We start from the raw sequence: 576,716 nt of genomic DNA, 5'->3' as shown, positions 1-576,716 counted from the left end.
AATTAATGTAATACACCTACGCAGAAATGCATTAGCTGTGCACAAGCATCTGGGTGGCTATAAAAAAAGATGTCTGATGCCAGTGTAAGTAGAGAATATCACAGGTCAAGCATAGCAGAAGCAGGTGCCTCAAAAATTAATAACATTAGCCCTCTTCACAAGTTACTCAAATCACGGAGTCTCAATGCACTGAAGAGTCTGAAGGGCCCCACCCCCAAATGCTGGAAATAACACCTCTCGGATATTTGAAATCTGCTTTTTCCTATGTCTTATCCATGCCCTGAGATCTGGAGAAGAGGCCCTTCTGAAATTCCCACTGGTAAGTGTGCTACATTAAGCAGTGAATCAATATAGAGGCTTTTCTTTGATAGCACCTTCCTGCAATCAGAAATATGGATGATGTATGAGTTATGATGTCAGCTTAAAATGTGCCTCCTTGCCAAGGCATCTGATGGCAATTGATGAGTGGCTCCCATTTGCATTTGGGACTGTGTTGTTGTTGTTGTTGGGTTAGTATGGATTTAAGTACTGTTCTAATTTTTTATATTGTGTTTTATAGTGTTTTACAGTTTTATCACTTTAGTACAGTATGTGTAAACTGCCCTGATTTTATTTCTAACTAAGGGCAGTATATAATTTGATTGAAAAAAAGAATTATATAAGCAAATGTTCCCCAAATACCTTGAAAACTTTCTTCTCGAAAACAAAGGCAGCATTGAAACTTTCTGCTATGTGGAAAAGTGAGGAAACAATACAATATTTTGTCTGTGCTTAATACACAGGGAACTGAAAAATCAGGGAATTGAAAAATCTTGTGTTTTCTATGTTTTAGAGATTAATTTTAGTCTTCATAGGTGGGTATTCTAGTGTACACTAAGTGAGTCATCATTATTCCACAGAGGTCTGTGACCTTTGATATTGTCCTGAGTCATAGCCTTTTCTCTTACTCCCTGGCCCAAAAACTGATTTTGCAAAACCTAGATGTAGAAGGAAAAAAGAGTGTAAAATTATATGAATAATATGGACCATTTGCCTGTGATTTCCCTAACAAAATGTGTTTGGCAATTTTGGCTGTTGGCTATTACGGGGCATTGACAGTCACTCATCACTATTAACCTCCTCCTCCCCATGAATCCTCTGAGTGTTCATAGGATTTGGGAGGGAAGGATGTGTGAATTTTATTCTTCAAGTTCTCATTTTTATAATCTTAAATCTGGTTATCCACATTTCTGGAGCAATCTGATATTTTTTTTAAAAAATCTTCATTTTAGTACAAATTTCTCCTACTAAAATATTTTTGCATGCCATTTTGACTGATGTATACAATAATGTAAGCATTTTTTCACAATATAATGCATTTTGTATGGTATTTTGACAAATTTCATTTTTATGCACATTTCCGCGTGTGTGTGTGTGAGAGAGAGAGAGAGAGAGAGACACGCATGTGTTTCATATATTGTTTCAGAAAATGCAAATTTAATAAATCGGTTTTAATGTTAACTGAATCAAATCTGTACTCTATCACTAATAGGATTACAGTAACCTAATGTAGGGTTGCCATATTTTGAAGAGCAAACAAGAGGACACATTTGCCAACTTCTACTTTTAACTATGAATCGCTATGATGACTCTACCCATCAAAAAGAGGATGTATCTTGGAAAAAGAGGACATATGGCAACCCTACAAGTTCAAAATTCAGTTTGAATATGGGATCCAAGAACTTATATTTTTAGCTCTAAATTACAGAACACTTTGGTAGATTATATTAGCTGCTAGGTTACAATTTGTACGAAAGTAGGCTAATGGCTGGCCTTAGTTCTTAATGAGCCTTTGAATTCATTCTTGGTACTGGTATGACCAAGAATCATCTGATTAATCATCCAAATCAGTAAACTTGTTCAGTTGCCTGCAGTTTCCTGCCAACCTCTAATGTACAGTGGTACCTCGGGTTACAAATACCTCGGGTTACAAACACTTTGGGTTACAGACTCCGCTAACCTAGGAATAGTACCTTGGGTTAAGAACTTTGCTTCAGGATGAGAACAGAAATCATGTGGCGGCGGCAGCAGGAGGCCCCATTAGCTAAAGTGGTACCTCAGGTTAAGAACAGTTTTAGGTTAAGAACGGACCTCCAGAATGAATTAAGTTCGTAACCAGAGGTACCACTGTAATCCTAATTGATATATTTTAATAAAATAGCAAAATAATATTCTTTGGGAAATGGGGAGCAGAATGTATGTACAATTATCGCATTTGTCTTGACATTTCTCATATCTTCCATCCTGCACTTTTTTTTATTTAGGTGTTGAAGGAAATGATAAAAAGAGGTCAGTTTTGATGGTATTTGCAGGAAACTGACTCAAGCTGTCTTGATCTCTTAAACAGAATATTTCTCCTTTATTATCCTTCCCAAGAATCCACAAGTAGCATCTTGTTATCAGAATCAGCTGATAATATGGCAGCACAACAAAAACGCAGAGCACAAATGTTTTCCCCCTTTTTGGGGGTTTCTAAAAAGCTTATTAATGTTACTGAACAATAACAGCAAGAATTCTGTCTGGTTTTATTTTACAGTGAATATCTGTGTCTAGTAAGATGGGTATGTTTGTATACAGTATACAGCTGACATCGACTAAAGGGAGGTGGACATGTCATTTAAGAAAGGTCATTCTCCAGAGGAAATTATTTTTCCTCTGTTATCTTGAATACTATTATTTAGTTTTGAAACTTTCTGAAGACATTCAGGTTTCAGTTTAATCATAACAGTGCATCCCATTAACTTTTTTTTTTAAAAAAAGATAACGAATGACCTTTCATCAGGCAGAAATACTGAAGGGGCTGGCAGCTTTATGTACTTATTTTTAGTTCTATCTAAACTACAGCTCTGAGTTATATCTAAACTAAGAGCTGTTCGACAGTGGAATTTGCTGCCAAGGAGTGTGGTGGAGTCTCCTTCTTTGGAGGTCTTTAAGCAGAGGCTTGACAACCATATGTCAGGAGTGCTCTGATGGTGTTTCCTGCTTGGCAGGGGGTTGGACTCGATGGCCCTTGTGGTCTCTTCCAACTCTATGATTCTATGATTCTATGAGATTTGCTTCTGCCCCCCATGATGGCAAAAAGGAAGAAAGGCAGGTCATTTGAGAGTTTGTAGCTACTTGGAAAACTGAATTATTGAATGATAACCATTTAAAACTAAAACCATTAAAATGCCAACAGCTTGCTCTCAAATCAAGGTTAAAAGAGAACCCAAGGAGAATTAGCATGCCTACTCGTGTGAGGTTGAATCATGACACATATCTGAAATGCATGAGAAGTGGGTTCACCTCCTACCATACATGCAAACATAAATAAGAAGCAGGTGTTCCATAAACTGGTTTATGATATGCACTTGACGAGTTTCGCTTGATCTACACCTTCTTTTGTAAGTGGAAGAGTTGCAAAGGGAAGTCTATATGAAAAGTATACATTTGCTCCGCATCTCAGAGAAAACTGAACTGATCTAAAGCTCCTGAACATAGAACATAAATATATGTCTCCATCTGCACTTCTAATAACCTTTTCTGCCATGCACTTCCTAAAAGTTTTATGAGGTGGTCCAATGGCTACAGTTTTCCCCTCCTAGGGAACAGCCGCTCCAAATGGCTATAAAGCCTGGGGGAACCACTATTGACACAGAGAGATTAAAAATGTGGCTGCAAATGTCCCCAAGACTGATGATGTGCTGTTGTTGTTGTTTAGTCATTTAGTCGTGTCCGACTTTTCATGACCCCATGGACCAGAGCATGCCAGGCACTCCTGTCTTCCACCGCCTCCTGCAGTTTGGTCAAACTCATGCTGGTAGCTTCGAGAACACTATCCAACCATCTCGTCCTCTGTCGTCCTCTTCTCCTTGTGCCCTCCATCTTTCCCAACATCAGGGTCTTTTCCAGGGAGTCTTCTCTTCTCATGAGGTAGCCAAAGTATTTGAGCCTCAGCTTCACGATCTGTCCTTCCAGTGAGCACTCAGGGCTGATTTCCTTAAGAATGGATACGTTTGATCTTTTTGCAGTCCATGGGACTCTCAAGAGTCTCCTCCAACACCACAATTCAAAAGCATCAATTCTTCGGCAATCAGCCTTCTTTGTGGTCCAACTCTCACTTCCATACATCACTACTGGGAAAAACATGGCTTTAACTATACGGACCTTTGTTGGCAAGGTGATGTCTCTGCTTTTTAAGATGCTGTCTAGGCTTGTCATTGCGATGATGGCTATGTTCTCTTATATCATTTTATTTGTATGCTGCCTTTGCATAGTTAAAACCAGGCTCAATGTAGCTTACAACATGAAAAAACAAACCACATAATTACAAACATAACAAATGTAGTCAAACAAATAAAGCATCAGAATGTACACAACCAAATAGAAAAAAATTCCACATAAATAAGATCTTGAGCAAGGATGCCAAAAACTAATATCAATAACAGCAACAGCAACCTCACCATCAATAACCCAGGCAAATACTGTAGTCTCTTCAGCAGCCTCAGCTTTTGTAGCGCCCCATCCTCCCTGGTCAGGTGTAAAAGGCCTGTAAGGACTCACAACCAAGATGGTCTCTGCATCACCCAATTGGCTTGGAGTGAAGATTGGGAGAACTCTTAGAACAGTGCGAAGAAGGGTCAGATTGTTCTGTCACAGGGGTGAGCAAGGTTTATCTTGCCAGGGACAGATTGGTCCCACAGAGATCCCTCCATGGGCCGGATTGCGCCCACACTCAGGATTTTCGGCACAGTGGAAATGAGTCCTTGTGCCACGCTGTGCTGGTTTAGCGCAGCGCAAGAGGGGGCAGCTTGGTTTGGGGGCAGCTCGTGGGCCAGCCAAACTACCTCCGCGGGCCGCTTCTGGCCCATGAGTTGTAGGTTGCTGACCCCTGTTCTATCAGGTCAATGAGAAATGCTTGCACTGATAGGACGTTTGTAACAGCATGACATAAAATTTCTCCATAGAAGATTTTGTATACTAATCTTGAAGCTAAAGTAAATCTTGAAGTCTGCTGATACCAGTTTCTGGTGTGTGGATATAGTGCCATTTTGGCAACAGAAGGACCACCATTCAGAACTTAAATTAGATTATGATGATTGACGTATGTTTCTGAATAAATGGGAACAATCCCATTGAGTATGGGACTTAAGGTGCATTCAGCGGTAGGGATGATTGTGTTCATTTTTCTCACTATAATTCTGGGACTTCTGTCTTGGTTTTCAATGTTTCTTTTATACTGCATTACCTGTTGCATATATGGAACTGTGGCTTTGCAGTCACTCCAGTGAGTGTGGTCTGGGACAACTGCAGACAGTACTAGACATGTCATTGACATGCTCAGGGCCAAGCCGCACATTACACTAGCCTGGCAAGCCTAACTATGCCTACTTGGAATTAAGTCCTATTGAATTCAATGGGGCTAACTCCCAAGAATGTGAAGAAAGATGCAGCCTAAGTATGTGGTCAAATCTTCAGTTTTTAGCCAGTGCTAAAAAGAACCTATCTCATCCTGCATGGCTATGGGGCTTTAAAAAGTCCTGTTGGTGTCATTGAGGACTTCTTTTCAAAATCCAGATTGCAGCTAGGGAAGGAATTGGACAAACCTCCCTTCCATGCACAATGCAATCCTGATTTAAAATAAGAATAGGGATCCTCTTCACCTGTAATTAGTTAAAGAAAATCTGAATACATAGCTTCACATTGCACATCTAACATTATGTGCAGCCTGGTCATCAGTGTGAGTCAATAGTCTGCTGTTTATTAAAATGGAGTATAAACACATCACTAACGTAAATTCCTTGGCTTTAGTGAAGAATGAAAATGTAAGCCACGGTCTATATGTCTCCAGCTTTACTACCAGATGCACAACCCAATTTAACTGAAGTATTTGGGTTCTGAGCTGATTGACTCCCGTTGAATTTAGGAGGAGGAAACCAGCTTAACTTTAAGTATTTGTCTTAATTTGGTTGTGGACCAGGCTGCTTCTGTATATGGCTTTCAAAGGATTCCAGTTGTGTTACGGCTTGCAGATTATGTTAAAATCAACAGGCTTTTCCAGATCAGAGTGCCATTTATTTGTTTTTTGTTGTCCTTTGTTTGGTTTTTTTCATAGAGCCGATCTTTGTTATCCTCTCCAGGCTAGAAAAAATATTCCTCTTGCCATACATTTTTCTTTTTCTTTCCCAAATGTCCTTTCCTCCGTAGCAATTACAATGGAAAAATGGGCATATGGAGGCGTCTTTTAACTGCTGCAACAAGCTGCCGTACCACCTGGCAAGAGAGTAATGTGGAGGTACAAGCCTTGCTCTTCACCCCTGGAGGCTCAGCAAGCTCTATAACAAAGCACCTTCTCTGTGCCTAAATCTTTCAGAGCTGAGAAAAGGGGCTGATATCGGACTCTAAGCACTGCTGCTAAATACAGGCAGATAGAGTAGATTGCCACTGCAAAAGATCTATGGATCTGACATATTGCTGAATTACTTTTACCTGTTACTTTAACCTGACATAGTTTGTAAGGGGGAGAAGCAATTGTACCTGCTCTCCGCCATATAGAACATATATACTGCAACATCCTAAACATTTGGATAATTGATGTGGCAAACACACAAGAATGCTATATCTATAATATTGCAAAAGCTACTGTAAGTGAAAATGACTATGGCTTGGATCCACTGTCTTCCTTTTCCAAATACAGGGACCTTTTTCATTTGCAGAAGATCAGATGCTCCAGGAGAGGCTACACCTTATGGAAGAGGAAGAGAATGATATTTTTGCCAATTTTCACCTCCCCATCGCAGCCTCCTGCACTAGTTCCCGCACTGTTCTTCAGGGCCATTTAGCCTTCCAGACTAGGGGGCAGAAGGAGGGGAGAGGAAATCACTGAAATCCAATGCCTTTCTTTCTATGAGTGGGAGTTTCCTTAATGGAACTCCACCAGCGTAATATTTTGATCTGATTAGAGATGAGCAAATAGGTCGATTTCAGTTTTTCCGTTCCTCAATTTTCCAGTTTTACAATCAGGTCTGCATATTTCTGCATCATGTTTCTGACTTTTTCTATAAAGTCCTCATTTTATTTAAAAAGGTATCTCCTAATAAATACATTTTTATTTGTCATTTTGCCCAATATACACAATTTTTCAAAGCAATTTCCTCCAATATAATGCATTTTTGGTATGTTATTTTCACTAATGTAACCACTTAAATGCACAATTTACATCAGCATTTTGCATATGTTACGTGGCTGGAGAACTGCACTGCAGAATTCTGAGAAGTGCAAACTTCAAAGGATGGGTGTTTTTCAGCTTGCCTATTGCTTTGGAAACTGCAAATTAGGTAGGTTTGTCTTTAAATGTGAACTAATTTGCATTTCTCCCCCATCCCTAAATGCAACCACATTAGATTTCAGTAACCATGCTTCTGGTAAAAGAATCTAGAGATATGCATGAGTGCCTTTCTTAAAAAAAGCTTTTATAAAATGAGACAGTGAATTTATGATTGTTCATCACTAATATTGGCTACAGTTTTGAAAAGATGTACATCTTTTCTTGCAATAACACAAATTCCTGAGCTCATCCTGCTATAACGTTTTTGTGTTTTTTTAAAAAAATGAAGCAACCTTGATATATTTTTAAAAATAATTTTGGTTCCCTTCTGCTTAATAATTAGCCACATTCAGCTACACTGCTATAACGGTGGCACATTTTGTCTGCTTTATGCCACAAATAGATTATAAAAGGTTTCTGCACTTCTGTTTCCATTATCATCTGGTTCACACATTTTAGAAGTGAGAAATTGTATTCTGAACTTTTTTTTATTAGTATTCACACTGATTTTTACCATTGTTATCTAAAAGCTGCATTCAAGAAAATATGGAATGAGTAGGCATTAAAAGGAGTACAGTTAAAGTGACTCTTCTTTTCATAAATGGAAAGAGCTTTTGAGGGAGGAGAAATCACAATATTCATTGCCATTTGGGGGGTAGATGGAATGTGAAGATGGAATTATGAAAAGTAGTGGGAAATTTCACTAAAAAAAGGGAAATGTGCAAGAATGACCAGTATGTGTTCCACTCCCTCATCTTAATATACAGTACTTCACACTGCTTTGCAAGGTCTTTAAGTCAACCTACAGATGCAGCTAATTCAGATGGTAAAGTCATCCATGGACTTTACCAATTCAGTTGTAAAGCGGGGGAACCACATTTATTGATGATCTTTTATGCCATCAGGGTTGGGATCCTTTTCATAGAAAACTAACACAGCATGGACTAAAGTTCTAGACCAGTGTGCTGCTTACTACATAAGCAAGATTTAAGGTTGTTTATTTCTTTCATGTGAGGTGCCATTCAACAATTCAATACCCAGCTACAATCTGAAGTATCTGCCTATTTTCGCCACTGAAGTTGTGATTACTCTATGCTTTTGTACTATGTACTGCTACCGTTATGGTCAAACAATTGAACACTATGCAGTAACCATGTAAGGACAAAATATTTAACACAAATTCATAAAGGCAAACAGATATATGGAGGCTGTGGAGGAGTTCAAAGCATTATTGCAGACATGCCAACTTCTCTCTGTTAATACCATGAAATATTCTGAGGTGTGGATAAGAACATAACACCCTTCTGGAACAAACTCTAGTTATAATATGGATACTTGTCCACTGCATATTTCTGAGGCCACAGTTCCATTAAAACCATGGATATTAAGGAGCTTTCACAGATGCTAGGAACACAGGAAGCTGCCTTAAACTGAATCAAACCAAAGACCCAACTAGCTTAATATTGTCTACATCAGAGAACCTTTTCCAGCTCAAGAGCTACATTATTGTCACAGTCAACTATATACATGCCACTATCAGCATGGTCAGGATCAGGCTTGAACTGGCAGACTCAGAGGAAGGAAGAGGAAGAAACATAGGAAAAGCCATATGTAGGGTTGCCATACATCTAGATTTCCCCAGACATATAGGAATACTGCAGCCGGCAGCAGTGTCCTGGCAGAAATCGGTAAAAAATTTCGGGAAAATCTGGACATATGACAGGCCATGTCAGCAGTGCCGTTTTTGCAGAAAAAAAGTTCAGAAACAGCATTTTTTGCTCAACAACTTTTCTGTCTGGATTTTCACTGCCTAAAATATGGCAATACTGTTGTTGTTTAATTGTTTAGTTGTGTCCGACTCTTCGTGACCCCATGGACCAGAGCATGCCAGGCACTCCTGTCTTCCACCGCCTCCCACAGTTTGGTCAGACTCATGTTTGTAGCTTCGAGGACACCATCCAACCATCTCGTCCTCTGTCGTCCCCTTCTTCTTGTGCCCTCAATCTTTCCCAACATCAGGGTCTTTTCCAGGGAGTGTTCTCTTCTCATGAGGTGGCCAAAGTATTGGAGCCTCAGCTTCACGATCTGTCCTTCCAGTGAGCACTCAGGGCTGATTTCCTTTTTAAAAAATAAAATAAAATAATATTTATTACTTTTATAGATTACAAAAAGAGAGAGAAAAGCAAAAAAGAGAAAAAACAGAAAAAAGAACAAAGGAAAAAACCAAAAAGAAAAACACAATACAATACAATATATAAACAATACAAAACACAACCTAAACTCAAAACTAAACACATTAAGCAGAACTAAACAAACCCCACTCCCAAAACAAAAACAATTTAAAAACATACATCATCTCTTTTCCATACTCTATCTTTCATTCCCTTGTTTCCTCGACCTCCTCACACCTCCCTTTTTGTGTTCCACTTCTATTAATTGTTTCAGCAAATCCTTTCCATCTTTCTCCATTTTCTGTGATATTGTAAATAACGTATTATTTTAACCTTGTTTTCCATTAAAACTAAATTAGTTATATGTGCTTAACTCCTTATAACATTTCTGTTAAGCCCATAAATAATAAAAAATAAAAAATCATTCCACCATTTTTCTATCACTCATTAGTTTTACCCTAAGTCTATATATAAACTTTAAATTTTCCAATCTTCTTCCACCATCTCCTCTCCCAGGTTTCGGATTCTGCCAGTCCTTTCCGTCAATTCCATAAAGTCCATCAACCTGGTGCTCTTATGTCCGAGGCTCTTAACTCTTTTCCAAGTCCCTTCTGCAGGTCTTCTTCATTTTCTTTAATGCTAAATAGCCAATCTCGGGGAAATTCCAACCCTGTCAATCCTTTTCTTCCTTCTGAACAGATCAGCTGAATTTCCATAGTTAAAACTACAGTCCATAAAGTATTTCCGGGTATATTTCAAGATTCCTCCAATTCCAAAGGCCCCCAAAACTTCAATCTCTTCCAGACCCGTGTCCATGTCCCAAAAGTCAGTTAGTCCCTGCATAGAGGGCTCTTTCCAACTTTCCTTCTTTAATCCAAACTGGGATCCATTCCTCGGAGTCTGGCTTTTCCTAGATTCAATCATAGAAGGCCTCAACTTATAATCTCCAATTTGCTTCTGTAAATCCCCAGATGTCACTTGTATTATTTTTATTTTATGTTCAACAACAGCTACATTCTCCTTCTCCTCCTTCTCCTCCACCATTTGTCCTGCCAAAGTGGGTTCCTGTACCAAGTCCTGAATTATTTCTGTGTTAGTGTTCGCTTTTTGGCTCAAGTTGGTCACTTTCTGTTCCAAATTATCAACTTTGAGAGTCATATCATCCATCTTCTTGTGAAGCTGTCCCAACGAACAGCTTATATTACATAAAACAGTCACAAGGGCTTTTCCTGTCAACATTTTGAAATAGTCCAAGGTCGCTCTCTGGTTCCCAAACTCCTTTTCTGCAGCTGGAAATCCCCCAGTTACAGTCCTGTTATAGTTTCAAAAGCTCCCTCTAGAGGGAAACAGTCTCCACTTGTATCAGTTCTTTCAAGCACAATTTCAAACATTAAAGATAAAATTTCAGTTACTTTTCCTCTTTTTTTTAAACGCAGAAAGGGACAATGGAAACAGTATCTTACTCTTGTTTAGCTAGCTGTCAAATCCTTTCTGTCAAAAGCACTCTCTCCAAACGTCATCTGGCAGCCCGTTCCCAGGTTCAGAGCAGTGGTAATTTGATTTTTTCACTCTCTCCTGCAGGCTCACTAGATCCAAAAATTTCCTCCTCTTCTCCTGCTCCCAAGGGGGGTTTTGTATTTTTAAACCGGTGGAAATTTAATCCTTTGCCAAAAGCTTTCAAAGGCTTTACTTGTAACGTCTTTGCTTCAGTCTATTTACAAAAACGGGAGGCGGACTTCCTGTTTATAACCGTACTGTTTCAGTGCCAAATTGAAGTATTTAAGAATCCAATTTTCCGTTTTACTCACGAGTAGTTGTTTAAAATCCAATTGTCCACAAGAAAAAGTCAGCGCTCTCCGGCAACAGCAATGCGGCTTCACTCCGTGAAAGAAGCAGTCAATTCAAAGCACCGCGCCACTCACCCCACGTCGCTCCGGATCCCCAAAACAGGGTTTCCCCGCGAGTAGGGGAGGCGCAAAGGTGCCAGCCGAATCCCATGTCCACAGGCTTCTCCTGCCTGTGGTTTTTAATGGGTCTCCGCCTCGCCGTGGCGGTTCAGACCCTGTTTTTCACGGAGCGGGTTCCTCCTGATCGGAGGAAATCTGCCATTGCCAGAGGCACCAACCCGGAAGTCACTCAGGGCTGATTTCCTTAAGAATGGAGAGGTTTGATCTTCTTGCAGTCCATGGGACTCTCAAGAGTCTCCTCCAGCACCATAATTCAAAAGCATCAATTCTTCAGCGATCAGCCTTCTTTATGGTCCAGCTCTCACTTCCATACATCACTACTGGGAAAACCATGGCTTTAACTATTCAGACCTTTGTTGGCAAGGTGATGTCTCTGCTTTTTAAGATGCTGTCTAGGTTTGCCATCGCCTTTCTACCAAGGAGAAGGCGTCTTTTAATTTCGTGACTGCTGTCACCATGGCAATACTAGGAAAGCTGAATTGTGGGGGGCCAGGTAGGAGCATGGGGGGCGCTTTCCACCCCAACTTTGGATGCTGCTTTGGAAGCAGTGGCAAGGTGTGGGAGATTTTGAAATCAAACCTAACCATGTTAGTTAGTATTTGAAGGGGTTAAGGACCACAGAGTCCTAAATTAATAGAGTAGACTCTGCGATGCCACATCCCCTCTTCTCCAAGGTAGGAGGAAGTAAGGCTTGCTTCCTGTTCCTTTCCCCTTCTCTTTACCCCATGTAACTGAGCAGACACATAGGGCTGTGGCTCCCAAGGCCAGACTCCATGTTTGAAGATACTTTTTGTATTTTGTAACCAAGAATTCCTTACTCCTATTGTTTTTGCTGTAGCATTGAACAATGCATGAGTGAGACCTATTTACTGTAAGTAAAAAGAAAAAAGAAAGGTAAAGTAGCCTTGGAGGGTTATGTCCAGTCAAAGGCGAATATGGGGTGTAGCACTTGTCTCGCTAATTCAGGCCGAGAGAGCCGGCATCCACAGACAGCTTTCCGGGTCATGTGGCCAGCATGACTAAACCACTTCTGGTGCAACGGAACACCATGATGGAAGCCAGAGTGCATGGAAACACTGTTTACCTTCCTGCCGTTGCAGTACCTATTTATCTGCTTGCACTGGCATGCTTTCAAACTGCTAGGTTGGCAGGAGCTGGGACAGAGCAACGGGAATTCACTTCGTTGCAGGGATTCAAACTGCCAGCCTTCCGATTGGCAGGCCCAAGAGGCTCGGTGGTTTAGACCACAATTCCACCCGTGTCACACTGTAAGTAATGCTCACTTAAGATTGTAGTCTATTTAGTCTATAATGGGGGGATACAATCTATTTCAGAGAAACAGACCAGACAAGAAAGGAGGAGGAGTGGCGTTATATGTCAGGGATGTGTATACCTGTGAAGAGATCCAAGATTTAGAACATCAAAGCCAAAGTGAGAGCATTTGGGTCAAAATTAAGGGAGAGAAGAATAACAGTGACTTCATTGTGGGAGTTTACTATAGATCCCCAAACCAAACGGAGGACATAGATGATGCCTTCCTGGGACAGATGGCCAAGCATGCAAAAGGAAGGGAGATAGTAGTAAAGGGGGACTTCTATTACCCGGATATTTGTTGGATGTCAAACTCAGCCAAGAGCATAAGGTCAAACAGATTCCTCACTGGCCTTGCAGACAACTTCATTCTCCAGAAAGTGGGAGAAGCAACAAGAGGAACAGCCATTTTAGATCTGGTCCTAACCAATGTTGATGACCTGGTTAGTGGGGTAGAAGTGGAAGGATCATTAGGCGCGAGTGATCATGCTCTTCTGAAGTTTACTATACAGCGGAAAGGAGCAGCCAAGCATACTAGGACTCAACTTCTTGACTTTAAGAAAGCTGACTTCATAAAACTTAGGGAAGTGCTGGGTGAGATCCCATGGACAGTAATACTAAAAGGAAAGGGAGTTCATGATGGCTGGGAGTTTGTTAAGAGGGAGATACTAAAAGCACAACGTCAGGCAATACCAATGAGACAGAAACATGGAAGGTGCCTAAAGAAGCCAGGGTGGCTATCTAAAGAACTTTTAACTGAGTTAAGATTAAAAAAGGATGTGTACAAAAAATGGAAAAGGGGGGAAACCACCAAAGAGGAATTCAAACAAATAGCCAGCACGTGTAGACACAAAGTCAGAAAAGCTAAAACACAGTATGAACTCAGGCTTGCTAGAGAGGTTAAAAGCAACAAAAAAGGCTTTTATGGGTATGTCCGTAGCAAAAGGAAGAACAAAGAAACAGTGGGGTCACTCAGAGGAGAAGATGGTGAAATGCAAACAGGGGACACAGAAAGGGCTGAACTCCTCAATGCCTTCTTTGCCTCAGTCTTCTCCAATAAAGAAAACAATGCCCGACCTGAAGAATTTGGAGCAAATGATTCAGTAAAGGAAACACAGCCCAGAATAACTAAGGAGATAGTACAAGAATACTTGGCTAGTTTAGATGTATTCAAGTCTCCAGGGCCAGATGAACTGCATCCAAGAGTATTAAAAGAACTGGCAGATGTGATCTCAGAACCACTGGCAGTCATCTTTGAGAATTCCTAGAGAACAGGCAAAGTCCCGGCAGACTGGAGGAGGGCAAATGTTGTCCCTATTTTCAAAAAGGGGAAAAGAGAGGACCCAAATAATTACCGCCCAGTCAGTCTGACATCAATACCAGGGAAGATTCTGGAGCAGATCATTAAGCAAACAGTCTGTGAGCACCTAGAAAGGAATGCTGTGATCACCAATAGTCAGCATGGATTTCTGAAAAATAAGTCATGTCAGACTAACCTGATCTCATTTTTTGACAGAATTGCAAGCCTGGTAGATGAAGGGAACGCAGTGGATGTAGCCTACCTTGATTTCAGCAAGGCATTTGACAAGGTGCCTCATGATATTCTTGTAAAGAAGCTGGTAAAATGTGGTCTTGACTATGCTACCACTCAGTGGATTTGTAACTGGCTGACTGACCAAACCCAAAGGGTGCTCATCAATGGTTCCTCTTCATCCTGGAGAAGAGTGACTAGTGGGGTGCCACAGGGTTCTGTCTTGGGCCCGGTCTTATTCAACATCTTTATCAACGACTTGGATGATGGACTCAAGGGCATCCTGATCAAATTTGCAGATGACACCAAATTGGGAGGGGTGGCTAACACCCCAGAGGACAGGATCACACTTCAAAACGACCTTGACACATTAGAGAACTGGGCCAAAACAAACAAGCTGAATTTTAACAGGGAGAAATGTAAAGTATTGCACTTGGGCAAAAAAAATGAGAGGCACAAATACAAGATGGGTGACACCTGGCTTGAGAGCAGTACATGTGAAAAGGATCTAGGAGTCTTGGTTGACCACAAACTTGACATGAGCCAACAGTGTGACGCGGCAGCTAAAAAAGCCAATACAATTCTGGACTGCATCAATAGGAGTATAGCATCTAGATCAAGGGAAGTAATAGTGCCACTGTATTCTGCTCTGGTCAGACCTCACCTGGAGTACTGTGTCCAGTTCTGGGCACCACAGTTCAAGAAGGACACTGACAAACTGGAACGTGTCCAGAGGAAGGCAACCAAAATGGTCAAAGGCCTGGAAACGATGCCTTATGAGGAACGGCTAAGAGAGCTGGGCATGTTTAGCCTGGAGAAGAGGAGGTTAAGGGGTGATATGATAGCCATGTTCAAATATATAAAAGGATGTCACATAGGGGAGGGAGAAAGGTTGTTTTCTGCTGCTCCAGAGAAGCGGACACAGAGCAATGGATCCAAACTACAAGAAAGAAGATTCCACCTAAACATTAGGAAGAACTTCCTGACAGTAAGAGCTGTTCGACAGTGGAATTTGCTGCCAAGGAGTGTGGTGGAGTCTCCTTCTTTGGAGGTCTTTAAGCAGAGGCTTGACAACCATATGTCAGGAGTGCTCTGATGGTGTTTCCTGCTTGGCAGGGGGTTGGACTCGATGGCCCTTGTGGTTTCTTCCAACTCTATGATTCTATGATTCTACTCGGGGAGGGATTGATACGGGGGAGCAAATTATAAGCACTTAATACTGGGACATTTTAAAGGTGCAACAACCTCTATTTTCTGTGCTTTCCAAATGCTGCATATATTTGTTTTAAACTCTGCTGGGGGAGGTTTTTTGCTAGTGAGTCAAACCCCACAGGCTTTCTGAATTCAGGCAGTCAGCCATTTTTTTCTTTTGTAGTTTCCCACAAACGTGGGACTTCAGGATTAACTGGTTATTTCCCAACTCATGGATCCTGGGTCTCCCAAGTTACCTGAGAAGTGGAGAATCTGACTGGGGCCTGGAGATGGCTTTGACCAACTGAGAGAAGAGGCTGAACAGGAAGTGTCAGTGACTGAACAGAAGTCTAAATAGCCTTGTTGCTTTGAACTAGGCACTTCCTTCACATATGGGAACGGACCCATCTGTTCCAACAGAACTTGCAAGCTCAACATTCCTGTTCTTTATGCTGGTTAACTAGCTGCCATTTTGGAAAACAGGCAAGAACCTTTACAAAAGTGGAAAGACTTTGTGTAGTTCAGGAGTTTAGTTAAAAAACATTTCACTTCTGGCTACCAGCTGCATATTACAGAGGGAAATTGTATGCACACGGAAGTTTGCAAATCATTCAGGAGAGACATACACAGAGAGGGCAGGCTAAGACTCACTAAAGTGGTTAAGGCTTACTTATGAGTAAATTTGCATATTCACATCATTATAGAAAACCTATCAAGGGTGGAATATCCATCTAACATATTCCAAACAATAATTCTGATTGTTGTGAAGCTACTCATGATATCATTCTATCTATGGCAAATATACAATAGTACCAATGTCTCCCTTGTGAATAAGAACCTGCCATTAAATTGGATTACTTGAAAATGTAGCATACGAGCTTCACACTGGTATAATCACTGAGCAAGATGCTGTGAAGCCAACTAAAAGCAGGCCTCTCCCATTATTCGGCGGGGGGGGGGTGTGTGGAGAATGCCGGCTATTGCTGACCCCAGTTTGCGGAACATCTAGGAGGTGACTTCTGAACCCTGTTACCATGTGCACGTAATGATACAATGTTTGTACTGTCCCCAGGAGAGTTTATGTGCAATGGCAGAAATAAAGAAAGAAAGCATGTTTACAGTAAGTAGCATTAACATTTTGAGTCAACAGGGCAAAAGCCAGGCATTAAAAATTCAGACAGGTATCATGTCTTCATGCTGCAATCATAAGAAAGAATTGATGAAGTACAATAGCACTGGCTGGGGACGTGAGGTCAGCTTCTGCAGTCACAATAGAAAGGACACAGTGAGATTATTTATTTAAGGGCATTGGTGAATGTGCAATCTTGTAGTGTTTTATGTTTCAGGTGTGAAATCCTAATGAACTACCTGTTTCACATTTTTTGCGACATGGGATAAACAAAAGTTGATGTTCTGAAAGTTTCTACAAGAAAAATAACTTCTTTTCTGATCATGGTTATATTTCAGCATTAAAAAATGTCTTTAATACAGTGACCTGGACTGACAAATTATAGGATTGGTTTGAGAATTTGTACTATCATAAAAAGGACACATTATTCTGATGAATGAAATCAAAGGAACGGTTTAAACTGTAGACTGCATTTCAAATGAGAAGTGTAATGAGAAATGGGTACACGTACAGAACTCTAATTGTAAATAGAAACTGATAGAGTGGATCAAACTGGTTGAACAAACTTAGTTTGGCAAATTCCTTTTCATTGGAAAGACTGGTCCTGGTGGGTCTCAGCTGCCCGAGATTCCTTTTGGAAGAAGCCCTGTGTTTCTTCCTCTTGCTCCACCTCCCTATGATAGATGAAGTCATCCTATGCTAATGAGGAAGCTTCAGCTTTTGGACTGAGTTCAGTCCTCTTTGAATATGGCTGTCACATCTCATCTCATGATCCTCTTTATCAGGCTAAATGAATGAATACCAAATTCATTCAACCTTTCCTTATAAAGCTTGATTTCCAGACCCTTTATCATCTTAGTCTCCCTCCTTTGCACACGGCCAAGCTTGTAAATAACCTTCTTAAATTGTAGTGCCCATAACTGAACACAATACTCTAGCTGTGTTCTGACCAAGGCAGAAGAGAGTGGTACTATTACTTCCCTTAATTGGAAATTCTGTTGATGCAGTCTAGAATAGCATTAGCTTTTTTGCTGCTGCTTCACAATGTTGACTCATGTAAAGCATTTGGTCCACTAAGACCCCAAATACATGTAAAGCTTTTGGTCCACTAAGACCCCTAGATACTTTTCACAGGTGTCCCCCATCTTATATTTGTGCAGCTGGTTCTTCCTGCCTAAGTGTAGAACCTTCATTAGTCCCAATTCAAATAGATTTTTTTAGTTGGGCCCAGTTCTCCAATCTGTTCAGGTCCTCTTGAATCCTGATTCCGTCTTCAGTAGCATTGGCTCCCCCTCTTAGTTTGATGTCATCTTCAAATTTTATGAGCACCCCCTGAATACCCATTTGATGAACTGGAGTGTGCTTAACAATAATATAGTTTATTTCCAGCTCTCTGGGGTCCTTATGCACAGTAATTTTCTTATTATAGCACAGTATATCATCTGTACTATTATTTACCTAGCTTGCCAGTGGTACCCCTGCAATTTTATGATTCTAGAATTTCATTTTTGTACACAAATACATTCCCTGCATCAGAGTAGTAATGAGAGTCTATGGTAATGCATGGAATGTATTCTTATATCATTATTGTGTTTGGTCACATATTCATCCAGAGCCTTTGTGATTTATGTCTACCATTTCCTACATGAAAGCTGTGCAAGTTATATAAATTTATTAAAGGTATAATATAGTTTAAGGGTCCTTGAACCCCAAAGCAATATGTGTCAAGGAACATTGGTTTCCAGTATCCGATTTTCCAATAGTTCTTTTGTGATAGACTTGCAAAATACTCATCATTTGCAACTAAAGGGTTGCATCACATATTATCACACCCTGTCAGATAACTTCACCCCACCCAATGAAGGTGGGAGTCGTGAGAAACTTCTCCCGCAAAGGGAGAGATGAGGGGGGGAACCACAAGGCCCATTTGAGCCAATCGGCAAGGGGTGGTGGTGTGTACTTTTAACAAGTGTCACAGCACTGCAGCACCTTCCACTTGTTTTCTGCATTGGGCAGTGTAAGCTTTTGCAGTTGAGTGTACCTCAACTGGCCTTTGGGCCATCCAAAAATATAGCTCCAAAGACAACTGTTTCACATCTTCACACAATCATGCTTTTCAGTGGGGTCAGTTCACACATTCATCTACCAGTCTTCAAGTGTACAGTAGGAGTGGCAATTGGGTTTTTTGAATTGTATTGAGGTCAGTTGGTGGGACATTGGTGCACCATCGAAGTAAAATAAATTACTAACCTGGAGCATAGGAAAGATATTCCTTAAAAGGTATGATTATGCACATATTCTGCTATCCCATCCTGGGTCAACTAGATACAGTGGTACCTCGAGTTACAAACGCTTCAGGTTGAAGACGCTTCAGGTTACAGACTCTGCTAACCCAAAACAGTACCTCGGGTTAAGAACTTTGCTTCAGGATGAGAACGGAAATCGCGCGGCGGCAGCGGGAGGCCCCATTAGCTAAAGTGGTACCTCAGGTTAAGAACGGTTTCAGGTTAAGAACAGACCTCCAGAACTAATTAAGTTCTTAACCCAAGGTACCACTGTAAACTTACAGACAGCAGCATGAGGAGCAACGAGGCACTTTTTTAGTAGAGTGATGGTAAAAAAGAAGGGAATAAATTCTATTCAAGAAACAGATTAAATAATGAACAAACAGCTATGGTAACATTTCTCCAAAATAATGTCAGTGCTATCAGTTTTCAGCTCGGGTAGGGGGTGCAGGGTGTTTCATTTTATTTGCCTTGTTTTTGCTGTGTGCACATTCTGTGCTTTGTTGACATTTCCTCTCTCTCAGCCACAGCTGAAATGTTTTTAGCACAGATATATTTTAGCAAATAGAACACAAGCAATTTCTTGCCTGTGCAATAAAATAATAAGCTGAGACAAATGGAATGTCCGTTCTGGTACAGGTATACACAAATATAATTTGCAAACCAGGGCTAAATTATTCACCAACATGTCATCAATTAAACTGCAGAGATGCATCTGAGGAAACTGATAGTATTGTTGCATACTATCAAGAGTCCTGCAGTTTTTCCTTTCCTTCTGATGAACAAACTGTGAAAAGACCAACAGCTGTTGAAGAAAGCCTTGCAGTAGGTGGTGCCACCTGTGCCTTTTCTTATTCCAGCCTTAACAATCTGCCATTTGAGCAAAGAGAGGGATGGGAGATTCAACAATGACTCAGAGTCAGGGGATGTGAGAGTAAGTGCCATGGCTGAAACAAAAGCCCATCTTAAAGATGCCTAATTATCTTTATCCAGAGAGGGAATCCATTAGAAAAGGAAACACATAACAATACAAATCCTCTAGCAGAAGATGACAAACATAGTATTTACAAATACCGTTTTTAACTTCACCCACACATATTTATTTCTTTTAAAGAACCACCTAATCTAATCAAAATCTCTAAGCACTTTGCATAAAAATGGAACAATGGACAATAAAATTTCTGAAAAGTGAGATGAACAAAATTGTAATTGGAAAAGTGAGCAGTGTGCAAAATCTAAGATTACAAAAGAGTCAGAGTCCAAGAAAGCTTGGCTATAAAACATGTGCCAAAAAAAACATGTTTGTGTATCTACTTTGTACATTCACATCCTGCCTATCTTCGATAATGGAACTCCAGGCAAAGATGTCATGGGATTTTTATGATGTATTAGAAAATTACCAAGGGGCTAGAAGCATTTGGTGAAATTTACATGGGTGGAGTGCAGGGTTTATATTGCACTGATTTTCTAGGAGCATTTGTGAGTACAGAAATCCTCTCCAGAGGCTTCTGAGGACAACCTCACTGCTGGGATGACTCCTCCCTCACATTGGTCAGACAGAGTGACATGTTCAAAATCCTTGATTGGGAGAGGAGTCATCCCCTGCTCTCTAGTTTGGCCTGCCTTCTGACTGGAAAGGAGGGTCTCTGGTGCGCTGCACCTTTTTCAGCGCGCAAAAACTTGTTTCTGTTTGAGTTATTCTTTTTTCTTCATCTTTTTCTCTTGGATATCGTCAGGGAGGCATTGGCTGTGGACAAGAGCAACATTGGATGCCTATGCCACCTATGCCTCCCTCAAGTCCTTTCCCCTTGGCTGGTCATGCCCATATCAAGAGGTCAGACCATTGGGCTTCTGGCGTCAAGGCACTAAGGTTCCCACATGTGGTTTTAACAGCAATTGGGAACCATGCCACACTGCAAACGCTACCACCATCTAAGTGGGACAGGACCAGCCAGCACCGCTCCCGCCCCATCCATAGGCCAGAGGCTTAGGCTGCTCCTCCATGTTGCTCTCAGACCCAAGCGGCAGCAGGAGCAGGGGGCAGGAAGGTGAGGCAAGTCACCTTGCCTGCCCCCCAGCAGTGTGCTCTACATCACTGGACAGGGTAAGTCCTTGGGGACCTGAGAGGTTGGATTTCACCCACACCAGAGGGGAGGACGTTCCTAGATTGATATCATGGATCAGAGGGATAGTTACACATGAGAGGCATGTGGTGGCAGGGCAGCTAGTCAACCAAGCTCAGCCACAAACCACAGCTCCAGCTGATCCAGCAGCAGCTCCCACCCCCCAAAGCAGTGCTGCCCCCACAAGGGATCCTGAGAGGGGGAGAAAGTGTACCAGAGAACCACCCAGATCACAAAGACAACAAAGAGTGCAGCACTCCAGCTCATGGTCCTTGCCAATATCCCCGACATCTTCAGCCTGGGAGACCCTCTCCTGGGCCGCGGAAATGGGATCACAGGCCCAGCTGTTCCAAATACACCTGTTGCAGTGGAAGCTGGGAAGGTAGCAGGGAGAAGAACAGATGTTGCAGGAAGTATGCAAGGTCAGTTCTGGAGATGGAATCCTCAGATGAACCACAATCCTCAGCAGAGGAAAGAGAAGAGGGGGAACTATTGGACGAGGTTACAGCAGAACCTGTTCCCAAGGGCAGGCTGTTCTCTCCTGAATACTTCCCACCCATGGTAGCCAAAGCTAGAAAAGACTAGGATCTCCCAGAGGGAAAGCAGAGGAACCAGATAGCCCTAGCACGTCAAACACCAGTTCCAAAATCGTTTTTCCCAAGGAGCAACTGCGGCCCACTACACCTGCAACAGAGTGTTGTGAGAGGAGGGGCTTTCTTTCCTGCTCATCTATCCGAACTGGAGAGCGAGGATGACTCCTCCCCCAAGCAAGGATCTCAAACATGTGACCTTGCCTGACCAATGTGAAGGAAGAGTCATCCTAGCAGTGAGGTTGTCCTCAAGGAGACTCTGGGAATAGAAATTCACAGAATTTTGTTTCGTTCTTTCAGTCTACAAATCATCTCCCAAGTGGCTGAATTTCAAGTGGCTGAACATCTTTTGTTAGAGCAAAATGTGTTTTACAAGGGAAAGCTATGCACGAGCTCCTGAACTCTGACCACTCCAGCACTGCTTTTGCTTATTCATCTGGGCCTTTGCTCTCGGACCTGCTCTATGCTTAGATCCTTGGACCCTAAAGGATAAATCTGTGAATAATCCAGTCTTTGCATTATCATTGGATTGCATGACTTCCATTACCTTCTGATACTATGCCTGTCCATTCCTAAAGCACCCAGGTGCGGAACTCTGAATAAGTATCAGGCTTCTTACTCTAGTCCAATGAAATTATAGACCACCATATTAGTCTTCTTAAAACAGAGCAACACAGCCTCTTTTTCCCTTGCCGTACACTGACTAAGAAAATGTCATAAATAAAGTGAGCGGGGTTGGCCAAAGACATTTAGCTGCCTAGGGCAAAGGGCAAGATGGTACATCTCATTTCGCATACAGAAGCTGATCAGATGCACTGTTGACTCTTACTTGAACATCTCCCACTAAACCAGAAGGCAAAAGACTAGCACACAGAAAAGGCTGCATGGCACATGACTGCACACCTCTGTCCATTCACTGCCTCACACTAACTGCTGCCTGAGGCAGGCACCTCACTACCTCTTGGTAGAGCTGGTCCTCAAAGTATTTTCATGAGGAAAATTGGTAAACTTTAGAACCATGATTTACACAGAAAAATCACATGATAAATTACACTTACCATGCATCTTTGAGCACCTCACTGTATTCACTAATCCACCTGTCAGGTCTACTTTCATCATACCAAAATTGTGGGTAGCTTTTAAACAGCTGTCATTTTGTTAAAGTTAACCAGCCACAAATATAATTTTTTCCACTTTCCCATAAATATAGCTCTGCTCCACAGGATTTCATTAGCACAGTGTGAAGGATAAGAAATATTCTGTTCTAGTTCAATGACAAGCATAAGGTTCAACGTGGTTGAAATCGAACAATTTATTCTATTGCCAACACAGGTCTGGAGCAGATGAAAGAGGAAGATCATCTGGATGTGAAAATTTGCTTCTGAAGAGGTAAAGATCCTAATTGAAAGAGTTGATCATTAAAACAAACTAATTAGCAGCAATAACACTAATAGCACATTCTGTAAACTACTCAATCAGCTGTCTAGCTGAGCTAATCAATAACAGATAGAACAGTCTTCTTAAGAAGTCTGTGAAGGTAATGCGATGTCCCAAACAAATTAAGAGAGGTCACAGATCTTACTGATGAGTAGAAATATGGATTCTGTCCCATGTTGCCTCTAGAAGTCACCCACTCCAAGTACAGAAGTGGTTTGTGAGAATACTTGTTAGTGATACTATGATCAGGTAGTGAGAAGGAGATTATATAATAGGACTGTCAATTGGTTCTCTGTATGCCCAAAATAAAGAAATGAACTGCTGCGTTTAGGGCAGACTTACATTTTCCCAAGTCAGATTGTGCTGTTAACAAGGCATGCCAAGGTGGATGAGTGAGACCCCAAACTTCCTAGCAACTCTGCTGTCTCAATTGCCCCCTCCCCAAAGTTAAACTTAAGGCACCCCCCTTTTCTGGAGAAACATAGTAAGCGAACACCTAGAGCACAAGAGGGGAGCAGACTAAGAGGTGAGGTGGTCATTTATTTTGATGGACAGGTCTAACTTTTAATTATTTTACCAGTGTGATCCAATCACAGTGATTGCAGGGGTGGGGGTGGAAGTTGAAGTTGAAGTTGAAGTAAATAAACATGGGCACCCACATGGGCACCCGCATGGCCCCACAGTATGCCAACATCTTCATGGTAGATTGAGAACGTTTCCTAAACTCCTACCCACTCAAACGTCTCTTGTACTTGTGATACATTGTTGATATCTTTATTATCTGGACACATGGTCAACAGACCCTGGACACCTTCCACCAGACATGCAATGACTTTCATCCCACCATCAACCTAACAATGAACCAATCTATGCAAGAAATACATTTTTTGGACACTACTATAAAACTACAGGATGGGCGTATAGATACCACCTTATACCGTAAACCAACTGACTGACAAACATATCTACATGCTTCTAGCTACCATTCCAAACATACCAAACAATCCATTGTATATAGCCAGGCCCTACGTTACAGCCTCATGTGTTCTAACTCTACAGACAGAGACTCTCACCTAAGAGATCTAACCTTTTTAGAACTAAAATATCCGCCTGATGAAGTTAAACAACAGATCAACAGAGCCAAACTGATACCCAGAGAGAACTTGCTGCAAGACAGACCCCAAAAAGAAAATAACAGAACACCACTAGTAACCACATGCAGCTCCCAAATTTAAACAGTTCAACACATCATCAGAGATCTACAACCTCTCCTAGACAATGACAGTTCTCTTTCTCAAGCTCTGGGAGGAAGACCTTTCATTGCCTACAGACAGCCACCCAATCTTAAAGAACTCCTCACCCACAATAATACAACAACCAGAATTAACATGGACACCAGTACCAGAGCCTGCAATAAACCCAGATGCCAACTTTGCTGCCACATACACCCGGACAACACCATTACTCGCTCCAACAACATCAAACATACCATCTCAGGACGATTTAATTGCTCATCTTCTAACATTCTGTGTGACATCAAATGCCAACAGTGCCCTTCAGCCCTCTATATTGGACAAACAGGTCAAACCCTACGCCAAAGGATAAATGGACATAAATCTGATATCAGGAATCACAAGACAGAAAAACCAGTAGGAGAACACTTCAGTCTCCCAGAACATTCTATACAAGATCTCAAATTATCTGTCTTATTACAAAAGAATTTCAGAAATAGACTGGAAAGAGAAGTTGCTGAATTGCAACTTATTACCAAACTTAAAACCATGGAGAGACCTGGTCTGAATAGAGACATTGGATTCTTATCTCATTATACATGATAAAGCTATTTTTAGCCATCTCAGCCCTTGCTTTTTCCTGTAAGACCAATTGCAGTTGTTAACAATTGTCAACAGGTTTACCACACCTAGCAGCCGATCACCCATTCCCGCCACCCTTCTGAGTAATACCCCTCCCCACCTCTCACTATATATAAGGGTCTGGGGACTTCTGTTACAGGGTATCTGAAGAAGTGTGTATTCACACGAAAGCTCATACCAATAACAAACTTAGTTGGTCTCTAAGGTGCTACTGGAAGGTTTTGTTTTGTTTTGTTTAAAAAAAAATGGGACATTTACCTATGAGTTTTGGCTGCGAGAGAATGGTATAAGCAGCAGAGTTAGACTATATGGTGGTCTGAATATTTCTGAATTACTCTTTTTCCAAACAAATAATTTAAAATCACAGCTCTTCTACTCTATCTTATTTGTACAGTGTGTACTCCCAGGGGGAAAAGGGAGGGAGAAAAAAAATCACTTGTCTACTTGTTAATAACAGGGGGGGGGGACTTGTACAATAGCCCCTGGACCTAGTTATGAAGGTGGAACATCTGTGCCTGCCTTTGTGAAATTTGGCAGATGGGCCAATCACACTTACAATTTGCATCCAATTCTTGCTAAAAAAACCACATAAAACTCGAAAGGTTCCCTGCACAAGTAAATTTTTTGTCAGGCTTAATCTACTCTTGGTAGACTCCAAATTTCATCCACTTAAGAAAAGAGTGATTCATTATAACTATTTTTAGATTCCCCATTATAGTCAATGGAGTTGAAACAAAGGCTTTGGATTTAATAGATCAGATTTGGATCCAAATAATGAATTCATCAGAGTGGATCTGAAGCAGTTCAAGCAGCTTCCAAACACTACAGATACAAAGATACAAATCTTGTGGTTTGTGCACACCCCAATTATATAATTATAGCATAGTCAGATTATGCAAGGAAATCTGAAAAAATATACTGGTACATCTTTTTTAAAGCTAGGCAAAGGGGATGAAGGCTTTGTCTACACTACACTTGAACCAGTTTACCAATTATTGCTTGGAGATAATGGCCAACTGGAAAATTCTAGAATTATTTGATAAACCCTGAGAATTGGTCTATTATTTATTTATTGCATGTATTAGTTCTCTATTAACCTAGTGTGCTAAGATATTCCAAAGCACCATGATAGAAAAGAAGCTCTCCCAATTAACAGTTCTTGAAGAAATGGGGGAGCTCAATTGGTAGAGCATGAGACTCTTAATCTCAGAGTTTTGGTTTCGAACTTCACATTGAGCAAAAGGTTCCTGCATTACAAGGGATTGGACTAGATGACACTTGTGGTCCCATACAATTCTATGATTGTATGCAAAACTTCATTCTGCAAGATCTTAAAGGACAAACAGATGTGGTATGGTCAGAAGTGTATGGTCAGAAGTGCTCCTTGTGGCATATGCATTCAAACAAACCATTTAGGGATTTAAAAATAAGCATCAAGACTTTTAATTAGTCTCATATATGAATTTGAAGCCAATGTTATACTTACAGAATTGCTATAATATGACCTCACATAGTTAAACCAGGCATAATTCCAGCAGATGAATTCTGAACTCCAGTTAACTGAGTCATCACCAAAGGCAGCCCCACATACAACACATTGCAGAAAGCCAACTGGGAGGCTAGCAGAGCATGGGTCACTGTAGCTCAATTGCTGCTTGTGTGAATTAAAACATAGAATCATAGAATCATAGTTGGAAGAGACCACAATGGCCATCGAGTCCAACCCCCTGCCAAGCAGGAAACACCATCAGAGCACTCCTGACATATGGTTGTCAAGCAGCAATTGGTTGACAACCAATATGGTTGTCAAGCAGCAAACATAGAGGCAGAGGCTGAGAGCTGTGTGTGATGCAAAAGTAAGCCATTATCACGGGGCTGAAGGAGTTAAAGGTCAAGTGAGTATATAATAATTCCAGTACCTCCAACCAGATGTCTGATGTTTTAGGAGGCATTTCCTAAATAATTTTCCTGCTCTGCCATGGCAGTCTAATGTGGTGTCACATTATATAATTGTATAAAGCTAGCTTAAGTATGCTACTTGTCTAATTAAGCAACTAAAGTTTTGGGGCTCAATGGCAGATAATGTTTAAAGCTATAATTTTTGCTTGAATCCTACCGTTTCTTCACTAAGGAGAATATAAAATGACAAAGGGGAAACTTGGGGTCTCAGAACATGCCAGAATTTGTCACAGTGCATTTTTCAAGAAGTAGACTAAATATCTGCTTTGGAGAGACTGGCTGTTATTGAGAATGCGTAAAACTGAAGATTTATGAACCTCAAATCCCAATGTCAACATTTTGTAGCTGCGCGTTTGAAATATGGATCAGCCAACCAATTTTAAGTTGCTATTTTTCAAATATTAAAGGAAGTGATTAAGCTTTTCAAAACGCTTTAGGCAGTAAACACTTGGAAGAAAAATTAACTGTAATAAATAGGAAGGAATGCTATCTTATATTCTATATAATTATAAACTGTATAATGAGAATCCGGTACTGTCAATGTATTGCTGCCCATTCTGAAGCCCTTCCCCAACTGTGATGTGCAACCAAGTCTCCATCTGTACTGTACTGTACATGCAAAGCAAGATCATACCACTGTAAACAATCATAGATTCTCCCCCCCCCCCAAAAAAAATACTGGGAACTGTAGTTTGTTAAAGGTGCTGAGAGGTGTTAGGAGACCCCTCTTCCCCTAAGAGAGCTAAAATTATCAGAGCAGTTTAAGCACCAATCTGTCTTTCCAGGGAACTCTAGCATATGTAGCTTTGTATAGGTAGGGAATAGGGTTTTTTTAACATTTTACAGTCCTTTTGTAAGTTAAATAAAATTGTAACCTTTACACCCCAGTTATTGTCTCATGTCTTCATTCTAGGAATGTGAGCTGGGGGGCTGGTGGCAAAGAAATAGCCCATACAAGATGGGAGTGATATGCAATGGGTCCCCTCTGCAATCTGAATTTCTATGGAGATTTTCTGTGAAATAAAAAACAGAGTTCCTTTAACTAGCTTTGCAAATGTCTAGTCTTCGATAGTAAGGTGAAGGTCAACATTTAAATTTTAAATAACAATGTTTTCTTTGCTCTTGATTATATTTCCTTGTTTGTGCTGCAGAAGGGTACCTATGCTCTTCAGGTTACCATTTCCATCATGTATCTACCGGATGCCATATTTATCATGGCACCTTTGATAATATAATTGCATTTTACAAAGTAAAATAATACTGCTGGATATGTTAACAATGCCTTCTTAAAATGAATGATTAATAATTGAAATAGTGTTTTTCCAATTATATCTCACACCTACTTGAATGTATGCATGTGGATTTATTGGCATGAAAGGAACCCGTAAACCTAGCTAGAAACATTAAGTTTCTAGAAGTAAAGTTGAAGGACAGTGGTTCTCAGACTTCCCCTACCCGACCACTTGACAATTGCTGATGGTCTTGCCTTGGTGGGTGGGACACTTAATGTTTTTTTTCTGCCAGTTGCAGCAATTATAATGTGCTGTGCCAGGTGTTGTATGATGTTTAATTGTTGTTGTTGTTTTGCTTTCTTTATAGCTTATATTGTATTTGTTTGCATTACAGTTTAAATTCTATAGAATTCAAATTGTAATGCAATCAATACAATATAAACATAGTAGAAGTAATGAACATACACTTAAATATCAGTGTGAATGTCTAATGTGGATGTTCCACCTGAATGAAGTTCGCAAACCACTGATGGTCCACAGACCACAGTTTGGGAACTCCAGTTGTAGAATACATTCTGCTTAATGGTTCAACTTTTATTATAAAGGCTTTTTGTTTGCTTGTTTTCTGTGTGTGTGTGTGTGTGTGTGTGTGTGTTTGTAGAAATGTTATATAGCATATTCTTTCAAACTTTCTAAGTTTTGAACAAGAGGTTCCCATCTGTTCCTGCTAATTAAAATATGCTTATATAATAGGGATGGAGATAAATTCATTTGGTTTATATTTTAGTTCAAACCAGTATGTGAACTGAAACCTAAGCACCCTTCACAATTTACACTTAGGAGTTTTGCTATTAATTCTACAGCCAAAGAAGTCTATAGAAATGTGTATCTTAGAGAAAAGTGCACACAAAAGCGCATGTATTTGTGAAATTCGTATAGAAAAATGCATTGTATCAGGGAAAACCTGCATGCAAAAAATGTACATTTGGAAAACTGTGTACCCAAACCTGTATATTACAGGAAATGTGTGGACATGAAAAGAAAAATTGTGTGGACATGGGGGGGGGGGAATCAAAGCGGGGCAGAAGTGAGGTAATTTGAATTTAAGACTTGAGAAATTACCAGCTTGTAGAAAATGAAACTAACAGATTTGCCCATCCCTAATATAGTGTGTGTGTGTGTGTGTGTGTGTGTGTGAGAGAGAGAGAGAGAGAGAGAGAGAGCGTGTGTGTATGTACATCTCTATATATATTCTTCCATTGTAATATTCCTTTTAGTCTATTGTCATCTGAAAAAAGAGAGAAAACTATTATGTTTATCTTGTTTTCTTCCAAGAAAGGAAATATTCTGGGAAACACATCTGCATCATTTCTTCCTGGAAAGCCTACTGAATCCCTTTCAATAATCTTGATTCAGAAATTGTAGTGATTGAAACCTAATCTCAATTATAGGCCTACTGTATATGGTTGCTGGGTATAATTATGGCATTTTTGCCTTAAGTGGACTCTGATCCAGAGAGCTAGCTTGAATAAGGCGGAGAGAAAAGAACCAACCATTTGTAGTATGTTCCCTGTCCGTCTCACAGTCTAATGCACAGCTTGCCACACAGAGAGCAGGAAGTATTTATCCTGTCTAAGGAGTTATACATCTTTTCTCAGCTGTAATTACAAATGTCTTCAAAACAGCAGAGAAAGAACAGGGCCAAGAGAAAGACGAGTTAGTGGAGTCTGATAGACTTCATGGAGCACAATGGTCTTGCTGTGCTGATGTGGCTCCCTTTCAAAGCAGCACACAAGTTAACAGTTGAATCGCATTATCTCTGGAAGTGCTTCAGTGCCATCATTTGAATGCATATCAAGAAAAGTCTGCTTGGGGCGGGCTCATTGTTCTAACCACTACCTATAGGGCCAAAATAAGCCTGTTTCTTCCTTGGCTTGTTTGCATTAAGCATCTTACAATATTCTGATTCACATCAGATCTTTAAGCAGATGCTTTAAACAACCTCTTGCCACAAGAGGAGGTGAAGGAAAGCTGCTGGCTGATATTGAAAACATTAAATTCTACCAGAAAATAAATGAACATGCACTGTTACAATGAGCCTTAATTCGTTCTACAAGGAAGTAGCTCTTCCATTCATAACATCTGCTAAAATCTAAAGAGGGCTGCAGACATCCTGATAGCTCAGTCAGTACAGCATGAGACTTAATCTCAGGGTTGTGGGTTCAAGCCCCATGTTGGGCAAAATATTCCTGCATTACAGGGCATTGGGCTAGATGACACTCATGGTCCCTTCAAACTCTACAGTTCTATGATCCATACTGAACCTAGAAACATGGAATGTGGATAAAATGGAAACAGCAGAATGATGGGCATCACAGACCCAAGTACTGCTCCATTGGCCAGGCAAGGCCAATGCCATATGTCAAGTTTTTATGCCAGGCCTCACCCACCCAAAAGCTGCTTTTACTTTTTTTTTTTTTTAATAAATTTTTATTAATTTTCCAAACACAAAATAAAAACAAACAAACAAACAATACACAATACACCAACATACAAACATATAAACATGTATAATTTCATAGCCATTTTTTCATAAACCTTACTTTCCGGACTTCCCCATACCTCCCCTTTTCTGCATCCTTGTTTTATATTTCTTCAGCAACTCCTCACAACTAAATATTCAATTCAATTTCTTTTAAGTTCTTCTAATATTGTTAATTACAGCTGCAATTCTCTGTTTCCCAACCCCTTGACATTTTAACATTCCTGAATTTTACAACAAGTTCTAAGATAAACTTTGAATTTCTTCCAATCTTCTTCCACTGTCTCTTTCCCCTGGTCACGGATTCTGCCAGTCAACTCCGCCAGTCCCATGTAGTCAATCACCTTCGTCTGCCGTTCTTCCAGTGTGGGTAGTTGTTGTGTCTTCCAATACTTTGCTAGAAGAATCCTTGCTGCTGTGGTCGCATACATAAAAAACGTCCTGTCCTTCCTTCTCACCAATTGGCCGACGATGCCCAGGAGAAAAGCCTCAGGTTTTTTAGGGAAGGTCCATTTAAGAACCTTCTTAATTTCATTATAGATCATTTCCCAAAAAGCTTTTATCCTCGGGCAGGTCCACCAAAGGTGATAAAAAGTACCTTCAGACTCATTACATTTCCAACATTTGTTATTGGGCAAATGATAAATTTTTGCAAGCTTGACTGGGGTCATGTACCACCTATACATCATTTTCATAATGTTTTCTCTTAAGGCATTACATGCCGTAAATTTAATACCGGTGGTCCACAACTGTTCCCAGTCAGCAAACATAATGTTATGACCAATATCTTGTGCCCATTTTATCATAGCTGATTTCACTGTTTCGTCCTGTGTGTTCCATTTCAACAGCAGATTATACATTCTCGACAGATTCTTAGTATTGGGTTCTAACAGTTCTGTTTCTAATTTTGACCTCTCCATCTGGAAACCTATTTTCCTGTCCTGTTTAAATGTCTCGTTTATCTGAAGATAGTGCAGCCAATCTCGCACTTTGGACTTTAATTTCTCATAACTCTGTAATTTAACTTTTTCCCCATCTTGTTCTAAAATTTCACAATATTTTGGCCATTTAGACTCCATATTAAGTTTTTTCACCTCTTTAGCTTCCATTGGTGACAACCACCTGGGAGTTTTACTTTCCAATAAATCTTTATACCGCATCCAAACATTATATAATGCTTTCCTAACAATATGGTTTTTGAAACCTTTATGCAGTTTTACCTTATCATACCATATGTATGCATGCCAACCAAATCTATTGTCAAACCCTTCTAGATCCAAAATGTCTGTATTCTCAAGAAGTAGCCAATGTTTCAACCAGCAGAAAGCCGCCGATTCATAATAGAGTCTTAAGTCCGGCAGGGCAAACCCCCCTCTATCTTTTGCATCAGTTAGAATCTTAAATTTTATTCTGGGCTTTTTGCCCTGCCAGACAAATTTAGATATATCTTTCTGCCACTTCTTGAAACAGTCCATCTTGTCCAAAATCTGCAATGTCTGAAATAAAAACAACATTCTAGGCAATACATTCATCTTGATAACAGCAATTCGACCTAACAAAGAGAGTTTCAATCTTGACCATATTTCTAGATCTTTCTTTACCTCTGTCCAACATTTGTCATAATTGTCCTTAAATAAATTCACATTCTTAGATGTTAAGTTTACCCCCAGGTACTTTACTTTTTTCGTTATCACTAAACCTGTTTCATTCTGAAACTTCTCTTTTTCAGCCAATGTTGAATTTTTGTCCAACACTTTCGTTTTCTGTTTGTTCAGTTTAAATCCTGCTACTTGACCAAATATCTCAATTAGTTCTAATACTCTTTTAGTACTAGTATCTGGCTGTTGCAAAGTCAGTACTAGGTCATCTGCAAATGCCCTTAACTTGTAATGTCTAGCTCCGACTTGTACTCCTTTAACCAACTGGTCTCCTCTAATCATGTTTAACAAAACCTCCAGGACTAATATAAAAAGTAAAGGGGATATTGGGCACCCCTGTCGTGTACCTTTTTCTATAGATATTTCTTCCGTAACCACATTGTTTACAATTAACTTTGCTTTTTGTTTAGAATATATTGCACCTATACCGTTTTCAAACCCTTGACCTACCCCCATCCCTTGGAGATTCTTCTTCATAAAGCTCCAACCAATATTGTCAAAGGCTTTCTCCGCGTCCACAAAAATTAAAACAGCCTTCCTATTGATGTCCACTTCTAACAGTTCCAAAATGTCTATAATGTTCCTCACATTGTCCGACATATGTCTCCCTGGAAGAAAGCCAGTTTGGTCCTTATGAATCTCCCCTACCAACACTCTCTTCAGTCTTTTTGCCATAATGTCTGCAAAAATTTTGTAATCCACATTGAGTAATGATATAGGGCGGTAGTTTTTAACTTGGTTCTTTTCAGTCTCAGTTTTCGGTATAAGTGAAATAAAGGCTTCTTTCCACGACTCCGGTGCCTTTTTCCCCTCCAAAATTTCATTACATACTTCCTTCAGTGGTTGTACTAACCATTCCTTCAACGCTTTATAATATCTGGCGGTCAAACCATCTGGTCCTGGAGATTTTCCCAATTGCATCTTCTGAATGGCACCCTCTATTTCTTGTCCTGTTATTTTCTCATTCAAAATCCTTCTGCTTTGCTCTGAAATTTTTGGTAATCCATGTTTCTTAACAAATTCCTCTATTTCCTGTTCGTTAACTGGCCCTTGTGCATATAATTTCCTGAAGTAACTTTGAAAACAATTACTTATCTCGTTTGGTTTGTGGATAATCTTTCCGTCCACTTCTAAACTTGTCACAGTGTTCAGTTTTTGCCTCTTTTTCAATTGCCATGACAGAAGTTTCCCACATTTATCTGCTGATTCAAATGTCTTTTGTCTCATTTGCTTTATTCTCCATTCTATCTCTTGATTCATCAATTCCATATATTGCACCTGATAGTGTTTTATTTCTCTCAGAATCTCATGGGACTTTGGTTTAGACCTCAATTTCTTTTCACCTTCTTTTATTTTTTCCAGAATTTTTTCTTTCCTTTCATTTTGCTTTTTCCTCTTTATGGAGTTCTGTTGTATTAGGAAACCTCGCATCACGGCTTTACTTGCGTCCCAGATTATTCTTTTTTCCACTTCTGTTCTCAAATTTATCTCAAAGTAATCTTTCAGTGTTTTTTGGGCCTTCTTATAAATCTCTTCATCTCTAAATAGGGTGTCATTCATTCTCCATCTAAAGGATCCAGTTGATGTTAGTTTCATCTCCATCTTTACAGCATTATGGTCGGAGCAAGTCTTTGAGCAGATTTCTACCTTTTTAATCCTTGGCGCCATACTGCTAGTTACCCAAATTTGGTCAATTCTTGTCCATGTCATTTTTGCTTCAGAGAAAAAAGTTCCCTCTCTCTCAAGAGGGTTCCTTGTTCTCCAAATGTCAATCAAGTCCATAGTTTCAGTCATTTCAAAAAAAGTCTTTGGTAGTCTCCCTTCCTTGGAAATTACTTGTCTCTGTGCTTTGTCCATATTTGTGGAAACTACACCATTCATGTCTCCCATCATTACTACTCTATAGTCTAGATAGTCCATTAAAGTCTCATGCAACTTCTTGAAGAATTCCGCCTTCCCGTCATTTGGTGCATAAATTCCGACTATCAAGATTTTTTCTCCTTGAACTTGTATTTCAATTGCCAGGTATCTTCCTTGTTCGTCTTTAAATATCATCTTTGGAGCCAATTTTTCTTTTGCATAAATCACCACGCCTCTTTTCTTAACTTTGTCTGATGAAATAAATTCTTGTCCAAGTCTCTTGTTTACCAATAATTTCCTATGTGTCCTGGTCACATGGGTCTCTTGTAGACATATTAGGTCTAATTGTTCTCTTTTCAAAATATGAAAAACTTGGCGTCTTCTTCGGGGAAGGTTCAAACCATTACAATTCCAGCTAAGAAGTTGCAGAGACATTTTGTTATTAAGTACCTGTTCCTCCGACTGCTCCTAACTTTTGTTCGTCTTCAGATGGTGGTATGAGTCCAAATGACAAGTTTGCAATGTCTGTCACTCCTTTTTCTTGTATTGTTGTTTCTACTGTTCCTTTCTGCAAGTCCTCCTGATATCTCTCCAAAAACTGTTCTTTATCTTGAACTGTTCTTATTTTAACCTTCCTTCCTTTGAAGTTAAAAGACAATCCTTGTGGAAACTCCCACCTGAAGGGTATGATGTTTTTCTTCAGCAGGTAGACCAAATCTTTATAGAAGGATCTCACCTCCAAGATGTATTTAGGGATATCTTTAAAAATTTGTACTTGACTATTTTCAATCTCCAATGCCTTTTGGTAATGCAAGTTCAATATTTTATCTCTTTCTCCTTTGGATCTCAATGTGATCAAACAATCCCTTGGCTTCTTACCTTGCCTCCTGCCCAGCCGAAAAGCTGTTGTTATTTCAAGTTCTTCTTCCTGCAGCTCCTCTTGCCAAAATTCCGTAAAGTTCTGTGTGAGGAAGTCCACAAGGCTGTCTCCCTCACTCTCGGGAACCAGTCTCAATTTCAAATTTCTCTCTTTTCTCTGTAATTCCAGCAAAGATAGGGCTGCATCATGTTCATTCACTTTTTTTGTAATCGGCACAAGCTCCTCCCTTGTCTCCTCTGCAGTATTTTTTGCACTTTCAGCAATCTTTCGTGTTTCAGAACTTTCTTGAATTAATTTATTAATAGATTCTGTATTAGATGTTACACTTGCAGTATTCAAGTCCAATCTTGCTGTCAGTTCTGTCAATTTTTTTGAATTTTCCATAGATAGCTTTGTCAGTGCTTCTAAAGATTGATTTATTTTGAGCAGTGCCTGTGTCATTGAATCCATAGATGCTGTTGCCACTTTTTCCTGTGCAGCTGGTGGTATGCCGGGTATTGAGCCCCTTTTCTTTTGTGTCTGTTTTGCTTTGGATCTAGTTGTTATCTCTTCTGCTGGACCACTCATATCCTCAAGGTCGTTCTCACAGGAAAGACTTGCAAGTGGAAAATCCCACTGTTTCTTTTTCACTGTAACAGTTTCTCTTTATACCCTCTAGAGGGAGCATTTAATTGTATCCAAGTGAAAAGAGAAAGAACAAGGAAACATAGAGCAATCAACAAAAAATCCAAGAGTCCACAGTAAAAGTTTCTATCGCACTTTTTCAGTATAGTCACAAGTTCAACAAAGTAATTCCATTAAAGTCCCGTAACTTTGTCTCAGACAAAACCCCAACTTTGTATCCAGTCTAAACTGACAGTTCACTTTCCCGGTGCCTTACTCAGGCAGTCCGTCCTGGGGATTTGGCAGTGGAAGATGTTTTTTTCCTCAGTTAATTTCAGGCAGATTAACAGTGTCCAATTTTCTTCCCCCCTTCTCCTGCTTACTGGGGGGAAGTTTAAGTCGAATGTCAGGTTTGACAGCTCAAAGATAATTTTCTTTCAAATGCAGCTTTACTCTCTCGTTGCTTTAATTGCCATGCAGATCGGGGAGGCAGACTTCCTTAATTTATGCCTTTCCCGTTTTCAGCCAAATTTCAGTATTTAAATTTAAATGTCCCGTTTAGTCCCTCCGTCTTACTCACGGGGTTTACAGTCGAATTTCTGGTTCAGGAAGGAATCGGCGCTCTCCGTTCATGGCGACGCGGCTTCACTCCACGGGCTGGGTTGCGACTCTCAGCACCGCGCTCACCCCCGATGCCGCTCCGTAGCCTTTAAAAAGGCTCTTTCACAGTACCGGGGGGCGCAAAAGGTGCCCACCGAGTCTCCTTGTTCACAGGCTTCAGCGCCTGTGATTTTAGGGGTCCCCCGCTCGCCGTAGCGGGTCAGACCCAAACTCGCGGAGCAGTCCTCCTCCGGAGCTCGAAGCGAGGACCGCCATTAAACGCTGGCGCCGACCGGAAGTCCAAAAGCTGCTTTTACAGCCTGATTACAAATACCAGTTTGCATCCCTTATCCTTTTGGTTCCCAAAGATGGTTCAGAACAAGGATGTTCAGTTGGGTAACCCTAGTTCAAACCCTAACTCAAAGGCTGCTCTGGGCTCCTTCAGAAGGAAGGGTAGGACATAAATAAATAGTAATAAATTGAGAGCACAATTACCAAGCTAGCTGCCGAGGAATCCCCAGCAACACTCTGTAACTCCTTGCCATAAAAGCTAAAATGCAACACTTCTAAAAATGGATTAGATCAATAAACAGCAGATAAGCATGACAGCCAAAAAGCAAAACCTTCAATGATAGTAGACCTCTAATCACAGGTGCTGGGAATTAAAACTAGGAGATGGCTACCACCATCATTTCCTGTTTGTGAAGTTTCACAATACAGTTGTCTGCATACTCTTTGTAGACAGGATGTTAAGCTAGATGGATCATTGGGTCGACCCAGCATGGCATATCTTACATATTTATTTGCAGTTCAGAATGCTGTTCTTAAGAGAGACCATTGCCAATCTGTCAAGAACAGTTTGGACTGCCCCTACACTGGGGATAATAATCCCTTTGCAGATTCCTACTCCCTAACTTTCAAAGATGCCTAGTTATCAACATTCCCTCCTGGTGCAGCTCTTTTCCTTTCTTCATTCAAAGCAAAGCACTTCTTTTGAAATGGCTTTCCCAGTCATTTACAAAAGGAGCACTCACTTCCTGCAAGCCAAAAATTATTTCCCATCTCCATCATTTTAAATGCAAAACAGTGGAGAGCGGTGTGTGAATTATCTTTCTCCCTAGCTACAAGAACCATACATATTTTTAAAAGAGGGAGAAAGACCCTACTTTTGTGATTGCAACACACAAGAAATACTTTCCTAACCCCAAAATGAAATTTCATCTAACCTGGAATTTCTCACTGGGAAATGCTATCATTTTATTTAGACAGATATGATTTACTGACAGCGTGCCTGCAGGAAAGTAGAAAACTGTGAACAAATATTTTGAGACTAGATTATGGAACACTCGGAGAAACTGTAATGAAATATAGAGTTTCCCATGTCAGTGTTTTCATGATGATGGCACAGTAGAAGCTAAATGAGATTGGAAGAGTGTTAGTATGGAAAAAAATATGGGAGATCCTAGGGTCATGTCTGCGTAAACCTTTTGCTGAGGTGCAAACAGACATGTAATCTGTGGAAGGTGGCCCCATGAAGAGGGGACAGATCCTTATATGAAAGGTTCCCCACTCCTGGTCTAAGCAGAGGGAGTGGCAAGTTTGGCAAGGTATAAGGGGAAGAGAGGAGGGTTTGTGAGCTATGGAGGAAGGGAGGGTGGCTTGGCTTTGGCAGGGGGTGAGGGCAGACGGGAGGTATATTTGGGGAAGAGAGAAGGAGGCGTGGCTTTGGCAAGGAGTAAGATGAAGTGGTGGCTTTGGGAGGAGGTAGGCAGGGTTGGTAATCAACCTGGAGTGAGCAGGGGCAAGAGCCCCAAGTCAAAAATAAAAATTAACAGCTATAAAGGTCTGCTATAATTTTATTTTTTTATTTTTTTAAAGGTCTTCAGGAGATGTCTGAAAGTCAAAAGTAATGACGCCTACTAAATCTTTGCTGGATGAATGGTCCATAGCATGGGACCGGTGACACTGATTTCTACTAGAGGCCAATCAGACAAATGATTCTTTGAAATTTTAAATGAAGTGTATATATAAAGCATAGCAACAACAGTGGTGAGGATTATATAATGCATTGTTGTGTCCCCTTCTCCCCCACCTCCTCTCCAAAAAATAGGGAGGTTCAATTCTGCAAGCTGCTCTTTCACAAGTCTGCAGGGAACGTTGCACTCTGCACCTCGCAGGATAGCTGCTTCCTTTCCATAGCAGAGCAGAGGCAGCAATCCTGTGTAGAGGAGTGTCTGGCAGGAAGGCGTGGCAGGTGGTGTCCAGCTCCTTCCTTCTCCTGGGAAGAGGCAACTGCCAGTCAGGTAGGTCTTCGCCTTTTCAGTGGTTTTCCAGAGTGATGCATGCCTCTCCTTCCTGCCTGATTCCCTGCCCAGTAGTTCCCAGTTAGCTAAGTATTGCGGACCCCCCGTTTTTCAAAACCCAAGCAATTGAGTGCCCTACTTCTGAAAATTTTGGCATCTTTATTGTAGTTTTTGTTATGTGAATGGTGCCACGGGCCCCCTGGGTGGGTTATGTGGACCCCCTGGAGTCCGCGGGCCACCACTGCTCTGACCATCCAACTTGACCTGTAATGATGTTTGACTGTCTCAACTCACCTTGACCAACACCCAGCTCTTTCTGAATAGGCCAACTTTGGCTTGGGCCTTGTCCAAATCTGGTGCACAGCCCTACTATTATTGTTTAACACGGTTGTTGCTTTTAGTCTGGAAAGGGAATAGAGCAAGAAACTCCACAACATTTAGTGATATAATTTCCCATGGCTAATCAGTTAGATATTGAAGACACCGAGATAATACAATGATAAGCTGCAATCTAAGACAAAAGGATAGGGGTTTGCTGGTTTGTGCAAAATATTTTGCTTGCATCTTTCAGCCAAATCCACCCAACTCAGAAAAGTGTTCACATTTAAGCTGATTCAGTTCCATTGAAGTTGCAGTACATGAATCGGCTAAATGCCAAGTACTTTGACTTAAATGGGATGCGGATCAGCTATTAGATATTTAGCTCCTTGTATAAATGTACTGTCTAAATGTACATGCTGATGTGAGTGAATAGTAAAGTTGGCACTTACATGGATAAAATTCCACTGGGGGGAAATTGATTTGGGAGGTTGTAAGCATGCTTTATAAATTGTAGTTTCATACCCATCTGAAATACCAGTTTCCTCAGTTTGTAGCGCCATTTATTTGAAATTGTTGGTTTTTTTAAATTTTCTTAATATACGAAGCTCTGCTGCTCCTGAGATATTTAATTTTAGATATTTTGTAACAAAGCCCTCAAACATTTACACTACATTCCTATACATATAGAAGTAAGAGTTCAATGGGCTCACTCCCATGTCTGTGTGTACAGAATTGCAGAGTTAAAAGTCAAGAGAAAGCCAAGAAATTTGCACTTTACATCAATGCCATTTAGAGGCAGGATCCAAACAATATATTAGGAGTTTATCATCCTGCACTGTCAATAACAGACATTGTGTTAAATTTACCAGTTTCTGCAGCATCAAATGAAAGATCCTTCTTTGTGGTGAAGTGAGTTAGGGATTATATACTGTAAGAATCACTGTGTGTGATGGACGCTGAAGTGATCACCTGCTGTTGGCCTTGGACCATGAAGCTGCCAAGAATACTGATATCAACAAAGCTATTGCAGTTTTTGCTAGTTTAAGATCACACCATTCTCTGCTGATGTAGGCTGCTATTTGATGGATACTATAATCTCTAGCTACCTTCAGCAAGCAGCACACAAAATTTACTTTAAATTGTTTATCCTTTTAAAATTCTGTCTCTGGTGGATGATGGACAGTGATTGGCCCATAAAAAATACTGGGAAGGGGGGCATAACAGGTGCTCGGTTAAAATGGAATAGAACTTCCATTCTAATTGTGGCTCTTTGTTTACTGTCTATTACAATCACTTCCAATTTACTATGACTGAAAGGGATTTGAAAGTAAACAGAAGTTATAGTTGACCTGCTCCAACAATTTGGAATTAAGGAAGAACATAAGTATAGATTCACATTCAGAAACTGACAAGCGCTGTTCCATTTTGCAATGAGTATATACATGCTAGAAGTAAACAGTGTCCATGAAAAGTGCAACTTACTGAAAGTGTCAAACTTTCAGTTTTGTCTGTCTTATTTCATCATTTTATCATCCACAACTGTTTTAGTATTTATTTCTTTACACTTTGCCCACACTACCAGTAATCATAGTGTAATCTTCCAACTGGAGTCTCAAAACTGTTTTGTGCTTTGAAAGATTGCATACTCCTACACCAACAATGAAACATCCTAGATATTTGACATTTAGCATGAGAAACAAATAAATGCAAATGCTATTTTACTGGTATATCGGTTTCCTTCGTTTTAAGATGTTCTCAAAAGTTCTAAAACACCAATTCTTCACATTTTTTTTGATTGAATAATTTATCATAGGTTCATAGTTTAAAGCCTGAAATGGCCACCTAAACTGTTTTATAAACAAGACAGCTGATAGGATTCTCATCCTCAGAACAAAACCGTGTCTTCCAATTTTCAGTCTACAGAAGACAAAGCTCAGGCCATCAAGCCTCATACTTTCAAAGTTCTTCCTCTAATTGAAATTAAACCCCTCTCAAAGCTCCTGTATTTTTTTTTTTTCCAGTGCATCTGCAGATACACAATTAACATCAAGATCCACATGCCACATTGCTGGAGCCTCCTAAATTATATGAATCAGATTGGATTCTTAATTAATCCGTTACTGTCATCTTTATTTCATTGGTTTGGTTGTGTATGTTTGAATGGACTCATATCTATACAGGACATCTGCACTTCCTGTAACATACATTGGGCTTTTCTTTCTCTTTAAGGCATGGTAGGACAGGCTTAGTGCTCTTTTACAAAAGCACCCTAGTTAACAGATCTTTCCTAACAACATGTTCATTTTCCAAACTAAATAAGCCAAAGCAGAAAGCAGGTAGAAAAAAGCACTAAAATGATGCCTAGCCAAAGAGTGCTCTTTTCAGAGGAAATATTCAAAACCAGCAGGGGGAAAAAGAGGAAGAGCTCAGTTGGTAGAACATGAGACTCTTAATCTTAGGGTCATGGTTTGTTCCCCAAATTAGGCAAAGTTTCCTGCATTGCAGGGAGTTGGACTAGCTGACCCTCATGGTCTCTTCCAACACTACAGTTCTATGATTCCATGAATCAAAGAACCATCTTTTACTGAAGATGACTAAAAATGCACATATGTAAACCATTAGCTATTAAAGGAATAACTTCTAATAAATACAAAGGGTGACAAGTGGCAGTTACAGGAGATAAATGTCATATGCAAGTCAAAAGCAGCATATAGTGAAGAAATGTCTAATGCTGGCTGATGAAGACATGCAAACAGAGTTAAGAATTGTGTGAAAAAGAATAGGTGCAGGCAGCAATCCATGGGGGCAGGAATTTATTGCCTTTCTCACTTTTCTTTTTTTTAACAGCTCTGCTTTCCTTATGCTCTATTCAAAATAAAGAGAGTTTCATGACAATCATATGGTGCTGCTCAGAATTTCCATGAGCCCAATCTGATTTGCTTCCTGTAGGATGCTGAATAACCGTAAAATAACAACAGCTCATTGAGATTTGTGATAAATTTATAATAGAAAGACTGGCATTAAAAGCTTCAGACCAAATTAACTAGTGCTTCTCAGCAAATAACTTTGCCTGGAGCATGAGCAAGCCTCTCTCAGGGCTGATCAAACTTTCTGAAAGCAGCAAGCTCAAAGTGAATTAAGAGCAGTGCTAGCTAATTCATATTGTTCCAACTTTCTCACTGAATACGGTTTTAAAGCTCAAAGTGCCCTGGGGAGTTCACCCTGGGGAGTTATTGTGTGACCAGATGCAAGAGAGAAAAGAGATCCTGTTCCTCTATTAGTTGTATAGAAGAGGAAATGTCAACAGATACAGCTTTTCATCCCTTTAACATCTTAACATTACCCGCTGGATGTGGCAGAATTGTCACTTGGACACTACCATTAAATGTACTAGCTCCCTATACGTTTTGCTGGCTACCTTAGTGTTTTACAAATGATACATGTTGCCACTGGACTCTGAAGATTCCTAACAATAATTAGGACTGTGCATCAGCTTCAAATGAATCCTGAGCCTCGGAATGCCTCAGGCAGATTTGAGGCTTGTCAGAGGTCGAGTGGGATTTGTACAAAGTGGAACAATTTGAAGAGGGACATCCTGGAGTGCTTCGTGGTGCTTCAGCGATCCCGATATCAAAAAATGCTGGAGATGCAAGGGTCTTCTAAAAGCAAAATAAATGTCTCTAAGCAAAATATATACATAAAAAAGCCAGATGGAAATGATGGAGGAAGGGGAAAGAAGCGCCTGAGTGGGGAGATGAGAAGAGGAGGACCTCGTCTGTATTTTGAAAGTAAATCCCTTTTCAGTCTCCTCACACACACATCCTGCCATCAACTTTAGAGGCAAAAAAGCCTCTGAACCTATTTCTTACTCAGATAAGTCGCATTGGAAGCAATTTTTTAAACAAATTGTCCATAAAATACTAGGGAAATTTAAGTGATTTCTTTTTTTTCACCTACCCCCAAACTGTCCTTGTGGGGAAAACACTGCAGCTACCTTTTAGAAAGTTAACAGAATTCATGCCTCAGAAGGGGTGGCCATGCCTACACATTTCATACACTTCTGCGCCAAAATATAAAGGTTCGTTTTATTTTTATTTTTTGAAGAAAAAAAAAACTTCAAAAGTGCTTAACACAAAAGTTCCTGAACCTAATTGCTTTGAAATTTGGCAGGCTTTATCCACTCTTGAGGAGCTAGTGTTCCTGTAAAGGTTCATCTAGTTCTGGGAAAGAGAGGAGGATGCATGCCATCACAAGGGGTGATTTCTAAATTTCAACCAATTCTGTGTGTTTTTAAAAATGCTATAGACATCTCACTTATAAACAAGGAAATAAACATTAAGGGTAGCTGGCCTAAAAACTATTGGATTGATTTTCTTGCAAATTGGCAGGCTTTATTCACTCTAGAGAGTCTAGTGGGCCTTAAAATATCATGTGTGTCTGTCAAAATGGGGGCAGGGAGTTATATTCATGTTTAAATTCTCAATAGTGAAGGGGAAATGAATTGGACTCAGATGGAATCCAAGCAGAATAAAGCAGCCTATAAAGTGCCTTGGACCAAGTTAGGCTATTTTTGGAAGCCTAAATTATGGTCTGAGCTGAACCTTGTGGTTGGAGCCCATCCCTAATAAAAACGCACCATTTCTATTGTCCAGAATCATCCCTCCATATTGTGGAAGAGATTCTTCTTTTTTCACATCTTATTATTTTGTTACGTTAGCTTAAGGGAACATGAAACAAAAGGTTAGCTTAAGGGACATACAACAAAGAATAAGTTAATTCATCAATTCTCCCTTGTCTCAAGAAATGCTATCTCCTTATGGTCATTTCGGTTAAAGGCAGTGGTTCTCAATTTTTTTTCTCTGGACCACACCTTAAGAATAAAAAATTGCTTGCTCCAGTCAGAATTTTTTATTGGTAAGAAATACAATGGAAAACAAAAGGGAACAATTCCTAGCAGTGCTTGATTTATAACAGAGCACAACTACTTTATAATATGATCATGGGGCACCCAGAAAGTATAAACAATGCAGCTGCATAAGAACATGCATTATTCCCACAGAGTATGTTCATGGTCTCATTTTGAAAAGATATATCTCCATATAATGCAAATTAAAAAATATATATGATACTATGCTACACTATGCTGAAATGTTTAAATGTTTGATTGTCCTTGAATCTTCCTGCCACACTTGCCATACACTCCTGCCACACATGGCAAGCCACAACCTTTGAAAACCACTGGTTTAAGGAATGGTATTACTCCATTATCTAATTCATACTGGAGGGATGGCAAACTTTAGGAAAACTACCTGGATGAGGTAGAGCAAGGTAAAGAAGACAGAGCAAGAATGGAAGACTACATTCTGCAGATTTTGTGTATATTTTTGTTCTTACACATATTCAGTCTATTTTATTCCAGCATTTGATCTGTCCTAAGCTATAGGCAGATTCAGACAACTATCTCATTTACAAGCTGGCTGCACCTACCATTTTACAGGCTAGTAATCTTCAGCTTCTATCACATGGTGATCATCTCCCATCTTCTTGAAACAGTATTCTTTGTGGTGAGTCCTGCGCAATAAGATCATCATCAGGTGGGTAAAATAACTGGTGTCCACCGATAACATTGCCACCACATAAAATCAGCCATGCAGCTGTATCTTTGAGGCAGAGTGGAATAGCATAGTAAATTTTAATAGGTGCACAGACAGAGAAGCTGCTTAAACATCTTCTCTTTCACATTAGCTGCGCAGTTTCTTTTCAGCGGGTTTGAAATGAGCACTGAATATCTCAGTTTCTGCCATTTGTGGTCACTCACTGACTGCATCTCATGACAGTTTTGCATATTATGACCGAATTACTGCTGTAGGGAAAAGATGCCTTTTGTCAAATGGGGCATCGGAAGCCATAATTCAGGAATAACATACAAATCAATCTCGTTTGTGCTAGTTTTTGATTCATTCCCACTGTAATTTCTCCTTCTCAATGCTCTCAAATGTTTTCCAGGAGAGGGATATGCAATGTATGGGTGCATCCAGGCTCAGGAGTAGCAAGTGACCCACATGGCTGGGAGTGAAGTCTTAATGAATCACATATTTATTATTGACTTCCATTGCTGTTTTAGGACATGCTGTTGCACAAGCCTGACTTTGAGTTTCTCCTGACCGTGTTTAACACTTGGAGTTCCATCACCTAAAACATGTTGAGTTCTACCGTTTCTTTTCTATTTTAATTCTTTGAGGAGAGGGAGGAGGCAGAAAAAGAGCTCTGTGTACAAATATAAATCTAGTATGAATGCCTCAGTCTACAATTATGTATAGGAAGGTTCATCTTTGGCCATATGTAGATATATGCATTTCCATGTGTGTTTTAACTAGCATCCCTCTATTTGTATGTCTGCACATATGCACCAGAGAAACGGCAAAAGGGCAACCTTAAACGCAAATTTGTTTTGGTTCTTCACACCATTTAATCATGCCCTAGTGAAGGAATTATTAGCATAAAGCAACTGATAGAAGTGAAGAGGCCCATCATAAAAAGCATTTAACCCTGTGAAGAGGAGCTAATGTGCTTGATAACTCGAGGGTTGAAGGTTTAAGAGAAACAAGCAAAGCAACAACAACATCTGCTCAGTCCTTGTTTGTGTGTTATAATTTGCTGTGACATTGAGTTCCGCAGCAATCTTGCCATCTTGGCAATAAAAGTGTGAAAGGATTCTTTGACTAAACACACAGCCATGATGTTCTGATGGAGTTACATGAAAGACTAACAGATGTTTCCAACTTGTTTTCCCATGCTTCCTCCAAAAACATTATCCTTGCTGAGCGATTCTAATGGAAAATGGCATGGACAACAATAGTAAAATACCAAGTATTTTCCTAATGAGAAATGTCGGGTTTTTTCTTCTGTGTTGCTTCATTGAAATCCATTTTTCTACAGGACATAATATATTCTCAATTCTAAATAACACCATATTAACCTGCACATTAACTTTATTATGCATTAAAATATGTAACAGTTCTAAAATATTTTAAATAAATTGATGATGATGATGATTATGCTTCATCATAAATCAAAATAGCTGGTATTGGAGGAGGCAATCCAGAAGATCACTGCAAGCCTTCTCCCACATGCCACAGCCTTCCATCAAATGCTCACCCATCCAAGTATTTCAAGTATTTAACACCAGATCAGCTTCATCATCTTCAATCAAGGCATTGGTGAAAGCTGTTTTATTATGCTCTGACTTGTCATTTACCAACAGCACCATAAAGTAGGAAAGCAAGTTGGCATAACAACACAAGACCTGTTCACTGAATGTAAACATCTGTCACTCCTCCTCCTATGAATGTGAGCATACCTCTCACATCATACTTCCCCCTGCCAATCCTACCATTGGAACACCCTGCCCACATTAATCCTCTGTCAACCAGACACATTTCCCTTCAACAGATGTGACTGATATACAAACATGTCAGATATGAGATTCATAAAAGGGGGGAAATCACCCACAAACAAGGATCTATATAAAAAAGAAAGCTCACTGATAAATATGTACCAAAGTAAGCATTCCATGAAATGTGTCTCTTAAACTCGAACATATATCAACATATTTGCACTTAGAATTATTAGTATTTCCGATAATGCCAACAACTCTAGAATAATTGCTGCAAGGATTATAGACTTAAAACATTCTGTTGATAAAATTTCTTGAGAAAGAACTTAGAGTTGATGATGTCAACAAGAGCTGGGAAATTACCAACATGTATTAAACCCATGGGTGCTGTTTAATTGTACATAATTTATGCTATATTGCTATGAAACATCATAATAACCCCATAAGAGAAGAAAGATCAGATAAAATTTAATAAACTCATTAAAGAGGATGTGGGATGCATGAAATAAAACTTAAAGGGGCCATGTTTGATTGGGTTAAACACTGAAAATAATTAAATGTCTACTCACTCACATTTTTCTTTTTAAAGAGCTAATATTTTTAAAAGAGAAGTGTCAGCTTGGTTTTTGTTGGGCTCTTGGTTTTTTTTTTACATAAGGAGAGTGTTTAGAGAGGATTTAGACAAACCACACAAATACATTTCAAATTTAATTCTGTCACATTCTGCTGCTATTCACAAATGAGACTGTGTGGCTGCAGAGAAGGAAAGGAATAGCCTATAGATTACAGGAGGATTAGAATTTCTGAGCACTAAGTGATTTGTGGATTACAGCCTCCCGTCTTGATTGATAAGAAACTGTAATACCTATTAGGCTGATTTACAATTATCAGCAATACTGTATTGGCACAAGTAGGCATAATGCAACAGTTAACATATTTCCAGGGCTGTGGTAGCACTGCTACCAAAGCTCCAGGACACCAGGAGATGAGAAGAAGCAGGCCACACCTTCAACAAACAACCCACAGGCTTGTTCATGATATATAGAAAGAGCCAAAAGCAGTGCCACTGCTCAACTCACTTCTAGCAGATTTATGTTATAGTTTAGTACTAAGACCTGTGCAGCTTTGGATCGGAATACCTTCTCAACCCTGACACTATATATACCTAGCCAATCACTGTGCTTTGCAGGGGAGGGAATCTCATCAGGAGGTCCATCCTGTAGGATGAAGGAATCGAGCCATGGCACTTACCTTTTGGAACTACTTCCCATCACATATTAGACAGGCACCATCTCTATTGTCTTTTTTGCACCTGTTGAAAAAAATCCATTTTCAATACTATAAGCCTTTTAAGTGAAGACTTACACCCTGTATCTCTACTGAAATTGAAATTGTCTTTATATGTAGTTCTACGGTTGAAGTGCTTAACTGTTAAATTCACTTAGGATATTTTATGGGAAGCAATTCATAAACAGAAATTAAAAATAATTAAATAATAGGGATGACGGAAATTGCAATCTGACAGCATCCAGTGAGCATCCCATTTGAAAAAGGTGATAACCCTAGATTGGAAGTCTACTTTCCATTTAGGAAAGCAACAAGAGTATGTCAATAGTCACTGACAATTAAGCAGCAATAGATGACAGCAGGAAAAGAAGGTTTCATTAACTCCATTATTATTTGGTTCATATTCAGGGCCAGTATGATTCAATTCACTTGTCTTTTTTGTTAGGAGGACAATGAAACAAGCAGGCTAGGATTTTGTTGTTTAAAATTAAAAGGACAAAATTGAGCCCCACCTCTTGTAATGAGAATCTCCACTCCACTCCACAATGCCATACTTTTTGATCAACCATCTCAGTTGTGGTACCTGCAATGGCCGTAAGTAGCAATAACCAGCTGCACAAGCCTGAGGAAACAGTAGAATGTTCTTATATATACCATTAGCCACATCCTATATATCTCGAGAAGGGGCAATAAATTGAATAATCAGAGCTATTTGATCTTACATAAATGAATAAGAATGATGCATTATCTCCTTTTTCTCCTCTGTAAATGCATTTGAGCTTGGCCAAGCATGCTAAATAATTTGTCTCTCCCCTCTTCCTCACTAACATATTTGTCTTCTTTCTGCTTAATCAAATGAATGATCGATATGATGTAGCTAGGGGAATATTGACATTTCTTTTTTCTTTCTTTTTTTGGCAAATGCTTCACTGATATTAAACCTGCATATAATATTTGGTTAGGGCAATATCATTACAGATGATGTCTACCATCTCACTCTAAATATAATGTAATGGTATTAATAACTGATTTTTAAATGAAGACTGTTATCCCTCTGAGGTGTTTTTATTCTTCCTGTAAGTCAAGTCTTTGTGACTTAGGCAGAGGAAATGCTTTATAGAAATGCTATCATTCCACATTGCGGTGGAAAGCAAAAGGCAGTTCCTCAAAAGGAAGTAAAGACACCACTTTTTCTCAGCAGCAGCAGGAAATCTCCTTTCCTAATCACTATGCACTTTTCCCTGCAATCACTTTCCCCAGGAATCAAGGGTGCTCTGTGACCAGTGAGGATGACAGACAGAAACAATATAATAAGCATAACAACATCATGACAATATGATAACACTTTTAGCATTTATTTAGATCTATAAACTATTGGAAGGATCTCATATTGGCTTCTCTAGACGAATTTTGAAGTTGGGACAGTATTATTCAACTTGCTACTGCAGTGCTTTTCAGAGATGGCCATACTGAGCCACATGTCTCCATCAGTGGATTAGGAACTGTGTGTCTCCTAATCCTCTGCCTGCAGGGCCACCCATAATAACTGGCTGGCCGACTGGCCACCCATTGCCTCTACCACTGGTCTCTCCCACACCCACGTGCTTGCTGCTGCCAAAAGAACAGAGGTTTGGGCACTCTATGCCTTGCTCTGAGGTTCAGTTCTTTGCTCCTGTTGTTGCAAACATGTCACAGGCACTCTCAGACTCTCTTGCCTACACAATGCCTTGTTTGGAGGAAAGACCCATTCCTCAGAGTGAGGCATGGAGGACCACCATTACTGTTTTGTCATTAGTAAACAAGCAGGTGGGGAAGAGTCCTGGAGCTGGTGGTGCTGGTGTAATTTATGTCACCGGCCCTGCACCCATGGCCATTTATTATTTAATTAGCTAAGTTGTAAATCACTTCCTATGAAGCATCTCTAAGTGATTTCACAATAAAAGAAAACAAGGACAATAATAATATTCACAGCAAAGCATCTACAAAACAATTTCATGTATATATATGTAGCAGGAGAGAGTTTCAGAGGATAGGTGCCACTATATTAAAGGCCTGATTCCTTCATCATGAGGAACAGACTTCTTGATGCAATATTTGGAAGATTCCTTCCCTTGTAGTGATTGATTTGGTTTATAAGGGGTGAGAAAATCTTTAAAGTATCCTGCTCCCAAACTGCATAGACCTTTGTACGCCAGTCCCTGGAACCTAGGCCCGTATCCTTCAGATATTACAGGGTGACATGGGATTAGCCATGCCATAGCAGCTCCCACGAAACCTTGGGTAACATAAAAATCAAGCTTATAATTCCATGACTCTGTGAACTGTTGAGTGCCTGAAAGCTGAACAGCATCAGTTTAAAGTCTTTACTAGGACAAGAAGAACAGCTGTTTGGAGCATGACAACGCAGCATGACTTACCAAGAAAGGCATGCAACATCTGCATAGGTCACACTGGGACAAAGATAGCGCTTGTCGTTAGGCACTTAGTCCCAAATATATTTTTTCGCCATCTGTCTCTGCCCACCAGTAGCCTCCCCCAGTATTTCATATCATCGATTGTTCATTAAATGTGTGTCTAGCACATCTTTTGTGATTATATGGCTGCTGCCTACTACCCCACTGACAACAATGCTGTGGTCTAGGAGAAATCCAAATGTGGTTCAGAGCCTCTTCTCTATCACCAGCAAAATAGAAAAACACACTAAAACCCCAAACATTAAAAACTTTGCTATACAGGGCTGCCTTCAGAAGTTTTCTAAAAGTCATATAGTTGTTTATCTGTTTGATAGCTGATGGGAAGGCATTCCACAGTTCAGGTGCCATTACCAAGAAGGTCCTCTGCTTGGTTCCCTGTATCTTCACTTCTCACAATGAGGGAACTGCTAGAAGGCCCTTGGAGCTGGACCTCAGTGTCCAGGAAGAATGATGAGAGTGGAGAAGCTCCTTTGGGTATACAGGACCGAGGTTGTTTAGGGTTTTAAAGGTCAGGACCAGCACTTTGAATTGTGCAAAACATGTTGTGCGAGTTAAATTACCTAATCACATGTATTCCAGAATGTCTTATTCCATGCATAAGTGTTTAAAGATATATTTCCTGAGGAAGAGTAGTAATACCTGAACACACAAAGAAAAATTCAAGCCCATTTTCTCAGTATTATTTGAAGATGTGGCCAGAAATGTTCACAAATTAATGAGAAAGATGGTTGATAATGGTTTTGACAGAGCTTATTGCCAGCAATTTCCTTGCTCAACAATTGCTATCTCCATCACTTTGTCTAGGTATACTTCTTTGAGGCATACTTTCCTGCAGATTGTGCAGTGCATTACTAATTCATAGGAAGACCAACACATATATACAGAGACAAATCCAATAAATACCCCTTTCTCCTCTTGTCTCCCACACACATGCAGAATTTTCCCCTTGTATGCATGGCATATTTCTCTCACAGCCCAGATCAGAAAGCTCCTGTGTTTCCAGGTCTCCAGATCATGCCAAGTGGCCACTTTGAACTTGATTTATCAAACTAAGTGTGAATATCTACATAAAGGAACAGTGCTACTTTATGCATATTTGCCAATTCAAATGAGTGTCTCGGCACTGGTTTTACAGCTGCTTGGATCTGTGCCTATCTGAGGCCACTTCACCTCTTCTGGCAGACTGCAAACTAGTGCCTCAGGTGGACATGGGGCCACCACCAGGGCAGAGAAGCATTTTAATTAACCATGTATACTGCCAGAGGAGAGTTGAAATATTTTAAAACGCTAAGGGGAAAAACCTATTTAAATAGAAGCCTAGCTTATGCATTTTATTTTATTATCCACTGAAAGAGAATGCTGCACGAGACAGATGCATACAGTGACACAATATTTTCCCCTGTCTTTGTGATTATTCAGGTTGCTGGTCCTTTTTTCCTCTCTCTGTGTGGGCTTGTTTTCTCTGTTCCTGGAATAGTTTTAATTTCATACATTTTTAGACTTGCTGCAATGACTAAAAATCAGCATATCCTCCTGACACATATTATTTTACTGCTTTTTAAGTGTGAATTTAAAAATAGTGACTGTAGGATCCCTCCACACAGAGACACAAGTGTGCTCTTGTGATTTAAGATGCAGACGGTGATATCGCCTGCGACTTGAATAGTGGTGTCAAAAAGAATTTTGATGGGCAAATCAGGTCATTTTCCTTTTGATTATCTCCATTAGCTGTACCATGGGCAACCAAGGCTTAAGTGAGGTGGTGATACCTGTGTTCACCAGTTAACCAGCACTTGCTCTAATTTGCAGAAGAACCACTGCCACTCCTCAAAAGCAGCCTTTGTGACTATCACCTAACCGTGGAAAATCTTGCCCCATTGGGTCCTTTTAGATAGGGCTAGAATTCTGTCATAGAGCCATAGAATTGAAGAGTTAGAAGGGGCACAGTCTAACCCCTTGCAATACAGGAATCTGAACTAAAGCATCCATGACAGGTGACCATCCAACCCCTGCTTTAAAACCACCAGTGAATCACTTTGTAATTTCTTATTGGTCTTTATACTAAGTTTGAAATTGTAGTACTTTTCCTTCTGAAAGGTACCTTTTGTTTTGGAATGCAAAGTTGTTTTCTCTCACGTAGGATCTGTTTGAGCACAAGTTTTTGTAGCCTGCCTGGATTGTCAAGTATATGCCGAGCTTAGCAGAAACCATTTTGTTTTCTTTCACACTTTCTGTCTTGGATCCTTTCACCTTTTCCTTTATGCACCATAATATATTGCTTAATTAGACTCTTGTTCTGACTGGTGGATCTGCAGCCCAAAACCACTTACCACAAATCTGGAAGGATGTTATCAGGTTGTCAGGGAGATAGCAATAATTTTTTCTAGAAAAGAGGTGCCAGAACTTACCATGAACGCCTGCCTTGTTCATTTATGATGGCATTGGCGTCCACCTGAGAGGTGCCAGAACTGAGCTCCAGTGAGTTCTGCCTGAAAAAAAGCCCTAGGAAAGACAGAGAAGAGGTTTGACTGGTGGTAAGGAGGTTCTAGACTCTTACTCTCAGATAACAATTCCCTTAAACCTGGGTTCCAAAACCAGGGATAGAAAAAGAAAAGGTGGTGGTAATGTACATAAAATCTAGTGAGCAGTGGGGATAGCTGGCAGACAGGAGCACTGCTGCACATCTGGCCTCCAAGAGTGGGTGAGGGGAAGGAAAGAGGGGAGTTTGTGTTGCACAGTCTGGGGTGACAGCACATAATCTGAAAAAATCCAGATGAGATGGAGATACTATGGATTAGAAAGCCAGCCGATTTAGATAGGGGTTGCAACCACATATATATGTGCTTGCACTCCGTTTGAGATACCAAGTTGACAGCTTGGAGTCCTCCTGGACTCAGCTCTACCTATGAAAAAAAAGGTTGCATTGGTGGATAGGAATGGATTCTTCCAGTTTAGGCTGATTTACCAACTGTAACACCTTCCGGAATAAGGGGATCTTGCCTCAGTTACAAGGCCCTGATTACGTTAGGACTAGATGACTGAAACATGTTCTACATGGGTCTTCCTCAGAAAATGGTTCGGAAATGTCAACTGCTACAGAACACAGAAGGATGCCCTAGGATCAGCAATTTACAACATGTAACACCTATATTGTAACAGTTTCATTAACTGACCATTCATTTTTGGACATAATTTACAGTGCCAATATTGACCTTTAAAGCCTAAAACTAGAGTAACTAACCTTTGGTCCTCCAGATGTTGCTGTATCACAACCACCATCACCGATGATCATTGACCATACTGGCCAGCACTTATGGGAGTTGGAGTCCAACAACATCTGGAGGACTACAGGTTAACCACACCTGCCCTTAATGATTTTGGACCAGTTTAAGTGCCACCTACACCAGGGGTCAGTAAACTTTTTCAGCAGTGGGCTGGTCCACTGTCCCTCAGACTTTGTGGGGAGCCGGACTATATTTCGGAAAAAAACAATGAACAAATTCCTATGCCCCACAAATAACCCAAACATGCATTTTAAATAAAAGCACACATTCTACTCATGTAAAAAACATGCTGATTCCTGGACTGTCCGTGGGCCAGATTTAGAAGGCGATTGGGCCGGATCTGGCCCCTGGGCCTTAGCTTGCCTACCCATGACCTACACTCATATAAATCTGCCCTAGCATTAAGAATGGCCTTGAGGTACTGTTCACATGTCTGCCATCAAGAACTATTGGATTATTGACCAGTATGAATCATAGAATCATAGAATCATAGAGTTGGAAGAGACCACAAGGGCCATCGAGTCCAACCCCCTGCCAAGCAGGAAACACCATCAGAGCACTCCTGACATATGGTTGTCAAGCCTCTGCTTAAAGACCTCCAAAGAAGGAGACTCCACCACACTCCTTGGCAGCAAATTCCACTGTCGAACAGCTCTTACTGTCAGGAAGTTCTTCCTAATGTTTAGGTGGAATCTTCTTTCTTGTAGTTTGGATCCATTGCTCCATGTCCGCTTCTCTGGAGCAGCAGAAAACAACCTTTTTCCCTCCTCTATGTGACATTCTTTTATATATTTGAACATGGCTCTCATATCACCCCTTAAACTCCTCTTCTCCAGGCTAAACATGCCCAGCTCCCTTAGCCGTTCCTCATAAGGCATCGTTTCCAAGCCTTTGACCATTTTGGTTGCCCTCCTCTGGACACGTTCCAGTTTGTCAGTGTCCTTCTTGAACTGTGGTGCCCAGAACTGGACACAGTACTCCAGGTGAGGTCTGACCAGAGCAGAATACAGTGGCACTATTACTTCCCTTGATCTAGATGCTATACTCCTATTGATGCAGCCCAGAATTGCATTGGCTTTTTTAGCTGCCGCGTCACACTGTTGGCTCATGTCAAGTTTGTGGTCAACCAAGACTCCTAGATCCTTTTCACATGTACTGCTCTCAAGCCAGGTGTCACCCATCTTGTATTTGTGCCTCTCTTTTTTTTTTTTGCCCAAGTGCAATACTTTACATTTCTCCCTGTTAAAATTCATCTTGTTTGTTTTTGCCCAGTTCTCTAATCTGTCAAGGTCGTTTTGAAGTGTGATCCTGTCCTCTGGGGTGTTAGCCACCCCTCCCAGTTTGGTGTCATCTGCAAATTTGATCAGGATGCCCTTGAGTCCATCATCCAAGTCGTTGATAAAGATGTTGAATAAGACCGGGCCCAAGACAGAACCCTGTGGCACCCCACTAGTCACTCTTCTCCAGGATGAAGAGGAACCATTGATGAGCACCCTTTGGGTTCGGTCAGTCAGCCAGTTACAAATCCACTGAGTGGTAGCATAGTCAAGACCGCATTTTACCAGCTTCTTTACAAGAATATCATGGGGCACCTTGTCAAATGCCTTGCTGAAATCAAGGTAGGCTACATCCACTGCGTTCCCTTCATCTACCAGGCTTGTAATTCTGTCAAAAAACGAGATCAGGTTAGTCTGACATGACTTATTTTTCAGAAATTCATGCTGACTATTGGTGATCACAGCATTCCTTTCTAGGTGCTCACAGACTGTTTGCTTAATGATCTGCTCCAGAATCTTCCCTGGTATTGATGTCAGACCGACTGGGCGGTAATTATTTGGGTCCTCTCTTTTCCCCTTTTTGAAAATAGGGACAACATTTGCCCTCCTCCAGTCTGCCGGGACTTCGCCTGTTCTCCAGGAATTCTCAAAGATGACTGCCAGTGGTTCTGAGATCACATCTGCCAGTTCTTTTAATACTCTTGGATGCAGTTCATCTGGCCCTGGAGACTTGAATACATCTAAACTAGCCAAGTATTCTTGTACTATCTCCTTAGTTATTCTGGGCTGTGTTTCCTCTGCTGAATCATTTGCTCCAAATTCTTCAGGTTGTGCATTGTTTTCTTTATCGGAGAAGACTGAGGCAAAGAAGGCATTGAGGAGTTCAGCCCTTTCTGTGTCCCCTGTTTGCATTTCACCATCTTCTCCTCTGAGTGACCTCACTGTTTCTTTGTCCTTCCTTTTGCTACGAACATACCCATAAAAGCCTTTTTTGTTGCTTTTAACCTCTCTAGCAAGCCTGAGTTCATTCTGTGCTTTAGCTTTTCTGACTTTGTGTCTACATGTGCTAGCTATTTGTTTGAATTCCTCTTTGGTGGTTTCCCCCCTTTTCCATTTTTTGTACACATCCTTTTTTAATCGTAACTCAGTTAAAAGTTCTTTAGATAGCCACCCTGGCTTCTTTAGGCACCTTCCATGTTTCCGTCTCATTGGTATTGCCTGACTTTGTGCTTTTACTATCTCCCTCTTAACAAACTCCCAGCCATCATGAACACCCTTTCCTTTTAGTATTACTGTCCATGGGATCTCACCCAGCACTTCCCTAAGTTTTATGAAGTCGGCTTTCTTAAAGTCAAGAAATTGAGTCCTAGTATGCTTGGCTGCTCCTTTCCGCTGTATAGTAAACTTCAGAAGAGCATGATCACTCGCGCCTAATGATCCTTCCACTTCTACCCCACTAACCAGGTCATCAACATTGGTTAGGACCAGATCTAAAATGGCTGTTCCTCTTGTTGCTTCTCCCACTTTCTGGACAATGAAGTTGTCTGCAAGGCCAGTGAGGAATCTGTTTGACCTTATGAAGAGGGCCTTGCACCTTTGGAACTCCTTCCAAAGGGATATCCATATTTGGAAAATGATTCCATTTTAATACACTTCTAATTTATGTTCTGTGGTGGACTTTTACTGTTTCACATTAAACAATTTTGCTGTATGTGGGGTTTTTTTAGTTTAATTCATTTTTTAAAAAAAATTCAACTGCTAAACTTGGCTTTTATCATTATAACTAAATTGCTTTTATGAAAATGTTGTTTTCATTCATTGTTGTTGCTTTAACTTATATTAGTACTTGATCCATTATTGCCAGGTGGCTTCTGGAGGCTTGCCTTAAAAAGTAGATTATAAATAGGTGCATAAATATTTTTTTCACACAATGCTGCTTCTATCCTGCTATTAAGTGTATAGTAGCCCCATCCTCATTTGCCTCTTACCATCCTGATTGACCATTGCTAAACATGTTGGTCTGAATGAACAATAGCACAAATCACTGTCTACTCTGAAACCTGATGATTTTTATTGTTCCCACTATGCCCCAAAATGTGTGTATGCCACCTAGGAATGGAGGAAAAATTCTATTCAGTTTGCATTTATAGGTGAACCTATCCCATTTGCACTCATATAAAACAATATGTCAAGTGAAATGCAGACATCATTTAACATTCATACTTCTCCAAATTTTGTGAAGCTGTCCTCCAGCCAAGCAATGCATACAAAAATGCATCCACTAAGGTGAATTGGGCACAAAAAATGTGCAATAGGAGGGCTATTTTCTAATGAGAATCTAGGCTCTAACTCTTGATACTACAGTTCAGGACCTACACACAGCATAATAATAATAATAATAATAATAATAATAATAATAATAAATTTTATTTATATCCCGCCCTCCCCAGCCAAAGCCAGGCTCAGGGCGGCTAACAACAAACAAATAATCAAACAATCAAATAATCCAACATTCTAAAACATTTCATTATAAAAATTAATTAAAATCAAATTAATGGCAACCGTTAAGCAAAGTTCTGTGCAGGTTGCCAGAGGTGGGAGTCAGGCTGGGCCCTGACCAAAGGCCTGGTGGAACAACTCTGTCTTGCAGGCCTTGCGGAAAGATGTCAGGTCCTGCAGGGCCCTAGTCTCTTGTGACAGAGCGTTCCACCAGATTGGAGCCGCAGCCGAGAAAGCCCTGGCTCTAGTTGAGGCCAGCCTAACCTCTCTGAGGCCTGGGACCTTCAGGATGTTTTTATTTGCAGACCGTAGGTTCCTCTGTGGGGCATACCAGGAGAGGCGGTCCCGTAGGTACGAGGGTCCTAGGCCGTATAGGGCTTTAAAGGTTAAAACCAGCACCTTAAACCTGATCCTGTACTCCACCGGGAGCCAGTGCAGCTGGTATAGTACCGGATGAATGTGATCTCGCAGCGAAGACCCCATAAGGAGTCTCGCCGCGGCATTCTGCACCCGCTGGAGTTTCTGGGTCAGTCTCAAGGGCAGCCCCACGTAGAGCGAGTTACAATAATCCAGTCTGGAGGTGACCGTCGCGTGGATCACAGTGGCTAGGTCAGGGCGAGAGAGATAAGGGGCCAACTGCTTAGCTTGGCGGAGATGAAAAAATGCCGCCTTTGTTATAGCTGTAATCTGCGCCTCCATAGAGAGGGAGGTATCGAAGATTACACCCAAACTCTTAACGGACGGTGCTGGCACTAATTGCACCCCCGCAAGAGATGGGAGTTGCCCCCCCAATCCCATATCGTCCCGTCCCAGCCAGAGGACCTCTGTCTTCGAAGGATTTAACTTCAACCGGCTTCCGCGTAACCATCCAGCCACAGCTTCCAAACATCTGGTCAGTGTGTCTGGGGCCGAGTCAGGATGGCCATCCATCAACAGATAGAGTTGGGTGTCATCGGCATACTGATGGCAGCCCAGCCCAAAACTCCGGACAAGCTGGGCGAGGGGGCGCATAAAGATGTTAAAAAGCATCGGGGAGAGTATCGCACCCTGAGGCACTCCACACACCAAGGAGTGGCACGATGACAATTCCCCCCCAAGCGCCACCCTCTGTCCCCGACCGGAGAGAAACGAGCGCAGCCATTGAAGGACTGTGCCCTGGATCCCCACGTCAGCAAGGCGGTGGACCAGGAGTTCGTGATCAACCATGTCGAAGGCTGCTGACAGGTCTAGAAGAATCAGCAGCCCCGACCCGCTTCGATCCAGCTGCCTGCGGAGATCATCTGTTAGGGCGACCAGAGCCGTCTCGGTCCCATGACCAGCGCGGAAGCCAGACTGGAATGGATCCAGAGCCGATGTTTCATCCAGAAACCTACCAAGCTGTTCAGCAACCGCTCTCTCAATCACCTTACCCAGAAATGGAAGATTCGAAACCGGGCGGTAATTGGATAGATCTAAGGGATCTAATGATGTTTTCTTTAAGAGCGGGCTCACCACTGCCTCCTTCAATTCCCCTGGAAATATCCCGGTGCCAAGGGACAAATTGATGATATCCCCCAGGGGGGCCCGCACCTCGTCTGGACACGCTCTAATCAGCCAAGACGGGCACGGGTCAAGAGGACAGGTGGTGGGCTTTCCAGCTCGGAGGAGTCTGTCCACATCGGCTGGGGATATCCGATCAAAGTGGTCCAATACTGGACCAGAGGACAGTCGAGGGGCCTCCAGTTCCTTTATTGTATCCAAATTGGCAGGGAGGTCATGGCGGAGCAACAGGACCTTCTCCGCAAAAAAGCTCACAAATGCCTCACAGCTGTGTGTCAGATTGTTATTTAAATTTGGCTGTCCTTCAAGGGACGTTAAAGACCTAATTATACTAAATAATTGCGCCGGGCGAGAGCTAGCGGATGCAATGGAGGCCGAGAAGTAAGACTTCTTAGCGGCCTTCACCGCCATCTCATAGGTTTTCATAAAAACCCTATAAGATGTTCTTGAGGCTCCGTCACGGGCACCCCGCCATACTCGCTCTAGCCGTCTGAGGTCCCACTTCATTTTCCGAAGCTCCTCGGTAAACCAGGGAGCCCGGTTTCTGCGGAGTCGCAGAGGGCGCTTAGGTGCGATCTCATCTATGGCTGCCAGGAGCTGGGTATTCCAGCCCTCAACAAGCTCAGTCAGTGAGTCGCCAGGGGGAGCAAGGTCCCGCAAGGCTTGATGGAATCTATCAGGGTCCATCAGCCTCTGCGGGCGAGCCCAAATCGGCTCGCCACCTAAGCAGGGTGGGGGTGGAAAGTCAATCCTGGCTTTCAGAGCGTAGTGATCAGACCATGGCACCTTAATTGAAGGAGACATGATCACATCTATACCTACGCCAAAGATCAAATCCAGCGTGTGGCCTGCTTGATGTGTGGGGCCTGAAACAAACTGGGAGAGCCCTAGTGTTGCCATGGAAGACACCAGGTCCAGAGCCTGTGAGGAGGGAGTGGCATCAGCATGGATGTTGAAGTCCCCCAATACCAATAGGTTAGGGAACTCCAAGGCCCAGCCGGCCACCGCCTCCAGTAGGCCTGACAGGGTGGCTGCTGGTGCGCTAGGTGGCCGGTACACCAGCCAGACAGCCAAGCTCACCTCAGAGCCCCACACTAGGCCAACACATTCAATGCTGGGGATCGATGGCGATGGTAGAGCCCTGAAAGGACAATCTTCCCGGATTAATAATGCCACCCCTCCCCCCCGGCCCACAGTCCGTGACTGGTGGAGGACGGAGAAACCCGGGGGCGCCATCTCTCGTAAGGTAACTGTTGCCCCTTCGCGTACCCAGGTCTCCGTCACACAAGCCAGGTCAACCCCCTGCGAGGTAAAGAAATCTCGCAGAGTGGCGGTTTTGTTGCCTATAGACCTGGCATTGCACAACACCAGTGACGGAGGTGAGTAATCCTTGCTCACCCTACCCTCGTCCCTCGGGATGGGGCGCAGATTGGAAGGGGTACGAGCATATCCGTATCTCGATCCCCTTCGCCTATAACATCTGCCCCCACCACCATACCTCCCTCGCCCCTCCACGGTAGCAATCCCAAGCCTCATACAAGCCTCCATTTACAAAATAGAAAACCAAACCAAACTGAAAACAATTCTACCTAAACAAAACCAATCCCCACCCCAAACCACAATAAAACAGAACATTGAAATGCAGCAGATTTCAACACTAAACAAAACAAAAACTGAACTGGGATGTTTGCATCTCTTGAGGGTCATTAGGAAGAGAATAATCACTGGCTAATTATTTAGGAAAGGAATAAGAAGACCAGGCAAAAAGGCAATTGAAGGGGACTGTTGAAAACAGCTTAGGAATTGTCCTGGCCAACATGTTGTTTTAAAAAATCCTTTACACTCTAATGTTACATTCTTAACTTTAGAGTCAGAAGTCAGATTGCAACTTCCCTAACCTCCCCCCTTCCACACCCAGAGCAGCTGGAGAGGATTTGATTTTTCAGGTTATAAAGTATGGGATTATTACTTCGGGTGGGACTGTGCCACCACAGAGAAAGAGATGCATCCCTTGAAAGCTCTGATCTGAAGACAAATTGATCCCTGCTACTTGGAATTATTTTTCTTGTCCCTTTAATGTAAACATCTGCTGGGGAAATGGGTAAAGCAACCCCTAATAATTTTTGTAACACACGGCTATCTCTCTCCCACCACCGCGATGTAAAAGGTCAGGCTGCTTTCTGTTGCAAACAGACTCCTGTCCAATCCTTTGTACAAACAATAAGCCAATAGAAGGTAATGATTTAAAAAAACCAAAACCACACAAGTGTCATTGGGGAAACTGAGCCAAATCCACACCACTGCCCCAGCATTTTACAGAACATCAGTGAAAAATGAATTTGAAACCATAGCTTCCACAGCTGTCACAAGGGAAGGAAAATCAGGAACAAAATAATTAGGAAAGCGGAAACCTTAAGCTATGGTTGCAAACCAGAGACCTACATCACAGGACAAAATCGCCTCTAAAAAGCTAATAAACTGCTGCCTGGTGGCAGATCATCAAACTGAGTATCCAGAAAATAGCGAAGTGACAAAAATAGCAGAGCCCTGGGCATTCCAGTAGATATTCTGAGTTACTAGCCAATACAAAAAACAGTATTCCTGTGGATCTTAAACTAGGTATAAAATAACACTGCTTGTGGGAAATTGCACTTTGAGAATTCAAGGTGAAGAAATCACAGATGGAAAGATGATCTTGGATAATAGCTGTGATAGCATCATTGATTCCAAATACAGTAGCCTGCAGCCAGAAGTTACAAGTAGAGAACTTCCTGAAACTGTAACAAACTATTGTGGGTTTGTTTCATAGGTTGTGTGTGTGTTCTTTTAGCCCACATCTCAGTCAATCCATTCATGCCTAGCACAAGCAGTTGCCACTGCTTAGCAAATGCTTGGCAGAATAGAAACAGGTGCAGTCTGTGGTCAAACTGAAAATGTGTTATTGTGGAAAGCAGGGCCAAACTGGGATTTCTGAGACTGTATAGCTTCAGGTAAATGTCTGGAAAAGATTAGAGAAATTCTCAGTAGATGCTTCTGGGAGTGAGCAACAACTGGACAGTTAATAGCGAGAATAATGAAAGCCCCTTCCCATATAAATGGTTATTAGTATTGTTAAATGCTATCAGAGTTATATACTCAGAACAGAGAACATTTATTAGACTGAGCCTTGCTACACTAAACTCAAGTTTGGCACATAAATCAATAACACTACTGTCTGTGTAGTGACACTGCTTACAAAACCTGTCTCACCTTTCTTGCCAGCAGAAGTGTATCCTGTGAAGTGCACGTTGTTTTATTATAGATTACATTACCTATCCAAATTTATTTTGAAGGCTTTTCCATAGGAAGGCATCTTGCTGAGAAGCTATGAGTCTCGAATAGGAATCTGGTTGGTCACTGTGAAAACAGGATGTTGGGCCAGATTGGCCTTTGTCCTCATCCAGCATGGCTCTGTCTATGTTATTGCATTTTTATTGCTGTTGCCAAAGAACTTCTAAATATATATTCAAAGTTTGCTTTGTGGAATCATAGAATTGTGAAGTTGGAAGGCATTCCAAGGGTCATCTAGTCCAACCCCCTGCAATGCGGGAATCTGAACTAAAGCATCCATGACAGATGACCATTCAACCTCTGCTTAAAAACGTCCAGTGAAGGAGAGTAAACCACTTCTTGTGGAAGTCTGTTCCACTATCAAACAGCTCTTACTGTAAAAAAAGTTTTTCCTGATGTCAGAATCGCCTTTCTTGTATCTTGAATCCATTGGTTTGAGTCCTACCCTCCAGAGTAGGAGAAAACAAGCTTGCTTCATCCTCCATGTGACAGCCCTTTAGCTATTTAAAGATGGCTAGCATATCTCCTCTTTTCCAGGCTAAACATACCCAATTCCCTCAACGTTTCCTCATAAGGCTTGGTTTCCAGACTCTTCGTGGTCCTCCTCTGCATGCATTGCAGCTTGTCAATATCCTTCTTAAATTGTGGTGCCTAGAACAGGAACAACTGTTTAATTATCTGTTCAAGGACCTTTTCTGGTATCAATGTCAAGCTCATCGGTCAGTAGTTAATTATTAACCTGGGAGGTTTGGGCCCAGGCACGTCATCTGACCAGCCTCCCCAAACCTGATGGCCTCACGATGTTAGGACTACAGCTCCCAATTACCGTAAGCTCCTGCCAGTGCAGTCAGTCTGAATGCTGGAGGAATTATCCTTCCTTCATCTTCTCTGGTTTATCATGTCATGAATATCAACACCAACAATTAACACCAACACTGAAATTTAGTTTCAGCCTGGCATGTGATTAAGCATTCAAACCAAACATTCATTGCATTAATTTTACCAAGGTAAATCCCTTCGTGGTGGTTTTACTGTGTAAAAAATACTGTGGAAACATGTCCCTGCACTGTGAGCCCTTTGATCATTAATGCTATAAGCTTCTTTCTATGTATTTTGTGGCTGTCAATAAACTTCTTAGAGCTGTTTTCCAAAATATTATGCAAGCATTAATTTGGGGAAAAGTGTGCCATGCCTTTTTCTGCTGAACATTATAGTCAGCCTTTATCTCCAGGTTCCTTCTTTGCTACATTATGTGTTTTTGCTGAATTATGTCTCCCTCTTTTCCAGATAATCTCGCTGTACAGCATAGTTGCTAATGAAACAAAAAGTGGATGGAACATTGCTGTGGAAAGTACCACTTCTAATTCATGAAATTGTATTACAGTAATACCTCTGGTTACGTACTGTCCTCCTTGCGAATGCTTCGGGTTATGAGCTCTGCTAACCCGGAAGTAGCTGCTCCCAGTAGCGAACTTTGCCCTGGGATGAGAGTGAAAGTCATATGCCAGAGGCACACACGCAGCAGAAGGCCCCATTAACGAAAGTGAACCTCAGGATAAAAACAGTTTCCAGTTACGAACAGATCTCCAGAACAAATTACGGTAAGTTCTTAACCGGGGGTACCACTGTAATCTAAATTACTAGTACTTGTCTAGAGACCCAGCATGGTGTAGTAGTTAGAGCAGGGGCACTCATAACCCTCCATATTATGTTAGACTACAACTCCCATCATCCCTGACCATTGGCCATGTTGGTTGGAGCTGACAGGTTAGTCACTTCAGCACTATGTGTCACTTTCCTGCCAAAACATTTAGTCAGGAATTCTATACTTTACTTTTATATTTCACAGCATAGGAGGGAAAAGTGAAAGAATAGTGTTCAAAACTAAAGAGCTACAAAACTCCCCACTCACCCATTTTTCCATAGGACTATCTGGAGGATCTCTCTTAGAATAAGTGGTCCTGTCAAACAAACTGGGATATTTTACAAGAAGCATGAGTACAGAGATGACAGCATTCACCTTTCATGGACAGCATGCGATTTTACCTGAGGTACATGGCACAAGGCATTAAAAAGCACACTGGTGGAAAAAGGGGGGTGGAAAGAATCCAAAGCTGTAGGAGGTCTTGCCTTACATGTCACATATGTGGGAACCTGTTGCTTAGAGAGCAGCTATCTACATACATTCCAAGGCACTTTTCTTATTTATTATTATTATACATGATATAATAGTCAAAGGCTGTGCTTGGGCACTAATAAAAAATTCTGGGGCTGAGCTGGGGTTAAATTTCTTGAAATAAAATAACACATACACTTCCGTGCATGAAAGGATTAACCTGAGCTCAGGTTGTGGAGTGGGTGTGGCTTAGAAGGCTCTCAGCAGCCTCTTCTCCCCCTGCCCTTCTCAGTCTTTTCTCACCATACTTGCTGGAACAAGCAAAGAAGGAGCCATGTGGCTGTGGCTCCTAACTCAGCAGATGCAGCAAGTGAATGGAATCTCTCCAAAAGGAGATTTTAAAGCCTGCAAAGTTTGCATGATCCTTTTTGTAAGGAAACCAAAGTAAGTCATTTGGAACCCTTTTTTCATCTTAATTTTACTGCCCAAAGATGGAAACTTGTTTGCTGTTATGTCTGGAAACTCTGAGTAAAAAAAACTTCACTTATTTGGAAAGCTAAGTGACTGTGATTTATTCTAGCAGTATTTTCATGGAGAACACTTGTTTAAAGGTGGACGAGGGCAGATCCAAATCTAACCAATTTTTAATGCGCTTGGGGCAATAGCCATTGTGCTATGAGAGAGTAAGAGATTTCCCTTCCAAACTTCTCTCTCCAACATTATGCTCTGTCATATGCCCAGAAATCCGGTAACTAAGGCTGCAATCCTAATCCCTGACCTGTGCACCTGGGGGAGGGGTTGCTAGTATGTAGCAGACATCCCCATTTGCCTCTGCTGTGGGACCACAGGAAAAAGGAAATCACAGAAAAAACCTGTCCCCCATCTTCTGCCCTGCAGCACAAGCATCAGGGCTTTGGATAAGGTGCTGGATCTGCCTTTCTGCTTTGCTCCACTGCTTCATGGTGAGACTTTGGATTGCTCTGTAGGGCTGACATCCTAAACACACACACTTGAGAATTCATTCTCAATTCATATGATTTCTTTGTAACCTGCTTTGTTGTTGTTGTCGTGTTGTTGTTCACCTTGCATAACTAACTGCCCGTTGTGAACAGTATGGTAACTGAGAGTATGGCCAACAGAAATTAACTCTGAAGAAACAGACCTGGTTGCTGCTGTTTTATTTATATTTGCCTTAACCATTGTCTAAAGAAACTAGACCATATGCTTAACATTTTTCAGTTTAGCAAATACATATAATACTCAGGCAGTGCAGCATAAAGTAGGGGTGATTACTGCCTGGCAGGCTGAAAATGCCAAGTGCTGCCTTCAGCTAGAATAGTAAACTGAAGAACAATCCAGGGCTCTATCAACAAATAAGCAGCAGGAGCTATGGATAAAATTAAGTTTGGTTCTGTAGAAAAAAGGAAAGTAAAGATCAGGAAGCAATTAAGACAGACTGTTTCCAAAACGGTGAAAGACAGCAAGTATGGATAACAGCCTCTACAAGGGAAAGAATCAGATAATTAGAGCCGTTTCTAAGTTTATCTTCTACAGTGGCTAAGAAATGTTGCTCAGGAACAGGTAGTGTGAAAGAAATACACAAAGTGCTCATCCATACAACAGATGAGTAGGTGGATTAGATAAACACAACAAAATGAAAGTTAAAATAGGGGTTTTAAATGACAAATGATCTTGGGGCATCTGAGGTCCCCAACAGACTGAATGTTGTTGGTTTTTTCAAGGTATACGTGTTACGGACACAATAATAGTGCATTAGTGGTGCATGCACACATCATCTCACTGTATTAATTGTTCTATGATGTTATTATGCTTCTCCAATGTTACTACATTCCAGCTGTCTGGAAGGACACACTTGTGCTATATTGCAAAAAAGCAGGACAAAAATAAATAAATCCTGAATGTTATTGATAGGGAAAGTTGCAGGATGTTAGTGGTAAACTACAGGGCATGTGCATATGACTGCCTCCAAAAATCTTTCCTGGTGCAAATGGCGTTGCATATAACCTTCCCAATAAAATCATGAGCACTAATCGTGATGAATGCACAGTAAAAAGGGATATATGAAAGGACCCTTAATATGTGCATGCAACAGTACAAAAACCCAACGCTGAGTTTTAGGTAGCTGCCAGAGGTGAGCCAGGAGTAAGAAACTAGGAATGAACCAAGACATCAGGGCCAAAGAATACACAACAGTCATGAAGTCTTTGTTTCTCCAGCAAGGAACAGGAGAAGCTGATGATATGGACTGAGTGTATGGGACAATAAACTAAATTTGAATACTGAGATATTCATCAGTGGTGAAGAGGTGGGACTCACCTGACCACAAGGCTGCTGCTTACTGAAAGGTAGAGGGAGGATGTAGTAGGAAGCTAGCTCAAATGTACTGGCAGAAGCAATTCAGTGCTCCCATCAATGCATTAGCAGTGCACCAACCTCACTGCCCCCCCAAACAGGAAACAACAGCAATGTTATGTACTGGAAGTCAGGTGAGCACTGCTCACAACTGCACCATCTGCTACTGATTCAAACTCATGAATCCTTTGCCCAGTCCACCACGGCACTCAGGCAACAGTCCAGATCAAGAAGAACCATTCCCTACAACTCCCATCATCCCTAGCTAACAGGACCAGTGGTCAGGGATGATGGAAGTTGTAGTCCCAAAACAGCTGGAGGGCCAAGTTTGGACATGCCTGATACAGATGTTAAGCAGCACAGGGGGCAAGATTGTGGCCTGCGGCACCCCCAAACATGCCTGAATCTTGATTGAAATAGTTCCAGCAACTGTTGTGCCACCACTCTCTCCACCATTCTCATCCAGAAAATGGCAGGCAGGCAGTAGTTGTTATAAACCCTAGTGTCCAGGGTGGGCTTCTTCAGATGTAGATGCACTACTGCCTGTTTAAGGGCAGCAGGCACAACTCCATCATGCAGGGATGCATTCATCACATCCTGGACTCACTCTCCCCCCTTGCTGGCTATCAACAGCAAGGATTGACAAAGGTATAGAGAGCAAGAAGCTGGTTGCATCATCAGGTTGCATACACTTAGACTAAATGCATAACAGTATGGGAAGATGCAGCACACCTTGGGTTCCAGCAACCACAGCACTATGGAGCAGCGCCCCTTTATCCTCAAAGTGCTGCAACTGCTCACAACATCCCACTGAATGCTCCAGAGGCCCAGTCACCATTTCTGGTATGACAACCCTCCAGGCTAGTGTAAAAGCTACATACACAGGAAGTTGGAGGGGGCAGACAATGTTTCTGAGCTAGAACAATGGTGGAGCATTCACAGCAGCAAACTTAAATATTCAGATTCATCAGCATTACTAAGTAGCCTGTTCCAAAGAAATCATGTAATGAGCTTTTAAGATCCCAGGTTGTTCAGTACTTCTGAATGGACTGGAACTGTGAAAGACGACAAACAAATGAAAAGTCATCCGTGGGTGGTTGATTTCTTGCTGAGGCAGGTGGCTGGGTGATGAGCCACTTAGTATAGCTTCCACATGCAGAAGCTCTAACGTATTTATTGTTAAAGAGATTCATTAAACATTTAGCAACAAGGAGAGAGAATATGATGAGTATCATAACAATATTAAAGATTATAAGAATGGAAGGATCAAACTGGAGCTGAAGGATAGAGACAGTAAAAGGACAAAAGACATCAAGAACCAGTCAATTGAATGCCTATAATAGGCATTTCTTTGATTTAATGTTTTATTTAAAGCAAAGATTTGAACACCTAGTAATAAGGTAAATGTCATCATCGCTACAGGGCTTCGGTTTTTCCTAGTTGGGTCTTTTTTTGGTCAGTTGCACTGCATTGTCTATTCCTCTCAGACAATATCTGCTTTTGGTCACAGTATTGCTGAACTCATGCTCCTCCTTTTAGCTTGTTCTTTTAGGTCAAAGACCCTTTGAGGTCTCACTCCTACTGTTCATGAAATTGTAATGTTTCATTCTTCTGAAGTCCAAAAGAATGGCCATAGGAAGTTCTAAAGCACAATGGGCTGTGTATCCACCACTCAGTCCAATGATGAGCATACTTAGCATTCTATGATCACTATGAAGCTTGCAGGGATGGAACTGAACATGAGAAGAGGCTGATACCTCTGGAAATACATATCCCTTCCATGCCCAAAACTGTTATGCCCCAGAACACCATCTCAGCCAATCGACACAGACACAGAAACAGAAACAAATGCCACATTATTTAATCTCAGGTCCCATCTCAACAGCAGAGATCATTTAATGAGGAAAATAAATACAGATATTTGCAAGGATGAATGCACATCTGGAACATCATGGATAGAAAATTTGGAGGGGCATTTTGAAACAGAAAAAAATGGTTCGCTCAACATACTGTATAGGGCTTGTCTGCACTGGGGCATTAATACAAATGTGGTTTGCTGTTTCTGTATGTGAGTTTGCATTCCATGGTGTACACATCAGCATTTCTATTGACAATGCCTCCCAAATCTATAGATGTGTTCCTACCCACAACAGGAGGTGGTGTCTGGTGGGACTCTGTTGCTCATCTGACCTGCTCAGCTCCTCCTGTTGAAATCAGTCTCATCTGTTCCCAGCCATGAAAGAACAAGGCACAGGTGAGGATTGAAACACCAGTTGCAAAAGCAGCTGTGTTCTTCCTCCCCACCACCACTAAATAAATGGAATACAGATGGGGAGAGACAGCAATATTAGGAAGAGGAGGAAAAAGCAATCCGCAAGCAAGGGGTGGAAGGGAGCAGGATCTGCTTGCCTAGGAAAGGTAGAAGAGCTGGATGGAGGGGTATGGTCGGGTTGCCATATATCAAACAGTGAAAATCCAGTCAGAAAAGTTGGGCAAAGTTGTTGGGGATTTTTTTAGTCTTGCCCAAAGTTGTTCAGCTTTTTTTTTTTTTTTTTTTTTGTCCAATGGGGGGGTGGGAGTTTTTGAACTATTTGTAAGGAAATTCGCCAAAAACAACACTGCTGACATGGGTTGCCATACGTCTGGATGTTTCCAGACATTTTAGCGATTTCTGTCCGGACACTGCTTCCAGCTGCAGCATTCCACATATGTCTGGGAAAATCTAGACGTACGGCAACTGTATCAGCACTCAGCCACTGACCTTACCTCTCACTCCTTCTCCATGTGGTGTGGGCTGACTCAAAGGTTGCAGACTGTGTAAAGGTTAAGTTAATAGAAAATATAGTAAGAACACTAGGAATTAAATGACATAAAAATGCCAAAGAAAAAAGATAATTTTAAGGATTCAGTGAACAAGGGTTTCAGTAATCTAATGTTCTTTTTCGTGCCACATAAACACTGCTGAAATATGGACCATAAATGTAACATGATTTTGAAACCCTCCTGACTTTTCAAGTGATTTATTCCAGTCCTTGAAATCCGCTATATGTAGCTGGAGAATTTGACATGCATAGGAGAAAGCTTTATCAGCTGATGGGCAATAATCCAATCATTCATATTCTTATTTCCAGTTATGAATCTGTATCTGTTGAATTATCTCACCCTTTCTTGGGAGACCTCCAAAAATACCAGACTCCAAAGCCTGTCTTTCCCTATAGCTACAGCCCTCTTTCACCTGTGGTCTGTCCCTGTAATTTGATTCTTCCTGATGGAACTACCTTAGTACTGACAGGGAGCTCCTGAGCTTGGTTTTGATGCTGGATTAGGTACATCAGTTTTAGATTCTACCCAAAAAACCAAACTTGTCTATACTACATGCCCAAGGAAGGGCAGAGAGAAAATAAATACTTTAGGTTTGTTTGTTAACCTCTCCTTCCTCCTTCTAGTATTGTTCCTAACCTTTAGATTTTCTTTCCTATTGAACAATCAAGGGGAAACTTTTAAACTGGTTGATATATAAAGGGCTTGTGATTGGAAACTAATTGTGCAAAGCAATTGGATTATTATTTTCTTTTTTCTTTTTTTGCTGGTTTCTGGGTTGAATTTTTTGCCCAGAAACTCTTAAAAGGCCTCATGCTGAGCTGCACACATTGGGAAAATCAGAAATTAGGCATGAGTTACAGCCTAGATGGCTAGCCCGCCAGATAAAAGTAGTGTGTACTGCGGTGTTCCTATTATTCTTGGGCTGTTTTCATCCTTTGCCATTGAATACTCAAGATAGAGAAGAAAAGCCACTATGGTTTTGAGTTATAGCATGTGCTTTAAAAGAGTGAAGGGTAATATAGGTTAGATTTTCCCCCCAGATCACTTTAAGTTTTCTCTCTACTTGACTCTTTTGCAATAAGCACCCAGTCCTGCTCTACTCATCATTATAACTGCAGAATAAACAAACGCTTACTTCAGACAAACAAACATGTTTCTTTACTACTGACTGGGTAGAGAAGCAGCTTGAAAGTGAAGCTGAAAAGCAGAGCAAACAATAATCCAAGAAGTGGAGTCAAACTTCAGCCCATAATACAAAAGTTCTAATATATAACTTATCAAGGGCCATGTTACCATGCAGGCTGTTCTTCACTTAAAGAATTATAGGGCGATTGTGACAATGAAAAATCCACCCTCGGTCTGGAGAGTCTTGAGCGGTCAGACTTTTGGAGGCCCTTACAGATGAAGCTTTTGTTGTGAATTCGCCTTGTTATTTTCATTGAATTTTTCAGAGGGTCCTTTCTAAAGTTTGCTCCTGTTCTCAAAACAAACTCATTTTTTAAAAAAATGGATACTGCCACTGTCTGCAAGGTCACAAATTAAAAAGACAATTTCCCTCAATAAATCGGCATGGGGGGAGTGAAGGGCATATTGGGTGAGAGGGCAATCAAACTGTTTGCACAAACCTGGCTACAGGACTGTCCTCTACCTCATTGCTTAGGCAGGCTCACTCTCAGATGACAATCACCAGATTTGGGGAGATGGGTAAAGGTGACCCCTCAGATATCAAGGTTGGAAGCCATGAAAATTGATTGGGAGTCATCCCTCAACATTGCCTTAATCAGGATCTAAATGTATGTTTCAAGCAAACCCCTCCCCCCCAAACCAATCAAGCATCAGCGGTTTAACTTTGTTGAGCATCTTCAGGATCCTCTGCCTGGTTGAAATTTCAGTTTCATTTATTTTGGCTAAGTAATATTTCGCTTCTTTGTGTAAAGTTTGCTCTTTGATGACCTTTTTCACTCTTCCCTAGGGAACCGGCACAACCTCACTCGAGGTTTTATTATTTTTATTTTTATTAAATAAGAATTTGACAAAAAGGGTATGTGAATACATTTGGAATCTTCATTCATTAAGATTGATGATTGTTCTTTCTCTTATTATAATAAAAGCCTCCTTTTGTCTCCAGTGTCAGATAATAAAGTGACTCTTGAACAGTTGATATCAGAAAAGTAGGCCCACAGGGAAGCACTGGGGCATGTTTTGACTGAATGTCAAGCTCTTTCTTTCTACACAGAATCATTTTAAACTAACTCCTTTGCTACAGTTTTTGGGCTGAATGCTGGAACCTCATATTATAATCCTTGCAAGGATTATTTTTTTTTAAAAAAAATGCTGATTATTCTAGTAGAATACTGGGTACCAGGGAAAACTGGATGATTGGTCATGGAAGATAAAAATGCTGATATTTCAAACACTAATGCTTGCTTCAGCCAGGGCTAAACTACTTTATAACCTTGGAAAAAAATACTTTAGTCTGATGAGTTGAGACTAAGGCAGCAATTGCTGCTACGGGCATAAAATTGGATCAAGTACTTTCAAGGATAAACAATTTAAAAAGCAGACGACAGGTTTAGAGAAGCATTTAACATGCTAGCAAAAGACTTTCAATGGCACATAACAGCAAGTGTGACCACTGGTTGGCTTTTCCAAAGCTTACTGAAAAGTAAACAAAGTTTTGTTTAAGGCACAGATGCTGCAAAACGGATCCCAGAGTAATCTAGAAGAGGAAAACAAGCAATTTTGATCATGGATCAAATCCTGTTCCCATTTGTTTAAGGATACCACTGTGCCACCCATGGCAAGCAATTTTTTTCCATCCATAGATAACTGAATCAAGATACATTTGTCTTGCACCTTGTAGCCAGGCAGCATCTTGCAACAGTTTGAAGAGAAGAAAGGGATAAGTAACAAAGAGCATGAATGCTGCAACATAGCCTGGAGACAAGGGGAGCATATGAGGATTACTGTATCTTACCATAAACAGTCTTAGATCTTAATGATTAAGTGATATACAACTTTCCTAAATAAATAAGTAAAATCATAGCCACGAAGTCTTCAGATCTTTTGAACAATGAAAGCTCTTTTGTTGTTTTACTGCACGAGGGCAAGGAAGAGGGAGGGAGGGAAGAGGGAGCAGACATCCTTCATCACTTGCTAAGAAATAAAAGGGAATTTTGTGGGTCTGACAGGAAGTGTAGCTTGGGGTTGTGAGGGCTGGCAATGATGAGGGAGGTCATTTGTCAGCTCTCAGATTCATTTCTAAAATTATCGGGGGGGGGGGTGTTTTGTTCTTTTGAAAATAACTAATTTCTGTAGTAATGTAATCCAAGCTGAATGGAAAAGAGCTCTAGTGACACATGTTAGCATGAAAATGGTGAGGGACATTACCATGTTGTGCTCTGCAGAGAACCCTCTGGGCATGGTGATTGCCCCCACTTGTGTGGGGAAGAATCATGCCCCGTTTTTAAAAACCTGCTGTGAGTGATAAAGCTTGCCAGTGATTTTTGCTTGAGCACACTAAGAAACTAAAATCTGCATCTTTTAAATACAAAGTTTTCACAACCACCACCAATATGATGCCTTCATGGGGGGGGGGGGATTTTTTTAAAAAAAACAGATCTGAATAATAGTACCACATAACAGACCTTCCCCCCCCCCCCCATCAAAATGTTAAGAATCCTTTAACTTGAAAATGTTACTTAAAAACTCAAGGTCTAAAAGTGTCAGGCATGAAAAATGGCATGAAGTTACAAAATAAAAAAAGAAAGGTTTATATACATAAGAGCTGCAGGCCAACTTGTTCCTAAAAAACAAATAATACATGTACATATGGGGTGATCTGATATGCAAATACCAGATTTGTATGCACAGATGCAAGTGTGTGTGTGTCTGCATTGTGTATAATCTCAATTCAGCCTTCTGTTTCTGAAAACTTGGCACTCCAAATGGAGAGCTTCACTGAGCCATACTTTACTGGTACAGCGTTATAGCTTTTAACCCCAAGCAACCTTTGCAGAGCAGGATGTTGGGTCTACTTGATCCATTTCTTTAATAAGAAACGAAATCTTTTGCACTAATTTCTGCTCTCATTGCACCATGAGTTTGTTAGAACTACATTTACCCTTTATTCATTGTTCTATAGCGAATACTGGAAGCAAGTCCAGTCACTTTTCAAAAAAGCTTGGGTAGCCTGCACTGTGGGTGGCTGTGAATCTTTGTCTGTTCAAACTGCATCATGGTGCATCTGGTCTAGCACTGGAACCTAGGCTTCTTGTGAGCATGCAGAGAGGGGCACTTGGTAAAGGCAAGAGCAAAGTCCTGCTCTAAGTTCAATCACAAAAGGTGCTGCCACCTGCTGCTTTACCTATTTCTTGGTCCAAAATTAGGAGGCAGTGCCAGGTCAATTTTTCTCTCTCACTTTTGGAGAGACCGATTCTGGATCTGAGGGTCCTTGGTGGAAAATTGAAACAGTGCATGTATTTTCCCAGAGGGATCTGGGCATCACAACTCTGCCTTTGCCTTTTCCTTGCCTATGCTCCCGCTTCCTAAGGTACATTTGCACATTGGCAGTAGAGGACAAATGCTTGGACAAATACACATCACCAGAAAACAAATACACCAGCAGAAAAGGCAACAAAGGTGACCCAAATTGGCATAAAGTCTACTTATACTATTTTATATGCATAAATACATTTTTTGTTATAAAATCTTATTATGATTTAAATAGACTCACAGCTGCACTTCACTTGCCAATAGTGTCTACCCGCCAACCCCTTGCCAACCCCTCTCCCTTTAAACCTGGCCAAACCCTCATCCCCACACAGCCTGCCTTACAGCTCACCCAAACTGCCCTCTCTATACACAGAGCTTTCAAACCTAGTTTATTTCCATCTTCCTGCAGCCCCTGACACCACTGAATGTCACTTGGATCACCTGAAACGCTCATAACAGAAATTAATTCTGGTATAGGGTCTCAGTCCAGCTTGACATTGCCCCGGAAGTAGAGGGATGTTTCTCTTAGCTCTCCTCAAATTAGAAATGCTCACAAATGTTTTTGTACTACAATTACATTTGGTGCAAATCCTTAATTAATTTGTTCACTAAAAGTTGTGACTGTTTTTACCGTGTTTCCTATCTTGCATCTTCAGTCATTGCATGGGGGTCAAGAATAAGATGGTCCATGAGAGAATATGATTGACAAGGATTCATTTCTTAAAACTGATTGAGAAGAACAACTAATAACAGATTTTAATAATAGTAAAAGACTAAACAATAGGCTTCACAGGGGCAGTAGCCAGTATATGTCAGCAGCAATACATAAAGCCAGAAAACAGATTTATCCAGGAATATAACAAAGATTGAATTAGCATTAGCCTCTCCAGAGCTCACAAACAACATAATAAAACTACAGATAAGGTATTTCAGTTTGCATATAAACCAACAGTTAAAACACCCCTTTCTTAATTTGGAAGAAAATATTTATTTATAAAAACTGCATGGATTAAATACAAATAGAATCCATTTCCATGGAAATGCAAAGTGTTCAATGCATATTGTGTGTTGAAAATTAGAAAGAAATTGGTTAGCAATACAGTAAGAATAAAAGTTACCTTTGAAAAGGCAGAATCAATAGGCTTTAATGATAAAGCTTTGCTTTCCCTTTATATCTTCTCTTCAGTGAGATTGTCTTAAGCCTGTTAAGTTGCATGTTTTTTAGCCATGCAATAGGTGCTACTGATGTGAGCCACGCTAATCATATATTTATGAATGAAAACTTAATGAATTCCTATGGGATGTAGATGATCTGGTGTACTTTCTAGGTGTTTGCTGAACAGTTAGGTTAAAGCAAACTGCACCAAAAATATGTGGTAAAACTGGTCTCAAAGCTAGTGTAGCAGAAGTTGTCAGCTCCTGCCATTATGAGTGTGCTTTGGAAGATCTGTTTGATGAGCTGATATGAGACTTCCATTCATTGGTGTGAATATACACGTGAGCATAGGGCCATGAGAGATTCAAGGTAAAGCACCTCTCTTAGGAGTAAACTACTGCAGGCTTCTGGAGCAGCACGAGCCTTTGCCTTGTAGTTTGAGTTCTGACTTCTAGTTCAGGAAGCTGGTAATATGCCCAATAATTTTGCTTGGTCCTTAAGTTACATTGTTGACTTGCTCATGTTTCAATCCTGAGGGATATCACCAAAATACTGTAGGGTCAATTTGGAGAACTGGATACATCTGATCAACACAATTCAAAAAATACTGTATATTATACTGAGTACACTGCCAATAAAGTGTTCAGAAGACAATGGGAGTGGGAAGGGAAACACTTTGGCAATGCAGTTCAGCTTCCTTCCGCAAAATTATGGATATGTATCCTCTAAAGATTGCCAGTGTCTATGGAAAAAGTGCTTCATTACCTTTTCTTTGGGGAAGGGGCAGTGTCTTTAATGCAGTCCATTTCTATATTGCTTATTTTCTATAAATTCTGAAGTATTTATGAGGACAATTCAGTTGCATAATGTAAATACATAACTATCCCTTCTTGCAAGGGATTGCTCAGAAGCAAACATCTCTACAACACTAATGGCCTCATATCCCACATCCACTGAACTATGAAATAGTTTACCTCTCATCTGGGATGGCTCAAATGAGTGTAGGCTCTCACCCTGTGGGATATAAATCTACTTCCCTTCAACAATTCCAAACAACAGAATCATACTACACATACCACACATAGTGGCCACATATGGAGTATGCCCATTGCATTTCCTTCCACCTAAGGTATTTCCTGTTTCTTTCAGTGAAAGCACCAGGTTTATACAGAAGACGGCAAGTTCAGATGGGGTACTTCCACTGAGAGTAACTGAATGTATTGGGCAGCCCAACAAGGCATCCTTGTATGCAAGTGTGTGTGCAGTAGTTCAGGTCATAAGCCACACTACGTTGTGAGCTTTTAAGAATGTGTGTCATGGTAGTTAGAAAGCTACCATGGTCAACAAGCAACGTCTAAGACCACAAAATACATAAGGTCCTGCTTTAAAGGCAAAACCTCTGGTAGGATAAGAAACAAGTAACAAGAAATAAGTAACAAAATATACTGAAGAGGTCAATTGAAGCAATGAGTGATTATTTACCCTAGGCTTTGTTTGTAAAAACCACGGCAGATTGTTCTCTAAAAGGGAAATCAGTTGGTCTCTCAGGAACAGCTGAGAATTTAGTAGTCGGCTCCAAAAGATCTTGGCCATGCAAGATGGACAATTTAGCATGGTCCAGAGATGAAGTTGTTGCCATGAGTAATTCCTTTCATTTTCAATGGGCTGTCCCTGTGCAAAATGTTTTTCTGCTCAGCTGGAATCCTGGGTCAAGTGCAAAAAATAATAATCTTTCCATTTGACGCACCCACTCAACACTGAACTCTTTGCTGGGCATCTGACAAATGCTTACAGCACAGGTGTCCTCGGAACATTTTGTGCCTATTAAAAATCAGCAAATCATCTACCGTACTTAGTTCATAAATGCATGTTTATACCGTACTTAGTTTATAAATGCATGTGCATATAGACATCTACTTTCATCCGCAAGAGCAAACTCCAGTTTTTCCTCCTAGAGGCAGACAGGACTATAATTTAAGAAGACGGGGAAAAATAACGTTTTCAGCTACAATATAACACTGTAGCACAATTATAATATTACAGGACTACTGAGAATAATGAAAGTTGTTTTCCATGTCAGTTGTTACACAAATGACATAGTTAGTAAAACCCATTTTAAATAATAAAGTCAAATTTGCACCATGTCCAGTCTTGTTTGCTTTTATACAAATATATAAAATGCATAACACCTTGTAAAAAGAAAAAAGAAGAAAGGGATGTGGAGGAGACTGGGGAGGGGGAATGGTGAGAGGGAAAAGGAAACACTAATTGGTTTAAAACCAAAGGGGTTTCCAGACCACCTGTTTTTTGAACATTCATCTCGATTTGTTTGAAGGGAGATTAGACAATGTTGGCTGTTCAATGAACATTTATTCTGATTAGTTTGTGACAACGTTAGATGATGTTGCATCAAAGCAAGTGTTATTCCACACTTCCCAGTACATTTTCCCTTCACTTTCTTTACTTTAAAGAAATCTGATTATTATTGTTTTTAAGGGTGGGAAGCAGGTTTATTGCTCATGAACCTCCCAATCACATCTAATTTCTCAGACTGATTTTGCAAGTATATGATTGGATCCAATTCAAAAAGAGAAACAGTCTGAAACTACTTTAAACAATACATCAGAGTGTAATGGGTGCAACTTGCAGAACTTTCTTGCAGCTGGAATGGCTGAAAATGTATTGCTTTGAAATGATGCAGAATACAGAAAAATAGATAGACACCTCCACAGCACCCATGACAGTGCTATCGACACACTCCCGTGATGGTGAAGCATGCCTGTTATGCCCTCAGGTATGGAAGAAACCAGTCTGTGCCAAGCAACAATGAAATTCCTTAGCAATGTCCCCCTACCCAACTATACTTATAAAATCTTCCAAAGGCTCCATGCCATGAAGCAATGTAAGGCAGACAGCAGAGGCCCAGCTACTGCAGATAAGGACTCAAATACTCTTAAAGGACAAACAGACACAACTGAAAATCCTTTAAACACAGAAAGTTATGCAAATCACTACCGAGCTAGCTCCACAGCTCGTATGGGGCGAAATGTGCATGGAAACACTGAGCTGTCACCTGTAGTTGTGACCTAGAGAACTGGTTGTGTGGCAAGGCCCCCAGACCAGCCCCCTGTTAAAATAAATTCACACGGACACAGAATTTTTAGTTTAAGGCTATTGGGCAAATTTTTGGCCACAACTTTACTGAAATACAGAAATGTGAGCGGTATTGGCTTAGGCATTGGCATAGACTATATCTGACTCCTGCCCCCTTTGCAGGAAGTCAATAAGGGTACACCACCCAAAGAGGAAGCCACATCGGGTGAACCCGCCTGCAGCTCTCCTCGGTGTCCCCAGAGGCCTGGCATAGCCCTAGCCCCTCAAGCGAACTTCAGACAGGATCCAGGACCTTGATTCCTTTAATGTAATAACCTTGGTCAATGGAGGGGCAGGCGATGTCTGACCTCCCGTTCCCCACAAATCAAAGAGCCAATAATAATAATAATAATAATAATAATAATAATAAATTTTATTTATATCCCGCCCTGCCCAGCCAAAGCCGGGCTCAGGGCGGCTAACAAAAATCAAATAATCCAACCTTCTAAAAACATTTCATTATAAAAAATTTATTAAAATCAAATTGATGGCAACTGTTGAGCAAAATTTTGTGCAGATTGCCAGAGGAGGGAGTCAGGCTGCACCCTGACCAAAGGCCTGGTGGAACAGCTCTGTCTTGCAGGCCCTGCGGAAAGATGTCAGGTCCCGCAGGGCCCTAGTCTCTTGTCACAGAGCGTTCCACCAGATTGGAGCCGCAGCCGAGAAAGCCCTGGCTCTTGTTGAGGCCAGCCTAACCTCTCTGTGGCCTGGGACCTTCAGGATGTTTTTATTTGCAGACCGTAGGTTCCTCTGTGGGACATACCAGGAGAGGCGGTCCCGTAGGTACGAGGATCCTAGGCCGTATAGGGCTTTAAAGCTTAAAACCAGCACCTTAAACCTGATCCTGTACTCCACCGGGAGCCAATGCAGCTGGTATAGTACTGGATGAATGTGATCTCGCAGCGAAGACCCATAAGGAATCTCGCCGCGGCATTCTACACCCACTGGAGATTCTGGGTCAGTCTCAAGGGCAGCCCCACGTAGAGCGAGTTACAATAATCCAGTCTGGAGGTGACCGTCGTGTGGATCACAGTGGCTAGGTCAGGGCAAGAGAGATAAGGAGCCAACTGCTTAGTTTGGCGGAAATGAAAAAATGCTGCCTTTGTTATAGCTGTAATCTGCGCCTCCATAGAGAGGGAGGTATCGAAGATTACACCCAAACACTTAGCGGACGGTGCTGGCACTAATTGCACCCCCGCAAGAGATGGGAGTTGCCCCCTCAATCCCATATCATCCCGTCCCAGCCAGAGGACCTCTGTCTTTGAAGGATTTAACTTCAACCGGCTCCCACGTAACCATCCAGCCACAGCTTCCAGACATCTGGTCAGTGTGTCTGGGGCCGAGTCAGGATGGCCATCCATCAACAGATAGAGTTGGGTGTCATCGGCATACTGATGGCAACCTGGCCCAAAACTCCGGACAAGCTGGGCAAGGGGGCGCATAAAGATGTTAAAAAGCATCGGGGAGAGTATCGCACCCTGAGGCACTCCACACACCAAGGAGTGGCACGATGACAATTCCCCCCCAAGCGGCACCCTCTGTCCCCGACCAGAGAGAAACGAGCGCAGCCATTGAAGGACTGTGCCCTGGATCCCCACGTCGGCAAGGCGGTGGTCCAGGAGTTCGTGATCGACCATGTCGAAGGCTGCTGACAGGTCTAGAAGAATCAGCAGCCCCAACCCGCTTCGATCCAGCTGCCTGCGGAGATCATCTGTTGGGCGACCAGAGCCGTCTTGGTCCCATGACCAACTGCGGAAGCCGGACTGGAATGGATCCAGAGCCGATGTTTCATCCAGAAACCTGCCAAGCTGTTCAGCAACCGCTCTCTCAATCACCTTACCCAGAAATGGAAGATTCGAAACCGGCCAGTAATTGGATAGATCTAAGGGATCTAATGATGTTTTCTTTAAGAGCGGACGCACCACTGCCTCCTTCAGTTCCCCTGGGAATATCCTGGTGCCAAGGGACAAATTGATGATATCCCCCAGGGGGGCCCGCACCTCGTCTGGACACGCTCTAATCAGCCAAGACGGGCATGGGTCGAGAGGACAGGTGGTGGGCTTTCCAGCTCGGAGGAGTCTGTCCACATCAGCTGGGGATATCCGGTCAAAGTGGTCCAATACTGGATCCGAGGACAGTCGAGGGGCCTCCAGTTCCTTTATTGTATCCAAATTGGCAGGGAGGTCATGGCAGAGCAACAGGACCTTCTCCGCAAAAAAGCTCGCAAATGCCTCACAGCTGTGTGTCAAATTGTTATTTAAATTTGGCTGTCCTTCAAGGGACGTTAAAGACCTAATTATACTAAATAATTGCGCTGGGCGAGAGCTAGTGGATGCAATGGAGGCCGAGAAGTAAGACTTCTTAGTGGCCTTCACTGCCATCTCATAGGTTTTCATGAAAACCCTATAAGATGTTCTTGAGGCTCTGTCACGGGCACCCCGCCATACTCGCTCTAGCCGTCTGAGGTCCCGCTTCATTTTCTGAAGCTCCTTGGTAAACCAGGGAGCCCGGTTTCTGCGGGGTCACAGAGGGCGCTTAAGTACGATCTCATCAATGGCTGCCAGGAGCTGGATATTCCAGCCCTCAACAAGCTCAGCCAATGAGTCGCCAGGGGGAGCAAGGTCCCACAAGCTTGACGGAATCTATCAGGGTCCATCAGCCTCTGCGGGCGAGCCCAAATCAGCTCGCCACCTAAGCAGGGTGGGGGTGGAAAGTCAGTCCTGGCTTTCAGAGCGTAGTGATGAGACCTTGGCACCTTTATCGAGGGAGACATGATCACATCTATACCGACGTCAAAGATCAAATCCAGCGTGTGGCCTGCTTGATGCCTTACTGCCAAACCTTACAAAGTTGTGATGATTTCTAAGAGGTAGGTGAAAACCAAGTGGCTGGTGCCAATTTGCAAATGGAAAAATACCTGAAGTGCCTGGAATCTAAAAAAGTAAGATTGAGTTAACAAACTTGGACTGGGTCCTTGTTGAACAATGTACCCAACAAAAAGGGCACACTTTAATTAATTAATTAATTAATTGAGTGGGGGGAAAGGAATTTCTGCTACTATGGAAGCTTTTGGTGGTGAGTTAAAATAAAAACAGTTCTTTGGAATATAGAATTCAAGCAGCCACTTTGCATCACAATATTCAACAGGGAAGGCAGGCAGAATAGAGCTTTTATTAGGAAGCAGCATTTAAACTGAAGATTAATTTTTTTTAAAAAAAACAGCTTAAAACAAAGGGTAAAAATTAAAAACAGAAACAGAAAAGAAATTTAGAAGTTCGTGACTCATAAGCTTCTTCCTCTAAAAAAACCCATTGTAATTGAACCATTCGGCTCCCTTTCTTCCACTGAGATTATAATGGCTCCCTGCTATCTAAGCATGTGAGACTAATAATAGCATCCATCCTCATAACCATACTATTAAGGGAGAAGATGACAGCAGGAGCATGAGAAGAAGAAACAACAATATACGTAAATCACCCAGCCCTGGCAGAATGAGGGAAATCTAGAGATCTGGATGAACATCCACTATTCCAAAAGCCTCCAGCACAGGAGAAGGCATCATTCTTCTCAGCCTCTGAAAAAAAAAAAACAAAAAAAAAACCCCAATGAAACTGAAAAGGGGATGGGCTGTTTGAGCTGCAATCCTCTGTACATTTATCTGAGAAAGTAAACTATAGAACACAGATTTGCATATGAATAAAATGCGTTGGACAGCACTGTTAATGAGATTACTGTAGTACCCAGCATTATTCCCAATGGAAATTTGAACAAAGCACAGAGTGAATCAGGTTTATCCTAGATTTTTTTTTAAAAAAAGTAATGGAAGATGACTTGGATATAAGTAGTATTTGAGTACAAAATAGATGGAGTGGTGTGTGGGTGTCGGGGTGTGCGGGGGTGTGATGATAAGTAGCTACACACACAAAGAGAGAGATCTGGGCTCAGTATGTACATTTGATTCTAGAATCAATGGAGAATGAATACTCCCCTCTCCCCTGCATAGTCCACACACAATCTAGATCTCGTTGCATATATATTTTGCCCTTGAAAAGTGCTTCTTGAGAAACAGGTTTCATTCCAAAAATAAAAGCTCATTGCAGATTGATTCTGTGTTACCCCTCAATGTGTCCATTTGAAATTGTAGTCCCAGACATGGAGGGAATATCCACACCTGCCCAATGACTTTGTGGGTGGGTGTATACCAAGATCACCATCATTAGTTCTTCATTCCCCTGGGGCATGTGTAGAGAGGAAAAATGTATGGGTTACCTAATCAAGCAGAGGATTTTCAAATGTGCATCAACTAACTACGCCCACTCTTGTGGACAGCAGGATCCAGAATCAAATCTAGATTGAAAGCAGCATGGTGAGGCTGAGTGCAAGTGATTCTGGACTGAGAAAAACTACACTGTTGTGGTAGAAATGGGTTAGTGTACATGAAACCATAGATATATCTATATGTAACAGAGGATGAATGTCGTTACTATATGTTAAAGTGGAACAGGGCTATACGTACATATTATATTCTCCATACAGTTCATCCATTCTCGTAGGAAGCAGCCCTCAGCTTCTAAAAATGCTTAAAGGTATTAGAAAATAAAATACACAAGGACAAGAAGAAGAGGGTGGAAAGGAAAAGAATATAGGCGGCAGAAATGGGATCTGATGGTGACGGGAGCAATGAGTGAGCCCATGCCAAGCAGCCTTAACCCTGATGTCATGTGCTTCTCTGCAGCCTTTCCCCAGGGTCCGAATATGCAGCAAGGATGCCTGTAGGAAGTGGACCCTTGCATGTATCATTGTAAAGGCAAAAGCTTCAGAATTTGAAATCCTGCTGATTCTGGGTTTGTGATTTAATGGAGGCTTTCATGTCTACAACTATGTGTGTGAAGGCCGCCTCCTTACAGATGCCCACACTGTGCAGAGGGAGCTCACAATTCCAGGTCGGGGCTACTCATCACTTCCCTGTGCTCTTCGCTTCCATGCAAAGCTATATGGGAGAGAATAATGCCTGAAGGGGGCTTTAATTTATCTCATTATTATGCTGGCTTTTTCTAGTTTTCCGTCTCAGTGTTCAGTTGCGCAATGCTTTTTTATGTGTTGTGAAGTGCTATGAGCTGCCCCTACTTAGCTGATCCCTTCTCATCTGTCAGTCAAATTTGATTGACTTACACCCACTTTATAACCTTGTGGAAAGTGCCAATGAATGTACGTGAGATAAGATCATTGCCATCTCCTAGCACTGGATAACACAGAAACTGGGGGATATAAGAGCATCCTGTCAATCAGTGCCGGATTTACGTATAAGCTAAACAAGCTATAGCTTAGGGGCCCACTCTCTTGGGGGGCCCCAAAAAAATAAAGGAAAAAAATGTACATTTCCAAAATATAAGATAAAAAACAAATAAAATAAAACCTACATACAGCAACAGTGTTTTGTGTGTAGGTTCCTATGATGTAAGTCGTCGGCCCCGCCTGCTAGCCTGCTCCCTAAAATATCACAAATCTTCAGTAGCTTAGGGTCTCATCAAACCTAAATCCGGCCCTGCTGTCAATATTTCTACAGAAGTATGACCCACCGAGTTCAGTGGGGTGTACAGATAAATAGGTATAGGATTGCAGACTCAGTGTATTTAATTGGATTTAATCAACCTAAACTAAATGGGGCACGTTTTGAAAACATCAACACTGTAGAGCAGTGGGTTTTTTTAAAAGGAGGTACTCAAGGGTACGCAGTACCAGCACTTCTTTTCTTTTGTTGTTAAAAAGTGTGACACTTACTGTAACAACTTCATGATGAATACCGGCACCTATTTTTCTAGGGGGGGAAACCAGTGCTGTAGAAATAGATACCTTTCTATTAGTGCTGAGCTGAGAAAGAACTTTTGACTCAGATTTGGGAGAGGAAAGCAATACTGGAGTCTGAAACACAGAGCATTACTATATTTTTGGAGGGGGGGTTATTAAAGTGTTTGTACAGATCGGCTTACTATTGCCTCTGGTGCAGCAGCAGGACAGTTGCAGGATTTATTTTTCTTTTAAGAATGTTGATGAAGAGTTCTTTCTGGATCCTCTGTCATTCAGGGCAATTCTGGGAGAAATAAGTAATGCCAGAAAAACTGTGCTGTACACACACACACACACACACACACAAGCACACACGCACACAGACCACCTTTGCCTCTGGGGCATTTATGGGGGAGGGATGGCAGCTTCAAGGAAAATCACTTTGCATGTGTTCTTAAACTTTAAAAAAGGAAGGATTTTAAGAAAACAAACAAGCAATTCGTAAGACCACCTCTATCACAAACACTTTCATAGACTTGTTGTTCCCTCCTTCAGAATTACTGAAAATGACTGATGGCTCAGCATTGACTTAAACTGCATGCTTCCTTTCAACAAAGGGGTGAAAAAGGGATGTGGGGGACCCTTCTCCCTAAACAAAAAAACACCTACCACGCTACATCTCACTCATTCTTCATATGATTTTTTAATATATGGACAGCTTGTGCACATTCCCTAATGAGAGCTACCCTACAACATTTTATAGTGAAGGGACTCATCATAACTTTATTTCCCATAAAGGGTGGAATTGCCATGGTTTTATAACAGAGAATGTTTCATGCCTTAATGGGAAAGCCACTCCCACGACTCTATAATTATAGACACCAGGACACTGCAGAATTCATTAGACAGTTAACTTCGGAAAGTGCCAGAAAAGCTCATATTTTTAACACAAAACAATTTACGCAGACAAAATGTTCAAGAAACAAAAGTGAATACTTGGCAGCAGCTGGCAATACACTCAGTTCAGCCCCAGTTCAGCCAAAGAGAAAATTGGGCCAGGATGAAAGGAAAAGAAGGATTAAGGCAGAGCACTGCTGAGAGGGGGACACATTTTGGGAAGGGAGTGCAACTGTGCACCAAAGGAAAACAACAATATTCCAAATAGTATTTCTAGAAGTAAATCCCCAATATGGACACATTAAACTATATAGTTTCTTTTGTAAGAGTCCCCACCTCTGCTTACCAAGATGGAGGAGGTGACGTTGGTGCAACACAGGCAAAGCCAATCTGCTGCTCCTGTTGTCTCAACCTTCCCTCTCTCCATCCCAGTATGCAGTGGTGACTTGGCAGGAAGGAGCTCAAATGAGTGGCATCCCACCATAATATCCACTACTGCTGCTTTCACAATAGCTGTTATCCTATATAGCATTAACTGGCGGGAGGGTGGGTGGGCAGAGACCTTCTACAGCTCAAAGGTTGCCTTCCCTCTTGGACAGCCATCCAGGGGCACAACCCAGTGATGAACCATGGGGGGTGGGGGATTCTTGATTGCCTGGATGAAAGACAGGTGTGTGAGAGCCTACAGGACAAAGGCAAGATTTACATTCATTGCTTAGATCATTTTTGCCCATTTGCCCTTTGCTTAGACCATTTGTGGGGAAGGGCAGAGGCAAAAATGGTCTAAGCAATGAATCCAGTTACAGATAGGTAGCCGTGTTGGTCTGCCATAGTCAAAATAAAAAAAATCCTTCCAGTAGCACCTTTAAGACCAACTAAGTTAGTTCTTGGTATGAGCTTTCGTGTGCAAGCACACTTCTTCAGATACACTGAAACAGAAGTTGCCAGATCCTTCTATATAGTGAGAAGGTGGGGAGGGGTATTACTCAGAAGGGTGGTGGGAATGGGAGATTGGCAGATAGCTGGGATGAGCCTGCTGACGACTCTTAACGACTGTAATGGGTCTTACAGGAAAAGGCAAGGGGTGAGAAGGTGAGAAATGGCTTAGTCATGTATAATGGGATAAGAATCCAATGTCTTTGTTCAAACCAGGTTTCTCCATGGTTTTAAGTTTGGTAATGAGTTGCAATTCAGCAGCTTCTCTTTCCAGTCTATTTCTGAAATTCCTTTGTAGTAAAACAGCTACTTTGAGATCTTGTATAGAATGTCCTGGGAGATTAAAGTGTTCTCCTACTGGTTTCTCTGTTTTGTGATTCTTGATGTCAGATTTATGTCCATTTATTCTTTGGCGTAAGGTTTGGCCTGTTTGTCCAATATAGAGAGCTGAAGGACACTGTTGGCATTTGATGCCATACACAATGTTAGATGATGAGCAATTGAATAGTCCCGAGATGGTATGTGTGATGTTGTTGGGGCCAGTAATGGTGTTGTCCGGGTGTATGTGGCAGCAAAGTTGGCATCTGGGTTTATTGCAGGCTCTGGTGCCAGTGTCCGTGTTAAGTCTGGTTGTAGTATTATTGTAGGTTAGGAGTTGTTTAAGATTGGGTGGCTGTCTGTAGGCAATGAAAGGTCTTCCTCCCAGAGCTTGAGAAAGAGAACTGTCATTGTCCAGGAGAGGTTGTAGATCTCTGATGATGCGTTGTACTGTTTTAACTTGGGAGCTGTATGTGATGACTAGAGGTGTTCTGTTATTTTCTTTTTTGGGTTTGTCTTGCAGCAAGTTCTCTCTGGGTATAAGTCTGGCTCAGTTGATCTGTTGTCTAACTTCATCTGCTGGGTATTTTAGTTCTGAAAAGGTTTGCTGTAGATCTCTTAGGTGAGAGTCTCTGTCTGTAGAATTGGAACAGATGCGGCTGTAACGTAGTGCCTGGCTATATACAATGGACTGTTTGGTATGTTTGGGATGGTAGCTAGAGGCATGTAGATATGTTTGTCGGTCAGGTGGTTTACGGTATAAGGTGGTGTCCATGCGCCCATCCTGTATTTTTATAGTAGTGTCCAAAAAATGTATTTCTTGCATAGATTGATTCATTGTAAGGTTGATTGTGGGGTGAAAATCATTAAATTTCTGGTGAAAGGTGTCCAGGGTCTGTTGACCATGTGTCCAGATGATAAAAATATCGTCAATGTATCGCAGATACAAGAGAGGTTTGAGTGGGTAGGAGTTTAGGAAACGTTGTTCTAAATCTGCCATGAAGATGTTGGCATACTGTGGGGCCATGCGGGTGCCATACTGTGGGGCCATGCCATGGGCCATACTGTGGGGCCATGCCAGTGTCCTTCAGCTCTCTATATTGGACAAACAGGCCAAACCTTACGCCAAAGAATAAATGGACATAAATCTGACATCAAGAATCACAAAACAGAGAAACCAGTAGGAGAACACTTTAATCTCCCAGGACATTCTATACAAGATCTCAAAGTAGCTGTTTTACTACAAAGGAATTTCAGAAATAGACTGGAAAGAGAAGCTGCTGAATTGCAACTCATTACCAAACTTAAAACCATGGAGAAACCTGGTTTGAACAAAGACATTGGATTCTTATCCCATTATACATGACTAAGCCATTTCTCACCTTCTCACCCCTTGCCTTTTCCTGTAAGACCCATTACAGTCGTTAAGAGTCGTCAGCAGGCTCATCCCAGCTATCTGCCAATCTCCCATTCCCACCACCCTTCTGAGTAATACCCCTCCCCACCTTCTCACTATATAGAAGGATCTGGCAACTTCTGTTTCAGTGTATCTGAAGAAGTGTGCTTGCACACGAAAGCTCATACCAAGAACTAACTTAGTTGGTCTTAAAGGTGCTACTGGAAGGATTTTTTTTATTTTAAGCAATGAATGTAAATCTTGCCTTTGTCCTGTAGGCTCACACACACCTGTCTTTCATCCAGGCAAGCAAGAATCATGATCAGACCTCAAAGACACAGCTGCCATAAGTTAGTCAAGCATGCATTTTTAAAAAATAAATGCATGTTGTCAAAACTTGAAATTGCAAGTTCACCAAATAATTTAAAATTTAAAAATCCCATTGAGAGTCAGCATGTATGAGGTCCACAAACGTAGCCTGTAACTTTCTTACTGCTAGCATATACAGTGGTATCTCGGGCTAAGTACTTAATTCGCTCCAGTGGTCCGTTCTTAACCTGAAACTGTTCTTAACCTGAAGCACCACTTTAGCTAATGGGGCCTCCTGCTGCCACTGCGCTGCCGGAGCACAATTTCTGTTCTCATCCTGAAGCAAAGTTCTTAACCTGAAGCACTATTTCGGGGTTAGCAGAGTCTGTAACCTGAAGCGCATGTAAACCGAGGTACCACTGTATAGGTGTCCTAAATCCCTGGCCTAGCTGGCAGCAAGTCAAGTCCCCAGTCTAGGGCCATTCCACGTGTCCAAAATCCAAACTGAAGGACAGTCCCATAGAGATCCTGGAGCATTCAAGCTGAATTTCATCAACATGGGCAGTTGAGCAGATACAACATCTTAGCTCTGCTGCCCTTTTATACTTTGCATGCTGTTTGCAGCATCTGGGCTTGATGGGGCATGTGACCCTTACTAGTTCCTAGCCTACTGCAGTTGAGGAATCACACGCTTCTTTCCAGAACTAGCAAGCCCACCTGGCCAGCTAGTGAGCTGGGCTGTCAGCCCTTGCCTGCCTCAGTCTCCTGGAGCACCCCACCAGCTGCTCCCTATGCCTTAGAGCCCACCATGTTCATGCAGACAGGAGTCCCTCTGGATCTGGCGATGGGCCCTGCTGCTCTGGTTCCTGTGCACTCACCCCCAACCCCTCATCATCCTCTGTCACCCAGTGAGTACTTCCTACACCAACCTCTCCTTCCCCATCCCCAACCTGTCCCAGTGTATCCCAATCCCAGATAGACCCCTCACTGAGATCCTCTTCCTCCTCCCCATTGTCCTGTCACTTCATGACAATAAAGCTACTCTTAGGTTAGATAATCAACTCACTTACGTATATCAGCCAGCAGCTATCTAATTTTGAAACAATCTAATTCATCCTTTAGAAAATCTGGAAGGTCAGCATATGCAAAGATGACCTGCTAAAGAATTTCCCAGAAAAATATTCATTGGACATACTTTGAAATTTTAGTTATGTAAATTCATGTTAACAGGGATGGGTGGGAGTAATTACCCTAGATAATCAGTCCTATCCAAAACCAAAGATTAAGTATTTTTCATATATTCAGAGCTTATATTTAAAATCACATCATGGATCTTACAGTATGAAATGCCTTGATATGACATTACAAGGGAAACTGAAAACTGGACATCAAGCAGTTACAAAACTGCACACAGCTTTCACTATTCTGCAGGTCTTAAAACACAGTGCTTTTAAAGAAGGAAGACCTTCTTCAGTTAAGTACTGCACAAGATATAATATGCAGGACTCCAAGTAGTGCAAATCAAAACTTATTTTATATTATATCCTGTTCATCTCTGCTAGAGCTACCCCCAGATTGTTGCACAGTATTAACAAGCAAAATAGGGTTATAGCAACAAAAACTTTTATTGTGATGACCATTTTAATGATTATTATATTGACTGTCTTTGTAGCCCACAAAGAATGGGTTTTAATTAAGTCAAAATGGATGTGCCATAGAGCATTTCTTAAAAATAATCATTGAATGATATTACCATCCAAGATCTATTTACAAAGTTTAAGCATCAGTGAGTAGCACGAGCTGAGCTGCGAGCAATAAAACTATGGTTGTTGGTGGTTGTTTTTTTAAAAAGGGACATGATCCAGTCAAAATTGATAAACATTTGTGTCCTATTGATTTAAGCATTGTTATTACTGCCATTATTACTATTATTATCAGTATTTATTAGTTGCTTTCCTAAGAACTGACTCAAAGTGACTTACAATCAGAATTACATATTTTGAAAAAAGATTGTATCCTTAATTTGTATAGCTCTAAGACTTAACAAGTTGGCAAGTAGAAAAAAAAGGCAGTCAGCACAGTGGATTATATACTGTACATAGGAGTATCTGCTTCTGTATTCATTCGTGCTGTGTGGATGCCCAGTTGAGGCACTGGCAAATGAAACTGGATGTGGAAGGGAACAACTTGCCAGCTTTCAGCATGTCATTTGGCAGATGGTGGTTCTTGCAAATGCCTTTTGGGATCTCATTTGCACAAGAGTTTTTCCAAGGAAAGCACATGAGGAGCTAGAAGGCTTGCACAGAGTGGGTGTCATAACTGAAGATATTCCAATTTATAGTGCTATAAGAAAACAGCATGACAAAAATATGATTAGGAAAGATGCTGTAAGTACCACGCGAAGATTAATTCAGAGGGGGGAAGGGAAATCAATTAGGGCTAGATCAAATTGGGCATTTTGAAATAAAGTAATTTGTATCAAGATAGAACAAAAGAAAACAAAGAAAACGGCTCAACAATTCAGCATTCTTTGCCTCAGAAAAGATCCAAAGATTATTGGAGGAAAAAATACAGCCAAGTAGTTCCCAGGCATGGCACATGCCCATTGCATCATTATCATCTTAATAAAAAATACTTTGGATGCAGTCTTGGCTCTAGGGAAGTAAATGACCAGCTTTCATTGATTTTAATGGGAATGGGATTTCACCCTTAGAATGCAGCTAATGAGTCATGTGTTCATAATGCTGCACAAACACTAACTATTAATTACTTTGCTTTCTTAAAAAAAACGAGCCACAAACAGAAACAGGCTTCTTGGAACGGTGCCATCAGTAGCACATATAAGCAATGTAAGACCCTTCAGTAAAGAGGGCCTAAATGATTTAGGAACACAAGTATCACTCAATATGCAGCGAAGCTATTTATTAGTTTATTATGGGATTTTTATTTGTTTTGAAACTAACAAGCTACCTTTCAGGGCAATTGCCCTCTCAAGTGGATATACAGAATGGCTATGCAGTGGACATAAAAAACCATACAAAATCAAATCAAATTTTGCACTGCAGGTCTTAAAAAGACACATTAATTAATTAAAAAGTTCTTTGAAATAAGAATACCTTAAGGGCTTTTTGAACTTCTGCCTTTCCACTAATGTATGGAAATTTATACACATATTTCACAGTTGTGTCTCACAAATATTCACTCATACTGCCTATCACACGCCCATTAACACAAGCACAGATAGATACAAAACAAAATTTATCTTACACACCCACACTCACTTATGCTGGGAAACCTATTCCCCCTCTCAAGAATATGTGCATATTTCTCTTCACCATTTCTTTCTCTTTGAACACGTGTGAGACTGCAGTTGCTTTCTTGTAGGGATGCAGTGGCACTGTGGTCTAAACCACTGAGCCTCTTGGGCTTGCTGATTGGAAGGTCGGCGGTTCGAATCCGTGCGACAGGGTGAGCTCCCCGTTGCTCTGTCCCAGCTCCAACCAACCTAGCAGTTCGAAGGCACACCAGTGCAAGTAGACAAATAGGTACCGCTGCAGTGGGAATGTAAATGACGTTTCCATGCGCTCTGGTTTCCGTAATAGTGTTCCATTGTGCCAGAAGCCGTTTAGTCATGCTTGCCACATGACCTGGAAAGCTGTCTGTGAACAAACGTTGGCTCCCTCAGCCTGAAAGTGAGATGAGCGCCGCACCCCATAGTAGCCTTTGACTGGACTTAACCGTCCAGGAGTCCTTTACCTTTACCTTTCAGTGGCGTAGTGTGGGGGGTGCAGGGGGGGCCGGCCGCACCGGGCGCAACATCTGGGGGGGGGCGCTCGCACTCGCAGCTCTCTGCCCCTACCTGGCTCACTCACTCTCTCTCACTGCAGTGCTGGCTGTGCGAATCCGATCCAAGCCGCTGGGTCGACGCCCACTGTGGAGGGGGTGGGTGCCAGGTGTGCGGTGCGGAGAGAGAGCGAGGGACTATCTGGGGGAGGGACAGTGCCACCCAGCGCAGCGCTGAGCGCGGGAGAGAACCACACCAGACCAGACCAGGCAGCAGCAAGAAGAAGCTGGCAGCGGCGGCAGGTTAGGGGTTAGGGGGCGCAAATTACTTGCCTTGCCCCGGGTGCTGACAATCCACGCTACGCCGCTGTTACCTTTACCTTACTTTCTTGTCCCATATCATTTGTTTCCCATTAGAAGCTGAGAGCATACTCAGTTTGTGCTAGATGCTAGTTCTGAATGTCAGGCTTTATGCAGGTTTTATTTTGTGAGGGTTTTGTCAATAAGGATACTTTTCCCCATTTATTTTGTCTGAAATCATCATCATATGACATTTCTTGGAAGCTCTGAATCACCTGCTCTTGAACCTCAGGAATACCTTTTTTTTTGTCATTTGCATGACACTTGGGAAATTATTGACACGCAACCCATTATTTCGGGGTAAAAAACAGAAACCACCAAAAGATAGGCTAGGTTATGTAGATTTTTGTCTTCATTTTTGTCCTACACAAGATGCAGGAAGACTATTAGCCCTATTGGCGTTTGGTTGACCATTGTTTCATTGCCATAGAGGAACCTTAAGCACATACTTTCACAGTTGTGTGAGTCATACTGACAACAACTAGCCATTGACTGGGACTAAGATGGTATTATTGTTGATATCTAAATGGTGGATCTAGTCTGTACATTTTATATGGCCCCTATACCAGTTTGATAGCCATGAGTACTGAAACTGAATGTTGCCCTTAAATTAGAGGATGATACTGTACACAATTAAAGAGATATAAATTATTGTATTATCCCTCATTGTGACATAAATCTTAGTTATTCAATGTAATGAATGAGAAAATAAATGATCTGTTGATGAATGTTAGTATTGGGCTTTTGTTATCTAGTAACAAATATGCTGTGATGACATATACATAGCAAAAAAGGAAACCATTTGTGTGTAACAGTAATTACAGTATTTCTAATAATAGGCTACAGGATGAGGTGGAAAAAACCCTGAATGACTTAGGTCTTAGGAAATTAATGTATATAATATTTATATGTATGCTTTAAACTTTGAAAAAGTTTTGCTAGCCTTATTATTAACTTAGTTGGAAGTTGTTCACGCTGAATGTAGTCTACTTATAAATGTCACCACAGGTATATTTATTCACCAGAATATGTGTTAGCTATTTAGAACCTTTATTGCTCTCTGCTCTGGTTCATGTTGTGACACTGCTGTATGGGTCAGCCTGTCAAGCAGCATGACTCTTTATTTCAGCTACACTAGCAGTGAAAATCTCAGGTGGAAGCTAAAATCTACTTACTAAATTTTAATGAAGGAAAAAATTGGAAGAGAAAAATCTCCCAGAAAAAAAGAAAGCCAACTTGCCTTTCTCCCTTTACATCTGCAGGTTATGCTTGAAAACATCCCCTATTTTGGAGCAGAATGTCCTGACTTTTCAATATTTTATAAAACTTCCATTGTTACTATTAGCATTTCCTAAAATTCCCATTGTATACAGGAATGGCCTTTCAATTAACAGCTGTGAGGAAATCTACACTTGTAAAATGGTGAGCATCTGATGCTTGCTTTCTCTGAGTTATCGTTACTCTTTTCTAAGATTTTAGCCTGATAAGTGATTCCTCTTCATTTGTAACTTTTCCCTGTAATTTGTTGGGTTTTTTGTTTGAATAATTCTTAATTGGCAAGAAGTTAACACTAGTCATTCAGAACAACTGAATAGCTACAAAATAAGAGAGAGAGAGAGAGAGAGAGAGAGAGAGAGAGAGAGAGAGAGTATTGGAACATTAAGGGGTTATAGACCTTTATGCAAACTTTTAAATTTCAGAGAACCTTTCATTCGGCAGAATGGATAGGAAATTATTGGCCCATACTAACCACCTGATCCATGCTTCTGCAGAGTGTTAGTATTCTGCATTAGTAGCCCTCCATAAGACTACAGTCACTGAGAATAGTTGTAAGGCCCAGAAACAAAATTTGGGTGGGGGGCAGTGCAGGGGCAAAGCAACACCAGCAACGGATCCCTTGGATCCAAAGTCAGCCCATTTCTATTGGATCTTGTCTAAAATGTTTAGCAGAGCTGCTGCTTCAAGTATAAGCTTTCATAGAGGTACACTATGTTACTACTAAGGTGGTGGCCTTTTCTGCAGTGAGACCCCGATTTTGGAATGTCCTTCCCAAGCAGATACGCCTGGTGCCAGCATGTGATTTTCAGTGCCAGGTGAAGCCTATGCTCTTCCACAAGCCTTTAAGCTTGTAGAAAGGTCTCTCCACAAGCCTTTTAGATTGTAAAAAAAAATTGTTTGCTCTATTCTGCTTTTTAAGTTTTTTTTGTTTTTTGTTTTTTGAAGGAGGTGGATTTTCTTTCATCCGTTTGTCCTTTCTTATATTGTTGGTTTCTAAATTGAATTTATAATTTCTATGCTTTGTGTGAATTAGTTTTTATTCACACTTTTGTCCACCACTCTAAAATCTTTTGATGAAGGGCAATTAAGCGGCCACACCGGTTTCTTTTGTTTTCTTAATAAGTTGGCAACTCTGAAAGGAGCTGGTTGCCATCAAGCCCCCTGAGTAGGGTCTGTTTTGTTTTGTTCTTTCGCTCATGAGCAATTATAGACTTGTTGCATCGTTGTGTTTAGTAGGAGATTCTTTAAATCCTTGAATTTTTTTAGATAAAAAAGCCACTAGAGTGTTAAGCAGTATTCAAGTTGCTGAAATAAATAAAATTAATTTCTTAAATCTTAATTTTAAATTAGCATTTTGATGCTAGTGTTGTCCACACATAATTTCAGAACTGCTTAAAAGGTAGCGTTCTTTGCATCTTAAATTATGTACCCTACAGTTGCAAGCATCTCTTGCCAGAAGTAAAGTTCATGGAGTTCTGTGGGACTTACTCTCAAGGGTGTGTGGAACTGTAGCCTGTAGGTAATACAGGAGCTCTTTGATCCAGTCTTTCCATTGCCAAATCCTATCCACAATTAATTCATTGGGGTGTAGTTTTGAGGAGGCATGTATGCACTATGTGTCTCATTCTTTACATAAGAGGAACAGTAGGAAAAGGAGATTAGATCAGGGCAGCAGTAATAGGGAGGGCTTTTGCTGTTGTTAGATTACACTGTGCTTTTAATTTGTAGTTGTGAGTCACCTTGGGCCCCATGTAGGGCTGAAAGTTGCACACAAATTGTTTCATAAATAAATAATAATATTCATAACTTTACCTGACACCATTCTTCTAATGGACCTGCACACCCCTCTAAAAGTTTTTATTAGCCCTGCAGTGAAGCAAATGCAAGCAACTGTCTTCTGCTTCTTTTTTCCCCAGCGAAAGAAACCGCAGTGTGGGGAAAGAATATCAGTTGATATCATACAGGGTGGAGAAAAAGGCTAACAGCCAATCTTGCTGCCACAATCTAACCTACCTCCCCTGCATCTATATTCATCTTGGTATAGTCTGGGTACAAGAGTCTGTTAGTCAATCTTATTAATTAATAAGTGGTAGGAATTAGATAATATTTGGGATATTGAAGGGAAGAGACAGGCTGCAGCAGTTCCCCTGAACTGTGCCAAACACGGAAATTCCTGGGTTTCTGGAACTAAACTGGGAAACTCCTAGCCTATACAAACAAGCCTGGCTGGGCTGGTTGAATGTAAGCCATCATGAAACATTGGCCAGGTATCTATCTAAACATCAAAGAAGGTGTTTGGGTCTGTGCGAAACAAGGGTTGCCAAGCTGACGGGGAGGGGGTGCCATACAGGAAAATTTGCCCTTTTTACTCAAGGCTTAGAAAAGTGGGGCTGAGCAGACCGAAGGAGAGGTGTTGTCTTTGGCTAGGTGTTCTGGGAAGGAGAAGGTGAAGAAAGAGAGAGAGAACACCATGCAGCAGTCATTAGAGCTGGCTGGGAAGCAGGAACAAATGGATTTTGTTTAGGATGACTCTGCAATGCTGGGCTACTATGAAGAACAAGCTGCTCTTGAGATGACAGTGGTATAATATCTGCACCCTCTTCATCTAAACTCAGGTGTAAATATGTGTAATTAAACCATATTTCTTAAAGACACTACAGCCCTTGCCATGTCTTGATTCTCAATGGAAACACAACCCTGGGTGAGTGCCTGGAACCACCGGGGTTCTCATGCACAGCTTAGCAGTGGTTGGAGTGGAGAGGGGGCGCAACTTCATAACAATATAATAAAGTTTAAAAAAAAAGATATCTGGATTTGAGTAATAGCATAGAGCTCCCATTTTACATTGAGCGCTGGCCTGAGAATTTTGTTCAGTCCACATTTGTAAGCAATTTGCAATTCAAGATTTGAAAACAGTTTCTCTTCAGATTGCACAGGTGGTTTTTTTAAAATTGCAATGCAATTCTCAGCTCAAAAATCCACATTTAAATGCGAACCTTTGCGCAGCTTTTGAAAAAATCAGAAAATGGGATGGAAATAATTTATGGCTAAACTTGGCTTGAATCTAAAATTAACTGATCCATCCTTCATAGTTTGAACTCTAGGAAGTTGATAATGCAGTGGTTTCCCGTATCAGTTTGTCTGGTTCATTTTGGAAAACACATGCTCAAGGCAGGTCTTGCAAACTGATTATTCAAGGAGATGGAAACTGATTTCCTTCACTTGCTCACATTCTATCAAGAAGCTGATCAAAATTCAGAAAGTCCTGTTGCACTGAAATTCTTATTCTTTTGCAGGATGAATGAACAGCACTGAGACAGCTAGCTCTGTTTCTAAAGTTTTGAGTTTTTAAATCTCATTGCTACTGTTTTCATCTCAGTCCCCTCTCAAAGATACTTCTTTCTATAGAATCAGGCATCTTCCCAACTTTACTATCTGTGTGAGATATCAGCAATGTCTTCCTAGAATGGTGGGAAACTTGTTGCCTTGGAGGACAATAGAGACCTCATCCTTGTCTGAAGTCTAGCAGAAACTGTGACAGGTCTGGGGGAAGGGATACATCTGGTATATCAGATCAATACATCTCCCACCACCAGTGTGCCAAGTGTGATCAATACATCTCCAACCACCAGTGTGACAAGTGAATCTTCCCTCACTCAGTTTTAATCCATTGGTCTTCCCAAACACTATTGTGAATCAATCTGTTTTGCTTTCCATTTTGTTTATTATATATTTTCTTCACCTACTGCTATCCAGTAACTTTCAGGAAAAGTTAAAGTCCTCACCTCCAGCACCCTTTTTCTTTTACCATTGATGCAGCTTGTTCCCTAAATGCTAGGTGTTTGCTGAGTGATGAGCAAGTAAAATATTTATGCAGGATTCTATGTACAAGCATCCTGTACATTGGCAGCAAATAGTGTATAGGCTAGCTGGAGCCTCCATTGAAACTAAAATGGGTCTGTGATATGTTCCCATTAATGCTGGGATATTTGCTGTAAAGAGCCTAACACATTAATATTTAAAGTACTCACCACTCATCACATACCTGTAGTACTGCCATACTTCCTGAGACTTCAAGAAGACCGCTGATAATGGTGGAAAGGATCAATCTAATGTGGATGTACACTAAATGCTACCACAGCAAATATTGCTTAATATTCTTATGGCATTTGTCTAGACGCTTCTTTCCACAAGAGACTGTTTCCCTATATATTTATTTCATTAACAGTACACCATCAAATAAAGTAATATCTTGAACCTAAAGGCAAATCATCCTTGGGAACATGTGGAAAAGAACTGCACGTACACTCTAGGTTTTCTGCAGCACTTTCATGCAACACACACACACGTGTCCTGGTAGCAGCTCTCAGCTGTCTCATATTCACAGGATGAAAAGCAGACAAAATATAAGTAAGCCAGCTGGGAGCTGCCGGTGAAGAAAACTACCAGAAGCCCCAGGTGTAATCAGACTGGATCACTTCAGTGTGTGTTTGTGGCATCATAATCGTTCATGCTAAACTGAGAAATCACACTGGAGTGGTGGGCTGTTGTTGTTTTTTTAACAGATGTACGCATATCCATGCAGTAGCATGTCTCTGCTACTCCAGGATGTTAGATCTTTCAATTTGCCTTCCGTCACTCCACAGCATTTCACATCACATATTACTAAACTTAAAATTAGCTGGCAACTTGGCCACAGCAGAGGGAAAGAGGAGACAGCATAGACCACTTTTAAACTCAGCTGGGACCTACTGCCATTTGCTTCTTCGTCTCCCAGAACTTTCTCCCTCAGTGGCCATTCCATCTGATCACTAAATATTCATGTAACCATGAAGCACAGGTGCTTGGGTGTGATTCTTTTGCTATTCTGTCCTCCAGTCCTTTTGCTATTAGACCATAAGCCTAGCAAATTGTGTTTATTTTTAACCTCTGTAATAGTGCCTAGAAAACTCTAGGTTCTTTACAAATGATGAATATGATGTTATAATTACGCAATTGACCTAATTTGCTTAATGGTGGTATCTTATTGTGCCCACTGATTTTCTGCCCATTTGTTCCACAGAGAGAATGGAATTAAGCAGATCATTTCTTTTAAAAAAGAAAAAGGGAAAAAAATCTTTACCTATTGCCATACTATCTGTTAAAAGGGAAATTGTACATAGGTATTAGGACAGCTTGCTGTTTCCTGGCAGTAATTTTGTTTTTATTTTGAAAATATGAGATGAAAAAGTTATTGCAGTAAAAAAAGTAATAGCAGTGTGCCACATTTGTGATCATACTTAATAATCTGTTTTGTGACTTTGACTACTATCATGGTTACTACCTAGAGGGGATTTTGCAAGTACAGTGGTACCTCTAGTTATGGATTTAGTTATGGATTTGCATGCGCGAGCAGCAAAACCCGGAAGTATACACTTCCAGGTTTGCCATGGCCGTAACCCGAAGATTCCGTAACCTGGAGGTTACACAGCACGGGATACCACTGTATGATGTTTTTTTTAAAGGGACTCGGGTCTAGTCCTGTTTCACGTTGGCTATGAAAATCATTAGCAAGGCACAGCGGGTCTTGCCACTGGCCCCACTCCTAACATCACACCTGCCTGACTCTGTCCCCTTGAGTTTCATACCGTCTCTACAATGGTCCAGAGAAGGAACCAGTTGCATCCATGCTAGGGTTTCCATATTTCAAAAAGTGAAATCTGGACATTTCAGATGATTTCCGAAAATTCTGCCTGGATGCCATTTTTGACAGAAAAATCCTGGCTATGTCTTGAAAATTCCAGACATATGGCAGCCCTAATTCATGCAGACTTCTTCATGTAGTTGGTAGCCTAATCTCACAGGGCTCTCAATCACGTGGAAGGCCTGCATGAGTACAGCTGGCTTACTTTTCATATCCTTGCCCAATCTTTATAAAATTTGTTTACATTTCTACAATATTTCCTTGGGTATTTTATGCCCTCAGTGTAAAATGAATAATTTGTGAATGGTATGAGGAGGAAATGTTTAGCTTAGAAAAGAACATTTCTCCTACGATGAAAGCAGCAACAGGCAGCATTAGCATCATCAAAATTTTGGAATTCCTTAATGGCAAAACAAAACTTGCTAAAAATGCATGTCCAAGCTTGAGATGCCTAAACTTTCGGAAGCTGCACTTAATCTGGCCTCTATAAGTATCAGAATCCATTGGCACCAGCCAGCATGACTAATCTTCAGGGGCAATAATAATAATTTATTTTATTTATATCCCGCCCATCTGGCTGGGTTTCCCCAGACACTTTGGGAGGTTATAACATCTGGAGGGTACACATTCTCCAAGTATCTCTTAGGAGGATCTCCCACCGGAACATAGTAACTGCCAGTGCTATTAGGACAACAGGGCCTGAGTAACTTTGAGAAACAATTATTTCATTACATATGAACTGAAAAATAAAAATTTAACTCAAAACTCCTCACTGGTTCTTCCTGCGCTAGCTTTGTGCAATGGAGGTAGCAGGACTGTGCTAGGTTAAATACAAACATATCAGCTTAAGTGATCTGTGGATCACAACTTCAGCCTACACTGCTTACTAATAGAAGCAGTTTGGAAGGAAATGACAGAGTGCTTTTTTTCTGATACAGTTCAAGCAATTCCTCCCCCACCCCCATCCCCCACTCCTGAATGCAGAATGTATCTCAGACTTTGTTTTGCTTCAGGAGATTGTATTGTTGGAGGTGTGCAGAATTTGAATGAATATATATTGAGGGAGCTGTTTGGATTGAAGAGAGGTGACTACAGGCATGCCACGAGGGTACTACAGCCAATTTTGTCCAATTGATATAGTATCGAGAGGGACACTGATGTAATTTGCTGATGGCGCAATATACAAAATGGGGTATGGGAAGGGTCAGTCAACATAAAAAGAGGATACAATACAATTTAGAAAGCCTTGGAAAGTGTATGAGCAAGGGCAGGTAACCAGTTTATGCAATTTGGTGCTGAGAATGTAAGGTAATAAGCTCAGTGACAATAACTAAATAAATAATGGAAATATGAAAGGGGAATATATTGTACCCTCAACAGTAATGTGTTCCAAAGCACTAATCAAAAGAAGGTTCCCGGGCAACAGTGTATACATTTTTAAAACCTTTCAGAATACAAGTCTTGAGAAATGGGAATGTACACCAAGTTCTGGAGTGCATCAACGAATGTATCACATATAAAGCAGTAGAAAACTCCACTGCCGTTCTGAACTGAAATGGAGAGGGTATGTTTGTAACATTGTGTGCAGGTTTAGTAAACTATACTGAGCAGCTTGTTACACTGAGAAAAATGTGAATTAGGATTCAAGAATTAATCACCATAATAGGGAGAGTCAATGATTTTCCACATATGAAAGGAATGGAACCTGGATGAAAACACCAGTTTTAATGCATTCATTTCCTTCAGGAACTGCATGGTTGAAGGGTAATAGATTGTGGTGAATAATTCTGGAGTTCTGGTAATCTATGAACTCTCCACATAGCTATTGGTCAATTTATATAGCAGAAACTGTTTCAGCATATTCTTGTGATGTATGCACATGTCCTATAAGTTGCCTCAGGAACTCTGTGAGCTGATTGAAACATTCAGTCATTTTGCTGATATGATTATCACTCACACAGCAATAACATCTCAATTTCCATGTGTGTTTGGGAGTCTTCTTGTTCAAAAGCCACTCTGCATGAAAATTACACCCCACACCAAAATTTACTAGGACTTTTACACAGGGCATAACTTTTATGTGGAAGGGGATACATTCAACTACTTAACCCCATATAATGCTCACGTATTACCTAATTGAAAGCAAGTAATGTGCAACAATGTCCACCCACTTGTGCTGTGGAGATCTACTTGCACAATGAGATTTCCAGTTTATCTTCATCCACTGCAGTCTTCCTATTTCTGGCCATACTAAGAATAGTCCATTCCTCACAGAAATGTTACATAACATGGGATTTCTGACATTATGAAAGTCCCATCATTGCAGTTCTCATAGTTCTTTCCCACACTACTCTGGAAAGTTGCCATATGTACTTTGGAACTTGCCTTCTGGAATACCTCTCTTACTTTTTCAGTTCCTTCTTCAAAACCTACCTCATCCAGGAAGCCTTTGGCTCAACACCCTTGTTCCTATGCCCTATTGTAAGCAAGACTGTAACCAAGGCTTGGATAGCTCAAGTTGGTAGAGCCTAAGACTCTTAATCTCAAGGTCATGAGCTTGAGCCCCATGTTGGGCAAAAGATTCCTGCATTGTAGGGGGTTGGACTACATGACCCTCATGGTTCCTTCCAACTCAATGATTCTATTAATCAAACAAAATATTGTTTATTCAATTTATATCTCACCCTTTCTCCTAAAGGAGGCCTAAGGCCTGTTCTCTTGTATACTGTATACTGATGGCATAATAATAATAATAATAATAATAATAATAATAATTTAGTATCCAATGGTCAATGGTGACTGGTGAGAGCCAGTGTGGTGTAGTGGTTAAGAGCAGTAGACTCGTAATCTGGGGAACCGGGTTCGCGTCTCCGCTCCTCCACATGCAGCTGCTGGGTGACCTTGGGCTAGTCACACTTCTTTGAAGTCTCTCAGCCCCACTCATCTCACAGAGTGTTTGTTGTGGGGGAGGAAGGGAAAGGAGAATGTTAGCCGCTTTGAGACACCTTCGGGTAGTGATAAAGCGGGATATCAAATCCAAACTCTTTTCTTCTTCTTCTTCTTCTTCTTCTTCTTCTTCTTCTTCTTGCACTAGGGAAAAGACAATGCACCCCAATTTCTGCTGATAACCTTGTCCAGTGTGCTCCCTTTGTGCCTCCCCAAAGCTGTTCTGAGGACTGGGAGACAATATTGAACAGCATGGTATGTGACATCAAGTATTGAAGGTGTAAAGTGAATAACATGCTTTGTGTGAACAGAAGGACTCCCTGCTAGCACAAAACCACAATTGGAAACACCATTGTTATCATGTAGGGAGTAACAGCACGACACTTGTTAGCCAAGAGGCAGTAAAATGATATTAACATTTCTCCCATAACATAATTGCATGGTTTTTTTATGGTTTCTAGAATTAAATGGAAGAGATGGATTGTGATTCAGATTGTCATTATTACAGGAGGTGGGGGTGGATTCCTGAATGATTTGGTGTGTATTTCACACACAAAACATTTTCTGAGACACTCACTGCAATCATCACTCTATATCTGATACATTTATACAGTTCCAAAACTTACTTGGATCATCAGGCAGTGTGGGATATCATAATTAGCTTTATCAAATAGCTAATTTATTCATACAAAGCTCCTTGATGCTCTGAAGCACTATTTCTCCTCTATAGGGCTGATCTGTCAAATTTGATTCGTACTTCATTCATATGTTAATTAGGCTATTTCTGGGTGTTTGTGTCTATCCGTACCAATGTAAAAAGCATAGAGAAGACTTACAGGTACGAAATAAACATATTCACTTTAAAGAAATCAATTCACTAATCCTAAAATGCTTTGGACTCAGCTCACCAGTGCCTTGCCCCTATTTTCCTCAATTACTCCATCGCTAAGTGTGTGCAAACTGGATGAAAAGTGTTATCTAATCAGAACAGTAGGATTTTGCAACCACATTAGAGAAGTATAAAGGATCTTAGTAGGAGTGAGGCAGTGAACAATCAACCTTCCTACTTGTAAAATTAACTCTAGAAGATTTACACAGCATATAAACTCCCACCAAATATCTAAAAATTGCAACTCATTAAAACAAACTTTCTTTAACCTTTTCTGTTCCTCCAGAGAGCTTCATTTATATTGGAAATGTGGATTTTATCACACAATGTCTTTCCTCCCACAGATCACAGGTTACTAGTGCCTGTATCCCAGTGAAACAACACTAATGCAATATTGTCAATATTGTAATTTTCTTTTGTGGAAATTCAGATTTAGTAAGTTGGGGCCTATAGAAGAGGAAAGTAGCATTAACTGGGGCCTAGGATTAGAAAGAAATATTACTTTAAAAATAACGTGCAGTTATTTTCACAGGTATATGAACTGGAAAAATTATTTTCCATATTCAGGGGAGGGATATCAGCTTTGTTTATCTTTGGATCTCTTCTAATCATAAAATTCCTTATTATCAAAGAAAAGGCATAGGGAACATAAATTTCATTCATTCTTCCTGTTTATGTGTGTCTTATATCCTGACATCTTTTGAAAGCATTGATGCTAAGCTCCAGTTTCTAACAATCCAACCATAGTTGTAAATCAGAAGCCTCTGAAATTAATGTGAATGAGCCTTCTTAGGAATAACAATAATTCGTTTGCAATAAGCAGTAGGGCTGCATTTGGTTTATATTGTGGGCAGTGTTAGAAACTGAGATATGAAAGCTAGGAGCTAAATGGCACCTTAAAACTAGGTTATGGACACAACGGAAAGTCTAGGCGTGTTTTTTTATAACAAGAATAAAGTAAAGGTAAAGGGACCCCTGACAGTTAAGTCCAGTCGCGAACGACTCTGGGGTTGCGGCGCTCATCTCGCTTTATTGGCTGAGGGAGCCACATCTGGTGAACCAGAGCAGCGCACGGAAACGCCGTTTACCTTCCCGCCGGAGCGGTACTTATTTATCTACTTGCACTTTTAGGTGTTTTGAACTGCTAGGATGGCAGGAGCAGGGACCGATCGATGGGAGCTCACCCCGTCACGGGGATTCGAACCGCCGACCTTCTGATCAGCAAGTCCTAGGCTCTGTGGTTTAACCCACAGCACCACCTGCGTCCCTTATAACAAGAATACAAAGGTGAAAATGAATCAACTGTGGCTAAAATATTATGTTCATTTTTCACATGGTCTAATCTTTCCCCTGCCCACCCACCTAATATTCTTAAGGTGGTCTCTTCTCCAGAGAGTAGCTAGAAGTGGGGAGGCAGAAAAAGGTCTCCCTTTCCTTCCACTCTGCAGTTTTAATCTGAAATCTTAGGCACAGTACTGCGCCAGAGCTCAGAAACTGCTCGCTGTAATGAAATTCCCTGTCACAAAATGTGCCTAGAACAATGGGAGTTTCAAACACTGATTATGGACATCACATTGTCCTCAAGCCCAGTTTACATTAATAGCTGGATATTTTAATGATAAAAACTTCAGCCTGACAAAACCTAGCTAAGGCAGTAGACAATTCAACTTTTGTGGTTAAAGAAGGCAGCATTACAATCAGCAGGCTGTGAATAGGAAGCATTAAGCAACATTAACTATCATCAGAGTTGATGCTGAGTTGTAGTTGACTTTGTATGCTAAGCTTATCACCACATTCCTAACCACATGAAGATGCAATAGATGCAACAAATACAACAAGACCATGGTCTTTACAGAGAACTCTCACTTCCAACATTGCTGATTCCATTGACAATTTTGAGTTAAGTACACCATATAAAAGCATGTGTTTTTGTTTCCTTATTAGCATTCAGCAGAGTAGGGTGGCAGGAGTTTAAAAACAAGGCATTTTTTGCACTCAAAATAGCTAACAGCAGTGGAGGGAAGCTGGGCTCATTGACAAAGTTGCGTACTGAATGCAGATGCTTTTGTTCTTAAAAAGTTTTTCATTAGAGTGAAAGTAATCCTTTGAAGCAAGAAGTCCAGCTTGCCCTGAAGAAACAACATTGCTGTGGTTCCAGCAAATTGCCATTAATACAGTATTTTGCTTGTTCCCTTTCCACCAAGTAGTAAACTACACTTTTATCCTTTCCATCATTTATTTAATTGTTACATTCTCTCCTTGAATTAGTGGGAAACTGTTCGCTCATAGCAAAAAGGTTTTTTAAAAAATTCATCAGAACTTTGACTATTACCAGAACCACATTAATGTGGTTCAAAGGTGGGGAATCTGTCTCCGTAGATGTTGCTGAATGCAAACTCCCATCAGTCCCAGTCAGCATGGCAAACTATCAAGAATTATGGGAGTTGGAGTCCAGCAACATCTGGAGGGTCACATTTCCCATCCTTGGCCAACAGTGTTGAAGTTGACTTTGGAATCCCCAGGACAAATTGTTGCTGGCTATAATGCAAGTCACTATCTTAGCATAACATACTTTACTGGGGTTTTAGGACACTAAAATGTATGCCTCTTCAAGTTGCTTGGTGGAAAGGTGGAATATAAATGAGCAGTATCCCAGGCTACTGAGTCATATACCTGACTCTGAAGTATGCTACTATGTTTTCTTCTTCTTCTTCTTCTTCTTCTTCTTCTTCTTCTTCTTCCTCTTCCTCTTCCTCTTCCTCTTCTTCTTCTTCGGTGATTCTATTGTTTCATTGGGTATTGTAGGCTTTTAATTTAATTTATGTCTGTCTATATAGCTATTTTCCTGCCAACTTAGCAGTTCAAAAGCATATCAAAGTACAAATAGATAAATAGGTACCACTCTGGCGGGAAGGTAAACAGCGTTTCCGTGCAGTGCTCTGGTTCACCAGAAGCAGCTTAGTCATGCTGGCCACATGACCTGGAAGCTGTACGCTGGCTCCCTTGGCCAATAAAGCGAGATGAGCACCGCAACCCCGGAGTCAGCCACAACTAGACCTAATGGTCAGGGGTCCCTTTACCTTTACCTTTACCTAGCTATCTAGCTACATCTAAATACTGTTACAGATCTGGGGTAACAGGGATTGGAGGTACAAGGGCACCCATAACTGCTAGTGAAGTATGAAAATCAATACGGGGTAGAATTTAGCTGATTTGGGGAGTATGAAGGGAAGATGCAAGGCTAGTGAAAGTATAATGAAACTACAGAATTTGATATTTGAAACTATAGCCTTGTGAGCTGTCATGGTACCAAAAATATCATAAACTTTCAGCAAAGTTATACAGAACAATAACTCCAATCTTTGTTTTAAATACTTTTATATAAGAATGAAGTGATACTTGCAGAAGAATATTGATTTCAAACAATGCCATCTAATTTATTCATCTAAGCATTTTACATCTAATTTACACTTCCTGCATTCTTACATCCCACTCTTCGAAATTATTTGACATTAGCTCTCACTGTGTTAGTTTCCCAGTAATTGCTATAAAGCTATATTATCAGTGAGATTATATATTGGGGCAAACTAAAATGTAGTTTAAGATGTACAAAACTTTTAAAACTACTCTTAAACTACTTTAATTATCTAATTATTTATTACTGTTGATCCAATAAAATACTTGAGAAGTTCCATTGTCCCTTTTTTCAAGGCTAACAGCGGGACTGACACTTGGAAATAATTGCAAGTACAGTGGTGCCCCGCAAGACGAATGCCTCGCAAGACAAAAAACTCGCTAGACGAAAGGGTTTTGCGTTTTTTGAGTCATTCCGCAAGACAAATTTCCCTATGGGCTTGCTTCGCAAGACGAAACGTCTTGCGAGTTCTTGCGAGTTTGTTTCCTTTTTCTTAAAGCCGCTAAGCCATTAATAGCAGCTAAGCCGCTAAGCCGTTAATAGCCGCTAAGCCGCTAATAGCCGCTAAGCCGCTAATAGCCGCTAAGCCGCTAAGCCGCTAATAGCCATGCTTCGCAAGACGGAAAAAACGCAAGACAAAGAGACTCGCGGAACGGATTAATTTCGTCTTGCGAGGCACCACTGTAACTTATCTATTTATTAATAGCATATTGACTACTAGATTCCTAGGGTTTAACCCCACCTCCCACCAGAAGTAATCTAATGACAATTATAAGCAGTTCACTGTCCAGCAAAGTTATCAACATGGACTAAAATGGTAATATCTTACAACAGGTGTGGGGAACATTTGGTCCTTCAAATGATGATGAACTACAGTATCCATCATCCCTGGCTATTGACAATGCTTCCTGTGGGTAATCTGGATTGCCAAAGGTTTCCCATACCTACCCTACAGCAAGAGGCCAGAGGGCCTCATTACTTTGTACACAACCCATCTGGGGGCTGCATTCCAGTGGTGGCTATGGCCAGAGGGAAACATGGGTAGAGCAACTGGTGTAACTCAGCTTTGTGCAGGTTACATTTCAGCCAAACAAAAGTCAGAGGGCTCTATAGACACATGTACAGGCGTCCCCCACTTATGCGCAATTGACCCATATGTGGTCACATATATGCATGGCACCAGGAAATAAATAAATAAACTGATTTGAATCAGGAAATGGTGGGAGAGAGCTGGAGAGTCCTCATGGCTTGCAAGGAGACCCTCCCTGGAGCCCAAAGAGGACATCAGTGAGGGCAGAGGAAGCCCTGAAGAGGCGCAACAGACTTTGTTTAGGCTGCTCAGCCTCCCCGTCTAACAGCTGATGAACACACTAGCACAGCAGTAGCAGTGCTTTCTTAAATGGATCGCAGTTTCTGCCCAAACTGGGAGACTCTATCCCTGGAGAATTTATTTACATACCCTCTCTGTTGATGCTTGGGTAGTATACAGAGGTTGTGCTTTTTCAAAGGATCTTTGAAGGAATGCTCCACTTTTATTGATTTATGTTACCTAATAATGAGCTCTTGCTTTTTTTGCTTTTCTTTTGGTGTGGTGCTTTCTCCTTCTTCTTTTACTATGTGCTGGGATTGTTAATTTATGAGAGTCCTTTTCTTGTTCAAATGGCACAACTAAAAAAAATAAATACAAGTGATGATAGAATAGCATGGCTGATTATAATGTAGAAGTCTTAAAGGAAAATAGGTCTGGCATTCTTTAGCATCACAATGCTACTGGACACCGTTTTGTGTATTTCAATGCCGTCTGAGACACATAGAAGTACAGAGCTCAGAATTCCATTGCAAAGCATGTATTATTGACAAGTTATCCACATTACGTACCAGCTGAACTTGTGTGAGGCTGAGTAAAAGAAGATATTCCAATGTCTTTGTTCTACTCAAATTACCTTTCTCTTAATAAACAGCTATTGTGAAGATTTATAATTATTTAATTAACCTACTTCACTCTCTTTGAAATGCGATAACTATTACTTCATGAGGCAGATCAGACTTGGCCAGGACAGGAAACAAGATTGAGAAAGCACTACTTATGGTGACAAGCAGCCATGTATACAATACACTGACTTATGTTTCTTACATATAACTACAAAAGGGCATGTAGGCTTGCTATCATTGTTTTTTTTTTCTTCCCTTATCACGGTTGGGGGGAGGGACAGGCCAGAAACACAGTCTCTGAACACAATCTGAATTGTACCATAAATAAAAGGATTTCAGAAAGAAAAGGCTGGCTAATGATCAAAAGAGTCACTGTCAGCTTTCTCATGGCTGGCTGGAAGCCTTCTGCATTAAAGCTTTGTGAGATCTGAATGCAAACCCTAACACTTGCTTTTCAAGATTAGAGGTTATGTATTACAAACCAGCAAGCACTGAACAAAATTACTGTAGATTAAGATTCCATACATTCTTGCATTTTACATGGCAAATAAGTAATTATTATTAGGATTGTGCCTTGCAACTAGTGTTTGGGTAGAGGAATGTTTGGGAAGGGGAGGAGAACACCATCTAGGCTGACCTATCCTGGTTTCCCGATTACTTAATTTACAGTTCATTCAAAATAGCACTATTAATTGGTGAAATGAATTTAATGAGAATTTAGTGTGTTTGTTTCTATCAGCATCAAGTATCTTAGGCATAGGATAAGCAAAAACTTGTTGCTTGTTTATTTCACAAGGATGGCAGTTGTTATTTTAATGCTGCTGCTTAAAAGCAGCTTTCTTTGTTACAGATATAGCAGGAAGGATTTCTGTCACCTTCTAAATAAATTTAAAGTATGGTTTTATTAAAAGCAAGAGAAAGTGTTTCTTCCACTTCTTGGCATAGGAGGAAGAAGAGAAATTATATCCACAAAAGGTATTGCCATGATGATTAATAATATGCTAATGTAATAAACAATATACATATGACAAATAAATGTGAAAAAGATATAAACCACCACTGTGGGAGAATTAATGTGCAGAGGGTTCAGGCCAGGATCATGCCCAAGGCCCTGCTCCTATTTATTATTTAAAGCTTTTCTATCCAGAGGCAATTGTGCAGCAACTCGGGGGGGGGGGGGGGATTAGACATGATGGTTGGAAACATCCCCTTTTGGCAGGTACGTAGGAAGGGGGGCGGTAGAGGTGGTCCGCCCCGGGTGTCATCCATGAGGGGGTGACAAAAACGCACACTGCGGTGGGCTTGCTCCACCAACCCCGTGTGCAGCAGATCACTTCATGGTCTCTCCCCCCCCCCCGGGTGCATGGCATGGCCGCTGCTCTGGGCGCCCACGCAACTAACTCCACCACTGCCTTTTGGGGCAAGGTACTAGACAGAGTTGTGGAGATACTCAGTTTCTTCCAGAAATCCTGCAGCTGTATCTAGATCCATTTTAATCTGATTTTGGACCCAGGTTTGGAACTGAAGCTGTCTTGGTCACCCTGATGGATGACCTCTATTGAGCCATCACTGGAAAGATAGCTTCCATGAGATGTGATTCTCCCCACACAAACAGGTAATTAGCTGGTCCTGTACACTGATTGTCAGAGAACCTTTCTTTAAACACTAAACACACCAAAATAAGAGCCAGAACTGTCATAGCTGGCAACCAACCTTGTGAGAACACTGCTGGATGGATGTAGACTGGTTGGCGTCCTACTGCTAGTCAGCATGTCACAGTGTTTGTATTTGTGTATTTGTGTTTGTTTGTTTGTATGTATACCCATATTAATGTTCTGTGTTTGCATGTAGCCTATTTATGTTCACATTTTGCAGGTGTAAAGCTGTGCCCAATGGAAGGGTTCACAGTCCTATTATTAATATGTGAAGGACTGCTCTACTCCTACAGACACTCAGTAGGTATGGACTGTATGATCTGCATTGCCCTGACTCTGTGACCCACATGCAAATTTATATTTGAGTCATAGAATTGTAGAATTGGAAGAGACCCTGAGCGTATAGCTAGTCTAATCCCCTGAAATGCAGGAATCTCAACTAAAGCACCCATGACAGATAGCCATTCGACCTCTGCTTTAAAACCTCCAAGGAAGGAAAGTCCACCACCTTCTGAGGGAGTCTGTTCCACTTTTGAACAGCTCTTACCATCAGAAAGTTATTCCTAATGTTTAGTCAGAATCTCCTTTTTTGATACTTGATGCCATTGGTTTTGGTCCTAGCCTCTGGAGCAGGAAAAAACAAGTTGCTTCATCTTCAATGTGACTTTTCTTTAGATATTTGAAGATGGCTATCATACCTCCTTTCAGTTTCCTCTTATCCAGCCAACACATACCCAACTCCCTCAACTGTTCCTCATGCGGTTTGGTTTCCAGGCCCTTCATCATCTTAGTCACCCTCCTCTGCACATGTTTCAGTGTGTCAATTTCTTGTCCTTCTTAAATTGTGGTGCCCAGAACTGGGCAAAGTATTTCTAGTGTGGTCTGACCAAGGCAGAATAGAATCAAATTAGCTTTTCTTTTGCTGCAGCATCACACCATTGACACATGTTAATATTCTGATCTATTAAGACCACTAGATCCTTTTCACATCTACTACTGCAAAGCCATGTGCCTCCCATCTTCTATTTGTGCAGGCGGTGATTTCTGTCTAAGTGCAGAATATTGCATTTACTGCTATTGAAACATATTAGCAATGTTCGGTGAGGCTAAACCAGTGTAGCTGCACTGATGCATTTGTGGTGCCCTGAGTTGTTTTCCCAACAATATAACCTGTGTGCTTTGCTGCATGTGTGAAATACCATTACTATTTACACCATTTTACCATGCAACAGCCCTGTACCCTAATCCTATGCATGTTTACCTACAGAGGTCCCACTGATTTTACTCCAGGCTCACTTATAGGTAAAGATGCCTAGGATTGCTGCCATAGTAACTGATTCTGTCTACCTACCAGAGAGTTGTTGGTCTCCATTAACCTTAAACTTGAGGAAGTGCACCTTACTCCTTCTCAGCTCTTATGCCAAACTTTTCATTCAAAGCTACTTTTCCTGATTCTATTTACATTCCAGAGCTGTGGCAGGTGAACGCATTGGTCACTGGGCCAAGGATAAATGACAGTTTTCTTCCTGTAGTCAAGTTAAAATTTATTTTTAATGGATCACTGGGATGAGTGCATGTTTACCAAGCAGCAAAGAAAAGTCAAGGGGACATGATATGGATGTCACTCACATGGGAAGCAAGGAATGACCAGAGAGAGAGAGAGAGAGAGAGAGAGAGAGAGAGAGAGAGAAATTTACTGTATTCTTGGTCCCAGATACATAAAAGAAAGAGATTCACCTACTCTCAATACCATGATGCCAAATGCATCACACCAAGTGATGTGCACCTTCACAACTTTAAATAGCCATGGCACCCTGCTCCATTTCCCTTGGACCATGGACCACGTGGCTAACACTGTTCTCCCTTACCCTGGATCTGACACATAAATGCTTCTGAGGGTGTTATTCTTATTCAGGGTGAATCTTCCATTGTTACCAATAGATGCTTCATTTCCAGGATGAACAGCAAGCTTGAGGATGCAATATTTATCAGAAACATGAGGGTTCAAGTGGGAGGAAGCAGCTGGTTTCTCTTCCCCCCATGCCGTGGTTTTGGAGAACCACCACCACCTTGGCACACACACAGTGACTATTAACAGTTAGAAAAACATTCACTTACTTAGCATCAAGTGTAGTTTGGCCCTTAGCGCAAGATGGCAAAGATTAAGAAGATCCTGAGAAGGTTTGGAAGACTGAAGTAAAAATGAAGTTTATAATAATAATAATAATAATAATAATAATAATAATAATGCATTCATCCCCTCCTTCCTATTTCTTGTTCTTATTCCCTATCCTTATCAATTTCTGATCTTTTATCCCATTCCTTATCTTCCTAGTTATCTGTTTTTAAAAGAAATCTAGATTTTTTGGGGGGCAAGGGGGATTCTGCAGAAGCCAAATAGTAACACAATTTAATCATTAGACATCTCTTTACCACACAATAGTGGTGTTACTTCATTTTGTGAAGCCCATGGATTTTACATGGATTTTACTGTATGACAGGTTCACAGCCTATTGATTAAGCACTTTATAAGATACACTTTAATGCATGACTTTAATTGTTTGTGCGCATGCATGTGAGAAAGCAGGGGGAGAGTAAGGTTTCATCAAAACAAAAGTCTTTGGTGCCCTTAATGCATGAACTAAAGAAAATCAAAAGTCATGGCCAATGTAGAATGGTTCAGACAAAGACAAGGCCAATAACAATGGTTTACCTGTATTGTACACACAGGAGGAGTCTTGTATTATCAGGTGATTATTTGAAGGCAAACACTTGTCAATGTCCAAGATACATACACTGGCATCAATAATTAACAGAAGATGTGACCTATCCAATGTACCTCACACCTACTACTTAGTGCTGATTGCTACACTATTTCAGTAAGGTAGAAAAGAAGTCTGCCACATATCAGGACTTAGACCATAAAAAATCAAGCTACAATATAGCTACAATATGCTGAGATTATTGAACAGAGAATATTAAAAATAAGCCTGCCAGGGAATGTATGGGCATTTTGAAAAGAATCATCTGTGAGGATCCACAACTACCTTTAGCAAGAAGATGACTTTCAAGAATTACTGGCCTGAGGCTTTCTAAAATGAAATTATGCTAGTGAGACAAAGAATGAAGTCTATTTAAAAAGCTACATTAATCCAACTCCAGAAATGGTTGTAGAACTTAAATCAACAAAGCATGCCATTCAGAAGGCAACTAGATCATGAGCAAGCCAAACTGCATCTTACACAGAATCCAATAGGATAAAACAAAAAAAATAAAGTGGTTCATGTTGTGAGCAGAATGATACAGTGAGTTGTATATTTTTGAGACTCTCAGAAAGCAGTCAGTGAACTGCTAGATTTGCATGCAATAAATGTGTTCAGTATGGAGCATCCTGACAGGAGAGTGATGCACCAAAGACTGCTTTGCAAACGGCAAAGCACCTGGAAAGGAAGCTATTCAAGCTGAACAGTAGGTGTGGAAAAGTCACCATGTTATTAAACATCTTTGACCTCTGTCCATATTGCTACATAGAAAAAGTAGAACAGGATATACTAGGTGCCATTACTAAAATAAGAACAAATAAATATATGGAGGATTCTAATGTTATAGAATGGAATTCTCTTGTCAGCAGCATAAGCAGAGTATTATTTACAGAGAAATCCCCCTTACTTTGGGCTTGCGGGGAGAGCATTGGAATAAGAGGTGTTAAGCTTGAAGCTTGAAAACCCCTGCTATAATTTATTGTGTTCATATGTCTTGAGATATGTTACTACTTTGGGCTGATTCTCATGTTAGTCTGTACTCAAATATCATTGGCATCCATTTATCTCAAGACAATGAAGGAGTGCACCTTTGGGTGAGATCAAGCTGTTGGAGGTTACAGTGCCTGCTGGGTCTGTAGAAACTGATACAGGAAGACATGTTTTGTGGCAGCTGGGGCAGACGAAGGCATCCAGTTGTGCTGCTGGTGCACTACGGCATTCCTTCACTCTGTGCTCCTCCCGGTGGTCATTGCTACTCTTGTCACAGCTTTGGATGCACCTGACTGTCTCCAGGCAATGTTTCTGGCAGAGCATGTCCTTGAGAATTTTGCCATCTTCCATTCTGTGGGCATGACGAAGCCAGCATAGACATCACTGAGGCAGGAGACAGGAGAGAGATGTTGGCTTGGGTGAGAACATCTCTGTTTGAGACTCTGTTCTGCCATGTGGTGTTCAAAATCTTCCTGACACTGTGCATCCAGACATGCACCCACAGTGACAATGAAAATGTCCTTATAGGTGGATATCTCTTGTGCAGATTGTGTTGCTTGTGTTTCTACTGTCAAACTATTCTGTATGCACTTCAGATACATCATGTTAATTTGCACTCTGCCATTCCATTATGGACAGCCATAGCTATCTGATATACTGGGATTCCAATATCATTGATGTTCATCTCTGAGCATTAAAATGGCAGGAAAGTGCAGTAGCAGACAATAGGATCCCCACACTACTGTATCAATAACGTTTTCAGTGTCCCAAGAAATCTCACAGCAACTATGACCATGAGGAAGAATAATGTTGAGAAGAAGGTATAAGCTTCAAAACAATTATTTTGTGTGTGGGAACATTCCCTAAATGTCAGTATAACATGTGCAATTGGCTTCATATATCCACTTGGAACAGACAACACATCCCATGGTTGTTGCTTTTTTGTGTTTGTTGGTGAATGTTTATTTTATTGGTGAAGTAGGCACCTATTTTTACATTTGGATTGCTATTTTTAGTTTACTGTCAGTTGTCTTGAACACCAAGATACAAATTTAATAAATTTATGCAGTATTTAGAGATTCTTCTGATTAAGCAGAATGAAGAAAGAAAATGGATACAAAAGGATTTCTATGAAATCAGCAGTGCCCAGAGCCCAGTGATACTGGAAGAAGATAGTGAAGTCCACTGTAGCTGGAGCCAGATTCAATAATAGGCAACAGCAAAGCATGACACGTGGAGCCTAGTTTTGTCCCTGGCCTGCTGAGTTATACAAGAGCAAACGTGAGACGAAGGAGGAGCTGAAATCCAGGGCCCCCTCCTGAGCTGCGTGTAAATCAGAAGGGAGGCAGGTGGGAGCAGACAGAGGCCAACCTGAAGTTGGGGGGGGGGGGCGCGTTCTCCATTTGTCCCAGTGGACCAGCCTCCACCTCTTTAAATCCTTCACGCCAGTGTAAATCCAAATTATGACTCTACGATGATGTTCTGGAGGAGTAGCAAGAGCATCGCAGAAATGTAACTTTAAATTGACAGCAAGTCCACGCCTTCATACCTACATGGGCGTGAGAAGCGGGATGGGGGATACAGGCGAAGTTAGCACGCGAGGAAAGGATCAGCAGCGCGACGTGAGAAGGAGAGGATCGGCGGAGCGCAGGTGCTGTGCTTTCTTCCCGGGTCCGTCCCTGCGCAGTTCATGTCCGCTCCTGGCATTTCTGCTGCTCTCCCTGGTTCTTCCACACGTGCCTCTTACTTGTTTGGCAATCTGTCATCCACTGCCCCGCCCCGCACCTCCCCAGAGCTGATTGGATCCCGTCTGCCGATCAGCAGTGCCTGTAGTCTTCTGCCCGTCCCTCTCTTTAGCTACGCACATAGCGAATTATCCTTGTAAGAATCGGCTGCTGCTGCCGCTGCTGGCTGCCTGAGTTGTGACCCATTTTCCCAAGCGCTCTCTCGCACGCACGCTCTCGCCGCCGCCGCCGCCGCCGCTGCTTTCAAGCGGGCGCCGTCTTCAGCCCGCCGGGTGCTCGCAAGCCGAGAGAAGCGGCCACTTTCAGAACTACCTTTGGACAGCGACTTCCCTCTTTCCACCTCCCCGCACCTTTTTATTCTTTTCCCCAAACCGCTCATTGGCTAGCAAGGAAACACCCCACTTGCATTCCTCATAGGCTCAGGCAAATGCCAGTCCAAAGTTGAGACAAAGAGGGCGGGCACTGCAAAGCAATAAGTCCCCTTCACACGCGGACAACCCCCTCCCCCCCGCCGTCCCCAGAACTCACTCATCAGTTTTCCTCTTGCATCGGTGCTGCCCGCTGACAGGTTAGGAGCGCAGGATAGACCCTCTCCCATTGGACAGCCGCAGCTGCCTGTCAGGCTCTGGCTGCGAAAGGGGGAGGACACTAAAGAGAGCGTGGCTGTGCAAAAAAATAAAAAAATGTGCCGGGGGGTAGGTCCAAAGTCCAGCGAGGGGGCGTGGCCCGGCAAGTTAGAGGCGTGGCTATTCAGAGAGAGGGAAACGTGCCGGGGAAGGGGGCGGAGTCCAGTAGGAGAAAGGAGGGGTCATTGTGGCGAGGGGAGGGAGGAGGAGGAGGTGCGCGCGCTGAGATTGCCCTTGTGTCTAGAGCTGGGAAAGCGGCTGGTGTAGCGGAGCAGTCTCCCTGCGAGCTGAGGTGAGAGGCAGCGTGCGAAGCAGCAGGAAGGCGAGCGCCGCAGCTGCCCGCCCGTCTCTCCTCAGCACCCGGACCGGCCGGAGAAGGGGCGGCCGAAGAAGGGAGCTTTTGCCGGTGTTTCCAGAAAGGGGCAGCCGGCTCCTGGCGAGGAAGGAGCGAGGGAGGAAGTGTGCAGCCGCGTGCCCCCCACCGAGGGAAGGACGGGCTTGGGGGGCGAACTGAGGAGGAGGGCGAAGCCAGCCGCCGCTTCTGCCGCCGCCGCCGCCGCCGCCGCTCGCCCCCATTGCACCCCCGCGCGACCCTGGTCCTCCTCTTCACCCCGCTGGATAGGCTGAGGGAGACACTGCGGCGGCGGAGGCGGCGGCGGAGGCGGCTCCTGCTGGGGGGAGGACGAGCCCGGCGAGAGGAGGAGGAGGAGGAGGAAGAGGAGAAGAAGAAGAAGAGGAAGAAGAGAGCGGGAACAGCGGTCGCAGCAGCAGCAGCTGCTGCGGGATTCTCTGCCTCGCGCCCAACCAGCCCGAGGGAAACCCCCAGGATGCGGCTGAAACCGAGCGTCGTCTTGCGCTTATACAGCCTCTGCGGGATCCTCATACAAGGTACCACCCCCGCCCGTGCCCACTTCGCCGCCGCCGCCGCCGCCTCTCGGCCCCCCGCTCGCGCCCAACTTCTGGCTGCGACGTGCGTGCCAAGGCTGAGGTGGGGTCGTCGTGGGGCCGGAGGGGCACCCTGTGCTCTTTCCTCGCCGCCTTGGAAAGACTCCTCGCTCGACCTCATTCCCTCCTCCTGTCGCCTCCTCTCTCTCTCCCCCCCTCCACTCCCTGGAGACTTGCCCCCAGCCTGCCCCTCATTTGTCTTCTCATCTCTCGGCTCCCTCCCCCCCCCTTGCCCGCCCGCAAGCTCCTTTCCCTCCCGTCTGGGTTCTCTAATCCTGGGCTTCCTTCCCCCTTTATCTCTTCCCTTCGCTTCCTCCTGGCTTCCCATCCCTCCTCTCCCGTGCGCCCCCCTCCCCCGCCGTCTTTCGTCTATCCATCACCCTTCGGCGCTCTCTCTCTCTCCTCCTCCTCCTCTTCCACCAGCACCTCCTAGCCTCCAGCCCCGCCACTTGTACAGAGCCTGCCATCCTTAAAGTGCTGCACAAACATTAATCCTTTCCTGCCCGCTCCTGAAAGTCCTTCCCTCCCGTCCCCTGAGAGTCTTGCAGCAGCAGCACCCCCCCACCTCGGTTTCAACTCCTCGTACCCTTTCCCTCCAGCCACTCTTTTTCACCCCATCGCCTGTGTCTATAAAAGTGAGAAGGGCGATGCAGCGAGAGGAACAACGTGGGCACTGCAACACCATCCCGTGGGGGGGGGGGGAAGGAAGAGAGAGTAAAATGCTTGAAAGCTGAGCGCTGGTAAAGAGGAGGCTCGAAGAAGGCTGTACATGCGTGGCTTACTGGAGACTTAAAGATGTGCAGAGCTAGGTCTCCTAAACCTTTATTCTCTATCTCTCTCCCCCCCCCCCCCGCACCCCACCTCAGCATAACCTCCAATATGGAATGCATCCTCACAGTCCCCTTTGAGGCTGGATTATATCTGTCCCCTTGTTCCTTATGTCTGCACCAATGGCTCTAATCCTATGCCTCACAAGTGAAATGTAACAATTGTAGTCGCGCGGAGGGGGGGAAATGTACAAGCTACTGTCGTTATGCAAATGGATGGTTGTGGAAATATGTGGATGTAAAGTAGGTGGTGGTTTATTTCCAGCTCCCATCACCATCTCCCTCACCACCCACCACCTTGAAAATCAAATTAAATCAGCAATGTGTGTTAGGGAGCCAGCCTAGAGATTCCGTTGTTCCTGATGCTGTTAAGAGAATGTGGTCATGGTGCTGGAATGTGCAATGAGGGTAATGGATGTGCGTGCCTGTGTGTGTGTGAGTGAGTGAGTGTGTATGTGTGCCTTTATGGCTGCAGTGTTTGAGTATTGGAGGGGGGGGAGAGATGATATTGCTACCCCCTTCCCTTTCCCACGGGCAGGGGAGGATGGGGTAGCTAAATACCCAAATGTGTCAGGACGAAGGACTCCAGAGTCTTAAGAATCATCTAGACAGCTTTTGGAGGCTGTAAATGAGGTCAGCAAGCACCAGCAACTTCCCCATGTTTTTCTCAGGATGGTTGGCTTCCCCACCCCATCAGGATGGCCGGGGGCAAAGAATTGTCTCAATCGTTCTGTGTATAGGGAATTCAGAAAGAGCCAAGTATGACCTTGTGGCATTACCCCCACCGTCTTCTTCAGTAGCAGTGTTATAAAGTTTATTGTATTTCATGCCTCTGTGCACTTGCAGTAGCATGAGATGAGGTCTCAGAGCAGGCAGGGGAAGCTTTTTCTTCCTACCCACCCCACCTCCGAAAGGAGAGGTAACCTTTTAAGTGAGTCTGTGACTGTTGTATTTTGAAGCCTGCAACCCCTGCTTCATCTTCTGAGCAAGCAGGATTTTTAAAAAGCAGTGCTGAAAGGAGGTGGAATGATTTCATTTGGTGGCTGCAATGATTTTATACGGTTGGCTATTTGCTTTCCTTACCGATCTGTGTGAGCTGCTGGGACTGGCATAGTACAAGGAGCTGCTGTGGTGCTACTGTGTGGGATTATTTATTGGGGAATCTGGCAGGTGGCACATGTAGAGGGTTGCCTCTCTTACTGTTAAATTTCCATGTGAATTGTTGATTCTCTTTGCTGCAAAACGGGGAAGCTCCCTTTATTGATTTTTCTTATCAGTATGATTATGGTTGCTACTGTTGAAGGAAAACTTGATATTTTTAGGACGCTGTCCACTGCATTCAGTGCATCATGTGTTTAATAATAAACAGCCAGTGTAAAATCTTATTTTTCTGCCTAGATTTGTCCATTTTTTAAAATAACAGAGCAGTTCAGTGGTTGTGCCAGGAAAAAGATTGCACCACTGCAGGCAGCATCAGGTAACAGAAAAATGCCATGCATTTTTGGTTGTGTGCATGAAGGTAACCAAGCTGGGCCTTTTCATATAGGATAGAGAATGGCATATTTCTTGTTACATCACCTACATGGTACTTTCCCTATATGTATTTTAAAAATGTGGGGTGTTCTCATTTTTGGGTAAACCTTCCCTTTTTTATTTTCAGCAACAGCTGGCAAGAAGAACAGCAGCTCAAACATTCAGTCTTACAAACTGTAGCTGAGAAGGCTGCTTTTAAAAACACTTTGCCTGGCCTTCCTCTTTATGCAACTGAATATTTCTGCATATGTAAGGGACTGAGTAGTGTGCCCTGTTTTGAGCCCTCCTTTGTAGGATTGAAGTCAAACAATGATGGCACAGGAAATAAATGCACATTGATAAGGACAGTATAGTACATCCAGTAGGTACATTTTTAGACACTTTCTATTATGCTGATAACTCCATAGTCTGCTTCCCCCACAACTAGTTTGACATTAACATCAGGTTTGGCAAATGTACTGTGGACGCTATTATTCTTGTATAGGAAATATAGCTAATTCTGCCAGATTAATTTGCTTTCTAAACTTTCCATTTTATCAGTTGAAAGTTCCATTGGCCTTTCCTTCGTGCGTTTTGCCACCCCACTATAGTAGCTGTTCTGGAGGATGTGTTTTCTATATAAAGAGTGAAACAACTCAAATCTACCCCAAATCTAATTTTGCTAGTATATGCCTACTAAAACTGTTCACCCCCCCCCCCACCTGAAATCCAAATCTTTGGAAATGTAAATCTGTATTATTATTATTATTATTATTATACTTTTAGAAATGTGTAGTGTACTGGTGTAATCTTGATTTTGATTTGGGGCTGCAAAATCAAGGTGGTCAGTGTGGAAATCTGGCTTTATTAGAACCACCTCTCTTAACCATGAGGCCAGCTATGACAATCAGTCAACACTACGAGGAGATAATGGGTGCTCAGCTTCTGGAAAGACTGACAAAGCCTTTTAAGTGACAGGTAGCATTTGTAGAAAGTATAAAATACGTACTTAAATAACTTCATCACATCAGTTAATGATAGTGGTATGGATAAAAAAAATATGACAGTATGGTTTTTGTTGTTGAAGCTGGGGGAAGCATTCTTTCTTTCCTAGATTTTAATATGAATGTGTAGATAGTTTCTTCCCCCATAATTACAGTGAATATTCATGATTATGTGAGTGTAGCCCCACCCACATATCTCAACCTAACCATTCTACAGCCTAAGTTTTATTTTCCCCATGGTGACACTTAAGCTTAACATATATTATTTTGGTTTTATAAATTTGCAAAGCAAAATCATTGGAATTGCTAGATATTTTACCAACTCTATAAAATCAACCCTAAGCTCACTTGCATAAACTAAAACCAGTCTTTAGGTAAGTAGCATATTTCCATAAGCTGTGTATTGCATAATATATACTATGAAATTGCAGCAGTAAATATATTTTACTGTACTTCATGTGTACAGAAGTGCTAGAATTGTAGCTGCTGTAGCCCCCTGCTGTGTGATAATGCAAATGGCATCTAATGCTTTAATGTGCTGTGCTTTTGTGAGAACTGGATAGCACTGTATTAGATGCAGAAGCTGTTACACTCAATACTTCACTGGCACTGAGTAAATATTTCAGAGCAATTCCTACAGTTCCTTGAGAAAATGTGTGATTGAAGTGAAATTTTCACTGAATGATTGTCAGTAGATGACTAGCTAATAATCGTGTTTGAGGTTGATCGTGATATGTCTTTTCAAAACATCTTGCTGATGAGTCTGTAAAATCAGAAACATATTTTTTCTTCTGCTTAAAAATAAGCAGGAACAATGAATTGGCTTTAATGCACTCTGTACACAATATTGTGCCTTAAAATAACTGTGTTGTGGTCTTCACAATATCCTGAAGTAGGCAATATTGAAACTTATTTGATCTGTTTCTAGTACTTTTCTATGAAGCAAAATTTGCCAAATATATGGTAGCATATTTTAATGTGATGTTAGAGCTAAACACCCCCCTCCCTGCATGAATTCCATTTTGTTTCTTTCTAAATAGAAGGTGTAAAATAACATCAGTTGTCATTTAGCATTAATTGTATATGTTACATTTGTTGGTTTTTATATTCCATAAACAAACAAACAAAATCCTTTTTTTGTATTCTATATATGGAAAAGGTACAGTTTTTCCTGTTAACCAATGCATTTAATATCAATGAAAAATAAAAGTATTTGAAATTTAAAGCAGCAACTCTGGATTTGTAAATTTTTTGAAAAAATGGGAGGAACATCTTATACAGTATTGCATGTTTACTTGAAAGTTAGCTCAGATGTCAAGGGGTACTTCCAAGTAAGAGGATATATTTAAGGTAGTGTACAGACATACAAGAGAACAATTATTAACTTGAAGAATATTTATTAGAATAAAATATATGTACAGAGAACAATCATTACAGCACTACCAGTGACGTAAATTAGCAAGAGTACACTCTCATGTCATAAGCGAAAACACTTATTTTCTTTTACAGATTTGTTAGAACTAATATAACTAGCCATTAAATATGTCTCTTTTGGGTATTTTACTTCAGTTGTTGTTTCTTTTCATAGTGTTTGCAGTTTATATTTTTGAACTCCTGCTTTGCTTACCCTTTTTTCAACCCTGACCTTTCAGGTGAAATTTTATTGGCCAAAGTAAGTTCCATTCAGTTTACTAAAGCTGCATCTATCCTTGTTGAAATGTGACTCTTATCATTGTTGCATCTACACATAACCATTACCAGCTCTGGGTTTGGGGTTACTTTTCATCTCTCAAATGCAAAACATCCCAGCAATAATCTCACTCCTTTTGAAAATTTTAGCAAGTAATTTAGAAAAAAGAAAAAGCATTTCTTATCACGTTGATTTGAATAGTATAATGATAACTTGGAATTTTGCTGCACAACTAATGTTGTTGAAGTTTTTGCAGAATAAAAAGTTCCAAAATATGTTGTCCTTTTGATGGTAAATGCAACAGAATAAGTTCTGAATCACTAACGTTGAACACTGTGAAAATTATACTCTAAATACATTTGTGTTATTAAATCCCGAAGTTGTTTGTCAGAAAAATGTGAGAAATGTGTTTTGCTTGTATGTTAACTTTTGTTCTTATGACCACCTCCTTTTATATTCCATTGCTATAATATGAGGGATGAATTCTTAGGATTAGTTGGCATGCTGGAAGAGATCGGTTATCCTGTTGAGATACCTAGCGTTTTCCTCATTTGCAATGATAACTTCCTTTTGAAAAGGGAGCATTAAGAACAACATAGTTCATGGCTTTGAAAATGTATCCCCCAAGGACTTCTGGGCTACTGGTTACAATGCTGAATTCTAAAGGTTATGGCTACACTATGGTCATACCTTGGGCACTATGCTTATTCTATATTTTCATTTGCAAGTTGAAAATTTGGTCTCAGCTAATGTCAGAATCTAGGCTGTCTGTTGCTTTCCTCCCTGAAGGAAGTAAAGTGTGAAAGGAAGTTGTATGTATTGTAGTGTTGTTTTTAATTTTTTCTTTTTTTTCTGTAATTCTGAAACCTTTAATAAATATTTTTTTATTTTTTTTAAAAAAAGGAAGTTGATTCAACTTCTGCCTCTTTGACTATTAGCTCCCTGAAATATCCATAAAGACTTTTAGTAAATGAGATTGTAGCCAGTGAAGGCAACAATTGTAGGTTTATTGTTAGGTTTTTATAATATTGCATACCTTTGAGGACATGCAGATGCTGTCTTTGCCATGATAAGAGCTGAGTTGCTGGTTATCATTTTGGCTGGGGCAGAAGTGTCAATTTTTGGTTGGTTTCCATGGGGTGAGCTGAAGGAGAGGACCATGTCTCTATTATATAGAGCACTGAGGTGTTCCTATATTAAACTATCAAGTGCATTACCCCCAAAATAACTCCTTCTTGTACATATATAGTCTCTGTACTGTATTATTCTTGTTCATGAATGACACACACTGAGTTCTGCTTATTCGTCCACATTCGAAGTGTCACCTCTTTGGTACCCTCTCTCTATGAGCAGCACTTGGACTTGAGACAGAACAGAGCAGTGCATTTAGATAGGGTAAAATGAAGGTACTATTTGTGTTTGGTGCCTTCATCTTCCTTGGAAAACATTGTTGAGCCAAATGATATTTCAGGGATTCTCTGGTCACTACAGAATGGAGATACTGGACAAAAGCATCATTGGCCTTAATCAGGGATCAGGAAACTTTGGCCCTCCAGATGTTGCTGAACTACAGCTCCCATCATCCTAGCCATGTTTGCTGGGGCTGATGAGAGTTGTAGTACAGCAACACCTGGAGACTAAAGATTCCCCACCCCTGGCCTAAATTAATAGGAGCTGTGAATCAACAGTAAGGGGATAAGTATATTTTACAGTACATGCTACTTTCTTTTTATATGTATGCATCTGAATGGAAAAGGTTTATGCAGATATATACAAAAAGCTTCCTGAACTGATTTCTTTTTCTGACTTCAGAGAACCTAGCCAACGTTCAGAGGCACTTTTGAGCTGTAAGACCAAGGCTGCTCTTCAACCCCTTAGATTATCTGGGAACTTCATGGAAGTTTCACAGGAGAGCTTGCACTTCACCTTGAATAACTGGAAACCACCCTATGGTAGTCCTGCCCTCAGCCATCTATGTAGTCATACAGAAAGTATATCAAATCACCTACAGTGGTACCTCAGGTTACATACGCTTCAGGTTACATACCCTTCAGGTTACAGACTCCGCTAACCCAGAAATATTACCTTGGGTTAAGAACTTTGCTTTAGGTTGAGAACAGAATTTGTGCAGTGGCGGTGCAGCGGAAGCAGGAGGCCCCATTAGCTAGAGTGGTGCTTCAGGTTAAGAACAGTTTCAGGTTACGAACAGACCTCCAGAATGAATTAAGTTCTTAACCCAAGGTACCACTGTACATGTTTCAGTTAGCAGAAACTGCTGAGTACACCTCGTATCATATCGGCCAGAAAATTCCTAGGGGACATTGGGAAGCCATCTGTGTCCATATGCCATTGGATTTTAAGCTGCTCTGAGGGTGAGGAAGGGGCTTTGGGCAGAAAAAAAAATACCCTATAAATCAAAATATCAAATAAATGAGTCTCCTTAAATTCACTTTAGCCTGATTTAATGCATTAAACTGTCCCCATGGTGCTTTAAAACCAATCTTCAGGGGTCTTTTGTAGACTTCTATTTTTAGGACATAGGTGAGAAATAGATTTTTTTGTGTGCACAGATGAAAGAAAACAAAATAAGTTTATTGAGATTTTTTTTGTTAAAAAAACATGACCTTAAACTAAGAAGGTTGTTTTGACTTGCTTCTGAAATAATAGCTGTGAATATTATAAGAGTCTAACACAGCAGTATTAGTTATGATAGCATTGCTACTGTTTTTGGATTACTAATCAACCATAAATGTTAGGATTTAATATTGTAAAAAAGTATTTTAAAATATTACATATGCCAGAAAATTTTGAGGTATTTGATCAAAACTGGGAATCTGACAAGTGTGTTCTGTATCATGGTAGGAAGACCTTTTTGCAACATAACATTTAAATCCCTTTGCTGCTTATTTGCCTCATATTTCTGTGTCTTCTGCATCAAGGGAAAGGAACTGACTTTGAAAATACATGCAGAGGAAATCAAGAAACAAGGAAGTAAAAGGGGTTGAAACTTATTTCAATTGATGTAAACCTTCAGTTTTTTGAAGTGCATGAAACCCAAAGTGAAAGTTCATGAGTATGAAGCTATAGTTCTTGCCAGCATGGATTTAGAAAATTACCTTGAATTATGGTATTATTTTCAATGCTATATTTACTGGAATAGAGCAAGGATATAAATAAAATTGAGACAGATGATACATTTGTCTATAGTTACTAAGGTTGCTATCTTATACATATTTATCTAGTAAATTGTATTGAATTCAGTCGGAATGATTTTTAGTAGACATGGATAGCATTGCACTGTAAAATATTTGTTGGGTAGTGTGATGGGACGATGAGCTGCTTGTGTGTAAAATCCTAGTCCCTCAGAGTTTGGTCAAGTTTGCAAACCTCTGTCTGTAACGGAGCCCCTTAAACATGGCTCCGTCAGTCGCTGGCAGATTCCGACAGTGGTTGCTTTCGGAATCGCTTCCAACATAAAAGCTCCTTAACGGAAACACGTCTTCTGGACTCTCTGCGTGACAGTTTCCGGCGAGGAGTGGGTGTCCCTACAGGAGGTCCTGAAACCTCCCCACTGTTTTCGCTGGAAGTGTCTCTGAGCCATCCCTCCAGCTCCCTTTCCCTCAGCCCAGCTCCTCTCCCCCTACTGGTTCCCTCTTCAGCTGCTGAGTCTCTCCCAACCTGTGTGAGCCCTTTCACTTCCCTTCCTTCCGATGGCAGTTCCCTGACATCCACCTCCCCTCCAGGGCCCCCTTCATCCCCTCTCGCCCCCTCCTCTACGGGCGGTGAGGAGGCAAAACCCCGGAATGAACTTCCTTCATCTTCCGATGTCCCGAACACTTCTCTCCACCTGTTGCGGTTCCTGGTCTCGAAGTACTCCTCCTCCTCAGAGTCCATCTCCCCTTCCCCTTCCGATTCCGAGAATCCTTCCAACTCCTCCTCCTCATCGGTGGTCCCAAAGTATTCCCTCCGGAACCTCTCCACAGGCTGAGGTTTCCTTGGGAACCTTTGATGGAACGTTTCTATCAATACCTCGTCATTGATATCTTCTGCCATTACCCAAGTGTTTTCTGACTCCGGTTCTCCTTCCCACGCTACCAAATACTCCACCTGATCCCCCTTCCATCTGGCGTCGAGGATTTCTGCCACATGGCTGCTGCATTCCCTTTCTTCTATGACCGGTCCCCGAGTGGCCATCCCTTCTCGTCCCCCCTCATACGGTGACAGTAACGACCTGTGAAATACTGGGTGCAGTTTCATGTGGTTGGGTAACCGGAGCCTGAAAGCCACTGGGTTGACCTGTTGAATGACCTCAAAGGGACCCAATCTCCTGGGTCTTAATTTCTTACAACCTCCTTTGAACGGCAACCCTTGGGTTGACAGCCACACCCTATCTCCCACCCTTATGGTTTCACCTTCCCTTCGGTTCTTGTCTGCCTGCCTCTTGTATTCTTCCTTCGCCCTTTCTAAGTTGAGTTGGAGCTGACGATGGATTGCTTCCATTTCTTCTACAAAATGCTCGGCTGCCGGGACACCCCATCTCTCCCCTTCTCCCCCTGGGAAAGCCCTGGGATGACACCCATAATTAGCCAAGAAGGGGCTCATCCCTGTGGACACATTCTCGGCATTGTTGTAGGCAAATTCCGCCAGCGCCAACTTTTCTACCCAGTCATTCTCTCTGTCATTGACATAACACCTCAGGTATTGCTGGAGGACCCCGTTTGCTCTTTCCGCCTGCCCGTTGGTTTCAGGGTGCCGGGCAGTCGAAAAGTTGACCTCCACCTGCAGTAAGCTCATGAGCTTCCTCCAGAACCTGGAAGTAAATTGTTTTCCTCGGTCTGAGACCACCCTCAATGGCACCCCGTGCAACCTAAAAATGTGTTCTACAAATAACTTCGCTGTCTCTTCCGCCGTGACTGCATGCGAGCAGGCTACAAAGTGGCACATCTTTGTTAGTAGGTCTACCACCACCATGATGGCTGTTTTCCCCTTGGACTTCGGCAGATCAGTCATAAAATCTATCGACACTGCCTCCCAAGGTCGTTCTGGGGTTGGTAAGGGTTCTAATAGCCCCGCCGGTGCCCGCCTCTCCCCTTTGGCTCGCTGGCATTGCTCACACCCTCTTACATACTCCCGTACATCTTCCCTCACCTTAGGCCACCAAAATTCCCTGGTGACCAACCACATGGTTTTGTGTTGTCCAAAATGCCCCGCCGTGGGGCTGTCGTGCAACTGCTTGAGTACCCTCCCCCTTAAGTCTCCTTCAGGGATATACAGTGCCCCTTTGTAATACAAAGCTCCATTTCTTTCCTCGAAACCCCCTGGTTCCTCTCCCTCACCCCTAAGACCTCTGAGCTTATTCTGGGCGTATTCATCATTCTCTGTTTCCTCTACCAGTTCTCTTTGTCCCACCAATGCCGCCCCACACACCCAGCGGTCCTCTGGAATGACATGTCTCTCTTCGGGTGCTCCCTCCTCCTCCAAATATTCAGGTTTGCGTGAGAGAGCGTCCGCCCTAATGTTCTCTGGGCCTGGCACGTAACAAATCTCAAAGTTAAATTTGGAGAACTCCTGGGCCCATCTCACTTGCCGTTGGTTGAGCACTCGTGCCGTCCTCCAATACTCTAGGTTCTTGTGGTCAGTGCACACTTGCACCTTATGTTGTGCGCCAATTAGCAGGTGCCTCCATCTCCGGAACGCCTCATGAATGGCTAGTAGTTCTCGGTCATACACCGTGTAGTTCCTCTCGGATTTGTTCAGCTTTCGCGAAAAAAAGGCACACGGTCTCCACTCTGACTCCTCCTTCCCTGGCTGCAGAAGCACCGCCCCAATCGCTCTGTCTGATGCGTCAGTTTCCACTCTCATCGGTTTTTGTAAATCCACATGCAGGAGTTGTTGTTCCGAGGCGAAGGCCCTTTTTAGTTCCTCAAATGCTCGCTCCGCCTCCTCAGTCCAAACGAACTTCTTCTTACTGCTGAGACAGTCCGTAATGGGCGCCGTCAGGTGGGCAAAGTTTCGGATGAACTTACGATAGAAGTTCCCAAATCCTAGGAACCTCTGCACATCCTTCCTTGTTTTGGGTGTTTTCCATTCCAGCACCGCCTGGACCTTGCCGGGATCCATGGCCAATCCCTTGTCTGACAGGCGATACCCCAGGAATTCCACCTCCTTGGTATGAAACTGACACTTCTCCAGTTTCACCCACAGCTGGTTGGCTTGCAGCCTGCTCAACACTTCTCTGACGTCTCTCACATGCTGCTCCTCATTCTCAGAATACACCAACACGTCGTCTAAGAAGGCCACACAATTCTTGTAAAGCAAAGGCCCCAGGACGTGGTTCATAAACGATTGAAAGCACGCGGAGCCTCCTTGTAGGCCGAAGGGCATAACTAAATATTCAAATGCCCCCAAAGGGGTGAACATGGTGGTTTTCCATTCATCCCCCTTCCTTATTCGTATCAGGTTGTACGCCCCCCTTAGGTCCAGTTTAGTAAAAATCTTTCCCTTCCTGACCCTTGTCAAAATGTCGTCAATCCTGGGCATAGGGAAAGCCACTGGTTCTGACACTGCATTTAAGGCCCTGAAGTCACACACAAGCCTCGGCTTGTTCGTGTTTTTTTTATCCACAAAAAACACTGGGCTGCCCCCCACCGCCCTGGACTCTCTGATGAACCCTCTCTTCAGGTTCTTGTCAATGAACTCTCTTAGCTCCTGCATCTCTCTGTCTGACATGGCGTACAGCTTGCCTACAGGGAGCTGTGCCCCAGGGAGTAAATTGATTTGACAGTCAAAGGGTCTATGCGGGGGTAATTGGTCAGCTTCCCTTTCGCTGAAGACGTCGCGGAGATCTGCGTATTGTCGTGGTACCTTCACGTTCTCCGTTACTTCAGTCCCTGCTAGGGTGGCTTGGGCCCCTGCCAAACCCTTTCCCTCTTTGCAGTGTTCTAAGCAATGTGCTGAACCAAAAGAAACCACTCTCTGATGCCAGCCCACCAGCGGATCATGTAACGCTAGCCAGCTCATCCCCAATATAATGGGAGCTCCTCCCAAGGTGGCCACATTAAACGCTATCAGTTCGGTGTGCCTTGCCACCTTCATTATCATTGGGACGGTCTGCAAGCTGACTTCTCCTCCCAACAGCTCCCTGCCATCGATCGTGGTCACCTGCAGGGGGTTGCTTAAAGGGATCGTCTGTATCTGGTGTTCAGCTGCAAACTCTTTGCTCATGAAATTGCAGGAGCTGCCTGAGTCCAACAGCGCCTTTATCTTTAGAGGGTGTCCGTTTGGCAGCTCTAGCGCCACTTCTATCACTAGGGCGGGTTTAGGAGGTTCTGGCGTGGGCACTTTCACTGCTCTTTGGCCTGACTGCTGTGCCCCGACGGTGGCAGCCAGGCGTTGGCTTTTACTTGCTTCGGTATTTCTTCCTCTCTTCCCTCCACAGCTCCTACCATCCCTTGCCATTCCTTCCTCTGGGGGCAGACTCTGGCAAAGTGACCTGGCTGTTGGCAGAGATAGCATTTCCGGGCGCCTTTTCCCTCCTTCTTTCCCCCCTCACTGGGCTTTGAAACTGCGCGCGCGCGCGCTGTTCCGATTTCCATCGGCTCTGCCGGCGGGAAAGTTGGCTCTGGAATGTCTGGAATGCGGAACTCCTTCCAACGTTCCCCCTTCCCTTCCCGCCTCTCCAATGCTCTCGCCTCCTGGCGCGCTCCTATGGTCAGCGCTGATTTGGTCAGCTGGTCCATAGACTCCGCCCTGGGCGCCCGGGAAAGTTCGTCTTTCACAGCCGAAGAAAGCCCTTCTTCAAAAAGCATTTGAATGGGTTCCGCCGATAGATCCCACCCCAATTTATGGATCAACATGGTGAATTCAGTCCAGTACTCACGGACAGATCGGCTCCCCTGTTTGCAAGCCATTAACTGTCTGCGGACCACTCCCTGTTCAATATCGCTGGAAAACATCAGATCCATGGCGCGAAAGAACTTCATCGTGTCCTTTAGGACGTCACTATTCGCTGCCATCAGGGGTCTAACCCAGTCTCTCGCCCCCTTTTCAAGATGCCCAATCACGAAAGCCACTCTTGATTCCTCGTCAGGGAATTCATCAAACTGCAGATTGAGGGCATATTGCATCTCTGTCCGAAAGCCATGATAGTCTTTGGGCTCCCCCCCAAACTTCTGCACCAATCCTGGTACCTTTCTGACGAGCTGGGTGTCTTTCCCCTTTTTGTCTGCATCCTGAGCCCTCCTCTCCTCAAGCCTCGCCGTCTGCAGCGCTAGCTGGACCTCCAACACCCGGTACCTTTCTTCCAGGCTTGGACCCGCTCCAGCTCCTGCTTCTCCGGTTCCGGCTGGGTTGCTCATGATGCCTTCTCCTGCACAAGCTGCTCACGAAGACTGTCGGAATGCTGTGATGGGACGATGAGCTGCTTGTGTGTAAAATCCTAGTCCCTCAGAGTTTGGTCAAGTTTGCAAACCTCTGTCTGTAACGGAGCCCCTTAAACATGGCTCCGTCAGTCGCTGGCAGATTCCGACAGTGGTTGCTTTCGGAATCGCTTCCAACATAAAAGCTCCTTAACGGAAACACGTCTTCTGGACTCTCTGCGTGACAGTTTCCGGCGAGGAGTGGGTGTCCCTACAGGAGGTCCTGAAACCTCCCCACTGTTTTCGCTGGAAGTGTCTCTGAGCCATCCCTCCAGCTCCCTTTCCCTCAGCCCAGCTCCTCTCCCCCTACTGGTTCCCTCTTCAGCTGCTGAGTCTCTCCCAACCTGTGTGAGCCCTTTCACTTCCCTTCCTTCCGATGGCAGTTCCCTGACAGGTAGAATGAATGAATGACATTGAATAATATTATATATATATATATATATATATATATATATAGGAATGAATAATTCTAAGTTAGTATGCCAAAAATAGTATATTCTGTTACTATATGATAGCACCAAGATCTACAAAAAATTCTAAGAGCAGATAATAAGTATTTCCTTAATGTGGCTAGTTTGTATTTAAAACCTTTATATTTAAAAACTTTATATTTTCCCCTATTTTCCCAAATGGAAAACCAAAATATCCTTGAGTACATTAGAGTGCCATAGTTTATATACTGTGCATATTGGGCAATGGAAAAGTTTCTGTAACTTCTAATTCAAACATAAAGGTGGTATATTTGATGTTCCCACTCATTAATAGTTTTAATAATTTTTTTTATTACCCCATCCCATTTTAATATAGTTCTTTCTATCGACAAAGTGCTTTCAGGCCATGATTTATCCCAAGAATATATTGTTTTATAAAACAATATTTTGTGAGCCTGAAGTCTACTTCTTCTTCAGACATTTTTAAGCTCTGGGACACAGAGCTTTGCTGACAGCTCTGAGAATTTTTAAGGACAAATTACCTCGCAGTGTCAGTTGCAGTAGATGCTTAGGGATAAATATCTGAACAAATGGAAAATACCAAACTGACCTACATCTGCTAGATTATCAGTGTGTTAGTGGACCTGTTTCTATTCCTGCCACACAATATGGCAAGAGACTGCTGTGATTATTTCCTAACTAGGAAAAGACCAGACTAATTAGTTGGGAACATAAGAAATGAGTTTCTGAATTAGATGTAATTCATCTGAATATTCGTCTGCTGCACCAAAAACCTTTTTGTTCATGGCATTAAGTTTTTGTTATTTTATGACAGCTGAAAGTCTAACCAAAAAGTTTTCTTCTATTGTAATAGCTGTTGTGATCCAGTTATTACAAGCTGTGGGAGTAAAGTCGGTCTAATGGGAGGAGGGGCACTTTGCAAATGGTAATCATTCCCTCTAATAACAAATTGAGGTGGTGACTGCTCATGGCATTGTAACCAAAACAAGGCTACTGAAAAACAAGAGGAAGGTATCAGCATGCTCAAGGGAATCCTACAGTTTACAGAAATAAATAAAATAAAAATAAAAATACTCCTCGCCACCCCACCCCTGACAAAGAAAGAACCCAGAGTAATAAGAACTGGAGCTGTTCACTAGCCAGGGAATGTTGTGTCGGTTGAAAAAGAAAAATGGAAAACGAAGCAGGGACAAGAGGAAATGTCTGGCTAGAACCCTGAACATGAGCTTGGATGCTAGGACAGAAGTATACACAGCAAAATTTTATTGCAGATCCCACTTATACTAAATGGAAGGATTAGTATCATCCAGAATGCAGAGGACTGCCAGGGAATCTTGATTGGTTGCAGCTGGGCATCCTACATTCCAGGACTCTCTGTGGCAACAACAGCGAAGAGCAGAAGAGATTAGAGCCTGTCAGCCTGGCCTTAATCCCTGTAAGTTTCAATGAATCATCACCACTCTCTTTTCCCTCAGTGCAGCTGGCCCTTTTATGGGGAAGTTGGGCAGTTGCTCTTCCCCACATTGCAGCATCCCAAGCCTCACTCATTTAATGTTAGCCTGGTCTTGCTTTGCTCAAAATAGCATGGTCTATGAGTGATTTATACCTGGGATTCTCTGATGGCCTTGGGGAGTGGTGAATGGTCCTTGTGCTTTCAGTCTACTACATTATATGTGAGCTTGAAAAGGGAGGCTGTGAGTGGGACTAAAGGCAGCAGTGTCCATAGTAAGAAGCAGGTGGGAGTGCTACTTCTCTCTCTTTCCCTCTTTCCCCCATTGAGAATGGGACAGCTCAGCTGCCCCTTATCAGAGGTCTAAACTGATCACAGGCAGAGAGCTTTTGAAATTTGTCAAAGGGTCACATGCAGTTAGGACTAGACGCAGCTCTTGGAACACAAGTTGTCCGCACCTGCTATATGCACTGTAAAGCTTAATTGAAACACCCGAGAGCTATTTGCGGTTGTTGTTTTTAATGTACTACTTAAGTGAAATCCTGTTGAACTTTGCATAGTTTCAGGTGAAAATGACCATAACATGCATTTATATTTGTGGTGTGTTGCATTGTACTACTGTATTGTAGCTATTGTAATACTGTAGCGCAATAATAGTTCAAATTTGTTTTCCTTTTTACGATGAAACAAATCTCAAAGCCATCATAAAAGCCATGTAGTTCTTCCCATTTTTAATACCACATACTTTGGTTATATTTACTAGACTCAAGAAAAACTTATACCTACTAGTAACAACATAAATGTGAGATTACTTTTAATGGTACTGCAGCTGGATTTTACTAAAAAAAATAAAAATAGAAGGCTAAAGGCATTGCATGGCATTCTTTATTTGCTGCTTAAGGAACAACAGTTTATATTCTTTTGTGCAAAGTTAACAGCAGCATGTAATGGCACTAATGACTATGAAAACATAACTATATATTAGTAGTATAACTGAGAAATTATCAAACTAATACCAAAAACAAAACGGTGACCAAAATATTGCTGGGAAATGGAACAGCTTCTGTGAATTATGAAGTTGTTAAGGCAACACTGAAGGGGAAATAAACTTTAGCCTTGTGAGTGAGAAAAATGTTATGTGTTCTAAGCAATTATTGTGAAATAAAAGCAGTAGTGGAATTAACAGGACAGTTGCTCAGTTTAATGGAAACTATACTTTTCTGGTTGGAATGTGAGAAAGTGCTAGAAATGGCTGCCTAAGATATAGTCTGATATGTTGTCTCCATTATTCCCTCCTGGGAGGGGGATTCTTAAATCTGCTGAGGGGCAAACATACACATGGACCATCAATTTGTATTGTCCAGACAATGGCAGTAAGATGTAGGTTTGCTTTAGTTGTGGAATACCATGTCATTGATATGCTCTCTGAAAACTAAAGTGGTTTCCTCCCCTGACCTGTATTTAAGTTAAAAATCCTGCTGTTTTAAAATAGCTTTCAGTGATCAGTGGAAGAGAGAGAGCTAATTATTCTGTTGTGGTGGTATTATTGCTGTTTGAATGACTTTGAGTCTACTGTTTTGGATTCTAATGATTTATATTTGATGGGGAATCTTATTGTGTGCTCTATTGAGAGTTCAATGAAGGGTGAAAACTGAATTATTCATATTTGAATGAATGAACAGACTGCAGGGTTTGCCAGTGCAGTAGCTCCAGGCACCATTGTGTCCACTACTACCTCCTATTTATTGCACATGAAACAGGTCTCAGTAATGTAAGAAAAACACTGGGGCCTAATTTGAATAGTAGAGTGCTTGGTATCTGGTGGGCAGGGCTTGTGTGTTTTGCTCCGGAATCTGCCTCTCCCTTCAGTGTGTGTGTTTAGTTAAGAATGTCAATTAAGAGGGACCAACTGCCTCTTCTTGCCTCAGACTTGCCTCATGTTACTGTATTTAGTTTCTCTCATTGTTATTTTGTTACAGTTTTCTTTATTATTAAAACTTAGTTACATCCTAAACTTGGGTGGGTGAGGGTATATTCCCAGTCTGCCAGGAACATATTTTTTATTGTTAACCCCCCCACCACATCCACAACAATAAATATCCCCTCAAAGATCCACAATCCATGAGAGCTGCTTGCACTGGCTAGGCCTCTCATGAACTGCCCCCCCAGAATGTCACACCCCCGTGACAGATATTTTGTGACTGCCAGTAGATGTTTCCATTGGCCTAAAAAGTTTGTCAACTTCAGTACTAGATCCTCTGTATGAGTACAAAATGCTACAAGATTCAGGAATTCATATGTCTTTGCCACAGTCCACCTCTCACAAGAAAATATATAGGTGCACACACATTGTTTTATTTGGGACCTATGTGAGCATAAGGGGACGACTCCACAAAAATCTGTACAAGCTGAAGACTTTCACTCTGGAATAAGTTTTAATTATGAGGGCACAACACTATGATAGTGCAAATTTGTGCTCTAAGTTAAAGGGCATACCTAAGTACATTTCAAAAATGCATAAAACAATCATGTTCTTCTTTATATACTTTGGATATTTTCAGTATTTTTAGAAGATTTGTGAGGCTCTGAAAAGCTATTTTGCATCTGCTTGTGTTCAAAATGTCTGCATTGGAGAAAGCATTGGTTTTATAAGGTACAGTATAGGTTTTTTAAGAAGCATTTCCCCCTTTTAAACATGCACATTGAAAGCCTAATTTAGAGAAAAAGGGAAATATAGTAACCAAGCCTTATGCGCACACAAAGATGAATTTGTAGCTAAAGGTTGTGCCTCATTTCATTTTAACAGTATTTTCTGGATCTGTTTTATATACACTATTTGCTAAAGAGTGGCAAGCTTGCTATTGGATGTTACAGTATATTATTTAGACATAAAACAAGCAATAATATCTAGGCTCTTGAAACGAGTTTGCAGAAGTAAAAGCCTGTCACTGTAATATATTTGGAAACTTTTAGGTAGGGAACTAGGTGGTGCTGTTCTTTCATCTTTGTATCTTAGCTGAATTCTTCTGGCTTATTTCTGAACATCACTTTCTTTTCCATCAAAGAATTTGGCTACATTGTCTTTTTTGTTGTTGTTTGGCATAAGTAATTGCTATCTTTTAACAATAGTTTTCTTTCAGCTTTCTGCCTTTTACATACACTACATGTAAATAACAGCTGGCATGGTGATGGGGAATGCAGTTGAAGTTGGAAAGAACACTGTGTATTTTACACCTTGAAATTAGTTATGCTTAGTTGTATAATTACTAGGGATGTCACTTCACTGAAATGTTCTACGGTCCTGTACACATTTACCTTGGAGTAAGCCACATTAAACTCAGCAGGGCTTCTGAGTAGACATGTATGAGATTGCACTGTTAATCAATTAAATTTCCATATTCATTAACCCAAGATTGATTAACATTAAAAAAATAAGTAAAAACAGTTTATTAACAACAAGACACAACAGAGTTACCCTGGCTTAAGATTTCAACTGGTATCATGGAAAATAGCAGAGACAAGGATTTGCAGGTGTAAATTGATTCTTTCTGTTCATGTTCTGTGGCACCATCTTGATCAGCTAAGGATCAATAGTTTACAGTCTACTTTCCTCATGTAGGAATGTGGCAAGAGGCATAGATTTACCTGACCGAAGCCCTTCTCATGGCCATAACAGCCTCATTCCTTACTGTCCTGTCAAAGCTCCTTTCCTATGCATCTGTCCCTATTGCTGTTGGAAGAAGTGAAGCATGATTCCTTTTTAATCCACCTGTGCTTCTGTTACTCTTTGCTGGTGGTACCAAGCCCCATAAATTGCTGGCCTGCTCTCCTGGGCCATATTCCTGGCCCCTGCCTCCACCACACATTCTTCAGAGCCCTGCCAGTCCTTGACTTGAGAAATGATTGATGTTTAGTCCAGAAAAGAGGAGACTAAGAGGAGATATGTTTACCATCTTCAAATATGTAAAAGGCTGTCACACAGAAGATGTAGCAAGCTTGTTTCTCCTGTTCCAGAGGGTCAGACCTGAACCAATTGCTTTAGGTTAGAATAAAGGGGATTCTGACTAAACACCAGAAGAACTTTCTTATGGTAACAGCTGTTTGACAGTGGAATGGACTAGTGCTATTTTTCTAGAAAAGAACTCAGTTCCAGCACCTCTCAGGTGGGTTCCAGTACCTCTCCATTGCCATTTTAAGAGAAAGGGGGAGGTGTTCATGGTGCGTTCCAGCACCTCGAGAGGTGCTGGAACTGAGTTCTGGTGAGTTCTGGCTGAAAAGAAGCCCTGGTATGGACTTACCTTCACTGTGCATTTTTCAGTAGAGGTTGGATGGCCACCTTTCATGGATGATTATTATTTGAGATTCTTGCACTGCAATAGGGGACGCGGGTGGCTTGCCGATTGGAAGGTCAGCAGTTCAAATCCCTGCAATGGGGTGAGCTCCCGTTGCTCGTTCCCAACTCCTGCCAACCTACCAGTTCGAAAGCACGTCAAGTGCAAGTAGATAAATAGGTACCGCTCCGGTGGGAAGGTAAACGGAATTTCTGTGTCCTGCTCTGGTGTCCTGCTCTGGTGTCCTGCTCTGGTGTCCACAGACAAACGTTTGTCCCTTGGCCAGTAAAGCGAGATGAGCGCCGCAACCCCAGAGTCGTTCACGACTGGACTTAACTGTCAGGGGTCCTTTTCCTTTTTTACTTTGCACTGCAGGGCATTGGACGCGATGAGCGACAGGGTGTCTTCCAATTCTACAATTCAATGAGTTTATGATTCTAAACTAGTGGTGGCAACAAGCAATATTTCTTACTTTAAAAATGAGTTTCACGTTCATTGATTGTGCTCTAGAAATATCTGTGTGACACTTCTATAAGTATCTTAACTAATAAAAGATCTTAAGGAGGAAAGGGATACAACCATGATGTCTGCTGGTTATGTTTGCATGTAGAAGCCCAGGCAATGCAGATGTGCAGCCCCATCTAGTTGTTATTGCTTTTTAAAAGTAGTACTCAAGTTGTGCTGTCACATTTGTACCCAAAACTGCAATTTTTACTCATCTTTTAAAACACTTGCAGTTCAGTCTATGGATTTCATTCAGCTGCCTACTAAAACTGTGGTATCCTTTTGGTAATAGTCCAAGGGTGCATGCTAGGATCTTTACTTAATAAGAAACAGAAGATTTGGCTGTTTGAATGTAGTGCAAAAGTTGTGGAATTTCCAAACCTAGTTAGTTAGGGTGATGGCTGTCTCTATACTCTCCTCTGATATTTATCTATTGAGAAAAAGTGATGAAACAGGTGCCAGTTTGTAGAAATAATCTTCCAGTATCACGAAATGTGAACTACATTACAGAATATGCTTAGACTCATAGCAGTTTACTATGGTCGTTTATAAATTTGCTCACTGAGGTAATTGCATGTACCAAAGTTGAGTATTCCACACTGACACATTTTGTTGTAGCTTCCACTTATCTGACCCTTCCTAATTTCCATTGAAGTTTTCCTTTGCATTATTTGGGGGAAAGCAATAAGTTTAAGATTTTAAATCTGGTTTTAAATTAGGAATATCTAAAATTGTTCAGAACCAGACTTGTTGGTGGCACTGGCCGGGGACATAGAAGCTGGGATGGCTTTCATAATTCTGGGCCTGTCCCTGGAAAATAGGGACACATGGAGGGTTTGGCATTACATATTCCCAACAAGTGGTTTTGATTTTTACCATAATGGTTGGATCTGACTACTGAATAAGTAAATCACATATTCACTTGGACTTATAAGAGCCATAGCTCAGTGGCAGAGCACATCCTTTGCAAAGAAGAAGTTGCTATTTCAATCCCTCCAGCTAGAGCTGTGAAGGAATCCTGTCTGAAACTGTGGAAAAGTTAGATTATTGTTGATTACAGTGGTACCTCGGGTTACATACGCTTCAGGTTACATATGCTTCAGGTTACAGACTCCGCTAACCCAGAAATAGTACCTCGGGTTAACAACTTTGCTTCAGGATGAGAACAGAAATTGTGCTCCAGCGGCGCGGCAGCAGCTGGAGGCCCCATTAGCTAAAGTGGTGCTTCAGGTTAAGAACCATTTCAGGTTAAGAACGGACCTCTGGAACGAATTAAGTACTTAACCCGAGGTACCACTGTACTTCTTCTCTTTAAATGAGCTTCATTGTGGGCTTTTCAGGTTTAATGCAATGCTGTATTTCAGCACTTCTTTCGGTTGTATTGATTTCTGTGTGGTCTCTGGGTGTTTCCCCATTGATATATTTTCAGTAATTCAATAGATAAAACACTAAACAATGTTTTATTTTCCAGCAGCCTTTGATGTTCTGTATATAAATCAGTTCCTTTCATCTTTTTTTTTTAATTTCCCATGCATAGGGATATTTAATTAATTTTTTTACAAAATCATTTGCTTCTATGATCATAATGACTTTATGTTAGTATTTGCAAAAAATAGACATTATATCTAACAAAGGCAAGTGGAAGATTAAACTAAATACTAGTAGAACTTGATAAGTGAGCTAAGTGGGCTATAATAGACCAGGGGGGGAAAAAAGTTCCAGAACATAAGTAGAGTCCTGCTGGATCAGGTGAAGGGCAGTAGCTCCATGGTATAGCATCCACTTTGCATGACAGAGGTCCCAGCTTCACCCCCTGGCATCAGAGCTGGCCCCGGAGTGCTGCCTGAAGCCTCAGAGAACTGCTGCCAGTGCAATGGTCAGACTTGGTGCGGGGCAGCTACTTATGACCAAATGCTCATATTGTCCAGGATTCTGTTCTTACAGTCGTCAAACAAATGCCTGTGGGAAAGCCACAACCAGGACACGAGTGCAGTAGCACTCTTTTCTTTGTGATGCCCCAGCAACTTGCATTTAGAGTTATGCTGCCTCTGATGCTGAAGGGTGTAAACACAACATTCTGCAGTACAGGAAATATACAGCATGGTGCTACCTACAGTATGTTTATTAGGAAGTCACATTTATTGCAGTGTGGCAACAAACCCCTCTTTTCAACCCTCAATCATAGTGTAGGAATCATGCTGGCCTACCTTGCAGGATTGTTATTGGTAAGATGTGTGCAGTGCTTTAAAATGATGGCTGTTACAGTGGCAGGAGGAATAATGGTTCAAAACCTAAACTACTGTGATGGGGGAAAGTATGTGAGTAGCTTATATGGGATCAGTAATGAATGTATGGCTGTTTTGTGTTTATAAACTTTAAAAAATCATCCAGGAATTGTCTTAATCATAAACGTCTATATTTTGAAATTGTATTACTGATTTCAGAAACTGTTTTTAAAAGTTGTGTTTTTTCTGCTCTCTCTCTCTGTGTGTATAAAACATTTTGAATTTCTACCTCTCCCCCAACAGACCTTCATGATACTCTGTGCATTAGAATCATATTTTTATTATAACAACAACAATAACACAAAATGTGTAGCTAAATAATTTGTTGAGATTTTTTTCTCTCTCTCCAAATAATCTGATGGGGAAGTTGAGGTAAAGACCAGCTTTCTGTCATGTACATCAGGACCAAAATAACACAAAATGTGTAGCTAAATAATTTGTTGAGATTTTTTTCTCTCTCTCCAAATAATCTGATGGGGAAGTTGAGGTAAAGACCAGTTTTCTGTCATGTACATCAGGACCAAAATAGTCAGATGGAAAAGGTTTTGCATGGATTTGTATACAGTACATAGTTTGGTACTTAAATGGCAAAAGTAATACAAGAACTGTCACCTGTAGAATGTAAAATATCCAGCTGTGTTCAGTAGTGTACATTAGTGCCACAGAGCACAGGAATCATTTTTAAAAGTCATCAGAATTGAATAATAAATCTTTTTCTTGAACTCTGACTTCAGGCTGCCATTTGAGGGTAGTCTTAAGACAGTAGTGGTGGTAGGTGCTGCTGCTGCTTATAAGTGTTTAGACTTTTTGTCCTAGATACCTATTTTTTTATTTCACATTATTATTATTTTTTGTGCAATAGAAAACTGTATACAGCTCTTCTTCTCCATCTTGAAATGGTAAAGACCAGGATAGGTTTTACTTCTTGATTATCCTGATTTGTATAAATTTCTCCATATAGGACATACCCACAGCAAGGCCCTTACATTGATTTACTATGGCCATTGGAGTAGCTTGAATTCCTGTTTGTTACAACTGAAAGGTCCATTGGTCATGGTGGTTTCTGTACTTAAACCTAGCTGTAGAAGTTGGTGAAAGTTTTTCTTTTTTCTCTATAGGGATATTATTTTGTCCTGTGTTGTTGAGATGTGATTCCTTTAGATTCTGTGTGCCAACGTTTGTTTTCCTTCACAAGGAAATATATTCAGTCCTTGCTGAAGAAGTACAGTAGCATTTCATGCATAATTGGCATTCAGTCTCTGAGGAGTTTTAAGGGGGGGCGGGATTGATAGCGCTATAGCTTTTATCCCTAGAGTGGGTTTTATTCTCTTGAGAGCAGTTGCCATCTTTTGACAGATGACAGAAATAGGCATCAGTATTGCATATTTTACACAGTGGCAGAATGTCTGTATTCAGGTTTATATGGTTATTATTAGGACAATGATTTATTCTAACAAAAGATAAAAATACAAAAATTATACCATGGAGTAAGGCTGCTACAATTAATTATAGTAGCAGCTGCTGCTATGGCCAATCTTGGTCCTCCTTTGACTCTGAAAGAGAACATGAAATAATATTTCATAACATTTCTATCTTTATTGATGAATTGGTGACCACCCTTTCTTTGAGTTAATTAATGGTGCTTTCTGAGCAACAGATGATCCAAGTGTTTAAATTATAAAACGGTACTGCTATGAGTGGTATGGCAAGTCATCCACGGTACCTTGGCAACAGATACTGCTACATTCAGTTATAACCAGCTTTGCCTATTAAATCTAATCATGGCTTTATATCCTGGATAGTCCCCACCACAGTTTCACAGCTTGGAAGTAATGGGGAGACTGTGGTTTAACGAACACCAAAATGTTTTGCAGTACAGTGTGTAAGGGAAGAGAAGCAGAAGAGGACGTGTTTAGACACAAAGCTCAGTCTCAGTCTAATAAACCATAATGTCCTAAACTGTTATGTCTGACCTGGAACATAAGAGGAAATACATTTTTCTTTAAACTGTCCAGTAACTGTCACATTTATTTGTAAATTTTAACCATATAATTCAGGTGGCCTCAATAACGTGGAGTCCCTTCCATCAGCTTTGGCTAGTGACTCAGCTGCACCGCTGTCTGGATAGGAATAGCCTAACTACTGCTATGCTCTGGTAACCTCTAGGCTAAACATATTATACATAACTCTGCCTTTGAAGACAGTTTGAAAACTTCAGATGTTGCAGAATTTGGTGGCCAGATTGCTCACTGGGGCAAGATGATTTGAGCATATTACACCAATCCTGGCCCAACTGTACTGGCTGCTTATTAGTTTTCAGGAGCATTGCAAAGTGCTGGGTTTGACCTATAAAGCCTTAAACAGCTCAGGATTGCAATACCTCAAAGACTGACTGACTGTGTCCATATAAACCAACCCAGACTCTGCAATCACAATCTGAGAACCTTCTTCTTGTGCCTTCTCCACAAGGAATCTGAAGTGTAACGACACAAGAATAGTCCTTTTTTGTAGTGGCTCCCCATTTGTGGAATACCCCAGGAGTATTAGGCTGGTGCCTTCATTAGGTACCTTTAGGCACCAGGCAGAAATGTTCCTCTTCAACCAGGCCCTTGGCTGATTAACACCCTATACCATGATCAATGTTTTGTAGGGGGGGGTGGCAGGAGAGAGGTATTGATTTGCGCTTTGTTGTTGTTGTTCCTATTTTTATTTCTGGGGCTACATACAGACTTGCTTCTCTCTCTCCTTTTTCTTCTCCCTTCTCACTCTGCAGACTTCTGGGAGGGGGACCGATTGCCATTGTCAGAGATCTCAGCTGCACACTTGCAGGACTTTGGAAATTAGAGAGAGCCAACATAAAATTAGGCTGGGAGCTGCCACTTTCACTCCTGTGCAGTAATGCAATTAACCCTTTTTAAGTTATGATAATAGGAACACTGTCAACTGTTTCATCCCCACAAATGCAGTGTTTGCCCTTAGTAATTGTATAATGATCATCTGAAGCTTTTGAAAGGAATGTATGCAAATACAGCAGATAAATAAGTCAGATAAATAACCTTCAGGCTTTGGCATGCATTCATCACACAGAAGCATGGAAGGAAGTTTGAAGCAACTGCTGCTGTAAAATTGCTTTGAATATCAGATTTTGAAATCTTAGTTTCTGTGCAGCATTCCCTACACAGGCATGAAGGTGGGAGAGGGTAGTACTGCCCTTGCCCCTATCATCCATACAGTGTGTCTGTGAGTGATTTGTAAAGGAGAGCTTGCTGTATAATTGGGAGTGATGCATGATTAGTGTTCCCAGTCTCAGGGGGCATCCAGACTCATGCAGCACACCCTATCCTTTAGAGATAGAAAGTTTGGACAGAGAAGGAACAGGTATGCAATTGTGCAAACAGGAATTTTAGCCCTGTTCTCTCTCTCTAACAGTCCAATGGATGCAACTTGCAAATAATGCTTGAGTATTTGCTTAATCGCATGCTGTGTGCTTAATTGTATTGGGATAATTCATTGTAACACATTATTTCATAGTGCATTCTTTTGAGTCTGTTACGTTTTGTTCTGATAATCTGAAGAGTGTCTGACAGAGTAGAAACTGTTTACAAACAAAAGTGATAAAATAAGGAAAGATAAAAATTGTCTTGTTCTTGAACATTTAATTTATGTAATGTCACCATTTCACTACTTAACACATGTTTTAATTAGGTTGAACTTGCAAAATGTATGTTAAGTGTATTCAGTAATGTCTTTTATATTACAAAACCATATAATTACATTTTTCCAGACATGAAAAATGAATTTGTGCTGCATTATAAATGGTGAAAATTTTTCCTGCTTGTTTTCAGATGTACTGAATAGCATAAGCAGTTTTTCTCAACTCTGCCTGAAAAAGAAAGAAAAGTACAAACAAATTTAGCAGTGAACCCAGACTACTTAATATCAAGAAACAAAAAATGCTGAATATTAAATTGAGTCCTTTATTTATTGACAGCAAACCCATGATTAATCATGGCTTTGCTGAAATGGTAAATTTTGAGAGGAGCCTTATACTGAAGCTTTATTTATTAATAAATGAGATTGAGGTTTGTGATAGTGCCAAACTATTGTGAAGGTCTGTTTTCATACTGAAGGAAGAATGCATATAAGTGGAAAATATGAACTTGAGCATATATTCAATGATTTCATGAGCACCTTTATTTTCTTTTTAACAAAAACAAAAGTCAAATGTATTTTGTTAAAAATAAATGAAAATCCAAGACTGGTGAAGCACAAGTAGGCCCAATAGTAACCAAAATAACATATTGCTGACCATGCAATTATTGAATGGGAATATTTTGTTTTTTATTTAATCCCCAGGCATGTTTCAACATAAAAATACTATTTAATCAAAATAATCAAATAACTGCCGTAATATTAGAAGAAAGATTCTTGCATAGGTTCTGGGCATTTCTCAATTTCATCTCAAACTCTTTCTTAGTCCAACTAAATTTCAGCCCAGATATTTATGCCTCCTGTGGTGCATTGGGTCAGTGCACCTGGCAGCTAACCAGAAGGTTTGTGGTTCAATCCTACCAAAGGACAGCTGTGGGCAGGATTCCTGCACTGCAGGGGGTTGGACTAGATAGCCCTTGGGTCCCTTCCAACTTTACAATTCTATGATTCCCAATGCTGACAACCAGCTGTGTCAAGATTTGGTTAGACTAGGAACTGAGAGACCACGGTTCAAATCCCCCATTCATCCATTGACTAAGGGTCAGTCACTGCCTCTCAGTCTAACCTAGCTCACATAATTGTTGTGGGAGTTAAATGTGGAAGGAGAGAACCATGGACACCACCCTTCGCTCCTTGGAGAGTAAGGTGGGATATAGGTAAATACAGTCAATAAAAGAAAATAATAAATGCTTGCTTTTCCTGTAATCAGAGTTTTGTTTATGAAGAGTGCAAGACAATCCTAATGCCAGCAAAATGGCAACACCTGGACCACTCCATTAGTTAAAACATGGTCTGATAACGCCAAGTTTGCACCCTTGATCCCTGTATGGGACAGCTGCATTTTCCTGCATTGCAGGCTGTTGGACTAGATCAGTGATGGCCAAATGTGGCCCTGCAGCTGTTTTGGGACTACAACTCCCATTATCCCTAGCTAACAGGACCAGTCAGGGATGATGGGAATTGTAGTCCCAAAATAGCTGGAGGTCCAAGTTTGGCCATCACTGGACTAGATGATCCCCAGGGTCCTTTCCAACTCTTAAAATTCTATGGTTCTAAGAAGATGTAGAAATGAGGGAATATCCCAGCAACCTAGGTCTTCAAATTATACCAATGAACAGGATTCTGCTAAACTCTGTGTGTGGCAGAAGCTCGTGCAATGCAACCTTTTATGGGTAACAGGAAATTTAGTATACAGTTTGGAGAGAATATCTCCAGAGAGTGATCTCTTTGTAGATTGTATGTTTTACCAGCTGTGATTTGACATGCAACCAGATTTCCTGAGAAGATGTATGCTTCTTCACTGCCTATGTCATAGCTTATAATTTCAAGCATTATGTAATAAAAAGATGAATCTGCAGTAAGTATTGAAAATCTATTATTTTCCACCCTCCGTTATCTTGAAAAGAATGGCAAATTGTATGTCCAGGGGAAGAAAACTTCCTACCCACTAGCAAATGACAAAATGAATAATTTTGTTTGGTCCCTTCATTGAAGTTTTTACTGTTCAATTTATAGGGTAAAAAGAAATGTTAAATTTATACTGTAAAATGAAAACACATACCCCTTCTCCAATAGTGGAATGCCAGACAACCTTACAGCTTCAAGTGTCCACACAAACACACATGTCCCCAATTTGCATGGTTTTTTTGTAACTAATAGTCAACAACAACAACAAAAACAATTTATGTAGAAGTGCAAAATTAGGTTCATTGGGTAAATCAGGTTATAAATGTATCTAGAAACTTAGTTAGGATTGAAATGTTTCCTTGAAAAAGTTTGATAATCACCCATAGAAATATCTGTTTGCTAGATTCTTTGACTGTGCAACTACTTGTGATAGCTTTGTTTTATGCGGCTACCATCCTAGGCATTCTTCTCTGGTAGTCCACTGTGCTTTGATTTGACTTCTAAATATACATAATTACAAAGCCGACTCTGCCATTAGGCACATTGAGGCAGCTGCCTCAGGCGGCAGGAGCCCCATGGGTGCCCCATCATCTCTGTTGCTGGTGCAGAAATGGCACCAGTATCAGCTGGAATTGTGTGAGATCTTGTGAATGTGCAATATCTTGTGATTTTTTAGTGTGATGTAGCCCAAAGTTAAAGTCACCATTTTTCAGAACTGGGTAGGCTATTAAACCAACTTCAAACAATGGTTTAATATCCGGGCTTTGGGGGGGGGGGGCGTGTTGCTAAACATAGTTTCTGGGTTCTGATGAAATGGGAAACCATGATTAGTGAGAAACTGCCTAGGTCAGTGGCTTGAACCAGAGATATTGCATGTAGGCTCAAAAGGTTTTCCATATCTATTTCTACTGCGTCAGACCAACACGGCTACCTACCTGAATCTTGGCTTATTAAGTCAATATGTGATCACTTGAACAGTCACTGATAAGGTTAGCAAAATTTAATGTATCTATGCTGATATTTGGTCCACATGTAGTGCAAGACATTCCAGTTACCAGAGAAGTTTAGAAATTGGATACTTCTGAATTGGGATACTTTTAAATTGAATCATTGAAACATGTGGTGGAAATCTGCTAAATAAATAAATGTAATTAAAAAATGTATGCATGTGGAACTGAAAGAAATTTGACTTGCCATTCCTGCAGCCTGTACAAAGTATTTGGCCTGGCCTGAACTCAAACGCCAATGAGAAGGAGTCTGTTTTGGGTTGTTGTGGTAGTGGCAAAAGGGGATAGGCAGTGAGGATGGTGAAAAGTTACAATGACAGGATAGTTTTCTCAAATCAGTGACAAGACACTGTAGTCTGCCCAACTACCATGAAAAGTCCTGCTCTGCTAATTGGTCTCTCTCTCTCTCTTTTCCTGAGCCCTCTGACGACCAGTGCAGAAACCTCAGAGTGCCCACCTGCCTGTTCCAGCTTTCAGAGCAGGAAATAAGAGCAGCAGGAAAAATATGGCAGTGGACAGCAATAGAATTGCATCCCACAAAACATATAGAATACATCACAGATCGGAAATATCTGTACTCCTTTATGTGGGCTTTGAACTCGTACCATATCCAGGTATCAAAATTTTATCTTCCAGATTTGATAGCCAGAATTGATGGTTTGGTCAAGTATGCTGTTGTGGTTTGAGGACACGAACAGCGTGTTTGGAGGAGTGCAGCCTACCACTTGCTTGCTTCAGCCTTGCTTTTTCTTCCTCATAACGTTAAGCACGAATTGGCTGATGGATGAGTCCAGGAAGTCATAAATGCCTCTGTGGAAAATTACAGTCCGAGGTAAAATGTGCTTAAAATATATTGCTAATATAAAAGTAACAGTGTGTTTTGAAAGATAATGCAACGCTAACAGTTACAGGTGAAAAGTTCAGCTTTACCTGAAGCCTAACTGGTACTCTGTATACTAAATTTGCTGCAGATGGGCTACAGCTGCTATTTGCTGTAAGAGAGCTGTTATAAGCTGTTATAAGTTTACAGTCTAGCCAGTCAGTTTATTTATTGGACAGGAGGATTCAAAAGGCTAGGTTTTGATAGGCCATTTATGAACATTCTGTTGGGTGTCATTGATCCAATTGTCTGATAGGAAGACAGAGAAGGAAGTGTGTCTTATGGAATATGTGTTCTGAATGCCAGTTGCCGGAAACTGCAGGAGGGGAGAATGGTCTTGCACCCGGGTCTTGCTTGTGTGCTTCCCACAGCTGTCTGGTTGTCTGCTGTGAGAACAAGATGCAGGGCTAGATACCCTTTGGCCTGATCGAGTGAATTCTTTATATGTTCTTGTATGTAGTTGCTTCTCCCAAAGGAAACAAGGAGAAACCTTCCTAGTTCTGAGGGATGTGGGACCTGAAAATCATCACATGGTATTAACAGAAGTTGGTGTGACTGTAGGTCATTAATTAGAGGGTACTGACTGAAACTGTATTATAACATTGTTTACAGGGAGAGTGAAGCATGGTTTGGTAGTTCAAATCAGCAAAAGAAGAGACTAAGATTGAGAAGCCAAACTGAGATTGCAGAAGCTGTGAGAGCCAGCAAGGAAAGAGACTTTGGAGACAGTTTCTCAGGATACCTTTTAGACACAGTCACATAACTAGGCAATTGGCATCAGGAAACAAGAAGGTTTCAGAGGAAGCCACTGTGGCATTTTCTTGGCTGCCTTCTGGTACTCAAATACCTGACTAGAAACAAGTCTACCAGGAAAAGTGTATCAATCTCTAAACTATCTCCAGCTGTATGTTCTCGATCAACTGCTCTATCCTGAGTCATTCTAATAAGTTCCTGATCTGAGGGAGAATTCCATCTTTTTCCTTTGTGTCATTCTAGGAGAGTTAGCTGGGATGAAGTTTAGGGTTAGGCAGCACCCAGGCATAATTACTGAATTGCTGCAGTGCATTGTGTGTATACTGGGCTGCTTTGAAGACTGTTGGGAAACTGCAGTACTGTTGAGAAATCAACTGTACTAGAAGGAATAGGATGCAGTGGAGGTTTCCATCCAGTTGGCTTCATTCAGTTCTCCTGGGCTGTGTCAGTGGGTGGTCTCTGCCACTGTGGAGATCTCCGCTGGGTGTACCACAAGCATGGTTGGTGGAAGTTAGAACTGGTAGTGGCTGGAACTTTGAAGTGGGGTGTTTCTGAGGCAGGAACAGAGCTCGACTAGCAAAGGATTCACTGTGTCCTAAGTTGGGCCAGCTACTGATAATGGAGCTGATCTGGGCCTCTCTGCAACACTACCCTGAACCTGGGGCTGATGCAGGAACTTTCGCTGACCACCACCTGTCCTGGCCAGGATGAGTTGAAAGGCTTTAGATGTGTCAGTGTTTCCAAACCTCTTTCTGCTCCCAGCCAGAAGTTAGGATTGCAGCCTAAACTGCCAAGGATAAATAGATCAAAATTGTCATAAAAATAATTGGTATGTTAATTTAGCAGAAAATCATATAGAATCATAGCTGGCAATCAGATACGTTGCTGCTGCTGCTGCTGTTGGATAAATCAACAGGAAGAAGTCAATAGCAAAGGTGAGTTTTCAATGGATGCAAATCTATCAGCTATTTACTTTCATTCCACAACACAGTGGAAGATGCAGGAGGGCTAATAAACTAAAGTAAGCAGGGGCAAAGAGAAAATATGAAAGTGAGCTTGATCTGATTCTTCGCTGCCCACTCAGTTGTATCCATAAACAAGCCTGGAATTGGGTAGACTTCTTGCTACTTAATTACATAATGATCATACTAGAACTTTCGTATATTTGCAGTGGATAAGATTATGATAATGGCAGTGGCCAGTGAATCGCTCCTTGAGGTCCGTTCGGTTCTAAATAGCTCTTGTTAGTTAAAATTACACCTTTTTCTAAACCTCTTGCTGTTCAAAGAAATAAGATGCTGGAACAAGATATATATTTCTGCTCATTTGTTTTTCTTCTACATGCATTCAACCTTTTTACCTGGGTATGTGCCGCCTCAAGATAATTTATAGCAATTGTTAGCGTTCACTGACTAGCATTCAGTTACCAGCATGAAGCAGAATTCAAATAACACTTTTGTGGTTACTATTTTCTAAACCAAACATTTTTGCTTTTTTCATCTTACAAATTTAAACATTGAAACTTTTGAAAGAAAAGCCATTTTTATCTTAAACACCACACTTTTTTGTCCCCGGTCACTGTCATCTCACATTTTATTCTTCAGTTGTAGGAATGCCACTGTATGGCAATTCCTCTACTGTATTGCTGATCAAAATTAATGAAGAAAGAGATAAAAGATGGAACATATAATCTCTTGAAATGTTATATTTTAAAAAACAGTCTTTTTTCAACCCAAGCACTAGTGATAGCTTTCTTCCTACTCACATTTTTTTAAATAAGTCTGTTTGGTTCAAAGAATTAATCAAACCCAAAACAGTGAATGTTTGAGAACATGAGAGCACTTATTTAAGCCATAATCCAGCAGGTACTTCAGCAATAATTTAGTAACTGTCTGCATATTGACTTTTCTTTAAAAGCACTTTTATTTATTTTTTAAATTGGAATCATATCACACAATTCAAAAGATTCCCAGGATTGCTTATCAAAAGTTTAAATTACAGTAAAACTGATACCTGCACCTTTTAGTGGTTAGGTAGAGAAGGTACAGTTTCTCATGAAAGGGAAAGAAAGGTGTTCCAGAAATTCTGGAATTTCCTCTTTAAATTGTCTATTAAATGAGCAGTAGCTGTTTCATTCTTTATACCAATTATGCTTGTCATTGCAAATCAGTCAGCATCATTAGAACTTTAATATCAATTTGGAGGAACCTAAAAATAATTGTGATTTGTAAGTGGATTGTGTAATTTGTGAGTTTAAGGGCTATGGACAGACACAAATCAACTGATATTCTAGATCCATTTCAATCAGGGTTTAGGCCCAGTTTTGCACAGAAACAGATTTAGTCACCCTGTATGATGACCCCTGTTGGGAAAGAGACATGAAAAACACATTCCTATTATTTCTCCTTGATCTCTCAGTGGTTTTTGGTACCATTGACCATGGTATCCTTCTGGAGTGACTGTCCGAGTTAGGGGTGGGTGGTACTGCTTTGAGTTGGTTCCTGTTCTACTTGGATGGATGTTTCCAGAGGGTGATCCTTAGGGAGAGCTCTCCGGCCCCCGGAGCCTTCAATGTCGGGTTCCTCAGGGTTTGATTTTATCCCCTATGCTGTTTAACATCTACATGAAACTGCTGAGTGAGGTCACCTGGAGTTTTGGAGTAAGTTTGCAAGCAATATGCTGATGACACAGAGCTCTACTTCACCTTTACATCTACAGGTGTGGCAGTGGATAGTTTGGACTGCTTATTGGATGAGATCCAATAAACTGAAGCTCAGTCCAGTTAATTGATTTTAATTCTAGCCCATCCTTAGGCATATGAAGAAGAAGAAGAGTTTGGATTTGATATCCCGCCTTTCACTCCCTTTAGGGAGTCTCAAAGCGGCTAACGTTCTCCTTTCCCTTCCTCCCCCACAACAAACACTCTGTGAAGTGAGTGGGGCTGAGAGACTTCAAAGAAGTGTGACTGGCCCAAGGTCACCCAGCAGCTGCATGTGGAGGAGCGGAGACGCGAACCCGGTTCCCCAGATTATGAGACTACCGCTCCTAACCACTACACCACACTGGCTCTCCATATGTGGGTACTTATATGTGGGTACTTATATGTGGGTACATATATGGATACTTCAGAGGCTCCCCCCCCCCATATATTATCCCCATGTTACTACCTGGTTCATTTACAGAACAATTTAATAGATTTCTCTCAGAATAGACCCTATTGAATTCAGTGGGATTTGACTTCTGAGTAGACATTCACAGGATTTATCTGCAAGGCTGAATTTTTATGGATGCTTTCTTGAGAGTAAGCCACACTGACATGGTGATACCTCTGAGCAAATCTGCCTCAGATTACAGTGCAATTCTGACAATTTGAAATTGACTTTCTGAAGTACTACTTGGGACATTGTATCTCCAAACTGTACATTTATGTAGTGTAGGAAAGCTTCATCAACATTTAATCAGAATTTTTCTGTAAATGAATTGTTCCTTTGTATTGTGATTTTTTCTTAATGTCATATAAATCAGGATTTTATGTTCAGTGTTTGTTGCAGCAACAAATGACAATTTAGTGGGTAAAGTACAGAAAGGTCATTGGACAAATAGATTAGTAAGCGATTAGAGAAGTGGTCAATTCTGGTTTTTCCCAATTTTAAGAAAATATTGAAAGTGCTTAGAGTTGTCCTTGCAGTACATGAATTTAGGAATGCCAGATGGCTCAGGGGATTGCTAATGAGATACAAGGCTTTTTACCTCTTGATCACAAGTCTGAGTCTGCAGGAGACTGGTAATGATTGAAGGTTGTGACCATCTGTTCCATTGCCTACATGAAATAAGCCAGTAGTCTCAGTCCACTTCCTAACTCATCATTCAAGCTCTTTAACAATTATCCTTCACTAACAGTGCCCGCAAAGATAGCAGTGAAGATTAAATCCAGGTAGCAAGTCTGTTGGTTTATTACAAAAGAATCTAAAAGGACAATGAAATAATACCTTAACTGAGATAAATTATTCACAAGTGGGGCCTGCAGCAAAACATTGTAATGTGCAGTGCTTCTGCTCAGTGTGCCAGCCAGCAGTGGCAGCTGGTGGTCAGTGGACCTGGCAGGGTTGATAGAAGGTCATGGAGGCATGGCCTCATTGTTCTGGCTTTCTCCCCATCTTCCTTCTTTGCAAATCTACTCTGGAGACGTTAGCATTGCATTTGTACAAACACTTAGCACCTAACTAAACAGAAAAGTGTTTCTGGTTCAGAAGTGGTCACTGCTGTTACATTTGCTTCTCTGCTGCGAGAAAGGTTGTGGGGCACCCTCTTTTCTAGTTTTCTGCCTACCCTCATTTGCAAAGAAACAGTGTACACTTAAATGCTGCCGTTGTATAAATACGAAGTGCCTAAGTGTTTTACCTTGGTTCAGAATTGCTGTCTCAAATTCTAGTGTGAGTTAATTACTCAGAAGTAAGCCCTAATTCCATGGTGACTGCTCACTTATAAGTATGTACAGGTGTTGGTTGTGACACAGGGTCAATTATTTGAGAGGCTGCATTATACCTCATGCCTCTAGTAAATCACTGCCGTTTGAAAGATTCTCCTGCAAGTTCCAGAGAGCTCAGAATCCAGCTCCATAATAGCTTAGAGCAGCACTTTCAATATTGTTGCCACTGTTCTGTGGAATAGTATTCCAACATCAGGATAGATAAGCATTTATTTTATTTTTTTAAAATAATATTTATTGAGAATTTTAAGATTACAAAGAAACAAAGAAAAAAAGAAGGAAAAAACAAGTAACATTTAAGCAATACGAATCAATAAAAAAAAAAGATCAAAAAGAGAAAAAAACAAAACACATAATACATCAAAATCAAAAAAACAAAAATAGACAAAAAATTTAAAAACAAATCCAATATTCCCAAATCATTAACTGTCATTACCTTGTTTCATCGACCTCCTCATACCTCCCTTTTTTGTATTCTAGTTGTTAATTATCTCAGCAAATCCTTTCCATCTTTCATAATATTCTGTCATTAAATTACCTTAATCTATTTTAACCTTATCTTACCATAAAAGGCCCTAAAACTTAAAACTTAAATCTTATTTATACCAAATTCTCTTAACCATGACATATTCTTACATAATTCTTTTTAACATTTCTGCTAAAGCCAAATAATTTCATTCCAACATTTTTCTAATACTCTTTACTTTTACAAAATTTTCCTAAATAAATTGTTTAAAGCTTTCTTCCAATCTTCATCCAACGTTTCTTTCTCCTGGTCTCGGGTTTTGTCAGTCCTTTCTATCCCGTCCATCTAGTCCATCAACCTGGTAACCTTATATCCGAGGCCCTTGGATCTCTTCCATGTCCCATCCGCAGATCTTCTTCATATTTATACCTGTGCTTTACTTTGTCTTCTGCTCCTTTCACTCGGGGAGACTCCAGCTTGACAGTGTTTTTGTCCCTTCTCGACAGATCAGCCCCTTTTCCAAAGTCAACACTGAACTCCATATGGTATTTAAAAACATGTTTCAAAGTCCCTCCAAAGTTAAGGGCCCGCACAGCCCTGGACGCCTCCCCGCCCAAAAGCCAGACTTGAAAGGTCAAAACATCCCTGCATAGGGGGTCTATCCAGCCCCCCATCTCCAAACCAAACAGAACTCTGTCTCTCCAAATCTGGCTTTCTCCAGGTTCATTCATCAAGTCCAACAACTCATGTTCCTGCTGGGCCACAGTTCCCTCCATCTCTGCCTCACTAGGTCCAGCAACAGCCTCCTCCCTCATCTGATCTGTCAAAGCACACTCCTGAGTTAACTCCTGAGTGGGTTCTATATAAGTACCCACTGCCTGTCCAAACTTTCCGATCCCAACAGTCATCAAATCCATCTTCTCATGTAACTGTTCCAATAAAGCACTTGTCTTACAAAAGGCCAACACCAGAGCCTCCGAATACATTGTTTGAAGGTCAGAGTCTGTTCCCACGATCTTAATCTATTGCAGCTGCAAAGCTCCCCAGTTCGAATTTAATAACAGTTTCACAAGCTCCCTCTAGGGGAAAAAACTTCTATTTGTATCCATCTCTCTCCTTTTTTTTTTAAAAGCAACTCTAACAACAAAGTTTCCTTTTTCAGATATTTTGTCAATATTTTGTTCCTTTTAGATGCGAAGGGGAACAATGGAATCAATATGTTTCTCTTCTTTTAACTATCTGTCAAAAACGTTTGTCTATAGTCAATGAGCTTCCCGAAGACGTCTGTCCTGACACCCCGCTCCCAGGTTCAGGACGGTGGAGAATTGCTTTTCTTTACTTGTCTTCTGCAAGTTTAATCAGTCCAGAAAAAGTTCCCCCCTCTTCTCCTGCTTCCAAGGGGGGTTCAGTAATTTTAAATGATGAAAATTGATCCTTTACAACGATTTTCTAAGCTCTAGCTTGCCGTGTCTTTGCTTCAATCTATTTACAAAAAGCGGAAGGTAGACTTCCTGTTTAGACCTTCCCGCTTCAGTGCCAAATTAAAAGAAATTTCTTATTCCAATTATGTCCAATCCACGGACAGTTATTTAAGCTCCAATTGTCCACAGGAAAAAGTCAGCCATCTCCGGCAACAGCAATGCGGCTTCACTCCGTGAAAGAAGCGGTCGATTCAAGGCACCGCGCCACTCACCCCACATCGCTCCGGATCCCCGAAATCAGGTTTCCCCGCGAGTAGGGGGGGCGCAAAGGTGCCGGCCGAATCCCACGTCCACAGGCTTCTCCCGCCTGTGGTTTCTGATGGGTCTCTGCCTCGCCGTGGCGGTTCAGACCCTATTTTCCACGGAGCGGATTCCTCCCGATCGGAGGAAATCCGCCATTGCCAGAGGCACCAACCTGGAAGTCCCTCATTCAGCTGTTTGGCGGTTCCTCTCAAGCTATTTACATGATTTCTCTTGACACTTATGTAAAGCTTGAGTTTTAACCAAGCCTCCTGATACCTTTCTCTTTTGAATGGATGGTGTTTCTTTGGCTACATAAGCAAACACACTCACCCCTGAACAACAGAAATAGAGAGAATGGTGCAGTACAGTGGAACCTTGGGTTGCAGACGTAATCCATGATGGAGGCACATCCGCAACCTGCGGTGTTCGTAACCTGCAGCACCACATCTGCGCACACACGTGACGTGATTTGGCACTTCTGCGCATGCACGATCGGCGAAACCTGGAAGTAACCCTTTCCAGTACTTCCAGGTTTCCCATGGTCTGTAACCTGAAGACATGTAACCCGAAGCATTTGTAATCCGAGGTACCACTGTGTATAGGACACTAAAATGCACAGCTTTCTTCTTTCAGATAGATGTCCCAGAAAAATTTTTAAAGAGGAAAATAAGTCCAAGTGAAGGCATAATACTACACAATCCAGATAGAATTAGATGCACTCAAATCCACTTACTTAAATCAGCTTAAGCACACTTAACTGTGTTGGATATAACCCTTCAATACAGGTTGTTTCTTCCTTAAGATAACAGTGAAGTAGAATCTTATGCATGTTTATGAGAAGTAAATCTTAATGGGGCTTAATGTCGACCCCAAGGGTCATCTAGTCCAATTCCCTGCAATGCATCCATGACAGAGGGCCACCCAACTTCTGTTTCAAAACCTCCAAGGAAGGAGAACCCACTACCTCCCTTGGAAATCTGTTCCACTGTCAGAAAGCTTTTACTGTCAGAAAATTTTCTTCCTGGTGTTTAGATAGAATGTCCTTTCTTGTAATTTGAATCCATTGATATGGGTCCTACCCTCCAGAGCAGGAGAAAACACGCTCGCTCCATCTTCCATGTGACAGCCCTTTAGATGTCTTTCTCTTCTCTCTTTGGCAATCACGTGTAGCCGAGTAAGATTGTCTTCCATGAATATGGTCTTAACGGTGTTTCCAAAGATGGAAAACTATTTAGCTCTTTAGATATTTGAAGATGGCTATCATATCGCCTCTCAATCCCTTCAATTCCTTCATCCGAGTCATTTATAAAGATGTTGAACAACAATGGGACCCCACTTGCCACTTTTCCCCAGGATGACCAGGAACCATTAGTGAACGGTCTGTGGGTTCAGTCAATCAACCAGCTACATATCCACCTAACAGTTACCGGTACCTCATCCACCCCACATTTTACCAGCTTTTCCACAAGAATATCATGGGTGACTTTGTCAAAGGCCTTACTAAAATCCAGATACACTATGCCTACTGCATTCTTCTGATCCACCAAGGCTGTAAATCTATCAAAAGGGAAATGAGATTCGTGTGGCATGACTTTTGTTGAATATACTGAACCCGTGTTTGCTTGTGAACTGTGTCCTGTTAAGATAATTTATTATGGGTATAGAAGTGACCTCATAAGGTACTTGGGGAGCAAGTCAGAGCTTTTCAGAAATAGACTTTTTATTGAGAAAAAAATATATAACAAGGTAGGAATTAAATGGTTAAACAGAGGCTTCTGAGAAAAAGAGGGAGGGAGGGAGGAGGAGTGTCCTGAATATCACACTGAGCAGCTGCAGCTCATGGCTTCAGAGGATAGTAAATTTGCAGCATGACTTTAAAAAAGAATGAACATTTTTTTAAAGAAAAGGAAAGAAGCAGTTCTTCCATTTGGGTTCTGTCAGAGAACAAGTTGGGGAGCTAGGAATGCTAGGAGTAATGGAAGACTCCATAATAGCGGGAAAAGAGACACTAGGAACAAACTCCAGGAAGAACTCATGGTAGGACAGGTTGGAATTCAGAAAAACTGGTGCTAATGGAGTTGTTGAGGCCTTTTATCTCAGGCTGCAAAATGTACACCAAGCTACTTCAGGAGTACAAATTTGAAGACCGGGATTGATTATGCTGGCAGTTATATTAGCACCAACAATTTCAGGCTATGAGGCAAACCAAAGGGACCAAATAATGTTTTGGGGTTGTGCTGGGCCAGTTGCTTGTGTCATCAGAGATCATGAACACATACAGTGGTTAATATGGGTGTGAGACCCAATCTGAGTAGGGATAATCTGTAGGCTCCTGCAGTGCAGCACATGGGATTAGCCTTTCCCCTTCTCTCTCTCTCTCTCTCTCTCTCTCTCTCTCTCTCTCTCTCTCACACACACACACACACACACCACATGCCTGCAAACCCATGATTAATTCAGTGCTAACCTCAATGCTATTAGGCTGTCTTCAGGGCTCCCCCTTCAGTGGTAGAATGCTGCTTTGATACATATTTGCAAGAGCTTTCTGGTGCCCCTTTTCCAGCAAGGAGGGTGTCCTGAGATCTGCAGCCTTCCCATTAGAGAAGCAGGCACTCTGAGAGCATGGCTGACACCTGACCCAATTATGACCTAGTCAAATGAGCATTAGTAGACACCTGCTGCAAACCCATTGCCACTCAACACATGGATGGTTGGGGACTGGGAGGGTGAGACACGTGAGGATGTGGGTGGTGGGGTTAGCATGTTTGCCCCTGCCCTTGTCCACCCTTTGGATGTTTATGTGTTATGGTCAATTTCTGAACCCGCCTTAAGTCGATGATTAAATTCCTAATACAGTATCTGAAATATACTCTACATAACAGTATCTTTAAAATCCTGCTGCAAAATAAATAGTCTTGGCTGTGATGAGCTCAAGGGCAACCAGGTAGGTGATCTGATGTATGCTTACTCAGAAGTAAGTTCCAGTGAAAGTTATTTCCATGAATAAGATTGCAGTCTTAGTTTGTGGAACAGCTGGTATATTTTCTCCCTTCTCTTTTATGTAATCTTTAAAAAAATAAATTCTGAGAGCAATAAATGATGGGTCATTGAGGCTAAAACTCTCGTTCCACCATGAATCCCAAATAACAAATAAATCCCAAATCCCTGTGTTTGAGAAATAGGTCTTGCTTATGAAGACTCATGCTACAAATGTTATTAGTTGAAGGTGCTGCAGGATTCCTGCTTCTCAAAAGTCCAATCACTTTTGCAGTAAACTCAAAAAGGGAAGTATGGAAATTGGCTGGTAAGGTGCGCCTTTCATTTCCAAACAAGCATCTAAATGGATAAAGCCCAGACTCCCCCCACCTTTTGGGTCTACCAGCAAATATAAATATGTATAATCATGGAGCGTTTAATAAATATATGCAAAAGGCAGAAAAAATAAACTCTAATTATATCTGTATCTATATCTATACCATTTATCTATATCTATATCGCCTGAATTGCAAATGAATAGCTTCAGTCAGAGTGAATCTTACTTTAAATATGCATAGGCTATCTCTTCTTAAAATGCAAATAATACAATATAATATTATTGTAGTATTGTACTGCTTGACTACAAAGGCTAGTCAGAGGCTGTGAACCTCTGTGTCAGATCCTAATCAAAGCACAATTTTCTTCTGATTATACCTATAGTTTTGTGCCCGCAGACCTTGATGTGCTATTCCTGGTATTTGATTTTTACCTGTTTTGAACAATGCTCCCTCTCTCCCCGGATGACAGCAGCTCCTCTGGTTATTGGTTCCCAACACTCTCGAGTAGACTGATGTAACCATAGGTCTCCATTTGTGGGACTTCATGTTTTTGAGCTAAAGCATTATTTTGGAATTTAGCAAAATATTTTAGCCCATAGGTAAGATAATGGCAATTTGAATCGGTAGCAGAAGGTTTAAAAAGCCAAGTAAGATTAGTGATCCTAAGCAAATAGAGATGGCAGTGATTGTAATTTTGGGTCAACTTTTTGTATTGACATTGGAGTTATTAAGCAAACCACTTATATGAAATCTCCCTTTTCACACATTTTATCCCTTTAAAAAAAACTGTGGCGTTGTGCGTACTCCTGCCTTTGACATTATCTGGTATTTTGTGCTGATCTAGGATTTTGCATAGGTTGCAGTTCTCCTTGAAGTTGCTTTAGGTGAGTTCTGTGTTGTTAGCTTGCAAAGCATGTAAACTGGTGAAGATGGTTTTCCTGTGTCAGCAGTCTTCAAATACTTTTTTTCTGGTTTGAATTCATCTCTTTGAAAAGTGTGATCAAAAGGAGTTTAAAACATATTTAATGTTTTTTGGCTCCTAAGAAACAGGCAATACAGGGTACATTGGTATAAATTAAATGAGTATATTTAACATGCTTCATAAAATACTGGGTTTTTTTTACAAGTACCAATATTTTTAAGAATGGTGCTGTAGGTTTGTCCATGTGGCATCTGCATAATTGGATGACTACACTGTTCCACTTACAGGCTTGGACTTTTCTTCATGCCTTCAGCACTTTTACTGCTTTCTAAAGGTCATGAAAAGTTTCCTCCAAATTTTGCTATATTGTCACAATATATGGAACAGATTAATGTAGTTAATGTGGTGCAATGGTACTTGAGTGGAGACCAAAAGTAAGAAGCTGGTTAAGATTGGTGGCATTTTTTGAAAAGTCATTGTTCTGAAGAATGTTCTTAACAATCATCCTGGCACTACTTTAAGAACATATTACAGCTGGATAAGCATCTCTTTCAAAACTCCCTATTATTTTATCTGCCTGGCTATGGTAAAAAGCACTTCTGTCAGCTACTCTGTGAACCTCTCCAGCCCATCACCCAAACTGAATGGATCACCAAGGTACTGAAGTCTCCACAGGCAATGTCAAGTAGGTGATGGCTGCAGTGTGGCAAAACTACAAAACTATCACCTATTCATTGAGCAATGTGACACTGCTTAGCTTTCTGCAGATGAATGGGAAATTGGTCAAAAACTCATCTGACTTAACAATGATTTTATGATTCTATAGTAAATTTGTATACAACCCTACATCTGTAGATCTCAGGGCAGCTCACTATACACACACAAACATCACAAAATACATAATAAAAATAAGAATGAAAAACAAACCAATTATCCTCTCTCCCACAAAACATTTAAAAGGGCATTGGATGTCAGTCACCTAAAGGCCTGTGAGAAGAGGAACATTTTCATCTGGTGCCTAAAGATATGTAATGAAGGTGCCAGCCAAACTTCACTGGGGAGAGCACTCCACAAATGGGGAGCCACTGCCACCCATCAGACATCTTGTGAAGATGTCACATGAATAAGGGCCATGGCAGATTATCTCAGGTCCGGGTAGGTTCATATGGAGACAGGTGGTCCTTGAGGTATAGCAGTCCTCAGCCATTTAAGGCTTTATAGGTCAAAAGTAGTGCTTTGAATTTTAGCTAACTAACTGAAATTCATTTTTCTCAGGACTAATCAAGTGAAGGGGACAGGAGAACATAGAAGAAGCTTTATAAGCAATGCAGAAGCTACATTTCATTATTTTACCCTGGCATTTGCTCAGATAGAATGACCTAATGAGTGGCATGGTTGGCCTACCAGTTTTTGTGACACTGATGAACTATGTAACATCCAGCTGGTCTTGCAGCTTCGTATTCCATAGCTTCCAAACCCTTATTGTCCTCAAGGTATTACTTTAAATTCTTCCAGTTCAAGAAAGGTGCTTCCGTAGATATTAAAGCAACTGCTGAGCAGTAATAGTCCAGGAAAACTGCTTATTATAATGCTCTCGTTAGTAAATGGTCTTCATGAAGCTTGTCATCTCTTGTATTCCAGAAATAGGAGTTCATAAATGATTTTAAGTAGGGTTTTTTAAAATTAGTAACTTTGCTATTGACTTAGATTTTATAAATACAAATGGTCATATGGGTGTGCCCTTTCCGAAACAGGGGTGAAAATGATGAACCTTTTGCCTTAATGAGCAATCTTTCTTTTAAAAAAAAAGAAAAACCAAACTTGTGAATGTGAATTTTTATTTGCCATATAAAATAAGTAGTCTCATAAGGAGAGTATTTGAAATGTTGAAGACATAATTGCCCTATTTCTATGATTAGCAGATGTTATGAAGCACAGCTGGTTTTCTCTACACTGCTGATCTGCATTTCTTAAACTGCAGCTTCCATTAACTCTTTAGTTGGAATAAAGCTTGCTTTGTTGACAGGCCCATGATTTTTTTATTTACTTAAAAAACCCTATCTTGTGAAAAGTCTGAATTGGACAGTATTTAATGGACATTTTCAAATTTATGCTCTCTTAATTCATTCATGAGCGTATTTAAATTGTTGGATATTAAAGATGAATGGAGATGATTGCTGCCGTAAAACACATTTTCATTTTTAAATACATTTTGTCTACAGACTGTGGATTCTATGATGTATTAAATTGACTTAATTTTTTAACAGAATCAGAAATATGAGAATTTTCTAAAGATTTTTTTTAAGCTTGTACATCAGTTCGGCAGCTGTTCTTTATTTGGTAGCTAACATTTTCATATATAAAAGAATTATACCTTTTTAAGAGTATTTATGTGGCATACAAACATTTTTGTGTGAGCTGAAGGTTCATTCATGATTCTTCAAATTGGTGTCTTTTGGATTGCTGTGTGCAGTCTGGGTATGTTTCTTTTCTAATGTCCAAGAGGATGCTTGGGCCAAATGAGATATTGTGATCCCGACAAACAATATTGTTTTTCATGGAATCAGCTCTATGCAAGGTCTGGGAAATAGGAAATTTGTTTCTATTACAGATAAACTGGGTTTGCTTGATTCTATTCCAAAGCTACTGACCTTTAGGAACATGTGGTTTCTGGTGTAGACTTTCCCCTTGACTAGGCAAATCCATATGGCAAGGTAGTTCCAATGTAACATGTATTGAATATTGAACAATGTATATCCCCCTATGCTGTTTCCATCCACAAACAGAATAACAATATAATTGTTGTGCCCCCCCAGGATTTGGAATAGTAGGCCACAAGACTTGGCACTATAATTGCTTTTAGGCAAATGGTGAAGATTTCATTTACCTTTTTCAAAATATAATTTCTGATTCCTATACTCTTGTTAGATGTATCGGTTGGTTGCTCGAGAGCAATCAGGCCAATATGCCTCAATAGTCTGCTCTAAAGCTTTCTTATTTGTGGTAAAAACCTTTAGAATGCAGAGTGCCTCTATTCCGTGACTTGCTCATTCACTGGCAGAATCTGAGAGTGGGCAGTGCTTAAATCTTCCCCAGCAGAGTAGTTTCTTGACCTCCAGTCTGCGCTTCCCCTCTCTGTGTGGAAGCCTACTGCGCACGGACGGCTTGGGTAAAGGAGGACCTCCTTCCTCCCCGCTTTGCTCAGGCAAGGTGTCCTGGCATCACCTTGCCTCCTCCGAGCCCTCCATCTCCTCTCCACTAGAGGCGTGGCTTCCTTCCTCCGCTGAGGAAGTGCTGCTTCCCACAATCTTTGGGGGCTCTCTGTAATCCATCCGGCCTTTCCTCTCTCGCCCCTGAGCTGATGGCTGTTCCCTGACAACTCTAAACAATGCTTTTACGAATATTGAGGGAAGAGCTCCAGACTATTAGCAAGCAGATGCAGTAAAAAAAATCACTCAGAACAAGAATACACTGTGTCACTAAAAAAAAGATGGTAACTTAACATCCTCCACCAAAGAAATAACCTCAGAATTTGCTGGATTTTATGCCAATCTATACACCTCCCACAATCCACCTAAACAGGAAATCAGAAGATTCCTAACAGGGCTGACCATGCCAATCTTAACTGAGGAGGAACAAGAATTCAGGGACAGCCCTATGACTGCAGAGGAAATAGAGACGGTGCTCAAAAACCTGAAACCACACAAGGCCCCAGGACTGGGTGACTTTACAGCAGAATACTACAAGAAATTCAAAGAAATTCAAAGAACCCCTGATGCCTTACATGACCCACCTATTTAACGACATCATAAAATGGGGCCCCTCCCAAAAACCTGGACCTCTTCCAAAATAGTCTCTATCCCAAAACCACTCAAAGATAGCCTCAAAATAGAATCATACCGCCCAATCTTATTGATAAACCAAGACTACAAGATATTCACATCAATCCTGGCTAACCGCCTAAAAATCTTCCTACACAAACTAATCGCCCTGGACCAGGCAGGCTTTGTCCCTGGTCGCAACATAACAGACCCCATTAGGAAACTACTGAATCAGTTAAAACACAGCAAAATGACCAAACTCCCACCTACTCTCAGCAGCCAGAAGCCTCATAGCCAGACATTGGAGGGACCTGTCAGGAATAAACATGGACCAGTGGTATCAAATTGTATGGGAAATGGCCTTACTAGAAAAGCTAACTAATAAACTGAAACTGACACAGGGACAAATAGAAGAGGATGCCTTCACCCCAGTATGGCTCCCCTGTATCACATACACAGCCCAACAAGACAAGAATCCACCGAGAGCATACAAATCTATCTGCTTTACCTGATGCAACAAGCCCTCTCCCTCCCTCATAAATGCAAACAAACCCCATAGTAGACAACTACAGACAGCCAACCCTGCCCCCCAATAACTCTCACTACCAAGGAAATGTAATAAACAAATAAAAAGAGAACCTATCCAGTTGAAGCTGACACAAATCCCTACACGAACACTATATAAAAGAATATAAGCCTCAACCCCCCATCCCTCCCCCCCACCTTATACTGTACTCAACACTAATGTCTAACCTTTCTAATCATCTAATCAACCTTTCTACAACAAAAGTAACTGATTTGTAAGAAAGACTGTACAACCTGAAAAAAGAGACAAGACATGTAGTTTTGTAAACCAAGAAAATCTTTAATATTTTTTTTAAAGAATATCATTTCTGATGAGGTTGTGACTGCTGATGTGTTTAAGCATCATAATAAGCTTTGTTTTAAAGTTATTTAATTGTCTTATTGCTTAATTTGTAAGCTGCCTTGATGATGACGATTAGAAAGGTTAGAATAAAGTGTTAGCAAAACTGTCTTGAATATGAGGGTTTCGATGTAAGGTGCCTTGGAAGAACTTTGTCCTGAAAGGTAGCATCAACATTTTTGAAATGAAATTAATAAATACCCCCCAAAATCTAATCATCCTGAACTTTAACCATTTCCTAACCTAGTTGTAAGATTTCATGAGCTCATTGTGTAGAGTTGCAGGAAAAGTATGTTTCCAAAATGTCTAACTGTATCAAAGCAGCAGCACAACTTCGTTTGACTGGCTTTTCCTGAGAGAACAATTAACTTTGGAGTTGATACTTATATGCCATTGAAGTAGACAAGTTATTATTAAATGCATGGTAACCTAAACCCTAACATCACACCTCCCTGTTAACACAACACAGAACTTATTTTTATGCAGATCTAAGAATAATATCAGATGCTCTGATGACTTGTGTAGCAAGTTCTTAATATTCACGAACTACTAAAATGCCTATGATTAACCTTTGATTTATTAAAAATAATAGAATATGTATTTTTTTTTCTGAGCCAGTTTCACAATATTAACACAGATGTTCATCATTAAATTGTAGATAAAGAGATAAAGGCTCAAATTTACCAACAGTGCTGCAGCTTTGAAGCAAAGTTTATTTAGAAAGCCATTTTTCAAAATGTATCTATGTATGTGGATTTAAAGCTATATGCTTAGGCTTTGGGCCTAGAGCTGGCAAGTCCTTTTCTGCCTTATTGAAAGAAAACGCTTACTACTACCAAGGCTCAAATTTTCAATTTGATATGAAAAATAAATTGTGAAAAATAAATTACGCTTTAAGAAAACCAATGTGTTGTAATACCTAGGCAAGAGATAATCTGCTTACAGCATAGTGAAGGGTAGCAGACATCCAGTGCTTCTTAAATTAAAAACCAAGTAAAGTTTATGCACATCCTTGACAGAGCACTAGGCTCATTCCTTCCCAGTCTATCTGGTCCCAGGACACCTTAGGCAGACCAAATAAAGCTTTCCTGACAGCCCTTACTGCCCTATTCTTTGCATCACTGTCAAACATGCCAATTACTACTATTCTCTGGGTAGTCCTATTCAGTTTAATTTGACCCACCGTGATCAGGGTCAGCAGAGCTCCAAACCCTCTGTCTCCTCCAAAAGCTACTGTGCATATTTTAGCTGCTGTACAAAGTCATATTATTTATAAGGCCCATATAAGCAGCCATTTGTTATTTTTAAATTGAATTTTATGTTTTAATTTGGCCTTTTTTACTTTGTTTGTCATCTTTTATTAAGTGATTCATAAAAGAAGCACTATTCTTATTATAACTTCTAGTCTTCTTATTTTGGTATGTGTTTTGTTTTTTGGGAACCTGTAACTTGGCAATATTCTTGCATGGGTACTTCACTATGAATTTTCTACTGAGGCACATCTTTCTGATACTACTTTTGCATTATTACAGAGGCTTATGTTTCGTTTCATTCTGTTTGTGTGGAACTCTGAAATAAATGTCCACATGTTATTTAACTTAACAGAAAACACTGCAAATCCATCAAGCATTATCAAAGACAAGCATGTGTTTCTCTAACCACATCAAATTGAGGGACGAGATAAAAGAATTTAGATGAGAAAAAACACAGGTGCACAACACAATCCTTTCAAACTTCTGATTAACCTAATTCCTATATAAGCAGAAGACCATTAAGCCACATTTTTTTGTGTGGAGATCAGGTTGGTCCTTAGACTCACAGGAGCATGTCACTTCAGAAAATGGGACAATGTGGGAACAAACCAAACTGCTCGAATTATAGATCATGTGTTGGAGTGTGTTCATTTGATTTCAATAGTCACCTGATATTCTGTTTCCCCCTTAACTACTGAAATATCTAATCAACAGAAGTTCTAAATGATTCCATATCGCTCCATTTTATGTGTGTTCCTTTGTTGGAAGGACAGCAACTAACATAAAAATGTATTAGCACCACCAGGAAATGGCTATGTGGAAGGGCTTTTGAGAGAGAAAAAGGAAGAAAAACTACACACAAAATGAGAAACTTAATTTCTTAGGCTCCGGTGGATTATGTAGAATTTATGCAGTTAATCTCATAATGATAGTTTCTCTTTGAACTGTACTTAAATTATCATTAATCACCCAGTCGATTGGCTAGGTTTTCTGAGAAAATGCATGGCTTTGGGGAAGAGAGAAGGCAACATCCAAGGCTTCAGCAACGAGATTTCTTAGCTATCTGTCTACTAAACCCTTGATGACCCTAATGTAATGTAATATATCTTCTGCTGTTGCTGCCACAGTGGTGGCTGTGGAAGCTCAGGTTCAATGACCTGGATCTGCACTAAAAGACAGCCAATATGGTCTCTGGCCTCTTCAGAAGCTCATTTTTTTGGTAGATGGAGTCAAGTCAGGGACCCATCTGCCCTCCCAGGCTAGGTGGGAAAATGGCCTGCAAGGCAGTGAGCTGGTCTTCCTGGACTCACAGTCATGATCAGGGGTCAGCAACCTTTTTCAGCTGTGGGCCGGTCCACCATCCCTCAGACCATGTGGTGGGCCAGACTGTATTTTGAAAAAACAAACAAACCCACAAACAAATTCCTGTGCCCCACATATAACCCAGAGATGCATTTTAAATAAAAGTCCACATTCTACTCATGTAAAAAAACATGCTGATTTCCGGACCATGCGTGGGCCGGATTGAGAAGGCGAATGGGCCGCATCCGGCCCCCGGGCCTTAGGTCGCCTACCCTTGGTCAAAATTGTCTAATTCCTTGGAAAGACATTCCCATTAGCAGGATATTTAGGATGTTCAAGAACATGAGGAAATGGTTGTATCTAATCATATTAAATTAACGTGAGAAAAAAGATCAGGTAAACTGGGAAAATCTTAAATTCCTATGCATGAACATGGTGTCACAGATTTTATTTATGTTGTTAAGCATACCACTGAAAATAAGCAAGTTTCTACTTAAAAATGGCAAGATTTATTTATTTATTTAGTATGACAAGAGGAATTTTGAAATCATTTGCTCAAATTAAACAAACTCCAAATAACCCTTGATTGGCCTTTGTCCAACAGCAAAATCCCACAGAGCAGCACCCCCCCAGGTGCCCTATCCTTGGGGTTGCATGGTGGCAGGTTCAGTGAGACCTCACGTAACTCTTGCAAGAAATATTTCACTGGAAGCTGCTGCTGCGAGGCTATGGAGGCGGGGCAGGGTGACAGCTTCCTGTTAGGAAGGGCTACCCCTGCATGTAAAGTACCTCCAAACCCAGTTTCACCTAACTAAGCATGGTGTTGCCATATGTCCTCTTTTTCCAGGACACATTCTCTTTTTCATAGGTATCTAAAATGAGAGTCATCATTGTGATGTGTAATGTGTCCTCTTTTTTGCTCTTCAAAATATGGCAACCCCAAAATATACAATCTTTTGGGTAACTCAGCTGGTCAAGGGGAACAAGATATTAAAATTTATTTACACCTCTGCAACTGTAGGAAATAATAAACTCAAAATTTACCAAGTTTGTTCTAGCAAGTGCATGCACCATCTAGGGATGGTGGGGTTTCCACTATTCATAAATAGGTGATTAAAACAGAAAAATATGTAACTATCTCCATTTCATGGACTTTATTGAGGGCTTATTGCTCAAAGCATTAATTTGCAGCAATGAGTTACGGGGACTTAAATGATGCAAGCCGTTACATTTTTGGCTTGGTTTTAATGGACATAGATTTCTAAGGCATTTCTCCTTAATTCAAAGGGGAACGTTTCACATGTCCGGGCCTGCTTAGCTATAATAGAGTGGAAAAGAAAGAGTGATTTGGTTTACAAAAAGGAGTAGCAAATCAACAGAGAATAAAAAACAACAACAACCCAGTTGTACTGACATTGACAGAGTAAAGATATTGCCAGTGGGGGGTAACTATTTTGCCAGTTAATAAATGGGTATACTTAAATAATTACAGTTTGTGACAGATTTAATGACAAGTCAGCCAGGGTTGGAAGAAATCTGCATCCTGAGAAGTGAAATATGTCAGCCTGTGAAATGACAAGGGGAAGGAGTGACTGGAAAGTGAAACAGACAGTTTGTCTAAATATGGCTAATATTAAATACAGGTGATTATAATACAAATAAGATGCAAATCGGTTATTTTTAAATTTTTCGGTCTCTTCAGCTGCAGATTTTCCCAGGTGCTAAAAAAAGCAGTAACATCAATATCCCCAGCATTTAAGAATATCCTACATCTGCGTCTGTTTGTGTCATTCTACAAAAGGAATGCTGTTAATCCCAGTTGGAAACAAATGCCACCTTCTGCTGCTTGATTTAATTCAGAGTCCACAAATGTTCACTTCAAAGATGTTAGAACTTCTGAAAGGAAATAGTTTTGAGTGTATAATATATGTATGAGTTCCTAAATTTTCAGTGTGTGTGTGTGTGTACATGCACACACGCACGCGCGCGCACACACAGAGTCCAATATGTCAAATTATCAATTATGAGTATAGAAAAGAATAATATTTTTTTCCATTTGTGGGGAGTTGGGAAGTCTGAACCCATAATGCTACCTATGTAACATCTGCATGTTTATAAAGGTCTTCCTGCTGGGATTGTGAAAATACTCACCACTGTAGTCCTTTGTTGTTTTTCTCATTTGTTCTGTTCATTCCATTCTGCTGCTTTCCCACTGAACTACAATCCCTCATATTATGTTTAATTGATTCCGCTAATAGGTATGGCATTGTTAATATTTCACACCCCTACATGCATAAAAATCTTACAAGCTACCTTATACTAAGCAAGACTATTCACATCAGCATTGTTTACCTTGATGGTAGGTCTTCATGGTTTCAGGCAGAGGGCTTTCCCAGCAACTGAAATATTATAATTCCAGGGTTCTTATCTGGTGGTATATAGACCCCTGGTAGTTCATGGAGAGTCCTGAAGGGATCCATTAAATAGGTGCAAAAAAGGATTCACCCCCCATGCAATAAAATAAATTTTGTGTGTATCCATTTATATCAGGCATAGGCAACCTCAGCCCTCCAGATGTTTTGGGACTACAATTCCCATTACCCCTGACCACTGGTCCTGTTAGCTAGGGATCATGGGAGTTGTAGTCCCAAAACTTCTGGAGGGCTGAGGTTGCCTATGCCTGATTTATATCCATTTTTCTGGTGGGGGTCCATAGCTTTCATCAGACTCTCAAAGAGGAGAACAATATTAAGAGCCACTGCTATAACTGAAGAGTCTCAAGTTTTGTGTCTGGGACCTTTGAACAACAGTGCACATGTTCGTCCACTGAGTTTACACTGATATTTGTTTGTACAGTGGTACCTCAGGTTACAGACACTTCAGGTTACAGACGCTTCAGGTTACAGACTCCACTAACCCAGAAATAGTAGCTCGGGCTAAGAACTTTGCTTCAGGATGAGAACAGAAATTGCGCTCCGGTGGCGCGGCGGCAGTGGGAGTCCCCATTAGCTAAAGTGGTGTCTCAGGTTAAGAACAGTTTCAGGTTAAGAACGGACCTCCGGAACGAATTAAGTTCTTAACCCAAGGTATAACTCTATACCGAAATGTGGTACATTATGTTCTTGATACTTTATTCAGTACTTAAATTTATGCTATTTGTTTTCTGAGTAGTTATAGATTGCTTCTAGTGAATTCATTGTGTTTGGAAAAAAGAAATTTCACACCAGAATAACCTTTCTGGAAAATCAAAATATAAACATACTCATAATTGGTTTGTAAGTTATTTATTGTGTTCAGTGAAAAATACTCAGTATTGACACATGGGCTACCAGGTGTGGCAAGTAGTCTTGTGCCTAAACACTTTCTTCTGCTCATCTACCTGTATATGCAGAGTTTTTCTTATGCTCTAGAAAATTTTGAAGAGAAGTTTGATCATACTTTTCAGCAGTCTTTTTGTTGAGAATTATTTAATAGATTTCTGTCTAATTGTGGTCTTATATTCAGTAGTAAAAATGAAGGTTTAGGCTGTGTATCTGATCATAATGGGAAACAAGAGTGAAGAGAAATTCTTGTATCCATTGGGATAGTCACCCAGCAATAGGCTTGTGTCTCATTGACTCCCACTCAAAGACAATTGTTTGTTTTGAAGGGGAGCTGTGATTCTTGCTAAACTGATTCTAGTCATTTGTGTCACCAAAGGATGACTGCAGTTATCAGGGACAGGTTATGATGTTTTACATTTCATTACATGTAAGCTTCTGAAATGTTTACTTTGTATCTCAGACATTATGATTCAATATTTCCATTAATGTAGCCCTCTTGCAAACATGCCTGATGAAAATATCTTGTTTCCATAGAGACCAAAGCCATAAAGTTCTCTTAATTGCTCTTTCTGCTTGGTAAAAGATGACAGTCTGGGACTTACAATGCCCAAAGATAGCATTTTTCATAATTTAGAGGATTTCTAGGTTTTTATAACTAAACGTTTAGGCTGCAATCCTATACAGGGGTACTTGGGATTTATTTCCCCTGAACTTGGTAGGATTTTCTTCAGAGTTGACACAATAAACTGTTTTTCAGTTGCACCTTGAAACCTGAATAAAAATACATTAAGTATTGTACACTTTTGATTGTATGTTGATACATAAGGACACATAAGTGGCTGTTCTTGTTATTGCTCAGTGCCCTTTGAGCTGTTCTAATCTTGGTAATAAAAACTTGGATCTTTTATCCACTTGAAGGTTATTAAACTTGTTCCTTACTCTGTATGTCTAGCTGCTAGTTCTGTGGCAGCAATTGATACATAGTAAAACTATAGATCCATGTTTTGCCATATAAACCAAAATGTTTGGATACCTTAGAGGAAAGTACTAATAATAATCTTTTTCTTTTTGTTTCCTTAGGTGAGTAACTGAACATTAAAATCAGATTTGTCGATATGCTTTATGGTATCCTGTAGTCAGTGGTTGGTAAGTAAAAAGAAAAAGAAAAACTACTACATGTTTTCTATTTTAAAAACCCTACTTATTTTAGAACAAATACTTAACTATTTATTTGATTTCTTACCTGCCCTTCATCATAATGTCCTACGGCAGGTTACAGCAGTTTTAAAACATACTAAGGAAAGACTGTTGTTCTGAAATATAGCTAGTTGTACATGTTTTTAAAATGAGCCATTTATTATCTGTAGTTATCTTTACATTTACACTGTAACTTTAAGGCTGCAATTCTGTATGCACTTAACAGGGAGTAATGGGAATTACTTCTGAGTAAACATTCAGATGATTGACAGGATCTGGATCCCTTGTGAAGTGGTTACACAACTAACGTATACCTCCATGGTCAATACAGGTTGATAAATGGTTAGCATAATGGGGGAAATTAGCTCCCATTATGCACCTCTTGTTCCATTGACCAATTGGGTAGAGTTGAAACAGTAGAGTCATGATACATAGGGGCATATGCAATGTGTCGCACAGCGGTAAATTAATCATGCAGAGTCTTCTTCATAAACAACATAAAACTTTACTGAAGAAAATAAACTTGTTCAGCAACAGCATAGTTAAAGAGCATACACAGAGTGCTCATAGCAGCTATCTGACTCATCACAGAGCCACAGTCAGCCACTCTGTCTGCAACAACACAACACACACACTGGCTGAGACACACTGGCTGGCTACTTTTATAGTGAGAATGAGTCATCACTCAAGATGAGTCACAAGTCACAGTGACTTAGCAGTTTGCTGTTAACAGGTAGCAGTTACCATCTTGAATGATTGTGTAGGCCTTGTAGGCCTTACTGCTTCTGCTCTCAAGAACCTTTGTCTCATGATACCATGAACTGCAATGTTGTGTGCATTGTGCGTACTGATATGTGGCCCATTTATTATCTGTTCAAAAGAGCTCAATCATTTGACCTGTTTTAATGATAGCTTGAAATTTTCATATACTATTTGAGTAACATTTAAACCATTGTATTAATTTACCAATGTTGTATGCCTACTGTTCAAAGAAAGAGGTTTTACAAAGTCCTGCCAGAAATGCGCAAATGAAATTATTTGGATCCAAATTGTTGATGCTATAATTGACGTTTTGCCAATATTTGATGTTGTCAAGCTACAACATGGCCAACAATTCAGCAGTAATATTTAACTCCTTTAAAAGTTCCAGTTTCTAACATTTCAATGTGCTTATGCTTGTCTGGGTGTGACATAAGACTTGCCTTGCTGAGTCAAGAAAGATCCATCTTCGTTCTTGCAATCTGTCTTCTACAAATTCTATACAAATTTCCACAGAAGCTCAGAATTACATAATGAAAATACTAGTTCTCCCTCACCTCTTGTGTGTACCAAATATTCAGAACTTGGATGTATGTTATGCCTAAATATCTGCTGTAATGCATGCCAATGGATATCATCACATTTTGCAGCAGTGACTTCCATAACTGAATTATGCGTTGTGTGGAAGAAAAATATGGTGTACTATAGACTATTTAAAAATGAATAATTAACACATCCTGGTGCTGTGTATGTTTACTTCATAGTGAGACCCAGTGTGTTTAACTGAACTTGCTTCTAAGCATGCATAAAAGGAGTTATAATTCTTCTTCCCAAAAGCAATTATCTGTTATTTCTAAAAGCTGAGCAGATAGGCAGGTTGAATACCCTTTGAGATGTATCCTCAGGAGATGAAGGAATTCCTTCTCTAGGGAAAACTCAGCTTTTGTATCATAGCCTGCCTTAGGTGTATCCTTAGGTATAGATTGCTAGGACCATGCATACCTTTGCTTTCTGCCAGCAAAATGGATTGAATAAAGGCGTCTGCTGCTTTGCTGTCAAAACCAGTTCTATCCACTGTTAGTATTGCGTTTATTGTTGCAAGTACAATGTAAATTGATTAGGCAAAAAACCCTTTCTAATAATAATAATACCTTCCACACAATCTTCTCATGGCAATTACAGTAAAACAGGAAAAAGGGGTTGAAAATTTAGACAAAAGCAGATACATTCAAAACAATACAAAATAGGCACTCATGGGAAAGACCAATTTATCCATCTTAGAATCATAGAATCATAGAGTTGGAAGAGACCACAAGGGCCATCGAGTCCAATCCCCTGCCAAGCAGGAAACACCATCAGAGCACTCCTGACATATGGTTGTCAAGCCTCTGCTTAAAGACCTCCAAAGAAGGAGACTCCACCACACTCCTTGGCAGCAAATTCCACTGTCGAACAGCTCTTACTGTCAGGAAGTTCTTCCTAATGTTTAGGTGGAATCTTCTTTCTTGTAGTTTGGATCCATTGCTCCGTGTCCGCTTCTCTGGAGCAGCAGAAAACAACCTTTCTCCCTCCTCTATGTGACATCCTTTGATATATTTGAACATGGCTATCATATCACCCCTTAACCTCCTCTTCTCCAGGCTAAACATGCCCAGCTCTCTTAGCCGTTCCTCATAAGGCATCGTTTCCAGGCCTTTGACCATTTTGGTTGCCCTCCTCTGGACACGTTCCAGTTTGTCAGTGTCCTTCTTGAACTGTGGTGCCCAGAACTGGACACAGTACTCCAGGTGAGGTCTGACCAGAGCAGAATACAGTGGCACTATTACTTCCCTTGATCTAGATGCTATACTCCTATTGATGCAGCCCAGAATTGCATTGGCTTTTTTAGCTGCCACGTCACACTGTTGGCTCATGTCAAGTTTGTGGTCAACCAAGACTCCTAGATCCTTTTCACATGTACTGCTCTCAAGCTGGAATTCTTTTTTTTTGGGGGGGGGGGGGAATAAATGCTTATCTATCCTAAAGGACTTCCGGGTTGGCACCTCTGGCAATGGCGGATTTCCTACGATCAGGAGGAATCCGCTCCGTGGAAAACAGGGTCTGAACCGCCACGGCGAGGCGGAGACCCATCAAAAACCACAGGCGGGAGAAGCCTGTGGACGTGGGATTCGGCCGGCACCTTTGCGCCCCCCCTACTCGCGGGGAAACCCGATTTCGGGGTTCCGGAGCGACGTGGGGTGAGTGGTGCGGTGCCTTGAATCGACCGCTTCTTTCACGGAGTGAAGCCGCATTGCTGTTGCCGGAGATGGCTGACTTTTTCCTGTGGACAATTGGAGCTTAAATAACTGTCCGTGAGTAGAACGGAAAATTGGAATAAGAAATTTCTTTTAATTTGGCACTGAAGCGGGAAGGTCTAAACAGGAAGTCTGCCTTCCGCTTTTTGTAAATAGATTGAAGCAAAGACACGGCAAGCTAGAGCTTAGAAAATCGTTGTAAAGGATCAATTTTCATCATTTAAAATTACTGAACCCCCCTTGGAAGCAGGAGAAGAGGGGGGAACTTTTTCTGGACTGATTAAACTTGCAGAAGACAAGTAAAGAAAAGCAATTCTTCACTGTCCTGAACCTGGGAGCGGGGTGTCAGGACAGACGTCTTCGGGAAGCTCATTGACTATAGACAAACGTTTTTGACAGATAGTTAAAAGAAGAGAAACATATTGATTCCATTGTTCCCCTTCGCATTTAAAAGGAACAAAATATTGACAAAATATCTGAAAAAGGAAACTTTGTTGTTAGATTTGCTTTAAAAAAAAAAAAAAGGAGAGAGATGGATACAAATAGAAGTTTTTTCCCCTAGAGGGAGCTTGTGAAACTGTTATTAAATTCGAACTGGGGAGCTTTGCAGCTGCAATAGATTAAGATCGTGGGAACAGACTCTGACCTTCAACAACAATGTATTCGGAGGCTCTGGTGTTGGCCTTTTGTAAGACAAGTGCTTTATTGGAACAGTTACATGAGAAGATGGATTTGATGACTGTTGGGATCGGAAAGTTTGGACAGGCAGTGGGTACTTATATAGAACCCACTCAGGAGTTAACTCAGGAGTGTGCTTTGACAGATCAGATGAGGGAGGAGGCTGTTGCTGGACCTAGTGAGGCAGAGATGGAGGGAACTGTGGCCCAGCAGGAACATGAGTTGTTGGACTTGATGAATGAACCTGGAGAAAGTCAGATTTGGAGAGACAGAGTTCTGTTTGGTTTGGAGATGGGGGGCTGGATAGACCCCCCTATGCAGGGATGTTTTGACCTTTCAAGTCTGGCTTTGGGCAGGGAGGCGTCTGGGGCTGTGCGGGCCCTTAACTTTGGAGGGACTTTGAAACATGTTTTTAAATACCATATGGAGTTCAGTGTTGACTTTGGAAAAGGGGCTGATCTGTCGAGAAGGGACAAAAACATTGTCAAGCTGGAGTCTCCCCGAGTGAAAGGAGCAGAAGACAAAGTAAAGCACAGGTATAAATATGAAGAAGATCTGTGGATAGGACATGGAAGAGATCCAAGGGCCTCGGATATAAGGTTACCAGGTTGATGGACTAGATGGACGGGATAGAAAGGACTGACAAAACCCGAGACCAGGAGAAAGAAACGTTGGATGAAGATTGGAAGAAAGTTTTAAACAATTTATTTAGGAAAATTTTGTAAAAGTAAAGAGTATTAGAAAAATGTTGGAATGAAATTATTTGGCTTTAGCAGAAATGTTAAAAAGAATTATGTAAGAATATGTCATGGTTAAGAGAATATGGTATAAATAAGATTTAAGTTTTAAGTTTTAGGGCCTTTTATGGTAAGATAAGGTTAAAATAGATTAAGGTAATTTAATGACAGAATATTATGAAAGATGGAAAGGATTTGCTGAGATAATTAACAACTAGAATACAAAAAAGGGAGGTATGAGGAGGTCGATGAAACAAGGTAATGACAGTTAATGATTTGGGAATATTGGATTTGTTTTTAAATTTTTTGTCTATTTTTGTTTTTTGATTTTGATGTATTATGTGTTTTGTTTTTTTCTCTTTTTGATCTTGTTTTTTTTTATTGATTCGTATTGTTTAAATGTTACTTGTTTTTTCCTTCTTTTTTTTCTTTGTTTCTTTGTAATCTTAAAATTCTCAATAAATATTATTTAAAAATAAATAAATAAATGCTTATCTATCCTGATGTTGGAATACTATTCCACAGAACAGTGGCAACAATATTGAAAGTGCTGCTCTAAGCTATTATGGAGCTGGATTCTGAGCTCTCTGGAACTTGTAGGAGAATCTTTCAAACGTCAGTGATTTACTAGAGACATGAGGTATAATGCAGCCTCTCAAATAATTGACCCTGTGTCACAACCAACACCTTGAACTTGACCCAGTAGCAGACTTGCAGCCCTTGAAAGCACGATCTTATATTTCCAAGTAGTTTGCCCCAACAAACAATTTAGCCACTGTGTTCTGTGCCATCTGCAGCCTCTTGATAGTGATGGCTACATAGACTATAACATTTATAGTTTTGTAACATTTGTGCAATAATACTCCTTTCTGTTAGAAAGACTTGTTTCTGTTTTTAATAAGTTTGATGAAGTACGAGTATCTTGAACAACACAAACTTTTTTGTTCAAAAAGATAGATTTCTCTACTGTTAGAAAGCCATCGGCGAGCCTGTTATTTAATTCAGTTTAAAATAATAATAATAATAAAGGGTACTAGACTTGATAACTAGATGTTTGTTTGTTTGTTTTGGTCATGCAGACACCTTGGGAGGGTAAGATTTGTACTTAAAAGGATCTGAGATTCACTAGAAATACATGGAACTTTTTATGCAATGAAAGTCAGCATGCAACTATTCCCTAGAAGTAAGTCCCTTTGGAAACACTGGGGCCTGCTTCTGATTATACATGTTTAGGATTGCATTGTAAAGCAATATAATAAGGTACAGCTTCTTTGTATAAGCATGTATTTATTTTCTGGACTCAGTATAGCTTTATCTCTCAGCACCTCTAGCTTCGTGCCTTAACGTTGTTGTTTACAACAGCCACTATGATGGCATGGACTACATTTGCTAAAATAAAAAGTTTGATGGGTCTCTGTTATCACTGTGCGTGCAGTGGAGGGCTGAGAATATTCCACAAGCTGGTTATAGGCGCACTGTAGCTCTAGCTGCACTTTGAGGGGTGAGATAAGAGTTGTCACATGGAAGATGTAGAAAGAGCTCCTCCCCCCCACGTCCAGCTCTGGAGGGTAGGACCTGAACCAATAGATTCAAGGTACAAGAAAGGAGATTTTGACTAAACATCAGGAAGAACTTTCTGTCTGTAAAAGCTGTTCAACTGTGAAAAGGGACTTTCCAGATGGTAGTGGACTCTCCTTCATTGGAGGTTTTAAAGCAGAGGTTGGATGGCCCTCTGTCCTGGATGCTTTAGCTGAGATTCCTGCATTGTATGGGTTTGAAGTAGATGACTTTCGGGGTCCTTTTCAACTCTACAATTCTATGAGATGTTTTGGGATCATCTGGAGTTTGTAAACTATCCAAAATACACTTAAAAAGCCCCCCCCCTTCTGCTTGTACTATAGGGTTGTAATTGACGGATTATATACTTCTGGAATCTAGAAATTTGTTTTGTGACACTGTTGTTGTCATAACCCACGTGTGCTGTATTACCCTAATTGTATATTGAGCTGAAGAAGTGTGCTTGCACACGAAAGCTCATACCAAGAACTAACTTAGTTGGTCTTAAAGGTGCTACTGGAAGGGTTTTTTTTTTATTTTGACTATGGCAGACCAACACGGCTACCTATCGGTAACTGTATATTGAGCGTTTCCCCCTTTTACTTGAATGACATACAAGTGTGTTCTTATATGCTTGATCTATGGTGCCTAGGGTTTGTCGGTTTTTTAAAATTCTTGTTGTATTTCTGTATTGCATGCAAGAATCTCTCCACTCCAGTTTTGGCAGTTCATTGCTAGCATTTTAATTCCTAGTTATATAAGGTGGTTTTTAAAATCTGCAGCAAATTGGATTCCTAATAATTAGTCTCTTTTTATTACTCCATGGCATGATATATATTTTTTCAGATCTGCCATGCAAGTCCTCCTCCTCCTCCTCCTCCTCCTCCTCCTCCTCACCTTTCCCCCCAAAAATGTGACCCAAAGCAAGTAATATTTGCTGTCTTACAAATTACAAAATTGTCTATACAGTGATTGGATACTGGAAAAGATATATCCTTAAAGCTCCAAGGTGAAGTTGACTTTCCACCATAGTCTTGTGTGTATTTTCCTGGGAATGTAATGCAAGGTCAGATGTACAGTCTCAGAGCTCAACTTCACCTGTTTGACTGTCAAGCAAGAGACAGCAGCAAACCCCACTTCCTTCTTATTTTCATTGCACAGCTTAGAGATTTCTCCCACCGCCTGTTCGTTTCTGATACCAGATCCAGCCCCTAAGGTGTGGTATTAAAGCAGCAGATCACTGCCCAGGAAAATTAGAAAGGATGGGGCAGATTTTACTTCCACCCCTGCACTTTAGTTATACAAAAAATTATCAAGCCTCTACTTTATAATGAAACCAGGTCACACATATTTAGGAATTACACACATGCATCTGGTTTGGCCCTGAGTCTGTTTTGTGGTATTAATCTGTTAACTAGGACTATTTTTAACAACTTCAGCTATTTAGGAAAATGTATTGTTTGATGTGAAGTGAAATAAAGTCTTTAGAATTGGATCTGGGGTGGCTCATACACATGTCACCACTAGTCCTTTTAACTATTTTTAATTCTGAACTTTCTGGTGAAGAGTGGGTGGTAATGATAACTGTGGTAATAATAATAAACAATGATATAAATAAATTGTGGATCATGAACAGCCACAGGCTGTTGTAAGGGCATCACAGGCCTGTTATTGCTCAGTTTTGGGTGGCCGAATGTCAGTATTACTCAATTTAAAATGAAGCTTTCGGCAACAGAAAGTGCATGCTATTTATGTGAAGGAAGGCAGTTTGATATGAAATGCAATGTGGAAAAAAACTTGGGGCAGCAGGAAAGCTTGGAGACTCCTGTACTCCAAAGAATTTTGAGAAAGTAAGTTTCACCCCTTGATGACTTAGTCATCCCAAACTTTGGCTGCAGGCCTCCTGTGTTGTATAAGTTGTGTTCGTCATATAAAAAATGATGCCTAGAGTAGAAATTTGTTTCTTGTAGCACACAAGAGTACAATAGATGTCTTGATCAAGTATGATTAAAGAAACAACATATTCTCACCAAAGCTAAAAGACATGCCTTAAAGTAATAGCAAGACTGCCAATGGGGCAGGAGACGACAGGGGCGTTAATTGGATTGCTTATGTGTTTGACATAAGGCATTAAAGAAGTCTTATTTTAGAGAGGAAGTTGGACGATGTAAGATAATTGTATTGTGAATTTCTAATGGAAATGCTGACTTGTTTTTAACTCCTTTAAATAAATAATATCTTTTGATTTTTAAGGATGAACGAGAGGCTCTCTGACTCGTTGAAAGGAGGACTGGCTTTAAATATTATGTGCACATATTAATCTTTTAAAAGCATACTATCAATACATCTCAATTCGTTAGCTAGGTTCATATTTTCATGTACTATGCAAGTTTTAAATAGAAAATTGTAAGCAAATAAGTCTACCTGGGTTGTTGCCATCTAGCTATGATTTCTTATTCATAGTCTGCTCCAAGAGGCAATAAGTTAAATAACTGTACTTAATTGCTCACCCTATTAGCTGAGTTTTTAAAACTATATTCATCAAGGTGAAAATTAATCATTTGGAGAATACAAGGCCCAAGTGTTCCTCAGTATTTTAGTCAGTTACAAGCTATGTTTTAAAGAACATTTGGAGTGGAATGATGTAGTCCTATACCTACATACCTGGGAACAAGCTGAATTGAAATGAATGGGGCTTACTTCTGAGTATATAAGTTTTGGATCTACTATTAAAAGTTTTAATAAGTTGTTGGGTGCTACTTAAGTCCATTGATATCAATGGGTCCAGGGTGATTATAACTAACGTTGGTTCTAATGCTATCAGTTATTAGTGTCTTGAGGGTTTCTTTTATTTGACACTTTGAAAATGTATTTTTCATTTATACTAGATACATTATTTCTGTGTTAAAGAAAGGCTTAAAAGAATAGTAACACTAAGTTGAATAAGCAATGAAAATTACAGCTTATATAAATCCATCAGAGAATCATGTGATAGCCATGAAAACATTATTTATACTTTAACCAAGTTGTTCTTGAAATCATGACCTGCCAATGGCAATATAAGTAGGATCTATAGGAGACAGTGGGAAGCTGAATACTGAGCAAGAGAAATGGATAAGGTTAAATAGAGAGTGGTGACATAGATGACCACAGACGAGTCCTTACTTCATTATGACTGAAAAGAAGAGAAGAGAATAATCTCCAGAAAATTACTAAAATGACACTCAGGTTGCTAGTAGTGGCCCAGTATATCCAATACATAGTACATAAAAACCTCATTCTCTTTCCCTATCCCCAACTCAGGTATATGCTTATGGAACATAATCTTCCATCGATAGAACAATTGACTGTTTCATTTTTCCATTGGGGTCAACGGTACCCCAAGAAATCCAGAAAAATAAAATACCTAGTAGCAGTTATCAGGCATGACACCATTTGCAAGGTGGGGACGGTGAATCTTGATCATGCCTTTTATTGTGTGCATGTTTTCTTGGTCATTTTGATAGCATTGAATTGACCACCAATGCTATAAAACCAGCAATTTTTTTACTACATTGAGAAACTATGAAACAACACATGGCTTTCACACCTTTTCATGGTTGTGGATGGCCTAGTATGTAGAGTTGCAGAAGACTGATGCAAATAATAATAATAATAATAATAATAATAATAATAATATCTCAATAATGTTGGGGTATGTTTGACCTCGTATATATACAACCTGCTCCTGCCAACCTAGCAGTTTGAAAGCATGTCAAAGTACAAGTAGATAAATAGGTACCACTCTGGTGGGAAGGTAAATGGCGTTTCCGTGCGCTGCTCTGGTTCTCCAGAAGTGGCTTAGTCATGCTGGCCTCATGACCTGAAAGCTGTACATCGGCTCCCTCAGCCAGTAAAGCGAGATGAGTGCCACAACCCCCAGAGTCGTCCGCGACTGGACCTAATGGTCAGGGGTCCCTTTACCTTTTTATATACAACCCAGCCAGATGGGGTGGGGTTTAATCATCATCATCATCATCATCCTATTTACTATGAATGTCTGTTAATTATTTGTTTTGGTGATCTAATTTCATTGTCAACTTGTAGTAAACCCATCTAAGCCAAGATAAAATTCAATATTGCCACAAAATGACATTATCTATTATTAATGTGATTTATTAGTACTGTATCATTTTATTGAATACAGCTTTTCCTAATCCTTGCTGCCTAAATTGCAGCAAGAAATAAATTGCAGAAAAGAAATAAGAGAACTTTATTTTGAATGCAGGGAGAAGATATTCATAATTTACAGTTCAGGACGTTTAACAATTTAGTTGAGCTATCACTTAATCCTTCAGAGTCTACAAATAGAATAGGCAGTTTTTATATTATATTGACTCAGGCTGCAATCTCGCACATTGGTTCCTTAAGTCTCATTGCTGACAGTGGGATTTAAGCAGCCTATCTGTGCACAGGTTCTGTATTAATGAAGAGCTTATTCCTCAAATGTCTGGAGACTGAAGTTGTTTAAGTCACCCAGGGAGATCTCTAATGTATTGAGCTATCATAATGGTTTGTGTAGGTGACATTGTGAAATGACATCATCAGGTTCCATGGGTGTCAGTCAGTGTTGAACCATCAAGCAAGGTCTCATTAAATATCTCTTAATTCATATAGAAGGATATGAGTATGAATGGGACAGGGAAAAATATGGCTTTGAAATTGTAGAGAAACATTCCTTTCAAATTTGCCTTAATGGACCAGTGACCCCAAATTGCTCAGTGAAGGCTCTAATTTGAGGATGGGTGGTTGGCAAGCTCTGAAAGGAAAATGGCTCTAAGCTCCAGGGGAAGCAGCCTTATATAGGATTCCCCTTCCCCTTTGAAGCAAGGTTCATGGGACAGTTTTTCCCCATGAGCCCCATGCCCAGTATTTTGCTGCAATCTATGGGCCACAGCATCACTGGGCAAATAGGGCTTGGAACGGGGGTAATATTACTTTCAAAAGAGCTTATATTATATAAAATTCTATCTCCTTGATTTTGAATATGATGGATGCATTTTTTTTAGCGTTGCTGTATATTATTTATATATTCAGAGGGGGTCACCTGGTACCAGTGTTGTGATCTTTTTAAGCATCAGCTGAATATACTTTTATTTTATTTTTCCAGATTTTTCAGTCTTAACATACCGGTACTTCAGTACTTTTTAGTTCCTTCCTACTTTTGAAGCTTTAAAATTTGTGAAAGCTGTTGGTGCTTCTGTGAATCTTTGGAACTTCATGTTAAATGTCACACAACATTACATTTAATTGCAGCACTCCTCCCCCCCCTTTGCTTCTGCAGAGTTTTATTAAAATGGCATAACTGGCCATATTGTGTAAGTTAAATGCAATTGCACATGACATGCTATAACTGTGTCTTGTTTATACTCATAGAGGTTTGGCAGCTATATGTATTTGCATAGAACTTAATTTTGAACATAAATGTGTTGCAGAGTTAAATAGTTCATATTATTCACCTACTGCATTGTGATGTTTTTACGTAAGTTTTAATAGTAATATGACTGGTTGCATTATACTGTAAACTGCCCTGAGCTTCTTTGGGAGAAAGAATGGTAAAGAAATACTGATGATGGGGATGATGCAAGTAGTAATTCTAAGGCATGCACAACATCCAAACGTGAGTATATTCCCTCCTGAAATTATTTGCTAATTTAGTCTCTCTTATAGTTGAGATTTTCGGTTTGAACTTCCCAGTTAGATGCCTTCCATCTCTCTGCTGTTATACTCCAGAAGCTTTAGTTTTCCCTGCGGTGTCCAGTTAGCAACATTTGCTTTCTGTGTTGTTCCGCCCCCGCCCCCTGCACTTTTCTAACAGATTGTCTAGGACTTCCTGTAGTTGACAAGTGGAAGAAAAGAAGGGGAGGAATAAATTCCTCATTTCAGTAGAGACAAGGCAAACTTCCTGATCATCAGGATCTGAAGAAGCATGACAAAAAGTTTTTGTGTGCCCCCCCCCCCGCCCCATCCCCAGGCAGATTTTTAAAGACTTTGGGAAGAATGATGTGTATAATAGATACAGTATACGTGTAAGGTGTTGAAAGATTCCTCCTGGTGTTAATGACTTCTGTTCTTATGATATGGTAACTTGCAGGGCAGAATTACGCTTGCACAAAAGCAAGCTTTTGTAAAAACTTTTACAAAGCCCTCTTTCTTCCTTTCTACAACAGCAAAACATATTTCATCAAAGAGACTCTCAAAATTCTCAAACTTGACTCTTCTTAGAAGTTATCTCACCTTATTTCCACTGTTTTGTTGCTTTGGAAATATAATTCCTAGCATAGGTCAATATTATAGATTTTTTTTTCATATGGTAAGATCAAGCTTCACTCCTTTTCTGAGGATGGGCAAGGCATGATAGAGGAAGGAGAGAGCTCAGTGCACCGTGATTGTTGCAGTAATAACATATATTTTCAAGGAAACTAAGAACCTACAACATAAAAAAATCAAGTTTCTGAACAGTTGGATGAAATATGTTCGAGGGGTTGGCTTGTTTCAAAATGTTGTTATCTGAAAGAAAAACAAAATACCGTAGTTTGGAACAGACTTGCTTCATTGCTGTAAAGCTATTCTTCAAAATATTGATTCAGAGGATAGGAACTGTAATCACTATGTTTTCATTAAAAGCATATTTATTTTCTATAATTTCCTGAAAGTAATGTAGTATTTGTGTTGCTTAAAAACACTGAATCATATTTCAACTTTACATTTGACTCATAATCATTATGTTTATCACATAAAACTATGTGGTAGAGACTGTCTTCTCCATATATCACAGGGCTCTTGGATGTGAAGGAATACTATATTTAAAGGACTGTCTGCTCAAAGTCTGGTTTAAAGATAAAGATTCATAAAAAGGAAAGTGGGAGCCCTTAAGTTGCCTACTGACACTTCACACCTGGACAGCAGGCTGAGCTGTCCTGTCTACAGTTCACCTTTCACAGTTTTTCTGATATTCAGACTTGATCCCTTTCAGACTTGATCTGAAAGGGATCTTACTTTCACTTGACCAAAGCTGTGCTTCTTTGGTTAATGAGATACTTTTTCTACAGACGCTATAGAAGAAGAAGAAGAAGAGGAGTTTAGATTTGATATCCCGCCTTTCACTCCCTTTAAGGAGTCTCAAAGCGGCTAACATTCTCCTTTCCCTTCCTCCCCCACAACAAACACTCTGTGAGGTGAGTGGGGCTGAGAGACTTCAAAGAAGTGTGACTAGCCCAAGGTCACCCAGCAGCTGCATGTGGAGGAGCAGAGACGCGAACCCGGTGCCCCAGATTACGAGACTACTGCTCTTAACCACTACACCACACTGGCTCTCTATAGGAGCTCTCTTGGGCCTAATATTGTGGGAATGATACATATGCTGAAGAAATGCAAGAACAAATGCAAATGAGTTAACAAAATGAAGGATGAATTTTTTATGTTAAAACGAAGTTTGCTCCTGACTCCATCATTTTGTTATTCATATTATCAACAGATAGATAAGCCACATCGTTCCGTAGTGAAGGCAGTGAAGTGTAGAACCACATGCCCCTGTCAAATTGATAGAGTGAAGATATGGAATGAAATAATGGAAACTTCCTATTTGGTGAGAACTGGAATAAAAACATAATATTTTAGTCATTTATCAGCATTGATTGCCTTTGTGCTTGAGGCTTAGATCAGAATTTATACTGAATAGAGGAGGTCAAATAATAAAATGTTAGCACTTGGTGCGCAAAGTAATCACTAAAATATTCATTGAACTAATGTAGGTCATCATGATGGTACCAGTACAAATACGGATTCTATATCTAGGGGCTGCCTCATGTGGCAGATGTGTTTGCTGCATGTACACCAATCTTTGTGTTGCAAACAAATTATCTCCTCCAGTGCAGATAAGAAGTAAAAGGTAAAGGACTCCTGGACAGTTAAGTCCAGTCAAAGGCAACTATGGGGTGCAACACTCATCTTGCTTCAGGCCGAGGGAGCTGGCATTTGTCCACAGAAGCTTTCAGGGTCATGTGACCAATATGACTAAACCACTTCTGGTGCAACGGAACACTGTGGCGGAAGCCAGAGCCAGCTGCGGAGCAAGCTGATCAGGCGCCTGGGGTGGCGCGCGTGCCCTGCACCCTGGGGCGAGGCCAGTTGCCCATGGGGCAGTGAGAACCGGTGCAGAATGCTCCGCGGGGCCTCCGAGGAGTCTGCCTGCCTCCTCCCACTCAGCCACCCTACAGATGGGGGGGGGGAGGTAGCGGGTGGACCATTTGGGGCAGTGGAGAGCCTGCGGGCACCCAAGCCACCGCGTCATTCCCAGGAGAGACGCATGGCTCGGGCGCACCGCAGGCCCCGCGGTGAGTGCCACTCAGCATTTTGTCACCCCCCTCAGTGGTGACACCCAGGATGGCCCTCTCCCACCGCACCTCTCTTGCTCCATCCTTGGCCAGAGCACAAATAAAGCAGCCATTCTAGTTTAAAAGTGTTAAAACTGCAAAATATTAATAAAACATAATAAGAATAGCTGTGATAATAAGAAAATGGCATGAGAATAATGTTAGGGATCATCTGTCCCAGAACTCAAAAGGATCAAAATAGTTTCCAGATATTTCTTGACACTTTCATCCAGTGCTCTTGTGATGCTCTGTTTGACCTTAAAAATGGGTAAAAGCAGGGGCTGTAAACATGATTTTTAAGAGCCCTTTCCTAAATCACAAAGCCTAACTAGGTTTTTTTGGCTTTCTGCGGAGCTCGGGGCAATGAAACAGTTGTGGTAATAGCTAGAGCACAGGTGGCAAAGGCTTGAGATGAATCTGACTAAACATAGTCCAGAGTCCATCTTAGAGCCTGCTCTGTAGTGGTGAAGAAATCTTCATTCTTCTCTACCACTATATTTACAAATTGTTGACCTGCAGAGCGATTTCTGTTAGAGTGAGATCTATTTTATTCTGGCCATCAGAAAAAGCTGGTGGAACAAGTAGCCCACTGTGATCAATTTGTGAAATATTTTGCAGAGAAAATCACTCAGATTTATTCCAACTTTGACTCGCCATCTCACCTTCCACACTAGAAGTGAACTACTATGGCACCATCTGGTTGTGCTGTAATAGATACCTTTCAGCTTGTTTTCGCTGAGGAAAAAGACTATCTACATGGACATTTGAGGCCTATGATTGGTGTACTTCTTTCTTTCAGTGATGGTACATAGTTTATGGTCTCCCTTGTAGAGATCTACCAGTTCATTAAGTTTGTTCAGATGTTGGCTGAATACTTTATTTCAGAAAACTTCTACTGTTGGGTTTTTGTCTTACAATTTGTACTTTCTGGTTTTCTCTGTGTTGTGGTTATCCAGAAATGTGCATTTATTTTATTATCCATTTCATTTTTCCTTAGCAGGGTTTTCATGTAGTTAAAATGGAATTTGGATGGGCTGTAGTAGTATAACTCCAGCATATTCTTGATTATTATTTGTGCAGTACTGAAAATCTAAGCAGATGCTTCTTCAAATAACATAAACCTGCTCATAGTGTCTTTGTGTTAGGCAAACATATTTATGAACTTCAGTTTGTGTTGGATAAATCCATCCAGATCAGCAAGTGTCTTGGGTGGTCTGAGACATGTTTTAAAAGGAACATGTTTAAAATGCTCCATGTATTCTCAACTGCACAGAGATATTTACAAATTCAGTCTTTCTCCTTGCAGCACTCCCTACAGTTCCAATGTGACCAATGCAACATTGTGTTAAATTTCACTTGCTTTCTTTAACTGTAAAACTAAAAAGAAAGCCTTGCAAAACTGTACTTCACATACAAGTTTGCAGTCTGGTGGCACATCTTAAACTACAGTGGTACCTCAGGTTAAGAACTTAATTCGTTCTGGAGGTCCGTTCTTAACCTGAAACTGTTCTTAACCTGAGGTACCACTTTACCACTGCCACCGCACCACTGCCGTGCGATTTTATTCTCATCCTGAAGCAAAGTTCTTAACCCAAGGTACTATTTCTGGATTAGCTGAGTCTGTAACCTGAAGTGTCTGTATCCTGAAGCGTCTGTAACCCAAGGTACCACTGTATCTATGTAACATTGCTATGTTGTAGGAATGTTGGAAGTTCTGTGAAGAGAGACTGTGCAGATAAAGAGCTCTGTGCCACTGTGAGAGTATGTATCCGATCCCTTTAGTGCATAAGGCAAGAACCACATTGAACTACCCCATTCACCCTGAGAATACTCACAGACTTCTCATCCTCTCTGCAAAAGAGATAGGAAAGCATTTTTTGTAGGGAACAAAAATATAAGGGGGAGGGGTTGACACAGCACTAGCTGGAACAGATATGGGTTCATGGTACTGCATGACTGTAGACTAGGAGTTGCTGGTTTTGGGGAGGACTGTAGGCACATTTTAAATTTTGAGAGTTTCATGGGCTCCGTGCTATTTGGTTACTTCTTCCTTTCATCCTCCAGGTCATTGTCTTCTCCCAGAGAGACAAACAGAGAGTGTATACTGCAAACACACACTACATACTACAGCAGGCAGCTTTTCTAATGGGTCTGAGTAATTAAAATAGATCTTGAATTTGTGTGATTTAGAGTTGCATGCATGCATCACCATCATCATCATCATCATCATCATAATTACTGTATACCCTACCCATTTGGCTGGGTTTCCTATAAAGATGCATTTCTTTACTCTTGCGTTTGACAGTTAAGGTATTTTGTGGGATGACTTATAACTGCCTTCATGGTTCTCTCCAGTTCTACAGTTGGGGCTGCAAGCAAATTAAAATCCAAGTGATTGGTGGGGAAAGAATATGAAGGTTTTGACAACCAAACACCCAATCAGTTTCTTAGCTTTTTAAAATGGCTCTGTGGGAGTAGCTCTGCTCCATATGCCATCCATTTGATTGGGATGATAAGAGCATAAAGGAATATAAAAAGGTGTGCATATCTTCAGTGTTGATTAGCATATCCTTCCAGTGTGTTAAGTACTGGTAAAGCAAAGAGTTGCAACAGAATAAAAAAAGCACATTCAAAGCAACTCCATTCATTTGATTTTGCTGCATGTTACTTTTACATATTTTAAAAATTGAAATATCTAATAACAAGTGTGTGACCCTGGACTTTCCTCAAATGAGAAACAGTGGTAATGAAATGAGGTTTGATGAAAAGGATTCGAAGGCTATTTACCAAGGCAGAAATGCATATCTGTGATGGCATCAGAATCTCAGCAATAATTCATAACACCTCATAAATCTCCATGGAAAGGTTTACAGACTCCCTTGCATAACAAAACTGATCGCTCCCCCTTCCAAACGCAAGATGATCAGCAAAAGGAAGGAAATGAAGTATAAGACTGCTGAAATAAGGTGGTATTTAATGGGAAGCAGTGAAGTTGGACTGAAGCAGATAGGAAGATACTGCCAAGACACAAAGGGGAAATATCATGTTTTGTTTGCAACAGAAGGATGGATTGATAAAACACCAATTTACATCAGTTTTGTTCTTCTTGGTACTTTAGATTAAAAGATTTGCACTTTAACAAATTCCTAAAGCAAACTGCATACAAATTATATGGACAGAATAACCAATTACATTCTGAAATTTTTATTATAAACTAAATGGAACTCATAGCACAGTACCAAAAATTGGGAATGGATTGGGAAGTGAAGTTGTTTAAGCGACGATCTCCATGGCTGCTATAGTAGATAGAAATACCACTCAGTCAATGTATTCCATAGTCTTATGGACACCTCATTCCAAATGCCTGCATGGCAAAAAGCAGGTGCCAAAATGTCCTGCCCCATTCTGCCCATAGGTCTCCCTTTATTTGCAGAGTGGGCTTGTAACTTACCAGAAAGCAGTGCTCCTGCCTCAGAAATGCTTCCTTTACCCAACCTTCAATTTTGACATGGGTGGAAAAGAGCTCATTTCCTTGCTGTCCTGGGCCCCTTTGGGAGGAAGGCTGGCATATAAGTTAAATAAACAAACAAAATATTGAAGAGGTTGGAAGCCCAACTCTTCCCCGCCCCCCACTTTATATAAGGTGAGAGCAACACAGTTGCCATTGAGGTCATATCCCCCACACCTTTCACAACAGATGCTATTATGCAATGCTAGCCAAGGTAGCTGTGTATTCAGTGACCATGTGCAAAAACTATTAAAAGACCTGTTCCCTTCTTTCCTGTTGGCACTAAATGATGAGATAAACACAGGTTGTGACATATGCACTCATTTGTTTTAGAAATACAGTCTCTGTGTCAGAAGCAAACATTCTTCAGGGGCAAGAGGATTCTCATGAATTGCCATGCCTTTGCCAGACAAATTAATTTTAATGGCTGGTTTATGCTCCTTAGAGATCAGTGATTATGAAAAGGGGGTTTGCCAGCACGCCAGGAAGAGTCAAGACAACCAAATGTGGATAAATCGGTTATATTTGTTAAATATAACAACTTGATCTGCTACACCAATTAACTAGTCAGATTCAACCAATGCAACCAAATCAGCTAAAGTCTGGGCAGGTGTTTATGGGGGTAATGTCCTCCCCACCCCACCCAGCGCTTCACACCCTTGCAGAGAACAATGGGCAGCCAGGAAGAAAAGGGAGGAAAAGCCCCACATGTATACTTATTCAGCTCCCCCTCCACTCCAGGCCTTGAAATCACTTTAAAGCCCTTCTCTTCCATGGAATTTGACTCAAGGGAACAATTTGCAGTCTGCAGCTTAAGCTGGTTGTCTCTGCTGAAATTAACAAAAAACAAGCAAACCCAAATATTACAAAAAAAAACCACCCAACAACCCCATACATCACCAGTGATACCACGACTAGTGGTATCTCTTGTTGTTGTTGTTGGTGTTGTTGTTGTTGTTTTGCTACCCTCACAGTATTTTATTATTTTATTTAAACCAGGCATTTGTAGAAGTTAGTATTCATTACTATAATTCTTTTGTGCAACTAAATAAGCATGTCACTTTAGATTTCCTGACCTTAAATGCATCTTTTCTTGTTCTATGGAGCCCTTGCAGTATAGAATAGGGAACCATATATAAGATAATGTTTGTCTAGATAAATTATATTTTATGAAAATTTTTGGTTTTTGATTGAGTATTGTTTGCTATAGCACTGGGCTTACATGCTAAAAACTGCCTTGAGCTGAGGTAGCTGTAATGTATGTGTGGAGACTGATAATGAAGCTTTTGTGTGTAAAAGTGAAATGAACTCTTTCTCACACTCACTGTGCAAAGCAGCTACTGTCTAACAGAACTGCATCATGACTTTTACAAGGGACACAAGAGTATAATCAGCCAGTGGTGGAGGAACCCTCTCCAGCACCCGGGGCGGCGCAGCCCATACGGACTGTGTAGCCTGCACGGACTTCGCATGTGCGGCATCCCATACAGACTGCACGTGTGCGATGTCCTGCACATGCGCACTCCGTACGGAATGCCACACATGCGCAGTCCGTATGGGCTCCCGCTCACACGCGGCGACCGTCAGCCCGTACGGACGCCACACGAGTGGCACCCATACGGACTGCAGGCGCCCTTGGCTGCTCTACAGCTGAGGGGGGGAGGCAGGGGCCATCTTCTCACCCTTCCCAGAGTGGCACCTGGGGCGGACTGCCCCTTCCGGCCCCCCCTTCTTACGCCACTGTAATCAGCAGAACTGAAAAAATTGAAATGGCTGCTCCCACCCAAAGGGCACTTTAAGAAACATGTACATACAGAAACTGCTTGTAAATTTTAAGATCCAGGACTGTAAATGTATTTAGTATAGAATTTATACTTTAACTAAAAATGCTGCCCAAACCCTTAGCAACATTTTTTAACCTGGTGCATTCATCTGAAATAAAAAGCAAGTGTGGGTCAGTGGCTGTTTAAAATCATCACACTAAGGAAATATTTCACTTTTTAAGAACCTTTCATCTGTGTTCTGTGCATGGTTGCACCTGAAGAAATGCCAGTTAGTGTAATGGGATATATTCTATCTGAAGTAAATGTGCACGGAATTTCCCCCAAGAATATTTCAGTTACACCCGGATAGTAAATGTTAGACAGTTAATACAGTGCTTTTTTCTGGGGGGATGCAGGGGGATGCATATGCATACCCCTAAACATTTTGTGAATCTAAGTTTAGCCACATTGAGGGGCACTATTTCAATATGAGTAGGAAAATGAGAGTACCCCTAAACATTTTTTTTAAGAAAAAAAAAGCACTGCGTTAATGGATATATATAAGACATAATGGCCAGGATCTATATGAATCAATCTTTTCCAGCCTTCTTTTCCATTGCAGTCAGGTCAGTGAAATGTGGTATGTTGCGTCCATACACTGTTTTATACAGTGGTACCTCTGGTTATGAACTTAATTCATTCCGGAGGTCCATTCTTAACCTGAAACCATTCTTAACCTGAGGTACCACTTTAGCTAATGGGGCCCACCGTGCTGCCACCGCACGATTTCTGTTCTCATCCTGAGGTAAAGTTCTTAACCCGAGGTACTACTTCCGGGTTAGTGGAGTCTGTAACCCGAAGTGTTTGTAACCTGAGGTACCACTGTATTGCATCCAGCCAGCACCCCTGGCAGCATAGGGAGCAAAGGATTGCTACTTGACTCTTGGGACACTTAGTGAAATGCTGGAGGTTTCCTGCTACACTAGATTTTTGAGCTGGCAGCTAGTGTTCATATGATTTTTATATAAATATAATTAATTATATTTTTCTTAACAACTTGCAGGGAATACCCATCACTGCAGAGTAAATTTTTGAACTGTTGTTTCACTTTAAAAGGAAAATTTGTGATCTGATTTTGTAGATGATTTATCTTGTACTTCCCATGTCACACCTCTCATTTCCCTACCTACTCTCTGCTCTGTCAGTTTTTCTGAAATTTTCATCACTTCCCCATTCTGTACTTGCTGGTTTTAGTGTTCACCTCTTTCCCCCTGCAGTCTCTTCTTGTTTTAGCCTCTGTTGTCCTTTCCCTCTCCTCTCTATTTCACATCTCTTTGCATCTCTTTCCTTCCCACAAACCCTCATTCCCTTCCACCTCCTGATTTCTTATCTTAGCACTCTAAGCTAGGAGCTTCCACAGTTATGCCCTTCTTTTAGTGGATGTCCCCCCACCCCACCCCGATGGACCAGGAGGAGCCTAGTTGTGTTTTAGCTTCTCTTTTTTATGGATTTTTTTTGGGGGGGAGGGTTTACTGAATGTTTTCTGCCTGTCTCCTTCTTGTGCATTGGAAACTGAAAAGTAATGCTGTCACTCCAGCTATGCAGGTGCAACTGTGGGGTTGAGAGATACTTTGAAATGGATTTTTATTTTATGATTTGGGAAGAAATATAAGAAGCTGCCTTTTACTGAGGAAGACTGATAGTCCATCAAGTTGAGAGCTCAATGAAACTAGCTAAAAAGTATCAATTTCTGTTTTGGCACCAATAAATATCAGCCATATATAAATATAAATAAGAATAAAACATGATCACTTAAAATGAAATATTAGGGGGAAAAGTGGTAGATATATTTGTTGTGTAACAAAACGTTTTCTATTCCTTTCCTAGTCATCAAAAATTAACTCAAATTGACTTGGATGGGAACATTGTTACATGGATTACAATCTGGCTAAAGGAACATAAACAGAGGGTGTCTAGAGGGATAGCACAGGGATTGCTGTTACAGCCACTTTTGTTTAACATCTTTATTAATGATTTGGAAAGGGAAATTAGCATCATGCTAATAAAATTTGCATATGATTCTAAAATGTGTGGCAATGTTTGTTCCAAAAAAATAAGAAGAGAGGATAGTGGAGAAACTGGGGGCAAAGAATCCATAGGCCATTTATAATACATATGTATACATAAGGATTTCTCATTTAAGGAAGAAAAAACTTGCAGTTTTCTGACCACAGTTTCCCCCCTGCTGTTCTAGTTCATAACATAACAGACTCCATGATGTGTGTGCATTCTTTCCTTTGAAAAAGTTGTTTTCCAGTTTCCCCTTTGCCATGCCTGGTTGTGCTTGCATATAAAATGTGTACAGCCCCGAACAATTCTGATGTTGTTATGACAGTTATCTAGTGCCTGTGGAAAGGCTAAAAAGAGCATACTGAATCTGGCAAGATTTTTCACCACTGGGAGGGAATCCCTTCCCATTAGAGGTAAAATTAACAAGGAGTTTGGAAATTCCTTGTCAATTTCACCTTTTCAGTGAAGTTGTTTGAATACCTTTTAAGTGTGAACGTGCTGTGAATTTGAGAATGATTTAAAGTTGCTCTGCTCATTTGTGTACATGGATATCTTGTAATCCACAGAGGAGTCTTGGTTAGAAAAGCACAGGATTTTGATCAAATATGGACTGCTGCCCATGTAATAGTGATGCTTTTTGTATGTATCCAATAATATTTTCTACAGCAGATACCTGCAGTTGGAAATTTGTGTTATTTCCTTCCCATGTCCAATAACTTTGGTACACATTGGTATAAAGTTATCTGAAATCTAGCATCAGGCTATTATTTATGAATGTCACAATTTATTTTTTATTGGCAAATATCACCCATCTTTTATAAGCCCCTTTGTGTGTTTCATAACCCTTTTTGTTTCATTTGCATTTCTTGTAGGTTTTACTAAATAAATTAGTGTACAGATTATGAAAACAACATGACCGCATACATATTCCATGAGATGGGCTGCATTCTCTCTTCGTTGAAAGAAATCCATCCAAAAATCAGTTTTCTAATATAAGTTGTGCTAAATATAAGCCTTTGATCATGCAGTGCATGAATAAGGAATGATGTGTCTTTCAGGAATAAGGGAAATGAAGCCTAGGGCAGAAAACTATCAGGCTGAGAAATGTTAAATAAAACATAATGTAGATAAACTTTTTTTATTATTATTTCCAAGGACACAAATACACAGCAATTCCAATGTCATGTAACTATACAAGCAAGGAGTTGAACTATATGATATCATGTAGTATAGCACTAAAGCTGAGATCCTTAAAGAGGGGGGTGCTCTAGGAGAGAGAGGTAGGCCGGCGAAGAGAATCTCCTTTTAGATCTATCACCAACTGACTTGCCTACCCTGTCTTGATGAGGTTTCTAGTTATCCCTGTTCTTACTCTTCTAACTATGGACTCTTGAACTTCACCAACAGTGATAATGAGGACAGCGTTAACAACTAATAAATCTGAACTACCTGTTTTGCAGGCTTCTGTTCTTCCTTGTACAGTGGTACCTCGGGTTAAGTACTTAATTCATTCCAGAGGTCCGTTCTTAACCTGAAACTGTTCTTAACCTGAAGCTCCACTTTAGCTAATGGGGCCTCCTGCTGCTGCCGCGCCGCTGGAGCACAATTTCTGTTCTCATCCTGAAGCAAAGTTCTTAACCCGAGATACTATTTCTGGATTAGCGGAGTCTGTAACCTGAAATGTATGTAACCTGAAGCGTATGTAACCTGAGGTACCACTGTAGTTTAGTATTTTCTGATTAGAATTTGTTTTTGGAAGCTTTCTCCTTTACAATAAAGTTATAAGGTCTTCTTTTCAACTTGAAGTCTCTTGCCTTTCTGTCATTGGATGCTGTTCAGTGCGCTAGAGGAGTAACAAGAGTGGGGGAACAAATTAAGCATCAGACTCATGGGTTTGAGCTCCACGTTTGGCAAAAGATTCCTGCTTTGCAGGGGGTTGGATTAGATGACCCTCGTGGTTCCTTCCAACTTTAGAATTCTGTGCTTCTATGTGAAGTATGTGGTTATATGTGCTATATAAAACACATATGCTAAAATCCTATCATTTTAGAATGATAGAATATAAATTTTGTATTGATAGGTTGGAAAAAAACAGCAGGAGTGTGAGGTCAGAAGTAGGTCCCAAAAGTCAGAAAGACCCCTAAGTCATGGAGGAACTATCTTCTTTAAAAATATTTCTGACTCACCATCCCACCCTAAAAATGAAATGAAATGAAATCCAAGAGAGCACTGAACACTGGTGAAATGGTTTTGCTGACTGGAATGTATCTGAAGCTGACTTTCTGCTCTGTCACAAAATACATGGAAGGAGCAGGGAGAGGGGTAAGATGAGCAATAAAGGCCACTGAATGAACTTTCTGCTCAGCCAACCCTGTAAAATGATTAGATGGGGATGTAGAAAAGAGAGCTAAGAATAGATGCTGAGCTAAGCTATGGAAATCAGGAATGAAATATCTTTAAATGCTGCAATACTTTAATGAGAAAAATAACCTTTTTTCCCTTGGAAACCACTTTGGTAAGATAGGAAGTAAGAGGGAAATGGGCACCACCCAGACTATATAATCCACCCCACCCCCAAACACAATAATGTTATTTTGGTATCAGGTTGTGGGGCTGGGAAACATCATAATTCAAGCAACTGTTGTTGTTGTTTTTTTTTAAAAAAAAAATATGGACACTAAACATTTGCACTAAAGATACAGGATAAATGGTGAAATTTCATCAGGCCCTGGAGAAGGTACAACAAAAATGGTAAAAACAAGCTAGCAAGGAAACAAGCAGGCAAAGATGCCCCTCTCCACCTTGCACCCTGAACAGCGATGCCAACAGGGTTTAGGATGTGGCAAGGGCTCTCTTTCTCCAATCTTCCCTGACCCCAGTATGGATTGCTCTGAAACTGGTTGAACTGGCTTACACTATAGTTAAAAATATACATTGGCTGCCTACACTGTGTCCTGGTAATTTCAAATATAGTGAATACATTTTTGCTTCTATATCACAATCATGGCATTTCTGCACATTACAATCAAATAAACCAGAAGAGTGGTCCCAAAGTGGGTATCGGGTATCTTTTTAACAGAAAAGTTTGGATTTTGACATGCTCAGAGCTAAAACACTCTTCATCTGGAGGGCATTAAGAGCAGCAGATGAATACAATTGTAAATATCTCAAGGCCTGAAGAATAAAATTTTCTTTCTTTCTTTCTTTCTTTCTTTCTTTCTTTCTTTCTTTCTTTCTGTGGGTTTGTAACTTTCTAATAACATTCTCTAGTGAATAGGATATGTATGTCTGTGTTTAACTCCTGGACTTTTAAAGTAAGAGAGTCAGCCCATATTAGAGCATATTTTGTTTCTTAAAGATTGCTTTTATTTCTTATCACAGCACATTATAACTAAATGCTGTTTCAGTGGAATAAGAGCTGTTATAATTTATTGATAGATATCTTTCTGTGTGTTTTCCACCCTTTCTATGTTCACTTGAATTTGTCACCTTGTATAACAGCAGAATGCAATGTTTTATTCTACAGTATAAGGAAGGAACATTATTTGCTTCTTGGCCAGGGAAACAAATAGGCAACTAGATGACTGTTTAAATTAGCACTTACATGGGACTAGCCAAGAGAATGTGTGTGTGTGTGTGTGTGTGTGCGCGAGAGAGAGAGAGAGTGCGCCTGTGTGTGTCAGCTCTATGAAATCCTGCTTTTTGTGAACTTGGCTTTGCAATAAACTAAAATGCAAAGCTCACAAATAACTTCCTACAGGGATTACACAGTCAGTAGTTTCCTACATATATCATGGCATAATTGAAAGGCAGCTTCAGACGAAGTTTTCTCCTAATTATGCTATGTTACTGCTTATGTTTCATATAAAACCATACATTTAGAAGAGGAAGTGTGTGCTGGCTGAATTCTTGAATCCTTGAGAAATAAGAAAAATCCCCGTTCCTCCTCTCAAAACATTGAGCATGGAATTCACAACCTTTTGTAGCAGGATATTTTTTGGTTTAGTCCAATGTCTTAAAACAACAACAACAATATAAAAACCACATGTTGGGCAATGCAAGACAGGTTTACTCAGGAGTAGACCCTACTGTGTTGAGTGGGGCTTGCTCGCTGGTATGTGTAATTGGTGTTGCAGAAAACAATTGTAGCCCCTAGATCTGCTGACTGGAGGTGGTTAGGGATGAGCAGAAATGACTCCCTGCTGGTAGAGAACAGCTTCATCCATGGAGAAGTATGTCCTCCATGGAGGCTCCAAATTATATGCATGGATATGGAACTACAGTGGTACCTCAGGTTAAGTACTTAATTCGTTCCGGAGGTCCATTCTTAACCTGAAACTGTTCTTAACCTGAAGCACCACTTTAGCTAATGGGGCCTCCCGCTACTGCCGTGCGGCCGGAGGACGATTTCTGTTCTCATCCTGAAGCAAAGTTCTTAACCCGAGGTACTATTTCTGGGTTAGCGAAGTCTGTAACCTGAAGCATATGTAACCTGAAGCGTATGTAACCCGAGGTGCCACTGTATAGAAATAGAGCTACTTCTGGCAGTTCTTTCTCAGCATATGCCCATTCCATGCCCTGTCTGGTGTGGGTCAGCAGGGCTTTCAATGTGGCAGATGATCAGCCACTTCACACCTTCACAGACCCACTTATGGTTGTTTTTATCCACTTAGGATAACATTTTACAGTGGCTTGTTGCAAACTCAGGGAGTCCAGTGGACATATGGCACTGTATGAATTAGATGTTGCTTCTTTCATTTCAGTGGATGTTGCAGTTGCACATGTTCAAAAATTGAAAAGCATTTAAAGTGAGTAAGGCATCTTACATGCAGAGGATTTCATAGCACTCACAATTTTGAATAGCAAAATTTTAAAGTGCAAATCTTTTTGTTTTTATGTTTGTTTCTCGTAACATGTGCAGCAGAAATGTAGATGTAAATAAGAAGGTATTCTGAGGGTTAAGGATGTTCTGTCCCTTCTGAAATTCTAGGAGTAGGTGCTCCTTCAGATTTCCAAGTCCAGATCTCTTTGGGGTTTTATCAAAACCAGCACCTTAAATTGTGCCTGGAAACATGGGAGTTGGAGAACCATGTGTACCACCTTGAGCTCCTTGAAGGAAAATGTGGTTTATGGAAGGTAATAAATACATAAGAATAAACACTGAGAGGTGGAACAAAGGTTTCATTCTCTCTTACCACAATTTAAATATATCAGCAAAATTTAACTGTCGTTCCTCTGTATTCTGAATTAAAGTTTTTGAAAAGTATTAAAGGCCAATCCTGCATAACCTGGATAGCTCAGTTTGTTAGAGCAGGTGCTGATAATACCAAGGTGTTGTATGGGATGGTAGCATATCTCTGTGTTGCAGGGAGTTGAACTAGATCAGCCATATCCAACTTGAAGTTGACTGTGATCCACAATCCATTATAAAAACTGGCAGTGATCTACCACCCGGGGATGGGTGCATGGGCGCTGGCTGCTTCCCCGACGCTGGCTGCTTCCCCTGACAGGGCAGCTGTGGGAGCAGGGTGGGCATGCACGCAGTGTTAAAACAGCCCCTTCCACAAGAGGAGCTCAGGGAGAGGCAGTGGCTGCTCAGGCACATCTCCAGTGGAAGGCGGGTGGAGATCGACCAGAATTCATGCCAGGATCTACTGGTCAATCGCGGTTGACGTGTTGTACATGTCTGAACTAGATGATCCTCCAGGTCCATTCAAACCCTACAATTCTATGATTTTAATAATATGGAGGATGGGTGGGGAGGTTCTCAGTTCCCAGTCTCCTGTAATACGTTAACTTATACTTTAGCTTTATCTGCCAGTTCTTCCTTAGTCAGATTTCTACTACTTTGCTGAATTTTTTCATAACTCCCCCCCCCCAACCATTCAAGGGAGTGCTGGAAGGAAGCAGATATTGCTTTGAAAAGACTGTAGGTGGTGTAAATTAAATTTTAAAAGACCTGGTGGGGTGGGGAAGTGTTGCATTCACCTTTTTAGCTTAACAAGGTGCCATGGTTTTTTTCTTTAAGTCTGAGAGCATTTAGGGTGAGTCCTGTGTTCACTTGCAGCCTTTGCAGGCAGCTTCTAGCAGGGCAACTCTTTAGGGATTTGCATTGATTCTTTAGTATTTGTTACACCAGCTGCAAAAAAACCCCCCAAAGTATCATCTTTAAAATAGTAATGCACACATTTACCTACAATCAGAATTACTTTCTGTATGGATTTCCAGCACCTCCCACACATTTTCTCCCTATATTGCATCCTAGGCAGGTTACAATTCCTTGGAGATCAATTAATTCAGTTTCACTTACAATAAACCATTATAAACATAATGTGAAACTGAAATTAATAGGGAACTTCTTGAAGCACTATTGCACTTAGCTTCTTCTGCCCTTATTACTTTTCTCCAAGTGGCACTAGCTGGTCTATTGATTGTGTATGTACCCTGCTAAATAATAGCTATTCATTATCGGGATTTCTCTGCCTGATGATGATTCAGATAATGATCAGTGATGCATGCTGGACATTAGTTCTGTTTTCAGTAAGAGTAGCATTCTTCAGTATACCATTCCTGCATAACAGATTGCTACAATAATAGGTTTAAAGTATGGACTAATTAAAAATCCAAATATTGGTGTGATAAAGTGCAGTCAATAGAGGAAACAAAGCTAATAAATAATCTTCACTAAAAACATTTATCAAATGATATAGAAAAACTAGAGTTTTTAGGATGCTATCCCCTTAAACAAATAATGAATAAAGGTTACAGACTCTTAGTAGGTAAAAATACAATAAATACTATACATTTTCCCTATATTTTCATAAATATTGAAAATCCCCCCCCCCATAGTACCAGCACTATCTATTTAAAGCAGATGATAGTAGCATTTTGGCTGCAACTTTTTTCTTCTAATAAACTTTTCTGGTTGCAGAGGTTCAGGGAAAGTGACTGTATTTGTGCAGCTTGTATGACTCATATAGGGTCATTTATTAACTAAACTATAATCATAAGCTTTCATAGGTTACAGTCTCTTTCTTCATATGCAAAACCTTTGCAGCTGTGAAAGCAAGAAGCCAAGGTTGTAATGACGAAAAATGTTTACTCTCAAAAATCCTCATTTGTAAAGGGATAGCAACCTATGTTACAAATTATGTAATGATAAACAGTTCACACAAGATTTATAATTGGGGGAATTGATGGACACATGGCCCATCAGTTGGGCACTTTATTATACAATTAGCTATTTGTAGGAATACCTGTTGAGGTCATTCCCAAATTTAAAGAAAACTTAAAGTGATTAGTGGCCCCATTTCTTTATTTCTGTTTTGTAAGATTGGCTTGTTTTCTGAAATGTGCTCCTGTTTAGCTAACTTTGCCTTTAAATGTCTTAGCAAGTTCTCTATGTAGCATACTTGAAATTTAGGTGTAATAGACTCAGATGTGGTAGTTTATATTATTTGGTCCTATAAATATACTGCTGGTATTGACAAAAATATAGCAAAGAGATCACCTAGGTATGGTTGCATTGTGCTGTTTTTATTGACTGCTGTGGTCTAAACCACTGAGCCTAGGGCTTGCCAATCGGAAGGTCGGCAGTTTGAATCCCCATGACGGGTGAGCTGCCATTGCTCCCATGAGCTCCCATTGCTCTGCCAACCTAGCAGTTCGAAAGCACATCAAAGTGCAAGTAGATAAATAGGTACCGCTCTGGCTGGAAGGTAAACGGCGTTTCCGTGCGCTGCTATGGTTTCACCAGAAGTGGCTAGTCATGCTGGCCACATGACTTGGAAAAACTGTCTGGGGTCAAACATTGGCTCCCTCAGCCAGTAAAGCAAGATGAGCGCTGCAACTCCAGAGTCGTTCGCGACTGGACTTAACTGTCAGGGGTCCTTTACCTTTACCTTTTTTACCTTTCCCAGGGGAATGTTAAGCTTGTTGAAGAGGCAGTGTACCAAGCAAAACTTCATTACATTACTTGCAAATACTATTGAATATTTATTTAATAACAATACTAAGTGCTTTAGACAATGGTGATTACATGCCTCATTTGTTTGGCTATTATCTAAAACTGCTGAACATTATTATAACAATTTGAGTTTTGATTCTAGGCAGACAATTTTGGGACAGTTACAAATGCCAAATATCCATATCATTCATGTCTAAACACTGCTTTAGCAGCCAGAAAATCTATGGGATTAAAGCACTTTACTGATATTGTATTATTGCTTACATGTGTTTCTCTGTTATGTAACAAAGAATCTCTATATGCATTTGGGCTTCAAAGTAGTATTTACTTAAGAAGATTAGGTCATCTTCCATCATTCATGCAAAGGCTTATGGAAGTTAGACATTGCCACACCACCTTTCCTTTCCCATTCTTTTTTAATTTCTCCTTTGCAAAGCACTTTGCAAGCATTGACAACCAAGTGATTGTCAGTCTGTGGTTGGAGCAATCAGCTGATTGTTGTAGCTTGAATAGCTCGATGTGTGGAGCTTTGTATGCCCCAACAATCAAGGGCGGGATGGGTCATAGGACAGCATTGTGATATCATATGATTAATGGGTGAGTGACCATGCCCATCAGGCCTGTGGTGAGAGGGGCAGTATGGATCCCGACCATCAGCCACTGCTGGTTTAGCCATACTGTGCTTCATGCATTGTAGACATTATGAGGAGCACTACACTTAATTTATTCATTTGTTATTGATACATAAGGCATTATATAGCAGTTTTAATTGCTAACATCAATAAATGCGAATAACTTCATACTTGTCTTACATATAGAAAGTGGCAACGGGAAAACTGCTGCACTAGGCTAACATGTTTCTTGGTTACTTTCCTTTCATTTCTAATATTTGTGCTTCATTTCTCTCCTTCATGGTACACCAGTAATGCTTATGATGCAGCCCATGACAGTCATTTCTGTAATAGTTTCAGGTTTGGAATGGCTGATTTGTTCTCATGGTTGTGGATAATTGTTGTGAGCATCATTCCCCAGGCATATGCACCTCAGAGATCCCTAGCATAAAAAGGCTGGAAGTTTTCTTCCAAAAGCAAATGTGCCCTCCACCTTGTCATCCACATACATATTATATTGTTTTTGTATCATATACTGCTTATGGTTATTGTGCAGACATTTTTCCAAACTATATAATCAGGGGTGACCAACTCCCAAGAGACTGTAGTCTACTCACAAAATTAAAAACTGGCAGTGATCTACCCCTGTTTCGGGGGGAGGTTCAGATCAAGTCTGTTGACTTTTTTGGGGAAGAAAAACCCCATTTTAGGGGGTTCAGGCCAAAGTTGTTGAGATTTTTTTAGGCAGAAGGAATGCCCTGTTTATGTTGCACTGAATTGCTTTCATTGCTTGAGGGTGTCTCCTTGCTTGAAGGATTTCTTGTTTCTTTAGGTTTCTGTTGCTTTTAGTAATATCACAATGTTGTCTTTTTTAAACTTTTTGTTTGTCACCTTCAGCTTTTAAAGCAAAGGTGAGCTATTATTATTTTAAATAATAAAAATGTTCTTTTTAAGCTTATACACAGACATATGCCAAACTCACAGTTTAGTATGTTTTCAAACATCAAATTATTTTGTAATTCAAATATATATATATATATATATATACACACACAAAACAATTTCAAAACAAGATACAGTTAAGACAACCAAACAACAGGTGAAAGAGACTGAGGTAGTCATTCCTCCTTACACTCCCCCCCCCCCAGGTCCTCCAAAGACTGCATTTTGTAATGTAAATAGGTCTGATTTATTTCCTTATTCCTTGTGGTAGCCAAGCAGCCTTGCAGACATTTAGTTCAAGCTGTATGAAGTTATAAGAGACTTGGACCAAAAATTTAGCTCCAAGACAAATTTATAATTTACAAATAAAATTATGATTTTCCTTAGATTTATCTCCTGTAAGGGATCTTATGAGGTTTGAGAGCAATATCTGAATAAAAGATACTGGAGAGTTCGGTTTAAGGCTTCTGCAATGCTATGCATGTTAAATTATACTGAGCTAGATAGATCTTTGATATGAATCACTAGAATATCTTTTGATCCTTAGCAAAACTCTTTGCATGAGAGCTAAGCTACACATTTATCAAAATAACATGACAACGTATTTCTTTGATTGCACCACTTCAGACTGAGGGTTGGGGCAGTACCAATTCCAGGATTTGAGGAGCACTTCTGGCTGCTGGGGTCCTTTCCTAAGAGGCATACACTACTTCGTCACCAATTGCCACAGTCTCTGAGCCTAATCATCACCAGAGATGACAAGATGTGTGAGAGTTATTGTTCTTCTTTGTTCTGTATTTCCTCACTTATAAAAAATGAACTGGTACCACTAATGAGGAGGAGCGACAGCAGAATTCAGCGCATTGATGATGTCTGCTCTACTAGTGAATTGGCTTCGACAGATGCCTGACAATGCAAACCCCCAATTCTATCCCCAAGTGGAGTAGAGGAAATCATTAAAATTTGAAAATTGGTTCATGGGGTGGGGGGGGGGCAGGGATTCCATCCTGTTCTATTCCCAAAGTTCTGGTTTTCTACAAATATCTACAAGGGGAAACCTTCAAAGATGCAATCCTGTGACTGTAACCTGACACAATAAAGTCCTAGGTCTATAACAAAGTATTCTGCTGAATGTACCAGGGTTTTTCACCCTGACATTGTGGCAAATGTAATCATTGGATGGACACTAGCATTTTATTTATTCAATTTATTTATTTAATATACCACCCTTCATCCGAGGGTTTTACAGTGGTTTACAATATAAAAATACAAAAATACATAACATGGAACAAACAAAACCTACACCCACTGTGGCGTTCATACAGAGCCCCCAGTTGTTTCACGGACTATTAACCTGTACACCACTACTTATTCTTCCGCTGCCACCAATTTTGTGGGGAAAACCCAGGGTTCCCCTGTGAAGTGTTGAGTTTCAGTCAGGTAGAGTTAACAATGAAGATTAAAGTTTATTTCAAATACAAACAAGTTTTAAAATATATTTGAAACACTGTCACTCTATTCCCTCTCATTCTTGTCCTGTCTCTAACTCACTCTGACTCCTCTATCTCCCCCACAAAAGAACCAACTGAACTAACTGTCAAAACCTCTGGGCTGGGCCTCAAAATCAGGTAGGCTCCACCCCTGGGCTTTCTTATTGGTCAACCTGTTAACCCTTTCTCTCCCCCAATACAAACATATCCCCAAAGAATGGGCAAACGCCACACACCCCCTCACAGTTTAAAAGGCTATACAAGGCCTGAGAGCAGAGATATGCTTTGGCCTGGTGCCTAAAGATATGTAACGAAGGCGCCAGGTGAGCCTCCCTGAGGAGAGCGTTCTACAAACGGAGCCTCCAAAGAAAAGGCCCGTTCTTGTGTTGCAGCTTCCAAATCTCTCGTGGGCGAAGTATACAAAGAAATGTCTCAGATGATAATAATAGAATCATAGAATTGGAAAGGACCCCAGGAGTCATCTGGTCCAAACCTCTGCAGTGCAGGAATCCTGCCTATAGCTGGTGGGCTCGAACTACCAACCTTCCAATTAACAGCCAGGTTCACTGTCCCACTACACCACTGGAATCCAGGGTCCAGGTTCGGAAGATGTGGCCTTTGATATATTTTCCATTTTTATCTTTATTAAACTGTAAAACTGTAATCTCTTAATTTTTCTAAAATAGCTTTTATAGGCAGATTATAAATTCAAGATTCCTGTACTTTCAATAGATTGTAAAAGAAAATGTGAAGCTTATGTGAAGGAGATCAAAATGATTCACAAATGAGTGATGTCCTTGTAGGTTTTAATCAGAATCAAGGCATTGTTATTGACATCATTCTCTTGGGGAAAACAAGGCTGAATGTGCAGCTTGAATTCTAATCTGTTTATCTAAAAAAAGTGGGATGTTTACACAAAATTAAACAATGCACAATGAATATACACATTTCTGCAATTAGCATACAATGTGTTTCAAGAGAGGTTGCAAAAAATTGACACTATCATTCAAATGCACATTGAGAGTTGGGTTGTGTGTTTGTCACTTGCTTGCAATATTATTTTTGGTAAGTTTGAGAGGAAACAGTATGACATTTTCACTTTATTGATTTAATTTCTTGTTTTAAATACCTAGTATATAAACAATAAAATGTGCAGCCCTATCAGAGGTATCCTGTTTCCATAGTGATCATAGTGATTTTATTTATTACAAATTATGTATATTATGAGTGCTTCCCCATGAGTGTTTACTGAGGGATTAGTAGGCATTTTGCATTCAGATTTTTCAGTGTCGTCATGATGTTATTGACATCAGAATGCTAGGCTATATTCCGCTCCGCAGTTCGTTCCACAATTTTCCTTTCTGGAGGTAATCCAGTAAATTTTTAGAAATGTGTTGCCAGTAACCCTTTTGTGATATCTGAACAATCCATTTACAATATTAAGCCCCAGTCTGCATTTAAGTAACACTTAAGCACAGGTTTGTGGAAGAGTTAATACATATTTATTTATTTATTTAAGATATGTATATACTGCATTCTTTAAAATAATGCCAAAGCAGCATGCAATACAACATTCAGTACAAAAATCAGTACAGAAGCAATTCAGTATACCAAACAAACAAAGATAACCAAATATACCCCAGTTATAGTGGTCATTTCCCTCAACAGCACATGCAGAAATTGTGTTATTGATGTAGAACCTGCTATTGGCCTTGTCTGCTCAATCCTCCAGAGCCTGTCTACACATGCAGGGTATAGACAAGTCCTTAAGTCACCTGACTGACCAAGAGTTTGAGACCCATCAGCTACCCTTACCTTGTTTAGCCAGCCAGTTGAAGCCACTTCCCTGGGCTGTGGCCACTGTCAGCTTCTAGGAGCCACAAGTGAGATGAGTGCAAGGTGGAGACCAAAGGTGTACAAGCTACCCCTGAAGTAGGCCTGGGCAATATATCAATATATTGCCCAGGACTGGTATGAGCAGCAGACTGCAATGTCAGTTTCACTCAGTGGTATATTGCTGGTGAAACCACCACTGTTCCTGAGTCCCTCTGCTAGCAGCATTCGCTGGAGGGAGTCAAGAGTTCCTTCCTCCAGCGGGTGCTGCTAGTAGAGGGAACTCAGGAGCGGTGGTGGTTTCACCAGCAATATATTGCTGAGTAAAACCGCCATCCTACTCTGCCCTCATATGAATGCAGAAGGAGAAACAAGCCGTATCAGTGAGGTGCCTATACATCTTGTTCCTCCCTCTGCATCTTTAAACTGCTCAACTGAGGAGTGTGCAGCTGCCCTTGCCTCAGTTGAAGGAGCCCCTGGCCCGGTGCTGGCTCCTGCAAGCCAGCGGCAGGGTGGGGGCTCTGTGAAACTGCTCAGCTGAGGGGAGCACAATTGCTGCTCCCCGCAGTGAGCAGTTAAAGGAGCCCCAATGCTCTTCCTGTGAGCACCAGGACTGTCTCAGCTGGGGGGAGGGAAACATTTATATTTATTTCCCCTCTGAGATTTTGTACTGCCTCACCTCAAAGTCTACTTTCTTCTACTGCTGCTTCTTGATTGCTACTGACTCTCCTAGCTGCTGTTGAGGCAGGATAGGAGAAGGCAGGCCAGTAGTCAGTACCAAGGACAGCTCCAAGTGAGAGCCTCAATCTAATGAAGTGTTAAGAGTGAAGTGAAGGCTTTTGTGCTCCCAGAGCCAGATCGTCCCTCCCACGTTTTGCCTCTTCCTTGAGGTCAGCAGGAAGAGGGCAGGGCTTGGATATATTTTCCCCATATGTCTACTGACCATCTTGTTGCCTGCCTGCAGACACATAATTTTATTTCTAAATAATTTATACTGAAAACTTTTCATAATTTGGCATTTATAGTTTATGGTCTATCGAAGAAGTAAATGGTTCCTCAAAATGGCTTCCAGTGGTAGCAAAATGTGCACTATAGCCAAATATCATATGTCTTAGTTTCTGCACAGGCCTTATGATATGTGTGTGAAATACACATGCACTGAGTACACAGAGAGGTAAGCAATACAGTGCATAGTAATTCTCTTGCAATAGTTCCAGCTTTTCAGACACACTTTCTGTAGTTCATCATAACGATGGGCTTTTTGCTATTTCATAATGAACACTTGACTATGACTGATGTTAAGTGCTGGTTTGAGATTACAGCAACTCTTTTATCTTCTTTTTTGATCCAGGTCAATTTTTCAATGTGTTTCAAGCAAAAGGTCTCTGGAAAGTTTAGTACATGTGTCATGAGGCAAACACAAAGATTGCTTCTCTCTTTTTGGAACGTATGTCTGAGAAAACAACTTTTCAAATACAATTGTTAGTATCTTGTATCTGTACTTTAGAGAATAAAATGGTTGATGGAAATATTGAAACTAAAATTCCTTGAAATATGATAAATGAGAAATAAGAGTATTTGCAGCAGCAGTGCCAAGTTTAGTATTTTTGTTTCTGAAGTCTTTGAAGTCTGACTTTGCAGAACAGATTGTGAATCTCTGGCCCATTACACACCTGCTGAGATTTTGGTGTTTTATTTCTCTTGGGTACAGAATCGGAAGCTCAAACCATGTTAATCACTGTCAGTATCACTTGTACAAAATGCCAAAAATGCAGTGAACTGCATGTTTTATGTAATAAATATGACAATACAGTTTAGAGTGTTTGTTAGGGTAGCAATTTGTTATAATTTATTACATATAACGTTTAGGGGAAGAGATTTAAAATTTTAAACAGTGCCTCACAAATAACAAAGTAATAATTTTAATTTTGCGATTTTAATTTACCAGTTGAGATGGAGGGAAAAGGCAATGTTTTGCAAATGAAATCTGTCATAGTACATGGACAATCAAGTGGCTTTAGGAGTGCTGAGAATACTCCTACTAGTTTTGATTTCTGAATGCTGGCTTAGTTAACATGCCTATTTTTCTCCTTGCCTTTCTCAATGTTGGATAAGAATATGTGCTTGCAGACCTCATTATTAGCTCAGCTTAACCTGGCATTTAGGAAGATCATCCCTGTCCTTTCATGAACACAGATTCAATGAGGCCAGCTTCTTATAAAGCAGATATTCAGGAGGTTGCCATGCATACCACTTAAAAAATGAAATCTTCCATATACCATGGATAACTATATAAAGAATACAGTGGACCTGAAGGTAATGTAACTTTCGGGTTGCAAACATGGCAAACCTGGAAGTATACTCTTCTGGGTTTTGCCATGCGCATGCACAGAAGCACTCTGTCATACCATGCACATGTGCAGAAGTGGTGCCTCTACTTATGGATTTTTCGGGGTACATACAGATCCCTGGAATGAATTACATTTGTATCCAGAGGGTCCACTGTACTGTTTATTAAAAGAGTGCTGCCTTTTTTAAAAGAAGGGGGGGAAACGAGCATACTTAACATATTGCTTTCTAAGACAATTCAATTACATATGCATAGTTTTGGCATGAACATGATGTGATTCCCATGATAGGCAAAGCCTCCCTTGGTTTAATGAGACTGTGTGAATGTGCTATCTCTTGGAGAAGAACTCACAACTACTTTGCCCCTTCCCTTTTATTGTACTGTCACACTAAACTATGCAAAGGTTGGGCTTGGTGTGTTTTCTTAAGTGGGAGTCATGTTTATGCTCTCTTTGCACTGTGAGATTGGCAACAACTTGTTCTTGCTGGTTTAGCTCAGTACAGTGTGGCAGTAAAAAGGATTGGGGAGAAGCAAAGTAGTTCTGAGCCAGTGTGGTGTAGTGGTTAAGAGCAGTAGTCACGTAATCTGGGGAACCGGGTTCCCGTCTCCGCTCCTCCACATGCAGCTGCTGGGTGACCTTGGGCCAGTCACGCTTCTCTGAAGTCTCTCAGCCCCACTCACCTCACAGAGTGTTTGTTGTGGGGGAGGAAGGGAAAGGAGAATGTTAGCCGCTTTGAGACTCCTGAAGGGGAGTGAAAGGCGGGATATCAAATCCAAACTCTTCTTCTTCTTCTTCTCTTCTGTCTTGGAGAAACCACATATTTGAACAATCTCATAAAACCAGTTTGTGAACCAGGCGTATATGTAAAGTTCATGGACGCATGGAGAAAGAGCCACGAAGGAGTCGCAGCTTGGAAATCTGAAGTAGTTAGGTGGATTTCTCTAAAATAAATTACTGCTAGCACAAACCATTAACTATGCTCAATGGGCTCCTGGATTCATAAAATATAATAAAACTGCAATCCTATGCACAATTACTTAGTAGTAAGTCTCATTGGACTTGGGGTGAGGTATTTGTTTCTTATTATGCCTGCACAAGTTGTTGAACTGAAAAATTCAAACAATGGCTTAGAAACAAACAAACAAACAAACAAACAAACAAACAAACAAACAATGGCTTAGAAACAGAACACAACATTGATTCAAACCAATGGCAGTAAGTGTTGCATTTAATTCATAAAATAAAATATTTTGTGTAAAAACAAGTAGAGCTCTAAACGGTGCAAGATGATATGATGTAGAGCAGGTTGTGCTACCAGCTTGCAAAATGGTGTCTGGGTAGGTACACCATATGTGGCAAAACTACTCTTAATTGTGTACAGGTTATGTCAAATAAATGTGCTGACCTCAGCAGATTTCTCTCAGCCAGTTAACCCTGAAGCATAAAATGATGAAACTGACTTCACTTGGCAGTTAGGTTAGTATACTGAAGCCAGATTTCCCACAACCCTTGTTTACTGGGAAGAATTAAAATAAATGTAATGTTTTCAAGCCATTTGTTGATTTTAATCTAGTTTACAAATCTTAAGTATGGTTAATAGGTATGTCTATAGGGACCCATTTTCTGTTATTCATATTAAGAAAAGAAAAAGTTAAGTTTCTTGTTGATGGCAGTTCTTGTGGAAATATAGAGTTGCATTTCCTTGTTTTGTTTCTAAATGTTCCTACATAAATGTAACTGAATAATGTGTGTGCACTAAAAGGAGGAGGAGGAGGAGGAGGAGGAGGAGGAGGAGAAGAAGAAGAAGAAGAAGCAGCAGCATCTCAAGCATCACTGTTATCATCTTGTGTTATATACCATTACTTTATATGATGCCACACTCATATGGAGCAGCCCACATGGCAGAAACGAAATCTCTGGTAGCTATACCAGAGTGCACATACCCTCAGTTTTTAATACAGTATGAGAATACTATTCAATATGTGCATAAGAAATTGATCAACTCTATAGTTTTTGCATTGACTTTTACAAGATTGTGTCCTTAAAAACTTGAATTATGTCTCAGTGTACTAAAATGCCTGTAATAGTTTGGCTAGGCAGATATCTTGGATATTTGCATTCTTTTAAAGTTGATAGTGTCTAGTCAAGCTTCAGCTTTTTAGAAAATAAATTTGTTCTGCAAACACAAAACGGCAGCAGCAGCAGTATGCGAAACCTACGGTATCCCAAGTTGCTCCTACTAATGAGCAAGGTATTTGTTTAAGGAAGAAAGCATCTTGTATTTTCAGATCTACATGTTTGTATGACCTTCCTTTGGTAATAAATGTTAATATTTATTGTTTTTCTTGTTCAGATTTTGTTTGATGTTCTATGACAAACAAGAGTATGATTACTGCAGCTGTAAAGTTCTTGTGGTGACTGCCTGTGTTCCCTAGATAGCAGCATTAGTGTCTGCAAAAGCAGTTAATGCTGTTTATCATTAGCGACAGAGACTGGAAAGGACCTTTATGTAACTTTTATATTTCACCTTGCCAACAGAAGTTGATGAGCTCTGATTTAAATTCATAGATTATACCAGAACATTTATATTGGTTTCACATAGAAACGTACTCAGGTAAACTGTTCTAGTTAAATGAAATTAATTGAACTATTGTTGTGTTGTGGGAAAGGCAACAGAGGAATTTTATTTTTATCAGTAGACTTTATTTGAGCATTTCCTTCAGGATGTTCTTCAGTAGAGACTTGTGTTATATAGGTTTTGTACAGAATACTTCTTACCAATGAAATCTATGCATGCAAATTAGCAGGAAGAATTTTAATTGCGTCACCAGCTGCTTCTGAAACAGTCAGCAAGATTTAGAAATCTGGATGTAAGTAAACCTAGGTTCGACAAGTTACTGCCAGTGGCTGCTTTAGTGTCAGTTGTGCACACTGCAGAGATATGGCAATTTAACCATGGGCAGTGAGTGATAACGTATCAGCAGCTTAGTGGCCTCATCAATCAGGGATCAATGTCTTCTTTCTGTCTTTTAAGTTTCACAGTTTAGCTTGTTCTTATATTTTTTTTCAGTGGCTTGAAAATGTACTTATTAGGATTTGTTGTAAACAGAACATAGCTCAAGACTGCATGCGGTATTTAAATAAGAGTTGTTTTTTATTTGTTTTTAAGTTTAGGTATTTGAAGGAGACTCTTCTGAAATATGCACATAACTGACAGATAAAATTTATAAAATAATTTTTCCATGCTGTGTAGGGTTGAGGTAAACTTAGCAAAACAAAGGAAGAGTTCCTAAAACCTATTAATCCCCCCCCCCAAAAAAAATTAACCTTGAGTTGTACAGGCCAGTGAAAAGGTCATCCAATGTTTCCAAAAGTGAGCAGGCCTAGACATTTTATCCTATGTATGTTTGTCCTATATACATAGTTGCTTATTGGTGTTAAACTGTCTCGTTGTTTAGTGTCATGAAAATGTAAGAATCTTGCTATATGAGTTGAAAGGCCCATCTAATCCAGCATTCTGTTTCCCACAGTTGCCAATTAGATACCTGTGGGAAGCCCACAAGCAGGACATGTGGGCAATAGTCTTTTCCTGCTGTTTGCCCCTGAAGCTTGTGTTCAGCAGCCTACTGCCTCTGTTCCTTTAGGTAACACACTGATGCTGGAGCAGATATATGGGCGCTATGACTGGCAACCATTGATAGCCTTTTCCTCCATTAATTCACACAATGATTTTGGTGGGTATCACATCTTGTGGAGGCAAATTTAAAGATTAACTATGTGCTATGTGACGAAGTACTTCCTTTCGTCTCATCTGGAAAATCCTACCATTCAGTATGATTGGATGGCCCTGGGTTCTAGTATTAAAAGAGAACAAGAAAACCTTCTCTGAACCCACCATCTCCACTCAATGCATGCTTTTATATCCCTGTATCATTTCCTCCCTTACTTATGCTTTTCTGAGATAAGAAGTCCCACAAATTACAACATTTCTTCATAGGGGAATCCCCTCACCCTGTTTGTTTTATTTCTGATGATAATAAATGAACAGGGCATAATTTTTGTTGTAGACCACTTTTTATGTAGCCCAACCCTGGTATAGCTCTGTTTTCTGTTCATCAGAACTTACTAGCCTCATAATCTCTCTGACAGTATAAAAAGAAAAGAAAAGAAAAGAAATTTGTTTAAACAAGATGATTGTCAACTAAAGGGCACTTGTGTCTTAGCTTATGAAGCTATGTTTTGTATCCCTGCTCTTCAGGCTGTCAAATCTGAAAGCTGAGGTTTATTAGATATAGCTTGAACTGGGATTTGCCCAGCTGGTTCTTGAACTGTCTACTGTCACTGATAGCTCACACTATGAAATGCCCTGTCTATACCAGGCATCTTCTAGTAGGGTGCTCAGCTGAGCTGAATAAATAAGCAAATTACTGCTAGAAACCTACTTTTCAAAATAATAATAATCTAGGAATATCTTCAGATCTTTTTCATAAACTTCTATTTCACAATTCTGTCTTAAGAAAATATTTGCATCAGACTGGTAATACCTTTGAAAGTTAAGTTAAAAGTGGTGCTCATGTAATTCATAAGCTAGTGATACACATTCATTATAATATACTGTACAGCAAAAATAGAAAATAACTTAGAAAATAAAATATTATAGGAAATGCAGTTATAAATTAATAAAGGTATGAATTATAGATTTTCTAGCCATGTAGAAACCAAATTAGAGGTACTGTATGAGAATCCTGTCTGAAAAAGGCAAATCATGATGCATAATAGACAGTATCAATAATTGCATAAAAATGCAAGTAGATTTTTATATAATAAAAGTGAGACAGAAATACACTCAAATACAGAGATTTGCTTTGTAGCACTGAGAATTGTTAAGACATCTGGTATACATGAAAATGCATGCATCTGTAACATCTACACAGTAAAATGACAGTCGGGACAGATGACAGGATATCAGGAAAGATGTGAGATTAAAGAGTCCTGAAACATATGGCTACAGCATTTCCCAGTAGAAGAAAGTTTCTTCTCCTTGCAAAACCTCAGAAATGTAGGAAGTGTTTGAATGTTGTTCTTGTTTTAAACCCATTGTGTTACTAATAGAAAAATATTAATATACATGATCACAATCCATTGGTGTTTGGTAAATATCTGTCTGTTGTTCATGTTACCTTTGCCAGCCTCAGTGGTTATTCTCATTTGGTTTTGCTAATGGAAGCTTTAATATATTTGCATAATATATGATGGAACTGATCCATCATATTCTTCTGTGTTTGGTTTTTGCTTTTCCTATTCTCAAAATGTCTGCTTGTGTTCTTTCAGTTGTTGCTTCCATATTTTGTTTATGTTTTCCTGTTCACATCTTGGACATAAGAAGAAAATGTACAAAAGCTCCAAAGCAGGGTTTTTTTAATCTACAGGGGGGAATTTAGAGAAGTGTTCAAGCATGGAAAGAAAGGAGAACTGATCAAGATCTGGAAACTTGTCTGTTTGTTTGTTACCTTTCTCTCCCACCCTTCCTCCTCCCAAAGGAGCCAAAGGCTGCAAATAGTGAAGAAGTAAAACAATAAAACTGAAAATAAAACAAAAATGTTAAATCATTCAAAAACAAATTAGGACTACTTTAATACGGTCCTTTCCCCATCCCAGGCAATAATTTCAAGGAACAGTTTATTTCAACCATCAGATGCCTTGGTGAGCAGAAACGTTTTTAGATTTGCCTTGAATATTAATAATGAGGAAAACAGGCACATCTTGCAAGGGATTGCATTCCACAAACAGGGAACTGCCACCAAGAAGGTCCTGTTGGCAAGGTACAGCCATAGATGGAGTCCTCTGTAAGTCATCCCATAAGCCTGTAATTGCAAATTACCTTTAAATTCTTGAACAGTTTGTGTGTAGGATGCTTTAGAGTTCACCTCCATCCATGCTTTTGTGCTTTCTTCCTAAGGCAAGAAAGATATATTCCTCTCTGTGTCCTACCTAGAGTGGGGAATGACTGATGGCAGCAAGAGATAGAGCCATCTAATAGCTACAACAATATTTTGGGACATCTTGTTTTGTGAAGTGTGGATTTTCCTCTCTCTGGCTTTTTGCCATTTGGTAAATAGATTTTTATTCTGGTGCGCCTTTTCTGCTGTTTTATTTAAAGACGTTGCTTTATCTCTGGTCTTTATTTGGTGTTGTTATTCCTGTAATGTTAAAATGTATTGTTAAGTTTTACATAAGACTGTGAATTGAAATTGTGACCCTGAGAAATCCATAGATGCAAGAAGGGCATGATAGAAATTTCTGTATAAATAAATAAAATATGCATACAGAACCACTCCCTGAAAGTGTATAAAGTGTGTTGCCATGCTTTTCTTGGAGACAGTTGTTCCTAACACATGTCTGAACCTATTTTCCATTTTCAGGGAGTGAGCTGCTCTGTGAATGATTTTTGGGCTTAAGAACAGGGTAAAAATGCATTAAATAAATAAATGTCTCTTCAGATCAAGGGCACTGCCATGGGCACTCACATAGCTTCACAGTATGCCACAGTATTCTAGAATACTCTGACTTAGAACAATCCTTTATCATCTCCTGTCCCCCAAAGCCTCTCTCTTCTTTTATCATTTGGTGTAATAGACCATCATTCTGAGACCAGCCCAAGCAAAAGGTTCAGCTTCTGAAAACAGCTTCATCATTGAACAATGGGCATGTAAGCATCTGACTGGCAATATACATACTTACATGCTTCTAGCTTCCAACTAGAACTCAAATCCATTATCTACAGCCAAGATCTATGATACAGTTGCATCTGTTTACATATTGGACCAAAAAAAAAATACACCAGGCATGGCTTAGACTAGCATACCCACTCAATGAAGTTAAAAACCGAATCAACTAGACCGGGCTGATTGTGAGGAGTAATATTCTACAGAACAAATCTTGAAAACAAAAATTGCAGAAGACCACTTGTTGTCACTTACAGTTTCCAGCTGAAACCAATCACACATATCATCAGTAACCATCATGGGCAAGAACACTGCCATTGTTTACTTGTATTTTTAAGCAGCAAAAAAAAAAAAAACCAAAAAAAACCCAAAAAAACCCCAGAAAAAAACAGAAAAAAACTAATGCTATTCTAGGCTGCATCAACAGAAGTATAGTGTCCAGATCAAGGAAAGTAAAAGTACTGCTCTTTTCTGCCTTGGTCAGACTGCACCTGGAGTACTGTGTCCAGATCTGAGCACCATAATTTAAGAAGGATATTGACAAGTTGGAACATGTGCAAAGAAGAGTGACCAAGATGATCAAGGGTCTGGAAACCAAGCCTTATGAGGAATGTTTGAGGTTGTATGTTTAGCCTGATAAAAAGGAGACTGAGAGGAGATTGTTGGAAAAATGCCCTGGGGCTGCCTGCAAGCCCCTGAAACTCTGAGCGTCCTCTGGTACACGCAGCTCTGGAAAAGGCATCTCCCTTCTCTTCCAGTGCACTTCCTAGCAACATATACCAGCTGGTATATGCACACTAATCTTCTGGCATAACACAGCAAGAAGAGTGAGACATCGTAGAACTAATCTACTATTTATTTACATACTATGTACAGACAAAAGCATAATGGTGTCCATTCTCTCCAGCTCTGAGAGAACAAACAGAATGAAATAAAAACGAAAGTACAGTGTAATAGTACCAGCAGCGGAAGAGATAAGACTCTCTCCCTTTCCCAGACTCGTCCCAGACAGGCATGTGATTTACAACAATCTCATCTGCAGCATCAGAGGGGTGAAATTCAAATATCTAAAGGGCTGTGACATGGAGGATGGAACAAGCTTGTTGTCTCCTGCTCTGGAGGGTAGGACCCAAACCAATTGCTATACATCCACCTATACATCAGGAAGAACTTTCTGATGGTAAGAGCTGTTCAACAGTAGAATGGATTCCTTCAGAGGGTGGTGGACTTTCTTTCATTGGAGGTTTTTAAGCAGATGGGTGGCCATCTGTCATGGATGCTTTAGTTGAGATTCCTCCATTGCAGGGGGTTGGGCTAGATCATCCTCAGGCTTCCCTTGCAACTCTACTATTCTATTATTTGTTTACAGACAGCCTGCCAACCTGAAACAGCTATTTATTAGTAGCAACAAGCCATACAACAGATACCAGGTCCTGTTTGCAGGTGCAGATGCCAACTCTGTCACCATATCAACTCTGGCAGCTCTTTTACAGTCATCTGCAATATCAGGTCTTCATTTGCTTGCCCATGTTTTAATGTGGTATATCATCTGCCAGCAATGCCATTTTGCATCCCACATAGGACAAACCGCCCAGTCTCTTTGCATTAATAATAATAATAATAATAATAATAATAATAATAATTGGATGTACATCTCACATCACAAATAGCAATAGGTGAAAAGTCTAACTGACCTTCAGGTGGGCATCTTTGAACAAAGGGACATCAAAAGGAAAGTGAAATGTGAAATTGAGGAATTACAATTCATCAAAAGGTTCAGTTCTATCACATGGGGTTTCTAATGGCAAAGTTGTGTGAGTTTGGTTTTTTTAATCACACCAATGTGTTGATCAGCTTTCAAATGCCAGGATGTCTCTGTTATCAACTTCAATTCTTTTGTGAATAGCCACTGCCAGTGGTGGAGCTTCATGATCTGGCACCAGGGGGTGGAGAGCAGGCGGGCGTGGTGGGCGTCCTGGGGGCATGGTGCGCCACCTGCAGGAGCGTGGCATGCCACCTTGGGCGTGGCATGCCACCTGGGGTGTGGCAGGCCACCCACAGGGGCGTGCCGCCCAGTGCAGGTGGAGGGGCAGCTATGATGGCACCCAACCAGGATCGCGCTGCTGTGGGTGGTGCGCTCCCCCCCACTCCTCCTACTCCGCCACTGGCCGCTGCTAGTAGTGTAATTATCACTGTCTTAACCTTCTCTATTTTCTCTCTTTCTCTGGCTTCACTATTTATGATTGCACCCACATCCACACCCCAGCTCTGTTCATACATGCTTCATATTACAAGTACCACCTGCCGTTTGTGTTAGACATCTTGAAGATATCTCTTTTTGCTCAAGTGTTTTCTTATCATTAAAACTGAACCTTATTCCTTGGTATCCTATGATACAGTATTTTAGTTGAATTTCATGTTAATTTTTGTTAGTTTTGGCGTGATGGTTTTCTTGTATATTTGAGTCATTTGTATATCAGGGTTGTTTGTTTGTTTTTAATAAACTTTCTAGAGATGTCCTTATATAACCCCCCTCTTTCTTTCTTTCTCTCTCTCTCTCTCTCTCTCACACACACACAAACAACAAGATAATACTTCATGCATCTGATTCAGTGGATCATAGTCCACAATAGTTTATACTATAATCAGTTTAGTGTTTAATGTGGCACAAGACTCCTTATTGTTTTAATAATGTAGAAATCAGTTTTTGTTAGGAGGAGGAATAATATTTAACGTTCCATTAGGACTATCATACATTGGTAATATGCACAACAAATGATAGTATATAATGCAGAGCTGCAGAGTAGGATTTTTTCCAACATCCTCTCCCTGCACCACCACCACCTCTGATCAGTAAGCACTGTGTTCAATTTTTTTTTGGGGGGGGGGAGCATGACCTCATTCTGCTCTTCAGCATGTGATCATATAGGTAGGAGAGCTGCTCTTATTTGTCCCATGGTACATGTTTCTTGTAGAATTGTTGCATCTTAAATATCAAAAGACTTTGGTTAGATAAAATGTTTTAAATCAAATGGACATGCAAAAAACAAAACAAAAACACAATGTATTTAATAGACACAAATAAAACAATGAAATATATTTCTAAAGAAATAACACGTGTGTCCTGTACAAAATGATTTTTCTCCTGTAAATATTTCATAGATATTTCATAACTTGTGAAGCTTATTTCATGTTTATCATTCATTCATATACAGCTCTAAGAAAGCAACTGCTATTATTTTGGGTTTTTAATTTATGCATTCATTTACATATCATGCTAGGTATTATTCAGTGTCTGTTTATTTGTGGGCTACACTATAATACTTTTTCTCAATAAAATCCTGACGTGTCTAATGTAAAAAAATATCTATCAGCTTGTTATTAAATGTATGAAATGGAAAGACAGGCTGAGGCAATGAAATAAAATGTCAGAACAAATTGTGACTTTACAGTTTGAGCTTGGTAGCTCACCAGAGGTCTTCCTCAGGACCAATTCATCTTAAAATGTGCACTGGCTTTGAAGTAATACCACAGGACGCCTGTGCCTGTACCAGCAGCTCTGATCAAAAACGGTAAATCTTTTTGTCACTGTGTATTGTGTGAAGCAATCAATCTCAATCCCTTAGGACATGAACTTTGTGAAGGAGGGGATTGTTTTCCCCCTTAGCAAAAGAGTAGCAAAATGAATCCAAACTGATATTTTTGTCTGGGGTGAGGAAAAGAATTTGGCATGTAAAATACATCCATTTTGAAAAATGTCTGAATAATATAATGATTTGCTAGGAGGAATATTTTCAGGATCATTAATATTTTGCAAGAGCTGTATCTGGTCTAAAGATAGAGACTGACAATATACTGGTACACATACTGGATGCAGTGCAATTTATCTCCTTAGACATTCTAGATATTCTTTATTGATTTAGTAATTTTATTCCTACCTTATTATCTCTATGATGCTTTCCCCACCCATTTCACATCAGTGCTTTAATGTATTATTGACCTCAAAATGCATCTTGAAAGAATCACAATCTTTTTAGTGATTATTAATGTCACTTTGTGCAGGTCATAGCTAACATGGGCAAAAGGTTTGAATGAGTTCCTCCTAATTGTGCTTCATTTATCAGACTCCTTCAGCAAGTCACCTAAATGTAGCAAATGTTGAATAAAGCAGCCTTACCAAGAAGTTTAAAGGGAAATGTAACTTGAAATGGATACATGTACAAATTTTTAATCCTTACAGATTATAAAACAGTCACATAATTGTTGCATTTGGGTTTAATCTCTCCTTTACATCTTCTTGCTATATATTTACATCCCAGTCAAACAGGAGGAATCTGTTTATCCACCTGAATATACACATCAAAATATTCCACCTGTTTCATGATGAATACACTTCTACTATTCATCTACTAGAATAATCCAACAAATGGAATTCTTACATTTAAATGTGATGGGCATTTATATAGTCCACTACCATTTTAAAGTTTTGTTGGTTGGTTGGTTTTGCTTTTACGTACATACCTGTACATATTTTTAAAAGATAACAAAACAACCATAAGCCCTTTCTAGAGAGCAGAAGGCCATACTGGTTCCAGTATGGAACCCAGTGGACCCAAAGTCCTCTGTTTCTTGCACCAGCCAGGGTGGAAGGTGGATGGACATTTTTTGTTCTGCTGCAGCAACTCTAGAGGAAGCTGAATATTACACTAGACCTCTTAGGGCAGGCATAGGCACACTTGACCCTCCAGATGTTTTGGGTCTACAACTCCCATGATCCCTAGCTAACAGGACCAGTGGTCAGAGATGATGGGAATTGCAGCCCCAAAACAGCTGGAGGGCCAAGTTTGCCTATGCCTGCCTTAGGGAGTCTCTGGAGTTTTCCAACAGGCTACCAGTAGTGGTACCTTCCCACCACACTGGGCACAGGGGCTGACCTCCATAGAGACAGGAAGTCACCTCTGCTTTATCCCAACTCACTAGCAGCATGGATCAGGCTTTGAGATTGAGTGGCAAATCCAGTGGGATCTGAGTACTATGATTCATTAAAAAGAAATTGCCTCATTGCCTCCCAATGTCTGCTTGTCTTGAAGCTTTTTGTTGTTGCTTATATTCATTTTTTGCAATGTGTGCCATGTATCACTTGTATGGTTATATTATTTTTGGGGTCCTCAGATATTTGGACTTCTGCGCTGCCCTAATACTTGGCTTATGTTACTGTAGAATTCTGGTTTTTTGAATGAAGGTGAATAACATGTAAATGGGGGAATAGCCCAAGTTGGAAGATATTTTAATTGTTTTGATGAAGCTCAACGCTGACAAAGGCACTGTGAGAAAAGAATTCTAGCTACAAACTATGAGTTGATTCACATATAACATCAAACCATAATGTGGCAATCCTTAGATTTACATACTGCTTCCCCAATCAGATTTCAACATAATATGTCTTAGGGATTGCCTTCTCCTTCCTTTCTCCTGCCTATCTCTTAGATTGCATAATGTATTTGCATTTAATTTCTCAAAGTATTTGCATTGTAGGTATGTTTGTACTCCCTCCTTCAGACAAAAACTACCCTATTCTTGGCTGGAGGGTTGGTGGGTCTTTGGAATAACCACTCTTTGGGTCCTGTTGTAGTGGGGCTAATTATTTTCAGAACAGTAAAAATTGCAAAGGAGTGAAATATGGGAGGACATGATATTGTTTCCCCCCTCTTTATTGGCTATCTATTCTGTGGCATTTCATCAACAGCAGTGCCACTGATTTCCTGCTTAGTTCAGGTCAAGATCACAGTAATAGCCAGAGGAAACTACCAGGTGGGTCCTTTTTGGACTGTGTATATCTTGAATGACTAACAAGTCAGCAACCAGGACATGCTGTCCATTCTACATTCTTTGTGAGTGTAGCCCCCAATCTATTTTGCTTGTGGCATGCTGCGGTGAGACAATATTTTCATCCCTGTGTACTCCCTTTTCTCAGCAGAGGCTGCCCTGCCTCGATCACAAAGGAACCATGTCACTGCATCCACTCAGGCAATATAGCATTGTTATATTATCCTACTGTGTTCATTCAGTGCTTGGCTGAGACTAAATGTCAGTCACAAGCTATAAGACTCTTTCCCGTTTTATTTACTCTGCCTGATTCCAAAAGTAGATTGATAGTGAGCACCATTACTTAGCAGACTTTCCTTTGCTCTACCTCTGTTAATATTGGGCACACCTTTGTCCATATGGGCATGCTTGTGCTTTAAGAGGTTCAGGATCAAGCAATTTGTGATATAAAATATGTGGAACATATTTAAGATGGAAGATGTTGCCTCCAGAGGCATTTCCTCCCTTCCATCTATGCCACCGGTGCCATATTTAGGGCAGTGCAAGCAGTTCCCCTACACTGGGTGCAATGCCAAGGGAGCATAAACAACAACAACAATGTTTATACATGTACCTACTCAAAGTTGGGTCCCAGTCACACAGGTGATTGAGTTGCTGCAACTATGACATAGTGCACTGGAGAGCTTGCATAGAATGGGGGGCGGGGAGAGCGCCATATTACCAAAGTCCCCCCTCGAGTCCCCCCTACTAGCATCCTGTTGAAATAGTAAATGTTGCTGAACTTGATTTGCATCTATTGTATAATAAAAATATCTAGGGCTTTACTTGGATTGCTTTTAGATAGTTTTCAGATGTTTTGTTTTCTCCTGTGTGTGTTTGTGTCATGTTCTGGCTGGATACAGAGGAGTGGTGAAAGGCACTATCTGGGGAAGCCCCAAGGGAAGAAGGCTCAGGGCCAGGGGACTGATGGTGGAACCACAATGAGTGGTCAGAGGAATACTAGGGAGCAAACTGGGAGGAGCAGGTGTCAGAAGCAAAAGAGGAACAGGGTTCAGTGAGCAGGGAGAGCATGTGGCAGAGAGCACTTGAGAATCAGAATCAGAGGCTGAAGTGGAGGGGAGCCAGGAAGCATAGATGAGGCTGGCTGCTGAAGAAGCCAGGGAGTCTCCCACTCCTGCTGCGACCAGCTCACACCCCCCCCCCCCCGCTTGTCTCCCAGAACACAAAGAGGTATTAAGATGGTGGAACAAAGACGGACAAGGTGAAAAAATCTTAGGTTGCTTGAGAGGGACCTGGGGGAAGAAGAGACTTAGACAGCTGTGGAAAGGTGGGGATCTTCAGTCCTCACAACTGCCTCATTGGGACAAGAGCTTCTGGGAAACTCTGAAGAGTTACTGTGCTCAACTAGGCATGAGCTGTTTTGCTTCTTTGAATAAAGAGTTAACTTCATTGACACCCTGTAAATTATTGCTGACCTGCTCCCGACTCCTGCCTTGACAGATTGTCACTCTGGGCTCCTTTGGGAGGAAGGGCAGGATGTCATTTATTATTAATAATAATATAATATTTGAGCATTCTTTTTATTTCATAAGACAACGTAACATGGCTTTACTCACACATTCTATTTTAGATATCAGTAGAGGACAGACTATTACAGAATATAATATAATGAATATAATGCACAAGAAGCAAGGAAGAAGACAAAATGGAAGGTATGAGAATAGGGTACTTAGTGTGAGAAAAGGGTTGCCACTGTTACAGTAAATCACTTCTCTTTTCAGCTGTCCAATGCTGGAGGATATGGCAATATTCTCAGATGAATTTGAAGTCCCTGGAATTCATTCTCATGCAATGTGCATAATAATTGCAGAGCACAGATAAAACTGAGAACCCATTGGGGATTGTAATAGCAATTGTAATTTGATTATTTTAGCCATTTATTTATTTAACAAAATGTATAGACTGCTTTATAAACATATATACAGTATAGATAGATAGATAGATAGATAGATGATAGACAGATAGATAGATGATAGATAGATAGATAGATAGATAGATAGATAGATAGATAGATATAGATGATAGATAGATAGATGATAGATAGATAGATGATGGATAGAGTGGTTTACAAAAATCAGATAAAATAATATTTATTTTAAAAAGTTAAATAGACAACTGAGTTATCAAAAATAGAGATGGGTAGAATTTGAAAACATGCATACATGATAAAATTACATGACAAAACAAACGAAAAGTAGGTGTTGAAATAGTGCAAAGAAGGTGCCTAGTGCCTACCATATTTTAATAGGCACAGTGTTCCAGAGCAATGATTACTCCTAAGTGTAAAATGGACATTACACATTGGATGGTTTGTTTGTTTTTGCATAGGTTTATACAGAGTTGTGTTAGCAGTGTGTAAAATCTAACACTGAAACTCTGATAATGCAAACAAGAAATCTACATATTGTACTTGATTCAAAATATAACCCGTAAGGTATTCACCCACATTTTTTTCTGTTCAGAACTCATCCCCACCAAGTCTCCAGACTGCTCCATAAAATTATCTAAATTAAAAAAACTGGGGATTAGGCATGGGAGCATTTTAAAGCAAAGGACACAGCCACTATTGGAAATCCAGTATCATGCAAGGAATTCCCTTTAAACAGCTTTTGTACAAATCTGCAAACTGTGTTGATACATACACACTAGAAATAATGTTTACATTCTTCAGTATGCAGTACTAGTGGAAGGGACTTTTCATGGGGGTGCTTCTCAGCAGTCATCTACCACACAACATCTAACTTCCTGCTGATGGTTTCGGTTAAAGGATGCAGTAGGTAATCATCTGATTGCCTAAGTGCATCTTGTCATTATTACAAACTGCTTCCTCTTGCCTAGACTTCTAGTACTTTGTCCTTCAAAATGAAGACCAGAATAAAAATAATTTGAATATATTGCTAAGAAAGCTCCAGTGTTCACATCCCTTTCACCTTTTCTAAGTGCCACTCAAGCCTTTTTTTAAAAAAACCTTCTAGTTTGTTTACTTAGTTTCTGTTTCAAATGAAACAATTTTTTTTCATTGGCCCACTGCACTTACCAGAGCATGTCCAAATCTATTTATGGCTGCATATAGCAAGAGTAGATGGATGCTGAGGGACAAGCTGTGTTTTAGGCAACTTCCCTGCCAGGGCTGATTTGTCACGGACCTCCCCACCACCAGCAGTGTTAGATATTTGTAGTGAATATTAGGGATGCATGAACATCTCTGTCCTTGCCCCCAAAAGGCTCTAATCCTTTCTCCATGCTCCAAGTAAGCAGAACACAAAGGAATGATGTCTTGGATGCAGTCTAAAAGATCATTTACAAAACACAAGCACCTGTTGCCTTCACTGCTCTTCTGTTGCCTTTCCAAGGGTATACTAAGCTTACAGGAAAAAGGGGAGGCAGCAATATTATTTGTATTGGTGTGTAAAGGTAAAAAAGGTAAAGGATCCATGGATGGTTAAGTCCACTCAAAGGCGACTATGGGGTGTGGCACTCATCTTGCTTCAGGCCAAGGGAGCTGGTGTTTGTCCACAGACAGCTTTCTGGGTCATGTGGCCAGCATGACTAAACTGCTACTGGCACAATGGAACACTGTGATGGAAGCCAGAGTGCATGGAATTGCTGTTTACCTTCCTGCCACAGCAATACCTATTTATCTACTTGCACTGGTGTGCTTTCGAACTGCTAGGTTGGCAGGAGCTGGGACAGAGCAATGGGAGCTCACCCCATCGCACAGATTCGAACTGCCGACCTGAGACTCAGTGGTTTAGACCACAGCACCACCTGCGTCCCTTTTTACCTTTTACCTATTGGTATGCATTACATTTATATCCTGCCATTCTTCTCAAGGTAGCCCAGGGCCTATATTAAGATCATGCAATTTTAAAAAATGAAATAAAAACATGTTTAAAACAAGCAATAAAAGCATCTAAATTTCAAGGCTGACATGACTAGGGGGGCATTCCACAAACAAGGAACCACCATGGAAAGCATGGTGCTGATAATGCCAAGGTTTGATAAAACTAGCAAAGAGAAAGAATATGAGGTGGCCCTATTTGGTTTCAGGTTTTTTTCAGTGATTAGCCTCAATATATGAAAACCCTAGATACTAGGAGTGAAGTTACTTAGAGTGCAGGGTGGAAAAGACTGAAAAAATGCTGGCCAATACAGAAAATTTCACTCCTGCCTAAGGTCAGATATGCAGCTGAATAGTCAAGACTATTTCCTTTTCCTCTTTCTCATTTTCCCCTCCTACCAGCTGCTACTAGGCACAACACTACATAAAATTGTAGTTACAGATAGGTAGCCGTGTTGGTCTGCCATAGTCAAAATAAGAAAAATCCTTCCAGTAGCACCTTTAAGACCAACTAAGTTAGTTCTTGGTATGAGCTTTCGTGTGCAAGCACACTTCTTCAGATACCTGAAGAAGTGTGCTTGCACACGAAAGCTCATACCAAGAACTAACTTAGTTGGTCTTAAAGGTGCTACTGGAAGGATTTTTCTTATTTTAAAATTGTAGTGTTGTTCCCATTGGGCCATTTTGTGAGAAACAGAAATGCTACTAGAGTGGTGATTGCAACTCTGCATTTGAAACAGTGGTCAAGCCATATATATATATATATATATATATATATATATATATATATGAATGAAACAGAGAGAGAACCTTCAGTAGGACCTGCAAGACATTTGTTGCACATTTTACCCCTGGTGACTAGTGTTGCTTGAAAAAGTTTGTGTCAATTTCTGAAGCAGATATATTTTAAAATGCAGTGCCAAGGAGGGTAATGGTGCTCCTCTTTGGGGGGGATGATGCAATTGGGTGGGCAATGGTGGTATTTCTTAAAAATCTGTCTAAAGTGGCTTTAGAAAGATTGAAGCTAATTCAGAGTTGATAGCAGTTTCACCATACATTAGCCATTACGGATCTAGAGGCATTGCACTTCAGATATGCTAGTGATAAACAGGAAAGGATACTGTTTTCACACTTTGCTTGTAAACTTCCCAGGCCTTGGAACTGGCAACTGTTGCAAAAACAATTCTTTTTTAGATGGTCCCTTTGTCTGATTTGGCAGGACTTCTCTTAACCTGCGACCGGGTCTGGAGGAGCAGCTGATATGCCTGAGGAAAGTGGTTTGGGTTTAGCAGGGTTTTCCTGTCTGTTCTACCATATTCTGCTGCTAACTTACGTGTTCAAGGCTTCCAATGTTGTACGGTTTCATATCAAGAGCCAGGCATAGATCTTCAGTTTCTACACCATCTGATTTGGGAGCGGGGGGAGTCGAACACAGATGTTGCAACCCTCATACTGTGAATATTTATCATTATATGAATGAAACATTTATTATATAGCATATCCTTACTTAACACATCTACCTACAAATTATGCCCTTTGTGTCCTTTTAGCTTCCAGCCCTGGTCTTCATAGTATTTCACTAAGCAATAAAATCTTCTGCATAATGATTATAAGATATGTGCTAGGTGTTAGAAATAGGTTTGTGAAGCTGCTAAGAATAGCTGAGCTTTGGAATTTATGTGTTTAATGTATTCTGGAAACATATGGAAGATTTACAACCAAATGGTGTCTGACCTTAAACTTACTTTACACCAGTCATTTAATGTACAAATGCTGTGCTTCGCAAAAAGAGAAAAAGAAATAGGAGGCATGCTAGACAATATGGAACAACTTGAGATTCTTGGAAATGTGTATAATAAAGCATAGAATTCCCACTTGCATATGGCTCTGGTAGATTTCTTTTAAGAAAGCTAGTCCCCAAAGCCCTGTTTATTTTATTTCCTTTGGAATCCTAAACCCTGGAGGGCTACAGGTTTCCAACTCTTGTGTTCAAGCATGCTTCTGGAAGGGAATCCCTTATAAGACAGGAGTGCCAAAGAATCCAACCTTTCAATAACTACTAGCAACTGGAAGGTGGGTTGTGTGTGAAAGTAGAGTAAGATCTTGGATTTTCCTCCCACATCACCTCCAGTAATTGCCAGCTAATCTGTGATCCTAACTAGAGGTAGAATAAAGAGGGAGATCAGGATTTGTTTGGTGTGTTTTTTAGTGGTGAAATGTGTGTGTTTGTGTGTGTATTCTATCTTCCTATCTACCTATCTGGAGGGGGGAAGTATGACTGGTTCATGCAACCATCTGACACCAGGTTAGAACTCTTGCATTCTGAGCTGTATGCAACCTTTTGTGTTTTGCATTTAAGGGGAAAAACAAGTTATGTTTCTAAGTGGTAGGCAATATCTAAAAAAATATTTATACGTAATAAAAACATAAGAATAGACTGCTGGATCAGGCCAATGGCCCATCTAATCCAGCATCCTGTTCTCACAGTAGCCAACCAGATGTCTGTGGGAAACCAGGGAGCAGAACATGAGCACAAAAGCACTTTCCCCTCCCGTGGTTTCCAGCAACTGGTATTTGGAAGCATAGCTGCCCCCAGCTGTGGATTTGTCTAATCCTCTTTTAAAGCCATCCTTTCCTTGTGGCTCTTAATACCTCCTGCAGGAGGGAGTTCCATAGTTTGACTATGCACCGCATGGAGAAGTACTGTACCTGAAGTATCTATCCTAAATCTTTCAACATACAGTTTCATTGGATGCCCATGAGTTCTAGTATTATGAGAGAGGGAGAAAAACTTTTCTTTATCCATTTTCACTGTGACACAATTATTTTATAAACTTTATCATGTCACCTCTTACTCACCTTTTCTCTAAACTAAAAAGACCCAAACTCTGCATCTTTCTTCATGGAGGAGTCGCTCCACACCTTGTTCATTTTGGTTGCCCTTCTCCGAATCTTTTACAACATAATAATAATAATAATAATAATAATAATAATAATAATAACCACCACCACCTAATAGGCTGTTTCAGGCATTTAATGCAAGCTGTCTCTGGCAAGAAAAAGAAGGGAAAGAAGCACACATCATATCACTGCTTTGACTTCTACCTCTCTCTTTCTTTCCCCTTTGGCCAGAGGAAAGATTGTATAATATGACTAAGGTGAAAGTAGTCAAAAATAAATATAGTTTAAGAAGATTATACTCCCAAGCTGACACCTCTGCACCTGACTATATCACTGACTGAAATTTGCCTCAAACTAATAAATTTTGTGTTTCTGTGTCTTTGAAATGCTAATGAACTTGCCACCTAGCATAGCCTGACCTGCTTTTTCTCTTGCCCAGATTTCTGAATATTTGCATTTGCCAATCCTTCTCTTCCCTAGCTACTTTGTGTCTCATTAAATTTTCAAGAGATGTGAAATAGGGCCCTGTGGGAACAAGGTCTCTTGGATCACAGCCCAAATTCTTATGTCTAATTGTATTCCTTATTTAAGTCTGGAAGTACCTTTATCTACTTCACTTATTAAAAATAGTTCTTAAAGTCAGCTCCAGGCAAGCTAATCTCAGGGTCAAATTAGATGGTTCATGGGAGATGGGGAAATGCTCTCCTGAATTTTTTTTTTTTTAAAAAAAAGAAGCAGAAGCTGGGAAGTACCATTGGAGACTGCCAATTCGGTGAAGAGAAGAAACTGCTTATCCATATAGTAGAGGGATGGGGAATCTTAGCCCCAGAAACTGAATGTGGCCCCTGACACACTCTTTCTGGTCAATGGGACTCTCCTCAGGTCACCCCACTCACTGGCCTTCTTTACCCTCTCTTCAAGCACTTTTGCCTGTCTGGTATGTCTTCCTCAACTGTGATAATATCTCTTTCTTGCCTGGATGGGGAGAAGTATGTTTGTTTGTTTGTTTGTTTGTTTGTTTGTATGTAGAGACCTATGACTATTGCATGGAATATTGCCTACTGTACACAGGTAAGAGTGACACCCATTGTTCTACCCACTTTTTGCCTTTGGCTCTGCCCACGAATTGCCTCGGGTTCCACCCACTACTGGCATTTGGCTCCTGGAAGGTTGCTCACCCCTGCCATGGTGTCATATGTCTGTTCAAAATTGCCCTCTGCAAGCTGCTTTTCTGCCTACATAGTGAAAGAACCTGTATATTCTACTTGATGAGATGAGAAAGCAATTGATTTTGAGCTGTAAAATGGCAGCAAGAGGATTAAAATAGGATGAAGCAACACCTCTTTCTCTCCTTCCAATCACAGGATCCAACATTGTTTTTCAGTAAAAACATCCACAAAGCTTAGAGAAGTCTGTTTATTCACCATGTGGTAACAGGCACCAGATTTTACTTGGGCAAATGGCTAGCTTCTGTACATAGGAACCACCTACCCTAGAGCCTCTATATTCATAGGATCCAAGCTCAGTTTATTGTCCGTCATCCAAACCACCATTGTCTGAAGACACTGGTCCAGGGCTTACACACCCTCTCATGATGTTATGGAGAAAAAGAGCTGTGTGTCATCAGTGTACTGATAGTACCATGCTCCAAAACTCTTAATTACCATTACCATTCTCATGATGGCCATCTGGGTTGGAACAGTTCAGGTATCCTAATGGAATGGCTGCCATTTGATGACAGTTTAGTGCAGGCCAAAAGCAGTTGGTCTCTTGGCAGAAGTGATGCAAAAGCCCTGTGGGGTAGGGGACATTGTTCTGTTGGGCAAGGAGAAATCTACATAATGCTACATTGAGTATAACCCACTCTGCACACATTCAGCATCTCTGAAATCAAGGTGTTAAGTTAGGTGATTGTTATGTAGCTGCTTTTCTTTGGCTTTTCCACAACCAGGATAGAGCCAATTAAATACTAAGGATTATGAGCTTGGCCTCACTGGTATGGTAGCATGCCCTTAAATGCTATAGCAATATTCTGAGATGATCCCATACAAGAACAGTTCTCTTACCATTATTGTAATATCTAAAAGGTACCTGATTCTTTTTATTCAGTGCAGACAATGAAAGAAAATATAGTTTGATTCCTCTGTTGTTGTTGTTGCTTTTTAAAAAAATCATTTAATGCATTTTCCTCTCTATGCCATTAGTATTATTAAAGCAAGGCTGCTTCAGAGTGTGGGATCTAGGGTGCTTCTGTATGGGTGTTGATTGTGTGATCAATTCTTCTCATGCAATGGTGGTGTTGTTTTTTGCAGTGTCCACATGACATCTTTGGCATCAAAATGCCAACCCATATATTATCATCATTAAATTCACATTTACGGTACTCTTTCCAGGGAAAATCCAGGAAGTAAAACAACTGTTGATGGTGACCAGTTTGTACTTTCCAAAGGAGACATCAAGTAGAAGTGTTCTTTGTGTTTATTAAATATATGTTTAGCATTTCATTTTATAAGAGGTAGGCTGAACATGTATACACACTTATCTGGAAGTAAGCCAGTGGGACTAACTTTGGGAATATAAATGTATGTTGTTGTTGTTGTTGTTTAGTCATGTCCGACTCTTCGTGACCCCATGGACTAGAGCACGCCAGGCACTCATGCCTGTTGTCTTTGTCCATGGAGTTTTCTTGGCAGGGATACTGGAGTGGCTTGCCGGTTCCTGCTCCAATACACGTATAGGATTGTACTATTAATATTTCCATTTAAATTAATACCCCTACACCATTAGGATGGGACACAGGTCGCGCTGTCGTCTAAACCACAGAGACTAGGGCTTGCCGATCAGAAGGTCGACAGTTTGAATCCTTGTGACAGGGTGAGCTCCCATTGCTCGGTCCCTGCTCCTGCCAACCTAGCAGTTTGAAAGGACGTCAAAGTACAAGTAGATAAACATGTACCACTCCGGAGGGAAGGTAAACGGTGTTTCCGTGTGCTGCTCTGGTTTGCCAGAAGTGGTTTAGTCATGCTGGCCACATGACCCGGAAGCTGTCTGCAGACAAACACCAGCTCCCTTGGCCAGTAAAGCGAGATGAGCGCCGCAACCCCAGAGTCATCCGCGACTGGACCTAATGGTCAGGGGTACCTTTACCTTTACCTTTTACACCATTAGGAGCATAATTCCATTTTCTCCATAAAAGTCAAAGATTTGCTGATGAATATAAGAAATCTTAAACACCTGCATTTGCTTTTCATTGTAATAACTTAACATGTCTTATTTAGGGGGGGGAAATTGGAAAGAAGAATTAAGTGCCATAGAAGTGCTTTCTGTCTGTATTTATGTGTATCACGATAACAGCTGAACAGCTTTCTATCTGCTTTTAATTTTACTTCAGAAAGTGAACTCTCCTAGGACAAAGTATAATTAAATTTAAAATAAGTTTAAAAAACAATTGTGCTTCTTTGAATGCTATAAAATGGTCAAACTCTCGAGCTGAATTTACTATACTGTATCACTACAGAGAGCTTATAATCAAGTTAGTTAGAGGTATGGATGCTCACAAGATGTCATTTTCTAACTAATATGTAGCATAAATATGTGTTAAAAACTCAATATATCTTAGGAATTGTGTATATATCTATACAGCACTGCAAGTTTTTATTTTGAAAATACTTTTGCCAAAAGCAATATACCATGACACATAAGAATTAGAAAGAAGAAATGATGCCATAATTATTATTTATAGCCATGTGTCTGTTATTTGCACAAATAAAGTATTAGTTTTTTGTAACCTGAAGAGTTGTTAGGAGGCAAATAAATGTAAAAATAGCAGGTTATGGAAATGTTTTTGCAGATTACTCATATAAATTCAAATGTATCCCTATTTTATTTACATAAATATTACATTCAACAGTATTGGGAAATTATTCAAAAGCATTAAAATGTGGCAATAGCTTTACAAGTGAGAATACTAATGAATCCACCTTAAACAAAGAGGTATAGTGGTCAGATCCTAAAGCTTACTGTATCAGCAAATAACAACACAATCCCATGAAACTTACTCCCAAGTACATATGCTCAAGATTAGGACTGGCCCTAGGATAAACAGATAACTGGACAAAGGATGCCTTCAGCACACCCTCCCCACATGATTAGCTCTGCAGGGCCACCCAAAGGTTTTATGGGGCTTCATGTAGATGTTATGTCGGTGTCTATGCTTCTGCCTCCTACAGTGACTTGTGCATGTTTGTATGGGAGCCACCGGTGATAATTCTTGCTTTCAGCTCTTCCTTGCCCCGTTACCAAGCACAATGAGATGAGTGTTTCATTTTTTATTACATAGGGGTAAGGGACTAGGGATCAGGTTGCCTTTATCCTGAGTACCTCCTCCAGATTCCAAATCCCTTCTGGCCAAGCTTCTTTCAGCTTCCAGTGGCTGTCTCACAGGTCAGGTGGTGGCCTGCTGCTGAGCTTCTCCACTACTCACTCAAGAAGACCTCACAGCATTGTAGGCCTCAGAGCCGGCGTCCCATGAGATGGGATAAAGTCCACACCTCAAGTGGCAGAAGCATAAGAGCCGGCACTCCACCCGTCCCATTGCTTCTGCCACTGCAGCTGAATAGAGAAAAGGCATGGGCAACTCAGTATTCATCTTACCATATTTTGGTTTGCAAAAATCCGAAAGCATTTTATTGCAGACCTAATGCATGCAACACCTGCAAAGAACATAAGAACTGATTCATATAAAGTGAATGCCTTTATGACAACAGGTGCCTGTGTTGCACACCATCAGGTGGGCACTAGCAATGGTTATATTATCTTTGTAGTCCAATCCTAAACACATTTGGCAGAACCGAGCAAAAGTTAATTGTAGCTAAACTGTAATAAAATCAGTTTATTTAAATGACATTTTATTTAAGTTTTCACAATTGGTTAAACAATAATTATAGTGTTTATGGAGGTAGGTAGCTGTGTTGGTCTGACGCAGGCGAAATAAATAAAAAAGACCAGCTAAGTTTTTGCTGGGTCTAAGCTTTTGTGTGCATGCACACTTTTTCAGATACCAGTGAAGAAGTGTGCATGCACATGAAAGCTTATATCCAGAACAAACTTTGTTGGTCTCTAAGGTGCTACTGGACAATTTTTTAATTAATATATTTATTTATAGTGTTTATTGTTGATAAAGTGCTGATAATAGCTGCACACTGTACTTTTTAAGATACTCTGTCTGCAGGTTTATAATTGGGATAAAGATAGGATTTATGAAAAAGTGAAGTTGAATGGGGAAAGGAGGGTCAGTCAGAGAAAGTGATGCATCTTAAGGTGGTAATAAGATGGTAGTAAATGATAGTTATTCTGTTTTTCCTACAACCTAAATATACTATATCACAATATTAAGTAATGGAAATCACAATTATCTCATTCTGGTTCATATTAGTTGTCCCTGATTCTGCTTCATATTTCCACTCATGGTACTTTTCCTATGAAAACAACAACTATCCCACCTTCCAGTTATAGTAGATTAAATATTCTACCCGTTTAAGGTATAAGTAGTCATGGATTCCAGATCAACTCTTGTTCATATCCTTAGCAATTAGGATGTGAGCATTTAGAACCAAATATTTTAGCCACAATTTCATGCACATTTACTTGATAACAATATGTTTATAAGGTGTGCTTACTGACATGATGAATATGTTAAAGTATATATAGAGAGTCTCTGTACATGACTTCTATGAACATGTACCATAAGTTTTCTAGTCATCAAAAGTGACTTCATCCACTGCTATATAATGCATGTGTGTTATGTAATGGAGCTTCTTACTTTATTACCCTTCAAATTGGAAAACTTTTAAAATAATGAATAAATGACTAAATATAGCAAATGGTACAGGCAGTTTAAACAATGTGATAAAGTAGAAGAGCAATCCTACACATCTCTACTAAAAAAATCAAGCCCCATAGAGTTCAATGTGTACTTTAAGGAAGCAGGGTATAGGATTGCAGCTTCAGTAGTTGTCTACATTGTTAACTCTAGTTTACACACTGAATTACTTTTAATTCTTCCTTAAAAATAATTGTACCAAATGTATGCTCCTATAGCCTTTAATTAAAATAAGCTCAGCAGCAAGAGAGTGGTGGTATAATAACCAATTCATGATATAGAGGGTAATTGGATCCCACTGGGGAATAAAGTAATTTTCTGGTGCTATTCTACTGAAACGCATATTGCAAGAGCTCTGAAGAAGTTTGTAGGTAGCAAGTAAGCATTAAGAGCAAATTTTTTCTAAACAAAAATTCTAAAGACTATTGCCCATTGTCCAAACTATGTTGGAAGAGATTGGAAACTTAGGCATTTTTTTAAACAAAATAATAGAATTTGTGAAAATGGACACAGCCAATTTCTCCCTCCTCCCTCCCTCCCTCTGTGTGTGTTAGGCAGTGTGTGTTTTTCTAAAAAAAATGTCTAGGGTACTGTCATTTTCCTACTCATATTGAAATACTACCCCTCAATGAAGCCAAACTTAGATTCACAAAATGTTTAGGGGTATGCATACCCCTGCGTACCCCCAGAAGAAAAGCACTGGTGCTAGGCATATGTGTGTGCTAGGCATATTTAAAGTTGGAACACTTAAAAAAGTTTTAAGTGTCTTGCCACCTAGGTTTTTGAACTACGTATTTTTGTACAAAATTAGGAGGTATTATTGAGTAAGATTCCTACAGAAATTTACATGGATAAGTTCAGGGCTTCAGGAGTTATCCATCAAAAACAGGCATTGAAGTTTCTTTTAATAAATATATTTATGTACAATTAGCATAAAGTCACAGCAGCCTGCTCTAAGTCACCATTCCTCCATTCTGGTGGTTTCCTTGTAACAAAAATAAGCCAACTCTTAGTTGTGATGAGCTGTGTCTTTATCCCAGGCTGCGTATGTACTAGAACTGCATGAGAGATGCATTTTGAGGTCTTTATTAGCGCTCACAAATGTTGTCAAGTAAGAAAAAATGGCCAAAAGTAATCAGTTAAATAGCAAAATGATAGCATCATATTCAATCCTTGATTGGCTGTAATCACACAGTTAAAAAGAAAGAATCCTAAAGCTGGTATATAATCAATTAGAGCTGCGAAAAGGGTGTGTGTGTCATGTGTGTGTGTGTAGTTGTGTGTGTTTGTGCATGAATGAGCACATACACATGAGAAACTGATTACTAATCTTTTCCCCACTTCTTGAAATTCAACTTTTCACTTCAAAAGTGTGAAAGTGAGAAGCAATGCTATAAATAAATATAACTATTTGTTTTGTTATTATTATTAATAAATAGTAGGACAATACTGGCTACTTTCAGATGGACATGAAGTATGGCAGAAGGACATGGGTGTGACAGCTTTCATGAAGACTATGCTTACTTTCTTTTCCCTTTACTTCATATTTGAACTGCCTTGTTTCAAAGCCAATTTCTTTGTTCCCATTGCATGGCGTCCAAGAGAATGCCAGTCTACATTCTGAACTGGCTTTGTAATAACTTCATATAGCTAGGGCAAGTGGTTTCTACCTGCACTCAGTCACGAGGAAGATGGCTGAAGACTTCATCCAATCTTAGAAAGGCAGGTCCTCTTCCACAGCACCCAAATCAGAAAAAGGTTGGGTTGCATTTTAGCTCAGGTCTAATTTGCAGTTGTCAAAAAAATGGAGAGTTCCACCCACCCCATCCCCCATTTATAGATCTTAGACAGTTTTCTCCAATAACAGAGAAACGGATACACTCATTAGCATTTTAAAGCAGTTGCACTGAAGGGATTGGTGTAAAAGCTATGTAACTTTTGAAGTATTTAACATACAATTTTCATGCTGCTAAGCTTCTTTTAGATAAACTTTTTTTTTCTCCCTCACTCCCCGTAAAGAAGTTATATAATGATTAATCATGGATAAGCATCAGAGGCAACCCTCAGTTTCCGTTTTCATAACAAATCTAAGTGCCTAATGATTATATTTGCAAGAGACATTAATTCTGCGATGAGTATAAGGTATTGAAATCAAAGCTTCACATTTATGATTGCATTAGTTAGTTTTTATAGGCTAATTAAACTATTTTTGTATTCCAACTAGTAATTGTAGGAGTTTTAATAGTACGCTACTGATTGGAGTTTAAAGTTCATAAGACCATGTGGTGTAATTATTTTTGGTATCCTATTATATTAGATCTTTTTCTCTCTCTATTCCTCTGAGATCATGTTATTTCTCTCTATTGAGTTATGTGATAGACAAAATGTCAGGCATAATTGAAGAGAATTATAGTGTAAAAAGCAGTAAGAATTCTACAAACCTAGTACAGAAAACTGTACCTGGAGACTGAGAACTAAGTGCTTTTGACTTAAATTCTGAACAGGCAGTTTGACAGAGCTGTGCTGGTTTAGCACCCTGATTTATTGGTTTCTGGTGAAGAGGTCAAGTGATTAGCTTCTCACTGGGAAGCCTCTTATAGTTCCCTGCATACAGTGGTTTTGCTGATAAAATATTGTGACCATTTTAAAATCCATCATACTGAACTTCCATTCGTACAATCGTCTCTGAGGCTGAAATCCTGTACATGTTTATTTTGTAGTAATTCCCATTTAACTCAATGGGACTTACTTCTGAATAGACATACATAGGGCTGACCGTAAGATGCAAATTATTCTAAATAGTGCCTTAAGTCATGTCTAAGGCTCTGACTGAACATGTTGAAGTGTACTGGATTACTTCTGTTGCTTTGAAAGGAAGATCTACTAATAAAACTCAAATCTGTTTTTAAATTGAGAGATGGGTAGGACTAGTTCAACCTAAAATAGGAATGGCCTACGGTCAGCAAGTGAGCTGCAGGCAGCCCACAAAACCATTTAAGCTAATCCAGGCATGGCCAAACTTGGCCTTCCATGTGTTTTTGGGACTACAATTCCCATCATCCCTGACCACCGGTCCTGTTAGCTAGGGATGATGGGAGTTGTAGTCTAACTAAATTTAAGGCGCTTTCCTTATAAAAGTTTTAACTTCATTTGTAAATGTTTTTGCATGCATTAACACAACACACACAAAACCACAAACATAGGATAGATAAAGTTCTTCCTTGGTTTTCGGGGTGTGTATGAATGCATGCATTCAGTGTTCTAGTGGTGCCGTAATGGTGAATCCCTTCTTTACTAAGAGGCACCAGCTCTATTATAGAGGTTGGGCTTGTTCAGCAGGATACACTTCCAAATCCTATACTGCTATCTAAGGAATAATATGAGCACTTGCTATGTTGGATTAGAACATGAGTTCTAGAGAGAGGAAGCACATTCAGAGGAAAGGTTGAAAGGCATAGTATTTTTTTTCCATTTCATTTAATGATAGGGCGTGGGCAAGGCAGACTTTTGATCTATTATAGCTAATTAGCCATTAAAATAACATGGTTAAAAGGGTTATCACATTAAAAACTGGGAAAGGCAAGGAATGACAATATAGAGCCTGCTCTAGAGTAGCTACATTATGAACACCAGAATTCATATGACTTTAAAAACTGCAGTACAAGGAAGATTGAGCATTACAGTGTCAATTAACTTGTTAAACTCCCCCCCCTTAAATTCATGCTACAGATGTGGGATAGCGATCCTTGTTCATCCCCAAACAATGTTGAAAAAGTCTCAGATGAAAACTATGGGAAAATTGCTACTATGCACTAATTTTCAAATATGGGTCAATTAAGGATTTGTATATGTCACTGTGATTATTGTCATGATCCAGTAACCCAGAGTCTGCTCCCACCTGAAGTTACTGATAGTTGTTTTAACAAATGAAAAGTCTCCATTGATGCAACTGATTGGAGACCAACAAGGAAAATGAAAAAAGGCTTCTACACTGGTTATTGACTTAGATGGAGAAAAGTGAAAGGTACAAACAATTACACTCTGTGAACAGGCCACATTAAGTCAGCCTGAGGGTTCATTTCATCATAAGCATTTTAGAGAACAAAAGATATTTTGATAGCAGATAACTTAATTATCTGCCACTATCAGTTTGGAATGGCTATTAAACATGTCCAAAATGTCTACCAAATTTTTCAGTAAGAGTGACAGCAAAATTTTTGGTAAGGATAAAAATGCAGCAGTCTTTCTGGAATAAAACTCTTGACAGAGTATGATAAATTACCTTATTATAGTTGTTCGCATGACAAATGTACTTGATCAGGGCTTCTTCTTGGGAATACTTGAGCTTATCCAGGGGCAAAGCTAGAAAAGAAATGAAAGTTAACTACTAATCAGGGTAATAGATCAACACTTCTACAGACATAGCATTTAGAACCTAACCAATTGTTGTGTCAAAAGCAAAGCACTTGTGTACATGTACTGCAAAATGCTTGTGAGCATTTAATTTGATTTTTATGGTCTTTCCATCACAATTTTTTTTAACAGTTGAAACCTACTTGGTGACATAATGCAAAAAAGACATGGTACAGTTAACAGTCATTACTCTTTAGAAGAAATTATAGAAATGTAACTGTTCCCTTGCCCTCATGGCAACTACTACAAGAAAGGATAGTTGTAAACATTTATATGGGTAAATTACAGTGAAGCCTTGTGAATGTCATCAAGAATAGAATTTTGCCCAGAGAGGTCATAAGGTATCAATAACTGGGCTTCTACATGCCTGGCACCCACCATAAGGCATAGGCAAAGCTTTTGAAAGCAGGTCGAAAAGAGGACCATTTATATTAATAGCATGCCAGAAACTTTGGTCAGAAAATTTGCAGAAATAGTAATTTAATCTAAGACAACAGGGGTGAATTTTTTCTGAAGGTTGATTTTAGGAAGAAAAACAATATAATGAAAAGCATTATTTTTAACCTTGCTAAATGAGAAATGAAATGCTTGTTTTCCAGTTGGGCCAGGCAGCAACAATATATTTTGGATTCTCCAGGGTTCAAGCTATGCTGGGTAATTGGGCGAAAAGCTGGTAGGGGTTGTTCCAAGTGACTGGTCACTGAACAGCAGGTGAACATTGGTTGATCGATGGCTTTCACTGTTTAGCCTTTCTGTGCAAATGGAATGGAGTAACAATGAAAATGTACTGCCTGCATAAATGATGTCCAGTGGACCGTTTTATCACATGGTTAAAACATCAAGCTTAAACAGTTGGTCATGTTTAAAGAAAATATTATAATCAATCTTCACTTGTGGAGAAAGTTTCTTTAAATTGCATTGTATTTATGCTTTCATCTTGGATATTTAATCTGATCAGTTACCTATGATGATAAAGAGATATCAAATGTGTATAGAAGTTTGTCAGCTGAATGTAATAGGTGGCATTGCATGCTGGAGGGATGGAAGTGTAAATAAATTTCCTTTCCTATTCTTTTCTTGAAAAAGTTCCTTCATTTGCTTATTAAATTCAGAAAACTAAAGAAGTATATAGCCCTAAAAGAAAAGTGCGAGCAAATCTGAACAAGCTAATGAGTACATTTGGGTCCAGTACTTCAGCTATCAGTTGCTTCTTTGTTCTGCTTAATTTAGTGGTTGTTTCATTTATAAACTTCTAAGTCGACTCTAAGTCATGCTCACAGAAAGAAGATTCATGTCACGCAAACAGGTCTGACCAGTTCAAGTGATGTGACCAAATTTGACATTTCTGCTGCATGAAACACTAGTTCCTTCCATTTGTTCCAGGGCTTCAGACACAGCAAGCAGGCAAGAAGGTGCGGGAATCGGGTGATAATTTACTATACTTATAATAGCTGAGATGCAGAATTCTGAAAGCTGTCAGTAGGTTTTTAATGTAAAACTTTATGGTTAGTTAGAAACCAGTTTAAGAAGAATACCAATTTAAGAAGAATATTGACAAACTAGAACATGTGTAGAGGGGGGGAGACCATGATGATAAAGGGTCTGGAAACCAAGCCTTATGAAGAACAGTTGAAGGAGTTGAGTATGTTTAGCCTGGAAAAGAGAAGACTAATTGATGATAGGTGATATGATACCCAACTTCAACTATCTAAAGGGCTGTCATATGGAAGATGGAGCAAGCTTATGTTCTGCTGCTCCAAAGGGTGGGATTGAAACTAATGAATTTAAATTACAGGAAAGCAGATTCTGACTAAATATAAGGAAGAACTTTCTGATGGTAAGAGTTGTTCAGCAGTGGAATGGACTACCTTGGAGGGTACCTCTTTTGTTGGAGGTTTTTTTAACAGAGGTTGGATGACCAGGGATGAACTGCGACCCATGAATTTGCAGACAGTTGGACTAGAGGTCCCTTGGGATCCCTTCAAACTCTACAGATCTACTATTTATTATTACATTGCATTATTTTTTATCTTAATAAAACATGCAAGATTGATGCATATAGAAATTATATTGATCCTGTCTGTGCTACAAAGAAGTTACAGAGAGCCACTTGAATCTGATGAGAAGCAAAGGCCAAGCACTAATTGTGAGTCTGAGACCTCCTGTTGTAGCCTTGAATTGACAGCCATCCTTTCTACCAAGAAGATGGTTGGATAACTTGGCACTGAGTCTTAAATGAGTTGGGAGAATAGGTCTTTGCTGCTGTCACAGACTTACTTGTCTCTCAAGTGCTTTTTTGAGAAGCTACCACTGCAAAGTAAGTCCAACTGTACTCAATTAGATTTATCTGAAGTAAGCAAATTGCAGCCTTATTGTATCTATCCTATACTTTTCCTATACTTTTCTTTCTTTCTTTTTCTTTTTATTTTAAATGATGTAAAGTACACCACAGAACACTTCTAGGATTTCATTATACATATCAGGATGCTAGTAATGAATAACATGGAAATACAAAACAAACCCCTGCAGACCTCTCTCAAACAGAATGGTACAGAGTTTGCTTATAGAAAAACTGAATATTGGAATAGGTGGAATCATCATTACTGCAACTCAAAAAACAGTAATACTCCAAATCTGCTGGCACTCTCTCTCTCTCTCTCTCTCTCTCTCTCTCTCTCCCTCCCTCTGTATGTATGTGTGTGTGTGTGTGTGTGAGAGAGAGAGAGAGAGAGAGAGAGATCCTAGCAATAATATTTAAGGATATTTATTTTAATTAATGTGATGTTGAATATTGATACTGAATGATTTGTATGATTTTGTAAGTTGACCAACCATGAATGACTGAATGAGTAATACAGGAAAAGCATGTGATGCAGTGCTTCCATTTACAGAAGAGACAATTCAGCATAGTGTGAGCTCTTCAGTAATCGGCTTTGAAATAAAACAAGGAGCATGCATTGAATTTCTATTATGCATAAGTAGTACTTTGTAGCTTTCTTTGTACTTGATACTCCTTTAGAAAATCTCCTGGCAGAGGAAAAAGGATGCAGACAAATCAGCCAAACACATGAAGACATATTCTTAATTTATCTAAGCATACTGTTAGTTGACCTTGTTTCTTATGTGAAGGAGTGTGTGTCTGTGTGTGTGTTCTTCAGTAATAATTAATACATGCAATTTTGTCTACACTACATATTGGAAAGGTCTCTAATTAATCCAGTTGTATGTTGGTGCTTTCTATAAAACTGGTAAACCGTAGTGGCAACACTTTCATTTATCTTGTAGCTTAAAAAAACAACAATATTTTGACCTGGCTATTCTCAAAATGTGTTAAATGTTAGGAAATGGAGCCTAATATGGAGTTTTGAAAGAGCTGGCAGTAGCATCACTGCTTAGTTTTGTTTTGGAATACACGTGGATCTTCCACCATATAGCAGCTCACAAGCTATAACTTTATTATATACTTGGTGGTGGTGAAGGATGAATTTTATGGTTTTGAAATGAAATTATAGTCCATTAAAACTAAAGAAGTCTTGTACAGGGTTATACTAATGATCCATTGAACTAGATAAGGAGGGAGCCAGGGTCCAAATCCTCACTCATCCATGAAGCTCTCTGGGTTACTTTTGGGCAAGGTAGTGCCTCTCAGCCTAGTCTACCTCAAAGGGTTGTTGTGATTAGAACAGGAGTAGAAGGGCACTTCCGGGTCAGCGCCATTGGTGAATGGCGGAGTTCCTCCGACCGGAGGAACGGGCTCCGTGGAAACTGGGTCTTCCCACTGCGGCGAAGGTGGGGACCCGCTAGAAATCCCAGGTGGAGGAAGCCTGGGAACGTGGGGTTCGGCAGGGCACCAGAAGCGCCCCCCTACTCGCGGGGAATCCCATCTAGGGGCTCCGGAGCGAAGTGGGGTGAGAAGCGCGGTGCTACGAACTGACTGCTACTTTCATGGAGTGAAGCCGCACAGCCATTGCCAGAGAGCGCTGACTTTTTCCTGTGGACAATTGGACTTAAAACAAGTACCCGTGAGTAGAAAAGGAAAATTGGATCAAGAAATTGTTCAATTTGGTATCGAAGCGGGAAGGTGCAAACAGGAAGTCCGCCTTCCGCTTTTTTGTATATAGACTAAAGCAAAAGTGAAGTGAAGAAGGATAAGTTTCCACCGTCTCTAACCTGGGAACGGGGTGTCAGAGACAGAAACTGTTGGAGAGGTTCATTGACTGTGAACGTAATACTTTGACAGATAGCTAATGAAGAGAAACAAGTTGATACTAATGTTGCCTTTTGCATTTTAAAGAAACAAAATATCTGAAAAACATCTGAAATATCTGAAAAATGAAAGTAACTTTCCTTTGTCTTCAAAAAAAAAAATGGATACAAATAGTTTGTCTCCTCTAGAGGGAGCTTGCTAAATTGTTGCTGTAGGATATTTGAGACCCAACATCTGTGAGATTAAGACCGTGGGAATAGTCTTTTCTGACCTTGAACAAAGATGAGCTGGGAGGAAGACTGGGTGCTTACTCTATGCAAGACAAATGCTTTGCTGGAACAGATGCATGAGAAGATGGATTTGACTGTTGTGGTTAATAACTGTGGACAAACAGGGAACATTGATACAGAAATCATTCAGGAACCAAGCTATGAATCTGTACTGACTGGGCAAGTGCAGATGACAATGGAGGTGGATGCGGATGCACCTCAAATAGTACAAATGGAGAGACCCGAGGCCCTACAGAAGCATAAGCCGCTGTTATTGAAGATTGAAGTTGGAGTGGGCCAAGGGGAGTCTGGAGATGAGGAGATTCCTAGCTTTGGAGAGATCTTGAAATTTGATTCTAAATACATTTTGGATTATATCGAGGACTGTGGGGAGTGGGACTGTGGGGAATGGGCGAGCTGGATGAAGGGTGATGGAGACAATTTTGGGTTGGAACCCCCCAGAGACCTACTCCTCAATGAGAAAGGAAAGAAACTAAGACAGAGACCAACAAAAGACAAGGAAAAGGGCAAGCACAAACAAGATGAAGAAGAATTGCAGAAGGGACATGGAAGAGATTTAAGGGCCTCAGACATAAGGCTTCCAGGTTGATGGACTAGATGGAATGGACAGTAAGGACTGACACGACCCGAGACCAGGAAGAAGGGACGCTGGATGATGATTGAAAGAGAATTTATAATGGAAATTTTTTATTTTAGAATCAGCTTAATGAATATTAGGGGAAATGTGGGAATGAAACTATACGACTCTAGCAGAAATGTTATCAGGAGTTATGTATATTTGAAAACTATGATTTAAGTCTTAAGGTACTTAGGGGTAAGATAAGGTTAAATAAATTAAGATAATTTGAATAACAGAATATGGGGAAAGATGGAAAGGATTTGTTGAGTTAATTATTAGGTTAAATTGTTAAGATAAATTTTAAAACAAAAATTGAGAAAGATGGAAAAAATTTGCTGAAATAATTATTAAACTAGAATACAAAAAGGGAGGTGTGAGGAGGTCAGTGAAACAAGCAAATGGAAATTATGGATATGCAATTTGGGATTTGTGGTTTTTCTTCTTCTTCTTTTTCTTGTTTACTTTCTTTTGTTGTATTGTCGTATATGTTGTGCTTTTCTCTTTTTTATTTCCCCCCCTCTTTTTTTGTATTGTAGTGTAGTTGTTTTTTATTTTTTTATTTTTCTTGTAATCCTGAAATTATCAATAAATATTATTTTTTTAAAAAAAATAGAACAGGAGTAGAAGGAGAGCCATGTACACATCATGGAGTTCCTTGGAAGAAAGTGGGGTATAAATCTGACAACAAATAAACAATGTCAGTATTTATTTCACTTGATGTTGCTGCAACAGTAACAGAACTTCTCAATCATGCTTATCCATCCCAGTTAACCCCCTGTGTCAGCTCCTACCTTCTAATGTCCCAGAAATCCTCAGAACTCCTTACTCCAAGAGTCTTGTTACCCCTTTTCATCAGTGTACACCACTCCTTTTGTTTGTTTAATTTAGTGTTTCTGGTCATTTCAATCTCTCACTTTCCTTTCTCTCCACACAGTGTCTGCATCTATCTGTCCTACCCTTTATCTCGCACTGATTTACCACTTGGATTATGACCCTCCCAAGGTCCCTTCCCACCCCCACCCCCAGTGTTATTTTTGGAGCAGCCCTGGTTCCATAGTCTGCCCTATTGCCCTCTACCTTCTCCTTCATCTTCCCTCAAATCTCTTTCTTCACTCTCACTTTTCCCTTGTTTCCTCTGTGTTCCTTTGCTGGTGTTTCCTTCCTCCTGCTGCTTGGACAGAGAAAGAATTCTCTCTGTTTCTGCCCTTTAATCTGCTGCTGGGATGCTCTCAGCATCCTCACCCCACTCAGTGTTCTCGCCCGCATTCCTCTCCCAGCTCCAGTGTGTGTTCTGGGTCGGATCCCTTTACACCCAGTTCCTGAAACTAATTTCTACATGCCATGTGTGCTTATTCTTCACTAACATTTGTGTCAAGTGGTTGATGATTGTGACAAAATACAAAGTCATATATGAGTAAGAAAAGAGTATACAAGGACAATGTGTACAACGGAAAACTGACATATGCAATTAAATGACTGGCGGAATGGAATGCGGTTGAATTCAAACATTCTGTTTTGTAAACTGAGTTCCTTTCAAAGAACAGAATGCTTAATTCAACCCCATGATTTCCCGGCATTTTTAAAAAGGGAAACCACCACATGGAGGATAGCTCTGTCAGTAGCTACAAATAGTAGAAATGACAGATTTCATGTTTAGAGATGACATACTTCTGAGATCTTTCTTGGACCAAGGAATATCTACTGGAGTTCTGATGCCTTCCCCACTGACTACCATGGGTTGAGGAATGGGTATCAGCAGCAAATAACAGAGAATAGGCAAAACCCTTTAGTGCTTGGATTAATTATTTCTAGCTTTTTAAAAAAACTGCTGCATCCAGACCATTTTTCTTTTCTTTTAAAAGTGCCATGTAACCTACTGAATTTAACAAAACTCCTTTCTCTGTTTCTTTTTAGGTAAGCTAATAAAAGATTCTTCTATATAATCAGACTCAAACAAGGTAAACCGATTTCAGGTATATTGTCTTTTTAATGTTATTGTTTGTGCATGACAGAAATGTAAATACTAGATAGAAAAACTGAATTACACAGGTTGTTGAGCATTAGTACTACCAAAACAATGAGGGAAATGACTCAAAATATTGTTGAATCCAGTGGCATGAAGTTAGTAGTAATCAATTTCTTTGCAAAGATGTGTCATGAGCTGTTGCCAGTTAGTACAATTAGCAAAATACCAAGCAAAAGAAACTAATGTAGAATTAATAGAAAATTAGAGTGCCATGCAGCCATTCAAAATAAGTTCAGAGGACATGGTACAAAGACTCAACAGTGCAGATGGGTACCAGAATTTGGAAGGATGTGCTCTGCTGATGCATACCAGATACTGAAAACACAAACTGGAAATGTATTTTTTTTTTTGGGGGGGGGATCTATTGATGGTAAGATTCTTAGAGTGAATCATGGAATGACAATATCATGTGTCTGTAAACCAGTTTCAAATGTGAATTTCAAACCATTGTTCTTAAATCATTCTGGAAATGTCAAACTATAAAATTTATTTTCTTATACACAAGCATCATTTTAACTGAATTGTAATGGAAATACGTAGTATAATAAGAAAACAATAATGTGACTCTGAACACTCTAGTCTGTGCAGAATTTTTTTTTAAAAAAAATTACGTCATTGTCTGAACCAGATTTTCTCTAGTTTTCTTTTTCTTTTGAATTTGTGTTTTTCTCAGCATTTATTGCAGTGACTGATAAAAGTCATCCTCATTTATTTGGTTAACTGGGGTCAGGTTATGCATTTTGTCATCAAAGCAGTGTTTGTCATGTTTATAAAGATGACAGTTGGAATAATTATTGAATCACTTAATTTATAAACTGATGCTTTTTCCTGTTTTAAGAAATCAATTTGATGTTGTTTCTGATGTTGATGATTATATTTTGCCACCTGTTTGGGAGATTATGTTGGCTGCATAAAAATAAGACTGCTAAAGTGAGTTATAGCAGTATTATAACATTCTGTACTTTCTGCATTTCTACTTATTCAATAGGTGTAATCTGAAGTTTAGGGTTAATACACACATGAAAACATGTCAGTCACAGTCTCATTTGATTACCCAACACCTGATTGATTGTGTAGAACATGTGAATTGCTTCCATTAAAACATTCTGTAGATAAAATGATGTGAAAGCTTTCTATGTGGCACTTAATTTGGGATGGCTGCTTCACACATTCCATTTATTGTTTGCTGTTGTTATCATTCAATTATAAACATATATGTTTGAGTTGACCCTAAGCTGACAGGCTGAACAATATAATCAGCAATAAATAAAACTGCCAAAGTAGTGGGAAGAGAATAGTTATTACCATTTAATAAAAATGGTTGCTTGTGTGTTAAAATTGTGAATTTCTGTGAAATTGGATGAATGTTGAACCCTCCCCCTCTGACAGGGCCTTTTTAGTGACAGTTCCCAGTCTGTGGAATGCCTTCCCTGGTCAGGTACATCTGACTCCCTCCTTATTGACTTTCACTATACATTTCAAGAAATTTCTGTTTACGCATGAATTTTATGGTTAAATAAATAAATAAACATTACACAGTGTGGTGTAGTGGTTAAGAGCGGTAGTCTGGGGAACCGGGTTCGCGTCTCCGCTCCTCCACATGCAGCTGTTGGGTGACCTTGGGCTAGTCACACTTCTTTGAAGTCTCTCAGCCCCACTGACCTCACAGAGAATGTGAGGAAGGAAAAGGAGAATGTTAGCCGCTTTGAGACTCCTTAAAGGGATTGAAAGGCGGGATATCAAATCCAAACTCCTCCTCTTCTTCTTCTTCTTCTTCTTCTTCTTCTTCTTTTGCCATATTCAGAATATTTCAGCGTTGGACATTCTCTATGTTGCTTGATAGCATTTTGGTTGCATCCATATGACAGATCACTCTGTAGCTGAATCTATAGTGCTAAAGCAGATACAGAAAGGGACATGTGCTTAGTTTAATTATGTGAAATCCTTGTTTTGTGTTAGTCTTTGATTCTTCTGTAGCCTAGTCTACCCATGCAGATTATCATAATTATTTTATGACTTCTGGGTGTCAAATTCCCGTACAAGCTCAAAGTATTCCGGTTTGGAATTAAATTCAAAAGCATCTTTGTCCAGAATAGACAGTTGCTTTGTCATTTGCATTCACTGGTTTCTTTTTTATACCTTGATTTGACGTACTGATGCATCTTAAGAGTGAAAAAAGCTCGTTGAACTACATAATGGCTTGCATCAAAAGATGTCATTTTTGCACAACATTGGATGATACTGCAGCCTTACCCTGCACCACATGCCATGCTGCTGCAGAGAGCCCTCACTGCTCAGAAATAAATTTATGAAGATTACAGAGGACTGTAGAGGGATGTGGGAAAGCTAGCTTATTTAATAGAATACTGTTGTATGGAAAGAATGGATGTTAGGAACGCAGCTATTTAACTTTTGATGAATAGCTGTGGAGCTTTGTATTGTAATGAATACATAAAGCTACAAAATTTTCTGGAAAATTACTGTTTCCTCCCCAAGCATTGGAGAGGCTAACTGGTAATCCAGACTTCAAAAATAAAATTATGAGCTATGAAAAGAATTAAAGTAGATATTTAATGCCGAATTGACATTGCATGTGAAAAATTGTGGGTGAAACTATCAGGAATGTTCTGGTTGAGAAATGTATACCTTTAGTTCTTTTTTTCTCTTTTAGTTCCTATGACCTAAAGAGAATCAATCTTTCCAAATTGGTAATTACAGTGTATTCTTTTCCAGTGTCATTGAACAATACCTAATTTTCTTTCATTTAGTTAATGATGAATGTGTTCAACTTGTTTTCATTTTTAAAAGCTTTTTTCTGGTTTGCAAGTATAGAATATCATGCTATCATATTTAAGAATTCAGAAGGGAATTTCAGCACCATGGATAGCAAACTGCATATTTTTATAGTTATGCTTATCACACGTTTTAAAGATAAATTTTGATGAAACTCCTATTTAGAAGATCAAAGCTTCTGTAAATAAGGAACAATAGTTTTTTCTGTTTGCCACATATTCATATATTATAACACTTGCAGATTTCTCCCATCACCATCATTTCCACCAGATGAAATTATCCAGATGAAAATAAAAGCACTAATTCTTTAGAGTTGAAATATTTTTATCAGTCAGATGTTTCAAAAGTGAATATGACCCCCCCCCCCCCCGGAACCCAGCAGGGTCTCTAAAAGTTTACAGAATCAAAATAGTTTCCTTTTGAGTGTGATTTTTCTTTCTCTGTTGTACTTGCTATGGCTGTTCAGTGGGCACATTATTCATTTTGTATCGGTAGCATTTGAAAGCAGCCCAGTCTGTTTAGAACTGTTCTGTGTCGTTTTAATTTGATTTGTTATTCAGGTGGACATGTGATCTGTTAACTGTAGTGGACTGTGTGATGGGGTGCCACCGCTTACTTGACCTCTGGCCAATTGCATCCTTGCTGCTTACCAGGTGGTATACACACACCACCAGGGGAACCAGATTAGCTCCATCCAACTTGCCTCAGCCTTGCCTCACCTCCCTCAATTTCCTAGTTATAGAATCATAGAATGATAGAGTTGAAGCTGGAAGGGACCCCAAGAGTCATCTAGTCCAACCTCCTGCAATGCAGGAATCCCAACTGAAGCATTGATGATGTGACTAATTGGAGATCAGGTGAATGGCATCCTGCCCCCCCCCAATGAATTTCACTGCTGTCTGCTAAATCCAAAGCTGTTTCACCACCATTGGCTATAATGGAAATCTAGAAATGGTTATAACCTTTATTCCTTTTCATAGTAAGTGGATTATATTTGCAAGGAAATGAGCCCCTCAAAATCAGATTTCAGTCAAATCCATCCAGATATTTTGTAGGCAAGGAATCACAAACAGTGGCGAAGCTTCATGCTCCAGCACCAGGGGTGGAGAGCAGGCAGGAGCAGGGCTGGTGTGCGTCCTGGGGGCATGGTGCGCTGCCCGTAAGGGTGTGGCGTGGGTCCTGGGGGTGTGGTGCAGCACCTGCAGGGGCGTGGTGCATGTCCTGGGGTGTGGTGCACTGCCTGCAGGGGCGCTGCACCCGGTGTGGGCAGGGGGGCAGCCGTGATATTACCCCACTGGGATCACGCTGCTGGGGTGGTGCGCTCCCCCACACTCCTCTTCCTCCACCAGTGGTCACTAATCAAGGGTGGGGAACCTTTAATATACTGAGGGCTGCATTCCCAACTGGGCAGCTTTCACCATATATCAATGGTTTGTGTGGCCAGATGCAAAAGTGAACAAAGGGGGGAATTCAAAGTTTGCCTTAGTATATCAGCCTAGTCCGACATACACTTGTCTATCCTCCTTTGGGGAAACAAACACATTATCAGACACATCTCAGTCAAGCAAGAACTTTCAAGCAGGGCACAAAGTATGGTTGGTGAAGGATTCAGCTAAGAATGGGGTGTGGCCTGCAGAAAGTCCGGGAGGCCAGATACAAAGGCATGGAGGGCTGTAGCTGGCCCCAACTTTTTCCACCAAATTAAAAAAAAAATTAGAAGAAGAAGAAGAAAGTTTCTAACTTCATTTATTTCCTGCCAGAACTCGATGCAAAGTACAGGTATGGTCTCTCCTGAGGGACTGAAGTCTGTCAGATTTCAGAAAGATGGGTGTAGCATTTCTCCTGCAAAGACAGTCTTCATCTTTTGTGGGTTGGAAAAAATATATCACGTTGCCAGGACTCCAGACAGCTATGCGTTACTTTTTCCAGGACATCACACATTCACACACACACACACACACGAGAGAGAGAGAGAGAGAGAGAGAACATCCCATAGTCATTGAGCATGCTAACTTAAATCTCATACATTTTAATAAGTATTGTTACAGGACACCCCAATCTTGGAGTGGTACAAGATTCCAGGGGTTCAGGTGCTTACCTAGTGTTCTTATTTCCTTTGTAAATGAGGCACAGTGGGGACTATAGGGTCTTTATAATATTGGTTTATTTACACGTAAATGCAACCCAAGACTATGACGGATGATCTCTCAGCATTACACACCAATTGCTTCTCCCATGGCCACAGTCTTGGAAGGCAGCAGAAATCAGCCATGGACCTCTGTTCCTCTACTCCAGCTTGCTGCATTTAACAGACTGAAAACTCATTTTCACTAAAACATGCTAATTGAAATCCCAAAAACTCAAAACTCTGGTCTCTTCCCACCAACTCAGAATTCAGGGTCTGGTTCCACCCATTTGTGTCTGGCATAGAGCTCCCATTTTCTTATGGCTGATCATCTTGCCTTTGTTAAGTTAATGACTCATACTTAGCTACCATTATTAGGCTGGCCAGATTAATCCAGCAATTGATTTGCTGCTGGATCCAGGGGACTTGATTAAATTCTAACAGCTATCAGGAATTATAGGGAATCTGGCAACCCCAAACCCTGGCACCTACAAGTCATAACAATATAACTCCAAGCATGACTAAGCCTGGATCCAACTTTTATTAAAAATTAATATGAATTTACTCTTTTAGACACACTCAAACCCATCAGCATACATATTGCCCCTGGTGTCCTGAATGAAACATCAATAATCCTTTTTTAATTTAAATGTGTTTGTAATTGAATTGGCTAGTTAATGAACATATTTAATTATGGTACATTGTTACCTTTGCAAGACTGAAGTACTCCATTTTTAAGAAATAATCAAAATTTAAATTGCCTAGTGTGTGTACTAACCACAAGAATATTCAATAAGATTATATTTATGCTAGATCTTTTCCAAAAATGATGTACAAATTTAAGGCACAATAGGGAAATCAGTGTCACTTACTATAAATTAGCATAGCTCTTTAAGAAGTTCACAATAGCTGGAAGAAAAAAGCTCATTTGTTATTTATAACCAATTTGAGATCAAAACAAGTTTGACACATTGAACAAAGGCTCTTATAGCACCTGAAATACTAAAACCATTGTGGCATAAGCTTTGTGAACTACAGCCTACATCAGGCTTCAGCCTTGTGGAATATATCACTTAAAAAACCAAAACAAATAATCTAGAGCCCCAAAATCAGCCGGCAGGAGTTAGCCACAAGCAATGAAGAGTGGCTCATGGACCAAACCAACAGCAGGAGAGTGGAACCCAATAGGACAACAAAAAACGCTCCCTATTATTTTCTAAATGAAAACTTCCTTTCAATACTATTTGCCTATTAGGAAAGACTTATGAGTACAGTCTTTGTAGATGCAAGCTTTCTCTGTGGTAGAATAACATCTTCTTGAGGGATTGTCTTGGGATGTGAAAGGCATTGGGGCAGGAAGGCATGATATAGTTGTGATCTGGATGGACTCCCCATGCCATACAGCTGCGCTTTGTCACAATTTAAAGACAGACCCAACACAGGTTTCTGTTGCTTTGTCTCATTTTCAGCTAACATAGAATAATTATTTTGGAAATTTTACAGTATTTTTGAATAACATACTTATCTTGAATATTAGAATTCAAAAACTATCTATGCAATTTATTCATTAGAGTAAGTTGGTAATGCAGCTTATGATGCCCTCTAATTTGAAGTTTCTTTTCGTAGTTACATATTCAGTTATACTTAAAATGCAAATGACTTGTGATACTTTAATTTGATTAATGTCTTACTTTAGTTACATTTATAAAATGTCACCTGCCATTCAATCTCCACACTAACGATAACAAAACAATGAACATAACAAAGAGTAGAAGTAGACATGACAGGTTTCACTCAATAAACGTAAACATTGGTGTGTGTGATGAATATGCTGAAAATCAAAGGTACAAAAATAGGTAGTAAATATTTATTCCTCTGTCATAGATCTGTTCGCCTAGACGATTTTTAATCAAGATGTCACATATTAGTCTAATTGTAGATTATCTTCCTTTTTTTGGAAACCTTAGATGCTCTTAAGATTCTCTCTAGGCACAATTCAAAGTGTTAGTGATTACTGTAAAAGTCTTAAATCACTTCTTCCCATGCTATCCCATCCAATTCCTAAGATCACATTGAGGAGCACTTCTCTATTGCTCTCCAATGGTGGGAGTCATTTGATAGAGCTGGGCGTTTCCAAGGACTGCATCAATGCTGTGAAATACCTTGCTGCATGATGACTAAATGTCTCCCATTCTGGTTGTCTTTTACCATCTGTTACAGACATTTTTTATTCTATAAGGCTTACCTGCTAAATATTATTTGTGAAGGTCATTTTATATCTATGATCTCTGCCGCTCTTGCCTTTTAAGTGTCTTTTTAATGTTTTGTACCTTATGCATTTTTATTGTTGTAATTGGGTGACAGACTTAAAACGATCCCTCTTTGCCATCACCTTCACTTTCATTCCTTCATTCCTGCCATTCTTCTTCTCAGCAACTTTCATCTTTATCTCCCCTTGGCATATTTGGAAAACAAACTTAAAGACTGTTAGCAACTCCTTCTTCTTCTCTTTTTAGACTTGGCATATTAACTTAGTCTGCTGGCCTTTTTTTTCCTAGCCCAGTGTCCTTCAATGACCAGCCTACCATCCATTTGATAGAGGGAGACAAATAAAAATTTAGTCTCTGCTAAGACCTGCTGAGACCAATTCTCTTTTATACTTTTTCTGTTATCCATCTTGCAGTTTTCTATGAAAAGGCAGGATATGAATTTTGTTTCATATTTCCTAGAGCAGTAGGAAATTTCATGGACAACCCTTCACGGGTTAGTTTATATGTGAGCTGAAAACACTAGAGGCTTATGGCATTTCTGTAATACTGCTTATTTAGAAATATAAATGTTGAGCATGAGGATGCATCCAGGCAGACAGTGCTAGAGACTTTCAGCAGCTTAAATTTCCCAAAAGCAAACATTACATGCTTGGAGCTCCTCTTATATCACTGTCTACATTTTAGACTGCAAAACAAAAACAAGGACACAATGCTCTTAAAAATAATTTTAACTTAAAAGAACAATAGTTGCATTAGTATTTGAGGGATTCATTCCTTATATGCTTGTTAGCAGCATGGAATTAATCCATCTTTTTGTAATGACCTAATTTGTAATGACGTTGTATAGAAAAGAAGAAAGTATTGGCTTTGGTGTTTGCAAATTTTTGGGAATTTACAAACAACAAAAATGCCTAATAAAACATGATATATCTGTCTAGCTAGGTTCATAGGTTTATTTGCAATGTGTATTGACTATGATATAACATTAAAGCGATGTTTATAAATAGATTTCTTCCTTGTAGTTATATAATATAACATTTACCAAACTTCATCTGTGATTAAATTTACAAATAGCACACTGGAATAATTAAAATCAGTGGTCTTGCCTCAGCTTTATCAGCAATAAGATTTGATTTGTCTTCTTTTGATGCCTATTGTGAAAAATGTGAGCTATATCTGAAACAATTCCTAAGGTCTGGTCATTTGATAATACTGACTTCTATGTTAATAGAATTTTGCAGACAGTGTGGTTTTCTTGATAGGCTTTTCAATGGTGCTGCCTCTTTCTGCTTCCAAGGTCTTATGGTATGTGGACTGGCCTATGCCAGAAGGGGCTTAATCCATCCCTTCCTCCAAGCCTTCCCCGCTCCCTCCCAACTACAGGGCAGAACAGGGCAGTGTATAGATTTATGTGAACATTTTGGTTAGCATTCTGTAAACGGAGTTATGGGGTAAATTCCTATGACTTCAATTTTATGTAACGGCATGTGGAAGGAGTGGCTTCTAGACCTTTAAGCATGGTGTTTTGGACTTCTAACCTTAGAAGGCTATACTAAAGATGTATAAAACTTTATAAAACTGTCTCTCTCATGTATTCAAATTCAAATATGATTTTTGAATACAAGGTTTTTTCTTTAAACTGCAGTCATATGTCTGTGGATTTGAGGAACAGCTGTATTGTCTATGTGCTCTGTATATAATACTACTAGAAAAACTGGTAACTCTCAAATTATTAGAGGTTTAATAGGAAAAATGAAAGATCCTTTAGGAGAGGTTGCTGTCAAAGAGAGTGATGGTAGTTGGGGGATTTAAAAAACAAAACAAAACTGGACAGTGTAGAATTGGAATAGTTAAAAAATGTACTGAAACATGGGTGTTTTACTGTGCAGTTGAAATGTGTATATATTATCAATCCACATAAGATGTTACATGTAAAACATTATGTATACCTGTTACTTATTCAATTTCATAAATATTCTCAATATTTTATAAATATACTGGGAAACAGGAGAGACAGAGAATATTGTTACAAGACTGTGGCTGGAATCGATTGACTCTCACAACCCCCTCCAACCATGTGATTCTGTAGTTGTAAGACTGGGATCTGGAAAAGACAAGGACTGTTAAACAATCAAACCTTTCTTTTGTTAAGTAGCCCTGGCCAGGCCCATTAAGTATCTACTTTGTTATGTAAGCCAAGGCAATATGCTGTTACAGAAACAGCTGGAGACTCTTCAGGAAGTTGACAAGACACTATGGCAGTTGACAGGCAGTTTCTCCTCTACCCCCAGCTGGAGGTGACATAGTCAATGTGTATGTAAAAAGAGAACAATATATCAGCAGTTTTGGGATTTACAGAGAGTGAAGGACAGGTTCCATTAGAGACTCTGGAAGCTAACAGATTTTTTTTGGAGGGGGGAGGAAGGGGCTGGTTGTATTCCCTTGGAAATATGAAGAGAAGCAAAGGACTTTGGAACATCCCTTGGTGTTAAATTTTGTCTGTACCTTTAACCACATGTATACATTTGTTAATAAAACCATATACCACAAATTCCACAAGCCCAAACTGACCTCATTCCAAGGAAACAGAACCTGGATGCATGCTACACCTCTGGAGTTTTGTTAACTCTAGAGAGAGCACACTTTGGAATGCCAGCTGCTGGAAACCACAGAAGGGGAGAGTTGTGCTCAGATCCTAATTGTAGGCTTCTCATGGGCATCTAGTTGGCCACTGTGAGAGCAGGATGCTGGGCTAGATGAGCTACTGGGCCTGATCCAGCATGTTCTTCTTATTTTCTTAACTAACAATACATTGCAGTACATATATATTTCTAAATAAGAGAAACAAGCTTCTGCCATGCTGAGAGCACTGTCCCATGATAGATGGAAATAGTATTGAGACACAGAGGGTTACAAACATGGTGTGGAGATAATTAGTAGAGGAAAAAATAGTTTTCTCTCTCTAAAAACTAGCTTCAGGTCCATCCAAAGAAATTCAGTGGTGATTGGTTCACCTAAAGGGAAATCACTGGTAATAGCTTCAACAAAAGAAATGACTTCTTATTCAAAGTGTAATGAACTTATGGAAAGCATGTTACAGGAGTTTGTGATGTCTGGAAGCATATATATATTTATGAGTTTATTCTGGACACTCAAGGAGGCTAGATCTTAGCCATAATTCTTAAAATGAAACTTGTGTATTGAAAAGCAGTAAACCTATGTATGGCAGTCTCCATATTAATATTCCTTATGTAGAATATGGAGTAATAGAATGAGGGTTTTTCTTTACTTTACTCACTCTTTTGATCTGATATATTATGTAAATGAATGTGCTTCATGAACTTCCACCAAAGCACACACTTCTCATTGACCTGTGCTGTTTTCTCACCATCAAGAGCTCTTATGTATGGCATCCTTGATTCATTATAAGAAATTGAAAAACATTGTTTTATTACTTCTTTAACCGAGGAACAAAAACATGCCTGCATTCATTGTATTGTATTGACATTAGGTTGTAGCAATTTTGAACAGAAACATTTCTTTCTGCCACATCAGTGAAAAAAGGTTAGTCTTTTCAGACAATTTTGAATTATCAGGCAATAAACATTTTGGTATATTGTTATACGGGACGTGGGTGGTGCTGTGGATTAAACCACAGAAGCTAGGACTTGCCGATCAGAAGGTCAGTGGTTCGAATCCCTGCAACGAGGTGAGCTCCCGTTGCTCGGTCCCTGCTCTTGCCAACCTAGCAGTTCGAAAGTACATCAAAGTGCAAGTAGATAAATAGGTACCGCTCTATTGGGAAGGTAAACGGTGTTTCCATGTGCTGCTCTGGTTCACCAGAAGCGGCTTAGTCATGCTGGCCACATGACCCGGAAGCTGTATGCTGGCTCCCTCGCCCAATAAAGTGAGATGAGCGCCGCAACCCCAGAGTCGGCCACAACTGGACCTAATGGTCAGGGGTCCCTTTACCTTTACCTATATTGTTATACAAATACTTTTGGAATATTTGCTTTTCTTTGTTCACGATGCAAACTGTTGTTTTTTCTATTCCAATCTTCTGTTGTCTAAACTATTATTTAGGTAACTAGATTTTCTTGAAGTCCTTAGGCTGTAGACCTGTAGACTTGTGCCTCTTCTGCTCTAGGCTTAATCTGGCTACCAGGGTGGGCCATACTCCAGCAGCACCCCCAATCCATCTCTTTGGCCTAAAATCAAATGCAACCTTCTAAGCCCAAGATCAATAGCTTTTCTGGTAAAGGAGGTGGGACTTGGACAAAGGCAACAACCCTTTTGGCCACCCACCCCACAGTCTGGCCTGGTGCTGTACTGAGTACTTGGACAGCCATGTGTGATTTAGGTCAGTTCCATTCAGTAATACATGTCAGGTCAACTCTTTCATTCACAATCAAACACTGGATCAGCATGGTTTTGTTCCAGACTGATCTGACATTAAGCAGCAGCACTATCAGACCAGGGGGTCAACTGATAAGCTATTAAAAACATCTTGAGTGGTGGGGGACTGGGCTGAGGGACAGAGACTGAACATTTGGGTCTATCCTGGATGGTAATTAGCAGCCAATACTCAAACTACAGTATACTTGCTTACCAGCAAATAATGCAGTTCCTAGTTAAGATGAGGTGTGCTTTGGGGTGATAATTTGAATGACTGTCCATGAGTGTGGGGTGCTGCATCTTGAAGAAATTAGAATTATCCCCTCCACATTGCTCTTAAAGGATGCATGTTGAACCAAAATAGTTATGATCTCTTCAATCCTTTACATTCATGCCTGCCTCTTAATTTTATTAATTCCACACCTGCTGAAGCTTTCCCAAATACTGCAGAAATGTGAACTGCTCCCAGGTGCTAGATGATTCCCACTGAAGGTCAGATTCCTCCAGGCTTTTGTCAGCATTCCTCAGGCTTACAGCCAGGCCAGAACAGGACATTATTCAGTGTCTAGGGAAGGTGGTTACAGTAAATATTCAAGAAGGTGGGTGAAGGGGTTGCTCTTAGTTGAATTTATTTATGCACTGGTTTTTGCTGGTTATCCACATGCTCTAAAAATCAGAAAGTGTCCTGCTGAATGGAAACATGCATATCTGGAATTGCTTTTCATATAACAATATGATACATTATTATTTGTATTAGTTATAGGCTTCAGCTATTTCCAAAAAGTACAAAATACAGGGTACAAATGGCACAAGGTTCATCATATACAGTGTGCAGAACGGAGTAGTGAAATAACAAAATTGAAAACCGCAATAACTAAACATTTATGTTGTAATAAAAAGGGTTATGTTATAACCATAGAGGGTTTTTTTCCTGTTTCTAAGAGTATAGCCTCTTCACCCTAATTCCAGCTGCTGCCAAAATAAGAGTGCTTGTCATTTAAAAAATCTAAAATACTTCTTCCCCCCCCCCATAGGAGTGAAGTGGGGGGATACATATGCCTTTCCAGATATGAATTTTGATATAATGCACATATTTAGATGATTGCTTTTATAGACAAATTATTTTGTGCTATACCATTTTCTCCACGTGGAATCTTCTATTCTTGCCTATATATAACAAAGGAAGCAACAAACTCCATTATTCTGCTTAGTGTAACTGCATGACCCTCTTTTACTTTAGGATCACATTTCTTACCCAGAGTATGTTTGTCTAATCTTTCCTATATCATTGCAATACTCTCTTGCATTCAAAGAGAGATTTCTAATTTCAGCTTTTGGGAAGCCCCTTTGTATGAAGAGACTTTTCATTTTCTCATGGGTCTGCTGACTTCCCAATCAGTGCTGATGTTAACAATGCTCTTTCTCTTTTGCAGGGTGGAGTAACAAACATCTGGGATATGTGGATATTTTAGGCATGTCAGTTTCTGATAAAGGTATAAATTGGGAGTGTTTTAGCCGATGAGTGAATTGAGACTCGTGATTTAAAAGTGAACTGTTTGGATACCATGCCACTCAACTCCCAAAGAGCTGCTTCTTCCTCCATCCCTTTATTGCATTTTTCCTTCTTCTGCCTTATTTTCAGGACTTGGATCCGCCCGTTTGGTGCTCTTTCTGATTTGTTTTGCTGCCTGTGGCCATGTAGAAGTTGGAAAGCAGCTGCTTGAGAAATCTTTGTGAAAATGTGAGCATGGGGGAAGAAATGCTGGAATCCTCCTGTTGTTCCAGTTTTTGACTGTTCCAGTACATGGAACACGCAGTTGCTTAAGAGAGGTTTCTGTTGAATATTGGGATGTGGGGTGAGGATATGGCAATCCTTTCTTCTATTAAAAGTCTACGCAGTCTCAAGGGTGCATCCATTGGTATGACCCTACAGCTGCTTTCTACATGAGATGCACAACCATGAGCATAAGTGGGGTAAGGTGATCTTGTAGGTAAACTGGTTCCAAGTTGTTGACAGGTTTATATGCTAATAGTAGGACATTGAACTTGGCCTGGTGGAAGATAGGCAACCATTGTGGGTCTCTGAACACTGGTTTTATATTTATTTATTTATTTATTTATTTATTTACGGCTATTAGCCCATAAAGTATGTACAAACATAAAAGCACAGAGGCATGAAGACCGATATATTCGGCACCAGAAGGTGAACACCATGATGCAGGGGTGGGTCATTGAGCAGAGCCAGATAACAGCTTGGGGCCCGGAGAGCTCCAAGGGACGGATCCCAGAAAAAGGAAAACTGAAGACGAGATCCGACATGCACTCTCTTCAAAACTGTCCGATTAGTTTTTGATGTTGTTGTTTTTGGTGGTTTTTGTGTGTGAGATAACCGCATTCAGGAATCTCGCCACCTGCAGAGTTACAGAAGGATCTGTATCCTGCAAAAGTAGTGCGGCATGTGACTCAGCAGGCCTGCCAACCAAGCACAGTAAAGCAGGACCCAGGAATTTAGTCCTGGCTATGCTATGTAGGGGACAGTTGAACATTATATGTGGGAGAGAATCAACAGTTTTCCCATCACACACGCATAGCGGAGACACCAAACCCTTGGAAAATCTGTGGCTCAGCAGGTTCGATGGAAGGACATTGAACCTTGCACGAATAAATGCAAGTCGGTGTGGTACAGATGAAAGAGATGACATGTATGATGGAAGGCCAAGAGGTGGGGTTATTCCGTGATACCTGGGGGAGCAGACACCCCCACCCCCGGCGAGGTTGTGTTGATTTTCAATGTCTGCTAATCTTTGCTCAATAAGTCTTTTGGCTGAGCGTAAGTTCATCTTTAAGGAGTCCGCTGGGGAAATTCCGATGCTCAGAAGTTTGGCATGGATTTTTCCTACCCACGGATTGACAAAGTCGTCCCGCCAGAGGCACTGAAAAAGGTAATGGTCGGGAAGCCTATGCCAGCTGGACAGCCAATAACCAAAGACTCGCTTCCAGATGACAGTCTCCAATGATGCAATCCTTAACTCCAGACGTATGGCTGCGTTGCTCACACACATGGGGAGTTTCAGGAGGCGACGGAGAAACTGATTCTGCAATGTCACCAACGATGTTAAATTGGACCCTGGGGCCCAGAGCGGGGCAGCATAACAGAGGGTGGAAACCACTTTTGCATGGTACACCTTCAATGCAGAAGGGATGTGGGAGGCTCCGTCGGCCGCAAAAAATTGGAGTAGAGTATAAAGTATTGTTTTTCCTTTGTTTAGTAAATACTGTATCTGTGGCTTCCAGCTTAGGTTGTAGTGAAAAAAGACTCCCAGGTATTTAAATTTGAAAACCTGTTCTAATTGGACTCCATCTAACTTCCAGCTGTAAGTTTTCCGAGACCTGGTAAAGACCAGGACTTTAGATTTCCCATGATTAATTGTCAGATGGTTGAGTTTGCAATAAGCCGCAAAAATCTTTAGAGCTCTGCATAAACCGACTCTAGAGTAGGAAAGGATTGCTGCATCATCGGCATATAGGAGCAGAGGGCAGCGAAAATCAGCTAGGCGGGGGGCATGAATGTTGGCTTGAGACTCATTCAGAAAGAGCTTCATATCGCTAATAAACAAGTTGAAGAGGAGTGGGGCCAAAATGCAGCCTTGGCGCACACCTCTATTTATTGGGACCTCGTTGGATAGGTTTCCCGCCGGTGTGAGTCTCACTCTAGCCGACGACCCATGGTGTAATTGGGTTATAAGCCATAACAGCCTTCTATCTATGCCCCATCTCTCTAATTTCTTCCATAGACAGTTTCTTGGGATACTGTCGAAGGCGGCCTTTAGGTCTATGAAAGCGACACATAGGCGCCCCCGACTCAGGGCAGAATATTTTCTGGCAAGATGATACATGATTACCATATGGTCAGTGGTCGAATAATTGTTCCTAAAGCCCGCTTGCTCGTGGCCAATCAAATTTGAGTCGTTTGCCCAATGGGACAGCTTAGACAGCAAAAATTTTGCTGGTTTTATATGTTGACAAGGCCTTGTTCCTGTCAGCTGTCGTGCTGTGGCATTCTGCACTAGCTGTAGCTTCTGGATAAGGTGCGAGGGAAGCCTTACAAAAAGCATGTTGCAGTAATCCAGTCTTGAAGTAACCAACAAATGAACTTTAGTTGAGATTCTTGCATTGCAGAGGGTTGGACTAGATGACCCTCAGGATCCCTTCCAGTTCTACAGTTCTGTGATTCTATGTTAATGAGATTACTGCATCTAAGTTCCTTGCTCGCTAGCTTTGCTTCCTCCTCATCTGCTCTGTTACTTCCTCAGGAGAATGACTCTGAACATTGCCCAGTTTTGTTGTTCTGTAGACTGTAAATGTTTACAAATATGCTAAGGCATCACAGCAATGCATCTAATTGGAGTTAGAAGTTTAGCCTGCCACAATCTTGGCCATCACAAAATCCCTTCGTGCAGTAAAGCATAGAGTTCTAAAAAGTGACATCCATGTGTTTCCTTTGTCTCATCTAGTGGAAAAACTCCACATTCACTCATGCTATACAACTCAAACAATATAATCAAATCACCCCAAACCAGTCCGTTCCTGTCATATGCTAATTCAAATATGTACCTATGTATTACTGAAATGAACTCTTAAAAACTCAGTTGCATATCTTTGTATGTGTTTCTCTTCACATGTAAACTCTGTGCATCGAGTGAAAAAATGTCCCAAAATTAAATCTAAAAATTGGACCATTAACAAACTAAGGAGCTCTATGTGGTTTGAACAGAAGGTGCTCCCTAGGTGGCTGATATCAAGTACAGCTGACCCACTGGTATTGTGAGATGTTAACAGGAGATGACTGCTTTGATGAAGCATTTTGTTTGCTAGTGTGCCCTTTTTCATCCCATAAGGCACTGAATACATACTCAAAATAAATCAAAGCACAGTAAGATAAATTTACTGTTGACTTCTTTTAAAAACAAAATAAAACTTCAATGTCACAATCTGCATGCTAGTTTTGTATATGAATGAGTCAGCATGCACACAGAAAGTAGTTGAATGAATATACTTTCTTATATGTTTCCAAATGAGCAAGTGTTCTAGCAGCAGGTGGAGATTTCAATTGTGCTCTTTATCCCTGAATTTTAGCATACTAATTAAGGACCAAACTTTTCATTTTTTACATTCAAAATGGACCACCAAAATAGGCTTTTTAATATGTCCCTCCTCCCCTCCAAAAATCGCTGCTTTAAGCATTCCGATTATTCCCATTTGTTCCTACTGGATTGTTTTTCCTGACTTTTTTTTTTTAAGCCATTGAAGTATCATTACATGTCTTCACTTGTGATATATAATATTTTAAAATAAAGTGCTATACCAAGTATTCAATCAGTGGGAAGCCTTCATAGAATCATAGAATCATAGAGTTGGAAGAGACCACAAGGGCCATCAAGTCCAACCCCCTGCCAAGCAGGAAACACCATCAGAGCACTCCTGACATATGGTTGTCAAGCCTCTGCTTAAAGACCTCCAAAGAAGGAGACTCCACCACACTCCTTGGCAGCAAATTCCACTGTCAAACAGCTCTTACTGTCAGGAAGTTCTTCCTAATGTTTAGGTGGAATCTTATTTCTTGTAGTTTGGATCCATTGCTCCGTGTCCGCTTCTCTGGAGCAGCAGAAAACAACCTTTCTCCCTCCTCTATGTGACATCCTTTTATATATTTGAACATGGCTATCATATCACCCCTTAACCTCCTCTTCTCCAGGCTAAACATCTTATAGGGTTTTTATGAAAACCTATGAGATGGCAGTGAAGGCCGCTAAGAAGTCTTACTTCTCGGCCTCCATTGCATCCGCTAGCTCTCGCCCGGCGCAATTATTTAGTATAATTCGGTCTTTAACGTCCCTTGAAGGACAGCCAAATTTAAATAACAATCTGACACACAGCTGTGAGGCATTTGCGAGCTTTTTTGCGGAAAAGGTCCTGTTGCTCCGCCATGACCTCCCTGCCAATTTGGATACAATAAAGGAACTGGAGGCCCCTCGACTGTCCTCGGGTCCAGTATTGGACCACTTTGACCGGATATCTCCAGCCGATGTGGACAGATTCCTCCAAGCTGGAAAGCCCACCACCTGTCCTCTTGACCCGTGCCCGTCATGGCTGATTAGAGCGTGTCCAGACGAGGTGCGGGCCCCCCTGGGGGATATTATCAATTTGTCCCTTGGCACCGGGATATTCCCAGGGGAACTGAAGGAGGCAGTGGTGCGTCCGCTCTTAAAGAAAACATCATTAGATCCCTCAGATCTATCCAATTACCGCCCGGTCTCAAATCTTCCATTCCTGGGTAAGGTGATTGAGAGAGCGGTTGCTGAACAGCTTGGTAGGTTTCTGGATGAAACATCTGCTTTGGATCCATTCCAGTCCGGCTTCCGCGCTGGTCATGGGACCGAGACGGCTCTGGTCGCCCTAACAGATGATCTCCGCAGGCAGCTGGATCGAGGTGGGTCGGGGCTGCTGATTCTTCTAGATCTGTCAGCAGCCTTTGACATGGTCGATCACGAACTCCTGGACCACCGCCTTGCCGACGTGGGGATCCAGGGCACAGTCCTTCAATGGCTGCGCTCGTTTCTCTCTGGTCGGGGACAGAGGGTGGCGCTTGGGGGGGAATTGTCATCGCGCCACTCCTTGGTGTGTGGAGTGCCTCAGGGTGCGATTCTCTCCCCGATGCTTTTTAACATCTTTATGCGCCCCCTCGCCCAGCTTATCCGGAGTTTTGGGCTGGGTTGCCATCAGTATGCTGATGACACCCAACTCTATCTGTTGATGGATGGCCATCCTGACTCGGCCCCAGACACACTGACCAGATTTCTGGAAGCTGTGGCTGGATGGTTACGTGGGAGCCGGTTGAAGTTAAATCCTTCGAAGACAGAGGTCCTCTGGCTGGGGCGGGACGATATGGGATTGAGGGGGCAACTCCCATCTCTTGCGGGGGTGCAATTAGTGCCAGCACCGTCCGTTAAGAGTTTGGGTGTAATCTTCGATACCTCCCTTTCTATGGAGGCGCAGATTACAGCTATAACAAAGGCGGCATTTTTTCATCTCTGCCAAGCTAAGCAGTTGGCCCCTTATCTCTCTCGCCCTGACCTAGCCACTGTGATCCATGCGACGGTCACCTCCAGACTGGATTATTGTAACTCGCTCTACGTGGGGCTGCCCTTGAGACTGACCCAGAAACTCCAGCGGGTGCAGAATGCCGCGGCGAGACTCCTTATGGGGTCTTCGCTGCGAGATCACATCCATCCGGTACTATACCAGCTGCACTGGCTCCCGGTGGAGTACAGGATCAGGTTTAAGGTGCTGGTTTTAACCTTTAAAGCCCTATACGGCCTAGGACCCTCGTACCTACGGGACCGCCTCTCCTGGTATGCCCCACAGAGAAACCTACGGTCTGCAAATAATAACATCCTCAAGGTCCCAGGCCTCAGAGAGGTTAGGCTGGCCTCAACTAGAGCCAGGGCCTTCTCGGCTGCGGCTCCAATCTGGTGGAATGCTCTGTCACAAGAGACTAGGGCCCTGCGGGACTTGACATCTTTCCGCAGGGCCTGCAAGACAGAGTTGTTCCGCCAGGCCTTTGATCAGGGTGCAGCCTGACTCCCTCCTCTGGCAACCTGCACAGAACTTTGCTTAATTGGTTGCCATCAATTTGATTTAATTAATTTTTATAATGAAATATTTTTAGATTGTGTGATTATTTGATTTTTTGATTATTTGATTGTTGTTAGCCGCCCTGAGCCCAGCTTCGGCTGGGGAGGGCGGGATATAAATAAAATTTATTATTATTATATTATTATTAAACATGCCCAGCTCCCTTAGCCATTCCTCATAAGGCATCCTTTCCAGGCCTTTGACCATTTTGGTTGCCCTCCTCTGGACACATTCCAGTTTCTCAGTGTCCTTCTTGAGCTGTGGTGCCCAGAACTGGACACAGTACTCCAGGTGAGGTCTGACCAGAGCAGAATACAGTGGCACTATTACTTCCCTTGATCTAGATGCTATACTCCTATTGATGCAGGCCAGAATTGCATTGGCTTTTTTAGCTGCCGCGTCACACTGTTGGCTCATGTCAAGTTTGTGGTCAACCAAGACCCCTAGATCCTTTTCACATGTACTGCTCTCAAGCCAGGTGTCACCCATCTTGTATTTGTGCCTCTCATTTTTTTTGCCCAAGTGCAATACTTTACATTTCTCCCTGTTAAAATTCATCTTGTTTGTTTTTGCCCAGTTCTCTAATCTGTCAAGGTCGTTTTGAAGTGTGATCCTGTCCTCTGGGGTGTTAGCCACCCCTCCCAGTTTGGTGTCATCTGCAAATTTGATCAGGATGCCCTTGAGTCCATCATCCAAGTCGTTGATAAAGGTGTTGAATAAGACCGGGCCCAAGACAGACCCCTGTGGCATCCCACTAGTCACTCTTCTCCAGGATGAAGAGGAACCATTGATGAGCACCCTTTGGGTTCGGTCAGTCAGCCAGTTACAAATCCACTGAGTGGTAGCATAGTCAAGACCGCACGTGCTGGCTATTTGAATTCCTCTTTGGTGGTTTCCCCCCTTTTCCATTTTTTGTACACATCCTTTTTTAATCTTAACTCAGTTAAAAGTTCTTTAGATAGCCACCCTGGCTTCTTTAGGCACCTTCCATGTTTCCGTCTCATTGGTATTGCCTGACGTTGTGCTTTTACTATCTCCCTCTTAACAAACTCCCAGCCATCATGAACTCCCTTTCCTTTTAGTATTACTGTCCATGGGATCTCACCCAGCTCTTCCCTAAGTTTTATGAAGTCGGCTTTCTTAAAGTCAAGAAATTGAGTCCTAGTATGCTTGGCTGCTCCTTTCCGCTGTATAGTAAACTTCAGAAGAGCATGATCACTCGTGCCTAATGATCCTTCCACTTCTACCCCACTAACCAGGTCATCAACATTGGTTAGGACCAGATCTAAAATGGCTGTTCCTCTTGTTGCTTCTCCCACTTTCTGGACAATGAAGTTGTCTGCAAGGCCAGTGAGGAATCTGTTTGACCTTATGCTCTTGGCTGAGTTTGACATCCAACAAATATCCGGGTAATTGAAGTCCCCCATTACTACTATTTCCCTTCTTTTTGCATGCTTGGCCATCTGTTCCAGGAAGGCATCATCTATGTCCTCCATTTGGCTTGGGTATCTATAGTAAACTCCCACAATGAGGTCACTGTTATTCTTCTCTCCCTTAATTTTGACCCAAATGCTCTCACTTTGGCTTTGAGGTTCTAAATCTTGGATCTCTTCACAGGTATACACATCCCTGACATATAACGCCACTCCTCCTCCTTTCTTGTCTGGTCTGTTTCTCTGAAATAGATTGTATCCCCCCATTATTACATTCCAATCGAGGGACTTATCCCACCAGGTTTCCGTGATGCCTATTATGTCATATTTAGTTTGCTGTACCAAGAGCTTAAGCTCATCTTGTTTATTTCCCATGCTTTGCGCATTAGTGTACAGACATTGAAGTCCATTAATCATTCCCCCGTGTCTCTTATTTAAGGATTTTTTCCTCCCACCACTAGGTCTGCGTGCTGTTTGCTCCATTTGGTCTATGACATTTGGATGATCAACTTCATTAATTGATAGACTCCTACCTTCAGGAGCACTGTCTCCCTCCCCCACATTAGTCAGTTTAAAGCCCTCCTGATGAGGTTTTTGAGATTTTTGGCAAAAACATTCCTCCCAACCGTTGTGAGGTGCAGTCCATCGCTTGCCAGAAGTCCATCTTCAAGAAACTGCAGTCCGTGATCTAAGAATCCAAACCGTTCCTGTTTACACCATTTGCGAAGCCAGCTGTTCACTTGCACTATTTTTCCCTCTCTCCCTGGGCCACGTCATTCAACTGGGAAGACAGATGAGATGACAATTCAGTGATTGATTTTTCAATATCATAATAAGATTTGGCTACAAAACAATGTCATATATTAATGATCTATCATTTTTATTATTGTTTCCTAAATCTAGTTCTTTACCTCTTTGTATTAAATCCACACTCACTCAAGCTACATAGAACACCTAAGACAGGTACAAGTACATTTGTGTCATTAGTATACAGTCAGCAAATTTATTCCATACAGAACAGCTTATCTTTGACTTAGAGAACAAACGTATATATAATAGAGGTTTGTTCCGTTCCTGAATAAATGCTGTAATTAGCTTTTAAAAGATCTGGCATCCTGAAAAATGATACCTTTGACATTCCACAAAACTGATATGCAAAGATAAGCTGACCTTCCTTGTGTTGTCTCTTCAGCGCTCTCAAATGTGCATGCTGGTGGTGGTCACACTTTGCTAGCAACATAATGCACTGACTTTCAGTTACCGTATTTTTCGCCCCATAGGACGCACTTTTTCCCCTCCAAAAATGAAGGGGAAATGTGTGTGCGTCCTATGGGGCGAATGCAGGCTTTCGCTGAAGCCTGGAGAGCGAGAGGCATCGGTGCGCACCGACCCCTCTCGCTCTCCAGGCTTCAGGAAGCTATCCACAAGCCTTGCAAGCCCGGCGGGAGTTCCCGCGGGCTCACAAGGCTTGCGGGCAGCAGCCTGCAGCGCCGGCGAGTGTCCGCAAACCTTGCGCGCCCGGCGGGAGGTCCCGCCGAGCGCGCGAGTCTTGGGGCGGCAGCCTGCCGCCCGAAGCACGCGGAGCCCTCCGGAGGGCTCCCCGTGCTTCGGGCGAGTGTCTGCAAGCCTTGCGCCCAGCGGGAGGTCCCGCCAAGCGTGCGAGGCTTGGGGCGGCAGCCTGTCGCCCGAAGCACGGGGAACCCTCCGGAGGGCTCCCCGTGCTTCGGGCGAGTGTCTGCAAGCCTTGCGCGCCCGGCGGGAGGTCCTCCGGAGGGTGCCCCGTGCTTCGGGCAGGTGTGATCAAGGCTTGGGGCGGCAGCCACGGTGGGGGGGGGGAATAATTTTTTTTTATTCATTTTCCCCCCAAAAAAACGAGGTGCGTCCTATGGGCCGGTGCGCCCTATAGGACGAAAAATACGGTATTCTGTGACTAGTACAACACTGCTGCAGGAAAATTGTGAATGGGAAATAAGAATGGTATATATGCGCTGTCATCATAAGAGCATGTTTATGACAGAAGCTGCAAATTGATTGCTGTAGCAAACCCATGCTGTATAGGATGGTAGAGATTTAACTGCGTCTTTAAAGAATTATTTTATCATGTCTCCTCAGTTCAAATAAATTCATGGTGGAATTTGTTTTAGCAAAGTTTATATTTTTAACGAACATATTTGCATCTCAGTTACAATTTGTTAAATTGTTTTTTTTTGCATTCAGTGTCCTTCAGAACACCTGTGTAGTGTTATTAAAATAAATGTGCTGTCTGGCTGTATCCTAGGCAATGTAAATCCATGTTTACTTTTCCCTGCATTTACCAAGCTGTCAGTGATTTCACAGTTTTTTAGCAGGTTTGAGACACCTAATATTTTGACCTCAGAAATGTTGTTTCACTTTGAAATATTTAGTTAAAGTGAAATTGGTTTGGCCCGTAGCTTTTCCTTAGGACAAACCAGCCAGCAGGTATGAAGAAATTCACTGGAGATGTCTGTAGCACAATTAATTATTGAGAAGTCTCAGTGTGGAAGAGACAGCCTAAGAGCTCCCGTTTGTGGAGAAATTAGCCAAAGATTTTCCTTTCCTGTCTGAAACAAATGTGAGGTCATTCCAGGGCCAGTGTTAACTTGTATCTTAACACCCAAATTGGATTCAATGTGTGCTGTTTTAAATGCCAACATTTTAATTTTATTTCCATTAAAAAAATAATTTGGAGTAGTGCAGTTTAGAATTGCATTATGTTTAATGCATAAATAATTTATTTAAAACATACTGCTAATAGGGACGCACAAACATTCCTCTGCTTGCCACAAGGGGCCTGATCCTCCAAGTAAGTATATTCAAAATGCTTAGTAGGACTCAGAGCCTTATTCTGCAGTTTCTTCCATCTCATTGGCCTCAGAACACTTACAAGAGACCTGAAAAGTTGGAGGTGGCAGCAGTGGGTGAACCCAGGCTCCTTAATGGAGCCCTGTTTCCCACTGAGGAGGGAGGCCATGATTCCAAATCCCAGTGCCCCTCGCGGGAATGTGGCCCTTAATTGCTGCTGAGTGAATCTGTCCACTCAAAACTGACTCAGATAGTACAGTATCATGTTGCAGCCAGGGAGGCTGGGACTTCGAATCCTAGCATCTCTCCTTGATGGAAAAGGTTGAACTTTCTTGTTTTGTTCACCTTCTATTAACTTTCTTCTGACTTCTGATATTAGCCACTTCATGAACCTTTTAAGTTAAAAGGCAGAACAGCTGATGATTTATCTACTCTATTTAAAGCAATGAAGTTAATATAACTAGATCAGAAATTACCACAGAGCAGCCAGCATACTAAAAAGTAACACTCCGCCCCTACCAAAAAGCAGGAAACCTAACTTGTTTTTCCCCCCTTTGGAACTTTATATTATTCATATGCTCAACCTCCTATGCCATACACTTATTGCATTATTTATTTATTATCTTCATTTAGACCCCAGCTTACTTCCTCCCTGGAAAACCAAGGTGTCATATATGTGGTTTGCAGGCAGTTCCCCATCCTGGTATGGACCAAACTCAGACCTGCGTAGGTTCAGTAAGGTGGTGGCCTTGTATGTTCTTGGGTCATTCCTTGTTGCAACTAAAGCTGGAGGGGAAATGTCAGACTTGTTTTAATAAATTGCAATTATTTCATTTTCCCACCAAGAATAATAGTGCTTGAAATAATTTGCTGGTAGTTATATTTGTAAAAGACTACATTGTGTCCTTGAATTTTATCTAGCCTCAAAAAGCTGGAGAGAATTATCTGCTGATTTACAAATCAAGACAGGCATTAAAATGACGAAACTTAGAAAATAATTTTCTCTGTCAGTGTGAATAAATTAACCAGGTTTTGACAATATATTTAGTCCAATAAAGAGTGGCTCTTTATTCATGAATAAATTGGCAGCATTTTCAAGCAAAACCCATGAACTATACAGCTGAAATCATTGCCTTTTATTATTTTAATGCCAAGTGACTACTCACAGCTTAGCATATACAGATCGGTGTAGCAGATGTAGACATGCAGATAATCGAAAAATGTTTTGATTATTTTTATCATTTAATAGTCAATTTTAACATTTAATACGACTTAATCAGAACTACTATTCTTGTTTTCTAGATGAGGGTCGTGGGTGGTGCTGTGGTCTAAACCACTGAGCCTAGGGCTGATCGGAAGGTCGGTGGTTTGAATCCCCGCAACGGGGTGAGCTCCTGTTGCTCGGTCCCAGTTCCTGCCAACCTAGCAGTTCAAAAACACATCAAAGTGCAAGTAGATAAATAGGTACTGCTCCAGTAGGAAGGTAAACAACGTTTCCATGCGCCAGAAGCGGCTTAGTCATGCTGGCCACATGACCCGGAAAAACTGTCTGTAGACAAACGTCGGCTCCCGAGATGAGCGCTACAACCCCAGAGTCATTTGTGACTGGACTTAAATGTCAGGGGTTCTTTACCTTTACCTTTAGATGTGGAGCAGGGGGGACTGGGACTGTTGTTTTGGATTTTTTGGACACTTTGTTTTCATGTCACTGTGCCATTGTAAAAAGTAAGGGCACGATCCAGGAAAAATTAAACACATTCCACCTCTCTCCCATTGAACCCAGCTGGACCTAAAACACCTAAGTTCCATGGGTTATGAAACTGGCTTGTTGAAACTAACCACACTTAGCAGCCATACTCTTGTGTTCAAATGAATGTGTGAAAGATTAAACTGGAGAGTGGGCGCATACATACTGGTCATGCTTGCTCCATACCAAAGCTTCCTGCATTATGCAGGAAGGTCTGAAAGGGCTTGTAAATGCCTTTCACTGAATGCATTTGCAAGGTTCTCCATGACTGGGAAATCTGCCTTGTATGGGTTCTCGAGTGTGAGAAGGATTGTAAGCTGGTTCAGTCAAACATACTGTGGTGCTAGGGTTTGTGGATGCAAGATTTCCCTAAATTCCTGGATTTATTAAGTGCTAGAATTTAATCAATGCTTGGAGAGTTAAAATGGAAGTCAGTCTTTTAATTGCTGGATTTAGCTTCCCGTGTTCAGGAGACATGAGCCATTAACAGAGAACAAAGAGAGGGAGATGGGACATCAGCAATAAGAAGAAGAAGAAGAAGGGGGGAAAATATTATTTATACCCCGCCCATCTGGCTGGGTTTTTCCAGCCACTCTGGGCAGCTTCCAACAGAATATTAAAATACAATAGTCTATTAAACATTAAAAGCTTCCCTAAACAGGGCTGCCTTCAGATTCTTCTAAAAGTCTGGTAGTTGTTTTTCTCTTTGACATCTGGTGGGAGGGCGTTCCATAGGGCAGGTGCCACTACTGAGAAGGTGCTCTGCCTGGTTCCCTGTACTTGGCTTCTCGCAGTGAGGGAACCGCCAGAAGGCCCTCGGAGCTGGACCTCAGTGTTTGGGCAGAACGATGGGGGTGGAGGCTCTCCTTCAGATATAGTGGGCTGAGGCCGTTTAGGGCTTTAAAGGTCAGCACCAACACTTTGAATTGTGCTCGGAAACTAGAATGTGTGCTAGCCAGAAAATGGGTGGAGCCCTGCCCTGAGCTCTTAGCTAGTTAGCAGAGACAAAGCAGAGTTGAGTTTAGGATGCCAGCTGAGGATGCTGTAGGTGTAGGCTGTAGGAAAATAGTGCCAGTCAGTTAAACACAGCAAGCCGCAGATAGAGCCATTGCTGTGGTCTGTTTGGGTCCAAGGCTACATCTATGAGAGAAGCAAGACTCTCTCATAGCGTAATGCTGGCAGCCCCTCCAGCATAGGCTCAGGTTGTGTATATATGTAAATCAAGCATATATTATAAAACCAACACAGTCTCTGTAGGGCCTCATTTCCAAAGGAAACACAAAGCCTGGGTAAGCGCCTAAAAGTCCTGGAATTTTGTACCACTCAAAGATTGAGGTGGCATGCCCCCTTCAGATGTTTCTATTGAACACAGGAAGGTGAAGGATAATTTGTGCACAACTGGAGTACATGGGGTGGACAGGTGTGCACATACCCATTCCCCCTCTGCAAGCTCTTATGACAAGTTATTATGAACACAGGAACAGGGCCAGGGTTAACGACCACTCTGGCAAACTTTGGTTAACTACAAACAGAAACAGAAACTTCCAGAATCATTCACCTCTTAACATGCAAACAGCCCTGCCTGGATCCATTTCTTTATATCAACTTCCAAAGACACTTCCCACAGCTTTCAAAGCTTTGACCTGAAAGACTAAAGATATAAACAAATTTTCCATGAAAGCCTAGATAATCCTATGCCAGGTTCTGTGACAAATGTCATACTTTCTGATTCCACAGAATACACATAACCTAAAATATACAATGAGCATTTAGCTATCCCTAATATACATAAATGCCTCGTAATAAGTAAGAGAGCAATTCAATCGCCTTGTCTCAAACTTATTCTAGTTTTATATATCAGGTATTTTGTTTTATTACTCTTCAAATTGCAGTGCAAAAATATTGAAAGCCATTTAGCAAATGTTTGTTTTTTGACAGTAAACAGCTAAGCGAATCGAGTAATGTTCCAGTATCAGTCGAGGGTGGATTTTAGTCTGTGATGAATGGAGTAGTGAATATTTTATTATGCATAGTGCAATCATTAATAAAAGAGGATCTGCTTATCTTTAAACAATAAAGAATAAGTGCCAATTTTGGATATGCATCATACTTTCTGATAAAACCATTACTTTTTTATACTAAACATTTAATGCCTATGAATCTGAACAGATGAAAACAAAAAATACAGTAAACTGAGCATTCAGCTTTTCTTTCATTTCTCCCTATGTGTGGCTGTGACAAGTCCTAATATGAGTGTCATTAAGTAGTAGTAGATGCAGATGCGATGAAACAGAAATTCACAGCACAACTGTATAGCTATCCACCTACAGGGTGTGTGTTTATTGGACAACACTCCTATACACATGGGTAGATGCAGAAGGAAATAGGTGGCAGTGCTTAACACCAAGTGTTAAGTTTGTTGTATGTTACTTTTGGTTGTTCTTTAATTCTGTACTTCAGGGGCAATGGGCAGGTATATCTCTTCTTTGATATATGATATTCAGAGAGGTTTTTGGTCTGCAGTGAGTTTAGGCATATCAAATCACTTTGGTATCCTAACCGACTTGAAAGTCTGATCACGTGCACTGCATATTGGGAGAAAAGAAAGAAACAGATTTTGGTATGGTTCTTTCTTTGCTAAGTTCAATTAAAAGATTTTGACATTTGGATTCTAAAGCTCTTGTTTCTTCTAAGTAAAAGTTTTGCTTCTAGCTATAATGGTCAAGTGACACCTAGTGTTCTCATTTACTCGCTATACCATACCAGCTGAGGGAATGTATGCTCAGTATACAATGCTTGAGTGATTTATAAATTAAAGCAATTAACAGGGAGATAATGTTCCTTCTAGAGACAAAGAATTGGAACTGGGGGAATTACATGAGTGACATAACTAAACTGCATGGAATAAGCTAGCCCATTACACAACTGGGAATAATCACAAAAGAGTACCAAAAAAGTAGAAATAATGATACAATTACTTAAACAAAAATCCTATAGAAGGTGGCTCATGGAGTACCTTTTGTCTGAAACAAATGGTTTTCACATTGCTTGTAAATCTTTTGTATTACACCATGTCAAAAAAAAATGTCATAAAAGGGGGAAAGTAAAATAGGGTGAAATGAATGAATTATCAGGGGTATGCAGGCTTCAAATCTAAATCTGTATTCAAACTGTTGGTTCTCAAGGTGATGTGTATATGAACAATTTTGTCTGTGAAGCAGGTGACAAACTAATCATAGCGGGTGGAGATGACTCATACTTCAATATAGAAATAGCCTAGATTTGCCAACCGTTACTGGCAACAGCTTAGCCATGTGGCATTTTTTATATTGGCCTTTTGTTGACGTTATCAACATGATCATTTCCTGATCTATTCTTGGGGTGTGATGTTGAAATATCCGTCTTTAGTTTTTATATCCATATTATTCTTTAAAACTGAAGAATTTCCAAGTGCTAGTTTCCTCCCTCATCCTTTTCCTTTCTAAGTGAAGCCAGTATGTCCTAGAGGTGAATACCCAGGAGGCTGAGAAGGATGTGCTGTTTTCCATTACAGGAAGAGAGTCTGTAGATTTCATCCAGTGACATGCTAGGCCATGGGTAGGCTGGATCCGGCCCAATCGCCTTGTAAATCCAGCCCATGGATGGTCCGGGAATCAGCGTGTTTTTAAATGAGTAGAATGTGTGCTTTTATTTAAAATGCATCTCTGGGTTGTTTGTGGGGCATAGGAATTCATTCATTCCTCCCCAAAAATATAGTCTGGCCCCCCACAAGGTCTGAGGGACAGTGGAACAGCTCCCTGCTGAAAAAGTTTGCTGACCCCTGCTAGGCATTAATAATATTTAGTGTTTTGATGACATGTTCCTTTACTTGGTTGCCAAACTTGCTTTTAACAGTCTTTGAACAATAACTTTATTATTTATACCCTGTGCATCTGGCTGGGTTAACTCAGCTACTCTTGGCAGCTTCCAACATATATGAAAGCAGTTTATTTAAAAACAAGCTTGCGTTTTCTTTGCTTTATAAGTTTGCTTTTATTTATGTTCTTTACGTGTTTAATCAATACGATTGAGATGTTTTGTACCCGCAAATCAGGCTTCCTTAAGCATTCTAATAATGTATCAACCTCTCCCTCTGAACAGCCAATTAATGGAATTTTAGCTTTTTTGACAGCACATGCAGATACTACCTTCTTGATAATTGGAATCACTATTGGTCTCATCTGCCTAATCTGCCAGAGCCTGTCTTCACATGCAGGGGATACACAAGCCCTCAACTCATTAAGGTTTTTTTGTTTCTGTTTTTGTAATTTATTTATAATTTTCATTTATGACAAATAAACATTTCAAACAGAATCTTCTTTACATATCATATTTCAACTTCCCTCCCCCCCTTTCTGCAATTCCTTATATATACTCTATTTTCCTGCATATCCCAATTTAAATCTATTTCCATCAAATTTGTATTGTTTTTGATACTGCACATTTTTACATTAATCCTGCTAATGTCTTACTTTCTTTATGATGACTTTGTAAATATTCAAAAAATGATTCCCATTCCCCCTTAAAGACTTTGTTATCTTGATTTCTCATTCTTCTGGTAAGCTTTGCCATTTCTGCATATTCCATTAGTTAACTTAAACATCTTTTTCAGTTCATTATATATCATTTCCCAGTAAGCTTTTGCTTTACTGCAGGTGCACCACATATGGAAAAAGGTACCTTCTTTCTCTTTACATTTCCAACACATATTCGATTTTGATTTGTACATTTTAACTAGTCTACTGGGTGTTAGATGCTATCTATATAACATTTTCATATAATTTCCTCTTAAACCATAACATGCTGTAAGTTTTATATCCATATTCCACAATTTTCCCCATGCCTCCATTTCTATGTTATGTCAAGTGTTAATTGCCCAATGTATCCTTGAAGCTTTACTTGTTCATCTTTTTTTCTCCCACTCTAATTAAACATCTTATACATTTTAGACATCACTTTAACATTGCAGTCAAGTAAGTCTGTATCTGGTTGTGACGTCTGTTCCCCAAACCTTTTTTTTTAAATTCTTAATATATACTTTATTTATTGATTACCGTATTTTTCGCTCTATAAGACGCACCAGACCACAAGACGCACTTAGTTTTTGGAGGAGGAAAACAAGAAAAAAATATTCTAAATCTCAGAAGCCAGAACAACAAGAGGGATCGCTGCGCAGCGAAAGTAGCGATCCCTCTTGCTGTTCTAGCTTCTGGGATAGCTGCACAGCCTGCATTCGCCCCATAAGACGCACACACATTTCCCCTTACTTTTTAGGAGGGAAAAAGTGAGTCTTATAGAGCAAAAAATACGGTATATTGTAACCATGTTGTTAACAGCCCTGATACGTCTTTAAACTCTTTTAATTTAAACACTCCACCTTCCTCCCTTAACAGATTTCTATAAATTACCCAGTTTTCCACAACTCACAGAGGTTTCAAGACCCATTAGCTAACCTCACCTGATTTACCAGCCAGTCAAAGCCATTTCCCAGAGCGTGGCTGCTGTTGCACGTTGACAGCTTCTGGGAGCCACAGGTGAGAGCTGAGTGCAAGGTGGGCATCAAAGGTGGCTAAATGAATCTATAATCCAGTACATTGTATGCTTGCTTGTGCAGTCAATATTGGTTTGCCTAAATACTGATGGCCACTTAATTGTGATCCAGGTTTTTCTGAAATTTCCATTTGAATTTGTACATTCAGATTGTACATTCTGTCTCCAGCCTTTGCATTCCTTAACATATTCCTCCCAGACTGCCCTGCTAACCATATGTGGGCTGTCAGTGTCAGGGTTTGTTAGCTTTGATTAATGAATGAACGAATTAAATTTATATCCCATCCTTTCTCCCAAAGAAGCCTAGGGCAGCAAACACACCAACCTTACAACAATAGAATACAAATAAAATTACATATTGGAAAGCATCTAAGAAGATTAACCTTCCTTAATGCTAGCCAGCATTTGAAAGGAAGCTTTCCAGATTGTTTCATATTCTGGCTTAGACCAAACAACCTTAAAGTTCCACAGAACCCTCAGTTGCCTGATTTGTACACAATGCTGAAATATAGTTTAGCATTGCATGCACAAGCTTGCCAGGCTTCCACACTCCTCCCTTTCGTCTCCTTCTCTGGCATGGCTATGAGGAGCAGTTCAGAAAGTTTAACTTCTATTTTCTACTAACTGTGGTTACTCATTAAGTCCAAATAGAAACAATGGTTACTGTTAACTGTGTTTTAGGGAAACAAGCTTCAAATAGTGCTTCACCTGACTTGGTTCACTAAAACATAGTTAATACTGGCCACAGTATCAGGCGTAGCAGGTAACTGAACAAAGTTGAAAACAGATGGAAACACTTCCAGTCTTATATTTGCAGCCATGATGTGTGGGAAGAGAGAAAGGAGCACAGGATACCGGGATTGGTTCAGGCTCAGCTTCATAGCTATTGTTTACCATTATGTCTAAGTTCAGCCAATGTCATAGAACAGGGGTGGGAATATTTTTTTTAGCCTGAGGGCTGCATTCTCCCACAGGCAATTTCCAGGGGTTGTATGACAGTGGTAGCTGGAACAAAAGGCAAAACAGGATGGAACAATGTGTGCCTTACCTTCGTAGAGTAGGTTGCAGTCCGGCCATGAGAGTCTAGTCAAACATTTTTACACACACACACACACACACACACACACACACACAGCATTAGCACATTTCAGCAACACAAAATAACTCAAGGAGGACCAGTGAGGAGCATGATCTGTGAAGAGTTCCAGGGGCCATAGACCTTTAAAGTAAATCCTGGAAACTGTAGTGTATCTCTCACACAGCTACATTTCCCAGGACCCTTAACCATCTGCAGTTCCCAGGCTTATTTGGGGGCAGGCATGTGCTTTAAAAGTATGTTGTGTATGTAGTCCCAGAGGAAGGCTTGAGATTCCCCACCCCTGTTGTAGAGAGCTATCGATCTATCTATCTGGCCCATCTTATGAATTGTCTTAACATTCATTTACAATAGCACTTTCAGATATATCCAGAATCTTAATGCCAAAATTATTCTGAGACTAGTAAATTTGATCTTGGAATCCTTCATTTAGTTTGATAATTTTGTATTTTGAGCATTCGGGGAGGCTGGATGGACACTGAATCTCCGTTTCTAATTGAGGCTTTTTTCCTTGTGAGGATTGTATGGATAATGTAATTATGCTATTCACCCAGATTAAAGCCCCCTTTATTTGCATTACAGTTTTAGACGTATTTTGCTGGCAGTCATCAATCTTAAATCATGCTATAGATCAACTCCTGCATCTTTTACTGGTGATGTTAATTAATTTCAGCCCACACTCTACCATTCTTATCCATCGTGCTAAGGCAATCCATCATCTTGCTAAAGCAAGGGAAATCCAATCCATCACTACTGGATCCTGATAGAAGGCTATAAGGGGGAATGCAAGTCATCTTCCCAGCAGTAATCAAACAGCTGTGATACATGCCACTTTAAGCTTGTATCATTATATAATGGATGGTTTTCTTATACATGGGAGTTGCCTCAAAATATTGAAGCAGACGGACTCTGCTGCAGAGATTTTAGTTTGTAAAATGTAAAGGCTGTGAACTAGTTATTGACGCATACTACATCATCAGTTCCAGCTGAAAGCACAGACTAATAAGTAAAACATTGGCACTAATCCTTATTTAATCAGCCTTAAAATGATAATTTCAAGTATATGAATGTGTCTAGGGAATAGATTTCATACTCAAACTGCTTCTAAAAATACACACACACACACATATATAGTAGAGCTGGTGTAATGTAATGTAGCAGAAAATTAGCTCTGAGCTGGGACATCCCCAGCTGAAATCTCAAGGCAACTATGAACTCACTAGTGGCCTTAGGCAAGTCTCTTTCCTTCCCTAGACTCAGCCTCCCTACCCCCATTTGTAGTATAGGAATAATAATGCTTGCCTACTTGAAAGGATTATCATACTTTATTTGTATGCTCTGTTTCCATGGTAAACCATGTACAACGCAGCTCACAGAATCAGGGAAATGTACACAATAAAACACAACATTTCCAGATAATGCACTAGTTACAACATATGCAGTTTAAATAGTCATACAGATATGACTACTGTATTTGAATAGTCAAAGCCACCAGCACTCCCAACTGCTACTCCTCTCTCCAGGTGTGTAAAAAAAAAAAGGGAAGACTAGCAGGAGGAGGATCGGCGCTAAGTGTGTTCATTATAAACTGGGTCCACACTTTCGAATGGATTTGGCTTTGGCTTGTGATAACCCTTCCAATTACAGACTTCACAGCTAACTCTGGTGCTAAATTGATTTCAGAGCTTAAATCCAAAAATATTAATAGGAAGTACCCAATTTACATGAGCATAAATGTAGATTCAACATAATTACTGTAGCACTAGACTATTGTGCATAGCAGCTGAGTTGTTGTTTTTTTTTGTTGTATGTTGAGGGTAGGAAAATGCTGTGTTCTCCAATTATGTTCAACAACAAAAATGTTAGTAAGTTTAGCATTCATGAACTAAATAGTTCTATTAGCACTTTAACAGTGCAATATTACATTTGTAAATAATATTAGGGTAATTTTGAAGTTTAATGTGTATGCTGCAATGAGCTTTTTAGAAGAAGAAGAAGAAGAAGAAGAAGAAGAAGAAGAAGAGTTTGGATTTGATATCCCGCCTTTCACTCCCTTTTAAGGAGTCTCAAAGCGGCTAACATTCTCCTTTCCCTTCCTCCCCCACAACAAACACTCTGTGAGGTGAGTGGGGCTGAGAGACTTCGGAGAAGTGTGACTGGCCCAAGGTCACCCAGCAGCTGCATGTGGAGGAGCGGAGATGCGAACCCGGTTCCCCAGATTACGAGACTACCGCTCTTAACCACTACACCACACTGGCTCAAATAGCAAGTATTCCATTTAAAAATAAACATTTAACACTGCTATGTGACATATAGTCACAAGCTTTTAAATTTTTGCAGCAAAGCAACAGTTGTGACAGATGTTGTTTTGTGTATGAAGGTTTTTCTCTAAGGTTAGGTTTAATGGCCATGCAAAATGAAATTGCATACATGCTCTAGGGACAAACTGAAACACAGTGCCTTGGGATTTCATAAGATTAGTGCAGATTTTGCCTTACAACTTTTGTGTATGTAATTAGATCGTTAAAAAAAAACAAAAACCAATTGATCACTGTGGTCTTCTCATAAATATTAGATAAGTTACCCTGAATTTAAGAAGTCAAGCTGAAATTGATATATAAAATATAATCAAACATGCATATTCTAAAATTATACAAAAATATCCAACTATTATTGAGATCATGCCCTTTTTATTCCCAGATATATATCCAATTTCCAGTAGATCTCTTGGAAGCTCCCAGATTTCATTGTGAATGAAGAGTTTCCTTGCCGTATTACATCACTTTCCTCATGTTGACATGCTGATCAATATTGCAAAGCTAGAATATGAAGGGCACATTCTTCATACTGGATATCTGTTGCTAAGGAAGCACTGTGAGCAGAACACTTGAGGCTCCAAACTCCTATACATCAATGTATTCTCCATGAATGATGTAGATCTGAAATGTGGCCCATAGAAGGTTGTCTAAGGGAATGCAGCCGTTGGTCTGAAAAAAGTTCTGTACCACCGATCATACTTCCTTCCCTACCCTTCGGAGGAGCTAGGGCTAGGGTTTGTAACAACTGTCAGTTGGCCTAATGTATTTCACCCACCTCTAGTCATAGGTAAAGGTAAAGGGACCGCTGACCATTAGGTCCAGTCGTGGCCAACTCTGGGGCTGCGGCGCTCATCTTGCTTTATTGGCCGAGGGAGCCGGCATACAGCTTCTGGGTCATGTGGTCAGCATGACTAAGCCACTTCTGGCGGACCAGAGCAGCGCATGGAAACGCCGTTTACCTTCCCGCTGGAGCGGTACCTATTTATCTACTTGCACTTTGATGTGCTTTCGAACTGCTAGGTTGGCAGGAGCAGGGACTGAGCAACGGGAGCTCACCCCATTGCGGGGATTCGAACTGCTGATCTTCTGATCGGCAAGTCCTAGGTTCTGTGGTTTAACCCACAGCACCACCCGCATCCCATCTACAGTCATAGGCTTTTTCCCAAATACTTCACACATACAATAATTGTGTGGATGACAGCAGGCAAGCTCTGACTCCTATATCACTGCAAAAGGCCAGCCTCCCAGTTGCCATATTATTGTCATTTTAAAGGGCTATCTGAGGAAATACAATAAGGATTTGGGCCCCATGGAGCACAGATTCATACCTCTTCCTGTTACAGCCTGTTTAAATCTTACTGAGAGCCAGTGGCGGAGAAACCCTCTCTGGCACCCAGGGTGGCGCAGCCCGTATGGACTGCACATGTGTGGCATACAGCGAGAGAGCGGCAGCTCATACAGACGCTGCGTGAGTGGTGCCCATATGGACTGTGGGTGCCCTCGGCGGCTCTACAGCTGGGGGGAGGCAGATGCCATCTTGTCATCCCTCCCAGAGTGGCACCCAGGGCGGCCCGCCCCCGTTTCCTCTGCCACTGCTGAGAGCCATATGCAAAGCCATATTTAATATAGCTAGGATAGAATCACAGAATCACAGAAATATAGAAGCATAGAACTGTAGAACTGGAAGGGACCGCAAGGGTTATTTAGTCCAACCCCCTGCACGCACACATAATTTTCTGCTATGTGTTATGTGAGCTTTTCGTAATGATAGATGCTGTACTGGGTGTTTGGCTCTGTGTTGTTTGGCCTGAATTCAGCAGAAACAACTTAAAGGGTATGCTAACCAACAAACTATTATGTAAAAAGACTAGCTGACTAAGGAAGAAAACAATACAAGTCTTAGGCTGATGGTGGATTAGTGAACCAATGTAGATAGGTTGCTTCTGCTAATGACAAAGATAAAGTAGTTTATCCTTCTGGCTGAATACCTCTGAGAAATTGTGATAAAGGTTAAGCTCCATTCTAGCAAGTCCACTCTTTAAAAGGTGCCACAAATGACCTGAACTCTACTACAAATATAACAACTCCAAGGATGATTGGGCATCCTGACACTCTGCTGTGGACTCTCCATACTGAAAATCTCATTAGAACATTACTCTTTGTGTAATTAACTTTGTCTGTGATAATACTTTTCTTGAATAGCATAATACAAAATTGAGTTTATTCCTGGAGGGGTATTTCATTCTTATTATAGAAGTATGTTTAGCTTGTCTGATTATAAAATGTCAGTGTGCTGCCAACAGGAAGATTGGCTGCCAGATCCATTATCTGTGTAAATCAGATTCCTTGGGGGATGTTAAGCTCAAAGCTACTATATGACCAGTGAGGACGGCTGCTGTAGTCCATTAAAAAATTGTCATTCTGGGGATGACTGTCCATAATTTAAGGGAGTGACAACTTAGTAACTACTTTCTGTTTAAATATTGTGTGTCCCCCCCCCCCAGGAGTAAGATCATTTACAAGCACATGCACCTGTAGTATAAAAATTATTGCAGGAACAATAGAATTATGGGGGGGGACCTTTAATGGGAATCATTTTAATTTTTACAATCGCTTATCTTTTTGAAGCAGCTTATGGGATGAGTTCTTTCCCCTCTCTCCATGGATATTAAAAACCTACTTACGACTCTCATGCTCCAAAATACATGGAAATTTTAAGCTAAGGCTCCTGTTTTAATGTTACGCCATGCGAATAGTGAAGATGCACAATCTCACAGTGTACTTGCTTACAACATAAGGTCCACATACTTTATTTTCTTAGTCCTGTCCCCTACAGCTTGGAGGAAACGCTAAAATGGGTTCTGGTACTATTTACATTTTTAATAAGACTATGTTTACATGTTGTTATACATAAAATGTCCAATGCAAGCGAAGTGTGTAGCAGCAATGCCAACGTGAAAATAAATTCAATTGTCATTCATAGATTCCCTTATGTGGCTATAAGAGAATACAATGCATCTTTTTCTTATGGGAGGATCACTAGGGCAGGAGACACTAGGACAGGGATGAGGATCTTCCAGACCTCCAAATAATATTGGACTCCAACTCCCATCAGCCCTATCAGGCCAGTGGTCAAACTGATGGAAGATGTAGTCTGGAGGTCCACAGGCTCCCTATCTCTGCGTTAGGGAGAGAAAGAAGAATAGTTGAAATAAAAGAGGCTAAGGGGACTGGGCAGAGCTGTAAGGGACTGTAGAGGATTGGATGAATGCCAAGAGTAACAGGAAAAATTACTAGTTCCTAGGTGGAGAAGTAAAGGAATAGGAAACAATGAAGAAATTTCCTTCTATTTTGCCCAGTCCTAATAGTAGCTTCCCTGTGGTTTCTTCCATATGGTCTCCTTTCTTGATATTTCAGTGAAGCTGGGGAAATTTCTCTGTGGGTTCTGCTTTCCATAGGCATCTGCTTGGCCACTGTAAGAACAAGATGCTTAACTGGATGGGCCTTTGACATTCAGAAGGACTGCCCTTTTCTTCTTAATCCACAGGTCCTTGTTCAGAGGAACAGGTTGTGTATATTTAACTGTGAGCCTACCAGTGCATTCACACTTACAGTATATGGATGTGGTCTCAGTAAGTTTATATGGCACAGACAACATTGAGAAACGGATTTAGGGCATATAAACTTAAATACCTTTACCATGCAATATCATGCTCCTTTGTGAACAAATTATCAATAGATAGAAATCTAATAATCAGTTACATCAGAACTAATATGAAGTGACATTTAATTCCATTGTATTTTGTTTTTATGTAACTCAGCTGTCATGCACCTTCACCAGCAATCACATGCAATTTAGGTTTTGGCATTGACTTATAAAAATAACAGTGAAAATTGTCAGCTGTGATATTTATTTTCTTTTGTCCCAAAATACAAAAGGAACTATTTATAGCAGCTTTTTACAGAACTTTATATTTGTTCCGATAATGCTGGCACTTGAAGTTCAGAACAAACACTGAGATTTAGTGATAGAAGTTGCTTTTGAATGATACTCTGTATACCATGGCTTGGAGAATCAGCAACAGGCAGTAGTGAACATGAGGCCACCTCACTGTCTTCCCTTTGTAAGAGAGAAATTAGTGGTTCACAAAGAGTTGATGAAGAATTCTCAAAGACTGCTAATAAATATCATTAAAAAAAAAAAAGAATTCTCGAAGACTGCTGTTACAAACTAATCTCTTGCCTCTGTTTGAACATGTTTTAGCTCTTTTAGATTTAGTTTCATTCTTAGATTTCACTTTCACTTTTTTTGAGCTGTATTTCTCCACAAGGTGTTAAACAGCCCTTCCTAGATGGCAGCCAACTTTTGGATGTGAAATGACATATTTAGATCTGGTGTAAAGTTTCCTGCAAAAATTTTCCTTGGACATTGCATGCCTGTTATTATAAAGAAGAGGTCAGATGCAAAAAAAGAAAAAGAAAAAAAAAAGATCAGATTATATGAAAGTGACAATTTATCCTCTGAAAATAATTACAAACAATATTTAATGTGTGCAGTTCACTTAAAGTTCTAACTCTCTCTTCTGACAGTTGTCACATGGCCTTCCCCAGTTTCTCTACAGATAGAAGGTATTGAAAATCTTGAATTAAACAGTTTAATTTACAGTGAAATGAAATGAATCTCTGTAGAATAAATCAAATATCTCACCCATGAAGGGTAATTATCTTTCTCTTTCTCAAGAAATAGAAATTCAGGAACAAGCTTCACACTTATGAACCAACAGATGCCACATCTGCATATGATGCAGAATAAATATTCCTATAGTTGGTTACATTTTGAAAACTTGCGGGCACAGACAGTCCAAAGAAAATGCCCAATTTTGGATTGCAAAAAATGTAGCTATTAAGGCTAGCTATGATAATCCAGGAAACAAAATAGTTTCACCTAAATATCTGGACCTTACTCATAGTTATCAAATTGAAGCTTATTAGCAGATACCAATATTGTTTAATAATTGTATATACTTTGAAACTGCCAAAATGGACAGGGCCTAGTGAAGAGCCTTTCCAGATTATTGACAAAATGTATGGCTTATTTCAGTGGTTTCCAACCCTTGTGGGCACATTAGAAAATTTGAAAGTGCATTCTGCTTGTTCTCTTGCCTAAGTCACTCTGTACCCCCCACACCCAAAGAGATAGAAATTGCATGCTCACACACTTTAGTTTTACAAAGTACCTGGGTAAATATCAGAGCGTTAAAATTGATCCTCTTGAATTTGCCTGATTTTAGACAGCGGCCACACAAAGCCACCATCAAATCAAAATTTACAGTAGTAAAAAATCAAATCTGACGCTTGCAAGCACCACAAAAATATTTGTTTAAAACACGGATCTTCATAATCTTTTCTGCTGGATAATAACAGAAACACTAACAAATCACAGAACAATATATATAGAGACACAGAGATGACCTATGGTTTTATGATGGTTTGGGGGTTATCATTTATAAAATAAAAAAATGAGGATCCATAAGAATTTGTGCCTAGGATCCTTGATTTTGCACCATGGCAGCTCTGGAAAGCATAATTTTTACAGATCAGTCAGTGGAGTCAGATGTGATCAATGGATCTGAAAAGCAGATTTCTGTGGGAGTGGGTGGCACACTGGAGTGGAGGAGAGTGCACATTTACACAATCACACATCTTTCAGACACCCATTAATTGGTCATTACCTGAATAAAAGGTTCTGAGTAGCCCAATATCAACATCTACTGTAATGGGTTTAGGGGTTGCTCGTGCGTAAGTTGCCGCCACTCCTGGCTAGGTTACCTGGTTGAACCCTTTCTGACTGGACAGCCTCTAGCTTCATGGCTGTCTCAGTCGTTGGCAGAATCCGTCAGTGGGCGTTTCTTGAACTTCTTCCAGCATAGAAGTTCTTTGACGCCAAGTCTCCTCCTACTCTCCCTGCGCGGAAGCCTTCTGCGCAGGGAGGGTGTGGGCAGCGGAGTACCCGTACCCTCTCCGCTGGTCTCCGGCGAGGAGTCTTGGAGCCTCCTCTCCGATTCCCCCATCTGCCCCCCTTCTCTACTGGTGTTACGCTGATTTCCTTCCCCAGCAGATGGGCTGCCTCTCTCCCTACTGGGACCCTCTCTGGCATCCCTCTGGAGCCTTCTCTCCGCCTCTAGCTCTGATGGCAGTTCCCTGACATCTACATTCAGCAAAAAGAATACATAATACCCATAGAACTCACTTTCTCCAACTGCATAACTATTCCAGAACTATTTAGTTGTATCTTGCATTGTTTAGCTATCCTTTCCTTGATTCAATATTTCAATCGTATATGTGTTGGGTGATGCCCTATCTTCTTGAGTTATGGGACATGCTGTATAAATCAGTGGTAATAAAAGCTGTAGAATGATTAACTTTCAGTATCCTGCTGAGGAACATTTTACCTTCATTGCTGCTCAAATGATATTGAATCATAATGAATGGAGAAGTGGATCCCTAACTGAGAAATGCTTGTCACTTTCAAGAGCACCTATAACTGTATAATACTGCTTCTTCAGTAAAATGAGGTGTGTACACATGAGGTGAGAGGGAGTTGTAGCTGATTTAAGTACCAAATTAGCATTTAAAAGAAAATAGCTCGAAAAATCCCTATCATTTCTGGTTTACTTCTAGTTTTTAAACTAATGACTGAATTTTAGTATTCTTTATTAGTTCTTACTGATTTAAAATAGGAACATAGTCATCTTCATTTCAGTACAAACAATACAAGGAACACCTACAAGCCTATTAACTGTGTGTATTCACATATCTCATATTGTATATGAAGGGGTTTGTGTACAACCTCACTCATTTTATGGCAAATCCTTGAAACCAAGAGGAATATTCAGATGTGGCTAACATGAGTCTCCAAACATTTCCAAACTTTTGAAGTAAACCCTGGAGAGAAGAATTTGTGCTTGTTTTCCCAAAGAGAAAAGCTACCAGCTCAGCAACATATTAAAATAACAGTCTGCCAGTGAGAACTATCAGATTAGTAAGTACCAGAGACAGGGTGTTCTCCATGATGACCACCCTTGGTGCAACAGTGTCCTCAATAGGGCTGAGTAACCAAACAATTAAACCCCTGTGTTGCAAACAGTTATCAGTAATATCCAAGGCAACACGATGACCAAGTACAACAATGTGATGTCAATATAAACTCTTTATATAACCTATACAGAACATAGAACAGTATGAAATTGAAATCATAGAACCAAATAAACATAAGTCTTATAAGTCTCCAAAAGTCTTTGTAGACTGTTCAAGTCTCTGAAAGAAGCAATGGGTCAGATTCTTATCAGGTAAAAACAAGCCATGAAACTTTGTTTTATGATGTCCAACGCTGCTGAAGTTGTCCGCAAACAGACGTAGTGAACAGTGATTCCAGGTATACCCACTGTTTCATGGAATTCTTCTTCAGCACACCAGAAGGATACAGAAATGCTTCATAAACCCATCTATGTGGTAAATGGAATTGTATAATGACAATTGCTATGGAGCAGTGGTCATAAAGTTATGTACTCCCAATAGGAATGAGCCTATCTTTAGGCCAATGCCTTACATGGCAGTTGATGAAGGCTGAGGAGTTGTGGCAACGTGTTGGAAGACAGAGTGGCGTATGCCATACAGCCTACCCTGTACTCCCTAAGCTAGCCTCCTGCTTTTAAGTGGTGAAGCCTGATGTGCAAGTAGCAATGTTGAGGTAGCATCATTGTCAACTACCAGTCCCATTTGCTTTTCTTCATTGAAATGGGAGGGAGGGACCATATTATCATTTGCCTCGGGCAGCATTATGTTTGGTTCATCCCTGCTCCCTGGAAATGAAGAGATGGCTTTTGGTTGGCTTTACTGTTATTGGTTTAGTGTTACTTATTGTTGTTTGTTATTTTATTATTTTAATAGCTTAGGTTTTTTAACAGTTTTTGTGTGTAATTAAATCAATCAATCTCTTCCTTGTTCTTGATGTGTGTTACATGTTGATTTCTATGAGATCTGAAATGTTCTAAAGTGTGCCATGGAACTGAACAAACAATTGACCTATTAATGAGCCTTTCAGTGTTTGCATATGCCCTGCCCTGTCTTTCCATTGCCATTGTCCATATGAACTGAGCTGTATTTCTGAATTATACTGTATTTGCTTAATGTAGCATGTGCACCCTTTTAACTCTAACACTATGTGCTTCAGAAATTATTTCTGATGGCTGTTTTATAGAACTATATTGCGTCATTTTTCAGTCTCATGAAAATGTGAAAACGGTTGGTATTGTTAAACCACTGAAATACTTGGAGGGAACGTGCTGGAGAATATATGGTGCATTCCTATTTCTTTACACTAAGGTTGTGATTTGCAAATGTGAGAGATTGACTTTACATTTCTAGAGATGATTAGCTGCCAGCTCTAATCAAATTGAGAAGTAATTACCAAATCAAAACTTGATTAGCTCTTTGCTTCATTTGCTAAAATTATAGTTTATATCGTTTAAATGATGGGGGACGGGATATGTCTGAACTTCACATATACCCTAGTTTATTCAGTCGAATAAGAGATTTGCTTATGGACTTTGATAACTGAAATGCTTAGCCTTTACTTGAAGGACGGGACAGTAAAAATGGCTTCTCTGCATTCACCTTGGCTGTTGTCATACATCTTTGGGTTACATCCAGGTTAGAATAATGCAAGGCACTATGTGAGACTGCCTGTGAAGAGTGTTCAGAAACAGCAGCTGGTTCAGAGTGCTGCTGCCAGTTTGTACTGGGGTGGTTACTAGAAGCATATTAGTCCTATACCTTTTGAACTTCATTGGGTCATGGTCCACTTAGAAACTCAGTTCAAAGTCCTGCCTTTCACCTGACAGCTGTGAATGGCTTGGATCCAAGTTGGGGATCTGAAAAAAACTATTGCTTCCATATGATACTGCCTGCTTAATGACATCTTCAGAGGGACTCTGCTCATGTCCCACCATTGCCTGAGCTTTCTCTGTAGTAGTGCACAGGCATTGGAACTTTCTCTCCTGTGAAGCACATTTGGCTTCTTCTCTTACATCCTTCCCAGAGGTGGCGAAGACCATCCTTTACTGTCAGATATTTTATGGCAACTACATATTCCTCCTGCCATCTGATTTTGTGTTTCTGCTTCTTCACCTTGCCCCACTACCAGCTTGTTATCAGTAAATACCACTTCTTGATAAAATGTGCTTGTAATTTGAATGTTTTGTTTTACATTTTAAATTTTGTGTGCGACTTTTTGGCTTAAAAGTAGCATAGAATAATTTTATGATACACTTAACATAACAAAACTAGAGTGTTGGCATATAGCACTATTTATTCTGTTGAGAGAGAAGTTGTCTTCTTCTTTGTAAATATGTCTTTTGGCTTTGAGAGTATTGGTTTCATATATTACTTACTATTTATTAATTATTAATGCTTCTATGAATCTCCGTTTACATATATACTTCAAAGTGATTTATAGCCAGATACTAAAAAGAGCTAAAACACAAAACAACAACAACTGAGGATAGATTAAAAAAACAAAAACAAAAAACAAACCACGATATAAAATGAACACCTAAGGCAGAGACCTTTTCATCTAGCTGGAAAAGCTGAAACTTGACATTGAAGTTTCTGTTTCATTTTCTTAAACCCTGGTGGGGATCAATATGCTGTTCCACCATGTTGTGTAAGCTACACCCGTTTCACAACATGATGACATTCAAACACAGCAATCTTGGTCGCTAAGATATTAACCTTTTCATGTTGTTGTATACATCAACATAATTATTACTGTTGTTATTTGTTACTGTTCTATTTTATTACCATTAAGAATAAACATCAGTGAACAGATGAAAGCAGCAGAGCAAACAAACAAACAGTGGAATTTGGAATTCTGCTCTTAGTGTTTTCGGCATGGGGTATTAATTTTTTTAAAACACGTTTGCTGGCACTGTAGCTGAAAATAAAAGCTCAAAAGCAAGAATAGCACCTGTTGAAGTCTCTGAAGATAGACAAGGAAAGAATTGACTGAGGAAGACCAGTAATAATGATTTATAGTTGCATGACTCTTGGTCTCTCACCTTACAACTTCTGTTCCATAGCCGTGTTACTGCATCCTGCTTTGCCCCAGTCTCATTCTTTCACACCCTTTTGAAGAATATATGGCATATATAAGATGCAAAATAACTATATACTTTTAAAAGTATTCATTTCCATCACTTTGATGAACCTATCTTTGCCCTATTGCCAGGCCAACCCCACTTACCAGATGTATAAACAAGTTGGGACCTAATTTCACCCAACACTGTGGTCTAGTGTGTATCATTCCTAGTGTGTGCGTTCATGGGGTTTATTAGGGAAATGATGCATTTAACACTACTGCAAACTAATCATTTGTGTCATGGGATATTAACTTGGCCTTAGCTGAATTAATAAAAGCTGTTATTCTGAAAGGTTTGTGTTCTTTTTTTCATTTTTGTAACACAACGTGGTTTAAGTAGAGAGTTGTTATTACTGTTTTGCCTGGCAGGGGCATATGCTGCTCCTAGAATCAACAAACCTGCCAGGACTAGTAGCTGATCTAAATGCATAAAAGATACTGCATGGTAATTAAAATAGTCCCCCCCCCCCCTTCCATGAAGTAATTTCACAGTAATCAGACAGCCAAGGCTATCCGTATCGCCTGCTATTCTTATTCCAGTGTCAGCACTCCCAGTTATTTATTTATTTCTAAATCTTCCTGCATGAGGTGTGTGGGGGGGGGGGCGGGGATTTTTCAGTTTCTATCTAGAATGGCTTCAGTTCTTCAGGAAGCTCAATAAAGTTTTGTTCTTGAAGGACAGCTTTGCCTGCCAGATATTGTCCAGGGAAGGTATATAATGAAATGTTGTCTACTAGTTCTTCTCATTGCTATTCTTCTGTGGTACTGAGGCTTGTAGGTCAAATAAAAGGTCATTCAGCAAGTCGTAGCAGGAATAGAAGGCAGCCTCAGGTTAGTACTCTCTCTAGAGATTTATATGTCAGCCTTTTATTGCACACTTTCATTAAATGTTACTGTTTGTGCTACATTCCTTGTGTGTACAGAATGAAGGCTCTATATTAATCATGTACTCTGTATGTATGACTTGTGCTGTATGTAATAGAGAATACGTTTCCTGAAACTGAACTGTACACATGTGGTTTGCTTAGAGAAGCTTCAGCATGACACAGAGATTAAAACGTCCATTGTGCAACTCTTTATATTTGGTTTTAGGGTGAAATTCTTATCTGTATAACATTTTTTAAAACTTAGAAATTATACAGCTATGATCACTGTTGTTGCTATGTATTTGGCTATTATGTATACAACTGTATGCCCTCCTTCAGCCAAAATTTCTCAAGCGAGTTCAAAATAAGGCACAGATAACAGCAAAACAATTGTACTAGATCAAGTAAAGTAAAGTCACAATAAAGATAAGCAGTTATGAGCAGAAAATAATACATCTTAAAAGCTAAGGTAGTTAAAACTTGTGCATACACAAAGGTATTCACTTGGCACCAAAGATAACTAAATGAGCACAAGGAGAGCGTTCTCTGGGAGTACAACAAGCAGGTGCCACCACTGAAAATGCCCTGTCCCTGGTTGTTTCCCGTCTTACATCAGATGATGAGGACACCTGGAGGAGATCCTCTGTTGGTGACCTCAGTACATTGGCAAGTTGATGTGAGAACAGGCATTCCTGTAGAAACTGAAGTTCTGAACTATGTTTTACTAGTTTTACTGACCTTTTGGGCACTTTCCCAGTTAGTAGTCTAACAACCCTTTTATTAATGCTCAAGCAGTTCTAACAAGGGATTGGGCCGTATCTTAACCCTGCTGGCTGCTGCCAGCCAGTGCAGAAATTGAGTTTCCGACTCCAGGCTGCAGCAGCGGAAGTCAGAGACTCTAAGAAGGATGGAGTAGCTTTGTATCCAGAAGATCCATGAGTGGCTCTGTTCCATCTCTCACCTTGTTAAATCCATTTGGAGGCCCCTGTGTTAACTATCTTTGGTAGGAGTACTGCTGGCAGTGGTTTCTCCACTCCCCATGCTCTCAGGGTGAAACAGAGGCCTCTGTGATGGCAGAACCTGATGGAGGAACCCCTCTACTGAATCCTTACTCCATCACATCAGTTGAGCTGGAGGTTGCTGCTGTGCTATGACTATGTGATCCTGAGAAGCTTCAAAGGTACTGTATGGTACAATACATTAAGCAATCATTGATGAAATAAGAGCATGGATAATTAATATTTATTTAGCACTGTTAATCTTCAAATTTGCAATCTAATCCCCCCCAGCCATTTTTGCTGAATACCTTTTTTATTCTGGTTCCTATCAAGACTTTTTAGGTTTAGCTACTGATTAAACCATTAGCCCTAGCCTTGTACGCAGTGTAGGAAGATGATGGGAATGAATAGTATGTTGCATTTCTGTTTCATTTTTTTGTTAATCTTTACTTTTGATGAAGATGTAACTAGTAGGGGATCAGGGCTAAATACTTTAGAATCAGGAGAAAGGCTTTAATATTCTGTTCTTGGCTTGGTATTCAGAGGTTTGCTAGGCAGTGTGTTTTTTTTCTTTAGAAAAAAAGTGCCTGTACTCACCTTGAAGTTGTTACAGTGATTGCCACACTTTTGTCATTTGTGTGGGGGTGGGTGGGTGGGAAGGTGCTGGTATTGCATACCCTTGAGTACCCCTAAAAAAAAAGCACTGGTGCTGGGTACTGTACAAAGCCTATAAAAGGTGGTATTATGGTGTAGACCAATATTCAAAGTTGGCCAGCATGACAAAACCAGAACAGGGATCTCTCTAAAGTTGAATTACAGTCATACCTCGGGCTGAAGTAGCTTTGGGATGAATATTTTCAGTTTGCGCTCCATGGCGACCCAGAAGTAACGGAGCATGCTACTTCCGGATTTTGCCGCTCGCGCATGCGCAGATGCTCAAAATGACGTCACGCGCATGCACGGAAGTGGCGAAACGTGACCCGTGCACATGCAGACGTGCAGTCATGTCTTACATTCGCTTCAGGATGCGAACGGGGCTCTGGAACGGATGCCGTTCGCACCCAGAGGTACCACTGTAGTTGAAATTTCCTCAGCTCATTGAAAGGGTTGTCTGTGTGGAGCAGTAAATGGACAGCAGCTGATCTTCGGCTAGGTTCCAGGGTGGCCTCTCCTAATAAGGACACGATCTGGCCATCCTGAAGAAGTATCCACATTGTAAGGGGCATTTATTCCCATTACAGATAAGCTGTATTAATAGTGTTGTGACTCTGTTAATTATATCTATTGCCTCATTTTTTGTGGGGTGTGCCAAAGAAAAGTGAAATCAAAGTTTTAATGTTTGTTCCTGGCTTTCTTGTTTGTTATATTGCAGTTCACTAGAAATGTGTTCAACAATAAAAAATTGGTCTTATTATAACCAGATACTTTTGGGGGTGATTACCACCAAGTTATATTATGATATAGGTTATAGAGTCAAGTCTTGCTGTTTATACTTTAGAGAGGTTTCCAGAGTCTTCTGAACATCTCTCTCTCTCTCTCTCTCTCTCTCTCTCTCTCTCTTTCTCCCCCTTTCTCTCTCTAATTGTCATTCTGATCAGAATGCTTGTAGAGTATGACTAGAATGGAGAAATCATATAATTCAAGCCTGAAAACACTAGTACCTGTTCTCTTCATCAGTGCAGCTCAGCATCCTGAGCTCAGCTCTTAAAGTAACTGTTAGCTTTGGAGATTGTTAGATTTGTAGCTGATTGCTTTCATGATCAATGTTCAATTTCTTTTATATCTATATATTATTTATGTGAGCTATTGGGGAATAAGGTTGTAGTTGTATCTAGTTTTCTATTTATTATTTATATAGAACCATCAAAAGTATTGCTGATTTTAGATTGCATTCTTAGATTGCATTATTTTATTGTTTGAGCAGGGGTTTATGGGATTTTATGTTATTGGGTTGTTGCTTTCTAAAAAAAAAAATTGATTACTTTGTTAGGAAGGCAGAATAAATATATGAAATAAATAAATGATATAAAAGCCGTTTTCCAAGGTTCTCCCATACTTTAGAAATGAAACCTAGGATTTAACTATAGAGCTAAGGACAGCCTTTATTCTCAAGGGCTACCATTGACTATGACTCAGTTGAGTGGATTCCATGTGTTCTAGACCCTGAGGCCACCAGGACAGAGCAAGCTTATCCTTCATCCCAGAGACATCCTTCAAAGTACTTCTTGTTCAGTTGTACAGTGGTACCTTGGGTTAAGTACTTAATTCGTCCTGGAGGTCCGTTCTTAACCTGAATTTCTGTTCTTATCCTGAAGCAAAGTTATTTCTGGGTTAGCGGAGTGTGTAACCTGAAGCGTATGTAACCTGAAGCGTTTGTAACCTGAGTGTCAGGGAACTGCCATCGGAAGGAAGGGAAGTGAAAGGGCTCACACAGGTTGGGAGAGACTCAGCAGCTGAAGAGGGAACCAGTAGGGGGAGAGGAGCTGAGCTGAGGGAAAGGGAGCTGGAGGGATGGCTCAGAGACACTTCCAGCGAAAACAGTGGGGAGGTTTCAGGACCTCCTGTAGGGACACCCACTCCTCGCCGGAAACTGTCACGCAGAGAGTCCAGAAGACGTGTTTCCGTTAAGGAGCTTTTATGTTGGAAGCGATTCCGAAAGCAACCACTGTCGGAATCTGCCAGCGACTGACGGAGCCATGTTTAAGGGGCTCCGTTACAGACAGAGGTTTGCAAACTTGACCAAACTCTGAGGGACTAGGATTTTACACACAAGCAGCTCATCGTCCCATCACAGCATTCCGACAGTCTTCGTGAGCAGCTTGTGCAGGAGAAGGCATCATGAGCAACCCAGCCGGAACCGGAGAAGCAGGAGCTGGAGCGGGTCCAAGCCTGGAAGAAAGGTACCGGGTGTTGGAGGTCCAGCTAGCGCTGCAGACGGCGAGGCTTGAGGAGAGGAGGGCTCAGGATGCAGACAAAAAGGGGAAAGACACCCAGCTCGTCAGAAAGGTACCAGGATTGGTGCAGAAGTTTGGGGGGGAGCCCAAAGACTATCATGGCTTTCGGACAGAGATGCAATATGCCCTCAATCTGCAGTTTGATGAATTCCCTGACGAGGAATCACGAGTGGCTTTCGTGATTGGGCATCTTGAAAAGGGGGCGAGAGACTGGGTTAGACCCCTGATGGCAGCGAATAGTGACGTCCTAAAGGACACGATGAAGTTCTTTCGCGCCATGGATCTGATGTTTTCCAGCGATATTGAACAGGGAGTGGTCCGCAGACAGTTAATGGCTTGCAAACAGGGGAGCCGATCTGTCCGTGAGTACTGGACTGAGTTCACCATGTTGATCCATAAATTGGGGTGGGATCTATCGGCGGAACCCATTCAAATGCTCTTTGAAGAAGGGCTTTCTTCGGCTGTGAAAGACGAACTTTCCCGGGCGCCCAGGGCGGAGTCTATGGACCAGCTGACCAAATCAGCGCTGACCATAGGAGCGCGCCAGGAGGCGAGAGCATTGGAGAGGCGGGAAGGGAAGGGGGAACGTTGGAAGGAGTTCCGCATTCCAGACATTCCAGAGCCAACTTTCCCGCCGGCAGAGCCGATGGAAATCGGAACAGCGCGCGCGCGCGCAGTTTCAAAGCCCAGTGAGGGGGGAAAGAAGGAGGGAAAAGGCGCCCGGAAATGCTATCTCTGCCAACAGCCAGGTCACTTTGCCAGAGTCTGCCCCCAGAGGAAGGAATGGCAAGGGATGGTAGGAGCTGTGGAGGGAAGAGAGGAAGAAATACCGAAGCAAGTAAAAGCCAACGCCTGGCTGCCACCGTCGGGGCACAGCAGCCAGGCCAAAGAGCAGTGAAAGTGCCCACGCCAGAACCTCCTAAACCCGCCCTAGTGATAGAAGTGGCGCTAGAGCTGCCAAACGGACACCCTCTAAAGATAAAGGCGCTGTTGGACTCAGGCAGCTCCTGCAATTTCATGAGCAAAGAGTTTGCAGCTGAACACCAGATACAGACGATCCCTTTAAGCAACCCCCTGCAGGTGACCACGATCGATGGCAGGGAGCTGTTGGGAGGAGAAGTCAGCTTGCAGACCGTCCCAATGATAATGAAGGTGGCAAGGCACACCGAACTGATAGCGTTTAATGTGGCCACCTTGGGAGGAGCTCCCATTATATTGGGGATGAGCTGGCTAGCGTTACATGATCCGCTGGTGGGCTGGCATCAGAGAGTGGTTTCTTTTGGTTCAGCACATTGCTTAGAACACTGCAAAGAGGGAAAGGGTTTGGCAGGGGCCCAAGCCACCCTAGCAGGGACTGAAGTAACGGAGAACGTGAAGGTACCACGACAATACGCAGATCTCCGCGACGTCTTCAGCGAAAGGGAAGCTGACCAACTACCCCCACATAGACCCTTTGACTGTCAAATCAATTTACTCCCTGGGGCACAGCTCCCTGTAGGCAAGCTGTACGCCATGTCAGACAGAGAGATGCAGGAGCTAAGAGAGTTCATTGACAAGAACCTGAAGAGAGGGTTCATCAGAGAGTCCAGGGCGGTGGGGGGCAGCCCAGTGTTTTTTGTGGATAAAAAAAACACGAACAAGCCGAGGCTTGTGTGTGACTTCAGGGCCTTAAATGCAGTGTCAGAACCAGTGGCTTTCCCTATGCCCAGGATTGACGACATTTTGACAAGGGTCAGGAAGGGAAAGATTTTTACTAAACTGGACCTAAGGGGGGCGTACAACCTGATACGAATAAGGAAGGGGGATGAATGGAAAACCACCATGTTCACCCCTTTGGGGGCATTTGAATATTTAGTTATGCCCTTCGGCCTACAAGGAGGCTCCGCGTGCTTTCAATCGTTTATGAACCACGTCCTGGGGCCTTTGCTTTACAAGAATTGTGTGGCCTTCTTAGACGACGTGTTGGTGTATTCTGAGAATGAGGAGCAGCATGTGAGAGACGTCAGAGAAGTGTTGAGCAGGCTGCAAGCCAACCAGCTGTGGGTGAAACTGGAGAAGTGTCAGTTTCATACCAAGGAGGTGGAATTCCTGGGGTATCGCCTGTCAGACAAGGGATTGGCCATGGATCCCGGCAAGGTCCAGGCGGTGCTGGAATGGAAAACACCCAAAACAAGGAAGGATGTGCAGAGGTTCCTAGGATTTGGGAACTTCTATCGTAAGTTCATCCGAAACTTTGCCCACCTGACGGCGCCCATTACGGACTGTCTCAGCAGTAAGAAGAAGTTCGTTTGGACTGAGGAGGCGGAGCGAGCATTTGAGGAACTAAAAAGGGCCTTCGCCTCGGAACAACAACTCCTGCATGTGGATTTACAAAAACCGATGAGAGTGGAAACTGACGCATCAGACAGAGCTATTGGGGCGGTGCTTCTGCAGCCAGGGAAGGAGGAGTCAGAGTGGAGACCGTGTGCCTTTTTTTCGCGAAAGCTGAACAAATCCGAGAGGAACTACACGGTGTATGACCGAGAACTACTAGCCATTCATGAGGCGTTCCGGAGATGGAGGCACCTGCTAATTGGCGCACAACATAAGGTGCAAGTGTGCACTGACCACAAGAACCTAGAGTATTGGAGGACGGCACGAGTGCTCAACCAACGGCAAGTGAGATGGGCCCAGGAGTTCTCCAAATTTAACTTTGAGATTTGTTACGTGCCAGGCCCAGAGAACATTAGGGCGGACGCTCTCTCACGCAAACCTGAATATTTGGAGGGGGAGGGAGCACCCGAAGAGAGACATGTCATTCCAGAGGACCGCTGGGTGTGTGGGGCGGCATTGGTGGGGCAAAGAGAACTGGTAGAGGAAACAGAGAATGATGAATACGCCCAGAATAAGCTCAGAGGTCTTAGGGGTGAGGGAGAGGAACCAGGGGGTTTCGAGGAAAGAAATGGAGCTTTGTATTACAAAGGGGCACTGTATATCCCTGAAGGAGACTTAAGGGGGAGGGTACTCAAGCAGTTGCACGACAGCCCCACGGCGGGGCATTTTGGACAACACAAAACCATGTGGTTGGTCACCAGGGAATTTTGGTGGCCTAAGGTGAGGGAAGATGTACGGGAGTATGTAAGAGGGTGTGAGCAATGCCAGCGAGCCAAAGGGGAGAGGCGGGCACCGGCGGGGCTATTAGAACCCTTACCAACCCCAGAACGACCTTGGGAGGCAGTGTCGATAGATTTTATGACTGATCTGCCGAAGTCCAAGGGGAAAACAGCCATCATGGTGGTGGTAGACCTACTAACAAAGATGTGCCACTTTGTAGCCTGCTCGCATGCAGTCACGGCGGAAGAGACAGCGAAGTTATTTGTAGAACACATTTTTAGGTTGCACGGGGTGCCATTGAGGGTGGTCTCAGACCGAGGAAAACAATTTACTTCCAGGTTCTGGAGGAAGCTCATGAGCTTACTGCAGGTGGAGGTCAACTTTTCGACTGCCCGGCACCCTGAAACCAACGGGCAGGCGGAAAGAGCAAACGGGGTCCTCCAGCAATACCTGAGGTGTTATGTCAATGACAGAGAGAATGACTGGGTAGAAAAGTTGGCGCTGGCGGAATTTGCCTACAACAATGCCGAGAATGTGTCCACAGGGATGAGCCCCTTCTTGGCTAATTATGGGTGTCATCCCAGGGCTTTCCCAGGGGGAGAAGGGGAGAGATGGGGTGTCCCGGCAGCCGAGCATTTTGTAGAAGAAATGGAAGCAATCCATCGTCAGCTCCAACTCAACTTAGAAAGGGCGAAGGAAGAATACAAGAGGCAGGCAGACAAGAACCGAAGGGAAGGTGAAACCATAAGGGTGGGAGATAGGGTGTGGCTGTCAACCCAAGGGTTGCCGTTCAAAGGAGGTTGTAAGAAATTAAGACCCAGGAGATTGGGTCCCTTTGAGGTCATTCAACAGGTCAACCCAGTGGCTTTCAGGCTCCGGTTACCCAACCACATGAAACTGCACCCAGTATTTCACAGGTCGTTACTGTCACCGTATGAGGGGGGACGAGAAGGGATGGCCACTCGGGGACCGGTCATAGAAGAAAGGGAATGCAGCAGCCATGTGGCAGAAATCCTCGACGCCAGATGGAAGGGGGATCAGGTGGAGTATTTGGTAGCGTGGGAAGGAGAACCGGAGTCAGAAAACACTTGGGTAATGGCAGAAGATATCAATGACGAGGTATTGATAGAAACGTTCCATCAAAGGTTCCCAAGGAAACCTCAGCCTGTGGAGAGGTTCCGGAGGGAATACTTTGGGACCACCGATGAGGAGGAGGAGTTGGAAGGATTCTCGGAATCGGAAGGGGAAGGGGAGATGGACTCTGAGGAGGAGGAGTACTTCGAGACCAGGAACCGCAACAGGTGGAGAGAAGTGTTCGGGACATCGGAAGATGAAGGAAGTTCATTCCGGGGTTTTGCCTCCTCACCGCCCGTAGAGGAGGGGGCGAGAGGGGATGAAGGGGGCCCTGGAGGGGAGGTGGATGTCAGGGAACTGCCATCGGAAGGAAGGGAAGTGAAAGGGCTCACACAGGTTGGGAGAGACTCAGCAGCTGAAGAGGGAACCAGTAGGGGGAGAGGAGCTGAGCTGAGGGAAAGGGAGCTGGAGGGATGGCTCAGAGACACTTCCAGCGAAAACAGTGGGGAGGTTTCAGGACCTCCTGTAGGGACACCCACTCCTCGCCGGAAACTGTCACGCAGAGAGTCCAGAAGACGTGTTTCCGTTAAGGAGCTTTTATGTTGGAAGCGATTCCGAAAGCAACCACTGTCGGAATCTGCCAGCGACTGACGGAGCCATGTTTAAGGGGCTCCGTTACAGACAGAGGTTTGCAAACTTGACCAAACTCTGAGGGACTAGGATTTTACACACAAGCAGCTCATCGTCCCATCACACTGAGGTACCACTGTAATTCCCTCTTATGGGACAATCATGCCCTCTCTGCCTGACAATGGACCATAAACCATCTTGCCCATTTCTGTTCACCTTTCAATAGTAGAAAGTTTCCTATTGGCAGCACAATAGCTATCTTGGATTTCTTTGGGTTTGTCTGGCCCAAAGTCTTAAGAACCAAGGAGTGATCCTGTCCTTGTCCAGTGAATGTAAATCAGGGATATTATTTCATAGTAAAATTAGATATAGTTACTTTATAGTAAAAAAGAACACATTTGAAATCATATGTGCATCATCTTCTACTCCTTATATTCGCTAGCATGTTGAAGCATTATAGAGTTGGTATTTAAAAGTTGTATTTTCTTTGTGTAAAGGTTATGATGCAATTTGTGGCTTTATGACTTGAAAGACAACATGTGCTGCGCAGTCAGAAAATCCCTAGTCCAGATCAAAAGGATTCATTAGGTGTTTAGCTTCTTAGTCTTCTAAAGCTCATGGACAAATATTAAGCTAGAAAGATGTGCTTAAAAGCAGCACTTTCACTCCCTATTTGAAATTTCTTATTCTCATTCACTTCACAGAGTATCATACAGTGAATACAGGAAGCAGACTGCAATGCTTTGATCATGCTACTATCTTGTTTGATTAGTGTTTTCATACTATGGAGTGCATCAGCAGGAGGCAGGTTGCTCTCTGGGGCTTTCGAACAGGCAAAGTAGGAAGCAGAAATGATTTGAGACCATTTAAGATCAATCACTTTCTTCCATCACCTAAGTTTTTTAAAAATAAAGGCACAAATGGATAATGATTGACACCTGATAATAGAAAAGATTGGCCAATACTTTTGCCTATTTTCTCCAGTTTATAAGAAGCAAAACAGAAAGACCCGTTAGCGATCTAGTTAGTCAAGGTAGCTCCAAGTTGGCAACTTACTTGGACAAAGTCTATAGCTCAGCTAAGACCTTCTACCTCTCTTGTGCTAGACCAGTGGTTCTCAACTAGTGGTCTGCATGACCCACCCAGAGGGTCCATGGCACAATTCATATACCTGAAACTACCATAGAGATACCAAAAATTTCAAAAGTAGGGGGTCCATGGCTTGGCTTTTGAAAAGCAGAGGGTCTGCAGAGCCACTGTGCTAAGCTATCCACCTGAGACATTGCCTACTTGTTGAAGACTGAAGAACCTTAAATGGCCTTGGCCTGGAATCTAGCACATAGTTCTCTTTTTTTGTCTGTTCCCGCCTCATGCATTGCCTGTGCTGGTGAACAGTCACTGTAATTATTATATCCCTGGTGGAAGGGGTTACTCAGGTTCAAGGGATACTATCTCTGTGGATCCCAGTTTGGGGGTTTCTGACGAGAGGGACTCCCAGTTGACAGAACAGGGCTTAGTGTTGAGATATAATCTTAGTCTAACCCCTCTGCAGCTCACACCCTGAACTAGGTGTCTGCTTATCCTCCTATGTTCCAGGGTCCTGGTTACTTCCTGAAGTTGGCAATAAAAATATTTTATTTTCTATGGATTTAGAAACACAAGTAATATTTGTAAATGTATCAAATTTATCAGTACTGTTGCTTATGATTTTGCTTTCACCAATTGAATTTTTCCATCTTAGATTGTCAAATATTTGTAGATATTAATAAGGAGAACCATGTTATTCTTTAAAGTCTTTAGGGTCACTTCCTTGACAGAAATAGTAATTTGTATGTTACACAATAGGCTAGAAATATCTAATTAAAACTGAGCTGAAATGTTTAGCTCTGCTTCAACCAAAAAATGGTTGTGACAAGGAGAAACAGAGAAAAACAACAACAAATTTTCTTGCAGTGGCAGAAAATCTAAAACTTTCTGTACCAAGGACACTTGCTGCACCAAGCAGTGGCAGTCATTTTTCTAAAACAAAAAAACAAACAAACAAACAAACAGACAAACAAACACTGCATTGTTGAAAACTGACAGAAGAAAGAGGCTCACTCCATCCTGAACTCTCTCCTCCCAAAAGTGCCCCTGAAATTATGATATTTTCTGATGCAGCAAAATTCAAATGGAGGTATTGCAAAGGGGTGGCCCATCAGCTTCCAATTACAGCTACATCACCACTTGAAAAAAAAAACTCTCAAGGAACTCCGCTGCTCCTGCCACCACCACTTATCTGACCACTTGAGCTGATTGTTACTTAGAAGTTTACTTGTCTCTAAGATCTGAGCAAAAACACTGTCCAGCTCCTGCAGCTTGCAGAACAGCATATTCACCTTAATACTATGACACTGTCCTTATGATTTAGTCTGGTGAATAAATAAAGCATTGCTTGAATGTTTTTCCTTCTTTGAGAATAGAGCTGCGTGTCTAATATTGGCTGGAACACAACAGTAATAAGACAAATTTCATTGCCTTCTAATATGTTTAGATCTTGAATGCTTGAGGATAAACACAGGAAGTATACTATTTTTATACTTTTGATTTGTATTATCTTTCTAATTACACCCTGGACTATAACAATTAGGTGTATTTGGTAATATTTGAAGGAATTAATCCAGGTTTTACAGATAAGTGAATCAGCCTGTACAGTCTTCCATTTATGGATTAATTCCACACTCCTTTTTAAAAACTATTGACTCAGTGAAATGTGCTTGTGAGTAATTCCTTCCTATCAGACTCATTAAATGAAATTATTACTTTCAATAAGCTAAATTGCTTTTTTTCTCCATGCATCTTCCCACTAGTAATATTAGAATGTTGTTGTTGTCCTTTAGTATTCATGTCATACAAAGTTTCTTTCTTAAATAATTGAGTTCAAACTAATACCGTTGAAGCCGTTCATATCTACTCAATGGCTTTTTAAGCTGAGTTTCTATGGCAGTTATATGAAGTGTATACAAAATTACACTTTTTGCCAAAGGGCAAACATAATTATTTATGTTATGTTTTAGTCTGCTGCTAAAAAGTTAACGGGTGTATGTGTCTGTTGAGGGTTGTGAAGATAAGCTCCAGAAAGAAACAGTAATCTGCTTGTTAAAGTAAAAATTTAAACAAAAAACAAAGAAGGGGCTATTGGATTCTAAGAGATTGTGTATTCAGCATCCTGATAATGCCTAGCTCTATATCTTATAGACTTAAGATCCCACCTTCGGACTTGGAATATGTTTGTGGTTGGGGTTACAAATGCAGGGGCGTTGGCTGAAAACTGAACCCAGATAAATTTCAAATAAGAATGACTGAAATCCTTGGATATTATTCCAGCTGCTCTGGTCACTCCCATTTCCATTGCTGTGCCTGAACTTTTGCATAGCAGTGGGCACAGTCTTTTCAAATTACTGTGAGAAGTCTGGCCATTTCTTTCCAAGTTTGAACTATTTGTTTCTGAATTTGAACATCATTCCCTTCTTTGTATTGTTTTACATTATTAATAGTATGGTTGAAAATGACCTTGCTTCCTAAACTGCTCAAAATTCTTCATTGTGAATGTTAATGTCAAATATTATTTGATGCAGTTTCAATGCTTGACTATTCCCTGAGTATTTGATATCAGTAGTTGATGACAGTTAATGATACTTGATTTGATTATTTGATATATTGAGCCTCACAATCACTCATTGGCAATTGGAAGTGTATCCTCATGTAAGTAATCATGTTTACCTTCTTTTATAAAGTGAGTTTGGATTATCTGAGTAGTAGATTATCATGCAATTTTCACTGCATTAACTAGATAATTGTCTAGTTAAATTGAGGTAAATAAGTTGAGGTAAATTACAGAGCCATTGAATATGCTTTTCACAGCACTGCACACATCTCTTTTGATGCAGTGCAGAAATTCTTGGGCAGCAGTCTGTAGTTCTGTTGACGGATTACTCATATGTAGGGTGTTAATGTGATTACTTTGAAGTGAGGGTTTGATTTCAGCTCTGCTAATAGTTAAATGCCTACATGAGAGATGAGGGGACTATTAAGCATGATCAGGAAACCCTCTTGTCCATATGTCCTGATAATATGAATTCTTGACAACTACAGTCTCTTTCAACAACTGTAGATTAGGTGGCAGGCAACTGGCCAAAATGACCTGGCAGGCCTAATTAGACCCTCAAGGTGGATGTTCTCCACCCCTGTAATGAGATACTGCATTTCAACTATGTACTTTTAAAATAAAATAAAATGTTACCTTACTGCTTTTTAGTAAATAGGGATTGTTATAAACATCAAGGTAATCCTTCTGTTTAGTTGTTTTTCTCACAGATTTGTTCATGTTTGTTTATGTGTGTTTAACAGGATTATTAGTTGTGAAAAAGCAGAGCTCTGTTAGCATCAGCCTGCTTTTCAATATTTGAAAAATAAATTCTTCAATAGCAATGTTTGAATTTCCCCCCTTTATGTGGGTTGTCAGGGAGCCAGCCAGCAATAAATCACATGAAATACCGTATTTTTCGCTCCATAAGGCACACCTGACCATAGGGCGCACCTAGTTTTCAGAGGGGGAAATCAAGGAAAAAAATATGATCCCCCCCAGCTCTGGGAGCAGCGGACTGCTGTGCACAGCCTGTGCGCTTCTCCCAGACCTTCTCCCTGCTTTTGCGGGAGGTGGGGGAATTCCCCCATCTCCCGCAAAAGCCCACAGGAGCCGTGCACCCTTTAAGGAGCACGCGGCTCCTGCGGGCTTTTCGACCAGGAGGGAGAAGGGACTGACACGGCCAGTCAGTCCCTTCTCCCTCCTTGTGGAAAAGCGTCAAAGACCAGGTCGGGGAGCAGCGCAAAGGCGGCACACTACATTCCTGCTGCCCCCTGAGCTTGTGGGGCTGGCGGTGGGGGAAAGCGCTGCTTTCCCCCACCGCCATCCTCAAAGACCAGACTCTCCTGGCTTCAGCGAAAGGAACCTGAAGCCTCCAGAACACAGCGGGAACTCGCGCTGCACTCCGAAGGCTTCAGGCGGCTATCCCTGAAGCCTGGAGAGCGAGAGGGGTCGGTGTGCCTTTTGCTCTCCAGGCTTCAGCGAAAGCAACGCAAAGCCTCTGGAGCGCGGAGGGAGCACTCCCTCTGCAGTTCGGAGGCTTCGCGTTGCTATTGCTGAAGCCAAGGAGCCTGCATTCGCTCCATAGGACACACACACATTTCCCCTTAATTTTTGGAGGGGAAAAAGTGCGTCCTATAGAGCGAAAAATACGGTAAGTGAAGTTAACTCTTTATTAGAACAAACAAGCCCTGCTCAGGAGTGCCAGGGAGGGGTAGCTAATGCCATGGAAGACAGAATCAAGATTTAGGATGATCTTAACAGATTGGAGAACTGGGTGAAAACTAACAAAAAATTCAATTTCAATAGGGACAAATGTAAGGTTCTACATTTAGTCAAGAAGCAGCAACTGCACAAATATAAGGTGGGAGACCACTGGATTGCCATTTGTTGTTGGCATCCATCTTGAAAGACAATAGAATGTGCTTCTGGGGATGAAGTCAAACCGCTGTGTTAGCAACACCAAAGTGACCTCCCTAGGGTGCAAGCCAAGCAAGTGTGTTTGGAGATCCCGGACTGCCCAGACAACAAGGCCCCCCTCTCAGCCTGGCTGATGTGGTCATAGGAAAGCAGAGCAATATATTTGGCAATGGCTTGACTGCAGGAGCTGCCCGAAGGAGGGGCCACCCAACTGCCTTAGAAACTCCACTTCGGATTTGTGTAGGGTTTGCTCCTTTGCATTTTCTTCTCCCACAGATATGCCACAAGGCTGAGCCAGCTCTGTCCACTTGAGTACAGAGTACAACCTTGCATGTCTTTAAGATGCCACAAAACTCTGTTGTTTTGAAAAGCCTCTCATGGCTGGAACAACAAAGATGTTTTCTACCATGTGCCGAAAGTATATCACCACCTCCCAGCTGTAATGGTGGTCTAATGCTGAGATGGGAAACAGTTACATAATTCAAATAACCTATGTCCTATGTGAAGCAACCAGTTTTCGTGTATCACTGTTGTTGTGAACAAACAACATGCAGAGGAAGATGCAACAGATGAACCCCCCCTTACCTAAATTTCACTGGAGTATAATCTTGAAGAAATGGGAAGAGCTTAAGTAAGCTAAAGTTGTTAGGTTCTTCTAGACATTTTTTTAAAATAAAAACAGGCACAAGCCTATTTCCTCTAAGCTGTTTGAAAGGGCTTATCCACATAAGTTTGTGTATGAAATAATCTACTAAAAATAAAGTATGGTATTCTATTATTTTGTAGAATCACAGAATTGTAGAATTGGAAGGGACCATGAGGGTCATCTAGTCCAACCCCCTGCAAGCAGGAATTTTTACCCAACGTGGGGTTTGTACCCACAGCCCTGTGTTTAAGAGTCTCATATTCTACCAGTTGAGCTATCCTAGCCACTAATTTCTCAACACATAATTTTTTTTTAGTAAACTCTTTAAAATAGGCATATTTAAAGCTGTATTTGGTCTCACCTGTATCATACTTTATGTGATATGGCTAAATTATGATTCGTTTATCTCCTTTAGCGATTATCTCTTTCTTGCTGTTCTTCAGACAGATGATGGAGTGGTCTGGATTAATTAAATGAAAAACACAAGTGCATAAAATTCATTAAAGGCAAGTTAATGAAGTGGACAAATGTACTTCAGAACTTGACTAATGTGTGTCACTACTGATGGAGCTTAATATAATGTAATGATCTGATTTACCTGAGGTGCACATTTTTTTTATTTTTTTTTTTGTTCCCATAACAGCCAGTGGCAGTTGCCCTTAAGATGTGTGCTGAGATGTCACCCCAGGATGTAGAGGCATGAATCCATTATTAAAAACTGCAATTTAAAAAATAATTGCATGCATTCACCAAGAAGACAAATTGAACTGAACCAGGTGTGGAAGTGGACTTGTGTTTCTGAGAGATGTGTATATTGTACCTGAGGTCCTACATCTCAGGTGCTAAAAGTTTGTTCATTTGTTTACTCCGCCTTTAGTTGCTCATGTTAGCAATACATACGGTATTCATTAAATGTATTGCTGATGACAATATGAGAGCTTCAAAGAGCCACCTCAAATACATGCAGGACAATACTTTGTTGTTGTTGTTTAGTCGTTTAGTCGTGTCTGACTCTTTGTGACCCCATGGACCAGAGCACGCCAGGCACTCCTGTTTTCCACTGCCTCCCGCAGTTTGGTTAAACTCATGCTGGTAGCTTTGAGAACACTATCCAACCATCTCGTCCTCTGTCGTCCCAACATCAGGATCTTTTCCAGGGAGTCTTCTCTTCTCATGAGGTGGCCAGAATATTGGAGCCTCAGCTTCACGATCTGTCCTTCCAGTGAGCATTCAGGGCTGATTTCCTTAAGAATGGATAGGTTTGATCTTCTTGCAGTCCATAGGACTCTCAAGAGTCTCCTCCAGCACCATAATTTAAAAGCATCAATTCTTCAGCGATCAGCCTTCTTTATGGACCAGCTCTCACTTCCATACATCACTACTGAGAAAACCATAGCTTTAACTATACGGACCTTTGTTGGCAAGGTAATGTCTCTGCTTTTTAAGATGCTGTCTAGGTTTGTCATTACTTTTCTCCCATGAAGCAGGCATCTTTTAATTTCGTGGCTGCTGTCACCAATTTTGTGGCTGCTGTCACCAGACAATACTTTAGGTACTGTATATTCCTTTTGTTCCTGGCATGCCCAGTGACATCGTTTTCATTTTCCAACTGAATGGTGAGTTTCTCCCCACCCACTGTTATTGCTTCATCACAACTGCTTATGAAATGCCTCTCCATTTCAACAGATGTTTGCTATATAGGACTGAAGTCAGAAGGGGAGATGTCACTCTTGGAGAAGCACAGCTCCAAACCTTCCTTGGTCACAAAGAAAGAGTTGTATTGTTGTCTAGATCCATGTCAATATTAACAGTAGGGCAGTGCACTGGATTTGGTCTAATCCCAAATCGATTCAAACTGATTTGCGGCCTATCTGAATCTACTTGGACCAGCTACAAATCACTACAAAGCAGATTGGGTTGTCCTGAATTGATTTGTAGCTATTTGTGCCAATTTGTGGCTCAAAATAGTGTCTCAGAAAGCCAGTCAGTCTACAAACTGTTGCAATTATTAATTTTGACAGCAGGACAGGTGTAGATGGGGAGATGAAGGAGGGCTAGAATGATCTCACCCCACCCAACACTCTCCTAGTCAATCCCAGTCCCATCCTTTAAAAAATGTATCTTAGAATGTTTCCCTATATTTTGGCTCTAGTTTTTAGGTAAGGTTTATTTATAGCTCTGTTGTTTCTGTGTCTGCCTTTATTAGTACTTAGTCCTGTGTGCATATGTGTATGTGTGTTGTAAGTACATTGTACACAGTTCAGTTCAATACACTATTGCTATTATAGCAGTTTGATGAATATAATGATGACGATTTTAATTTGCTAAACAGCCACCAGTCAATGAGAAATTCAGACCTTGTCACGTTCCCTTGTCATGGGGCAGCAATGGAAGTAATTTTATCCAAATCAGAAGCTAGCTTCAGAAGAGTACTTTCTCAAGACTGCAGCACAGGAGGAAAGGTTACGTGCCTAATCTGATCCCATTAATTATTTGCTGTTGAGATTTACAAACTGCACATTGGATGCAAAGACACATTCAACGCCATATATAGTTTAGCCCCCAAAGTGGGTCTTAAACACTGGTCAGAACGGATGCCAAAGTGCACAGGAACCACAATAGCTCCAGAATATTAATTTACAAAATTCTATATATTAAGTCATTACTTAATTGAGAATGCTTTCTAACCAGCCTTTTAATCAATTGCTTACATGATTGTATCACTTTAGACTGCAAACTGGTGTTATAACATTCTAATATTGCCTGATATGACATAGAAAAATATATAAAAGGTAAAGGTAAAGGTACCCCTGCCCGTATGGGCCAGTCGTGTCTGACTCTAGGGTTGTGTGCCCATCTCACTTAGAGGCCCGGGGCCAGCGCTGTCCAGAGACACTTCTGGGTCACGTGGCCAGCGTGACGAAGCTGCTCTGATGAGCCAGCACCAGCGCAGCGTACGGAAACGCCGTTTACCTTCCCGCTATAAAGTGGTACCTATTTATCTACTTGCACTTAGGGGTGCTTTCGAACTGCTAGGTGGGCAGGAGCTGGGACCGAACAACGGGAGCTCACCCCGCCGCGGGGATTCGAACCGCCAACCACGCGATCGGCAAGTCCTAGGCACTGAGGTTTTACCCACAGCACCACCCGCGTCCCAGAAAAATATACACAAAAAAGGAGTTTTGGAGAAGAGGCTAGCTTGAATCTTTTCCCACAATATACTCATTTATTTTAATTTGTGGTGTGGATGGATATTTGATTACTTTTTTTTTTTAAAAAAAAAGAGCCTGCCAGTTTGATACTTAAACATCACCCATTGGGACTTTAATAAATTAAATCTAAAATAAAACTACTGGATCAGTAAAATACAGTAAAGGCAGGCATAAGAAAGAGAAACAATAAAGGTTGCATTCAACTCTCAACTCTGCTTTGCTCAGAATAGACCTACTGAAATTAATATACCTAATTTACTCGTATTGAATTAGGTATATTAATTTCATTTCAGTGGATGGGAATCAACTAAGTTGTTGCATGCTCAGAATGATATCCACTCACACTAGGGAGTATCAGTGCAAACTTCTCCATGATCAGGATATTTCTCTCCCCCCCCCCCGACATCTTTATCCAAGGCACTGTGTTCTTAACATGTTAAAAATGTAGAAAATACCTGTGTGCATATTTTCATTAACAGGATCTTTTGTTGAAATTTAATAACCTGAAATTTAAACTATTGGTTCTGTTGTGCCTGCTTTCATAAATTCCTCTAAGATTATAACTTTCATTTTGCTTTGCTTTGTTTCTCCATTTTTTGCTGGTGCATGGAAAATAAAAACATAAGCCCTAAATCTGGTGTCCAAGATATGACACGAAGAACAATGTATAGTTTTGAACCCTGAAGGTCGGCAACTGTGATATTATTTATTAGGGAACCTGAACATGAATGATCAGCATAGCAAAAGAGTATAATCCCAGGCAAAGGTGAAAACAACTCATGAAATATTAGATACTGTACACATTGGTAAGTGACAGTTTGCCATAAGAAATAAAGTAGGTTGCCTACTTATAGCAAATGGACTGACACCAAAGCCATAAGAAAATAATATAAAACCTTGAGTTGTCTGTATTGCATATAATACAAAACACCATGTGTCTTGAATACAAAACAGGTTTGCATTGGACTGTACACAAAGTGCCAATATCACCACTATACAGTTTTTTTTGCGGCTATGACCTTGAAAATGCTTAAGTTATTCTGTCAGAGAACAGAACCAACAGACAGGGATTATGTCAACAGCATTAATGCAACACTAAAGACATCATCATTTATTGAACCTACATTCTTTCAAATACTTAGCATCCTGCGGTGATTATTTTAAAAATAGAATGTTTCAGTTCAGTTTTCTGATTTATAGATTGAACTTTGGGGTAAATTAAGCATGCTTGTAGACCATCACTGGCCTACTTATACTGATGAGGCTCTGATTTCAGGAGTTAGCATAATCTGAGAAAACTGTGAAAGTTTAGCAGTATGTGGTGTGTTGTTTGTTTTGGCTGTAAGTTGCCCAACAACCTAAAAATGCAGAAGCTACCAGAATATCAGAAGAAATGCATATGAGAATATTCAGTGACTGATTCTAGTATAGATGTTGATATAGTAAGACTCAGGCAGGGACGCGGGTGGCACTGTGGATTAAACCACAGAGCCTAGGGCTTGCGGATCAGAAGGTCCGCGGTTCGAATCCCGTGACGGGGTGAGCTCCCATTGCTCGGTCCCTGCTCCTGCCCACCTAGCAGTTCGAAAGCATGTCAAAGTGCAAGTAGATAAATAGGTACTGCTCCAGCGGGAAGGTAAACGGCGTTTCCGTGTGCTGCTCTGGTTTGCCAGAAGTGGTTTAGTCATGCTGGCCACATGACCCGGAAGCTGTCTGCGGACAAACGCCAGCTCCCTTGGCCAGTAAAGCGAGATGAGTGCCGCAACCCCAGAGTCGGTCATGACTGGACCTAATGGTCAGGGGTCCCTTTACCTTTACCTAAGACTCAGGCTGGGTCTAGGCACATCAAAGAAGTGTTTCAGTTTAAAGTGTTGTAAATGTAAACAGGGAAAACAGGTAGAGAAAAATAGGACTCCACATCACCATCTAGTGGTACAATGTTATATCGCATATACAACGCATAAAAATCTTTACCAGTCTAGCTAAGACCTATTGTTTAAATCCTAACCATATCTACTCAGAAGTAAGTCCTATTTAATCCAATGGAGTTTACTCCTGGTAAGTGGAGTTAGGATTGTATCTTAAAACTCCAATGGAAAAGTGAATGTAAAGTATTTAAACTATATATAAAACACAGAAAACATATATAAACATATAAACTCCCCCTGAGAGTCATGGCATATCATCAAGGTCCATCATTCTCAGTGGCATTCACTATTTGCATTTAAATGTATGCAGTGCCAGGATCTCTGCACAGTAAATCACCAGTCTTAGGAGGCAGAAATTACTTTCTAAAAGGATGAACAGGCACTTCATAAGCATTCATAACACAAAACCCTTTGTAAATGTTTGTTTGTTTTTCTTCATTTTGATTTTTCTTGTGTGGTTTTTAAAGGATATATATGGGTTTGTGCTTAGAAACCTTCATGGAAATGAGATACATCCCATCACAAAATAGCCTGACAGGTTTTTGCCTTCAGTGCATCCTGAGCTTAGAACTAGGTTTCAAGTTATGGTTTGGAGGCAAAGTATACTTCACTGAGTTTGGACACCACAGTAAACTATAGTTTGCTCAAACCAGGAACTGTGTGTGTGCGTGCGTGCGTGTGTGTGTGCGTGCGCGCGCGCGCGCACACACACACACACACATATGCATATGTGAGAAGGGGGGAATTGGTGGGCTTTAGGGTGCATGAACACAAGATTAATTTATTGACCACAGTCTTTAGAGCTTGGTCCCACATTTTGTTGTGCAAAAGGTGAATAACATAGCATTGGACACTAAGTCACCCAGTACATTGCTTTTTACAGTGGAGTGCTGTAAAAACGGCTTTGGGTCAGAGAGACCCAGCACCTTGTAGTCTATAATAATGACCAACTAAGTAGCCCTCAGATCCTAATACTTTTGCATCTTAAGGCTGTAAGTTTAGTGGGCAATGTGATATTGGAAGCTTGGGACTCTGCTAGGCCTCAGGCAGCATGGATATTTATTCAGCCACTTAATGAATATATATTAAATTTTCTTAGTGTTGTGAGTTTGCAGGGGCAAGGATCCTCTAAAATTCCAGGTGCCAAGTTACTATTATAATTAATTTAAATATATATATATATATATACCACCCTACATCTGTAGATTTTCCCATATCTTATCGAATTAATAAATGTGGAGTTTGATCAATGGATTTAGCAAAGCCTTTAAAAAAAAAAAGTCAAACCAGATTGGTTTAGAGAAGTCCCATCAGAAAACAAAGACAGCTGATAACAGTCATTACCCTGACAAAAAGTAATACATTCAGCCTCAGACATAGAAGGGAGATGGAGTTTCTCTCTAGCTGTGTGCTAGTTAGCAAAACACAAAAATAGAGTTGTAGGTACCAGGATACCAGGGTGTGATGTCACCACAGGAAGAAATGAGTCCTTTTAAACTGAGGGGTTTTTTTGAGCAAGGGCAGAGGCCGGAACTCCATGCATGCTGGCTAGGAGAAGCTGCACCAAGACCAGAGGGCCATAACTGCTTTTGGACCAAAGTTTGCTGAAACTATGAGGGGAGCAACAAGAAACACTATTGTGGTGTGATGTTTTGCATTCCATTCAAAACAGGTTTCAGTTATGTGTAAAATAAGCCATATTTCATAGACACTCGTCTCTGCTGTGTCTCATTCCATATATATATGGGGTATGCTTGTGATTAATCCAACTGAACATGAGCTGGAGGTCTTTTTAGAGTGCCACAGTTTTGCTTTATTTTGTTGAAATAGAATATTTTTCTCCATCTTAACAAACTCAGTCACATTTTCCTCTCCTGTTGATTAAATTTTAAAAACTGGCCCATGGCAGGAAAGAATATAACTCTCTGAAGTTGAGTTTGTAGTACATATGTGTGTTTTAGTATGGCACAGTGAGACAGAAAACAGTTTTGCCTTGTTCAAAGATAATCTTCTGTGCTTTTCGATGTTTAATTAAAGGGCTTATAAGAAATGATGATAGGTAAACCTGCAGGTCTTTACTTAAGCAATTTCATCTACTGAAATCCCCATTATTTGATGACAGGGTTTTCCCTTAAGCAATACTTTCATCATCTTTATTTCCTCTTTCCCTTCAACCTACCCTGTCTTTTAATTATCAGAAGGACTATTTCCTTCCTTTCAGGAATGTGAGGAAATCTAATTAGAAAGGATAGTTTACAATAGTTGGTTGTCAGCACTCATTGATGCGCAAATCTCTGTCTTCATAGTCTGTTCCTTTTTCCCTTAAAGAATAATCAAAGCTGTAATTTGTTGAAATGATAATTAGAGAATATATTTTCATTTTAGACTCTTAATTGCATGTGTAAATGTGCATATGTATGCCGGTGAAAATAATAAAATGAAATCCAGAGTGAATTATTATAAAATGTACCATCAGCTCTTTTGATGGACCATCAAATTCTGCAATACCACATTTGTTCCATTCTTGCCCGAAATATTCTTAGCAGAATTTTGTAGAAAGCATAATCTGTAACAGAATCCTGGTGCAGAGCCCGGAATTAACTGCATGTTGACGAAAACAGCACTTTGTGCTTCATACAACTCACATAGTCTCAGATTCAAATTAAAGAACCAAGTATTTGCTTTGAATAGTACACGAAAAGTGCAGTCCTATAGAAAATAGGGGTGTGAATTGGATTTAGATGAATCTTGAGGCAAAATGGGATGGCTCAAAGGCATTTTGGATTTGTCAGAGGTGGTGGGAATTATGCAAGGCAGCGTAAGTTGGAGCAGGGGCCCCGGAAGAGTTTTCTGACACCTCAGCAAGCCACATATCAAAATAATACTGGAGACACATCTGCTGAAAGCAAAAGTAATGTCTCTATGTGTACTGTATTTGCAAGAGCAAACATAAAGTCCTGGTAGTTCAGGCCAAATGCTCACCTTGTCCAGCTTCCTGTTCTCACAGTGAACAACCAGATGATTGTTGGAAACCTAAAGCTGAGCATGAACATGAACAGAATATTTCGGGTCTTCAATTCAGGGAAGCTTAAGAGATGAAACCAGGATGGATAAGAGAGTGGGGAAACTGATGGGTTTAGAATCAGAAGGAATTGTTTTTATTTGGAAAGCAAATATATTTTAGTTCAGACTATTTGCCCACAAAATACTTAAGTGTGTCCATTTTCACTCAACCCAAAACTGTAAGAGCTGCCCTTGAAGGAAAATCATTGCAACAATTTTTCTGAAATTTAGTAGGATTTTTCTTATCAAAAGGAACAATCTTACCTGTAAAATTCCTCCAATTCTGCCAATTTTTAGAAGTGACCAGCAAAAAACCCTGGACCTCTTATTCTGCAAATTGCCAGGCTTTCCCCACTTTGGAGGAGCTAGTCTGTCTGTAAATTTAATCCACTCACGTCTGACTTTAATTTCCCAATAGAGGTAGGATAAAACAAAGACTTGGATACATGTGCAAAATTCTGCAGCCTCCAGATTTTTCTAAGCTGAATTAGGTGGTTTAATGAAGCATAAAAATTGGGGTCTTATTGTCTGTGCACACCATTAATTGAAGGGATTTTTTTTTTTAAAAAAAAGATGAAGTTACCACTACTCACTGTCAGGGCCAAGATTTCTAAACAGAGGAAGAACTTTGATACCTATTATTTACTTACTGTTATGTACTGAGTACATAACATTAACATAGTTACAAATGGCTGTGTGAAAGTATAAGTGGGCTGGGGCTTGGGTGCTTGTTTTGTGTAAGAAGAAGCTGAAGAAACTGAATGTCCATGAACATTGTTTTCCCAGTCGCATGGAGAAGGGCCTGCATGAAGTGTTTGACCATTTTCCATTTACAAGAGAGAAGCATATACATAATGCTATTTAATTAGATTTTACTTTTAGTTAACATCTGTCATATTTAGCTCTTGTGAAGAAAGTCCTTTGCAGCAGAAATTAATGACTTTTGATAAGTCATTGGCCAACCACAAGTCATTGTCATTGGCCATAAGTTATGGCCAATGGTTGTACTGTATCAGCAGCACCTTAGATTTGCTTGGGATTCTGTCACTGAAAATTGTTTTCTTTAAAGTGCATAAATTGTGCTTTATATATTGTTCGTCATTTTTGTGTGGCAAACCTAATAATATGATTAGAATTGTTCAATAATCTTCTGTCTCTGGGCTTCATTCATTTCTGATTCATTGTGCCTATTATTAAACCCAGCTGTTGATGTTTTTGAATAAACATATTTCTGAATTACTTCTACATTGTGTTCCTTTAATAACTCCACTTCCGAATTATCCTGGGTTGCTCCCAATGTACTTTTAGATAATTAAAGCCTCTCTTTATGTCTATCCAAGTTGTCTCTTTTATTTCCCAGAACACTAGGATGTGATTTCATTTATGTTGCTCTTGGGGTCTAAAGTTGATAATCATTTTTCAACATCTGCCCTAATCAGTGTCTTCTGCTATAGATGCTACACATCCTTTTTCCCTTGACTTATTTCATTAACATTCAAATTCTCAGTCATGTGTTATCTTCCTCTTCCATGGGTTATCCCCCGCTGGATTCTTATACAGTGTGCACATTTGCTTTCAATTTGTCTTAATTTCTCCAGCACACAGTAACAATTTTCACCTTCATGACTTGTTTACAATTATCATTTGCATAAGAATGTGTCCATAACAAAGCTAAATATACTCTGAAATTTTAAATGAATCTTTGCTAACTTAACAACAAGCACACAAAGTATTTGGCACTGTGCAACACAGAGTTTATTCAGATGATATTTCAGGTCTTCAGTTCAAGAGTCATTTTCTCCCCCAATCCCTTTATCATAGGTTGGGCAGGAAAATCTAATAAGGATTACCCTGTTGGGTTTCATTCTGCTCCAGTGAAGGATACCAGTGGATCTTTAAAATGTCTGTGCTGTCATTCATTATATACTTTACTATCACCTTAACTTATGCTTTGCTTTGAACTTTTTTTAATGCTACCTACCTACATCTTAAGGCATCTTAAGGCAGCCCTGTTCAGGGAAGCTTTTAATCTGTGATATTTTACTGTATTTTTTGTTTCTATGGAAGCCGCCCAGAGTGGCTGGGGAAACCCAGCCAGATGGGCGGGGTACAAATAATAAATTATTATTATTATTATTATTATTATTATTATTATTACTATTCATTGTTTGAGGGATGCGGGTGGCGCTGTGGGTTAAACCACAGAGCCTAGGGTTTGCCGATCAGAAGGTCAGTGGTTTGAATCCCTGCGACAGGGTGAGCTTCCATTGCTCTGTCCCAGCTCCTGCCAACCTAGCAGTTTGAAAGCATGTCAAAGTGCAAGTAGATAAATAGGTACCGCTCTGGCAGGAAGGTAAACGGCATTTCCGTGCGCTGCTGTGGTTCGCCAGAAGCGGCTTAGTCATGCTGGCCACATGACCCAGAAGCTGTATGCCGGCTCCCTCAGCCAATAAAGCGAGATGAGCGCTGCAACCCCAGAGTCGTGGGGTCCCTTTACCTTTAACTATTTCATGGCAGCAGTCAGTAGCAGCCAGTGTTGTGGGACAGAGCTACCCTTCTGACACTAGCATCACTACAGCTTGCTTAGATGGCATTGGGATAGGGTAAAAGCCATGATGGCACATGGTTCCTCCCAATTTATCATCACAGCTGTGATTTAAGGTAGGTTAGACAGAAAGGTAGTGATTAGCCCAAGGTCATAAAGTGTAGTTCTTTGTCAAAATGTTAATTTTAACCCAAATCTTCTTGTTCCAAGTATGAAACACTATTCACTACAACATCTGTATTTTATTTGGCATAGCTTTGAATAGCTGGTGTATTAAAAAAAAAGTTTCGGAATGATACAGTATATTATATTACATTTGTGGATTGTGTTGTTGCTGCTGCTGCTGCTGAATAATATACCAGGCCTTTCTCGGTGCATTTCTTCTCAAGTACTTCACTAGATTACTTGGTAACATACAATGCCAAGTCTTTTGTCAGATTTTATTTTGTTTTATTTGTACTTCACTTCATAATACTGTATGAGAACCAGTCTTTTACTTTTATTCAGCCTTTAATTTGACTGAATTTTAAGATATCTTTTCAGTTGAGCCTGACTGGAAAATTATGTAACTCATTGGAATAAGCAAATTGACATAAAAAAGAGCTACGTTTATGACTTACGGTAGCTTTCAGTCTGCACACTAAGGCTTTCAAAGGGAATAGGCTACTTGGATTGGCATCTGCAGTCTCATGAATTATTTAGTTAGCATTGCATAAGCATCCATTTGAAAAAGTGGGTGAGGAGGTTTTGAGGATGAAAATTACGTTGTACTTTCATATTTGTGTTGCCTAACACTATTTAGGCTAAGTCTGCCTATGAAGACTTGTCTCTTCTCTAAGGGCTTCTGTTAAACATACATGCATTTAATAAAAAGGGACTTGCTTGTTCAGTGTCCCTCCCTTTCCCCCAGTTTTTGGCTTGCTTCCTACAAAAAGGAACAGAACCGCATATTTATATACACTCCCAATGCAAAACATGGGTATGGCGAGCATGTTGGTATAATTTAATGTACTACCCCAAGATAGCAACAATTGCATCTGGTTAAATACCACAGAGCATATGTTCACAGCTGCAGATTGCTGCAAATAGCTGTGTTTTGGCCTCACTCCCACATTCACGTTTCTCCTTGAATTTTGCCCTTTATATATTATTATTATTTTCAAATCACATTCTGTGTCTGATATACAAGCAACAGGATGGCATTTTGGAATGATACTTCTGTCTAAAATAATGAGCTAAGTTAAATAGCACCTATTAATATTTCCATTGTGTGTTCTTTTGTAATGGAGTTTGATGTTTCTGTGTGGTTTAGTTTACTTCAAATCATTTTCATGGTTAGAAGAATGGGGAAATGCCACATCCTGTCAGAGTTGCCAAGAAACAAGTTAGAGCTGTCAACAGTAATTCATTCATCTGCATTTTTAAGCAAGTCTTCAGCATTTCTCTCCACCCTTAAATGAATGAATAGCTGCTGTTGTGCTGTGGGAGAGTTGATTCAGTCCTCTATTGTGAATGCCATACAGGAAAAGAGAAAATAACATTTACACAGGGAGTTTAAGATATTATGAAGGTTTTGACTACGCATTGAATGTTTTGCTTTATAACTAGAAATGATTTAGCTTTTTAAAATGAAATCACTACTACTATAAAAGATGGATTTCAATTAAATATATATATATTTCCCAAAACATGACTCCCTTTGCAGTCATGCAACCTCCGACATACACAGACTTTGTGTGCATTGAAGGACTTCCATATTCACTACACAGTCAACTCTGTATAACTCAATTATTTCAAATCACGTGCAACTTTCTTTGGGGGAAAAGAAAAGGAAAGCAGTCAAGTGAGTTAAAAACAACAGTCTAGTGAATTAGAAAGTGAACCAAGGCCTGCTTTTGTATTCTAAAGATAAATGGCAAAACATTGCAAATAGAACTAGTGCACTTGGCAGTGAGACCAACTTAAAGTAAATCAAAAACTGACAAAAAGATTGTGGAATACAATTCTAATTGGTTTGCGGGGGGGGGGGGGTGATCTGATAAATTGCAATAAGGATGTATGAAAATTCAGAGGAAGGTTGGAGGGAAATGTAAAGTGAAAGCATTGTGTTGCATAAAATAAAATACACTGTAAAATGGTCTGCAAACATCCATGCATGCCTACTCAGTAGTACATCCAATTGCATTTAACAGGCTTACACTCCAGGTAAATGGGAATCAGATAGCAGCTTCGAGGATGTAGAAAGGCTGCTTGGATGAGTTAAACCAACCACCTGTCTCCTTGATCCTTGCCCTTCCTGGCTCATAAAAGCAAAATGGGCTCCGTGGGGTGGTGAATGCTTCTCTCTGTAAGGGAGCCTTCCCAAACCCACTGAAATAGGTGGTTATTAAACTGCTTCTTAAAAAACCATCTTTGGACCCGGCCAATATGGCCAACGATTGCCTAGTCTCAAATCTTCCATTCTTGGGCAAGGTGATTGAGTGGGTGGTCCCTGAACAACTCCAAGTACGCCTGGAGGATGCAGACCATTTGGATCCCTCCCAAGCGGGATTCAAGCCTCATCATGGGACTGAAACTGCCTTGGTTGCACTGGTCGATCTCCAGCGGACTAGAGACAAAGGTGAAAGCTGTTTCCTAGTTCCGCTGCATCTCTCAGAGGCCTTTGATACCATCAACCATAACATCCTTCTGGACTGTCTAGAGGAGTTGGGAGCTGGGGGCACTGTTATACAGTGGTTCCGCTCCATCCTCCTGGGCCATGTCCAGAAAGTGGTGTTGGGGGATGAGTGTTCGGACCCCTGGGCTCTCACTTGTGGGGTGCCTTGGGGCTCTGTCCTCTCCCCCATGCTTTTGAACATGAAGCCGCTGGGAAAGATAATCAGGGGGTTTGGACTGGGTGTTCATCAGTTTGCAGACGATACTCAGCTCAACCTCTTCTTCAAATCAGAACCAGTGAGGGTGGTGAAGGTCCTGTGTGAGTATGAGTGTCATAGTATATGAGTGATATACTAATGAAAGCAATGTCTTAAAACAGTACTGTTAAACAGCCCCTGTACACTATTGCAAAATGTTAAAATTCAAAGTTAAAAGTTAGTGACATTGGTGGTGATGGAATTGCTGCCATGTTTGACTGGATAATGTTTGACTGGATAACTAAATCAGGAAAATAGCATACCGTAATTATGTACATTTCTACTCAAAAATAAGCTCAGCTGAGTTCAGTGAGGCTTGCTCCCAGGTAATACTCGGAGATATGAGTAGAATAATTCCACTGTTGAATGCAATTTGTCAGAACAGAACAAAGTAATTCTGCTTATTCTTATATATGCATCAGACTATATGCAAGTCTGAATAATGTGTTGCATGTTTGCAGCCTTAAAGGGATTGCCTGACACTGAGATTGCAATATTTTTTTAGTGATGGACCTCAGGTCCATTACTGAAAGAAAAAAAGATTTCTTATTTACAGACATTTCCCATTTATAACATTTAAATGTGTTTCAAACATTTTATCGTTATATTTGTTATGGTGAGTAAGATCTGAATCAAAATCTGAATCAAATGAAGAATGATATCTAAATGTTTCAAATAAACAAATTAATTCTAAACAGTTTAAGAATACCGAGAACCTGTTTATGAAAGGTATATATTTCCTCTGATTTGCATTGCTATCTAGCCACTTAAAGTTCTCATTCTCTCTTGGGTAGTCCAACAAATTCAGATAGTCTCCTTTAAATAAGTCAGAGTTGGAAGGTACTCCAAGGGTCACCTATTCCAACTCCCTGCAATGCAGAAATCTCAACTAAAGCAACCATGACAGATTGCCATCCAAGACATCCAATTCATGCTAGCATGTATATGTCAACTTTTCTCCAAGGATTTCAAGGTGACACACATGCTACCTCCCCTGTGAGGTAATTAGGTTGAGAGATAGTGACTCACCCACGATCACCCAACGAGCTTCATGGCTGAATGGGGATTTGAACCCTCATCTCACAGGTGGTAGTCCGCCATTCTAACCACTACACCACAGTACAAGCTTGCACATTGCAATGACTATAAGAGCACAACATGGTAAATAAATATGGATGAGAATATGAGCTTCAAGAGTGAAAAGAAAGAAAATAAACTCCCATTTTGAGACTCCTGTTCTTTTGTCATCCTCACAGGTATGGCAGTTTTCTACACAAATATATCGTAATTCTAGTTTATATATATATTGGAAGACACAAGGGTGGAGATATATTTGAAGAGTATTCAAAATTTAGCATCCTCCAGTCATCAAATGTGTTATACAGCAAGAAATTTCTTCTGCCTCCCATCTAATTAATATATTAGTAATCCGTAGTAATTTCAGTAACGCAGTGATTAATAAAATGAAAGTGAAATTGCATTGAAATATGTCAACCATTCAAATACACCTGTACACCTATGACATCAACCTGACAATTTCATGGTTTCATATTTACAAAACTGTAATGGATACCATAACATCTGCACACAGCAGAAAAAGTTCATTGCACAAACAGGATTCTAAGAAGGCTAATGGGAAACATATTTTTTCTTTCTTTTTTAACAGTGGAAAAAAGGTTTCTAAATGTTTACAGTGAAAATGTCTCCTTGTTTACACATCATATGGGTGGAGGCCTGATGTAAATCAGCAATTTCTGCAGCAAAAAAAACATTTTTAATTACCATTTCTAGCTAATTAGATTGCTCTGTGAATTTTGACAGTTGAATTGCAGTTTGACCAGCCCATCAATTGAAACATTTGCAAGTATTGAACATGACATTTATATGGCAGAGATGACAGTAATGTTCATTTAGACTGAATATGCAGAGAATTATAATTGGGCTAACAAGCCTTGTTACCTGGCCTAATTCCAGTTATATTTGCAATCTTTCTTTTGTGTTTCCTTTATTCATGGATAATGTCCGACATTCAGGTCAAGCGTTTCCAAAGCTTCATATTTTATCCTCTTTTTTTGGACACAGACATATACTCTACATGTCATGACACAATTCACCAAGCATGACATTATGTTGACATTATCATAAAATGGCAGAATCCTATGCTGAACGTGCATTCAGGTTTCACAAACAGAGGATTGTACTAAAGCACCACCCTTGCACTTGCAATTATGTGGAAGGGTTAGCCTAGAAGCAAGATGTATAGTGAAGCTGCAATCCCACGCTCCTTCATCTAGAAGTAAGTCTCAATGAACTCAGTGGAGCTAACTTCTGAGTAAAGGATTATGGTATGAAAGGTTTGCAATCAGAGAGCTCTGAAAGGGTCTTCTGTTGCTGCAGTGTTCATACTTCAGTAGTATTTCAATACTAAAACACAGTTTAAATATACAGTAGTACTTCTGTTTCCTCCGTGTTACAGGAATGCATAGCTGCGACTTGTAATCCTGATTTTCCTGTAGAACCACTAATACTGTGACAAAAAAATCCTGCATTTTTAAACACTGTCCATCAATTAATGAAAGTAGAAATAGCAGTTGAAAATTATCAAAGAGAATTAAAAAAATAAAAATAAAATTCCACCCAAGAAATCTCATGAGTGGGGTACAAGTTTGTTTGTTTTTATGTAATTGCCTTACTTTTGTGTTGGCTGAGTGATGTTTGTGAATGTCCTTTCATTCTATATAGTCTCACCAGTGGTGCACAATCTTCACTCTTTCCAGGTATGAGCATTTCAGTCAAAGCTCCAGGGAATAAATAAGGTGGTGTTCAATGGAATTCTTAGGCTAGCTCAGGGATTAGTGCTAGCACAGGGGGATATATCTGCACCTGTGCACCACACCATCCCGTAATCTGCTTTGGAGAGTTGAGGGAAGCCCCAGAACAGATTTAGAGGATGTGTGGAGAAAGGAGAAGGGCAGAATCTTCAATTGTAAGGAGAAATACTTGCAGTTGATGGAGAGATCACCTTAGTGCTATGTTGAATACAACCCATAATGAGATAAAACCTCCCAAGGGACTTTTTCAGATCAAGAATGGTGGGCAGCCAGGAAAGCTGCAGAGTGCTACAGAAATGCTTACTGGAAAGAAAACACATACATCATACTTGGCCTCCCCACAACAATAAGATTAGCTCAAAACCCCAAATCTGCCTAATTTCTAATGACATTCCATGCCCCAATAACAGAGCAGAAAAATGGAAGCCTCTTTTGCAGAGAAATAAAACATTTGAGATAGTAGAGGACAGATTTAGGACAACATCTGCCATTAACACGTAAGTGCCCTCATTCAGTGCTACTCAAATTGGTGGTCCGTGGTCTGGTGCCAGTCCACAAACCATTGGCTGCCGATCTGTGGTGACTCTACTACACTCCAGGTTAGGTGGGATGCTTCAGGGACCAAAAATGATACCAGTCCCTAACACATTGTGGCGTGGGAATTGCTATCCAGCACATAAGATGGTTTGATAAGCACTGCCCTAGTTGAAACTCCTAAACTAGATTTATTTATTTCATTTTGTGTAGTGCAGTCCACATACAAGCTGGTAGAATTTAGCAAAATTGTTCCTCAAAACATCACCTGGGACTACAGAAAAGAGCATGCTTGTAACAATAGGTTGAATCCATGCAGTGGCGAACCTTGGGGTCTCAAATTTCTGTGGCGCCCTATACTCTATCTGTCACTGATGCTGGGATACAAGAAACAGAAGTCTGTTAGGTCCGTACTGATCATTCAGTTCTATGTAATGAGAGCTTCATACATTACTGACATAAGTTATGACCACACCACAGATACTATAAGCACTTTTTCTAGTGAATACTATGTTACTCATTATACAAAACAAATGCAATTCCTTGACTAAAGTGATAAGCCATAAGTTGGGTGCAGCATTCAGCCCCATTGGTACATGCACTGGCAGAGGAAGAGGAGTGCGGGGGAAGCACACCGCCCCCAGCAGCACGATCCCGGTGGGGTGCTATCACAGCTGTCCCCCCTGCCCGCGCTGGATGCCACCCCCCTCAGGGAGTGTGCCACGCCCTCAGGTGGCACACCACACCCCCAGGATGCACGCCAGCCCACCCAATCCTGCTCTCCGCCACTGGGTGCATGTGAGAGAGTTCTTTTAGAGAATTTAAAAGACCTACAGTTGTACCTCGGGTTACAGACGCTTCAGGTTACAGACTCCACTAACCCAGAAATAGTACCTCAGGTTAAGAACTTTGATTCAGGATGAGAACAGAAATTGTGTCGGTGGTGCAGCGGCAGCAGGAGGCCCCATTAGCTAAAGTAGTACCTCAGGTTAAGAACAGTTTCAGGTTAAGAATGGACCTCCAGAACGAATTAAGTTCTTAATCCGAGGTTCCACTGTACTGAGTATTTTATTTTATTTTATTTTATTTTATTTCCCTTTTCCCATAATGTCTGTGTATATGACTTGTGTGGCCCACCTTTCCAGAAAAAAGCTCATTAGTCAAACCTACCATAGCTAAGTCCTAAATAAAAACAATCTATGACTTAAATCATCACCAAAAATAATCTTATTTAAAATATGGATAGGTTTTAGGGTTTCTTGTCCTCTGACATGCATTGTGCTTGCCTTTGCACCAGATCATATGACAAATATGGCTGATCAGATTCAACTTGGGGGAAGCAACATAGTTGAAAGTGTCTATGTTCTTTCTCAATGCTTTGTAAACTAAAAGACTTGAATAACTGTGATTTGAAGAATGAAAGGTATGTTTTATAGATGTCAGCAGGTGGTCTCATAAATCCTGCCCAAATACTGTTCTACAAGGGTATTACTAGGTACTTAAAGGACTAGGGGGACAGACCGATTACAGAAATTTGGACAATTAAGATAGTGGGTGGCTAAAGTTTTCCCAACACTGCATTTTGTAATGTGCCCAGGTACCCAGGAGCAAAGGATTTCTTCTTTTTTTAATACCCTTTTAAAAAATATGGAGGAGAAGAAAATCTAGGACACAGTTCAATTAACCTGGAACTTGGACCATTGGGCCAATTCCTAACAAATTGCCTGGAGTTCTATCATGTTTGAAACCTTACTATAAAATGCACACTTTATTGTTATTTTTTCTTAATAATTAAATGAAAGGAAGAAAACATTTGTTAAAGGAACCATTTGATTCTGATCAATATGAAAGTTTGATTGATGTACTACAGATCTTTGCATCCTTAGATTTATTTTTATTTTTTGTTTTACAAATTGTTTTGACAGTATAATTTGTGGCTAATAGTAAATGCCTTTGCCATTATCTATTTTTGAACAACTGGCGTTGACGGGCATTTCAAAATACTGAATTTGTTTGTCTTGGCAGGGTATAGGTCAGGAAAAATCATACCAGCTGATCTAAATAGGTAGACCAGATACTTGAATTTGGGTTTTGTTATGCTCGACTCAATAGTGAAACTTTCTTTGTATTCTTAGTCAGAGCTTCTGACTAACCTATCTGTTCTCTTCTCCTCTTGCAATCTTTTCCTTGGTCCCAGTGGCTGCTACAAAGAGCAAAGCTAAAGGTGAGTTTTCACTTTCATTCTTGATTTACGCTGCATGGCTTTGCAGTACACATCCCACTGTGATTGCAATTAATTATGCAGATTAGATAGATCTGCATATATTTATTGAATTTGCATGCTTTGCTTGCAAAACTGAAGATGAGTATTTTTCATCATTTTGAAATTGAGCTATATAATTATTCACCGTGTCTTTATCTGAAAATAATTCAAAGTTCTCGTGAATTTCTGAACGACAAATCCTATCTCAAAATATAAAACTTCTTCTGTTTGTAAGAGATTGCTGCCAAGTTAGAATAATTAGATTGCAAAAAGAGCCCCAGTTCATGGTATCTATCTTATTTGTATTATCATGCAGTTTCTGAGCTGTTCAGTTTTTAACATCAATCAGACAGGACTGCTCTGTTTGTCAAAGGCTTATTTTTTAAAAAAAATCAAATAAATAAATCTGGATATCATCTGCATAAAAATGACACTGTGGATAATAATGGGGGAAAATGAAAGCCAGTAAAATTGTAGAAAGGATTGAAAAGCGTGAACCTAACACAAAAACTATGGCAAGCACCATTATTTCCAGGAATAATATGAAATAATCTTATAATATAATTCACTTGTGGTAGTGAGAATTTTCCATAAACAAAGCTTCTATCATCCTGATAGGGGTGGAGAGGGAGAAAAGGGAGGAAGTCTCTATAAAGGAGTGAGGGAGAGATGTGTGTTTTTTGTAATAAAGGGGATTCTCCCTCGATCAGACATGACAGCAGCCCATTTATGTGGCTAAAATGGTATTCTTGCACTACATCCAGATATTCAGTGACATCAGATGGGGACAGGCCCTCCCTGCATACAAGCCTCAGATTGGGGGTGGAATTATGAGGTTTTGCTCATAGCTCTGCAGGAAACTGGCAAACAAGCTTAGGGGAAAATACTATGTTTCCTAACTTTACAGAGTTTTTATTCAAGAAATTAAGACTTTAATCCTGTACCTACTGACTTCTAAGTAGACATGTATAGTATTGTGCTGTTAATGTAGATTCAGTGAAATCAATAGAGTATTAGATGGCTTGTTAATTATTACTAAAAGATCCAGCATCAAACTATGAACCTCACTAATTGACTAATGCAGGTGAAAAGATTTAGTACAGGTACCTGCCCTTCTCAACGTACATTATTGCTAACATTCCCCACTTGGACTGCTTATACTTCATTAGATAATTCTGAATGGAGAAATATATTTTCCCTTTCTAGAAATTATCATGATGATTTCAGCAGCATAGTTATTTTCTCTTTCTAGAAATTATCAGATGGTATGCTTGGGAATGATTGTGATAGGGAGCAGTAACTGTGTTACAAGAAACCCAGTGGAAGTGCTATACAGAACTGCATGTTATTTTTTATTTCTATTGTGGCAACCTAGCACACAATAGTCTATTTAATTGTTACTTGCTTTTAGAGTTGGATGGATCCCTCTATTTCTAGACCATGCCAGTTTTGCATGTTTATTCACATAAGTGTGTTCCATCCAGTTTCTATCTTGATCTGCATTTTTTTAAAACACACACACACACACACTTAGTTTGCATCCAGTTTCTATCTTGATCTGCATTTTTTTAAAACACACACACACACAAACACACACACACATACACTTAGTTTGCATCCAGTTTCTATCTTGATCTGCATTTTTAAAAAACAAAACAAAACACTGAGTTTGCAAATAAGAAATATCCCAGGCACCCATACCCACCAAACGCATTGTTTTTATAGCATCACAGCTGGTTTAAGCCACTGTTGGGCAAAAACTAGCTGTTTCTTTACAAATTACTTGCTTAATTCTACATGTGTACCTGTTTTCTGACAGGAGATGTGCACCTCAGGATTTTTTTCTGTCTTTAGCCATATGGTTTTCCTTCTCCCCATTGTCAATAGTGAAAGTATGCCTTAGAATGCTTGGGCAAACTGTGGTACTGGATAGGCTATTAGGGTCCTGTTAACTGCATAAAGATTGCAGCAGGGTCTTCAGTCTCCAGGAGCTGCTTAAATGATGATCCTAACCAAACTTATTCTGAACAAATTGTTCCTGGGCTGGATGGGCTGGATACTTTTTGCCCATCCCTAATGAATCAACAACTTTCATTGTCACTGGCCATATTGGCAGGGTTTGATGAGAGCTGTAATCCATCTAGAGAGCATGTTAAAATATATGTGTCTGAACCCACATGTGTGTCCAGTACTTTGTATTCATTGTCTCCATACACACTCTTCCAAGAGGTTTAGGATCTTTTGCTAGAGTTATGGCATGCATTCCTTATGAACATGTGTTTACCCTTTATAGCGACAAGTAGTTCTCATACAAAAGAAATAAAGAAATATTGGTTTATTACATCAAATGAAAGTGACAGAATACAGTATATAAATTAAGCAGGCAGCAACTACATATACACCTTGATCTCGTGTCATAGTAATTTATGCAAACCTTTACTCATGCCACGATCTACAGTAATAGAAACCATAGAAAAAGTTCAGATTGACACACACTTATTCATTAACACCTTTTTGGGGAAGTCTGAATAGCCCTGGAAGATTATGGTACATTCAAAACCTGGGGAGTCGAGCCTAGCATACACATGAAGTCTCAGGGAAATTTCCCCGCCTTGCGCATGAGGGACTTGTAATTTGTGAGACCATCCTCAAAGAGACTGGTTTAGGAAGCTTCATTTGCCCAGTGGTAAATGCACAAACAGCTTGCTGTCTGAGTAAGGTACTCAGAGCCATCTTACCCATAAGCGCTAGGGGTGCGGGGCACTCGGATGTTGGGCTCTCAGGGGTGCCAGGTCGAGAGTCCAGGGCCCGAGAGTTGAGTCCGGGGAAGAGCCTGCCTGTCGGTCAGAGCACCACAGCGGGCTCTTCTGCTGCAGGCGGCTCTGTACCGGAGGTGACCAAGCCAGCGAGATGCTGGGACGGCCGGCTGGCTCCGCCCTCCTGTGTGCCTGGGACTGGGCAACCTGGGGGTGTGTGCCAGGCGGATCTTTGTACCCCAGCGCCGCATATGCTTAAAACAGCCCTGAAGGTACTCACTGTCTAGGTTAGCTTTATGAAGCTTCTTTGAGCTGGTCTGTTGTGAAAGCTTACACCTGAAGTAGCATAGAAACAGCATAGAAAGATGCCTTCCTAACCATCTAGCTTATCCATCTAGCTCAATATTGTGGAGCTAAAGGCTCTCCGGGATTTCAGACAAAGTTCTTTCCCAGACCTACCTGGAGTTTGAACCTTAAACCTATGCAAATAATATGCTCTACTACTAAGCTGCAACCCTTCCTCTAAACATCCCAATGTTCAGCACTTTTGAAGAGAACTCTGGCATTGGTTGGAGGCTTCCTTGAGCTTCCCTGTGTGAGATACATTTGGAGATCACACAGCTATGTCCCTGAGGCGACAGAAAGTGCCTTTAAATTTAGTAAGTTCCAGAACTTTACAGTAAAGTTACAGAACTCTTAAAGAATTGTATTAACACCACTGCAAGTTGTGTGCTTATAAACTCCCAAGTTCACTGCCAAACTCTCCCACCCGCCCGTCTTTTTTGGTGAGGGGGGCAGGGGGAACAACAAGGTGGAAGACCTACTCCATGTTTACCAAAAGCATACAGTAGTAGAATGAAACAAAAGGTCATAGCAGGATACAAGAAGACTGTGGTTACAATTGCAATAACATAACCTGTAAAAAAAAAAAAAAATCTTGCTTAGACCCAAGTTCATAGCTCTGAATCAATAAATGCTATTAAATCTGAGGAAAATCTTAGACATCTCTTGAACTCTACAGTTTTCAGAAAACTTTTGAAATGCTTTGCTTTAGCAGCTCCCTGTGTGTCAGAGGTAGAAAATGGATTTGTCATAATGCTTGTATGAATCCTAAGTAACACTCCTCACTGCTCTTCATTCTTTTCAAGCACTTTGTAGTAGCTGTTTGCAATGATGATAAGTAAGAGAAACATTCTGAATCTTAAATGTTCCAGTTAATAAAAGTATGGAGTAAAATGTACACTCTAGTTAGGTATTTATTGTTATAGTGATGCTATAGCAAATGCAATCATTTATGTGGAGCTAAGAGACTACCTTGTTCCTTAGTGCCACCACCCTTGATGCGCTATTAATGTGTGATTGTGCACTCATTCTTCCATACAGTGCATTAAAAATCTTGAGAAATTATTGGGGCTAAGTGCTGTAGACATGGGGAAAGGGAGGAAAGGTGTAACTTAGATGAATAGAATTCAATAGGGGCTTGTGATAGACACACCAAAACATGCACCCATATTTCAGAAGAGCAGGTCTGATAACAGTTTAGAATGGAAATCTTAAATAACAGGGCCAGTGTGTTATACTGTCTTTAGAATGTTTGATTAGACCTGGGGAAAGCTGCATTCAAATATGTATTGAGGCTCCAAACCTACTAGGTAGCTTTGGACATTTAACTATCTATCAGCCTAGCCTGCCTAACAAGGTTATTGTGAAGATAAAAATGCAAGTTGGGGTAGGAAACACTATGCCACACAAAGCTTCTTGGAGGAATGGTGAGGTAGAAGTATTATAAATTCAGTTTTTCGGCTGAAGTACTAGAATGATGTGAAGCTTCTTGTAACTAAACTAAGATCAGTGGGAAGCTAATTCTTGGATACAGTTCTTAGGCTGGTGTTAATATTTCCCTGTCTCTATGTGAGAAAATCTTCCTGGCACAATCCCATTTACTCACAGTGACTCTGATTGATGGTAAATATACTCCATAATTTCTTATTGCTGTCCATATGCTATATCTATTTATCTATACAGCCTCCCATTGGCTTATATTGTGTTTCTTGTATTGCTGCTGGGAATATTATAAGTTTAACACCTTTTCACTTGGCAAATATCCTTGCTCTTCATGTGTCTCGTCTAATAATCATGATTATTTCTACGTGTATCCATTCACCATTTAACAGATTGTATATCAGACGGTACACTGAGTGATTTTACTCATTTTCAATTTAGATGTCTTTCCTTTCAACTGTGCCTATCAATTTTTGTAAAGATAGAAACTTTGCTTTTAGTGCCACCATCCAGCTGGCTTTTATAAATAATAATAATAAAGCCATGGGCACCTCATCTTTGTTCCCAGTGGTACCCCACTGACCTCTTTCAAACTTGAAAAGCTTCTTTCAACTGCTGTGCTTTTTATGCACATCACACTGGCAGTCTTAGCCTACTGGGTCCCTTTTCATCTGGTTCCCTCACCCCCTCCAACTTAAAAATTAATTATTAAAATTTGTCAGATTGGCACGCCACACTGCCAATGTAAGCAATATTATGCCTTACTTTTGTTTGGTTCAGGGTTGGCAGGCTGGCTCAGCATTTCCTGATAATTGTGCAATATTAGCTTTTCTGAATAAAGGTAATAAACTATTAAAATCTTTTAAAAAATAAATACAAAGTTGAACAAAATATTCTCATAGAAATGCTAAACCTGATGGTCCCCTTCAGTCATTCCATATCACATGGAAGTGCTCCTTAGAAGACTCTAGTTATTATTCCCTCCCACTACCTCGCACCCTAAGTGAGTTGTCAGAACTTCATCAAACTGCCACCACATACTGCAAGGTCCCCAGGTCATGGGTCATGATAACTACCTTTCAATCTGCTAGAGTTCCTTAGGAATCAGTCTTGGGAGACCAATATTATTCCATATTTAATTCAGAGTTTTAGAGAAGGGAAGTGACAGGAGCAAGCCAGCTGTAAATCACACTGTGCACTCTTTGTTCTTTATTAGCTAGTTTGCTCTTTATTAGCAAGAACAGCATCTGCACAGACTTGGTGGAGTGTCAGGTCTAATGAGCACAGGAACCTATCCCTGATAGGTCTTGCCCCATGGATCAGTTGCCTAGACTAAAGCTTCTCAACTCCCCACAGCTGTCTATGTCTCCTCCTCTCCAGTGCAATTGGAGACTGTGCCTGTGTGCCTGTCTTTGCTTCTCCCACTTCATGTCTCTTCTGGTTTGGGCAGACCAGGGAGAAGGGAGCTTGTTTGCCACAGACTCTCCCAGCTCACTAAGCCCTTCAGCTTCTGACACATTCCTCTTCCCAGTCTTTTCCCTCTGACCACTCATTGTTGCCCCACCACCAATACCTGGGCTCCGAGCCTTCTTCCCTTGGTGGTTCCCCAGCTGGTTCCTCCCATCATTCCTCTGCATCCAGCCAGTCCATGACAGGAATATGATTTTGTTAATGAAACTCACTAAGACACCAGGCTAAAAGTCATAGCAAAGTCAAAGAAAGGTTGAGAAGACATACAGCATTCTGAGCTGAGGCAATGGCAATATAATTTCAATGTATTACTTGAGTAACTTGTAATAGGATATTGAAACAGCCACCCTTTATTTCCAAGCACCAACAATCTCACTTCTGGAAGATTGTATCTAGTTTTGGTTGCCATAAGCTGTACTAGTTTATAATGTTACTTGGACTCACATGTGCACAGCCAGCACTCCTGAAGGTATACACACTGCTGAGAGGTTTAGGATCTTTTGCTGGAGCTGTGATGTGCACTTGTTATGGATGTGTGTTAACCCTTAACCTAATGCCCACAAGAAGCTCCCACACTGAGGAATAAAGAAAGCTTGGTATATTTATATATACCCTAGGAGACACAAGGTATGTATAAATGCTGCTTCAGACAGCAAAGTTACAATCTAAGCAGGTAGCAAATTCTACAATATGTACATAGCTTGATTAAAAATATTCTCAAACTATTCTAAAATGCCAACAGAAACATAGGCATGGCTGTTTTGCCATAAACCCACTCTAGAAGTGGATAGGTGAAGAGGGAGGGGGACAGGAGGAAAATATACCTATCCTTAAAGCAAAGCAGACGTGTACTGAGTCTTGTGGAGCACTGGGGTAAGTACTTTCCTGTTGGAGCAGAAAGCTACTGGAAATCCTGGGGTTTTAATAATGTTTTAGCTAATGCCTTATAGTAGGGAAGGGAGGGGCCTTGAGATAAGCAATTCCTGTCTCTTCCCCAGAGTTCCTGCCCATTTCTCATCTTGCCCATTCTAGAGAGAAAAGGACTGAAAACTGGCCTTCCTGTTTGCTTAACAAAAGGGTGAAAGGCTTTGATAATGGGCTGTTATCAGAACCTGGTCATCTCTGTCTCCTATCTGCCTTCAAATCACCTTGCCAATTGTGTGGGTGAATCCCATTGGAGTTGAGTATCCTGTACTTGGCAACTAAATTTGTATGTGTTAATCTTTAGATTAGATGTAGGTGAACTCAGAATATGTCTGACTACCTTTCAGGAGGCTGGAAATTCCAGGCTCACCAAAGTACCGTGTTTTTCCATGTATAAGACTAGGTTTTTTCCCTAAAAAATAATGTCAAAAATTAAGGGGCGTCTTATACTCTGGGGCATCTCCCCCCGTTTTCTTAAATCTGAGTCCCCCAAAATAGGTGGCGTCTTATACATGGGGGTGTCTTATAGATGGAAAAATGTGGTATATGATGGAGTGTCTCCTACCATATTACAGTTGTGTCAATCTTGTACTTAATGGACTTATACAATCTTATACTTAATGGACTTCAATGTCTGTAAACTAATGCGCAAAGCATGGGAAATAAACAAGATGAGCTTGAGCTCTTGGTACAGCAAACTAAATATGACATAATAGGCATCACTGAAACCTGGTGGGATAAGTCCCACGATTGGAAGGTAATAATGGAGGGATACAATCTATTTCAGAGAAACAGACCAGACAAGAAAGGAGGCGGAGTGGCGTTATATGTCAGGGATGTGTATACCTGTGAAGAGATCCAAGATTTAGAACCTCAAAGCCAAAGTGAGAGCATTTGGGTCAAAATTAAGGGAGAGAAGAATAACAGTGACCTCATTGTGGGAGTTTACTATAGATCCCCAAGCCAAACGGAGGGCATAGATGATGCCTTCCTGGAACAGATGGCCAAGCATGCAAAAGGAAGGGAGATAGTAGTAATGGGGGACTTCAATTACCCGGATATTTGTTGGATGTCAAACTCAGCCAAGAGCATAAGGTCAAACAGATTCCTCACTGGCCTTGCAGACAACTTCATTGTCCAGAAAGTGGGAGAAGCAACAAGAGGAACAGTCATTTTAGATCTGGTCCTAACCAATGTTGATGACCTGGTTAGTGGGGTAGAAGTGGAAGGATCATTAGGCACGAGTGATCGTGCTCTTCTGAAGTTTACTATACAGCGGAAAGGAGCAGGCAAGCATACTAGGACTCAATTTCTTGACTTTAAGAAAGCCGACTTCATAAAACTTAGGGAAGTGCTGGGTGAGATCCCATGGACAGTAATACTAAAAGGAAAGGGAGTTCATGATGGCTGGGAGTTTGTTAAGAGGGAGATAGTAAAAGCACAACTTCAGGCAATACCAATGAGACGGAAACATGGAAGGTGCCTAAAGAAGCCAGGGTGGCTATCTAAAGAACTTTTAACTGAGTTAAGATTTAAAAAGGATGTGTACAAAAAATGGAAAAGGGGGGAAACCACCAAAGAGGAATTCAAACAAATAGCTAGCACGTGTAGACACAAAGTCAGAAAAGCTAAAGCACAGAATGAACTCAGGCTTGCTAGAGAGGTTAAAAGCAACAAAAAAGGCTTTTATGGGTATGTTCGTAGCAAAAGGAAGAACAAAGAAACAGTGGGGTCACTCAGAGGAGAAGATGGTGAAATGCAAACAGGGGACACAGAAAGGGCTGGACTCCTCAATGCCTTCTTTGCCTCAGTCTTCTCCGATAATGAAAACAATGCCCGACCTGAAGAATTTGGAGCAAATGATTCAGCAGAGGAAACACAGCCCAGAATAGCTAAGGAGATAGTACAAGAATACTTGGCTAGTCTAGATGTATTCAAGTCTCCAGGGCCAGATGAACTGCATCCAAGAGTATTAAAAGAACTGGCAGATGTGATCTCAGAACCACTGGCAGTCATCTTTGAGAATTCCTGGAGAACAGGCCAAGTCCCGGCAGACTGGAGGAGGGCAAATGTTGTCCCTATTTTCAAAAAGGGGAAAAGAGAGGACCCAAATAATTACCGCCCAGTCAGTCTGACATCAATACCAGGGAAGATTCTGGAGCAGATCATTAAGCAAACAGTCTGTGAGCACCTAGAAAGGAATGCTGTGATCACCAATAGTCAGCATGGATTTCTGAAAAATAAGTCATGTCAGACTAACCTGATCTCGTTTTTTGACAGAATTACAAGCCTGGTAGATGAAGGGAACGCAGTGGATGTAGCCTACCTTGATTTCAGCAAGGCATTTGACAAGGTGCCCCATGATATTCTTGTAAAGAAGCTGGTAAAATGCGGTCTTGACTATACTACCACTCAGTGGATTTGTAACTGGCTGACTGACCGAACCCAAAGGGTGCTCATCAATGGTTCCTCTTCATCCTGGAGAAGAGTGACTAGTGGGGTGCCACAGGGTTCTTTCTTGGACCCGGTCTAATTCGACATCTTTATCAACGACTTGGCTGATGGACCCAAAGGCATCCTGATCAAATTTGCAGATGAAACCAAACTGGGAGGGGTGGCTAACACCCCAGAGGACAGGATCACACTTCAAAACGACCTTGACAGATTAGAGAACTGGGCCAAAACAAACAAGATGAATTTTAACAGGGAAAAATGTAAAGTATTGCACTTGGGCAAAAAAAATGAGAGGCACAAATACAAGATGGGTGACACCTGGCTTGAGAGCAGTACATGTGAAAAGGATCTAGGAGTCTTGGTTGACCACAAACTTGACATGAGCCAACAGTGTGACGCGGCAGCTAAAAAAGCCAATGCAATTCTGGGCTGCATCAATAGGAGTATAGCATCTAGATCAAGGGAAGTAATAGTGCCACTGTATTCTGCTCTGGTCAGACCTCACCTGGAGTACTGTGTCCAGTTCTGGGCACCACAGTTCAAGAAGGACACTGAGAAACTGGAACGTGTCCAGAGGAGGGCAACCAAAATGGTCAAAGGCCTGGAAACGATGCCTTATGAGGAACGACTAAGGGAGCTGGGCATGTTTAGCCTGGAGAAGAGGAGGTTAAGGGGTGATATGATAGCCATGTTCAAATATATAAAAGGATGTCACATAGAGGAGGGAGAAAGGTTGTTTTCTGCTGCTCCAGAGAAGCGGACACGGAGCAATGGATCCAAACTACAAGAAAGAAGATTCCACCTAAACATTAGGAAGAACTTCCTGACAGTAAGAGCTGTTCGACAGTGGAATTTGCTGCCAAGGAGTGTGGTGGAGTCTCCTTCTTTGGAGGTCTTTAAGCAGAGGCTTGACAACCATATGTCAGGAGTGCTCTGATGGTGTTTCCTGCTTGGCAGGGGGTTGGACTCGATGGCCCTTGTGGTCTCTTCCAACTCTATGATTCTATGATTCTACTCATGCCATGATCTACAGAGATAAACCATGTCAAAAGTTCAGATTCACACACCCTTCTTCACAATAAAAACTAAAATTGTTTTAGGAATTCAGAATAAGGTTTACAAGCAGAGACCAAAACATTTTACCCTGTTCGGCTTAGATAAAGAAAACTAAGAGATGATAAATTACACTTTGTAACTACAGCGGAAGGCATTACATTCAGGAAAATGCTATTAGGTTTAAGTGTATGAGTGGAAGTTAAGACTGTACATTTTCATTCATGATTTTTTTGGTTGAAAACAGGAACAGGATGCCTGCAGAGAAAATAGTTCCAGCAAATTCTAGCAAGTAGCCAAATTATACTCTAAAGAGAAGGCCAAAAATTCAAAGTATTCAAATATTTTTAGATAATTCAAATATTTCTAGATAAAATCCTTGTCACAAATATGCATGGCTCCTAAATCTACAATAACTGCATCCACAAGTTTTTCATACATCCCTTGTGAACCAACGTCCTGAATTTAATTTTACTAGTCCCTTACTAATCCCTAAGAAATAGTGGAGCCAAATGAAGCCTTGCAATGAATCTGAAATGTAAAGGGTTTCTGTAATCATTCTGGCTGCTTAGTTTCATTTCTGCACACATACACAGTTCTCCTTTGGCAACAGTTCAGCCTTCATTCCCTGTCCATGTGTGATCTTCACTAGCCAATGGGCTCCCCCCCCCCTCATTTATTTTTCCTTCTTGTCTCTGTCTCTCCCTCTGCCCCCATGGAACTTCTTTGTCCAGTGCATTAAACTTTTTGATTTCTTCATTGATCTCTCTGGCCAGCTCTTCTGCAGTGTTAATCAGGAAAGGAACCTATCCAGACAATTATTTGGATCTGTCCTATTCAGGACAGTCCATTCTATTCTCCCCTCCCAACAAGTTGTAAAGTTGTGTGCATGGGGATATGTTGGGGTCCCCATCTTAATCCCCCCACACACATTGTTTTGTAGTTCTGCATACTGTAGGGTTACCTGAAGTCTTTTGGTACCTTTTTATTATGCATTAGTGGTGCAGTTTTAGACTTTACACGGTATTACCTTCAAATTTATTAATAGTCCACAGATCTCCACATTCTGAAAACAAATATTTGAGTCCATACACAAATATGAGGGGGAAAGAAACTAAAAAATATATAGGAAAGCCCGTTGGACAAAAAATCAATACATAGTTGCTTATAGCTTTAAGGTTGCTTTGCAGCTTGGAATACAAACTAGTGCAGTGCTGAAATTAGTCATCCAAATTCTCTAAAGTTGTTCTCCTCTGTGAAAAAGCATCAGCTTGTTTGTCTCATTCTCAGGGAACTTTAGAATTTCTTTAGAACTTTGGTGGGTATGATGTTGAGCTTACTTGAACACTGTGAGCAGGCCATGGGGTTCTGTGTGTTTTTCTTCCTTCCAATTAAATGTTTCTCCCGCGTTCTGCAACCTCCCTGATTGCCTGTGCTTCCTGATCTGAAAACGCTTCACGGGAAGTATTCTACTGAGCTTTAGTTGAAGCACAGGAAGCAAAGAGACTTGATACAGAGCTCCTGTGCACTGATTCCTTTAATAAAATAAAGATATTGCAGCTGCCAGGCTGCTTTCCCATACCTACATGAAAACCTAGTTCAAATTGCCATGGGACTTTCAGGAAACCTGAGCACCCAGGAAGGCAGCAGACTACAGAATACCTGATAGATTATTAATGGAATGAAATAAAGGAAATACATGAAATAAATGAGAATGAAATAAAAGAAACCACCTTGAAACTAAGGCAAGTGCATTTTTTTTTTGCACCCCACAAATGTGAATTTCACTGATATTTTCTTCAATTGATAATTTTAATGCATTTTTCCTCTTTAATTTATGCATGTTGGTTGAGAAAAATGTGGCAGGCTTTTTGGGCACAACACTAATACAAACTTTGCAACTGATTCAGTTACTTCTGATTGGGCCTCAATGACAAGGTAGGCTATATATGCTATAAAAATTATTCTGGTATAGGAACAATATAAGAGACAAATAAGTTGATTGCTGGAATGTCCATAGCAGAGGTAGCTAATGTGGTGCCTTCCAGATGTCGTCAGGCTATAACTTCCATCTTCCCTGACCATTGGCCATGCTGACATCTGGAGGGCAGCACATTGGCTACCTTTGAAGTACAGTGAGCAAAAATCATGTTATAGCATTTCAGTAATGTGCAGAGACTGAGAGATGCAGAAGACTAAAGTTAAAAGCAAGTATGCATGCCACTCGGCTCTTGTAATCTTGTCCGTACACCCCCTCCCCACTAAGATTTTTCCAAAATAGTTTCCTATCCAGCCAAAGTCACAGAAAGACCTTGGTGATGGTCTTTCACACAAACACACACTCCACAACCCCAAGTAAGCAAGGCTACACAATACAGGCAGTTATAATTTGATAGTAACATAATATCAACATAAATTTATAATATCCCTCCCTATTGATATCAACCAGACACCTTAACTAGACTCTTTTCAGCAGCTGCTAAAAATATTGTTGTTTAGACATGCCTACCCATATGCTCAGAATATGCCTGCACTAAGGTGTTGCCTGCCTTGATTCAGCTTGTGAATGCACAGTGAAGTGTCATCTGTACAGAGGCCTAGTCTGGAGGCATTTATTTGTAGAAGTCAATGAGCTTCCATGTGTTACCTTGGTCACCGGTCATTTGCCAAAAAAATTTTTCTCCACAGATTGGATTTAAATGCTTTTAGCTAAAACGCAAAATACGTTTAAAAGCATACAAATGTTATATTGGCCACTATGGAATTACACTGCTACTCTTCCTCCTTCTGCTCTGTAACTTTCCAAGGGAGAAAACAATAATCATAGAGTCATGTAGGACTGTGGTGGTGGGCCTCAGATGCTTGGCAAGTGCCTACAGAAGACCTCAAGGGCGCCACTGCACTCACAGGCATCACGTTGGAGACCCCTGGTGTATCTGACTAATCAGGACTAGCAATTTGAAATGACCTAAGAAATGAGTAGGTAACCAATTAAGTGGGACCCCAGATGGATTTGGGTGGCTGATCATTGCAGCAGCTGAAGTTTCCACCCTGTCTTTAAAGGCAGCACTACACTGAGAGCATTGCAGTAATCTAGTCTACATTTTGTACTTATTTAGGCTCTAGAAATTGATTAACGAGTCTTCTTCCTTCTTAAAATAATCAAAATATTTTATAGTGTCTCTACTTCTTCTTAATCTCCTTGTTATTGGAAATAGAATTGAACATTTTTAAATGATTTGTCTCCTGTGTTGGCATTGAAACTGTTGCTGCCTTTTGAGACAGCCATGCCTCTGTGTTTGAATGAACCTTATTTTTCATATTTTATCCCCTATTGAAAAAAGAATTGAATGGCAAGGGACTAAGAAGTGTAGAAAATTACAAATGATGAGATTAAAGAAAGAAAGTTGTTTGTAACTGGAAAAGCACATGCAGCCAAGATGTCAGGAATATACAGGCTCTTCAGCAGAAAAGGAATAAATGAAAGGCATATTGTTGCTAGATTACAAGTGTGTGGGTGTATGGGAAGAGCTGGAATGTAAAAAGAAGCTTGAAAGGAGCAATAATTAGCCATAAACTACTGAGTCTATAGATCTAGCTGTCACTCTAAGCATCTTGGCAAAATGGATCCCCCCACCCTGCATTGTGACACGTGTGTCTTAACATGAAAGACAGAGTTTAAAGAAAAAGGTATTTCTATGGAACAAGTACCATGGCTTAGCCTCATTGGTTGGAAGATTCACTTTAGCTGAATGTGCAGGAACAAAAGGACATAAAATATGTCCTTTGGTATTTAAAGTGTGGGTTCAGAAGGTGGAAAATTCTTTTGAAAATCAACCAAAAGCGCAGTCTTTTCAAACTTTTAAAGTATTTAATGCATGGCTGAATTCCAATTCTTTTCTTTTAAAAACATTATGTAACTGTATTACAATAGGAACAGACCACTGTTTTAGACAAATGGTGAAAGTCCCAATGTTCTCGGGCACCAACTCCCATCATCTCCAGCTAGCCTAGCATGGTCAAAACTTAGACTACAATTCGCATCCTCTCTAACAACACCTGGGAGGCCACCCCTATTTTAGAGTCTGCTTCCTTGGATAACACATGACATATTTCTATGCAATGTGCAGCACAATTATGTGAAGCACAATTATGAGCCCAACACAAAGTGTGTGGTTCTTTTTTCACATTGCTTTGCTAGTATGGTTATGCTGTTCCTGAAACTTTGAGGTGGGGGCACAGTTGGTTCATACAAACAGTTTGGTATATGATTAAAAAAAAAAGATACCCCCCAATAAAGGGAAAAAAATAGTAATAGGAATATAGGAAGCTGCCTTACACTGAATCAGACCCACTGGTTTATCAGTCTCAGTATTGTCTGTACTTACTTGAAGTTGCTGTCCAAGGTTTCAGAGTCTCTTCCAGCTCTACCTTCTGTATGCAAGGCAGATTCTCTACCACTGAGCTGTAGCCCTTTCCTCATTGGCTTAGAAAAAAACCTAGCTATCTCCCCCTTCCCCTCCCTAAGAAAACCCAGGAAGCTGCTTGACTTAATATAAGACAAATCAGATTGTATCACCTGCTTGGATTTGTAATTGAAGAACCCACATGAGTTGGTAGCATAGTGGTTGTCTTGTCTTGGATGTGAGCATTACAAGTCACTAAGTTTCCTGTCCTGGGGTATAGGGGTGCAATTATGAAGCTCAGCAACCTATCTAGCTTGGAGTCTGCATGGTTTGTGCTCTCAGCGGTAAGCACACTGACAATATTAAGAATAGCTTCTAAAAGGAGGGGAATGGGATCCTGCCTATATGCTTGTGTGTAAATTATAGAGCTCTACCTGTTCTTAGTGGATGTGGCTAATAATTCAAAGGTAGGCATTATCAATAAGTATAAAACCTCGGGTAGCAAAGGGTCAAGAAAAGTGCTGCTCACCTACTGTGCTATGTGTATTTTCTTCCTACAAGGCTTGAAAAAGAGTTATGTTTCTAGCTGTGCTTTATAATAGTGGGGTTATGCAAAATTCCAGATATAAAGGCAGGCTATTATTATTAAAATTAAATTTGTATACTGCCCTCCATCTGTAGATCTCAGGGCAGTACATAACACAAAAATACAAGGTAAAAAAGTCACAAAATATGTAATAAGAGCAAAACAAACCAATAAACTCCCTCCCCTCCCCCAAAACATTTAAAAGGGTAGCAGATGTAATCAGCCAAATGCCGGTTTGAAGAGGAACATTTTGCCTTGTGCCTAAAGATGTATAATGAAGGTGTCAGGTGAACCTCCCTGGGGAGAGCATTCCACAAATGGGAGCCACTGCAGAAAAGGCCTGTCCTCATGTTGCCACTCTCTGGACATTTTGTGGGGGAGGCAAATGAAGAAAGGCCTCAAAGAATGATTTCAGGACCTAAGTAAGTTCATATGGACAGAGGTATTGCGATCCTGAGCTGTTTAAGGCTTCATAGGCCACAACCAGCACTTAGAATTGGGCCTGGAAACTAATTGGCAGCCAGTGCCGTCGGACCAGGATCAGTGTAATATGCTCAAACTATTTTGCTCAGGTGAGCAACCTGGCTGCCGAATTCTGCACCAGCTGAAGTTTCCGAACTGACTTATTCTATTTTGATGTAGGTGAAGATACACACATTTCCAAAAAGAGGTCTTTCTTAAGACTATCAAGTTCAGAGTCTAAAATTATCTAACTAGAGAAATGCCTGGAAAATGGGGAAATAGTTAACGGACAGAGTCTAGTGGCGATATGCCTGCCTCTTTCTCAGTGACATATTAAAATCTTCAGCACACAAATCAAATGAGGTTCTGGGGTGACACTTTGGAATCTCGAAAGAAATAAATAGGATATAATCACCTCTGTACCTTTTAATTTAGTAGTTTATTAATTGACTGTTACTGCCCTTTTCTGCGTTTCATTTCATTTTTATCTCAGTGACATAAATGCTTGAACCATGGTTCTTACTCTGAAGTAGCGCTATTAACAGTCAACACCTTAACTGGTTATGTAAAACTTAACTCACCTGGGAAAGTGCCAGTGCTTTTTTCTGGGGGGACGCAGGGGTGTGCATACCCCTAAACATTTTGTGAATCTAAGTTTGGCCTCATTAAGGGCCAGTATTTCAATATGAGTAGGAAAATGAGAGAACCCCTAAACGTTTTTTTTAGAGGAAAAAAGCACCGGAAAGTGGTTATATTCTACAAGAGTCTGATTTAAAATGTAAGGCTTCTGTAGACTTTCTTGGTTTTTACTTGTCCTAAATATTTCTGCTTTTGATAGGTTTTGGTAAAGGCTGATAGTGAGTAATAAATTTTCCTTAGTGAAATGTTCATTGAATTCATAATTTCCATTCCTTAACAAGGATCCTAAGCTGGGCTGATTTTAATGACTGTTTTAATGTTTTAAATAATTTCTTTCTCAAATATGTCACAGTATTTTTACTATTAAATCTTAAAACAGAACAGTAAAGATACTGTCATGAGTGCTAGCTTTCACGGGGTGGGGGTGGAAATCAAAGGACACACACAGCCATTACCTTTTTCTTCTCCTTGGATTTTCTGAGACTGAATTTAAAAGAGAGAAACTTGATATTAAAATAGAAAGTAGCCCAATTTGTCAGTATCTTTTACTGAAAGTTAAGCTTTCAATTCTGGCTTTTGTTGTAAGGTTTCTGCCTACACTTGTCCTCCTTGCAGCGACCTTTTCTGTATCATTCCATCACATCATTTCCTCAAGAGATGCTAATTATCATCTTATGCCTTTAACCTAGGGGAGTCCAGATTTTTGTTTCAGAAAGCCTCCCAAAGCCAAGAAATTTGGTGACTGAACTTCCACAAATCTGCTGGGGAGGTGGGAGGACATTTGAAGCAAATAAATTAAAAATGGATTTTTTTTGTTTGACATCTGAGCCATGTGCAAGCCCAGGGCCTGTTTTCTGGACACAGTGATGGGTGGGGCAGCGGCCAGTAATTTGAGCTAGAATTCTTAAAAGATGGAGACCCTTTGGTATTCCTGACATAGTGGCTCTATTGTTCAGGTCAGCTACCTGTTTGGGAGTACTCCTTTATTCATCCTTGTCACTGGATGCTCAAGTGGCCTCTTTTTACTACCGTCAGCTGGTGTGCCAGCTGTATCAATTCTTGAACAGGATAGCTTGGCTACAGTGGCTCAATCATTGATAATCTCACCATTGGATGATTTGATGTGTTGCTTGTGGAGCTGTCTGAATGTTTGGTCTGGTAGCTGCTGCTAGTGCAGAATGTGGCAATATGGTCAGCCATGCCATCTAACAACAGCTTATTGCACTCTCCTGATTCAGATTAAAAGTAAAGTAGAGCTGAGTGTCATCAGCATACTGATGACACGGCTTAGCAGACAGTCCAATGATTTCTGCCAACGGTTTCAAATAGATAAACTGGGGAGAGAATAGTGACTTGCAGCACTGCACCCCACAACTCAGCTGTCAAGAGGTAGACATGAAGTCCCCCAATTTTATTCTGTGGTGCTGGTCATGCAGGTGGGAGTATCTTATTCCTGTAATCTACTGCATTCTCATGCATATTAGTGTGTATTTTTTCCTACCCTGTTTACACATACTAGATTATGGGGTCAGGGGAAACTGGGTAACTTGGGTAATATAACAGAATTCGTTTGGAGTGAGAGGGATTTACTTTTCTCTCCTGTTATCTTCTGAGATAAACCCTTCTGGAACTTAAGATTGTGACACACTGTACTGAATATTTATTTTGTGACTGCGCAAACAATCAGAAAAATAAGGAAGGAAGATGTGGAATATCTACCTTATCTTTCATACATACATTCTGTTAATTCAAAAAGAGTGGACAGTGGTAAATGACAGAATACAATTATTCTCTGAGTCACATTGCGATGATTGAGTTAGACATTACTTCAAAATATCTATTCTTAAATATTTTTGTAGACTATACTGAGTTAAAATTAAATATGTCATTATCCCAAAATCATTTACAGTAACTGAATTACCGTACTGAGTGTACTCTAGAATGTGTGCCTTGTACTTACCACAGTTGAGATACAAATTTAATTCACCTTAAACAAATTTTAATAGATAAGACAGCGCTACACATAAATCTCTCTTTCTTAATCTTGAAATAACTTTAAACCTAACAGTTGTTTCTCTACGAACTTCATTACAAAATCTAAGTTTATGTTTATTTTATAAAGCTCTTTAAAAAATTGAATGTGGATTTGCCTAGATACCAGTAGTATACATGCAATGCAGAAATCTGTTCAAAAGTTGGAGAGGATTTTTTTAAAAAGTTTTTATTAGAGAGGTCAGGAAATAGGCTGTGAAGTAGGAAAGTAGTTCTTTGGAGACTGTACACCAGTATTTGTTGTTGTCATATGAATGGTCTTTATGCTAGAGCTACTGTTCATTGCTACAGCTCCACAAAATGGCAAGTGATACCCCAAAATCTTTTCATTTATAGTGTTGTACTTGGCAAACAGCCAGGAAAAAACTGTGTCTTTTTTGTGGCTTTTGGATGGTTCTAGTGACATTGTCCCATATGAGGATTGTGGTATACTCCAGGAGCAAGGTAAAAGAAACACAAAATGTTGGGGCACGTGGGAAGTATCACAGGACATCTTTTATCAATACTTCTAGGAAGATTCAGCAAAGGATACCTACTGCAATAGATCTATGGCTCCCCACTTTGGGCCCTCATGCTATAGCCAAAGGTGCATGAAGGTATTTATTTGCTGCAGGTAGGCAAGTGAGGGCTTGGTCAGTATCTGGATGAGAGAAATCTTGGGAACCACACTTGCTTAAAGGAGATCATGATGCTTTTGATGATGGAAGAAAGGTGGGATATATTATGAAGTATACTATAAGTGAAATAAATAAATAATGAGGCTGACTTTATTAGATATGAGAGAGTTTTGGCCCCTAGGCATAGTTAATGCTTCAAATACAGGGTTTCATCCTCTAGAGAGAATGTTATAGACTCTGCCTTGGATAGGACCAGCTCATTAGAAACTATCAATGTCAGCCCCAACCAGCCTGCGAAGAGGAGAATAGTCGAAGGAAGGAAGGAAGGAAGGAAGGAAGGAAGGAAGGAAGGAAGACCTAGCATAAGGTTATATATGAATGGATGGCGTAATCTTATTTCCTCCTGTTTCAAAGGCTAGGACCTGAACCAGTATATTCAAGTTACAAGAAAGGAGAATCAGGACTAAATATCAGGAAGAACTTTCTGACAGTAAGAGCTGTTTGACAGTGGAAAAGACTCCTATGAGAAGTGGTTGGCTCTTCTTTCTTGGGGATATTAAAGCAGAGATAGCATGGCCACCTGTCATGTATGATCTAGCTGAGATTACTGTTCTGCAGTGGGTTGAACTAGATAATCCTATTCTATGATTCTGTGATAAGAGATGACTGGCTGGGTGGGTGTAAAAGAGCAAAGGATGCTGCAAGGGAGTTTGCCAAAGAAAAGTTAGGAGCTAATGCAGAGCTTTCCAAACTTATGTGTTGTGACATGTTAGTGTGTCGGCTGCAGTGTGTAGATGTGTCGTGCGAATGCTTCCTGCGCTCCTCCCAGGGCTGGAATTGGAGTAGGCAGCCCACCGGTTTACTAGTAAAACACAATTAATATGTCACAAAAAGATGCATGTCTAAAAAGTGTGTCACCAACATGAACAGTTAGGAAAGCTCTGTTCTAATGAGTTATAATTTTTCTTTATCTTCTCATAAATTACATAGCTGTGGACTTACAGTATTTCATCTGTCACTATTAATTTCCTCAGTATACTTCATATTAATTCAGGATCATTAGAAACTTGGAGACAGTTTTCTACACTCCAATGAAACTTCTTTTCTTTTCAGTGTCATATTTACCTTTCCTCTTAATTTGAAATCAGAATCACTTCAATTTCCAAAACTTGTATATTAATAAAAGAGTAGCTTAGGTTGTTCCTCTCTTCACATAAAAAGGGTGCATTTTTTATCTTCAGTTTTCCACCCATCTGAAGCCCCTCACACTATAAATCATTCCCAAAAGTCTTATCAACTCATAGAAGCAGATACTTGGAGATGGGGTACGCCCTGTTCAGTGAACCCATTTCTATTTATGGAAGGAAAGTTATTATAAATGTTATAATGTTCTTTTTTTTATTTTTTTTTAATAATATTTTTTATTGCTTATTTTCCAAAGTCAAAATCCATCATCAATTTACACAACAAAAGCAGTTTTACAAAAAAAGAACAAGTTAGAAAAAAAAGAAAATTCACTTTTCCACATCTTTTTTCATATTCAACTGGACTTCCCCAAATCTTCCATCCCTGCATTCTTTACAATAAAAGAATATTATACAGCAAATTAATACCTTGTTTCGTATGTTTTTGTACTTTCATCTGTTTATATATTCTAAATTAAAACTTTTCACCGTTATGACTTAGTTTCAATCATTTTCAATTCTCAATACTGAAGCGTGTTTCCTCAAAACTTAGCAAATTCTCAACTTTCATATAGCTTATAATGTTTTTGTAGATAGTCCTTAAATTTTTTCCAATCCTCTTCTACTGCCTCTTCTCCCAGGTCTCGGATTCTGCCCGTCATTTCGGCTAATTCCATGTAGTCCATCAGTTGCGTGTGCCACTCTTCCAGTGTGGGTAGCTCCTGTGCCTTCCAATATTTAGCTATAAGAATTCTTGCTGCTGTAGTTGCATATAAAAAGAAAGTTCTATCTTTCTTTAACACTCTCTGGCCCACAATGCCCAGGAGGAAGGCTTCTGGTTTCTTATTAAAGGTATACCTAAATACCTTTTTCAACTCGTTATAAATCATTTCCCAAAAGGCCTTCACTTTCGGACATGTCCACCAGAGGTGAAAAAATGTTCCTTCAGCCTCTTTACATTTCCAACATTTATTGTCTGACAAATGGTATATCTTTGCGAGTTTGACTGGGGTCATGTACCACCTGTATATCATTTTCATAATGTTTTCTTTTAAGGCACTACATGCCGTAAATTTCATACCAGTGGTCCATAACCTTTCCCAGTCTTCAAACATAATGTTGTATCCAATGTCTTGTGCCCATTTAATCATGGCTGATTTAACCATCTCATCTTGAGTATTCCATTTAAGCAACAAGTTATACATTCTTGAAAGCACTTTCGTCTTAGGTTCAAGTAATTCCAACTCTAATTCTGATTTTTCCACCTGGAAGCCGATTTTTTTGTCTTTTTTAAATATCTCTAAAATTTGGGCATAATGCAACCAGTCTCGCACCTTTCCTTTCAATTTTTCAAAACTCTGCAACCTCCAAGTGTCACCTTCTCTTTCTATTATTTCACAATATTTTGCCCATCCACCCCCCATATTAAGTATTTTTGTGGCCTTAGCCTCCATCGGTGATAACCACCTCGGAGTTTTATTTTCAATTAAGTCCTTGTATTTAGTCCAGACAATGAACAAAGATTTTCTGACAATATGGTTTTTAAACATCTTATGAGACTTCACCTTGTCGTACCACAAATATGCATGCCATCCAAAAGCATTGTTAAACCCTTCCAGATCTAGGACATCAGTGTTTTCTAGCAAAAACCAATCTTTCATCCAGCAGAAGGATGCAGCTTCATAATACAACCTTAAGTCCGGCAGGGCAAATCCCCCTCTTTCCTTTGCATCTGTTAATATTTTAAATTTTATTCTGGGCTTTTTGCCCTGCCAGACAAACTTCATAATGTCCCTCTGCCACTTTCCAAAACACTCCACTCTGTCCACGATCTGCAGGGCCTGAAACAGAAACAGCATTCTTGGCAATACATTCATCTTAACGGCAGCAATTCTTCCCAACAAGGAAAGTTTCAATCTTGACCAAATTTCTAGGTCCTTTTTGATTTCGGTCCAACATTTTACATAATTGTCTTTAAATAGATTCAAATTTTTCCCGGTCAAGTTAACCCCCAGGTATTTCACTTTTTTAACCACATTTAATTCTGTTTCCTTTTGAAACCCATCTATTTCTGAAGGTGTCAAATTGTTTACCAAGACCTTAGTTTTTTGTTTGTTTAACCTAAATCCCGCCACCCGACCAAACTCAGAAATTAGTTCTAAAGCTCTTTTTGTGCTAGATTCTGGCTCCTGTAATGTCAAAACCAAATCGTCTGCAAAAGCCTTCAGTTTATATTGTTTTCCTCCGACCTGTATTCCTTCCACCTGCTGATCCTTCCTGATCAAGTTAAGCAGCACCTCCAGGACAGAAATAAATAGCAAGGGTGATAAGGGGCACCCCTGTCGTGTTCCTTTTTCAATTTTAAACTCCTCTGTCACCACATTATTTACTATCAATTTAGCTTTTTGCTCTGAATAGATTGCTTCAATACCATTTTGGAATGCCCTTCCCACTCCCATCCCTTCCAAATTTTTCTTCATAAACTTCCAAGATATATTATCAAAGGCCTTCTCCGCATCTATAAAAATCAAAGCTGCTTTCGTATTCAAATTTGTCTGCAGTAACTCCAAAACATCAACAATATTCCTGGTGTTGTCAGACAGATGCCTGCCGGGGAGAAAGCCTGCTTGGTCTTTATGAATTACTTCTTTTAAAACTTTTTTCAGTCTATTTGCCAAGATATCAGCAAAAATTTTGTAATCCACGTTTAGGAGTGAGATGGGACGGTAATTCTTAAGTTGAGTCTTTTCAGATTCCAATTTTGGTATCAAGGTGATGAATGCCTCTTTCCACGATTCTGGTGCCCCCTTCCCTTCCATAATTTGGTTACATACCTCCATTAATGGTTGAGCCAAATATTCCTTCAATATCTTATAATATTTGGAGGTAAGTCCATCTGGGCCTGGGGATTTGCCCAACTGCATGTTCTGAATGGCACTTTCAATTTCCTGTTGTGATATTTTATAATTCAGGGCTGTTTGTTTATCTTGTGTAAGTTTTTGCAGGCCATGACTTTTTAAAAATTTATTTATCTCCATCTCCACTTGGGGTCCTTGGGTGAACAATTTTTTAAAGTATCTCTGGAAACACTTTCTAATTTCTTCTGGTTTCTGAATACATTCTCCTTCAACCTCTAGATTGGTAACATAGTTCAATTTTTGTCTCTTTTTCAGCTGCCATGCCAGCAGCTTCCCACATTTATTAGCCGACTCGAATGATCTTTGTTTCATCTGTTTAATTTTCCATTCAATTTCTTGATTTGTCAATTTCACATATTGTGCTTGATGGAACTTTATTTCTCTTAAAACCTCTTTTGATTTTGGATTAAGTCTCAACTTTTTCTCTCCGTCTCTTATCTTCTCCAAAATCTTGTCCTTTTTACCATTCCAGAGTTTTTTCTTTATGGTATTCTGTTGTATCAGGAACCCTCTCATAACAGCTTTACTCGCGTCCCAGATTGTTTTCTTTTCCACCGAAGTGTTCAAATTTATTTCAAAGTAATCTTTCATCGTTTTTTGGGCCTTCTTCACAATCTCCTGATCTCTAAACAGGGAGTCATTCATTCTCCATCTGAATATAAAAATATAAATGTTATAATGTATGTTGCAGTAGTGCAGCATGATAAACCGGGCCATTGCTTACCATTGCCAATCCCAGTGTCCATGACTCCAGAGCTATCGAGATTGCTTTTGCTCGGAGCAGGATCTTCGAATCTCATTTTAATTGTGCTGACTTTACTACTGTTACTAGGACTAGGGGATTGCAAGCCACTGCATTGAGCCAGATGGGAGTCCCAATGAAACAGAATATTGTGTGAGAAGTAGCCTTCACTTTATCAGTTGATAGCTGATATCAAATATTATCTCCCTATTATTGGCCCTGTGTGAATAGGAAAGAAAGTCTCTGGTGCATTGGAATTCATAACGTATGTTTAGGAATACGAACTCCTGCACCTTAATATTGTTCTGGTATTGGATGATCTGCATAATTCATCATAAATGAACATGAGAGCTTTAGCAGTCAATGTTCATTCAGGATGTTCTGTAGTACTAGCTGACAAAGAAAAAAATGCCTACTCCATTCATAATTTATAGCTGATAGCAGAAGTTGTTTTATTCTTGATAATAGGCTAGCTTTGATCCTTTTCAGTTTGCTGGGACAATAAAATTTAATAGATTTGTCATAAGGCAATGATTTTTAAAACTTCTATCCTATATCCCTCCTTCTTATGTTCTTTACGTTCATACACATTGATGAAAAAAGTCTTGGTTGGTTAATAATTAGTATTGTAGTTGAATTTACATATGCATGAAATTAGTATTTCTGATGAAATGAAGAAATGAAAGTACATGAATTTCACTACAGTGCTATCTCATAAAGTTGGATCAAGTGCATTTAATATTTGCAAACCATTGATCTATAGCCAGTATTTTCTACTGTCCAGGAACTCAGTTGAAGGTCCCTTCTATCACTTGCTTCCTCAGATAATTTTAACTGTGATGCTAATTGTTTAATACTAATTATTTAATCTAGGACCTTTCAAATGCTAAGCATGTGCTCTGTCACTCACCTATGATCCAGGTCATGTTCCTTTGCTTGTTATTGTTGCTTGAGGGTGGCCTGTTATTATCTTGCCAAACGTACACATTTGTATGAGAGAATTTATAACAGGCAACACTGTTTATTAAAAATATTATTGTGGCAGCTTCAAAGAGGGGGAAATGATGCATTCGCTGCTTCTGTAGGCATCCATTGCTACCTTCATAGTATGGAGTGGAGAACCATTGTCAGCTGTGCATATCAGATGCGCAGAGAGACATCAAATAAAACTCATTATATTTGTATGTTTTCAAATTATTATATTAACCACCTTGATAGATCCATTTCTGAAACAAAATATAGAACATGAATCCCATAATACATAAATCAATATTAAAAATAAAAGTTAACTGTTCAGAAGGTTAGATCAGATGTGATTGCTTAGATCAGGGGTAGTCAATCTTTTTATACCTACCGCCCACTAATGCATCTTTCTTGATGGTAAAATTTCTTTACCGCCCACCAGTGCTCGATGGAAGGAGGATTCAACTTGTGCTGTAGAACCCCCTACTGCCCACCTAGAATCCTGAAATGCCCACTAGTGGGTGGTAGGGACCAGGTTGACAACCCCTGGCTTAGATGGTAGTACTGTACTGATGGGTGAAATATTTGTTATCTATAGCTGTATGGACTTGTGCTCATCATTTCTTATTATACACTACCCACCTGGGGTCACTTGTGTGCTCTTTGGAATCTAGATCTACAATCCGATAAATAGATTTATTTATTTACTTATTTTTGTTAAACTCCAGCTCATCTGGTTTTCCAGTGAAGTTGTGACCCTGCAAGTAATTGAGTACGTGACCTTACATCACGGAAGGTGACCCCAATGTAATCTGCTCCAAATAATCTACTTGTGAATTAGCACAGAACTGGACATTTTAACTTTTTTTTGCTTATATAAAATTTCCACATTTAGGAGGAATAAACCATTGTTAAGGGCTACCCAGAAGCATCTGGTTGGACATTGTGGAAAATAAGAAGCTGGACACAAGAAAGACCTTTGGGCTGATCCAGCAGGGATCTTGTTGTGCTCTTATGTTCATTGTAGCAAAGGCAAAAATAATAATAATGTCTGTCTAATTAAGGTCAGTCTCATTTCCAACAAAATTACTTTTGATAGTTGTCATAATTATGGCTTAGAAAACATTTGTCACAAGACTGCTCAGCACCACTCATTCCTATGTTCTTAAATAGCATTCAATATTTGACATTAGCAAAACAGTTTGTTTTGAATCAAAGTCATCTACACCCTCCTCCCTTTACAATTATAGAAGCAATTCTTCTGGCCACTTACGTTGATTACCAATAAATAGCTCATTTGTTGCAATGAACAGAAATTACCGGGCATTAATAGGGAACTAGGGGATTTATTTCAGTTACCCCCTTGTTTTGCTTTAGAATTCTCCCTGTTATATCTTTTTCCTTATACCTAATCTTGTTTACAATACAGCTGTATGTTTCATGCAGAACTTTCCCCAAAACTTTTTTTTTTTTTTTAAGGTTACGATCAGCTCACAGGTCTGCCACCTAATTTTGCTTTCTGCTTCTCTGTCCTTTGGAACTGTGCAACATCAGGATTAGCACTGAGAAAGAAACGTCGTAAAACATAAATGGATAATTAGCACTGTAAGCAGTGCATTTTGAAATGATCTTAGTAAAACTAAACTACCCAATAAAATTAGTACCCAGCACTATGCCTGTATTCCATGACAGCTTTTTCTGTCTGTGCTGCTGTATGGCATGCTTCCAGATCTCTGTTGTGCTGGCATTTGCTCCTGGGAAGAGGAGAAGGAAAAGGGTCCATAAGGTTTCTACAGGCCTAGACACCGTAAACATCTGCTAGCTTCATGAGCAGCTTGCGGAACTAATTCATCAGGGAGACTCTCAGCCGATCAGCATTGCCATATTGGTAGTTATTTTGTGGGCCAAAGGGGCACACCAACAAGTCCAACAAAATCATGTATTTCAGTATTCAAAATTGCCATGTTTTAAGTGTTTTGCTACATAGAATGGCATCTAAATGATACTAAATATCTGTGATGAACCATATATACAGTCCAAACAGATTGAATTGGTAGTTCTAAGCGTATATAATACAGAAGGACAACATTTTAAGAGGCAATTTCATGACATACAGATGGAAAGAAGTCAGCTAATAGAAATGGAAAGAAAGTCAGCTGGAATCCCCTGTGGTGAAGTGAGCAGAAACCTTGGCAATTTTTCATAGTTTTTAATTTACTCATCAGAAGTAAAGGCAGTGAATGCTGTTTAATTTCCCCTTTGCTTCTACTTTATGCAATGTATAAAAATGTGACACATTTTTAAATTTGCATTTTCATAGCCCTTAAAAACTGGATAATGTCAGTGAAGTTTCCATTTTTCCGCCACCGAAAGATACCATGGTGCCACAAAATATTACTTCTCAGTGCAGTGCAGTTTTCAAATAATAAAACACCTCAAATGTGTGATTGAGAGGTACATATAAATGTGAATTACAGGTCCTAGTTCAGAGCGTAACTCATTCATACTGTTTTATATGTGTAAATCTCCAAAATATAACAAGTTCTATCATAATTTATATCAGTGATTGCCCTTGCAGGCTGCCTATGCATAAGCAGAATAAGCAGCGTTCCTGTAAATCTAGCTCGGCATTGCTAAAGCTACGAACATCAAAGAAAGTAAATATTGACATGATGGGTGAAATTGTTAATAATGAAGAATGCATAAATGATCAAAAGCAGAAAACATATCTTATTAGCCACTGGGTGTTTTGCTTGCCTTCAAGCAGCAGAATTATTTTCTTTGTGAGATATTCTGAATTACTCAGGATACAGCTTGACAGACATGGGCATTTGTTCCATTTCTTCTCATTAATATTTTGCCAGAAATGAAACATGCATGTTTGTCTTCTCAGCACTGCTTCAGAGATGACACCCCCCTTCCCCCGTATAGAGATGATGCCAGTGTAAAACAAGCATATACATCATATTAAGTACAGCATGAAACTTTGTTTTGCTGCAAGAATGAAGCCACAGTTAACTATTTAATTTTCACCGTCATTGGATTTCTGCATTTCCTTTCCTTTTGACCCCACTTATTACATTGCCACTCCACACCATGTGTGTGTAGATAGGCAGACAGATTCATTCCATACATCTGTTGCAGTGGGCTCTAGTCCACGAAAGCTTGTGCCATAATAAAGTTGTTAGTCTTTGAAAATAAATAACTCCTGGTTGTTTTGTTAGTCTGCTGCAGCCAATCAACACAACAACCCCCTGGACCTTTTTTTCTTGACTTTTTAATCTTTTAAGTGTTCTTCGTGTTACAAGAAAATAAAGTCAGCTCTAGACTTTGTGGATTTGACCTCAAGTAGCAATCCAACTTAATGTTCTCCATGTACTTTGAGCTACATTTTAGCATCATCAGTGTAGGATCATATTTCACCTTTGTAGATATATTAATATACTATAATGCTGGTGCTTGCTTTTCAACATCCTGCTAAGCTTATTCCAAACTCAGTAATTATTACCAGGATGTTTTTGTTATTATTATTATTATAATCCTTATTGTTGCTCTCAGGGCAGGGTATTTTTGTTTTGTTTTTCTTTGTATATATTTCTTTATGCATTCTATATGGTTAACTAGAGCCACAATTTGGAAAGTGCTGCCAGAAGACCACTATTTTGTTTAATCAATCTCTAAATGTTTCACAATATATATGGTTCCAGTTCATGTGCATTGTGATTCAGAGGAATTTATGCTTTTGTCCCTTGGTGTGGATTACTAATTCAATTCTCTTCATGGATGTGGATGTAGGTGGTAGAATAAATACATGTTCTTTTTACTCCTTCAAATAATTGGTAACAAGATAGCTGTTAAGTTTCTGCACATGCTGGAGCCACATATGGCAAAGCAAAATCATCACATTTCCAGCTAATGAGAAGTATATAGGTGAGACTGGAAGACAGAAGGGGAAACTGGGTAGATTTGTGAGGGACATCAAATTATAATTCTCCTTTGAAACAGCATGCTCCATATTTAGCAAGACGAATAAGCGAGTTTTTTCACCAGTAGAGAAGCAAAGGAAAGAAAAAGAAGTTATAATTTATTTACTGTTGTTGTTGTTAACATTGAGATCTGACCAGGAAAAAGCAGTTCTACACATCAACATACAAATTATAACTAGCTTCTTCTAGTTCTTATATGGTGTACTTTATGTATTTAATGCATTTGTATCTCAGCAGTTTCTCCAATAAAATCAAGGGGTCATGCATTGTTCTCCCGCCTCTCATTTAATCCCCAGGTAGTTGAGGCTAAGAGGCAGTGTGTGGCCTAAGGTTACCCAGTGAGTATCGTGGCTAAGTGGGGACGTGAACCATGGTCTCCTAAATCCTAGATCAACACTCTAACTGCTACACAACCTGTAACTCCATAACAGTGCGTGGGGGGGGGGGGGGCTCGTTCCCTGATTTATTAAAAAGGCAGAGAAATCCAAGCAATGCTTTAAATGTGTTTCATTTTTTTCTGTGTATAATCCCCCATCAACCATTTGACTTTTGTTCGCCTGGTTACTAGTGGATCCATACAAAGAAAATGACCATTATTGTACGCCTTCAGTGCCTCTATCCTTAAACTGCTTTCATACTCATATCAAACACAAAGTTATCACTGCTTTCATTGTTAGGTTTTACATACACTGTATTGCATCAACAGACGCAAGGAAGCAAGGACCACTTTTTTAAATGCTGGAAGAATGAGTGGAAAATGTGGAGAAGGAAAAATATGTTTTATATGTGTTTTCAGTTTTAAATTTTTAATTCAGGCTCATGGATTTAATTATATTTAATATTTCATTATGTCTCAGTTATTTGAATGTGTTTTATTTATAGGTGTTGTTTTACTGCATGTTGCCCTGTGCTTCTTTTGGATTAAATAAATAATGCAGTATATGATGCATTTTGTTTTTAATATGTCACAGGTGATATTCAACGTTATTCATACTTGGAGTATATTGTATTTTATCAATTTCCCTGTGATCTTTAGATGAAGGGAGCATAAAAATAAAATAAATAAATAACTCTTTAAAAAGTGTAGACCCGGTGAAATAATACTTTCCATAAGTTTTCTTCCCTTTAGCAATGGAGCATTTGCTGCCAGCACAATGCAAATGCATGATTTCTGAATCGATACTTGCTCCAGCACAGGTCATTATCTTTTTGCATGGAGCTGGCTCCACCTCCTCTGTGTTGAGTTCCACCACCAAAAGTCCTCTCCTTGTGACACGGTAGCTGCTGGTTGCTTCTCTAATTTATCTCCAGTAGCCCCTCCTGCACTACTCTGTAAGGATGACAGCTTTAGGGGAATGGGTGGAGCTTACCACAATCACATGAATATTGTGATTCTTCATCATCCACAGATATGGTAAATAGTTCAGATATTGAGGTTGTTTTCTCTGAATTGCTTATCTTTATGGCAAGGATGGACAAGCATTATAGGACAATACTAATGTTTCTTATGTTTATTTTTCCTGCGAATAAACTAATAAAACAACAGTTACCCAATGCACAAGCCTCTGGGAGACTAAAGCTATTACTATTCCCCTATAGGTTTTAATGTAATGTTTTGTTTTATTTATTAAATTTTATACTGCCCTTCATCCATGGATCTCAGGGCAGTTCACAACATAACATTACTTCATAAAAACCACAAAACCATTTTCAGAGACACCCCTACATATAATGTGTTGCAGTAATCTAACCTGCATTCTTTTTCTTATATATCATCCCTGCAGGTAGCCAAGGGCAGTTTCCGCTCACACAGAATGTTACAGTTATCGAGGGTGAAACAGCAACGTTGACCTGTAGGGTTGATCAAAATGATAACACCTCCCTCCAGTGGTCAAATCCAGCTCAACAGACTCTGTACTTCGATGACAAGAAAGGTGAATATGCTTTGATTTCTAACTTACTTAAGTAATAAATAAGTTATTGATTTTAAAAAGTATAAACTGCTTTAATAATGTCCTACAGTTTTTTATTTATTTGCCAAGAATTGCTTGCTTACGCACCATGGTCAAATCCAGGAGTCTGTCCAATGGAGTGAAACTGAGGCAGGGCCAAAACCAGGCTTTATTTTACCCGGGTCAAAGACCCAGTTTGGAATCCCCCTCCAGAGCCTCAATGACACCTCTCTGGAGGCTTCAATGGAGCAAAATACCTGGATAGCTCCCCTCAGTAGCTATGGCCCCGATTGAGGCATGCAAACAAATGAAAGATAAATACGTAATGTTAAAACTGATGGTGGTGGTCGCTCAAAATATGTTCGGCTGAATGCTGTGAATCTGGCAAACACTGGGAGTGAAATCAGAAAAAAATGTAAAGATGTTGATGTTTGGACTATGTTAATGCCTCTTGGTTCTGATTGTTAACTGACTTGTTTTTGCTCTGCTGTTGGTTTTTTTGGGTATGGGCTGGGGAATCTGGGTCTCCAGTTTTCCGTGACAGTCTAGTTTTCCTGTCACCTTTTATTTTTCAAAACTCTTTTCTAGCAGGCATGTGGGCATGTACATCAGATACTCGAAATTATCACCACCCCTTGGTTCTGGAGGCTGTTCCTCAATCACTGAGCAGCAGCATGGAGGACCCAGGCTTACTCACAACAGTGATGGTGTGTTTATGCCTCATGATAGTAGCAGACAGCTGCCCTTATAGTGTGATGGCCAGCGTTGAGGAGAAGGAGAGAGAGAAGCAGTGAGAAGGAGCCATAGGGGCTGACTGCTTCAATATAGTGACTGTCCTTCTAAAAGTATGGCACCCAGCACCCACCTGATTGTGCTGTTTATTTGGCTTCCCACTACCTACTCAGCCATATCCCTTGACCAGTTAGGACCATGGTCCAGATCTTGATCCTATTGCTGTTGGTTGTATGTGTGTGTTCACCCATAGTGCAAGAGAACATATTTTTATGTTGCCTATGTACTTAGTTCCTTGATCAAATAATATGTATGTGTGACTTGAGCTGTAGTCCACAATATGGAAATGATGTTGATCTACATTTTTTGATTGTTATAAGGATTACCATAAGATAAAGTATGGGAAGCTATTGAATACTTTTATTATATATTATTATACATTTACTTAGTTTATATTTGGTCTCACTATTTGGTCCCATTATATTTGGTCTCATATTACCTATCTGCTCTATGTGTGTTTTTAGTTTTTTTATCATCTGTTCACTTGGGGTTAGACTTGCAGCTCATTATTCCCCATACAAAAATGGTTTCTAGATTCCTTAATTCCTTGACCGCATAATGTTTGTGTGACTTGACCTGTGGTCTGTAGCCTGGACTGCCTTTCTAGTATTATGTGCTTTAAATGTAGGTTGTTTCCTGTTTTCTGATTGTAGTCTGGCTTTATTGTATCTGAGGCATCCTGATACCATGTTTAGATGGCATTACTTGCGGGGTAGGGATTGTAAGCAAATGTTTCTGTGGGGTCTTCCTCCTGGTCAATACTTACTTAATTACTTTTCCGTTTACCTTAAATTTGGCAACTCAGTTCTCCATTTGAGTACTAAAACAGCTACTTCACATGTTATAGACATATGCAAAATACTGGTGAATTCTACACAGAAGTTTTATATCTGAATAGTCCACTGTTAATGGTGAATTCTGGTGAATGCTGTGAATAACAATTTTAAGTCTGGAGCATATATATATATATATATATATATATATATATATATATATATTGTTTGGCTCTCTTTTTGACTTGAATGCTAAAATGAAGCAACAGTTCTGAGCCTTCAGCTGGAAGGGGAAAGAAAAAGTGCCTAAGTGTGGCTATTTGCCAAGACCCACCACATTCTTTTACTGTGAAGTGACAGCACCAAACAAATACACAGGGTTGGCAAATGGCTAGGAGACATGACATGCAGGTGTGGAATATGGCAGATCCCTCCAAGATGCTGAGAGGTCAGTTTTAAAGCATGGAGGTTAGTTTTTTAGGGCTCTGCCTTAAATCTGGTCAATAAATTCCATACAGAAACACCAGATAGAATTACAGTGCAAAAATGCAGTTAATATTAAAGCATTAATATACTTACAGATTTTTAGTCTGAGACACAATCATGCTTATACTTGGTGTGTGTGTCCGTGCTTTCAAATGGCAGTAAGATTCATTAGAAATCCAGAAAACATAAAATATCAAAAAAGAAAGGTACCAGTAATTCCACAGCCACTCTCCCAGAGGCTTTTTCTGTATTAAAACAGGAACAGATTACTGTATTGGATGAAACAATAGAAAGATGATGAAAGGAATATTTTAGCAGCTCAGTCCTATGTTGATCTATTCAGAAGTCCCACTGAGTTCAATAGGACTTACTCCCAGGTAAGCGTGCAATAGGATTGCACTCAATGAATGTCCTGAGGATTGCACAAAGGTAGCATAAGCTCCACTCAATATCCTACCAAGATACAATGTAAAGTTTGCAAGCAGGGAAGATACATTTTTGTTGCCCTTATTGAGAGAAATAGAAAACTTCTCCGCTCCCAATCATTGATGTTTTCCTTAGGATGAAGTCAGCACTGGCACTGCTGATGGCCTGCATTTAAGGCTAGACGCAGCTCATTCTTCTGAAGTCACAAACCACCCTCTCATTCTGAATGTCCCCATTCCCCACACAGACAGGGTGGAGGCACAAATAGGATTCGCCCCCATTAGGCAGAGACCTAGAATACGAATACTGGCTTGTTTTGTTTGAAGGGCTGTTGGAGGGTATTTCTAGAGTAGATGGCCAGTTATTCAGCAAAAGTGTTGCCTTACTTAATTTATGGGCAGCAGCAGAAATGGTGACAATGAATAGAGGAAGATTAAATTCATGACCTTCACTATCATGGCATGAAATTGAAATACCCTAATCAAATTGCTCAGTTAGCTACATGCCATGTGTTACAGTGCAAAATAAAGTAAAGCCAGCAAAAATCTAATATGAAAACTCAGCATTTTGTAGCATTTGAATGTTATTTTTAGACAGGAAAGATGGTGTGGTAGTTAACAAATGAATTTGGAAAAGGAAAGGGCCATGTTCAAATATATTTTCATCTCCTTCTGCCCAAACACCTCATTCTTTGCATTTGTTCTGTGTTAACAGATTTAATTTTGCAGCACTTTCTAATGTGACTTATCTCATGGAAAATTTGACTTTTCATGTCAAGATTCATGGGCCTTCTTTAACTTGTATATCTTATTTAATAGACTATATACTATTTTTAAATGCCCTTTTTTAAAAAAAAAAGTTTTGCAACTCATTAGCTGATGTCCTGTATAAAGAGTTTATTATGTCGATTCATGATTCTAGTCACTGATCATAATGGTACTCTTCAAAAATATATCAACTTCCATATATTAGATCAGTGAGAAAAACATATTACTGAAGTGCAATTCGAGAAAGAATATTAATTTAAGTAAGTGCACACATAAAATTACATACAATGATGAATTAAAATATGCATTTGGATTGCAATAAAGCAGCCACATTGGCCAATGAGAATAATACTGAAATCCATATTAAGACAATATCTTTATTACCAACCAAATGTCTCTAAATAGTATACAAGCCTATTTTGTGCTGTTTGTTTGGTCTAATAAACATATTGTTCTAATACGGATTTTGGACTAAATTAACAGAATTCTAGTCCAGTTTCCTTTTCTCATAACAGCCAACCAGATGCCTATGGGAAGTCCACAAGGAGGACTGGAGCACAAGCTCATTCTGCTCCACTTGTTCTCCCCAAGTACTGGTATTCAAGTACTCCACAGCCATTGTGACTATTAGCCAGAGTTAGCCTGATAATACTTTCAGGTGGTTGCCATATGCATCCAATGATTTGTCAATTTTAAATTTATCAACAAGGCCTAGAGATTAAGTTTCTTGTTATCACTGTATGCCTCTGTTCCTCAGACTCCCTTCCTGTGCAAATTAGTTCAGACAAAGAGATCTGCCCTACAGGGTAGATGGGGAAAGAAATGGGGCTTTATTGTGCATATAATTTTTAAGGTGAATAATTGTGGCCTCAATATTTATCATTCCTCTGCTATGAAGTCAATAGACTAATTACCTTTCTATGGATCATTTTATCACTCTAAAAATAAGAACTTACAGTGTCAAAGCTGCTCAGGATAGCAGGAAAAAACCCTGTTTCTTTTAACAGCATGATGAAGAGTTTTCCTATGTACTTAACACAATGATGGTCTGAAAATGAAGGATAGGAGGTGAAAAGAGTAAAACACTGCTCTTTTGACTTGAACCGTGGGGAATTTCTGGAAGATTTACAGCTGTATTGGCTCATTGCTTAATCAGAAGGCAGAGATATGTTCTCAGTGTGTGTTCGTTTCTCCTAATGAGAGAGACTATTAAACTAGCCCAAATGATATATCCCCCCCCCCCCCAGTTTGGTATGAACGTCTTTCAAATGGATTCTATTTTATGTCTTCATTTTACTTCTCTGCATTTTCCAGTACTGATGATTTTTAGGTAATATATAGGAATGTGGCTCTGGTTAGCTGTGGATATTTCCCATATTTATAATCATGGGAACATCTAGGGTCTTATTTGCAGATTAATATGCTCCTACCACACATCATTTTTCCCCTTTTATTTATTTGATGGGTTTCTAAAAATTCCTTCTAAAGCAGCAGTTTTTGCTTTCGTTCTCAGTTCTGAGAACTTAAGAAAAGGAAAATCTTGCCTGTGAGATTAAAAATCAGATCACTATGTTGTCAGGTTGTAATGAAGGGTGTTGAGAGGACCACACATAATCCCTCCAGTCTTACTGAATAATGAGACAATATTCAGTCAGAAGTAAATTGATTTTATTAACATAATATAGCCACTATTTTCACTGTCTATGAAAAACATGTATACAACCGCTCTAATGCCACAAGTTGTATCTGTTCTGGAAAAGCAAAAAGTAGATAAAAACATGTGCAGGATGGGAAAAATGAAAACATAAATATTGCAGTTTAAAATTTAATAATAAGAGACAATATGCATGTAATACTGTTACATTCAACCCCCCCCCCCCTTTCTTAACTGCTTCCAGTAATTTCAAAAAATAATAATTTAAAATTCAGTAAGGATCTACAGGAAACAGTGGTTAACTTATTAGCTTAAATACTGGAAGCTGTGTTCTGTGTTTCTGTATATGTCACCTGTTATGATTTCTGCTTGGCCTACTTAAACAATGTAAATAAAATAGCCCTTTCATTTTCCTGTAAGGGACGTAAAGCATGTTTTGTATCTTGGAGTGGGACAGAGACTGGGGAGTGGGGTTTGCACATGTACACACTTTCAGCAGCCATGAATACTGATTTCCCCATGAGAAATATAGGCAGAGCAATCCTATACACTGATTAATTTAAGGACAGAGAAATACTACGGCTGTAATTTAAGTTGCTGTTGGTTGTTGGGCAGGGGTAATGTTTAGGTGGGTGGGGGGTTGCTGCTGAATTTAATGTTTTATATCTTTACTTTAGATTTATTATGTGGAAATTGTTCCAATTTATTTGTGCACTTTTTGACGCTTTGTTTACATACGCTCCAACATTGCTCAGATGAAGATAGGGGCATTTCTCACTCCTCATAACTGACCCTCCTCAACCCCCCATTTTATAGCCCTCCCCCACCCCCCACCAAGAATTTCATCATCATCTTCTTCATCATCTTATTTGTAAGGTGCCTTTCCATAGTTAGAACAATGCTCAAGGCAGCTTACAGCATGACAAGATTTACATAAATACCAACATAAAAGTCATAAACAATAAAACACATCAAAAATTACACAACCAAATGGAAAACAATTTCCACACAAATCATAAAATCTAAAACTAAGAATACAGCATTAATAACAATCACAATTTAAAATCACATAGATAAAAAAATAAAAGCATTTTTTAAACAAACAAACACAGAGCTCTCTCTGCCTAGCAGCAGCAGAAGCATTCTTTTATGGAGCCTGTCAGGCCCCGCCCCAAGCCAGGTGGAGAGAAGCAGGGCAGGGCCCTTCAGGCTGCCAGCCGGTCAGTCGTGGGCCGTGTCCACCACCACTACACCCACACAGCACACAAACCCTCAAGCATCCAGAGAAAACCTCTTAATGCTGATTTTATTTTATTCTTTGGTAGATTTACAAAAAGAAAAGCACACATCAATAAATAAATTTTAGAAAAGGGCAAGATTAAACACAGACACACAAAGCATTTAAAAAACAAACAAACCTTGTGCTCCACTCCCCCTTTCTTTCTGCCCAGGGTAGCCTTGCCCTCTGCCTGCCCCTCAGAGTGAGTCTGGGCCTTGGTGGCAGCAGGCTCTCCTATTATTCACTAACTCTCCAGCAGCCACTATGAGGTGCCCAAGGGAGGAGACTGGCAGTAGCAGCCATGGAAAGGCAACAGGATGATACCTCACAGCCAGGCGGAACAAGCATCAGTATAATGGTTGAGGAGTCAACTTCACCTGTTGAACACCAGTCTGAAGAGGGAGAAGGAGGAGTGAGCCCACCTGCAGCTGATCATCCATCAGAAACAAAGAGCAGAATTCACTGATGAGAACCAGCTGGCTCCAAACCTCTTAAACAGAGCTCTCAACAGTAGTCAGATGCTGGAATCAATGTCTGTAGTTCCTAGCTCTACCTTGCGGCTTTCTGCCCTCCATCTGGGCTCTTGGCTTTGTGATCATCTGGAGTCCCTGACCACTAGACTGTTTGACTTCATATGTGGATTCTGTTCTCAAGCGAGTGTTCCTCAGAAATACCTAGCCCCTGCTTGCTTGGCAACATGACTCAGACAGGGCTATGTCAACTGACTCATCTTTTTTCTTGAGCTCTGCGGTGGCAGCACTAGCAGAGGAAATAGCGACGTTCTGGGATCAAATCAGAAGCCAGGATGTAATTCTGGGACTGTCCCTGGAAAACAGGGACAATTGGAAGGGTATGTCTTTATTGTTTATGACTACTTTTGTTATGTTTGCAGTTAGTGTACTTTTTTTTTTTTTACATGTTGTAAACTACCTTGAGCATGGTTTTAACTATGGAAAAGTGGCATACAAACAAAATGTTTGATCATTTGATTAATATACTCCTTACTTGCCAAATAGCTTCTAAGTAGTTTATAAGTAGAAAAGCTAGTTGTGTGTCGAGGTCCCCCAAGCCACCCCTAAATAATTCACAAATAATTTTTGTTTAAGGTTTTTGGCATAATTTTGGCCACAACTTTATTAAAATACACAAAAATGAGTGGTTGCTTAGGCATTGGTTATGATTATCTGTCCCCATGCCCATGGACAGAACTGACTTCTGGATTCCAGAGAAAGCCAGTAAGGGAAAACAATATTGGGGAGAGCATGGAGCCGGGCACCAGACCCTCATCCCCGCCCCCCACATGCTCCCGGGGGCTTGTGCGGCCCTAAGCCCCATTCAGGGGTACGGACGAAAGAATGGCAAGCCCCTGGATTCCTTTAACGGAATTCCCTTGCAGCAGCAGCATTGGAGGGGCAGGCACCGCCAATCCTTACCCCTCCACCAACCAATTTTTTAACCAATGCCTAACCACAACATTACAAGTTGTGACGATTTGCTACATGGTAGGCAAAAACCAAATGGTGCCAGCCAATCAGCCAAATGGACAAAATTCCTACCAGGCCCCTGCCCCAAGAGCAGACGACCCCATGACAGGCATAGCAAGGTCAACGCAATAGCCCTAGATTAGGGAGGGTGGGCGGGTGATCTGATGCATGCAGCAAAAGAGCCCAGTCAGTGCTGCATGACTTGATTTTATAACCTTTGGTCCGTCCCCCTAAATGGCAACACTAAAATTTGCCCAGTAACCCAACGGCCCAATCACTGCACATGGTCATCCATACTAACCCGCCCAGGAACAGAGGGGTGGCCTATCAGACCCCACCGCAACACGTGCTCTCTATGAAAGACAACACGCTTTATAAAATATGCCTGCACATAATTAAAATACACAATAAAACAATTTAGCTTCCATACCCCGGAAGCTTAGATGCAAGCCATTAACCAATAGTATCTGATTTGAATCAAACAGGAAGATGTGGTTAACTGAGACTTCTTGACTTGCTTGCTTGCATGCATGAAGGGATGAGCAATGGGGTTTTATTCTAGCAGGTGAAAATCATGCATATCTCATTCTGCTAAGATGAGATTTGATCATGTGAAATTGGCCATTGTCTGGCCATGGATTAGCTCTGGAATATTTAGTGAAAAATGGAAAGACACGTGCTTTTGAAAATATAGGTGCTATACTTTATTTTCAAGCATAATAAAAACTTTTAAAGACAGCAACGACAGCTTGTTCTTTTTAATCTTAAAGAACATACAAAGCAGTTTAGGATATATATATCCTGTTATATAACAAATTTTTAACAAGGCTATCTAAAGTCCCTAATCCAGTAAGCTCTTGGAATGGTCTCCTTGAGTCTGGGGTGGTTGTCTCATTTGGTCATTGCACCACATGTAAGAGATGAAAGGTTGCCAAGCATTATAGGAGGATAAAGGGTCTGTTTTGCCCCTGGGCACTTTGACTTGAAATGTCAGTTAATGTGATTTCTTAGGTATCACATAGGAAAGACTGGGAAGTAGTTGGAGCTCTGTTCCTAGCTTGAAATGCCCTGTTAGGCAACACAAGTATCCCAAATGTCAGTTATTAATTAATGGTTATCATAACATAACAATGACATGTTATATTTAATTGATGAGTCATACTCTAGGAGTAGGAATCTCTTCAAAGGTTTAAACATTAAGGCCCTCTTTCTGTGGAAGCACTTTAGTACTGCATGTCAATCCTTTTGTCTTCTGAGGTAATGACTTGAATCTTATTCAGAGTGTGTCACCCAGTGCATAATTATCTTTGCGTTACTATTCAAAAACAGAATGTGGTTGATTTCGTTTAACTTGACAGCCATGTTTCTTTGGCTCAATAAATGTTATCAGGCATTCTTTGGCTGCTTCTATTGCATCAGCTTTAATTAGTTTTTGATTGCTGTTAATTTCACAGCCTTTCTGTTTAATAAATTGCATCAAAAATGCTTTAGTTTTTGTTGCATCAACTTTAATTAGTTTTGTGCATTGCTTACTTGATTTTATTTGGTCTCTTTGAAGGAACATGTCCCCCCTTCCTTTCCCAGCATCTTATTCCTTATATATTTCCATGATATATATGGTGTCAGTGATGAATAGAGCTAATTGAGTCCTTCTCTAATGACAGCACACATGTAATTTATTTTTGTCTATTTATTGAATTTATATACTGCCCTATACCTAGCGGTCTCAGGCAAGTTCACAGAATAAAATCAAGATATAAAACCACAAAATACATAATTAAAATAAAAACAACAAGCCAATTGCCCCCTCAAAAAAAGCACATTTTAAAAAGCCATAGGATGTAAATCAGATCAACCAAATCCCTATATAATTGGGATATAGATGACTCTATGAAATAAAAGATGGCAACTTATGTTTTAGCTGCCATCTTCCTCGGCATTCAGTAAATACTCCAATTTTTAAAGTGATCACACTACCAATCTAGGCACTTGGACAACAATGTATGGGACTCTGTTAGGACAGAGTCTTTTTTCTTCCTTTCTCTGCAACAGAATATCTGACGTTAGAGTGGCTGATTTTTTCCTTCGATGTTGTTATCTAATTACATTTATTTATTGCATATTTATAAACAACTTGGATTAAGGTATTGAGGAGATGTTCAACAAATCTGCAGATGGTACCAAACTGAGAGGGGTAACCAATGCCTCAGAAGGCAGAATCAGAAATCAAGTTGACCTTAACTGATTGGAGAACTAGGCCTAAACTAAAAAAAAAAATGAATTTCAATAGGGACAAATGCCAGGTCCTATACTTAGGCTGGAAGAACCAGCTGCATCAATAAAAGATGGGGATGTTTGGCTTGCCTGTAGTACATATGAAAAAGATCTAGGGGTCTTAGTAGAAAACAAGCTTAACATAAGTTAACATGAATGGGATGCAGTAGCAAAAACAAAAATAAACAAACCAAAACACTAATGCTTTTCCAGGCTACGTAAATCATACAGAAATATAATGTTCAGATCAAGGGAAGTAATAGTACCACTCTATTCTGCCTCGGTCCAAACACAGCTAGAATATGTGCAGCGAAGTGCAACCAATATGATCAAGGGTCTTGAAACCAAGCCTTATGAGAAACAGTTGAAGGAAATAGGTATGTTTAGCCTGGTAAAGAGAAGACTGAGAAAGATGTATGACAGTCATCTTCAGATATCTAAAAGGTTATTATATGGCGGATGGAGCAAGCTTGCTTTCTCCTTCTCCAGAGGCTAGGACCCAGACCAATGAATTAAGTTACAAGAGAGGAGATTCTGACTAACTTTTAGGAAGAACTTTCTGACTGTAAGCGTTGTTCAACAGTGGGACAGACTCCCATGGATGGTGGTGGATTCTCCTTGGAGGTTTTTAAGCAGAGGCTGGGTGGTTATCTGTCATGCACAGTGGCGTAGCGTGGGTTGTCAGCACCCGGGGCAAGGCAAGTAATTTGCGCCCCCTAACCCGTGGATTTTGCGCCCCCTAACCCGTGGAGCGCGGCCCCCCAGATGTTGCGCCCGGTGTGGCCGGCCCAGCCTGCACCCCCCACGCTACGCCACTGTAGCACAGAACACCATCCCTAATCCTGCAACTGCAAAAAGTTCTGCAACACAGCACAACAGACCGTGCAAAAGGATTGTTGTTGATGCTTTTATTAAAAAAATGTAAACAACAGCCATCTTTATTTACACTATGAGCTAACTGTCTGAGATGGGTAAAACCAATCCCAAAGGGCCCTTACAAACAGTAGATTATGCTACATTTTCCTTGTTTAAATCCACAATGTTTTGGTTTTTTTAAATGCACTCTACCTCCCCACCCTTATACCCTTTCCACCCAAGACGTACACCTGATGCCTTTGTCACACATTACACGCACCCAACCCCTTCCCTGCAGTCAGCTAGATTTCCCTCGCAATAAACGTGGGTGGGTAGGTACCAGAGAAGGGAAACCTGAAAAGAGGAAGTGGCTGCTTTCCTGCATTCTGCCTCAGGGTCTTACTGCCCACCCTGCTCTGTTTCGTTGCTGTGTTTGCTCAAACGGAACAAAGAGCAGGGAAAGCCCCTCCCTTCCAGGCAGAGAGAGAGAGAGAGAGAGAGAGAGAGAGAGAGAGAGAGGCGCCCTCCACGAGTTGTCGAGCTTGGGCAACGGCTGCGCCGCCGACGGCGAGGCGCTAAGGTGCCGGCTCCCCAGGCTGCAGCGCTTGGCCAGGCGCTGCGCTTGCATGCCTGGCCGCGCCCAGCTCGCCTCAGCGCAGCGGAAAACAGAAGCAGTGGCGGAGACGATGACCCCCCACCCCAACCAAGCCTCGATTGCTTGTCCCTTCCCTCTGGACTCGCGCCCCCCCCAGGTGTTGCGCCCGGTGCGGCTGGCACCCCTGGCACCCCCCACGCTACGCCACTGGTCATGCATGATCTAGTTGAGATTCCTGCATTGCAGGAGGTTGAACTAGACGACCCTCTGAATCCTTTTGAAATTACAATTCTATGATTTATATCCCACCTTTCCTTCAAGGAGCTCAAGGTGGCATACAAGATTCTATGCTTCCCCATTATTATCTTCACAATAAACCTGTGAGGTAAGTTAGGCTGAGAGTGAGTGACTGGCCCAGGGTGAACATCATTTGACAAGTGGGCACTTGAACCCTGGTCTCCCAAGTCCTAGTCCAGCACTCAAACCACTATGCAACACTGTCAGTTCCCTAATTTTTCCTACTCTGTTATCCACAGAATCAGAAGGCATTTTTTGTAGAGAGAGAGAAAAGGTATTGAAAACCTCAGCATTTTCCTTTAATCATCACTACCATTATATATGAATGTCACTATGCAAATAATGATGAAGTAGTGACTGTCATCTATTGTTTGTTATGCTTGGGATGCCCAGGTGCTTCAGGCTTAAATTCAGCCAGAGTTATAGTAGTGAAAACTGACAGAATCATTGCTGGCACTAGCATTTTCATTACACAAATGAGGAACTGAAGATGGTTGGAATGCCTTGCATTATAATTCTTCTAGGCTACTGGCCATCTAGTATGTAAATAGGTTTAATGTTATGATGTATTAAGGAATGCAATTCCAATTATAATGCTAGTAGATAAGTGGTATATAAGTGGGACGTGGGTGGAGCTGTGGGTTAAACCACAGAGCCTAGGGCTTGCTGATCAGAAGGTTGACGGTTCGAATCCCCGCAATGGGGTGAGCTCTGGTTGCTTGGTCCCTGCTCCTGCCAACCTAGCAGTTCGAAAGCACGTCAAATGCAAGTAGATAAGTAGGTACCACTCCAGTGGGAAGGTAAATGGTGTTTCCGAAGCAGCTTAGTCATGCTGGGCACATGACCTGGAAGCTGTACGCCGGCTCCCTCGGCCAGTAAAGCGAGATGAGCTCCGCAACCCCAGAGTCATCCGTGACTGGACCTAACGGTCAGGGGTCCCTTTACCTTTACCTTTCAGTGGTATATAAATGCTAGTAGTTAAGTGGTATATAATACAAATAATATAGTAAAATGAAAATGTTAGTCACTTGAAAGACACAAATAAATGACTCAAGTGGAACATAAACAATATTGTATCTAGTTCAAAATTCCATACTAAAAGTACTACTTATACTGCAGTGGTATACATGTCTACTCAGAAGTAAGTCCTGTTGAATATTATGGTACTTACCCACAGGTATATGCATATAGCAGCCTCCTCCAACCTGGTGCCCTCTAGATGTTTTAGACTACAACTCCCATCAGCCCTGACCATTGGCTCCATTGGCTGAGGATGGTAGGAGTTGCAGTCCAAAACATTTGGAGGCACCAGATGGGGTTGGGCTGCCTGATTCAAGTTTGGGTGTTCAGCCTGTCTTGCATGGGCTGCACTTGCCTTGAAATATTATGTCCATAGTTTGGGGACACACCTTGATCTGGAGCTTTTGCTAGATGTGAGGTCGCATTGGTACTAAGCGGCTTCTAGGTTTGACTGTGTACATAGGAAAGCAAGAGAGATAATATCTGCCCCAAGTCCATCCACTGATTCCATAGCTGAATAGGCAATTGTTCCTCAGTTCACAAAGCCTAGGCAAGACCTGTACACAGCATCTATGTCATTCCTTTTACTGTGTCTTGTAAATGCCAAATTGTCCATTTTATTGCATAATATAAACACATTCTCAGCTTTGATAGCACATCCAACTTCAAGGCCACCTCCATAGTAAGACACAAGGTGAGACTGATTTGCAATGCCCATGAAAGTTTCTCTGCCTCATTTAACAACTACAAGCTAAATACATTCTGGCTTCTCTTCAGGAAAAAGCCGCAGCACCTTTCATTTCATCTCTTTGAGAAAGGGGCCTAGTGAATGTGGTCCTTTCCGTATATTAAACATAAGCAATGGCCTGTTACTGAGGGTTCCAACCATATTCTTCGTCTGCACCTCATATTTGTAAATAGAACGTAAAAGAGTTATATTTTATTTTCAAAAAAATTAGATGTGTATTCTTTAGGCTGCAGTCTCCTTCCTCACCTTAAACTTTGGGGGTTTTTTCCTTTTAAAATGACTCAAAAAAGTGGCATTTTTGTTCTAAACATTTGGAAGATTATCATTTCCCTTTTCACAGTTTACAACATCCTTAAATGCTTTGGCACTAACCTTTGATTACCTTAAAACATATGGTAATATATCTCTTGTTTATGCTTCAGGCTGTATTTTAAATGTGTGGCTTGCTGCAGTACAAGCAGTATGTTTAGTTTCATAATCTCTGTATACATTATTTGTTTTCTTTGTTCTTATTTAGGTATTCCTTTAATTCAGCTTTGACAGCCTTTAAGTATGTCAGACTTGCTAGTAATCTCTCTCCAGCTCAAGGCCAAATGCTGCAATGCACAGGTCTGCAGATGTGAAGTAAAATTAAGGGTACTCAGTATTTCAAAACAGGCTGTGACTATACTATTGAGTGGGTTTTTAAAAATAATTTTAGCTAAATGTTGCAGTCTTAAGCATGCTAATTTGTCCACAAACTTTCTATACAACAGATAGCAGAAGGCTATTTATTGCATCACATGGCCAAACTCTGAGACAATCATAATACAAATTTTGTAAATGCTAAGTGAAATATTTGTGGATGTAGTACAAATACATTCACAAGGAATTACTGATGCAATGATCATCCAAAAGCCTATAGCAGTTTTACAGCTGAAATTGAAATTGTAAGTACAAAGAACAAATTTTGAATCATTGTAAATAAACATTTTTATGACCGGATAATAGAAACTGAGAGGATGTTGGGGGTCATCTGCAATGCAGGATTCAACTGCTTTGCTTCTTACAGATGGCTAGCCAGTCTCTGCTTAAATATGTTTAGTAAAGGAGAGCCTAAGTCAGTTTCACTGTTCCACAACTCTTGCCATCAGGATGTTGCTCCTAATATTTAGCTGATATCCGATAGCTGAAATTCTATCAACTAGTTTTAGTCCTGCCCTCTGGAGCAACAAGAGAACAAGTGCTTGATCTTCTGCACACCAGACTGTAAGAATTTGCAGACAGCTGCCATGTCTCCAGACCACACATGCCCAGCACTTTCAGGCTTTCCTCCAGATCCCTCACCAGTCTAGTCTTCCTTTTTTGGACCTGCTCCAGTTTGTCAATGTGGCACTCAGAACTGGACACGGTACTCCAGATGTTGCCTAATCAGGATAGATTACAGCCAAGCTATATCGTCTTGCTATCTGGATCTGGGTAATGCTGAATTTGAGGAGCACCCCCTATTTACCCTCATTCAAATTATTTATAAAAATGTTGGCCTCATGGCAATCCACTTGAAACCTTCCTCCAGTCTAACACATTAATGAGAGCCATTAATGAGTATTTATTGGGTATGGTGGTTCAGTCACACCTGGATCGAATTAACCATATTGTACCACTATCCAAATCTGGTGCTGTCACCACTTAGGTTCTGCAGAGTGGCAGAGCCACCACCATATCCAGAGCCTGGCAGTGGGAAGTGGGGGACACAGACTGGGACACATCCCTGCACCAACTTCAGGCTGATGCAGCAATCAAGCCCAGATCAGTCCCTATGACAACCAGTGCCAGCTATTAGAATAGTTTGGGATACAGAAGATCCTCTAACCAACGGAGCTGGATGGATAGTTCCTGGACCAGCTCAGCTCAACCACTGTTACCTGGTGGACCTTACACCCACCTGTGTGTTTAACAGACAGAAGGGAAGCTTTGTGCCAGTGATGCAGCTGTGGTGACAGCCGGTAATACACAAGGAGAGCTGACAGAAGCAATCCAAACACCACATAGCCCAGCATGTGGGAAGGAGTTGGCTTGAAGCCTTATGTCTACCTCACATTTTGCCATGAATCCAATGAAAGACTTGTTGAATGCTTGCTGAAATCAAGACATACTATGTCCACAGACCTCCCATGATCTATGAAATAAGTAACTATTAAAAGGGGGAAATAATGTGTTGGTAAAATTTGAGTGGTAGAAGGTAGCTGAAGATCTTGGTCTTTATCTTGTTGGGCAGTGATGAGTCTTCTCTGCTGAGGCATGGTTGTAGACAATACTGTCTTTGATACCAATGACAGCAAGCAAGAATTCATCAACAAGCTTAGTTTTATCATCATCATCATTTATTAAATTTGTATTTTTTTATTGCCAAGGCTGAAGTTGTAGCAGATTTGCATGAGTTCATGCAGCTACACTGAAGAATGTTTCTTCTCTAGTAAAAGAATGTGGGGCTTTTGAATAACAGGTAATATATTCTATGGAAAGAAAATGGAAAACATGGAGGCCTGAAGGCTTTTGTTCTCTATTCAGAAGCAATTTCAGAGTGACAGAAGATGGAAGACTTATGGCTTTGCATATATGAGGAAAAGTAGGCTTTCATGCCCAAGTGATAAAAGCTTTCAACTTCCTCAATTTGTTTATTTTCTAGACTGTTAACTTTTCTACTTCATGACCCATCATCTTCCAATTCCCTCCTTCCATATTTGAACACTGCTACCATTCCCCCTAATTTTCTCCTCTTCTTTGGAAGATGCTGGTTAGCCTAGAGTATCTTGAGTTCCAGTTTGTTCCTGTCACTCCAAGTAAATTTCCCTCTGATTCCCCTCTTTCTCATCCATGTTGTTAAGGGCTTCTCTGTCCCCTGCATTTCTGATACTATTATTATTATTTAGCATTTTTTAAATCCTAACCCAATCATCACCCTGTAAAGTGGGTATTATTATTTCTAACTAGGAAAGAATAACAACAGCATCAACTCTACAGAGATAAAAAGTATATTTAATCCTTACCTCCTCTTGAATGCCAATGTCTTTTTCAAGAGAAAAATAACCTTTGTGTTTTGAAGATTTAAATTTTAAAAAATGTGGGAAAAGAATATGGGTGAATTTAAATCTCTTTCTGGTTTGGGGAGGATGCTGGGGTACTAGGATGGGCTTTGTATCCAAAGCATTTTCTGGTCGTCCCTTGAAACTCCCTTTCCGCCCCCACGGCTGTTGAAGCTCTGGTGTTGGTTGGGCCACACAAATTGATACCTGATGATCTCCAACATTGGAACTTTGTTGGAGAACAATCCTACGTATCCTGTTGCTCTGGGATGCCATCCCAGCTGCCATAGAATTGATCTCTAAAGTTTCTAAGCAGACTTACTAGGTGTTTGTTTATTTAAGATTCTCTCTCCCTCGCTCTCTCTCTCTCTCTGACACACACACTGTTTATATATGAATCAAACTACATGTTTATATTCATTTTATGTGGTATATATTCTTGGAACCTCTGTATAGTGTTCCATGATGCCCTTCCTGTGTTGATTTTGATATTTTGATCTATATTTATAATTTTTAGTTGATGGTTGCTGAACAATAAAGGGAGGCTGGTAGTGATCCTCATGTGGTTACTAATAAATGCTCACTGGCATTCAGATTGGCAAATAACTTTAGCACCTGTGAATGTAATCCACCTGTTCTTGATAAAATGTGCAATAATTGCTCGATTTCCAAAGGCAACCCTTCTTGTCAACATAGTTTAACTGAATAATAAATCTATGGTTAAAGATACAATCCTAAACAGAATTACCAGGAATTAAATAGTGTTGACCCCAGTGTGAGCTACTCCAAAGTAAACATACTTAGGATTGGGTGATAAGTCTCAACCCTGTCCCCCTTCTCTCTGTGTTTCGGCTTATAACTTCAAAACTTTGAATTGAATGAATTTTTTAAGGTCTTTCTACAGCCTTCTAAAATGTTTTCTCTTTCCCATATTCATGGTAATCAAATCCTGCACAAGATTAGAATAGAGTTCTCATGTTTCAATTAGGATTTTTAAAAGTGCTGTTTCAAAGAGAAACAGCTAGTGTTTTACATCTTGTGTATGACTACTAAATACAGTGGTAATGTATTGATCTCTTTGTTTTGTGGAGTAAGATACACCAATGGCAGACAAGCATTCTTAGTAAATGGGACAAAAATAAAAGATTTTAATGCAGGTTGGACATGTACTTCCCCAAAAGCATGTTAGTGAGGACAGAACATACTTGGTAAACATGGAATGCTGGCTGTTGGAGGAAGATGCAAAACTAGGGGGAGGAATGGAATGACTGGTACACTCAAAAGCATGTCACACTGTAACATTTTGTGGCAGTGGCCCATTTGTTCCCTCTATTTCTGATGCTCAGGAGTTGGAGCCATTCTTTATGTAGCAACAACAGCACCACCTATTCATAAGTGGGAGATACCATCAGCCTTGTAAGACTGCAAGGTTTGCAGAGCAACAAAAAATGTTTAAGATGAACAGAACTAAAAAGGGAGCAGGTACAGCCAAATGTGGCCTGAGCATGCTCAGTGACCAAATTATGTCAGTTATCTGTTTTCTGTTTGAATGGGGCAGGCAGAAGGTGAGCATGATGGACAGTGAACAGGAGCACCCTACACTACAATGTTTTGCTGCAGGTTCCATTCACCATGACTAATAGCAGTTGGTAGACCAGTCCTCAGTGAATTTTTCTGCTTCCTCACCTTGTGGAAGAGAATTCCATAAACCTTTTCTGTGTTGCAAGGGTGAATGTTTTCTTCTGTCAGCATGTTTCCCACAGAAACATCTTCTGTATGAAACATGTCTTATCTTAATCCTGTTAAACATTTGGGCAGCAGCTTTATGTGATGTCATATGCACACCCACTCATGTGTTGTGATGCGGCAGGAGTTTAATTAAAATATCCATGTCTCTGGTGTCGCTGCCCGTAAAAAATGTACAATCTGAACACTTACCTTTTGTGTGTGTGTTCAGGGAGGATATTGGGGCTTAGTGTTGTTGCTGTTGTTACAGTGTTGGTCCTTTGGGCAGAACAGGAGAGCCTATAAGGTGTTTCCATTGCCTAAATACAGTGGTACCGGTACCTCTGGTTATGAACTTAATTCATTCCTGAGGTCCATTCTTAATCATAGACTCATAGAATCATAGAGTTGGAAGAGACCACAAGGGCCATCGAGTCCAACCCCCTGCCAAGCAGGAAACACCATCAGAGCACTCCTGACATATGGTTGTCAAGCCTCTGCTTAAAGACCTCCAAAGAAGGAGACTCCACCACACTCCTTGGCAGCAAATTCCACTGTCGAACAGCTCTTACTGTCAGGAAGTTCTTCCTAATGTTTAGGTGGAATCTTCTTTCTTGTAGTTTGGATCCATTGCTCCGTGTCCGCTTCTCTGGAGCAGCAGAAAACAACCTTTCTCCCTCTTCTATGTGACATCCTTTTATATATTTGAACATGGCTATCATATCACCCCTTAACCTCCTCTTCTCCAGGCTAAACATGCCCAGCTCCCTTAGCCGTTCCTCATAAGGCATCGTTTCCAGGCCTTTGACCATTTTGGTTGCCCTCCTCTGGACACATTCCAGTTTGTCAGTGTCCTTCTTGAACTGTGGTGCCCAGAACTGGACACAGTACTCCAGGTGAGGTCTGACCAGAGCAGAATACAGTGGCACTATTACTTCCCTTGATCTAGATGCTATACTCCTATTGATGCAGCCCAGAATTGCATTGGCTTTTTTAGCTGCCGCGTCACACTGTTGGCTCATGTCAAGTTTGTGGTCAACCAAGACTCCTAGATCCTTTTCACATGTACTGCTCTCAAGCCAGGTGTCACCCATCTTGTATTTGTGCCTCTCATTTTTTTTGCCCAAGCGCAATACTTTACATTTTTCCCTGTTAAAATTCATCTTGTTTGTTTTGGCCCAGTTCTCTAATCTGTCAAGGTCGTTTTGAAGTATGATCCTGTTCTCTGGGGTGTTAGCCACCCCTCCCAGTTTGGTGTCATCTGCAAATTTGATCAGGATGCCCTTGAGTCCATCATCCAAGTCGTTGATAAAGATGTTGAATAAGAACCCTGTGGCACCCCACTAGTCACTCTTCTCCAGGATGAAGAGGAACCATTGATGAGCACCCTTTGGGTTTGGTCAATCAGCCAGTTACAAATCCACTGAGTGGTAGCATAGTCAAGACCGCATTTTACCAGCTTCTTTACAAGAATATCATGGGGCACCTTGTCAAATGCCTTGCTGAAATCAAGGTAGGCTACATCCACTGCGTTCCCTTCATCTACCAGGCTTGTAATTCTGTCAAAAAACGAGATCAGGTTAGTCTGACATGACTTATTTTTCAGAAATCCATGCTGACTATTGGTGATCACAGCATTCCTTTCTAGGTGCTCACAGACCGTTTGCTTAATGATCTGCTCCAGAATCTTCCCTGGTATTGATGTCAGACTGACTGGGCGGTAATTATTTGGGTCCTCTCTTTTCCCCTTTTTGAAAATAGGGACAACATTTGCCCTCCTCCAGTCTGCCGGGACTTGGCCTGTTCTCCAGGAATTCTCAAAGATGACTGCCAGTGGTTCTGAGATCACATCTGCCAGTTCTTTTAATACTCTTGGATGCAGTTCATCTGGCCCTGGAGACTTGAATACATCTAGACTAGCCAAGTATTCTTGTACTATCTCCTTAGCTATTCTGGGCTGTGTTTCCTCTGCTGAATCATTTGCTCCAAATTCTTCAGGTCGGGCATTGTTTTCATTATTGGAGAAGACTGAAGCAAAGAAGGCATTGAGGAGTTCAGCCCTTTCTGTGTCCCCTGTTTGCATTTCACCATCTTCTCCTCTGAGTGACCCCACTGTTTCTTTGTTCTTCCTTTTGCTACGAACATACCCATAAAAGCCTTTTTTGTTGCTTTTAACCTCTCTAGCAAGCCTGAGTTCATACTGTGCTTTAGTTTTTCTGACTTTGTGTCTACACGTGCTGGCTATTTGTTTGAATTCCTCTTTGGTGGTTTCCCCCCTTTTCCATATTTTGTACACATCCTTTTTTAATCTTAACTCAGTTAAAAGTTCTTTAGATAGCCACCCTGGCTTCTTTAGGCACCTTCCATGTTTCCGTCTCATTGGTATTGCCTGAAGTTGTGCTTTTACTATCTCCCTCTTAACAAACTCCCAGCCATCATGAACTCCCTTTCCTTTTAGTATTACTGTCCATGGGATCTCACCCAGCACTTCCCTAAGTTTTATGAAGTCGGCTTTCTTAAAGTCAAGAAATTGAGTCCTAGTATGCTTGGCTGCTCCTTTCTGCTGTATAGTAAACTTCAGAAGAGCATGATCACTCGCGCCTAATGATCCTTCCACTTCTACCCCACTAACCAGGTCATCCACATTGGTTAGGACCAGATCTAAAACGGCTGTTCCTCTTGTTGCTTCTTCCACTTTCTGGACAATGAAGTTGTCTGCAAGGCCAGTGAGGAATCTGTTTGACCTTATGCTCTTGGCTGAGTTTGACATCCAACAAATATCCGGGTAATTGAAGTCCCCCATTACTACTATCTGCCTTCCTTTTGCATGCTTGGCCATCTGTTCCAGGAAGGCATCATCTATGTCCTCCGTTTGGCTTGGGGATCTATAGTAAACTCCCACAGTGAGGTCACTGTTATTCTTCTCTCCCTTAATTTTGACCCAAATGCTCTCACTTTGGCTTTGAGGTTCTAAATCTTGGATCTCTTCACAGGTATACACATCCCTGTTGAAACTGTTCTTTCCTGAGGCGCGCTTTCACTAATGGTGCCTCCCACTGTGTGCATGCCTCCCAGGGCAAAGTTCGCAGTCAGGAGCAACTACCTCCGGGTTAGCGGAGCTCCTAACCCAAAGCGTGTGTAACCAGAAGTGTTCATAGCCAGAGATACCACTGTAGTTACCATTTGTAACCGAGATTTTTGAGGCAGGGGTCTACATACAGTATCTCCTGTCCGGAGGCTATTTAGTTTCAGTTTCATAGCTTGTTTGTAGCTCTTCCATGACTTCACAACTTTAAATGCTCCCAGTGGTATCCAATATAGAATTTTCTGCTATAATAAGCTTACTCTTGAGGTCTGTGTTGTTCTCTTCAGAAATGAGATGTGGAAAGCATTTCCATCTTCCCAGGAGTTAGTCATTATTGCCGCTGTGTTTTATGGCCCTTCACATTTGATCATGGTAGGCTTTAGTTAGACATAACCTCATAAGCTGAGTTTAGATGTAATGGCTTGCAGTTTGGTAGAAATATTTTCCCAGAAAGGCTAGAGCCCTAACATCTAGAATTTGAGAAAATAAGCTCTGGCGGTTATCTTAGAGGAGCACCATAATATATGGGGCAGAGGGAAAGAGACCAGGAGAAGAGAAATTCTCTCCCGGAAATGGGGAACCCGTGGCCCTCTGTATGTTCATAAGAACATCCATATTGGGTCAGATCAAAGGTACATCTATCCTAGCATCCTGTTTTCACAGAGGCCAAATGAATGCTTATGGGAAGCCCACAAGCAGGACATGAGTACAGCAACCAATGGGAGAGTCCCTAATACTACACTTTAAAACTGCACATCATAATTCTTCTCTATTTATGGGGCCAATTTACAAACACTTTATTTTTCTGTGTGAATGAATGCATGGGAAATGTAGCACAGGAACAATCACACCACCACCATTATGCAGGCCTTTTTCTCACTGATGCTAAAACAGAATGGTCATTGCAGAGGAAAAAGAAAATCATAATGCAGTATTTCTAACTCTTCAAAACAATATGTATTTGCATAATACCATCTTTTAAAAAACAGTGCAAAGCTATGATATGTCTCTTTAAAGATCCATTCAGTAAGACTTGTCTGTTCAGCAATGAGATGTATTTGTGTGGGGTACTTTAGACTGCCAAATTTGAGTGTAGGAAACTGACATTCAAGCCTCTGTTCAGCTTCAAAATACCTGATTGGTGGTTACTGGGGAATTAATTTCCCCATCTCCAATATACAATTGTGAGGCTAAATGCTTCTCAGAATTCCTTCAGTGAAGAGTTGGATGCAAATGTAACAGTTAAATAAAAATAATAATAAAATTGCTCTGTGGAACTCACCTCTACAGGATATGGAAGCATAAATATTTTTGGATCTTTATTGCCCTTATCTGTTGAAGCTGTTTGAATGTCTCAAAGTCAAACTAGAATACAGAGATGTAATAATGAATCTCCCTTTCTAATTTATTTTGCATACAGCAGCTCTTTTAGCCTCTGCAGTTAGTTCCATTTCCCTCATTTTCCTGGTGAAAATTGCCCTCCTAAAAATGATGTTTATCCCCATTACTTAAAACATAACATGTTCAAATATGATTTTCCTAACAGTTCAAATAGTAGGAAATCCAAGTAAGGGAAACATAATCACACAGGTACACCCCACTGAGCACCTGGTAGCATTTGGATACTTTTTAAAAAAGTTGGAGATGCTTTTATGCATAACTGTAATCATGCTTAAGGTAAAGGTAAAGGTACCCCTGCCCGTATGGGCCAGTCGTGTCCGACTCTAGGGTTGTGCGCCCATCTCACTTAAGAGGCCGGGGGCCAGCGCTGTCCGGAGACACTTCCGTGTCACGTGGCCAGCGTGACAAAGCTGCTCTGGCGAGCCAGCTCAGCACACGGAAACGCCGTTTACCTTCCCGCTGGTAAGCGGTCCCTTGCACCCGGGGGTGCTTTCGAACTGCTAGGTTGGCAGGCGCTGGGACCGAGCAATGGGAGCGCACCCCGCCGTGGGGATTCGAACCGCCGACCTGACGATCGGCAAGTCCTAGGTGCTGGGTTTTACCCACAGCGCCACCCGCATTCCTCTCATGCTTAGTTCATGCTTAGTTTGGTCCAAATTCTTTCCACTAAACAAAATGTTATTTCATTTTTTAGCATTTCTTGGTATATGAACCTAGAAATGAAAACTGAACACTAATGAAATCTTAATTTCTAGCTGTCCAATTCATTGAAGGGGTAGTTTAACATCAAATAAAAATACTAAAATAGCAGCAATATATGTCGAAACATATAATACCAAGTCATATTAAAATTACTCTTCCAAGTTAACCTTCGATATTAAATATGCAAAGCAAATAGAAGGTCTTTCTATACTTAGGGAAAATGCTCTGGTTCAGAGTTTGGCAAGTCTCCAGTGGAAGTGAATTCCACAGCTGCGTCGTTGTAACAGAAAACAAGACTGATTTACATTTTTGTTTTAAAAATCTTCAGGGTTTTAATAAAAAAATTTGTAGCCAAAATAAATTTCAGTGTTTGGGAAAGCCCCTCTTCCCTTAATTTGAACTGATCTTTTAAAAATTATAAAGACAAAAATATGTACTTATTCCCAAGGCATGAAGAAAAAAACACACCACTTCAGGCTTTAATTACTACTCAAGAGCTCATTAAAAGCTTAGCCAAAAGGAGAGTATCCCTCTCTCTCTTTGTTGTTGTTATAAAAGAGCAATTTGAAAATACGGCTTTTGACACCACCTATGACTTTTATTACCATTCCAAATTATATGCAGTCCAAGTTAAAAGCAGTTTAAAATGCCACACGTAAGAAATTACAGCTACTGCCAAGTTCATATTTAATTTTTCTTTAGCAACTGGTATTTTTATACCATGTTCCTTTAAATTAGCATTGAGTTTTAACAAACAAATTAAACATTGGATGTATCTGAAAGAGCATTCAAATAAGCCCTAAAATTCTTTGCTAAATTTTAATTGACGGTCTTATTCCAACCATCAAATGTTGTCACAATAATGTTAAATGAGAACAGTTTATCAGAAAACAACAGCTATATGTGTTTTGAGGTTGTCTTTTTCTTTTCAGAGAATCATAGAATTGTAGAGTTGGAAGGGTCCCCAAAGGCCATCTTGTCCAACCCCCTGCAATGCAGGAATCTCAACTAAAGTATCCATGACAGATGGCCATCCAACCTCTGCTTAAAAACATCCAAGGAAGGAGAGTCCATCACCTCTTTTTAGTGATCTGGTTGCCCACCCTGGTGCCTTTCTGGCTGAAGCATGGGATAATAAATAAATAATGAATGAATGAATAAAACTGATATGATTACTAGCCAGATAGCATTAATACAGATTTACATATATTGCATATCTAAACAATGTATGAGCAACTGCAGTGTACATATATTCTTGCAATAACTGAGTTCAGAAATGATTCTGAACTACGTTTCTAGCTCTAATCTGCAACACACAATCTAATCTGTAACACAGCAACACTCAGGCGGCCGCCGAGACCACATAACCCCTACATTGAAAGACCTACATTGGCTCCCAGTACATTTCCGAGCACAATTCAAAGTGCTGGTGTTGACCTTTAAAGCCCTAAACGGCCTCAGCCCAGTATACCTGAAGGAGCGTCTCCACCTCCATCATTCTGCCCGGACGCTGAGGTCCAGCACCGAGGGCCTTCTGGCGGTTCCCTCATTGCGAGAAGCAAAGCTACAGGGAACCAGGCAGAGGGCCTTCTCGGTAGTAGTGCCCGCCCTGTGGAACGCCCTCCCATCAGATGTCAAAGCAATAAACAACTACCTGACTTTCAGAAGACATCTTAAGGCAGCCCTGTTCAGGGAAGTTTTTAATGTGTGATATTTTAATGTATTTTTGGTTTCTATGGAAGCCGCCCAGAGTGGCTGGGGAAACCCAGCCAGATGGGCGGGGTACAAATAATAAATTATTATTATTATTATTATTATTATTATTATTATTATTATTATTTATTATTATTATTATTATTAATTATAACACCTCACCCAACAAGAAGGAACACTACTGTCAAAGGTCTCCATGTCTGATGAAGAACTGGAACTTACAACTTTGGTTTTGCTGAAGGCTTTTGTTTTCAGATTAGAGTGGTACACAAGGCAAGTCACAGATTGCAAGGATCAGCTGTGATATGAGAGATCAAAGGCACCAATAAGCAACAGCTTCCTTTCAAAGGGTGGGGTGGCCACAACATTAAGTGTGGCTGGCGGCTAGAGTTCTAAGACAGTGCAGGCAAGCAGGCACTCCTTCTAGTGAGCTGGCAGTGGCTAGGTTAGGTTTGTGCATGCTGACATCTCCATGTCCTAGGAGATGGATGTTGGGTGAGTGCTGGCTTGGCATCATATTTTCTGTTGGCTGCCACCCCTGAAGGGCAAGCTGGAACCCTCACCAACACCTCCTGGTCCCCTAGATCTAATTTCCCAAGCTCCCTCTACTTCTCATTGGAGCCTGACCACCTTCTTCCATGAAACCTCCACAGGACACAGGACATCACAAACAAGACTTAATGTTTGAAAAACATATCATCTCTCTTGCAGGTTCATAGGGTCCAATTTGAATCCTCCTAGGTGAGGGGCAATCCTGCCCTCTCCAGACTGGCTGTCAGAGCAAGACAGACCTCTCAACCCCATTGCAGACTCCCCATAGAGTTCCTTGATGCTGTTTCAAGGTGCCTACTTGGTGTTGTTGCTTCTTATTGTCTCTGTCCCTGGTGCTCTGGAGCATGACAGACATGAGAAACAGATGCAGGATAAAAGCAGCCTACCCTGGTGCCTTATACTAAGGATTTATGGCCCTGTTATTACTGTTATGTTCCATGACCTGGCCTCTGATGAGAAGTGGCCCCTGCCCTCCAGGACCCATAGGAATAGAAATTCATTTCCGTTCCCCCCAGAGGTTCCTGGAGGACAGTCCTGGTATGGGATGTAAGAGAGTTGTAGTATCTATGGGTGAAAGAGGAGTAGGGTCATGGACTGACTACCTGCTGAAGTGCTTTTCTCCCAAAGATTGTGTTGAGTGAGGCCCATAAATCTATCTTATAAAAGGTAAAGGTAAAGGCACCCCTGACCATTAGGTCCAGTCGTGGCCGACTCTGGGATTGTGGCGCTCATCTCACTCTATTGGCCGAGGGAGCTGTTGTACAGCTTCTGGGTCATGTGGCCAGCACGACTAAGCCACTTCTGGCGAACTAGAGCAGCACACGGAAACACCATTTACCTTCCCGCCAGAGCGGTACCTATTTATCTACTTGCACTTTGATGTGCTTTCGAACTGCTAGGTTGGCAGAAGCAGGGACCAAACAACGGGAGCTCACCCCATCACGGGGATTCGAACCGTCAACCTTCTGATCAGCAAGTCCTAAGCTCTGTGGTTTAACGCACAGCACCACCCTCGTCAGTGTTTGGCAAATGTGTGCGTGGAGGCCCTGCAAATGTCCAGAATGGGGAGGCTTCTTTTAAATGGGGAAGATGTGGCTGCTCCTCTAAGGAAGTGAGCTGTCAGTCCCCCTGTGGGAATTCTGCTTAATCTGAGTCATGGATCATTCCCAAGTGTATGCCTATAGTCGCCCCATAATCAGTGTTATCTTTTTTGATGCCATTATTTGGCATTTCTGAGGAGGTCAAAAGTACACAATAAGTCCTTTTGCTATTATTGTAAGTTCTGCCTATTAGTTCATGTAAACTCATTTATTTTTAGTAGGAGAAAAATCAGTTATCTGTGAGATATACTCCCAACGCCAACCCATTAGCATTTTATGGTGGTCTGGTTTTCTGTGAGATTAGTGCAAACATTATCTGTATTACTAATGAAAATCATTTCTATTTTCTATTACCACTAATCGAGTCAATAACCAGCTTTTATTTCATGTAGAAGAAAACAATTTGTTCCAAGAACTACAACTCCCAAAATGACTTGCAGAGATAATGAACTCTTTATAACAGAGGGGTGACCACTTAGCTATCAAGTAAATACTGTATTTGATGTATGATGAAGACAAAGATCAAATATTTAGGCAATCAGTGGCCCTGTAAATCCTTGCTGTGAGGCCTATTGGCTCTCATCCACTCATTCTACTTCAGCTGGACTAATGGAGTGGCTGTAATCAAAGCTATTAATGGCACAGTACAATATCTGCAGGGTTACAGATTGCTTTAAAATGTACGATACTCCATATTCATTACAAGAGCAAAATACAAAAGTGCTCATTCTTTTCCTAGCTATCAGCGTGCCTTTAAATTCAAGCCACTATTCTGTGGACAGAACAGGATTTGAAATTCCCCAGCAGTTATTTTTAAGCATTGCTTTGTTATGGAAATGCATTAAACAAAAGTCATTGTCCCACGTTTGATTTTGACATAAATAATTCTAAGAATGGACAAAGGTCGGTTCCAGCTGAGTGATATTATGCAGCTACAGGAAGATAAAAATTCTGTAAAAGTACATAAGTTCAAGGTCTTCTATGCATGCCCAGCTCACTGCACCCCACCACCAGATCCTGGCTGTTACGTAGTATATCCTTCTCTCTCTCCCCCCCCCCCAACTTTAAAATAGTATATGATGCATATAGGAAAGGTATAGATAGTTGTTGTATTGTGAAGTGCATGAGTAGTTCAGGTTTCACTGCTGGTTGCCGGAATGTAAAAATGTGCTGGGGGGGTGGGGGGTGGGAGAGGGGAAATGGGCTTAGGTCCTTTTGGTCATGCAGTTCACATCAAGATGGGGTTTTGTTCAGCTCTTATATGAAACCAGTTCCCCAAAAGTTAAATTTAATGTGCAAATATAAACTAGATATTGGGTGTTTTACTCCATAATTCCCCAGTTCTAAGTTAATCAGTGGCGTTTGTGTATATTACAATTTCCCTTTATGGGTGTATAGGAATGTAGGAACACATCTATGTTAATAATTGCTCATATTTGTCTCATAAGCCTATATTGTACATCTGGGAAACAAAGAGTAACAGTGATTAAACACAGTCTTTTCTATGGTGGTTCTGAAACTATGGAACTGTTTTACTAAAGATCACTGTGACTTCATTAGGCACCAGGCAAAGTCCATACTATATCATTCATGCTTTACTTTGAATGCTATTTTGTTAGGACTTTTAAAACAATGGAAAAGCTGGGTATAGATTCCTTTTGTGGAAGAAGATTCTGTGGCCTTCAGTTCACTATTTAAACCATAGTTAAATTAAACTATGGTTTAAATGTGAACATGCAGTGTTGGTACATTCTGCTGAAATGGCAAGAACTTTGCTTCTCCCCTGACAAAAAAACCCAGCCATGTTTTTGCTTAACATTACTTCCGAATTATACTCAAATTGTTGTTGAAAGACTAGTCACTTGGTGTAAGATAGCTTCCTGCGTATTGGTGGCAAAAAGGGCATAGTGCTCTGTGCCTTCCTAAAGGAACGGTTTGTTAACTTAAGGGAAATTTCAGAGCCAATAGAATTGGCTAAATTTATATACATCAGAAAGGGAATAAACAAATGGGCAGATTCTCTAGAAGGCATTTGCAGCTATTGCGCTTATAAAGAATAGATACAACAGGGAAACTTTCAATGATCTAAAAATAGAAACTTTCAATGATGCCCCCAGCCTTAGTCTGTTAGACTGGCCAAAGGTGAAAGTGAGGCCAGCATCTTACCTTTGGAGGCAGCTGTGGCGGCAACAGCAGAGACAGGAAAGGGCATCAGAGGAGGGAGGGAAGGAAAGAGGGACAGAGGCCAGTGTTGCCTGCCACACCCCTGACCATCATTCAAAGCCCCCCAGGGTGGCACGGTGCACTGGTTGAAAGCTACTGATCTAAATTAATGTTGATTAGAGATAGAAAAGGATGGAGAGAGAGAGATCCCATTCCTACAGTATGAGGCTATGTTTATGGATTAAAATTTTGCAACTAAAATAATCTTAAAATAGATTCTACATTGGTATACACCCATATTTAGAAAGCCATAGTTTAAATAAAAGGCACTGATATTATATACCCTCTAGCAAAGAGCCTTTAGCTTAGCGAAAGCTGAGTACAGCAAATAAAAAAGTAAATGTATTCAGGTCACATCTTTCATTCACATATTTTACGTGTATAGTGCCCCCAGAAAGGCCAGATGGCTGAAATGTTGGCAGGCTCTTGCACCTGAAATTATAATAAAATACTGTGTTATTATCTGAAATATGTGAGTTGAATGTTATTTTTTTTAACCTGCTGTTGTGTTCACTGGCTAGACAGCTTTTGTATATTACTTAAGCAATAAGACATGGTAGGGTGTACGTTACTGAAGCTTAGTTCAACTTGTTTACTGTGTCACGTTGCCAAGAAACAAATAATTTCAGCCACTGAAATGATGCACTAACAGGAATGCAGTGCTCCACTATTAAATATCTTAATGCTATTAAAACATAGTCAGAAAACGGAATTGCTAATTTGTCAAGTTGATGATGCTGTGCCTGTGCATTACAAGAAAATTATTATATAAACGTGACATATCAGAGACAAATAAAAGGCAACTAACACAGAAAACTGGTGCAAAATTTAAAATAATGATAGCTGCTATTAGCAACTCTGTTTCCTGTACTATTTGTATCCTTACTTCTACATAATTGCAGTATAAACCCCTGCATCTATAGAGGCTTACTTATAGGACACTTAAAGCTATGCAACTTCTGTTTTTCTTTTCTTTTTTAAAATTTAAAATGCAACTATTCATGTTTGTCAGTTCTCTATGGGTTTATCCTCAACTGCTTAGGTAGTATCTGTGACCCATAACTCACATCTGATTCTTCTCTTCAGATGCAACAAAAGAGGGTCTCTGGTGACCCTGAGTACAAGAAGAAGCAGAAAAGCACCCTAAAAGCAGTGGAGCATAAATATATTTTCATTTACATTCTTAAACTATAAATGGATTGATTCATTGCTGTGTTTTCATCGTACGAAAATACATTTAAAATCTAATGACAACTACTTAAAATACAATCTAACAGTATACAGGTTCAGCTCTGTGTGACAATTCACACCATTTGTATGATCAGCATATTAATTTAGTGTTGTAGAACCCTTTTCAGCCCACTGCTGCATGCAGGTGTGGCGGGGGGGAAGTGTGCAGGGAAAAATCAGCCACCCAACTCTTGCGTTCATGTGTACATACACACACACACAAATTCAAGGAGGTGGGATTTGAACCCGTGGCCCCAGCTTACATTTTCCCCACATCCTATTTTTCTTTTCTCATCTACAGCATAAACCTACTTTGTTTATGCTTCTCTGTTGTTGAGGGCATGGCTTTTTTGGTTATTTACCCCTTACTAGTATCATCTGCCTAAGATGGTGGTAGTGATGTGAATAACTTTGTCCTCACCTCATAACTTCCTTTATACTAGAGTCAAGCTAACATATTCCATTCCATATTTGTTTTATTACCTGGGTTACACCATAACCAGCAACCTGTCCATCAGTGCTGAACTGGACAAACGTATGGGCAATGGCTTGTGGATCCAAAAGGGTATGAGAGAATGTGATACTAGTGTGGTGTAGTGGTTAAGAGCGGTAGACTCATAATCTGGTGAACTGGGTTTGCTTCCTCGCTCCTCCACATGCAGCTGCTGGGTGACCTTGGGCCAGTCACACTTCTCTGAAGTCTCTCAGCCCCACTCACCTCACAGAGTGTTTGTTGTGGGGGAGGAAGGGAAAGGAGAATGTTAGCTGTTTTGAGACTCCTTAAAGGGAGTGAAAGGCGGGATATCAAATCCAAACTTTTCTTCTTCTTCTAACAACCAATACCAAGATTAAGGTCTGCCCGGCTTGTGTGTTGAGCATGCTGCTTCATGGAAGTGAGTCATGGGCAAATTACAGCCAGGGGCAACGCCTTCACATGCAGTGCGTCAGGAAGATTTGGGGCATCACAGATTTTGGGCAGGACAGAGTCTCATACAAAGATGTGCTCTCCCACAGCAGTGGCCAAGAATGACCATTGGGATTAGCACAGAAAGAAGAAACAGCATGGTGTATCTGCGGCAGCACAACTGGATGCCTTCATCTGCCCCACAGCAACAGAACACATCTCTCCCATATCAATCTATACAACTACAGCAGACTCTGCAACTGTTTGACTTCACCCCGCAAAAGCACACTCCTATTGTCTCCCAAGATGTACAATGTAAAAAAATAAAAACACACCTATGTTTTGGGTGTGCTTTAGAGGATCCATTCAAAACTTCATATAGTGCTGAACACTAGAAGACAGTGCATAAAAAATAAATAAATCCAAAACTCCAAGGTTCTGAGCAGAGGAACTGTGCAATCCCAGAGCCTCTCTGGCCAAGCCTGGGCTGCAGCAGAAGCACAGGGCCAAACTAGTTGTGATGTGGGTGAACATGATCAGAATTAAGAGCAGGGGGAGGTCAAGGATGTGGCTGTTCATCAAATGCTATTGTTCATCCTCTTAACAGAAAAATAATAGAAAATCATTGCATTAGCTTTCGTATGACAGAAGTAAGAGAAATATCTGTTGTTGAAGAGGCGTATGTGTATGGACACGGGCACATCCTTTTGATCAGTTTTTCAAGAAGACACACTAGGTGAAAATTGAGTGTACTTGTGAAACGTGCATGTTACATGTGCCATGAAATGCTAAAAGCAAGGCAGGGGGACATCCAGCTAGACACATGGACAACTTTTTATAAATTTTAACACCTGAACAAAGTGCAAGTTCATGCAACAAACATAGCTGAATGTGGCATACTAGCCAGTACAATTCAGTGTTCAGAATGAACACCACTTACATTTGGTTACTTCTGCATCTTCCTGAAGCCTTGTGTCCCTAAGCGCTTCATATTTTTTAGTTGTATTTCTACTTCTTTCACAGATTCAGCACTTACTGTGACCTTTGCAAGCAAGCATTAGTCAATTAAATCCTGTGATACCCCTAGGCACAAAGTAAATATTCTCATTACACAGACTGGGAATTTGCCTTAGTGAGGATAAGCAGTTTCCCAGGATTCATATTTCAAATGGAACTTGTAATCTATGTCTCTCACTTGTTTCCACCAACCTACACTCACACAACTGCCCATTAAATGGACTTTGCCTGGAGGTAGTTGAGAGTCTGCATACACAAAATAGGCATATGATTTTGGTAATTTGGACATCTTGGCATCTGTGCCTTTTAAATTATATGTTTGATATGATTGCTGTTACAGGCTGAATTCAGAGGTCTTCAGGGTGGGCATTAGTAAATGTGATGACATCACATGTCAAAGTTAAATTGGATTTGACAATGTACTCCCCCCCTCACTAATAGTGCCCCTGTGCCAATGTGATTTTCCATCGTCACTCAGAAAGAAGAGGAGAGTATCAACATACCCAGAGTAAGCACCTAAGATTTACAGAAGAACAAAACTCATTTAAATCACTGAGCTATCCATGCTGATACACATAAGACACATTTTTGTGGCATATTACTCAAACCTTATATTGACTTTCAGGATCATCTGCAATTCCTGCTGAAATAAGAAACAGAGGTGACCTTAGTGCAAATGCATGCCCAATGGTAGCCCAATCACCAGCAGCAAAGACAGTAAGTCTGGCTGGCTGCCAATCCTAATCATCACTAGCCCAACTGTATTCTAAATTGCAAGATCATGCTAAAGATTCATAGACTAAAATAAATTAATGTGTGCTTTTCCACAATACATAGTCTTATTCTCTGGGTTTTGCCATTCCACCTTCACAGTCAAAATGTGTAATGCTTTATAAACTATTATTTTACAAAACAGCTTGCACAGTAATTTGTCATGGTACTTAGTGTTGCTTTGCAGAGCAATCCTGTGCATTTTTTCTTGGAATTAAGACTATTTTGGTTTAGTGGAGCTTATTTCCAGGTAAATGTGCATAGGATTGCAGCCTTTCTGCATTTTGTAGAACAATTACATTTTTCACTGCATTGTTAAGAACCCCTAAATACTGAATTATATGCCACTATTTTTTTCTAGAACAAAAATAAACATTGCCCTTCTTTCTTTCTTCCTACCTTCTTTTGGTGAGGTGCTGATATTGCAAAACTTTGTTTGCCAAGATAATTACTTACCTTTTGATCAAAAGGTAATTTATAGTTTGAGGAAGCTTAAAGAGTAATGATCCTTATTTCAATATTTTTATTTGCCATATAGTTCTAGCACCCCACAGTTGTCCAAATTGTTAATAAAGTAGCACCAGTTATTAACAATGAGGATTTAATAATCACTAAGATAGCATCTGAAAAAATTGTTGTTAAAGGGAAAGCAAAGTTGGGGTAGAAAAAGGCAATAATAAATATCACAACCCTCAAAACATCAATACATTTTTCAAACAAAAGTGCACACTGGATGCCTGGGTCCATGCCCATCTCTGTCTTCTGTCGATCACACACATCCTTTTATTAGTCTAAGATAGAAAATAAACAAGAAGACTGACAGTTTTGTGTCCTTTGGCATTTTTGTGTCACCACCACAAGAAGAAAAGGGTATTATGTCATCAGTCAAGTCTGTCAGGTCTGGTTTAGGCTGCTGTTTATCTTTAAAGATTGTTTTCCTTAATTTCCCCCCAAAAAACGGATCCTCACATCTATTATGGATTGTATGTCGTTGATACTCCAGCAATCAATTTCCCCCCATAAACTGGAAATATTCACCAGGAACTATTTGTCTTCTTTTTATTAGTGGCCATAAATACATTTATTAATATAGCTACAGTCTTTGTGGAAAACATTTTAGAAGCAGTAGCTACAGTCTTTTTCAGCATAGATAACCAGCATGGAAATTTCTGGAGATTCATTTTTAGCAAAGGTCAGCTAACTTTTTGGGCCTAAGGGCACATTTGCAAAGTGCAGAAACTGTCATGGGCACTACACATAAACATGCAAGCACACACCACAGCCTTTTCTAGTACCACTCTATGCTTCCTCAGTCAGACCATACCTGGAATACTGTGTCCAGTTCTGGGCACCACAATTTAAGAAGGATGTTGACAACCTGGAATGTCTGCAGAGGAGGGGAAACCAAGATGATGCAGCTTTCTTCATTGGATAGAAATGATGGGCGTAGCCCTGCAACCAGCTAGCAACAAGCTTAAGTAAAATGAATGGAAAGAGACTTAAGTACCTGCAAAATTAGCGTTTATTTTTGTTTTATGATATCTGGGCAACCCAATTAGGAGGCAAAACTACTGTAATAACAGCAAATAATTAATTAGAACTAGTGTGTCAGAAATTGTTGCTGTTTTTGTAGCAGACCTCACTTTTAAGAATCTCATTATATATTATATCCATTCATATTAGCTTGCTTCTTTTCATTGTTGATAACAGAGAAATGCTAACAGCCTGAGGTAGTAAAAGCTTTTCAGCTGCATGGTCATTGTTGCAGTCACTTTTTTATGTGGCTTCTACAGCTGCTAAACTTATTCCTTCGGGGCTAATCAACAACAATTCCCTTTCTATATTGCTCTATTTAGCAGTGTTTCATATTAGGGGGGTGGGTGCTTATGTCTTTGATTACCCAATTCATTCATGAAATTGTCTATCTCAGCACAGAAGTGGAAATGATCAAGATTGATCACATGAATAAATTGAACTGTGTGAATCCAAAATGTGTTGAGAGCACTAAAATAATTTATTTTCTATATGCTCTTTCATGCTATGTATCTTGGCTGCAATTTTATTAGTAGAACTGTCTGAGAGATTGATTCAGTTGCCTCCCCTCCCCAATAGAATGGAAGGAAAGATTGCAAGGCTTTGTATATAGCTGGGGAAATACTACTTACAACATCTCCAGAGTGGAGAATTTATTAACATTTTGTGCAGTTCTGCAACTCTAGTACTTCCAAATATTCATTTAATATTTTCCCTTATTTTCTCTTAATTTCTTTCCTTACCAAAACAGAAATGTATCATTTTGAATTCGATATTTTAAAGAGATTCTCTATAAAAAAATACCTCTTCCCTGTCCCATCTCATTTTTCTGATGACTTGTCTTCTTCCAGTAATCTGTATTTGCCTGGGGAATTCTGCCTGAGGAAGTGATTTATGCATTTTATTAAAACAATATTTAGTGTGTAGGAGGAGTAATGTGTGCATCAGGTTCCCAGTGGTTTATAAGCAAGGCAGAACTTACTGTGAGGTGGGCAATGCCCTGCTACCCTTGGAGAACACATGTGGCAGCAGTCCCTCTTTGACTGCTAGATGGTAGATGGCCAACAACTGCATTCTGAGGGTGGGACTGCAGTCCTGGCAGGTTTTGTGGCACTACAGTTGACAGGTGTGGGAAATCTCAGAAGCATCACCATTTATACTGTATGTTGCAAGTATGAAAATGTGAAACTCCTACCATGGGAGGTTGACCAGGAGCTGCTTGATATTATTGATTCACGTAAGATGGTGTACACTTCATGTATAGACAACACAGATACAGTTGTACACTCCTCACTTCCCTAAGTGAAGAAAACATCCAAGGGTAGAGCTCATTAAACTTCAGTTCATTTCAATGAGAGCCCTGAAGACTGAAAACATGGTTCTAACATTTGCCTTATTTTCAAATATACAAGTAGATCATGCTTGGATGTAAACAGCAGACACTCCTACCAGGCAGCAAGCAAATTCCCTGAAGATTTGCACATACAATCTACTGGCCAGCTCACATTTTGCTCCATTTTCCTCCATCTATTCAATATGTCAGTGGGAATAACCATGCACCTCAGTGCACATTCAGCTATCTCTGCTTGTCCTATCTTCCTGCTCCTACTCATCTGCCACACTTCTCCTCGAATGTGGTTCAGAAAATTCAAAGAAATGTGCAATCCATTCTGTAACTATGTTCCTAATGGCATATAATGTCTAGTACTCATAGACATGAGGAAATATATTTTAATAATCTTCAAGCATGGGTTTATAATTTAGGCTGAATTTTTTCTTATGGTAGTGAGCCTATAATTGTGGTGGGGACTCCGTATAGGCTCTGGGTCCTGGAAAAGTGTATCCCTACCATCACCATCATCACCCAATTCCTGAGTCCTAAAAACACTAAAGAGTGGTCTCAAGGGCTCAAAAAACTATTCTCTAGCAATTCGTTTCTATCAGCTCACCATTCTGGGTGATTAACAAGTAAGTTGACAAGTGACACATATACACACTAATAAATAAGGAAAAGCAATGTTGTTGTTGTTTCAAGATATATGTCGTTATCTTGTACCAATGCTTGAGCTGAGCATACAGTCCCATGATCTGCTTTCAGGGGAAAACAATTGAATATAGTGGACCCGGAGTGCAAAACTAGCTAAACTATAGGTTTGGGTTATGTGTTTTTAAACTGAACTGATTTGGGAAAACAAACTCTCCCAGACACATAAAAATTCTAGACAATACAAGTGAGATGAACGCCAGCCATTGCTGTTGTGTATCACTCAATGCAAAGTATGTGGTGATTTGTTCTGTGGTAATAATCCATTCAGGTTACCTACAAAGAAGACTATTTTGCAAAATTGTAGCTTTTGATTTCTTCTTGTTTTGTATTTTGATTTTAAAGCAATATTTCATTTGTCTTGTCCGATATTTGCCAAACTGAGCATTTGTAAAACTCTGTGATATAAATGGTGTGAAATTACTTTTTAAAAAAAACTCTATACCTAACATCTTTCTACAACTTCACATTAAACCTGCTACATTGAAGTTGTTGAAGTTGGTATTACAATGTTCATTTATGAAATATTTTGAATATATGTTTTATTTTTGCTTTACAGCTTTGAGGGACAATAGGATTGAGCTGCTTCGAGCTTCGTGGCATGAACTAACCATCAGAGTCACTGATGTGTCACTGTCAGATGAAGGGCAATACACCTGTTCTTTATTTACTATGCCTGTCAAGACTTCCAAGGCTTTCCTCACCGTTTTGGGTAAGCATAACAGGTTGAGAATACCAAAGAGAAAACCGTTGACAAGATAACATATAGCTTCTTATGAACTTTAGAGGATTCTGCAGAATATGGCTGAATTCAGATGTTGTGCTGAACCATGGTATATTGCTACAAAAATGAGCCTGGTCTCCCCTCAAGCACACATTTACCCACTTTCAGACATGGTTGTAAGGAGGAGTTTGGAAGCTAACCACAGCAAGTCATCTGAATCAAAAATTGTGGTTTATTTTAACTAAATTTAGTGAGAACAAGCCAACTTGATAAACTATGCCTTGAGTTAACTTGCTTCTACTGATCATACTTACTTTGTCCAAGTTCAGGTGACGTGGCTCCCAAACTCTTCTTTGCAGCTGCACTAGGTGGAAAAGTGAAGTACACTAGCTTGGAAATAGGCTAGGCTCATTCTCGTAATGCTAAACTACGGTATATTTTAGTGTTACGTCTGAACCAGCCTTGTGTATTGAGTAGACACAGTGGCTATAATTGCTTTATACTGAGATTATCTGTAGTGAAAATTATATTTTGACTACTGTATGCTTCTTGGCAGTGTGCAAATGGCAAATTAGCGAATCTCCTAAACTGGTGTAGCCAATGTGGTCTCCTCCTGACGCTGTAGACTTAAACTCCCATCATTCCTCATAATTGGCCATGCTTTCTGGGGCTGGTGGAAGCTGTACTCCAAAACATCTGGACTAACATTGTTGGATAACAAATGGAATAGCATTAGAAACCCATTTATCTTTTCATTTGGAAGATAGGTAGGGACCATAGCCTAATAGCAGAACACAAGCTCTTTATGCAAAGATTCTAAGTATAGTCCCTAATGCCTTTAGTTAAAAGGATCAGATGATATGAAGATACAGCATGATTAGATGATGAAATGAAAGATTCTCAATAATTGCTGAAAGTCAAGAGTATACCATGTTAGGCTAAATGGACAAATAGTCTGACATGGTATAAGGGTGTGTCCTAAGTTAATGCACATTGCTCAGAAGCATGAAAAGAAGTGCAAGTGACACATGCATTCATCTTTTACTGCCTTTCAGAATCTGTAGAACTGCAGTTTTGTTGCAGTATCTTGTAACCTGGGTTGATACAGAAACCACAGTACACTGTACAGTCCAAGGACCAAGGAATTTGTTTATTTATTTGTTTGTTATTTGTGCTCCTTTTCTCACTACAATACTATATAGTGGACAGGGGAAGAAGTCAACGTGTGTAATGAAAAGGCACTAAGATCATCTACTTTATTCCTTGCTCCCTTTCTACTTTAACGGAAGTGCACATTTCCACAGGGATGGCCAGCTTCTTTAACTTCTAAATATTCCACCTTTTTTAACACTTAAAGAAAAGCTATAAAGCAAAAGACTTGGGAAGTGACCCAGAAAATAGTTGAGGCATCAAGATTCACAAGAATCTATGAATATTTGTGTCCACACTCTCTCACACACACACCTCTATATGCCTAGTACTTTATAAAAAATTGGCACGCTAATCCAGCAAGGCTATTCCACCTATGATATAAGATGTCTGTCAATAAACTACCTTCTGGATGCAACACTATGTGCTTGAAAGCAAGCTGTGTGTGTGTTAATCCTGCACTGCATGTATACCATTGGACTGATGGCATCTATGGAGAATGCGGATGATAATTGCAGGTACCTCCCCACCTCCAATATACTAGCACTGTCAGAGTTGCCAGTGCTGACCATCTGCTCAGGGACAGGCGGAGAACTTTGCATATAGCAATTTATATGTAGGCTGCTGTTGTGCATGGGGGTCTCTGGATCTAGGAGTTGCCCCCTAAGTTTGACATGTTCTTCTTACCTTTTCTTACTCATCCCTTTTTCAGTTTTTTCTCTGCTTTAGATTCTTTGTATATAGTAAGGTGAGAGTTGAATTTAATAAGGCTGATGTAAAATGTTCTGTGTGCCAGTAATATTAAACTTAATCCAGCCAGGGAATTGCTTTTGTGCCTAGGATATGAAATATGTGCCTCTGCTAGTTCCACTGAGACTATTTTACCTGTTTGACGTTAAAGGGGAGGGGGAACCAACTCAGAACAGAGTATTCCAGGATAAAGACAAACGCAGGTCAGTTTTCAATCTAAAGAAGCATATCTTAAGATAATAATAATAAACAGGTGGCCGTTTAAACTCAGTGTGTAATATACCCCCACTATCTTTTTGGTTCTAGGGAAAGCAATGTTAAAAAGGCATTTGTCAAGCTGTAGTTTCTCTCTCTCTCTTTTCATAACGTAAGGGCAATTATCAAATCAGTTTAAAAAATCTCTTTTCCTGTAATTCGTTCGTGCCATCTTTTTTAATAAGATAGGAAATTTCTGTATATATCAGTTCCCTTTTCAGTCTTTTGAATTATTAGATTTTAATGTTAGGGGTATTATTAAGGATAACATATCACACATCTTGGAGAGAATTAATGCATTGAAAAAACTCTGCTGTTTCTTTCATGTTTTGACTACTGCTCAGGCATAATCAACTACCTATGAATTTAGATAGAAGTTTTGTTGTTGTTTTAAAAAAGCTGAATAACAAAGTGAGGTTCATTGTAAATTATATCTGACTTCTGTCCAGTGATAAAGAGTCAATGAATTACATAAACAGCATTCTTAAAATAGTGTTGCCTTCATCACTGTGTGTGATAAGAATGGATAAAAAAAGGCAATGGAAGGATGTATTCCTCATCCTAACCCTTCTTAGCTAATTTGTGAAGCAATACTATCGATATATTTGTACAGAAATAATTCCCATTCTGTTCAGTGAGGCCAACCTCCTAGTAAGCATTCTTAGGATTATAACCTCAGCATCTTTACATTTGTTTTTAAATTTCCCCTTCCATTTACGTGGGCATTTGGTGGGATGTGTTTCATGCTTGTATTTTTCTCTGTGGTGTAAGGCTGCACTGGACTGTGTGTTGCTTCTGAAAGAGGCATCTGCAGTCTGGGTTAATTTTAGACACAGAGGACCAAGTGATAGTGAAGGTGTTATTTGGCACCAAGGTCTGGCCTCTCTGCCCAGCGTGCACTGTGTGACTTCTTGTGCCTTATAACTTACCTTACCTTACCCTCTGCTGCTCTGTGGTCTCCCCTGTCATTATCAGTGCATCTTGTTTTTGTTTTTCTATTTCTCACCAAGACTGTCCTCCTTTTTGCTGTAACCTATTTTTGCTTATCACGTCACATGCTTTATCTACTCTTATATGTTTACCACGTAAACTCCTTTACGTCCCTGTCTGTCTCCTGATGCCATTGATCTGTCATCATTCATCTTATGCCTTAGCTATTTTTAACAAACAATGGGCTTGCAACACTGTAGTAGGATCTGCTAGAAGGAAATAACTCAGCATAACAACTAGCAGAATCTCTCCTTTATTTGAAGAACCACTGCATTTAAGAGTCCAGCATTAATTTCCATACACTGCATAATACCTAGTCTGCTCTGTACTTGGAATAAGGAACTGGTGTGCAATAGCATGGTATGGTTCAAAATGCTTACCTGGGGAGCTGAAAAGCATAATTCACAATAGTAAGACATGTCTGGGGTTTGAACAAATAACTGATGATCAATGGTCTAACAGAATATCTAGCTGAGACAGTTTGGGGGATGTATGAGGAATTCTCCAACAGGAAAATAACTGGTTGTTCCTTTCAGTAGAGATAGATGAGCAATACTAACAATTGGATATCTATGAAAATTTATCTGCACCTAAGATGCTAGTGCTCTGGAATGTAGAAATAACCATCTTTTGTGGGGAGTGTATCAAAATATCCACTTATTTGGAGAAGATAACTAAGAATTCTTTAGCACCTCTGGAAGAAAAGTATAGATCAGGACTGCCTTGTGTACTCTAAATCTCTCCACCTTGCCATTTCCTTCTACTCTATTATTTTCTTTGTTAGTTATGTGTATTACTTCATTGTCTCCTTATTTCAAAATCTCTGGGACCAATTTTCCATTTTTGCTTCACTCAAGGCTCCCATCCATCTTTCATTTCTATCACAACTGATGGCACCACATTATGAACAGGGATGCTGGAGGAATTCGGTTTCTGACAATTTTTGTACAAGCTGACTTGATCCACATCTTTAGGACTAAACTGCAAATCAGAATATAGCTGTCTATTTTTGTGTGGATTTTTCTAAAAATGCATATTAATGGAGAAGGGAGATGAAACATCTACAAGAGTTAGACAGACCAGAAATAGATTGGTCTATCCCTGATTATAAGTCGCTAGCAGCCTCTTGCCCAGCAAGATTGCTTGGGACTTCTAAGAAAGACAAGCAATCAGTTCAATTTTGAAATCAGTCATTAAAATCGGTATGGCTCCCCCAGGTTCAGTCCACCATCTTGATTCAAAATGACATTCAACCACAGCTAACCATAGAAAAATCCCTGCTCCTTGATTTCAGGAACCATCACGCAAAATTTGGTGATGATATATTAAGAGGCACCCAAATGCATAGTGAATAAACAAACCAGCCTTCTAAAATACATAGTTACTATTGATCAATGGTAAACCATCTACTGCTATGTCTGCTTCTTCATGTTCTATTCCTGTTTTCTCCTCTTCCCCATCTCAGTACCCCTAATAAAATTATTGTGCTTTGGGGGAGAACATAGGAATTATTTGTAATAATTTCTAGCGGAGTGAGGATAGAGGCGAAAAAGCAAGAAATGTGGAGTTAGGACAATAACATAGAATGCAGAGACAAGCCACACTGGCAAATAGTTAATAGAAAGGCTCTAGTTGCTGACAAAGCAATGAAAATGGAAAGTGCTGGGCTCAGCTTGACATGCTCTCGCCTGCCCTGAGGCCCACACCTCATCACCTTACAGATACACAGGCTTCTGAACCTGTTGGTGCATCCAGATTTGCTTCAATTGCTTGGCTGTCTTTCCACAGTGCACAAAAGTCTCTGAGCTCCAGCTGCACACTGAGTCCAATTTCACGGTCTGCATGGAAATTCACTGTTTCTGTGTAGTCCATGAAATCATAATTTATACAGGATATAAATTATGATCGTATGGTTTGATCAAAACCACACTATGATTTACAGAAAGGATATCAGTGAATTTTAACTTCTGATTAACTAATTAGACTGGAATAAGTATAACTTTTGTATGACCTCTTTTCTTTCTGTATTGCTAGCTCAAATTATACTGTAAAGCTTTCAGATATTAGCTTAGTTCATACTATAGATAAAGGGTAAAGGGACCCCTGACCGTTAGGTCTAGTCGCGGACAACTCTGGGGTTCTTGGCTTTTACTTCTCAACATGATATGCTTAAAATCAGGAATCCATTGTTTTGAAACTGAAAAAGGAAGTCTGGAAAATTGTTCAAAGATTCATAATGCTTGTTTATTTGGGGAGAAATTTATGTAACTCTTATGTTGGATATGTAGTGCCTTGGATTTTAAAAATGATAGATTATAGATTAGTGTCACTAAACTTGATATTGCTGAAATAAATGTCTGTACCAGTAGAAATTGTACTAATCAGTAATGCCATTTTACCTCTCTGCACTGTTAAAAGCATTTAAAACAACTTGTATGGTATCAACATTATAAATCATCTTTATGCTTTTTGATAGGTGTTCCAGAGGTTCCTCAAATTAGTGGATTTATTTCACCGGTTATGGAAGGTGACAGGATGGAGCTTACATGCAAAACTTCTGGTAGCAAGCCAGCTGCAGATATCAGATGGTTCAAGAATGACAAAGAGGTGAAAGGTATTGTTCAGAATTGCATATTTCATTTATAAGAAACAATTGTTAATTAAACATGCAAAGAAGTGGATTTGATTTGCAAAACTGTTACTGTTTCATTCCTGGTAGATAATCAAAGAGTAATCAAATGAAATTTCTAAGCAAATGCTAAGTATTTCTCATGCTGCTATGAGTGGGTAACCCAGTTCATAAAATCATTGAGACAGAAGGCATCTCAAAGTTCATCTAGTTCATTCCTGCAGAGGAAGAAACCTGCTACTGCACTTCCTCTGATGGGTGACCATCTAGCCTTTGCTGAAAACTCTCTGATGAAGATGAGTTAACCACCTTCTGATTCCTTTGCTGGTGAGAAGAGCCAAGGCTCTATGTATCCGTGTCATCTTTTCCACACCAGCCTAGAGTTTGCAGCACAATTTTCCCAGAGTAATTCCAAACACAGAGACACAGAGTGATGAAAATAATGCATGTACCTGATAGCCAACATTCACAAATGCCAAGTACACAGATTGGATAGAAATGTGTCGGGTCACTCCTTCATGCCATATATGTCTCTCTATTTCCTCCTCCACCACCACACTTTTATGTCCTTGGCCTATGTAGCTGCTTCTTTGCTCTGGCTGGGTGGAGCAATCACTACAGCCCTTTTTACTTCTTCCTGGCAGATTAAATCACATATCTTCCCATTAGAATTAGATGGTGCCCATTGGGGTTGGTGGAGTGCAGGACAGGGCAACTGTCAAACAGTAGGGGGAACCAGCTCCTCTTTTTTGTCCCCATCTTCCTGCTTTGTAAAGGTACAAAACATACTTTCAGAATGCAATAGAATTACTGAGCAGATATTCAGTAGTTTTCTCAAGTACGGACAAGCCACAAAATTTTGGAACCTGCACCAGGCATAGAAATGACTAGTCATTAACTCTGCCACTACAGCAAGCTTTAAAAGTCAATTTCACCAAAAGCAGAATGGTGACGCTCGGAGTCCATTAACCCAAGAAGCAGAATCCATGCATGGTATCAAAGCAATTCACAAAAACCCTTTCACAGAGAGCAAAGTGGTGACACTAAGAGTTCAAATCCCATCCACACCTCTTTTACATACACATACATCCCTTCATACTCTGTAACCTCACTCTAGCTACCTAGGGGGTAGAGAAAAAAATAAAGGTAGGAAAGGAGAAAGACTTGAAGTAAGCAGGAAAGGGAAGGAGGGAGAAAAGGAAGAAAGACAAAAAGAGGAGACAGAATAAACAAAAGAAAGGAAAATGGACATGGGAGATGATAAGGAAAATTGCTGCTACTTTATCACACTTTATACACACTGAAAAATCACAAAGCAATCCCTTCTGCTACCTCTTGCGTATTCTCTGGTTGTTTTCTGTTCCCAGTGCACACTGGATCACATTGTCTGCTGTCTGGGCACTTAGTAAGTGAGTCAGTGTCTGTGAGAATTCTTCATTAAAAAAAAAAACTACAAAAGAAAGTCATAAAAACAATAAAATAGGAAAGCAAAACAGCATTCATGCAGCGGCAAATTTAGCAGACAAAACCTTCTTGATCAGTTCATTAGAATAGCATTAAAACACCTCAGTATGGTAGACCAAAAACAAAGAAAACCTCCTAGCAGTAAAAATGTCTTCATTAAATGAAGGTCAAGGTCAAATGAACCTCTGGAATCAGGGAGTTCCATAGTCTGGACATCATCACAGAAAGGCCCATTTCCCACACAAAGCTTATTGTGTGTCTTCTCACACATAAAGGCTATTTCACAGTTAGCATTTTCAGAAAGCAGACCTCACTGCTGTACTTTTTGTGCTTATTTGTTAAAACAAACACCTGGAAAACTAACATGGAAAGAAGATGCCACGAGTATACAAAGGCTTCAGAAGAAAGGTTGGATGAGTTTTATCATGGCTCTATTGTTGATGTATCTGCCTTGAGAACTTATCAGATTGTTAGCATTCCTGAATGAGAGTTCAAAACTACAATATTAGAATTAGATAATTGGGTATATAATAATATATATGTATAATAATGCATTGCCTGTTAGAAGAATGCTGATATTTTAACAGGCACCATGGACAGATCTTATTATATACATTATATTCCCAATATATTAACCTATTGAAAGATATGAATGAGTGATTGAGGCACATGTTGCAAGACAAAATATGCTGAATACTCAACATTTTTACAAACTACAGTTTAAAATGGTTACACTGTTAACATTTCTTCTGAGAAACAACAACCAAATAAAGGTTTTTTTAATGCAATCTTGATTTTCTCTCTGCTTTGCAATTTCTTTCTCTTTGTGTCTGCTGCCAGAAATACAAGTGATCATGTTACATTGCTGCTATAATTTTTAACACCTCTTTTGCAATAATGTCTCAATCTAGCTCTTTCCTTAAAATATTCCATTAGAATCTGTGAGTGTCAAAATTGCATGGCATTAGTTGGCCGCAAAGCTTCTCCAAGCAACATTGCAGAAGTAATCAGCTAAACCATTAATCTTTATTTAATATCCACCAACACTGAGTAATATATAATACAACAAATACTAGCATATTTAGAAAGAGGAAAAAAGACTATGGCTACTGCTCAATAAAATTTCCTCATTCTCCCCACCCCTGTAACATTTTGTGCCCTGCAATATTTCTAAATCAAAATCAGAAGATAGTAATGGATAGAGAAATATTAATTTTGTCAGAATTAAAATGTATCTGAATTCCCATGGCCATAATATGCATACAGAAAATACGCATTATCCTGCATCATAGCTGGGGGACATTCCAAGCAATTCTTGCCATTCTTAGTTAATAAACCAGGTTGAACTGAACATTAGCTTTCACACCATAGTTCATACAAGGGTGGAGATGCAAGCAATTTCCCTGATTCTAGCTGTTGGGTGAAAAAAATCACATATTCCCAGCTGCAGATAAGTGTTCTGAATATAATAATAGATCAGAGGGAAGGGGGGTGAGTTATGCCTTTACTGTTTCAGGCATTGCATGCTTAAGCCTGTTGCAAAGATGTGGAAGGATTTGCAATAGCCTGGCACCATGGGAGTAGTAAGTCAGTTAGTACTTTGAACAAGCAACTAAATATGACGTCCAGAAACCTGGCCAGCATTTTGAATTAGAAAGTATGGTAAGAAATACCCTGGCCTAGCGCAGTGGTAAGAGAGCTCATTTTTAAGGTAAGAAAGCAAAGCTCAAAGCTACTTGCTCCCTCTTATAGCAGAAACAATACTCAGTTGAGCTTTTTTCAAATGAGCAACAATCATGCTGGGCTCTGAATTAGCACGCTAACAAACATGAGAACAATTCAGAAAATTCTACTCTATCAATGTCTACTTAGCTGCAAAAAAATTCAGGGGAGTCTTGCAGACACAAGAAAACAATCACTTTAGAAGGAAGAATAGCAATCTTCAATGAACTCTTTCTCTTGGACCTCCCACTGCCTTGATACAAATGTAGGCTCATTTGAAATCATCTAGCTGCTAGCTCATTAAGATAACTTAGACAGGACACTCAATTCTATTTTTACTACTGTCTAATTCTTTAAAACGGCTGGTCACTTCATGCTGGGAACCCTGACAGTGCAGTTCTATACAAGTTAGTTCAACAGGGCTTACTTCCAGATAAATGGATATATAATTAACAGTCTGATATGTTTGTTTACTTTAGTCTTGTGTTTCACATTTCTAGATACTGATGAGATAACTTGGATAAGTAAAAACTTTCCTTCTTCTCTGCTATTACATCCCTGTAATCTGGTCAGACAGGATAGTTTATCACTCACAAAGTATCAGCCATCAGAAAGTGCCACAATTTTGATACTGAGCTAAATGATGTCTACACATGCTCTAGTCCACTCAATCAGGGCAGAGAGAATTTGGCTCCGCAACCAAAATTTTACCTTTCTACTGGAGCCTTTTTGTAGTAAAAATGATCTACAAGAGGGCAGAATCTCAATTCTCAAATCATAGGAAACCAGATATATCACTATGGCACTATTTTCTTGAGGCCACCAGCGTCTAATGGCTAATTAATGCCCACCTCATTCCTAATATGTCCAGCCCCTACACATTAGAGACTATCACAAAATTCTCTTTCAGTGTAGGGATGGATATGCCATCTCTCGGTATGCATTGTTTTCTATCCACCTGACTTTCACTCTGGCTTCCCTTCCATTTTCACTTTGAATATTGCCCACTTGGGAATCACATATTGGATATTAATTCAGATTAGACTTTCATTGACCAGTAGTGGATGGCATGGTAATATAATAAGGGCCAAATTATGTTATTTATTTAAAAAACATTTATCTATCACTATATCATAAAGAATCAAAGTAGTTTATTATACACAGAGACAAAAAAAAAATCAAATATATATGAACACCAACTATTCATTGGGGAGAAGATCTAATCTTATTTGCCAGCATAAGCCTGGTGGTGCAGAAAAGTTTTCTGAGTCTCTATTAGCAGACCATTTCATAGGACTGGGTAAATGACACCAAAGGTTCTATTCTGTGTAGAGCTTTGCCAATTCAAGGGACAACTGATGACATGCCTGTAGATTATCTCAGTGATTGAGCTGGGATATAAGTGTTTAGTCAAACCCTCAATTAGTCCTAAAATTTTTAGGGCTTGAATCTAGCTAAGTAGTAGTAGCTAGGCAGCCAAGGCTGGTGTTATAACTGTGGTGTCACATGCTATTGCCATCTACCCACACTAGCAGTCTGTCCACTGCATTCCGCACCAACTGGCACAAACCAGGCCCAAGGGCACACAGAGCATGTTTCAGTAATCCAGCTATAAGGTTACCAATGCATGGAGTATGGTGGTCAGGCTATCCCTGTCCAGCAACAGCTGTAGCTGGTAAACCAAACAAAGCTGGTAAAAGATACCCCTAGCCACAGAAGAGACTTGAGTCTCAAGTGGCAAAGATGTATTTAGGAGTACTTCCAAGCACCTGCACCTTCAGAAGGCGTACAGCCCCATCCAGAATCAATAGTTTGCCAATCTTACAGTTTATACCATGGGACATGTTACAGATTGTACGTTGGAAAGACATAGATCACATCATGGGGATTTTTTGTTTGTTCATCAACTCTTCTATCCTCATAGAACTGATGGGACTAGGGAGGGTGAGATTAATAAATAAAATTTGCCCTTATTCCAAACCCCTTTCAGCTAAGTCACTTGACCTAGCAACCCAGTAAAAGTTATGCTGGCAAAAAGGGTTGTGTAAGCTAAATTATATTTTAAAGGCTTGTTTTCCCTCTGCCAGGCTCTAGCCAATCATAGCCCTGCTCCTGAACAGAATTTGGGATAAGGGTAAATTACACCAACATAGTTTATCCCAGCATAATTTACAGTGGCTTCCTATAGTTTGAACTACTCTGCCCTTTAACTTCTAGAAGACAACACCGTCACTTCCTCTTTCATGGATATTCTGTAGAGATTGCTTTACATCATAAAATGATAACAATACAATTTACTTTTTTGTCATGACCTTATGTTAAAATTTCCACCTTTTCATTTCATTTCCTTGCATCGTTTCTTATAAGCAGAAAAAAAGATAATGTGCTGTAAGAAAAGAGTAAGCTAGTAAGTGGTGCTTAGAATGGAAAGACTGAGCCCACACTGCTGTTGACCACAGACCGTACTTGTTAATTCATTTTAACAGGTTATATGACTTATGCCACAGGAGTTACATCGCTGATACATGTGCTATAATGAGCTAAATATGTGAAAATGGCTTTTTGTTCCTTTGCCATTCCCACCTGTGTTGTAGTAATGCTCACATTTAATTTAGTCACTTATAAGATATTGTAGACTACAGCTCTGTTCCCAGGGTGTTGTCATCTTACAGAACATTAACTCAATAAGTCATTCCTTCTGCTTCCCAGGGATCACTTTCCTCTCAGAATACTACACATTTTCCACCTATGCAGATACCTTGCAGAAGATAGGTTCACAACACTTGTCAGTGTACAGTACAGATAGGTCACAGCCAATTTCCCAGCATATTGTTTGATAAGTGGAGTACATTGCAGCTGCCTTTTGCAGTGGGGCTCCCTCTTGGTTTATGATATGCTTGTCACTCAAGAGTTCTACATAATATATTGTTACAGGCTTTTGGTGTGCTAATGCCAGTGACATTGCTGTATCTGCCTCTGCAGGGAAAGATTAGCATTCTGCCATCTGTATTGTTTTTGCCATAGAGCCAAATATACGTTTGGGCAAGAGAGAGGTAAAAAATAATAATGAATAAAAGCATTTTTCACTTGGATCTTCTGTTTGGTCAGTATAGGCATATTGTAGATTGTAAATTAATTGATGAAAACTTGTCCAACATATCTTCAAATGTAAAACGTTTATACATCTTCACATCTCATGTACAGTGGTACCTCGGGTTAAATACGCTTCAGGTTACAGACTCCGCTAACCCAGAAATAGTGTTTCAGGTTAATAACTTTGCTTCAGGATGAGAACAGAAATCGTGCTCCGGTGGTGCGGCAGCAGCAGGAGGCCCCGTTAACCAAAGTGGAGCTTCAGGTTAAGAACAGTTTCAGGTTAAGAACGGACCTCCGGAACGAATTAAGTACTTAACCAGAGGTACCACTGTACTTTTTAAATTAGTTTCTATTAAAGATTTTCTTGTGTTACAAAGACAAATAAGGGGATAAAAATACAATGGGGGGAGAGAGAGGAAAGAAAGAGAGGGATGTTGTTCTTTCATTCTGTTGCCTAGTGTAAGTGCAGGGGTTGTGTCAGCATCACATAAATAGGTCACGTGTGTGTGAGAGAGAGAAGAGAGAGAAGAGAGAGGGAGAGAGAGAGACATTGTGTGAGGTTAGGGCAGGGGTCAGCAAACTTTTTCAGCAGGGGGCCGGTCCACTGTCCCTCAGACCTTGTGGGGTGCCGGACTATTTTTTTTTGGGGGGGGGGGAAATGAACAAATTCCTATGCCCCACAAATAACCCAGAAATGCATTTTAAATAAAAGGACACATTCTACTCATGTAAAAACACCAGGCAGGCCCCACCAATAACCCAGAGATGCATTTTAAATAAAATAACACATTCTACTAGTGTAAAAACAGGCTGATTCCCGGACCATCCACGGGCCGGATTTAGAAGGTGATTGGGCCGGATCCAGGCCCCCAGGCCTTAGTTTGCCTACCCATGAGTTAGGGGGTACATCTCATGCACTTCTGACTTAATTTCAGTGAAATACATGAGGAAGAGTTCCAAGTCCCACACTTAAAACAAGTTTCTAATATCCAGTACTAAATATTTGTGCCTAAGTGTGTGCCTGAAGCTGTAGTACAGAATAACAGTTAATGTTTTATTGGTCGCCCAAAATGTGTATAGGCATTTTCAGTTGCTTTTAAGAAGCTGAGTTAGTTGAAATTAAATAACTGGAAGGTTTACATGATGACAGGTGTTTTCTTCTTCTTGTCTTTTTTTTTTTTTAAGAAAAAAAGAAGAAGCCAAAAGCATAGTGATATTACTTCCTAAATTCGCAGAGAATTGCCCTGTGGGAATGATGCTACATTAATTGCATGAATGAATTTAAAACACACTTTTTCTTAGGAAACAAACAAACAAAAAAGAACAAAGGAGATCAAGCAGCAGCCATCTGCTGTTGTCTCAGTGAACCCCCCCCCCCGCCAGCTGCTATTCGTATACTGAATAGGCTGCCCATTGGTGCGAATGGGAGAGGTTTTATTAGAGGGGGAAGGGTTAAACTCTATCTACCCATACCCTGCAATCCTATTGCTACTCTGGCTCCCCTGTTGCTTCCATTTACATTTTTAAAAATATGCATGCTAACTGAATTCATAAATTTAGCATCACATCTGGTTTGGCCTTATATGGAACTTATTCTAAGTCAGGGGTCAGCAACCTAAGGCCCATGGGCCAGAAGTGTTCTGCGGAGGTCATTTGACCAGCCCACAACCCGCCCCTGAACCGAGGTGCCCGCTCGCGCGCAGTGCTAAACTGGCGCCGCGTGGCGCAGGGACTCGCTTCTGCAGTGCTGAATATTGCATCTGTGCATGCGCAGACACCCAAAATCACATCGGCACAGACGCAGATGCCGAAAATCGTGGGTGGGCGTGTTCCGGCCCTTGGAGGGATCTCCACAGGACCGATCCGGCCCAGGCAAGATAAACCTTGCTAACCCCTGTTCTAGGTACACACGCATAGGATTAGTCTATAACCACCATCTCTCTCTGCTCTCTCTTCTGCCATCTCCTCCAAGGTTGACCATTCCCCACCATGAGTACAGTATGCCATGTACATTGCAAGATTGTTAACACTGACTTTTCAATGAACCCATCTTCCTCTCATGGGACCTAGCAAAATTTATAAAAATGAAACCACAGAGGGGACATGCAATTTCAATAGGAACTTCCTTAAGCTCATTTTAGAGACCTTCATTGTGACAAAACAATGCTATTTGATGGAATAAACCAACATTGCTTAAGCAGAAGAGGAAAAAAATCAGTTGTATAGAGAATAAAGTATTCCCTTTGCATCTTGCAAAATACATTATCACCCTTGTGTTGCATTGCAAATGCAGCGATGTGCTAGTACGCAGCCACTGCCTCATTCATTTCAGTTGAGCCAGCAGGTATATTGTTCAGTATATGAGGTGAGGTGAATCCATTGAAGTGAAGGAGAATACCTTGGGGCAGCAAGGCTCCAAAGCTCCTGTGGCTACAACACGCCACTCATTCAGGATGTATGTCTGTTTTGCATCTATGTTTTGTGCTTTTTGCAGCTGGACATTTTGTTGGAATAAAGAGCATGACCCAAATCCAAGAGGCACCAAGTAATTTTATAAATAGCTGAAAGGTCATTGAGTGCCAGGATCAAATTGGGCAGAGTGGGGGTGATATAAACTTATATCCAAAATTAAGTTAAGAATACAGATATGTGTTGGCATTTCAGTGACTGCAGAACACCTTGATGACTTTCTTTGACAACTATAAAAACAATTTCAGTCAAACTGCCTTAATATCTACAGTGTTTCTACCAGAGATAACCTTTCTCATGATTTGCTCTTTCCTTTTGGATTGACTCCCTGATAAAGTGGGGAAATACTGATTATTAAAGTGTTTTGTGCTGACCAGCTGTGGAACGACTGTTTCAAGGCACCCTGGCCTCCAGCTTCATATTGCAAGAAGGGAAATGAGAATCAACCTTATTACACCTGCACTCTTGAAGAAGCAGGAAGGATATGGCTTACTTCATACTCCAAGTTCATAGTCTTAAAAGCTCACTTCTGATTTTGGTGGGCTAGTTTAAACTGTGAGGTGATCGATCCCTTTAGAAATGTTAAGTACATTTTTTTCTTGATTTATCAACATGAAGACAGGATGCCTGTAGATATTGGAGACCTCTTCTTTTTCATACTGTGGAGGCCTATCAATTTTTGATTCTTCAATTGGTGATCTGCCCAGCCTGCCAGAGTTTTATGCACTTGCCCTCAAAATTCACCCCTACTCCCTTCTTTCATGGCCTGCAAAGCATGTTATGCAAGGGTTTGGGGGGGGGGAGTTTGCATGGAGGGCGGTTATGTCAACACTAAACAAAACTGAACCGAAGAGAAAAAATGAATATTAATTATTCCTCACTTTACCATCTGTTTTGCAAAACCTTTTAGTAACAAAGATGAAGCAAATAATTGTCAGCATTTTGTTTAGCAAACTTATATTTTAGAAACATATTTTAGACACTTACCTTTGATTTCTCTTTAAAGTATTGTTTTTTGGACTAAGCTTTCAGAAAAGAATGAATAAAAAAGCCTAATCAGGTGATTTAAAGGTGGGGGAAGAGATATTATGTTTCTTTAATGGGCTTCAGGGGAAGACTATTTGGATTGTAATCTAGTTATATCAGAGATAATGAGGAATAGAATCCTATTCTGACAGTTCTGCCTTTTGGTTGATATTGAAATTGCTTTTCCCATCTGTGTCTGTGTACATTTGGGAATGACAGCATTGGTAGTTTTGTAAGACAAATAATGGAATGTCTGGAAATAGAACTTTGTTTGCTTTCAGAGTGAGCAAACATGATGAAAGGTGCATTTATCATTTGCTATTTAAAATGGTTTCATGTATTGTAGTCTTCTTTCCCCCTTTATTATACCAAACCATGGTGCTAAACTAGAGCAAACTTTATTTTTGCAGATGTTAAATATTTAAAAGAAGAGGATGCAAATCGGAAAACGTTTACTGTCAGCAGCACAATGAATTTCAAAGCAGATCGCAGTGATGATGGCGCAGTCGTAAGTTGCAGAGTAGATCACGAATCTTTGAACTCTACACCCCAGATAGCAATGCAAGTTCTAGAAATACATTGTAAGTAAAATATTTATGCCTTTGATGTTTGTAGTGTATGCATAAAATAAGTATTGCTTCTGTTCCAAAGGGAGGTTTGATTAATTATTTCAATTTTCTATTAGTAAATTCTTTCCATTTTAAAGAAACCTAACATTGTTGCAGATTAGTAGGCCTGGATTGGTATCCAGCAGGATTCTTAATCCTTAACTTGAATTTTGGCAATAATCTATGCCAAAATAGGGTTTCTTGATGGCATCAATGCTGAGACCACGTCTGCAATACATATTCAGGTTCAATATGGATATCTTTACCATATGAACACTGAATATAGTTCTTGTTCAGAATGTTTACTGGAGACTTCCTAGTATGGGCTATGAAATGGTGGTCTTTCATAACAAGCTGAATAGGATGGCTAGTTATTATGATTGGTTTTCAACATCATGCCTATAGTTTAGAAAAGCAGCTTATTTGTTACTATTTATTAGAAATTTAAAAATAATATTTTGGGGGTATACTGATTTGTTTGCAAGATTCTATAGCCCAAAATACCTTGCTACAGTATTGATCAGAAAAGAACAATGCCTAAGAGAAAAAACTTTGTCATTTTTATTAGTATTTTCTTCTCATATTTCAAGCACCTTGTGGTGTGTGTTTGTATAAATGTGTATGTGTACACACAGAGAGATGCACATCATTACATTACATTACATTACATTACATTACATTACATTACATTACATTAATCCTACAAGCTGTAATACTTGCCTAATGCTGTAAATCAAGGCTGGTTAACCTGTGACCCTCTACATGTTGTTAGACTGAGACTCACATCAGTCCCAACCAGCATGACCGATTGCCAGGCACTGTGGAAATATCGGCAATCACCCTGTTCACTCAAAAGTTTGTATAAACGTTTGGCTCATGTTCTTGTAAATCTTGTAAATCTTGTAAATCCTATTTGGCCACAACTGCCATCATCCCTGACCACTGACCTACTGGTTGAGGCTGAGAGGAATTGGGATCCAACAATATATGGAGGGCACCACATTGGCCAGCACAGTTTAAACTATTGGGATATTTCTTCTCAGAACTAGTAGTCATTGTATTATTTCACATTAAAATAAAAATCGCTGAAGAACTTTAGTGAGCTACTTTTGTCAAAATAGCACCACTATTAGATAGTTCTTTTGGGAGCTACTAGTATAATACAAAAGACAACTTCCCATTTTCCCAGCATTTGTAGACCTCTCTTCACCTCAGTTTAGTCACAAAGCAGTTTGACATGATATTGTAGGTGCAGAAGTAAAGGATATCGTGGATACAGAAGTAGAGGACACCAGACATGGTCAATATATTTAAAACAATGTCTCAAAGAATAATATTGATCTATAACATCACCAATTCCTTTGCATTAACAAATGCCAGAATTCTCATTGTTTGCTCCACAAATAACTTTTCACTGGTTCAGAGATATTTAGCAGAAGAAAGAAAGCCTTGTCACAGCAAGTTTGGAAGCCTGCTCTAAATTTGTTTTTACATTAATGCTAATGTCTTGGGAATTTTTTGAAAAGTGCCTAAGATAAAAATTAAAAAATCCACACAGTATCAAATGCCTTTTTTGAAATGCAGCTTATATCCATGGCTGTAATTGATGCCTATTGTTTCTGCCACATATATATATATATATATATATATGACTTGGTAAGCCACTATACAGGAGACCACATTAACATACAAATACACTTGATTCACCCTACCACTTGGCAAATGAGGACCATTTTACTTGGACCATCCTATGTAGGAGTGCCAACTTGAATAAAATATTGTGGGTGCCCAGGTAAGCCCTGCCCCACATAATCAAACACATAAAAGAGGGAGAAAGGGTAAAGGACCCCTGGATGGTTAACAGAACACCATGGCAGAAGCCAGAGTGCACGGAAATGTCGTTTACCTTCCCGTCGCAGCGGTACCTATTTCAAAATGCTATGTTGACAGAAGCTGGGACAGAGCAACGGGAGCTCACCCCATTACATGGATTTGAACCACCGACCTTCCGCCGACTTGTTTAGACCACAGTGCCACCCATGTCAACACATAACACACACCATTTGAATGGGAATGCCCAGCCCCTTTAAAGATTTTATTGTGGGGACCGAAGCACCTATGGCTCCTATGGTCCTATATATTAGACAGTTTAATATAACATTCCTCCAATCTTGTGAATAGGAAAACCAAACACTTCTTATGGAGAAGCGCATGCTTCCCAGCCATTGGGGCAGAATGAAAAGTGGAAGTTGGTGCTTTCAGGTTGATCTTGGCCACCACTGCCATTGCAAAAGTACTGAGCACAAAAGGAGTACTGTGTGCAAATAGCTGTTGATTAACTTAGTACTTTTGTTCTCAACAGACCTAAGGAGTGACTAACTTCAAATACTTAGGGTGGTTGTGTGGAAAGGGGTCTTGTAGAAAGAAAGGCATTTACTTATCTCCATAGTCCTGTAGTAGACAGTGAGAGCAGATTTAAATCCTATTACAAAAAACAGCTAGTGTATGTGTTGATTTGCTTCCTTTATTGTGCTTCTGCAAACTCTTGCTTGGCCAGTTGGCACAGTGATTTGCAGAGCACAGCCTAGGTGCAAGACAGAGCTGCTTAGCAGCTGCAACTTCCAAAATGCAAGGGAGTGTGTTCAGCATAAATCAATAGTTCTGATCTTTTTTGAAAAATATTTTGCAGATGTGCTGTCTCAGTTTGGTACCTATTCATATAGTGCTCTAGTTTCAGCTAATAAAGGTAGAAAAGCCCACAAAGTAGAAAAAACAACATACAGTTTAGTAGCTAGGAACATTTTAAAGTAGGATGTGATAATTTCACAAACCATTTGGTGGTTACAAGGAAAGCCTGGATAAGCTCAGTTAGCAACAGCTGGAACCATGTCAATTGACTGGCTACAGCACAAGCTTAATCTATGAAAAGCAGTTTGCCTTGAGTGGAGGAATGGTCATTGCAAAGCTGAAAGATCAGCATACATAAAAATGAATTATTCAAGTTCTATATGCTCCCTGGCCCCTTAAAGTGAACTCTTAATTGTGATTAAAGAGCATCTGTGCTATAAAACTGTCAATAATCTAATCACAACCAGTGTACATTTATAGCCATGTAAGCTCTAGTAGCACTTTGATTTCATGGTGCTATAGGAAAGTTAAGCAATGCAATTATTCAAAATTGTATAAATATCTCTTATGGGGCCAATGCTTAAGATGGCATCAATAGGAAAACTGAAACAAAATCAATAATACTGAGCTTTGTATTATGACTCCCCATGAAGTTTACTTTTCTGGTTACAATTTTTTAATGTGGTAGACCAAAGAAATCAGTCTTTTCAAAAGTAAATGAGAAGTATCCAAGAACAATGAATTTTTCCCTTTAAATATTCAAATTCAGAAATAATTATAATTATCTGTCTGAATTATAACGTAAACACTATAATCAAATTTATCTTATTTCAACCTTTCAAACTAATGAATGCTCAAAACAAAGAAACTTAGAAGATACAGTAAGCAGTAAAGAGTGTCTGCAAACATGAAAGTTCAGTGCCACAATCTGCATGTTTAAATGAGTTCAATTAGGTTAATGATGGATGAAAATAAGAATTCCATATTTTAAATGTAAAATAATTCAAAACCATGCAGGTTCATTTACTACTAAACTTTTATCCTCTGAGAGGCTTTTGGGTTCAAAGGGTTAATGCGAAATCATACAATTGATTATCTGAAGGGCTATCCTCAAATACAGCTTGCTGATAATGAAATATATATTGATAATGATAATATATATTGATAATGAAATGTGTAATGATATATCTATCTGTCTATCTATCATCTGTCTGTCTGTCTGTCTGTCTCCTGGTATCCTACAAAAGCACCATAAATGTTTCAGAAATGGGCTGCCCGCTGCATACAAATAATGGTAGGGTACAGGGCATATTTCATATATGTATCTAATAATGCCAAGTAAAACAATAAGTGTTTTACATGCCATTTTCATACCGCTTGATTATAGAAAAAACCTCAAAGCGGTTTACAAATAAGATTTTTTTAAAAATACTATCTCTGTAGAAGAACAGGTATTTAAGGAGGAGTGGAATTTTTTTGTCGAGTATATTGAAAATAATTGTGCACAGTTGAAAATATTATATATTGAAGTGATGTAAGATCTATGCCTGCTCCCAGGATCAGCACTGACTGAGTCAACAGTTCCAGTGCAGGCTCATTCCCTACACCCCAACTGCCACATATCAACGGTGTCTTCAGGGATACCGTCAGCAGTAGTTTCCACCCACCTGCTTTTTGGGTGGGTGTCCTGGGGCACCCACTGGCAGGGCTGGCAGAACTCCCCTGCGCAGTGCTTCATTTAAGACACAATGCTTCATTCATGCAAGATTGTGATACCAGAAATTGGCAGAGAATAAAGCCACTTTAAAAGCATATTAATTTCTATGCTTTTGGAAACATAATAGAATATATGTTTGTTTTAATAATGTCATAAACTAATCATGGTATTGACAAAGTGATAAATCAGAGGAAGCGACATAGGTTGACGGAGTCTTCTTCTAACTTCCTGAAGCTCAGCTGGTTGAAATACAGAAGTTCTAAGTTCTCTAACACCTAAGCATTTTGGAATGAAGTTCATAGTAGGCCCGATCTTGTTGTTTTCAGCTAGTTGAAACAAGAGTTGGATAAACATCAGGCATTGGTGGAGGTGGGAGAAGAAATGATGCTCCTTTCACTTTTTACATTGATCAGAAACTAGACTGGAGAAAGGACTTCCACCTTTTGCTTGCATTACTTAAGTGGGTTAAGTCACATAAAACATAGACTATGAATTACCATAATCGATCTGGACTCTTGTTTATCAGCAGTTCTTTGCACAGAGCACTTGGGCGCACTCCAGCACTGCCTTTCCAAAACATGTTATAGTCTCACATTTATTTTGGTACCATGACAGTTGTCTACATGTTGGTAGCTTCTCATTATGCTGACAGCATGATGCTTCCTTCTAATCTTATTATCCAGGATGCCAAGGTCTCACATAGCACTCAGTTAAATTCAGCAGAAAGTTCCAAGCCGCAATGACAGAGAGTTCTATGTTTCATTCATTTTGATCCTTCATGGCTTCTCTACTGTGAGCTTGAAATTTGCTATAGATGATAGTTCTGCAGGTCTGGCAGAGTCCAGATTAACCCCAGGCACTAGTTTTAACTAGATTCAGACAAATCAATCAGATCTTTTAAAAAACTAATACTCATGGGAGAATAATTATATTTTATAAAAATGCAAATTTAGTGACCTGCTTTATTTAAAAATAAAAATCTTTGCCTAGGCAAAGCATTGCCTTCTCCCACACATGCACAAAATTCCCAAAGTGGTACTGCAAGAATGGGCATTCATTCCTGGAAATGTGTTGTAGATGCACAATAATTACAGCTTGATGATAGGTGGGTAAATTTACCTTTTCGTAGTGTTCTTTTATGCTGCTCACAATGGCTGACTAATATCTCATTCAAGCTGACAGAATTCCCTATTCATCCATTGTTAGTAGCAAGCTAAAGTGGAAGGAAAATAAGGCTGTATGCTGATGGTCCTCATCTATCTATGCTTAGGCCTAATTGCAGTCATGTTGTTGTTTCTAACATAAATCACATTGTTATATGTTCAACAGTTACTTATTAGTAAGGAATTAAGGAAAGCACTTTCTAGTATTGACTGTTGTTATCTCATGAGCATTGTATTGCAGTATGTGAACTCACTACTTCCTTTTTTTATTCATTTTAATACAGTAACTTGTTCTTAAGTTTTATTCTTAATTTGTCATTCAAATCTATGCATATACAAATTATTTGGGAGAATGAAGCTAATTCTATTGATTTTGATATCAATAGGATTTTAGTATACTTTGGCTTAATCATGCCCACAATCTTTTTCCCCTTATGATCTACAGAAAATCATCTGTATGGTGTAGTAGATCCATTTGTTGTTGTTTCCCTAAAAACATATATAGGCCTAAAATTTAAATTTGTTATAATTTATTAGGCATAAAATACCAAATGCTTCGTTCAGCTTGCAATTAAAAGAAATGGAAAAAAAATGTTTCCTGGAATAATTAAAGCAATGTCAGAGTTATTAAAAAAAAAAAATTCCTATGTGATTGCCTTATATTTATATTTGCAGATGTAACGATTTGAGAATATTTATGTACAAGTAAAAAGACTTCAGTGGTTAGTGCTTTTAAGTAACTTGTTTGAAATTGCTGGGTACATTTATACAAATGTGTCCTTTTTTATGGAGCAAAACCAGCAAGTTGGATTTGCCCATGTAATTATGAGTGCAGTGTGTCTTCCTGGAATACTATATCACCTCTTTTCCACAGCTATATATTTAGATGTTTTGGAAATGTGGCTGTGATTTGTAGAGGCACCAAGCTAGGAAAGAAATCAATAGAAATCTGGAAGACAGGTGCTATAAACACGTAGAATATGAATATACTAAAATACTAAAATATCATTTTACGTTTTTTAAATCAAAAGATAATAAATGAATTAGTTATGCAGGAAATGGCATAAAAGCTCTGACTGAGTAGGGGTTTAGCTATTACCAGGTGGTCTTTTTTCCATAATCTTTCAGAATACTTATTGAATTGTTGTGGTTCAGCGACATAACAATAATAAAAACACTAGAGAAATATATTAAAGCTTTAAATATTCAGGAGTCATTAAGTCATAAAGTCATCGAGATATAACATTAGTTTTAGTTCACTATTTCAAATAAAGTGGTGGAAGCCAAACTGGATACATGGTGGATTAAATCATACTAATTTGCTCTGTGACACACAGAGAAGGAACTGCTGATAGACTGCACAAAAATTAAATAGGAATATAAATATAGTGTAAAATGAGTTCAACAAGGCAAGATTAGAGAGCAGGTGCACTCTAGGATATGAAATGCTATTAAAAAGATCTTTAAAACTTCACCCACATGCAATCACTGCATTAGTATGCTTGAGTCTGGAGCACTTGTTCTCTAAGGCTGGCTGCAGATGTTGTTAAGTGTGGCATGGTTATATTTTTAAAGACCCACACCCAAATGATTTCCAATTGCTGGAAAGTCCACACCTTTTCCTTTCACTGTTTCTTTTTACCATTCAGTTCAAATAAAAGCTGAACTCTCATATTATTAAGGAACTTCAACGATAGTTAGTTGTTACATCTGATTAGCCAGAATAGAGTGTGTGATCAGCCACAAAGCAAAATTAAAAACGCGGGGAAGGTATCCAGTGAAGTAGTTCCATGAGTGCAGGGACTTCTGGCTGTAAAAAGGCACTTGTCCTCCCTGTCCTCTCTGGGTTTGCCCCCTGTAGCACCTCAATCTGTTCTGGTGGTTCCCCCAACCCTCTGGAACAGATTTTGGGAGGGCACAGGGGTGCAGGGAGAGAGGAGAGGGAGGGGAAGTTCTGTTGCGGAAGTAGAATCATTCAATTAATGGAATGACTTTGTTGGATACCACCCATGGATTGAAGTAGACTGTAATTTACACTAACTCTGGTTAGTGAGTACCTATACACCAACAATCATATTTACATCCATCTCATTGCCTCTGGAAAAGGCTCCTCCTCCATTGATATAGACATTGTGAATAGACAGGTAAAAGTAGCTGTCCCTGATGTTTCCCTAAATAACTTCTCCCAAACACTCTAACATGGCCACAGCTTTTATCTCCCCTCCATCAGATGAAGCTCCTCAAAACTCAAGTGGGAAGAATGCACCATCACATATTTGTGCACGTATCAGTTATCTTTCTCAGAGCTCTATTGAAGTTCTCAGCACATCTCCAAACAGTCTATGGCTCTGTTCCAGAATAGGGTTTGTTCACTTATCTTTTCATCCAGTGTGAAGGTGTGTGGTTGAGCCACTGTCTGACCATTAGGTCCAGTCGTGACCGACTCTGGGGTTGCGACGCTCATCTCGCTTTATTGGCCGAGGGAGCCGGCGTACAGCTTCCGGGTCATGTGGCCAGCATGACTAAGCCGCTTCTGGCGAACCAGAGCAGTGCACGGAAACGCTGTTTACCTTCCCGCCAGAGCGGTACCTATTTATCTACTTGCACTTTGATGTGCTTTTGAACTGCTGGTGGGCAGGAGCAGGGACCGAGCAACGGGAGCTCACCCCGTCATGGGGATTTGAACCGCCGACCTTCTGATCGGCATGCCCTAGGCTCTGTGGTTTAACCCACAGCACCACCCGCGTCTCAGTACTTAACCTCTAATTATTTCAAGTGATTGATATACGGTGGCCAAAGGGCACAAATAAATAAAAAGACAGAGGAATTGGTATAGTTAGGGAGAACCTGAATCATTCAAGGTGTGGGAGGTGTCCAGTGGGAGAAAAGTGTTAAAGGAATTGCTTAAAGAGCAGTTTTAGCAATGTTACAGAGAGAGATAGGGAGCTACTTGAGGCAGCAATGTGGTTTAAAGGGTACAATTCTCACTCCACTTCCTCAGGTATAAGTACCATTGAGCAGAATGGAGTAAACTTATTAAGGAGTTGTTGTAAAGTTGCCCATTCCAGCTCAGCAGTGCTCAACCTCTTTGAAAGGTTGGGACACTGAAATAGTGCTACCTGAGATAACGTAGAAACAAATTTCCCTTTCTACTTCATTGTGTGAGAGTGATATTCCAGCGATATTCCAGAAAAAATCCCAGTCTCTGAAAATAAATGGGGACTAGTGGAAATTAACTGGCAATAAGCTTAGTGATAACAGAAAGGTCATACTACTTGATACACTGTATGATTAGCATGTGGAGTTCTTTGCCACAAGAAATGAAATACCAGCTGTTCAAAAACAAATTGGGATATCCTCTCAGAGGATTTTTTTTTGGGGGGGGGGAGTCTTAGAATCATAGAATCATAGAATCATAGAGTTGGAAGAGACCACAAGGGCCATCGAGTCCAACCCCCTGCCAAGCAGGAAACACCATCAGAGCACTCCTGACATATGGTTGTCAAGCCTCTGCTTAAAGACCTCCAAAGAAGGAGACCCCACCACACTCCTTGGCAGCAAATTCCACTGTCGAACAGCTCTTACTGTCAGGAAGTTCTTCCTAATGTTTAGGTGGAATCTTCTTTCTTGTAGTTTGGATCCATTGCTCCATGTCCGCTTCTCTGGAGCAGCAGAAAACAACCTTTCTCCCTCCTCTATGTGACATCCTTTTATATATTTGAACATGGCTATCATATCACCCCTTAACCTCCTCTTCTCCAGGCTAAACATGCCCAGCTCCCTTAGCCGTTCCTCATAAGGCATCGTTTCCAGGCCTTTGACCATTTTGGTTGCCCTCCTCTGGACATATTCCAGTTTGTCAGTGTCCTCCTTGAACTGTGGTGCCCAGAACTGGACACAGTACTCCAGGTGAGGTCTGACCAGAGCAGAATACAGTGGCACTATTACTTCCCTTGATCTAGATGCTATACTCCTATTGATGCAGCCCAGAATTGCATTGGCTTTTTTAGCTGCCGCGTCACACTGTTGGCTCATGTCAAGTTTGTGGTCAACCAAGACTCCTAGATCCTTTTCACATGTACTGCTCTCAAGCCAGGTGTCACCCATCTTGTATTTGTGCCTCTCATTTTTTTTGCCCAAGTGCAATACTTTACATTTCTCCCTGTTAAAATTCATCTTGTTTGTTTTGGCCCAGTTCTCTAATCTGTCAAGGTCGTTTTGAAGTATGATCCTGTTCTCTGGGGTGTTAGCCACCCCACCCAGTTTGGTGTCATCTGCAAATTTGATCAGGATGCCCTTGAGTCCATCATCCAAGTCGTTGATAAAGATGTTGAATAAGACCGGGCCCAAGACAGAACCCTGTGGCACCCCACTAGTCACTCTTCTCCAGGATGAAGAGGAACCATTGATGAGCACCCTTTGGGTTTGGTCAGTCAGCCAGTTACAAATCCACTGAGTGGTAGCATAGTCAAGACCGCATTTTACCAGCTTCTTTACAAGAATATCATGGGGCACCTTGTCAAATGCCTTGTTGAAATCAAGGTAGGCTACATCCACTGCGTTCCCTTCATCTACCAGGCTTGTAATTCTGTCAAAAAACGAGATCAGGTTAGTCTGACATGACTTATTTTTCAGAAATCCATGCTGACTATTGGTGATCACAGCATTCCTTTCTAGGTGCTCACAGACTGTTTGCTTAATGATCTGCTCCAGAATCTTCCCTGGTATTGATGTCAGACTGACTGGGCGGTAATTATTTGGGTCCTCTCTTTCCCCCTTTTTGAAAATAGGGACAACATTTGCCCTCCTCCAGTCTGCTGGGACTTGGCCTGTTCTCCAGGAATTCTCAAAGATGACTGCCAGTGGTTCTGAGATCACATCTGCCAGTTCTTTTAATACTCTTGGATGCAGTTCATCTGGCCCTGGAGACTTGAATACATCTAGACTAGCCAAGTATTCTTGTACTATCTCCTTAGCTATTCTGGGCTGTGTTTCCTCTGCTGAATCATTTGCTCCAAATTCTTCAGGTCGGGCATTGTTTTCATTATCGGAGAAGACTGAGGCAAAGAAGGCATTGAGGAGTTCAGCCCTTTCTGTGTCCCCTGTTTGCATTTCACCATCTTCTCCTCAGAGTGACCCCACTGTTTCTTTGTTCTTCCTTTTGCTACGAACATACCCATAAAAGCCTTTTTTGTTGCTTTTAACCTCTCTAGCAAGCCTGAGTTCATTCTGTGCTTTAGCTTTTCTGACTTTGTGTCTACACGTGCTGGCTATTTGTTTGAATTCCTCTTTGGTGGTTTCCCCCCTTTTCCATTTTTTGTACACATCCTTTTTTAATCTTAACTCAGTTAAAAGTTCCTTAGATAGCCACCCTGGCTTCTTTAGGCACCTTCCATGTTTCCGTCTCATTGGTATTGCCTGAAGTTGTGCTCTTACTATCTCCCTCTTAACAAACTGCCAGCCATCATGAACTCCCTTTCCTTTTAGTATTACTGTCCATGGGATCTCACCCAGCACTTCCCTAAGTTTTATGAAGTCGGCTTTCTTAAAGTCAAGAAATTGAGTCCTAGTATGCTTGGCTGCTCCTTTCCGCTGTATAGTAAACTTCAGAAGAGCATGATCACTCGCGCCTAATGATCCTTCCACTTCTACCCCACTAACCAGGTCATCAACATTGGTTAGGACCAGATCTAAAATGGCTGTTCCTCTTGTTGCTTCTCCCACTTTCTGGACACTTTCTGAGTCTTCATGCCATGCTTGCTGCCTTCCCAGAAGCATCTGGCTGACTGCTGTTAGAAATGGGACTCTGTACTAAATGGTTCCATGCTCTTATCTAGCAGATCTTCTTCTCTTCATATCATTACAGAGTTTTCGTGCCACCCCCAATCTCTGCCAAGCCATAGCAAGATTACAGGGAGTTCCAGGCATTCACTCAGGGCCATTTTTTCCTATTGAGAATTCAGGCATGGCAGAGACTGCAGTGTTTTAAGAGATATGGTTTATTTTATACACCTGGGTCTTGATGGAGGAAAAGAGTTCACAGCAGTACCTCTCGAGTGGGGCTTGTTCCCCACAGCAGTGCAGCATCAGAATCCAATAAATTTCCATAACTCTGACCCACTTTCAGGTGGTTCTTAACTTCAGCCCCCACAAGTTCTACCTCTTTCCTGCTTCTCCTTCCCAGAAAACCCCTTGCCAAGCAACTCCTCCCTTTCTCCCTGCTATTCTAACCTTAGTTTTAAAATGTGATGATTTTCCTTTGTTACACCACACCCACGTTACCGTGACAACTTCCTCCTCAGTTACCTGTACGGTTTTTTGTATTGTAGATGGCTTAATGTCAGGGCCATCATCTCCCTCTGCCCTCTGTCTGGCACTAAAACAAGCTGCAGCCTGTCAGCTCTGATCATAGCTGTACACCTTCCCTTTTTTTGCCGGAAATTCCCTTATTCCAGCACCGTCGTTTCCTGCTGCTATCCTGGATTGTTAGATATCCTGTAGACTGTCCCTGGGACAGGTGAGGCTGCTGATCCCTTATTTTTGAGGCTGCTGATCCCTTATTTTCAAATCTGAAAGTTGACAGCTATGGCTCTGATTAAACCCCAGCACCCAATAATCTAGAGGTGGAAATCTGGCACCGAGGGAACTGAGGGATCCCTGTTCCCCCACTAACTCGTAACATTATAAAGAAGGAAGACAAGTCAAAGGAGGATGCTTCTCTTATCAGACTGCACAATGGTTTGCCAATACATTCAGAATATTTAAATGTAAACCAGGGTTAAATGATATGTCTACACCAAGTCTCATGTTTACAGGACATGTGGACACCTGAACATCTTGACTCCCAAAATGGAGAGAGAACTGAACAGCAAAAGTTCAGATATAAAAGAGCAATGCAACATTACACACTTCCATACATACTGGCGATAAGACAACCTATTGTTAGGTCATTGGTTTAATTGGTTTAGTTTTGCTTTTACCCAGGAGTATAAGTTCCCAGGATTTTGGAGGGAATAAAAGGTGCTTTAAACGGATTCTGACTGTGTGCACACCATACATTTAAAGCACCTTTTCTTCCCCTAAGAATCCTGGGAACTACCACTCTGAGAGCTACAATTCCCAGCAGCCTATTAAAACGATAGTTCCCAGGATCTGTGAGTGCATGCTTAAAATTTGCTTTAAATATACGCAGCCTTAGCTTGTGAGTTGTACAACATGGTCCCTTCTAGGAACATTCTCATAGTGGATTGGCTTTATTATTTGTCAAAGAGCTAAGAAAAGACCTCATTGAAAAGCCTCCCTGAAGTGTAACACACAACTACTGCTCCCAATCCCATTACTCTGTTTCCTTAGCAATGCTTAACTTGGATTTGCTTACTCAATGCAGACATTTTCCCCAAGTTTGGGAAGTTTGGAGAGAGAGAAAAAGACCTATCATCTCCAACTGTTTCAAGTATTAAAGCGAAGTATGAAAAAACAGTCTGTAGAATCAAGCTTTGACACTCAAGGTCTCAGAAGGAGAGACAGCAGGTGTATATTTAAGCATTCTCAGAACTTTCAATCAACCATTTAAAGAGCTGAACACAAAGGGATTAAGGATATTAGCTTTCTTGAAAGTACCTAATTGAATTCAGCAATTCATATTATTTCTAAGAACTAAATAAAGCTTTTCTAATAAGTATTCATGCCGTGTAATAATAAGAGATTTTTTTTTGTAGAAAAGAGTGGAATGAAGGAAAACAAGCGCATTTCTGAAATGTAGAATTTATGTTGTGTTCCCTCCCCCATATCTTTCAATATGGTTTTTATTTCTGTAATATGTGTGTACGCTGTATCACTTGCTGACCTTTTATCCTCTTTAAATCAAGATAATCATCACCATCACATCTTCTTATATATTTATTTACTTATACCCCTGCCTTTTTTCCTGTTGGGGCTCAGTCATATGGCAAGCTCCCAACACTTCTGGTAACTACCCCCAAGTGATTGTGTTCAGGGTTTGGATTGCCTGCTAGAGAGTCTCTTAAGTGATCACTCGGTTACACATCCTCATTGTAAATCAGGTAGTTTTGAATCAAAGGAAAGCCAGTTGCCTCCAGGAAGCCCACAAGAAAAGAATGAAAGAAACAACTTGTTCACTCCAGGAAACCAAAAAGAAAAGAAAGAAGGAAACCATTTCTTTTCTTCAGAACCCATCATTATATATGTTTCTTATATTTATCCACAGTGGTGGCAGTTATAACTAAACAAAGCCATTGGAAACACTTTTCCAGGTGGAATCTGATAGGGCAGTGAAGGGATGGCTGCAGTGCTACAATTTTTCCTAGTATGATCCAGCAGGCATATCAGGGCTAAGAAATGTTTTCCTTAGACGTAGTCAGGGGAGACCGTAGACATTTATGTTACAGACCTTTTCTAATGAAGCTAGGTCATGTGAATTTGAACATGAACTGATGGGCTAATTAGACACTGTTTTTTGTAGTTTAACGGGTAATCAGGTCAGAGCAAGGTTATTGCAAGAAATGGACTTTACTGCAATGAATAGTGATTATTCACATGGCTAATGAAAGCTGAGCTTCCCAAATGAAAGTGTTAACAAGCCGTGAAAGAATAGAAGTACTTCTAATTAAAAATGAATATCAAATGCAAAATACCAAGAGAAGAAGAACTGCAGGCACCAGATTTGTTTGCAAAAAAAATAAAGATGTGCAAGCAAATGCTACCCAAGCTAGATAGTTGAAATCCATATAAGTAATTCGGTCACTTTACTGTTTGGTATTTTGAAAGTGCATGTTCTGTGTAGTAATTAAGAGTCTTTCAACCTAAGAATAAGAATAAAACAGAGATGGCTAGCCTTCTTCAGGCTGAGAGCCACATTGACCCCTGATCAATCCTCAAGGGCCTAACTGGGAGTGACTGGTGAGTGGAACATGAGCATAATCATTTTTTTCTATTATTATTTATTGAGGGACACATTTTGAAGGCCTTGAGAGGTCAAGAAAACCTTTTGGCACAACAGAAACATATCAGGAGGCCTATGATTGGTTAGATGCTGCAGTCCCTGCCACACTTGTTTCGTGTTGTTATCGGCTAGCCAATTCTCCACCATAGGCTTATATTGTTGTTTTGCCACCTTAATGCCTTTCCTGAGCTTTGTTCTAGCCCCTCTGTATATATCTATGTTCCCTGCCTTGAAGGCAGTATCCCAAGCTTTCAGGAGTGACCTTACTTCAGCAGTCATCCACGGTTTGCTGTTCCCATAGACTCTAATACACCTCTCCATTATTACATTATCGGTGCACACTTTAATATAAGAAAGTACAGCGTGTGTGTATCTGTGCAGATCTTGATGTTCAAACACGCTCCAATCAGTACTTTCAAATCCAATCAGTACTTTCAAAAGATTCCTGGAGCTGACTGAAAACACCCTCTGACCAAATTCTAATTGTTTTTATAACTGGCTGAATTCTTAATAAACACGTGGACACGAATTTTTAGATTAATGAGATAAAATAGGCCACAACTTCATTCGTTACAGATGTAGAGTGGTTTGGTTTGGCATTGGGTGAAACCGGACTATGTCCTGACTCCTGCCTGTCTGCAGGGAGTCTGCTAAGGGTAAACCACCTGTAGGGGGAACCCTATGATATACATCAATTAATAACACCCCCAGGGTCCCCGATGGGGTCATGGCATGGCCCTAGCCCATGCCCAGGTTTCAGTCAGGATCCATACCCCCGGATCCCTTTAGCAGGATACCCTTAATGTGGAGGGGCAGGTGGAGGCAACAACCTCCCCTCCCATAAACAAGGCTTACCCAATGCCTAACTGCCACTCGAGCCCCAAAGGCTCACCGCCAACACCCTCAATATCAACCAGCCAAATATTTTCCATATCAGAAAGGTGAACACCATCATTGCGAAACAAGGCCTCCTGGTCAAAAGTAATGGTGGGGAACTGTGTCACCCGACCATTCAATAGTTGCACCTTCTGTGCCACCACACAATTCACAATTTTGTTGGCTATGCTGATTGCCACAGGGTGGGGGCAATCATGCCAACAATGCCTCTCCAAAAGCTGGAACCAGATTAAAGTGGAGTCCGGGTACAAGGCAGCCAACCCTCCCACCAACCTCATTGGCCAGCCAGGGGGAGTGATGTGAGCAGGAGTCCCTATGATGCGGGCGGCATCCCTCCACCCACGGCCAGGTCACTGGGAGGTCCCGGGTGCCCTCCCGCAACACTCCCCCCCCCCCAGGAAGGAGAGCGGACTTGGCAACCGCTGTCTGCCCAGGCCTAAAGATTCCTCCTTAACATGGGCCATCAGTACCTTTTGTTACTTTAACACCTCTATAGCAGGTGAGACCCTGGCTTGGAAATGAAGCTTAGCTTGTATTTTTCCACTGGTCTGGAATTTTCCCTTCAATACTCCAAATATTAGCTAGATCCTGTCATTCATTAATTTCTTGGGTTTTAGGGGGGGCTCCCCCCCAAAAGAAACTTACAACAATATGTATTTCTCATACTGAGTGGATGGTGCTAGTAGAATAGGAGCCAGCAGTTGTCCTCAAAGAATGTTTTGTTTTTGTTTTATTTACTACATTTATATTCCGTCTTTCCTCCAATGAACTCAAAGTGGCATACATAATTCTCATCACATAGTTTATCTTCAAAATAACCGTGTAAGGTAGGTCAGGCTTTGAGAGAGCTACTATTTCAAGGTCATCCAGTGGGCTCTGTGGCTGAATAGGGATTTGAACTTGGGTTTCCCCACTCTTAGGCTGCATTCAAATGACACCTTCCCCCATCTTTCCAACATTTTCTTCTTTGTTAATTTATGTGGTTGATGTGATGTTCCACACAGCATAAAAACCACTAGTGGAAGTTTAGCACTCAATTTCATGTTAATTTTTCCCAGAAAAAAACAAAAAACAACCATTTGCAACCCTGATATCTTGGGAAATTATAGGAGTTTTGCACTGTAATTTCATGTGACAAAGTTGGGGGCCGTATCCCAGCACTAGCATTTTATATATATATATATATATATATATATATATATATATATATATATATGATATTTATTAAGATTTTCAGAATGTTACAAAAAAGAAGAGAGAAAAATAAAATAAAATAGAAGCAGAAGAGAATACAAAGAATAAAAATAGTTATAAGAAAAAATTCCAAATGAGAAAAAAGACGACAGGAAGAAAGAAAAAAAAAAAGAAGAATGGAAAAATCACAAAACTTTAAAAACATTTAAAAACAATTTCATTATTTTCAAATCCTTAACTGTCATTACCTTCTTTCTTAGACCTCCTACTCCTCCCGTCTTTGTATCCTAGTTATTAATTATCCCAGCAAATCCTTGACCTTATCTTTCTATAATAAAATAAACCTTAACACTTAAAACTTAAATCTTATCCTTACCAACTTCTTATAATCATAATATTCTTTCATAATTCTTTAAACATCTTTACTAAAGCCAAGTATTTTCATTCCAGCATTTTCCTATCATTCATCAATTTTATAAGACAATTCTAATAGTAGGGGGGGGAAAGGTATAAACAGATCCAATCTTCATCCAGCGTCCCTTCCTCCTGGTTCCGGGTTTTGTCAGTCCTTATTCCCGTCAATTTAGCCCATTAACCTGGCAACCTTATGTCCGAAGCCCTCAAGTCTCTTCCATGACCCTTCCGCGGCTCTTCTTCATATTTGTAACTGTATTTTCCCTTGTCTCTTGCTCGTGGTAACTCCAGCTTGACAATGTTTTTAATCCTTCTCAACAGATCAGCCCCTTTTCCATGTTCAACAGTGAATTCCATGTAGTATTTAAAAGCATGTTTCAAAGGCCCTCCAAAATTGAGAGCCCCCACAGTCCCAAACATCTCACGGCCCGTTGCCATATTTGAAAACTCCAAACATCCCAGCATAGGGGGGTAAATCCAGCCCCCCATTTCCAAACCAAGCCGAACTTTTCCTTTCCAGATATGGCTTTTTCCAAGTTCATTTGTCAAATCCAAAAAAATCATATTCCTGTTGGGCCTGTTCTGTCAAAACACACTCCTGATTTAATGTCAAAAACTCCTGTTCTGTCAAGACACACTCCTGATTTAAATCCTGAGTGGGCTCCACATATTTTCCCACTGTCTGTTCAAAGTTTCCCACTGCCTGTTCAAAATTTCTAGTCGAAGTCGCCATCCCATTCACCTCCTCGTGTAATTGTTCCAGTAGATCGTTTGTTTTATAGAGAGCATACAACAAGGCTTCTGAATACATTGTCCCACAAGGTCAGATACTTGTTCCCACGGTTGTAATCTATAACAGCTGTCGACTCCCTGGAGTTAGTTACAGTTTCACAGTTACAATTTCGCAGGCTCCCCCTAGGGGGAAGACTTCTATTTATTCTTGCAACAAAGTTTCCTTTTTTAAGATACTTTGTCCATATATAATCCTTTAAAATGCGAAAGGGAACAGTGGAATCACTAGGTTTCTCTTCTTTTAGCCATCTGTCAAAAACACTTGTCTTTGGTTAATGAACTTCACACGTCAGTCCTGACAGCCCGCTCCAGGATCAGGACGGAGGAAAGTTACTTTACTTTAAAGTCACTTTAAACAGTCCAAAAAGATCCCCCCCTTCTCCTGCTGTCGAAGGGGGGTTCCACAATTTTAAATGGTGAAATCCAATCTTTTAAAAATGATTTTCTGAGCTCTAGTTTAAGTTGCCTTTGCTTTATTCTGTTTACAAAAGAACGGAAGGATGACTTCCTGTTTAGACCTTCCCGTTCCGTACCAAATTCAAGTAAATTTTTAAAGTCCGATTCTTTCCTACTCGCAAGTCCTTATTTAATGTCCAATTGTTCAAAGTCTAAGTACTCACGGGTGCTTATTTTAAAGTCCAAATTGTCCCAGGAAAAAGGCAGCGCTCTCCGGCAACAGCTATGCGGCTTTGCTCCACGGAAATAGCAGTTGACTCACAGCACCACGCCACTTCCCCCTCTTCACTTCGGAGCCCGTTAGTGGGTTCCTTAGTGGGTTGGGGGGGCGCTAAAGGTGCCCGCCGAGTCCCATGGTCACAGGCTTCACCCGCCTGTGATTTTTAAGTGGGTCCCCGCTTCGCCGTAGCGGAGTAGACCCGTTTTCCGCGGAGCTAGTCCCTCCAGTTCAGAGGGAGTCCGCCATTGCCGGTGGCGCCACCCCGGAAGTCTATCCCAGCACTAGCATTATAATCGATAAATCTAATACAATAAAACCCATGTCTGAATGCAGCCTTAGTCCTGCATGGTAACCATTACACCATGCTGTCTCTTTTACTTTTCCTGATAGAAGTGAATGCCAGATTATATGGGAGAAAAAAAGCACTGGAGACAACAGATAAAGTGGGGGATATACCAGTATTTTAAGCATGAACCAGGTTCCTTTGCAACTGTGTTTTGGATTATTGCCAATTTACATTGTTTACATTGGATCCAATTTACATTGGATACAATAAAGGAACTGGAGGCTCCTCGACTGTCCTCGGGTCCAGTATTAGACCACTTTGACCGGATATCCCCAGCTGATGTGGACAGACTCCTCCGAGCTGGAAAGCCCACCACTTGTCCTCTCAACCCGTGCCCGTCCTGGCTGATTAGAGCGTGTCCAGACGAGGTGCGGGCCCCCCTGGGGGATATCATCAATTTGTCCCTTGGCACCGGGATATTCCCAGGGGAACTGAAGGAGGCAGTGGTGCGCCCGCTTTTAAAGAAAACATCATTAGATCCCTTAGATCTATCCAATTACCGCCCGGTTTCGAATCTTCCATTCCTGGGTAAGGTGATTGAGAGAGCAGTTGCTGAACAGCTTGGTAGGTTTCTGGATGAAACATCGGCTCTGGATCCATTCCAGTCCGGCTTCCGCGCTGGTCATGGGACCGAGACGGCTCTGGTCGCCCTAACAGATGATCTCCGCAGGCAGCTGGATCGAAGCGGGTTGGGGCTGCTGATTCTTCTAGACCTGTCAGCAGCCTTCGACATGGTAGATCATGAACTCCTGGACCACCGCCTTGCCGACGTGGGGATCCAGGGCACAGTCTTTCAATGGCTGCGCTCGTTTCTCTCTGGTCGGGGACAGAGGGTGGCGCTTGGGGGGGAATTGTCATCCCGCCACTCCTTGGTGTGTGGAGTGCCCCAGGGTGAAATACTCTCCCCGATGCTTTTTAACATCTTTATGCGCCCCCTCGCCCAGCTTGTCCGGAGTTTTGGGCTGGGCTGCCCTCAGTATGCTGATGACACCCAACTCTATCTGTTGATGGATGGCCATCCTGACTCGGCCCCAGACACACAGATCAGATGCTTGGAAGCTGTGGCTGGATGGTTACGTGGGAGCCGGTTGAAGTTAAATCCTTTGAAGACAGAGGTCCTCTGGCTGGGACGGGACGATATGGGATTGAGGGGGCAACTCCCATCTCTTGCGGGGGTGCAATTAGTGCCAGCACCGTCCGTTAAGAGTTTGGGTGTAATCTTCAATACCTCCCTCTCCATGGAGGCGCAGATTGCAGCTATAACAAAGGCGGCATTTTTTCATCTCCGCCAAGCTAAGCAGTTGGCTCCTTACCTCTCTCGCCCTGACCTAGCCACTGTGATCCACGCGACAGTCACCTCCAGACTGGATTATTGTAACTCGCTTTACGTGGGGCTGCCCTTGAGACTGACCCAGAAACTCCAGCAGGTGCAGAATGCTGCAGTGAGACTCCTTACGGGGTCTTCGCTGCGAGATCACATTCATCCGGTGCTATACCAGCTGCACTGGCTCCCGGTGGAGTACAGGATCAGGTTTAAGGTGCTGGTTTTAACCTTCAAAGCCCTATACGGCCTAGGACCCTCGTACCTACGGGACCGCCTCTCCTGGTATGCCCCACAGAGGAACTTACGGTCTTCAAATAAAAACATCTTGAAGGTCCCAGGCCACAGAGAGGTTAGGCTGGCCTCAACTAGAGCCAGGGCTTTTTCGGCTGCGGCTCCAACCTTGTGGAACGCTCTGTCACAAGAGACAAGGGCCCTGCAGGACTTGACATCTTTCCGCAGGGCGTGGAAGACAGAGCTGTTCCACCAGGCCTTTGGTCAGGGCGCAGCCTGACTCCCTCCTTTGGCAATCTTTACAAAACTTTAGTTTATGGTTGCCATCAATTTTGATTTTAATTAATTTTTATAATGTTTTTTATAATGTTGCACTATTTTAGTGTTGTTAGCCGCCCTGAGCCCGGCTTTGGCTGGGGAGGGCGGGATATAAATAAAATTTATTATTATTATTATTATTTATTATTGTTTGATATATTTCAGCTGGATCCAGTGTGGGCCTAGCCAGACCTTATTCAAATGTTATTTCATCTGCAAGTTTCATCTGTGATTCTTTTCTTTTTGCACACTCTAGTGACAAGGACTGACATTTCTGTTGAAAGCTGATTGCATAAAACAGAAATAATATTTTAAAGTTTAGCATGGATTAAATACAACAGTGTGGTAATCTTATCTGACGTCCCCATAAAAATGGTTTGAGGTTTTTTAAAAAAATCAGACTACAAGGGATATTCACAAAGGAGGGAAATACTGTTGCATTCCTGAAAGTATATCCTCAGTAATGCAAGGTTTTTTAAAAAAGAAATTTATAAGAGCTCATGGAAGACTTTCTATTATGAATTCAGATTACTATGCCAGTAAATATGTTCATTTGAATATACTTTTAATGCAGTCCTTTTTTTGTAATAATATTCACATCCATCTACAAAGCAAAGATTGTGTGAAGTGCTTGTTATTCATTTTCAGTAAATTCATTTTTCTATTTTCTATTTCAATTGCAAATCTGTCTATAACCATGCTCTCCAAGGAATGCCCGCAATGATGTAGGGGTGTCTTTATTTTCCTCTAGAACTCAGCTGTTGCTTGTTCAGTGATTCATTGGTAGACTACAGCATGCAGCACTCAGGGCTACAGAATTGGGGTGGGGAAGAGGTCCAGCACCCTTTCTGGAGAGTGTTTCTGTGTGGCAGTGAAGGTAGCAAGGCTGCTAATTCAGCTGAGTAAAGGTACATGGCTACAGAGTGAATAGCAACTCCTGACACTGGCCACTGATGGCATCACCTCTACCAAGCATGGCTAGTTGCTCCAGAAACTGCCCTGGCAGCTTTTTTTGTTACAGTGCATCACCCTCTTGTAAGGGCATTAGGCCCCCATCCGTATTCTGTGGTGCTCAGTGGCAGAAGCTACAGTTCACCAGCAAGCCACGGCACAATCTCATACTACCACCTGGTCTCACAGTTGGCAAAGGACAATATATATTAGAATCTTAAAGTCCATGGATATATAAGTGAAATCTCACACTGTTTAAATGCTTTGCATAATACAATGGGTGTCCAGTTTTAATGTAATTCATCAAATATTATCTTTTTCCAGATCTTCCGTCAGTTAAAATAATCCCTTCCACGTTATGGCCAGAAGAAGGACAATCTATAACTTTGATTTGTGAATCCAAAGGAAAACCACTGTAAGTGATTTAACAAGCAATATATTTTTGTTATATTCTTTATTCTCCTTTGATTGCAGCCTCTGACTGCAAAACTCTACTGTTTTTCTCTTGTCCTGGGGTGTAAAGTGATCTCTGGTACTGAAAACCCCTTGAAGCATGTCTTCATTAAGTGCCTATGGAAGACTGGTCTTTTACTTTGTCATTTATTTTAGTTTTGGGAAAGGATTCCTGCTGTGCATTTTTTTAAAGTAAGCTGTTTCAACCTGAAAGGATTGCAGGCTTATTTGCTGTTCACATCGTCAGACTGATGATAGGTACATACTCTCAAAGCCTCACATCTGATGAAAAAACTTCTAAAATCAACACATTTTTTTATCCAAGCAAAGTGTTGAACTCTTTGCCTGCTTTGGTTGTCATTTACATGGTAATTGGAAATTTAATGATATATGCAAATTGTCTTTTCAACTATCTCACTTTTAAAAATAGCATTAAGAGAGTGAAGCTGTATATGTTTGAGTTTCAGCTGAAATTACCTTTTTCTTCAAAAACCTTAAACCCACTCCCAAACTCTTATTATTCTTCTTATTACTACTACTACTAGACAGCATCTGCCACTTGAGGAGAAAATAAAAATAACCCCACTATTGCATTACATGCTTCCCAGGCATAACCTCCATATTTATTTTTATTTAGTGTATTTATATACTGCCTTGCAGCTGAATGGCCCCCAGGGCAGATCACAATAAAATACAAATTACAGGCTAAATCCATTTCACAAATGGAAAAACTTTTTTCCCATTTGTGAAAGGGACTTGGGTCTAGCAGACTCATATTCATAAGAAAGGCTTCAGGAGTAAACCCAAAGGAATAAACCATAACCACTGCCTTTTAGGATATCTTTGAGAAAAGAAAAGACTATGGGGTAAACTCCTCACAAATCCAGAGTGGAGTCTCTAAGATGGTTCGATGGTGTCTTGTATGCCTCCTTCTGGCAATTCCTGCAGTCGGGCTGGTACGAAACATGCTGCTCTGCTTTTCTTTGGACCACTTCAGCGAGGCCGAGTGTGGGCTCTTGTTGTCTGGGCAGCCTAGGACCTCCATACACACTGCTCAAGCTAGCACCCCAGAGAAGTCTCTTCTGGGCTGCTAATGCAGCAAAAACAACATGGTTATGAGCTCTTGGTCTCTGGAGCAATAGCAGGCACTGTGATTCTCCAGCGGTTTGACTTCATCCCCAGGATTGCACTCCATTGACTCTCGAGACAGACAGATGCCAACAAAAAAAAACCTTCACTCTTTTTAGGAGAGGAAGCCCTTCTAGAACACAAATGATATTAGGGAAATTTAGCTGTTTTTCTATGTAATCTCTGTCTCTGCTGTTGCTTTGTTTCTAGTCTACTGGAGTTTAGCCTGTTATTTGTCTGTTAGAGGTGACACCAATTCTTCAAGTGCTAGCTGGCTGCTCCTGACACATGTGTGTCCAGCTTCTTCTTCTCCTGCTGCTCTTTTTCCCCATAGCCAGTGCATAAGCAGTGTGCAAATCAGCAGTATCTCATTTCTTCAAGCCTATAGCGCTCTCTTATCTGACACTGCCTTCCTTCCTCCTTCCAACCCATTGTTTTTCCTAGCTTGAGGCTTCTTTCCTGGGCTTCTGGACAAAGCGTCTTAATTTTCTGTTACTCACTACAGTTCTTCATGGTCCAAGAACTTCAGCTGTCCATCTGTTCCCTGTATCTTCTTGGCCACTCTGGTCTGGGTGCTTTGTAGCTGGGCTACTGGGTAGTGGCTGTTGAGATAAGGCTCTCATCTACTCACTTAGGCCTCATTTGCACTGTACAGTGGTACCTTGGGTTAAGAACTTAATTCGTTCTGGAGATCCGTTCTTAACCTGAAACTGTTCTTAACCTGAGGTACCACTTTAGCTAATGGGGCCTCCTGCTGCCGCCATGCCGCCGCCGCGCGATTTCTGTTCTCATCCTGAATCAAAGTTCTTAACCCGAGGTACTATTTATGGGTCTGTAACCTCAAGATTTTAACCCGAGGTACCACTGTACATTTAAAGCAGTATCAATCCACTTTAAGCAGTCATAGAACTTTTGGAACTGCAATTTGTTAGGGGTGCTGGCAGTTGTTGGGAGACTCATATTCTCCTTAAAGAGCTACAATTCCCAGAGTGGTTTAACAATCAGCCCCTCTATCGGTTTCCTAACAACTTTCAGTACCCTTAACAAACTCTAGTGCCCAGGATTCTTTGAGGGAAGCCATGCTTACTTAAAATGGCATGATATTTCTTTAAATGTATAGTGCAGATGGGACCTTAGAGACTCCAAACTCTTCTTCAGCTGCATGTGGGAGACCATCACAGTGAATTTCACAGTTCTTAAGAGAGCCACTGGTGTTGCTGCTGGTAACATTCTGCTAGCTTTTAGGTTTGCTGCTAGAACATCAACTTCATCTGCTCCAGGAATCTTACCATTCTTCCTTCTATTTTACCTCAGGCACTCCTTGACACACAGTCCTCCTTTAAGGAAGCAGAATCCCACTTCTAGCACCAGTGTTAATGCATACCCAATCTCCAACCAGTTGGTGTGTGGTGTGTCCTATCATGTTAATTTGAGCAGTTGCAGATTCTGGGAACTATTCTTATGTAAGTTGCTCCCAAATCTGTCACCATGAATCTGCTTCACACAAATACAGGACCATGGCACGATGGCAAAATTGACAATGTGAACTGGACCACAATGTGAAACTAATGTGAAATTAATGATATTGAATCTGAAATTCAGCAGACACAGCTCTCTCTTTCCGCTTCTTTGTCTCTCTGTCTGTCTCTCATGCTTCCTGTCTCCGTGTCCCCACGCAGTGTTTCCTGCCACTTCATCCCCTCTGTGGCATATTCCAGGCCTTTTCCAAGGGTCCCAACTCGCCCGGAAGATTTTTCAAGTGTTGCAATGGAGAGGATGGGGAGGGAAGCCTTATTGTGCAGAGCCTGTGTGCAATCTATGTGTAGTCAAAATTTGTAGCTACATTTTCACAACTTACATTGAAAATGTGGCACACCGTACCGTTCCCATGCAGAGGCATCTTTTCACACAAATAGTACCACCACATAAGCTTGGTGGAAACCTATACTCCTGGATGCTTCTGTGAACTGGTGGAATGTGACGGCAACATCAGAGAATCAGAGACTTGTAGAGCAGGAAGGGACCCTGAGAGCCAACCCCCTGCAATGCAAAAACATATGCAGGCTGCAACAATCAGTGGGCTTTACAATCCCCCTTTGAATATATAGACTTTTTTGATTCTTTGGGAATTTAGCACAAAATTAGGAGGCTGAGAGAATGCTACCTGGAATAAAATTATGCTCATCACACCTTGGGTCATTTTGAAAGCGCAACCCACACTGGCTCCCATTTTTATGCCAATTTCCCTGTCAGGACCTACAAAGTCTGTGGTCAGGGCATGTCTGACTTAGGATAAATTGATGTGCAGATTAAACATGGATATGATGTTTTTTATGGTTATGATGCTTGTCATGATATTGTGCATATTAGAATTTCTGCACCCTTTTAAGTGTGAAATATTTTCCCTCTTTTCACTGCTTCTAAGCAATGATGCTTGGCAGATAAGCAAATGGTAGTTCTGTAACTGAAAGTATGCAAGAGCAGGCTGTTTGAAGCAATACATTTTGATCTTGAAATGCGCTATGCATAGTCCTTATCAATTAACACCTGTAACATTTCAATGGAAAATAATGATGCACATGTTGTAGAAATGGTAAAGGAGCCTGTAAAAATACCCTGCCAGGAAGAGAAAAAGTCTGTTGCTTCCTTCTTTCAGTCCTCTTCCTCTGTAGCAGATGCCACACTTTAAAAAAATAATTTTCCTGCCACTGTGCACAGAACTCAGAGCCAGACAGACCTTATATTTGACAGGTGTCAGACAAGAGTTAAGATTTTCCTTTGTCTATGTGTCTTATTCAGAAGCAGTACTTGGGCTGACTAATGGTTACTTGACATCAGATAGGTGGCTTTTCTCTTCTTTGTCTTTTTAAAGCTCAAGTTTTATTATTTGTGTCAAGCAATACAAAGTAACTCAGAAAGACTTGTCTTCTTGGATTCTGCTTGATTCAAATGATTTGGAATATGTGTTTCAATCTAATCCCTTTGTGACTTTTAAAGAACCCTCTACCTTTCCTAGCTAATGCTCAGAAACAGATTCAGCGCATATGTAGAAATGTAATCAGCTTGATGAACAGAATATGAGATCTTACAAGAATAGTAGCTACAGGGCCAAATATATATGTACCACAATATTTATTAACCTTCCCAGAGGCAACACACATTTCTAAACAAATTATGCTTTATATATTATACTAGCAGGGAGTGTCCAACCCTGTCCAGGAATTTTTAGAAACCAAAGATATATTTTGATTTTAAATGGATAGTACAATTTGTGTTTGGACCCGTCACACCAAAAATCAGGTGAAGTCATGCCAAAGTCACATCCAAACATCAGCGAAGACTGCCATCCTCACCTCAGAAACCCTCATGCCAAGTTTGCCATCAAATGCATGCCAAAAAATAGGTGAAGTCATGTGAAATTGACATTTTGGTCTACCATCTTGATTCAAAAGGTTGCCTGGTATCTAAATTGTAACAGCATCTGCCACCCGCACCTTGGGAGTGCTTGCGCTGAGCTTGGCAATAATATCTTGAGAGGCAGCCAAACCTATGCAAAGAAAAAAAGGGGGGGGGGGAAGGTGACAATTCAGTCCTGCACTTTGATTCAAAATGGTGGCTGAGTTTGGCAACGATATCTCAAGAGGCATCTGAACTTATAGAGAACAAATGGACAAACGGACTGATAAACCACTCTCTAAAATACATAGTGAATGATGTTGTTGTATCAATAAAAGTAACTGGAAAAAATATGACAGGTAAAACAAAAATTTCACGTGTAGCATTACATGAGCACAACAGCCATGACACTGTAGTGGGTGCTTTTCCTTATGGTGCCTCATCCAAAAGACATGTCAACGCAAACAAAAGGATGCATTACAAAAACTTTCTGGACTTTTTGGATCAGTACTACACTTTGCAACCCACACTGAATAGTGCATTCTAAAGTATTCAGCATACTAAAAAAATACTGGAAGCTGAACAATCCTCCAAGTGTGGAAATTCTGCTTTTTTAGCAAGGCTCCCACCTCATGTTGTGTTTAAGACTATCTCAGAGGGATGTGCTATTTTCACACAACGTATCATTTATTTAAAAAATGTGCTCAGCATACAAGGTATGGAAATCTTTCTGTCATTGATTCTGTTAATATAGAAGATATGCTACTTTAAGGAAAGATAATATTTGCTCTTGTTAACTTCTATGGAATATGCAAACAAAATATAAGGTGAAATTTATCTATTTTGAGATAGACACATTCACAATATCTTAGCTTACTTTTAAATGTCTTGAGACAAGTAGAGTTGCGGACTTGAAGGATTTCAGCGTGAGAAAAGTAGCTTCTCAGCTACTGTCTTCAAATGGAATGTCCATATGGCTTGGGTGTATAATGTAATCTTGCAAAATCCCATATTTTGAAGAAACTGGAACTAGAGAACAACGTTCACGTGTCTGTAATGGATTTAGGGGTTGCTCGTGCGTAAGTTGCTGCCACTCCTGGCTAGGTTACCTGGTTAAACCCTTTCTGACTGAACAGCCTCTAGCATCGTGACTGTCTCAGTCGCTGGCAGAATCCGTCAGTGGGCGTTTCTTAAACTTCTTCCAGCACAAAAGTTCTTTGATGCCTAGTCTCCGCCTAGTCTCCCTGCGCGGAAGCCTTCTGCGCAGGGAGGGTGTGGGCAGCGGAGGACCCGTACACTCTCCGCTGGTCTCCGGCGAGGAGTCTTGGAGCCTCCTCTCCGATTCCCCCATCTGCCCCCCTTCTCTACTGGTGTTACGCTGATTTCCTTCCCCAGCGGACGGGCTGCCTCTCTCCCTACTGGGATCCTCTCCGGCATCCCTCTGGAGCCTTCCCTCCACCTCTAGCTCCGATGGCAGTTCCCTGACAGTGTCTATCTATTTGAATAGACACTTCAGACAACTGACTTCAAAAAGTCAACAACCCTTTTCACAACACATTCCTTCTATGTTTATAGGGCATCATTAAAACAAAGCATCTGAAGAACTTGGACCATTTTTCATGCTAAATTTTGTGCTTAAGTACAAATATATACTTTATGTGTGAAGGCCTTGCCATTGTGTAAATCCTAATTTCTCCATTTCAAAGCAAGGGAGGCCTCCTCTGATTTTTATACTATTTGCCTATATTTCTCCTGTATAAATTCTGCTATGGCAATCAGAAAAGTCAATTTCTCTATGCTCCATCTTTAGGAAAAGCAAACTATGTATGTACAGTAGAGACAGCCTTCACTTTGCTGGTTCACCTATTGTGAACTTGAGGGAGGCATGCCTGGCACTGGCACTACTTATTTTTAGCACTAAATTAAAACCTTTTGTTTTGTCAGGGTATTTTAGATTATGGTATTTTTTGCTGGTTAAAACATATTGTTGGTTTGTTTTGTAATTTTAAATTTATCTGGATACTACCCAGAAATTCATTTTTGACATGGAGTGGTTTATACCCTTTTAAAATTAAAGCAAAATATAGAAGTCGAATAAAATTATGTACCCTTCACAACTAACCACAATGTGTATGTTTGAATCCAGTAAAGTTCTACACAGAGTAGACCTAGTGAAATTTATGGCCCTATGTTAATCATGTCCATTAACTTCAGTGGGTCTATGATGAGTATAACTAACATTGAATACAACTCTTAAGAAGCTCCCTTTAGTGAGGTGATTTTTAAGGATCAAATAACTAACCCTGGAATAGATTATAAAGTGTAAGAAATGAATCTGCTGTGGGTTGAGATGTTATCAAATGTAGATGTCGTGGTGGAAGGAGAAATCAGCCTGCATAAAGAGAGAGTGGTTAACATTTGACCTTCTCTTTTCTTCATAATACATGACTACTAGCAAAAAGGCCTATTGTCTTTGGCTATCAGCTGCTCCCTGTTTTGTGTGTTCTAGTCACTGAAGTGCCTTCTCAAGGTGGTTCTGTGACCAACTCTGTAACATAAAATGAAAACTTGTAGAACAAATACAGTTGCAAGCAAGACATAAATTTGTCTCAGTGTATCTGTGTCATGATTACACAGACCCACTAGTATAATGTTAGGATTTTAGAGATTAACTAGGATGGTTTCTATGATACATTAGGTTGAGTCAGGTGAGAACCTATGATGACTGATAAGTATTTCCTGGGTTGCATGGCTGGCAACTTAGCATGTGCTCCTGCCCTCCCTCCTTGCAGGAAGCACTTCCTAGTCATCCATATGTGTGACACTGTGGACCATCTCCCAGACCAGTTACAGGTAAGCTACTCCAGTTTCTTTGTGGAGAAAGAAATTAATTGGATGCTGTGAGCCTTAGTACTCTTTGCCAAGGCAAGGCACTTGGTTTCCTTGCTCTAGCAGTGTGAAATATGAATGAGGCACATAAACTTAAGATCAGATATCTAAAGATCTTAATGGCTATCCTGAAAGACTCCAGGAAGTCACTGCTAACTTCTGCTTGGAAAGGATGGGTAGTAATATCTGGAAAAGTAATTCAGATAAAGCCTTTTGATATTCATTTTAAAAACATAGAGTCAGAATTGGGGTTTAAAGAATATGTAAGCTCACTCTCTTCAAGAATTTGGATTATATTTCAGAGAAGAATACAGGACTCTTAAGGCTACAGCCCTAAGCACACTTACCTGGAAGTATGCCTACTAGACACAATACAACTTGATTTGGAGTAAACACAACACAGGATTGTGCTCAGAGGCAAAGGTTCCAAAAGTTGGGAACAGAGTGAAACTTCAGTTTCTCCATGAGGTTTGAATGAATATGTGAATAAAAGGCTAATATGTAGGTCACATGCTCCCATTACACTATTTATCAGGGTAAACATTTACCATATTCATATAACTGTAGGAGATATTAGTAGACATAATAGAAACAGAAGAAGTTTATTTCTTGATATAATTGACAGATGATTGACAGATTCCAGTAAACATTAAAACAAAAATACTTGCCAAACATCTATACCCAAGACTATCAGGCAAAGGTTTGAGGTAAAACTTGTGGGTAAAATTTGTTTGTATTGATGACATCAGATTCATATAATGCATACAAACTGTACATCGGTTGGAACAAACAGACTAAAAAGCTACAAATAATCATTTGTGTTAAAGACTCTACTCAATTACTTGGACTATCAACAAAGTATTAACAAATGGAACTTTCAGTTTATTTTTCTATATGTCTTTCTGAAACATAGCTGAGTAAATAGGAATAATGTAAAGAGCTTTTTTTTTTTTTTTACTCATTCTCCATAGCTGTCCTAATTACATGCAAAACAAAGACTATAATTGCTATTTGGGCTAAGATTTCTATCAAAGCTGACATGGATCAATTTAAGTACTGCAGTATGCAAATAACTGAAGTAGACTGGGATATATGCCCAGAGATTTGACAAAATAAAATATGACAAGTTTTCTATATATTATTGTACTCCATTTTCATTTTAGATAGTTTTAACATCTGATTTTTTTGTTGACTGCTACCATAATTTTTTTAAATCTCTCCAGCTGCCTACTGTGTGAAATTTCCTTTGAAGCTAGATAGCTTTGAAGAGACTAGTTGTCCCATTGTAGTCAATGCTGACTTTACTAATTGTGCATCAGCAATATGGTGTATATTCAATTACACATTCTGAAGTCCTACAGAAGTCACACCTGAGAATGAATATGACTCCATTGAGGGAATATACTTGGAAAACCTTCTCAGATAGCTGCCTTGTAACAAAAAGCCAATTATTTTGAAGGACAGTATAAATGTTAGTTTAGTATCCCTATTCACAAATATTACAATACATTAAAGGCTTGGAATTGGTAATGTAGCATTATACAGAGAGTTATACTTATAAAAATGCATCATTTCTGCTAAGGTGTAAACATATACTATAATAATATATTCAATTTCAAGTTGCAGTTAATAGATTTGCTGTCATGCAACTAGATTTTCATTTTCCGTTTGGGAATCCCTTTTTCCCTACAAAGCAGCAAAATTGGTGTCATAAAAAGTGTCATGGAAAGAAACAGGGAGAAGCATTAGAGCCCATTTATAAATTACACTTCACAGTAAAACTCTCACTATAGTACCTAAGAACTTCTCTTCGAGTTGTCTGTAAAGTGATCAGATGGCTTAATGGGCTCTGTTCAGTAAAGAGCTTTCTTAAGACTCAACTGCTTTTCCTGCAATGTTTGCTCCAAAAATGCTGCAGAAAAAAATACAGTGTGAAGGAAGAAAAATCTAAATGCAACCTCTTAAGTACTACCATGTGATACATCATTGAAATGCATTTTTTTTTCTTTCCCTTGAAATTATGGAAGACAAAAATATGGTTTTAAAAGTCTGTATCTTAGAACTAACAAAGACTATAAGGCAATGTCATCTGTACACCATTTAACCCTAGAACTTAGAAACCATGAAAATATAATCAAATATCTTTTAAGCATTCAACCTTTCAGAAGAAGGAAACAAAATGAGCACATTTGTAATATCCTTTTCCCACGGCTTGCATTTGGTATTATCATACCCTCCCTTCAAAATGCTATCATTGGCATCGAACAAGCAACAGCTATTCATGTAGTAAGGAGGTATTACTCAGCTGATTGTTAGAGATTGTGCCACTTTTATGTATCTTTTGTTTCTATGTCATGCCCTTCCTCCAAGGCAGCCTTTCCCAACCTGTGGGTCCCCAGATGTTGTTGAACTACAACTCCCATCACCCCTAGCTAGCAAGGCCAGGGATGATGGGAGTTGTAGTCCCACAACATCTGGGGACCCACAGGTTGAGAACCACTGCTCCAAGGAGCTCAGGGTGGTATACATGAAGTTGCAGTACTTTTGACTGACAGCATAGGGGAGAAGCAAGAGGAACAGTTGCTTCCCCCAATGAGCCATAATCCCCAGATTTCATTAAAAAAAAAAAAAATCCTAGCTGTTGTAGACAATGATGTGGGCCCCCCAATAAATTTCAGCGGGACTTCCGGGTTAGCGCCTCCGGCAATGGAGGAATTCCTCTGATCAGGAGGAATCTGCTCCGTGGAAATCAGGGTCTGGCCGCCACGGCGAAGGCGGAGACCCACTAAAAACCACAGGCAGGAGAAGCTTGTGGACGTGGGATTCGGCTGGCACCTTCTGCGCCTCCCCTACTCGCGGGGAAACCCGGTTTCGGGGATCCGGAGCAACGTGGGGTGAGTGGTGCGGTGCTTCGAATCGACTGCTTCTTTCACAGAGTGAAGCCGCATTGCTGTTGCAGGAGAGCGCTGACTTTTTCCTGTAGACAATTTGATCTTAAAACAACTACCCGTGAATAGAACGGAAAATTGGATTTTTAAACGTCTTAATTTGGCACCGAAACGGGGAGGTTTCAAACAGGAAGTTCGCCTCCCCCTTTTGTAAATAGATTGAAGCAAAGAGGCTGCAACCTAAGCCTTGGAAAGTCTCACATAAAGGATTAAACTTCCATCGGTTAAACCATCAAACCCCCCTTGGAAGCAGGAGAAGAGGGGGGAAATTTAAGATCACGTAAGCCTGCAGGAGAGAGTGAAGAAAGTCAAATTACCACCGCTCTGAACCTGGAAATGGGCTGCTAGTAAAGATTGAAGTTTTGGATATGCTCATTGACTGTGAATAGATCGTCTGCTGACAGTAAGTTAAAGAAGAGAAATACATTGTTTCCATTGTCTCCTTCTGCGTTTAAAAAGGAGTAAAAGTAATTGAAAATTGAAACTAACTTTATTGTTTGAACTGTGCTTAAAAGGATTGATACAAATAGAAATTGTTTCCCCCTAGAGGAAGCCTTTGAAATTGTTACAAGAGCTGAGCCGGGGGAATTTTCCACCTGCAAGATAAAACTGTGAGAATCTGGGATTGACCTTGAATCGTTAAGAATGTTGACAGAAGAAGCCTTAGTGGTTGCATTTTGTAAGATTAATGATTCACTGGAACAGCTTTATAAGAAGAGCCGGGGGGGGGGGGAGGAAGAGAGAGACAGACGGACAGAGGGGATGAATGAATGTTGTGTATGTGTTTATATGGGAGGTAGGGAGAAAGAAATGAACTCAAGTGAACAAACACTGGTGGCTGGGGGAGGGGAAGTATTGTAAACCCAGTTTGTGGCAATTGTTTATGTGTGGGCCTACCTCAATTCTTTGGTTATGAGAGCCTTTGTCTTTAGCTTTGTAGTCATATTTAAATTATCCTTATTTAAATGTGCATCTGTACATATAAAGTAAGCAAAACAGTGTATTCTTTCCTCTTTTAGGGGATGCAAATCTTTTTTGGCCTTGAGTAAGCAGACACCTAGTAATCAACAGAGATGCAAAGTAGCAAAGTATCTTCCTTGACTGTTGCTGCCCCAGACTTCGCAAGCTTCTGGCTACTTGTTTTTCTCTCATCTTGCTCTGTTCTGGCTTTCATTTTGCTTTTTAAACTTTGGACGCTGTTCCTGGCTGTACTGCTCCTCTGGTTCCTTGACTGCTGGCTAATTTTCAGATCTCCTAGCAGTTGACCACCTTGCCTGAACTCAGCATGTTACTGATTTATCCTTTTGATCTGACACTCAGCCCAGCTTGATCTTATTCCTGACTCAACTGGTGTGCTGTTTTTCTGCTATTCTTAGGTTTTTAGCATTTATCTTTGAGGATTAGTGAAGCTTTTTGTTAATGAATATTGATAAATAAATCATTCCTATGTAAGGAAAATACAGGCTTTAAAAATATGGGTTTTAAACATGAAGAAGTAAGAGTGAGGAAATAATTCAATTTAAAGCATGTAGAGTGTTTTGGGGTGCAGCTGGTGATAAGAGGTTGTTTGCCACCGTGTCATGGCTTCTTGCCTTATCTGAACTGTAGCCACCCCTCATTCAAAATAGCACAGGGGTGTCTTTTAATTATTCTCACATTTCAAAAGTCATTTGCAATGTAGTCAAGAAAAGTAGGGGGTAGGCATAGGTCAGATGAAAGACAGCAGTCCTGTTGTGAACACAGAAGCTCATAAGTCCCATTTCTGGATCAAGGCCTTTGTTTCCTTCTTTATTCATAAACAGCTGTAGTAAGAAAACTGTGAGAAATTGTTCCTTCTTAAAACAGGGAAAACAAAGGATGGGAAAGGCTCAGCAGATTTGAAGGACGATAAATATCTCTCCCTCCCCCCCCCCCCAAGACATGCAAATGTCAGCAGTATCAAGATAATACAGTACTCAAGTGGGTGCATCAGAATAGCTGTTACAAATTACTGAGATTAATTGAGAGCCATGTTAATGCTAATGAAATGCAGTTGGGGATGTAAGAGAGGAGTTGTACAGTTTGCACACTTTTGTTCTAAATACATTCTTTCATTAAATCCTTGGATTCTCGCTTCACCACCAATTAGATGATTCTGCCACTTTCAGCTGCTCCTGCAGTTCCCACCTCCCCCCCCCCCCCCGCTACCTGAGCTGTGCAGGTATGACAGTTGAGCAAATATGGTAGGGGATCAGAAATAAGCAAACAGCACACTACCAGATTCACAGGAACATCCGTCCCATAAGTACATAGGAAGCTACCTTATTCAAGGTCAGATGAATGCCCACCTTCTTGAGTATTGTCTGCTCTCCAAGGTCTCAAGCTGATGTATTTGCCTTCACCCCTTATTTAACTCTCTTAACTGGAGATCCAGTAGTAATGTATGGAAGTGAGAGCTGGACCATCAAGAAGGCTGATTGCCAAAGAATTGATGCTTTTGAATTATGGTGCTGGAGGAGACTCTTGAGAGTCCCATGGACTGCAAGAAGATCAAACCTATCCATTCTTAAGGAAATCAGCCCTGAGTGCTCACTGGAAGGACAGATCCTGAAGCTGAGGCTCCAATACTTTGGCCACCTCATGAGAAGAGAAGACTCCCTGGAAGACCCTGATGTTGGGAAAGATGGAGGGCACAAGGAGAAGGGGACGACAGAGGACGAGATGGTTGGACAGTGTTCTCGAAGCTACAAACATGAGCCTGACCAAACTGCGGGAGGCAGTGGAAGACAGGAGTGCCTGGCGTGCTCTGGTCCATGGGGTCACGAAGAGTCGGACACGACTAAAGGACTAAACAAGAACAACAACAACAACTGGAGATACCAGGAATTGAACTAAAGCACTGAGCTTTGGCCCCTGCCCTCTGAAAGCAGCAGCAAATACTGAATATATATTAGACATCTAAAGGTGTCTTATGCTGAGTCAAGCGGTCCTGCTTAGAACACTACTACCCACTTTACATTCCTGAGCAGAGATCTGTCCCAGTCTTCTTACCAGACACCATTTTAATGGGGAATGCTAGGGATTGTACATGGAATTGTATTTTGCCTCCCCTAGTTTGGGGAGGGCTATTGCATTTGAGCTCTGCTTATGAACTTTACAAGTCATCTGGTTGGCCACTGTGGGAATGAGAGGCTGGGCTAAATGGACCATGGTCTGATCCATTCAGTCTTTTTAAATGAAATTGCCTTTTTTTTCCCCTCCTGGCCAAACTGCAGGCTGCTTCTTTTGAGCCAGTGGGCCCACAGCCCACCCTTGGAATAGGCAAACCAGTTTCATGGCCACCACATCCTTTGGAGCTGGCTGTGAGATGGCCATCCAAATGGATAAAGCAATCTGCTCCCTTAATAGGCACTTAGTTAGCATTTATGGTTAGTAGCAAAGCCATGTGAAAGAGAATCGTTGAAGAATAGGAAAGAATGCCCTGGCCTATAGCAATCTTATCCACCTTTCCTCAGCTTCTGCGCTTGGATAAAATTGTCCCCTATACTGTATATTTAGTGCTTTTTTCTTGAGCTAATTTATAATGGCAACCCTACTTAACCCATTCTTGCATGACATGCATTCCCTAGAGTGAAATAGGATTTAAACTTTTATAGGGGATTTAAAACTTAGTTTAAAGGATTTACAACTACATTATTTCTCAAATGAAAAATGTGTGTGTGTGTGTGTGTGTATGTGATTTACAATTTCATGCTATTGCAATGTCAGCATCATTTAAATTTTGCAACCACATATACTGTAGCAACAAAGCTATGCAGAGTTCAGTTTTTAAAGTATTGTTTTGTTCCTGATGCCAGGTTCCATTTGACCTTAGCATGCAAATTTATCAAAGCATCTATTTTTAAAGTACTGACATAAAGTTTATATTATATTATATTCAGCAACTGATGGCAGTTTAGAACAGCAGCTGCATTGTTATTGTATGCATGCTTACTCAGAAGTAAGTCTAGCTATGTTCAACAGGGGTTACTTCCATTTAAGAGTGGATAGGTCTGCAGCCTTACCCATCTGTTCTAGAAGCAGCAACACAAGTGCAAACATAAGACGATCCTGATTAGTGACATCAATTTGTCTTGAGAGACAATGGAAAAGTGCAGCATCTGGGGTAAAGTCAAACCGTTGGAGAGTTACAGTGCCTGCTGTGGCTGTAAAAACCAATATGGGAGCGACACGTTTTATTGCAGCTGGGGCAGATAAAGGTGTCCAGTTTTGTTGTTACAGTTGCACTATGGAGTTTTAGGGAATGTGGATTTATCCAAAGCCGTTTATATACATGGACTGGGAAATGTGCACAATTTCCTCTTCCTGGAAGGATTGTGTGCACATGCTGCTCCATGAGGCCTGGTGAATGTGCACAATGGCTGCTTGTTAAGCACATTAACTTCTCAACATACATTCTCCTTATTATATACACACCATTCTAAAATAGTAATAATAATGAAACCCAGATTGTTACTGCAAATCAGAATAGTTCTACATATTCCTATATTTGTGAAGACGATGTTCAGCTTTATGCTTGACAACATAGTGTGCAGCATCTATAGCTACATTTATTCTATGAGTCACAGAAGAGAAATCCGCTTGTCTTTCTTTCGAAGATAGTAAGTGGAGATAGGAGAGGAAACAGAACGCTTTCTGCTTCTCTCTTCCTTCTATTCTCCCAAAGGCAGACAATAACATCTCTTGGAAGGTTTTATAATGATGGTTTTATAATGATATCTTGCCTTCCCCTTTAAACTGCAGTGGTAAAATACAGCTTTAGATCTTTTTCTCTCTCTTTTAATTTCGTGTTCTTTCCTCCGGGAATCCTGAAGGCATGGTCTTATTTTATTTAAGCATGTATTTAATTGTTTTTTTTTTTTTTTTCATGCTGTCTCATTTTATTATCACTATTATTATCATTATCCAACAAGCTGCTCTTTCAACAAAAGACCCCTCAATACCATGAAACAAACGGCTGTTGAGATCAACCTTAGTTTCAAAAGGGTTTGCCATTCAACTCGTTGAAGATGGGGGAGAGCTACTATTCAGAGAATGTATTGAAAGCACAGTGAGCACACAGAACTAGCTGCATGATTCATTGGATTCTGACCATTATTAGCGTGTTCAATTCCAATCATGTCTGACCTTGGTTGTTTGGGGTGAAGAGGTAGTTGCAGTGCTTACAACCAATTTATGCCTTGATCTTGTCCCACTGTATTCTTTACTTCATCCCAAATTCTGTCCTAACACCACCCACTCATTCTCTGCTGCTCACCCTCCTGCCTCCCGAACAAAGATGGATGATGCTTACAGGTCACTAGGTATCTGTCCTGTCTTCTCAGCATTCCCATTCCACCATTATTTGCCTTGTACATGGCTTGCATGCAGGAGATGCTCTGGTGTAGCTGCACTATCCTGAATTGCCACAATCTGCTTCATTGCACTGGTGCCACCGCTCCCTGCACCTTTGCAGGTATAGAAACAGAGAGATTAAAATATTACAAGAAATTGCCTAACAATACTCTAAGATAATCTGATTTTCCAATATCCAACATTGCTTACAACACACGTAATATAATACATACAGTATTCAATAACTTAGCCTATCTTTTTCCAGAAGTATTTGATTCTTAAAAGCTTGTGAGAAACATGAGTAGATCAACTGAGTGATGCATGCCTTATGCATTTGTCAGGAACAAGAGGGAGAGAAATTATAAATCTAAGAATACCTTAGTTTTAAAAGAACACCTCTTTTCAGCAAGCTGCCTCATTCTACCCCTTAAAGAGAAATTAACTCTGCCAGCATTTTAACATAAACATGGATTGATTGAACACAAATGTTTTCTGCTAGATTACATGTGCAAAACTGGCTTCCAAGCTCATCTGTTTGCTGCATAAGAGATTTTCTTTAGCTTTTAGCTTTGGTATCAGATGTAAGTCAGAGTACTGTATAGTCCGACTCAGCACATAGTTAGTTAATAAAGTTAAATAACAAACATTTATTTTTACCGAGGAAATACTGTTTTTGCAACTAGAAACACTATGTTGTATCTGGAATGCATTTATTACTATGTCAAATCTATGTTTATTTTTCAACAAATATTTCATCTTCCGTCTCTGTTGTTGTGTGTAATCCAAGTGAAAGTAATTGCATAATATTTTTTGAATCAAAAATATATTATTTAAACACGGATTATCTCAGTCAGGTGATATTAAATATACCTTTCCCACATAGCTTCTATTTTTAGGAACAGTCACTAGGGTCAGTATTCGGATATATTATCAACAAACTAAAGGTGCTGACTCTGTAAATTGCAACTTTTAAGCATGTTAGATTATTGCATAATATAATATGATATGGAAGTACTGCTCAGTGTGAGAGATTATTTATTTACGAATTCTGGTCTATTTCTCAACCCAAAACAGCCCACAAAGCTTACGATGGGCACATAAAAAAAATCACGAAAACATTAAAACTCTACCATTAAAATAGCAGGAAGGAATTATGAACGTGCAAAAAAGAGAGGTGTTAAATTTTTGGAACGGCTAACAGAAAATTGTTGACTTTATGTCCATATTTCTTTCTTAAGACTGTGATCCTAAACACCCTTATGTATGAATAAGTATCACTGAACCAAACAGTGATCAGTTCTGAAAAGGCATGTTAGGTTTGTGCTATAAATATCTATAAGAAATGCCAGAAGGGAATTCCTTTGTCAAAGTGTCAAACTTTGGAGAGTGCTGGCAGGTGAAGGCAGTTAGAGACTTGCGTGGTCAGAGGCTAGAAGATGTACACCAAAGGGCTGGTCCTTGAAGACACTTCATTAACACACAAAAGCGGGTGGTAGTAAGTGGCTGGCTTTCCTTTGGTATTTTACAATGTGTTTAGTACTATGTGTCCAGTTCTTTCCTCCTCAGAAATCTACCATATTTACTCGAATCTAATGCTCACCTTTTTGGCCAAATTACGTTGCAAAAATTAAAGTGCACATTAGATTCGATGGCACATTTGCACTTGCCAGCCAAATCCTTTTTTGTTGTTTTTTGTTTCAAAGTTCTGAAAATTGAGGTGTGCATTAGATTTGAAGGCGCATTTAACTCGAATAAATATAGTAATAAGCCATAAGTTTACAGTGAGAACTGGTTAGACTAAAACTGGGTGGTGGGGGCAGGTGTATAGAGGTCCCATGCTAATGGATAGCTGGAGGTGCCACTGTTTTTTCCTTGCTAAAATGTAAGCTTTCTTCATTTTTTTGTATTGTAACCTGCCCCACTAAAACATATATGCTATTGTTAGAGTTTCATACATAGGAAAACCAGAATCAGAATGTATGTATACAGATTTGTGGGTTAACATTTGGGTTTCTGCTTGCTGCGTTAAATTTAATGGTAGCATTACAATATTGTATATTATTGCTAGACTTTCTGTTATTTATTAGGAAATATATATATTATATTTATATTTTCTTTTACCCTGAGGTTTTGAACAGAGTGACATAAAATAGAAACGCTATAATTTTTCATAATTTATAGGCTACCACATAATTTATAACTACGTGTGAAAAATATTTTCTCGTAGTCCTCTCAGATTCCTCTTTACAGACTTTTTGCTTCTCCATAGTTCCCATTACAGAATACCTTTATTGTTACCAAGCCTTTATAGATTAATTCTCTTCCACAATTCTACCTGTCTGTCCCAGTTCCTCTGATTTTATTGCACATCCATTGCTATACCCACGTATTTTTTATTTTCCTTAATGACTATTATAAGAACCTGGTACTAACCTATTCTGTAGTTTTGCTTTATCTGTGCCTTTTAGCAGCCTGTGATAATCTTCCTACACACTCCACTAATGAATTAAAGCCTTGAAGTGTTGCCTTGTAAAGTCTTATTGTTTTCAGCCTAAAGTAACTTTGTTCCCATCATGCTGGCTTGACTGGTTTAGGTACTGTTGCATACTGGTGCAATACCACATTTTATGCATGATATTGTGGCTGTGTATGCATGCTTAATATGAGACTAGTTGCTATTAAGATTTCAATTAGTCCCAAAGTTAGTAGATATGATCATTGTTATTATTTCTTCCTTATTCATCGCCTTACACCAAAACCTTAAGGTGGCAATAAAAGCAACCTTTACACTTCTATAAAAATCAGTTAAATATAAAAAAAAAAAAAATACCATAACACAAACAGCTGAATCAATTAAAAGCAATAACCATAGTGCCATTAACACAATCACCATTAAAATTAATCTGACTAACAAGATACCAAGAGCAATAGCAATAAAAATGCTAAAGAACATTCAAAATATTGGTACTGAGAAGGAGGCAATGGGGGTGCCATTGCTGAGTCTGCGTGTTCCATAAGAAGGGAGCCCCTACTAAAAAAGCTTTTGCCAGAGGAGGCACTTGGATGTGGGTCTCTGAATATATACTGTAAGCTTAATTCTGAAAGAATAGCCTGTAGATCATATAATGGACAGGAACAAATCAAGTAAATGTCATTAGGCAGAATTTATCAATAGGAATGTATCTTGAGATATAGTTTAAAAGAGGCAACATTTTGTAGGAAAATTTAATCATGAATATTTCTATAGTTCTAAGGCATTTGCAAAGCCAATTATAAATAAATGACCTTACCACCAACCAATATTTTATCTAATTTAAAGATAATATTTAATTGTGAATGGTGTTATTCAGCTCTGTCTGTATTACTTACTTAATTATTTTTATGGTCCTTAAAGTTTGCTGCATGAGAAACCCACGTTGGGTTGGTTTGATATGATGCACATTTATTTTAAAATGAATTGGAAAATAATGGTTTCATCTCTTTGTTTTTAATAGGCCAGATCCAGTATTATGGACAAAGGATGGTGGAGATTTACCAGATCCAGAAAGGATGGTTGTCAATGGTAGGGAGCTAAACATTAATTCCCTAAATAGAACGGACAATGGTACATATCGATGTGAAGCAGCAAACTCTATTGGCCTAAACAGCGCAGAGTATGTTCTGATTATACATGGTGAGTACTTCCTTCTCTGTCATTTAAATGATCGCGTGCATTGACATATGCTTCGATTAATTTGTTTGGTTTTATTTAGCATTAAGTTTACCCTGCCTTTCTCCCCCAAAACAAAGTTGGCTGGCTAATCGTGGCTTACCTTGATGAACGGCAGCTCAGGTTGCTTCTGCTTTGCTTCTCCCCTGGAGTAAGTGGGAGAAACAAATCATGAAGCTGCAATTAAGCATGGCTTGCTTGAATATCTAAACCCCTAGAAGCCTGGTTTGTTTCCCCCTAAGCAAGCTCTAAACTATGAGTTTTTGTGGTTTACAAATCCTGACGTTTTGGAGCAGCAAATTAGGACCCTGGTTTCAGAAGTCATATGTTGTGGTTTCCTGATACGTTTCTCCTGTCCATGTGAAGGGAAGAACAAAGCAGAAGTCATCAGGATGCATGTGTAAACATGTTGCTTGTTCATGGTAAACCACAATATACCAGCGACCCTGGCTCATCACAAAAATGTTAACTCAGCCAGTATTTCATTAAGTGTCAGGCAGCTGGCAGAGGCCAAATATCCAGAAATATGTGCTTGATGGAAGTTACGTTCTAGTGAATGAGTGACAGGGAATATTTCTAATTTGTAAGTTCTGAAAATGTAGTAGTTGTTTTTTGACAATAGGTTGAAAGTATTTTCCATGTTACTGCACTCCTACCATGAAAGAAATTGAAAGGAATATTTCAGATGGGAAATGCCAAATATGACAAAAATGTATTTTATAGATTGGTCAATGCTGGCTGCAAATTGTGCTTTAGACTTCCTCTAATCGAAGGGATCACTGTGACTATACTTGCTAAGGCAGGTGGGTGAGCTTTGCCAAGACAGCAGCCCTCTTAAAATTATTGTGGTGATTCAGAGCTGAAAATCTATAATTCTCATTAGATAGGGGCTTTATCCTAAATCTCATGAACTTTCAGGTATGAGGTGGAATCCAGAAACACGTGACCCCCCCCCCTCCATTTAGAAAGCATCGGTGTAGGAGATAAGAGGCAATGCTTTCACACAACTGGGAATCACAAATGCAGAAATGTAAATTCCTGAAATTCAGTTACCATGCCTCAGTTAGGCATATTAAGAGTAGACCTATTGAAACAACTTCCTAATTTTCTTGATCTGGAATCATGCATCCCCACCCAAAAAAATAATAATTGTTGCATTTAAAAAGAAGGTGGCTCCATGTAAAAACCAAACAGTTCTGAAATATTAAGTTAATTTAATAATGCTTGTATTTCATTTGGAGATTTTCATTTGGCGATTCAAGGCCGCTAGCAGCAGAGTTCACTAGGCATCCATGTTACTATTATGCAGTTTGCTCACATTTGCAATAAGTACTTCTCTAAACAACTTTTTAATTAGCCATTTTTTCCTCTGTTGTTGAACTGTACTTTATCAAAATCACCCCATGGATTAATGCTGCTCATGCTGCTAGATAAGTGCTTTGAAATTTATCATTAGTTTACGTAGGATTAGTGCCATAGGTAATGACAGGCTCATTAAAATTTCAGTAACTTATTACTCAGGTTTAAATTTTAAAAACTTCAATAAATAAAACACAAATATTAGTTCACCTCTACCCCACCCCCATTACCAACTCTGAATACTTTGGAAGCAGTCTGCTATCATATTTTGGCTTTATGTGGGTGAGATGTTAATCTGTGCCTTTAGAACATTTTTTAATTTAACTGTAAATTTTCTATAATTATTTCCAATTAAAAAGAAAGATGCACAAAGTGGTGCACAACATTAAGCCCCCACAAATACACTGAATAATTAAAACGGCGTTTAAAAAACCCCATAAAACAGCAACAATCAACATAGGAGTTAGAAGAATACAAGATGTATTTGCCAGTTCCCTGCATTTCACCACACTGGGGCGACCAGTATCAAGGAGCAAATTAAACCTCCCTTTAACTTTCTTCTATATAAGTTATAGGTGAGCAACCTGCAACCCAGGATCTGCATGTGGCTCTGATCTAATTTTATGGGTCCTCCAGCTGTTACTGAACTTCTCTATTATTCCATCCCATTAGAAATTCTTCCTCCTGTTCATTTCTTCCTTATTTTTCTGACTTTTTGTTTTTAATTAATCCTCTGTATACTTAATTTGAGAGAAAATCATTCAAATCCTGTAGGGAATTTTACACTGAGATAACAATGGTGAAAAAGCAGAAGAATTGTTTATTCCAGGCCCCATCCACCACTGATATGTAGCCCCTGACAGCCCAGAGAGATAGTGACTATATATAAAACATCTTCAGAAGGAAATTAAGCCAGTGCCCTTGGGGATGCTTTTATATTGAGTCCAAGACATGACCTGTATCAGCCACACAGGATGTCCAACACATATTGACAGGGATTCCATGTGATGATGCAACAGCCCAGTTCATATGACTTGCTAGACCCCAGTTCAGTCTGACAAGTTAGAGTCTCATTTTCCTCTTATTCCAATGCAGCCACAAGAAGATCCTTTTTTTGCTTGACCACACTTTGTCATGTTGTCCAAACCAACAAACTATGGTTGAAGTAAACTATGTTTTTAAAAGAACAAAACAAAACAAACAAGCCAATTTGAAAATGTAGTGGAAGGGACTGGGATGTGTACAAAGCTGGCATTTTTGGTGACTTGTTTGCATAAGCTATAGTTTACTTCAGGGATAGCGAAGCTGATTCCCTCCAGGTGTTGTTGGACTTAACTCCCATTAGCCTCAATCAGTATAGCTAATGGTCAAGGATGATCTTAATTATACTCCAACAACATGTGGAGGACATCAGGTTGGCTACTCCAGGTTTACTATGATGTTTGAATGCAGTCTATGAGCACAGAGCATAGATACAGTATGTATTACACCCCATGTTTCTTTGAAGCATACAAGTCTTAACCTGCCTGCAGTCCCCAACCATTCTTGTTAATTAAAACAATAAAAAGCAATGAGGAAACTTGTGAATAAGCCTTTGATGATAAAGCTGTTGGCATTTTCAGAAATCACACATTTTGCTAACTGAAACTACTTCAAGACGTAGTTTTTCATTTAGTGGTTGCTTTAGAAATATAGATGTCTGAATGCACATGAGCTCCCCCATATTTGGTCACTGCTCAGTTGCTTGCACCCTGTTCATCTGATTATCCAGTTCAAAGTGAGTCAGGCATATTAATCGTTATCAGGATTCTGTTGTTAAGTTTGATTACTTAGTAGTCTGTGCCTGCACATCTTTCATATTATCTAGCTGAAAGTTGGCCTTGCTGACATTTTTATTATTGTAAAAATGGATACTGGAGTTTCTTCCTAATTAAATTTCTGCAAATATAGATTTGGAACTACAGAGGGTAATTGCAGAAGTATATATTTGAGTTTATTAGCACTGTAAGCCTTCTAAAATAAGATAATGTCAAATGTTCCAAGTTTTAAAAGTTTCAGTGTTTAGTAGTGTTTGATATCAAACGATTCTTCAGTATAGTTTGATTATAATGATAATCTTAGACAATTTCCTGTTCCTATTTTTTCAGCATTGAGATTAGATGCATAGCTTTATTGGGTGCACCAAGTGGGACAGAACTCTTCCCCCCTTTTTTCTTACTTTGAAGTTTGAAAATTGAAGAAAGGGTTATGCCATTTAATAGAGGGCATATATTTCCTTATCTTCATTTTGCACAAAAATTGTCTCTAGCATTTAATATATTCTTCCAGTGCAGAGTTAATAACTGCCATGGTTGGGTAAGGGAATTTATGATGGTCTTTTCCCCTTTGTGAGTTCAATTTAAGAGGACCAAGCACAACAGAATGAAACTATTTTGGAAAGAAATTGCCAAGAACCTCTATTGGGGTTAAGTAGAATTGGTGCTATACATCTTATCATTTTCCAGTTGGTCACGTGACATTGCATTTGGGAAGCAGAGTTTGCACAGATTATCAGTTGTGCCTGACTAATCTTATAAAGTGTGAATGGGTGGGAGAGAGTTTAACCTAAGTGGTGAAAGTAGTAGGGAAATTGATCAGAGTTTGATAAGCACTATTTCCTTGGCTCACAATTTTGCTTGAGAATTGGGAAGTGGAGCTACAAAGTTTCTGCTTAATTTCTCTGAGTAAAGATGGTGCCAAGAGTAAAAGGAGGGAATACTGTGGGAGGATTCTCTAAACATGAAAATCTATCGATAAATATGTTTACTGAATTTAGGTCCACTATACAGTCTTCTTCTTACCGACCCTTCTTCACAGAAACTATATAGGGTAGTTTCAGCTGTAGATTTTTAGCAAGTGTCAGCCCTCTGGCTAAACTGTTCCCTACATTATTTGTTCAACTTTGAGTGCTTCAGTTTGAGTATTCCAGTTAACCCTACTGGCTGTAGGTAATAAAACTGAGAAATACTATGGCATTGTATAGTTTCCTCAACAAAAATAAACTTTAAACAATTTTGAACTTATTTTGAACTAATAATAATTGAGATTATTAGGACCCAAATTATAATATCTGAATAGCTTAAAATGTGAACAGTTATATATCCTTTGTCAAAGACAAGCAGCTGGCACATCCAAAGGAAAGCCTATCCCTCTTTGTATTGGCTCTGTTGCTTATCTAAATGTGGTTGTCACAATCAGTTGATTGTCATAAGTTTCATTGGTCTTATCCATAAATCTTTCCCTGGCTTTCATGGCCTTCATCACAAAAACCGCTACCACATGGGTAATACGTGGGTTTGCATCAACTAACAAAAATTTTACTCTATCTTCAGGATTGGTTATAGAGTTGGGTATAATTTGCAGCAATGCGTCTCTAAAGCCCGAGTAGATGGGGCAATAGAGGAGGTAATGTGTAAGATCCTCTTTAATTTTCATAAGGCAAGGGCATAAACGATGTTCTACTGGGGTTTTTGTGAATCTACCGGTCAGATATGCAGTTGGCAGTGTTTGAAACTCGTTAACTCGTTGCTTGTTTTCCCTCTCTTTCTATTTTGTGGGATGAAGGTTTTGTTGGCGTAGTATGTAATGAATTTTAATATTTTTTAACTATTGTTGTGTTAATGTTTGTGTACAGGCATGGTCCTCACAATAAACGGATTTGATTTGATTTCATTGGTCTTATGTGCTGGTATTTTCTGAGGTAGAGTGGAAGAAGTAAAACCCTTTAGAACTAAAGAGGAAATTGTATTTATTCGTCATACACGTGTGTGAAATTAATGTAGTTTCTGCAACTTTTCCCCAGTGTGAATCTCAGAATATGGAACAAGAGCACTCTGTTGTTGAACAGGATCTGTCCTACATTTTGTTCTTTAATTTGTGCTTTAATGTTTGCACACAATTTCCACAAAATGATCTTACTTATTTTCAATCACAGCAGTTTTTCTTCCTCCCAGCTTTCATTATCGAGTACTTTAGAGTCACCTATCCGTCTTTTATTCCCTTTCCTGTGAACAGTTCTCTCAGTGGGACCCTATCTGCTAATTCCCTCAATTTCCAAAGTTATCTTCAAAACTCAGGAGAGATTTAGACAGCTTTAGTGCAAGCAGAGGCTTGACTTAAATGAAAATGTGTAGTTTATCATAATTAGAGATTAAGAGTAAGCATAGTGTTTATTCATATTAATTATACAAACAACATGAACACTGTGATGCTTTAATTGGGACAGTCTAAAAATAAAGTTATAGGGAAATCACTTTCTCCCACAGTATCTGACTATGGAATATTTCTGTCTTATATTCTCTTATAGTAGCTCAAATCAATACATATATCAGCAGATGAATAGCAAGCTAAATCTTTTAGCATGCAGCCAATACAGCGCTATTCAACCTAACTGAATTCAATAGTGTTTTCTCCCAGGTACGTAGGTATAGTACTGGGAAAAAACCTCAACAACTTTTGTGTCTGGATTTTCACCTTTTGAAACATGGCAGCCCTAGTTCTACCAGTTCTTGGCTGGTGAAGCAAGGGAGTCCAGTCCTGGAACCTACCCAATGAATGAAGGGACTTTGCATCCCAGACCACCCATATCTCACAGCTGGGGCCTCCCCCCCCCCCCCGCGGAGCCTAATTCTATCAACAACCAGTGAAACAACCACAGATGTAGCCGACACCTCTGTAGTAGATGTGCGCCTCCATCAGTGAAGCTCTTCTCTGCCAACATATACATCACCTCAATCTTAATGCCCCACCAAGCTAGTGAATTGGGGAGTTAGGGTTCCTTTATTAGTAAATATCTGCTAATATGAAGACAAACTTGGTCTTGTGTGAATTTTAGTTAACAGATGGTTCCCTTTATCCCTTTTTTAAAGTGTATGTAAGACCTGGTATGTGGCAGGTCTTGATGGAGTGGCACAGCCACTCCACAGCACTCATGCCACTCAGAGCAGAAGGGACGAGACAAGAAAAATGCCCATTTACTGCACCAACTCCCAAGCAGGTGCATCACACATGCTTAGAATAGGACCATTGCCCAGGCTTCTAAACCATGACTTGCTGAACCAGCATCATTATGTATGAACTAAAGCAGTATGTGTGCTAGAGCAATCCCACCAAAAGTGGTGTTTTTGTGAGGAGCCACGCATTGCCTGGCCGTAACACAAGGAATCATGCATTCCCTATTTGTTCATTCACAGGCATTTACAGCTCACCTTCCACCATGCAGTCCCAGGAGAGGTTGCATATAGCTCAGTACAATTAAACAATTCCCACTTTTTTTGGTGGAAGATGCACCCCTTTGTGCACCTTGGCCTGATGTTAAAAAGAAACCGCTCTCTTACACAGCACTGCCTGACAAATTTCACATGGCGACGGAAATCCCAGCAGAGCCTCCTCTGCAGATCCAACACCTGACCAGTCTATATAGGATGAAAACCCCTGCAAATATATGAGGCTGGAGTTGTTTAGGGCTTTGTATTACAGGGAAACACCTTGAGTTGGGCTTAGAAGCACACTAGTACTCAGTGCAGGCCTATGGTATCCAACTGATTATACTTGTAAACATATTGTCAGTATGTGGAGAAATCAGCTTTTTAGCTCTCCCATTGATTTAATTAGTGACTGAGTTAAATCTCAAATTAAAAAAGCTAATTTTGCTGGATTAGAATAATTTAATGATAGGCAATAAAATGAGGCCTTAATTTCAACATTCCTGCATCCTGTTGAGTAAGCCTCCAATATCTGCTTAACAATTGGCTAAATCAGAATGGTGGAATTTTCATTGCATTTCAGACACAAATTGTTTTCAACTAACTAAAACATAAATTAATATTGAGATTATTGCATTTTTAAGAAGCTCTATCGTATGGGCCACTGGAGCATTGAATGTGTAATATTTCCATCTTTGACATGCACTGTTGCCTCAGTTTTCTAATATTGATAGATTTCACATTTCCAGATGTTACTAGGGATTATCAGTTCTCATCCTATAAATAATGCCAGAATCCATGTCTTTTTTAGAGTTAGAGAAGGTAGAGGGTGCAGAGATGTCCACTTCATAGCACTGAATAGGAGAGTAGGAGCTGGCTTAGCTCATTTGCTTGATATTGGACAATATACATATTTGAGATAATAGTTTGGGGAAAGGGTAAAACATCTAAGTATTAAGAATCTCATCTGTTTTAGTCATTCACAACCTGTATTTTATTAGTACTGGGTTTATATTTTCACTTATTACAGTATATAATTTATTTCTCTTGCAACCACATGTGCAAAAGTTGTTCAAGTTTATTTTTATACTGCACATGAAAACTGATTCATTGTTGCATTTTTTGGCTGACAACTTTGTGAAAAAAAGGTTAAAATCTCACAAAGGGCAAACCAGAAAATTCAGATGTTCAGCTCCTTGCTTTAATGGTTTGGGGGTTTTTACCACAAAAATGCATTTATACTTTAACAGAACTCTGCCAAAAACAATTCATAATCTATTTTAAGAATGCATAATCTATTTTGGCTCCATATAAGTACTAAATCTTACGTATATCAAGTTATGTATGCTGTGTGTATATAGAGCAGGTTGTAAAGTAGCTCCCACAGAAATCTGTTATGACTAATATGAGATCTGATTTTCAATGTGAATTTGGTATTTGGAGGTGGGGTGAGGACTACAATGTTCATTTTAAAAAATCCCATTCCTCCTCCTCCTCCTCCTCTCCTCCTTCTTTACCTCCCCTTGCTGAGAAATTCATGTTTAGTAGTCTGAGGTGGTGAGGGGGCTGAAATGAAAGTTCCCCGTTGCTGGCACAAGTGGGCTAATAATTTATCACACCAGAATGCACATTCATATAAATGTGCATCCCATTGGAATTAATGCATTGCAGATGAACAATTTATGCATTGGGTGCTGATCTGGGACCAGAGAGCACCATGCAGGCATCCTTTCTCAAGCTCCACAAATTGAGGGTATTAAGCACATGTCCTGCTGCTTGCTCTCCAGTAGTTTAGTCCAAACTCAACTATAGGGATCAAAACAAATGGGATCGAGCTTGCCCTTCCCATTTGATCAAGAAGTCCTTGAGGAAATTGGAGTTCCTTTTGCTCAAGGAGTGAATCTATTCATCTCCTGAGCCTGACATGTTCCTCAGTAATGGCTTAGTGACAAAATAAGTGGAGGAGTGAGAGAGAAACACTATCTCTATCATCTATCAACCCGCACGCACACACTTTGTACTTCAATTATTGCTGGTCTGGTAACAAATACTTGTGCACATGCCCACAATGGGTCTCAGGTTTCAAATCCACATTAAACTCTGGTGTGGAACCCCGTTCTTCTGAGCTCTAACAGAAAAGTAATGACAGAGCTGACAGGGTCACGTCCAAGAAGCCTCCTGCAGCCCCTTCACTCTTCCTGAAATCTCCCAAGGTTGAACAGAGCTTTGTCTAAAGTCAGGTCTACCAACCCAGGAAACTAGTAGGATGGAGGGGAGGTAAAAGGAGAAGAATGCCCTCTGTCCCATCCTCCTTTTGAAAAATTGGTTTTATTTCCAATAACTTCTTTAGCTGATTAGTATTATATTCATTTTAAAAGTGGAGCCACAAATGCCTTATTTAATTGTGTACATTAAATCCAGGGACAAATGATTATGTAATTTGAAACAAAGCTATTACTGTTTTAAGTTTACTGATGTTATTCACATTTTTAGAAAGCATATAGCTACATATTGTCACTGTGCCTCTTTTGCTTTGAATGTTCAGGAATCATTTCCTCACTTGTTCAGTAAAGTTGGGGGGGCGAATATCCAGGGGAGGGATATTCCTCAAGTATTTTATATGGTGGCCAGGTAGGCTACTGCCCTCTGGATGAACCACTGCCTCCTTTCACCAAAGGATATTTGGGTGTTATGGGTCAATGAGCTACACAGTATCGAAAATGTGTGGGAAGAGCATCTGGAAATTGATTCATTTCAATTCTGAGTGAGGTCAGGCCCTGCATATTGCATAGAGTTGCTATTGTCCAACTCATGCGCTCCTTTGCTGGTAGATTTTTTAAAAAGAAATGCCACAAGTGCAGAATTGCTTTGGCAGGCAGCTGCAGCTTCTGTTTACATTTTTATATACAGAGAAATTGAATGAAGGGTAGGTGAGCAAATAGAAGAACAGCCATAAATTTGAATAATTGGATTTTATCTTTTGATAGTAAGAACCCTAGTATTGGAAGTCCACCAAGATATATAAAATAGAGTTCTCGGCAGTAATGCTCTAGCTAAAGAGGAAGAGACTTAAGTTGATGCAAGGGGCACACTCTTGAGTTCTGCCAATTCTCCCTTTCTCCCCTCCACTGTACTGGATGATATTCTGAAGAAGAGGGTCCCCAACCTTCAAGAATAGCTGAAGGCAAGGGGTGGCTGCAGTGGGAAGGAAATGGGACCACAGCTCTGCTCTGCTCTTGATCTTAGGATCAAGTCTCTTAATGATCAATATCACCATACATCAATATATTTGTAGCAATATTATACTTCTAAAGAAAATCATGTATCAGACTAAAACAATCATCCTCTCTGTGGTTGATATTTCATAAAGCAACCTATCAACATAATAGTGATTATGATTAAATGGTCGGGTTGCTTATCCTTTTGGTATTGTGTATGAGCAGTTAAATGTATTTTATGTTGTGAGTTCTGTTTATTATCACTGAGACAATACATGGAAAGTATGAGATATGTTTCTCATATGATTATATGGCACCCACCCACCCATCATATACAAAATGCATAGTGGGTGAGCAACACTCTTTCTTACAGGCTATGCCTCTTATTTAACATTCATTCTGATCTTATTGTGGCCCGGTTATATGATGTTGCATCAAGCAATTTTTATTCCACGCTTCCTAGTGCATTTTGCCATCACTTTCCTTATACCAAAAAGTCAGTTGTTTTGAGGAAGTGCATTTGTTGCTCAAGACCTCCCAGTCAACTTTAATTGTGCAACCTGAATTTTCTGAAATATGACTGAATCCCACCTGAAACTAGGGAAGTGACCTGTATTTGTAGGGAGTTGCTGATGGCTCTGTTTGCAGAAATTCATGGTAACTATTCATGAACTCTTCCCATTTTCCACATGATTATAGCAAAAGCTACATTTTGAATGAGAACCTTTTCAAAATGTCATGCTAGTTGTATCATACTCTTTGGGACAAAGGCTGAAACACTATACCTTAGCTATGTATGCACAAGGCTGCAATATTTAGCCTACCTGCCACCAAGCAAGTATTGCTAAACTCGGTGGGATTTGCTTCAAGTAAACATGTTTAGGATCATGCAGTAATCCTACTGATTAAATGCAGTAGGATGTAAATAAGTGTAACTAGGTGAAGGCTTGAAGCAAAGAAGCTTAACAAATGGTGCTCAGGTGCCTAGTTTATAGGTTATATAGCTAACATACTTTACATTTTGAAACAGGCATTAATTTAGAAATCCTAGCTAGAGTCATTACTTCTTCTCATAAGAAACCAGTATGTGTCAAAAGACCAGAAATATTCCTGCAACTCTGGGATCTATAAAACAGGAGTAGTTGTTTTTACTCGTAATATCAGTGGACTTCATCAATAAGCACGACATTGTTATGTTTTACATGCCCCAGACAGAAACTGCGACAATACCTTGTTAACACTCTGAGCATATTAAAATTGGGTTGATTTGCTAAGGACCACTAAGGACTACTATATCACCTAGTTCATGCCCAATAAACATTGAAATGGAGGAGAGTACTGGAAATTATCCATCATTCTTTTATAGGCCTATTAAAGTAGTGTAACTTGGTAATATTAAGCCCCACTTCAAGGTAACATATGGCTGTGACTGAACAACTGCAGGCCAAGAAACCAGACTCAGCATTGTTTCTAGCATGACTGTAGTTGGAGAGAAGTTACATTGGTGTAAAGTTGTAGTTGGGAAGGGGCAGAGCAGCACATGTCCCCTTATGTGGTCATACATGAGGTCGTTAAGACAAATGTACATGGTCCATTTCTCATTGTAAGACTGGTTGATTGGCAAACTAAAAGGTATACATAACATCAGGCAGTCCCCCCTTGCTGTACTGTTATCGATGGCTGCTAAAAAAAATAAATTTCAGCAAGCCTGTCCAGACATGTAATTCTATTATTATGAAATTCTATAACAATAAGGGATGGCAGCTGATTGAACCTGCCCTAAAGATATTTGGTAGCAAAGTGCTTACTCAAGTGCTCTGTGGCGTTGAAATCTGGGACTCTGATTTGAACCCCATTAAAGTTTTGAAAACTCTGCAGAATATTTTTTTTTGGGGGGGGAGCTATACTCCCTACTATCAGAGATATCAGCTACTCTTCTTTGTACAGAATCCGAGTGGCCAACAATTAAGGCAAGAGCCTTAACTGCGCTGAGTTAAATAATATTTTATAACATTGCTACTATGCCTACTGAGTGTTTTCTTGCTCTGTGCTATGTGGAATTGGGTGATAGCCGACTCTGGAAAGCAGCTTGTCAATATGTTTTTGATTACTATTATTTTCCAGAACTGAGCTTTGCAATGACCTTGAATAAGTGTCAACTAAGGGATTGGTTCTTCTGGATAGAATCGGCAACTAATTAGAAACTCCCATCCTGCTCCCCTCCCAATGGTATCCACTCTTGAGAACAGAGCATTTTAGAGCTAGTTATCTAACCAAAGTCTTAACAGTTTCCTTAAGAAATGCTTCTATGCTTTTGGATGTCTGCTACAACAAGGTGCAATATGCAGACATATTGCATTTTTATTTGTAGTCAACCTCAGATGGAATACATCACTCATTGTCTATTAACCTTCCCCTTATATAGAGAGCCAAGGGATCACTTTCTGAAACCTTTGTTTGCATAAGGAAACAATAGTTCAGTTTCCTTTGAGTGGCAGTAATAGCTTAATAACATACCGTATTTTTTGCCCTATAGGACACACTTTTTCCCCTCCAAAAATGAAGGGGAAATGTGTGTGCGTCCTATGGGGCGAATGCAGGCTTTCGCTGAAGCCTGGAGAGCGAGAGGGGTCGGTGCGCACCAACCCCTCTCGCTCTCCAGGCTTTGTGCACCTCTCCGCAAGCGGCGGGAGCCCGGCGCTGGGCTCCCGCCACTTGCGGAGAGTTGCCTGCATGCTGAAGCCTGCGCGCACAGAGCTCAGCGCGTCCAGGCTTCGTGCACCTCTCAGCAAGCAGCGGGAGCCGGCGCTGGGCTCCCACGGCTTGCAGAGAGCTGCCTGTTCTGGGGGCTAGGGTCGGGGGAAGCTCGGGCTTCCCCCACTCCAGCCCCGCGCCTGGGAGGAAAATAATTTCCCCCCCTTTATTTCCCCCCCAAAAAACTAGGTGTGCCTTATGGGACGGTGCGTCCTATAGGGCGAAAAATACGGTACGTAGTGGCCCTGTATGCACTGACTGCAAAAAAGAAAAAATCAGGAAAAAGGAGTTAGATAAAATTGCTATAAATTGTTGTAATCATTCAGAGGTTTAATCTGAAATTAAGCTGGATTTGAGTTAGTGTCTCAGATAACTTTCTCTTACATCATTGATGTTGGCAAATTGGATTTTAAGAAAATCAAAATAATATTCGAATTGGAGCTGTCAGAGATGCACAAGGGAAACTGTGTTTTAATGATCAGGACCTTGGGAAAGTCTTTTTTATATTATGGATTTTTGTACTATGGATATATGTTCTGTATTATTTTATTAATACTATTGCCTAATACAAGTTGTTCCTGAACTTGAAACTTGAAAATAAAGCTGTGGTTCTGATTTGCATTACCATTTTTTGTAAACCCTTGTTGCACAGATACCACCATTAGCTGCTTCTGTAGCGATGGTGTTTGTATCTGTGTGAGTGCAACCATATTCCTCTGAAGCTTGGTTTCAGTCATGTAGCATCCTAGATGTTTAACTGAGCTTCACAGTATTTGAAGTTGTTTTCCACTGTGCCTTTTCTTTCTTATTTTCAGTGTCTTCCTAGACAAAGGAACATTGATCTTCAGTGCTCTAGGCAGTGCGGATTTTAGAGGTGTTTTTTCTCTCTCCCTCATACTTCTCTCTTTATTGTCCTCTATATATTAAAATCACAAAAGGTTTTGCTACAGGGAATTTATGGTGTGACTTAGCAACAGGGCCTTTAAGCTTTGTGTGTAGATGTGCACTTACTCAATTTGGAAAATAACCTAAGAACTGATAATGTTTGTTCGGTTTTTCTATTGGTGAGGTTCCTTTATGGATCATACATATGGTAACATTACTATGAATAGTTTCTACAGTTGATCCTCAAATGATACAATTAAGTTGACTAAAATATTGCTTTATGTTGAGTAACCCTTATTCACAGTGGCTGTTGGTAAAGATTTTGATGTGTTCTTTGCTCTGGATCTTGGCAGACTGTTTCCCATAACAAAATGTGGAAGAAGAGAAGCAAATCAAATAAAGCAGCTTTTAGAGTTAGTAGCCATTCACCCCCGTTTTGTTTCATTGAGTCTGTCTGAAAGTAGGTGTTTTAACATACAGCCATCTCTTGTTAACATGTGTGTTTATTTTAGCATGACAGTGTTGTGTTTTCATCTTCCCACGCTGACACAGCATGTTGTTGCATCTATATTTGCTTTGTTACTGTATGAGGCATTTAAAAATGGCTTAGTGAAGAGAAGGATTCTTGTCACAGATTCACTCTCCCACTTTGTGGAAACATGAATCATTTGAACAAGTCCTTTTGGTTGTTTAAAATTCTGTCTGTTGCTGTTTGAATAGAATAAGAGAGAGTGTGATCTAATGTCAAGAATTTCAAAGTGCACTACCGTACCTTTGTTGGTCTGTGCTAAGCATGTTTTAATTTGAACATTTTCTACACATGTGTATTTACAAATTGAATCATTGTTATGCTGCTTCTCTGTTTGCATGATATGATTTTATTTTATATTTTTTTCCACTCACCAGATGTTTCCAACATTTTGCTTCCCACCACTGTCATCCCCTCCCTTACCACTGCAACAGTCACAACCACTGTAGCCTTAACAAGCACAGTCCCATCGGCAACAGCCATCAACACACGAGGTACAGTATGCTTCTTTGTTTTGGCCTGCAAATCACAATATAAATAGGCAACCACAGGTATATGCGCACTAAGTATGATAAAGATGATAAAGGGAGATTGTGAATATTGCAAATTTATGTTCAGTTTAATATACATGGGGACATCCAGTTTAATTGTCAGCAATTAACATAGTTGTGAATGATTTAACAGCACATTGTGCATCTTTGTCTAATGATATTTATGAATGTTGATGGGTGTTTTAACTGCTGTTATAAGTAATTGCTTCATTTAAGATTATCATATTAAACTTTTGTTGAAAGGAAACATACTTAATTTTGAATTAACATTGTCTCTTAAAACAATAAGTTTGCTTTCTGTTGCTAATATGCTGTGAATGTGTAAGTGGTTTGGATTTAACCTTATATTTATTTAGAACTATTTCATTCATGTTTATAGTTTAATTTTGCAATAATTCTGTTCCCTTCTGTAGCTGTGTAAAAGGCCTTCCCAGACCATAGATTTCTTGCTCTAGAAATCTGTAGCTGTTTCTGCAATGGATAATCCAGATAACCTTTTGAAAGTAATGTTTCTTTTATTAGGAAATTACTGTTTCCTACTGCTGGTGGTGGTGTGAAATGGCAGTCACTTTCTCACACACTCAGCACATCCATTTCCATTGGAAGTGCAAAATGATATGGCTGGTCTAGGGATGCCAGTGGAGATTAGTAACTCATCCACACAATAATCCCTTACCTTTTTGGCTGTGCGGACGTTGTACTTGACAAGGCTGCTGAATGGGAGTAAGCCTCCTTGAACTCAGTGGTCCTTACTTTTGAGCTGACCTTAAAGCATTACACAGTTAAACAAACAAGAAAAGTGGTTGACTTTAAATTCATAAACTTGAAGCAAGTTTCCCATTTGCATTTCATATTTCCTAAGTAATGGTACATACTGATGGGTCACTATAACCACTAATATACGTTAATTTGCAACTAAATTTTTGTTTTAACTATTTATTTGTGCTTTTACCTAATACCTTTATCTTGTGAACCACCCTGAGATCTTGTGATGAAGGTTGTTATATAAATCTAATAAAAATATAAGCAACCAGGGAAAATTTACTTGCATAGGTAAGAATGGAACATATATTACAAACATACATACACTCACACATGTATAGGTATGTGTATATTTATATTTTGTATTACTTATATTTATCTCCCATTCCTCTTCCAATGAACTCAAGGCAACATACATGCATACACTCCCCTGTCACTTTTTTCCTCACAGCCACATTGTCATTTGGCCTGTGAAACTCTGGCTGACCCCTAAGCTGTATGGCTGATGGCAGACTTGAATCTGGGTCTCTCCAGTCACAGTCTGATACTCTTGCCATTTCATAGAATCATACAACTAGAGAGCTGGCATAGACTGCGAGGGTCATCTGGTCCAAGCTTTCGCAATGCAGGAATCTTTTGCCCATCATGGGGCTCAATCCCATAACCTTGAGATTAAGAGACACATGCTCTACTGACTGAGCTATCTCGGCAGGATATGATAGTTTTATTTATTGAAAATGGTACACAGTACATAGATAATTGTTTATTATATGTGTCAAGCTGCATTGAATTAGGAATATTAGCTGGATATAAATCACAAACCTAGAATTTTTATTAAACAATAACCTTAAAGGTTATTTTATTAAACCAAGTATGCGCAATGGATAGACAAAAGAGATACTGACTATTCCAACACATTTTGGGCCTTTCTGGTCCTTCTTCAGGGAAATTCAGAGAAATAAAGATTTAACACATAAGGGGCAATTTTATGACCAGATCTGCTGGGATTAGAAGTTTAGGATGCAGTGGATCTCTGTCTCAGCTGGCTGTTTTCTAGCTCAACCAGGCTCAGCTGTTGTTAATGTTGATTTAAAGCAGAGTCTCGTGCCCAGCGGAAGGATGAGGAGTACGTGCTGCATACTCTATATTGCTTTATTTACAGTTCAAAGCTGGTATATTACAGAAAGACATCTTGCCTCTGCCGGAGCAGAAAATGCATCCTCTCTCCTCGACAGCTCGGAGAGAATCACAAAGTGAAACTGCAAAGTACAGTGAAAAACAGGAAACCAGTGTACGTCACATCCAGTCTCCCTTTCCCGTGAGAAACTCCAACAGTACAGACTGTGGAATGTAAACACCTGTCTCGTGACAAGCCCTTTCGCTGCACAGTGAAGGAAAGCAGAAACCAACATCCTCCCCCTTTCTGTGAACATCACTGGGCAGCGTGTTTGTACAATATCAGTACAAACCCAACTTCTGCACATAGGTACAGTGTTGATCCCTTGATACAATCTTGGACAATACATCAGCAGGAATTTCATTACCTGGCATATAGGACACCGTTACGAGTCCCTTCTGAATACATTCCCTAGCATGCTGCAACTTTAATTGCAAGTGCTTCGTGCTTTGCTTACAACCTTCAGACTTCAGCAAAGCCAAACATGCTTTGTTGTCCTGGTAAACCTGGATTGGACATTTGACAGGAATTTTCATATCTTTGCACAATTGTACTAACCATTCACAATCCTTAAGTGAATACGATAGTGCATTCAGTTCGGCTTCACAAGTACTTAAACTAACTGTTGTTTGCTTCTTGCATGACCAATCAAACAGACTCTGATTGTACATGTAGCAAACTCCAGACGTACTTTTCCTGTCTGTAGTGTCACTTCCAAAACTTGCATCTGCAAATATCTCAAGACCACCAGACTTCTGATTGTTAAATCTCAGTCTGTAATGCATAGTGCCTTTCAAATACCGCGCTATGCGTTTCAGAGCTTTCCAATCCTTGACACTAGGATTGTTGACTTGTCTGCTTAGCAAATTACAGCTAACAGCAATGTCTGGTCTTGAACATCTGGCAATGAAGTTTAGCTTGCCTAGCACACTTCTGTACAGTGTAGTGTCAGAAAATGCTTCTTCAGTGTCATCTACCTGATAACCTGTTGTCATCGGTGTGTCTACAGGGTTAGCATCCATCAGATTTAGTTTGCTTAACACATCAGCAATTTTCCGTGACTGGTGTACTAGAATGTTACCATCTTGATCTCTCTCTATTTCCAGAGATAGGTAGTTGTTTACCTCACCAAGATCTTTCATGTCAAAGTGCTCTTTCAGTTGAACTAGGGCGTTATTGTACATTGCGACATCTTTCCAAAAGAATAATAAATCATCAACATAAAACAAACAGTACAGTTTCTTTTGCCCCTCCTCTTTGACAAATACACATGGATCAGCTTTCCCTTGCTGAAAACCTAGAGAAAACAATACTTCAGTGAGTTTTGTGTGCCAACACCGTGCACTTTGTTTGAGACCATAAAGGGATTTCTTCAGAGCACAAACAAATCCCTGTTTTACCTGTACGCCATCAGGTGGAAGCATATAAAGTGATTCATCCAGAGATCCGTACAGAAAAGCTGTGTTAATATCATGGTGACTAATGTGTAGATTTTCCTCTGCAGCTAGCTTGAGCATAAGCCTAATGCTTTCATATCTCACTGTGGGTGAATAGGTCTCGTGATAGTCTTCACCTGGTACCTGTGCAAAACCTCTGGCTACCAATCTGGCTTTGTGTCTGACTATCTTGCCATTTTGATCTGTCTTCGCTTTGAAGACCCATTTGCTTCCAAGCAGTTTCATTCCTGGAACTACTGGAACTAGCTCCCATGTTTTGTTCCTTTCTAAGGAATCAAGCTCAGCCTTCATGGCATTTAACCATGGCTCAGCTTCCTTTGAATCCAAACCCTGGATTTCTTGGAAATTTGAAGGTTCAAATACCTTCTTGGAGCTTTTAACAGCTGTTACTGCTATCGTAGCAAACTCATCAGCAAATCTCTTTGGAGGTCTGCCTTTTGTGGCTCTTTGTGACCTGCGAATTAGCCTTAAGTCTTCAACACTCTCCTCTTCCTTCTTAGGAGAAAAACGACCTACTGTGAACAATGGTTCCTCCAATTCTTGATCAGAGCTTTCAGAGGGTCGCATAGAGGCTTTCGCACTCTTGAAATCCTCTGAATCACCCGATTCAGTTTCAGATTCAGACTCAGAACTTTCATTAGTGGGTGTGGGTTGTTGTGGTTGCTCTTGACTATCCTCAGTCTCATCACCGTCATCAGGATAACATTGGAAAATTCCCACATTCTCCCCCCACTTTGCATTGTACTCAACACTTCTCGTGAGCTTAATTGTCTTAGAGTCAGTCATCATTATTCTGTAAGACCCTTTCTGATAACCTAGAAAGATACCATGCAATCCACGCTTGTCTAACTTGGAATTTTGTGGTGAGTGAATCCACATGTCAGAACCAAAAATCTTCATGTGTTTGATGTATGGCTTCTTGCCAAACATCTTCTCATAGGGGGTACAACCAATCGCTGAAGATAACCTGCGATTGTAACTGTAAACAAAACACGAGAGAGATTCGGCCCAATAACTCTCTGGAAGATTGGCATCATGCAGCAAGGTTTTTAACCCTTGAAGCAATGTCTGATTTGCCCGTTCCGCAAGTCCATTCTGCCATGGCGAGCGAGGACTAGACAAATCGTGTTGAATTCCTTTCTCAGTCAGAAAAGCTTCAAACTGCTGAGAAGTGAATTCTCCCCCGCGATCACTGAAAAGAGTCTTTATCTTCTTACCATGCACATTTTCCAACCAAGCACAGAATTCCTTGAACCTAGGAAAAGCCTCTGATTTCTGCTTGAGATTATACACATAAATATACCTGGAAAATGCATCAATGAGAACCATGAAGTACCTATTTCCACCCAAAGAGGGCGCTAGTGGTCCAACCAAATCAGCATGAACAACCTGGTATGGTTCTGTAGCTTGCCTACTAGACACCTTACCTTTCGCAGCCATTTTCACCTTGTTTGCTGCGCATGCTTTGCACTTCATGTGGTACCTGCAGGGTTTAATAGTCATACCTTCAACCAAGGCAGGCATTTTAGATACTGCCTCAAAATGCAAATGACCAAATTTTCGGTGAAAATCATGAATACATTCTGCATGCAAACTTTTGTTAGAACCTGCAATGCAACAAGTGTCATCCTTTTCAACATCATCATAATACAAAACAAACAAACGATCAACATATTCTGCATGCAATACATAATCATTTTTCTTTGTGATGATGCACTTCTTGTTCTTGAAGGAAACGTCAATGTTCCGCTCATTCAGCTGTCCAACGCTGAGCAGATTATGTTTGGCGTCTGGCACGTAAAGCACATTCTGTATCGATAAGTCCAAACTGTGAAGAACAACAGTTCCGTAGCCTTTACTGGGAATAGTGTGGTCATCCGCCTGGTGAATCGCACCTTCCTGCGGTGTAAAAGACACAAACAGTCTCTTATCGTTGCACATGTGGTGGGTCGCCGCTGAATCAACAACGAAGAAAGATCTAGACGTCTTCTGGACCTCTGCAACCTTTGGAGTGAAGCGTGAAACCATAGCCTTGTGCTGCGTTGTCTTAGACACCGGACCTTTGCCTTTGCCTCGGCCTTTTCCGCGCGATGAGCTATCGCTGCGCTGTTCTGTCTTGGCCCTGGGATATCTGCATTCCCTCTTCATATGGCCTAGACGTCCACACGAGTAGCATTTCACTGCCTTCAAAGCTTTGGCGCCATCTGGTGGTTCCACTGCACTATGGGACGACGTCTGTGAAGACTCCCCCTTGCCCATGCAGCTAGCACCCCGGCGATCTGCTTCATTTAAAATCACGGCAGTTACATAGTCCACTGTTAGCTGAGCGGTTGGCTGCACAGCAATCTGGGTTGCAACAGACTCCCAACCTGAACCCAAAGATTGTAGTATCATGAAAGAATACACAGCCTCTGGAAAGTTGAGTCCTCTCTGTTGCAGCTCATGTCTCAGATTTTGCATCTCCATCAGATGTAAACGCACATCTCCACCTTCAGCAAGAGCCATATTATGCAGCTTGTTAAAGTAAAACATAGTGGATCCAGCTTCTGTCCTTAAGTGAGCCTCTCTCAAAGCGTCCCAAATTTCTCTGGCTGAGGTCTTATCACGCAATAGACAGAGCTCTTCTGGGGATACTATCAATGTAAGAGTTCCCCTTGCTTTGGAATCCTTAGCTTCCCATGCATCTGTAACTGGAACTGGGGGGGTTTCTGTAATCACCTCAAACAAACCCTCTTTCCGCAGAATTGCCTCTGCATACAGAACCCAGTCTGCATAATTTTTCTTGTTGAGCTTAGGAATCCCACAAGCATCCTGAAGGGCCATCATGACTCTGGCATTAGCCTTCAGCGTCATATATGCTGCTTTAAATCTTGCTGCGTCACTGCTGCAGCTGCCTTATTCCAAAAGCGCACTTAAAAGTTACTTTCGATTTCCCCAGCATAGTAACTTGTGCCTGGGAGCCTTTTGCCTATTCCCGGCAAAACGGCTTTAAAAGTTCAAAGTCCAGCCATAAAGCCATTAACTAGAAGCTGGCAGGCTGCCCGGAGCAGTAGCACATACCTCATCAATCACTTTTACGCGCAGAGCAGATTCCGATCCGACCTGTCCCTCTGCATTCCGATCCTTTGCCGGCACTCCGATTCGACTTCTGGAGCCCATAACCACGTGTTGATTTAAAGCAGAGTCTCGTGCCCAGCGGAAGGATGAGGAGTACGTGCTGCATACTCTATATTGCTTTATTTACAGTTCAAAGCTGGTATATTACAGAAAGACATCTTGCCTCTGCCGGAGCAGAAAATGCATCCTCTCTCCTCGACAGCTCGGAGAGAATCACAAAGTGAAACTGCAAAGTACAGTGAAAAACAGGAAACCAGTGTACGTCACATCCAGTCTCCCTTTCCCGTGAGAAACTCCAACAGTACAGACTGTGGAATGTAAACACCTGTCTCGTGACAAGCCCTTTCGCTGCACAGTGAAGGAAAGCAGAAACCAACAGTTAAATCCCAGCCCCAGCTCAGCCAAAGATGCACCAGCATAACTTGCTTATCCCAGCTCAGGTAGCTGAGCAGAAACTGACTTAACTGAGGCTAGTATGCATCCTCAAAAATGTGTATTCCAGGGTGTGCTGGGGGCTGGACCATAGAGGCTGTGTCCCAAGCCTATTCAACTCAGCCACATGACCTAGCAACCTGGCTCACTTTTTTAAAGGCTTGTTTTCCGTCTTCAAGGCTTAGGCAGAACAGCAGGCCTGCTGTTGAATGGAGGGCAACTTTACGCAGGCATAGGATTGTTTCCTACATGTGCTGCCTCTTCTTTTCTTAGTTTATCTATTCCTATGCTGAGACAACTAAGTACCTAGAACTATAAAAGGAAAGACTATCAGTTACTAGGCGGAACAGTTTGTTTTCATCAGATGGATGGGAAAGTACCATCTTTGCTTCTAGCAAGTAGATATACTCATAATTTTAGCACTGAGCAGTTACTCGAAGTATTTGAGGAACATAAAAAATAGTATGCAAGATCACCCAGGGAGACCCAGTGGATAATTCTCCCACTTGTATACCAGATGGCTGAGCCAATCTGTGGAGACAAAATACAGTGTTTAACTAGTGTTGGATTAGACATTGTGCTGCTTTAATGCACAAACGTAAGCACACTGTTTTTATTTCAATATCTTTGGAAATCCTTTCTATATATTGTTACAAAAGTTGGGTTCCACCCTCACTCACTGTCGAGCAATTGCAAGATCCCAGGGGGGTTCCAGGCCGTCACTCAGAGTCTGTGTTCCTTTGGAGAATTGAGACACCGTGGTAACTGTAATAACTTTAAGAAATATGGTACCTATTTACACCTTCTGACTGCATGGAGGGAAGCCAGAACTTACAGCATGGTCATTTCAAAAGGGGCTTATCCCCCACAGCAATGCAGCCATGGAGTTCAAAGCATCTCTTCCTGCCAGCCTTCAGCCATCCTTCCCAAGATGTATCCTAGTCTTTTTCTCTTCCTTCTTCCCAGAACACACTCTTTTCCTGTCACCTCACACCCAGTTACCATGGCAAGCTTCCAAACCCATCTCTCTTCACACCTCAGGGCAAGGGGGAGGATAGTTCTCTTGCATTGCCAATGGCTCTCAATGGCCCTGTATTGTTTCTTAATAGCCCTAGCTTGGCCAGGCCATTTTGCATAGACTAGCTCAGGAATTCCTCTGCAGCTTGTATTTCTTCCTTCACGCCCCAAATAATCAAAATCCTACCATTTGTTAATTTCTAGGGTTTAACCTCCGCCCCCTATCTATAACGATATTTTTGTAGTTCCTTTAGTTCCTGGGTTTCTTCTGTCTTTCCTAAGACAATCTAATACAGTGTTTACACCCTAAACAACCCAGACATGAAATTCCTGAAAAACTGCCTTCTTCCCTACAGACTATCTTGGATGGGGCCCCTTTGTACAGCCCTCAGTGGCTGCACACTCACTGTGGCAGCTTCTGAGCTGTGGAATTCCCCTCCTCTCAGTGGTGAATCTAATTACCTTCATTATATAGTTTTCATTGTATGCTGAGGACAAACCACCATGCACACCCACCCCTTCTTTTGAAAGTATTTTGAAAATTACTCTGGAATTCCATATGGCTCAGATCAGCATGCCCTGTCTCACCTATCAGCTGCTGTAGCTTTTAATACAGAGTTGGTTGCAAAACATGCACAAGCCAACCATCATTTATTTTCCCTGTCCCCTCATTCAGGAAAATATATTTCCTTAATATTTGTTATATTATAAATATAGGTACCTATTAAAACATTTATTATAGAAAAGGACTCCTGCTGTGTTCAGCATTCCTTGCTTGAGTGTGTGCTCTTTCTCTACCAGTGCTGCAAAACAAGTACTGCAAAGTAGAAATCACTCTTTGCTGCTTCTCCTGGTGAGGTGTGGCCTTCCAGGAAACAGCTCTAAGCATCCTGAGATCACATATCCTGAGGCAGTCCTGCTAATGTCATACAAGGACTATCTGTGTGCTGTAGCTGTATGTTAGCTCCTGTGTCCTGCTCTCGTGACAACAGGGTGGGTGGGAAACTGCTTGTGCAAACACAAATAAAATGCTTTTTTAATAATAAAAAAAAATGGTTCTTCTAACTGGAGACAGTTGGGATGGACAGGAATTTGATTGGACTTGGCTGAGCAATGATGATGATGTAAAATGGAAGGCTAACGAGTATATGAGACTGGAAGGATTGTGACTTTCTGGTTTTTGTGAACATCTACATTTTTTTCTTGTCATTCCCCTTGGCAGGGCAATATTGTGGCTTGTACTATGTACCATCCAGCCACCATTGCCTATGAGATTCATCTGAATTAAGCCTATCAGCTTAAGGTTTGTTGCCTTTTATTAGAAGAAATCCTATATAAAGACCAGTGGATGCAATTGATTTTAGTTCGGGCGAATGATTGTTTCTTACTTGACAACATTGACATTGTATCTATGGCCAATTTTCCATATGCATTCCTTACCATCTGGTGGTGATCGTGCTACTGTAAGAAATAACAATTCCCAAAGAAAATGAAAGGCAGTTAATTCAGCTGTCTCAACAGACTGCATGCAATGCCTTTTTGTGTGTGAAACTCATTATTAAAACATGTTCCAAACATTAGTTAAAACAGTTGGGTTGCAATCTGTACCTAATCATCAATTTATGGCTTATCACACCTCACGCAACTAAAGGAAGTATCACAGTACAGGGTTGCATAATTTCAAATCTGATTGCTTGGAATGATAAATATGGCCAGTATGTGATACATTATGCCTACATTTCCTGGGACTTTATGGTTATACTACCGTTTTTACTCTTTATGCTTATGATCCAATATGGTATCTACACACGGAGCTGTTTCCCCCCCCCCCCTTTGAAACATAGCATTTTCTACTATAATTTTTATTTCCAGTTTGGCTTCTTTCCCAAAAAAATTCTTAAAGAATGTCACAGTGTAGAACTAATAGCACTGAATAGCACTGTTGGAAATACATCATCTAACTCTCCTCACCCCAAAAGCTGTGTAAGATGTGTGACCACTTCTAGCAAGATACAAATCCATGAATTCTTTTCATTTTCATATAAGGTCTCTAAATTTGCATTAAGTCATAATTTATCATTAATCACAATCCCTGTATTTCAAGAGCCATGAAATTTGTCTTTCTAGAATTCCATATATAGTCACAAAAGGTACTATTTCAATATGAATATTTTGCACAATAGACAGCTACTGTGCTTTAGAGCTCCCATTTTAACTATTAACTCATTTCACACTGAAGTGGTTCCTTACAGCCCATGCTATATTCCACAGGAAAGTAAAATTTACAGCTGACTCTAAAGATTTGCAATCCAGGCATGCTTTCATTTGCATAACGATCAGAAAGCAACCTTGAAAAGTTACTAAATCTACTTGGGTCATTAACAATGGTATTTCATGAAATACTTCCTTAGACTAGCTTTTTACTCACTTGGTCAGATGTGCATTTGCTCTTATGTTCAGTCCTTGTAAGTGATATCCTTTTGTGCTTCTATATTACCCATTAACTTCAAATATACTTTTAAAAGATTTTGTCTTCTATGCCTGGGGTGGGGGTAGGGATCAACAAACATATCAGCAAAAGTATTTCGGGGACCAAAATGCGTAGACAGAAGAAAACTGAAGAACCAAAAGACAGGGAAACATGAGTGCCTCCAGAGGCTTTTGCTGTGGATTTCCTTTCTAGTTTTCATATGGGAGTTGATAATGGCTCGCAGTAATGGACCTTTATTGTAATGGAATGCTACAGAGGCACTTTTTCAAATTTCCAGTGCCTTCAACTATGAGCCTTAAACATATACCAGTTCTTTAAATTACATACATCTGACATAACAAGTGGCAGGCTACAATGGGCTGTTCGTACAGCCTCCTTCCATTTTTAGTGTAGACAACCAAACCCTGGGAAACTACAGGGAGCAGGTGGCACTGTGGTCTAAACCACTGAGCCTCTTGGGCTTGCTGATCGGAAGGTTGGTAGTTTGAATCCGCATGATGGGGTGAGCTCCCGTTGCTCAGTCCCAGCTCCTGCCAACCTAGCAGTTTGAAAGCATACCAGTGCAAGTAGATAAATAGGTACCGCTATGGCGGGAAGGTAAACGGCGTTTCCGTGTGCTCTGGTTTCTGTCACAGTGTTCCGTTGCGCCAGAAGTGGTTTAGTCATGCTGGCCACATGACCCGGAAAGCTGTCTGTGGACAAACGCCAGCTTCCTTGGCCTGAAAAGCGAGATGAGTGCCGCACCCATAGTCACCTTTGACTGGACTTAACCATCCAGGGTCCTTTGCCTTTTCTTACCTTTTCCTGGGAAACCTCTAACAAACCTGGATACTGCAGGATATAATGGATATAATGGACTTAAGTTACAGCAGAGTTGATTTTGTTGATTTTGTTTGATCATTAGTAGAAGCTTCTTGACAGTTAAGAACACTTTGACAACAGAACCAGTTACCTAGAGGGGTAATCGAGGCCTTCAGGCAGAGGCTAGATACCCATCTATAGGAAATGCTTTAGTTCTGGATTTCCCTCATTTAGGATGGGATTTAACTACATGGCCTACAAAGTCCCCTGCAACTCTATCATTCTGGAGTCCAGAATGAGTACAGAGTAGGTAAGCTATATGCTAAACATCTTCTGGGAAAGCTTACCCAGTAGATGTTCCAATCTGCGTTACCAGGCCCTGAGCAGGTGGGCTCTTGCCAGGGAAAAACCACCTTGGCTGCCTCTGATCCCATGCACTCTGGCCACTGCTTGGAGGGGGGGGCAGGCACCGGGCTTTTGTAAAAATATTTTAAATTGTAAACCATAATTTGAAGAGCTCAATATAAACTTTATTTAGAGTAAATTAGCAGATGTATTTAACATCTTATCAATATAGCTTAGTTTACATGAAGTTAATATTTTTATTTGTCATACAGAATCCCAACAATCCATAATATGAAGTTGTGTAAATCTATTTTTCCCTTTTGCACTACTATCTTATACATGTCTACTCAGAAGTAAGCACCATTGAGTTCAAGGGGGCTTATATTCAGGTAGGTGGCTATAAGATTACAGCTTTAGGGAAGAATTATAGTTAAGTGCAAGTATTTCCATAAGACAGTATGTTCTCCTTTTCATCCCCTTTCACACTGCTACAGGGGTTCATTATACACACTCACCCACTGAGCTATTGGGGGACAGGGGGAAGAAGCAGGGAGGACTTGTACTGACTCCCGCAACTGTTTAGTTGAATCTGATCCTTTAATCTGTTTTTAACTATATGTAAAAGCTAACTAGGGTGTACCTTTCATTAGAGGAAGTTAAATCGAAAGAATTACCTGGGCCCCTTTGATATTAAAATGTTTTCCACAACACCAGATCTTGCTTGTGACTCCAATTTTTATTCTTCCTGATCTCATTAAAGTACCTTAGTACTTCTCAGATACTGAGAGAAAGAGAGCACAAAGCAACAGTATAAAGTCATACACAAAGAAGAGAGGCCAGTTCTGTTGAATGGTGTCTGAGATAAGGAAGGAGTTATCTTTAAGATAGCTGTTATAGGGTTCCTCACATGTACAACTGATAATAAAGAGAGTGATCAGTGTCTAACCTTTAAATCTGTTGTGTTCAGCAGCATGTTAAACAGCTAGCTATTTTATAGCATACTTCATAACTGTATCATTGTTAGCTAATTAATTAAACTGATATGGTGTCTTGCTTTGACCTCCATGGGAGATACTGCATTTCTCATTTCCTGCGGCATTAATATTTTTCTAAGCTTGTTTAAAGCTTTGCTCTTTGACTTTCTCCTCATTCATCTAGGTCCATCTTTTTAAAAGTGTTTTCCCCTTGTCTCCCCACTAATAGAACAGAGAATCAGTGATAGAAGGATTTGCTATCTCTATCAGAGTCTTAACAGGGTCCAAACAAACCAAGAACTAAGCAGAAGCTGGAAGGAGCAACTACCAAGGCCACCCCATCTACCCCAGCAGATTTTTGAGGTTCCACTTGCAAACCTGGCTTCTTTCAAGAAAATGTGAAATCAAAATATTTAGGTATAGAGTGCCCCCCTCAACCTGCCCACACAAGAAAAAGAAAATGGAAAGAAAAGGAAATTAGAAACCCATTGTAGTAGTAAAGTTCATCAGACTGGGTGAAGGAAAGAATCTTCAGAGGCAGTGGCATCGCAAGAAGGGCAGAGGGGCTGTTGGGTTTGGAACTTAACTGGTTAAGTTGTTCCCATGATGCCTCAGCATTCTGACGTCAGCTTTCGAAGCTGGGAGGAGCTGGGAGGAGTTTCGTTTCTGTTCCTCTCTGGTTCTCTGAGGGAAGAGGTCGCAGTTTTTAGTCATGGCTGCGGTGAGCCCAGGAGATTCCTGGGGAATGTCGGAATAAAGAAACTGAAATGGACAAACCTGGTCTCTGTGTGTGTTTGTCTGAAGCTAAGTGAAGCTACGTGACAGTTTTCGCTGCTGTGTTCAACTCTGCTGAGGCGTGACTGGAGAGCTACTGGAGACGGAGCTGAGTGGCGCAGCTCGGAGGAAGCGCGCCGGGCATAAAGAGCTAATTGTGGATCGTAAATCAATTAGCAGGGGTCACGCCAAACCAATAAATCAATTCAACAGGTTATGGACCCTTAATCACCGATCGTAAAAACTGTCACAGGAACGCTTTGAAGTGCCGGAATGCGTTTGAAGTCTGCGGTCTGAAGCAAAGACGCTGGCAGGAGTTTTTGCCTGGTGTTAAGAGGCAAAGGAGAGCTGCGGAGCTCAGAGCAGCTGAAAGACGCAAAGTGTTTGCCTGTGCTGAGAGCTGAGTGCTGGGAGCTGAAGAGCAGCTGGAAAATCGTTTCCCGACGGATGGGTGCCGGAGGAGCTTGTAATCTGTGAGTACAGCTTGGGGCCCCTTGGGAGAACGGAAGACGATGGCAGACAGCCAGGTCTTGGAGGACATTGCGTTTGAAATGCAGGAGGCCAGAGCCCTGGAGAAGTATTGAGAAAAGCCTAGAGATGGCTGGTGCCCCTGTTCCTGATGCTTTAGCCTCAAGGAGTGCTGGTGAGCAGATCGGGGGGGCGAAGGATTCCAAAGGCAAGTGTAAAGGCTTGTCCACTGTGCGTGCTGGAGTGGAATGTCAACAAAGCAGGTTCCCAGAAAGCCGCAGTGGGAGCCAGGACAGAGGGGGCGGAGCTGGCAAGGAGTGCTTTTCCGGAAGAAGGAAGGAGGCCAGCTGGGAGGAGCCCCGGGCAGTGTTTTTCCACTGGAGTTCGTGGTTGCTACGTGTGCAATTTGACGCGACGCTTGCTACGTGTTGCCCATGGAGAGTGGAGACAGCTGGGCAGGAAGGTCCCAAGGTCAACCAGCTGAGTTCTCATGGGAATCAGTCTCGGAGAGGAGGCCAGCGTGGGAACGCAAGGGAAGGACGTGGTTCAGACGCTGGGGAGGGTTGTTTTCTTATCACTGCTTCTATGGCAACTGTGAAGAACAACTCCAGCCAGGACACGGTGACACGCTGAGTTTTGAATACTGCTGTTGGTCATCACCTAAGCAAGCCTGCTGGCGAAATGCAGAACTGCAGGGCTGTTTCAACAGGACACAACTGTGATGTTAGCAGACGGAATGAGAAAGTCGGTTTCTGCTGTGGCTAACATGTTTTTTTTTCCTTTACAGGAGGAGCTAGAGGTCTACGTTGTGCCGGGACTGAATTGTTGTTTGTTATCTGTATCAGCTCTAATGAAGCAGGGATACAAAAATTTGCTTTGAAAATGACACCTGTTCCATTTTCAGAGGGGGGAAACAAGTGGCCAACGTGAAAAGGGGGCAGAACAATCTCTTTGTTCTGGAGTCACCTCTGGAGGGTGGTGGGAATGCTGGAAAAGCACAGGCGCAGTGTGCTAAGGTTCCCAGTCATGTGCAAAAGCTGCACAGGTGCACAAAAGGGTACAAACTCCGGAAATGTGGGAGGTCCCTAGGGTGCAGGGCATGCAAGGGTGCACAGGTACATGGTTTTCCCGGGTTTGGGAGGGTAGCCAAAGAGCCCTTTGAGCTCTTTGAGGCAGGTGGTCCAAAGGTTCAGGAAATGATCTTCTGTGGATATGATCCTGCAACCAATGGGTGGAAGTTTGCATACCCAGAGGGTGATCAAACCAAGCTGCTGGTCTGTAAGCAGGCTGAGTTCTGTGAACAGGATGGATGTTCAAGACTCAGGGATAGTCCTGATTTTCTCTCAGAATGTCTGTCTGATTCTGAGGAGGAAAGGGAGCCAGAGGCTGATCCCGGTGATGGGGACCAGGTCCAAGATCAGGGTTCAGAACCCGGTGATGGGGACCAGGTCCAAGATCAGGGTTCAGGGCAGGTCTGGGCATCTCCAAAGGTTGTGAAAGGAGTGTCCAGGTGTGAGGCTTCATCTCCGGTTAGCGTAATGGAGAAAGCTCACAAACAGGGTGTCAAGTCAGAGGGGGAAGGATCTGACGGAGAAGACACAACTGCTGGCCCAAATGGGTCAGTAGGGTATCAGGTCACAAGTGCGTGGAAAAGTGTCGCACAGTGTGATTCTGGGAGTGTTGAAGGGGTTCAACAGGTGCCTGGGAAAGATGCCGGGAAGTGGCATAAGGCAAAGGGAAAGGTGTTGAACTCAAAAAGGGTCTTGTCAGAATGGTTCGGCAAGAGGGGGTGTTGGGTTTGGAACTTAACTGGTTAAGTTGTTCCCATGATGCCTCAGCATTCTGACGTCAGCTTTCGAAGCTGGGAGGAGCTGGGAGGAGTTTCGTTTCTGTTCCTCTCTGGTTCTCTGAGGGAAGAGGTCGCAGTTTTTAGTCATGGCTGCGGTGAGCCCAGGAGATTCCTGGGGAATGTCGGAATAAAGAAACTGAAATGGACAAACCTGGTCTCTGTGTGTGTTTGTCTGAAGCTAAGTGAAGCTACGTGACAGTTTTCGCTGCTGTGTTCAACTCTGCTGAGGCGTGACTGGAGAGCTACTGGAGACGGAGCTGAGTGGCGCAGCTCGGAGGAAGCGCGCCGGGCATAAAGAGCTAATTGTGGATCGTAAATCAATTAGCAGGGGTCACGCCAAACCAATAAATCAATTCAACAGGGCGGTGTGCCCCGGGTGCTATGTTGGGGGGGGGTGACAAGAAGGCACTCTGCGGGGTACTCGCCCCGCTGCCCCCGGGCGTAGCGGGGCGAGCAGCCATCGCACCACCGCAGCTGCATGTGGAGGATCCTCCATTCAGAGCTGCAGCCGCAAGCAGAGGATTCTGCCACCGTCCGTATGGCGTTTGAGCGGTGCCAGTGGCAAACCGCTATGTACAACGCATTCGCGGTGTTGCACACATCCACTGTACGTAGCAACGGCACACATGCGCTGTACATAGTGGTTTGCCACCGGTGCTGCCCAAGCGCCGTACGGACAGTAATGGGATCCCTCCATCGCCACTACAGCTGCAAGCGGAGGATCCCTCTGCTGCCGCTGCAGCTGCGAGGAGAGGATCCCGCCACCGTCCGTACGACACTCGTGCAGCACTGGCGACAAACTACTACGTACAATACATGCACGGTGTTGCACACATGCGCCCTATGTAGTGATGCCACGCATGTGTCGTACGTAGCGACGTTACACATGCGTCGTACGTAGCAGCGCAACACATGCGCAGCCGGCGGTTTGCCCCGCCCCGGGTGTCGGTTAGCCTTTGTTCGCCCCTGTTCAGAGGCCGGAAATGCTTGCATCAGCAGATATGAATTTTACTAGTTCCCAATTCTTCTCCAAGCAGATATTCTCCATTATTTTTGACATCCCACTCTCTAATCATCAAGCCCCCAAACAGCTGGTACAGGCTCCCTGCATGTGGTATCTTCCTAATCCAACCCCTTGCAATGCAGGAATCTCAGCGAAAGCATCCATGACAGATGGCCATCTGCTTAAAACCTCCCACCACATCCCAAGGGAGTCCATCCCACTGTCAACAGCTCTTATTGTCAGAAAGTTCTTCCAGATGTTTAGTCAGACTCTTCACCCTGATTGCATGGAAGAGCCTACAAAAGTAGAGGCCCCTGTCAAACTTTCCAATGAGCACAGATAGGTGCAGTGCTGGTTCCCGTTCCACACATTACATGCCGATGAAAGGTGTGAGAGGTGCTTCAGTGGAGCCTGGAAGAAAAGGAGCAATGAATGTAGGCGATAAATAGCATTTCCTTAACTTCTCTGGTTTAGGTGAACCTTTACTTCGCACAAAATAAAAGAAATAAAGGCTGGATCAATTCATTCTTCTAGGTCTAGCCCATGTTTCCCAGGTTCTGTGCACAATTACTCAGAAGGAAGTCCCATAGAGTTCTGCAGGATTTACTCCCAGAAAATGAGAAATGTTACAAAACGTTAATTTCAGGCTCAGAATATTGATTATGGTAGTTCAGATTGCTTACCTTCCATATGAGTAATATTCCTTGAATATTATCACTCTAGCTTGGGTTTTAATTCTACCTATAGAACAGAATAAAAGAGTTAGATGGGTCCTTGAAGTTCAGCCTTCAGCTAGATAGAAAAGAACTTCTTCCTCCTCACTTTTCTGCTGTTCTGGATTGGGGGGAGGTATTTTTTTCTTCTTCTTTCTCTTTTCTCCTCCTTCCCTCTGGTGCATGGAACACTATTAGGGCAGGCCCCTAGTATTTTAACATTTATTTCTATTGTGTTTTGGCTATGCACACATTTATGGATCAAAACACTGTGAAGTTGTTTTGTAAGCTGTGCTTCAGGTTGCAGTTGCATCTTGCTGTAAACATCAGTACACTTTGATGTGTTTCCACATTGCATGATGTCAGTCCACTCTAGTGGGCACAGAAGAAGTAGGGATATCTTGCCCCTTGCAAATTGCCTGGTTGGTTTCCTACTACAGTTTTCAAGTCCAATCAAAGCTGGCTTTGGGGAAAATGGATCAGAATACAGTATTTCACATGTAACTCTGCATCCTGGATAATGTTGTGTGTACACAGATTCAAAAATCAGTAGTGGGAGTGCACTGGAGCCACAGTAAATGGTGATGTTTACACAGCCCTTGTTTTTCACATTTGTGGGCTCACATTTGTGGCAGGTGAAATAGGGTGCTCATGGGGGGAAAGCCAAATTGGAATTCGTTTTTGTCACAGTTATAGGATATGACAAATTTTGTTATACAGTGGTGCCCCGCAAGACGAATGCCTCGCAAGACGGAAAACCCACTAGACGAAAGGGTTTTCCGTTTTTTAGTTGCTTCGCAGGACGAATTTCCCTATGGGCTTGCTTCGCAAGACAAAAATGTCTTGCGAGTCTTGAGATTTTTTTTTCACTTTTCCCCCCCTTTATCTAAGCCGCTAAACCTTTAATAGCCTTTTAGCAGCTAAGCCGCTAAGCTGATAAGCCTTTAATAGCCGCTAAACCGCTAATAGCGCTAATCCGTTAAACCGCTAGTAGGGTTGCTTCGCAAGACGAAAAAACTGCTAGACGAAGACACTCGCGGAACGGATTAATTTCGTCTTGCGAGGCACCACTGTATTTTCCTTATATGTTTCCAGTTATTTCGTGAGGAAAGAAGTTAGTTAAAAAGAGGAAGTCTATGCTTTAGATATTTGTATTCGTGTTTGTGTGTGTTTGTGTGTGTGTGTGTGTGTGTGTGTATGTATGACATAAATATAGCTTGAGTTATCAGTTATGCATTTGAAGCTACAAAGATTACAGGGTCTGCCCCTTTTTGTGCTGACACTCCACTTGAAACACTGTTGATAACTTCCAGTGTGAGCTTGATGAAATACTGCATTAATACTAATTACACTATGTTTTTGGGTGAAATATGACCTTGATACAATCTTGGTTGCAATATCCCTTAGAACAAAAAGATAGTGGCAGCATTGACACAGTATGACCTTGAATATCTTGTTTACAAGAAAAGTCAATTATAGCAAACAATGTATTTCTGTGTTTGTTGATTTAGCAGCTTTATTCAATTCCACGGTATTTGGTGCTGATTTCTAGTAGCCCATCCTTCCTACAATAATCTTCACATGAAACAGCCTCATGCTCATCTTAATAATAAACTGCTTCAGAAATATGCTTTTTCATTTCAGCTTTTTAAAAGGGGAAGTTTTGCAGCAGACTTGCCAAAACAGACCAAATGTAGAGTGATACATCAGTATTCTCACTAAATTTGGCAACCAGAACATATACTTAAAGTTTAAAAGGAGAATAGTTTTGCCTTCACGTATTTCCCCTTTTTAAATGTTATAATTTACTTAGATTTCTTATCCACAAGGTCCCAGTTAAAACAAAAAGAGTTAACCAACCTTAGTACAGTACTGAACTAAGACCAGGACATAGTTGGTTGATTTTAATGTAGTATATCATAACAGCCACATCTACATATTACATTCGCACAGGCTAAAAATGCCTAACTTGAAGACCTATCCTATGCATCCTTACTCCCAAGTAAGTGTCACCAGTTCACAGATGACAGCCCTGGGCTAAATGAGCAACTACGTTCAGCGAGACTTACTTGCCAGTAAGTGTGTCTACAATGGTAGACTGAGTCGCACTGTATGTGATTGTAAAACTAAATTACAGCTAAAAGTCTGTTTTTAAAAATCTAGTCCACACCTTAAATGAGTTTCCTGAAGTTAACAGAGTTGGAAAAAAATCTGGCTTCGTTCACAAATAATAGCAAACCACAAGTTTGCACTATGAGCACAAGTCATAGCAAGCCTTGGGTTCACATACTCAACCTCTCCCTCACCTTCTGATGCAGCCAGGAGGAGTTGTGAAGTTTTTGTTTCCATTTTAGACTAATTGAAATTAATAATTTTATTATTTATATGCTATCCATCTAACTGGGTTGCCCAGTCACTGGGTAGTGATCAGCGCAGCTTGTGATGTGAAACTGGCTCAATTTAACCAACCATAGTTAAGAATAACTACCGATTCTGTTTTGGTCATAGTGTGTGCATTTGGTGTGGTTACTTTGTGTATTTTTCCTGGCACTGTGCTGTTGAAGGCTCCCTTCTCTTTCACAGCAACAGTATCTCTCTCTCTCTCTCTCTCTCTGTGTGTGTGTGTGTGAGTGAGTGAAAGAGAGAGAGAGATTGTATGTTCTCCACAATCTAGACCTAACTAACTTCCCATGGTAAGCCTGACTATATACTCAGCAGCCACGTTGACCTGTGCCATGACATGTCCTCCCCTCACCATGGCAGACATTTGGTGACTGGTACTAGCTGGTCCAAACATGTTGGTGACCCCTGATATAAAGCATGTGTTCTGTCATTGGGCTATTTTCCTATTCAAATAATTGATTCTGAGTATTCCAACTGAGAGCCACTCCTCCCTGTTTCTCATGAGGTTGTGTTTTTTACTGTTTGCATGTAACACAAGCAGATCCCCCTATGTGGTAGGCAAAGCCACCATGTATGGAATTTACCACCTTAAAAAAAGCTTGTGGAATTTATGAAACTTTTGCAAATTTGATTACAAGTAATCTAACCCTGCTGTGAATTGGATAGCATCAATCTGGAGGTGTGTGTAGAATTAATTGTTCTTTTAATCAAGGAACCTCCCCTCATTTACATCCCTGTAAAAAATTCTCTTTCTTCCCTCCCTTCCCTAGACATGTTTTAAGTCTTTTTCATACTTCTGTCAAAGTTTCTGCATTTTTTTAAAGCCTCTCTGACTATCTTCCCTAAATAATTACCACCTTGTGTCTCCCCTTCCCATATATAATTATAATTTCTTAGAAACATTGTTCTTTGGGTCTATTAATTTATTTTAATTAATTCTTGTTTTAGTCTTTTCCAGTCTGGTTCTTATTCTTTGTGTTTTACTGACGTGGGCCTTCCTAACTTAACTTGTAGTCTTTCGTAGGCTAAACTGCAGACTTGTTAAACTCTTTAACTGCAGGCTACAATCGGAAAAAGACTTTGTAGGGAGTGAGTCCCATGGGAGTAAACCTGTACAAGATAGAACTGTTAATGAGCTGTAGAAGCTTGAGAGTTGGATTAAGACTAGAACAACCTGGGTTTAAAGCTTAGTGGGTGACCTTAGGTCAATGTTTCTCAGCCTGACCAACCTCAACAAGGGGGTTAACTACACTATCATTCATTTATTATTTTTGTAACTGGATTTTGTTATAAAGACCTTTTGTTTTAAGAGGATAATCTGCATCTGTACCACTTCACTACTACTCTTTTGTGTTGAAACTCTTTTATGGTTTCTGCCAATGCTTCCTGAATGTCTGCTCTTCCCACAACCTGCCAGACTTAACCTAGATAAAACTCTCATTAATTAATTTGTTTCATTGCATTCTGTGTTTCAAATAAAAAAGAAGTTATTGGGTTATTTCAAATAACATAGAAGTTATTTGATTGTTTTCAGTTATTTAGCTCTCTCCTTTTTTATTCTGGGGAATTAAGTTTAAATGTGTTATTCATATTGAATTGTTCAACTTTAATTCAAGGCACAGTTTGAGTGGTGCCTTTTAAACCAATAAGTTAGCGCACCAAAATGAGAAGCAAGTTAATAATAATATAAAAGAAAACTAGGTTAATTCAGTTCCTTTATTAATCTTACCATGCCAACTACCTTTCCTTGCATCAGACATACATTTTGTAACCACAATTTGCAATAGTTTTAACATCTTTGGGAAGGCTGCATTGGTCTTACGAGCCTGATCTGGTTTCTCGATCTATATTCCAGCGCTTTATAGAATAAGCAACCAAAGAGTGGACAGTGTATCTGAACTCTCTATGTGTGACTGCCTTCTGGGCAATTGAAAACCAGTAGTTTGTTTCTCAGAGTGCAGCAGCATGCTCGTGCATTGCCAATCCATTTCACAGACCTCCAAGTTACCAAAGTCTATGAAATTTTTGGATCCTGTAGCTCCTGATTTTGCTTTAAAGCATCTGTTCCCAATATTTCCGGGCTTGGAGTGATGAAAAGAAATGAGTCTTTCATAGCCATTGGCTTTGGCTATTCTCCATTGCCTGACACTCTGCCAAATACTTTCCAAGAGTTGTTATAGACTCGCAATGCCTTTGGGACTTTTGGTTGTATAATACATCCCTTGAAGCACAGCGTGATTGTTGGGGTTGCTGGCAGCAAAGTCTTAGGGAACCAATTTGCTAATTGTTTGAGTGTGACTGAGGCATGTACTTCTTTACTTCCGGGCACATTAGGGCACTGACCTTTCAGAATGGCCCAATGGTTTCTGATGCTAAGTTCTTTGAAACTATTGTGAAAATTGGACTTTAGCTTTCAGCATATTGTCAACATGAAAGAGAGAAACAGAAATAAGCAGGGAAATTCTGTTTACTGCTGTGTGCGCTATGTGATCAAAATACAATGTTCTTTTATCAACTGGAACAGTTATAATCCATCTCTTTTGAAAGAAGATAGTGGGCAATGCTGATCCCACTGTATTACCAAATAGTCAAATAGGCAATACAAACAGAAACTATTTTGTCAAATAGTTGCAAATAGAAACTATTTTGTCATTTTTAGTTAGTTAGTTTGTTTTGTAATATTGCTGACCTACAGCAGCAGGATCTTTTGTTTTAAAAATAAACATGGATATAGGTGCAAAGCAATCTGCTGATGGATTACCTGTCAGGCACTCGCTGATGCAGGCCAGTACTTGTGTGTATTTTCCCATTCTTTCAACAATTGAGAGCAAAATGGTGTATAACTAGCAGTAGACAAGCTCTGTGACACTGGAAATAGTGCCTACATAGATGAAGATCACAAAAGCCTTCATTTTCCAGGGTGTCTAAACTATATCAATTCTCGTAAATGTTTGTGGAGCTGACCAATAGCTTCAAAGAGCTTCCTTCCTCTCAAGGAAGTGAAACTTCTCTTGAAGTAGCTCCAAGTGGTTTATGAGTGGCTTCTCATGTGAGATACTCCTCCACAGCAGTGCATTGCCTTTTCAATAATAACTTTTATTAAAAACAGACACAGACACAAAACCAATTTTCTTTGGATAGTGTGTGTTACAGCTCTCCAGCACTCTTAGAGGAGAGAAATGGTCTAGAACGGACACTGTTTGTGATCCAGTCTAGGAAACGTCTTCTCACTATTGATTATCTTGACAGAGAGAAGTATTTGAATTAGCAAGCCATTGAAAATGCACCCAATACTATAACAGTTAAACTATCTGTAAAATTTGTTTGCAAATTGAAAAAAAAAATATTTCAGATGCCATCACTGAGAAGTTGTATCTAGTTTATTTGTCAATACTTCTGGCCATTTAAATCATTACAGTTGGTACCTCAGAATTTCTCTACCTTCTGGCACATAACTGTCATAATTCCAGTACAGGCTCTTACAGTGACAGATAAGTGATGTGCCCAAGGAATTTCCACACCCTGAATGTTCTCTAGCTGCTTTAATGGACCCCAGAGGCTGCAGACATCTTAAAGCTCTTAAGACTTCTATAAATCGCATGTGGGATCCTTGCCAGAGCAGTTCAGAATTTGCTGGTTGCAAATATTGCTTGAAGCTTTCTGCGCTGAGCTTTCCCTACATCACCCATCTTGTTCTTAATAGCTTGGCTACATTGTAAATAAGCTATGCAAATTAATTTCACCATTTCAGTGAACTTTCGTGGGTCTCCATCACACAAATATATAATGTCACATTTCTCAAAGCTATTTCTTCTGTATTTGGGGATGGTATTTCTGACAGATTTTTCTGTATCAATTAAGCTTGATCATATTTAAAACAAAACTTCTTATGATAGTAACTGGGAGAAAAAGCAGCAGCCTGGGAAGATATATGCTCTGTCCTGCAAATGCCCATTCACCCATCTCTATGGATTAAAGCTCTGCCTCTCTCCTATAGTTCAAAACAATAATTTGTTCATCACTTTGAAAGATCAAGGTCGATATACTCAGTTGTTCTCTTAACAAAGTTTTCTTAATTTATAAGATTTGACAAATATATTGGGAGGACTGAGATTTAGGCTGCAATCCTAAACCCACTTACCTAGAACTAAGCCTCCTTGAATTTAAAAGGACTTCCTTCTGAGTAGATAAATTTAGAATTGAGTGGTTAATCCCACTGAAATTATTGGAATTTAAGTTAGTCATGGTTATCTTAACTCCCAGGTCTATGCAGAGTTTATTTGAGGCTCATGGCAGGTGAGTGGGAGCCTTGTTATATTGTACAAGACTGCAGGGTCGGGGGGGGGGGGGAATACCTGAAATCATGTAGGGAACCTTGCAACACAATTCATTCTTTGGAGAAGCGTTTTTGGGAGTGCTGGGCAGCAGAGGGAAATAGAGAGATTTGCCTCCCATTCATACAACCATGAGATACAACCTATTATTTACTAGCTTTATTTAAATCAATTTTTAATAAATAGAGTTTCTTGAGGAATGGGCAGCCAATACTCAATGTAAGGTTGCTGGAAGACCCTTCTGTTAGGTAATGAATGTGAGAGTGGTAAATACATTTTCAGCAAGTGGGAGAAGGGAAATAGTAGCACAAGGCACATTTAATTTTCAGTAGCAATATTATGCTCCATCCCCTTTCAACAGCAGCTCCTGCTTGCTTCAGGCAGAGATTGGAAGGCTGGCTTTATTCCAGCAAGTTGAAAAGGAGCTGTTGCCTATACAAATCTGCATAATAGCAATCTTCATCATTAGTAGTTTTTATATTTTTTTCCGTTTCTCAAGTAATGATTCATAATGAGTGGAAATGAGCTGGATAGTTCATTGGTAAGCTTGAATATTGATTAAGTGAAGCCCTAAAACGGCATCTTCTGACCGTGTCTATTTGTTTGTTTTTATCAATACTGGATTTTCTAGTAAGAAAGATATATTACGACACAATACTTGGGTTTTGATTTTGATTGGTCCCGCACCATTGCTTATAGCATCCCAGTATGCATTATACTTCCTTCAGGGGAGGCTCCTCATGGGCCAAGTGGGGTGTAGCCCTTCCAAGATCCCCCCCCCAAAAAACCCTCCAAAGTCATAAAAATCACTAACAGTAGGTCACTTCTGTATCTCTAAGGAGAGGAAACAGTTAAAAAAACACCCACCCAAGCATAGAAAGAGTGAGGGAGTCAGGGCAGGACGATTCCTATCTCTTCTCCTGGCTTCTCTCTCTCTCTCTCTCTCTCTCTCTCTCTCTCTCTCTCTGTCAGAAGCCACGCCTGGGGGCAGATTTAAACAATACTTTGTCTCCCTAAAGCCCTGAGTGTGGAATTGAGCTGGGCTGTTCTTGCATAGCCCCAAGCTGTTTACTTGTCCTGCTTTGCCAAAAATGCTTGTGAGAAATCCACTCCCATTCCCTGAGGAGTGGGGTTGCAGACTGGCATCCGGGACCACCAATGACCCAGATTGGGGCTGAGGGATGCTGCCCACATCACCAAGACTCCAGCTGCATCACACCCCTGGCCGACCACTCTGGGTGGCTGGGGGGGGGTAGGCCTGGCTGCAGGATGTTTAAACTGCAGTGCGGCTGGGGGGTGGCTTCCTTTGCCCTCATTACTTTTGACCAGGAGGCCTTGTATCGCAATGGTGGTGTTCACCTTTTCGATATAGGAAATGATATTTGGCCATTTGATATCATGGAGGGCATTTGAGATTGGTTGCAGGTGTGAGGGTGTTGGCGACGAGCCATTGGGCTTGTGTGGCGGTTAGGCATTGGGTACGCCTTTGTGATGGGAGGGGTCAGGATATAGTCTGGTTTCACCCAATGCCTAAGCCAAACCGCTCACATCTGTAACCAATAAAGTTGTGGCCTATTTTTGCCCATTAACCTAAATTATCCGTGTCTCTGTGTGTTTATTATATAAGGGAACTACAGGGCCTGGGGCCTTGCTATGCAAATGATGGGCCTTTGCTTGCATTGGGAACCTGTTTTTCTGATGGGGAAGATGGAATATTGTTGAGGGCTTCTGTTGAAATTACAAGCTATCCTATAGCACTTCCTTTGCATTTCCCCCAAAGATTTTTGTTTATGTGTTTTAACTTCCTGTTCAACTAAGCCAGGCATGGCCAAACTTGGCCCTCCAGATGTTTTGGGACTACAACTCCCATCATCCCTAGCTAACAGGACCAGTGGTTGGGGATGATGGGAATTGTAGTCCCACAACATCTGGAGGGCCAAGTTTGGCCCTGCCTAGGCTAAGCCTTCTAAGAGAAAACCCATTGAAAGTAATAAACCTAAGTGAATCATGCCTATTAACTTCAAGGGCTTACTCTGAATAGAACTAGCATTTAATACCACCCATTTATGCCAGAGTACGTATGTATTGATAAGGGAGGGGGGGATAAATGGCAGGCCTGAAAAGCGAGATGCGTGCTGCACCCCATAGTCGCCTTTGACTGGACTTAACTGTCCAGGGGTCCTCTACCTTTTACCTTTTACGTTACCTGAATTCAAATCTTTACTCTGCCATGAAACTCACTATATGACGCTAGGGCAATTGCTATGTTTTTATTTTGGTGAACGATGCATGCTGCCTGCAAACCTCTGTCCACTTAAATGAGAGCAAGTTGCATTGGGCCCCTCCCTTCATGGAGCAGGGAAACAAGCTCCAGTGGCTGACTTAGCATAACAACAAAACTACTCACAAGGGATGAGGATGGGGACCCATGTGATGTCTTAGATCCACTGGATCTAGGTTCTACTAGTTCCCAGTTACTTCCTTGCATTAAGGGTTGATTCACATTTTATGCCCTTTAATCATCAGTGTGTGCAGTGTAAGCCCTGCAAGGTGTGAAGGGAAGGTTCAAGAACAATGACAATTTGAAACAGCCCTTGGACTTTGGAACTGCTGGAATGTTACACTGCAAGTTTACTTCCCCCCAATGAATGAGTCTTGTTCTAGAAATGGCTACAAACACACAGCTTCTGGACATTCCTGGAAGTATCAGCACGAGCAGCTTTTATTACAGGCCTGACTAGCTGTTCATTCTGATGAACTGAATAGAAATAAAAGATGAGAAAAAACACTCTGAGACTGTCAGTGTCACAAAATGTCAAATCGTTCCAGTAAAAGGTGCAGTAAAGAAATCTATACATGTATTTGTCTTAAGGTGCATGTTTTCAGGCTGTGGCAGCCCTTTTCAAAGAACATTCCTTATGTGTTAAGTGTGTGGGAGCAATGAGACCACACTGGGCAGTCATGCTGCCCGTGTCATTGTGTGCCATTCTGGTGTGCTCCCTGTCATCATATTGAGTTAAATGTATGAAAGGGACTCTCTACACATATCACTGAGTACACATATCTCTACACATATCACTGAGTAGAAAGTCTGCATGTGGCCAAAGACAGCAAGGAGCAACAAGTGAGTCATTGTGGTAAACCAAGAAAGAGACCCATTTTTTCTGCAGCCAGCATTGACCCTACTGTGTGCCAGCCAAGTGGGAACAGGTTGCATATAGATAGCTAACTGCCTCCCATAGAGCTCTGTGCCATATCTAATACAGTCATACCTCATGTTGCGTTAGGTCCATGTTGCATCTTTTCGGCTTGCGAACGCGGCAAATCCAGGTTTCACCATGTGCGCAGAAGCGTTCTGCGCGCTTCGCATATGCGCAGAAGCACCACTCTAGTTGTGGACTTTCCGGGGAGCGAATGGCACCCTGGAACGGATCATGTCCACAACTAGAGGTACCACTGTATTTTGTTGTTGTTGTTTAGTCGTTTAGTCGTGTCCGACTCTTCGTGACCCCATGGACCAGAGCATGCCAGGCACTCCTGTCTTCCACTGCCTCCCGCAGTTTGGTCAGACTCATGTTTGTAGCTTCGAGAACACCGTCCAACCATCTCGTCCTCTGTCGTCCCCTTCTCCTTGTGCCCTCAATCTTTCCCAACATCAGGGTCTTTTCCAGGGAGTCTTCTCTTCTCATGAGGTGGCCAAAGTATTGGAGCCTCAGCTTCACGATCTGTTCTTCCAGTGAGCACTCAGGGCTGATTTCCTTCAGAATGGATACGTTTGATCTTCTTGCAGTCCATGGGACTCTCAAGAGTCTCCTCCAGCACCATAATTGAAAAGCATCAATTCTTCGGCAATCAGCCTTCTTTATGGTCCAGCTCTCACTTCCATACATCACTACTGGGAAAACCACGGCTTTAACTATACGGACCTTTGTTGGCAAGGTGATGTACCACTGTATAGGCACCTTTAATCTGCCACCAACCATCCCTTGCAAGTGAACAGCTTCCATCCAGTAAGCATATGCTGCCTCAAATAAAATAAGTACCCTTTTGGCATTTCCCGAAAGATTCAAGCTCATCCCTTCAAGGACAAGATCACCTTATTAAAATAAGAGTTGACTGGCAGAGATACACTTGTGACTTTGCTTTAGCCCTATGGCATGAAACCTCATGAGTATGAATCAAGATGACCCACGAAAACTCATCTGCCTACACAATGACATTGCTGTTTCGTTTCTCCTTCCTTGTCATACCGTTTGTTCCTCTCCAAGCAATATAGCCCCTTCCAAGGGGTTTTAGTTCCCCACCGGCAGTGATGTCAGGCTGGAGATCAGGATGACAATGAGAGTTTAGAAAGAGAAACACTTCTTATATAAAGTATGTGTAATTGTCCACAGTCCTTTTACATACATCTCTTTACTTAAGTACTTAAAAGGCAATATTTTTAACTAAGAATCCAACGACACGAACTAATTCTGCAATATTGTAAGAACAACTATTTAGCATTAAGAATTCTTGTCTTATTTTGCTTTCCGCCCCCCTTCTTCCCTTCTCCATTTCTCCTTGCTGTGTTGTGCTTTTAGGTAAGCCTGAAGGCAGGGACTGTCTCATTTTAACCGAGTGTATACTAACCATTCTGGAAGTCTTTCTATGTTGGAGAGCAAGCTACAAATACAGGAAGGAAGGAAGGAAGGAAGGAAGGAAGGAAGGAAGGAAGGAAGATATATCCTCATTAATAAGAAATTACACACCATTTAGAAGGGCAGGAATTTACATGCAACTTTTCTTATGCTTGTAAAGTGACTAATTTGTTAAGTGAAGTAAGGTTAGAAATAAGGAAATGAGGTCAATTGGCTTAGATGTTATAACAGAGGAAATGCAGCCAAGAAGTATACCCAAGCCCCGTAAATCTCCTTCCCCACCTTTTTTTCTGAAGGCTCTCCTGTGCCTTCACAAGCTATCCATCAGAAAACCCACTGTGCAATTGAGAAAAATTCTCTCTCTCCCCTCCCCCAACTCTTAAACAATTTTCACTCATCTCCTTTCACATGCCACTTCTAACCTCTTGGCCTACCTGAATTATAAGTGCTTCAAGGCAGAGGCCAGGTATGCAAGTACTTTTATATATCTTTAATCTCCTCCTCTGACTGTGACCTATTTTTTTTTAAATAAAGCAAAACAAAACAAAACAAAACAAAATACTTAACACAGTTTATTCTAAACAATCTGGGCCTTTAATGCAGTAAACGTCAGAATTCTATGAACATGGACATTATTTTTCTGTTTATACTCAAAGGTCAGTTACGTGAAAAGTGGGAAATTTTATGTATTTACTTATGCTTTCAATAAATGTAGACACAATTACTTTGAATTATTTCTTTACATTCTCAAGAATCATTTTCAAATCGTGAATATCAGCAAGGGGAATGGTTGGCTTTATTTAACAGTACCACTATCAACTCAGCATCAACTTCACCATAATTGATTTCAAGTATTTTCATAGGTGTAAAAGTACTGAAATGAGGCAGCTTGTTTGGAGGGTGTCATGAGGATGAAGGGGGTTCTGTACTATTTAGGTGTAGATGCTGCTATAAAAATGTTACGCTAAATAGCGCTCTCTGTTGAAAATGGTGTTTGATTTTTTGATTTACAGCAACAGTTCTGCTCATCATCACACAAACACACACTCAGAGCTCATTACTTTTCACACTATTATAATTATCAGCTCTTTTACATCTTCAGACTTTATTGGAGGTGTCTGGAAGGATATTCTGTTTTGCATGCACAGCTGGTTATTTCACACTGATGTTACTTCTCCCCCAGTAAAGAAAGATGTGCTCTGTTGGCTGTACAGATATGGGGGAAAAAATCTTGTTCACCATGTTTTATATTAATGTAGTGTTATTAGGAAGGTCATAAAGGACATTTAACAAAGTACTTTTTACAGGCTCAATTATATAGTTAATACTATATAAAGATATATTTATTTTTAAGTGATCATTTTGTATGCTATTATCTTTGCTGATTACTAACAACTGCAGTGTTAAATTTTGATTAGGTAGCTTAGTTTTTGTGTTTAATACTTTCATTTCCAAACTGAGCTCAATATACAAAGACTTCTTGATGCATGCATATGATAATTAAAGAACCAAAATGGTGCCAGTATAAACCGCTTTATGGTTTTTTATAGTTTATAAAGCAGCTGAAAATAAGTAGCTATAGTACAAAAATAAAATACAGTTCATTATACCAGGTTTCCATTCTGAGCACTGGTCAACACCTAGTTCTATAAAAAAAACTTTGAGGGAGTTTAGTAATGAGCACTGGCCTATCTTCTATTCTCTCCAAAGCAGGCTGTCAGCAAGCCTAACTCCCAGTCACCATTTCTTCCTCTACTGGCAGTTGGGACCAGTTTTTTGAACTGCCTGAGCTACGTCTCATATTGGATCCCTCGGAGGCTGAACAGCCGTATTGTCCACCAGTCATAGATCTCAAATTATTTCTAGTAATAGTCCTAAATAGTCGCTTGTGAGCTTTCCTCTTGCCCTGGCTTGCCTTGGAATCCATTCTCTGATGAAAAATATTTTAGCATTTCTTAAAGAAAGCTTCTCTTTTCTTTTTAATGAGATCATAAGCAGTGGTGAAGTATGTTCACTGGAGAGGCACTGCCAGGTTCTCCTTACCTGGAAAAGATGCTACTGAGCTGACAAGCAGGAAGCAGAGGTTGCACCGTTTTCTGTGCTTGAAAAATCAGTCTGGGAGATAGCGGAAACTGCAAATCCCATGCTCCTGGTAGGAAATTGTGTTTCTCAGTTTGCACAGGAATTCCACTTGCAGTTAAGGTTTCTTATGTTTCTACTGAACTGTCCTTCACTGGCTACTGCATTTCCATTTTCTGAGTAAAGGTCACGTTATTTACAAAAAAAGTGCACAGCATGCTACCAAGGTGAAGATATAAATGCGATTGTAAGAAAGATTGGAATTTGGGGGGATCTAGACTCTCTCATATCCAAAAAGGCCCCCTATTTTTGAATGAAGTCCATTATAACCTACAGGCTTCCAATGCAGGGGCATAAAATCATAGAATTGGAAGGGACCCCTGGGGTCATCTAGTCCAACCCCTACAATGCAGGAAACTCAACTAGATCATACATGACAGATGGCCATCCAACCTCTGCTTAAAAATCTCCAGTGAAGGAGAGTCCACCACCTTACTGTCAGGAAATTCTTTCTGATGTTTAGTCAGAATCTCCTTTCTTGTAACTTGAATCCATTGTTACAGATCAGAGCAGGAGGCAGCATTAGCTTAGTCTCATCTCGCCAAGTGAAACAGTTAAATCGTATGCCTGTCTGCTCAGAAGTATGTCTCATACAACTCAATGGACCTTAGTAGGAATAGGACGAGTAGCATCTTTTCAGTGTGACACGGGAAAGATGCATGTGAGATTGTTATGCTGCATCACAAAATAACTCAAACACACATTAGATAGCTGACAACCTGGGCAGCCCAAGTGTACAAGCAAAGCCATGAAAGGTATTAAACCAGTTAAAAATACCATGGCCTCTGTGGTACCAAAGGCAAGTCATAGGTTTAAATATAAAAGTCCACTGGAGAATGCAAGGCATTTGCACCCTTCTCACTTCCCTTGGCTTTTTGAACTAGTGTGTCAGTCAAGAGTAACCATATTCCAAATATTTTTGTCCACAGTTGGTAATCTGTAAGCTTTTCTGAAGTGCTGGAGTTGTTACTGATTGATTTTTCGTTTCATTTCTATACTGCATTTCCTTCCGTAGAACTGAAAAAGGGTCCACTGAGACTTCACAGAGGCAATGCTGGATCTGCCACAGATACAGAATAGGATTTTAAATGCTGCATTGAATCAGATTTATTTTGAACATTTCTTTGCCGCCCTTCCTTGGTAGTATCAGGGCAGTGCACTATAATATAAACACATTGTTCATAAAAACAACACATTGCAACATATACAACAATCACAGTAAAACCAGCCAATTCTACTAAAGGGCTTGGTATTAATAACCAGCAAATGCCTGGGGAAATAGAAATGTATTTAGGATGTGCTGAAAGTATGTTGAGGTGTTCCTCCTGTTGCTTGAGGCAGGAAATGCCTCAACAGAATATCTGATCGACTCCTCCACTGGAGTGATAGTTCACCAAGCTTGCAAGTACAGTCGTACCTTGGAAGTCGAACGGAATCCGTTCCGGAAGTCCATTTGACTTCCAAAATGTTCAGAAACCAAAGCGCGGCTTCTGATTGGCTGCAGGAGGCTCCTGCAACCAATTGGAAGCCACAGAAGCCCCGTCGGACGTTCAGCTTCCAAAAATAGTTCGCAAACCAGGACAGTCACTTCTGGGTTTGCGGTGATCGGGAGCCAAAACGTTCGAGAACTAAGCTGTTCGACTTCCAAGGTATGACTGTAAATGAAACATTCAGTGAGACAAACAACAAAACAAATATTGCACATACTGACCACACAACACTCTCTGACCTCCTACTTCTAATCCACCCATCAACCAAATATGCCTTGCAACTCTGGGTGGTCCTTGGCCTCCTGAGAACACCCTTCAGATGTTTCCAGTGGATGCTTCTCCAGTGAACACCTGGTTTCATGATTTAAGACCTGCATTCAAAGCACCTTTCTTGTTAAATAGTATTTTATTACACTTTAATATTATTGGGAATATTTTTGCATACATCACTTATCCATTTCATACCTTGTAGAAATGTGTTTCTAAATAATGAGATTTAGGGGAGTGGTCAGTCTTAGTTTTAACATGAACAGCAACATTTTATCATTCAGAGTACAGCGTGGTACACAACTGAGTAAACATATTTCAGAACAATTGTCATTTAGTAAAATGAAATACTGCCATTGTTTGGTAATGCTCGCTTAACAGCTCTAAGATTAGACCACATCTCACTTTCCCCCAGTGGGCAGCATTTAAGAAGTGAGTAATAGGTCTGTCTGCCTTTGTCAAGTAATCCCAAATGTAAGTAATTTACAGGACGACATTAGAAGCTGCTACAAGCGACATATTGTAATATGTCATTGGAAATCAGCTTCCCTTTGCACGTTTGATCAACGGCCAGATGGAAGCTTTTATCACATTTATTTAATCTGAAATATACATAGTAATTACAGTGGACCTTTTGATTTGAGCCCTCATTGCTGTCTCCAGAGAAACGGGGGAATGAGTCTGTCATTGTGGTATAGATGCAACCTGGTAAGGCAGAATTCTGATGTGCGTATCGTTCCCCAGTAGTGTGTTGACACAGGGATTATCAATCCTGCTGGAAAGAAAAGCAGTAAGGGATACGAAAAGCCATGAACCAACAACTGTCCAGCTTTTTATTAGACATATTAACAGCTTTTAGAAAACCAAAGAATAGCCTCAAACTTGGCAGGCTCATATAACCCCAAGAAAAACGATTAAGAGTGCATATTGAGTAGTATTTTACTTTTAGGCAATTAGAAAGAATGAGAAAGAAGAAAACAAGGCTTTATGGTTCCCAGAAGGGAATTTCGTTAAAAACATAAAATACTTTCAAATATGCTTTAATTAAATGATGACACTACTGGTTGTTTTCACTTTAGATATACAGTGGTACCTCAGGTTAAGAACTTAATTCATTCCGAAGGTCCGTTCTTAACCTGAAACTGTTCTTAACCTGAAGCACCACTTTAGCTAATGGGGCCTCCTGCTGCTGCCGCGCCGCCGGAGCACGATTTCTGTTCTCATCCTAAAGCAAAGTTCTTAACCTGAGGCACTATTTCTGGGTTAGCAGAGTCTGAAACCTGAAGCGTCTGTAACCTGAAGCGTCTGTAACCCGAGGTACCACTATATAAAGTAAGTGCTGTGTCAAATAATTTATCGTTTCCTCTCCATTTGGGATTTTTTGCCCCACTGAAAGTTACAGGTGGCCTATACTAGCTTGAAATATCTATACCTATAAATTCTGATAGGCATGAAGAATGGCAACTGTAATTTCCATTTTTTTTCCCATACTGTTTTTGGAGTTAAATGGAGTTTAATCCCAGGCAAATGAGTAAAGGATTGAAGCCAGCAGATTAATTTTACCTTCCTGGGCAGGGGAAATCTGCAGTTGTAAGCACCACGCCATCCACAACCCTATTAAGGTAAAGGGACCCCTGACCATTAGGTCCAGTCGTGGCCGACTCTGGGGTTGCGGCGCTCATCTCGCTTTACTGGCCGAGGGAGCCGGCATACAGCTTCCGGGTCATGTGGCCATCATGACTAAGCCGCTTCTGGCGAACCAGAGCAGCACACTGAAATGCCGTTTACCTTCCCACCGGAGCGGTACCTATTTATCTGTTTGCACTTTGACGTGCTTTTGAACTGCTAGGTTGGCAGGAGCAGGGACCGAGCAACGGGAGCTCACCCCTTCTGATCAGCAAGTCCTAGGCTCTGTGGTTTTAACCCACAGCGCCACCCACGTCCCTACAACCCTATTAGCACATGTTAATTGCACCCCGCCCACACCAGTTTTATTTTTATTTTTTCCTTCCCATTGACTTCAATCTGAAGGGAGGGGAGGTATGCCAGCCCCAGGGCTGGTATAATTTTTCAGCACATTGATAAGTATGAATGGGAATGAGCCATCTTCAGATCCTGTGGACCAATGGCTTCCAACAACAACACCCCCTGAATGCTCATTCATGATCCTACCACAGAGAGCCACCAGTGGGTCTACAGTGGCACTTTCTGCTGTCACACATATAGGCCTCCAAACGTAGACCTCTCTCTCTGCCCACAGTGAGGTCCAGTGTTTTATGGCCTCTCAGGTTCTCTCTGTCACCAGAGGAAACGAAATTTTACTGCATAGTTCACACCTCCAGGATCAGTTTGCTTTTTCTCTATTTGCTTCAGCTTATGTCATCACTCTGCTATAGGTATCATGATACCCTTGTTTATGTACCTCCCCATATCAGAAGGGCATCATAACTTTCATGATTAATTGGTATTGCAGCTCACAATATGAATCAGAAGGTCATCATTATGATTTGTGAGTGCACAAGTGCACTGAGGATTACAAAAAATAACACAGAATGTAATATTGCACTTAATCAATAGAATAAAATATTTTTTATAGTTTACAGAAACTTTTTTTCATTTAAATAATCTCTGGCAATTAGTTGACCACATTAAAATATTAAAATAGATTTGTTAGTATCTGAAATTGTATCTTGATAATGACAGCTTGTATCATAACATAGAAATGCTCTAGTCTGTGCTCAGATTTGGAGGTAATTGGGAGGGGGGAGGATCATGAGATAGTTGAAGTTATAGAGACTCTTTCAAAATGTATTTCTGTGACACTGGAAGTGAGGGAAAGGAATAAGTAGGAGGGAGAATAGTAATTTGTATAACTTCCTCCACCAGGTCTCTCGTTTTCTCTCTTAAAGCTATGGATATCAGCCAGCAAAATAGTTATAGCACAAAGCCTTGAACTGCTGACCGTTGAACTATAAGCAACAGAGGTCACACACAAAACCCCTCACAATGCTCAAAACATAAACTGGCAGTCAATATACAGCATTTATCCATAGCTTGATTGAAAGGTGATGAAGACTGTGTTCTGATATTTAAATTAACATGGAGAATTTTCCGTTTTCTTCTATGCATGAATCAAAGAACAATGGCACTGTGTATCAACAACCTTTTTAATAAGACAAATTATTCAGCAAAAGATAAGGCAGGCAGAAGAGAATATATATTTAAATGTGCTTGAGAATGACCTTTAGCATTCTGATCTTGTTTCTATTACACAGGAAGGATTAGCCTCTAAGTTGCTTTACTCACCCATCCCCATTGGTATATTCTTTAAAGTATATAAAAATCAGGGAAAGTCAAAAGCTTAATTAAGAATACAGTCTAGTCTTTCAGGGCCCTTCCCAAAGTCCTTTACATTACTGCTTTCCTAGGAAAAGCCTTAAAGCATTTTCAAGAGAGAAGCTGGATTTTTCCATTACACAGCCTTCCATTTTAACTTACTAGAATCCAAACCATTAACATTTCAAGGGGACTAAGACGAAGATAACATATTTTGAAATCAAAGGGAATTCACTGTTCTGGTGGCATTCAGATGATTCCAGTACATGTTTTAAACAATCTGAGATCATTCTAATCAGATTCACTTTTCACACTTTCCCCCCATACTTTTTTGAGTCCTGTTAATGGTGTGTCTAGGTCATAAGGTACATGCACACAAGTGTGTGTGTATACACACACACACGAACACAAGCCATGTCTCTTTCTTTAGACTACCTGCATCATGTTGCTGTTTTGAACCATTTCACATAACAGCCATGGACCATGATTTAGCATTCAGTTTTATGGTATTAGAAGGAACATCTCTTTGCCCACCCTAAGAGTTCTCCCTCCCAGTAGTGCATCATATATATTCTGGTGCCACATCCATTCCTTTTTTCCAATCAGAATTTACTGGGCAACATCAATAAGGGCAAGTGGAGGCCTCTTATTGCCCTCACTCTGAAAGGGAGGTAAGAGAGAGAGAAAAATATCCCTGTTGCCAAGGCAATGAATATTTTCCCCTCAGCCCTGCAGTTTTTTGTCTGTTTTTTAAAAAAAATGTATACTGGGATTTGAATATAGCTGAATTAACTGTCTGCAAGCCATTGTGACTGGGAGCTGTGGAGGTCGTGTTTCAGGAAGGGGGCAGCAGGGGACCTGAGTGACAGTTTGGCTGTAGTATACCATGTATCAAATCAGATTTATCCTTAATCTGAGAAAGTAGTTTCTTCTGCATATACATACAAAATGGATCAAAAACTGATGAGTTCTAATTGGTCAGGCACGTCTGCATTATCCTACTGGATTGCTGTTATAGGCCAGTGGGGCAGCAAAACTGCACCCAAATTGAAATGATTAGCTAAGGGAGCCCTTGCTATAGAAAACAGAAGGTTGAGCTCTGGCCAAGGAGGACAGAAAAGAAAACTGCTGAAAGAGATTGTTGGTGTAAGAGCTGGTGTCATATAAAGGACATCAAAGGACTCAGGAAGGGGCTTTTAGAGAAACTTCAGACGCCCGAGAAAACCAAAGAGCTAAAATCACTGGATACAACTGGGAAGGTTTGCAGAGAAGAATTTGTGTCTTAAGAGGCTGTGGGAATGCTAAGAACAGAGGTTGCTGGATCAGGGTGAAGACTGTAGCAGGAACACTTCATTAAGTGTGGACTTGGTTGAAGACGACAAGTACAGTGGTACCTCGGTTTACGAACTTAATCCGTTCCGGAAGTCCGTTCTTAAACCAAAACCGTTCTTAAACCAAGGCACGCTTTCCCTAATGAGGCCTCCCACTGCCCTTCCACCATTCAGATTCCGTTCTTAGACTGAGGTAAAGTTCACAAACCGGGACACTACTTCCAGTTTTGCAGAGTTCGTAAACTGAATTGTTCGTAAACAGTACTGTTCTTAAACTGAAGTACCACTGTACAGTCCTCAGTGCCTAGTTGATGAGTGTTAACGAGGGAAGAGTGGAATAGGGAATCAGCTTTAGGTCTGATTATGAACAGAACTGAAGCTTGTGTAACTCTCCCCTTAAGGTGACAGAAACCCTACACTGTATTTGCTAAATAATTCAATGATAGGTAAAGGTAAAGGGACCCCTGACCCTTAGGTCCAGTCATGGCTGACTCTGGGGTTGTGGCGCTCATCTCACTTTACTGGCCGAGGGAGCCGGCATACAGCTTCTGGGTCATGTGGCCAGCATGACTAAGCCGCTTCTGGCGAACCAGAGCAGCGCACGGAAACGCCGTTTACCTTCCCGCAGGAGCGGTACCTATTTATTTACTTGCACTTTGTGCTTTTGAACTGCTAGGTTGGCAGGAGCAGGGACCGAGCAACAGAAGCTCAGCCCGTCACGGGGATTCGAACTGCCGACCTTCTGATCGGCAAGTCCTAGGCTCTGTGGTTTAACCCACAGCGCCACCCGCGTCCCTCTATTCAATGATACAGTGAGATAATTCTTATATAAAGCAATTATAACAAAATGAAGTTAACCATCTGGTTTATTAAGTTACTATACATACAAACATCATTGTCTGATTAGTAACTATTTTAAATAAATTATAATTTACTCTTATTTTTTACTTTTACCTTTCTCATTGTCAATGGCTCATAGACATGTTGAGTATGCTCTACTTCCATGGCTAGAGGCAGCAATGCTTCTGAATGCCAGTTGCTGGAGACCACAGGAGGGGAGAGGGCTCTTGCACTTGCTCTGCTTATGGACTTCCCATAGGCAATTGGTTGGCTGCTGTGAAAACAGGATGCTGAACTAGATGGGCCATTATTACTTAATATTTTAGTCTCCATGCTGTTTTGTCCGGTGCTTCTCCAGAGCTTCTGGTGGATAAACTAAGGTAGAATACAAATTGTATTGAGACGTGTGGTGGCCTCAATAACAAAAGGTTAGGAAAAATAAACAATAAGTAATATCTGCGTATAGGAAGAACCTAATGTGTGAGACATCCATCCATAACCAATAAATAAGCAGTAGAGGGATTCTTTTTCATAAGAACATGACTTTGTCCAAACAAACTGGGCTGACAGCACTAAGGATAAGTAAAGGCCTCCTGTTGCCCTCACTTTGAATGGGAATGGGAGAAAATAGGGAACATATTCCTGTTGCCAAGGCAATGAAGACACTGCCATTTCAGCCCCACAATTTAGTGTGAAAGAAATGAATGCTGCATTAGAAAGGACATTATTTTTAAAAACGATTTGCTGTTGTGCACATGCACATGAATGCACAGAACAAACAGTTCGAAAAAGAGTCCCTTGGAATGCAGTGCTGATTGTGACCAGTCTGAGGTGGAGTGGGATCATGTCCTCAGTGCCTTGGCAATGGGGATGCAGTCTTTTTTCTGTCCATGCCTCCTTTAAGTGTGCAAACATTTCTACTCCCTTTTGAGTTCTCCCCAAATGCTAGTCTTTATTTTTGTTTTTAGCTCAATATAATTCTTTCTTGCTATGTGCACCCATTTCCCCCCACCAGGTAGTAATCTAGTTTTGAGAGGAGAAACTCTTCATTTTTAGCAACTTTCCCTGAACCATTTAGCCAGAAATGGTAATTATGTAAGATAATAGAGGAAGTAAATTCAGCACTGTAGTTCACTGAAGGGATTTTGTGTGTTGGTAAGTGCTGCAAGATAGTGCATAGCTCTACATATAGAGCTTTCTTTTCTGTTAATATTTTCACATTAGGGATAACTTCCTGTTTTGTCGTATTTTATGTAAATATGGTTTTCACCTTGAGATGGCGAAACCTTAATAAACCCGATCACTGGTTCACATTTCTGATAGGTTATTTGTCTTAATGAAAACATCCTAAATAGCTGTACAGTTGGAATCTCGAATTTTTTAAACTCTGCATTTTGTTTTATCATGTATCCAAAATACAAACGTGTACTTGTGTATTTTGGTCATGTTGAATTTCTGGTATCCCTACCCTTGAACATCTAATGTTTGTCAGGGGTGAAAAGAACAAACTGCCTAAGGGGCAGGTTTGTGTCTGGAGAGATAGACAGTGAGAGAGACAGCTTTGCTGGGTTACTTTTCAACAGGAAAGCCTATCTGCTAATTCTTTCCCTGGTGTGCAAGGAGAAGCAGGAACCATGATGCTGCTGAGAAGTAAACAGGAAATTACTCTCCATTGCCTGCTCCCTATTGGCCAGGATGGACGGGGGAGCAGTTGGTAGCACTTGCAATTGTTTCCTGGAGCTCTGTGCTTGGTTCTCAGGCACATGGTTCAGATATGGTGATACCTCACTTAGGTATCTTTGTGTGGGAAAACAGAATCTCGCTTCTGCTACTCTTGCTGATGAAAATGCCTAATACCTGTTGATGTGGATTGGGGACTGGGTAAAGGAGAACAGAAGAGTAAGAAAGGCACCAGTCAAGCCAAAACAAACAAATGGAGACTCTTCAGAATGCATGAAAGTCAGTGCTATCTGTTATATGTTAACAGTCAATGCTAACTTTCTCTCCCTGATCTGGCCACAGTGATCCATGTGATGGTCACCTCCAGGCTTGATTATTGTAACTCACTCTACACGGAGTTGCCCTTGAAGCTGACCCAGAAACTCCAGCAGGTGCAGAATGCCGCGGCGAGACTCCTTACAGGGTCCTTGCCACGTGACCACATTCATCCAGTGCTTTAGCAGCGGCACTGGCTTCCGGTGGAGGACAGGGTCAGGTTTAAGGTGCTGGTTTTGACCTTTAAAAGCCCTATGCAGCCTAGGACCCTCGTACCTACGGGACCGCCTCCCCTGGTATGCCCCACAGAGGACCTTGAGGTCCACAAATAACAACACTTTGTAGGTCCCGAGCCGCAAGGAGGTTAGATTGGTCTCAACTAGGGCCAGGGCCTTTTCACTACTGGCCCCGATTTGGTGGAACGCTCTGTCACAAGAGACCAGGGCCCTGCGGGATTTGACATCTTTCCGCAGGGCCTGCAAGACGGAGCGGTTCCACCTGGCCTTTGGTTTGGATTCAGTCTGACCCTTATGTTTCCCTCCCCTTATGGTTTTGATTTATGGGCTACTACTAAAATGAGGCTGCATTTTAAATTGTATTTTAACCCGTATTGTAATGGGTTTAGGGGTTGCTCGTGCGTAAGTTGCCGCCACTCCTGGCTAGGTTACCTGGTTAACCCTTTCTGACTGAACAGCCTCCAGCATCGTGACTGTCTCAGTCGCTGGCAGAATCCGTCAGTGGGCGTTTCTTAAACCTTTTCCAGCATAAAAGTTGTTTGACGCCAAGTCTCCTCCTACTCTCCCTGCGCGGAAGTCTTCTGCGCAGGGAGGGTGTGGGCAGCGGAGTACCCGTACTCTCTCCGCTGGTCTCTGGTGAAGAGTCTTGGAGCCTCCTCTCCGATTCCCCCATCTGCCCCCCTTCTCCACTGGTGTTACGCTGATTTCCTTCCCCAGCAGATGGGCTGCCTCTCTCCCTACTGGGACCCTCTCCTGCATCCCTTTGGAGCCTTCCCTCCGCCTCTAGCTCCAATGGCAGTTCCCTGACACGTATTTTAATTAACTGTTCTTTCTTTTTTTATTACATTTTATTGTAATTTTATTGGTGTTAGCTGCCCTGAGTCCGGTTCTGGCTGGGGAGGGCAGGGTATAAATAAAAAAAATTATTTATTTTATTTTTATTATTATTATTATCTCCCTCTTTTACTTTACTGTGGCTTAAGCCTCAGCTAATAGGTATTTTGAAGGGAATAAAGATACATATTTTTTGCTCTATACGACTCACTTTTTCCTTCCTAAAAAGTAAGGGGAAATGTGTGTGCGTCTTATGGAGCGAATGCAGGCTGCACAGCTATCCCAGAAGCCAGAACAGCAAGAGGGATCGCTGCTTTCGCTGCGCAGCTATCCCTCTTGTTGTTCTGGCTTCTGAGATTCAGAATATTTTTTTTCTTGTTTTCCTCCTCCAAAAACTAGGTGCGGTTTATGGTCTGGTGCGTCTTATAGAGCGAAAAATACGGTAATTGTTTTTAACACCTGGAATTCAAAGCAACATGTGATGGAAATGAGGGAATTGGGTCTGTGTGCTATAGAGAAGGCTCCTTCCACTCCCTCAATACCCTAGTGTGAGATCTGACAGAAAGTTGTGAAAGATCTGTTGTTGAAAGAAGAACTGCAAAGGTCAGGTGTCCACCTCTTCCTTCCCTTCTTTACATATCTATGGTCATCTTTTGAGCAGTATTGTGTCAACTTTTTAACTAATATTCAAAGTGATTCCAGGTAAATTTCTACCTATAACTCAAGTGGATTAGGGGGACTGAATCTGATACATTTGTTGCTCTGATTCAGATTTTAAAAATGGTCTGATAAACAAGACTCTGAACAAGCTGTGTGGCCACACTCCCTTTTTTCCTTTCCTTTGCCTCCTTTCCTCGTGGAACTGACTTCAGTAAGACTTTCAACAAAGTCCCCCAAGATTTTCTTGTGGAGGAGCTGGCAAGATGATGTTACTGTTAGGTAGATCTGGTTGACTGACCAAAGCCAAAGAATTCTTACCAATGGTTACTCGTTATCCTAGAAAGAAGCGACAAGTGGGATGTTGTAGGATTCTGTCCTGGTGTTGGCCTGGTGTTGTTCATCATATTTATAAATGACTTAGATTAAGAACTTTCTGATGGTAAGAGCTGTTTGACTGTGGAATGGATTTCCTCAGGAGGTGGTGGACTTTCCTCCACTGGAGGTTTTTAAACAGAGCTTGGATAGCCATCTGTCAAGGATTCTTTAGCCGTGGTTCCTGTGTTGCAGGGAGTTATGCTAGAGGACACTTGGAGTCCCTTCCACCTCTACAGTCTTGTATTTCTGTGCTTTTAAGCTGTTAACGTCCTGTTTCTCATGGTACCCAAATCAAGAAACTGGCATAATTGCTTCTGAAGGCAGCCCTTTTTAGGGAAGTTTTTAATGTTTGATGTTTTATCATGTTTTTAATATTCTGCTGGGATATTCTGCCCAGCCAGATGGGTGGGGGATAAGTAATAAATTATTATTATTATTATTATTATTATTATTATTATTATTATAATTATAGGATATAGTTTACTATTATATCTAACTTCTTATATAAAGAATCTCTTATAAGGATCTGATATCTGACGTTCAGTGATTGGCTAGTTACAGAAAATGGTTACTGTTGCATTCTAGTGGAGCTCTATATAAGCAGGCTGACTGAACTCCTCAGTTCAGTTCTGTTCCAGCTTACAAATAAAGAGCTGCTTTCGAAGAATCGCTGTGTCGTCTGATATGTTCGCCCACAACTTAACAATAACAGTAAAAACAATCCTTTATAGAACAATCCTAAGAGAGCTGGAGAGAAAGACCCTTATTCATCTTTTAAAAACATTTCTTATTCCCATTGCTTCTCAGTTCCAGGAATATGGGAGGCTTTTGGTTCCAATGGATCCAGTGCCTTTCCTGATCTACCGTGGAATCTTTTTAGCCCTGTCTGACATTAGCTACCATGAGGCTACAACAGTTGGTGCATCGACCGACCTCCTTCTCAGGCCTTGGGCCTCCCTCTCTGCCTGCAAAATCCCGTGGACCCTGAGAAATCCTCCCAAAGACTTTAATACTGTGCCCTAGATTTTCAAAGAAAGCAAAGTTCAAAAGATTTAATTTATTAAGGCTATGATTATAAGCGTGCCTGCTCACAAGCTCAAATCAATTCATGGGATACTTAACAATTAAATATGTTTCACAGCCTTGTCGTATGAAGCATTTCAGTGTTCATTTGCAGTGTGCATATATATATATATATATATTTATATATATTTATATATATATATATATATCTGCAACTGTACTCTCATTACAAATCTATGCATACTTTACATGGGAGCATATCCCACTGAACACAGTGGGCCCTTTTTGAAGCATGCTTGGGATTGCAGTTAAATGGGTCAATATTTCATAGATCCTTTTTGTAAAACGGATAGTTCTAGATGGTTTGAAGGCATGGTGGCAACGTGATGCAAGTGGAAAGATAAAATAGGAAAGATGAATGTATGCATTACAGAGATTGCCAAATTATTACTTGATAAATTTCTTACTTGGTAAGCAGCTGTGCAACTACTGCTATTAGGATTGAAGGTCTGACACCTTATCTGCAATGGACATGCCTGTTTGTGATGCACAACTTTAGGAGAGCACCATTTCAGAGATGGTATTTTCCCCACCTTTAGTTTGGGCTTTCTACCCTCCACCCCCACTCCCCCCAAAATCACAAGAGTTATTTTTCAAAAGCTGCTCCCTCCCCCTTTTTTCACTGTACATTTTCAAACGAAGTGCAAAAGATACCTCCTGAAAGGGAACTGTCCATATATCACTGCATGTGAACCTGTTAATACATTGTGAGCATACTAATAGTGATCTTGGCAGAGCTGCTGTTCATTGGTAGTTGAGGCATTCTTAATGTAAAATTAAATTATTCTAGCCTTATCTTTAAGACCAAATCATTTTCTAGATCTCCTTCTTTCACTTATTTTAACCGATACCCGGGAGGTTACTGTACCACTTAATCGATCAGAACTTCTGAGGAATTACTCCCCTAGGTGATGCTATTTTCCCTGGCTGCCTTTCTGATGAGGCCCCTAAAAATAAATGAGCAGTGTACTAAATGACAAGTTTAAATCCTTTGGTGTTCCTAATGTTTGAAACACGGAACCTTAACACAATAGGGGCTAATATATATATAAAGTTAAAAACGATTTGAATTTACCCACTTCAGCATTAATCAAATAGCTGCTTTGAATTCACGAACTAACACTTGAGAATGAACGAAGTTACTCAAAGATGCATTTACGTTTATCTGACCAAATTCAAGCAGACTCAGCTTCGCCTGCAGAACTTGCTCAGCTACACTTTCTCCCCCCCCTCTCTTTTTCTACTGCAAAAGGATACAGATGACAAAAGGAGAATATATAAGGGATTCCCACTGAGATTCAGCTCTATAAATTATGTATTATGCAGACACCATTCTGCTGATTCTATCTGTTCCCCAATTCTCGATTCCTTGTTTTTCTGTCTATAAATAGCTATGGCCAGATTTTCAGTTGAAAAGTGATGAGGACAAAACCAGAAATCTTTCCTATTAGTACTGTCTGCTTAAGATTCCCTCTCCCTTTCATACTGTGACGTCCTCAGGGCTTTAAGTCTCTGGGAATACAAGCAGTGCTATATCACTGATAAGCTAGTAGGGAATGGACTGAAATAACTCTTGTAAATATTTCTAAAATGACTTTTTTGTGGGGGAGGGAGACAATTGTTTTATACCTTATCATCTGGATATTTTCATTTTTCAGCATATCAGAATAATATGTTATACTGTCATTTTTTTCCCTTAGACCCCAATGCTATGGCTGAAAAGGACGCAACGGACCACGCTGTTATAGGAGGGATAGTTGCTGTAGTTGTTTTTGTCACACTATGTTCTATAATTCTGCTTGGTCGATATCTGGCAAGACATAAAGGTAGGCTAGATTTAATCACAGTGCAGTCACCTTTTGTAGCAATATTTCCTAGTGATTAGTTTTACCCTGCAACACTTTTTTTTATTTAAGAAACTCTTCTAGACCCCAGGAAAACTCAGCTCTGATGTTACAGCATCAAGTTTTTGGGGGTTTTTTGTTGTTTTTTTAGTGAGGTCCTGATTTTTACCCAATTTTACAGCTGGATTAACTGTGGCAAAATAACATCTAGCAATCTGCCCAAGGTCACACAGGGTGTCTGTCTGACTCGGAATCAGGCAGTTGGGATTCTGTGTCATGCAATAGACCCCCACTGTCCCTTAATTTAACGAGTTTGTAAGATAAAAATTCTATATAAATAGGCAGACAAGCAGATAAGATAGACAGTTGTGAACTGCTGGGTCTCAAAAATGCTTTTTTTTTTTCAACCCTCAAGACAGGAAAGATACTGACCATTAAATTCTGACGTCCTAACAGTCATTTTTAAGCCTGGGGGGGGGGAAGTGTGGTGCAAAATGGGCATGTACATTTTGGGGATTTTTCTCCCTGGATGTTTTATCCTCTTTCCTTAATGGAATCTGTTGCCTTTTTCTTTCTTCAAAAGTGCTTCAAAGAACTGAGCACTGCACGATATGGCAAGGCAAGGGAGAAAGGCTACGCGTCTTTCCCCCATGTCTTCCTCTGCCTCATGTCACGCCATTAAGAGAGTTGGGGCATGTTAACATCTGAATCGGGAAAGGCTGACTGTTTTGAATCAATGCTTGGATGAGGGCCAACAAACTGAAATTGAATCCCAGTAAGACAGAGACTCTATGGGTGAACAGTTCCCAGGTGTTGGGGACTTTTTCAGTTCTAAAGGGAGTAGCACTCCCTCTGAAGGATCAGGTATGCCGCTGTGTGAAACAAGCACCAGTTATCAACTTAGGCTGGTATGCCATCTATGTCCTTTTACTGGATAGTCTGACCACCATGATTCATGTGTTGGCCACCTCTTAATTGACTACTGAAATTAGCTCAACATGGGACTTCCCTTGAGACTGGAATGGAAGCCACAGTTGGTGTAGAACAATGCAGCCAGGTTGTTAGTGGAGCCCCTGGGTGAGCAGATATTACACCTGTGCTGAGGAAACTGCCCTGCTTGTCAGTCACTTACTAAGCCATATTCTGGGTCTTGTTACTAATATATAAAGCTTTGAACTATGTGGGACCAAGCCATCTTAAAGATCAATTGCCCCCGTATATACCTGCAAAATCCCTTAGATAATCTAGGGACATTCTACTCAAGCTGCCATTGCACGCAACACAATATCACAGAGTGGTAACATGAAAAAGGGCATTTTCCACCCTTGTCCCTGAATTGTAGAATGTCCTTCCCTCTGCCATATGTGAAGTGTTATGCATCAGTTCCTTCAGACATGCTATAAAGACATACCTTTTGTCCAGGCTTCCCCTAACCCATAAAATGGAACACTGCTATTACTTAATTCCTTCCTTTGTTCTGTTTTTTTTATATATATAATGCCATTTCACTGTTGATTTTAAGTTGGGTATCAGGTTTTTCTTTATGATACTGCTGTTGGTTTTATATCTATATTTCTTTACTGCTTAGAGATTTTTAAATATTAAATGGTTTAGAAATGCTTTTCAGTAAATAAGTATTTAAAAGTAACGCAGAAATATATGAATAGGCTGGGCATATATACATATGGCTGCCCTATCTTATCCACATATATCCAGTCCTAGCACACATTGGTTTTTTGATTATGGGTTTTTTTTTAAAAAAAAAAGTGCAAAAAAATACAATATGGTCATTGCTATATTCTCATTTTTCTGCAACATCTTCCCACTGTCTTTTAATCATAACCTGCATTATTAGAACTGTTCATGTAATTTGCAATAAGCACCTACTGAAGTGTGTTCCCTTGTTCACCTGATAATCAGAATATTGTGTAAGATAAAGCTGCTTGCTATCTAGGCCAAGACCATTTCCTTAGCTAATTCATACAAGCTAATCAAGAATGTTTCCTTTTAATTTTTATACCATGTATAAGGTATGTCATTTGATCAGTCTACTGGAAAACATGACACCTGTGTTCAACTAATGCAGGAGGGCCACACGCATATCCCAGCTCTGAAATAACCAAGCTTTTCCATTCAGTAAAAATTGGCTTTTCAGACATCACTGAATGTTGCTGCACAGATCCAAGATTTGCTGTACTAGCAAATAAATCCTTACAATAGCATACCCTCTATTGTGTCAGTGTTAAAGGAACAAAGCAGGAGGTAGGAGCAGCAATGCAGACATTTTATATTGGCACAGAAAATTAGGAATAGCGTCTCAGGTTTACTATTCCCAGTGTAAGTGGGCAATGAAGTAAGTGGGCAAACCTAGCATACCTATTGAAGGGCACAGTGCATTTTGTGTTGATTGTCTTTAAACTCTTTATTTCAATCAAAAAGTTATGCACAATTAACATTGTCCAACTAAAAGTACATCAGATTTTGATGTGCTAATTTTGAAATCACAGCGTATACAACTTGGCTGAATTATAACTTCTATATAACAAAGGAGCAAAATAATCATTTTGAGACATTCCCCCCCCCCCAAGCTTATTGTGAATGTGTCCTTGACAGATCTTAGTGCAACATGCTCTTTTTACTGTTTGTATGTACTTATCATCAAAGAAAGGCCATGGGTCACAATCGCTTCTTTCCCAAAATGGAATATCATGTGTGCTGTAAAAGTTCATTCTACAGTAGTGCAATGACATACATCCTGATCCTCACCAGGATCCATTAGAGAACCACATTGGAAAAGTATCAAAGCCCCTAACATTTTTCTTTTAATCACATTGTTTCCTGCAGGAACATATTTAACAAATGAAGCTAAAGGAGCTGAAGATGCACCTGATGCGGATACAGCCATTATCAATGCAGAAGGCAGCCAAGTCAATGCAGAAGAGAAGAAGGAATATTTCATATAGATGCAGACTTAGGTTCTCTGAGTATTACTCACCAGGCTGACTGCTGGAGAAAATTGGCTCTCATCTTTCAGAATTAATTTTTCCCCATCATTTTTTGCTACCTTTATTAATGTACACAAATGCTTTCAGTAGCCAGTTTATACCAACAATCAGCCATGGACAGCATTTCTTTTCCTTTAATTATGGTACCATTCATAATGCAGGACATTTCTTATTGCCTAATCATCATATCCATTGCTCTCTTAACATACAGTGCTTGAATATACAGCCTTAACAACTTTAATCATCATCTGTTCAGTTTTTCTACGTTTTTTAAAAACAAAATGTTATATAGCATTTCTTTTTGGTTTTATTTTATCATGGTCCTTACCGGTATTGCACCAGGCCATTTTCATAGCAATTGTTCTGAAGGTGAGGACCTCAATGTACTTACATAAAACATTACAAGTAAGATTAGAGGTTTACAAAGAATGTTTTATATATGTCTATAATTCAAAAATCAGCCTAGTTTTGAAACATTATGCCCTAGGAAACACCAACTGAAAGCATTCTAGTATAATTTCTTGTGTGTTTGCAAATGATAGCAAAGGGGTATGAACAGACCTTTTATTTTAATGGCACATTGGTACTAAAGCAAGTCTGGGTGGTAACCACATCATGCCGTTTGTCTATACAGAATCCACAGAGATGGATGATGTAGCTCCATTTTGAAAATGTTTGTCCCACTCTTTTACTGCATTTAGGATCATAAAGACTTCCGTTATCTATTTCTGTAATTTCTGGTTTTAATTTAATTTATTTGATTCATGTGGGCTCACCTGCCTTCTCAAATTGGACATGTTCATGGGGCACAATTGCAAGGCATTTTAGTATCTGTATATAGTGCATATAATAAATCCAATTAAACATTATTTGATACATATTTAACTTTTGGGGCTGTAGGTAAGTCAGTCACAAGTAAGCATTTTCTAATGTCCATTATATCCCTTTAGATATGACTTAAATTAATATTCTGAGTAGATAACATGTATTAGTACTTTTGTCTGTATGTCCTAGCACTGTTCAGCAGCAAACTTTTCTAGTTCCAGGTTTTTTTTTTTCTCTTTGTTATACAATGGAAGCACAATGTTATATGGAAAGGTAGTTTTAAGCTAACAACCAGTGCACAGCCTCAGGTTTTAAATTCCAACCACATTAATGATTAATGATTAAGTTGCTAAAATTTTCAATATATAATTTGGCAGTTCCAGAGCTGCTTATCAATGTTGGATTTGCCAAAACACAAACAACAAAGTGTTACAACAAAAAGCTCTATGTTTTGTGTATACGGTAAATGGACTAATTCTTTATATTAAATTCCTGTCTATGCATTTTGTGAGGTACAAACTTATGTCACGGTGAATGATAGAGAATATCTGCCATGCTTTTAGCTCCACAGTAAAGACCTCTTTTTGAGATTGTTCTCAAAATGTGGGGCAAAATGACATCTTTAAAAGATAGTCACAAATTCTAAATCTACCATAAAATAAGCTGATTGGCTCGATTCCTCTTCCAGAAAAGACGTGAAACATCACCAGATGCGCTTACTGGTCCCATGTCAGAAGATTCAAATCAGTAGCGATTGCTGTTCATCTCCTAAGTGCTGCACCTTAAAATAAAATAAATAAGATTTCTGTATGGATGCTATTACTGGTGAAGTCTAAAAGCATAATGGCCTATTGTAAAGGATTATCTCCTGGGATTTATTTTTTGCGTGGGGGGAGAGGGGAGGAGGGAGGGTAGCATTTGAATATGACATCATGTGTCACAGTAAATGGAAATCAAAGGTGTTGTGTCAGATTATTTATCAGAAGAGTATACACCTTTTAAGGACAATAGTAGTTTTTAAATTGTTTTTGTTGGAAAAAGAACATTTACCTTGTTAATTTCTATGAGAGAGAAAAAGAGAGACCATCAATCAAGCAGCACTTTTTCAAAGTATACAGAACATAAATAATATGATGTGGTTGAGTGTTAACATAATAAATCATATACAGTATGACATTTTAAAGAAATACGTCTGCATTGATGTGATTGCATGCTTGTTTTTACCGTTCACTCCAGATCATCTGTGGGGGGAAAATGCAATAATATGCTAATCTAGTATGGTAGTTTGAGAGATTCAGGTAGGAGCTACTAGACACATTGATACTAGTATAGGTTTACAACATAGTCAAGTTGTTCAAAGAGTACATTTTTTAAAACAATACTGGCAAAAGGAATTAAGCTTGCTACTACTGGGAAGAAAAGGTATTTGTCACAGCAGTTAGCTGTACCTTCAGAAACTGATTTATGGAACTAATGGCAAGGCCAGCAAAGAACTTAACTGTGCTTAAATGCCTTGCTGCATTAGGATTATGTTTACTAAAGTCACATGTCAATTAGTGCTGTATTTGCACATTTTTACATTCTTTATAAATTCCATTTTGCTTAAATGATATAGAAATGCTGCTTACATGACCCACCTCTTCATCACTGTGAAGTGAAATTTTTCAAGCATTGGGGCATCTTTAGATGTAACCATCCCAAAGTGTCTTGTCAGTGTAGCAAAAGGAAAGCAGTGGAACTTTGCAATAGTAGATAGGAATTGGACTGTTAACTTTTTCTTGTGCACTCTGTTGCAGTCAATTTTTAGAATATATATTCTACCTTGCACCTTGAGATGTATTTTACAACAGGCCAAAAAGGAACATGGAAGTACATCATGCAGTGTTAAGAGGATAATTCGGGCCTGTCATCACTTTCAATCATCTGCATTCATCCAGTTAAATCAGAGGTTCTCAAACTTTTTCTTTGAGAGAAAAGGGGGACTTTTGAAACAGAATAGTGACCATCTATTCTCTAACAAAATAAACATCCCATAAGCTAAACATAGTTTTAATATAAAGTCCTAGCCCTGTCTTTGACTTTAGCACAAGTACTAGCAATATTGTACCAGAGTGTAATAATACAGATACTGATACATTTTCTTAATATAATTTTATTACACAGTTTGTAATTCAACGGGGTTCAACAATCCAATATAAAATCTCTTATACACTGAGCTATAATTATGGCAGTGCTGCCACAAAGATTCTTTGCACCAGTATCCATGGATCTGTGTGGATTTTGCACTAGCACCTGAGCAGATCCCAATTAATTCTGCTCCCTATTCAGTGCCTTTTTGACAATAGAGATTGGAGGAAAGCAAGGAGAAGCCAATCAGAGCAAAGAGCTGGGGGGAGAATCACATCATTGCTCTCAAGTTGGTCTTAGTTTGCTATAAATGGCTGGGAGGTGACTGGTTTCATGGTATCATTTTTTCTTCTTGGCTGACCTCCAGCTTGCTATATACCATAAGTTGACAGCTATATAAAGGGGTAGAAGATTACCTTTTCCATAAGTCGGGCATCCAGTATTGGTGAATAAGGCCACAAGAGCAACACACATTCATTGGATTTACAGATAGGCCCGATTTCTAGTCATATTATCTGATAAGGTTTTTCTGTTCGTATACATTTGATCCTAGTTTGAGAACCCCTGGTTTAGATGAATACACTGGGAGCAAGACACCAAAGGTCAATAGAAATGATTGCTTAATTTACAGTAATTGACAGGCATGAATGATGAAAGCCCCATGGGAACAACTAAGGAAAATGTGGAACATGACAGTTCTCATCATCAGTCAAAGGTTATCAAGTTATTGCCAATTTTCTCTTTAATATTAGTTATTTTATTTTATTTTGTTATCATTATCATTATTATTATTTTTAAATAATAGAATGTGGCATCTCCCAGAATATGGGTGCATCTTCTTTCATTCTTAGATGTTATTAGCAAATCCAAGAAGCGGTTTAAGAAATATATATAATATGAGGCTCAGAAATGAACCAGGAACACCTACCATTTTGTTCACATTTATGGAAGGCAGATCATCTTGTGCTGAGATTCCTCCTATAAAAGATACAGGAGGAAAACAGTTGGTTTTTTCCCTATATAAACCAGCAAAGTGGACTTTTTGAATATGTTCTTCATGATGTAGGATTATCTACCTACCTATAAGCATCTCTCAGTGAGAAGAAAGGACAGTAGGTTATTTAATTTATGATTGTAAAAGCACTGGAATTACCATGTACGCAAATGTACATTAGGTATTTTGATCTTGACCGTGTGGTTACATGTGCTTCCATGTAACATCAGTTATAGTGTAATTTAGTGCCACTTATTATAAAGTGTTACCAAAAGGATAACATAACTCTTAACTTTACCTCTCTGTTGAGCTAAGGTAATTCTGATAAACTTAAAAATATGGAGTTAAAAAGAATTGTCATGGGCGCACTACAATGTTCTCCAAAACTTTCCTTGATTCCTCCAAGGATCTTACGCTTCTCATTCATTACAACTGGTATTTTTTTTTTAAATGAACATACCAAATACAAAAAAAAACAAACAGCTACTCAAATGTTCTGTAAACAAGCTGTTTTAAACAGAAGTAACCCGAGTAATACTTTGGGTTAAGTGGCACAAAGTACACACTAAAAACTATGCAAAAATATAGGTGACTACAGTGTACTCACATGTAAGTATCTTGTACTTTCTCTGTATGGATATTGGAAAACCATGTATTTATAATATGCATTTTGATTATTTTACAAGGAAGGAGATGGGTTTGCAGATTCAAGAATGGTCTATGAAAACGCATAGTGACCATTTGTCTTTAAATATGTGTATATTCCCAGCCACTTCCAAATAATATTTAATTTATTGTAAGCCGTATTTTCCTTGAAACCCAACTACCACTCTATTTTGTCTCTCGTCTTCTTCTATGGGTCCCATGGGGCTCCTTCCAAACACCTTTGGGGCAAAGACTTCAATTCTGCTAATAGCTCTGCTGCCAGCACTCTGTCTGGGAACATTGCTCAGTAATCTATTTCTAGCCCAACAGTACAAGGTTGCTCTTTTTATCTTCCTTGAGGGAGCCTTGCATGCTAAGATGTTGAAAAGTATTGCCATTTGCCCTGGTATTTTTAGCTTGAGCAATGGAAAGAGAGCCACAGAGAGAACTGCATTCTCCTGACCCCTATTTCACTGAAGCACCTCACCTGGAATTTCTGCTATTCATTTCCCAATAACGTCAGGTAATCTTACATTGTGAGTACAAAATGCTTCCATCAAACCACGGAGGATGCCTTTAATGATAAAGTTAACTTTTTTCCAAACATGAAATTTTATATCATTGATCCTTTTCATCTCGTCATTTTTTCCATCATACCCTTCCAAAAGCAATGCATTGAAAGTAGTGAGATAACACAGAACAATCACAGACACAAGAAATATTGTTAAATTGAACACTGCAAAGCTCCTGAGCCTCTCCAACTATAGCTTTCCTTCTCTGCGAAGCACTATCATTATTGGCCAAGCTATTCATTCCACTTTCAGTTGTGCAATTTTAACTAGTTCCCATAATAAATGTACTTACATGGACCCCTTTTGTTGTTTAGATTCTGCCCTCCAGCTAATGAACCTGTTTTGTTTTGGGGGTTAAAAAACCTGCCCCTTCTATCATGTCCTTGAGCTGCTCTAATCATCCAGAGTTTTTTGCCCTTTTAAACCTTGACTCCACATCTACACATGAGCAAGGTAAAGTCTTACACATCGTTGCATATACACATAGGTATTGCTTTTGACTAGTCTAATGATTTCACAACAGTCTTCATTACATTACTTGCTTCCTATTAATGTTGATACTTAGCACAGATTGACAATGTTGTGTTAAACCACCAGATTCAATTTTCAGTACAGATATTGGTGAATTTTTTTCTTTTTAAAATTAAATTTTCTATCAGACAAAAATATAATCAGCAGTTTGATGCTCAAACTCTTGGGCAAACTAGGCAGAGAACAAAACAGAGATGATGAAGGTACATCAGATTGTGCAAATATTCATTGGAGATCACATCAGTTACTCTCAGTAGGATGTGCATTTCTATTTGAGCTCAAATGTATACTTTCACCCACAGCTAATAAATGCACACGTACTGATATAATGTGCATCTGTTTGAAAAGTTTTTTAAAAAAATCCATGACACTCAATGGATTTCCCAATGGATATATAAAAACATGGGGGACAATCCGCACACCTCTAGCGTGAATCTACACCACAACCATTGACACTGACATTTATGGGAGTCACTTCTTGTCAAAACTATGTTCCTTTGCTGCTAGTTGCATCTTCCAGAGACGTTTTCACATTCTGCTTGCTAATGAACATAACCTGTACTTCATGTGAGCCCTGACAAGTATGGTATAGAAATAAATTATCAGATTACTTGAGAATGAAGTCTTTCCATATATATATATATATATGTATCACCTTAAAATATAATAACTGTATTTACATAACAAAAGATATAAAACAAAAACAGAAAAAAATCAAGTACTGATAGCTGTAATAAGCAAAAACATTACAAACATTTCCTCAGGGTCTTTAAGGAACTAGCTTTTATTTAAAAAGTCTTGTCCAAATGATCTCTTTGCTCTTGTCAAAAAAGAAGGAGGATAAACCAAGATGATGTGAGGAGCTTCCTGAAATTTTATCTATGCTGGATTTATTTATACCCTTAAACTCATCAGCTTTGCTAGTTACATCTAACTTAAAAGAGGCTCAAACACTTTTTAACAGTAGAGTTATTTAAGTTTCATTTATTGACTTAAAAGATCAGTATTTGCTTCATTTTCATGTCTCTTCCCTGATTATATAAATTTATTTGAAGTTTAGAAATATTCCTTTCCAGTCACTTGAAATTATTCTTAAACTGGACTTCAGATAATTCATTTATCACTTACATGTCAGCAATACATTTGATTTTAGTTTGAGCCCCCTACCCCAATATAATTGTTCTAAAACTCCAAAATAGTTTCATTATATATCCATCTGACAGCATGAGCTAGTAGCTTAGTTCAGTTCCTTTCTCTTAAACCCCTTTCAAAATCCTTCTTTGCTTTTCTGGAGATAGAAGAAATGTAAATGAACAAATATCTAATAATGTTTTAAGCACTTAAGTTAACATAGGTAAGCTCTTATTCAGAGGTAAAAACTACAGTGGCTTTCTAGGTGAGAGGCTACAGCAGGAGCCAAACAGAGTGGATGAAAACATTTTGATTCTAGCCGATGCAACTAATATTCTTTCATCTTAATATTTTTACAAGACCATAGGTGATTATCTACTCATGAAGCAAGGATTGCCAAGCAGGCTGTTTAGACAGCAAGAATTGGTGAAGTTCATTTATAAGTAATTGAAATGCTAAAGCACTAGTACAGAGATTATAATTAATTATTTTTTAAATCTTGAGACAGATTTAAACGCCTGCTTATTCTTTCCAAATGTCAGTCCTGTTCCCAAACCAAAATGCACAGAACACAGAAAGGAAGGGGAAAGTATAGTAAACAATAAACACTGCTATTCCAGTGCAGTGTAAAGTAACCTACACAGTGAAACAAGTTTTCACTCAGAGTTCTCTTACATGGCAGATGCAGAAAGCATAAAAATCCCTACGCTACACATTGTTCTGGTTCCAAGGCAAATAAAGAATATTTTTTTCAAGATCCTTTAAAGTTGCCATAAAGCAAAGAAGCAAACTTTTCTGATGAAGATTCCATGTGCAGAAAAAAGTAGACACCAACTAAGAGGCATCTTCACATGGATTCAGGACTAAGAGAAATCTCTCTTACATAAGGTCTTGTCCTTTTACCTCAGCACAATATTTACGTCTGTACTTTGCATTAACGCAGGCTTTGCCCCCCAAAAATTAAGTGTGGTTTAAATTAAAAGTGTTTGTAAAAATAATGCACCAATTAATATGAAACACAAATACTGATCCTGCTTAGAAACGTTGATATTCCAACCATATTATATGAAAATATATTTTCCACCAGTACCTGAACTTTTGGCAATAATGTGTAAATACATATTACAATTATATTTTCTATTGCACACTTTCATGCATGCATATATATATATATATATATATATATAGTCATGCCAAAGGTTTGCTTTATCTTGAAACAGTATAGGTACAAATTCAGTGGGATCCCACGTTCTGTTAGTGGCTATACATTCCCTAGGGAAGACAGTAAGAAAGCAACATTCATTTTAAACAAAGAAGTCGACCTATGCACTATATTACTTTCCAGCCTTTTAAATCCAAAATGCACTTTATAATTTCACCAAAAACGAGGATGTTCAAAGACTCCTATAATTGTTTCTTCCTTCTTTATACTCATTTTTTACACAGGAAAGGATTTGCTTGCGTAAATATGAGTGCATTCAGGAAAATATTATATTCTTCCAATTTTCCAACTGTTCCACTGAAGTAGTCTCACAGATTTCCTATTTGGTTGATCCAAATTTTATCATTTTAGGATTGCAGACTTGACCATTCTAACACAGACTTAAGGATACAAACGCAAAAATTATGAGCCCACAATGTGTTTTGTGTCTCTGTGTCTTCCAGGGCTACCTGAATAAAAGGACTAGGTAAAAAACTCACTAAAAGCCACAATTGTGCCTAGCCCCAGGTGACTAGCTTAACTGCAAGGTGGCTAAAATGGGCTGAGATCTATGGTGTAATTGACACCAACACCTGAAATCATGGCAATGTTTCTGATGCTTCAACACTTACTCCAGTCCCAGGAGAACTAAGCATGTTGCACTGACAATGGAAGCACAGTTTTCTTTTGTTTTTTGTTTACTCCTTTTTCATAATTTTAAGTGAACAAAATGCATATTGTAACATTAGGTACATGACACTTGCATGTTGCTATGCCTATATACTTACAGAGTATTCAATGTGTACTTGGTGGCGCTTAAAAAAATGTCATGTACAATTTTTATAAACATTCTACAGGGTTCCCATTTGCACTTCATCTTTCATTAAAGTCTTGTCAGAGAAATGTCTGAGTATTATTAAAGAAAAAAAAATAAAATTTCAATTTTAGTTATCGGTTGGACATTACTGAAGTGTCTATTCATTCAATACATTTTTAAAAAAGCAATTCATGAATTTTGTGATGAAGTTGTATTGGCAAATATATGGATGATCTGCTCCCAGCTGAAAACTGCTGTGTTTCCCTGTGCGTTCCATACTGAAGAACTATTTTGGATAACCTGCATGTGATACATCACTACTGATGCGGCCCTTATGATGTGGCATATAAAGATCCCCTTCTTTTGTGTAACTACTAAAATTTTGTAAATCTTTGTTTATATAGTAAGGATTTATTGTATACCATATAAAGCACTCAAACAAACATGTTGCTGATGTAATCAAAGGTGGTGATTTATGTGTACATACCAGGTATCATCCATGTCACTCCCTCTCAGGATCTTCCTTGGCTGAACTTCCAGCTGCTTTTAGAATGTGCAGTTAAATTACAAGTTTCAGGTTGGGTGTCAGAAGTAACAGAGGAGGCAATACCCTGATAAGAAATCTTGCACATATGATCTATTATTCACCCTTGGGCAGGCTCCAACAGCACCCCTGTTGGAAGAAATGAAGTTAACTAACATAAAGCTTCGTCAGGAAGGCAAGAGGAATAAACATGTTAGCTCTGTCTCGGGTCTCCTGTTCCCATCACCTTCCCATTCAGGAGGGGTGATCTAGTGAAGCGGGGAACCTCCTGCACTCATGGAAGCTATCCACATGGTTTAGAGCTCATTTTCCACCATTCTAATATGAGCAAAAATAGACCCCTAGGAGCTGGAAGGTGTCAGAAATCATGCTGGGGGATGGAGCTAGCATATTCAGCCCTGCTGCCTCCCTCGCTTGTAGTCCTAATGCTAGGAGGCTATAAATGTGCCTTCTCATTCCTTAAACTAGGATTTAGACATTCCAATGTTAAGGGTCAATTACAGGAGCACCAGGTTTGCATAGTAAGCAGGACAGATACAGAACCTCTCTGAATTGAGCATTTACATTCTAAACTAAGTCAAGATCCCCCTTGCAGACCTCTCTTGGCCAATTTGCAGTTTAGTATCTCTACATACTCCGAATCAACTGCTAGCCTATGACTTGAGATAGCACATAAAGGAGATGACACAATCCCTGCTGAGAGGGCTTGCTGCCTTGTACCATCCCTTGCCAATCTGATCTCCTGCAGATGTTTTGGACTACAACTCCCATCATCCCATGCTGGTTGGGGCTTAAGGGAATTGTACTCAAAAACAGCTGGAGGGGATCAGATGGACATGACAAAGCATGAAATGAATGCATCCCTAGGTGTGTGTGGAGTTGTTTTTGTTTGGGAACACGACTAGCGACCTTTACACCATTATACAGTTTCCAAGTCATTATCAAGCTACATGGTCATAATATTGGGACATGGGCATATATTGGGGAGAAGGAGGCACAAGTATATGGGAATGGGGCTGAGATCAATCCAGCACAGGGAAGCATGCAAAGGAGAGTCAAGAATATCAGGCAGTCATATCCAAGCAGATCGTTGCGCAGGCAAAATCCAAGATTTAGCCAGAAGCTTTTATGGCCCTACCAGCTCAGGGACAATAATATACTTCCTTGAAATGTGCTCCTCTGGCTGGATGGAACACCAGTCTACAGCCTGGGGTTCACCATCAGTTAGATCTGCAGGTTCCAGGTTTTAGCCCCAATGGCTCTGACAAAAATCTTCATGATATATAGATAAAGATTTAGGGATGATTACTGGATGATTAGGGACGCGGGTGGCGCTGTGGGTAAAACCTCAGTGCCTAGGACTTGCCGATCGTATGGTCGGTGGTTCGAATCCCCGCGGCAGGGTGAGCTCCCGTCGTTAGGTCCCAGATCCTGCCCACCTAGCAGTTCGAAAGCACTCTTAAGTGCAAGTAGATAAATAGGGACCGCTTTATAGCGGGAAGGTAAACAGCGTTTCTGTGTGCTGCGCTGGTGCTGGCTCGCCAGCTGCAGCTTCATCACGCTGGCCACGTGACCCGGAAGTGTCTTCGGGCGGCGCCGGCTCCCTCAGCCAATAAAGCGAGATGAGCGCCGCAACCCCAGAGTCGGCCACAACTGGACCTAGTAGTCAGGGGTCCCTTTACCTTTACCTTACTGGATGATTACTGATATTGGCAAGTATTCTGTGCTGTCAATGCTGGCATTAAGGTATAATCTCACTTTGCTGCAATAATAATAGTAACAATAACAACAACAATAATAATCCTATAATAATAATCCTATCTCCAGTGATGATTGCATAATGAAGAGGAGGAGCAATTTCACATGGAAAACAAGGTCCTCATATTCTGCAGTAGAGAAGTTATCATTTTTCTTTGATGCATTTATAATTCTGCACTTAAATATTTTTTCTTTAAAAAATAAATAAAGTAAAATTATGTAAATGGAAAGTTAGATTTATGATGAAATTGAGCAAGAAGTGGAGCAGGAAGCAAATGGTTAAAGCAGGCCCAATTTTTCAGAACAAAACTACCGGTATGTCCTTCCAGGGGAGGATGGATTATCTCAGACACAGATCTTGATTTAAGTGTGGGACATTATTTATTATATATATAAAGAGTGTGTGTGCATGTGTGTTCAAGGGTGCAAGAGTATAAAAGGAGAAGAGGCCTATGGAGGAATAGGAAAGTAGAGTTCAAAAAGAGTTCTTAACTAAAGTGTGGAGGGTTAACACACAAATGTGATATGCTGCACCTACATCACAATTTCAAGCAGGCATGACCGTCTGTTCTCCCTGATGACCAAAAGAGCACTTCACTCCTACTGTCTTTTTTCAGGTAACAGTCAAGTGGAGTAAAGGATGTCCAATGAGTGTAGCTCTAGAAACTTATCATAGCTGCTTAAGAACCTTCTCATCTAGCTGAGATGAACTTATCTATATTATAGTGCTGTACAAAGGTAGTAGCATCAGCCCAGGTAGCTAACCAGCAGGTCCACAGGGTCGCCACATCCCTCTGCCAAGATACAAGGGCTTCAGCCACCACTGAAGAGAGAATGGTGTAACATGAGAAATGGTGATCTGCATGTGGGTGCTGCAGACAATCTGCTACAGGTGCTGAAGGAGCCGCTGCAAAGGCCTGTCAAGGAACCATGTTCAAGATACCATGCTGATGGCTCCTAGAATGTAAACTTGTAGTTGGACAAGACTCAAGACTGTTGGAGATTTCACTGCAAGTGCTCGCTGACTTCCAAAGGACTTCCTGTAACAGAAGATTCTATTTTTGAACATATCCAGGATGATGCCTAAACTCTGTATTCTCTGTGTCAGGTACAGTAAACTATCACAAAGCCATGGTTCTCTAAGCAGGTAGGGGGATGCTCACATTCACTTCTGCCTTTGACCAGGGATCTCACTAAAAGGCCATCCAAAGGAAGGGGGGGTAGATGAATTCCTTGGGTTCAGAGATGTGTATTGTGATTTTGATGAATACTCATAGAAACTACAAGAGCCCAAATCAGTATTGAAACCATCTCTCCTCAGACGTCAGGAAGCTTCTGTGGCCCAGGTAAATCAAGACTTGGAGATAAGCTTCCATGAACAAAACGAAAGCCACAAAACTCCCTTGGTCTCCATGGCTGATTTTTGTGTCTCCATTCTAAAGATACCAGGAATGGAAAGTATCTGTTTTGGGACACAGACTTGAAGTTGAGGGTGCAACTATGATATACAGTGTCCAGAACTCATCTGTCTGAGGTAATCTAGCCCCAGTTGTGGCAGCATGAGTTTAGGCATGACAGGTGTTAGCTGGAGGACAAGAGGCCTCATAATGGTCAATCAGGCTGGTGAGGAATTGCAGGGGGCGGGACCCTTGGAACAAAATGACTGCAATACCCACTTATTTGCATCCTTCTGAGGTGCTATTCTGGAACTTTACCCATTGAAAAGGAGCAGCAGACAGCTCAGTCTTGGATCCCTATGCTTTAGCCATAGGTTTCTGTAGACCAACCCCAACTCCACAGATGCCATTACCCTGGCAGCATTCTACCCTGAATTATACTGCCCAGTCCAGTTTTCTGCTTCTCTCAGAGAGATTCTCAAATCCTGAATGCACCTCTGGTAAAGGGGCATGAGTTCACAGAAGAGAGGCAAGAATCATGACAATGTTTGGAGTGCTGACTATTAAAAAAGAAAGAGGCCTCATGACAATACCTAAAATGATTTTTTGAGAGAATCCATGAGTTTATTAGCTAACACGTACAGTGACTCTTAGTCTCCCTGGGTCTTTCCAGAGGTGGAGAATATCAGTGAGAAACTGTGGGTATGGCACAATGAAATAAGGAGGTCTGTTACATAGGAAGATCCTTGAGGTTCCCCCCACCCCAGTTGGTGGAGCCTTGTGATGTGGCTGCCACCGAGATAGGGGGTCCATTCCAGGGTCTTCATGGTCTCATTAAGTCCTTGGGGCAAAATAACTTATGCTGAGAGAGGGCAAGGATCCTTCCTGAAAGTTCTCATTCTTCTGTTTGACTCTGATCATCTTCACCTCATGGACTGAATCAGGCCCAAAGTTGTCCTCTCTCCAGTCAGGAGTAATGCCAGTTTTGATCTGGGATGCCAAAGTGAGTTGGCAATCTAGGAAAATTCATAGTGAGTAGGGACTGTCAGGTTTGGTGTGTGTGTTTGTGTTTAAGGTGGAGGTGTGGGAAAGGGCATGGCAGCACCTCTGCCTCCTTGCCCTGCGTCAGGAATGAGCCCAGAAAGAAGGGGCTGGAGGATGGCTGGATGAAACAGAAGTGTCCCTCTCTACTCCTCCTATGAAAGTTATGAGTTAATCTTTTCGAAGACAGCCTGCCTTCTTCTTCATCAGGTATGGAGTTCATGATGTGGGAAACACCCTTCGACGGAGAGTGGATGAGAAAAGCATGTGATCATACCTACGGGCCTCACATGCTCATCAGTTGGCCTGGTTATCACAGCCTTGCAATTGCAAACACAGTGGCACAGGGAGGGGCAGTCAAGCCTTCCACATGCATAACAACAGACTGAACCTATTGAGCCCTGACCCATAGAACACCTTATCTATTCACCACCTTTCCCAGTCCGATGACCAAGCATGCATGGGGAAACCCAGGGAGATAGTGATCCACTAGTCCCTTTGCCAGCTATGCAACCACAGCTGCTGTTTCCAGACAAGGGTGACTGCACTCTTAGAGCCACCTATTCCCAACACAGCATCTTTTTCTTTCTTTCTTTCAATTGCAGCAGCCCAAACGGAGAAGCGACGATCAGTTTGTTGGGAGCTCAAAGATTACTAGTGACTACCCCAAATGCTCAGGAGTGGCTGACCCTGCCTGTAGAAATGACAATTAGGAAAATGAGAAGCAACAACAAGGAACAGAGTAGCCCAAAAGGATTGTTCCTAAGCAAAGCTCAGTAGCAAAAAACAAGAAAGCAGAAAGCCATCAAATTAGAGGTTTCCTTCTCTCTCAGAAGTATATACAGTGTGTTAGTTTATTTATTTGTGCAATTTTGCCTGTGCCATCTATCAAAGAATAGTTAGCCCCTACTGCTTGTTCTACTCTTTCATTGATTTAGCAGTTAATTCCCTCCCCCTAAAAATAATGTTATGGTGCAATGTTTTAATTCCTGTAAGAATGAGGGAGAACGTAGGCCCTGACACTTGTTATCCCCAATGACCACTAAACAACAGTCGTTTAGATTAATTAGACCAAATGCCAGTTCTCATTAGCCAACAATGACTGATTGGGCAGAGGAAGAAGAAAGGAATTGCTGAAGTACCCAAACAAGGAAAATCTCCTGCCCAGAAATCCAGATAGCCCAGAAGATATGCCTCTGTGACATTTATGTCATAACTGAACATAACCAGCAGCTTAAGTATGCAACTAGCTTTTATATAGCTAAAGACCACCACATGGGTACAAGGAATCCAAGGCAGCAGTGCATGTAAGTTTCTATGCAAAAATCAATCAAGGTACCTATGGCAGTTGTAATTTATATATATGTCATGTGCCTGCAAATGCACATTCATTTTTAGTATGTTGACCAAATGCTCCAAAGCAGACAGTACCATTGCTAGCAACAGACTGATCTTAGGCCTGTACTATTCTTCTAAAAGCCATACAGGTATTCTAAGAACATTTGCAATGGTCCTGAAGTTTCAAGCCCTGGAGTCAAAAAGCAGGTGGGACTGAGGAGAAGCTGCAGAAGGGTAAGGAAAAAGAAGTCTTTTGCCTAGATTTCTGGGTCATCGGAAAGCATATTCTGCTGTAACTTATGAGGGTCAAACTGCTCATGACACTTAATGGCTCATGAGGAAATATGTGTCATGTTCTTTAACTGCATGCCAGCTTTAGAAAAATAGATACCTCTATTATTACCATGGAGGATCAAGATCTTGGGATGGGACTGCAGATACAAAAACACTGTGATTCAAAGTAGGGTTTATCTAGTAAATATTGAGCAGGGAGCTCCATGTAAATAGTATTGGGAAAGTTGCAAGGCTCTGAATATGGCATGTGAGCCATATATAAGGGGAGCTTATATAAGACCTACTTACCAGTCCAGCTTCAATTCCAGTCCAATTATACTCAGAACAGATTTATCCGTGTAGTGATTAGTTCAGGGTTTATTCCAAGCTGTTTCAGCAAGCATTGGGGAGGAAAAACCACTTGCTTTCCAATAATTTTATTCCAGCTCACAATGTTGGGTTATTTGCATGGGTGATATTATATGCATGGACATTATTGTATTGTCCTCAAAGTGTGTAGGTAGTGCACCTCTCCTACATGGTGGAGAGCTGTCTGAAAATCCAGCAACCCAACACATCTCCCAAATGTCACAATTACATACAAACAAGTCAAACATCCAGTCGTGGCTTTCAACAGCTGAAAAGTCTAGGTATATTTTACATTGTATATATCTTACATTTCAGTGAAAGGGATTACTTGGAAACAACATTGCCCCTCCATATTGTGGTCTGAGAAGTTAGGAGAGTAAATAAAAACCTCTCTTTACTGACATACAGAAAAAAGGGGGTGACAATTATCATCAAACAGGTTTTATCTTCCTTAATAACACCCTTCTCCACTCTCCTGTGTTAATTTAGGCATTCTGACAGTGCTGCATTTTAAAATGCATAATTTGATTTAATTTAATTTAAAATTAGAAACTTTGCTCAAGGCAGCTGACAATGCAGCATCTAATAAAAGCAAAATTAATACACTAAAGAAAGAAGCTAGTAACAAAGCAACATGCAGAATTGCAAAACAATGTTTTCATACAAATGCTAGTCTTAAAGGTACAATTTTAACAGGCAGGTTGCTGGGGGCTTATTCAAGTGCTCGTGGTTCTTCAAGCAGCTTCTGATTGTGTTATTTGCAGCCAGGCTACAGAAGCCTTATTCCTAGCCCACAGAAACCTTTGGGTTTGAGACTTGAATAAGGGCAGCTCGTACAACAAGGGCTAGAGATTTACTTTGCTTCAAAAAAGGGAAGCTGTGACGGAGACTCCTAAAGTCGGTGGGATTTCTTGAGCAGTTGACCCTAAGCGCTTGTTACACCCCCTCAAGATGTTAAGTGGGGGAAAATATGCATTCAAACTGTTAAAAGAAATAATGTATGGTGTTTGAGCTCTTGCCAATTTCTCACCTTGGAGAATTCTTGTTTTGGTCTAATGTAGTACTCTCTACTTCTCCCCGACTTCCTGAGGTGGACTCCAAATAAGTACAATTAGATAAAAGAGAGACACAGCAATACATCCTTATTAAGGGAATCACTGCTGAGGTGTTAGATGCTTTGCATCAATGTTTCCATTATTCCCCAAGTCTTTCACTGTGATGCTTGGGTTGTATTGATGGTTCAAAAGATTACAAATCCAAACTTTACAGAACTGGCTGACAGTGATATATTTGCCAGTTGCAAATTAGTCCAAGCAAGTTCTAAAATCCGCTCAGACAAATGTGATTCTTAGCAAGTTCTGAACTGTCTCCTTCAGGCTACAATGATTAATTTCATTAGACACTTTAACTTTAAAAAATTAGTGTTAAGGTAGCATGTCAATCACAATATCTATTTCCAGCAAGGCTTGAAGTCACAGGATGCAAAGCTCATATAAAGTACTTTGTTCATTTAAATCCAAGGGAGCTGACTTTATTTTCACACTATTTTGTAGTGCCATGACTTAATTCTTGAGTGTGCAAAGAAATGTAATGTGTGATTTTTAAAGCATTTTATTATATCAAAGATATATGAATATTTCAAATAGTGAACAGTATAAACATACAAAGAGAGAAAAATTCATTCTCAATGTGTTCTTAAAAAGGAAGATCAAATAACAACAACAGCATCAATGTTAACATACATTTTTGCCCTATAGACTGAAAAATGTATGATTTAAAACTGGGCCTGAATCATCTGTAAGGCTCACTAACTAATAACGTAATTTAATTAAGATCACTGCTCTTTAGCAAAAAGAAAAAAAAGGGGGAAAAGTTCTGAGGGATTTACATTTTACACACCCACCCAAAAAATAAAATTAAACAAAGAAAGGCAAAACATACATATGTAGCCAGTGTTAAAATTTCAATGAAATTGGAGTATGTAAAAGGCCTGGTCAAAAAAAAAAAGTCTTTAGCCATCACTGAAAAGAAAACAAAGAGAACAATAGGAGCGGCCTTCCCATCTCTAGGAAGAATTCCAGAGATGTAATGCCACCACTGAAAGGGCCCTGTCACTTCTGATGGCACGGATGTCCCTTAAGAATTCTCCCCAAGGTTTTTTATGCTCCCTGGCAGGTGATAAATGAAGCATCAACAACAGCATTTGCACATCAGTAAACCATGTTCCTTCTCTTTGGCTTCACCATCAGCTGTTAACTAAAACCTTTATGCTAATGTAATCAGAAAAGCGCTTGAGAAAAGAATTAGGAAAATGTTTCTTTCTTGTTTCCTTCTCAAAGACACTATTCTTATATTTATCTAATACACGGTCTTCAAGTGTTTGATGGTGTTATCCTTTTTGTAGGCCAGGCCAAGAAGTTATGACCTATTTGAAATGGCTTTAAGTCTGCTATTTCTCCATGAAGCCCATCCTTCTTGCCCTAAAAAAATCTCCAGATGAATTCCAACCCTGAAATAACATTTTGGGACAAGAGCAAATAGATGCTAGATTCATGTAGCCAAGTAATATAAAGACAGTACTTAAGATGGTGGTTGGAGCTTGCATTTTAAAGACCATGTGGATTAATTTGTAAAGTATATGGCTAAATGGGTGGCCATATCAGATGCTCAGTTTCTTTGCAGGAAGGCCTGGGGTCAGGCTTTTAATTATGAAGTAGCACAATCTTACCTAGCTCGGAAGAGATGTAAGGGACATAACTAGGAAAAGCTCTTGGCTCAAGCAGTTTTGTTGAGGAAAGACTGCACTTCCCTGAGGCTTATGAATTATGGAGCATTCACAAATATTGCAACCACGAAAGAAAAGTGATGAGTCACAGAATGATTAGAATCAACCGACTTGTAATAAGGGAAGGAGATGGTTGGTTGGACAGGGGTGAAGCCTCACTCAGTATTTAGGAATAGGGAGGCTGTTGGTGAATGAGTGGTGCAAAGGCAAAGGCCAGGAAGCTCCATATCTGACTTGATCTAGGAGTGATAAATGAGCAAAAGCAAGTTTCCACGTGTGAACTTTCTCTTCTGCTGTTGTGCAGCAAAGGGAGGCAAAACAAGAGAAAGTTGAATCTGCTATCTTTGGCACAGTTAAGAAATAATCATCACTAGACATTCCTTAAACCAAGGGGAAAGTGAAGCAAGTGTCATATTCAGCCCCCTTGCCCTTTCCTAAACATGCTTTTATCTAAGTAGTGATCAACACTAATCAATCTGCTTAGCTGGAGAGTGTTGGGTGGGCATTCCTATAAAATGGCAATAGATTTCCAGTCTTCTGTTATAATCATTGTTTCCTGGATTGGAACTAGTGATTAAAAAATAACCATCCAAATGTATTGGTGCAAGTAATCACTTGTAATTATAGTAAGTAGTGAGTGAATATTAAGCACAACAGAAGAGAGCAGAAGATGTTTTTTCTATGGAAACCAAAGTGCTAGATGTGGGCACTGTTATTCTTTGTTTCACAGGGACGAAGTAGCCTTTGAGGGGAAAAATTCTAAACCTCCTGCTGTCCTTGATATGTATCTGGTTTCCAGCCTGTAGATAAATCAAGGACTTCAATATCCAAATATGTCTCAGAAGCTGCACAAACAAGAATAATGATGGGAAATGTCTGCTGCTCAATGGTGGATCACGAACACTGAAACCAACAATCCATACATCTGTCACCTACTAGGCAAGAAAATACTAGCCAACAATATTAAGAGGCAAAAGGATGCACTTTTAGCACAACTAATCTGAAAACTCACTGTTCATAAAGAAGTGCAAAGTCCTTATGCCCTGATCTGTGAGGACCCTGGAATTAGTTGTCAAGGCAAACAAGATAAGATTTAAAACATGCAAACCCAGATCGTAATCCAATGACCATCTGTGCTTGTTCATTCCTCATCCTGTGGTAGACAAATAGCTTTAAATAAAACAGGATTGAGAAGAGCCAAACAGACAGTGCAGATATGGGGTATTATAATGCTATTTCAGCTCAGGAAACCCTCATCACAGAGGAAACTACGTACAGCTGATTTATGACAGCCTGACATGCTTATTCAGAAATGCCCCTTACAATGTAAAGTGGAGATGGTGGAGAAAATTTGTTCATTTTACTTTTAAATGCATACTTACCTAATTCCAACTTTCTGAAACAATACATGAATTGAAACTTAGTTATTCTTTGAAATTCACATTTTCTGAATTTTCTTCTCCAGCCTGAAAATGTGGAAAAATATGTGTATTGGGGAAAAGGGCATAAAAATGCACATATTAGTGAAAATAACATTTAAAAATTATATTAGGAGAAACTGCTTGGGAAAAAAATGTGTATTAGACAAAATTGTGCATATTAGGAGAAGTACACACTAACATGGATTTTCATGAGGATTCTTTAAAAAAACCAAAAAAAATCCCCACCGCACCAAGTGATGTAGAAATGTGATAAATGAAACTTAGGATTGGGAAATGGAGTCACTGAGAGAAACCAAAATGGAAGGATTTATCCATCCCTAGTTAAGTCAAACTAGAGCAGCGCATCCAAGCAAGGACGCTTAGGATTGCAGCTTCAGTCTCTCAAGGGGTTTTGCTTGGAACGGAGCAGAATTGCCAGCACAGAGTGTAGCAGCATCTCATTCTCATTCTCTGGATTGGACTGTGAGCTAATGTTTAAGCTTTCTCTTATGTGCTTGGTACAGAAAAGTGATGGGATGAACACTACACTGACAGACTCCATTTTTCCTACTCCTTATGCTGAAAGTACCCTAATCCATTCTGAGGCTGAAAGGGCTTTTAGACACATCATTCAGTGCCTCAACATGGCGATTTATCTCTACATGACTTGCCACTGGATATGGGAGCCTAGCGCAGGAAAAGCATCATGTTCAAGGAGAAAAACAAACTGTGGCTCTAACGTGTCACACCATAGCAAGCATGGGGGAGACCTGGATCCAGACCAGAACAAGCCTGGGGCTTGTAAGGGGGTCTTAACCCTCTGTCCCTATTGCGTTCCCAATCAGATTATTCCATACCTATTACTCTTTAAAAACCATATGGGAATGTGGTCCATTATATTGCAGTCCTCAAGGTCTGTGGATGCTATATGGTTGCATTAATAAGCCTTCATAAACCCCAGGTTTTTCACAGTCCTTCAGCCATACAAGCAACCCCTAGGATAATAGAAATGCTGGCTCCTCCTTGACAACTTTTTCAGTATTTACACCTCTGGCTGTATGGGTTGAAAAGTTATGAAATATGACTATGGAGGGTCGGAGGAGTCAAAGGTATCAAAAGAGGGCTAAGGATAGGGATCCCTAGGATAGATGAGCACTAGCAAGTCCGAGAAAGCTTTTTAAAATGGGAAAACAGATGAGCACCAGCAATCCGTTCAGGGTTAAATGAGGGCACTTTCCTATAGCTCATGTGCGCCAGTGCTTTCCATTAGCTAAAAGGTTGTTGATGCAATTGTGCCCATGTTCACATGCTAGAAAAAAATTGCCCAGTCTTCCAATGCACACAATTGCTTGTGTGCATTATTTTTATGGAGGTGCAGGGGAGGGGGGGTCAAAGCAAAAAATGAAAGTTATGGAAAGCTGCAGCAGTTGCAAAATCTACACAGCCAGCAATGATTTCAAGATCCAAAAATCTGTGCCAAAAGAAGGGCAGATAAACAAATGCACTGCTGCTGCTTGACAACCAGGAAAATGTAATATAGAAACCCAGGTTCCAGGGGGCAATTTGGAGAGAGGAAATTTCAGAAATATCCCTTAACATGTGTAGTATAGATTTTACTATTATTATCATCTTAATTCCAAAGAAACAAAGGCAGAAAGGACAAGGGGTTTAACAAGGGTAAGACAGTGAGCTTGTGTAGCAAAATCAGAATGAGACTTCACACACACTGCATCAGGAGGTTTGGGGCCTACAGACAAAAAATATTCAAAGCCATTCTCTAAACATCACACAGTAGAGTCTCATATACACCCTTTTCTAACATGCTGATTAACTTCCTATAAATTTAATAAATAGTTAGCAAAGCCATCTAGAAAGGCACCATGCTCTACTACCAATATATTAGCTCATTCCCTTGTCTGGGTAAGCACAGTGTGTTTGTTAAAAGAGTGTCTAAGAACCACAAGGTTCCCATTATATGTAATTGCTCTTTACAATGACTGGCTATCTCTGGTGAAAATGAATCAGTGATCTCCACTATAACGGAATCTATTAAAAAGCTGGAGAGCACAGCTCGTCTCTTTGATGTTGAAAAGGAAGAATTTCAATAGGCAGTCTCATCAGGCTGTCTAACAAAGCAGAAGTAAGGGCTGCAGGCAGGAGCAGGCTGATATCATGGGTCACTGGGAAAGTAAGTCGACTGTAGCAGCACATGGCTGTTCAACTGCTAGCCGGTTACCTAAGGGGACAGTAGAGTATGGCTGTGGTCGGGCTTTCGAAACATACAGATGCTTTGATTATAATACAGAGATTTCTAAAGTGTGCCTCCGCCAGCTTAAAACTGTTTGATCCTTTCCAAAGTAACTGGCCGCTGACTCTGCCAGGGCCAGCCCTAGCCATTTTACTGCCTGAGGCAGAGCAGCAAACTGAGATCCTTCTCTTGCCAGTCAAAGGGCACAGCACACAAGTTATTTTGGCACCTGAGGTAGAAAATCCCACAAGCACCTCTGCCCCCAAGTAAAAATAACAATAATCTATCAAATAACTATTTGCTGTACTTTCATGACATGCCAACCCAGCTGCCTACAAGCGGAGGTTGGTTCATTAGAGCAATGGGCACCGTGGGAACTAAGCTCAGTCTTTTTCTCCCTGTCTGCCTTCATACTTACAACCAGTCAGTTTTCTTAATGACTGTGGCAACTTCCTTATCCTTAGCCCCAGGGTTGCCCAGGTAGAACTCAGAAGGGAGGAGGATAGGGACTAAATTATCATTAGTTTGCTCTGCTTGTCACTGCCTCTGGTTCCACCTAGTGTAGCTCGCCCTGACTTCTGCCCCACCAATGCCAATGGGCACTAGCTATCACCACTGGCCCCCTTCATGGATCACTGCCTTGCCGTGGCGATGTGATGGCGATGTGATGGCCACTGGTCCCATCACCTCCTGGCAAATAGAAGGGGAAGAAATGGAGGCAGTGAGAGATTTTACTTTCTTGGGCTCCATGATCACTGCAGATGGTGGCAGCAGTCACGAAATTAAAAGATGCCTGCTTCTTGGGAGAAAAGCAATGACAAACCTAGACAGCATCTTAAAAAGCAGAGACATCACCTTGCCAACAAAGGTCCGTATAGTTAAAGCTATGGTTTTCCCAGTAGTGATGTATGGAAGTGAGAGCTGGACCATAAACAAGGCTGATCGCCGAAGAATTGATGCTTTTGAATTATGGTGCTGGAGGAGACTCTTGAGAGTCCCATGGACTGCAAGAAGATCAAACCTATCCATTCTGAAGGAAATCAGCCCTGAGTGCTCACTGGAAGGACAGATCGTGAAGCTGAGGCTCCAATACTTTGGCCACCTCATGAGAAGAGAAGACTCCCTGGAAAAGACCCTGATGTTGGGAAAGATGGAGGGCACAAGAAGAAGGGGACGACAGAGGACGAGATGGTTGGACAGTGTTCTCGAAGCTACCAGCATGAGTTTGACCAAATTGCAGGAGGCAGTGGAAGACAGAAGTGCCTGGCGTGCTCTGGTCCATGGGGTCACGAAGAGTCGGACACGACTAAACGGCTAAACAACAACAACATCACCATTAGCTGCCTTAGGTCTCACTCAGTGGTAGGACCATCCTTGCGCAAGTTCAGCAGATAAGCAACAGCAGATAAACTGACATACAGTGGTGCCTCGCAAGACGAAATTAATTCATTCCGCGAGTTTTGTCGTCTTGCGATTTTTTTCGTCTTGCGAAGCACGGTGTCGGGAAAGTTTTGGAAAAGCTTCAAAAATCACCAAAGTCTTTAAAAACCTCAAAAAAGGCTACCACACCGCGTTCTACGAGTTGCTCCTCGAAGTCAAGTCGCAACTGTATTAACGGTGTTAAGAAAAAGGAAACAAACTTGCAAGACGTTTCCATCTTGCGAAGCAAGCCCATAGGGAAAATCGTCTTGCGAAGCAGCTCAAAAAACAAAAAACCCTTTCATCTAGCAAGTTTTTTGTCTTGCGAGGCATTCTTCTTGCGAGGTACCACTATATAGAATACCAGTGAACTAAGACAGAAATTTGCTAAGGGGATACTTGTGCAACATAACATGGAGGCAGGGAGGAGACATATGTTTTTGAATGCTCTCTCATACAAATCCTTCACTGTTGAAATGTAGCATCGTTGGGGGAAAACTAGGCTGAAACCTTCCCCCCAACTTGTTACTTGTTGGAAGCTAAGACAAGTTTGGAGCAAGTACTCTTTGGCAAGGGCTGTAAAATATTAAAAATGTGCCCTTTCCAGTGAATCCCAAAGTATCCTACTTCCCTAGCACACAGATAAGACCACACATAGAGTAAGTTATAAAATGTTTTACTTACAAAACTCTTCAGAGGTCAGATGCATGTGCTTTTCCATAAACAAAGTCGGACATGGCTCCCCAAATCTCTTTTCTGATGAGAGCAGCTTTTGCATCTCATTTGGAAACCAAGGACCCAGAGTCTGGAAGAAGAATGGTGAGATACACAATGCCAGATACTTGACATCCAGTGTGAAGTTTCCACAGTCTGTGTTGATTTGGGGAGCCATGTCATCAGCCATGTCCAGGGTCAACACAGCCATCTACCAGGAGATTTTTGGAGCACTTCATGCTTCCTTCCGCAGACGAGCTTTATGGGGATGCTGACTTCCTTTTCCAGCAGGACTTTGGCACCTGCCCACACTGCCAAAAGTACCAAAACCTGGTTCAGTGCCCATGGGATTACTGTGCTTGATTGGCCAGCAAACTCGCCTGACCTGAACCCCATAGAGAATCTATGGGGCATTGCCAAGAGAAAGATGAGAGACATGAAACAGAGCAATGCAGACGAGCTGAAGGCTGCTATTGAAGCATCCTGGTCTTCCATAACACCTCAGCAGTGCCACAGGCTAATAGCATCCATGCCACACCGCACTGAGGCAGTAATTGATGCAAAAAGTACCCAAACCAAGTACTGAGTACATATGCATGCTTCTACTTCTCAGAGGTCCAATATTGCTCTATTTGCAGTCCTTGTTTTGCTGATTTCATTTAATATTCTAATTTTCTGAGATGGTTAATTTGGGGTTTTCATCAGCTGTACGCCATGATCATCACAATTATAACAAATGAAGGCTTGACATATCTCGCTTTGCATGTCATGAGTCTATCTCATATATTAGTTTCACCTTTTAAGTTGAAATACTGAAATAAATGAACTTTTCCACGATATTCTAATTTTCCGAGTTTATTTCCCATGCTTTGCGCATTAGTGTACAGACATTGAAGTCCATTAATCATTCCCCCGTGTCTCTTATTTAAGGATTTTTTCCTCCCACCACTAGGTCTGGGTGCTGTTTGCTCCATTTGGTCTATGACATTTGGATGATCAACTTCATCAATTGATAGACTCCTACCTTCAGGAGCACTGTCTCCCTCCCCCACATTAGTCAGTTTAAAGCCCTCCTGATGAGGTTTCTGAGATTTTTGGCAAAAACATTCCTCCCAACCGTTGTGAGGTGCAGCCCATCGCTTGCCAGAAGTCCATCTTCAAGAAACTGCAGTCCGTGATCTAAGAATCCAAACCGTTCCTGTTTACACCATTTGCGAAGCCAGCTGTTCACTTCCACTATTTTTCCCTCTCTCCCTGGGCCACGTTGTTCAACTGGGAGGACAGATGAGATGACAATTTGTGCATTTAATTGCTTCAATTTCCTGCCCAGAGCCTCGTAGTCTCTTTTGATCTTCTGGAGGCTATTGCTTGCAGTGTCATTGGTTCCCACATGAACCAAGAGGAAGGGGTATTTGTCAGTGGGTTTTATGATTCCTTGCAGTCATTCAGTTACATCTTGGATCTTAGCCCCAGGGAGACAGCACACTTCCCGAGACATCTTGTCAGGCCCACAGATCACTGCTTCTGTTCCCCTCAGTAGGGAATCCCCAATCACCACTACACGCCTCCTCTTAGGTTTGGTCGGGGTTCTTCCATGAGCTGTCCGTTCCAAGGTCGCCTGCACATTCCCTGAGGACTGACTTTGCTGCTCATCTTCATATACCTGATCGACTGTAATGAGGGAGAGATCCTCAAATGGAGTCTGCTCTTCGTCTTCCATGCTAGGGGAGAGGACCTCAAAGCGATTGTGTATTTCTAAACAATCAGAGCGAACCCTGGACCTCCTACTTCTTTGAGTCACATTTCTCCATATATCTGGCTCCTGTGTTGGTGAACTAGCCTCCTTCTCAGGGGAGTCCCCTGTCTCCTCCTTGGTGGAGACGGTGTGCTCTGTTGCTTCCAAGAAGAGCTCCAGCTCTCTAATTCTTTGGAGCGTAGCTACACGTTCCTCCAGTTGCTGGACTTTGTCTTCTAAGAGGGCAATCAACATGCAATTGCTGCAGGTAAAGCTGCCTGCTTTACCTGCTCTTGGTTTACTTCAGACTGGAAAAATAAGCCAGCACAAAGTAACAAACAGCAAAAGGTGGCAAGAAATAGAAACAAGTAAGTGGAATGCTCTCCCCAGGGAAGTTCTCCTGGCGCCTTCATTATACACCTTTAGGCGCCAGGCAAATGTGTTCCTTTTTAACCAGGCCTTTAGTTGATTTGATTGATATCCTATGCCCTTTAAAATGTGAGGTTGTTTTTTATTTGGGGGCGGGTTATTGGGTTGTTTTTATTTTGATTATTAATTCTGTAGTTTTATATTTTGATTTTATTCTGTGAACCGCCCTGAGACCTTCGGGTACAGGGTGGTATATAAATTCAATAAATAATAATAAATAAAAGTAAGTGCAGCTCTGGTCAAATTCATCACAGCAGTTCTTTAGCGTCAGTTAACGGCTCATTTACACTGTATTTCTAATCAGTAACATGCAAGCCTAAAGAAGCATTTGATCACTACACAAGGTAATAAAACCTAATTAAGTTTTATCAGGCAACGAATAAAATATGAAAAATTGCAGATGTAACAAAGTAGTGTTATCTGAACTTTAAGAGGACAAAATTAATTCATTCCATTGGTTAAAAAAACCCACATTCAGGAGTTGTTGTTGTTGGTTTTTTTCATGTTTAATTGTTTCATTATTTTGTAAATTGCTGCCCTGGGCTCCTTCAGGAGGAAGGAGGGACAGAAATAACAATAATACGGCAGAGGAGAAGGAGGAGGAGGAAGAAGAAGAGGTACTAGAAGCATTATACCGTATTTTTTGTCCCATAGGACGCACCGGCCCATAGGACGCACCCATAGGACTGTGGGGAGTTCCTGCAGGGCTCCCCAGGCTGCGGATATCGGCCCGGCACGCGGGGCGCTCTGCTTCAGGGCGCCCGCGCTCTGTGCACCAGGCTGCTATCTGCAGCCTAGGGAGCCCTGCTGGAACTCCTGCAGGGCTCCCCAGGCTGCGGATATCTGCCCGGCACGCGCGGCACTCTGCTTCAGGGCGCCCGCGCGCCGTGCAGCAGGCTGCTATCCGCAGCCTAGGGAGCCCTGCGGGAACTCCAGCGGGCTCACCAGGCTTGCTGATAGCTTCCTGAAGCCTGGAGACTTCCCTCTCGCTCTCCAAGCTTCAGCGAAAGCCTGTATTCGCCCCATAGGACGCACACAGATTTCCCCTTCATTTTTGGAGGGGAAAAAGTGCGTCCTATAGGGCGAAAAATACGGTATTTAATAAGAGAAGAATAGTTAAATGTGCAGCACACATACAACACAGTCTGCCATACTACAGTCCAAGAAATGTTTTACAACTCGATCCAATTAATTCAGCTGATGCTGATACATAAGCTAAACACATGGAGAAAGAGTGGGTATCTGAATGGTGGAGTAAACTTTTAAAAATATTGGCTGTAGCAGGAGAGGAGGGTGCAATTCTGGCTTCATGCCAGAGAACAAAATGACCAAACAACACTGCTAGGGAGGATGTGATTCCTTTGAAGCAGAAGTAGGTCACCGGATGAGACAGTAGTTCAACCTAGCTTCCCAGCAGATAGGTTGCTGTTGCTTACTGGGGGTGAGAAGGGAAGGGATGAGGTGGCAGGGAGGTCAGAGTGGTGAAAACACATCCGCAGATTGGTCCCCAAAGCACACTTCCTTCCCACAGACATCCCCTCCCCCTTTCAGTAAGCAACCTGGCTGCCAGAAATGTAATGTAGTGGCTCCTCCCCACCAGACATGTCACTTCTGCTTTGAAAGCAGGTAATGCCTCTGCAGCATGAGTGATTGAACAATTCAAGTACAGTGGTACCTCAGGTTAAGAACTTAATTCGTTCCGGAGGTCCGTTTTTAACCTGAAACTGTTCTTAACCTGAGGTACCACTTTAGCTAATGGGGCCTCCCGCTGCCGCCAAGCTACCACCACGCGATTTCTGTTCTCACCCTGAAGCAAAGTTTTTAACCCAAAGTACTATTTCAGGGTTAGCCGAGTCTGTAACCTGAAGTGTCTGTAACCTGAAGCGTCTGTAACCCGAGGTACCACTGTACACCTGATTTGAGCTGCACCGAAGAATGAAGAGCATCCGTACAGAGAAGCTGAGTTGAAAAATAACCCAGAAGAAAAATTCACACAGGAGTACAACTTGTTTTTACCTGCTTAAGGAGATTATCAGAAGAGGTCACAAAGAGAAAGGAAAAATATATGAAAATAACAAGATGAGATGTGGGAAACAGCAAGATAGGACTGGATAGAATTATGAACATTATTTGGACAGATTTGTGGACATTAATGCAGCAGCAAGAAGACGATTGGATCCCCTTCGGAACTTGAAATATGGGTACCCCCAACAAAAATTAAAAAATTCGGCTTTGTAATTTGGAATTTATGTGATGTGATTTGATTTGATTTGATTGGTCGGTTAATAAAAATTATTTAAAAAAAAAAAAACCTCAGGAAGGGTTGGTTGCAGTAGGCTGGTTTCTCTGTGGGATGGCAGAAAAGCACTCAGTGTTAACTGATTTATTTCTCATGTGACTTAGTAGTAGGTTTTTTCACAAGAACTACAAGTATGCTCTGGAACATCACTTGGGAATTATTTTTCTGTTTTAATTGTACAAAGTGGCCCTTGGCTAGTTACCTCTACAATTTGCCTCCTTATTCCACTCCCAAAAGTATAATATATTAATTATTCCCCTAATGATCAAGTGGCTAAAGCAATTCTCCTATTAGGAAATGTTTATCAATTTATTGGTGTGTGGGTTTGGCGGGGGGCATGACAGAAGTGTATACAATTACGGTGTGAAACAAGTGGGTAGAAAATTTGCTCACTCACACACAACACTTAGAACCCTGGGCCTACAAATGACGTTGAATGTTGGAAAAATCAGAACAGACCAATACATACTGCATTACTAAACTATGGGATTTGCCGCCACAAGATGGTAGTGATGGCTACTAACCTGGACGGCTTTAAAAGGGGATTAGACCAATTCATGTTGGATATTAGTGGCTACTAGCCACAATGGCTATGTACTGCCTGCCATATCAGAGTCATTGTGTCTCTGAATACTAGTTGCTGGAGACCACAAGAGGGAGAGTGCTACTGAGCTCATTCTTCTGCATGCAGGCTTCCCTATAGGTATCTGGCTGGCCACTGCGAGAACAGAATTTTGGACTGCATAGAACAAGGAACAGCTGATGGCGCAGCTTGTGCCTTGTCTTCTAGATTGTGCTAAATGGTTCCGTTTCTATTAAAAGACGACAAAAAAAGTTACATAGCTGCCTTCTCTGCAGTTGAATCTAATGCAGAAATACTTCCACAGTGTAAAGCTAAAGCTTTCCAAATGACTCAATCTGGTTGTGTCGCTGTAAAATAATCTCTCTCATAAAACCTTTCTTCCTTGTCCACCTTTGCCAAGCTTAAGCAAATTAAATAGAAAAGTCACACACGGATCAGAGAAAAACTAGAAGTTACTAGACTTCTTTTTTTTTTAGGATCAGTAACTTTTCATCTGAGAGTTTTGATTAACTTGTGCCTTTCTGCTATGCCGTTTCTCTCCCCTACAGTATTTCCATTAAAAATGTTTCACAGGATCATGATTCTCAAACATATTGAAAAAGTTGAAGTAGGGTTTAGTTTTATTTTATTTTTTTGCAAAACACCTGTTCCTGGCTTGGTTTGTAAAACTGGCTTCTCCTACATGAAAGGCTTCCTCCTGATTGCTATGTTTAAGGGAACTGCACGGAAATAAGGCCTTTGCCATATCAGCAAAGTCAAACTTAAATCTGACTCACGGAACTACAAATCAACTGATAATAGAATAGCGTACAGCTTCCTACAGCAACCTGATGCCCTCCAAATGTTTGGGATCACTCAGGTCTGATGGGACTTGCCATCCCAAACATCCAGAGAGCACTAGCTTGGCAAAGCCTTATACAGTGGTTACAGCCTGTGACTTGTAGACTGGAGATTTGGGTCTGAATCCGTGCTTGCCAAGAACCTCACCTGAGCTACTTACACCTCCTCAAGCTAACCTGGAGAGTCCCTATTTATGTCACCTGAATCTCTAACAGAAAGAGTGAGACATACTGTAGATGTGAAAAATAAACCAGAGCAAGTATAGAGAAGGGGCTATTACTTTAGTAACAGCTTAGAATCAAAGACCCATAAAATTATAGAGTTGAAAGCATGGGCATAGCCAGGATTTTTGTGGCGGGGGGGGGGGGAGAATCTCAGTTAGCTATGTATTTTTATTGATTTAGGGGGGCAGCTGCCCCCTCTTGACTACACCCATGGTTGAAAGGGACACCATGGGTCATCTAGTCCAGCTCCCTGCATTGCAGGAATCTCAACTAAAGCATCCATGACAGATGGCCATACCTCCTCTTCACCTAGGTCCTGGAGAAACCAGCAGAGACATGAAGAGGTAGAGAAGGTCCAGCCTTCAAGGCAGAATGCTAGATGGCTTGCAAAGGAACAAAACTGCTTGCAGCGCTAAGTTGTGCCCACCCAATTTCTTTATAAGAGAAATGCAAGGAGCACATCTTAGATCAACACCGTTGCTTGAATAGCCATATTACTTGCTGCGCCTTAGCATAAGTGTGCTTTTGAGCAGATATATGTATTGCCTTTTGTGCTTTTAATTAGTGTTTTTGCATATGTATTGCACTAATCTCAGCATTAAAGCTTTCCGGAAAAATCATCACCTGAGTTCACATTCGTCGCCAGGTAGGAGCCAGGATAGAATATTTTGTTTATTTATAGTTTTTAAACTTGTGGTTTTCAATTGAAAACAGATTCAAACTATCGGAACGTTTATTCCACTAAAATATTTTTAAATAGCAAGTTCTTTTTCTTTTCTTTTTTAAAAAGGCACCATTTAAGAAATTTAAAAAGATGTCATTTCAAAAATCTTTCAAGGGAATAAGTATACCAATAATTCAGAAAGAGCCTGGAGTGACATTTATGCTAAATAGTTAGGAACTCCTGCAGAGAATTATGGTTCAATTTTTGACAGGAAAAAGTTCCTTTAAATTTATAATTAGCAACAAAGGAACTTTTCCCCCTTAAGAAAGCATCTTTTGGGGGAGAAATGAAATACCTTTTTATTGCATTAAACATCAAAATTAGGAGTTGTCATTTTTATTCAATGTCTTTCTCCCACTCCCCCCCGTCCCACCCCTGTAAATCTACTATGCGTTTTGTGTACTGCTGATTATTCATACCATCTCTCTGTTATGAAGCGCATCTGCACCCTTCATTTACTCCCATACAGCTTCAGCTGTACAAGGTTGCAAACTGTGCACAAAATTTGAATATTTTAATAGTTAGCACAGGCCAAAAATAGCATCTTTATGAAATTTCTGAACTTTAAGATAAAAATGTTAGCTCATAAAATATGTAGGCTCTTTGATGTTGTCACTGAAATTTTACCCATACATATGCCTTAAAACAGGCTTCCTCAACCTTGGCCCTCCAGATGTTTTGAGACTACAATTCCCATCATCCCTGACCTGGTCCTGCTAGCTAGGGTTCATGGGAGTTGTAGACCAAAAACATCTGGAGGGCCGAAGTTGAGGAAGCCTGCCTTAAAAGGATGGAAATTGATTAGACTAATTAGTTACCTTTATTCTTGCACCACTTTTACAGAAATTTCTGTATGTAAAAGAATTCCCTGCCTTAATGCAAATACTTTCTTCCACTGCAATAGGCATGGCCTGACTCCAGAAAGTATGTGAAAGAACTTATGATGCTTCTGTGTTCTCATTTGCAAAGGTATTAAATGCTACTGGCCACAGTCTGAGGCAGTAATAATAATAATAATTTTATTATTTATACCCCACCCGTCTGGCTGGGTTTCCCCAGCCCTTCTGTGCAGCTTACAGCACATATAAAGATTGTAGCACATCAGACATTAAAAAGTTCCCTAAACAGGGATGCCTTCAGATGTCTTCTAAAAGTCAGATAGTTGTTTATTTCTTTGACATCTGATGGGAGGGCGTTCCACAGGGCAGGCGCCACTATCGAGAAGGCCCTCTGCTTCTGAATGCCAGTTGCTAGAAATCACAAGCTGGGAGAGCACTGTTGCATTCATGCCCTAATTGTGGGTTTCCTACTTAGGCATATTTGTTGTCACTATGTGAACACAATGATGGACTAAACTGGCCTTTCACCTGAACCAACAGGGCTTCTCTTATGCTCCTAAGGTACTAGAACAAGCAGACACCAGCACTAGTTTTCCAGTTGGAGATGCCTCATGACACCTCACAGGAGTCTAGGGCATGTACTCACTGGTTCAGCCATTTAGGTAAGAGCAGCCATTCCTCCCCGTTTCTATGCTTCTCAGTTAAAGTCTGTCATAAATTCTGTTAACCTGCAAGAAGGTCCACAGAACTGCCAGCACTGAACCCCAAAGGTTTTTTTTTAATCCTAAAAGGCATTATCTGCAATGAAATCACAACACCCAACTCATTCATTGTGCAAAGGAGAAATTCCCTCATCCCTGTACAATCCTAGAAAACATGCATAGCCGTTTACTCCACTGAACATAGTTCACTAAGGCCAGAATCAGTTCTCCCAATATATGTTAGACAAATTACGGTACTCCAAAGAGCACAGTGCACTGTCAAAACCAGTGGCGTAGCGTGGGGGGTGCAGTGGGGGCCGGCCGCACCGGGCGCAACATCTGGGGGGAGGGCGCTCGCACTCGCAGCTCTCTGCCCCTACCTGGCTCACTCACTCTCTCTCACTGCAGTGCTGGCTGTGCGAATCCGGATCCGAGCTGCTGGGTCGCCGCCCACTGTGGAGGGGGTGGGTCCCAGGCGTGCGGTGCGGAGAGAGAGCGAGGGACTATCTGGGGGAGGGACAGTGCAGCGGCCGCCCAGCGCAGCGCTGAGCGCGGGAGAGAACCACACCAGACCAGACCAGGCAGCAGCAAGAAGAAGCTGGCAGCGGCGGCAGGTTAGGGGGCGCAAATTACTTGCCTTGCCCCGGGTTAGGGGGCACAAATTACTTGCCTTCTCCCGGGTTAGGGGGCGCAAATTACTTGCCTTGCCCCGGGTGCTGACAACCCACACTACGCCGCTGGTCAAAACCACAACAGGCCAACTTATCTCACCTCCATCGGCTGATTAAAAAAACAAAAATTCTCCAAAATTTGGACAAAAGGAATACACACCCCTGCTGCTGACACCCATTTTCAAACATCTTTGCCCCTGATTATCCCAACAGTGGGAAGACCAAGGCAATTTAATATCAATTTATTTATGGCCCGAAGTATCCTTGATGGCCTGGTCTGCTATCTCATTACCTTGAATTTCCTCATGGGCTGGAATCCAACAAAACTGGATCCAAAGGCCCACTAAGCATACAGGGACCATATTCCATTCTGCAGCCAACAGTCCTTAGAAAGTGTCTGTTAAAATTACGAACCTATCTGGTCTCACATCCCTGAATGGCTCTAAAGTCAACATTAGAACCATCAGATCAGTCGTCAATACTGAAACTAATATGGCAAATTGAAATTCTTTCAAATCCTAAAGGCAGGAACACACAAAGCTTCACTTTTCCAGACTGCCCCTTTCTAGATCTATTGGCAAAGATAAGACAGTAACTTATATTTTCTGAATTAAACCCAGGAAGCATCATTCCCTTTGATGACTACAAGTGTAAGAACACATAGCTCTAGTAACTTATCATCTTCCCCAAAATGGCAACTAGTAGGCATTGCCCAGTTAGTTACAAAGTTATGCGTATTAAGCTGCATTGCATATTACAGCCCCGAATCCAAACATGTATAAATTCTGCTTGAAAATAAAACATATTTGATCTAAAAAATTGAGAATGAAGGGGTTATTTTTTTACAAAGTCACACATTTCACCAGATTTATATCCCTAGAGTGTTTTATCTTGTGCAGAGATTTCTGCTTGATTTACTGGGTTCTGCAGAAATTCTGAACTGGCATTGGACTTGTAGGCTGCAAAGTGAATTAGAGCAGTTATAGCATGTTACCTGACCTGATAGGTGTAATTCATCACATTTTAAATGTGGAGGGCACTTTGTAACACTTACTGCAGGCTGCAGAGGCAGTAATAATGACACCATGCCTTGCTTTAATGAGAGATTTCAAACAAATGAAGGGAAGTGTCTAATGGCCCTTCTAAACTTAAAAAACACTGGAGTGAACAATCAGAATTAATGTTGCAAATTATGTGCACACATTATTAAATCAAAATTAGGAATCAGTTTGAAACTGATTTTTATCATCTTTGTTGAGTGGAACCACTAAACACTCCCTCCCATTTGTGGAAATGGAATCCCTGGAACAGCAGTCGCTTACAAAAATCTGCATCTTACGTTAATACTTAGATGGACAGATGGCCCATATACTTGAGCAGAGCTATCTCTAACCTAGAAAAAAAAGGTTGCCAAAGGTTGTGAGCAATTCGATATTCTGCACCCTTATATTTGACTCATACGTTCCCTTGGTCTTTCAGTCCCCCCCCCCCCAAAAAATGCTTCATAATTCAGAAACAAAACCCAATTACATGTCTTGACTCTGCCCTACCAGAATACCATTGAGATACCTGGGGCCCACATGAGAAAACAACTGTTGCATTCAGTTTCCTCAAATAACTGAGAAGTAAGCATGGAAGCTACCAGTTCAAATTCTGCTTCAGATATGAACCTACTAGGGATAGCTCTTCACAACCTGTCAGCTTCAACCTTATATCTGTAGCCCTACTTTACAGGGCTATAAATTCCTGAGACTTTCTAAAGCACCATATACATGCTAATTAAAAGTTAACACAGCTTTTCATTGCCCACTGCAACTTATTTTCAATATTAATTGAATAAATAATGGTGAACACATACATATCTATATATCACATCTACAACCACACATATGTGCAAATTGCCTGAGGTCCTGGAGAAAATTATTTCAGTAACACAGTAATATGACATGGGCCAGAGGTAAATTTCAAGAAGAAAAACATATCTGAAGCCACCTAGATAGTCAGCATGGTAAAAAAATATTCCATGAATATTATTGGACAATACTAGACAATGTGTACGTGTAAGTGGATTGGGAAAGTACAATTCATTAAAATTCCAGTTTTCCTACTTTCTTACAGTGTAAATTTATGTCACATTGTTTATCAGTTACTCTGCCAGATCCTGAATTTCACAGTTTCTCCTCTGAGTCGCTATATTTGTGTGCAGTCCCCTGCTGTTTTCTGTTTGCATATTCATAGCTGAACATGCCTTCCGACTTACTAGTGAGCATCTATTATGACTGTGATCTTTTCAGAGGCAGTTGTTCACATTAACTGAGGGAGAAATATTGGCCAACAAGATGTGTTTGTGCTGTGAGGCTATAACAGACAGTGTCATTGCAGAGGGCCCTTTCTAAGCAGCTGAATGATGGTTATAAGGCTTTGTCTGCATTGCTTGGATCAGGGTGCTAATCTTAGAAAACCAAACGGTGCTTAATAATAATGCAAAGGTTGTCTTCCTTCCTCTCCCCCCAAACTTGTGCTGAGTTCATGTTACAAAATGAACTTCCTGCTATATACAAAAATATAAACAAAGAGGCATAGGATGCTCCTAAAATACAAAAAAACGGAACATGAAATTCACATTTTATCTGAACAAGTGTCAAACATATTTAATTAGCCGTCTCCTGGACCAGTGAGCCTTCTGAAACTAATGTTCAAGGGATGTAATCAAATTTGGCATAAGATAAACCAGAGCAATATGTTAAAGTCTCTGCTCAACAAGCAAAAATGTTCAGATCAAATTATAAACGTGTTATATTCATTAATACATACATACAGGACAAATGTTTAGTTTGCCAAACATTTGTCCTGTATGTATGTATTAATGAATGTACCGCATTTATAATTTGATCTGAAAATTTCTGTTTTCTCAATTAGAACAAGCCTAATTGAGAATAAGGATATTAAGCTCAGTACCAAAGTTGAAAGTCCACAAAGTGATACTTATCCCATAGTTCTTGTTATATGGAGCAGAAACGTAAGACAATGAAGAGCCCATTTGTACATTAAATCCGCAATGTGAGAGATGCTGTAGCAGGTCTGCATCCCATGGTGTTCTGGTAGTATAAGAATTCCAAGGTCACTTGAGAGGAATCAGTTTTGCAGCTACATGAGTGTCACCAACTGCAAGGTTTCATGGTGGTCCTAGTGTGGGAAGTATCTATGGGTTAATATATACCGTAACTAAATCGTTCTCAGAGTAGACCCACTGAAATCAGTAGATGAGTTATTAATTTTGTAGGTCTACTCTGAGTATGACTACCACTGGATATCACCCCACATCTGATTCCACTCAGTGTTTCTACATTATGAGAGCATCATCAGAAAAGCCATGCGACCACCAGAGGTGTGGGAGTCAAGTGTAATACAGAAGAAAAGCCCCTAAAATAATCAATGAAAACCAACTGATATTTTGGCATTTGTAGATTTGGAATCTGGGTTAAATACTGCCAGATTATGTGGGATTTAGCAAGACACTATACAGCGGTACCTCGGTTTAAGAACAGTCTTGTTTACAAACGATTCAGTTTATGGACTCCGCAAAACCGGAGGTTGTGTCCCGGTTTGCAAACTTTATCTCAGTCTAAGAACAGAATCCAAATGGTGGAAGGGCACCAGCAGTGGGAGGCCTCATTAGGGAATGCAAGCCTCGGTTTAAGAATGGTTTTGGTTTAAGAACGGACTTCTGGAACGGATTAAATTTGTAAACTCTAAATTATGTCTCTAAATTATGTATCTGTAAACAGAGCTCAGCCACAAAAATTTGACAAGATTCCATTTTTGGTTTGTTTTTTGTAACAGAAACTATAATTTAAATCTGGTAAACTAGATTATAGATATATTGATATAGAGATTATAGCTATAACTCGGAAAATCTTATTGCAAGCAGATGTACCATATTTTTTTAAGTGCCATTTCTACGCTAAGTTATGGGGCTCCTATGTCTGGGCCAAAGATCCAATTTATATTAAAAAGACAGCCTATATTGGCTCTAATCTTGACCCAGAAATGTAGCTTTCATCAATTGGAAATTTCATCTTCCAATTGTCCTAGGTTAACATCAAAGGATTACCTTTTAAGGGTTTCGGGCATTGGTATTTGACACATAATAGGGTTACATTATATTTGTAAACAGTCCAAAGTTCTATAAGAAACATTATGGTAAAGTTGGATCATATTGTCATTTGTGGAGGGCTTGTCCTAAATCCAAAGATAACAGGATATTCCATACTGCTAGAACTGACTGCAGTGTATTCTAATTTGTCCCTCGCCCCCAAGATAGTAACACCATTCCATAGATCAGAAGATAATTTATAGTGCTGCTGTAAATATGCTGCCATTTGAAACTTGGCAGGTGCTTGTTCTGTTTGTTTTATTTCAAATATTTCTAAGCTGCCTTTTAAAACAATTGTCTTCCAAGATAACCACACTAATCAAAAAGTTGCTAAATAATAAACACTAAAACTATATACAGCTCCCGAACAGCTCTGTTTTCAAACGTTTTAGCTCCTGAACTCCAAAAACCCAGAAGTAAATGCTCTGGTTTTCAAATGTTTTTAGGAAGCTGAACATCCGATGAGGCTTCCGCTTGAGTGCAGGAAGCTCTTGCCACCAATCAGAAGCCTTGTCTTGGTTTTTGAACGTTTCAGAAGCCAAACGGACTTCCAGAATGGATTATGTTTGACACCTGAGGTTTGATTGTATTTACTCATTACAAATAAGCCAGATACAGTATAATCTATAATGTATTTTGGAAAATTGTTTGTTCACTATGCATTTGGACACCTTTTAAGATATTCTAACCAAAATTTGCCTTAGTGTTCCTAAGCAGGTTTCCATATATGTTTGGAAACAACTGGACACCATTTTGAATCAAGATGGATTCAACCACTTAAAATTTCAGTGATTAATTATCAATTTCAAAACTGCAAAACCCCTTTCATTTCATGAGCCCCTGTAGAGTTGCCACCAATGAGATCAAATAATACTTAGTGAGATGACCAATGGAGTGACTCGGTATAAGGCAGCTTCATATCTCATATGCTGGAATAGGGCATATCTAGGATACAGTGCATTAATGGAGCTCAGTGCGGGACTGCAAAATGTAAGAGTCTTAATTACCTATCACAATTGCTGGTTGTGTGAGGAACTTTTTGTTAACTACTTATACTAATGATATATTCAGAGCACAGCAAAAGCTTCCTGTAATGCTAATTTGATATTTGACTTTATGCATAGCTCATCCTTTGTCCTGTAATGAGACTGTGTTCTGTATGTCAATGAATGCTGAGCAGACATCTTACTTTCTAAGAAGATAAACATAAAACTGATGGATGCCAAGGCAAACGCTTATGAAAAATACTCGGAAAACAAGATAATTGCCAAGCAAAACTTTCTCTGCTCAGGCCATATGGAGAAAGCAGAGGAACACTGAATGAGTGTTTTGTTTATGAAGATGTACAAAAAATGCTAATGTATACTGAGGGAACATCTTTCTGCTGAAGATATACGAGGAATGCTGTCAAATTCGAAATGGGTTTTTGCTAACAATGTGATAAGGGTGGCACTAATAGCTCCAGAGTAGAGGGTACACCCTATGCTTTTCACAAAGTATAAAGAAGAAACGAATTATTCAACTCTAAAAGCATGGTTAGCCCATACTCATAATTATGAAAAATATATTACCAACAGTGGCATCAAGGACAGGCTCAGCTATAGGTCTTCTCAATCTTCTGGCCAAAAGAACTGGAGTAGCTTAATTGGATGCAGCAAGAAACTACTCTTTACAGTACAGGAAGCCTCAGACTTAATTTGCAATCAGCTTCCAGCCGTTGAGCTCTTCCTGGAATGATTATGTGGGCCACATGACACTGCATGGTCACATGATGATTCCAGGACGAAGAATCGTCTGGCTAGAAGCTGGCTGCGAAGAGTTTGTTAATGTAAAAAAGGTAGCTTCATCCACTCTACCAGGTCTTACAAATGTTTCTGCAAAGGTCTCTTGCGCCCCACAAAAAAGGTGGGGGGGGGGAGAATGCTTGTATCGTGGGAGGCCAAACATTTGAAAAAAGAAAAAAGCCCACCCCAAGAATTCAGCACAGCCTTAATGTACAACCTAGTTCTCTTTTAACACAACATCTGAGCTTTACCATCTCTAACAGGCACTTATTCAACGAGGAATATTCACCCCTGCAGTTGGCAAATCTGCTTCAGAATATTTAGTCCTGGACTTAAGAGCACCTGCAGCTTTTCTACGTAGTATTATTTGGCAACACATTTGAATCATGTGACTAATTCTAACAGCATCCACTAAAATAAAATTACTAATGGCTCCAGCCTGGAACTTTGTCCCAGAACACCCATGTAAGTATCCTGTATTTTTGTCCCAATTCAAAATGTTCTTTTTGGAAGAATAAAAAACAACAATCCTTAGTTCTTATCTTCAACAAGAGAACTTATCTTTCAGGTTTGGAGCTGACAGCCTTGGATATGTTCCGACTGACATTTCAAATCTTATGTCCATCTTTAAAAGACTGTTTTTCTGTGTCTGTGAAATGCTTCAAAACTGCAAGGAGGAGGGCTTGTGTGTGTGTGTGTGTGTGTGTGTGTGTGTATATATATATATATATATATATTGTGGTGGGGGAGTGAATGCCTTTGGATGATCTGCTTCTGAAGCAATTAAAACAGTTTTCAGGAAGCCACACACACATATTTTTTAAAAACTTTCTTCATGCCAAATTTCCCCTTCCTACAGCAGTTACCAGGCTTTAACTAAGAGGAATGAAGTCTTATTAATTCATGCTCTCCGCCCAAACAGAGAAATGGGGCTTTCTTCCAAGACTGTAACCTCTTTATCTTTATCTTAACTAATCAGTATGTACAGCCTGAAAAGAGATTTAAGAAAAACAATCTAACTCAGCTGTCTAAAGTTATTGCAGGGTCTGCTGTGAAGATGTAAAAGCAGCAAGAACAATGGTTACAATATTGTTTGATCACAATTCAGTTATAAAATATGGATTACATAACTAAGTGAATCACAGAGATCTCTGAGATGCGGGAGAAAAGAGAGGAGGCTGTTGAAAGGCATAAGGTTTGCCATGTGCACGCTCTATTCATGTTTGTCTTCACTCCTTTCGGGCAAAACTAGGCATGCTGGTAGATAGAAGAACATAGAAAACCAATTCTTGTTTTTGTTTTTTTTTTTCAATTTTAGTAATATTATGTTGTGGCAATATGTAGCAAAAGCCATTATGCATCAACCACCATTGCTTCTCATGGGAAAAAGGGGGGAGACAAGGGGGGGACCAAGGAAATGACATAGGAAGAAGGGAGAGGGACAAATACCGTATTTTTCACCCCATAGGACGCACCGGCCCATAGGACGCACCTAGTTTTTTTGGGGGGAAATAAAGAAAAAAAATTATTTCCCGCCCAGATGCGGGGCCGGGGCGGGGGAAGCCCGAGCTTCCCCCGACCCCAGCCCCCAGAACAGGCTGCTATCCGCAAGCCTCCACGGCTAGCGGAGGACTGCGCGAAGCCCGAAGCTTGGGGCGTGCTGAGCTCAGCGCGCCCCAAGCTTCTGGGTGCTGGCAAGCTCTCCGCTAGCCGTGGGAGAGCTGCGTCTCCCACGGCTAGCAGATAGCTTCCTGAAGCCTGGAGAGCGAGAGGGGTCGGTGCACACCGACCCCTCTCGCTCTCCAGGCTTCAGCGAAAGCCTGCATTTACCCCATAGGACGCACACACATTTCCCCTTCATTTTTGGAGGGGGAAAAGTGCGTCCTATAGGGCGAAAAATACGGTAGTTTTTTGCATGGACAAACTCAAGAAAGGTAGTTCATGGTGCAACTCACAATGTGCAAGCTTCACAATCTACTGGAACTGGAGTTCCCAACCCAAGTCAGCACTAGCTTGGTGCTGTAGAATGGCAAGCCAAAGGTTACAAACAACTTGGCCCATGCACTCTTTGCAATAATGAGCAGTCTTTAAATATTAAGCATGAAGAGCAGTGCAGTGCAAATGGGAAAACGATTCTTACTATACCTACTTGGAGTCACCCTCCAGTCATAGGCACCGTTTTATGTAATGTTAGTATGATAATTGGCTGCTTTTGTGCCATTTAGCAACAATGCCACTTACTAACTGCTAAAGTTTATATTTTTAAATAATAGGCTAAATACATTGTTTCTTTATCCCAGCAAGCTTGAGATCTGTTTGCACCTAATTGTCTGTTGAACACTTCCTATACCTTTTCTTGCTGCAAATTGCAGACTTGGGGATTTAACATCACGCCCAATTCACCCCACACCATTTTGCTAAACATGCAGCCCGAAAGAGTAATTGAGAACTCAAAAGTGGAATCTCTATTTTCTGACGTTTTGGTTGATCCTAATAAAGGTCACCTCCTAATAACTGTCACTATTTTGTGAGAGGGTTTCATTGGCATACCAGAAATTTAGCTTGGTGGTTTAAAGCAGTTTGGTACAACAAACTAACTTTAAAAAAGAAATACTTTTTTACGATCTGCAAAGTTATAGGAAATGTACTTTAAAAAAGTATAGGATAACAACTGATTGACAGGAAAATTTATAACTTCCCTATAATCAAATCAGAACAAATGGACACCATGTACCGGTAACTTCTTTGAAAGCTTTGGGCAAACTATGAATGAATGCTCAACAAACATGTCTGTAGGAGCCGAAAGGCATTATCCTCTTGGATTTCTCATATTTTGGATCAATATGGCTACCTGCACTATTTGATAGCAACTTTAAGTGCTACAGACGGGGATGGTATCATTTCTACACTCTGCCCAGTGCCTTGCATGCTGTTCATTTTTGCAGTAACTGCAATGTGGTAAACTGAAAAGAAGAGGCTTATTTATCTCAATGAGTATACATTGGTTTCTTCTTATTTAAGAACTCTCTATTTAATGGGGATAATAAATCCTAACAATAATATTTGGTTTATAATAAGGATTGGGAACCTGTGGCCCTTAAGATGTTGTTGGGCCTATAGCTCGCATCAGTCCTAGCCAGCATGGCCAACAGGGAGGGTTGATGGGAGTTCTAGAAGGCCAACCCTCGTTTATAATGTGTTATTAGTTGCTATGAGCCCATTGCCATATGAAATGCATAGCGGCACCTTTCAGAAAACCCAAAACTGACTACTTGGTATCTTGCAAGGGATAACATCAGTTTAAAGTGTTTTCTATGATACATGGTTCTTTAGCATTCAGTAGTAATTCCCCACCCCCCACCCAATTTGAATCAAGACTGAATTGGATTCTCTGGAATGTGTCAGCTACTGTGATTGCTTTATTATGCCACTCCTAGCTTATCAGATTTTAAATTACCATATAAATCTACATACTTAGACAATAGAAGAAACATCGGTTTAAATGTATCTAATCTCATTTTCAAAGTTAGATAAGAAATAATCAACACTTTAAAATCAAAGTGATAGCCCTAAGCTAGGATCTGGGAGTCTTAGCAAAATTATCTACACCAATCATCATTAACGATAATAGTACTTGCAAAGCAGAAAACACTGCGGTAATTAATTGTAACACCTACAGGGTGAGAAGAACCAGGAGAAAACCTTCCCAAATTACATATTATTTGCTAAATTGCAATGCCATGATACAAAGACAGTTACTATATGCCAACAAAAAACAGTTCTCTTTCATTCTCAACATTAACAATGACTCTTAACATTCTTAACAATGGTCTCAACCTCAAAGCTCATATTATTAGAAGGGTACTGGATGTGAGTCATGTATTCCATTGGATTATTTTGAATTTGTGCATGACCATTGTGTTGCTGTTCTAAAAGTGTGTATCTCATGAATGAAGATAAAGACTAAAGGATAGGACACAGGTATTAGATTCAAACTAGGTACAACACATGATAATCAACAGTTTTAATGGTATCATCACAGATCTAGAGTCAGCTCCTCAGGCAGGCTCTGAGGTCACCAAGGAGGCAAAAACTAGGTGGTATCATCAAGCCTTTTATTGGCATCACATACAAACATCCATAGCAAATCAATACAGAATTACCACTTTCCCAGTGACACAAAACATTTGTCAAATGAAAGAGGCAAAGCAGTCTAACATTACATCTCTAGGTCTCCAGGGAGATCAGACGTCTGCAATGTGTTTCGACGACAAAAAACCAGATAAAGATATTTAGCCACTAACTTGGTGAGCTCCTGATTATTCCCCAATACCAGAAAATGTATGACCTCTAACTCTGGTTTCCATTTGGGGATGCAGAGCTGATCTAGGAACTGCTGGCAGAGATCAACATATAGTTTATATCTAAGAACCATATGTGTAAGAGTTTCCACCTGATGGTCTTCACATGGGCAAATACGTTCTCCTCCCCCATTCCCGAGAACCTTCCCCATAGGAGGTTTGAAGGATTTGAATTAAACCTGGCCAGCGAAACTGCCCTCCTTTCTTGAGGATTAAGCAAAAATTCAAGATAATTGTGGTTAATTTCATGTGCCCAAGAAAGCTGAAAGTTAAGAGGGGAGCATGTTTTCTCTGCTGCTGCTTGTTAGTTCCTGGCGTTCAATGTCCCACAACCTAGTTTTTATTATAGCCTTGGCAGATGGTGGGGACACCGATCGCAAAGATTCCACTGACAGCCCAAGTTGCTGTACCTTATGTTAAACTATTGTAGCCCTGGGGAAGGAAAGGGATCTAGCAAAACTTCACTAAGGAGAGGATCTTTATCTGTTGTGAGGCAGATGTTTAACCAGCATGTAAGAAATCTCGCCCAGGCTACGGTCTCTACCATGTGTTGACCTCCCTCTAGACACAAGGCTGCATAGGGGACACAGTGTGGGACAGCAAAAATCTTAAAAAGGAAAGCTGCCTGCACTCGTTCTACCAGCTGGGTAAACCCTGGCAGCCAGACTGGAATTCCGTAGAGCAATTGAGCTATAACTTTGGCGCTGAAAACCTTGAGGGCAGAGGGATATGTGAATTACCTCTTGTTATAAAGAAACGCATCATGGCCTGCATAGACATCTCACTGGCATTCACCACCATTGCACGGTGCGAGGACCATAGAAGCCTATGATGGAATGTGATTCCCAGGTAGTTGAATTCGAATACCTGCTGGATGTGTTTTCCACCAAATGCCCAAATATAGCTTTTGCGTGAATCCCCCAAAATCATTATTTTGCTTTTATCAAAGTTCATGCACAATTTCATTCTGGACAGATAGTCAATACAGGAATTTAACAAACGTTTTAGGCCAATTCTTGTCCGTGAAAGCAAGATCCTATCATCTGCGTATAGAAGGATGGGAATGCTTGATGCGTTGAGTTTTGGGCTGTGGGCATCCACCTGTTTTAGTAAAGAAGCGAGGTTGTTAAGAAAAAAGATTAAAAAGAGAGGGAGCGAGCAGGTATGGGGGGGGGGCAGGGAAGCAAGAACCCAGAACCAAGGAAGAGTTTTAGATCATTCTGCTTTTAAAATTTTAAGTGAAACTTTCACAGCAGTGATTTAATACCTGTTTGTGTTTGCCTTTCTTTTAAAAGTGATTGCAAAGGAAAGACTCTCAGTGAACACAATAAACAGTATCAGTTCCTCAAGAACCATTATCATTTATCACATCAATGTGAACAAATAAGAGACCTCTAATCCAAGGGCAAGTCTCATGAAAGAATCCTACTATCTGTCATCTCAATGAAGGCTTTCATAGTTAAAAAATACCAGGCAGCAGTAGCGCAATATGACACTGCATACTAAAAAAAAATCCTCATGAAAAAGTCATTATCATACACACATGAGCTGCCTCTGAAACCTCATTATCTTAGCCTATTATTTCTCTAAAATATCCAGGCTGTTGCTTTTATTTAACCTACCAAAGTTACCTTTTTTTAAAAAAAAGAAACCCCCCAAAAAAGCATTTCTAGCATGGAATCTTATCATCACTTTAAAAACTAGTATCTCCAGATGCTCATTAAGAAAATGGGGAAAGGGGTATTAGTAAAGAAGCAATTACAATACACAAAAGAAAATAATTCAGTAGTCTGAGACAGAAGGTTAGAACACCATCCTAAGCCAAAGACAGCACTGTTGTCCTTATGTCCTTTTTTATATCAAATAGAATGTAAGATAAAGAGAACAGAACCAAACCATACATTACTATTTTACAAGCTGGTTTACTGTAAAGCAGGATGAGTGGAGACGTTATTTAAAATGTGACAGAAATATGACCTTTCCTCCACCTGTTTTTGACATTAAGGGCCTGATCCACAGGTCACACTAAACCAAACTTTGGCTTAGCTCAAGCGTGAGCTCACACTTGGCAAAGCCAAGCCTTGGCTTAGCAAGTCATGGTTAAGCTTTCTCTAGGCTAACCACAAGCTGCAATCAATGATTGCACCATTTCAAAACTATCCAACATTCACCTATGAAAGCATAAACATGACCAAACCAAAAACCACCTTATACAAGGTTGGTTTGGGATAAATCAAATAATACGTTAAGCAGGCCAGATCGTTCTGTCCAGTAAGCCAAATCACCTATCATAGGGAATCGCGTCTAATGTCAGCAAAAGCATCTTCCCTCTTAGGGACTGTACAAAATCCAGAACGTGTCAGATGGGTCCCTTTAACAATTTAATGCCATGAACAGTGAACTGTGCTACAGCCACTTGAGAACAGTATTTTAGAACTGAAACCATTCTAGTATTTCATGAACTCCTTCACAGCCACAACCCATCTGGAACGTCAACTTCAAGCTACAGTTCAATTTTTGTTATTGTTTATATTTACCAAGGGGCCATTCTGTTTCTGCTTTTACACTGTCTGTTCCTTATTTCCAAAGTAGCAACTAGCCCTGACACAACTACGAAGCAAAATGTGCACGATAGTTCTCTAGAACAACATCCTTCCCTCAAAACTTTTCAAATTATTACTAAGTTTTGAGCTTGAAAGAAAGGCATTTGACCATAGTTCTTATCCTTATTATTTTTCTCAACTAATAAAGTGGATTTTCTCTTTTTCCCATTTTCCTACCTGGGCCCCATCAGCTGCATTTCTTCAAATCTCTACACCCTGATCACCATTAGATCCAGCTGGCGAACTGCAGCCTGATTCTACCTCCTCCTCTCCCAATTTCCTCTGTTTCCTGTTTGTTAAGCCTGCAGGGGCATCTGTTTCTCTTTTAATTTTTGTATGCTGCTTTTATAGTGACCATGTAAATAATAAATGATGTGGGGTAATGAAAGGTAATAGCTGCTAGAGGGGGAAAAAAGAGTTAAGACTGAAAGCATACAGGAATGAAAGAGAATACTTGGGAGCATATGCAGAGTGCCCATATAGCCTCAATACTAACTACAGCTGGTTTGAAATAAGTAAGATTAAAAATAAAGGCTTAAATGGCAGAGGGGATAGAAACTGCTTGATTTGTGCTGACTCACTCATTACTGCCATAACCTGGAACAGCAACCAGCAATGCAAAATAATAGTAATAAATAAATGAACGAACGAATGAATAAAAGCTTCTTCCTACCTGATAAGCAAAAAAAGAAATCCTGGTTTCACTCACCAGCAGATAATCACCAAGACAATTGGGGAAGAAATGATTTGATGAAGAAATTCCAGCCAGCCGCTTGGAAGGGGAAAGAAATACAGTGGTACCTCAGGTTACATACGCTTCAGGTTACAGACCCCGCTAACCCAGAAATAGTACCTCGGGTTAAGAACTTTGGTTCAGGATGAGAACAGAAATCGTGCAGCGGCAGCAGGAGGCCCCATCAGCTCTAAAGCGGTGCTTCAGGTTAAGAACAGTTTCAGGTTAAGAACGGACCTCCGGAATGAATTAAGTACGTAACCAGAGGTACCACTGTATAGTATAAATATAATTTAGCCTTTTCTGAGTTACTGAGCAGATACTCTTGCTGGGCAACAGAGTGAGTGAAGAGGGATCACATCGCAGAGCAAGTCCAATTGAACTAAGTGGGTCTGAGGTTCTGAGTAAACAGTTTTTTTAAAAAAATTGTGCAGAGCTATAAAAGTAAGAAAAATACACTGATACCTCCGCCTTTCCCTCAGAAAAGGAACAGAAAGGTTTGATTTTACTCAGGTGAGGAAGTCACAGAAAGAGCTTATTCATGACACTATGAAACAGGAGACACTTTTTCTTTGTACTAGCAAATGAAGAAGGTGGGATGGTTTTATGGTATTCAGTGTTTGGGCAGATGCAACCTATGCATTCCCTCCCCCATGGCAAATAAAAAAATCGAAGAGCATCCTCATTCTCTACCTGAGACACATATGACACTGGGGTAAGGAAGAATTAACTATCATTAACATGGCACAGAAAGAGCATAAGACCTTGGAGGAAGGGGCCGTTAAAGGCAGCTGGCAGGTTAAAGTTGGTGATTTTTCTAGGACAATGACTCATCTGTGATTGTCAGCAGTACAATAAATTGTTGGGTTGTTGTTTTTAAAGGGAAAAAAGGTTATATCTTGAAATAATTATAGTCTATAAAATAATTTATTTTACTTTATTGGTCAGTGACTTGAAATCAACTCAGACCTACAATGGCTTAGCAAAAGTTCTGTTAATATGTGTCCATGTGGTCCATAATAGGGAAGGGACATTTTCACATAATGGTTTAAAGAAAGCCTTTATGCACATATCTTTTAATTTCTACAGTGCACCCCAGAGACTGAACTCTCTCACATATTCTCAGTTCTGTCAGTGCTTCAAAATGGGAATGAGTTGAGTATAGCTTCCTAAGTGAACTTAGACAGCAAGCAACAGTTATCTGTGAGATCGAACCAACCTTTCAACTGTGGTATTTCTCCGTATACTTCGCACAAGCTAGGCAGGAAACTGCTGAAAGTAATTGCACTGGTGCTTGATAACTTGTGTGCATGAAAGAGTCCATTAGCACCTGCAAAGGGCCACCAGCCTCCAAGGCAAGAGCAGAAAATGAAAGAATTAAATCTTCTCACTATTAGCATCTAGTGTCTCACCAAGTCAGTGAGGAGATGACAGGGAGAGAGAAAATAACATTTACATTTTCTCACTAATTTAACAAAGAGAGGAAGAGACAAGGAGAGAAAGGGGTTGGTTAATTTTCTAGTCAGCGTCAACGACAAGGATCCTACAAGGACAGGCTGAGAAAGGCAGAGAGATGTATGCAGTGTAATAAATTGAGGCCTGATCTATTGACTGGGAGACAGTATTGCTATGCTAAGAGTTCTGGGGGCTTAATTCCATAATTCAGTGGTTCCAGCTCAATGAGTGTTCCTCTTCTCTTTCCACTGTGCTCATTTACAATCCCAAGCAGTTTTTTGCTGTCAGTTCTTATTTGCATCTTCTGTCTTCCATGTTTCCTCCCCCTCTCCCCATTTTCCTCAGTTCTTTCCTGTCACATCTCATCTTGCTTCTGACATGTTGTCATCTTTCCTTGAGCTGTTTCAACTTACTTTTTCTGCTGTCACCCATGGTTTCTGTCATCTGGAGGTTAATGAAGCAAATCTCCTTTAGCATTGGCACAATTCGAGCTTGAAACCTTCCTTTTGTTTATGTTTCTTAGGCCTCGTTCTCTCTCAGGCGCAAGGCCCTTCATTTCCATGATTTTCTGATCCTAGTTCTTACCAGAGGTGTCTAAAGTTGTTGGGTGGTATCCCTTCAGACTGCAGGTGAGAGCTCTCATGAATGAATGCTTTTCCGTACAAAACACGTACCCAGAAGAGTAGAACATCATACAGAAGTTTAGGCTGGAATCTCTCTCCCTACCCAACGAATTCCCTCAGGCAATTTTGAGGGACGGTTATGGAAGAACATTCAATCCACCACCTGAAGTGATACAGGTGTGGTGGAGTGTGGTGGAGTCTCCTTCTTTGGAGGTCTTTAAGCAGAGGCTTGACAACCATATGTCAGGAGTGCTTTGATGGTGTTTCCTGCTTGGCAGGGGGTTGGGATCGATGGCCCTTGTGGTCTCTTCCAACTCTATGATTCTATGATTCTAGGTTTACCATTCCAATGAGAGGTGTGCCTTAGACTAAGCAGAGCATTTGGATGCTCTGCCAGACCACCATGAGATGAATTGCAACTGTGGCTGTGAAAAGTGTTAGTTTCAGGAAAGCTTTTCTGCCTCAAACTGTATGCTTACCCCCCTTGCACACCTGTTGCAGGGGATTCTGGGTAGTGGGTTAAACCTTACTCTGCTTATGCAGTGTGCTAACCAATCTGAGCTGAGAGCTCACCCTAAAAGAACACATCAAACTCTCCACTGATGTTGGGCACTGTAGGAGAAAACTGGAAGTGAGCAAGTCCTCCTTCAGGATAATTGATCTTCTCACTAAGGAACTTTTGATCAGCTCCTGAGGAGTCCCAGGGTCCTCCAAGAACACACACAACACTGAAGTCTTTACTTTAAATACATTACAGCTGCTTGACTGCTTGAAAGCTATGCTAGTGATCTATTTACAGTAAATGAAATACCTTCTCATTATTGTTTTCCAGAGCGCGGGTGTCTGTGTGTTGAAGTTTAAATATGGGTTTATTGGTTAAATGTTGTGCTGCAATGGCAAATGCTTTGGTAACCTCAAGATTTAAAGCTCTAAATGCCTTAGTACCAAGTTATTTAGACCAGCCCTTTCAGTGAGGTTTTTTGATCAAGCCCACCTGGTTGTTATGCAGCCTGCAAAAATCCATCTTAAAGCAACCAGAGGCAGTGCCTTTTTTGTTGTACTGCTCAGCCTTTGGAATCAATCCCCTTCTGAGTTGCACTGTTGGTCACTTTACATTATGACCACAATTCAGCACAGAGTTAGGCATACGTGAGGCACTGAAATCAATGCTGATGGTGAATCACATATTTGCAGAGTGTAGTTTTTTGACCATGGACTCATAAATTGTCATTTGATTCTGGATCTGAATCTCTTGAGATGACAGATAATGTACACTGAGGCTATCATAGAAGATATGCAGACACAATATTTTTACTGCAAAAAACAGGACTGACATTAAACATTCAAAAGCAATATATGAAGCAGTAAATTTTAAAGAATGTTTTATAAATGAAACTTTGCCCCAGAGTGTACTAACATAGCTCTGCTGCATATACACACCAAAACTAAAACAGAAAATAAATTAATGTTGATTTTTTTCAGATTCTGAAATCATATTTTAGTTTATATTTAGTTGGACCAACAAGTAAATATTGACTTTATAGAGATGAAAATCTTAAAATGTGACTTTTCCTCACTACTATTAATTCTATCTGTTCTTTAGACGCAGATAGATTGCAGATTGACTAGTGAGAGCTGGTGAAATTTTGTAAAGCCAGTGAGAGAAAATGTGAAAAAACAAGAAAACAAAATGTGAAAATGGTACTTAATAGCAAAGAACAGTGTTTATCAATTTGCTTAATTTAAATACATGAAAATCCTTAATTTCAGCACTATAATTCTATATACTACTATATTTCAATGAAAGATTCTATTTAATATTAGTAATAAATGAACAATAAAATATTGCTTCTTTAGGTAAGTCGGATAAATTTCTTAAAAGAGTGATCACTAATTCTATTCTCTCCTAAACAATAAAATATCAGCACCTAATTTTTTTATTGGGAGTATCACTGTGGGCCATTCACACCTGACCAGTATGCATTGATTACAGAGGAGGGGAATTGGATCTGGCCAGAGGTCTGGAGCCTGAGTTGCTCCACACCCGTGCAGCCAGTTTGTCAGGTGGGTAGGGCCCTGTCCACCTGTCAGTCACTTGGCATCACTAGGACATCGGGCGACATTTTCCATTTGTAAAGTGACAGGCTGCGCTACAAATGAAAATCCAAGCCCAGAGAAGGAGGTTAAAGTTACCTCCAGTCAGCTGATTATTGCTGACTTCAAGCCTTGCTTTTGCCAGGGGTTCTCTGTGCTTCCCAGTTCCTCAGCTGATCAGTGGTAACAGCAAGCCTCCCTTGCCAGTCAACAATCGGGAACACACAAATTGTGCATTGACAGCCATGTCATGTTTCTGTAGTTTGGGTAAAACAGGCTTGTGGGCCATGTTAGGATCAGTTTTGGGACTATTTAGACCTGGAGGCTGGAGGTTCCCAATGCCTCAGTTTACACCCTAGCATTATATGCTAATCTCCAAAATCCCATTGTTATTCCTCTTCCCCAGCTCCCCCTTATCAATCTCAATAACATTTGTATGTGTTATGCTAAATATTCTGACCATTCTTCATTGATTAATGGGAAAAGAAACTGCATTTGAAAATTATTAAAGCGGATAGAAGAATTAAGATGAAATTATCATAAGTGGGATGCAGGGGTTTTGTGTGTGCTTATCTTACTTTCGAGATGTCCAAGGGTTTTTGGGGAGTTCCCTTTATTTCATTCTACAAATCATCTTTCTGGTAGTCTGCTCTCTGCAGCCTTTATTGTGAACTAAGTGTCTTGAAAACCCCAGAACATTCTCAGCTGGGCTTCCTTGTAAGCACAGAAAAGTGGAGACACTGTCTTCTACGTGTCTGACAGCTGTTCTTAAAAAACATATTGCAGTATTTTTACTTTTAAAAAATCAGTGCACCCATTTCAGGTGCTCTATACCTAACCTCCCCAGCTTCCCATGCTTGAATTAAAGTTCAGGGTCAGGCATCATGAGATAACATCTCCCATGAGGTTGTTGTTTTTTTCATATCTGAAAGCATAGGCAGACATGGAAGCTGGAGAATGATGGAGAGATATATAATGGGAAATGCACATCACCCAACTTGCAGCTATAAAGTAAGCTATAAAGAAAGCCTCTTTTGCAAGGGAAGAAAAGTTTCGAGAACTAGAGGACACCTTTTGGCAGAGCAGCACTAACTCTTCCACAGTGATGTAAAGATTGTGAGAAGTGGACTGTTTCTGCAGCCATGACCATCTATAAAATGAGGTAAGGTTATTTATGGGACAGAACTGTGGTAATCCCCTTCACTGTCATTTTATCAGTGGAATGGCATATTGGGGACAAGAGATCCCGTGCAGACATGACTGTTGTAGGCAGAAAGGTGTCTGAAGAATATAGTTTTGTTCCAGCAGATTCTATGTACTGGCTAAGTATTATATTAAATGCAAATGCTTCAACTTAATAAGATGTTTGACTGGAAGCACAATGTGACAGTTACTTGCTTGCTTTGTTTTTTTTGCCAGATGGTTCATGCACCATTCTTGAAAATCTTGCAACTGGCTCTTGAAAATTAGAAAATTGCTAACCAGTTAAGATAATACTTTGAGGATTTTTAAAAACCAGTGCCACAGGCTCTATAACCAGCCTTCAAACTCCACCCCCTTTAAATTTAATTATTATCATGGAGGTTCAGAAGTTTCCGCCTGTTAGAATATGCAGAAATAATGCCAGCAGGACAACCTCTAGGAGGAAATTACTGCATCCTCCTTGTTTATTTGGGCCTCTGGGAAGTTCCTTTAAGCTTGACATTTTTGTATTATTGTGCATTAGTATAATAGTATATTTATTTGGCAGAGTTTGTGCTCCGTACCTGTAAATATGTGTGCTTTATAAAGCCAATTATAGTGTGTCTAGGAGCAATGTATCTTTGGGTGTTTTTGCAAGTCACTGATTAGAAAAAGTTAGTTCAGAACAGTACAGCCAGCAGGTCTGCCTTCAGCTCCAATGGAGAAGAACAGGAAAAAGTAGGTCTTCCTCACTTAGCGCATCCTGCTTTCCATATTTATGTGGGGATCGAAAACATCAATTTCAGTGTTGGTTGTCAAACTTCAGCATGTTATTTTTATTCTAAGAAGGCAAATATTGAACTTTTGACCCTTTCCCGTCATCTGTGACCACATTTTGGGAAACAAAGTGCAAAGTTTGAATATACGGATATATATTTAAGTGCAAAACGTAAAGGCACCCAAGTGCACATGGTGAGATGCAGAATGTTTTGTTTAGTCATTCATGAGCAAGCATATTAATGTTGCTCTTGAACAAGCAATGCTAGCTGCTGCAAGATTAGTTGAAATTCATTCATTTTGCAGAATTTCAGATTGCATCTTAATCTATAACCTCTGAATCTCAGAGGTTTGTTGAGTATGAGACTGCAGTAGGCATGCTCAAGTAATTACTGCTTGTCCTTGAAGTTTATAAATTTCATATTTCTTCAGAGAAGAAAGATAGTGATTTTTAACCTCAGCAATGCATTTACAGTTTGCGTGTCGAGGTCCCCAAGCCACCCCCCAAATAACTCACAACGCACACTTAATTTTTGCTTAAGGTTTTTGGCATAATTTTGGCCACAACTTTATTTAAATACAAAACCGTGAGTGGTTGTTTAGGCATTGGTTAAGACTATCTGTCCCCCCGCCTGGGGAAAGCAAGTCGGGGAGAAATGGAGCTGAGTCACAGACCCTCAATTCTCATCCGCATGCTCCCTGAAGGCTTGCCGGCCCTAGTCCCATTCCAGGGATTGGACGAAAAGATGGCAAGCCCCAGGATTCCTTTAACGGAATTCCCTTTCCACAGCAACCATGGAGGGGCAGGCCCAGCCTATCCTAACCCCTCCTCCACCAATTTATAACCAATGCCTAACCGCAACCTTACAAGTTGTGACGATTTGCTACGCAGTAGGCAAAAACCAAATGGCCCAGCCAATCAGCCAGATGGACAAAATTCCTACCAGGCCCCTGCCCCAACGGCAGACGACCCCATGACAGGCATAGCAAGGGCAATGCAACAACCCCTTACTCAAGGGCGGGTGGGCGGGTGATCCGTTGCACGCAGCAAAGAGAAAGCTCCAGGCTGCGTGCAGAGTATTTAAACATTTTACCCCTCCCACCAAAATTGCAACATAACTTTTACCCCAGCAACCCAGTGAACCAATCACTGCCCCAGGCCATCTTTAGAGACCCTGCCTGGTAACAGAGGGGTGGCTCAGCAGACCCCACCGCAACACGTGCTCTCCATGAAGGAGAACACGCTTTGTATTTTCTTTGCTGCTCCTACAAGTCCCTTGCAACTGCTACAGCTCTTAAAATGGAGATTATGCTTAGTGTTGCAACCCTGATCGTACTAAGCAGATAGTAAGAAGACACACTGAATTCTGTGGAATTCACATCTGAATAAACACAATTAGGATTGAAGAGTAATAAGACGTGCACCAGCGGCTGGAACTTCCAGGAGGCTGGAGAAGAGGACTCACCATCATTGCCCTCCCCAACATTTTCCTTCTGCTGCTATTAGTCCCCTATATATGAAAGGTGACAGAGCCAGCAATAACTCATCTAACCAGGTGAGAAGACCATTCCGCCTCTGAACTGTATCTGAGCCTGGCTGCTGAGACTCCTTTGAGCACAAGACCTGCACCAGCAGTTGGAACTATCTGGTAACTTTTTTCCACTTTGCACTTTTGCATTTAATTCTGGATTCTTTCTTTTTTAAAAATATTGAATGCATTCTATGTTTGCTAAATTGTTGAGTTTTGTCTTTAAATTTATTGATATGTTGTGCAAACTGTTTTCTCTACCCCCTGCATTTTGCATTTGGTAAGAAGCGGGTGTTCGTTGTCAGATGTTTTGGGCACAGCTCACTGTGTTAAGATGGCATATACATAAACTCAATCAATCAATCAATCAATCAATCTCGCTTATCAGTCTTACTTCCTTTGAGGATACATAGCTCAGTAGTTGAGCACATTCACTGTAGGCGGAAGATCTTTTTCAGTCCCAAGCATCCAGGTTTTCAGGTTGCAGAACTGAGCGATATCTCCGCCTAAGACCTTGGGGACTATTTGTTGAACTAGATGGGTTTATTAATTAAATAATTCACCAATTTTCTGCTTTCTACCAAAGCAATTCAAAGTGCCTTATAGCAAATGATCTCTCAATATACAGCTGCTTCCTATGACTTAAATACAGTTTGTTTGCCTTTTCAGCAGTTAATAAACCTACTGTCTTGTTATAAGAAACTTAAGATCTATTTTCATGAGTATGTGACAAATCTCAGAGCTAATCACAGCAATGATGGGCAACAGTTTTACATAGTGGGTGGGGATTTAGAAGGCTCCTCTCTGAAGAAGCAGGCTTTCCCACTCATGCCACTGAGTGTCTTTCATCTCTTCATTCCCATTAATTTCCTAATCCTCATTGCTGAAGTGATTAAACTGATAAAATGAACAAACATTTACAAATGAGTTGTACAGTGGCATAAAACAATATGTATATAGACAGGGTAATGTATGAAAATGCTTCTGATGAACTACTCCAGTTCCAATAAGATTTGCGGAATGCTCATAATAATGCTTGTGTGACACTTTATTTATTTTCTACACCCACCTCTTTTTTATTTATTCCTGTCATACCTACACAGTCTAGTACAGTAATCCTCTGTAAAGTCGGGTTGGTTGTAAGGAAAGGAGCAATAATTTTCTATCTTATATGGAAGAGACATCTTTTTAAGAAATGTTTTTTCCCCCCTCTTGACTCCCTTTGTGATTTTGATGAAGTAATGGGGCACATTGGTCAAGAATACTGCAAAAAATCTAATATTAAAAGTGGAACTAAGAAGACCTTTGGGGACATCAGAATAAAATGAGGATCATTCCGGAAAGTCCAATAATTCTCTCTCAAGAAATGGAATGATATGTGTTGGCCTCTTCTGTCTTCACCAGTCGCAGTGATGACAGTTCTTTCTCAGTTTTCAAGATGAGTGTCCAATTGTTTCAGGGTTGTTGTGACTTGGACTAAGGATACACGTATGGAAATAGAATCTGAAGCTATAACACCTCAGTAGAGATGAAAATGTATTGCTGCACAACGGAAAAGGCAATAATAGCATCTATCATACTGAAAGGAGTGGGATACCTAATAATAAAGCAGCAAAACTCAAACATAAACGAAAAAGGTATATATAAGATCCATGAAAGGTGTAAAAGGTGTAAGCCCGCTTAGTGCTATGGATGTCAGAGATATGGAATCATACTGGTAAGTACTAAGTAAACCAAAGCATATCATATTCTGGTTTTCTCCTTGCTGAGTTGTACAAGGGCAACACTGTGACCAAGGAGGAAGAAGCTATCAGGCAGTGCCACCCCTTGAATTGGTTTTAAGTATGAAGACAGGCAGGTGAGGATTAGCTAGTGGTAAACTGAGGTTGGTGGGGCAGTGGATCAGCCTCCAGCACTTTAATTATAGTTCATAATGTCTGATTAAAAACATACATGCATAATTTTCAGCTATAATCCTGATCTGCAGTGCTGGCAAGAACATTTTAATGTAATAATGAAATAGCATTTTACAGTAATGGTATACTATTTCATACTGTATGTACTGCATCCTTCCACTTCTTAGATTGATGGAAATTTGGGGGTAGCACTAAAATGGCATAAGATGACAGATAGCACCAGATACTTACAATGTACTTGTAAAGTTTCTTTTAGTTTCAGACACACAAGAAGAGTACTTCGGAAGCAACAGTTTTCCATGACAGGCAGCAAAACCACTGACCTTGCAAAAGACAGCCAAAGAGTAAAATAGTTTGGAGCAAGCCTGAACCATCATTTGCAGATAGCATTTGGGTTTGGAGGTTTGTGTGTGTGTATCTTGTTTTTAAAGATATCAGAGAGAAAGGCCATTTATGCAGCACCCACACAATGTTGGCATCCAAACTTGCACATGTGTAGTTCACTTCACAGCTTTGAGTGGACAGAGGTGGGAAAATTCATTTCCTTAACAGATCTGTGACTGTGCAGTACATCTTGATTGATTGAAATGCATTCCCTCATATGCTGCGAGAACAGGACTTGTAAAATTAGTATTTCTTTGCTGTGTCTCAGAGGAGTCATGGCTGTTAATAAAAGGCAGGTTATTCTGTGAGGATACCTGTATGTTTCTTCCTCCTGGTTCTCCAAGGAGAAAGGGTGATTGATTTATGTGTGTGAGAGAGAGACAGATGAGGATGGGAGAGGGTTTTTTTTAAGAAAACTGAATATATTCTGAGGCATGGTCTGGTTCAGATGCTAGAAAATCCTCTGGAACAGTCATGCCTATGAAGGCACGGGGGGAATGATATTTAGAATCATAGAGTTGTAGAGTTGGCCCCAGGGGCCATCTAGTCCAGCCCCCTGCAATGCAGGGATCTCAACAATGCAGGGATCTTGAGATAGCACGGCCATGCCTACAGGTGTCGCTTCCTGGTAGTGATATACACAAATGCAACAACTGTAAAATCTACCACTTTGTTCATATGGATCTCTAAGCCATTTCAGTTGTGATGCCTCAAGTTCCTTTCAAGGCCAGCTCCGGGTATTGAGGGAGCCCCAAACAAGATGCCTTCATTGAGCCTCCCTAGCAGTGTTGTGTGGCCCAGTCTGACTTTCAATGACTTGGGGACACATATCAATATCAGTTGAACTTTCAGGCACCAACACTTTAATTGCTCATAAATGTTTGTCAGGGGCATTATATTGTGGTCAGTTAAACTGGCAATGCCTGCATCCCATTTGTCCATTCCTCCAATGTACTTTCCCCTCAATTTTCATCTATAAAAGAGAAGCAGAGAATATAAAAGCAGAGAATATCTACTGGCACCTTCCTTATCTATCTTTAGGCACCAGGCGAAAATGTTCCTCTTCAACCAGTTCTTTGGCTAATTAATATTCTACAGCCTTTTAAATTTGTTTTTGGGAGGGAGTATTACTTTGTTGTTTCTAACTTTTTGTGCATTTATCTCATGTTTTTATCTTGTGAAACACCCTGAGATCTTTTGATGAAGGGTGGTATATAAATCACAACCAAAGGAAATCATACAACATCGACTTTCTGAACATTGTAGCCATGCACAGAGAAGAATTAAGTAAGACAGCAGGCATAGATGGGGAGAGGGTTGCCACTGCTAATTGTGTCTTACATTTCTTTCCTATTTCCAGGTTTCCTTTCTGCTTTACAGCTGAGGGAGAGGCAGCGGGCTGACCGTTTGGGCAGCCTGGAGCCTGCGCACGCCCAAGCCACCGCGTCTCTCCCAGGAGAGTCACGTGGCTTGGGCACACTGCAGGCCCTGCAGTGAGTGCCACCCGGCATTTTGTCACCCCCCTCAGTGGTGACACCCAGGGCGGCCCGCCCCCCTTCCTCTGCTCCTGGGTGGGGGCCTCTCACTACCAAAGATGACATGTCAGTTTTTCCATCATTGCCAAGACTCATATTTTGTCATATCAGTTTGGGATGTTCAGTCCAGTAGCATTTTTCTATTATTGAGCAATAATCAATTATGCCACCACAGTATAACCTTCATCAGTGCCTTGGAGGGTGTTTTTGTGTTTTCACGCAAAAAAAAATCTAGACAGCCAGCATAATCTTAGTTCCTTTGTTACTGGGCAGCAAGTAATTAAACACATTTCAGCAGTCACACCATCAAGTAGCATAGCTAAAAGTGGACATTGCCACCACAAGTGGAAATAGGAGCTCCTGAAAGCAACCCCCCTTCAACACTTTGCAGATTTTATATTACTGTTTTTGTATCTATTCTGCTGCTGCTTTTTCACTACATGTTATCTAGGCAAGAAAAATGTATGAACAGTTTGTTTGCCATTGTTGGTTTTCTACTCTTCCCTCTCCCCCCTCCAAATATTTATTTTCATTTAAGATGCAAAGGGAAGAAGCTATCTGGAGAGTTTAGTTTTATAATCAGTTATAGGAGACAGTCTCTTGTTTGGTTAGTGAAGGAAACAATTAGCAGCCATTTTTGTTTTCCACAAGTACTTTTGTATTCTGTAGAGGAGACAACATTCTACCTAAGTAAACACTCACAGATTAGCAAAACAAAGTTAGATGAAAGATGGGGGGGGCGGCGGCTTGAATCTGAATTTGCAAACTTGAATTCTGAAAAAGTGCATGTGCATCCACTGTAGCCATTTACTCAGAGATTTTTAAATGTAGCTAAACATGGGGAGGGGGGGCGCACACCTTAGCACCAGCACTCAATACACAATACTTAGAATTTATCTCAATTCTCTTCTAATTGCTATTAGATTTATTTGTAATAAAGCCGTGTACATGTGGAAAATTGGATTTTAATGAATACTTTATTATGTGGCTTTCAAGTTGCAGAGAGGTTTGTTCTCTCATTTGTAAGCCAAATCTCCTTATACCTCTGGTGTCAGCATGTATTTAGTTTCAAGTAGCCAAAGATCCACAGAATTAGTTTTCTAACTGAAGGGTACAGGGTAGTGACCTATACAGTGCTGCAGGTTTTAGGAACAAATCCTCATGGAATATGTTGTCTGTACTATTGTTATTTGTTTGTATGTTATTGAGTTTATGTCCCAAGGAGCCCAGGTGACGAACATTTTACAACAAATTAAAAGATTCTAAAAACAATTACGATTAAAAACATGTAACCTCAATTACCGACAGAGGACAAGATGGTTGGGCAGTGTTCTCGAAGCTACGAACATGAGTTTGACCAAACTGTGGGAGGCAGTGGAAGACAGGAGTGCCTGGCGTGCTCTGGTCCATGGGGTCACGAAGAGTTGGACACAACTAAACAACAACAACATCAATTACCTATTGTTTTTGTCCATGGAGTTTTCTTGGCAGGGATACTGGAGTGGCTTGCCGGTTCCTGCTCCAGGTGGATCATGTTTAGTCAAAACTCTCCACTATGTCCTGTCCATCTTGGGTGGCCCTGCATGGCATAGCTCATAGCTGCTCTGAGTTATTCAAGCTCCTTCGCCACGACAAGGCAGTGATCCATGAAGGAGAACATATTGTGATCATTTTTTTGCCCAAAGTCCTATAGGTTGGGAAATTTGTATTTGAATTAAAAATAGAGAAAGCAGAAAGTCCATATTCATGGTAGGTAATCTGTGAGCCTGGAAAAGACCCTGATGTTGTGAAAAATTGAGGACACAAGGAGAAGGGGACAACAGAGGACGAGATGGTTGGACAGCATTCTCAAAGCTACTAACATGAGTTTGACCAAACTGTGGGAGGCAGTGGAAGACAGGAGTGCCTGGCTCTGGTCCATGGGGTCATGAAGAGTCGGACACGACTAAACGATTAAACAACAACAAATATCAATTTCTCTCTCTCTCTCTTTCTCTCTCTCTCTCTCTCTCTGTGTGTGTGTGTTTAAAAAAACAACCATTCTAAAAGCAATTAAAAACAGTTTAAAACATTCTTCCAGCCAATGATCTTAAAGTTGCAGACAGATGATTCCATTGATATTGAAACCATAAATTGACTTTAATGTAACTTTTTGCTGTTTTTAGATAATCTGATCTACTCTGTTCCTAGGGCTGGGTTCTACCAGGTAGATCCTGAAAATATCAGTTCCCTATTCTTTTTAGATCACCCCTGTTGGATGCTCCCATCTTGAATATGAATTATTATTGTCCATTTGTTTGTTTAAATCATTCCTAACCCACCTTTCAGGGCACATCACAAGGCAGCTTACCAAAAAAGATAATAACATGCAAAATATCAAAACAAACTATTTACTGTATTATTGTAATCCTAAGGTTTAAATGTCTTACAATATTAAGTGCTTTATTCAGACTTTTAAATGGCAAGGAGCCATTTTTCATTATCTAATCATATAAGAATATATTGTGATCATTTTTTTGCCCAAAGTCCTATAGCTTGGAAAATTTGTATTTGAATTAAAAATAGAGAAAGCAAAAAGTCCATATTCATGGTAGGTAATCTGTGGGCCAAGTAAACATATTGATTTAACATTCCACATATTTACAGTGTTCAGGCTCTGGGTGCTATTGATTAAGTAGACAAAATGATACCATCTACAACAAGAGGAAGGTATCAGCAGGCTTGCGTGATCCTCAAGGTTAACATAAGTATAAAAACTTTAGGAATTCCCCCAAACAGCCAAGTGAGAACTGAGTTTTCTCAGTGGCCCATGGAATGCTACCTGTTTGGGGAAAAGGAATGGGGGGCGGAACAGGGAAGTGAATTGAATGGCTAGAATCATGCAAAAGAGCATTCCAGATATGGATGATGTATCAGTGCATAATCATTGCAGTTCTACTTTAAACGACTTCATGATGAGCGCCGGCACATTTTTTTCTTTTAAAAAAAGCACTGCATGTACAGATGCTACATTATCCGCAGTGCAAAGTCAAACAATGGAACTCACTCCCCCAGGAGACAGTGATGGCGACCAACTTGGATGGCTTTAAAAGAGGACTGGGCAAATTCACGGGGAGAGGGCTGTCAATGCTGGGACAACTCTTGAGTTGGAGCAACTGGCTAAAATATTTTAAAGGCTTTTAATTTTGGTTCTTCTGTTTTGTTTTCGTTGGGTTGGGGTTGGTTAAATGTTTAGTTGGGGTTGTTGGTTATTTTAATTTGGGTATAACTAAACATTATGTATGTATGTATGTATGTATGTATTCATTCATTCATTCATTCATTCATTTTCCATTGATTTATTGGTTTATTTATACAGTGGTACCTCGGGTTAAGTACTTAATTCATTCCGGAGGTCTGTACTTAACCTGAAACTGTTCTTAACCTGAAGCACCACTTTAGCTAATGGGGCCTCCTGCTGCTGCCGCGCCGCCGGAGCACGATTTCTGTTCTCATCCTGAAGCAAAGTTCTTAACCTGAAGCAGTATTTCTGGGTTAGCGGAGTCTGTAACCTGAAGCGTATGTAACCTGAAGCGTATGTAACCCGAGGTACCACTGTAGTCTCTATAAGATATTCTGGTTTTTTTTAATGTTTGATGTTTTTATATATGTTGTAAGCCACCCAGAGTGGCTGGGAAACCCAGCTAGATCGGTGGGATATACGTAATAAAATTATTATTATTTATTATTATTACTAGCCACTATGGCTGTTGTTCTACATCCACAGCTGGAGGCAGCAATGCTTCTGTGTACCAGTTGCTGGAAACCACAGGAGGGAAAAGTGTTCTTGTGCTCATGTTCTGCTTGCTAGTTTCCCACAGGCATCTGGTTGGCATATGGATGCTCTACTAGATGGGCCACTAGCCTGATGCAACAGGCTATTCTAAGGTTCTCATGATTCAGCCATGTTTTAAATACCGTTGATTTAAACAGTGATTTAACCCTTTCCCATCAGAATCAGCGAGACTCATATGGGTTTATCTTTGGTTGGATCCAGAATTATTTTGGCTGCATCTCTGCATCTCTTTCCTGATTACCAACATTCACAGGGTTATACATGTTGTTTCGACATATTATTTTTACTTATTATCCTTTTAGAATTCTGGTTGCTTGTGTTTTTTACCAATTCCCTTTGAATTACATGATGTCAGTGTCCATAATCTTCATTGGTGGTTACCATGGAGACGTTCAGTTCCACTCTGCAATGCATTTTTGGAATATTTCTTATTAATAAGTGGTAGAAATATGGTGTTCTAAAATAGTTTAAATATTTCACAAGCTTATTTACATATCAACCTTCTCTGTTTTACGAAAGCAAGTTGCCATTTACCTTTTATGGATGTCGATAATTTTTCACAACTGTAATTCAAGCATGTAAACTGAGTAAGAACTAGCAAAAAAGGGCTTGCAGAAGAATCTATTAACCAATATTTTCTGGAGCTGGTGGGCAAACAAATATTTTTAGACAAGTGTCTGCATTATTCTTAAAAGTGAACATTGTTTTTTTGAAGCAACCCTGTTTGCCATGGTTTCAAGCATATGTTTCACTATAAGAAATGCAGCTTAGCTACTGTGCACCACAATATGTACATTCTACACTCTGTATGAATATAGACAGACTTGTAAAATGTGCAGGTAATTGGGTACCCATATGAACTGGCTCACATCTGGTGATGAAAATGGTGCTGAAATTGCCCTCCAGAAGCTTGGCCTATCTAGAGATGCTGGAGATCATACCGAGGACCTTCTGCATGCAAAAGAGACTACCTTTCTCAACTCACTCTTGTCACTGCCAAATGGTTATTTTCAAGAGTACTATACAATCCATGCAGGATTTGATGGAATTACAAAGTCTCCAGCTGGCGTGGAAATAAGAAGAAAGGAAGCTAGCATTGGATCAAAGTATTTGGCCATCACATTTTCAGCAATATTGGCAGGGTGGTGGGAATAAAAATGAAAACTGAAAATGGCATTTCTTTTGGTGGAAGCATATAATCTAATCATTGGGGGCTGGTTGGCTGAAGGACTTACTGCCAGGACAGGAGGGGGCAGAAGATTTGTTACAGTTTCTGTCCTAATTTTTCATTAACTATAACTGTTTGCAGTTACTTCAGGGCATAGCAGAGTTGCAGCCCCGCAGCCTGGAAACATTTCTCTTTCGAAACTGTTCAGTGAGAAGAATGCTACATCATGATGCAATACCACCAAAATCCCCAGGTAAATTGGGGGGTGGGGGGCAGGGAGATGGCTGCCCCCACTAGCCAGAGTGGGCAAAGATCAAGAGTAAGCAGGGATACTATATTATTATTTTTAATAACTGTCGTTCCTTTTACCTTTTCTCCTTTACACTATCTATGGCCCCGGGTGGCTAAATGCTCAAAATTTTCTCCAGTGTTCCCTGGGATATAGATACCAGTCCAGCCAAACAGCTGCTAAGCTTCCTCTGTGCATCTTTTCCAGAAGAGTAGGCAGGACTGCTCTCTGCAAATTGAGGAAGGCACCTCTGAAATGTTGTCATCTCAGCCGGCTGCCTGGTTTGCCGGTATTGCTGGGCCAACACTATTATTAAAGACAAATATGGGGTGTGCACGTGGGGGGGCAGGCATTGTTAAATTGTATTTATTACAAAATTGACAGTTTTCCCATTAGATCCCTTTGCCGCTATCATCCTCCCATCCCCATCACATCTAAAAGAAATCTTTGGTAGTGATGCACTTTCCTTTTTATCAGATTGTGTGTGTTTTTTTTCAACGCTCAGCAATTGCAGACTTAACATTTACATTTACATATATCTGTGCAAATTTCTTATATTATATAAATGAGATTTGGCACCCTTGTCTCCGCCTAGGAATGGTGGTAGCTCTTCTATTATTTATATGAAATTTCTTAAAAAGATTCTACTTACAGCCAGCATTCTCAACCAAAGCTAAGCAACATTGGATGTCCTGGTGAAATAAAATATTCTTTAAACATCACAAAGGAAATGGCCCCAATGGCTTTAGTATATCAAATGCTGAATGCTGCAATGCTCAAAGTATTCATTTTATAATAACCCCAGTGAAATAAATATGATTACTCAAAAGTAATCACCTATATACACAGAAACACTGCTAGTTTGTTGATCCCAAAGCTTCCATTGAAAATTAGAACATGTCCTTAGAAATGCTAAAATTTACATAAGTAGAATTTGAAATTTGAAG

At 40.5% G+C, this 576,716-nt stretch overlaps 1 protein-coding gene and 4 long non-coding RNA genes across 9 annotated transcripts in view; 3 read left to right on the top strand and 2 right to left on the bottom strand.

The window, feature by feature from the left end:
* Nucleotides 1-116,026: 116,026 nt before the first annotated feature.
* On the top strand, nt 116,027-514,162 carry CADM2 (cell adhesion molecule 2). Of its 4 annotated transcripts, none has more exons than XM_081001531.1 (11): nt 116,027-116,708; nt 323,505-323,531; nt 354,349-354,498; nt 391,591-391,743; nt 397,376-397,513; nt 407,716-407,886; nt 429,851-429,941; nt 449,208-449,386; nt 463,845-463,904; nt 509,002-509,127; nt 511,990-514,162. In XM_081001531.1, exons 1-11 carry the CDS (start codon nt 116,648-116,650, stop codon nt 512,106-512,108), a joined length of 1,275 nt encoding a protein of 424 aa, XP_080857657.1. In that variant the 5' UTR covers nt 116,027-116,647; the 3' UTR covers nt 512,109-514,162. The 4 variants fall into 4 exon arrangements, with proteins under 4 accessions (XP_080857657.1, XP_080857655.1, XP_080857656.1 ...); XM_081001529.1 differs by having other exon boundaries at nt 463,788-463,904; XM_081001530.1 differs by lacking the exon at nt 323,505-323,531 and having other exon boundaries at nt 463,788-463,904.
* On the top strand, nt 117,859-243,926 carry LOC308474971. Its single transcript, XR_013985070.1, has 3 exons — nt 117,859-118,000; nt 170,116-170,181; nt 243,883-243,926. It is a non-coding gene; the product is annotated as an uncharacterized lncRNA (long non-coding RNA).
* Nucleotides 419,402-420,116, bottom strand: LOC308475671. The gene is made up of 2 exons (XR_013985361.1): nt 420,023-420,116; nt 419,402-419,833 (listed from the first exon to the last, which is right to left on the bottom strand). It is a non-coding gene; the product is annotated as an uncharacterized lncRNA (long non-coding RNA).
* On the bottom strand, nt 513,629-551,218 carry LOC308474957. 2 transcript variants are annotated; one of them, XR_013985051.1, is made up of 5 exons: nt 551,073-551,218; nt 531,881-531,964; nt 521,481-521,666; nt 516,031-516,080; nt 513,629-513,756 (listed from the first exon to the last, which is right to left on the bottom strand). It is a non-coding gene; the product is annotated as an uncharacterized lncRNA (long non-coding RNA). The 2 variants fall into 2 exon arrangements; XR_013985052.1 differs by lacking the exon at nt 531,881-531,964.
* Nucleotides 551,219-565,794: 14,576 nt separating this feature from the next.
* The window catches only part of LOC308476021, a 15,101-nt gene continuing 4,179 nt past the window's right edge, over nt 565,795-576,716 (top strand). The window contains exons 1-2 of the long non-coding RNA XR_013985645.1: nt 565,795-566,669; nt 575,622-575,733. This is a non-coding gene — a long non-coding RNA (uncharacterized lncRNA). The remainder of the gene's footprint in view (nt 566,670-575,621; nt 575,734-576,716) is intronic.

This window comes from Podarcis pityusensis, assembly GCF_964106645.2.
Source record: "Podarcis pityusensis genome assembly, chromosome: 4".
Taxonomy (NCBI): Eukaryota; Metazoa; Chordata; class Lepidosauria; order Squamata; family Lacertidae; genus Podarcis; species Podarcis pityusensis.
This window is presented reverse-complemented; position numbering and strand designations above follow the sequence as displayed.

Excerpts from the sequence above, each read along its gene's own strand:
- CADM2 (XM_081001529.1), top strand. The coding sequence starts at position 116,648 with ATGCGGCTGAAACCGAGCGTCGTCTTGCGCTTATACAGCCTCTGCGGG. Across the intron at positions 116,709-323,504 it reads CTGCGGGATCCTCATACAAG|TGGCTGCTACAAAGAGCAAA; the intron begins GTACCACCCCCG and ends CCTTGGTCCCAG. Across the intron at positions 407,887-429,850 it reads GCAAGTTCTAGAAATACATT|ATCTTCCGTCAGTTAAAATA; the intron begins GTAAGTAAAATA and ends ATCTTTTTCCAG.